At 47.2% G+C, this 507,964-nt stretch overlaps 2 protein-coding genes and 2 pseudogenes across 6 annotated transcripts; all 4 read left to right on the forward strand.

The window, feature by feature from the left end:
- Window positions 1-36,330: 36,330 nt before the first annotated feature.
- On the forward strand, window positions 36,331-154,934 carry GRK3 (G protein-coupled receptor kinase 3; the record flags this gene model as incomplete). The annotated part of the gene is made up of 21 exons (XM_082668407.1): window positions 36,331-36,443; window positions 59,904-59,980; window positions 90,951-91,024; window positions 101,550-101,651; window positions 103,331-103,405; window positions 108,597-108,658; window positions 113,520-113,571; window positions 115,694-115,785; window positions 118,180-118,279; window positions 124,683-124,761; window positions 126,712-126,842; window positions 129,026-129,120; window positions 133,282-133,389; window positions 140,888-140,954; window positions 141,402-141,502; window positions 142,191-142,257; window positions 143,010-143,105; window positions 146,153-146,315; window positions 149,667-149,803; window positions 152,195-152,308; window positions 153,328-154,934. 21 exons carry the CDS (start codon window positions 36,331-36,333, stop codon window positions 153,487-153,489), a joined length of 2,067 nt encoding a protein of 688 aa, XP_082524533.1. The 3' UTR covers window positions 153,490-154,934.
- LOC309831173 (phosphatidylinositol N-acetylglucosaminyltransferase subunit P-like) lies at window positions 147,032-147,464 on the forward strand (annotated as a pseudogene). The gene has a single exon. The product of its transcript is annotated as a phosphatidylinositol N-acetylglucosaminyltransferase subunit P-like (transcript).
- A 10,176-nt stretch (window positions 154,935-165,110) lies between the features above and the next one.
- MYO18B (myosin XVIIIB) lies at window positions 165,111-399,150 on the forward strand. 3 transcript variants are annotated; one of them, XM_082667625.1, is made up of 44 exons: window positions 165,111-165,255; window positions 178,589-178,776; window positions 180,545-180,693; window positions 185,696-186,958; window positions 187,465-187,531; window positions 188,396-188,508; window positions 189,798-189,974; window positions 194,488-194,686; window positions 196,669-196,811; window positions 197,632-197,732; window positions 198,763-198,826; window positions 206,332-206,476; window positions 226,936-227,109; window positions 230,426-230,516; window positions 232,284-232,476; window positions 235,967-236,047; window positions 238,080-238,221; window positions 244,551-244,710; window positions 247,166-247,349; window positions 248,145-248,367; window positions 252,948-253,057; window positions 263,468-263,533; window positions 268,157-268,285; window positions 270,093-270,236; window positions 271,717-271,806; window positions 284,704-284,823; window positions 285,114-285,222; window positions 287,171-287,295; window positions 291,730-291,884; window positions 295,510-295,633; window positions 296,509-296,709; window positions 300,631-300,741; window positions 305,025-305,129; window positions 313,897-314,049; window positions 330,199-330,312; window positions 331,756-331,872; window positions 332,657-332,740; window positions 333,714-333,851; window positions 336,182-336,367; window positions 365,393-365,523; window positions 374,783-374,827; window positions 376,086-376,223; window positions 395,279-396,476; window positions 398,713-399,149. In XM_082667625.1, exons 2-43 carry the CDS (start codon window positions 178,728-178,730, stop codon window positions 396,462-396,464), a joined length of 7,599 nt encoding a protein of 2,532 aa, XP_082523751.1. In that variant the 5' UTR covers window positions 165,111-165,255; window positions 178,589-178,727; the 3' UTR covers window positions 396,465-396,476; window positions 398,713-399,149. The 3 variants fall into 3 exon arrangements, with proteins under 3 accessions (XP_082523751.1, XP_082523749.1, XP_082523750.1); XM_082667623.1 differs by lacking the exons at window positions 165,111-165,255; window positions 178,589-178,776 and adding an exon at window positions 178,905-179,021 and having other exon boundaries at window positions 180,535-180,693; window positions 398,713-399,150; XM_082667624.1 differs by lacking the exons at window positions 165,111-165,255; window positions 178,589-178,776 and adding an exon at window positions 178,905-179,021 and having other exon boundaries at window positions 180,535-180,693; window positions 330,205-330,312; window positions 398,713-399,150.
- Window positions 343,352-343,575, forward strand: LOC309831208 (dolichyl-diphosphooligosaccharide--protein glycosyltransferase subunit TMEM258-like; annotated as a pseudogene). Its single transcript has one exon. The product of its transcript is annotated as a dolichyl-diphosphooligosaccharide--protein glycosyltransferase subunit TMEM258-like (transcript).
- Window positions 399,151-507,964: the final 108,814 nt, after the last annotated feature.

Genomic DNA, 507,964 nt, shown 5'->3' on the forward strand with positions numbered 1-507,964 from the left:
TGCCAATTTCCATGGTGTAAATACTTCCATCATGGCCCATTCCAGGCTATTGCCATGATGTCACAGAATTTGGAATTAGGAGGAGATGAGCACAAATGGTTCCCGGAAGTTGGTACAAGCCGATTCCAGTACACCACTGACTCCTTCTTTCTTCTCTACTGTGCCTCTTTTCTCCTCTTCCATGGAATCCTAGATTCAAATTCAGTGAGGAACTCATTTGTGTTAAACGCTCTTATTAAATAGATGGGGAAACGGAGTCCCTGGGTTCAGGGTCACACAGACGATGGGTGGCAAAGCTGGGACTAAGATGCAAGCCTGCCAACTCCCAGTTCTGGCACTTTCCACACCATACTGCTCTTGGGATTTACCGTGGGGCTGCCGTTCCAAGCAAAATGACCTCATGATGAGATTTTTGAGTGAATGCTAAAATCAGATTCTTTGAACCAGGATCTGATAGGGTCAGCCTTTCTTTTTTGTTTGTTTTGTTTTAATTGAAGTATAGTTGATTAACAATGTTGTGTTAATTTCTGCTGTACAACAAAGTGATTCAGTTATACATATATATACATTCTTTTTCATATTCTTTTCCATTATGGTTTGTCATAGGATATTGAATATAGTTCCCTGTGCTATACAGTAGGTCCTTGTTGCTTATGCATTCTCTATATAATAGTTTGCATCTGCTAACCCCAAAGTCCCAATTCTTCCCTGTCCCACCCCCCTGCCCCTTGGCAACCACAAGTCTGTTCTCTATGCCTGTGAGTCTGTTTCTGTTTTGTAGATAAGTCCTTTTGTGTTATATTTTAGATTTCACATATAAGTTATATCATATGGTCTACAAATATTTACTGAGCACCTACTGCATGCCAGTCTCTGGGCTGAGCCCCAGAACTGAACTGATACCTTAGGCTTGGGGGGATGCTAATGGCTTCATCTTCTGTCTCATTCAGCATGTGGCTGTGTGGTCCATAAAAAATGGCCCCAAGTCCTGGCTGGAGCCTTGGTCCTCGTTCCAGCCTTGGTGATGACTGTTAACTACCTGGCTGGGCCTCCATTTCTTCTTCGGTCATTTAGAGAGACGCATGCGTGCTCTGATTACATCAAAGATCAGTCTTGAGGCTCAAATGATTCCCGGAACATAAAATCAGGCTATGGCTGGAATGGACTTTAGTGTCTATCCAACCCAACCTTCATTTGTCAATCAAGGCTCAGAGAGGGTAAGTGATGAGCGCAAGATCACACAGCTAGGACTGGAAGTCAGGCCTGGTGATGCTTTCCAGCATAAGAGGTTGAAGGTTTCTAGAAAGTTAAAAAGATTGTGTAGGTAGATGCCAGGATAAATTCCTGTTCCTACAATGAGTAGAGTCCCCAAATTGCTAGGTGCAGAAAATTCGGGCTTGTATCTTTAGCAAATTCAGGTAGAATTTGGCTGAGTGAAATTTGGAGCTAAAAGGTGATAAAGCAGAGGTAGGTGTTCTCAGTCTGTCTCTCTCTGTATATCTGTTTGTTTATTTATTTATTCATTTATATTTAACTTGGTTTTATTTTTGATGCTACTCTATATGATTTGGCCAAATTAATACTCTTTATTTCCCCATATTTGAGCAGGTGCAGAGAGAGAAAAAAAGGGCTGCCAGTGGTCCATCCCCCTTCCCCTCTCCCCAACCCCCCAGTTCTGGGAACCCTGATAGTCTTCACTAGTGGGGCCGCAGGAAAGGAGGGGAGATGAGACAGATATGGCCAGAGGGCTGGCAACGCCTGGCTCAGGGATCTCCGAGGAGGACCTTGTGACCAGCCAGTGGGCAGCTTAGGGTGGTGGTGATGTCTAGAGGGATGAGATTCAGACCCAGAAGTTCAAATTCTAGTACTTCTGTAAAGTGGGGAGCATCCTGTGTTGGCCTCATGGGGGTGTTGAGAGAATTAAATGAGATCATACATGAAACATGCTTAGCACTGGTGGGGCCATATTGTGAGGATTTAAAATGACTGGTTCAGGTCCTTAAGCTAATCCAACCCACTTGGTTTACATGCCCAGAAGCTGCATGGAGAGCATCAAGACCTCTGGGTCGGTGAGCCTGTACCTATAGAGTCCCTGAATATTCACGGATAATGGAAGGGCTTGAAGAAGGCATTGTGGTCATTTCATCAGGGCAGGAGGTCCTGCTCTGTGGTCCTCGCGTCCAACCCCTCACCATCCATCCATCCTTACTAGTTCTGCAACCCCTTTCCCACTACACCAGGGGAATGAGGAAAGGCCCTTAACTGTGAGAGAGGCAGCTTGGAGGAGGCGGCGGCTGGGAATCAGAGGCATAGGGCTTTGGCCATCACACAGTGAGCGGTATAAAAAAGTTGGCAGGCTCCACTTCTGGGTATCTGCCCCAAAGAATTGAATGCAGGGTCTCCAAGAGATATTTGCACACCCATGTTCATAACAGCATTATTCACAACAGCCAAAGTGTGAAAGCATCCCAAGTGTCCATCAACAGGTCAGTGGATGAGCTAAGTGAGGTATATAACACCATGGAATATTAGTCAGCCTTAAAAAGGAAGGAAATTCTGCTGCATGTCACAACATGGATGAACCTCGAGGACATTACATTAAGTGTAATTAGCCAGTCACAGAAAGCCAAATACTGCATGATTCCGCTTACATGAGGTACCTGGAATATGTAGTCAAATTCATAGGGACAGAAAGTAGAACGGTGTTGCCAGGGGCTGGGGTGGGGGATGGGGAGCTATTGTTCAGTGGGGACAGAATTTCAGATTTGCAGGGTGAGAATTCTGGAGATTGGTTGCACACCAATGTGAATTCATTTAACACTACTGAAATGATTAAGATGGTAAATTTTATGTTGTATTTTACCACAACACAAAAAGATGCTCTAGAATGAGAAGGTGACAGATGACTAAGGACACCAGTGCAGAACTGGGGTTTTGAGTGTGGGTCAGACCACCTGGGTTCCTATCCCAGCTCCATCGCCTTCTTGCTGAGTGACCTTGGGCAAGTTGCTGGACCTCTCTGAGCCTGTTTCCTCCTCTGTAAATTACCTAGATAACAATAGCACCTACCTTACAGGATGGTTGTGAGAATGATATGACCTAATCCATGAAACATGTTTAGCACAGAACCTGAAATATTTATTCTTCATTCAACAGATATTCACTCAGCTCTTACTATGTGCCAGTGCTGTTTGTTCCAAGTGCTAGGGGTCCAACAGGGAACAAAACCACTCAAAAGTCCTTGCCTTTGTAGAGTTTATGCAACCATATGCATTGGCCTGTGTGACCCAGAAAGCTGAGTCCGAGGCGAAAGTGTATGTGCTGCTGCTTTATAAGAGGGTGCAATCCCAGAGAAAAGATGAACGAGGCAGGGAAGAAAAGAGAGATAGCACAGGGTGGGTACTTAACTGGTGCCTCTTCGTATCCAGCACTATTGGCCACTCCATCTCATGGAACCATCTTGGTTGTTTTAGAACCATCCAACTGAGCAGAGGAATGGGGAGAAATTGGTGCATCAACTCGCCGCCCAGACTGGTCAAAGTTTCCCAGCAAAGGGCAATAATTAAAATCCAAATTGATCATGAACGGCTGCTGAGTGAGTCCACTGCTCTCAAGTCTCAGGTCCAGCAAAGAGGAGAGCCAGGGCTTTGGGGCCATTGCTGTGTGAAGGTGGTCAGAGCCCAGGCACAGCTCGTCACTCCATGGGGGCTAGAATGGAACCAGCAGTCAAGGGTCCCCAAAACAGCAGAGGCCAAAGATCTGTGGTGGTGCCCGAGAGGTGTCAGGGGCAAATTATGGAATGCAGGTGCCTAGATCTGTACATGTCTAAGTATATATTATAATTAAAAATCAGGGAGTTCCTTGGTGGTCCAGTGATTAGGACTCCACCCTTTCACTGCTAAGGGCCTGGGTTCGTTCCCTGGTTGGGGAACTAAGAACCCGCAAGCTGCAGGGTATGGCCAAAAAAAAAAAAAGAATCAGATGTCTCCAACATCTTTCAGACAAACAGGCTTCTGTTGATACTTCTACCTAGAAGGATTTTCATATAGAAAATTAAGGCCTTTATTAGTGACATTGGAGCCTGAATATGTTGATTGAAGGGAGCTTTCCTCTATAAAATGCAAAGTATGCCAGCAATTCCAACACAGTAACCTATTCATGGGTTTGAAATTCATGAGTTTTAGAGAGGAGAACATATTTTACGTAACGCCAGCAAATGATGATCTCTGACAGTATCAGATATCCTCAGCCTTGATCTTTGCTGGACGATGATCTGAGTCTGTGGAAGCTTTTGTCTGGCTTTGGTTCTTTTTGGATCAGACACCCACGCTCACACACTGGCTTAGTCCACTTGTGGTGCCATAAAAAAAAATACCATAGACAGAGCTTAAGCAATAGGAACTTATTTCTCACAGTACTGGAGGTTGGGAAGTCCAAGATCAAGCTGCTGGCTGATTTAGTTCCCTGAGGAGGGCTCTCTTCCTGGCTTGAAGGTGACCACCTTCTCTCTGTGTCCTCACATGATGGAGACAGAGCTCTGGTCTCTCCTCCCCCTCCTATAAGGCCACTAACTCCATTACAGGGTTCCCACCCTCATGACCTCACCTAAACCCAATAATCACCACCTCCAAATACCACCACATTGGGGTTAGGGCTTCAACAAATGAATTTTGAGAGGATACAAACCTTCAGTCTGTAACACACACCCTGTAGTATATGCCCATGAAATAAATATATTGGGTGTCTGTTGTGTGTGTCTTCAAATATAGGGGTCCAGCCCTCTGAGCATCCAGACCAGTTCTTTGAATGATCCAAGCCATTCCTGCTTCAGAGTTTTTCAAGAAGGCAATGCAAAATGCAGACTCTCAGGCCACACTCCAGGGTTAGGGTCTCTGGGATTGGGCCTATGAATCTGCGTTTTAACCAGTTCTTCCCTCCTCTACCTGCCTGTCCAGAGGATTCCAGTAGCTTTCAAATCTTGAGAGTAGCTTCTCTAAGCTTCCGCATCCTCTGGAGATTTTTGGAAGCTGATTTAAAGCTGATGTTTCCATAATGATCATGAAAACTAGAGCTGCGTGATAGAACAAAAGCTGGGCGGGATGTGCTTCTTTTTTTTTAAACCTGTATTGAGTTATAATTGACAAACAAAATTGTAAGATATTTACAGTGTACATCATGATGATTTGATAGGTGTATATATGCGTTGTGAACAATTCCTCCCATCTAGTTAATTAACACATCCATCACCTCCCATATTTTTATATTATTTTATTTTTTATTTTAGTGAGAACACTTAAGTTCTACTCTCTTAGCAAATTTCAATTACACAGTGTAGTATTACCAACTGTAGTCACCATGTTTTACATTAGATCTTCAGACCTTATTCATTTTATAGCTGAAAATTTGTACCCTTTTACCAACCTCTCCCTATTCCACGTCCCCACACCCCAGGCCCTGGCAAACACTTTTCTACTGTCTGTTTCTATGAATTTGACATTTTTTTAGATAAGTGATACTGCGCAGTATTTGTCTTTCTCCGTCTGACTTATTTTATAATACTTAGCATAATGCTCTCAAAGTCCATCCATGTTGTCACAACTGGCAGGATTTCCTTCTTTCTCGGGGGTGAATAACATTCCATTGTGTATCTGTTCCACTGTGTATCTCATTTCTTTATCCATTCATCCATTGATGGACACTTAGGTTGGTTCCATAGCTTGGCTATTGTGGATAATGCAGTTATCATGGGAGAACAGATATCTCTTCAAGATGCTGTTTTCATTTCTGGAATGTGCCTTCTGACAGCAGCAGTAGTTGGAGCACGGATTTAATGAGCTACCATTTCAGGGAGTGGAGGAAGAGTGGGAAACGGGGAAGATAATCCAGGTGGACCAGGATTTTTAAAAAATTGGATTTCTTTTTGAAAAGGGGTGGGAGAGAGACATCGCTTCCCTGAAAACTCAAGTCCGTTTAATCAAATACACGACTCCCAGTGTCCTCATATCTGGCAACAGCTTATTGTCCCTTCTTGTAGATGCTGCTGCCCATTTGTGATATAGCGTTGATCCAACTCTTCTGGAAGGAACTGTTTAATAGTTTAATATCACTATTATTCATTATTGTTATTAATAATTTGGTATGAATATTTTAATACCTCAAGTGCCACGATCATTTGTTGAACTCTCTGGCTCCAGTTTCCCTTTTAAAAATTAATTTTTATAATAATGCTAGGCAGGTGCCAACTTCAGATTTTTTTTTTTTTTTTTTTTTTTTTTGTGGTACACGGGCCTCCCACTGCCGTGGCCCCTCCCGCCGCGGAGCACAGGCTCCGGACGCGCAGGCTCAGCGGCCACGGCCCACGGGCCCAGCCGCTCCGCCGCATGCGGGATCCTCCCGGACCGGGGCATGAACCCGCATCGCCCGCATCAGCAGGCGGACTCCCAACCACTGCGCCACCAGGGAAGCCACCAACTTAAGATTTGAGTGCCTCTTGGACTTAAATGTCTGTGGTTCTATAAATTCTTGTCAAAGAGTGGATGTGTAGGACACGTGACCCTTAGATTTTCTTATGTGAACTATGGGAAATGGCACATCTTGTGCTATCGGATTCCATTTAGCTGGGAAGGACAGAGCAGGAGTCAAGGCCAATTACTTATCATCATCATCGTCATCACTATTGCATTTATGGAGCTTTTCCTACGTGCCAGGCACTGAACCAAGCCTTGCCCATCACCGTAGCATTTGGTCCTCACAGCCATTCCATGGCATGTGTGTTCATATTACCCCCATCTTGCAGATGAGGAAACCAAGACCCAGGAAGGTCAAGTAAATCACCCAAGGTCTTCAGCTGGTGTGTGGCAGAGCCAGAGTACAGAATCAGGCGGTCCACCTGCAGAGCCCAAATCCCTAACCGCTGGGCTTCCTGTCTGAAAAAAGAAGCAGAAGTTACAAGGCGGCTAAATGTATGTTGTGAAGCGTGTGCCCAACACCAAGGCTATTTGTTTCTCAATCATCTTCAAATCCCCAAACAGCTTTTTGATAGTGTTTGGAGTCCCTGATTAAAAATATCGAGCAAAGAAAAGTTGTGAATACAGCCATGCTCACTGGAGAAGTAGCAAGGTGGTTTACTATTGCGTTGGAGGATGAAAGGCCAAAGCAAAAGGCAATTTTTCTTGTTATTTAAAAAATTATCGTTATTATTATTTTTGCGAAGGTGCATGGAGGGACAAGAGTGCTGCTAGGTGTATCCCCGCCGCCACCTAGAAAGGCACTTTTTAAATCCCAAAGAAAATCTCCGCTCAGAGAGACGTCTCTTAGCATCTGTGCCTCTCCTTCCTGAAGGCACGGGGTGATGTGATTTCAAGGATATTGACTCTACCCTCAGTGCATGGTAGTCATGTCATTCAGGGGATAGTGACTCCACTCCTAGTTCCAGAGGTAAGCCCCCCACCACACCACACCCCAACCAGCCTAAGACAATCAGATAATCCCACTGTCTAGAATGGTGGTTGCTGGGAAGGTGGGAGTGGGGGAGATGGCGAGATGTTGGTCCTAGGATACAGACACTCAGTTATAAGGTGAACAAGTTCCAGAGATCTAGGGTCCAGCATGGTGACTATAGCTAACAATAATGTACTTTATACTTGAAAGCTGCTCTGAGAGTCCAGCTTTAATGTTCTCACCATGACAAAAACAAAATGGTAATTATACAAGGTGAAGGGTGCGTTAACTAACCTTACTGTGGTAAACATTTCACAGTATCTATGTATTTCAAATCATCACATTGTACACCTTAAACTTACACGATGTTACATGTCAATTATATCTCCACAAACCAATAAAAAAATTTTTAATTTTTAAAAAGAAAATTGTCTTGCACACGCTTGTTTCAGAGCTGGTCACACGAACCCAGCCCAAGCCAGTGAGAACGTAGTAGTTCCGTTGGCCACGGCAATTGGTTCAGAGGTGGGCGTGCAACCCAAGTGGGTTCAATTAGAGTGAAGCCCAGAATTTTGTTTGGTGGTTGTGATGTAGAAACCCTCTCTACTTCAGGAAGATATGAGGTATGGAACTGTTCCGTTTTGTCACTGTGATAAAAGTGAGTCTGAAAACTAAACCATCAAGGGGAAGAAGGCAGAATCAAGACAATTGCAGAGAAATGGAGTCAGCACCCTGACCAAACTGTTCCTGAAACCAGTCTTGACCATTTTCGTTTAGTTGAATCCACAACTCTCTTTTGTTCACCGCATCATTTTAAGCTAGGATTCTGTTGCTTGCAACTAAAAGCATTCTAGCTGGTACATCGAGCATCATGCCTGTGGCTTAAATATGAGCAGGTCCTAATGGGGAGCCCTGCTTTCATTGTGAGCCCATCTTTAAGCCAACTCAGCACTTAGGTTCAATATTAAAACACCAACCAGCCAAGGTCTAACTGCAGACTATGTTAATGAGAAATGAATATTTCATTCAAATTGTTACGGGAGTTCTGGGGAAGGAGTTTATGTGACGCGTGAAAAAGCAAAACCTTGAGGTTCTTCATCCTTCATCCCCATAGGACCTCAGTGCTGAAGACCCTTATTTCATCTCTCCTCTTCCTCCTCGCCCTACAGCTCCTCCCATCTCCTTAGTAATTCCACTCTCATCCTACATGGATGTTCTGTACTCTGCAAAGAAAACAAATAAAACAACAATAATAAAAACAGCCATCATCTGCCCCTCCGTTCTGTTCCCAACCCCAGCGCAAGGAACTCATTGAAGTATCTGCCTGACAAAACCAAGGCTCTTCCTAGAGAGTAATTCAGCTGTTGAGAAACTGTACTTCTGTATTTTTAGCTACTGTGTTCTAGAAACACACAAAGAATGCTCTTCTGCTGTCCTGTCATCTTTGCAGCCATTCCCACAAGAAAGAGGACAAATTATTACCTCCTTAAGTAAAACCTGAGCTTTGCCAAGCTCCAATTCCCTCCCTTGGGGAGTTTGGAGGAGTGAAATCACAGTGGTGTCTGAACATGATGGACTTACCTTCTGGGGTGGGGAGGAGGATGTAAGAATAAGGATCCAGCAGTGATGCTTTTCTATACAAACTCAGCCAGTGGAAAGTGAGTCTTTTGCATTCCAGCACCTGATATCAGTGTTTCAAAAATGTCATTTGGGCATAAATCTGTGGACAAGACTATTGCTGTATTTCTGAAGAAATCCTGATATATTTATGGAATCCTGTCAAGGAAGCTCCACTGCACTTCTTTTCTCTAGTTGCTGGATAGAAGATGAAAACATTCTTGACAAAACTGGAAATCACAGTATGTACTGGGGATAAATAACACGGCAGGGTGAGATGCAGGACCCGTGTTGTTTTACACCCAAGGGTCATTCTAACTTTCTGTGAAAGAAAAACAAAGGACCAACTTTCTTGCTTGGGAAATAATGGCATGCGTTTCATGGTTAAATTGTAATGATGAGGATCATTGGGAATTCTGGGTAATTAATATAGGAGTTTTATAGCCACAGTGATGAGCTAAGAAACCATCTTTTTCCTCCCTCCAAGCTTCTCCTCTCTATCCCCCAAAAGATCTTCCCTGATGGATTTTTATAACCATTTAAAACTATCTCAGGGTTCAGACTCTTTCAAATTGGACAACAATCTCCGGTACAAACACATTCATGTTTACCCTTTAAGTGATTCACGAATAAAGAAGCTTCTATTGCTTCTCACTGGGTACCAGGCATAGTGCTAGATGCTGTGGGCGTCAAGGTGAGTGAGATGTAGGCGCTCACATCCTATTATAAGAAGTGGGTATATAGGTTTCTTTTCTTGTGACGTCTTTGTCTAGCTTTGGTATCTGGGTAACACTGGCCTCATAGAATGAATTAGGAAGCATTCCCTCCTCTTCTGTTTGTTAGAAGAGTTTGAGAAGGTATTAATTCTTCTTTAAATGTTTGCTAGAATTCACCAGTGAAATCATCTGGTCCCTGGATTTTCTTTGTTGAGAAGTTTTTTGTTTTTTAACTTTTATTGGAGTATAGTTGATTTACACTGTTGTGTGAGTTTCTGCCGTACAGCAAAGTGAATCAGTTATACGTATACATATATCCACTCTTTTTTAGATTCTTTTGCCAAATAGGTCATTACAGAGTATTGAGTAGAGTTCCCTGTGCTATACAGTAGGTCCTCATTAGTTATCTATTTTATATAAAGTAGTGTGTATATGTCAATCCCAATCTCCAAATTTATCCCTCCCACCCCTTTCCCCCTGGTAACCATGTTTGTTTTCTACGTCTGTGTGTTTAGAGGGTTTTGATGACTGATTTACTCTCTTACCTTGTTATGGGTCTATTCAAATATTCTATTTCTTCTTGAGTTAGTTTTGGTAGTTTGTGTGTTTCTAGGAATTTGTCCATTTCATACAGTTTACCTCATTTTTTGGCTTACAGTTGTTCACAGTAATAGATAAGTATATGAGCCCTTCATCAATATGGAGGATAAATACTAAAATAAAGCTTGATAACAGTGTAACAGAAGCATGGAGGAGGGATGGATTAGTTTGGATTTGGAGATGGAGAGATGAGAAATATTCACGAGAGAGGTGACTCAGACTAACTGGGTGCTGTAGGATGAATAGGAGTTGGTTAGGTGGAGATGTGGGGAAGGACATTCCAGGTAGGGAAACAATATGAGCAAACGTAGAGAGGAGTAAAAATCCATGGGGTAGGAAGAGCATAGAGTGGCTTCCATGGACCAGCAAAAAATGAGTTTGGGACAATTTCATGAAAGGTGTTTATACCATGCTAAGGATTTTTGGATTTTGTCCCTTGATTGGTGGGAAGCCATTAACAAATTTTAAGCAGAAGTTTAAGACTATGGGCTTTGTGATTTTTCTGTAAAGATTGTTTTGGTGGCTGTATTGAGGGTGGTTGGAGAGGAGGGGCTGGGGGCCGGGGGACTGGGTTGCTGCTACCATCTATCCATCATGAAAGATGCTGGCGGAGGAATGAGGCGAGTTAGGAAGGAGAGGGAGGCTAGATCCCTGACACCTTGAGCTGTGGAATCAGTAAGAGAGGCAACTAGCGATGGGAGAAGAGAGAGGGATGTGGCCAATGTCAGTGATGCGGTGAAGTCTTCCAGCCGGCTTGTGCCCGTCCTACAGGACGACCATCACGCTTGCGTGCTTCGTACATTCTGTTTATGTGTCTGTGAAAGGAAGTTACAAACACGGCTGGGTTTGTGTTGTCACATTAATTATAAAAGCTTTAAGGGAAAAAAATCCCAAAGGGAATAAAGATTTTCTGGAAAGCATTCTTGTCTAAAGGAAGCTGCATGCAAATGGAAAAACCTTGACATTTAATTGATTTCAGTAATCGTGATGACATTGTGTTTTCATTCAGGCTGTGCAATCGGGCTTTAAAAACGTGGAAAATTGACACACAGGGTCTTGTTAGGGGAAACAAAAATGCTTCCAAGTTGCAGGGTTGAATATTTTTCTTTTCATAGGAAAAAAAAATACCCTATCATTTCCAACAGTCTGAATGACACTTAGCATTATTTCTTTGTTTTAGTAGATATAATTTAAGATTTTCCAGATAATAGAAAGCAGTTGGAGAAGAGTGGATGACACATTTAAAATTACTAGTATCTTGGGCTTCCCTGGGCACAGTGGTTAAGAATCCACCTTCCAATGCAGGGGACACGGGTTCAAGCCCTTGTCCAGGAAGATTCTACATGCCACAGAGCAACTAAGCCCGTGTGCCACAACTAGTGCGCTAGAGCCCGCGAGCCACAACTACTGAAGCCCACACACCTAGAGCTCGTGCTCCGCAACAAGAGAAGCCAGTGCAATGAGAAGTCCGTGCACCACAACGAAGAGTAGCCCCTGCTCGCCACAACTAGAAAAAGTCTGTGAGCAGCAACGAAGACCCAACACAGCCAAAAATAAATTAAAAAAAAAAAGTAGGATTTTCCTGATTTACTTTTCTTACTTGAAGAGGAATAACGATGACCTTAGACATAGTGGATTGTTTTCTGCGTCCCCACAGCTTAGGCATGTGACCTTCTTTACATCTTTCCCCCCTCCTGTGGTGATCACATTTGATGAGGAAGTTGAAATGCTAGGAAGTTAAATGACTTCCCCAGGGTCACCCAACTATAGTAAATGTGAGGCAAAGTGACTAAGATCTATGCTTATGCTTCCTCCTTGATCCTCCAGGGATGCCCATGGTTTATTATTTTTTAAATATATTTTTAATTTGAGGATAGAATTAGATTTACAAACTGTGAAGACAGTGCACAGAATTCTAATATACCCCTCAGTTTCCCCTATTATTAATATATTATTATATATTATTAATTATTACAATATATTATATAACTATTAAATTATATATTATTAATAATATATTAATGTATTATTAATATTATTAATGATATCTTCCATTAGAATGGTAAATTTGCCCTAAGTAATGAGCCAATACTGATACATTATTATTAACTGAAGTTCATACATTATTCAGAATCCCTTAATTTTTACCAATGTCCTTTTCTTCTTCTAGGATCCCATCCAGGATGAATCCTGCGTTCTGTTTACTTGTGTCTCCTCAGGCTCTTCTTGGCTGTGCCAGTTGTTCAGACTTTCTTTGTTTCTGATTACCTCAATGTCGAAGAGTCCTGGTCAGGTGTTTTGTAGAATGCTCCTCAGTTGGAATGTGTCTGTAGTTTTTCTCGTGATGAGCTGGGGTAATGGGTTTTTAGGAGAGGGACCATGGTGATAAGATGTCATTCTCATCACGTCCTACCAAGGATACCTATAACATGCCTTAACTTTGCTCACCTGGCTGAGTTGGTGTTGGTTAGGTTTCTCCACGAGCAAGTTACTCTCTCCCCAGCACCTGCCCCTTCCTTGAAGGGAAGGCACTCTGCCCAGCCCTCACTTAGGGAGGGTGGGTTATGCTCGCTCTCCTTGAGGGTAGGGTAGCTACTTTGGGGAATTCTTCTGTGGACACATGGATATTTTATACTTTGGGTTATAATCCAATATTCCTTTATTTATTTTGTAGCTCAAATTGTTCCAGCGATGGCCTCTGGGAGCTCTTTCAGTCGGCTCCTGTGTTCCTTGGATACGCCCCCATTGTCTAGTGTGTGTTGTTTACGCTTGAGCACTTTCTTACTTTCTGGCACTGCCCGAGCCTCCAGACTCGTCTTATAGATTTCCTACCCCAGTTCGCGAGAACAGCCATTTCTCCAGAGATCCCTGGTTCCTCTTTATTGGAGAATGGCATTAGAAATCAAGAGCTGAGGGCCAGATGCTGGTTCTGATATTTTGGTGATGGGTGTCCCCTTTTTACCTGAAAGTCCGATCTTTTCTCCAATTATTTTCTCTTGTTCAGAACGGGAGACTTTCATCGGTAGCTCCTCTCAGCTCTTGGTGTTTGAACGCCTTCCAGCCCCAGTTTTACCTTTCTTGGCTTCTCTGTAAGCAAAACGGCTCGGTGACTTCTAGGCGTGAATGCTGCATGGTTCTGGGAGGGGGGGAAGGCTGCTTTCCATCTCAAATGCCAGCACCTTCTGGCCAATGCATGGCTCTGGATTCAGGCCACGAGAGATGAAGCTAACCATGGCTCCGCAGTTCCATCCCCTGGTCATGTGTGATCACTCAGAACACGTTATCTTCAACAGAGTCTGGAGCATTTCTCCCGACATGTGCCTGACCCCTCTATGCCTGCTCCCAGCACTCTCTTACCATCTTCCTACCTCACATTGTCTTCAAGGGACATAACCTAGGAAGCTGTGGTGTCCTCTGCAAGCTAGAGAAACCCTGCCATATTGGCTTATTGCTGCATGACAAACAAGCACAACAGTTCGGTGGCATGCAAAAAGAAGCACTTTATTTTTTTTTTTCTCGGTACGCAGGCCCCTCACTGTTGTGGCCTCTCCCGTTGCGGAGCACAGGCTCTGGACGCTCAGGCTCAGCAGCCATGGCTCATGGGCCCAGCCGCTCCGCGGCATGTGGGATCCTCCCGGACCGGGGCATGAACCCACGTCCCCAGCATCGGCAGGCGGACTCTCAACCAGAGTGCCACCAGGGAAGCCCCAGCACTTTACTTTTATTGAAGTATAGTTAATTTACAATGTTGTGTTCGTTTCAAGTGTACAGCAAAGTGATTCATATATATATATATATATATATATACACATATATATTCTTTTTCAGATTCTTTCTCATTATAGGTTATTATAAGATATTGAGTATAGTTCCCTGGGCTATATAGTAGTTGTTTATTTATTTTATATATAGTAGTGTGTATATGTTAATCCCAAACTCCTAATTTATCTCCCCTAACCCTCTTCCCACTATCCCCTTTGGCAGCCATAAGTTTGTTTTCTATGTCTGTGAGTCTATTTCCATTTTGTAAATAAGTCATTTGTATCACTTGTTTTTAGACAAGGAGCTGTTTTTATTGAATACAGAATCTCCTTGAAAACTCTTTGGACTCCAGGGCTCCCCTGCAAGTCCTTTCATTCCCAACGTGCTGGAGGCAAGCACACGTCCCCCGTAACTCCCTCCCATTTCTTCTCGGGGGTTTGGGTAGGAGAGGAGGGAGGAGAGGAGGGAGGAGAGGAGTGGGCATGTGTATCATTTTTTCAGATTCCACATATAAGTGATATCATATAATATTTGCTTTTCTGTGACTTACTTCTCTTAATATGATAATCTCTAAGTCCATCCATGTTGCTGCAAATGGCATTATTTCATTGTTTTTTATGGCTGAATAGTATTCCAGTGTGTGTGTGTGTGTGTGTGTGTGTGTGTGTGTGTGTATCTCACATCGTCTTTATCCATTCATCTGTCAATGGACATTTATGTTGCTTGTATGTCTTGGCTATTATAAATAGTGCTGCTATGAACATTGGGGTGTATGTATCTTTCCAAATTAGAGTTTTGTCCAGGTATATGCCCAGGAGTGGGACTGCTGGATCATGTGGTAACTCTATTTTTAGTTTTTTAGGGAACCTCTCTACTGTTCTCCATAGTGGCTGCACCAATTTACATTCCCACCAACAGCGTAAGAGGCCATTTTATTTTATTTTATTTTATTTTTTTACATCTTTATTGGAGTATAATTGCTTTACAATGGTGTGTTAGTTTCTGCTTTATAACAAAGTGAATCAGTTATAGATATACATATGTTCCCATATCTCTTGCGTCTCCCTCCCTCCCACCCTCCCTATCCCACACCTCCAGGCGGTCACAAAGCACCGAGCTGATCTCCCTGTGCTATGCGGCTGCTTCCCACTAGCTATCTACCTTACGTTTGGTAGTGTATATATGTCCATGCCTCTCTCTCGCTTTGTCACAGCTTACCCTCCCCCCTCCCCATATCCTCAAGTCCATTCTCTAGTAGGTCTGTGTCTTTATTCCTGTCTTACCCCTAGGTTCTTCATGACATTTTTTTTTCTTAAATTCCATATATATGTGTTAACATACGGTATTTGTCTTTCTCTGACTTACTTCACTCCGTATGACAGACTCTAGGTCTATCCACCTCATTACAAATAGCTCAATTTTGTTTCTTTTTATGGCTGAGTAATATTCCATTGTATATACGTGCCACATCTTCTTTATCCATTCATCCGATGATGGACACTTAGGTTGTTTCCATCTCCAGGCTATTGTAAATAGAGTTGCAATGAACATTTTGGTACATGACTCTTTTTGAATTATGGTTTTCTCAGGGTGTATGCCCAGTAGTGGGATTGCTGGGTCGTATGGTAGGAGGCCATTTTAATGATGGCCATTATGACCCGTGTGAGGTGGTACCTAGTGGTAGTTGTGATTTGCATTTCTCTAATAACTAGTGATATTGAGCATCTTTTCATGTGCCTGTTGGCCATCTGTATGTCTTCTTTGGAGAAATGTCTGTTTAGGTGTTCTCCCATTTTTTGATTGGGTTGTTTGTAAAAAGAAGCACTTCTGTAGCTCATGGGTTTCCAGGTTGGTTGGGGTTGGTTGATGGAGGTGGGCTTGGCTGGTTGACTCTGCTGATCTTGGCTGGACTTACACTTGGTGGCTGGGCTGCCCATCAAGACTGGGCAATCTAAGGGAGGACCAGCTGGGGTGCTTCTGTTCCATGTATCTCTCATTCTTTCTCTGGTACCAGTGCCCTAGTCCACCATGTTCTTCCAGTGGCAATAGCAGAAACACAAAAGGACAGTAGAAACTGAGCGGTCCTTTGAGGTCTAGACTCAGAACCAGCACTCAGTCACCTCTGCCTCATTCTATTGTCCAAAGCAAGTCTCTTGGCCTCATTTGATGTCAAAAAGTGGGGGAAAAGTCTCCATCCTTTTAGTGGACAGGGGATAGGGAGTGAATATTTCTGAATAGTAATCTACCACATTTCACTATGCACTTTCTCTCATGGATTAGTTATAAAAATCTCAAATGAAGGTTATTTCTGAGGTCTCTAAATTTTTTTTACAAGGAGCATGTGGAAGAAATGGCGAAGATTCCAGAAGCTGTGATCAATGACATACTGTTGGAAAGATGCTGTGGTCACCGATATCCATGTTCCCCTCCTCTACCTGAGCACCCACTAGACTACATTTCCCAGAAATCCTGCATCCAGATAGGACCATGTGACCAGTTCCAGCCAGTGGCATGAGACCAAAACTGTCATGTGTTACCTCTGGGCAAAGGCAGTTAAGGCTAGGTGTGCCTAGCCTTCTCTAGGCTAGAAGGCTAAAGGCCTTCTCTGTGTGCTCTTTCTTTCCTCATCTGCTCACTGGATGTAGGAAATCCAGTGAAGGTCTCCAACGCCCTCAGGCATGGGGGATCTATCAGATGCAGGAAGCCTGGGTCCCTGAACGACTGTGTGGAGCAGAGTGGCCTCCAGCCCACACTATTTTGGACCATTTTGACACAGTGTCATTATGTTAAGTCACTGAGATTTGTATATGTTTGTTATAGCTGTTAGCATATCATGACTAATAAAATCCCCCTTCCTGATGGCCACTAGTAGTACTTGCTGAAGATGACTCCTTTGAGTTAACTCAGTAAACTATAACTTCTGTAATATCAATATTTATGTATGTGAGTGTTCATCTTTGATAAGTGATCTGAAGGTCTATCTCAGCCATCCACCACCCAACTTTGGCAACGTGACCCTCATTTTTGCCTTAGGGGAATATTCCTTCTTTAATCTTAGCTGGTGTGCTTCTGGAAAAGGTGACTTCAGCCCTTGGGTTCTTCCTGGGTGGAGCACATGACCTGGGCCAAGCCAGTGAGGTCTTTGCATTCTCTTAGCTACAGTGATTGGTGCAGGAGTGGGTGCATGACCTAAGCTGGTCTAAATTTAATCTCAGGATCTTAGCAGGGCAAGTAGAAATAAAGACTGCCTCTCTTTCAGCAGGCATTAAGAAAAAAGATTATAGCCATAGGAGATTCAAGTGGTCATCCTGTAATTAAAAGAGAGCCAACCTTCGCTGAAAGCATACACTATGGATAGTAGAATAGAACAATGAAAAGAGCAGGTCCTTGGCACCATTGTCAAGCAGCTGGATCCAGCCTCGCTTGTAGCTGACATACTGTTGAACTTTTCAGTCAAACAAAGGTCAATAAGTAGCTTTTATGGGCTTCCCTGGTGGCGCAGTGGTTAAGAATCCTCCTGCCAATGCAGGGGACACGGGTTCGAGCCCTGGTCCGGGAAGATCCCACATGCCGCGGAGCAACTAAGCCTGTGTGCCACAACTACTGAGCCTGCGCTCTAGAGCCTGTGAGCCACAACTACTGAAGCCCATGTGCCACAACTACTGAAGCCCGCACGCCTAGAGCCTGTGCTTTGCAACAAGAGAAGCCACTGCAATGAGAAGCCCGTGCACCGCAACAAAGAGTAGCTCCTGCTCGCCGCAACCAGAGAAAGCCTGCGCACAGCAACAAAGACCCAACACAGCCAAAAATAAATAAATAAATAGCTTTTATGGTTTAAGCCAGTTAGTTGATTTTCATTCGTCATACCCAGCTATTCTCAATGGATTCAGCATTTATCACGTTTATAATCAAATAAAAAATTTAATCAGAAAATGTAAAATATTAAATGACATTAAAATAGATGATCTCTAGAGACTACTTCTAGTTCTAAAATTTAGAACTTATGAATCCAAGTACGAATTCCTAGCACTTAAAGTATTTATAGTAATCTATACATAGAAATATCTTGATAACCAAAGACAGTCTAATTATTTGAAGACTTCAGGCAAAAGGATGATGAACAGTCCAAAAAAGAAATAGGGACCTTCTTGCACATGGGCAGAATCCCTCCATGGCTCTCCATCAATTGAACAGATTCTATAAAACTCTGTATAACCTGGCCCCTGCCTACCTCTCTGATCTTAGCAGCTGCCGCGCATTCCCCTTAGCTCACTGAACTTTAAATTCTCAGAGCTCACTGCTGCCCTAGGACCTTTGCACTTGCTATTCCCTTTGCCTAGAGCGCCCTTCTGGTTCTCCTTTTTCTGGCATCTACGCAGGTCTCAATTCCTCTTCAGAAAAACCTTTCCTGACCACCCAGCTAAAGGGAGTCTCCCTCTCTGGTGCTCTTTTTCTTTTTTAAAATAATTAATTAATTAATTAACTTTTATTTTTGGCTGTGTTGGGTCTTCATTGCTGTGCACGGGTTTTCTCTAGTTGCAGCAAGGGGGGCGGCTACTCTTCGTTGTGGTGCGGGGGCTACTCGTTGCGGTGGCTCCCCTTACTGTGGAGCACGGGCTCTAGGTGCGTGGGCTTCAGTAGTTATGGCTCACAGGCTCTAGAGTGAAGGCTCAGTAGCTGTGGCGCACGGGCTTCGTTGCTCCGCAGTGTGTGGGATCTTCCCGGACCAGGGCTGGAACCTGTGTCCCCTGCATTGGCAGGCGGATTCTTAACCACCGTGCCACCAGGGAAGTCCCTCCCTCTCTGGCACTCTTTACAAATCACCATCTAGTTCTTTCACAGCACTTTTTACCATCTAACGGTACCTGGTTCATCTACTCACCTGTTATCTCTGTCTCCTGATAGGATAAGAATTCTCCAAGGGCAGGGCCCTTGCCTCTTCTGGTGCACCAGTGACTCCAGCACCTGGCACCATACCTGGCACTGAGTAACAAGTAGTCAGAACCTTAGGAGCCAAACGGAGGCAACAGTGTCCTTTGGAGCAGGATAGGGAATGGAAGGGACCTGTGATATTGTCATGGATTTGGGGATTGAGACTTCACAGGAGGGAGGACCATGTGAAAGGGAGCAGCGGGAAGGCTGCTGCTTGGTGATGGTTATTCAAGTTTATTCATAGAGTATTTCTAAAAGGAATGGTGTGAGTGTGAATGTGTGTGTGTGTGTGTGAGAGAGAGAGAGAGAGAGAGAGAGAGAGAGAAAGAGAAAGAGAGAGAGAGAAGACTAGAAGCATCCTTGCCGGAATATAATAGAACTGACATTAGAATCATCATTGCGTGTATCACTTAATATCTGCCTGGTATTTTGGGGTCTTCCTCTCTCCAAGCCTTTATCACCCACAAGGGCCTCTCCTCCAAGCTGCATTCTGAGAGGATCCACTTGGGGGAACAAAAGGACACCCCAGGCCATTGCAGTTCAACATTATCATTTCTTTCCACTTCCTTATTATGAGATGGGAATGAAGATAGTTCCCTTAATTTCAGAAGAAATGAAAATGATTTTCTCTGGGCTGTTGGGTAACTTCCCCCACCTCCTCTCTCTGCTGCTAGCTCAGACTCACACGCCTCTACAGGTTTTCGGGGGGCCCTTCTCCATCAAATGTTGTTATTGAATGTAAACCTCAAAGCAGAAATTCCAAAGAATGATGCTCAAGGCAGCTGTATCTTTTTTTTAAAAAAACTGGAAACAGAATATATGGTCAAAACCCACCTTTCTCTTCCTCGTGTCTCATTTTTTTCTCTTTTCCTAGTGGATAAGGAAAAATGCAGGTGCTTCTTTTAAGGCTTAATTCTCAGAAAGATAGTGCTGTATTGAGCTGTAGCCTCAGGAAACTGCTTGGAAGATTGGTGTGCGCACAGTCTGCTCTCGATGAACTGAAAAGAAACATGACTGTTGGAACAGAGCTGAAATGGCAGTGGTTGGATGACAAAGGAGATGAGAATTTTCTTGCTCTTTCATTTTTTTTCAATGTTCATTTTTGGAGCATTTCCTTATTGTTGTTGATGACCAGCCTCTGCAAACATGGTCCCTGATGCTGCCACAGGGCTAGTGTTTCAACTGTCCCCTTTTGTCTGTCATCTCAGTGTTACTCATCCATCTTTTCTGGTTCATTGGTTGATCTGATCCATGTTGTCACTATTTCAGGAAGTTCTTATGTTCTAGATCCCCGATGGAAAAAGAGGTGACCATCCACCTATCACTGAGGAGCCGTAGCCCAGAAATAGTAAATATTTGCTTGACAAGTGATTTATTACCTTTCATGCCATGATTAAAGTTTAACTTTCATTGAACAACTTCTCCATCTATATAGATAAAAATAAAAACTTGGGGACCTGTGTGATGGCCCTTTCACTGGTCTCCTGACAATCTCTCTGGCTCCCCACTAATCCATTCTCCTCCTAGCACTTTGTTTCGAAAACAAAAATATAGTCGTGCCACACACCTGTGTATCACATTCTATGGCTCCCTAGTGCCCTCAAGATTCAGTCCACACTCCTTATCCAAACATTAAGATCCTGCTGGGTTTGGCTTTTCATTGAGATTTCCAGCCCCATTTTATACCTGCTGTCTTTGAGGCTGGGGGGCCAGACCCTGATGTGTCTTTGAGGGGCCAGTCAGGAAGCAGAACGCACAGTGCTGTGGACTACAGTCTACATTATAGGAATCAGAACGTACAAGGATGTGGAAGAAGCTGGGGGAGAAAAGGTGCATAAATGGGAGCTGAGGATGAAGAGGATTCTGGAAGCTTGGTGTGGGCCAAGCTGATACAGGGGCCCTGTGAAAGGGACTGATGTCGAAGTCCATGGAGGTCTACAGAAGTCTGTGGCTGTCGCCTGTGTGAATTCACAGTTAAGTGTCTAAGATGGGCTTGACATCACTGTTAATCAGCACGGTGGGGACGCACTGGACGCTGCAGGCACCTCTGCCTCTGTCTGCCTTCCACCTCCCCTAACCAAGGACAACCTTCAGAGCTCGATGGCTGCTGCTTCACTTGGGTCTCCCTGGTCCTGCACAACTTCAGTTTTTGGCACCTCTAACCCAGAGCCATATACAGAAGAGGAGGCTGGGAATTGTGGTTCCCAGCGTAACCAAATTGCTAACAGAATAATCCAGAGGAGTGGGATGGCGGGGGGCGGAGAATAAAAGAGACACAGTCTCTTTTTTTTTTTTTTTTTTTTTTTGCTGTACGTGGGCCTCTCACTGTTGTGGCCTCTCCCGTTGTGGAGCACAGGCTCCGGACGCACAGGCCCAGCGGCCATGGCTCACGGGCCCAGCTGTTCCGCGGCATGTGGGATCTTCCCGGACCGGGGCACGAACCCGTGTCCCCTGCATCGGCAGATGGACTCTCAACCACTGCGCCACCAGGGAAGCCCCACAGTCTCTTTTGAGTCTCTGTACTCAAGGAACAGAGAGACAGAGCAGCGAGGTCCCAAGATGGTATCTGGGCAGTTTTGCTGTGTGATGTGCGATGTAATTCCCTCCTCCTCATCTACACCAAAACTTCAGTAAAATCCACACTCCTTGACCGTATGTTCAAGTTGACTTTGCTTTCTCTTCCTTTTCCTTCCTCCTTCCCCCACTTCCTCCTCTTCTTCCTTATAGGTGACCTGAGTCTGGTCTGAAATGGACATGGGAAAGGACAACGTCTGCAGAGTTGGCCCCAGCACATATACTTCCCATTTTATTAAAAGGAGATGTGAATTTCCAATGTTGAGAAATCACCGTCTAGCCCAGCTCTCTCCTTCTATGTTAACTTTAAATCTTGTATTTTAAAGTCACAAAAGTAACACCTCCTTATTGGAAATCAAGCAACACAGAAGCATAAAAAGAAAAAAGTAAGTTCTGTCTCCCTTGTCCCCTTTCAGCCCCACTTACTCCTTATTTCATCATCAAAAAAGCAGAAGCCCAAAGAGGTTAAGTGCCTTTGCTCTAAATTGCACAACGCTCATTTTGGTCTGTAATGGAGCCTCTTATGAGTGACCCGTCTCTCGAAAGGCCAGACTCTGAAAGCCTGTTCTTTAGAATGTTGATACTCCACCCAAAAGGTCTGAGAGTGTCTTCACCTAAAACAATTTGCATTGATCTCTGTGGTTGCAGTTTCCATTCTACGTTGAAGTGGGCAGAATGAGGGTCATTACAGAGCCTCCTGTGGGGTGGTTGTATCTTGGTGGGAGCGACCACAGATTGTGTCAGGGACTAGCCCCTGGTTTAGGGACTCAATTCTACAAGTCAGTTGAGTGAGGTCCACTTATTAATTTATCTTTGCAGTGACCAGGATGCTTGTGGATACATTATCTGGCTCAGGGACTTTCAAAGGCTTTGATCATGGCTCACAGTTAGAAGTACATTTTACAAAGCAGCCCAGGACACACACATCACACACACACACACACACACACACACACACACACACACACGCTCACACGCACCTCTAAAAGAAATCTTTCACAAAACAATGCTTAAAACCATGGCACTCACTTTCTGCTGATCTTTATTCCATTCCATTTGACTGAAATATTTGAAAATGCTGTTTGCATCTGTCTAAATGTATTTCATGACCTACCAATCGGGCTTGAGTCGCCTAGATTAAAAAACACTGATCTAGGGCTTCTCGAAATCAAGGAGTCTTGGAAGGAAGTGAAGTTCATCAGAAAGTTGCTTGCTGTCCCTCGAATCAGAGTCGAGAGTGTCAAAGCATCTTGAGGGTGAATTCAGCAAGGCTGCCATAGCTCTGCCTGGGTTATTTCTGCTCCAGTGGGGGGCTCACTTCTCTACTGACTGCAATGCTTGTATTTGCCAAGGAGTGATCGTCGCTCCCACTTACTGAGTGCTTACAGCGTGCTAAGTATTGAAGGGTAAAAGAAAATTTTGAAAGAGGTTTAATAATATGGTAGAAATGAGTAGATAGATGTTAAGTGGGGGAAAGCAGCCCTCTGCCGAAGGTCCTGCCCCAAGACGGGTATAATGAAACCAAGTTGTTTTAACACCTGCTGCCGTCAGTGAGACATGGAAGGGGAAACACCTGCCATTAACATCGTTGCGGTCACGCAGCATGATACAATTTGCACACTTTGGGAAGAAAACCGGCAATAGGGTTTTTACTAGGAAGGGCAGCTCAGATTCTAACTATGGAGGCTCAGGACCCCAAATCTCCCCAATGTTACTGTCACAAGATAATGAGAAAGAAGCAGCTGCGGAGACCTGAGAGGGTCCCAGGTGGGATGCCGTGGGCAAGATCCTCTGTGATGGGAAGTGGGAGAGCAGAGGAAGGAGAGATTTTTGTTTGTTTTGCATTTGAGAACGCTAAGCAGGATGCAGGCTGCACATCGCCATCTGCCTCTGATTGAATCCGTGTAGGTAGTAAATAACATAGTTGCACACCCAGTTTGCATCACTGGTCAATATCGACATCTGAAGAGCCCTTGGGCTGGGGAAAGATGGATGCCCTCTCTCCTGATGCCCGGGGTGGGGCAGTCAAGGCAGCCTGCTGCCAAGAAGAGTTAGGAGATCAACACCAGACACTTTATTTTAATTTACTTCGATCAAGTAAATAACAACTAGATTAAGATATAAAACATTTCCAGCCTCCAGAAGGCTCCTTCCTTCCTCTCCTAATCAATCCCCGCCAAAGGGAACCCTATTCTGACCCCTATCAACATCTATTAGTTTTGTCTATTTTTCAATTTTTTTCTTTTGTTTTTCAATTTTTGGCCGCACCCTGCGGCATGTGGGATCTTAGTTCCCTGACCAGGGATTGAACCCATACCCCCTGCATTGGAAGGCGAAGTCTTAACCACTGGACCGCCGGGGAAGTCCCTCAATTTCTTATAAATGGTCTTATACCATGTGTATTCTTGTGTGTCTGGCTTCTATAACTTGACAGTATGTTTATATGATTTATCCATATTGCACAGGCAGTCGTGGTTTGTGCTTTTCTTCCTGGCTGTGTAGTATTCCATCGTATGAACATGCTACAGTGTATCGTTTTGATAGTTGATGGATGTCTGAGTGGTTTCCGTTTTGGCTGTGAATAGAGCTGCTGTGAACATTCGTGTACAGGTTTTTTAGGTATACAGAAGCACTCCTTTTTCTGCAGGATATGTATATCTTGGAGTAAAATTCCTCAGACATGGTAAACATGTATTTAGTTTTAGCAGAAACCACCAAACAATTTTCCAAAATGGTCAATCCAGTTTACACTCATACCAACAGTACGTAAGACCGCCATATGGTCTACATCCTTGTCAACATTTGGTTTTGTTTGTATTTTTTATTTGAGTCATTCCAATTTAAAACTCTGTTACATACATCATTACATGTTATATTATATGGATTTTCCCAGATCTTTATGACAAGTGTATTATTGTTCTCACTTTCTTTTTTTTTTTTTTTGTGGTACGCGGGCCTCTCACTGTTGTGGCCTCTCCCGTTGCGGAGCACAGGCTCAGCGGCCATGGCTCACGGGCCCAGCCGCTCCATGGCATGTGGGATCTTCCCAGACCGGGGCACGAACCTGTGTCCCCTGCATCGGCAGGTGGACTCTCAACCACTGCACCACCAGGGAAGCCCTGTTCTCACTTTCTGAATAAAGAACCAGAGGCCTTGGGAGGTAGAACACTTGTCTTAGGGCACTTGGCTAGTGTATAATAAAGGTGAGATTCAAACTGTGTACCTCACACCCTGGTCTTGGTTCCTGCTGGTTATCCCATGGTCAACCAATCAAGTTAGTGTTTAGGTTGGGGTACTTTGGGGCACAGTCCCCATGGTGTGATTGTATTATTTCATTAAGTTTGTGCCTGCACCCTCATTCAATCTTATATTTCCCTGTAGACTATGGTGATATAACTAATTCTTTTTCATCATTCAAAGAATAAAGTTAATTATTTAGTTTAAAAACCACATAATTTTAAAAAAACAAATAGCAGGTTCTTAAACCAGTGACCAAGGATTTTGGTCTCTTCAATGGAGGAAAGATTCCCAAAGTTACAGTGGGCAGACTCTAGGGTGACCCCCTGTGATCCCACCTCCCACACCCTTGTATAGCCCCCTCTCCTGGAGCGTGGGTGAGACACGCAGCTGGTTTCTAGCCAGCATAATATGAAAAGGGGATGGGACGTGTAAGGTTATAACGTTCATTTTGAGATGATTTGATGAAGTACGTGGTCGTGTTGGGGAGACCCGTGTAGCAAGCCTCTGAGTGCAGCTTCCAGGAGCCAGGGGCAGCCTCTGGTCAACAGTCAGCAAGAATCCAAGGTCCTAAATCCAACAGGCCATTAGGAACGAAATATTGGCAGCACCCACGTAAACGTGAAGCAGATCCTTCCCCAGTCGAGCCTCAGATGAAATTGCAGCCCTGGCTGACAGTTGATCGCATCCCTGTGAGATCCTGAACAGAGGACCCCATTAAGTCATAACCAGAGTCCTTACCTGCAGGGTCTTTGAGATGCTAAACGTATAGTATTGCTACACAGTGATAACTAGGACAAAAGCCTTGTCTCTGCATGGAGATACAGAATGCAATAAAGAAATCTAAGCTGATCAGCCAACAGATCTTATCCAAGTTAAGTGCTGGTAATAGACAACCACATCATTCCTGGATGGGCAAGAAACCTCCTTATGTAGATGCTTAAGTCCTATAACTCATGGCCAGCTGATGAAGGCCTTTGGAGTCAAACATCCCACGATGTCTGGACTGTAATCTCACAGTCTTGGGAAATCACTTTGTCTCTTGCACATTTGTTGGGTTCTAAGTGTGATCAGGATAGTCGTAATGACTCCCAAGTGGGCTGTCAGTTGTGGCAACATTTCTTGAGCAAGGGCTCCACTGGAGAAGTTTCTTAATCATGTGCTGGGTGTCCACACGGATGGCAACTGAACTGATGGGGCCACAAAGGTGGGTGAGCATAGGGGGGAGGACAGCTTCTGTCAGATACAGCCCTAGCACCCAGATCCTGCAGCGACCCTGCAGAACTTTGGCCCTAGCTCATTAGCCCCGCAAGTTACCGCTGGCACGTGGCATCTATTTGCATAATACACACTAGGCCCTGGTACTTCAGAGGAGGCAAAACAGACATTTCTTTGCCCATCACTCTTATTTGTTTAGAAACATTAAGGCTTGGATGGATGGAGTTATCACTTGTTTGCTATCTCATTCCTATTTAAAGCAGTTTATAAGGAAAGTCCTCCAGAAAAACCCAGCCTCCCCCCGACCCCAACCCCTACACATGACTTTTTGGGGACTGTGGTAAAGGAAGGGGAAGGTCATTAACCAGAGAGCTGCCAGAGCTCTCGTTCACATGGTCAACTGGATCATGTCACATCCCTGTTTGACTCTGTCCATGGCTCCCCCTTGCTCCCGGGACGAAGTGTGTGCTCCATGGCCCTGCAGGGTCTGACTTCTGCCCTGTCTCAGGGCTCACCTCACAGCCCTTGTTCTCCATCCATGTTCTTTCTGCTCGTGTCCTTTCCCCAGCCTGCATCCTCCACCTGGTAGCCATGCCCTCCCCCTTTCTGCTCATCCTTCAGTTCTCAGGTTACATGTCACCTCCTCTGAGAAGCCCTCCTGGATCCATACCTGATTGGAAGGTCCCTGCTGGAGGCACTCTCATACCCCTGTATCCTTCTGGCACATAACATGATTTCAATGAAACAAACAATGAACTGCCAGTGAAGTGCCTCTGCTAGAAAGTTATTCTGTGAAGGTAGGAGGTACTACCTGCTCCCACTATCATCCCAGGGCCCACAATAAAAATTTGCTAACTAGGGCTTCCCTGGTGGCGCAGTGGTTTGGAGTCCGCCTGTCAATGCAGGGGACGCGGGTTTGTGCCCTGGTCTGGGAGGATCCCACATGCCGCGGAGCGGCTGGACCGGTGAGCCATGGCCGCTGGGCCTGCGCGTCTGGAGCCTGTGCTCCACAGTGCACAGGGGCCACAGCGGTGAGAGGCCTGCGTACTGCAAAAAAAAATAAATAAATAAAAAAAATAAAAAATTTGCTAAGTGATTGATGGAGTGAAGAAATCTATGAACAAATGAATGAATGGAGATCAATGTAATTTTTAAATGTAACTTTTTATTCTGAGATTTTGATTGGCTTCCCAGAGACTAGGAGAGGAGCTTTCCTCATCTTCTGATAATTATCACTTTTGCTCTGGTGTTTATGGTGGCTGGATTCTGATTCCCTCTAGGGGACCGATGTCTGCTCTCAGAGGGGTCAGGTTTGGTGATGCTGGCCAAGAAGGTCGTAAGGTTGGCATGGCAGGGGGTGACGTTGGCTGGTCACAGTAACAGGAAAGAGAGCTTTGGGGCTGGAGTGGTTCAGATTTTGATTAAGAAGGAGCATGGAGGAGTAGAGAGGGGTATTTGTGCCTGAAGGACTAAAGGGTCAGGGGGAGACGGGAGGAAGAGGAGAGGAAGAGAGAAAGGGGAAAGAAAGGAGAAAAGGCCTTGGGAAATGGAGGCAGCCCCAGGAAAGACTCCTTGACAGCTCTCCTTATGGCTCAGAAGAGATTAAGTGGAGTCTCTCTCAGAGAGATGCCAGGGTTGACATTTGAGCAGAGAATTGAGTAATGGGGGGCCCAGAAAAGACCTCGAAGGAGAGGGTTCCAGGCAAAGGGACAAGGAGTAAAAGCCTCCAAAGCTAGACTTGGTTTGGCCAGAGTGATCCAGGCTCAGTGAGTAGCAGGAAGTGAGTTGGAAAGCACATTCGAATGGGATTTTTATAGCTTACTGCACGCTTGAACATGTACTACGTTATTTTGTTTGACCCAGCAGCCCCATGACTTAGAGTATAAGTACATTTAGAAGACAGGAATCAGGGGACCAACCTCGGGGCTCAGACTAAAATGGTAGCTAGGCTTACCAGGTGACCCTTTCTTAAGGTATATAACATATCCAATCACGATGATGTACACCTGAAATTAATATGGCATTGTATCGCAATCATACTCCAATTAAAAAAATAAGACATCCTCTCCAGACTTAAATAAGCTATGAACACGTCAAAGCATGTAATTTTTCTTTCACCTTGACTCACAACAGTACATTCTTTAGTTAATGTAGCAAAACAAAAAACAAACCCAAAAAACAAACTCTAGGCTCAGACTGCCTGGGTTCAAATCCTATTAATTTAGTTATTGTACCTATTTTGCAAGTGACCTCAAATTTTTCTTATGTTTAAAATGAGACCAACCATCTCCATCATGAGCATTTGGGGAAGATTTAATGAGATAGTCACACAAAGTGTTCAATGTGATAGTTGGCACACAGTAAGCTCTTAATAAGTGTTACCCATTATAACTATTTCTAGTTTATATATAGCCAAAGTGGCTTATTTGGAAGAGCTTTTCCAAATGTGTGGCTATAAACCTCCTGGAGTGATTCTGTGTCTCAGCAGACGCGTGATTTCTTTTTACTGCCTGCCACGTTGACGGTACTCAGTAAGTATTTGTTGAATGAATGAAAGCAAGAACAAATGTGGCACGGATCAGGCAGAAAGAGAAGGCAGAGAGGAGTTTGAAGATAATTTGGTAGGCAGTGGGGAGCTATCGAAGCTTCTTGAGCAGAAGCAGGGAAGTGTCAGATGGATCGAAGGAGGGAGGGTTTGGAAGCAGGATGAATAGTTGGCAAGCTGTGGGCATTTTCTGGATGAGGATTAAAAGACTTGTTCTCGGGGCTTCCCTGGTGGCGCAGTGGTTGAGAGTCCGTCTGCCGATATAGGGGACACGGGTTCGTGCCCCGGTCCGGGAAGATCCCACATGCCGCGGAGCGGCTGGGCCCGTGAGCCATGGCCGCTGAGCCTGTGCGTCCGGAGCCTGTGCTCCGCGACAGGAGAGGCCACAAAAAAAAAAAGAAGATTTGTTCTAGAGTTTCCAGGGAGGAGGGAAGGAGGACTTTCCTTTTGTTCTTACTACTGCCTCGGGGGCCTGCAAATCACCCTGGATGACTCCCCTCCATGTTGTAACACACCTGGTGCACCTCTACATGTGATGTGCTGGTCTGCCTACCGCAGCCACCTTCATCCAGGTCTCCTGGATTGCTACCCTAGATCACTCCAGGGTCCCCTCTCATTTACCTGTCCTGTATCTCCAGCCAGCAGACTCTTATAAAAAGGCACCTCTGTTGTTGACACTCTTCTCTTTGAAACCTTCCACTGGCTTCCTACTGTCCCTAAGATAGCTTCAGTTCCCCACTGTGGCTCCCAGGCCATGTATAATCTTGTCCTGCTGACCTCTCCTCTCTAACTTGTTTCTCCTCCTTCTCCTCCTTTCTCTCAGGGCTGTCCATTCGGGCTCAGCTGATCTGACCTTCCTCTATCTAACAGAATGCTCCTGTGTGACGCCTGCTTGAACTATTTCAGGGCCTGAACTAAAGGTTCCAGTGTGATCTAGAGCATGGCTTTTCATCTTCAATGTGCCCTGGAATCGCCTGGGTATCTTGTTACGGGGCTGATCTTGCTTTAGTAGGTTTGGTGTGTGACCCAAGATTCCAACGTTTCAGTGACCTTGACCCCACCCGGGAGCTTGTGGGAAATGCAGAGTCCCAGGCCCTGCCCCGGACCTCTGAATCTGTACTTCGGCAATTTCAGTACGTAAGTGTCTGAGAGTGCTGGTCTAGAGCACCTCTTAAGAGCAGGAGACCCCCTTTCTGGTGGCTCCCTTGTGAGTCAGGGTTATGCCAGGCCTGGCCCAGGCACCTAGGATTTTGTTACTGAGTCTGGCCTGTTGGAATCTACACCCATGAGCTCTGACAGAATGAGACCAGTTCGGGAGCTATTACCTTCAACCAGGAGAGAAGAAACAGAACTGGCTGAGATGGGAGGTTGAGATGGTCACTGAGATGATGGGAGATAAATTCACTGAAGCCCTGCAGCGGCCTGGCCTCCATGCTCTCCCCCTGGCCCACCTGGCTAGTCCCCAAACGACTTGTAAGGCATGGCATGGGAGAGCTATATGTCTTTTCTTAGCAGAATGGGGTTTGTGGTGGCCTTTGTTTTTTTTTAAAAAAATTATTTTGGGACTTCCCTGGTGGCGCAGTGGTTAAGAATCTGCCTGCCGATGCAGGGGACACAGGTTCGAGCCCTGGTACGGGAGGATGCCACATGCCGCGGAGCAACTAAGCCCGTGTGCCACAATTACTGAGCCTGTGCTCTAGAGACCGCGTGGTTCAACTGCTGAAGCCCACGTGCCACAACTACTGAAGCCCACACACCTAGAGCCACGCTCCACAACAAGAGAAGCCACCACGGTAAGTCCACACACTGCAACGAAGAGTAGCCCCCGCTCGCTGCAACTAGAGAAAGCCCGTGCACAGCAACAAAGACCCAACGCAGTCAAAAATAAATAATTTATTTAAAAAATTTATTGTATTGAAGTATAGTTAATTTACAATGTTGTGTTAATTTCTGCTGTACAGCAAAGTGACTCAGTTATACATGTATATATTCTCTTCCATTATGTTTTATCACGGGATATTGAATGTAGTTCCCTGTGCTATACAGTAGGCCCTTGTTTATCCATTCTATAAATACTAGTTTGCATCCGCTAATCCCAAACTCCCAAGCCTTCCCTGCCCCACCCCGCCTTCCCCTCGAGTGGTGGCTGCTCTTGGATCGATATACGATTTCCCAGCTGAACAGAAAGAACCTTACAGGGAAGGCCACCAGGGTAAGGGCCAGAAGGGGCTTGGCAATGCAGTAAAGTCCTGGCCTCTTGTGACTTACGTATCCAGAGGTCGTCTTCCCCCATCCTGAGAGGGAGACAAGATGGCCTTTCCAGACCCATGGAAAAGCCAAGGCCTGCCCTGGGTGTCTGAGGAGTCTGGGCAGCCCGGTTTCCCAACGTCATTGCTGGACCTGATTTCCTGCCTCTGCTGAGTTCTTGTTCTGTTGCCCTTCCCACTGTTCCTTTATCACTGGCATTGATCCCGGTGTGGGCCCTGGCTCCCAACCTTGCCTGCAACCCGCCATCAAAGCACCCATAGATACAAGCCATGAAGTTGCAAGATCACTGGAAAGGCATGACATTGTTGTGCAGAACAGCAAACTTAAAACGGCCCAGAAAACAGAACAGACCTCCTATTCCCGAAGTTCTCTGCCCCGCCCCCTACCTCTGGGGGTTTTTCTCTGGCCCCTCACACCATGGAGTGCCTGGCCTTGGGTCATCTCATTGCTTTCTCTCTCTTAGTCCTCTTTCAAGTTCTCCTCCAAGTCCTTTGGAGGACTTTGCCATCAGAGTTAGGCAAAGGGATTTAGTTCTCCCCGTCCCAGGTCTGAAGTTCTCAGACCCACCTTTGCAAAGTCCAGGGGCACCAAGGCTCTCAGAGGCTAGAGAGGCTTTCTTGGCCATTGGCAGCACGAAGAACCAGCAGGGACCTGGTGGTTACCTTTACCAGGAAGCACCCTCTTTATTAGGTACTTGTGGTTTTCAACAGCATTTCCCCCCTTCCTTTAGATTATCTCTGATAGAAGTTTCTTTGGGGCAAACAACCTGTAACATTTTATGCCATTCATTCATTCATTCATTCACTTATTCCTTCAACACATATTTATTAAGCAAGGTCAGTGTGCTGAGTGCAGATACTGGAGGAAAATACAGATGTGCTTGTCTCTAGAAACCTGCTGATGGATTGATTGCTCACCTCACCTGTGCATTGTAGCACCGGTGATTACTAATGCTCTTGGTATATCCTGATACGGTCAAACAGAAACTCACAAGATGTTTTTGAGAGGTGTGAGTATTCTTCACCATGCAAAGGGATTCACTGTAGGATTAAATAAATCCAGAGAATTTTACAATTTGAAGGGACTTCGGGGAGCAGCTCATTCAATCCCTTCATTAGGCAGCAGTGGAAGGTGAGATTTAAAAAGCTGAAGAGACTCACAGTAATTCAGCAACGCTAAAGCCAGAGTGTCACATCCAGCACTGCTTTTATATTCCTGGGACTGGTCACTTTCCATCACGCTGTGCCCAATGTAGAGATACTCTGATGATGATGAGGATGAGAACGATAACACTTTTTGAGCAGCAGACGCTGTTTTAAGTGTTTTTCATGTTACAACGTTGTTCTCACAGCAATCTCATTTAATACCACTGAGAGTGCCGAGGGCCAGAGAGGTTAAGCATTTTGTCCAAGGTCACACAACTCAGAAGTACTGGCGTGAGGGTTCTAATCCAGGCCATCTGGCCCCTGAGCCCAGGCTCTGAACTGTATCACTCCAAGGCTTCTCTACAGAGAGGGACTAACCAGAAGCCTCTGCAGAGAAATGTGTTTCCACCCACTTATTTAAAGGAAGGTACTTCTGTATTGAATGTAATTTCAGTGCTATGTAAACCAAGGTCTGGTATTAGACCTTCTTGCAGATCTTTTAAGGTATGAAGTGCTAGGTACAGAACCTCCATTAAAATTTGTAAAGCTTTGCTGTTAAAATAGCATGAAAAGCAGTTCCTATGATGCATGTGACAATGAGCAGAATTGTGATCTAAGTAACAGGTGAATTGGGACAGTGGCCCTGGCGCGGCTGCAAACACCTGCAGACTTTACAGAATGAGGTGTTTGGAAATAAACCCATTCAAACCCCAAGTGTGTGCAGTTTGCTTGCAAAGTGATAATATTTAGGGGACTGTTTACCAAAAAACCAAGTCTCTTAGCAGGGATTGAATTAAATACTGTGATACTAATGAATTAAGTGCAGGCATGTTCTGCTGGTCCCCAAAATGCTTTTTTCATTTAATTTTTTATATTACAGTTGATTTACAATGTTGTGTTAGTTTCACGTGTACAGCAAAATGATTCAGTTATACAGATACATATATCCATTCTTTTTGGAACTCTTTTCCCATATAGGTTATTATAGATTATTGAGTAGAGTTCCCTGTGCTATACAGTATGTCCTTGTGGATTATCTATTTTATATACAGTAGTGTGTGTATGTTAATCCCAAACTCCTGATTTATCCCTCCCCCTCAAAAATCTTCTAATTGGAGTCTTAGAGTTGACTTTTTTCCCCATGTGCTTTATTAAGTAGGAAGCCCCAGTAACGCCCAGAATCTAAAACAAATATGACTTAGTTCTCTAGTTAGCTTTCTTCCCTTGAAGCTGTTATCAAAATTAACCCCAGGGAGTATAAACTTGAATGCATCCATCTCAGCAATACCTCCCCTGATCTTGGGAAGCCGTAGAAAAGAGAAAATTATGAACCTTGCAGGGACTCTGAAGTTTTATCAATTATCACAAGCAGCGTGAGCCCAGAGTCATTGAAATCATCTTGGGGAGGGGAGGGTGAGAAACGTACTTATTTGCAACGGAGCGTTATTGGCTGTGAACAAATGGGTTGCTATTTGTTTTCTCTGTTCATCCGTAATGATTACAGGCTGGCGTTGGTGTTTAGCGACAGGACCCAGCAGGTCAGTTATGACAACTTCATCACTGTCGTTAGCGCCTTTTGTTTGCAGCGAACATGAAAAGCTGTTCAGCATTAAGGAAAAGAAGGGGTGGTGGGGAATGCATGGAGAAAGTGAGAGGGTAAAGGAGAGAGCCAAGCACCCCAAATTCACACACTAGGAAGACCAAAGAAGGACACCCTGGGTGCTCTGGTCACACTGACTTCACTGGGGGAGGGGCCTCAGTTAGGGGACCCAATTTTGGACTCTGTGTTCTTTTTACTAGAAGAGTCATTTCTTGTGTCTGTAAAGGCTAGTCTTTTTTTTTTTTTTTTTTTTTTGCCAATTTGGGTTCCTAGAAATGCACTAAGGAGATAACCTTTCGGTAAGGGATCTTTCTGCTTCAAGGGTGGTGTCTGTGAATCAGTATCTTCTCCAGCAGGCGAGGGTAAAATGAAGCAAAATACATAGAGGAAATGCAGTGACCTTTGTTGGGGACCTACTAGGTATCAGGCAAGGTGCATTTTTATGAGTATTATCTCCTCTGTCTTCTCAACAACACTGGGGTCCAGTGGCTTCATTCCCACAGTACTGATGAGCACGGAGAGGTAATATGTTACCTCTAAGATCACCCAGCTAGTCAGAGCAGAGCAGGGATTTGAATTCAGGTGTGTCTCTTGTTGCAAACTTACTACCCCATGCTGCAACCCACCCCCTTCCTCCCGCAAAAAAGAAAGAAAAAAACCCCCACTACCAAACAAATTTCTTAACTGAGTTCAAAGAGGCAAGGTTAAAAATCTCAGTATTCGGAAGACCGTGAAAATGTAGGCAGAAGCATGTATTTATTTGACGATCTGATTATGTGAAAGCTCGGATGATAAAAAGACATATTGAAAGAAATTGTACTAATTAAATCATAGAAACGCATTATGCTTTTTTGGGAACTCACCCCTCCTCCTGGGGTGACCCTTGACAAGACATTCTGTGTTCCTGTTTTTGGCCAAAAAAAAGTGAGTGGAAGATGAAAGTTTGATATTTGGCTCATGCAAATCTTTGTCTCATTGGTGGATTCTGTGCCCCCTTGTCATTTTGGCTTTCTGCTTCCTGACCAAGCTCCTTTGACTCACGTGCCTACTTCTTACACCCCTCTTGTTCTTTTCTGGACAACTTCGCTGAATACTGTGCCTTAGGTCTTGAGAAGCATCTGGTAAAACTGGCCAATTGTGATGGGAGGCATACAGGGAAAAAGGTGGGGCGGGGGTGGCTCGGTGGGAGAGGGAGAGAACAAAACAGGGCAGGGTTCTTGCGATGACCAAATCAGGCTGCTTCTGCTGTGACATTACATTTAATGTCCAAAATTTGACCTTAACCACTTCTGATGAACTCTGTTGACCATGTAAGCTACTGACAGAACATTCACTCAAAGCCTAGTGAAGTTGAGGTTCCTGGTGCAATGTGACCTATGTGGATGAATTTAAAGTATTTTTTTTTAACCGATTCTCAGCTCAAGTCTTTTTAAGACTTCCTGGATGCCCTTAACATCACTCCGGCCAGAGTGATGCGTTCTGAACGTGCACTTGTGTGTACCGCTGTGAAAAAATAAGAAGCAAATGAAAACCCCAGGCCCACGTGGGGACTGGTGACACCAGACACCAAGACTGAGGATCAGGAAGCTGGAAATTCCCTCCTGCCTTGGTGTCTGGCCTCCGGCTTTTCCACTTCCCTATATCACCCTTGTGGTGGGTCTGTGCGCACAGCAGGGCTCTCCTAATTTGATGGTAAAAACCACAAGAGCCAGAATACTAGTTCTAATTCTCAGCGACCATTTAAACATCCAAACCCAAACCTTTGCGTGCAAGGGCGCGGTGACCACCTTGGGCAGACAGCTCCTCTACCAGTGGGCTCCAAAGGGCAGGTCCGCTCCCACGAGGGAGCTCTCACCCCACTTTGCCCTGATTAGCTTGAGACAAGCAACCTTCTCCAGCTGTTAGGTTTCTCTTTGCTGAGTTTACAGGGGGGTGGAGGGGGTGGAGGGGTCAGGACTGAGGCTTAGGGGCTGGGCCGCGGGGCGCTGTTCACGGGTGACCCGGACCACGGGCTTCAGCATTACCTGGGCAGACAGGTGGGGCACGCGCATTTCTGGGGCCGCCCCAGACCTCCTGGAGCATGCTGATGGCCACTGTCCAGTTTAAGACACTGGCACAGAGACCTCCCCGCTGTCCCTTGGGTGGTGGGCGTTGGGTCCAGGGCGTCCCCTGCTCACAGGGGTCCCGGAGGAGAGGGGGCCGTGAGAGCGCAGGGAGTAGCAGGAGGGAAGTCGGGAGGAGAAGAAGGAAGAGGAGGACGAGGAGAGGCGGAGGAGGAGAGGAAGTCCCCCATGGCCACCTCGAGGGGAGGGCGGGACGGTGCCCGCAGGGACTGGGTCGGCCGGCGAAGAGGGGGCCGGGCCTGGCCGCTCCGCTCGGGCGCAGAGGAGTACTGGCCGCAGGGCGCGCGCTCCCCGCCGACTCTCGCGGAAGAGGCGGGGGCGGCGGCGCGTGCGCGGGGCCGCGGGCGGCGCGCGGGGGGCGGGGCGGGCGCGAGGCTGAGGCGCGCGGGGCGGTGAGCGGGGCGCGCGGGGGGGCGCGCGGCGGGCGGGGGCGGGCGGGGGCGCGCGGGGGGGCTGCCCCGGGGCGGCCCCCCCACGTCGGGGCGCGGCGGGCGGCGGCGGCGGGAGCGCGTCCCGTCCGGGTCCTGAGGAGCCGCCGCCGCCGCTCGCCAACATGGCGGACCTGGAGGCCGTGCTGGCCGATGTCAGCTACCTGATGGCGATGGAGAAGAGCAAGGCGACTCCGGCCGCCCGCGCCAGCAAGAAGATCGTCCTGCCCGAGCCCAGGTACCGGCTCCCCGGCCCGCGCCGCCCCCCGCGTCGCCGCCCCCCGTGGCCGCCAGCGACACCCTGCGTCCGGGAGGGTCGTGCGCTCAGCCGCCGCTGCCCCCTCGGCCGGCGACCTCGGGGAGCGGGCGCTGCAGGGCCGGCCTCGCCGTTCCCGTCTCTGAAATGGGGCATCGGAGGGCTGTTGGGGGGACTCCGGGAGAGAGCGCCCCGAAGTGCCCAGCGCGGCGCGTGGCGCGTAGCGAGCGCCCCAGCGAGGTGTGGTGAGGATGTGGTTGTGACTTCGCTGGACCAGCTCCATCCCTGTCGCCCCTTCCTGCCCCATCTCTGCCTCTCGGTCCAGCTCCATCCCTGTAGTCCTCCCTATTTCATTGCTGTGGTTCCTTCCTGCCCCATCCCTGTCCTTCCAGCCCCATCCCTATCCCTGGCCCCATCTCTGTCATCCCTGCCCTCCCCTCCAGCCCCAACATATGGTCCCCTGCCTGCCCCATCCCCGTCCCTCCTTCTGCCCCATGCTTGTCTTTCCCTTGTGCTCCATCCCGGTCGTCCCTTCCCTAGTTTCTCTTCTTTCCCCCTTCCAGCAACGGCCTCCCCTCAGCTCCCTCTGGGCGCCTTAGCTAGGGAGTGCAGGCGAGTTGCCTTTTGCCCCAGGTACTTAAATTGGTGTTTGCAGTGCTTGCTCCCCTTTGAGGTCCACCAGTCCAGTCAGCTTCCTGCACTCCTTTTCTCTTTGGTGCCTCCAGGCAGTAAGGAGTGGATTCTGACCCACCCGATTTTCTTTTTGGTACTAAGTGTGTCACCTGGTGACAGATCCACTGGTGGCACTTTATTAAAAGGTTGAAATGGGACTCACTTAAAAACGCATGTTGAATGGGTGATTCCAGGCAGGAATTTGTTGTTTAAATTACCGGCAAAGGGGCCGATTGAATTGGCGAGGGTCTTGGTGAGGTCCATACCAAGTTGTAATTTTTGTCTTAAAAATGATTATTGATGAAGTAGTAAACGGCTTGATTAGTTCATATCATTGGCACCACCCCAGAAAATATCATGCATCAGATTAATAGTGAGTTTCAAATAGTGTATCAAAGGATTAGCGTTGGATTTTTTTTCCCCTTAGCTTTCCTAATTAACAGCATCATGAGGGGTACAGCAGATGTGTCTCCTTGACACTAAATAGCTCTTGGTCGATTGATGATAAAAAGAGGCATCTTCTTTATGGTGAATTTAAGACCATGCATTTTTGTAATGTATTGGAATCTAAAACCAAAGCTGTTCTCCATTTGAAAGCATCAGTTCTTCAAGTGTTATATACATCTAAGATTGCTTAAATGTTACCTTGACGTAAGAAAAAAAGCATCTTTCTTGTGACGCTGAGGGATCATCAGATTATTTTTACAAATCCCTGAGTCCAAGCCCCACGATATAGAAAATATCTTTCCCTTTGCGTTATTTGTTGTGAAAAGTCAAATTGTGTAAACGGAGACGTGCTTCCTGGATGTTTTTTGTCTCGCTTGCCCTTCATAGCCCCTGCTTCTTTTACATTTTGCAGGGAAAAACCTACTTTGACGAGTGAAGACAAGCAGGGAAAGTAAGGGAAGAGTGGAGGCCCTTTGGAGTGTTGTGAAGGCAACACTCCTGTTCCAGACTTTAACATATCCGAAGCTCGCTGATGATCAGTGCTGTTTAAAATTTCTGGCAAGTGGGAAACTGTAAAACAGTAACCCCCAAATGAAACCTGAATTTCATTAAAAAAAAAAACCCCTCTACATTTCTATAAATGTCATATATAGTGCTTAATTTCTTTTCCTCTTTTTCTTCCTTAAGGGCAGGGAGTCCCAAATATATAAAGTGTCTATATGTAAAATCAACAAATCTTAACTCATGGACAGTTCTTTTTGAGGGGGGAGGGTGATATATAATATTACTAAAATTAGGAACTGCTGTTCATTTTTTTTTCTTGGTGTTTTGAACTTAATATGACTTCTGCTTTTTTCAATGTCCCTCTTAAGAACATACTTACGTGCTTAGGGTATTCACTTACTTGTGTGAAGGCCTTTGTTTTCGGTGGCATTCTTTGGTAATGCTTTCTTTTAGGGCAGAATCAGTGACCTGCCAGCAGATTTCTCATGACATTTTAGAACTGAGACATATCAACAGGAGAGTAATTTTAGGAAGCGGCTCTTCAGTAATTGTTATTCTGTTGCTGTTTTGTTTTTAAATAGACTCGAATTAGGCCATTGGAACCTCCTCCAGAGATTCCAATTTGTTTTGAGTTTATCTCAACTGGCTTTAGTTTTGTGCTGTGACCATTTACATAGTAACTGCCACTCCTTGTGCTGTGTTAGGATTCTGGTACATAGAGATTATGAGGTAAAACATCTTGCACATTTTTTCTCCACGACTGTATAGCAGTTAGTGGCCTACCTGCTCGATTTTGGGATGGGGCTGAGAGGTTGGGGGGATTTCTAGCTCTGGTTAAGCAAGTTAATTTCATCTTGAACTGCCTCAGCATCATGACTCAAAAGCCTGGTGTGATTTCGCTCTTTGGTAAAGGATACAGGTAACATGTTTTCTGATAAGAGTTTCTGTCTCAGCTTCATTTTGGGGTAAGCCCTGTGATCACCAGTCTTGGGCATTCTTGAAAAAGAGGTTTAGCTTTGTATTTTCAGTATCTAAATGGGAAACATAAAACTTGCCATTGGTCTATCCTGAGTGACTTTTCTTTCCAGCTAATTATTTGAAGCCACTGAGTATTCTGTGTGCTTCCTTATTTCACTTACTTCGCCTTTTCCCCGGTTTTGCACAGAAAGGCAACAGAATGAAGCAATAGCTAGCTAATTTCAATGAAGTGCGGGGTGTGCAGTCCCCTGCCTATTACGGGAGAATCTCAGAAAATGGAACGTTCCACCCTGGGGAGATTTTGCTTCTCTGAGATGGCAAGAGGCAACCATTTTGTTGGGCTGACACATTATTCAGTTAACGAACCAATGAGTGCAAATTCTGGAAAAGTTTCCTATTTGTTCAAATTATATAGCTGCTTTAGTTTACTGAAACATTTGTCGAGCTAATGTCGCTGATGCGCAGGCCCAGCTCATTCATGTGTGCATGCCAGTTGTTTTATGCCATGTCAGAGAAGAAACGCTTTTATTTAATAGGGTCTAATTCAGAAGCCAAGGCCTACAAAGGGTCAGCATCTTAAGCCCTGGAGGGTTCAAGGCAGCTTTTCCCCTGGGCTCACTACTCTTGTAACTTTTTCCGCACAGAGTGAAATTCAGTTGACTTGAGGTCACACACACTTGCAAGAGGTTGAGTCACGTAAAATCCATCTTTCCTCTGGTGTTTCATTTCTGTTCAGTGGACGTTGAAAATTTAGGATCATCCATCACAAAGCTTGTCCTTTCCAAGTGTTCACACGCTGTGCTAGGAAGGTCTGAAAACATTTTAAAGAGCCTTTCTAAGTTTCTGGGAGCGTTTTAGACCGTCCTGAAAAAGGTGTGTGATACTGTTTATTCCATTAATTCAGTACCTGGTTGTAGAGGTGTTTTCCTGAGCCAAGCAGAGGGCTACTGTGACCACCCTGGCCGCAGCCTCTTCCTTCAAGGGGCTTACAGTCTAGTGGCAAATACACTGGGAGTTGAGAAAGATGTTTCCTTTCATGTGCAGTTGCTTGAAGGTTCTGTTTAACTGTGGACAAGTAGCACGGAGTGGCTTTTGCTATTCTGTATTCACGGAACACATTATATCTGCCCAGTGTCTTATAGTAATTTGTTAACGATCTCCTTTGAAGAGCTGTTTAGCTGTAACATATATAGTAATATGGTAGTGTGCATCTTCCTATTTTTAAAACTATCATGGGTAATTGATCTTGAAAAATAGCTCTGTTTTCTTCTGATGTGGAAATGGGGTTTATTCTGTAATTTCCCCAACTCCAGTCAGCGAGTGAGTGGTGGGTGACTTGAAAGATTCCCCTCCGTTTGGGTTGGAGGGTATTCTATGCCTGCAAGCCCAACTCTGAACTGAAAAGTTAAGGTTGAAAGAAGGAACAGCCTTCAGGAAGAAAGCACTCTATCGTCGATAGGAGCATTTCTATGCATAGAACAGTGGTGGTGGTCTTGCTTCTTTTTCTCTATGCGACACTTTCCAAATGTAATTTGTTTTGACCTTTCAGTTACTACTTCATTCTCGGTCAAAGTTAATTTGTGCCAGCGACTTGAAGATGTAAGTGTGGTGTGTGATCGGCAATTCTTAGAAATAGACGTTCCAGTGCAGTCAGTTTGGGACCCAGAATATGCCCAAGTCAAGCGTTGTGAAAGGTTTTGCATCGAGAGCCCAGTCGATGTCTTTGAGGTACAGGCAGTCCCAGCTTTTAGAAGCGATGTGTTCTCAGAGACAGCCTCTTAAAAACACCTCCTCGGTACACTGAATCGGGTTTTGCCAAACATCTGTGTGGACGGGGACGGACACTGTTGGATCAGATGTCACAGCTCAAAGAAGGGACGCTTCTGTCTTTATCGTGGCAAGCAGAGTAAGAGATGCCACGGAGTAGAGAGGGCACCCGGGGTCCCTGCGACCCCGACAAGCGAGAGAGAAGTTTAAATTCCATGAAGTAGTGATATGACAACTACCATTTGCCGAGAGCTCGCCCTCTGCCAGGCAGTTTGCATCGTGAGTGTATCTGTTCCCCACAACGGTCCTATCAGGTCGTTAGCATCAGCTCCGTTTTCCCAAAGGAGCAGGTGCTCAGGGAGGTTTAGGAACTCAGTCCAGGTGACAGCTGAATGTGGCCGAGGGAGGTGCAGGATTCAAGCCCAAGTGTCCCAGAATCTGGGTCCTTTCCACCTTGCTATGCTGTCTCACCAGAAAGAATAGCGAACACCCCCCACGTCTCATTTTGCAGGGAATGGATGAAATCGCGAAACTTTTTTTTTTTTGGTTGGGGAAAAATCATTCTGCGTGCCGATTCGATCAGCTGCCAGGGTGGCATTGGGAAAGTCAAGACCGACCTCGCAGACTGATCGAGACCCGCTATTCCTCTGGGACCTGCGAAAACGGTAATTATGACTAAGTGAATAAGCAGTTTCTGCCTTTTTCCCAGGAGGAGCTCAGGGGTTAAATGCCTGTTCTGTTTAATAGGAGAAGGGCAATCTCGCTGCTGTTAATGAGAAATTGTATAATAATAGACCGCCTCACCCCCTGGCCACCCAACAGGATTTCTCTCTTTTATCATTTAGAAAAAAAGGGCAGCTCAGGCTGCTTACCTCCCACCTGCCCCCCACCCCCAATTTTCCATATCTGAGAAAAGGGTAAAAGGGACAAAACAATATTTTGGGCTTTATTTGCAGTAAAAATCACTTTCTCATTCAAATAATCTTCCTCTGTTAATAAAACTGTGTATTTGAAGATGGCTGTAGGTGAAAATGCATTCTGTGTGCCTGATGGTCTGTCCTTAGTCTCTGGACTTGAGTGGTGGGGAAATGGAAATGATGTACTTGGCAACTTTTGCTTTCTGGTTGTTGAATCATTTGTCAGCTAAGTCATTTGCATGCTAATGAGGTTGTTCTGGACCGCCTCTGCTTCTCCTCTTTTTCACATCTTTATCCTTCTCTGTTTTTATCACTGATTAGAAGTTAGAACCCCTGGGCCTTTTGTGACTGCTGTATGGGTCTGAAATGCATCAGGCTCCCCATATCCTGTAAATATTTCTCCTAATTTTGGAAGTCTTCTTTTGGGTCACCTGTGCTTTGGCTTCAGTGTGAAGCAAAAGCACATTGTAGTACTTTATAGGACCATAAAGAGAAAGCCCCTTAGAGAATACAGTGAAAATATTTTTGCAGCTCATATATTTTGTGACTGATTGTTTGTAAGAGTCAGCTTTGACCCAGCCTTGGACTTGTACTCTTTTGCTCTCATTTCCTTCTTCCAGGATTTCAGGAGCAGGAAAAAGTGATTCTATGGAAGTAGCCCATATGAAAGTAGCCCGGCCAGACCTTTATCCTTAGTGAACTTGAAGGCCAGTTGTCATCACTGGCCCCTCATTTTCCTGTGCCCTCCCTCCTACCTGCCGTACTGTACTAAAAGAGAAAGTTCTAGACTAGGAAGTATGACCCTGATTCCGCTGGCAATTTGCCGTGGGCCGTTGGTAAGTCACTTAAATGCAGTTCAGTATTAAATTCAGTGTATTCCGTTTCCCCATCTGTACAATATGATATCTATTCCTTTTTGATCACAGAAGGTCCAAATAAAAATCTGTCTCTTGAGAGCATTTTCTATCCATACATTTGTGAGCAGGAGAGAACATTCATTTCAAACACAGAAAACTCAAGAGAAAAAAGATCGGAAGCAGTGTGAAAAGATAATTTTACTTTAATTTAATTTATTGGTTGTGATTTATATGCAGTATGAGACATAACACCTTAAAAAAAGTACAAAACAGTAGGAGATAAAAGCAGTATTGCACGGAGACCCTTGTGCCACGTGCTCAGAGGGGGCGGGCTCGGGAGGCAGGACTTCTGAAAAGTTAGAATGTTGACCCCTAGACCCATAAGTAGGTGCATTTCCCAGATTTCTCCTCAGTGTTCTTCCTCTAGCTGTTTGTTGTAATACTGTTTGTCTAGAACCTTCTGCATGTGGTGCTTTGCGTGGTTCTTTTCCTTTCTTTCCTCCTTCCTCCCTTTTTTCTTCCCTCCTTCTTTCCCTCCCTTTTTCCCTCCCTTTACTTCCTTCCATCCATCCATCCATCATCCAGTAGGCTCTGGGCTATATTGGCTTCAGTACCTAAGAGTTCACAAGCGTGCCACTTTTAAATATAGATAACTAAGCAATTAAGAGAGTTGACATCCTCAAAAGGTCTTTGCTTCAGTAAAATGCACCAAAAATCATAATCTAAAAGCAGCTGGCTTCAGCGTATTAGGCATAAGGTGACGCACTCTAGTCTTCCTCAGACGTTCAAAGATCGCATCTTAATAACATAGCATTGTCATATCTCATGTTTGAAAAGATCTTGGAGGGCATCCAGTCTAGTCCTGCATTGGGTGGGCGACCTCCCTCTCTAGCATCCAGCCAGGGTCATCTTTGGGGAGCATCTCTGGAAGCTCCGTGGTGTTGGAAAGCTCTCTTTATAATTCATTCTGCGCACAGGTCTCTTGCTCTCCTTTTGTGGGCTTGCAAAACAAGTTTAATCCCGCCCCAAAGTAATGCATCTTCAGACATTTGAAGGCAGCTACCCCAGCCCAGAGTGGCTGCTATGGGAAGCTGTCCCCCGTTCCTTTAGTTGTTCCTCATATCATGCTGAAGTCTGCACATTGCTCTGTAATCCACGCTCATCAGTCTGAACATTACCTAGCTGAGTAAGAATATTAAAATTGATGAAGACTAAAAAGGTATCTGCAGAGTTACTGTCATGAATTTAGTGATGGCAAAACTGTTAAATCCAAAATCAAGTGTATGGTCAAGTCCCTTTAAAAGTTCCATTATAGGGAGAACCTTTTTGGTTCCTTGAATGATTTTAAAATTCATTATACCGGTTTGATTAGGGGATTGTTTCCATTAGACAAAGTTTGGAAGTTAGGCATGGGTTACATGTGTTTTGTGACAGTGACTGCCCTTTGCCAAGTGCAAAGTGAGTGCTAGGCACTGTGTATTTCTTAGATAATCATGGGCTAAACTATTTCAGGAAGAAAACGAGCTTCAATTAAGTTGAAAAGATCATCTTCTGAGGGTTAGAGAGCATATGTTTCATATATTCCAAAACTTACAACTCTGGTAGCTGTGGGAAGCAGCAAGTTTCTTCATTTGCAGCAAGAAAACTTTCTTGATTAACACCTCCTTGGTATTTGTATTTTGTGTCATTAAGTCAATCCGTTGCTCTTTATTATCTAGAAAGGTAACTGGTTATATTTTCAGGTCATTTGTTCTAAATTTTCTATATCTGTATTGCTTTCAATAAGGATTTAAGTTAAAAATGAACTGAGATGGGAAGGCATTTACACAGCTGTTAAATACTGCAGGCTTTCATTTTGCATCATGAAAATGTTTAAGTCTTTGATGACATTTTCGATGTATCTTCTTTGAAAAGTACAAGGCTTTTGCTGTTGGGTTTAAGGGTGGGGGGCGTCTATACCCCATGTAGAAATGGAACTAATCCTAATAGAAAAGGTCAAGGGACTTTCATATTCATCTTTTTTTTTTTAACATCTTTATTGGAGTGTAATTGCTTTACAGTGGTGTGTTAGTTTCTGCTGTATAACAAAGTGAATCAGCTATACATATCCCCATATCTCCTCCCTCTTGAGTCTCCCTCCCACCCTCCCTATCCCACCCCTCTAGGTGGTCACAAAGCACCGAGCTGATCTGCCTGTGCTATGCCGCTGCTTCCCGCTAGCTAGCTATTTTACATTTGGTAGTATATCATATTCATCTATAAAAGGCCTTGCTTTTCTCACCTACATGTACTGTTTCTTTTCTCATAATGATACCCTAACTGGGACAGGGATTACGCAATAATCACCACAACATTAAGCGTAGAGTAGAGTGTAAAGTTTTCCTGCTCTCTTTTTGTGTTCCATTTTGGAACCGCTCCTTCTGTTTTGTTTCCAGTGGCTGTGGAGGAAAATTTATTATTTTATGCAAAACATCCCAAGTAGAATTGGGCTAGGAGGGGAAGGTGTTCTCTGCACAATAGTAGTTTCTAAGCAAGGGATGAGAGGATGCTTATGTTAATAGCCCCCACCCCCACCCCCGCCCCCGCCCCTCCAAAGAAAAAACTGTAAGAGTTTTGTGTTCGGGGATTTCTTAGGGTTTAATCATTTGGTTTCTTTCTTTCTTTTTTTTTTTTTTTAATTCCACGTGGAAAATCAGCCAGCCTCTTTATGTTTGTGTCCTTTAAATAAAGTGCCCTGCTTGAGAGGGGATTGGTATTTCAAATTAATTATTTTTTTACAATTCAGGTTACTCTGTAAGAGAAGCTTATTTTCTCTGGCCATGTCATGCTGGAACAGTTTGATGAACTGGAGGCTGGATGCTCCTTCCTGTAAGATCAGAATTTGAAGTTAAACATTATGGCCTATGGGTGTCTCACAAGTCTCTGGTATAGGATAGATGGTGGCAGAACAGTAGAAAAAGCCAGACTCCAGTTTTGAAGGGCCTCAGTGGTTCTAACCTGATAACATTCTTTCCCTGCTCTTAAGAAACAGTCTCCAGACCTGGGGTGTGAACTGGATCAGTATTAAAATGATCATGATGGGAGATCTACTTGCTGGGCTTAAGTTAGGTCTGACTGTTAACTTGTTAAACCCAATGACATCTGATGGTCATCTGTTTCATATTTATGCAAGAGATTTGAATTCAGAGCACAAAAAATCCCACTAATACTTGTATATAGCGCCTTGTGGTTTTACACGTATTGACTCTTTCTTGTTAGTTTTTACCGTTATTCTCTGTAGTTGGTAGACATTTGAAAAAGAAAAAAGAAAATTACTCCAGACTTGTCCATGTGGAGACAATGAGAGGGGTATTTTGTCTGTTTGGGGGAAAGCTGGTACTCTCCTCGGACACCAGTGTCTTTCCTGTGGTCCTGGGGGCTTCCCCCTGCCCTTCAGACTCAGAAACTGGATTCTGTCATGGCACCGAGTCTCTCTCTGCCTCTTACTGTGAAGTTCACATCCATCAGCTGAGTCGGCCCGACTAACGCCTTCTCTTCTCTTCTCTTCTTCGAGCCCGGTGGTTCTTATTTAAAGACCCCTTTGAGAATCCGATGAGGCAGAGGCTCCCACCCCTCAAAGTGCACTGACTCACACGGTCGATTTACCTGAAAAGCCAGACTGTAGGTGGAGTGTCCGATTTGCTGCTTTACACTCAGCACTCATTCTCAGGAGCCTTGTGCCTGAAGTCCCCATGACCGGAGAGTTCTCCCCTGCAGGCGGCCCTCGTGGAAGTGACGCTGTCCTCAGAAGGTGACACAGGTGGCGCAGGCCTGTGGCTGGAGGGGTCAGAAGGCCTAGCCCCCTGGCTCGGCAGCTGCAGTAGCTGGGACCAGGTCATTTCTCCAGGGGGTGGCTTTACCCTGGATGTGGAATCCTGGAATTCCCTGACAGTGAGAGGCCCCTGTCCACATATTCATGTTTCCTGCTCTAACTGGTGCCAGACCTCCACTGGATTCGATCCTAATTTATATTTAGGATATAAATTCCTGTGACACATTGTATGGAGATACAGAACGTCCAGCATCTCAAATAACTGAAGCCACAGCTTGTTAGCCGAGGAGCCTTTGGCATTTCTCTGCCCTTTGTGTTGTGTGTTGATTTAAAATTTTCATTCTCCGAGAGCAAGCTTTTTCCCTTATTTTCAGATTCTTGGAAACGGCTCCACAATACTCATCATCCCCATTTTAGGAGGAAGTTCAGGTTCAGAGAGAAGCTGATTGCTCAGGATCACCTTGATAGCAAACGGCACAGTTGAGCCTCAGTTCAAATTCTGTGCATTTTAATAGACAACCTCAGACTGCCTTCCGCCACATGAATCTTCTAAACAAGGAAGTTTCTTGGATTTGGGTAGCGGAACATTGTCAATTTCAGATGCTAGTAACACAGTTTGAAATGCATTGTCTTCGTTCAGTTGGGTGATCTACTGCAGGGATCTGATGAGGTGATCCAGTAGCTTACATATATTGATACTTTCATTATTTTCCTACCTCAGACACACTTTTGTAATTTCAGATGCACCCTTATTTCAAAAGCAAAATTAAAATTCACGTCTCTCCCTGTCTGTAGGTAAATGGGGATCTTTGGCTTGAACATACTTGTCAGTTACTCTAGATGCATTAAGGATTTTTTTATGTTACATTTATTAATCTTGTTAGTGGTACCTTCTAAATTGTGGTAGAAAATAAATGAAGCAGGTTGCCTATTAAACCTTCATACAGAAAGGTCGTTGAGCTCACATTGGGGTGGGGTTCTGTTTGTCAGAGACACTTTAGTGACCCAATCCACAGCTCAACTTCTTCACCTGCTCTCCCCGAAAAAGAAATTCCCCAGGTAAAACGCCTTATTGATCACTACTGGCAGTGAAAATGGAGGACCAACTCTGTCTCTGGAAAGCGGCAATGAAAAAGGTAAAGAATTAAGCATTTATCTTACCTTTCAGTACGAACTACATTTTAAGGTAACCAGAACTCCCTCGTTGGTCATGGGAGATTCATCTTTACAGAAGAATAGCAGCAAATCAGAAGGAATGAAGGAATTAGAAAAAGAAATCATCGTTTTGCAACGTTTACTGCAAGTATTGATTTAGGCAAAGATCATCAGTGTATGAAACCACTAAATGAAAGGTAGATGGGGGAATTTTAAGTGGCGAGGTCAGACTCTCACCATCTGAATTTTCACATCACTAACGTTGGGGCTCAGGACAGGCCGACCCCAAAATAGGCCAAAGTGGCGTACTGATTATTTTGAATTAAGGTTACTTAAGAAACAACCAATGGAAGAAGAACACTTTGACCCTCCTTTGTCTCCAGAAAGCAGGAAATAAATCTCCCATGTGAAAGGTACCCTCCCCGCCCCAGGAGGTAGAGAGACATCCTTATCACCAGAGATGGCAAATTCGCCCGGCGAAAAGGCTGTGTAAACAAACCTTGTTATTACTTCTTCACTAATTTATGACCCGAAGCCCAAATGTCTTTGTCTTGTCGGTTCTTCACAGATTTATTGTTTCTTTGTCTAAGAAGTATAAAAGCCACCTGCTTTGGTCCTTTCTTTAGGTCCTATTTCTGTGAGACTTCTGTACCTATGAATTAAATTTGTCCTTTTCTCCTGTTACTCTGTCTTGTGTCCATTTAATTATTAGACCGGCCTGAGGAACTCAAGAAGGGGAGGGGGGAACTTCCCCCTCCGCAACGCTGAGGAGAAATAAATGCGTCTCCTCGTATGGGGCAACATGAAGACTATGTAGTGAGTATTCCCGCCGCCAAGGGTGGACTTGCACGGACTCAAGCTCAGAGCTGACTTGCAGCTCACAGGACACACGGAGGTGGAAGAACAGATCGAGTGACCTTATGAGGAAGCAAACAGGCAAATCCAGAATGGGGGGTTTTCCTCCAGGACTGCGGTCCCGGTTTCCTCAGTAAGTCACTGGCATGAAGATAAAAAGTGGGTGGTGGGGATGGACAGGTGCTCGCGAGTAAAACAGATTTCAGAGATGTAATCATCAAATGAATGTGTGGATCTTGATTTGATCTTGATTCAAACCCAACTGTATGAAAGACACCTCTGAGAGAATCCTGGAAATTTGGTTTAGGAAGTGGGTATTAGATCTTCAGGATTTATTGTTACTTCCAGGGTGGGGTTGGGAAGTGATAACGGATCATGCTTATTGGAAGGAAAATGTCCATAGTTTTTAGAAATGCAGATAGAAGTAGTAAAGGTAAAACAACATGTAGTCTGAGATTTGCTTTAAAACGCTTTAAAAAAACGGAGGAAAAGTGAAGGGGAGGATGAACGTAGCAGACTAAAATCTTGATAACTGTTCCTGAGGTGTTGATTGACGGGTTATGGGCATTCATTCTACCATTCTCTACTTTTCGCATGTGTTTTTTTGGCGGTACGCGGGCCTCTCACTGTTGTGGCCTCTCCCGTTGCGGAGCACAGGCTCCGGACGCGCAGGCTCAGCGGCCATGGCTCACGGGCCCAGCCGCTTCGCGGCATGTGGGATCTTCCTGGACCTGGGCACGAACCCGTGTCCCCTGCATCGGCAGGCGGACTCTCAACCACTGTGCCACCAGGGAAGCCCTACTTTTTGCATGTTTGAAAAATTTTACAAGAATTTTTAAAACCAGTAGAGAAGATCGCTTTGTGTGAGGATCAAGGCTGTCTTCGGGTAGGGCTGACGATAACCTCGTTGTTGTCCCAATGTCACGTGTAACCAGCACTGGTGACTTAGGATATAAATTCCTGTGACACATCGTATGGAGATACAGAACGTCCAGCATCTCAAATAACAGACTGAAGGAAGGCTGATGTGCTTTTTGGAAACTGCATTAGATGACTGAAAGAGAGCCTCTGTGACACTGATTGCAAAGATATGGATAGAGTTGTAATAAATGCATTTGCAACCAGAGTTCTGACTCATCCAAGTCGTGTGGACAGATTTACAACCTTTTGACTGGAAGACTCCTCATCGAAGGATGAGAAAAAAAAAAAAAGATGGAAAAAGATTATCCAAGAGAGAAAGCATATTAAGACGTGAAACTTACTGTATCCATTTACTCACTGAGTATGGAAGACTTCACTGAGCCTCATTCAGTCATGAATATCTATTAAATCATAGCTCTGATGTTTGCATTTAACATGCTATTTAAGATGATCTATCCTGTAAGCATACTTTCCGTGCCTAATGAGACTCTGCAATGTAATTCTGTCTCACTGAGGTTACTTTAACAACTTTCTATTTTTAAATTATGGGACTATTAACTTGTCAAAACATTTCAAAATTATTTATTTATTTATTTATTTTGCGGTACACGGGCCTCTCACTGCCGTGGCCCCTCCCGTTGCAGAGCACAGGCTGCGGATGCGCGGGCCCAGCAGCCATGGCCCACGGGCCCAGCCGCTCCAAGACATGTGGGATCTTCCCGGACCGGGGCACGAACCCGTGTCCCCTGCATCGGCAGGCGGACTCCCAACCACTGCGCCACCAGGGAAGCCCTCAAAATAATTTCTTTAAAAGAAGTGTTTTCTAATGTGTTGCTCTAAACCAGACCTCACCAACATTTTACCAATAAGACTGGTATGAAGAAAAACAAAACTTTAAGAGAAGTCAAAACAATTCTGGATAAATGGGAGAGTTACAAGATATTTCTAGACAGGAAGACTCAGTATTGAAAAGATGTCAGTTCTCTTCAAATTAACCTATCCCAATCAGAATCCACGTGAGAATTTTAAAGAATGTGATAAGCTGATCCTCATTCATCTAGAAGAGAAAAAAGGGCAAAAATAACCGATAAAATTTTGAAAAAGTTAAACAGCAGGGGTCTGTCCTACCGAATATAAAACATTGCTATAGGAATTAAAACAGTGTGGTCTTGTTACAGGCACAGACACATAAGTCTCGTTTCAGGCACATAAGACACGTAAGTGGCAGCGCATGCAAAAATCTCCTTGTATGCATATTTATATTCATCTATATGGTAAAATTGGAATTTGGCTTGTGAGCAAAGGTAGCATTTTGAGTCTGTCGGGGAAGGCATTGTGCATGATAGCTGGCCATCAGGTAAAGTCATAACCCCTCCACATTGTAAAAAAATAAATTCCTGAGTAAAAAAAAATAAATTCCTGAGCTCTGATGAGATGATCATCAAAATATTAAAAATAGAAAAACATGAGAGAATATATTTTTGTTACTCTGGGATATAAAGGGCTGTCCCAGGTGAACCCCAAACCTGGAAACCATAAAGGAGAAAATGAATGAATACATGACACAGATGAAGAGTTCTTGTGTGATAAGTGGTATCACGTACCAAATTAAAAGATGAGTAGTTGAAAAATTCCACTGGATGATCTTATACGGAGCAAGTTGTACTTTGTAAATCTGTTTGCCTAGAGAGTGCTTGTTCTCTGAGGTTCTGGCCTGGTTCACATTGTCTTAGGGAAGAACTGTGGGAGGGAGACAAGGAAGCTCAGCAATTGTATCCAAGTCAGCATTTTTGCCAGTTGTAGAAACAAAATGTCATCTGTCAGTCCTTGGAAAGGAAGTGTTTGCTTTATATATTTATTTATTTTTTGGCCACACTGCAAGGCACGTGGGATCTTAGTTCCCCGACCAGGGATCGAACCCGAGCCCCCTGCAGTAGAAGCGCAGAGTCTTTACCACTGGTCCGCCAGGGAGGTCCTGAAGTGTTTGCTTTAAAAAAAAAAAAAGCCATGAAAAGCTGGACATTAATCTCAAGGGTGGTAATTTAGGTATTCTCGCGTAGTTAGAAAAATAAGTGAGTCCAAAAGTGGACGCTGTATGTTGTCTGGCAGTTTTCTCTGTGTGTGTTTCTTTTTAACCTGCTGCCGTCCTTTGTCCGTTTCCTTCAATTATTCGGTGCAGGCTGGCATGGCTTATCAGATGCTGCACGAGTGGTCCCGTTGCTTTCTCTGTCACCTCATCTTTGCCAGGGGCCCCTTGGGATCCGGAGTTCAACTGTGTTGCACTAGACTCTGTAGGCCCCTGTGATTGCCCCTGTTGACACGTACCTGTGACACTGCGTTGGGACTCCCTGCTTACTCCACTGTCACCCCTCTAGACATGGCCCCCTTCAGGGCAGAGACCGGGTGGACCCACTGTGTATTCTGAGTGTCTTGCACAGTGCCTGGCTCGTGGAAAGGAGACACTTCCTCTCTTGGATGAACGAGTGATTAAGTGAACAGGCGATGGATACGGAGGTGTGTATGTTTACAATACACTGTGGGAAGTGATACAGTGGTGCCGTCTGACACGCAGTGGAAACCGAAGTAAGAGAGCTTGCCTCTGTAGGGGTTGGCGAAGGCCAGTGACCCTGACCTGGATCCTGGAGGCTGAGCAGGTTTTCACGTGAGGAGAGGCATTAGTGGGAATGGCATTTACAGAATTACAGAGCAGTGAAGAAATCCTGCGTGGCTACCGTGTGAGGACAGAGGGAAGATATGGTTGATGAGGTAGCCTGGGGCCTCTTTGGAAATGCTCCCCATAACGTGCCAGCGAGTTTGGACATTGGGCAAAATGTGAGGCCCTTGGGGTCTTTTTTTAAAAACTTATTTTATTGATTTAAATCAATAAAACTTATTTTATTGATTTACAGTGTTGTGTTAATTTCTGCTGTACAGAAAAGTGATTCAGTTATACATATATATGCATTCTTTTTCATATTCTTTTCCATTATGGTTTATCGCAGTATATTGAGTCTAGTTCCCTGTGCTATACAGTAGGACCTTGTTGTTTATCCATTCTCTATATAATAGCTTGCATCTGCTAATCCCAAACTCCCAATCCATCCCTCCCCCTCTCCCCTTCCCCCTTGGCAACCACAAGTCTGTTCTCTATGTCTGTGAGTCTGTTTCTGTTTTGTAGATAAGTTCATTTGTGTCATATTTTAGATTGCACATATAAGTGGTATCATACGGTATTTGCCTTTGTCTGACTTACTTCTCTTAGTATGATAATCTCTAGGTCCTTCCATGTTTCTGCAAATGGCATTGTTTCATTCTTTTTTATGGCTGAGTGATATTCCATTGTATATATATATATATATACCACATCTTCTTTACCCATTCATCTTTTGATGGAAACTTAGGTTGTTTCCATGCCTTGGCTATTGTAAATAGTGCTGCTATGCCTTGGGATCTTTTAAATGAGAGAATTCCATGAAAAATGGCTCTTAGGAACAAGGAGGATGCTCCTGGCCCTCCCACGGACTCTGCTTGGCTCCAGTTTTCCCATCCTCTGATGCTTATTCCACACAGACAGCAAGGTAGCCATCAAATGAAGCTGCTTCTCTGTTGTTGCTGATACAAACGTATTTTGAGAGAAAGATAAATGGATTCAAAAATGATTATTGTAACCAATTTGAAGGGACGGTTTAGATCACAAAGTTTTAGTAACTCTGATTAGGTAAACTTGATGAACCCATAACTTTGTTCATCCTTCATACTGTATCTGTTCGGGGTAACTTTTGTATTGATGGTGTGGTTGTTTTTTTGTTTTTTTTTTGCCAGAGAAGTTCAATTATGTTTAGTGTCACTTTAATATTAGGTAATATATTGCAAAAGAAAAGGCATTAAAAACAGGATGTGGATTGTCAAAATATTGGAGGAAAAAACACAAAGGAATTCACATTTAGCTTAATTGGGCTGTGGTCTCCTGAATATAGATCGTCTCACGCGCTGTTGTTTAATGCTATGCAAATTGCATACAAGACTTTTCTGCCAAAGATCTGGTGAACCGAGGAACCTTGGGAAGAGCTGACAGTATGAAAACTCCTTTTGGGGGAGTTGAATCTTGGTATGATTGCTTAGTTATCCTATCTTTAAAAAAGCCTGCCTTTTGGGTTTCTTGACGGTCGTAACGATAACAGCTCTTATTTAGGCAGGGCTTCTAACAAAGCCATCTTGCTTAATCTTCACAACTACCTTATGTGTGACTAGTTTTTTTAGGTGATGTGTCACATATTATTTGAAATATTTGTTTAGACGCATTTTACTTTGGACATCAGAATAGAACAGAATTAAACTTCACATAGAATATAGAGACTTTTAATAATGGGAGGTATCCACAGTCATCCTTTGGCCAGTAGAGAGCAGATATCTGCTCTTTAAACTACTTCAGTAGTAGAAAAAATTTTTAAATTATGATACAATATTTATTATACTTACCTTGCATTTATGTAGCAGAACCCCAGTAGGTCATGACAGGTAGGGTTGGTATATCACCAACCAGTTGGTATTAAATAAAAAAAAACCATTATGCCCCCAATCGGTATAGTATTATACATAGTAAGTATATATGCTTATTTTGATGAGGCATGTAAAGTAATGGTCCAGGAATCTGGAGGCCATATTTTGATTTTTTTAAACTTTCTGTAATGAAAATTTCAAACATGTACAGGAGAGAATCATACAATAAATTTGTGGCCACCACTCAGCTTTATCAATAATCAACACGTAACCAATCTTGTTTCATCCATACGTTGTTTCCTTTAGGTTATTTTGAAGCATACCTAGACATGGTATATATCATTTCATCTGTAAATATTTCTGTATTTCTAAAAGATAAGAGCTCCTAAAATACCCAACATAAGCATAACACATTGCTACTGCTAAAAAAGTGATACTTGCTTAATATCATAAAATATTCAATCTGTATTCACATTTCTTCAGTTTTTTTACAAGAAATTTTTTTTTACTTGAATTGAGTTTTAAATAAGGTTCGTATGTTACACCTGATTGTTATTTCTTTCAAGTCTTTTTTGAACTATAGGTTCCCTGTCATTTTCCCTCTTGAAATTTTTTGTTGAAGAAACTGGGTCATCTGTTGTGTAGAGTTGCCCACACCCAGGATTTTGCTGATTGCATCCTTGTGGTATGATGATGATAATAATATCTTCAGCTTTATTGATGTAATTCATGTGAAATAAACTACACATATTTCAAGACTGCCCGCAGATGCCAGCTGCAGTATGTGTCTAAGGTCTACCTGCATTTCTGCCTGACTGACCACACATTTTGGGCTTCCCATGACCTTCTTAGGTTTGAGATTTCACTAGAACAACTCACAGAACTCAAGAAAGTCCTACGCCTATGATTATTTTTACTGTAAAGGGTACATCTCAGGAACTGCAAAGTGGTTGTTACGTAGGGCAAGGCCTCATGGGAAGAAGCGGAGTACAGAGCTTCCACACCCTCTCCAGGAGTGCCACCCTCCCAGCACATTGACGGGTTCATCAACCTGGAAGCTCTCCTGACCTCATCGTTCTAGAGTTCTTATTCAAGTTTCATTACACAGGCCCCATTGATTAAATCATTGGCTGTTAGTAACTGAACTGAGTCTCTAGCCTCCTGGAAATCAAGTGGTAGGGCTGAAAGTTCCAATCGTCTAATCACATGATTGGTTCCTCTGGCGATCACTCCTGTCCTGAAGTTATCTAGGGTTTTTCCAAGTCACCTCATTAGCATAAACTCAGGTATGGGTGAAAAGGGCTCCTTATGAATAAGACATTCCTGTCACTCAGGAAATTCCACCGGTTTTAGGAGCTCTGTGCCAAGAAGCAGGACAGAGACCAAATATCAATACATATATTTTTAATTTTACTGTATATATCATTTCCCAAAGTTTGCTCTTGCCTCTTTGTTATCAAACAATATGTACTCTTTTTGTTTTATTTTTTAAATCTGGCTCCTTTTACCCAGAATAATTTTTTTGAGATCCACCCATGTTATATCAGTAATGTATTCCTTTTCATTGTTGAATGTTATTATATTATATGGATATCCACTCATTTTTATCCATTTGTTCACCTCTTGGGGGCACTTGGGTTGTTTCCAGTTTTTGATCATCACGAGTGAAGCTGCTGAGAACATTCATGTACAGGTCTTTGTATGGGTGTATGCTTTCATTTCCCTGGGGTAAATACCTAGAAGTGGAATTGATGGGATTTTATAGTGGTTTGTGTTTAACTTATTACGAAACTGCCCAATTGTTTTCCAAAGTGTTTGTTTCGTTTTACATTCCCACTTGCAGTGTATGAGGATTCTGGTTATTCCACGTCTTTGCCAATGTGTGATACGGTCAGTCTTTTCAAATTTTAGCTACTCTAATAGGAGTGTAGTAATATCTCATTGTGATTTTAATTTGCCTTTTCCTAATGACTAATGTTGTTGAGAATCTCTTCATATGCTTCTTTGCCATCCACATATCTTCTTTGGTGAAGTGTCTGTATGCATCATTTGCCCATTTTTTTAAGAGGGTTTTTTGTTTTGTTATTCTTGAGCTTTGAAAATCCTTTATATATGCTGGATACAGTTCCTCAATCAGATATATGATTTGCCAGCATTTCCTCTCAGTCTGTGGCTTGTCTTTTAATTCTCTCCAGTGCTTTTTTTTTTTTTTTTTTTAAAGAAGATGTTGGGGGTAGGAGTTTATTAATTAATTTATTTATTTTTGCTGTGTTGGGTCTTCGTTTCTGTGCGAGGGCTTTCTCTAGTTGTGGCAAGTGGGGGCCACTCTTCATCGCGGTGCGCGGGCCTCTCACTATCGTGGCCTCTCTTGTTGCGGAGCACAGGCTCCAGACGCGCAGGCTCAGTAGTTGTGGCTCATGGGCCTAGTTGCTCTGCGGCATGTGGGATCCTCCCAGACCAGGGCTCGAACCTGTGTCCCCTGCATTAGCAGGCAGATTCTCAACCACTGCGCCACCAGGGAAGCCCTCTCCAGTGCTTTTTGAAGAGCAGAATTAAACCAAAATTCAATAACAGAAGGATATCTGGACCTCTCCATATATCTGGAAATGAATCAACTCAGTTATAAATAACTTACAGTTCAAGGAAAAAAATATCAAGAGAAATTAGACAATAATTTGAATTGAATGAACATGAAAACAGACTATTAATATCTGTGAGGTACAGTTAAATCAATGCCCAGAGGAAATTTTATAACTTTAAATGATTATATTAGAAATGTTTAAATTCACTGATGTGACTTTTTAAGAAATTAGAAAAGTAGCAAATTAATCCCACATGTAAGTTGTAAGCATTTAAATAACGGAGTGGAAATCAATGAAATATAAAATATAAATAATAGAAGAAAATGAATGAAACAAAAACTAAAGATCAGTACAGTTGATAAACGTCTGCTTAGTTCGATCAAGGGAAAACAAAAGGAAAACACAGTTTAACAGCATAAAGAATGAATGAAGAACTGTCACTAAATCTTACGGACATTAAAAGGGCAATAAAGAAATATGATCAAATTTCAGTAATTTGACAGACTGGATGAATTGGACAAATTCCTTAAAAGATACAAGTTACCAGTACAAGAAGGAATAGAAAATATGAATAGCCCTATATCTATGAAAGAAATGGAATTTGTAATTTAAAACCTTCCCACAAAGAAAATTCCAGGCTCAGATGGCTTCACTGATGAGTTCTATCAAACATTTGAAGAATTAATACTGTCTTACACCAACTCTTTCAGAAAAATTAAATAAAGGAATAATTCTCCTCTCATTTTATGAATCATATTATCTTGATACCAAAACCAGAGAAAGCTATTATAAGAAAAGAACAAGACTTCTACACTGAAAGCTATGAAATAGTAATAAGAGAAATTATAGAAGCTTAGATAAATGGAGAAATATGTCATATTTATGCATAGTACACTTAGTATTATTGAGGTTAATTTCCCCCAAGTTGATCTGTAGATTCAACAAAATCCCCATCAGAGCCTCAGCAGGCTTTTTGTGGGAAGAAATTTCCATGTTGATTTACAAAACTTATATACAGTGAACCTAGGATAGCCAAAAAATAAACAAAAAACAAAACCAAAAGCAATAAAACAAAGTTGGAATGCTTAGGTTACTAAACCTCCTGATTTCAAGACTTACTAAGCCTAAAGCAATCAAGATAATACAGTATTTTTGTAAGGGTAGACATATAGATCAATGCAACAGGATAGTCCAAAGATAGACCTACACGTATTTAGTGTGGAATCAACAAAGATGCCAAGAAAATTCAATGGAGAAGGGATAGTTTTTTCAACAAATGATACCAGAACGATTAGGTATTATAAGGAGAAAAAGAACCTTGGTTCTTACCTTGCATCGTACACAAAAATAACAAATGGATCTTAGACCTAAACAAAATGTAAACTTTAAAATTTCTAAGGGAAAATATAGGTTAAAATCTTCATGACCTTGGGATGTGAGAGATTTCTGAGCACAGACCGTCTACCAAAGAAATAATCAGCACATTGGAACTCATTAACTAAACACTTGTTCTTTTAGAAGGACTTCATGAAGGAAATGAAGAGGCAGGGTGCAGAGTGGGAGAAAATATTCTTCATTAGGGAAATGCAAATTAAGATACAAATCAAAATGAAATACTACCACACACCCAACAGAGTGGCTAGAAGTAAAAATACTGACAACCGAAGTATTGGCAACTGGAGCTATCGTATATTGTTGGTGGGAATGTAAAATCCTACACCCAGTTTTGAATATGGTTCAGCAGTTTCTCATAATGTTCAATATAACTCACCATATGACCAACAGTTTCGCTTCTAGATATTTACCCATGAAAAATGAAAACACATGCCCATAAAAAGACGTATACACAGATGTTTAAAGCAGCTTTATTTGTAATAGCCCCAAACTGGAAACAACGCAAATGTCTGTCAACAGGTGAACAGATAAACAAATGGTAGAATACTCATACAATGACATACTATTTGGCAATAAGAAGGAACTGAATACTTATGCACACAACAATACGGATGAAGCTTGTTTATGCCGAGGGAAAGAAACCAGACACAGAAGACAACATATTGTATTATTTATATAAAATTCTAGAACTACAGCAAGTCATCTTTATTAACAGAAAGGACATCAGTAGTTGCTCAGATCCTAGAATTTGGGGAGAGTGATTGCAAAGGAGCATCTTTTGGGGTGATAGAAATATTTGATATCTTGATTAGAAGAGTATTATATGTGAAAAACTCATTTAACAGTACACTTAAATGTGCATTTCATTACATGTAAATTATACCTCAGTTAGTTTCAAAAAGTAAAAAAAGAAAAAAAAGGAAGGGATAATGCCAAATTGTTGCCCATCATTGGATGATAGAGATTTAAGTTCTACTTTTCCCATTTGGATAATCGCTTTGGGGGTTCACTTATTGAATAATCCCTCCTTTCCCCATTTTTCTGCTTTGCCACTTCTATTATGTATCAAGGTTCCATGTATGTGTGGGTCAGTTTATATGCTTTTGTTCCATTTCCTTGGCCAGTTTGTTTATCCTGTCTTAATTACTTTAGCTTCATAATAAGCCCTTTTATCATCATTCCTTTTCTTCAGAAATGTCTCAGCTATTCTTGAGCCTGTGTTGTTTTGCATACACTTCATAAAGAGCTTATCTGGTTCCGTGTTCTATGAAAAATCCTATTGGAATATTGATGGGAATTATATTGAGTTTATAGATGAATCTGGGTAGACTTTGAGTTTCTGCAGTATTAAATCTTTCCATTCCCAACTGTGGTCTATCTTTCCATGTATTAAGATCTTCTTTACTGTCTCTCAGTGCAGTTTGTAATTTTTCCCTGTAACATTCCTGCACATATTTTGAAAGATTTATTTCAAGGCATTTGATGTTTCTTATTCTGGTGTAAGTGAAATCTTCCTTCTAATTATGTTTTATCGTGGTTTATCACTGATGTATAGAAGTGTGATTTTTTTGAATATTAGTATATCCAGGGAACTTTTGCTTTAGAAAGAAACTCATTCATCGATTTAGCAGAATTTGTCGTGTGTGTGTACGCTTTTAATATTTTTGTAAAGTGGTGGTGTTGAGGGAAAGCTTCCCCAAAGTCCTTAAGTTATTTTTCATAGTCAAGTCTCTACATGTAAGCTTGGCCCTGAGTCATGGGAAGAGGGTACTAGCTGGAGCTGTGGTGTTCCCAGCTTTAAATTTAGTCAGCTGTTTATGCAATCGTGGGTGTCAGTAAGAGGCATCTCTCGTCAAGCCAGTATCCTTCTTTTGGGCATGTTTTTTATTGAGGTATAACTGACAAATGGAATTATTTATATTTAAAGTATACAATGTGATGATGTGATATACACATACATTGTGAAATGAATACCAAAATCAAGTTCATCAAGCCAGTATCCTTGAATGAAGACATCATGTATCTTCCATTCTAGGGATGGAGGCTGTCATTGTTAAAAACATGTCACTCTTCTCTTTTAGTATCCGGAGTGTGATGCAGAAGTATCTCGAGGAGAGACGTGAAATCACTTTCGACAAGATTTTTAATCAGAAAATTGGTAAGCCTGCTTGTTTGTTTGGCAAACTGTAATTCCAGTCGTGGTATCGGGTGGCACCACAATAATGTAGAAATGCAGCCCCTAATGCTGTTACATGCTTTGTAGCTCAAGCTGGGGCTGAAGGAAATTGCATGTAATTAATAAGATACTAAATGATTACTTATGTCCCTAATAATATCTCTTGTAAGTAAGTTATTGGAAAACAAACTAGTTTGGCTGTAAGTTTTAAGACAGTTTGGGAGGTTCCCCAAATCAAAGGATTGGGTACTTGGAAACCAGAAAGACGCTCTCTTTGGACCCGCGTCTGAGGTCCTCAGCTTCTCTCACTGATCTTGTACGTTCCGTGATCACAGGGGGTTGGCATGTGTCTTCATAAACCTCACCCCGCTCTTGTGTCTGCTTCCAAAGTGTGGGGCTGGCTTACTCGATCAGTTCTCATGGGTTTATGGGTTTTGTTGGCTGCTCACTCTTGTCAGTTCCACATCAGTTTCCCTTATTCCTGCGGCTCCATTTGGAATCTCTACTTAGCCCGGTCACCAGGACTCCCCCTGTTGCGTGCACAGAGCTCATGGACCCATGCCCACCTCTGGCCAGCGCTGGTCTCAGCCTATGCAGATGTGTGGTTGTGTAGGAGTGCTCTGAGGTGACCGCAGTTAGTGCCCTAGAGAAATTAGGACTGGACAGGAATTGCTTTGGTGGGAATTTCAAGACCCACAAGGAAATGAGACACTGTATTCTCACCTGCCTCTGAAAGACTGGCAGCTTGTTTAAAGGTGACTGTCGGCCGGGTTAGATGAGAGCTGTCGGCCACTGTTTTTTTATCCCCATTCCCCCAAATCAGTTCCCACTGTCCAGAAATTTCCTAAACAGTCTTTTGTTCTTGAGGCTAGGATTCATCATTTGGCCTGTCATCTGGCTCTGTTGTTAACTTGCCCACAGTGATGTAATAAGCAGGATCATGCTAGAGTTTTTCCGTGAAATACGTGTAGTTGAATACAAGAGACCAGGAAGTCTCTTTGCATCTTGTTTGCCTCCCACAACTGCTCAGAGAAGGTTTGCGGAGGAACTGTGTCTGAGTTTTTTAATTGACTTAATACTAGAGGATTACTCTGTTAAAATTTCAAGAAATTAAAGTTTTCCTAAAGTTTCCTGGAACTCTGCTTCTGCATGTAGTTTTGTTTCCATGATTCGTAGACACAGGCTGGGACTTTCCTGGCGGTCCAGTTGTTAAGACTCTGCGCTTCCACTGCAAGGGGCATGGGTTCGCTCCCTGGTCGGGGAACTAAGATTCCCGCATGCTACACAGCACAGCAAAAAAGAAAAAAAAAATTTCCATAGACACAGGCTGACTGATCCCTTTGAGACTGAATATTCTTAGAGATAATTCTGGGTCGCCCTTCCGTGTACAGGTAAGGAGGTGTAGACCCAGGTTGATGAAGTGACTTGTTCTGATCTGACGTTCTCCTCCTCTGATAATTCTTTAAAGGCTCTTGGAAAGGAAACCATGACTGTAAAATACTGTAGAAAGTCACCCGGTAAAAACTGGAGAGGTTTTTTGTTTTTTTAGAAAGAGTTACAGTGATCTCCTTTGTTCAAGGAAAGCAGAAACCGGTGCGGAAAGTCTTTGGAAGTTTGTGAACCACTTTTTGTCACAAAGTAGCCGTCTATGAAGGCAGTCTTCTGTAGATGTGGCTTCCGTGATAACCCACAAAATACAGTGGTCAAAGGGCGGCTGGCGTGCTCTGGAGAAGCAGATGAAGAGTAGCCCGTCCGTTCTGAGGACGACGTGGGGAGAGCCCTTAGCCACATGGAAACGTTTCATCCTGAGCATCAGGATTTGGTCGGGGAACAGATTTGGCTTTCACCTCATCCTTTATTGCTGCTTCTCGTTGCTTTCATGGTGTTTGGTTACCTGCCATCTATATAAATGCTCTCCTTTGCTTCTGATTTTGTACTGAAAAGCAGAAAATAAAACTAGCCTGATAACAAGATTGAGAAACTCCGTAACTTTGGGAGGGAAGGCAAAAAAGGAATTCTTTATTGGTTACTTAAATTTTTAAAAATGTTTTACAGCTTTGTTGAGATATATTTGAGATCGCATAAAATTCACCCATTTCGAGTATACAGTTCAGTGGGTTCTCGTGCATTCAGAGTTGCATGACCGTCAACAAGTCTCATCACAGAACATTTTCAACACCCCAGAAAGAAACTCTACACCCATCAGCAGTCCCTCTCCATTCTCCCCTTCCCCCCAACCCCTAAGGACCACTAATCTAATTTCTGCCTCTGTGGATTTGCCTGTGTTGGACACGCCACATAAACGGCATCATAAGAAGAGCTAACACCTGTCCTTCTCAAACGCTTCCAAAATATAGCAGAGGGAGGAACACTCCTAAACTCATTCTACGAGACCACCATCACCCTGATACCAAAACCAGACAAAGATGTCACAAAGAAAGAAAACTACAGGCCGATATCACTGATGAACATAGATACAAAAATCCTCAACAAAATACTAGCAGACAGAATCCAACAGCACATTAAAAGGATCATATACCATGATCAAGTGGGGTTTATCCCAGGGATGCAAGGATTCTTCAATATACACAAATCAGTCAATGTGATACACCATATTAACAAATTGAAGGAGAAAAACCATATGATCATCTCAATAGACGCAGAGAAAGCTTTCGACAAAATTCAACACCCGTTTATGATAAAAACCCTCCAGAAAGTAGGCATGGAGGGAACTTTCCTCAACATAAAAAAGGCCATATATGACAAACCCACAGTCAACATCGTCCTCAGTGGTGAAAAACTGAAACCCACTAAGATCAGGAGCAAGACAAGGTTGTTGCCCACTCTCGCCACTCTTATGCGACATAGTTTTGGAAGTTTTAGCCACAGCAATCAGAGAAGAAAAAGAAATAAAAGGAATCCAAATCGGAAAAGAAGAAGTAAAGCTGTCACTGTTTGCAGATGACATGATACTATACATAGAGAATCCTAAAGATGCTACCAGAAAACTACTAGAGCTAATCAATGAATTTGGTAAAGTAGCAGGATACAAAATTAATGCACAGAAATCTCTTGCATTCCTATACACTAATGATGAAAAATCTGAAAGTGAAATTAAGAAAACACTCCCATTTACCATTGCAACAAAAAGAATAAAATATCTAGGAATAAACCTACCTAAGGAGACAGAAGACCTGTATGCAGAAAATTATAAGACACTGATGAAAGAAATTAAAGATGATACAGATAGATGGAGAGATATACCATGTTCCTGGATTGGAAGAATCGACATTGTGAAAATGACTCTACTACCCAAAGCAATCTACAGATTCAATGCAATCCCTGTCAAGCTACCACTGGCATTTTTCACAGAACTAGAACAAAAAATTTCACGATTTGTATGGAAACACAAAAGACCCCAATTAGCCAAAGCAATCTTGAGAAAGAAAAACGGAGTGGGAGGAATCAGGCTCCCTGATTTTCAGCTTGATTACAAAGCTACGGTAATCAAGACAGTATAGTACTGGCACAAAAACAGAAATATAGATCAATGGAGCAGGATAGAAAGCTCAGAGAGAAACCCACGCACATATGGTCACCTTATCTTTGATAAAGGAGGCAAGAATATACAGTGGAGAAGAGATAGCCTCTTTGATAAGTGGAGCTGGGAAAACTGGACAGCTACATGTAAAAGAATGAAATTAGAACATTCCCTAACACCATACATAAAAATAAACTCAAAATGAATTAAAGACCTACATGTAAGGCCAGACACTATCGAACTCTTAGAGGAAAACATAGGCAGAACACTCTGACATAAATCATAGTAAGATCCTTTTTGACCCACCCCCTAGAGAAACAGAAATAAAAACAAAAGGAAACAAATGGGCCCTAATGAAGCTTAAAAGCTTTTGCATAACAAAGGAAACCATAAACAAGACCAAAAGACAACCCTCAGAATGGGAGAAAATATTTGCAAATGAATCAGCTGACAAAGGATTAATCTCCAAAATTTACAAGCAACTCATGCAGCTCAATATCAAAAAAACAAACAACCCAATCCAAAAATGGGCAGAAGACCTAAATAGACATTTCTCCAAAGAAGATATACAGATTGCCAACAAACACATGAAAGAATGCTCAACATCATTAATCATTAGAGAAATGCAAATCAGAACTACAGTGAGGTATCATCTGACGCTGGTCAGAATGGCCATCATCAAAAAATTTACAAACAATAAATGCTGGAGAGGGTGTGGAGAAAAGGGAACCCTCTTGTACTGTTGGTGGGAATGTAAATTGATACAGCCACTATGGAGAACAGTATGGAGGTTCCATAAAAAACTAAAAATAGAACTACCATACAACCCAGCAATCCCACTACTGGGCATATACCCTGAGAAAACCATAATTCACAAAGAGTCATGTACCAAAGTGTTCATTGCAGCTCTGTTTACAATAGCCAGGACATGGAAGCAACCTAAGTGTCCATCAACAGATGAATGGATAAAGAAGATACGGCACATATGTACAATGGAATATTACTCAGCCATAAAAAGGAATGAAATTGAGTTATTTGTAGTGAGGTGGATGGACCTAGAGACTGTCATACAGAGTGAAGTAAGTCAGAAAGAGAGAAACAAATACCGTATGCTAACACATATATATGGAATCTAAAAAAATGGTCATGAAGAACGTAGGGGCAAGACGGGAATAAAGACACAGACCTACTAGAGAATGGATTTGAGGACATGGGGAGGGGGAAGGGTAAGCTGGGACAAAGTGAGAGAGTGGCATGGACATATATACACTACCAAACGTAAACTAGATAGCTAGTGGGAAGCAGCCGCATAGCACAGGGAGATCAGCTGGGTGCTTTGTGACCACCTAGAGGGGTGGGATAGGGAGGGTGGGAGGGAGGGAGATGCAAGAGGGAAGAGATATGAGGACATATGTATATGTATAGCTGATTCACTTTGTTATACAGCAGAAACTAACACACCATTGTAAAGCAATTATACTCCAATAAAGATGTTAAAAAAAACCAACGGCATCATATAACACGTGGTCTTCTGCACCTGGCTTCTCTCAACATGATGTTCTCAGGGTCCATCTACATTGTAGCGTGTGTGTCAGTACTGCCTGCCTCTCTGTACCTGATAATATTCCCATGTATGGCTGTGCCACATTTCATTTATCCATTCATCCGCCGACTGTTTCCAGTTTTGGGCTCTCATGAATAACGCTGCTAGGAGAAGAAGGTGTTTTTTAACGTGTAATTTGAGCAAGTGGTTCCGTGTTATTAACACGCTCTGGGGTGGGGGGGTGTGACAGGCCTGCCCTCCCCTGCAGCTCTAGTTCCAGTCTCTGAAATGCATTGAGGATTCTGTCTGAGGATTCTGTCTTCCTTTGTGTTTTCTGCTCCCCACTCTCCCTCCTGTAACCCCTTTCCTGTCTGCCATCCCCACTCCCCCCACCCCACCCCCCAGTCACACGTGCAAGCCCCAGACCTGTTGTTTCTGTTGTGATTAAAGCATCACCTGAAGCCGCCTCCAGGAGCCTCTGATCTGAGCCCCCTAGTGGCATTAACGTGGCCCTCGTGCTATTAACTTCAGCCTCACAGATTTTCCCCCACTGAGAACAGCTTTGCTGGGCACTGAGGGTCTGTGACTTTTATCTCAATTAGGCCGTTAAAAAACTGAAACATGGTTTAGATAAATAAATAACTCCTCCTTCCCTTCCTCCCCACTCTGAGCTTGGAGCTGGTGAGCTGACTTGGGAGAAGGTCACAGGATGGGGGCTGGGGGATGAGGAGAGAGGACAAGGTAATGGTGCCTGACACAGATCTGTAATTACATGTGGACAGAGCTCTACACTGAACGTGTCTGGTCCCTCCTTTGCTCCGAGGCGTTCCCGTTTTCTGGCTGGTGTGACCGGTGGGGCAGAGCGGAAGGTGGACCAAGGTTGCAGTAGCTTTGTCTGACTCTAGGTCTGTGACGTCCTCCTTCAAGCACACCCCTCTTCCCCAGTGTCTCCCCGTCTCTTCCCTCCGCCCCTTTCCGTGACTGTCTCCCTGTGTTTCCACCTTGTTGCTTTTCTGTGGTCCCTCTGTTTATCTTTCACCCTCTACCTGTCTCCTCCTTTTGTCTCCTTCCGAACCTTCGGCATCCCCCTTGCTGCGGTTGGCACATGGTTTGGGGGATTGCCCTCCAATGCGGGCGGTAGCCGACTTGTCAAACTGCTTTGTGAAACGAAAAATGTAGAAATCTTTCATTTACTTGGCCTCTGAGGCTTCGCTGGGGTGGCGGGCAATTGGCAGGTCTGTCAGCTACACCCCACGCTGGTCGTTGTTTCATATTCTTAGCTATAAAAGTGGGGATACAAATGGTACCTACTTCATAAGGCCGTGGTGAGGATCCAGCAGGAAATGGATGCGAAGCCCTGAACACAGTGATTGATTCTCAGCAGATGCTCAATGAATGAAATCTCTTAAATGAAATCGTTTATTATAAAAATTTTTAGTCCTGGGTAAAAATGGACCAGAATAACGAGCCCCCACGCGTTTACATCACCCAGATTCGATATGTTTCAACATTTTGTGTACCTGCTTTGTCCATCCCCTCTTTTTGTGGTTGCCTGAATATTTTAAAGCAATTAACAAACCCCTCATAGCATTTCAGCCCTATGTGCATGTCTAAAAAAATCTGAATGTTTTCTCATACAACCTTAATACCTTTATCCCAGCCAATGAAAATGATGATTCTTACTTGAATACTGAGTCCATATTCAGGTTTTTCTGATTAACTTAAAAATGTCCTTTTACTCTTGTGTTCTTTGAATCAGGATCCAAATATTGTTCTTGTGTTGTAATTGGTAATAACATCCCATTAATCTAGAACAGTCCCCCACCCCACCCCACCCCCACCCCCAGGTAACTGACGTATTGAAGAAACTGGGCCGGCTGTATTGTAGAGTGTTCCACATTCTGGATTTCTCTGTTTGCTTTCTCGTGGTGTCATTTAAATTGCACTTCTGCTTCCTAAATTTCCCGTGAACTGAAAGCCAGCTCCAACAGCTGGATTAGCACGTTAGGTTCGGACATTGTAGCAAGACGCACGTGACACGTAGGTGCCGCTCTGCCGACACTTCTCTAAAGTGGGTTCAGGTGCGGTCAGCTCTCTGGCTCCTCATTCAGCTGTCATCTGCCATTCATTTCATTTTCACTGATATCTCTGCATAAATCGATTATTTTATTAGGAAGTTACGAAGCGGTGAGTTTGCTAATCATGCCATTCCTTCCACGTTGACTGCTTTTACTCATCCACTTGAGCTATATATTTGCCTGTAAAGACAGTCAGGTGCGGTTGGCAGATTTCTACGTCTCCCATGACTTTTATAAATTTATTTATTTATTTATGGCTGTGTTGGGTCTTTGTTTCTGTGCGAGGGCTTTCTCCAGTTGCGGCAAGCGGGGGCCCCTCTTCATCGCGGTGCGCGGCCTCTCTTGTTGCGGAGCACAGGCTCCAGACGCGCAGGCTCAGTAGTTGTGGCTCATGGGCCTAGTTGCTCCGCGGCATGTGGGATCTTCCCAGACCAGGACTCGAACCCGTGTTCCCTGCATTGGCAGGCAGATTCTCAACCACTGCGCCACCAGGGAAGCCCCTCCCATGACTTTTAAAAGCCTCCAGGTGTTACTCCCAGGGGTAACCCGCCGAAAGAGATTTTGCAGATATAATTAAGGTTGTGTTCCTGGTGGGCTGAATTTGCTCACACCAGCCCTTTAAAAGCAGAGAATGTCCTCAGGCCGGCAGCAGAAGTCATAGAGATTGAAGCAGGAGAAAGGTGGGACACACCCTTGCCGACTTTGCAGGTGGAGGGAGCCCCATGAGAAGGATTGTGAGTGTTGTCTAGGAGCTGAGGGTGACCCCTCCTCCTTGGCAGGCAGCAAGGGAACAGGGACCTCAGTGCTACAGCCATCGGAACTGCATTCTGCCAACAACATGAATGAGTTTGGAGCAGATTCCTCCCTGGAGCCTCTAGATGAGAAACCCAGGTTGCCAGCACCTTGATTCTGGCTTTGTGAGCCCCTAAGTAAGCAGAAAACCCAGCAGAGCCTAGTTCTGACCTCCAGAACTAGGAGGTATTTATTAGTGGTGTTTGTAAGTCACTGAGTTTGTGGATATTTGTTACACAGCAATAGAAGACTAATAGAGCAGGATCAATGCTTAACTTCTTTGTTTTTAATTGCCGGTTTCCAGAATTAAAAAAGGTTAAGTAAATGACAGCTGTCTTTATCTTCCTCATCCTTACATAGAAATCATACGTCTTAAGGGACATCAATTAAGTTGATTCCTAATTTGCTGTCAGTAAAACTCATTTAGATATTGACAAATGTCCTGGGTTTGACTCATTGAAAGAATGGTTTTAAAGGGATACTGGTTATCAAATAGACAGTAAAATCAATTTGTCGGTTAAAATCAATTTGTATAGTTAAGATATTTTACTGCCATTTTCTTCTGTGATATACTGAAATAATTTCATCATATGCAAGTGGGGCACATAACATTTGATAAATTCCATCTGTCTGTTGACAGTCTACTCAACTTCCCTTGACTGCATACCCTCTCCTGTTAGAGAAGGATGTTTCCGATTATAAGGAGACTCCAAAATAGATGCTTAATTCATAAAGTATGCAAATGTTACTCTCATATATAAAGAACATCATAGTTAAAGTAGTATGACGTCACATCATTATTGCCACGGAAGACATTTCATTTTCTCACACTGACTTCAGAGCTTAATCCAGAGTCTGAATATTAATCTTTTTGAATTCGTGTGAGAATTGGTGTCTTTGAAACGTGGTTTTGGTCAAAACAAAATTTTGCAACTTTTACTCTTTTAAAAACAGCTTTATCAAGGCATGATATTACATGTTATAAAATTCACTCATTATGAGTGTATAATTTGATGAGTTTTAGTAAACTGAGTTGTGCAGCCAGCACCACAGTCTAATTTTAAAACATTTCCATGTCTCAAAGAGACACCCTGTGCCCACTTGTAGTCACTTCCTCTCCCATCCCCAGGCAACCAATAATCTGCTTTCTGTCTCTATAGTAATTTGCCTTTTCTGAACATTTCTAATGAGTGGAATCTTACAGGCTGTAGACTGTTAGTCTTTTGCATATGGCTTCTTTCATTTAACATCAGGTTTTGGAGGTTGATCCACGTTGTGTGTTCTGGTCTCTCGTTCCCTTTTGTTGCTGAATAATATCCCATTATATGGATAGACCACATTTTGTTTATCCCTTCGCCAGTTGATGGACATTTGAATTATTCCCACTTTTGGTCTATTACAAACGATGCTGCTGTGTCCACATTCATGTACAAGTGTGGATGTATGTTTTCATTTCTCCTGGGTATGTAACAGGAGTGGAATTGCTGGGCTGTACGGTGAATTCATGTTTAACTTTTTAAGGAATCACTAATTGCTTTCTAAATTATACTATATTTACATTCTCACCATCATTTTATGAGAGTTCCAGTTTTTTGTTTGAAGAAAAAAACGTTTTCTTCCCCCATTGGATTGTCTTGGCATCTTTGTTGAAAATTAATTGACCATAAATTTAAGGACTTATTTCTGGACTCTCAGTTTTGTCCTGTTGATGTATATGTCTGTTCTTATGCTGGTTCCACACTGTCTTGATTACTGTAGCTTTATAGTAAGTTTTGAAATCGGGAAATAAAAATCTTCTCACTTCATTCTTCTTTTTTTTTTCAAAATTGTTTTTGGCTCTTCTGGATCCTTTGCATTTCCATATGAATTTTAGCATCAGTTTTTCAATTTCTGCCCAAAAAACCCCACAAAAAACCTACTCAGATTTTGGTAGGGATTTTGTCGAATCTCTAGATTTGGAGACAACTGTCATTTTAACAACATTAAGTCTTCCAATCCATGAATGACATGTCTCTACAGTTGTTTACGTCGTCCCTAATTTCTCTCAGCAGTGCTTTGTAGTTTTCAGTCTTAAATGTCTTCTTAAATTTATTCACAATTATTTTAATGTTTTTGACGCTATTATGGATGAAATTGTTTCTTTAATTTCATTTTTGGTTGTTCATTGCTAGTACACGGAAATAGAATTGGTTTTTGTATGGTGATCTTGTATCCTACAATCTTGCTGAACTAATTTATTAGTTCTAGTAGATTTGTGTATGTGTGTGAGTTCTTTAGGATTTTCTACATGTAAGATCCTGTCTCTGAATAAAAACAAATTTACTCCTTTCTTTCCAGTCTGGTGCCTTTTCTTTTCAATTTTTACTTTTCACTTTGATTTCTTAAATATTTATTAATGTTGGTCTTAAACATATTTAGCATGATTTCAAAGAACATTCGGGTTGAAAGAATGTATAAATTATATTTGGCATTTGGGGCTAAGGCATAAGAAATATACTTGCCATGGACTTTGCAAAAAATATGTTTCGTTATAAAAAGGATACATTGGAAAGACAGAAATTGCTGCCTTACAAAGTTCTTTTTAAAGGATTTTCTGAGCAGGCCTGTAGAAAGAAAGATGGACACAGACATGACGTAGAGACCTCTTTTTTTAATTTGGTAATTATATTCAAAATACAGGACCACAGAAGTACTGAAAAAATAATAAGCGACACAGAAGAAAACATTTTAGGATGACTTTTTTGTCAGTTTTCAAGGAACAAAGTTTCCAACCTATTTTATGATTATAAAATTATTGCTTGAAGTGCTTTGTGCTTCAAAACATGGTAGATGGCTAAAATCTGCAAATACTTACCACTGTGCAACTTCTGACTTGAAGACCAGAGTTAAATGATAGCACATCGAGCCCTTTTGCATGTGGTCATAGAGAGGGAACTCTTAACCCGGGAACCCCCCCTTCAGGCTTTGTTTTCTCTTTTGTTTCCACCTTTGTTTGGAAGAGTTTGTTTGTGTCCCCACGCAGGGCCTTCCCCAGACAAACAGCCTCCCTGATTGACAGTCACAGACGGCCCCACCCTGTCTGATGTGTAAAACTTCCTCCAGCTGAGAGCCACCAGCCCCAAAAGAGAAGAAAACCTGGGGCCCCATTCAACTCCGCATCAATTATCCATGCCTTTGTGGAGACTTCTAAGTGAGGGAAAGAGTTAAAGGTCCATTTAAACTTTCAAACAGCAGAGGTAAACACTTGACTAAGCACAGCTAATTGGATTTTCAATTGAAGAGGCCAGGCAGCCGCAGGCAACGGGTGGTGAGGAACCCACAGAAATGATGGACACAGATTTTGCACACTTTCAACTTGCGTCTCTAAACAGAAGTGCCGCCAGGAGAGGAAAGGCACTGAAGAAGAGGGAAAGGCTGTTAGTCCAAACCCCACTGGCAGGCAGTCCTTTGGGCTGACTCCTTATCTGTGTTGGCCCCCGCAAGCCTGGGTATTGGCGCCCCGGGTTGGAGACGCCACCTGCCCTGCCACGCAGCCTCTGCGGCTCTGAAAACTGGGGACATCTGAGAAAATTGTGGCAGCTTTCAAAGAGAGTAGAAAGGCTTAAACCAGTCCTATGAGAAATATAGTTGTCTTTTTCTGTTTGTTTGTTTGTTTTAAACCAATTTATTTGGGCTGGTTTTCCTTTTACAAGACATCATTCAGGTTCTAAGATCAGCCATGATTATCTCTTCCCAGAAAAATTCAGAAGAGCCACACTTTTACTGGAATGGCACAATCCTTTAACATCTGCTAATCACTAGAACTGTAGGAACCCTGGCATGTGACCACCAAACCCCTGATCTGCAGGCTGGCAACTCTGTCTCTGATCTTTTAGGTGGTTGCTATTGAATTTTCCCTGAGCTCTTCTGAGCCCGTGATTGATGGGAATTACTATTGGTTTAAGACAGTGATGGCCACCTGTGTACTAAACTAGTGTTTTCTGTGCTAGTTAAAATAACGTGACCAAGTTTGCCCATTCCCCAAAAAGCAGAGCTTGAGTAGGGGGTAGGCACTTCACAACTGCTGTTTTCTGTCTGTCACCAGGAAAAGTTAGTGGGGAAATGAGCATGCATCTGGGGTTTTTTTTTAATTGAAGTATAGTTGATAGGATGTTGTGTTAGTTTCAGGTGTACAGCGAAGTGATTCAGTTATACATATATATATATTCCTTTTCAGATTCTTTTCCATTATAGGTTATTACAAGATATTGAATGTAGTTCCCTGTGCTATATAGTAGATCCTTGTTGTTTATTTTATATATAATGGTGTGTATCTGTTAACCCCAAACTCCTAATTTATCCCTCCCCGCCTTTCCCCTTCGGTAACCATAAGTTTGTTTTCTATGTCTGTGAGTCTGTTTCTGTTTGTAAATCAGTTCATTTGTATCATTTTTTTAGATTCCACATATAAGTGATATCATATAATATTTGTCTCTCTCTGACTCACTTCACTTAGTATGATAATCTCTAGGTCCATCCATGTTGCTGTAAATAGCATTATCTCATTCTTTTTTATGGCTGCATAATATACCATTGTGTATATATTGATATATACCACATCATCTTTATCCATTCATCTGTGGACGGACATTTAGGCTGCTTCCATGTCTTGGCTATTGTAAATAGTGCTGGAGTTTTTTCTTTTTTTAAAACATATAAACTATACAATTCCTAGTTAGTATATCATGATACTAAAATCCAGAATTTGGGGGCAGTGCACAAAGATCTTTCTGTAGCCGGCCTCTGCTTTATTTATGTGCTTTGTTGAATGAGACATTGAGAATCTAATATATTTTAAGTGCTCCATTGGAAAGGCTCTTATTAAACAAAAAGGCACAGAGGGGAGACTAGCATCAGGCCACAGAGGACTTTCTACCTGCCACCAGCTCACTCTGCAAAAGGATGGATGTGAAACCCACAGACCTCTGGCATGCCAGTATCAGATAGCTGTAAGGAGTGTTTACTACTGCCCAGAAGTCTCCGAAATTCTTGGAAGGGGCTACTGGTGTTGTTTCAGACCCATGAGTTTAGATCCCACGGCAAGTGTGGGGAAACCACTCTTAGCCAAAAGGAAAGTCTAGCCAATCAGCCAACATCTGCAGCTGACTCAACTTTGTAACTGTCTCGTTGCCTGGATCCACATAATTAAGGGAAAATACTACATGCTGTAGCAATATTAGCAAAGCTGGGGTCTTAATATATATTCCTGGAGAGTTCTAAGGACCTAGGAAACATGACCTCTACTGGAAAAGTTGACCATCAGCTTTTTGAGCTGACAGTAGAGGGATGATTGGGCGGTTTTAGGATTTTAGGAGCCCCAAACGCCTGAAATTCCAGGTGCCAGTGCACTGTCATAATATCCCCTGGTTTTAGCTCTTTGGGAAATACCTTTTCTGAGGGTTTTATACATTATCACTGATTTATTTTAGTATTCCTACTTCTAGTCAAAGTCAAGATCAGGAAATGTAGAGATACGCTATGAGGTGGTTCATGGGCTTTGTTTGAAATCTACTAAAAATTCAGTCATTCATTCAGTAAATTTCACTGTGTACCACGCATCCGTGAATAGTACTGCTATGGGTGCCCCTATGGAGCTAACATTCTTTGTTTAATATATTTATTTAATTATTTATTTGGCTGCGCCGGGTCTTAGTTGTGGCGCACGGGATCTTTTAGTTGCAGCATGCGAACTCTTAGTTGCGGCATGTGGGATCTAGTTCCCTGACCAGGGGTCGAACCCGGGCCCCCCCTGCAGTCCCTGGAGCTAACATTCTATGGGGGGAGACAGACCAACGAATACACACTGTCCGCACAGTAGTAAACGTGGAGAATTGTAGAGGCCAGAGAGGTGTGTGCGGCAGTTTCAAATAGGGTGTTTGGAGAAGGCGCCACTTCTAAAGGGACGGTTGAACAGCGTCCTGGGGAGGTGTGAGGGCTGAGCCCCTGTGTACTGGGGGGAAGTGGGTCCAGGCAGAGGACTCAGCAGGACAGAGACCCTAAGACTGGAACCACGTGGTGGAGGAACAGCAAGGAGGCTGCAGCCAAGGGGCTGAGTGCGAGGGACCGCGAGACAGGTGGGGGGTGGTTGGCGAGGCTTTTTAGGCAGTCACGAGGCTCTCCGCTTTTACTGGTCATGGGATGGGACACAGGAAAGTTTGAGCACTGGGGCGGCACACCCTGACTCGAGTGCTCATGCAGCATTGTCTAGGTGCTGTGGAAGCAAGAAGCAGGAGATGCTGCAGCGCGTCAGCAAGAGATGATCCCGGCTTTGGGACCAGCGGCCAACAGTGGAGGTGGTGAGAAGTCATCTGAAGATGGGAGGATAGATTTGCAATGAATTGTGTTGTGGTACAAAAGCGGGTGGGAGGCACAGAGGCTTGCAGGGTACCATGTGGTTGGGTTCAGTTGGAGCCAGAAGGTGAAAGAAAGGCTCAGACAAGAGCCTGAGGGTGTAGGGCGATGACTGTGTTCACGCATCTCGGTATTAAGGTAACTTGCTTGCTTTGCACAGTGGGCCATCTGCTGAGGAGTATTGTCACACCTCCTCTGTGTTCTGCATGATGCTTTTAGGTCAGCCTTAAAGTTCGGAGCTTTGTCCCAACTCTGCTCGCTGATGAACAGGGAAGATTCTTGTGATTTGCTTTCCAAAAGAAATCCCAGAAAAGTGTGGAGGTGGGGGCAGAGAGAATCGCTTCAGTCCCTCAAAGAGACTGTTTATAACAGTAGAACACAGTGAGAGCAGCTAGGACAGCTTCTTCAAGAAGCAAATATTCTTTCTTCCCTTGTAAGATGCACTTACTCTCCAAAGAAATCTTTTTTTTTTCTTACTGGAAATATTTTACTGCTTTGATTTTTTTTTTAATTCATTGTCTTCAAAGTTTGCTCTTTCAGAATTGATTTGCTTACCATATAATCTATGACTATTTCAGAAGATTGAAATTAGGTTTGTTTTGTGGCTTCTACTTTTAAACCAAGAAGTGGATTCAGAATTGGTGATGGAAAAGAACTTCAAATGGGATAGCTTACTGGGAACATTGATTTGGGCCCTTTTCTTCTATTGTTACTTTTTAGCTTATCTCTTTCAGAATATGCCTGATTTCCTTCTCTTGAGATACCACATATTGTTACTTAATTTTTCTTTGTTTACTGATAAATATGCTGTATGCTCTTGTTCTTTTAAAAAGCAATTTTATTGAGGTATAAAACACAATAAAATACATCCAACATAAGTACAGAGTTTGAGTTTTGACAAAAGGGTACACCCGCGTACCTGTTACCACAGTCCATATATGGACCATTTCCATCACTTTAAAACGTATACTCTTGCCCATTTCTAAACAGCTCATCCCAGCCCCAGGCAACCACTGGTCTGCTTCTGCTTCCAGTCACAGTAGATTATATTTGCCTTTTCTAGAACATCCTATCAATAGAATCAAATCCTGTGCTTGTGTCTGGCCCCTTTGCCTCAGCACGATGTTCTTCCTTGAGGTTCATTTATCCTGTTGCTTGTGTCGGGATTTTTGTTTCTTTTATTGCTGAATAGTGTTCCAGTGTACGGGCTTATTAACACACTTCACTTTTCATGCACATCGGGTTGTTTCCAGTTCAGGGAAATTACGAGTAAAGCTGCTGTGGATATTTTTCATCAAGTCTTGTTGTGAACAGACGCTGTCATTTCTCTTTGGTAAGTGCCTAGGAGAGGCATTGTTGCATCTCCTGTGATAGGTACACACAGATCTTTTTGGTTTTTTGGGCGTACCATGCAGCTTGCGGGATCTTAGTTCCCCGACCAGAGATCGAACCTGTGCCCCCTGCAGTGGAAGCATGGACCCCTAACCACTTACCGCCAGGGAATTCCCAGTACACACGCATTACGATTGTTATGTCATCTTGATGAATCTACGACTTTTATCATGATGAGAAGTCTATCCTGGTAATAATATATTTGTTCTGACATCTACTTTGTCTAATATTGTTATAATCACTCGAGCTTTCTTGATATTAGTGTTTGCATGGTATGTCTATTCTCTGATCTCTGCCTTGTAATTAGACTATTTAGACCATTTACACTTAAATAATTACCAATTTAGTTGGATTTAAATCTCGCATGTATTATTTGTTTCCTTGTTGCTTTTTTCTTTTCCAGTCTTCTTTTGGATTGGGTATATCCTAGTAAGTTGTCATCACCACTGGCTTATAATAGCTATATAGCTCTTCATTTATTTTTCTGGTGTTTCCAGGCACCTTGTGTTCCGTGAACTCCTGGTGCCTTTGCCTCGGCAGGACCACCATGGTCTGCTTGGGTCCCCCTCCCAGCACCACATTTCAGAAAGTACCTCCAGGCCAAGAGCTGACCCAGCCTGGGGTCCTTCTAGTTTGCTTCCCTTCTTTCAGGGACTGTAGCCCCTTCTGTGTCTGAAAACAGTTACTTCATATATCTTGTCCAGTATTTGGTTGTTATTGTGGGAACTTAAGTCCAGCTCTGGTTACCATATTATGTTCTGAAGTGTAATTTTATTTTTGAAGTAAAGTATTTGGTTCTTGGCAGGAGAATGTGTTAAATATGTGAAATTGGGACTACCTGTAAAACCCTAGATGCATAACACCATTGTTATAACTTTACCAAGTGATGTAAAGATGGCGATGATCAGTTTCTGGCTTACGCATAGCAGCACGTGTAAACCTCAGAAGCAGAAGCTTTGAAAAGTTCTGTATCAGTACCGTTTGAATGGTAACAGCCCACAATCAAGCCTTAGGTACTCAGTGTTCTACATACAGTTCCTTTTTTAAAAGAAATCATCTTATGTGTGTGTTTTTTAAAAAAATTTTATTTATTTACCTACTTTTGGCTGCATTGAGTCTTCGTTGCTGTGCCCGGGCTTTCTCTAGTTGCAGCGAGTGGGGGCTGCTTTTCGTTGTGGTGCGCGGCCTTCTCATCGTGGTGGCTTCTCTTGTTGCAGAGCACAGGCTGTAGGCACGCGGGCTTCAGTAGTTGTAGCGCGTGGGCTTCAGTAGTTGTGGCTCGCGGGCTCTAGAGCACAGGCTCAGTAGTTGTGGTGCATGGGCTTAGTTGCTCTGCAGCATGTGGGGTCTTCCCGGACCAGGGTTCGAACCCGTGTCCCCTGCATTGGGAGGCAGATTCTTAAGCACTCCACCACCAGGGAAATCCCCTACAGATCTTTTTTTTTTTTTTTGCGGTACGCGGGCCTCTCACTGTTGTGGCCTCTCCCGTTGTGGAGCACAGGCTCCGGGCGCGCAGGCTCAGCAGCCATGGCTCATGGGCCCAGCCGCTCCGCAGCATGTGGGATCCTCCCGGGCCGGGGCACGAACCCGTGTCCCCTGCCTCGGCAGGCAGACTCTCAACCACTGCACCACCAGGGAAGCCCCCCGCTACAGATCTTATTTAGTCTTCAAAATGACCCCATGCCGAGGTTGGCATCAGCCCCATTTTACAGGTGAGAGGACCTGCACTCAGGTGAAGATGCTTCTCACCTGCCTGGCATCTTGTAAACAGTGATGGCTGAACTGAAATTGACCTTACAGAGTTGGGGTCTGCCCCTCTCCAGAGCTCAGGCCCTCGGTCACTATCTGAGCTGATGATGTAAATAGATGAAACCCCTTAGGAGACAGCAGTAGAGTTCAGGTTAACTAGTGCTGAAACTTCCATGTATGAAGTGGTTATTTTCTTCCTGAAATAGCTACTTCTTGCCAGGACAAAGCAGCACGATTAATTTCCCACAAGAAGTGGTTTCGAAAAAGCCCTCACCCTCTCTCCACCTTCTCTTTCTCCTTTGTTGCCTCCCACCTTCTGTCCTTTACTCTTTTTTTCTTTTCTTTATGTGTTTTCCCCCGTCTCTATCTGTCAAAATAGCAATAAGGGCAACAGAAAAAAGAATGAAATAAAACCAACCCCAGTTTAATTCATGAAACCACAGAGTGCTAGGCTTAAATGAATCATTAGATTTTTATCTATCCCAGTCCTTTTGTTTTGCCAATCAGGAAACCAGGGAACCTTAGCACAAAGAGTTGGTGAAAACCACCCAGCTTGTTGGCTCCCACAGAAGCCAGAGTCTAGGGCGTACTGACCAGGGGTGGGGTGTGGGCACCATCTGACTCTGGGGTGTCATGAATATGAGTCAGGTCTAAGCATCTTATCAGGGATAAGTGGGTAATGAAAGCAGGTGACAAGAAAGAGACTGACGGGGTTATTGCTTAAATTAGTTATTTAGCGAATGTTTCTTTGAGGAAGTGATTTGAAGAAGTGATTGGTTTTGAGAAAGAAGGAGCCCCCGTGAGGATCAGGTGGAAGAGCGTTCTCAGCCAAGAAGGAACAGCATTCTTGGCATAGGGAACAGCATGGTAATCAGCAGGGGCAGGAAAGAACACAGCAGGTTCCAGAATCAGCCAGAGGCCAAGGTAGGCAGAGAGAGAGGTGGGCAGGAATCAGGGTTTTACTTTACGTGTAATGGGAAGCTCTGGTAGGTTTTGACCATGTCCGATTTGTTTTAAGATCATTCCAGGGCTTCCCTGGTGGCGCAGTGGTTGAAAGTCCGCCTGCTGATGCAGGGAACGCGGGTTCGTGCCCCGGTCCGGGAAGATCCCACATGCCGCGGAGCAGCTGGGCCCGTGAGCCGTGGCCGCTGAGCCTGCGCGTCCGGAGCCTGTGCTCCGCAATGGGAGAGGCCACAACAGTGAGAGGCCCGCGTACCGCAAAAAAAAAAAAAAAGATCATTCCAGCCTCTTTATGGCGAATGAATTATCCAAGTCAAAAGTGGGAGAGTGGAAGCAGGGAGATGAATTTGGAGGCTGCCGCCATCCAGGAAGTTGGCGGTGCTGGCTTACATCAGACGAGGACAGTGGAGATGCAAGAAGGGGGTGGATTGGGATTTATTCTGAAGATAAAACCTAACCTAGGTCAGCTAGTGAATGTGGGGAGTGAGGGCAAAAGAAGACTCAAGGAGAACTCAAAGGCCATTTAGGGGATAGTATACTTAGTTTCTATAATTTAGGACAGCGGTCCCCAACCTTTTTGGTACCAGGGACCGGTTCCATGGAGGACAGTTTTTCCATGGACTGGGACGGGGTGGGAGGGAGATGGTCTTGGGATGATTCAAGCATATTACATTTATTGTGCACTCTATTTCTATTATTATTACATTGCAATATATAATGAAATAATCATACAACCCACTATAATGCAGAATCAGTGGGAGCCCTGAGCTTGTTTCGCTTGTCGCTCCTGATAGGGTTTTGATATGAGTCTGCAAGCAGTTGATTTATCATGGTCTCCATGCAGTCACACCTCTCTGCTGATGATAATCTGTATTTGCAGCCGCTCCCCAGCGCTAGCATCACCGCCTCAGCTCCACCTCAGGTCATCAGGAATTAGATTCTCGTAAGGAGCGCGCAACCTGGATCCCTCGCATGCGCAGTTCACAGTAGGGTTTGCGCTCCTATGAGAATCTGATGCCACCGCTGATCTGACCGGAGGCGGAGCTCAGGCTGTAATGCAGGTGATGGGGAGCGACTGTAAACACAGATGAAGCTTCGCTCACTCGACCGGTACTGGTCCGTGGCCTGGGGGTTGGGACCCCTGACTTAGGGGAATGAATACATTCTATAAAGTATATTTCCTTAAATTATTCAAAACTATGAAAGGAAAGGAACTAGTTAATGCACAGAAAGATGAAGTGAACGGGGTAATTGAAAACACCGTGTCATCACATCACCTTCATGCTCTATACCTGTCCTAAAGCCCCACTGCAGGACAAAGTCCCTCTTGTTACTGTCATTCAAGTCACCCAAACTGGCCTCAGTCTTTTTTTTCTTTGTCTTTTTCTTCTAGCATATACTCCACTGATGAGTCTTACGCTCTGTCTCCCTCTGTGGGACACCGCCTTCTGGCCTGTGCTTTTCTCAAAGATCCAGCCATTTGGGAATTCCCTGGTGGTCTAGTGGTTAAGACACTGTGCTTCCACTGCCGGGGAGAGGTGCGGGTTTGATAACCCGGTCGGGGAACTAAGATCCCACATGCCGTGCGTCACGGCCAAAAAACCCCAAAAAAACAACAACGAAAGATCCAGCCATTCACGGTTCAGGGATTAGCTGAACCGTGAACAGTCCATTTTCTGATGTTCCTTACATGCCGTTTATTTGGCACTTCCTGTGGCAAATGTAGGATTTCCAGGTGCCTCTTCCGTGCGGTTTCTCTAACTGGAATCCAAATTGCTTGAGACCAAAGATAACCTCTGATGCTGTTTTCCTCTTTGTGACTAGAAAGCATCTAGTTCAGTATTTTATACACCAGAGGAAGTGACTCTTCTTTTTTTTTTGTCTTTTTGCTTCAGCGTGAAATCCTTTCAACTGCCATTACTGTAAAACTCTTATTTGTAGCATCTTGTGTAAACAGTAGGAGTATAGCTACATATTCTGTGATTATTTTCTCAGCGTGAGGAGAGCATTCCAGGGGTGAAGTCATGGCCCACCAATGATGCACCCAGCGTCCTGTCCATCACCTCCGTCGTGGCCCTCGTGGGCATCTGTGCACTGCTGGCACGAGTGTTAGCATGAGCACCCACAGAAATAGAGGGCCCACTTGGGCAGCTGTGTTCGCGGGAGAGCAGCGGGGTGCTTGTCCCCGTCACGCACAAAGGGTGGAAGGGACTTCCCACCGCCACATCCCCACTCCTGGCAGAAGGTATAAGGCCCCGAGCGTACAAAATTACAACACGTAAACGCACCATCTAACTTTTAAACATACCTATGTCATTTAATTAACAAACTTAAACATACCTATGTCATTTAATTAACAAATTGCTAATTAACAAATGGCTACAAGTTAAAATGAATTTGGACTAAATAATCGGAAACCACCCCATTGCTCTAGTAAGAAATCATTTCATGGTCATGAGGTTTCACGCCAAGATATGACAAGCCCACTCCAGCCACCAGTCACTGGAGGCGCCGCAACAGCGGCCCGTGGGCCTTCTTGCCCCAGAGGGTTGGCTGTGGCGCTGTCATCACCTGGTGTTCCGCTATCAAGGTTCTACTTTTTTGAGCCTCGAAGGCTTTTGCTGACATCTTCACATTCTGGTAGAAATATTGAGAGCCAGGTGGTAGGCAGGCACTGTTAACACATAGGGGTCAACCCTTTGTACCTGTTATGGGTCGGCTCCAGGGAGGGGATGAGGATGAAAGGGTCATCTGGGGACAGACGCGGTGGCAGATGAGCATTCCAAGGAAGAGGAAGGAAGAAGGATTCAGCTTTGCCGTGTTGAGAAGAAAGAGGCCCCGCTCTAAAATCCTCCGCCCCGGATCTGAGAGCTGAGTTTAACTTTTCATGAAACAATTGCCCACTTATATTAAAAACTATTCCCCAGCAGGCTCTTTGGCATTCCGAAGCTCTGAGCACACGCGAAGCATTGTGTAACTGAGAAATACCTAGCACTGGGATTCTTCTAGACGGATCCCTCCGCCTGCCGGATGAAGCCCATCTCCCCCCGCCCATTCAAGCCTCGGTGGTGGGATAAAGCATTCCTTCCACCTTTTCCCCATAGGAACGTGCTGTGTCCAGATTCAGAGCCTCACTCCTTCCTTATCTCCATGGAAATTTCCTGTCTATGGCCACTTGTTCTTTCTCTCGGCTCTGTAGCCCATTAATCTCTCCACACCTGGCCTGTACTTCACTTCTTCCCAGAACCATCTGTGACTATAGCGCGAGCCGTACTGATCTTCCCTTAGTAAATTTATCAAACGTTTATTGAGCCGATTGAGAACTGGCCATTGTGCTGAGGATTAGAGAGAAAACCACACACGAGCAGGCCATTGCCCTCCCAGAGCCCCTGAGTAAACAACTCGATGACATCGTTAGAGGTGCAGCCTTTCTTAACATTATGCCGCTGTGTATTCCCAAGGCCGGCGTCACGTTTAATGGGGAGATACTAGAAGTATTGCCATTGAACGCCAGGAACAGACAAGGAACAAGAAATGGACACATTGATCACGCCGACAGGACCAGTACCCAAGAGGTGGAGGGCCCGAAGGATTCCTTGAGCAGCGGTGCCGAGTAGCAAACCTCAATACAGAAGGCCCTGGCCGTGCTCGTGAGCAAAGACCTGTAACCCAGGGTGAAAATGGAACCTTAAACATATGAAAAGATTTTCAACTTGATTAAAGATTGGCAAAGCGCAAATTACTCTGAACTATTATTATTTTTCTTAATCTTTCAAATTGTCACGAGATCCGGAAGTTTAATAACACACTTTTGGTATGGCCGTGGGTTTAAAAACAGGAGCTGATGCATTGCCGGTGGGTGTATGAACAGGTACTGCTCGGATGGGGCTAATTTGGCTGGGTCTATTAAAATACCAGAAAGTCTATATAACCTTTGGCTCAGGAGTTTCACTCGGAGGAACGTATCCTACAAATAGGCTTGAACACATGAGAAATGATGTACGGAGAGGGTTATTTATTGCAGCAATTTTGTAAAAGCAAAATATTTCCTGCAGCCCAAATGTTCACCATTAGGGAACAAGTTACGTAACTTCTGACATTCCATCCGCTGGAATAATGCAGCGGTAAGGAGCGGCCAGGTAGCTCTTCGTGACTAGTATAGAAAGATCTCCACGGTCTCAAGTTATGAAAAACAGGCTGACGGAAACAGTATGGTAGGAAATAAGAGTTCCTCTTTGTGCCTGCCTTTGTGCTGTGTTAGGAGGTAACGCAGCGCCTATAACAGAGACCCACACATGAGAGTGTCTCTCTCATCCGTAGCGGTGCAGGGTTAGCGGGAGGCCCCCCTCCATGTGCCACGCTCTTGCCATGTTGTGGCGCTGGTGTCCCTAGGACTGCAGAGTTTCCTGCATCGAGCTGGGTGAAGGAATCACACGGATTTCTTAGCACCTGGCCAAGAAGTAACACACATCACTTCCCCGAAAAGATACAAGGAACCAGTAATAGCCATTACCTTGGGGGTGATGGTGGTGGGTGCGCTACTGGGAAGATGAAGGACATGGACCAGAAGGAAACTTTTCATTTTATACCTTTTTAATTTATTTTTACAACTTTGAGCCATTTTGTCCATTCATAAGATGAAAAGAGATAGTTGCGAGTTAGTGGCCTTGAAAGCACTAAGGACCCAGGGCCGTGGGAGCACAGAAGAGGGATAGCTCCTCCACCTGGCTGGGCTGGGGAGCTCTTCGAATTTTACTGCGTTACGTGATGCTCAGTTGAGGTCCTGAAGGTAAAGTGGGTGTTAACCAGGTCAAGTCTGGAGGGGATGAGAAGGGTGGGGGTGGGGAAGTGGGTAGAGAGGTGGTTGGCAAGAAGGGAGCTGGTGCTGAGAAGGGGAGTCTGTTTCAGGTGGAGTGAGGAGCGTGTGTGAAGGCACAGAGGCGTGTTGAGTGACCTGCGCTTGCGTCCGGCCGTGCTGGGCAGGTGGGCGCTGTAGCTCTGGGGAGGTGTGGGGCAGAGCGGGGCGTGCATTGCAGTGCAGATGTTAGAGGCTGGGTCTCATCCAGTGTTCTGTGCAATGATGAGTTCAAAAGTAAGGGAGCAGCATGGTCAGATCTAGGCAGCAGCACGCAGGATGAATGGGAAAGGAGACTGGACGAATGTTGAGGTGGCCGTGCCGTGATCTAGGAAGCAATGCATCTCTCCCTGCAAAGCGAGTCTGGCACTTAACTAACGCCACGCAGTTAGGTATTATCTTTTATGTATGTCTATCAGTACCTCCAATCAGATTGCAGTTGCTCTGAGAACCCCTTTATTTACCCTTGTAGCACCATGACATAAATGCTTATTGGTTGGGCTTCCCTGATGGCGCAGTGGTTAAGAATCCGTCTGCCGATGCAGGGGACACGGGTTCGATCCCTGGTCCGGGAGGAAGACCCCACATGCCAAGAAGCAACTAAGCCCGTGCACAAGTACTGAGCCTGCACTCTAGAGCCCGTGAGCCATAACTACGGAAGCCCGTGTGCCTACAGCCCGTGCTCTGCAACAAGAGAAGCCACTGCAACGAGAAGCCTGTGCACCGCAATGAGGAGTAGCCCCCGCTCGCCGCAACTAGAGAAAGCCCGCGCGCAGCAACGAAGACCCAATGCAGCCAAAAAAAACCAAAACCAAACAAACAAAAAACTTACTGATTCTCTTTTGTTTTAAGTAAACCTTTAATGGAATATATGTATGGAAAAGTGCTCAAGTTCAAGTGCATAGCGTCATGAATTACCACCAAGTGAACACACATGCATTAATTGGTTGATTGTTGTTCTGTTTCTTCCTTGTTAAAATTATGGTTAGACCCAGTGGGTTTTACACACCCTCCCCACTTTGTCCTGGCCATGTTTAATCTGTGATGTACACACATACCCTAATTTCCATACTGCCAGCTTTAATCATTGTTCTTTGAGACGTCTTTGGGAAATATAAATCAGGTGGATTGTTGGAATAATACTTCTATTTTAAGTTATTTTAAATCTCACTTTATTTTGTCATTTTGTTTGTTTACTATTAGATGTGCATTAAACTGTTATAAATGAAAACAATTGACCCCAGTCTGGAAAGAGTATTGGCATGGTGCATAGCCAGAAATTTTTTTCTTTTCCGTCATTTCGTAATGTTGGTAAAGGCTGAAAGTAATCCAACTATTGCAAGGGTTTAGATATACTTTTCTTGCCACTGAATTTTCACATTTTCCTCCCAGTCCCAATTTCCTTTGTTCCCTTTTGAAGTAAGAGCCAATTGCTTGGAACATTCTGTGAATTTTTCTTTGGCCACGTTCATTACCATTTGTGCTTTTGTCTACTAGACTTAATATTCAGGGCCCCAAATCTCTCCATTCTCTAAATGAGTGATCTCATTAATTATGAGATGTGCTGAATTTCAATTGGAGGTGGGGTAGATAATTTGGATATTTAGAAGACCTATTTACAATATTCCTCAACTACATTTTGTTACTAATTTTCTTCTGTAAGGTTTTAAGTCAGGAAGTGAAAGTTCTAGTTTGATAAGCAGAGTCAAATAAAAAAATATATTTAAGGTTTGCATGAAGTAGGTAAAAGTAATTAACTAATTATTCGTTTTGATTTATATTTATTTATTCCTCTTGGGACTTGGAAGAAATGAAAGGGAGAATCATTCAGTGGGAATTTAAGTTAGTATTATTCATCTAGGAGGGGCATGGTGCCCTGTGGAAGTTTTCCGTGTTTACATCTGTATGCTTGCTTTCTGTATTTTTGAGTTTGCTTTTCTAGTTATCATTTCAGATTTCCTTTGTTTTCACTTGTAAAGACCATTGTGTATCCTCAGTGTGTCAGAGTAGCTGTTTCCAGCCTCTGCATTACCCAGAACCTTTGTAATTACTTATTTTAGTCCCATGCCTCTGTGTGTGAATGATTTTATCTTCCATACAAACTCGTGCTTTATGAAGAACATCCTGTAGAGACTGACAACCATGTTAAGTGATCAGGCATTAGCTTCTGGAAATTTTAGATCCCAATTTGTGATCGACTTAAAGCCACTGTTCAGGAACATCTTTTGAGCCTTGTTCCTGGCTTAGTTGTATGTACCTAATCTTATTTTTCTTTCTTCTTTAGCACCAGTTTTTTTTTTTTTTTTTTTTGGTGGGGTGGCAGGAAGAGTCAGGTTTATTGAGGTATAATTTAAATAAAACTCACCATCTACAATGTACAATTCTGTGAGTTTTGACAAATTCATAAAGTTGTATAACGACTACCAAAGTCAAGATACAGAGTGATTCATCACCTCCACAAATGTTCTAGTACCCTTTATGGTTGACCGCCACACCCCACCCCAACCCCTGGCAACCACTGATCTAGTTGTTCCTGTGGTTCCTCCTTTTCCAGAATGACACATAAGTGGACTCATTTAGCATGTAGCCTTTGGGTCTGGTTTCTTTCACTTAGCACAGTGCATTGGAGATTCACGTATAGTGGATGTATCAGTAGTTCATGCCTTTGTCTTGTTGAGTAGTGTTCCATCGTATGGGTACGTCACAGTTTACCTAGCCATCAATTGAAGAACATTTGGGTTATACCCAGTTTTTTGATATTATATGTGAAGCTACTACAAATAGCCGTGTTCAGATTTTTGTGTGAACATAAATTTTCATTCCTATTGGGTAAATACCTAGGAGTGTGATTATTTGGGTTGAATGGGAAATGGATATTTTAACTTTAAAGAGATGTTTTCCAATGAGCCTGCATTCCTACTAGCAGTCTAGGAGAGTTCCAGTTACTCCACATCCTTTGCTCGTCAGCAATGGCATTCATTGTCTCTCTCTCTTTTTTTTGGCTATTCTAAGAAGTATATAGTGATATCTCACTGTGTTTTTAATTTGCATTTTCCTAATGACTAACAATGTTGGACATTTTTCATGTGCTTATTTTACATTTATATATCATCTTTGGTGAAAATATTCAAATCTTCTGCTCAATTTTTAAAAATACTGGGTTGTTTATATTCTCATTATCGAGTTTGAGAATTCTTTGTATACTTTGGATACAGGTTCTCTATCAGATATGTATATTGCAAATATTTTCTCCAAATCTGTGGCCTGTCTTTGCTTTCCCTTTGTAAGTAATGAGTAATTTATGGGAGATTACTTTTGAGACTGTGTAAATAATTTTGTTCCGTATCAAACTTTTGCCGCCGGGTTTTGGCACCTGTTGATTTTCTAACTCCATCATTCCTTCTGTAGTTTTTGGTTGGTATTTGATGCTAAGGAAGAGCTTCCCCTTCTTTCCTTTATTCTTCTCCTCCCTTCTTCCTTCTTTCCCCTTCCCTCCATTGTAGAGTCACAGCCCATCAATCATCCCAGCCAGCACAGTAACTCCCCTCTTTGCCTGTTGATTCAGAGGCACGAGGAGTCCAAGACATAATATATGCTTCTCAGCGAACGAAGCTTCTGGTTGCCAAAATTTGATATTGTCAGTCTTCTGAACTCTGCCCTTCTAGTGGTTATGAAGTGGTATCTCAAAGTGATTTAATTTATATTTGCATGATGACCAACGGTATTGAGCCCTTTTAATGTGCTTATTGGCTAGTCATATTTCTTCCTTTGTGAAGTGTTCACATTTTTTGCCCATTCTTTTATTGGGTTGTTTCGTTTTAAAAATTGATTTGTAAGAGGTTTTTTTTTTAATGTATACATAAACGGGATATAGGTCTTTTTCAGATTTGTTTCTTTCTTTTTTTCTTTTCCCATTTGGATATAAGTATTTTCTAGCACCATTTGTTGAAAAGACTTCCTTTTCCTAATAAATTGCTTTGCTATCTTTGTAGAAAATAGGTTGAGCACATATAAGTGTATTTCTGGATCCTCTATTCTGTTTCATGATTTAGTCTTATGCCAGTACCACACTGTGTTGATTACCATGGCTGTATAATGAGTCCTGAAATTAAGCAGTGTAAGTCCTTGAACCTTTTGCTTCTTTCTCAAGATGTTTTGGGTATTCCAGGTTTTTCGCCTTTCCATATACATTTTAGAATCAGCTTGTCAGTTTCTTTAAAAAGCCGATGGGGATTATCATTAGGATTGCATTGACTCCATAGATCAATTTGGGGAGAATTAACATCTGCAATACTGAGTCTTCCAATCCATGAACTGACTATATCTTTCCATTTATTTAGATCTTCTTTAACATCTTTCAGTCATATTATATAGTTTTCCACTTAGTGGCATTGTATATCTCTTATTTATTTATTCTTAAGTATTGGTTCTTTTTTGATGTTATTGCAAATGGACTTGTTTCAAAATTCCATCTTAAAACTGTGTGATGTGAGTGTATCTAATGTCATTGATTCTTTTAGCTAATGACCTTGTATTTTATGGTCATTTATGGATCTTCCTAAATTCACTTATATATTCTAGTAGTTATTTTGTAGATAGGATTTGTTATATAGTTAATCACGTTGTCTAGGGATAAAATTAGTTTTAATTCTTCCTTTTCAATTTTAGTAAGTTTTATTTCCTTTTCTTATTGCACTGGCTAAGACCTCACAATATTGAATAGAAGGTGTGGGATTAGGCATTCTGGCCTTTTCTAATCTGAAATGCTTTGTACTTTGTTTATCCCACAGCTCAGAGAGGTCTTATTGACATTCTGTTTTATCATTGATCTCAGCATCATATTTAATTACTTTATATAATTTCCCATAAATTACAGTTATTTCATTTGTTTACTACTTTGTTGTCTGCCCCTTACACAAACCCATAAGTCTCTTATGGGAAAAACTCTGTCTTCACCAGCATATAGCACGGTGACTCTTAGTAGATACTCAGTAAATGCTTTGTCAAATGAGTAAATTTTGGTAGGAACTTTTAGCAGTTATGCAGTCTATCCTCCTTCCCAGTGTTTGAATCTCCTTGGTAAAACCTAGGACAGGTATTATTTCTTAGAAGATTTTTTTCATATTCTTCTTTCCCTCTTTTTCATTTTTCAGGTGGTTATATTTCAATTTCCCATAGAAACCACGTATATTTAATGCTTTCAAAAGTTCTTAATTGATCTCTTATAAAAGATAATACAATTCTTTCTACCAATTTTTGCAAAATATTTTAGTGGCAAATTGGGATAGTTTGCCTTTCCTGGATGTTACATACACTCGGAAGTTAATCACTATTCAGGCAGTTTGCAGTGGTTCAAATATAGAAACAAGGGTAAACACATTCCACAGTTACCTAGTAAGCAGGTGTTGGCTCACTACTTTTTATTCTTTGAAATCTGGAGAAATCGCACTGATGAAGTGAACCAGTTAGGCAAATTATTTCCTTATTTTTGCCCTTTAGCTTTTGTTCTAATCTGAGTAATGCTTCATTTTTTTTTTAATGTAATTTAAGTCTAATGAAGGTAAATTGCATTCAGCCTGGAACACAACGATCTAGGATGTATCCAAAAGGCAAAATATCTTTCTTCTGGCTGCCCCATTTTAACAGCTGCTGTGATAGAAAGTAATGCTTCAGTTTATGTACAGACACGAGGAAAATACTGTTTTTTCCCCCATATGATGTTCCAAATAATTCTTTGGCTTATCTTACACATTGATGATGGAAATTGCATTAAAGAAGTAGGTAAACAACATATTAAGTTGGATGTTTATTCATTCAACTCCCTTTCTTCATCCTCCTCCTTCTTTCTTTCCTCTCCCTTCCAGTTTACAAGTGGAGATTTCAACAGTCCTCCACCGATAATGGAGAGAATAAATAGACGGTCAGTAAGATTTAGAGCACCCGGACAGGCCTATCAACCAACTTGGCCTAATTGCTTTGTTACTTTATTTAATGAAACACTCCACCCTATATACTGTTTCTCTTTTTTTTTTTCAAGTACCCTTGAAACATTCACCTAGAGGGACCAAGTTTGGGGCCAAAACCAAGTTTCAATAAATTTAGAAGCATTGGAAGTCCTACTGAATGTGTTCTCTGACCACAACAGAATTAAACAGAAATCAATATCCCAAAAATACCTGAAAAAAAAAAACCCCCAAATATCTGGAAATTAAACTACACATTCCTGAATGACTCATGAGCCAAAGAAGAAATGACAAGGGAAATTGGAAATTACTTTGAAATGAATGAGAACAAAAAGTCAACCTTTCTCTTATTTAAAATAAAAATATTAACATGCACATCGGTAGAGATTCACATCTTCAGTTCTTCCTACTCGTCTGCTTCTTGAATTCCCTACTCCCTCCGTATGTTGGCCCTGCTGCAGTCCCTTGACAGTATGAGCACGGCCTGCTGCTGGAGCTGTGCACCCAGCCCCTGTTAGTCTGGTCTTGCCAATCTAACCAAGTAGTCCAAATACCTTTCTTCCAGTTCCACTGAACAAACATTTACCGTTTTCAAAGGTCATGTTCCTGGAAGCACGGAGGGGAATTTATGGGGCAACAACAGACAGGCTCAAGTTATATAACTCTTACGTTAACTTGAATGAAAATCTTTTCAAAGCTGCTTCCTTCCTGTCCTACCTGGGGAGTTCTGATCTACCTTTGCCCAACATTTTAGACTTTTTGTGAGTCTTTCTTCACTTTTTTTTTTTTCCTGTGACTTCTGTCTCTCCTAACAATCCTTTAATTGTTTGGACCTTCTCATTGCTTTTGACTTTTCGTAATCTCCCAGTATCTCTGCCCTCAGTCTGGTGTCAGCTTGTCCTCTCCAGCTTCATTCATTCACTGAGGCTTGACTAGGTGCAAGGCATTGAGCTGGCCACTGGGTTTGGTCCTGGGGTGGGAGACTTGTAATCAGATAATTAACCTGGGTGAGCACTTTGACAGAGGCATGTTGGAAGGGCCATGTGAACAAACATTCTTTCAACACATATTTATTGGCCTCCCACTGTGTAGCAGGCACTGTGCAATGGGGGTGGTATCCCGGGCAGAAGGTACTGATTGCTTGAAGATGAGGCGTGGATCTGGGAATGGGTGATCTGCTCTGGCACGAGGTATTTGGTAGGGACTTGGAGGGACTTGAGCTAATAAGTGGTGAGAGAAAAGCCTAGAAAGGTTAGGAAAGTACTTCTTTTGTTTTTCTTAAGGGAGTTGTAGTTCTGTTTCTGTGGCGTAGCATTTATTAGCTCCATGGTGACTCTTACCAACTTCTGTATTACCTGTATCTCTGATTTCTTTGGTTAATCTTCCACTTGTTCTGGTGCCCAGTAGCACTAAGTGGTGCTAAACACTAACACTGTTAATTGTGCAGTTTTTAAAAGTGGGAGGGGGGCTGCCAAGAGAGAAGGAGCCTCAAAGCAGGGCACCAGGGGTGTGATTCTCTTAACTTTACCTGGATTATTTCCTTTTAGGCGTTAAGTAGCCTCTTGAAACCCCCTTTTTTATTTTAAGGGTAGGGGAGGAAGAGGTTGAAACAAATGAATTTGAAAACACCCTGTGGGATAAAATTTACATTCATCGCCCACCCTGAAATTTTTTATTCTTTTTCTTTAGGTTTCTTGCTATTTAAAGATTTTTGTTTGAATGAAATTAATGAAGCTGTACCTCAGGTGAAGTTTTATGAAGAGGTAAGAAGTGACTGTTTTATCAATGCTTTTATTTCAAAAGCATATTTAAACTGTACTTTGGGAAATATTAAGACTACTAGATATCTTAGAGATTCGTCAGAAGTAATTAGTACTACAAGATATAGTTTTAGAGATGCTGAGAACAACTATAAAAATCATATTTTTAAAGCTCTGTAGTGTTCTGGAATCAGTGAGGAATAGTTGGACTCAGATTCCAGAGGAGGAAGAATCATTCAGAGGTGCACTGAGCATTACCAGCCATTTTATTTTCTGCAGAAGCACGCTGATTCTGGACACAGAAGCCGAGGCAGGGGGCTGCTACTGGGTGAAAGAGAAACTAGCAAAGGTTTATGGTCACACATTACTAGAGTGACAAATTAGAGACTTGGTGGGAAAGGGTGGCCTCAAACACACAGCTGGTTTTCCCAGCAGGACATTGGGAGGGGATCTGAAGAGGCAGGCCAGGAGCTTCTGGAAGACACATTGAAACCTCCCACAGCCTTGCGGTATTAAACAGTATTGAAATGTACACCTGTTGTGGCAGGAATCCGAAAACGGAACAGGCAAGAGATGAAAACCCCACTGAAGACCCATAACCACTTACCACCTGGGGTGGCGGCTGGTCCAGGTGTGGTGGGCAGGTGAGAATCCAGCTTTGGCCCCTGGCAGGAGGCTGCTTCTGCGAGACAGAAAAACCAGAAGAGGTTTCTGGATCTGGAGTAAAAAACAGATGAAGCTGGGAATTCCGTGGCGGTCCAGTGGTTAGAACTCCGTGCTCTCGCTGCCAAGGGCCTGGGTTCAGTCCCTGGTCAGGGAACTAGGATCCCATAGCCGTGTGGTGCAGACAAACCCTCACCCTCCCGCCCCCCGCAAAACAATTAAAAACTTATAACATCAAACATATTAAAAAAAAAAAAAAATGAAGCTGGAGGAGCCCCCAAAACATGATGAGTCCCGTGCTCAAGACACATGCCAAGTTTTGAAGCTTGAGTGGGCCGGGGGGCCAAAGAGCTATCCTGAAGACTTCTTAAGGGCAGAACTGAATCCAGTGCTGAGGAGACAGAGGTCTCATTGAACTCCATGGAGACCCAGGCCTTAGAACAGGGACCAACCAGAGGCAGACTGAGTCCTACGCAAATGGCAGGGCAGACCAGCCCAGCTCAACCCCCTGTTGGGTGATGAACTCCCTCCCTACCTGTGCAACAGAGAATAAGGGGAGCTCTCTGTCTCTTTTGCAGGTAGAAAATAACAATATATAGAGACTCTCCAATCTTCACCATACAGTAAAAAATGATTTTCCACCTAAGAAGCAAGATCACATGACTTATAAACAAGGCAATAGAAGCAGACCCACAGATGAATCAGATATCGGAGTTAGTTGACAAGTACCTAAAAATAACTGTAAATATGTTCCAGACAATAGAGAAAAAGATGGACAAAATAATTAGATGGAGGAATAGAGAGTTTCAGCATAATTTGAATGTATTGTGGAAAACCAAACAGATATTCTAGAACATAAAGTATTTGAAATTAGAACCTAGTGGTTAGAACCAATAGCAGATTGTCACAGTGCGAGACAGGATTAACGAATAGGGAAGCAGGTCAGTAGGTCATCTCAAACTGAAATACAGAGAAAAAAGAATATAAAAAAGAAATAAGGGCATTAGAGACATGTGAGGCATACCTAAAAGGTCTAACACATGTAAAGTTGGACTCCCAGAAAGGAAGAGAGAGAATGGTACAGAAGCAGTATTTGAAGATATAATACTAGGAATATTACAAAATGATGAAAGTCAGCAGCTTACAGATTCAAAAAACTTAGAACACCCCAAGCAGGATGAGTACAGAGGAAACGTATCTTTGCACATCAATATAAGACTGTGGAAACCTGTGACAGAGAGAAAATTTTAAAAGCAACCAGAGGTTAGAAAAAGACACCTCATTTTTAAAGGGGCAGTAATATGAACAAAACGACTGTGACATATTAAAATAAATGATTAAGAAAAAAGAAAGACAGACAATGAAATGGCCATCTTTCAAGTAATCAGAGAAAAAAGCTGCCAACCTAGAATTCTTTCCTCAGACAAAACTTCCTTCAAAAATGAAGGTGAAATAAAGATATTTTCAGACAAAAACCAAGAGAATTTGTCAGTAGTGAAACTGCATTACCATAAATACTAAAGAGAGCTACTGTAAGCAGAAGGGAAATTACCCCAGATGGAAATGCAGGAAGGAATGAAAGATATCATAAAGAGTAAATATGTATGTGAAATATATGAATGTTGACCATACAAAACTATAATATGTTTTCAGAGTTTAAAGTGTGTGTAAAACTAAAATGTATGAGAGTAGCACAAAAGGCAGGAGAGGGGTTAATAAAGTTAAAGTATCTTAAGATTCTAGGATTATTGGGGATAGTAAAAATAATAATTTGCATTGACTTGTAAAGGATGCATATTGTAATCTCTAAGGTAACTTTTAAAAGAATAAAATGTGTATGTTAAAAGAGAGGAGATGTGGAATAAAACAACATTGTATTAATCCAAAAAAAAAAAAGAATAAAAGATGGACATAAAGTAGGAGGTCAAATTGAAAATAAAGAGTAAGGTGGTAACTATAAATTCATCTATATAAATATTGATGATTACATTTAATATAAATGGACTAAATACTCCCAGTAAAAGACTAAGTTTGTCAGACTGGATAAATAACCAAAACCATGTTATATACTGCTTATAAGTGAGATGCTTTATTTATGTATTTTAAGATATTTTATTTTTTGATTAACCTATAGTTGCTGTACAATATTATATAAGTTACAGGTGTACAGTATAGTGATTCAATTTTTAAAGAAGTGGTATACTTTAAACAGAAGGATGGAAGAGGATATGTAATATACACACTAACTGAAGCAAAGCTGGTATAGCTATACTAATATCAGACAAAGTACATGGCAATGCTGCTTTGAGATAAAGAGAGATTATTTCATAATGATTGAGGAGTCAGCATCTGTATCTTACAAATAACAGAAGTTTAAAATATTTAAAGCAAAAATTGGCAGGAAGATCCAAAACAAAATAATTCTACAACCCTAGTGGGACACCCACATACTTCAAGAACTTGTAGAAGAAACAGGCAAAAAATTAGTAAGGATGTGGAAGATCTTAATAAAGTGATGAATAAACTTGACCTAATTGACCCAGCAGAAACAGAGTTTTGCATTCTTTAAAGTACATATGAAACATTTACCAAAATAGATCATATGCTGGACCCTAAAGAAAACTTTCTACAAATTTCAAGATTGAAATTGTTCAGAGTATGTTCTCTGACCACAGTGGACTTAAGCTCAAATTTAATAACAGTGTTAAGTAAGAAATCCTTAGCTGCCTGGAAACAAATAACTTCTAAATAATTTAAGGGTCAAAGAGGAAATTAAAATTGAAATTAGAGAATATATTAATTGAAATATATTTAAGAAATATATAATATTATATAATTATATATAATTATATAATTATGTAATATTATTAGCATGATCTGTCTTTACCCTAAAACATTTGAAATGGTCCAAAGAAAGCATGGCATAATTAGGGCTGATATTAGTAATCTTTGTATCTTTGAAAATTGGAAGAATATTCCCTTTTTTCCTGGTTTATTGATATACATGAAAATGACATTTTTCTACATTTAAAAATTATATTAATGTATTTCCAGGAAGAATGATCAAATGATGATGCACATGTAGCATCATGTGAAAAAAAAAGTTATCTAAATCCCAAAGTCTTCCACTGAGTATGAAGTGACTTTATTATTTCAGTCTGAATCAGGCATTTGATCTGGACGAGACTCACAGCTTGATGTGTCAAAAAATTTTTTTTCTTTCCTGTGTTCTTAAAAGCTTCTCTCCAATTTCAGCATGTACTCAGCTGCTTTGTCAAAGAGAAAGCAATCTCGTTTAGTAGATGAAACAGATGGGCAACCTACGTAGTTATTTCTTAAGCACTTCTGGCCACTATGGTGGTGACTACTGCTGATGTGTTTCCATTTGAACTTCAGACATCGGAGTTTCTCTTCGTTGGCTTGTTCCTCAGCTCTTCTCTCCTCTCTCCTGGCCTGGTGTGATGGATCTGGCCTATCAGGTTATCCCCTTGGAGGAAAATGCTTCAGGGCTCCTCAGCAACTTGCTTTGTGTTCTTTAATTGACAATACCATCCACCTTGGAGTTTCAGATACAGTTGTGTAAGTCAGTACAGCCTCCAAGATGGAAGTTATCAGTAATTCTGACTCCTTGGTTTCACCAACCTGGTGGATTCTTTAATTTCTAGTTTTATAATCCTGATCCCTAGAAAACTCTGTTGTCAGATATCTTGCAATGTGTATGTTGTCCATTGTACTTCCGTTTTTCTGTGTCCCCAGGCGCTTAGTGGTTACCCATTTTCCTGTGGTCTGAAGTCCTAATTGCTTCTTCCAACACTCACATATCTCTGCATTAGTTATCACTTACCTTTCCCTCTTTATCTTTCACTACCTTCTCACGTAGACCTTCCAGTAACCAATATTACCTGAACCCACCGAGCCCAGTTCTTCTTTTTATTACTTTCCTTATGTCCTTCCCCCAGCCTAGGATGCTGTTTCCCTTTCTCGGCTTGTGGAAAGCCTTGCTTCGTTTAAGGCCAAGGTCAGTTTCTGTATTCTCCAGTAAAGCCTGTCTGTACAGTCGTCCCGGTCTTCCATGATTGCTTTGCTTCTCTGATTCTTACACTGTCTGTTGCCTGTAATGCCCGTGGGATACTTAATATATGCTCGCTGCTGGTGTGTGCACGTCATCAGTATTTTCACTTGACCGTTGTTTGACTCCTAGACAGCAGGCCCAGCTAGGATCTAGGTGCAGCTGTGCTCTGCCCTCTCACTTGCTGTGGGATATGGTGCTGGTCACTGAGCAAACCCTGAAGCATCTACCTTGTGTCAGACTCAGAGCTTACAAGTGTGAACCAGGACACTGTCCTGTACTTGAGCTCATAGAATGGGGACTTAATATTTGAGCATCTGTTACCTTATCTATGAAATGAGGTTAGTAATCATCTCCTGCTATTTCACAGGCTAGTTGAGAGTCTCAAATGGGATGCCAGATGGACAGTTGCTTTCTAAACTGTAATATCTATAATATGCTGCTTAGGTATATGCTGTAACATGGTGGTAAAGAGTTCCAGCTCTAAACTGAGACCATCTGGATTTGGATTTGGACACTGCTGGTGATTAGCTGCCTGAAGTTGGGCAAGGAGTCTTGCTTCACTCTCTCTGGGTTTCCTCATCCAAAAGTTAGGGTGATAGCAGTGTCTGTCTTTAGGGTTGTTATGTATGTATGCAACACACCAGAACAGCACCTGACACGTAGCTACTGCTCGGTGTGTTGGTTTATACACTTCCTTGTTCCAGTTAGATTTAGACGCAGCTTATAAAAATATTTATATTACACCTAGATTTAATAATAAATCACGGAAAACAGAAAATATAAGACCAGAGGTAAAGTTACTACACAGACTTTTCTTCACTCATGCAACCAGTATTTATCAAACACTAATGCTGGGAAGCATTGTTTGGATGGACAAAGTCTGTGCTCTCTTTGAGCTCCCATTTTTGTTGAAACAGACAATAAACCAGTAATAAATGAATAGGAAATATATCAGGAAATGATAACTGCTATGCAGTGATTCAAAACAGACCCGCAACTCAATGTGACGTATTGGGATTCGGTGGCCACCTTAAATTGCTGGGTCAAAGGCTGACTTCTGAGGAGGTGCATTTTAGTGGAGTAATTTCAGATATTGTGTTTATCCTTTGTGGCTTTCACTTAGTTTCTTGAATCTGTCAATTTATATGTTTCACCAAATCTGGTAAAATTTGGGCCATTATAAAACTTTATTTCTACTCTAGTCTCTTTTTTTCCTCTCTCTAGAATTCCAGTCATAACGAGGTTTGATCTTTCGATATTATCCTAGATACCACTGATTCTCCCTGTTCCATTTCCTGCCCCCCGAATTTTTTTTCTTTCTTTTCTTCAGATTAGATAATTTTTATGGAGCTGTCTTCAAATTCATTGATGCTTTTGCCAACTCTAGTCTGTTATTATGTCCATCCATTGAATTTTTTTTCAGAGAAGATTTCCATGTGGTCCTTTTCATAGTTATTATTTTTCTGCTATTTCCTATCTTCTTATTCATTACATGCATATTTTCTGTACATCTTTTAGTATAGTTATAACAGCTCCTTTAAAATCCTTGTCTGATAATTCCATCAGAATCATCTTGGATTGGTCTTCACTGATGGTCTGTTCTCTTGCATATGAGCCACATTTCTCTGTTTCTTCATAGATAGAGTAATTTTAGATTGTATCTTGTCCATTGATTTTGTAGATACTCTAAACTCTGTTTCTCCAAAGGGTATTGATTTTTTTTGTCTCAGCAGTTAATTTGGCTTACTCAGACTTGATTCTCTGTCTTCTCATACAGTGGGTAGCAACTGAATCTTGTTCAGTTCTTTTAACCTTAGCTGGACTGCTGTGGGTCTGTCATGCTCACCTGTCATTATGGGGTCCACCGGAGATTTTGAGAGGTTTGTACATAAAATTTTGGAGCTCTGCTCTGGCTCTTCATTTTCAGGAATATCCTCTCTTACCTTCCAGCTTCTGTTTGATGCCCCTTTTCCATTATCTCTGTACTTTTGGTCACTCTCCCGTGGTCCAGTGCAGTTGGGTGTTTTGTATGTCCAGAATTGTTGTTAGAGTTTAGTTCACTATTACCTGAAGGAGGACCCTGGTTTGTGATCATTTTGAATATGAAGCCAACGTGACTGGTTGATGAATTGGATGTAGGGGATGGTGGGGACAGGGGTGTGAGCAAGAGAGCAGAATCAATGATGATTATTCCATTTTTTTGGCTTACGCAGCTGGGAGGATGGTTTTATCATTTCTGTGATAAAGAAGACTAGGGGAAGAGCATGATTGGCCAGGGGAGAGAGGATGTGGAAATGTCCGATAGGTGATTAAATATTTAGACGCTGGAGCTCTGGGTGAGAAGTGAGTCCTGCAGATCCAGTCTTAGTCATTGGAATATAATTGGTGTTTGAAACTATGGGACTGAATAGCTTCACCTAAGGAGAATATGTAATGGAAGAAAAAGGGGTGCCCCAGTACTGTGCCTGAGGCACTCCAGTATTTAGGAGTATAGCCGAGGAGGAAGAATTACCAAAGGAAACTGAAGAAAAGGAGCCAGTGTGGCGAACCCCTGGACGGTGTAGATCCCAGAAGTCAGAGAAGAAAGCCTTCAAGGAGGCAGGAGGGGACCACGGAGCTGAATGCTGCTGGGATGTCAGGAAGCTAAGGGCAAAAAGAGAGATCCTTGATTGGTCAAGGCAGAGGCCCTTAGTGACTTTACTAGACCGTCTCATGGGAATGGTAGTGGGAAAAACGGGAGGCAGGAAAGTGGGGACCATGACAGCTGTGGACCCAAAGGGCTTGCTCTTAGGGTTCTGTGTATTTAGGCTACACGTTCAGCTGTGAGCTTTGTAACGACCAAAGCAGAAAGGGAGGACTACACGGTTAGTGAATGTTCATCATTGATGGCGAAGCTTCTGTTCTGCTGTAGTAGGGACTTTTCACCTTGAACTTGGGCCTCTGCCTGCTCAGGTTCCCTGGACAACCTGACTGCCAGGATTAGGGGTGGCATTTGCTCTGCACATCAGGACATCCTGTCTAGAGCCAATTGATACTTGACTGCATGTTCTTTAATTAGTGGTCTTAACTGATAATAGAAAGTGAATTACAGCCAGGGATGCTTGAGGCTGTTTCTTTGCCTACTAAGAATTAACCTTTTCTGTTGTTCAAGTTGGAGTTTATGAGATACGAGGCACTTACTAAAGCCAGAATTGTGGTTCAGAGCATCATTTGTGCAAGAAACCGGAATTTTCTGTATTGTCAGATTATTACAGTTCATAGAAAACTCCCATAGAATCAGCGTTTGCTTAACGAGGTGTCAGCTTGCTTTATAGGTCCCCAGAACATAGACTTAGGTTTCATTACACTTCTTTTCAAGGATAACGATTCCATGAAGGTTTAGTTTTCCTAGAGTTTGTGTGTTTAGGCAGAAACGTTTGCCTTTGGTTCACTAACAGTCCACCTGTTCTATCCTGGCATTGTGGCATTAATTTCTGGACCTTACTAAAACAAAACATCAAAAGAAATCTACCAAACTAGAGTCCTTGGTTTATTTTCTGACTCTGCCTCAGATTTGTGTGTCTGGCTTCTGTTTCCTTGCACCTACCATACTTGCATCTGGCATGGTATTTGAACCTTCAGACATGTTCTCCTGAATTAACCTTGGATGATTAAGCCCAGATCCTTTGGTTATGCCAACATTGCTGAATTGCTTCTTCATTAAAAAAGTGTTTTCCTTCTGGAGAAAAATATAATTTGAAAAGATACATGCACCCCAGTATTCATGGCAGCACTGTTTACAATAGCCAAGACATGGAAGTAACCTAAATGTCCATCGACAGGTGAATGGATTAAGAAGATGTGGTGTGTGTGTGTGTGTGTGTGTGTGTGTGTGTGTGTGTGTGTGTATACATACATACACACACACACACACACACACACAATGGAATATTGCTCAGTCATACAAAAGAATGAAATAATGCCATTTGCAGCAACATGGGTGGACCTAGAGATTATCATAGTAAGTGAAGTAAGCCAGACAAAGACAAATATATGATATCACTTATATGTGGAATCTAAAAAAATGATACAAATGAGCTTATTTACAAAACAGAAATAGACTCACAGACATAGAAAACAAACTTATGGTTACCAAAAGATGGGGTGGGGGAGGGATCAATTAGCAGTTTGGGGTTAAAATATACACACTACTCTATATAAAACAAATAACCAACAAGGACCTACTGTATTAGCACAGGGAACTATATTCAATATCTTATAATAACCTATAGTGGAAGAGAATGTAAAAAAAGAATATATGTGTGTGTTTGTGTGTGTGTGTGTGTGTGTGTATATATATATATATATATATATATATATATAACTGAATCACTTTGCTGTATACCTGAAACTAACATAACATTGTAAATCAACTATATTTCTATAAAAATTTTTAAAAAATAAAAAAATTTTTTAAAAGTGTTTTCCTCTTGGATGGGGTATCAACCTACCCCAGTCCTCTTGCCTTTTTGTTAAATTTTAGTGTCTGTTCCAAGAAGACTCCATTCTAAGCCCAGGCAGTTACAGACTTGTGAATTTCAGCCATCTCACTGATGATATTTAAGGGCAATTAAGATGATCCCAGAATTTTTCTCAGTGTGTGAACCAGTTAGCCTTCGTATAGGACGTCAGCATTGTACATATTCCTCTCCCTGCCGACCGTGCCCTTTCATTATCAGAAATTTTCATAGGATTTACTGGTTTTGATTTCAAAACTGTTAGACTGTACAGTAAAAAAGGTAACTTTTATTTCTATTCAGTTTATACTCTCTCCCATAGGAGTAATCAGCCCCACTTTTTGTCATAGCAGAATAGAGAGCACTCAGATACCATGAAAGTCAGTATTACAACTGTCTCCTTGGTGGGAGCATTTGTTTTTCCAAAAATAAGTTATATGTAGTTATTAGTCATTATATTGAAAATCTTTGCTACAGTCTTCCTACCAGCTCCATATTTCATTTGTGTTTTCATTCTCTTCTTGTCTTTTAGATTAAATGTATTTCTGTAAATAAATAAAAATACTTCTCTGATCTGAGAACTTCTGTTTTGAGGTTGGAGTAATAGGGGCCATGTCCTCATAAAGCAAATATTTCCAAAGCTCATTTTATTATTTGGTCTATCTTGACACCTGTCAGGTTACCTCCCTTAAGTTATTGGCAAAACATACAATTTGAAGGAACCTTTCTGTTAATACTTTTAGAGTGCAGAGAAGGTTCCAGTGTGAAAAACCAATGCTTTTATCTATGGTTAATGCATTTCCAAAATATTTAGTTGATTTCTAAACATCTCTTTGCAGGAATCCTAGCAATTTATTATTATTTTTTCCTCCTGAATTTTGTAACACTGTAGTTGAGTGAGAACGAGCCCCGTCATAACTCTTAGAACTGGATTACAGACAAATTTAAATTATTTGTGGTTGGGAAAGGAGACTTGGCAAGGATGAATGGTCCATGGCTGGTGCATCGTTAAGATAATTGTAACCATGGCAGTATTTGTTTCTTAATATTGTGTTTCTAAATTTAAGCGACAAGGTTCATCATAGGAAAAAATCCATTCGTATGTTCCAAGTTGAATTTAAATTATTCCAACTTCATTATTACAACATTAGAAGTAGTTGTTTCTGGTGGAATGGCCGATTCAAGTAATTTGCTTGATGTCATGTGGAAGTGGTTTCTGCCAAGACTAGTAATATCCTTCGATAAAGTAAGTTTCTAGGAAGACAATACCTAACAGTGGTAACTTTTAACCATCCAGATAAAAGAATATGAAAAGCTTGAGAATGAGGAAGATCGCCTTTGTAGAAGTCGACAAATTTATGATACTTACATCATGAAGGAGCTGCTGTCTTGTTCACATGTAAGTATCTTTTTGTTTTATTACTTTAATATGGGTAAATATGAGACAGCCTTCAAACATTTCCAGAATGAAAGTTAAAGTAGGAGGAAGAGGTTTAAAAATTACATGATATTCATCCAGGATGGAACCCATTTCTTCTGTTTTTGTCATTTGTTTCCTGGTAATACCGATCCAGTATCTGTTGTTCCATATGCTCTTGGTATGTTTCCAAAAGTGGATACTTTCACTGCAAACATTGATAAAATGGCTAATGCAGATCAACGGAAGAAAAAGCCAACCTCAATTCTAGACTTTCTAAAGGAAATTAAGCTTTATTGTTTTTCATTTAGCTCTCCTTTAACAGTTAGGCTAATCATATATTGATCAATAAAAATCTTAAATGCTTTCTTTGAATTAATAAGGAGGATTGTAATTATTGTGTTAATGTAGTTCATTAATAGTTGAATGATGGTTGAAACCATTTTTTTTCCTTGTATTGATAAATCAGAGAAACAGTCTAATTCAGTCATTAGGATAAACTGGGTTCCTAGGAAATTATTCCACCAGGAGTGAGTGGGATAATTAATAATGAAAATTTACCATGTAATCTCTCTACATGAAGACTGTTTTCCAAAGGAGTATCCTAAGAGCCCTGGGTTGCTGTGTCCAATGCAGTAGCCACTAGCCACATGTGGGTATTTAAATTGTTTAAATTAATTAAAACGAAATGGAATTGAAAGTTTAATTCCTCATGAGCCACATTTCAAGCGCTCAATACCCACATGTGGCTGGTGGCTCCTGCGTCAGCCCAAGTTCACCACACTTCCAGCATTGCAGAGAGCCTGACTGGACAGCAGTGGTCATGACAATGATATATGTCCGTGCTTCTGTGTTTATTGTGTTGTCTACAGTGCTTGCTGAACTTCTGAGCTAGAGTTAATCGTAATGCTCTGCCTTGCTACCTTGCTGGGGAATGGCTGAACCTTGGTAAATGCCAGGTGTTCACTGTGAATGCCTCTGTAAACGTAGTTTTCGTATAGGTCAACAATTTAGAGGGTTTTTAGCAGTGTGATATGCTTTTTAAGCTCTTCTTCTTGTGCATTGCTGCAGACGTAATTTGAAGTTTTGGGGGAGGACAGAGTGTGTAATTTTTGTCGGTGTGAGTTTCATTGTTTGAGAACCAATTCCTCTCCCCTGTGGTTACAGCAAGATTTTCCTTAACCTAGAGTCTTTTCAACACTGTGATTTAGCTTTGCAGTCCTGACGTTTAATTCTTAGGTATATTTTCATGCATTCACTTTCTCTCATATAATAGAAATTTTGCATTTTTAGGACCCCAGTATCAGCCAGTTGAGGGATGATGCATTTAATAAGGCGATAATACGATTCCTTACAGCTTTTTTTAGTCGAAGTCATCTTGATCTCCTGTGGAATTAGGTATGTCAGTTGGATGCCCCTGTTGCACAGCATCCTTCTCGACATGGTGTCTAAGAACTCTGGAAGCTCAGAGGAGCAGTCGTCTGTTTGGCTTGCCCGCAGACAACCAACAGATTTTTTAAAGAATGCGTGTTGATGGAATCCCTGTAGGTTACTGCTTAGTAATTTTTGTGTTAAATTTTATGTTTGATATTGTAAAACACACAGAGGTTTGCTCTGTTTTATATTTGTGGCAAAAACATTGTTTTCTTGATTTTTAAAAGCCATTCTCAAAGCAAGCTGTAGAACACGTGCAAAGTCATCTATCCAAGAAACAAGTGACATCAACTCTTTTTCAGGTAAGATTAAAGTGCTTTCCCAATAAATGTTTCTAATTTGCTTAACAATTGGATTGGGGCCATTCTTTGCATCTGTGAAAGTGCTGGGGGAGTTGACATATGAGGCTGTATCTCTTACGTGGAGGTGTATCTGGAAGAACTGAAGTTTAATGTTGTCTGTCTTCTCATTGAAATGTGTGCTGTTCTGCTGACATTCTTCGTGAAGGCTTTCCTGAAAAACGCCACTGGAGCGTTTCTATAAATCAATCAAGACAAGACATTGGAGGAAAAAGCCTTTTCCTGTTTGACATCCCAGGCACCTGTGAAGAGCGGGGACTTGACAAGATTTCCTTTCTAGTGGTACAGGTGTTGACCCCCACGGTGTTTATCCCCCACATGAAATAGATCCATTTTCAAGAATCAAGAGGGAATGTTTGAACGGCCTTGGTGTCGTGACTGAGGAACTGGACTTTGCCCTGGCTCCTCGTATCTTGAACACAACACAGTCATGCAGATTTAAATGACAAGCCTCAGAAAACTTGATCCACAACTGATGGGCCGATGTATTTGCTGATCTTCAGATGTAATGGTTTCTCCTCCCCAAAGCCTTTTCTCTCATCCTGTGGGTTTTCTATAGAGGTGGCAGCTTGCAAGGACACGGCCAAATTTTCAAGTGGATAATGTACTTCTCATGTTTCTGTGAGTCACAAGAAATATGAAAGAATGCCATTCATTAATGTCATGATTTTCATAAATGAAAATAATGTATCCATTTCCTGGATTATTCAGTAATTTACAGGAGTTAAGGTGATGTTTACCTAGGTGCCTTATGATAGGTTTTATTTACATGCAAAACGAATCTGATTATTTTATAGAGAAAATCTTGGTTTGGCTCCGAGAACATTTGGGTACAGTAACAGACCGCGTGCTGCCTTTCTGCCAAAATAATTAGGTGGACTTTTCTTAAAATGTAACACCCTTTATAGTCGAGTTGGTTATAAGCTTGGGCTCTGAAATTAAGTGCCCTGGATTTTGAGACCCTGGGCAAGCTACCATACCTCTCCTCCCTTCAGTTTTTCCCATCTGTGAAGCAGAAGTGAGAGCGGGCTCTCCCGCAAACGGGGGTCTTGAGGATTCAGTGCATGTGAGTTGCTTTGCACTAGGCCTGTCTGTTGCCATGCTCCACAAATGTCAGCTCTTACCAAACACTGTACATTCAAAAAGTGCAACGTGAACATCTGCCGTTTGTTGCCTTCATGATATTTTCATGTCAGAACTTCAGTTGTCTGACTTTGACGCTGTTCAGAGACAGTCTTGTAGTCAATTACATCTAACGTTGCTAAATTATACCTCACAGTACGTGGATTTTACAACTCTGATGCTAGCTTCTCCTGCAGCATAAATAACATTTAAAAAGATAGTTCCAGATGAGATACAAAGACCACCAAAATTCTCTCTGTGCCTTCAAGGAACAGTCATTGAGGAGCTTCTCCAGTATCTTTCAAAACCACTCACTTTACTGATTTGTTCATAAGAAAATAATTAAATAACTTTCTGGTAAAATAGATACAGAATGGCTGGTATTCTTATTTCAAAGGTGAAGGAAGTAGTCCCTATTAAGTTGATTTAAATAAGAAGGTGTATTAGTGCAATTCAGCGTGACATGTACCATCAGAACATAGTGATCAAAGTATAGATAGAAGTTACATGTTTGGATGTCCTGTTTATAGAGGGACGTTAACCATAAAGTTAGTTGATATTCTTTGAGTTGGAATTTCTTTTTTTCCCCTTTCTGAGTTACAATTGACAAATAAAAATTGTATATAATTGTAGGTGTACAATGTGATGTTTTGATATACGTATTCGTTGTGAAGTGATTGTCATAATCAAACTAATTAACATATCCATCACCTCACCTAGTTACATTTGTGTGTGTGTGTTTGTGTGTATGTGTGGGGGTGAGAACACTTACGATCAACTCTTAGCAAATTTCAAGTGTACAATACAGTATTATTAACTGTAGTCCCCATGCTGTACATTAGCTCTCCAGAACTTATTCATCCTGCATAACTGAAACTTTGTACCCTTTGACCACCATCTCCCCATTTCCCCCACTTCCCAGCCCTTGGAAACCACCATTCTACTCTGCTTTTATGAGTTAGACTTTTTTTAGATTCCACATGTGGACGAGATCATACCATATTTTGTCTTTCTGTGTCTGGCTTATTTCACTTACCATAATGTTCTCCAGATTCACCCATGGTGTCACAAATGGCAGGATTTCCTTCTTTTTAAAGACTGAATACTATACCATTGTGTGTTTTTATATATATGTATGTATCCATACCACATTTTCTTTATCCATTCATCCATTGATAGACACTTAGTTTGTTTCTGTATCTTTACTGTTGTGAATAATGCCGCGGTGAACATGAGCGTGCAGATACCTCTTCAAGATACTGATTTCATTTCCTTTGGATATATACCAGAAGGGGGATTGCTGGATAATGTGGTAGTTCTGTTTTTAATTTTTTGAGGAATCCTTATACTGTTTTCCATAATGGCTGCACCAGTTTACATTCCCACCAACAGTGCACAAGGGCTCCCTTTACATCCTTACCAACAACTTACCTCTTGACCTCCTGATAATAGCCATCCTAACAGATGTGAGGTGATATCTCATTGTGGCTTTGATTTGCATTTCCTTGATAATTAGTGTTGTTGAGCACCTTTTCATATGCCTGTTGGCCATTTGTCTGTCTTTCGAAAAATGTCTATTCAGGTCCTCAGCCCCCTTTTGAATGGGGTTATTTGGTTTTTGGCTATTGAGTCGAGTTCCTCGTATATTTTGAATATTAACCCCTTATCAGATATATGGTTTGCAAATACCTTCTTTCATTCTACAGGTTGCCTTTTCACTCTGGTAATTGTTTCCTTTGCTCTGCAGAAGCTTTTTAGTTTGATGCAATCCCACTTGTCTGTTTTTGCTTTTGTTGCCTGAATTTTTGATGTCACATCCAAAAAATCATCACCCAGGCAAATGTCAAGACGTTCTTTCCCTGTGTTTTCTTCTAGTGGTTGTACACTTTCAGGTCTTATATTTAAGTCCTTAATTCATCTTGAGTTGATTTTCGTATATGTATGAGATAAGGGTCCAGTCTCATTCTCCATTTATTGGAGAGACTATCCTTTCCGCATCGTGTGCTTGACACCCTTGTCAAAGGTTAGTTGACCATAAGTGTGTGGATTTATTTCTGGACTCTCTATTCTGTCCCATTGGTCCATAATGTCTGTTTTTATGTCAGTACGATACTATTTTGATGACTGTAGGTTTATCATACATTTAGACATCAGGAAGTGTGATGCCTGAGTTGAAATTTCTTATCGAGGAGAAGAAGGTAGTAAGAAAAAAATGCTCTGAAAGTAAATACAGAATACTTTTTATTCTTTTTGTTTGCAAAATTAACTTTAGAAATAAATAATTGCACAGGTACATTTGGTGGCAAGAGTCGGGAGGGGTCCTGGCTTACATTTAGGTTCCTAGAACATGCCAGGCCCTGTGCTTGGCTCTCAGCATTCTTAATCTTACTAAATTCTCACAGTGGCCTTGAAAATTAGATGTGACTCTCCCATTTTACAGATTAAGGGAACTGAGAATCAGGTGAGGTTGTTTGCTCATGACCCCACTGTTGAACTCTCGCTTTTGCACTGCTTACTCGACACATTTTGTAGTTCTTTGTGTTGAGAGTGGCAGTGTAGTATATCATATCCAGTCTTAAGAATCTCTGGTGAACTTTTATTTTATCAGCAAAAGTACAGGCTGTTTTATAAAATATGAAAAAATATTAACGTAACAGTTTTTGTAAATAGAAAATCTGTGATATACAAATTTAGGCTTTTCGTATGTCTTCCAACACTTGATCTCTTTTGTCTTTTGAACCTCTTGAGACTTGTGGCCCTTGGTCTTTAGCATCTAGAAGAGTTCGCGAAGATTGCAATTATGTGTCATCATAGAAACACAGGACTTCAGAGGTGGAAAGGGCTTCAGAGAGAGAATTCAGCTTCCCCTGTTACTAAGGAGGGAACAAAGTCCACCTGGTTTTAGTGACCAGTTCCGGTGTCCCGCCCAGGACAGCAGTAGCCCTGCCGGGGGGGTGGAGGTGGCTTAGCCCTGTGGCACGAAGTGAGGCTCCCAGGCGAGCTGCAGTGGTCTCACTGCCTGTGTTGGTGACTGTGGCTTCTGCAGACTTCCTAGTTTGATCACTTGCCTTGGACGGTTCCTGATCTGGTCCTTCTTTTTTGCACATTTTCAGGATGATCTACGAAGACACAGAAAACATTAAATTTGCATCATTCAGTGAGTGTAGGGTATGAAGATATTTTCCAAAACTATCTAAGTGGCTCCAGGCTGAGCTGTGAAATGTTGGCATTTGATATTTTTATAGCTCTTGATTTGAAGTCCATCCCATGGAAAATAAGTTTATGCAGTTTATTTGGTAATGTGTAAAGTGGCATGATATTGAAGTAGATTGTTCTCCACAGGGAAAGGGCACTGCACGTGTGAGCAAGGAGCCCTTGCCTTAATCCCTGCTTAGCCGTGAACTTGCTCAAAGACCTTGGGAATAGCTGATTAAAAAAAAATTTACTCCATGGGTCCCTTGGCTTTTCGTCTTTAAAAGTCAATATTAATGCTGATCATTTATGATAATCATAATTAATAGCAATTATATAATTAATAGTAATTTATAGGATGCACTACGTAACTTACAAGGCTCAGTACGCAATGAAAACCTGGGGGCCCTTGTTCAGAAATTATTAATTTCAGGATGACAACAGCAGGGCACCAAACCGAGCCCTGGGCTCTTCTGTGGGGCTGCATGGGTCACATGCCCATGAAGCTAATTCCAGCCATTTAAGATGTGTCTGTGACTTGCCAGGAGCCGTGCTAGGCAGGAGGGATGCAGTGGCACACAGGACAGACCTGTCCTTGCCTTCATGGAACATGCCATCGAGTGGTGTAGATTACTACAAGTAAATAATTGTGACCATGAGTACACTGGTGAAAATTGGACAAGGCTGCGAAGGGCGAGTACAGGGTGCTGTGGGAGCACGTAATTTGGAGGCTCGCCTCGTCTGAGTCTCATCCTTTTCTGTTTTCACTTTATTATGTTCTTACTGATGCAGTGTGGAATTTCTTTTCCGTCCTTTCCAGCCATACATAGAAGAAATTTGTGAAAGTCTTCGAGGCAGCATTTTTCAAAAATTCATGGAAAGGTATGAAACTTTATGTATAAAATCTTTTTTTTAATAGAGATATATTTGGCATGTAACATTATCTTAGTTATATATCATTGTATTTATACTGATAAGATCTTGTACTGTGTAGGTGTACCTCATTTTACCCAATAAGTGCTGTCCTTAAAATGTGTTAATTTATTCATTCAACGAGCATTTACTGACCATGTGCTATGTGCCAGGCTTTGCATTAGATTGTTTCCTCTGTACTTTATAATTTAGGATTTGTATATCTTAACATCCCGTTGACCTTTAGTTCTTTAGCTTCCAAATGGTCCAAAATTTAAATAGACTAAGGAACCTCACAATTAAAAGTATTTTAATGGGACACCTTTGCTAATGCAAGCACGAGTCTATGTCTAATTCATTTGTTTATATGTTGAAATCATATCCTTCAAAGTGAGACAGGCCTTCTCTTGATTCTTTACGTAGTAGAATTTAAGTATTGGCAAATGTCTGTAGTCATATATATCATTAATGTACCCGATAAATACGTCCCTCTGGGTTACTCAAGCTATAGGGTATGTCTGTCCTATAAAATTCTGAAAATTTTCGGTAACGCCTATAAAAGTGTTCACATGCTTCTCAGGCACCTAAGAGTCAATCCTTCAGTATTTTGAGTGTGCCTCTGTGACGATGCACCTTTGGAGTTGGACTTTCTAACACTGAATCTGCGTTCACACTGACTGTGCTCTTCTCCATAAACTCGGCTGATTTCTAGACAGCTGTCGTGTGACCGTGCCTCATCGACGGAGCAGCCTGCAGCTGTTCAGTAGTTGCCCTTTAAGAGCAAATACTTCAGTGCAGTTGTGTTTTTTTCTCCACATGTTCATAGAACTAAAATAATTAAAATAAAATTCTAAAAGTTGTGTCATGATTCTACCAGAGTTCAAGAGATGATTTTATCTTGGAGTAGAGTCAATACTTCAGGAAATGAATCTGCATACAAATGATTACATTTTTCTGAGTAGGAGCAGAGGCTTTGCCAGAAAGCCGTGGAATCAAACTGAGGGGATAGGATGCCGGCCCAGGGGTGAGACTCAACCAAGTCCTGGGCCATCTCCACTGCTTTTGGTTCTAAAATCTGACTTTTCCCAAACTCCTGGGTCAACCTCACTGTTATATGATCCTTGGTGGAGAGGGGAGAAATGGGGATGGTAATTAAAATCGGGGAAGAGGTCTTGTTAACTCCATTGTGTAACCACCAGGTAAACCTGCACGGTCATTTTCCCCCACTGAGTTAACCATTCACTGTGGTTTTTTTTTTTTAGTTTTATTGAAGTATAGTTGATTTACAATGTTAATTTCTGCTGTACAGCAAAGTGATTCAATTATATATGTATATATATACACACACACACATTCATTTTCATATTCTTTTCCATTATGGTTTATCCCAGGATATTGAATATAGTTCCCTGTGCTATATAGTAGGACCTTGTAATTTATCAATTCTCTATGTAAAAGTTTACATCTGTTAAACCCAGACTCCTAATCCATCCCTCTCCCAGCCTCCTCCCCCTAACCATTCACTCTTATCACCACAGGAAATACAAGTGAAGCTCTTTGCATTTTAGGCAAGCATGCACATTGGATTTTCTGAAACTGTTACCATTTTATATAAATGAATTATTTTTAAAGTCAGTTCATTTATTTATATATATATATATATATATATATTTGGTTCTTTTTATGTTAATACATTATCAAATTAACAGTAAAAGAATCCATTGTCAGGCCAAGAGTTCAGAGTTTGGTTTTTTTTGTTGTTAATTAATTAATTTATTATTTATTTTTGCCTGCGTTGGGTTTTCGTTGCTGTGCGCGGGCTTTCTCTAGTTGCGGTGAGCGGGGGCTACTCTTCATTGCGGTGCACGGGCTTCTCATTGCGGTGGCTTCTTGTTGCGGAGCACGGGCTCTAGGCACGTGGGCTTCAGTAGTTGTGGCACGTGGGCTCAGTAGTTGTGGCTCGCGGGCTCTAGAGCGCAGCCTCAGTAGTTGTGGCGCACGGGCTTAGTTGCTCCATGGCATGTGGGGTCGTCCCAGACCAGGGCTCGAACCCGTGTCCCCTGCATTGGCAGGCGGATTCTTAACCACTGCGCTACCAGGGAAGTCCAGAGTTTGGGTTTTGAAAAGCACAGGCACTCCATAAATAGACCCTTGTAGACTTCAGCATCGTCAGGACTGGCCGTGTTCTCTGATGGCCTCACGGTTCAGGCGATTTTTCTTGGTGGCCACACTGCAGTTTCATAGTAGAGAAGTAAAGAGGAAGTCTTCATGTAGAGAACAGGCTTATGGTTGCCAAGGGGGAGGCAGGGTGGGGCAGGGGTTGGACTGGGAGTTTGGGGTTAGCAGATGCAAACTAGTATATAGAGAATGGATAAACAACAAGGTCCTACTGTATAGCAGGAAACTAGATAAACCATAATGAATAATGAACTAGATAAACCATAATGAATATATAATGAATATATATCATGTATCCTGTGGTAAACCATAATGAAAAAGAATATATATGTGTATAACTGAATCACTTTGCTGTTTAGAAATTAACACGTTGTAAATCAATTATACTTCAATTAAATTAAAAAAAAAAAAGAGGATGTCTTTAGCAGTGCTGAGCCTGCCTCTGCACCTTCTCCTGAGGCCCAGCAGGGACACGGGGTTAAGTTCCCAGTGGGGCTGAATACCAGAGGGAGGCTTTCCCTCTTCTGGATGAGGCTGGTGAGCCTCGCTTCAGCAGTGAACATCAGATTGCTCAGTAATCTAAAGCCCACGTCAGGGGTTAGAGCTAAAAACGCTCGTTCTGCTCACCCTCGCCGCGCCCCAGTCGTCTTTGTATCTTTCACCCCTGCTCTTCCCTCCGAGGCGGTGGTTAAGTCACCTGCAAGGGCTCTGGCTCTGAAGCCCTGTGCTGCCCAGGCTCTGCCCTATTCTCAGCCCCGGTTCCTCCTCCCCACCCAGAAGTGCCCATTCTAGTGACTAGATATTGCCTAGGAATGGAGCTCAAGGAACCCCGTGGGCACACGACAGCCAGGACACCCAGCAGCCATCTGTACTTCCTAAAGAAGAACTTGCTATCGTATTTCATGGGCAAAATATCTGTGCTTATTTTTTGATGGAGTGTGTGTCCTTTTGGCGCAGGGTATGGGTTGGGAGTTGATTCTCCTCGACTCTTCTCTTGGCCAGCAGGGCCACTTCTCTCTCCCTGGTTGTTTACCCTCTCCAGCTAGTTTGCAAGTTCATAAAATGTGACAGATCACACCCCCCCACACCCCCACCTCCGTTGCCATCTCTGAACTCCAGAATCCGTAAGAAGGCAGGGTGTGAGCTAGCCTCACACACCAAGTGATTTCAAAGTCATGGATTTATTCACCCCAGTGTGGTTTCACCTTTTGCACTCACCATGCTTTAAAAAAAACCTCTTTGAAATAACTCTCAGAAACTCAAAATTTATTTTACTGACCTCATAGAGATGTTAGGAGGATCAGTGAAACACTCTTTAAAAGTCATTTCAGAGTCACTGAAAAAAGATGCTATGTAATTACAAGAGTTCTTCTGCTTTGAATTCTTAATTTGATTATTAGCCTCAGAAATATTTTTAAAAGATCCTTAGAAGGCATATTAGATGAAACCCCCAGGGACCTGGGATATTTGGATGCCTTAAGGCATCGTATTATAGTGCTGATAATACCTGTAACTTGCACTTCGTAAGAACTCCCTCCCTCTCTTCCTGCCTTTCTCTCTCCTTCCCTTTCTTCCTTTTTTAATTCATTCATTCCTTCATAGAACCCTGAATACCGTTCCTATGTAAGGAATCATGCCAGGGGCTAGATAAGTCCAACAATCACCAGAAATGTTCTTTGCTTTTAAGGAATATTCAATCCAGAATGCATTTCTTCTGAAAAAAAATTAAAAGCAAACATTTTATAGATATGTTGCTCATTAATAAAAAATAATCCCAATCATGCCTTTATTAATGGGATAGATATGTTTCTTACTTCATGGATGAAAAAAACACTCCTCCAGCAGTTGAGTAAACTGGGAGCTTATCAATGCAGTATGACTTCCATCTTGCGATTCTCGTCTGAGGGTTTCTCTGCTGCACTGTTGGCATCTTTGTGAGGCAGACATTGGTTTGGGTTCAGATCCGGCTCCACCCATTCTCTCTCTGTGTGACCTTGGGCAAGCTCAGGTGGTTTTGGCTGTAAGTTGGGGCATCATGACGGTACCTGATCACGGAGTTGTTGAAGGAGTAGATGAACAGGGTCTGGGACATGATAAGCACTATTTAGGTATTATATTTGCTACCCCTCTAATTATTTGTAAACAGCCATTATTTTGTCATTGAGAGCTGCACTGTCCAGTATGGTAGCCACTGACCACGTGTAGCTGTGGAACTCTTGAAATATGATTAGTCTGAATTAAGATGGGCAAACACCCACCAGATTTCAAAGACTTCATAGAAAAGCAAGAATGTAGACTATCTCATTAAAATTGTATATTGATTTGATTTTGTGTTGCAATGATAATTTTTTGATATATTGGTTTAAATAAAATATATTATTAAAATTAGATTACGTACGCAGCGTCTGTTACCCGTCTGTTGGACAGTGCTGACTCAGATAAAGATGTTACCACAGCATAACGACAATTAAAGGAGAAGCACAAAGTCTTCGATTTGAATCATAAAATAAGGCCTTAAATACCAGGTGAATCCTCTGTGAGAAAATGTTTAGGAAAACTTACTCCGTTTGAGAAGCAACACAAGCAGTACAATTCTAGTTTCTCAGTTAACTCGATATTTAACTTTTCAGTAATTCCTTACGTTCTTTTTCAGTGACAAGTTCACTCGATTTTGTCAGTGGAAAAACGTGGAATTAAATATCCATGTGAGTATCATCTCTGCCTTTCTTTTTTTAAATAAAAATTTCCCCTGGCTCAGCTTCGTGAGAAAATAGTTTATTCGGCAGTGTACTCCCCAGGGTAACACTCTGCCCAAACAGATGTCGTGCTTATGGCTTTAGGCATGAAAACTCCATCCTCCTATACCCAATTGTAAACACTTTGAATTTTAATTCTCTTTTCTCATATTCATGTAAGAATGTGTTTATTTATTTAAGAATGGTTATTTTAAGCGGTAATTGACCTTTTAACAGAACTAGTTGTAAAAATACAAGTCTTCTGCATAATGTAATTCCCATATGCCCGTGCCTTATGCCATCTTGGTAAAGTTCCTTTTTTTATTCTTAGGCGCAATGATGTAATAAACAAGATGACATCTTTTACTAGACCACGGTTTCATCTTTTTTGTTATTTTGAGAATGATAAAAGCAGTCCTCAAAGACAGGCTACTTTCTGACATTAACCCCTTAGCATTGTATCTTCTGTTAGCTTCTCACTGTCAGTAATTCTAGGGCACGTTCTTTACTTCGCTTTTAGAGTGTGCGTTTCTCTTCCCCTTTCCTTCGTGCTCTCCCTTCACATAGGTTTGCCACTGAGAAAAAGAAATAACTGGATTTTTTTTTTTTTAGTTTTTTACTTGAGCAGTACTATTGGAAGAAGTGGGGTCTTTTCTTCTTTTTTTTTAAAATTAATTAATTAATTTATTTATTTATTTTTGGCTGTGTTGGGTCTTTGTTTCTGTGCGAGGGCTTTCTCCAGTTGCGGCAAGCGGGGGCCACTCTTCATCGCGGTGCGCGGGCCTCTCACTATCGCGGCCTCTCCCGTGGCGGAGCACAGGCTCCAGACGCGCAGGCTCAGTAGTTGTGGCTCATGGGCTTAGTTGCTCCACGGCATGTGGGATCTTCCCAGACCAGGGCTCGAACCCATGTCCCCTGCATTGGCAGGCAGATTCCCAACACTGCGCCACCAGGAAAGCCCCTTCTTCTTTTAAACCTCCCCTCTCCACCCCATTTCCTGGCAGGATTGAGAAGCAAGAGGCAGTGACACATTTTTAAAAATAATCCCTTATTGGGACTTCCCTGGCGGTCCAGCGGTTAGGACTCCATGCTTCCACTGCAGGGAGCACGGGTTCGATCCCTGGTCTGTTGCTGTGGCATGCCGCAGCACGGCCAAAAAAAAAATCCCTTACATCTGCTGTGGATCTTCCTTGTGCTTGAGTTCCTTTAGCAGACGTGGTATCCTCATGTCTTCACGTCCTCATGTCCTCTGAGCACCAAACATGAAGCTAGTGGGCCAGATGCCCCTCCCTGGCTGCAGACATGATATTTGAAGGGTTGTCTGGGGAAACCCTTCAAGCATCTGACCCTTCATTTGCCAGGATACATAAACTAGTAGGCATTTGCTGTTATCTGATGGCCTCTTACCACGAACATAGGACTATCTATCTGCCTTTGTACTGTCTAATGCCATGAAAACTGCTTAGGAAGCAGGGCATTGCTGGGATGATACTGACAAAGTGCTTATGAATAAAGCCTCTTCATAGAGTTACTCACACTCGGTCTGGCTTCATGCTCACACGCCCAGCATGAGTCCTCTCTACTCGCTGACGTTATTGATAAAACACTCACACGGCCAGCATCTGTTGGGCTTTCTGATCATATGGCCCATGGTTAGGAAAACATAGATGGCCTTGACGTGGGCCTATTTTTCTACCATTACGTTCCTGGCCTTGCTGAACTGTTCCCAACTTTAGACTTCAGAGTAGCTGATGTTGCTTAGTGTTTTGAGTGGAAATTTCACATTCACTTGTCTTCAAAGCGTACATCGTCCAATATAAGATTTATGAGATCGGAAAACCAATCTAACTCAGCTACCACTGTGTCATCTTCCCATTTGCCTCTGTGGTGTGCATTCTGTGCAGTTTGCATAGAAGGTGGTTCTAGAATGTCCTGCCACCTTGTACTTCTCACCTCTCAGTTTGAGGGACCAGTCACGGAAAGGGCAGGTGTATCTGAATCGCTATTTTAATAACTGTATATGTTTTACATGAAAACAACAGCATAATTTTTATGCAGTTTTACGTTTCCATGTCGCATTTTGAATTCACAGTTGACCATGAATGATTTCAGCGTACATAGGATTATTGGACGAGGAGGATTCGGTGAAGTATATGGTTGCAGGAAAGCAGACACTGGAAAAATGTAAGCTTTCTAGGCTCGTATATTTTGCTGGGAATATTAAGAGAATTTTATGCTCGCATCAAAAGGAAACCCCTGTGTAGATTTATGGAAGCCCGTGATCTCACTCCTGCAGTAATTTGCCTCAGAAGGAAATAGGCTGTATTTTGTAAAGCATAGCAAACGAGATGATCTGGAACTGCTGCCTCTTAGGGCTAAATGGGAAGGTAACCAGAAGCCGTGTATCGGGAGCCTGCAGTGGTTCAGGCCGTGGGTGAAGAGCCAGGAATCCAGAGGTGGCCAAGAAGGGGTGTTATGTGTGGCCTCCCAGTCCAATCAGACTGCAAAGAATTCTCTGCTTTGCAGGGGAGAGACATTCTCTTCTGACCCACCTGTGATTTAGCATGTGCAGTTTGGGGTGATAGAAAAAATACCTTCCAGTTCTGTGCTGCACGGTGGGCTTTCTGATCCTAAATGATGCACTTCACTTGTCGTTCGTTACCTTTCACTAAATTTTAGTTTTACTTCATCGTAACTGCTTGTCGAGGTGTTGAGGATGCCCAGTCTGTCACGTGTTGTTGTCAGAAGTAAATAATATCCATTTGTCTCTTCATACACATTTACGGTTTCGCCCGGCTCTCGGAAACCGCCAGGGCGTGGTAAATAGTCTTCTATTTTATAGGTTAAGGGTAGACGCTTCTCAGGAGTCACACAGCTAGGAAGTGGCCAAGCTCAGCTCCCATGAATCCTCGAGCACGTCCTTTGCAGCCTCCCGGCTGCCAGTGACAGTGACCTGCCACCGGCCCTTGGGGGCGGGGGGCCCTCAGCTTGCTTACTCTGAGGGGCTCAAGACCTGTGGGTGCCACCTTCTCCGTGGTCTGCAATCCAAAGGTCTTATTAAACATCATCACAGCAGGGTGGTGATAGAAGTAGTATGAGGCATTTTGAAAATTCTTTATCATAAAAAATATTTCAAGAACGCGTCACTTCATGTGTGCTCTGTTGGGCTTTGATCCCATAATTAAGCCAATATTTGATCCCATAATTGAGCCAATCAATGTCTCGCAAATGGATTTGTCATACAGAACTCCTGGAAGAGTGGATAAAAATATCAAATTTGAACATCTATCTCTGTTTTGCTGTAGCTCATAACATTATAAGTTGTAAGTAAGTTAGGAATAAGTGGATTTTGTGTGTCCTACCACAGCCAGACAACTGGTATACCTGGGTGTCGTGAAATAGTGTATCAGTGGGAGTTTAGTCATGCATGCAGAATTCTCAAGTCCCCAAAACCCTTGTAAAAATTTCCTTTCAGCTTTCCCTTGTCCTGCTGAAAAAGCATCTACTTCCTTTTTTTTTTTTTTTGCGGTACGCGGGCCTCTCACTGTCGCGGCCTCTCCCGTTGCGGAGCACAGGCTCCAGACGCGCAGGCTCAGCGGCCATGGCTCACAGGCCCAGCTGCTCCCCGGCATGTGGGATCTTCCCGGACCGGGGCACGAACCCGTGTCCCCTGCATCAGCAGGTGGACTCTCAACCACTGCGCCACCAGGGAAGCCCAGCATCTGCTTTCTTTAACCTGTGATTACAGAGTGTGCTGAGTAACATGTCTGTATTTCCTTAATGTGAGTTTGTTCCAAATCTTCAAAAATCTTAAGCTGTCAGCGGTTTCTTCTCAACTAACTTGAATATAAATTGAATGTAAAAATCTTACTGATTCTTTTTATTATTTGAAATATGATAACTTAAGTATAGATTTAAAACAAATCAGTAAAGTGCCACTTTAGGACACGGAGTTTTGGACGCACGCTTTCCCTTCCCATTTGGTCAGTCATCAACAGTTTAGAGTCTTACACTCTACGAGCTTATTAAATCTTGACCAGTGCTGAATTCACAATTCCTAAATGCTAAATATGACACGTACAGCACCTCCACAAAACACACACACACACACACACACACACACACACACGGTGGTACTAGGCAGCGGCAATACATACAAAATTTATTTCCCTGAATTTTATATCCATCTACTTTATGCTCTTATTTAACTGAAACATCAATTCATATAATAATAGAAATACCTTGATTATTGCTTGATTTTTTAAAATAGCCTTTTTATTTTACAGTTATTTTAGGTTTACAGAAAAAGTGCAGAAATAGTACAGGATGTACTACCTGTGTACCCCATGCCCAGTATCCTCATCTTACTTAGTGTGGGACACTCGTCACAATGAACGAACAAATACGTTATTGACTGAAGTCTCCACTTGATTCAGATTTCCTTAGTTTCTTAGAAGCATTTTGCTTCTTTAAAACACTTAGCACCTCTTTAGAAACTTCCCCCGGTGTGATGCGTATCATTTAATCCGTTTAGATGTATTCTCAGTGCAGATTTTTCAATAATATTTATGTTTCTAGGTATGCGATGAAATGCTTGGATAAGAAGAGGATCAAGATGAAACAAGGAGAAACCTTAGCCTTAAATGAAAGGATCATGTTGTCCCTGGTGAGCACAGGAGTAAGTATTCAATTTTCAACACTCTTGGGTTGGTTGGTTTGTTTGTTTTTTGGTTTTTGTATCAGGACAATTTATTTAAAATACAGGCATTTTTTTTTTCTGGTGACTTAAGCGGCTAGCCAGTTCTTGGGGGGATTAGAATTTAGAGCAGGGAGCAGCAGCCTAAGTTAGTATAAAGAATAATTCAGGTATTACCTCTGTCTAATTTGGGAATTAGGAACGTACTAGCCACCATCGCTGTGCACACTGACAACTTGTCCCTTTAGTGAGTATTTATGACTTCCTTCTTTGTGGAATATGGTTGCAGAGATGGCAGAAAATAATCATATCAATGCCAAAAAAAATATCACTTGAATATAGTTAAGAATTGGCTGTGTGACTGAGAAAGACTAACCCAGAGAAGAAAAAGTAAGAGAAATGTAGCTCCCGTCCTTCACAAACTGATAGAGAGGAAGTGACTGGGCTTAGTCAAACCCCAGCTGTCCCTTCAGGGTGCTCCCCAGGCTGGGTTTCATTTGGAGGGAACCTTATCTTCTCAGCACTTGCCACTTTTACCTGCTGTGGACGCTGGCCTTTTCCATTTCCAGCACTACGTTTCTGCCTGTTCGATGTTTTATTTGCATGTCAGGCTGTCATTTTTAGCTCGGCATGTGTAAAAGCAAGCTTTTACGCTGTGTCATCTTGACTTGCAAAGCAGTGTCCCGTTCTGATTTCTTTTCCTGTTAGTAGTATCACCCAGGATCAAAACCTCGGCTTTTATTTACCTGTACAGATGTCTATAAAGACAACCATCCCAGGAACCTGGGCAGTGCCCACGTGTCCTGGCAAGTGAGACAAGGGGCCCCAGGGGAGGCGGGATGGTGCTTCCAACTATCATAGCTGGGTTCTAAATAAGGTCATCTTCACAAAAAGGTTTTGAAAGACCCAGATCTTAATGGTGACTCAAAGAATTCCTTTCAGCTAGTTTAGCAAGGAACCTGAGACCCAGAGACATCATTTCTTTGCCCAGAGTCCCCAGACTCCCTGGACAGCCCCAGTGTTCTTTTCTCATCCCTTTGTAGGCTCCATGTTTTGTTGTTTGTCACCTGTATTCATTGTGTTGGTGTTTATATTATCCTAGCATTAGTTTTAAGTGGTTCTGGAAAGTCTGTTTGCTATCGAAGCCAATGAATATCATAATTTAGCTCAACTATAACAGATGAAAATGCCATTGCTATAAATAGTAATGTCTAATTATGTGCCTCTACCTGCCAACGTATGGACATTAAGCATTTCAAATAAGAGTTACCCTGTGTGCATGGCCAAGATTTTAACTGATTGGAATGGAATCTGAGTGGCCTGCACACTGTATTGGAATCAACGTGAATAGCATTGGCTTCTAGTATCTATTGAAATGTCTGTGTCTTCATTTCAGACACGGATGTGTGTTTACTGCAGATTTTAAGTGCTTTATTAAAATATTAATTTTTAATGAGTTATCTCAAAGCCTTGGATATTTATTCACAGGAAAGCCTATGGAAAAAAATTTTTGGTGTTGGAAAAATATACGTACAATTTTAATTTTCATGTAGCATTTTTGTTTTACTCAGGTGAGGGAGAGTCGTTAAGTAGTTGTCGAGCTCCTCACTGGTCCACCCGTAAGGGAATAAATAAAAAATGGGGGTTATATTGAGCTACTGCTTTGAGCTAATTTAAAAGGCTTGTTTATATTTTTTATTCAAATATCAAAACTGCTTAGCATTTTAAACATGTATAAGTATATAATTTAAAGAATTGTAGTAAAGAATTGAAAGAATTGTAATAAAGTTGTTTGGAATTGTTTTTGCTAATGAAAGGCCACGGTTTATAGGATTTAAGTAATCTTTAGTTTAAAATTGCCTTCTTAGGGGATGCTTTAGATCGGCCTGTATCAGTATGATTTCCTAAGGTGTTGGCATGAAAATGAGCCAGAGTCACCCAGCAGAGTTTTCTATTTACTAGAAAGTTGTTTTTCTCTTTCACTCTCAAATTGAGGATTCCTACTTCTCATCCCCCAAAGAGATAGTAGGAAGCACTGTTCCCAGTTTTATTCTGTAACTTTCGGGTAGCAAAAAGGGAATCAAGGACATGTATGTCCATGACTGGGGGGAGCCGTCAGCACTTTCATTAATTACGTCAAGTGTTGTTCATGAGAAGCATTGCTCATTCATTCCTTGAGCCATACTTGAGACCTAGATTGTGCCGGGCCCTCCGCTACGAGACGGGGGTCCTGAAACCCTAGTTTGGTCCTTGTTCTTATAGAGCTGCGTAGAGTGATGCAGACAGTCTCACAAATGCGTTGATCATTGGAACACGTGGCAAGAGGTAGGAAAGACAGGTCCACGGTGCCCAGAAGGCATTTAGCAGGGCGGGAGTATTGTCCACAAATGCTCCTCTGAAGTCAGAGGAGGTGCCGGGGCACGTGTGGGTCCCGAGCACGGAAGTTCTGGGGAGTCACAGAAGGTCGGCAGAGGTGGGGTCAGAAGTGACAGGGTAAGGACCACAAGATGAAGCTGTAAGGGAGAGAGGCAAGCAGAGGCCAGACCAGACCAGAAAGAGTTTTCTGGGCCAGTACTGAGGAGTTTTAAAAATCTTAAGAGCCGTTGGAAACAAAGTGTTTGAAGTAGGAAGATAACATGAGAAGCCTTGCAAGTCTGAAAAGGTTCCTCTGACTGCAGTGTAGAGAAATGTTCTGTAGGATTACTTTGCGGTCTATTTTATCACACTTTTAAGTTCCTGCAAAATGCAGTCTATTTTGCTCACTAGGTAGGAAATCAAAGAAGACAGTTCCTTGCTGAAGAGCTTTTATTTAAGTATCCACCTGTAAAAAACCCCGTAGTTCTTATTTACCTTGAATTTGTAATCAAGGCAGAACATCTTAACCACAATTATCTTTGAAACCGTACCAACACCATCATTAAACCGCTGCCTGTTTGTCCACTTGGGTCAGTGTTCAGTTCTTTGTGTCTCGGACCCCACCTGAGACTCAAGATGGTATCTGCTCAGGGCCTGAGAGATGAGGGATCATGGTCAGCAAATTCTGTAGAGGTAACCAAGTCAAATCCCTTTAGCGGAGCTTTTATTTCATGTTGCTATGGAAACTTTTGCCTTCGTAAGTAGGGTAACGTAGGACAGCTCTGCCAAGAGTCCAGGGTCAGAGAGCTGGGGTTTGAATCTTGGCTGGCTACCAAATTCCTTTGTGACCTCAGGCAAGACATTTCCCTTTTAGTGGGTGGGGAGTTTAGTTTCCTTGTCTTTAAAATAAAGAAATCGGACCACGTGATTTTTTTTCTTTCTTTCTTAAGAGCCTTTTCTACTCCGGTGGCCTATGATTCTAAATCTCCAATTCATGTCCCATCTTAATAACGTAGCATCTTAACTATACTTTGACCTTTTGCAGTGTTCTCAGGGCTGTCGTTAGAATGATCATACACTGTCATGTTCAGAAATACCCCCCTTCCCGGGCTCTATTTGTCCTCTGGGTGAAGTGAGTGGAGTTGCTCTCTCAAGCTGGGAAAGACCCGGGCTTTACTAAGTTCCTGGTCCACCCGCTTCTCTGCTCTAGAGATGAATTGTTCATCAGATCGGGAACCAGAGTATGTGGGGAACCCCATTAAGGAAGAAGCATGATATTTGGAGCAGAATGAGCCATCGCCAGCAGACTATGGAAAGGTCTGGTGAAACACTGGTGGGATGGCAAGTAGGAGGGTCCCCACCCACCGAGAACCACATGGCTTTTAACAGATAAAGGGTAACACCCTTATTTTACCTATAACGCAAAATATATCTTAACATTAGTAAACACTAACACCTCTCAACAGACCTCTAAGGAAAACTAGGTAACCACAAAATGAATTTTGTCATTCATTCTGGAGTAACTTCCTCCAGAAGATTTGTGGAAATTGAGTTCAAGTTCATGAATCTTGAGCACATAGGAATGTGTTAAGACAGATTTATCTGTATGCCCTTGATCGACAGGTATGAACACTGTGAATTCTGTTTCAGATTATTCTGTTAAAATTTGAATACTTTCTGTGGAATTTAATAATTCTTTGCTTCTGTTAAGAAAGTGGTTATAGATATTTCATGCCATTTGTTATCTGAATCAGTTGAGTGGCAAGTGTACACTGTATATTTATCTCAATGGACCTAGTTCTAGATCTAGTGGGGCACTGATGGATTCTCTCCAGGGAACACGTGTGTGTATCCAGCACCCATGTCAAGAGATAAAAAGTTACCGGTGTTCCAGAAGTCTCCCTGTGTCCCTCCCAGCCACTCACCCCACGCCCAAGCTAACTACTACCCAGATGTCTAAAACTGTAATTTACCTTTGCCCGTGTTGAAACTTCATATAAATGTACTCTTTCTGTGTCTGGCTTCTCTCACTCAGTGTTGCTTGCGAGATGCATCTGAGTCGTTGCTCTTAGCAACAGCGCCTTCTGTAGCTAAATAGCAGGGGTCACCAGGCTATGTGTGTGGCCCAGGGACCAAATCTGGCTTGTGTTCACAGCCCATGAACTAAGAATGGTTTTTTCCTTTTTAAAGCATTGTAAAGAAAAACAAAGAAGAATATGTGATAGAGACTGGATGAAGCCTGCAAAGCTTAAAATATTTACTGTGCAGCCCTTTGCAGAAAATGTTTGGTGGCCCCTGTTCTATAGTATTCCATCATATAAATGTGCCACAATTCGTGTATCCATCCTCCTGTTGGTAGACATTGGGGTTATTTCCTGGTTTGGGGCTATTTTGAATAGTGCCATGAGGACCATTCTCATGTCCTTGGTGCACATGAGTCCAGATTGCTGTTGGGTAAATACCCCGGGGTAGAAATGCTGGCTCATAGGCTTTGCAGGTAGTGATCAACTTCAGCAGATCCCACTGAACATCTTGTGAAAGTGGTAGTACCATTCTGCCTTCCCAGCGCCATACTGGAAGTTCCATTAACTCCATACCTTTGCAACACTTGGCATTGTCAGTCTATTTAACGTTAGCCATTCTCATGGGTTTTAGTGATGACACGTTGTGATCTTCAATTTGCGTTTCTTTAGGGAAAACTGAGGCCTAGCATCTGTTTATAGGCTTGTGGGCCGTTTGATACTCTCTTGTGTGAAGTGCCTACATTATTATTTTTATTGTTGTTGTTGTTTCTCTTTTGCCATTTTTCTGCTGGGTTGTTTGCTTTTTCTTTATTGATTGTTGAGAGTTCTTTATATATTCAAGGTATATGTGGATTGCAAATATCTTCTACCATTCTGTGACTCACCTTTTTACTCTCTTACTGGTGTCTTCTGAAGAACAGAAGTTCTTACTTTTATTTTAGTTTAGCTTACCAATATTTTTATTGTTAGTGCTTTTTGTGGCCTGTTTAAGAATTCTTTACTTCACCCTAAGGTCCTGAAGTTGTTCTCTTTGGTTTTCTCCTAGAAGCTTTATTGTTTTACCTTGAGGTCTATATCCACCTGGGGTTGAAGTTAGTGTGTGGTGTGAGGTAGGGGTGAATGTCGACAGCTGACTGTACAGATAGCCTGTTGCTCCGGCACCACTGATTGAAAAGGCCATGCTTTCCCCCCACCCTGCTGGGTCACTTTATTACAAGTCGAATGAGCATTTACATGTGGGTCTACTTCAGGATTCTGTTCTGTTCTACTGGTCGATTTGTCTGTCCTTGGGCTAGTTCCATACCAAATTACTGTTGCTTTACCATAAGTCTTGATATCTAGCACTATGAGTTTTCCAGCTTTATTTTTCTTCAAGTGTATCTGAACTTTTCTTGGCCGTTTACATTTCCATATAAATTTTGGGATTAGTTTGTCAATTTTCATTTTAATTAAGAGTGCATGGAATCTAGAGATTAATCTGAGGGAAAATTGGCATCTTTACAATTGAGTTTTTCTGTCCTCGGCTCTGGTACATTTTTCCACTTTCAAAAGCTAATTTAATTTCATTTTTATTCTCAGTGCTTCAAAACAGTAATTATAGATAACATTTCCCCCCATGGTATGGTTCTTCCAACCTCAGAATCAGAGATTGAAATGGATACTTGACTAGCCAGAACTGAAATGTAGACCAGCAGAAAGACTAGTAAGGCAGTAATATTTTTCTGTAGAATCTGAGTCTTTTGAAGATGTAGGTAGAGGAGTCATGATTGAACCAGAGTGACGGAGCACCTTTGAGTTCATCTCTAATTAGCAGTGTTGCGTCTCTGTGCATTTTTCCACGGAACCAGACCCACTTTCCTGGGTCTGTTAAACGTACCAGGTAGGTGTCTGTGTTTCATGCACGGGGCAGTGGCGTGGATAAAAAAAAAAATGTAGATGGTGTTTGGCAGTAGATGCGCTTTCCAGGGCAGCTTTTGCTTTTCTTATATATGTATTTTTCACTCCAGGATTGTCCTTTCATTGTCTGTATGACCTATGCCTTCCATACGCCAGATAAACTCTGCTTCATCTTGGATCTGATGAACGGTGAGCAAGCCTTGGGAAGTCTGAATACACTGCAAGACTTTGCCATGGTGTTGTTTGTTTGTGTTTTCATGATGTTTTATCTTAGCCTGCGTTGCTCCCGACAGACTGGCCATTTGGGTCTTTCAGGTAACTAAATTCCTCCTGGAGTTTAAGGAAACCTTTTATTCTTCAATTTTCAGTTCAACTTCATTTAAAAATGTTGACTGCCATTGCCCTCTGGCCCTCCCAGTCTCTCCCCAGGAAGTTGCATTTTCTAGAAAAGATTTTCGTAAAATAGTTAAAATACAGTGAAACTTGATTTTCTGGAATGCAACTGGCCTGGATGTTTAGTTTGCGTGTTCCTGGCCCTCAACTTTTAGGAATGAAATGCCTCCTAAAGATACATAGGCTGAAGATAGAAATGTATTTAAAAACCAACTTTGAAGGACTGACTTTGAGCCAGGACAGATTTTAGCCCAGTCTTCTATGCGTTAGCCCAGTTCCACTGTACATTGATCTTTTAAACTGTGACTGATGACCCAGAGAATGATGAAAGAGTTTTAGCTAGAAAAGTAGTTTTTTAATACTAGAAAGTGACATGATATATGCTCAAAGCATTTTTAGTAACGAGAGCTGAAATTAAGATGTACAGTTCGACAAATGAAATACCTTTTTTGAGATTCACTTGAAGGTTCATTACATTTTTTTTTTTTTCCGGTACGCGGGCCTCTCACTGTTGTGGCCTCTCCTGTCGCGGAGCACAGGCTCCGGACACGCAGGCTCAGCGGCCATGGCTCACGGGCCCAGCCGCTCCGCGGCATGTGGGATCTTCCCGGACCGGGGCACGAACCCGCGTCCCCTGCATTGGCAGGCGGACTCCCAACCACTGCGCCACCAGGGAAGCCCCTCATTACATTTTGAGTGTTTGATTTAAAATCAGACCTACCCAACAGCGTGAAGGAATTTCCACACACATTATAATGAGCAGACACAGCCGGACACAGCAGCATGTCCCCTGTGTGAGTCTATTTATGTGACCATCAGAACTGGCAAAACTAATTTATGGGGGGAGAGGTTGCAATAGAGTCCGACTGGCTTTAATTAGGGGCTGTGAGCTGATATACTGCCTGGGATGGGCATGGGAAGCCTTCAGCAATGCTGGACATCTTCTACACCTTGATCTGGTAGTGGTTACACAGGAGTACGTGTGTGTGAACAGGAAGGTACTTACAAAATCAAGGGCAATGAAGTTGGACACACATGAACTTTTGTAGATCAATTGAGGCTCTTCTTTTATACTTCATAAGAACGTTCCCTTCCCCTGGTTGTGGCCTTCTGTGTCTCTGTAACTTGAGGCCAGATGATGATTTACCTTTTCCAACATTTTATTATGAAAACTAAGCATATGGCAAAATTGAAAGAATTTTACTGGGGACACCCAAATACACACCACCTGGGTTTTACCAGTTAAAATTTTGCTGTATTTGCTTTCTCATATATCTATCAATATGATCAATGTGTTTGTTTTGTTTCCTTACTATTTATTGTCCACAGAATGAGTTGCTAAGCCACCTACTGGATCACTACATGGGTTGATTCAGTTATTAGCCAGAACACAAGTAATCAAAGCAGATTAGCTAATCCTCCCTCCCCCTTGATGGTACTTCTGGGAGCTGTGATACCTGTCAGAGAACGGTGGCTTTGTTTCATATCGTCCTGGCCATTGTCACATCTAAGTCTTCTCAATGTTTTAGTTTTCTCTAGAATTTTTAAAGCATTTGGTCAAATTACAGAAATCGATGACATACATATATATATATATATAGAGAGAGAGAGAGAGAGAGAGAGAGAGAGACAAAGCAGAAGCATAGTTTACCTTTTTCGACTGTATCATAACTATGCAGGATGACAGTGGTTTTTGTTCCCTTGAAATTAATGCACTGAATTTAAATTCCACGTCTCTGATTCCAGGGGGCGACTTGCACTATCACCTTTCACAGCACGGGGTGTTTTCTGAGAAGGAGATGCGGTTTTACGCCACAGAAGTCATCCTGGGGCTGGAACACATGCACAATCGGTTTGTCGTTTACAGAGATTTGAAGGTAAGGCCATTGGACAGACTCCTTCCGTTTACCAGACCTGTGCAATAGGTGTTGTATTGCAGTTGTGGTCTAACAGGCGTTTCCACCTCTTTCATGGTATCCTGTCATTTTCCTCGTCTCAGCCCCGATAAAGGCATCACCTTTGTGATGTCGGTCTCCTCCGGACTCTGAACTCTGTTCTAAGGACTCCATCCTACTTGTCCCTTTTACCTCCGTGCCTGGTGCAGCACATATGCCAACTCAAAAACTTTAATTGGTTAATTAGTGAAAAGCAGGGTAGGGGTGTTTTGTTGTTGCCCATTTTACAATTGATTGTAATTCCATTAATGTTCACTAAGCAACTGGCTCTGGCCTAGTGTGAGACCAGGAGGTGTACAAAGGTGAACTAGCAGAGAACATATATGTCTTACGGGAAGTATCTACCTGTGAACTAACACGTCGAAGGGCTGAGTTATAACTCATTTGAGGCAAGCCTGATCCGGTCAGGGCAGAGTGGCTGACAGCGTGGAGAATTTCCCCCAAAGGGCACTCTCTGAGCCTCAGATTGTTTTGAATTTGCCTTAAAAAATCACTAACGGATTTTCAAATCCCTGAACTACATAGCCCCAGTCTTGCATGCTTGGGCTTCTTCACTGTGGTTCTCTTTAAAATCTTACTGGACTTGAAAAAAAGGAAATAAGTGCGTTCTGAGTTTTTCCATTCCAGACCATGATGCTTGGTCCCAGGTTCTGCGTTAAGGAGGGAGTTGGGAGTTTGCTTGGTACATCCGCGGTGCTATTCGTCTAGCCAGCCGCATGAAGATGGGGGAGGAGATAAATGGGACCTTGACAAACTATATAGAAATGATCGCGCAGATATATAAAGGTGTAAATAATGGTGAGAAGAAAAATGATAGCCATGGCAACTTCCCAAGGAGGTTGGGAGGAGAGTGGGTTTGCCTCCTCTCTGCTTCCTTCTTAACCTGAACCCAGGTTAACCAGCTAAAATGTACACATGATGTTCCTTTGCTCACGTGTTTTGATTAGCTTTTAAAGGTTACCTCCTAAGAATCTAAAATGGTGTATTTTAGTGTTGGGCATATTATGTTTTTCACAAGGGACTTTGTAACTTCTAAAGCCTCCTGCAAGGTTAAAGAATTACTCCCTTAGCCTTCTTCATATGAACATAAAGAAGAAAAGAAGTATTTTCATCACATTAGAAATAATTAGACACTGGTTGGCACATGACATTCTATTTCCTCATGGTGAGTTTTGCAGAAGAATGAAATACACGCCGAAGGCCCATGGAGCGCCATTGTAATACATTTTAATTGAAATCTATAACTGGTTTCTAGTCATCTTGATGCAGTATTTTTGTCTTCTAAGCTATTTAGTAGTCAATGGTATTATGTAATTTCTAGTCAGACTTAATTCTAGTCATTCGTGACTATTCACGCTTCAGGTTTATGATGGCATGCCATTATTTTTATTTCAATCAAATCAATAGCTGATCTCCAGCAGAAAAATATCAAGATGACTGTAATTCAGTGTGTATTAGGGAGAGGAGCTTTGTCTTCCACGATTATGCTGAGTAAATCTAATCTTAATGGATACATCTCATCAGAGTTGTGGTCAAAATCATATTTGGTCATTTGGTAGGGCCCTCTGTTGACTCTGTACTAATAAACAGAAATGACGTTTATCGGGATTAATGTGGCACCGTGGAATATTTTGATTTCTTTGGTCACTATTTGTGTATTTTTACAAGATTCCTTTCTGTGCTGTGCTTCGTGGCTTCATTCTCTGAAGTCCTAGTAGTTCCAGAGGCCAAGGAGCCTGTGGACTCACTCGCTTTGTGGAGAGACTCACCATTCTGGCTGGATTGCACTTCTTGCTGTGAAAAAGAAATACTTTAACTCCCATAGACTGTGGTTGTAACCCTCCAGTCTTACCTGCCCTGTGTTCCATCATCAAATGAGTAGAATCCTTCCCATCTGTCATTACCACTTTCCTGCTGAAATTAACACGAAACATGTCATTGTCAGTATTGTGCCCCATTTGGATGTGATGATATAATTAATGCTAGGATTCATGTGTAGGAATGAACTGTGATAAAATAATGAGATATCAAGTGCCAATAGTTTTAGAAATTAGCCCCTGGGACATCTTGGGGACTCTTGAAGATCACCTTCTCTTTCATTTTAGCCCGCAAATATCCTCTTGGATGAACACGGACACGTTAGGATATCAGACCTTGGTCTTGCCTGCGATTTTTCCAAAAAGAAGCCGCACGCGAGTGTGTGAGTAGTATAGCACCTCTGTCACTGTCGTTTCCTAACTCAACTTGCCTATTCACTCAGACCCCGACGTGGTCATTTGTTCCCCCATTTTTTTCTTGCCAATAGCGATTTTCAGCATGTGGCAGTGCCGGGTCAGGGGAAGGTCCCGTATCCCAGGCTGTGGAAGAGGAGATAAGGGTGGTGGTGTGCTCGCTGTCACCATTTGGGGGAACGTGCAGGGACCCACAGTGTAGCTGCCCGGGGGCAGGGTGGTCTAAGGGAAAGATAGGGGCCTCAGCAGCAGACCCAAATCCGTGCTGACTGTGTGACCCTGAGGCAGTCAGCTCACCTGCTTGACCCTCAGTCTCTTTATCTATAGGGTAGAGGTAGTAATAGACCCCTGAAAGCTTATATGCCAAAGAAGGTGCACAGGCAATTGCATAGAACTTTCCAAGGAAGGCCCAGAGGTCAGGTTTCTCTCTCCATCTACTTTTTCCTTCTTTTTCAAAAGTTTGGGGTTTTTTTGCTAAAAAGAAATTAGAGTTCTTTTTTTAATTTAAAAAATCATCTCCTTGCAGTTCAAGCTTTTAATGCAGGTCATATTGTTAGATCTGAATATTACATTCGTCCTCTACACAACCATGCAGAGGAAGCTCCCTGACGCCCTGGCCGTCAGCCAGCACCTGTCCCCTCTCAGGGGACCCTAAGCTGCTTCCAGCAGTGGCCATGCTTGTTCTGCAAGTGTTGACACTGGCCCAAGGACTTCCCTGAACCTGAGATTGTTAAAATGACAACAGGAGTATGAAGTAGATGCCCCGGGGCTCAGGAGAAGCAGAACGGAATACGTACTGGTTTTTATTCCTATTTCTTTAGTATCAGTTTATCTGGGTGGAAGATGTGGACAGTATGTGCAGTTTGTGGAAAAACAGGTGACTTTTGCTTGATTTTTCTTTTTCAATATATCAGTCTTAGCAGTGAAGCTCTTAAAATTCCATTTCATTGTGCATCATTACTGTGTTGAGTGGTCTTGAAGTAACTCTCAGGAGTCTCATTTCATGCATCCGTGCAGAAAATAAACTATAAATCCTGTTTGTGTGTGTGTGTGGGACTAAAAATAAAGTGGTTCTAAAACTGCAGTACTTTATGAGGGGCTACGTTAAATCAGAATTGCCATTTAAAGCCCTGATCAGATGTTAATAGCAATTAGCACCGTGTCTGTAACCATGTTTCTCTCTTCCTACAGAATCTGGGATATGGTGATAAAAGCCTTAGCATTTTGCCAGCACTTGACAATTATGAGGCCAGAACCTGGGGTTGTATAAGCCTCTCCCAGGGAGTTCATCAGACATTTTTAAGAGAATCATTTGAATTTTTAATGCCACGGCTATTTGGTATGCTAATTTCTTCAATTTAGTATAGTCACAACTGAATATGAATCCGAGAGCTCAGAAGAGTTCATCTCCCAAAGGAATTAACTTTCAGATGCAGAGCTACTTATTCCCTTATAGGACCTCCCCCTCTTCTTAGTGTAATTCACATGTCAGCTCTGAAAGACGGGCTTTTGTCCATAGCTGAACAGCATCTGTAAAGGGATGGGATCGGGAAGGTTGATTTTCATGTTTAAACGATGATAGTGAGGCCACAACTTAAAAAGGATAAACGCACAACAAAATTTTGTATTTTTGAGTAGAGGAGGCATATCATGGCTGAGAGCAAAGGCTTCTGAGTCAGCAGATGTGGGTTTGAATCCTCCTTCCACGTGGCACCAGCCTCATTCTTCTCCTCTATAAAGAGGTAGTAACAATGCTGCTTACTTCACGTGACACTTGTGAGGGTGAAGTCAACTCCTTCGTGTAATAAGTATTTACTTCACATTGGCTGTGTGCCAGGTGCTGGCGATGCAGCGGGGACTGAGGCAGAAGAGCTCCCTGACCTCCTGGAACCAGCAGCCCGGGGGCTGTCCAGGAAGTGACTGGTCTGAGGGACAGCACTCTTGCCATGAGTTGAACGTCGGCTGTCCCAGGCACGTGTGGCCGGCTGCTCTGAATATGTTGTTATCTTCACAGAGGACCCACAGGGCATGGGTTATAATCATCTACTTCTATGGGCTGGAAACTGAGGTTCAGAGAAACTAAGGAACTTGAACAGAGTCACATGCCTGGCGCATCGTGGGGCTAGACTTAAGATGCAGTTCTGTCCGACTCGAAAGCTTGTGTTCCTTACACTCTGTCTGAACCCCGTGAGGCTTTGAGAGGATCGACTTGGTACGAGACTAAAGATTTGTGGCCAGAATTTCACCCTAGACTGGGCTTCTCTGGTCTTCTCAAAGCCGTAGGTATGATGCCAGGACTTCGTCAGACGCTGGCCCGTCTGCACAGCAGGGTTGTGGTTCTCCAACTAGGTTTAGACTCAGTCCCTCTAATGATGGAATCAAATTCTGACAAACTGAAAGTGAACCACGGAGCAGCCACCAAATGACACAGAAACACTTTGTTTTTGGAACGAAACAGATCGTCAGTGACTCATCGAGTCCCAGCTTATTTCATCCAGGACCACAAAGCTCAGTCCCCTGTCACCGTGTCTTCAAACGCTCAAGTGTTCTTTCAGCATGAACAGCACAGATCGTCAGTGGGAAGCGGCAGGGAGCGCTAGGTGCTGCCGTGTAGGCAGGAGCTGAAAACCGTGGAGGTGGGCAGGGCCAGCGCTCTGCTGTGTCCAGCGTCCACTCAGAGACGTGATCTGCGTTAACCCCATGCATTTATCCTCGTTGAGATCTTCCCATCCCAGAACTGGGTTTTGATCCCGAGAATCGCAGGTTAAAAAGGTCACCACAAAAAAAAAAAAAAAAAAGGTCACCACAGAGGTTTTCCCAGCAACAGCAAAGTTAAACCTCCCCAGAAAATGGCTTGGAGGCCCCTTGAGGAAATCCCTGACTCTCACAGCGTGGCTTGCTGACCTCACGCTGTCAGACTTTGGTTTCTGGATGGCGGAGCTTTGCTGAGGGATGGACCAGTGCCCGTTTTCACTGTTGGAGAAAAGTCTTTCAAGATAGAACTCGGAGGCAGAGAGGGTATCGGGCCCAGTGCTGAGCCAGGATCACTTCTCGGAGCAGATTCTCACTGTTTCCGAGCATAAGTTAAAAAGGATTATAATAACATAAGGATAGAGAATAAAATCCCTAACGTAAGTTGAGTTCTTTTTAAGAGCCAGCACTACCCTAAGCCCATTACATACGTGTGATCCTCACGGCACCCCTGTGGGATGAAGGTGTCATTTTATCACCCATTCTATCAGTGAAGAAAATCAATGGAGGATGGGAACAGAGCTACAGTTAAAGGCTTTTTCGGGGCCCTTTCAGGCCACGTCTTTGAAAGTTCCCCACGAGCCCTCTCTTGCACGCTTGGAACAGTGCGTGCTCAGATCTTTAAGGAGGGGTGGGGAGTCGCAGAATGGGAAAGGACTTTGAGTCGCAGATGACACATATTATATATAAATGGTTGTCCTCCCAGGTGATTTTTCTCAGCTTCCTGCAAGTCGCCTGCACATTTGCTTGGCTGAGTCCTTTGGGCTGTCAGCAGCTCTTTAAACCGGATACTTGATTTCTCCGTCTCTGCACCTGTCGGCTTGTCCCCCCACGCCCGCCCTGCCTTGGAGACCATCGTGACCGTGGAAGGGTGGGAGATACGATGGGCATGTGTGCGAGCCCTGGTCCTCAGCACGGGAGGGTGGCGCCACACGGGGACGCCCGTGCCCATCCCTTCCAGGTCTCTAGCGCTACGGTGTGGTCACTGTTCACCACCCCCTCCCCCCGCTCCCTTCCCCGGCCCCACACATCTCCTCAGGAGAGCCCTCAAACGGGCCTGCCCTTGGCTTCTCCTGGCTGTAGTGAGGAAGGACTCCCGAGATTCACAGTTCACCGCCGAGACCGTGGAGTGCGCGCACTGTTCACATTCATTTCATATGGTAGTTTATTTGTATTCAGTTCTATCCTAATGAAGACAGGAAAGGTCGTTTTCCCACTGGGTGTTTGCTGAATCATATTTGGTGGAAGCACTGTCGTCCCCTCCCCCTTGTTCATAGTTGCCGACATTGATGAATGATGCTCAGACCTCTTGATGAGCTGGGAATATTTTATAAGGTCTGCAAGCACTGATAACCGCACATACCCTTTCTTCTCCCTAGGGGCACCCACGGGTACATGGCTCCCGAGGTCCTGCAGAAAGGGACTGCGTACGACAGCAGTGCTGACTGGTTCTCCCTGGGTTGTATGCTTTTCAAACTTCTGAGAGGGTGAGTGAAATGTGTCCTCTTAGTACCATCACCATGGCATGCACTTGGATCAAAATCCAAAATATTTACATGTTATTAGGTGCTGATATCGTTTTAGATCACACAGTGATCTTTAAGCCACACACTGATCCAGGCGATGCCCACAGCTCTTTCTGCCCGTAAAAGTGAGAGTTTCTTTCCCATAAGCTTTTGGTATTTTTGTTCCATACCAGGAAGGTATGCCAACACGTTTAGACCTGAAACAAGACTTTGTTGGAATATTTCCATTGATGTCTTATTTTGGGAATAAGTGTTATTTTTAAATGTAGGTAATCGAAGAGGGTAGGAGCATTTCTTTTCCCTGGAATTAATTACTCATGACTGTCTTGTGAGGTTAAAGCATTTTTTACACAAAAGGATGAACACCCAAGAGAATCTGTTTTAAAAGTGTGCATCTGTGAACATGCTGGAATTTGTAGGTTTCAAAAAACACAAAAATGAAATTGTGTAATTCTCTGTTTTTCATTTGTTATACTTGACCCTTAGTTCTAATCTACCAGGGACGATGAAATACAAGCGGAAAGGATGGAATGAAAGCGCTCTCCAAATATGTTCTCATATTGAATGTTTACAAATTATGTTAATATTTCCATTAATTTTAAGAGTCTTTAGCCAATTTTAACAGAGCGCTGAATTGTTTAAGATATGTTTTTGATTATTCTCCATTCACAGAGATACAAAAAGTAGTTTACATTAAAATTTCCTAGTCAGGGTTCTCCCTGTAACGTTGCTTCTATGAACACACAGGCCTGGTAGTTTGCTAAACTTGCCATGTTTCCCTCAGAAAGCCTTATTGAGCATCGCTGCATCTTCTTATTACCTTTAGCACAATCTGAAAAGAGGCTGGATTCCCTGTCTTCCCCCCAAACTAGGTTCCAAGCACCCCGGCTGCTTCCCCAGGACCTGGATAATCTAGTTGTTCTCTGCTCATCGCATTCACTTGGGAACTAAAATTGTATTATTGCTCAGAGTCAGGTCCTGTTGGTCCTTAATTGAATTATCATGTTTGTGGAGCCTGGATGGCCTTAATTCATGTCATCAGACTAGCTGACCTAATTAGAGAGTTTCTGCAAAGCAAATCAGAGAAAACCACTTCCCACCCGAGATGTTTCTCCAGCCAGCGGGAGTCCCTGCATGCATGGTAAGTGCATCCGGACACACCATCTTCATTCACTGAGGTCTCCGCTGAAGAAGGGGTCGGAGATTAGAATCCACACTTAGAGAGTCACGAGATGATTTAAGAAAAACTCTGCACAACAGCAAAAGCTGAATGCATTAACTCAAGATTCAAAAGTCAGTTGTAGAATGTGGCAGGGAAACTTGCAAAGTCTTGCATTTAGGGCTTTGTTTATTGATTTTTGTTTAATATTGTTATTCTGTCTGTTTATGATAATGTCCATCTGTGTAGTCTAGGGATCATCTGGCATATACCACTATTTTATCTGAAAATTGGCTTGATCGTTGTCTCTATGCCAGCAGTGTGATTTGTAGCTGATAAAGCCAGTTCCGTCTTACTTGGTCATGGTTCAGGTTTGGAGGACTGCATTGGAAGGTGGTACTTCTTTTATGACATCCTTGATCAGGCTTGATTGAAGCATTATGTTTGATGTGACCCCTATTGAGAGGAATCTTGGCCAACAGGAAGACATCCAGAGGATGGTCATGGGGATGGGATGGGATGGATGGATAAGAAGAGATGAGAATGGTGACAGCTAGAAATCGTGGCTCATATGGACAGGTTCAGAGAGCTGGGTACGGTGCTTCAGGCAGCCATCCTGTTGGCTCCAGCTGTCGGAAGGCCCATCTCATTGAAGGAGGCATACTCATCTGCACAGCTCTAGACAGTGAGCATTTTCAGGAGAGAAAAGACTTCAGTTTGACGCAAGAATGTCCGTTCAGCATTTGAGCTGCCCTGTGAAGGCCTGTCCCGCCTCACAGATAGCCAGCTCCCCGTCACTGCCTGGTGACCATCCGCTGAGCCTGAAAATGGCAAGAATCCTTCCAATGCCTGACAAAGAGAATAGACGAATCTTCCCTACAAAGATGCATGATCGTCTGCCATTCTTTCTAATACCTGTTCAAAAGGCAATCCCAGGAATGGAGAGAGCACTGAAACCAAAGAGCAGGGAAACAATTTTTCACTTAAGTGATTTAAATACCATTCGGTGAGCATTTATTGAGTACCTGCAGTATACAAGAGCCTGTGCTTGATGCTGTGGGGGAGGGAGGGAGGGAGGGAGGGAGCCACACACAGTCCTGGAGGAACTCGGAGGAGAGTAGATAGGTACACACACATACAAAATCGTGAGCTGTATGGGCTGTGCTGGGAGAGCAGAAATGGGATCACCAGGTCTAACCTGGAAGCATAGGGCTGACTTGACAACTTCACGTAAGAGTTGGTATGGGAAGTGTTCTCTCACAGACAGGATGACAGGATGAAGACCTGGAGCGGAAGCAGACGACGGGGAGGGGACGGTATGGAGCAGGTGCAGGTGGTCTTTCCCCATCAACAGCCTGTGAGTGAGGTGGGGGGGTCAGCTGTTGGTCGTGGGGAAGGTGTGCTGAGTGAGAAGATGGAGAAAATTGGGGCAGGGCCGGGGTCCACCTAGAATTCCATGCTGTGCAGGTGGGGCTTTGTTCTTAAGGCCCCAGAGACTGAGGGCTTTTAAGCAAAGGAGGGACAGAGAAAGGAAGCATCTTTTAAGCAAAGGTTGGGTTGCTCTTCAGTAAGAGGATGCTGGTGGGAGGCATGTCTGAGAACCCAGGCAAAGGCTTGAGTAGTGCTGTGGTACTGGGATCAGAAAGGCCACAAATGACTTAACAATATCGTTCTTACAGTCCGTAGTGGTTTTTGTTTTTTCAGTGGATGCTTGGCTATGGACAGAGAGGAGTTTAGATTCAAGGTGATTGGGAGGATGGTCATATCACTACCAGCGTCAATGGGTATAAAGTATCAGTGGTTCATATTAAGCTGATGTTTATTGAGGGCCCTTCAGGAGCAAAGCATCATGGTGAGATCTGGAGGCGATGGAGCCTTCGTCCCCTCAGCTTAAACGAGGGGTAAGAAGGTTCCATCCAGGCGTACAGAAGCATCCTATTCAGTTCTTACACACTGTACAGAGGGAGCCCGAGTAGCTGTCTTTTCTCAGACACGAGGGGCCTAAGGAACTGAAACAGGTAACTCAGGAGGGGGTGGGAGGAGAGCGCGGCCAACGCAGCCTCCCGGGTGCGGGCTTCACAGGCAGTCTGTCCCCCGGTATCCTGGTGCTCTCATGGGGCGGCCGCGGCATCAGTCCTCATGGGATGAACCAGACTCCATGCCAGCCACTCCCCAGCGCTCGTCCTCAACCCCAGGAGTGCTTGGCAATGCCCGGGGACATTTTTGGTTGTCACAACTTGGCATCTAGCGGGTCGAGGCCAGGGTTGCCGCTAAGCATCGTACAGTGCACAGGGCGGCCCCCGCTGCTCCAACAAAGGATCACACAGCTGAGGATGAGAAACTGCTCCAGAGCAAGTCTCTTCCCCTCCTCCCCACATCTGCGCAGTGAGGGTGACCAGTGGTCACCAAGGGTCTTTTTTTCGCTTCTGTTTTCTCTGATCAGATACTGCTCACACTGACCAGTGTGCCCCATTGCTTCCGCTGAAACACTTGTCTGAACCCCTAGTTCTGTTGTGACACCCTAGAAGGATCCCACAGGGTGCAAGGGACAGGAACCTGGATGTAAGGAAGCTGTCGAGGCCCGAGAACGTGTTTGCATCCCTGGACTCAGTGATGGACCCATCCGCTCAGGGCTGTATGTTGGGTGGGGGTCACTGCTTCCACTTCAGCTGACTGTCAGACCCTGAAGAGCATCTGTGTATAAAGAGGTGTCCATATTGCACATGTGCGGAGTCACCGTCATGATCCTCAATCTAGAGTTCAGCTCTCTGTGAAGGGAAAGAATTGACGTGACAGTAGCCTTGATCTTAAACTTGTAGCCATTGATTGTCAGACACAAGGACAGAGCCCAGGTGGTGGTCTGGCGAGAACTGAGCTCTGCCTGAGGTTGCTGAGTTGGTTCCCATAGGGAAAAACAGGAATGTTTATAAATACTTCGGTAGCTATTGACTTAGGTTCAAAACTCACATTTGATGTGACATGCAATCTTTTTGGTATTCTAAATTTTTTTTTTTTTTTTTTTTTTTTTTGCGATAACGCGGGCCTGTCACCGCTATGGCCTCTCCCGCTGTGGAGCACAGGCTCCAGACATGCAGGCTCAGCAGCCATGGCTCACGGGCCCAGCTGCTCCGCGGCATGTGGGATCTTCCCGGACCGGGACACGAACCCGTGTCCCCTGCATCGGCAGGTGGACTCTCAACCACTGCGCCACCAGGGAAGCCCTAAAATTAATTTTTGACGTAAAGATTTGTAGTCACTTGTATTTATAAATGGATTGTTTCTGAGCTCATCTTTTCACTGTGAATGATGTATCGTGCGTGTGTGTGTGTGTGTGTGTGTGTGTGTGTGTGTGTGTGTGTTTCCCCATCATTTAGCATGACTTGAACGATTTCCCAACTCGTTTGGGGGGAAATTTTCGGCTCTCCCACTCTCTCTGTTATTCAAAAGCCACATCTGACCACTGTACATGTGAATTCTATTCCCATAACGTTCCCCGATGCAGCCGGAGTGTTGCATGTGCTGTTGGAAGAGCTTGGCCCACGTCATAAGTTGTTGACAGGCCCGTTACTGTCTCCTATTTAAAGCGGCTGCGTCGGGGAGCAGCTGTGATCACACAGGATCTGCGAGCACCACGTGCCTCCCTCAGAATGGAGATCATTACTATAGGAGGTTTTCTTTAACATTTTCCAAAATAGAAACAGAATCTTGGGTTTTGTTCACAAAGAATAATCAAGAAGACATTGGAAACAGATGCGCCTCAGGGCTTGAAAGACCAGACTTTCTCAGCACAACAGTCCAGAACCGAAGATCCGACAAGCATTTCCGATTGTTTCTTATTGAGTCAGACGTGGCAGAGCTATATTTATCAAATGGGATTTGTAACGATCGGGCCCGTGTGCCGGTAATGTTTTTGGCACCGCTAACTTTAACTCCCGTCCCCTCGCAAAGCCCTCCCTCTGGTCACATGAAAGAGTTTTTAAATTTAGCACGGAGCATCTCTGTCAGAACACAGTCGTCCTTCTCTCCAAGTGTCTGGGCACAGCCCTCTGCTTCCAGCATCAGATGCAGGCAAGCACATGAGGGTTGAGAGCAGGAAGGGGTCCTCCGGCTTTGCACACAGGAGCCAAAGCAGATGGATTTGCCGAAACACAGGAGACCTTCACACAATCCCCTTTTATACGTTAAGGAACTCTGGGGGGTAGGAGCAGTTGTGTCATGAAGAGAGACTGAAGTTGTAGTAAGATTTAATAAACCTATATTCCTTTTCTCTTGAACCATGAACATGTTAATATCTCTGTGTATTTTGCATACAGAATGATCCAAGTCAAGTTTTTAAAAATTATAGTATCTCATAAACAACAGATATAGTTTGTTATTCTATCCCATTTGCTTTTTAAATGCAGTAATTTTACATTTTTCTCCTTGGAAACAATTAGGATGCAAAGACTATTTCCAATCAAAATCTGTTTTAAAGATTGGCGTATGTTTGCTTGGTACTAATTTACCTTGTTTAGATTTTTTTTTCCAAATTAATGCTTTCAAGAGATGGAAATTACTGTGTTTTTCACTGCATATGAAAGAAAGCAAGCGTTAGAGTGCCCTCTCTTGTGCAAAGTGAAAATTGAAATATTTAAATAAATACTCTGAAGTGGAATCATCATCATAGTTTAACTTATTCAGTAGCAAGAGTGGGTGGACGTTTTAGCTCTTTTTTCTAAATCACATTGATTTATGTGCTCAACATCCTTATCCATTTTATAGAGTTAACTATTTTATATAATATCTTGCCTCAGATTATGTTATATATGCCTTATAATTAAATCTACAGAGTTGATCATTTTACAGGCATGTCTTACCATCAGAAATCTCAATCATATCGCTTCTTTAATTTTCAAAATAAATAAGGCCAGGGTTTTCTAGTTTGCATGTTTACTAGTCTCTTTTAATGCTAAGAGTATCTTTGTTTTTTTAAATTTATTTTATTGAAATATAGTTGATTTACAATGTTGTGTTTTTAGTGTACAGCCAAGTGATTCAGTTATATATATATGTATGTATATATAGATATATATATATATACATCTTCTTCACATTCTATTCCATTATGGTTTATCATAGGATATTGACTATAATTCCCTGTGCTATACAGTAGGAACCTGTTGTTTATCCATCCTGTATATAATAGTTTGCATCTGCGAATCCCAAACTCCCAATCCATTCCTCACCCCCACCCCCGCCATTGACAACCACTAATCTGTTCTCTATGTCTGTAAGTCTGTTTTTGTTTCGTAGATAAGTTCATTTGTGTCATATTTTAGATTCCATATATAAGTGATATCTAAGGTTAACTTTAAAAGCCAGCTCATTCAGCATTTTAAAAATGTAATCAAGAGTAAGAATAATTTCTTTACATAGTTGATCAAGCAGACATTCATTTTGTGAAGTTAGACTCATCCTTATTAATTTCACAGATGTGTATCAGATACCCACCGTATACTGCCATTGTCTCGGCTACTAGCATGTACATTATTTTATTCGTTCCCGTCACCGTTTTGGTGACGGATATTGCATTATGCCGTTTGCAGATGAAGAGAGACTGAGACTGGTGGTTTCCATGACTGGTTCACAGCCGGCAAACAGCCAAGTCACAGCGTGAACCCAGGGTTTCTGACTCTTAAGTCTGGGGCTGTTTGTAAGTAGGACATGAGGGAGCAGTTCTCAGAACTCTGGTGGGTCTGGGAGCACAGGGTTAGTTTATATCTCTTATCCTCAAAGGAATGTAGTGCTTAAAATTACTGGATTCTAGGGGGGAAGTGTGTTCATCTTGGACGTGTTTTGATTTGACTGCAGTTCTTTGCATTGTACGAGGAACTAATACCCATTCTAAAAAAAAAAAAAAAAAGTATGAAAGTTACCATTATCTCAAACAGTAATGTGACAAATGCCATGTGTGTGACTTTCATTTTCATAAATACCTGTTTGCTAATTTTTTTCCCAAGTGATATTTTAAATTAGCACTTGGAATATATTTGCTAAAGTATATTTTGATACCATGACTGCATTGACGTGAAGCTCAGGAGTTGAAGTAAACATAAGCCTTTGCTCCTTCAGGACCTAATATATCTGATTGTCAATTGATCATCAGTTTTTCTCTGGAAATGCTTATATGTTTATGGCTTTTGTATTTCTGCAGTTTCAAATGAGCAGTGACAGAACGTAATACCTTGCCCAAATATTAGTCAACAATGTTTGCTGTTAACCTGAAACCATCTAGTGATGGAATTTTCTTTATTTCTACAGTCACAGCCCTTTCAGACAACATAAAACCAAAGATAAGCATGAGATAGACCGAATGACACTCACCATGGTAAGGAGGTCAAAAACTATTTTTTTTTTGCATTATAATTTTCATGTTTCATTCCATCACAACCAGTATAAAAAAAAAAAAAGCTTTCTTAAAACACTGGAAATAGATGCTAAGGCAGATATCAGGCTTTGCTAACAATCAGTAAGAGCAAGATGTAGAAAAGCAAGAACAAAACCAAAGAAATCAAACGAAAGGAAAAATGACTGGGATGCAGAAGAGCGAGGAGACCTGATTCTTCTGGCTCCAGCCTGTCGATTGACTCTGAAGATGAGCAACTGTTCTGTGTTTCTTTAGGGTCAATGTTAGTTGGCAATGAATCTGCAATTTTTTTTTTTGGTAACACTATCCTTATGCAAGAAATGGCCTTCAAATCTGGTCGGGGGTGAGGGCACTGTTTCCCTGGATGCATTTTTGAGATCATATTCTCCCCCCGCCCCCCACCCCCAGAATGTGGAACTTCCAGACATCTTCTCCCCTGAGCTGAAGTCCCTTCTGGAAAGCTTGCTCCAGCGAGACGTTAGTAAGCGACTCGGCTGCCACGGACGCGGGTAGGCCGTTGCTTCTGCCTTTCAGCGTCTTCACCTGGAAAGCAGAACAGTTCCTTTCAATACATTGAGAATCTTCCATTTCCGTTAGAGGGGGTCGGAGGGAATCACATGGGAACTATATGTATATTGACCCACGTGTTTCCCTCAGAGTCTGCAACTTCTTCTGTTCCATGTGAACTGAACTGTAGCAGGGATCTTTGGGAAAGACTGTTTCTTCAGTTTAGGGAGGGGTTTGGCATGCACTGTTCTGCTAGATTTCTAGTTTGCCTCAAAATTAATATTTGGTGCTTCATATCCCTGCCATCTGATCTGTGAGGACGTGTAGACATTTGCTGTCAATCTCTTTAATGTGTGGATCTCTAATTTAGTTCTTAGTTAAATTTGTTCTCATGATTACAGAATCAGATATAGATATAATCTGTGAAAACCCCTAGGTTATCTCAGGCTGGGATAAGCGTCCCCAGTGAAGTATCCCATGGACCATAATCCTAGGCTCAGTGGGCAGTATTTCTAAACATCACAGTGTTTCTTGGATTGCTTCGAAGAAAGCATATTTTACTTGCTTCTTAAAGAGCTGGAAACAGTTGTCCCTGTGTGCTCTGCAATAGGAGATAATGTTTGCAAAGCGCTTCTTAGATTTCCGACTGCATATTTACTTACCACTGCTGTGACTCCCTGTCTCCCGCAGTGCACAGGAGCTAAAAACGCACAGCTTCTTCAGAGGCATCGACTGGCAGCAAGTCTACCTGCAGAAGGTACTCCTGCTGGGACCCCACCCCGGGTACCACCCCGACTGTGCTCTCCATCTGCATCTCTGTATGCATCTCTACGTCCTGGCTCTGTCTCCCGGGTCCGCCCCAGCTCTCCATCCACAGCCCTGCTTCTTGCTCTCCTATCCACGTGCTGCCTTGTGGCTCATTCCCTTTGGAACAACTTCTCCCTCTTTGTTTATATGTAAAAATGTACGAGAAACGTTTGTCATACACTTAGATACTTTTGAGCCCAGCACCACATAATTTAAGAATTAGCATGATTGTATAGTAGCATAATCCCCTTGGCTTATTTTAAGCTACTTTTTAATATTCTCATTGATTCAGGAAAACACCCCAAATTCAAGTTGTTGTTTTTTCTCAGTGTTGATGATCATCTTTGGACTCATCTTTGCATCAGCTCAGACCGTTGAGGGATGATGCTCTGTTAGTCCTGCCTAATTAGGAATAGAGTTCGGGCTCTGGTTCAGCCAGCATTGGCCTCGGGACGTTTGTGGGTGCGGGGCACCCCACCCTGCCCCATTGCAGGCGTTAAGCTTCTAGCAAACTGGGTCGTGGGGCTGCATCTCCTTTGGGGGCATTGTGAACTGTGCACTGTGGTTCGTGTGAGCTTGAATGAGCCCTGCACGGACTGTGACACCTTGATGTGTCGCACTGAGATCTCTTTATAGAATAGCAGGTTGGGACCGGGCCCTGAGTCACCTAGTAGCTGAACCTTTCTTCTCTGGCTCTTCCAGTACCCTCCACCCTTGATCCCTCCCCGGGGGGAAGTCAATGCAGCCGACGCCTTTGACATCGGCTCATTTGATGAAGAGGATACCAAAGGCATCAAGGTACACCGGCGATGCTTGCTTTCAGGTTTTGTTTTGTTTTTTTCTGGAGGGTGGGGGATTTTTTAATTGGAAATCAGGCTTCATGATTGACTTAGTACTGGCCTGTTTGTGGACTGTAACTTACAGATGAATAGCCATATATTTTACGAATGTAGAAGAGGTCAAGACCTGAATTAGAGACCACGACAGCTTTCTTTGGACTACCTATTTTACGTTTGATAAACTGCAAAATGGTCACATTCTTATTGATTTGGATAGATTGGTGGTTGATAGAAAACTCAGACGTGTTATGAAGCAGGGAAATACAGCCGGGTGATGGCAAACGTACTTGGCCTCATGCCAGACAGCCAGTCATCTTAGTTCTCCCAAATACCCTGGTTTCTCTGTGTCAGGATGAAAAGAGCAAACAGCGTGAATCATTTTGCATTTGTCAGTCAAAAGTGAAATAATCACGTTTGTTTGGTTTTTTTTTTTAATATATATAGCATCTTCTGCATTTTTCAGACTTTGGTGCCTATCATTATTTTCCAAGTAGACAGGGCATAATTAGAGGTGGTGAGTCATGGGAGAAAGTCACCCTCTTTTGGATGCCCAGTCAGAGCGTGTCACTACGTGTCAAGTTCTCACTGCCCCCACTTTCTCGGCTTCTCCCTCTGAGAGGCTCCCCTGCCCGCGTCTTCTCAGCTGCCTGCATTTATGGCCTTGTGTCAGCCCCCCTGGTCTTTCCTACCAGGCAGCTGTAAAGGTGATTGGGGTGCTCACGTGGCCAGTTTCCCAGGATGGCAGGATGGGGGGTGGCGGGGAAGGTCAGGTGAAGCACAGCGGAGAGGGCCTGGTCTGAGCCGTGGCTCCCCTGGGGACAGCAGCGTGACCACTGTGCAGACGCTCGGCATCTTCTGTGGCCTGGACAGACAGGACCACCTTATAGCTTCGGGAATAGTCCTTTTACAGAGTTACCTAAAAGGATCACTGCTGTCACAGTAGAATTTTGTCATCAGACATACCTCTCTCCAGCAAAGGGCACTAAAAGGAAAACGAATATCACGTGGGAGCCTGTGAAAATTTTGTTGTTCAAAAGAGAGTCTTCACGCTTTCAATTTTGTCAGCTGTATTCTGGGCTTTGGAGTCAGACACACTGGCCTCAGATCTGCACTTATTACCTAAGGGAATCAGGGCCATTTAGGGAACCTCAGGAGCATTGGTTTGCTTGCCTGTGAAGTGAGTGGTTTCGTTGCCAGGCCTTCTCTGTGGGTGGGTCACCTGTGTCAGCCTCCTGGCACGTACACTAGGAGTTTCTGTTGTGGTGGTTTTGCTTCTTCCGGAACCAGAGCTGAGAAGACTGTGTCTCTTAAAATGCAGCCCAAATAATACATTGTTCTTTAAGGAGAAAAAAAAAAAAGCTCACTTCATGTAGAGCTTTCTTTTATTCATTTTTCACATAGGCCGAGTCATAAAGACCAAGGCTCTCTGACCTTACAGGAGATGGAACCATTTGTGTATAAAGCAGAGTTGTCCATTTCAGAGCAACCACTTTGGAAAGGAGGGTGTTTTCACTTTTGCCCAACTCTGCAGAATCTGCCCCAGTGTCCCTCATCGCAGGGTGCTCTCCTGGCCTTGATGCTCTAGCACTGCACCGCACACACACACACACACACACACACACACACACACACGCATGAGCGTGTTCACACTCAGGACACACAAAGGTTTCAGCTCCAGGCTTGGTTTGGGCGTCTGAAGAAAGCTGAAAGGGGAAACACAGTACACATTTTGATCTCAGAATCAGCACGTTAGGATAACAAGTCAGTAAGGGTGGGTGGAGAGCATCCTGATTGGGACCAGGATGCAGGTTCCTCCAGTGGTTCAGTGACTCACTCAAGGCCTGTGGGCAGGAGCCTCACCCTTGGTCTTTCTCCCTTTTCCTTCTAAATAACTTGCCTCTCTCCCGTACTTATCTCTCAGGCAAGGGAGTGAACGAGTCAAGCTTCTAGAGAGGTCCCTGCTTTTGAAAGACAGGGCTATTTTTTCCTATCAGTAGGATCGCTTGTCTTTCTGCCACAGAACTGTAACTCAAATCTGTAAAACCATTTTCTTAGCTTGCTTTCAGAGTACAGGCTCACTTAGGGAGAAGAATGAAGAATTTTGAGTAATAGTTTGGAAGAGAAATGCTATCGTTAAGTGTAATTTTTCTTATAGCACCTCTGAAAGGCCACATTGCCTGAAGTCTCCGTGTATCTCGAGACTTACGATCATACTGTTCAACTGGGACTCATTGGAAGGCTCATGGGCTAAATGGTAAATTTGGCCTAGTGGACCTTTTAGTTTTTCTCACTTTACAGAATAATGGGGGGGTGGTTAGAAAGCCCTCCTGGCTTCTCCCTTGTAACTGTATCTAAAACCATAGGGATCTGTTTTCACAGATAAAATATCCTCACTATAATTGAAATTATTTTGTTGCCAGATTCTTGTCATCCTTTAAAGAAAACCCTATATATGTTAGTTTTCATTGGCAAAAATGCCATGAAGATGCTGTAGAAGATTGGGCTGCATCTGACTGACCCAGGGGTGGGAGTGAGGTGCCCGTAATACATCGCCGTGTGTGGGTCCCGGTTGTTAGAGTGTCTTTCTTTTTAAAAGATTTTATTGAAGTATAGCTGATGTACAATATTATATAACTTACAGGTGTACAATATAGTGATTAACAACTTTTAAAGGTTATACTCCATTTACAGTCATTGTAAGATACTGGCTATCTTCCCCGTGTTGTACAGTATATGCCTTGGTCACTCGGTTGTCATTGGTGGAGGTTTATGACAAGTAACAAATTGTCTCTTAATGGTTACAGGCTGTTGTCTAGTTATCTTCCTACACGCAGTTATGGTACTGTTGAATCTGTTGCCTTTGTAAGCATGTTAAATCATACATATCTCTTAATGGTTACAGGCTGTTGTCTAGGTATCTTCCTACACGCAGTTATGGTACTGTTGAATCTGTTGCCTTTGTAAGCATGTTAAATCATACATATCTTGATTCCTTAAAATGATAAGCTTCTTGATTGCGACCAAGACCTCTACAAGAACTTCCCTCTGGTGATCTCTGAGCGCTGGCAGCAGGAAGTGGCGGAAACTGTTTATGAAGCAGTAAATGCAGACACGGATAAAATCGAGGCCAGGAAGAGAGCTAAAAATAAGCAGCTTGGCCACGAAGAAGGTAAAATAGCTGGTGTGTCTGAAGATGTTTCTAAAGCAATGAATTTTCAAGATCTCTTGTAAAGCTGAAAATAGTATCTGGGTCATAAAGTACTTTCCAGTAGAGTGGGGGAAATGCCATAAATTGTTTTCGTTTTACCTGGCTTGGGAAAGATCTGTGTGAAATGATATTTCAAAGTCTTTAATTTTTTTTAAAGTTTTTATTGAAATTTAGTTGATTTACAACGTTGTGTTAGTTTCAAGTGTACAGCAAAGCGATTCTGTTTTACATATATATAAATATATACTTGATAATTCAAAGTCTTTAGTCCACATATAAATAATATGTATGGAGGTCGTCAGCAGTATTTTGTCAATACACCTTCTTATCTTGGAGTTTGGGGGCCAGTTTGGAAGTTTTCTTCCTTAAAGATTAAGTATCGCGGTGTCAGCAACAGGGCCAGCTTCCTGGGTGTCCGGCCTGTGTGGTGTCATCAGGCCGCCGACCCAGGTTAATGCTCTGCTGGTACCATCTTGACATTCTTAATAATTTTTTAACAAGCGGCCTGCATTTTCATTTTCCACGGGGCCCCGCAAAGTATGGTGAGGAACTTAGTATTACATGTTTACTTGTCAAGAGACATAAGTGTATATACATACATTTATATTATAAACAGCATGAAAGAGTCACCAGGGCCGAACTGTGGGGAGGGGCCGAGTGGGCGCGTCAAGGACCCGAGATTATCTAAAGCCACGGGGAAAATGGTGGAAAATTCACCATCGCCATTGCCAGAAAGAGCGACTTATGGCTTTCTTCTTTTCTTAAGTTCCCAATTTGGCTTCATACTGTATCTTGTGTGGGCTTTTATTCCTGAATTTTGGCTAAACTCCTTAGGCTTAACCTATTGGCCTCAAAAATACTGGGCAGTTAGTTGCACTGCCTGTGTACCTCCTCATTACTGTAGTGACTGGTTACGTGCTCTCATTTGGAATAAACATGACGAGTGCCTCTCCACTCAACTCCATTCATACGATCACAGATAACTGTGCCAAAAACCAACAGCAGAAGAAATACCAAGAAGGAGCCGTGCCAGCATTAAGAGATATTCCTATTAGTGAAGTAAACCAAATGTTCTTTCTTGCAGCCAAAGAACTTTACACCAAAAACTGAACTGTACGTAGACTAATACCAAACGCTTATTACAAATTTTTGATGTAAAAATTTCGACCATAGTAATTTTGACTATCTTTCTGATTAATATCCAGTATTGAAATGTAAAAAAAAAAAAAAGAAGTTGAACTTCTCTTAGATTAAGTTCTATTAATATTATAAATGTTATCAAGGGGCTTCCCTGGTGGCGCAGTGGTTGAGAGTCCGCCTGCCGATGCAGGGGACACGGGTTCGTGCCCCGGTCTGGGGAGATCCCACATGCCGCGGAGCGGCTGGGCCCGTGAGCCCTGACCACTGAGCCTGCGCGTCTGGAGCCTGTGCTCCGCGATGGGAGAGGCCACAACAGTGAGAGGCCCGCGTACCGCAAAAAAAAAAAGTTATCAAATAGTAGTTACTAATGGACAGAATAAGTAAAATCCTGCATTACCATATAGCAAATATCCCTCCCCCCCAAAAAAAGAAAAAGAGTCACCAAGCCATATTTTCATTTGCCATATTTGAGTGCCCTGTTAGGATTTCCAAAGGAGAATACATAACATCCAGTATTAAATAAATCAGTCATCTTTGATTCACCAGATATTGCCACTCTTGATTTTTCTAAGACTTTATGGCTTTTTGATATTTAAACTTATTGTGGTTAGTGATGAAGGTAGCTTTTTGTTTTACTTCTAAGCAAAGACCTTTCTGAGGTTAACGTATAATAAGAATGACCGGAAACAATTTCAGTCTGTGAACAATTTGCTTTGGTGGGGGTATCTTGGTGCAGGATTCCTGGGTCTTGTCGACCATCCCCCAGTAGCATTTATCATTTGCTTAGAAAAGTGTCCACCATCCTGGATGAATGACTCCTTACCTAAAAGTCGCCTGAGTGCACCAAGGGAACGTGACAGCCCTTTAACTGTGTTCACCTCCATTCTGCAGGGAAAGGGGCTTTATTTCTAAGCCGTTCTTGAGAGAACGGGTCCACTGAGATCACTCTGGACCACGTTTGCTGTTACAGATTTTACACAGGAATTATAGCCTCGGTAGTTTGCTCAAGGAAGAGCCACGATGTCACTAGAATCTTGACAAATTGGACCCAGAAAAAAATATGTATGTTAATGACCTTGTTGAAATGTAGGCTTTTAATTAGAGCTGTAATTAGAACATCTAGCAAATTAATGAATTATTCTCACATGTAATTAAGTAATTTAGGAATAACTAGATCTTGGTTGAAGATCTCAGAAGAAGTAAAAATATAAGACGTATACTTTAAATGTACCTGACAAATGCAGACACCTTTTCCATTAAAATGGCAACTCCATGAACCACACTCCATCACCACGGACCCTCCCGAGGCCCCTCCCTCCTTCATTCTTTTCCTTCCTGCTTGTGTCCGAGTGACACAACATGGGTTTTGCTTATTTATTACCTGAATCTCCCACTAGAATGTAATCTCCCTGAAGGCGAGGACTTTTGTCTCTTTTATCCACTGCTGTGTCCAGAATGCCTAGCACATGCCCAGCACCTAGGCATTCATTCTCTTCATAGTTGAATGAATGAGTGAGTGAGTGAATGAATGATTTTAGCAAATCACCAAATCCTCTAAGGAAGGCAAAGTAAGCCACTTAAAATTGACCTTTTTTGTTTTTTGAGACAATACTTTGCTGTAAAAATGTAATCAGAACTCAGCATGCATGTGAATTAGCTTGGCCTCCCTACATAACCATATATATGAAGGATAATTATAACCTTAAGTGGAGGAAAGACCAGTTTTTGACCCTTGTGTTACTTTGGCTTCTTTGGACAAGAAAATCCCCTCTCTTGTTATTTTTTTAAAATAACATTAAAGGGAGAAGCCCAATTCCATATAAAGGCAAAGGTACTTTGGGCATAGCTTGAGTTTAATCACTCTCTATTCCTCAGTTATCACCCTACATAATGAAAAAATATTTAGCAAACAAACTTTGACCCTCTCAAAGCAACAGAGGAACATCATGAGTTTATCAGAATATTGAGAAACAGCCATTTAATATGTTAGTAGAGAGATGAAGAGACCTGTTCTTTAATGTGTTTAAAACTAAAATAATGATTTCTATAGTGTGCTGTCTTTATAGAAACTTGCTCTTTTTCTAAAAAGTGTGTCATTCTTTTTTTCTGAGAAGCATATAGGCATTCTGTTTCAGACCGTGCTAAATTTCACCGTTGTGTTCCGTGCCTCAGATTACGCTCTGGGAAGAGACTGCATCATGCACGGGTACATGCTGAAGCTGGGAAACCCATTCCTGACTCAGTGGCAGCGTCGATATTTTTACCTCTTTCCAAACAGACTTGAATGGAGAGGAGAGGGCGAGTCACGAGTAAGTCTGTGGCATCTTCCCGAGCACTCGTTTCCGTGGTGATTTCACGTTGCCTGCATGTTTTCTCAAATCTCCCTCCAGCTCCCATATCTCTTTTAACATGTATACATGAGATTTTCCTGTTCAGACATTAACTTTTAAACTTCTGAGTCAAGGAAGGATTTGGTGCTACCTGAAAACAGAAGGTGCCTTCCAGGGAGGTCGAAGTAGGCAGGTCTGAGGAGGGCTGGAGAGCGGTAGGTGGATCAAAGAAGGGGAAAAAACTGGGACTTTGGAGTCAGAGGTGTTTAAATCCACTGCTCTGTGTCTCTGGGACTTGGAGCACATTATGTCGACTGAGCCTCAGTTTCCTCATCTATAAAATGGGAGAAGAAGAAATGATAACGACTACTACAATTGTTGCAGATTTATCTCGGGCCTGGTGCTGTAGACACACAGACACACACACAGACACACACACAGACACACACACACACACACACACACACACACACACACACACACACACACTTTTAATTTGTTTAGCCACCTTTGAGGTCCAAGCCTTATATTATAAAGAGAGAACCAGGGCTTAGAGAGGGAAGGTCTGGCACCAGTGACAGATGTGGGTGAGGAGTGATTCCGACTGGGGTCTGCCTGTGCCCCGTGTCTCCGTTACGAGGCCTCCCTGAGTCAGAGTTGAGTAAGACGAGATCTGCGGTGCAGGCTGCGAAGCTTGGCACCCAGGCCAGGGCACCTGACCCCCCTCCTGTTGTCTCCACCTTGCTGGAAAATCGGAAGTGGGCTTTATCGCATTAGATGGGAAGATACAGCCACCCTGTAAGGTCCTTTCGAGAGCTAATGTTAGTGAACAAGAAAAGAGAAATTTCCCATCTGCACCATCCCTCGTAGCAAGTGGGGCAGCATTTATTAAGCGTCTGCTGTGTGGAGCGCCCAGGGCTTGTCTCCGTGGAAGGAGTTCTCTTGGGGAGGGAATGGTTGGTCATCATAAGCAGGACAGTGGTCCCAACTGTGAAAAACATAGTTGGTGTATTGGAATATGGCCCCTGTATCAGAATATAGCTCTCTACTGGCCAGAGCATGGAAAATGGTGAGCCCAAATCTGGTGTGTTTGACTTTGGAATGTGTTTTGCAAATCCTTGTTGGTGAAGATGCCATTTAATTACAAGTGATTGCTACTGTGTGTGACCACATTCTTCCTAAATGACCATGATCTTCTCACTATTGCTAGTGCCGTAGAAGTCATTTTCTAAAAATTCATACATCTAGGATCTGAGTTATGATTAATAAGACTCTATGGGGGTCCTGAATTATAACTCAGGTACTGCTAAGTATTGTATAATATAAAATATACATATTACATAGAACATGTGTATATGATGATACATAAATACAAGATAATTATATTTTGTATAATATTACATATGTATTTTTTACATTATCGTATACTTACTAGCACCTGAGTTATAATTCATACATACATCATTATATAACGTTTATTTCCAGATGATGAGTGGCCCTGGGCGTAGTATGCGTTTACTGTGCTATCTACTGGTCAGTCACTGTTGCACACTTTGAAAGGAAATTGTCTCGCTTTTCAGGATATTTGAAAACTAGAATCTTCTTTTGCTTACCATTGGATATGATAAATTATCTTGGTTTTAAGAGAGTCAGCATTTAGCGGTGATTCACGAAGCTACGTAACGTGCCTGGGTAGATTCGTAAGTTTAAGTAAGGGAAAAAGAAAACGTGGGTTTATGATGGTGTTGTTTTTCATTTAGGATTCCTGGAGTATTTATCCCAAAAAACATAAAATGGTAAGGTGCTCAGAGACACGGTAGCATTCACCGGAAGCAGTGATGCTGTAGACCCAGCAGGACAGTCGTTTAAGGACGTCATCTGTGTTTACAACATCATTTCGACGTGATCAAAATATCAGTTGCTTACAAGCTAGCGTGACCGAACTTTTACTGGGCTGCTGGGTTCAAAGCCAGCGACACACCTCTCGCTCATGTAGATTGTAGGTAGCGGCGTCATTGTTCCCTCATAGCAGGATTGATCATGTCTAGGCAAGTGTGTGATGCAGGAGCGGTACGTGTGATTCACACTCATCCCCACGTTAGTACTGTGCCGAGGGAACAGCCTTGCTTTCTGCCTTATAGAGACGTTCCTTTCTTTGCAGCTTTCTTTGAGATGTTACATTTTGAATTTTTGTACATTTCTTTTGTAGTCATTTCCCCCCACTTCTAGAATATCATCAAAGAAAGAAAGATGCTGATATTTTTTCTTTACTTTTTCTAAGCTGGTAGTGTTCAGTATTATTTATTAACTTAATTTAAAAAGTCATGCAATAATGTGAAGTAACTTATCATCTTTTATTTTTACGGTCAGCAAAATTTACTGACAATGGAACAGATCGTGTCTGTGGAAGAAACTCAGATTAAAGACAAAAAGTGCATTTTGTTGAGGATAAAAGGAGGGAAGCAATTTGTCTTGCAGTGTGAGGTGAGTGTTTATTTGTATTTTTTCCAGAGGTGAAAGTTAGAACAATTATATAAACATTCAACAAAGGTGCCTGCCTGGTTATCAAACATTTTCTTACTCCATGCTTTATCACTCACGAACTTAGCAAGAAAGTTGGAAGATACAAGGATCTCAGCAAATTAACAGTTATTTTAAAAGAAGTGTCTCTTAGAAAATGGCAGGAGGAAGGACAGGAAATAACGTGATTACCCTATCTGGAAACCATCCAGTATTTAATAGGAGCCTTGAATTTTATTTGTTCCACAATTTTCCAGATCTGATCTGATCTTTCAGCATGTTTGAAGCTGAGGTTTGTGTGTTGAAATAAACATAAGATCCCCAAGTAACTCTTAACAGGGGAAATGCCATCTTTCTCTCCCCAAAGTTCTATTGTACCCCGAGCTTAATTCCTGAACACTTCTCCTGGGGTGTGGGGGGATGTTTGGTGGGGGGATGAGAAAAGAGCGTATTTAGAGAGATAAAGCAGTAGTAAATACAAAGACGTGTTTGCTTCACGACTTCAACACTTTTCTACTGTGTGTGTGTGTGTGTGTGTGTGTGTGTGTATACGTGCTTGTAAAGAGCATATTTAGAGAGATAAACTAGTAGTTGATGGAAAAACATTAATTACTTCATGACGTCATTGCACATGTGAAGACGCTTCTGAAATTTGTCAAAACTCCTCGTGTATTATTTTCTAGACTCGAGTTATTTTAGACATCAGAGATCAAAGGTGATCTTTCAACAAAGTCAAGGCAGCACTTCTCCTGTGGGGTTGTAGGAGGCTCTTCTGAAGGGCTTGGTCCCTCTTCTGGGCAAGGGGCCCCTGGAGGAAGTTCCTGCGTGACCCGCCCCCCATTACTCACTGGCCGCGGGGTGGGACATGGGGTGTGCTTTCTCTGGGGGGAAGGGGGTTCCAAGGACTGGCCAGAGGTATCCATGTGTGTCGGCGAATCCAGTGACACTATCCCAACTCCTCCGCCTCTTCTGTTTGCCTTCAGAGTGACCCAGAGTTTTTGCAGTGGAAGAAAGAGCTGACGGAGACATTCACCGAGGCCCAGCGGCTGTTACGTCGAGCCCCCAAGTTCCTCAACAAATCCCGCTCGGCCGTCGTGGAGCTCTCGAAGCCGCCCCTCTGCCACAGGAACAGCAATGGCCTCTGACCCCTGGCACAGGAGGGTCCCACGAGACGGCACCTCCTCCGGGAAGTCCACGTGGGCTGCTCGACCCGCAAAGTGGAGCCTTTGGGAGAAGTGTGAGGATGAGAGATGGAGTCGCTCACCTCCGGGGTGCTCCGTGGCTGGGGGGGCCCAGGACTCTGAGATGCTCCTACTAGGAGTGGCAACCACCCTCAGGCTTGGGGGCGCCTCCTCCCCTCCCGAGGGTCTCCCGCCACGATCGCATCCATCCGCCCTCGAAACTACTGAAGAAACGAAGTTCTCTTTCTTTGCCACACACTTCTTTTGGTTACAGATGAACCTAGAACTTGAAATGATTCCTACTGATTGTGTCACTTTTTGCATCCGATATCAAATGTATCTCAGGCTTGCCAAGATGAGATCGAACAGTCTGCCGTTCAGGTCGCCCCACCGTTGCCACGCTCTGTCCATAATCAGCCCGGGCTGGGTTTAGATGTCTTTGCTCCATAGTCCTGGCAGGATGGCAGACCAGCTGGGTGTCCTCTGTGCCCTTGAGAACCAGCCTCTCGTTGTCTCGGGGCTTGAAAGCTGCAGAGGTTTTCTGAAAGGGCTGCATCTGGGCCCTCCCTGTGGGTGCCGCACCCACGGGTACCAGCCTGCCTCTGACCGGGAGCTTAGGCAGCTGGGACCAAGGGCGTGGGAGCCACTCAACATCGAAGGCATCAGATGGTAGATGGTTGGAGGCTCACGGTGGCTCTGCAGGAGAGGCAGTGGCGTTTGCATCTCACGGTGACACAGCCATTTTCAAACCATCAAGTCGGTGCACTTCCCCTGGGTGCACAGGACCGCCTGCGGGCGCCCGTCTCGGGCTTGGACTGGAAGCGGTCGTGAGACACAGCAACTCTGGTTCCCTCTGGCTGACCTCAGGAAGCATCTGGGTAACGGATGTGTCAAGGAAGGAAACTCTGTTTTACCTTTTAGTATAATTTAAAAATGAATTTTATTGAAAAAAGAATGCTGAAGATGAATGTGTCAGAATGGGTTAACTGTGTATATTGACTTGCATTGTCGTTCACCTGTCATTAGCGAATAATTCTCTGCCCTGGCGGGTTCTGTGACAGCGACGGCCTGATCCCAGTGGCCTCCTCTCCCCGTGGTTCGTTTCATGTCCCAAATAAGTGCTGGTTTATAAGAACCAGTGTGTTTCCCAGCCAAGTCCTCCGTGTCATCAGACTAAAAATAATAACAGTAATTTTCAGAGTCCACATATTTGTCCTTTCTTAGTGCAATTTTATTGTTCTGAGTCGACTACTAACAATATAAATAGCTTGACATCGTAATCATCTGCATCCTGTCCTCAGTATTTTTAGTGGTTCCGAATCTTTGTGTTTATATTTGTGTGCCGCACTCACTGGGAAAGTGAGTCCTTTTTAATGAAACCATATCTTGAGAGTTTGGAGGATAATTACCGAAAGAGCCTTTTATTTCATAGGAGTTACCTTGGAAGAGAAACTTTGAGGTTCACTATTTATCTCAACTACTAGTTGGAATTTAGCATACATGTTCTACTATCTGCTGTTTCCAGTATAGAAGCTGGGGGCTACTATGTGCATGGATTCTCCTGATTTAAAAGGGAAGAACAGTATTCAAATTGTGTTTTAAAAAAAAAAAGTAAAAAAAAAGCCGCCAGAGATGGAAAAGCTGTTCATGGCAAGTGAGCATCTCCCCAGGTGTGGTTGACTGTCACTGTCACCACTGTAGTTAGTTACTGGCTCCATCGCAGCATCACATGTGCTCAGCACCTGTGGTTCAGAGATGGGTAATTACAGTTTAGAAATCGCTGAGCCTCCTGCCTCTGCTGGACAGGGTAGAGATGTAGCCTCACGTGGAGAAGGTGCATGAACTCCTTGAGGGTCCGGGCTTAGCGTCTCACGTTCCATACCCAGGGCACCAGCTACGCCGATTCGCATCTCTGAAAAATATCATTTAAGCTCTGAAGTAGAACATAAGGTTGTCTTTTCTTCGCAAAAGAAAAATGAATTGGAAATATTCCGAGAGCCCTTTCGCCTCGCCTCAAATTTATTCCAAGTGAACGTTTACACTCCCTCACGTTTGATGGGTCACGACAGGGCTGAGAAGAGCATTACGTGGATGTGATTTATTAAAAGTGCTCTGTGAACTTAGGAGGAGTGGCTTTTTAGGGGGAGGTCCCTGTGTGTGTTTGGGGTTTGGCAGCCCTGGAGAGGCCAGTCTTCCTCCTGAACTCGTGCCTGCAGCCCTTCTGAGGGGGTGTTTCTGCTGCCAGATGGAAGGCGCTTCCGGAACCCTTCTGTGCCGGCACCTGGTGCTCCCGTGGCCAAAGAAGTCGGTTGGTTTAGAAGTCTTGGTATACGTGGCTGTTTTAGGTCTTAATATTTGACCCTACCTACATTTGGAGTGTTAAAAGGGCAAAATTGAGCACAAGTATTATCATTATTTTAGATTTATTTGGTTGGGATATTTTCACATTGTCAGAAAAAATCACTGAAGTTGATATTTTTGTAAAATTATGTTAGTAGTGTCTTGATTTCATGATTCAAAGGAATCATTAAAGCAAAGCCTAAAAATAATAGATTAAGCTGCTCTACACCATATATGGAATGAATTTAAAACTTTTGGGAATCCAAGGTTATTTTTTTTAACCTAAAACATTCTCTTTGGTGCATTTATTCCCTTATGTCATGGGGGCTCATGGTTTTTCCTTCTCTATCATGTTTAAGTACAATTTTTCAGCAAAACTGCTAGAAATCAGCTGTTGTTTCACTGCTAATGTGAATGTTTCACTTCCTGTGCCTCTGATTGGTCAATTCACGGACATGACAATTTCAAATTCTATATGTAAAGAGAAGGGGCAAATGTCCAGGCTCGCTGAAGAAAGGAAGCGTTCTGCTCAAGAAAGCAACAAAGCTGGAAAAGCAAATAGACAGAGCGATGACCACAACCAACCATCTGTTCAAAGCAAGAGTTAGCTTTGATTTGCGCTTTGAAATATGCTGTACCTATACTAAAAACAATTGTTTGAAGGCTCACACTGGCCATTAAAAAATATCATTGACCAATTGACAATGTGGTTTAACTCTCAAGAAGATCAAAGTGTGTTTTTTTCTGATGATTTTTTATTTCATTCAGAATTTATAGTTGGGCCAATCGAATAATACATTTGACTTTTCAGTGGAATTGATTTTTCTGATGTTTCAAAATGTTAACCTATCAAGAAGAAAAGAAAATTCTCAAAGTTGGACTTTTTTTGCTTGATGTAAATATGTTAAAAAATTTGCAGTGTGCTGGTGTAAGATAAGGCTTATCTTGTGTGATTTAATTTATATGTAATTTTTCTCAGTTTCATTCAGGGACTCATATCTGTGTCGTTCAGAGATGCTTGGGGAAGGAACTCCTCCCCTCCCAGGGAATGGATGCGCTGTTTGTACCCGGAGAGGAGTTGGGCTTCACTGGGATCTGTGACAAATGCTGGGAGGTGGATGGAGTGGGTGTCACAGAAGGCAGGATCCTGGTAGAGATGGGGCAAAGGAAAAAAGGAGTTAATTCGCTGGGAAAAGCCAATCTCCTTACACCATAAAGCACCAGGGAAATTCCAGTTGAACTTGGTGCTTTGGGGTGGTTTTCCCCTTATAACAAGAAGAGTTGAATAGTAACTATTTTAAGACTTTAGTTTTAGTTTTGAATATGGAGCTGCTGGACTTGTAAGAGGCTGTTTGCTTTCCGCCAGGACTTTCTGTAGAAATGATGTTGCTGGTTGTCCCTGCTTGTCATCCGGCACCCTTGGGGAAGGCACAGGGGACCCAGAGCTGATGCTCCATCTTGGTGTGTGTGCCTTGCAGCCAATCAGGGGAGGGGGAGAAGGCCAGAGGTGGGGTGTGGGCTGCTGTCACCCTGTCAGTCAGGTGGGGACATTGCTGCACACCCACTGAAGGTACCGTAATTCCCCTACAGTAACAGGACTGGGCTTGCTGCTTGAGCCAAGCAGAGTGAGCTTTACTTTTCAAAACATTTTTTCTTCCTAAAGCTCTAACATGATTTTCCCTTCCACATCAGGTTAACTTGAGAAGCTTTAATTAATTAATCACTTAAATTCATGTTAATATGAATTTTTTGTATCCCGGCCACATTTTGAAAAATTTACTGTGGGAAGAATGAAAGTTGAAGTCTAAAATGATACTTCTTGGCTTCCTCGAGTCATAATGGCCTTTAGATTTTCTTCATCCTCAAAGACTAAGAGAGCTGTTCTCTGACAGCCGAGTAACAGGGATGCCCAGCTCTGGCAGCGTTCAAAGGCCTGGAGGCGTGAGTGACCGGCCACTTCGCTGGCCTGGCTGGGTTAGCACTTACTGATAAATGTAGCACCCCAAATTTTAAATTGCCTTTATTTAAAAAAGCACGCACACACTACAGAAAATGGATTAACGTATCATTCCATCAAAACCATATAGGAAAACCCTGCATTTTAGAGTTAAATGACTCACGTTCTTATAGTAAACTCTCTTATACCTAACAAATCTCAGAATCATCTCTGAAAAACTGGTAACTATGCTTCCGATTTTAATTTTGTCCTAATATAAAATGTCTCTCATGTAAGGGGTAGGGAATGGAGAAATATTTCTAATTGTGTATTCATATTCCAAAGGACTTGAAATTCAACTTCTTGTTTCTTAGTTGATTATATTCCATGATGTACATATTCTATGTGGTTTATAAGCTAAGCACTGGCCTTTTTTTTTTTTTTTAGTTCTATTGTTAAATTGTTATGTTTTAACAAATTATAATAGATTTGGCTTTTTTCTGGGTAGCATAAAGATTGCCAAACTACATATATATATATATATATATATATATATATATAACAAGAGTTCTATTTTAGCACAATAGCTTTTTATATTATTTATTGAATCCTTCAGTTCTCATTAGAAACGTTGCTTACCGCTTCTGCCCCTTTTTATTTGTATAGTTTGTTATTTAAGGAAATGCAGTCCTTTCTGTTTCTGGTTTTTTTTTTTTTTCCACAAAATAAAATTGAGACAAAGCATATAGCAATGTGGGGTGGACATCCTTTCTCACGGCCATGGACTGTTTTCAACAATAGCTTAACCCTCTGATCTGTGCTGAGAGGCCAGCGCACTTCTTGGGGTAACATCTGACAGTGAACTTGTGGTGAAATAACTGCTTTCATCTACCTCTTCCGAAGGCCCCCTGCTTGTTGACAGGTTCCTTGAATGCCTGATTCTACCCTGGCTCCATCGTAAAAGGATTTCAGGGAAGTGTATAGCCGTCCTTCCCTCGTGAAGTAGATTTCACCGTGTCGTGTAGGGGCCCCAGCGAGCGGGGCAGGTAGATACGATCGTTTCTGTGTGGTCAGCCTTCGGGAGCTGCAGTTCACCTGCAGAGCATCATTTCTGATTCTTCTCGTGCCAAGTCCCCCCAGTCGGTCTCGCCATTGCCTCTAGATTTGACTGTTGCGCCTGATTCATCAACTACTAAATGGAAGCTGCTTCCTCCACATTCTTTAGAAATGGCCCCGCTGGGTTTTAAAACAGCACTTGCGGGAGCAGCACATTCGAATGTGACTCTTCCCCCCTTGCCGTTTCAAAATGGTTTGGGAAATGGGCTTGTCTGTGGTTAAAAGGGTCCCCGTGAAACAGAGTGAAGACTGGTCCCTGTGAGAGGGGGTCCCTCCTCACATGTTGATGTTTTTCTCTCCCTGTTGCCCTAGCTGCGCAGCCATCCACGTAGTCACATATTTGCTCTGTTCATGGCAAGTGTAATGCCCTTGAAGAAATAAATCTGTTTTCTCTCATGCATTGCTATAGCAAGTGAAGCCAGTGAATTCGATATTGTAAGTCTAGATATTGTACCTATTAAATTACCATCTGTTTTTATCTCTTTTCCCATCGATTTTGCCAGTGGAGGTTTACGGTCGCCTCTTAGTATGCGTTTACTAGTGCACGTTTGAAATCGTATCCCACGTAAGATGCTGGTTCAAGTCCGCGGTCACCTGCCCTGTGTGTGGTGTGTCACCGTCGGTTAGTTTCGCCATCTTTCACGGTTATTTGGGGGGCAGTCGGGCTGGTTTTCTGTGTTGATAAATGGCTTATGTAAACCTCAATAAAAAGGATCTGTACAAAGAGACATACTTTGCTGTGTTATTCCCCGCCCCCCCCCAGCTAAAAACTACATTTCTTTATCAAGCTGTTAGGTCATCAGGAGGTGACTCATTTGTAAGAATCCTAACTTCGGAAGAAATTCATGCAGAGGCTGATTTTATTTATTTTTTTGAAAAAAGGAAGGGAACTGCCAACAAGCATTTCTGCTGATTTCATGGATTCTTGGAGCACAGCCAACTTCAGCCTCAGGGTTTGGGAGACTACCTGCTTGTGGAAGACACGGTGCCAGAAAAGAGTCTGGGAAAGCCGGGAGGTCCATCTCGTCTCCAGTTTTTCTAGGAGCTGTGCCAGGCTCCCCCATGTACTCCCTGGGTGACTTTGGCATCCCTCCCAGAAGTTAAGGCCTCTCACTCTCCATCCCTACTCCCACGAAGACTTCAGGAGAGACCCCATGGTACATGTCACTTTAAACCAGAAATCCAAGGAAGTGGTGGCCCCAGGGCCACAGCTACCTGGGCAGGACTGTCTGCTTGTAGGTCCACAGGTCGAGGGTAGGGTAGGTACCTCTGTCCTTGAGGTGGAAACACCTCCTGTCCCTTGCTGGTTCAGGAAAGAAGGACATCACGATTGGTCCACGGTCCACGGAGCCATCCAGTTTCCCTGGAATGTATTTGTGTTTGCCGACTTGAAAAGCTCTTAACAAAATAGTTGACAGGAGCCCCAGCTATGGAGCACGTAGTCAGCATCGTAGGCAGAGGTCAGCCGCGTGATAGGGCCCTTGGTCTGATGCCATACGTAACCAAGGATCACTCCTGAGAGCTGCAGAAATCCAGTCACCCCTTGGCACCCAGGAGGAGAGAGAGCAGCCTGGGGACCCTGCTTCGAGCAAGGTCACTGGGCAACTTCTTTGGTTTTCTGTTTTCTCATCCCTAAATTAAGGGAGTTGAATTAGATGATCTTAAAGGATCATTCTAGCCGAAAACACCCAAGTTTCCGATGAAGGGTAAATGTGAGGGACTTTGGCTGTACTTGTAGAGTGAAAAGGAAATGCTCTCCCGCACATCCCAGGGCTCCTCCCACGTTGCCTTAAGGATCACTGCTGTGTCACTCTCCCCCTTAAACCGTGCCTTCCTGAACCCTGGAGCCCCTGCTGGTTTACCTGGGTGGAAACCAGGTGTTGAACTGAAGAAGAGGCTTTCTTTTCCTGGCCACTTTCTGACCATGTTGGGTACCGGAGATTGAAAAAACGTTTTCAGTCCAAATTGTTCAGGCTGGTCATCTCCCGGGATCGGATTAACCAGATAAAACACTGAAGCTTCACTCTGTGCTCACGTGGGCAGCTTTGGACATGGCACGTAATCGATAAAGCCCATGAGGGGAAATTGACTTAGTGGCTCATACTAATGGATCCCTAACGGGCAAAATGGGAGACAGAGCAGATAATCATGGCAAGGAGACATTTTGTCTAACTTATGGATATCCCAAGTGAATGTTTTTTACATTTTTATTCTTATTCTTTAACTTTGGTATGTGGGTAAAATGCCCAGGTCTTCAGGTGATTTGATAGCCAGTAAAATATGTCTCTACCTGACTGTCAGTCATAGTTTTCTGCATTGGGAATTTTCAAAATTTTCTGCCTCTTATGTGTATATTAGTGAAAGATGGAAGAAGATGCATCAGGGGCTACTAGCTTGATCCTGTTTTAAACCTAACTTCTGCCTCATTGTTTCTATGTAACAGATTTGATGGTTTCACTTCTCTGTCTTGAAATGACCAAGGAGGAATGGAAAAAGAAAGGAACAGAATTATGAACATTCTATTTGTTTGTGTAAATTTTGGTCCCTCAATGTAAAATAAGGTCATACAGTCAGAGGCTTAGCTACAGAAGCTTAGCAAATACGTTTGCCCTTTGTAGTTGCCATCGAAAAAGCTTACCTTTTGCAGTATAACTTTAAATGGAGTATAATCTATAAAGACTTGGAATTACTATGTTGTACACTTGAAACTAAGATACTATTGTAAGTCAACAATACTTCAATAAAAAACAAGTGCTACTTTAGTTAGGCTCAGTGATTAAGTTTATATGCATGGGTTACATGTAATATATATTTGATACAGTCACATTAAAAATAAAAACAAAAAACACACACAAAATAAAAAACCCAAATAAACCACATTTACATGCACCAATGTCAAAAGGTAACACTGAGTGAAAGAAGAGTGCTCTATTCTTCCATAGGTGTTGATGCCAAGGGCACTCCTTAATTTAAAACATCTGTTCGCTAAACTCTGGATACCTACTGGGTATGATCCCTTTCCTCCCGTATCAGGCCCACTGAGAAGCTCAGGGGCGGCTCTCCTCTGCTGGCAGCTCCGATGGTAGGAAAAGCTTTTACAGATCTCCATTTGGTCATTTAGTCACTCAACAAACATCCACTGAGTATCTAGCATGGGCCACACACTCTGGAATGTTCAGTGGGATCAGGATCCCCATTTTACAGAGGGGAGTCTGGAGGCCCAATGAGGTGAGGCCACCTTCCCGGGGTCAGGATTGAGCCAGGCTCTGTGCTGACATGTTATCTCTGTACCTCAGTCAGAGGGCAAGTGTCGGGGGGTTTCCTCTACAGGAGTCTCTCCCACTTCTGCACCGCAGGCTAGTCTTTTATTCATTGGTTACTTTGTTCTCCAGAGATCCCATGAGCACCTACTCAGTGCCTGGCCCTGTGCTGGGTGAATGGGAGACCACAGACTGGTGGGAGATGGACAGACATCTAGAGAAAGCATGATGTGAGACCAGATCCTGGGACACCTGCTCCAGCTCAGTTTCCATGCATTTGATTATTCATTGTGTATGTATTTTTTGAGCACTTACTGTGTACCAGACACTTAAAGAGACAGACAGTTCCCCTTTATCCCTGAGGGGACCGTGACATACAACGCTGGTCCCCGCAGTGGTCACGTGAGAGGATTCTCATGATTGTCAAATGGACAGACACACACGAGACCATTCTCCAGTTTATCATCACACACACACACAGCTCTCTGATGGCAGTGAGGATGGTAGGAGCCTCAAAATGAAAGAGGCTGATGACAGCACTTAACCATCAGATGCTGGGTGGAAGCAGTCATCCTAGTGTGTGGTGAGGTCCAGGGAGCCGCGGGGGGCTCCTAGCTCAAAGGACAGATGGAGATGATGAATAGCACCCCAAGGGGCAAAAGACATTGAGCTGCCAACAAGGGTCCCACTCAGAAAAGAAAATTAAGGATAATCAAGTGACTGAAGTCAATTGTCCCAATAAATCGTCACAATCCCTTGGCCATTTTGTGGACCCAGAACTCACTACCTGAGGAAGGAGAGGTCAGGTGTCCAGGACGAAGGACTAGCAACCCCAGGGCAGATGTGATCAGTAACAATTCCCTTAGTCTTTGCCCAAGATGACCTACAGCCACTTAGACCACCTGGACACCCAGAAGAATAGCACCAATGATGCCATGCTCATTGCACCGGAAGCACCAGAAGGGCCAGTTCACTTTCTAGTCCTTTCCTGCCACACCTAGGGAACAGACCCTCAAGACAGAAAGATAAATGCTCAGCCAGGTGACAAAATGTTGCTTACGAGGCTTCCCTAAATCAGCACAGTCAGAGCAATACTTGACTGTCCTGGGTGGTGAAAATCTATCACCACGGGTACCAGGGGAATAAAGCAGACTTGCCAGGGGCCCTCAGGGCAGACAGATCCAAGTTAACTTAACCATCCCTGTAGGTCTCAGCTTATGAAGACCCCCAGCCCCTGGCCCAGAGATCCACCCCACCATTTAAAACCAACAGCCATGAAAACATACAAGAGGCAGAAAAACACCATGAAATGAGTTTCAGGACGTGGCACGAGGTGGGTTCATGGTTCAATGTTAGATAATCCAGCATGACATGGAGAAGATAGGTCAAGGGGACTTGTCATCTTCAAGCTCTTTGAGTGGTGCAGCCTAAGATGTCCCACACCACCCTTCATGGGACCCCTGGGGCCCCTCCTCCATCTCATGTTGATTGTATAGACAGCCATTTCCAAAGCTGGCTTTACTTTGTGTTTCTGTGAACTTCTGTCAAACGCTAATTGTCAACAGCCAGAAGAAAATAATAGTTTCCTTTGGAAAACTATTGCTCAGTCAGCCATGGGGACAGCAGAGTTACAACAGGTACTGATGGTTGAAATGATTCTTCAGAGAAGCAGCATGTCATGTTCTGATGACCGTGGGCTTCAGAGTCAGGAGGACCTGGATTTGAGTCCTGACTCTACCCCTTGCTAGCTGTGTGGACCTGCACGATATACTTAATCTATGGAAGCCCCTACTTCTCTCCTTCCGGGTGAGATTGGCCGAGACCTGGGGCCCTTTACCAGAGTGTTTGCACCCGGACAAACGTCTTCTGCAGCAACAGAATACAGAGGAACTATAAGGGACTAACCTTAACTGCAAGCATGCGCAGTTGGCGTAATTAGGAACAATAAGATACAGAAAGGCCGCAAACCAACTGCTATTTCTAAGGTGCCGGGAGCAGAAGCCGGCAGCGCGCATGATCCCTGCACACGGCACGGCACCACGAGCGGGTGGGCAGTGCAGCTAAGCTACGTCTCCTGCCCGACCCACTGATCTGTCCCTACCCTCACCTCATTTAAGGAATCAGCCCGCCCTCCTTGGGGAGCGAGCAAATGCACCTGTTTCTTATTCCCTCTCCCTTGTGCTGCAGCATAAGCCCCAATAAAGCCTTGCCTGAATCTCTCATCTGGCCTCTTACCAGGTCCTATTGATGAAAGAGTCCAAGGAGCCAAGTCGGTAACGCAGGCAGTGGACAGAGCACTCTTTTAGAGCAACCTGTTTGCTGTTTAAGACTGTGCCCTCTGGGGTCAGAACTACGTGGGTTCAATTCCTGGCTCTCCACTGCTTTGGGTAAGTCGGTTCATTCTTCTGTGCCGCCGTTTCCCCATCTGCGACATGGGAATGGGGAAAACCCTATCTCCTAGGGTTGTCGAGAATAGGACATGAGTTCATTAAAGACCTCAGGCTGGTGTCCGGGTGAGCGACAGCGGCTGCATCTTCCCTACCCCGAGAGACACCGGCATTCGGTCGAGCTATTTCCTTCCCGGGACCAGCCGGGACATGGAGCCGGGCACCCAGCTGCTGTGGCCTCCGGTTATCTGCGTGGAGCGTGGAGCAGGGCCGGGAGTATGGCTGTGCCGCCGGCCGGGGTCGGGGTGGGGGTGGGGTCGGGGTGGGGGGCGGGGGAGAAGGCGCCGGCGTCGGGAGCTGTCCCCGCCCCTGTCCCGCACCACCAAATACGTCCATGCGCTCCGACTGCCTGGTCAGCGGCCACCCCAGGCGGCTGCCTCCTGTCCAGACCTGGAGCTCAGCGGCTAATTTTAGAAATGACTTGCCCACTCAGCTGCTGCTATCACATTGGCGTGGGGGAGGGCGGGGAGGTGCAGGCGGGGAAGGGGATATGAGTGCCGGCGTCGGGCGGGGAGCTGCTGCCATTTCTCCTCTGTCCCTGCTCTCCTGGCCTGGTGGGTCCCTGCGCTGGGACCTGGGGAGACCCCTCGGACGGGAGTGGATCCTGTGACCTCAGCCCCGGCTGGAGGAGGTACCGTCGGGCTGGGTTTGACGGTGTGCGCCTTGTGAGCGGATAGGCATAATTTTCCAGAATGTACTTCGGGGGCTGGTCTTGCCATCTATTTCGGGCCTTTCGGCCTCTGAGCCCTCTTCCCTTTGGCTGGTTGCCTGCTTAGAAAACAAGAGTGTTTCATGGAAGGATTTTATGACCAAACGCTGGGGTGAGGGGATACTTTTAAAGATCACCCTGGTCAGGCCCCAGCTGTTTGCTAATTATTAAATATATTTAGAGTCATGAGATAACCTTCATTTTGGAATCTCAGCCGCCAGACGGCAGGGGTTCGTATTTTCCCTCAGCTACCAGTGGTTTCTGCTTAACTGGGTGTCAGTTGATGGTGAGGAAGCCAAACGCTTCCGCTTTCACGTTTCCAACGCTGTTGAGTCTAAGCCTTGATTGTAATGGTTTTTTATTCCATTTATTCCAAATAAGCATGGGGGGCAGGGAAGGGGCTGGTGGACGGAGGTTTGAGTTTCACGTGGCCCAGTGAATTCACAGGGATCCTCTGTCCGAGAGGAGGTGTTTTCTGTGGCTCGCCCGTTGTGGGCATTTCTTTGAATGGAGAAGTGGCACAGGCCTCGGTGAGTGGTGTGGGCAGTGGGCACAGTGGGGAGGGGCTGTGTCTTCACATGGAGCTCCCTCCCTGGAGTTAGGCCTCAGGGCCACGGCCTCGGTGAGGCTTCTCCGTAGAGGTGGCCGGGAGGGGAAAGTCCAGTCGGTTCCAGTCTGGCCTCGAGCCACCGGGCCGGGAGAACTGCACTGCCGCTTTCACTCTGCGGCCGGCCGAGCAGATGCCTGGCCCGCTCAGTGAACCAGCTCAGGGGGGCCGAGGGGCCCGCTGGGGCTTCCTGTGTCTGACAGGACCGTGGTTCCCTCAGGGTTGTCTTTGCTACTGACTCAGGCTCTCCTGTATCTGGGTGAGACGTCCAGGGTGGGCTGTGTAGTTTAGGCTGTGGATGAGTTCTAGAAAATAATGACACACAGAGAGAGACAGAGGAGGAGGAGGAGGAGGGTCTCCTGACTTTGGAGGGGCTGCGTGTCACCAGCGCAGATGTCTGGTGGCACCTGCACATAGGCCCGGTCACCTTGAATAGCCAAGTTTGGGCTCTGCTGACTCTGCGACCTCGGAGCAGTCCCTTCCGGGATCTAAGCTTTAGTTTCGCCTTCGAAACCCTGAGGGCCTTGGTGAGACCATCCTGGAGATGGCAACCAGGATTCAACATCCAGGGCAGCGTTTCTCCAAGGATGGGTCGTTGACTACCTCCAACGGCCTCACGGGGGTGGGGTGGGGAGGGGGGTGTTAAACATGAAGATTCCCGGGACCATCTCAGAACTCCTGAACGGTCCTGGGGGGAAGGGGCCCGGAAATTCACAGGTTTCAAACCTGATGGGCACGTCTGGTGGCCACCAAAGCTGGAGAAACGCCTTTCCTCTGTGGGAGCTGACAAACCCCCAGGGGGCCGCTGCTTAGCACCCACCTTGTCAAAACTCATGGTCTCACAGACGTGGAAAACACGCACTGTCCTCTGTTAGGGTCTGATTATTGCGAAATTTCATGAGGCCCGTGTTCAGCCAGGGGCAAGACCAAGCGCTTCTGGGGGCTTTGTGAGATGAGATGAGAAGCCCCCAGCTGTACAGAAACTTTACTGTGCAGTTTCTGGCAGTAAAGGAGAGAACCTCCCGGCACGGCCAAAAGGTTGGGAACTCTGGCTAGGTTCCTTCTAGGCCTTGTTGACACAGCCCTTCAGCGGCTCCTGGTTTACGTAGGAGATACAAACGACCGTCTGAATGGGCTGGTTTAAGCAGGTGGTTAGTCGCTGTATGGCGACTGTGGTATATGGCATATCCTTGAATGTTTTTAACTAATAACTTTTATTTTTTAGAGCAGTTTTAGATTCACAGCAAAATTGAGGGGAAGGTATAGAGATTCCCATACACCCCCGTCCCCACGTTCACAGCCTCCCCCGTGGTGACATTCCCCACCAGCGTGGGATGTTTATTACAACTGATGAACCTTTACTGACACGTAATTATCACCAAATGCATAGTGCCTGTGATGGTTCACTCTTGGTGGTGTATATTCTGTGGATTTGGAAAATGCATAACGATACGTATCCATCACTATGGTATCCTATAGAGTAGTTTCACTGCTCTAAAAACCCTCTGTGCTCTGCCTGTTCATCCCCTTCTCCCCCCAACCCCCCGGCAATCACTGATTGTTTTACTGTCTCCACAGTATTGCCTTTTCCAGAATGCTATATAGTTGGAGTCTACAGTACATACTCTTTACAGATGGGTCCTTTCATTTAGTAACATGCATTTAAGTTTCCTCCATGTCTTTTCACGGTATCCTTAATATTTAAGCTATGTGAAATTTAATTATTTGAAAAATGGAGAAAGTCGGCAAGTGGAGGCCCCCCCCCCCGGGTGCTGTCAAATCCAGCCTCACCCGTTCACAGATTGGGCAGCTGAGGCACAGAGAGGGTTAGCAACTTGCCCAAGGACACACAGATTTGCAGTGACGGCATTGGGCTTAGAACAGCCCCTGCCTTCCAGTTTGGCATTCAGGAGACAGCCTGGGGCTCCCCATTTTAGGAATGATAACCCAATTTTTCCTATTACCCCCACCCCCAAAACCTTCTCCACCATCATCCTCCAAGCCTCAAACGAAAGGATTAAATCTCAGCTCTAGTTTCAACAAAAATGAACTTTATTACACAAACAAGCTCATTGGGATGAGAGCTGCTGCGATATCTCATAACCATCAAGGCAGAAGTCAGTCTCTCCCCTTCCCTTCGCGCTCGCTCTCGCGCGCTCTCTCTCTCTCTCTCTCTCTCTCTCTCTCTCTCACACACACACACACACACACGCATGCACACACACATGCACGCACACACACACGCGCGCATGCGTACACCAGTCATTCTAAAGGACCCAGAGCCAACATCAGCTTCACCTGAATCACCTCCCCCGGCCCCGTCATGACTGACCCAGCTCCGTAATTTTCCTTTCCTGTTCTACACTGTGCTTCTCCCTGATACTTAAATACTTTGAAGAAGTACAGTTTCTGGCAGTAAAGGAAAGATCTTAGAGAATCGGTGAGGTGGATTTACCAGATACTCGGCCAGCACTCACGCTCAGGGAGTCAGGGATTTCAAGGTCCGGGGTCCCAGGGGAATTCATCTCTGCCCATAAAAGATTGTGTGCGTGCATTTTCAGCTGTTTCTTGGGTACCAGCTGGGGTTTGAGTTTCAGTTTCATGGAGGGCAACCAGATTAGCTGTCGAGTTGAGAGGGAGAGATGGTTGCTTACTGGGATTAAATGTCTGCTTCACACTGGATATTGCTGTAAGCTTGGGCATGAGTGATTAGTCCCATTTTACAGATCAGGAAGTGAGGTTCAGAGGCTTAAGTGACCCAAGGTCATGCAGCGTGAAATGAAAGTGGGACTAGGTGCCTTGCTGCCAGAGACTTGTTTATTTAGTCTGGTCTAATAAACAACGTGAGCTAAGATAACCAATTATGCAACACTGTTCCACGGGGACAGATAACAAAGCCTATTCAAACTAATTATCTCATTTAATCCATTGACAGTCCAGGAGGGGGCATCATACTGTTCCAGTTTTCTCCAGGAGAAAAGAGAATCAGAGAGGGTTAGTGACTTGCCTGGGGTCACAGAGCCACTAAGTGGCGATGGGTCCAGGAATGACTTCTCTTATTCTTCTGTCAACAGTGGGTTGACTCATTTTCTCAATTCTTTCTATATCACATCTATTTATTGTTTGAAGCAAGATTATTTTGCCCTTTTTTCCCCTTAACGCTCCTCTCTACTTGACATGATTCTTCTAGACCAGGGTTTCTTGACCTCACCACTATTGACATTTGGGACTGAGTAATTCTTTGTGGTGGGAGGACTGTCCAGAGCATTGTAGGATGTTTAGCAGCGTCCCTGGCCTCTACCTGCTAGATACCAGTAGCAGCCCGTCTCCAGCTGTGACAACCAAAAATGCCTTCAGGCATTGCGCAATGTCCATGGGTGAGCACAGTCACCGCCTACTGAAAACCCTGATCTAGTCTAGCTCTGTCCAACAGAAATTTCTTCGATAATGGAAATGTTCTGTATCTCTGCTGTCCAGTATGGTAGCCACTAGCCATGTGTGGAATATGTGAAAGTGCCCGGTGCAACTGAAAAGCTGAAGGTTTTTTTGTTTGGTTTGGTTTTTAATAAATTTATTTATTTTTTAATTTTTGGCCACATTGGGTCTCTGTTGCTGCGTGTGGGCTTTCTCTAGTTGCGGTGAGCGGGGGCTACTCTTCATTGTGGTGCACGGGCTTCTCATTGTGGTGGCTTCTCTTGTTGGGAGCACCGGCTCTAGGTGTGCGGGCTTCAGTAGTTGTGGCACGCGGGCTTCAGTAGTTGTGGCTCACCAGCTCTAGCGCACAGGCTCAGTAGTTGTAGTGCATGGGCTTAGTTGCTCCGAGGCACGTGGGATCTTCCCGGACCAGGGCTTAAACCTGTGTCCCCTGCCTTGGCAGGTGGATCCTTAACCACTGTGCCACCAGGGAAGCCCCTGAAGTTTTCATTTAATTTTAGCTAATTTAAATTTAAATAGCCCCATGTGGCTAGTGGCTGCTGTGTTAGACAGCAAAACTCCAGGTAGCAAGGGAGCAGGGGTAGAAAGACAGCCCTGTGATGGAGCAATCAGGGGAGCCTCCCAGCAAAAGCCTGACCAGCCTCTTGCCTCACTGTGGCAGGCGAAGCACCAGGCTGGAAACGGCAAATACTTGGCACAGGCACCACTCCTAACCATTCCTGCGCCAATGGCAGACATTGCTAGTCGATCACCACACACTTTCTTGCTAGTTCAGCCATAGCTCAGGATCCTTCTCAATACAACACTCCAGGCAGCCCCCAACTACAGATCAGTAGATGCTAGCTTTTGAGAGAAATATTATTGCTCATCCCTAGGCCAGAGGCCCATCTGGAAGGGCCAGGATCTCACCAGGCTGTAAGGTGGCTGGCAAGGGACATGTGGCCAACCTGGGTCAGTGAGGCAACCACAGATATGGACAGCGGAGAGGCGATGTGCTGGAGGAGCCAAGATTTTTCTGTTTCTTCAAGAAACACTCAGAGCGTGATTTAGGGAGAGAGGAAGCAAGTGGGGGGAGAGGTGAAGACCTGTCAAAGCCAGCTGATGTGCAAAGCATTTGGAGATTTTTATTGAGCTGGGTGCAATATTGCGACTTACGAAGAAAAATACGTATTTGGTCATTCAGACCAAAAATATATATTTGGTCATCTCCCACATGGCCCAAAGCTTAAACTATTTTCTCCCTTTTTGGGAAAAAAGTAAATAATTTGCTGACCCTTATTCTAGAGAGGGTTCTGAATTGCCCACAGAAGTGGACTTGCTGGATCAAAGGAAATATACATTGAAAATTTCAGTAGATGCTGCCCTTCATACTTGCACTAGCAGTGTATGAGATTGCCTGTTCCCCAGTATCGTCACCAACACAGAGTAATATCAGACTTTCCATGTGGCCAATTTGATAGGTGAAAATGGTATTGCACTACCATTTTTATAATTGTACTTGTACTTACCTTAAAATTGTACTTGTACTTACCTTATTAGCAGTAAGATTTAGTATTAGGGAATAGGTGTAATAAAATATATATTTGGTCTTTGTCTCTCATTCCTGGCACAAAACTTCTAAAACCTGTGGAATTTCCAGATAGGAGTGTCTTTTGATATTCATAACAAAACCCTTTCAACCACACCTGAATTTGTGTTAATGAGGTGACTTTTGGAAAGCCTCTAAGGAAGGGGCTGGTTGCCAGGGGAACCAACCAGAATTAGAGGATTGGGACTTTCAGTGTCTTCCACCCTCCCCCCACCCCCTTGAAGGGGAGAGGGCCTTGAGGTTGAATCAATTAATCCTGTCTACATAACGAAGCTTCAGTGAAATTAAAAGAATGGGGTTTGGAGAGCTTCTGGATTGGTGTACACAGGGAGGTGCCGGGTGGGACAGCATGGAAGCTTTGCACCCCTTTCCCCATACCTTGCCCTATGCATCTCTTCCATATGGTTGTTCCTGAGTTAGATCCTTTTATAATAAACTGGTAATCTAGTAAGGAAAAAAAAAAAAAAATATATATATATATATATTTTTGGTCATCTCATATATATTTGGCTTTCCAAAAGTCACCTCATTAACATAACAAAAGGCACGTTTAAAAAATTAATTTTTATTCGAGCATAGTTACTTTGCACTGTTGTGTTAGTTTCTGCTGTACAGCAAAGTGAATCGGCTATACATATACATATATCCCCTCTTTTTTGGATTTCCTTCCCATTTAGGTCACCACAGATCACTGAGTAGAGTTCCCTGTGCTATACAGTAGGTTCTCATTAGTTATCTATTTTATACATGGTAGTGTATATATGACAACTTTATCACTCTCCACACTTAGGAAATTCCAAGAGTTTTGAAAGCTGTGAGTCCCAAATATATAGATGGGGTTTGCAGTGCTTCTGGGTTGGTGAACACGTGGAGACTGGGGGTGAGAGGTGCGTGTAGAGAACGTTGAAGCTTCGAGCCCCTTCCCCCCTACCTCGCCCTGTGCATCTCTTCCATCTGGCTGTTCCTGAGTTATATCCTTTTATAATAAACCGGTGATCTAGTAAGTAAAATGTTTCTTTGAGTTCTGTTAGCCACTCTGCAAACTGATCTAACCCAAGGAGGGGCTCGTGGGAACCTCTGATTTATAGCCAGTTGGTCAGAAGCACAGGTAACAGTCAGAGCTTGGGATTGGTGGCTGAAGTGGGGGCGGGGGGAGGGCAGTCTCATGGGACTGAGCCCTTTACTCATGGAATCTAATCTTATGTCCAGGGAGATAGTGTGAGAACTGAGTTGACCTGCCCCCACGTACACCCTGGCACACACACGTTGGAATTGGGTCCAGGAACTTAAAAGACTGGGACTCAACCTCAGTCAATCAATAGGCGACAGGGCTGCTGCAGAAGGCCATCATAATAAAGTCAGTAACGGCTCACAGGTGTACAGAGGGCTAGTGTCACCCCCATCCCCAACCCCCCGGAAGTGGACAAGAAAGACTGGAGCTCCCGTTTGACAGATGGGAGAGTTGAGGCCCAGAGAGGTTTGGCAACAGGCGGCATGGGGCCCAAGCTCAGATGTGAGGGCTCCAGGACTGACGTCTGCTCCCTGAAGGGCATAAGCCTGCTGCGCTCACCGTGGTCAGCCTCTTGTGGAGGGAAGTGTCCCCTTGTGCTGCAGAGAGCAGTCTAGGAGGACACTCCCAGGGGACAGTGGCCCGTGTTCTGAAGAATCTGGGAGCTATGAGAAATTGCTCACCTGGCAAATGGTTGAAGGCTCCAGACAAGAAAATAGAGGGTGCACCCCATAGGTGTCACATGGGATGCCTTATCTGTCACTCAGACAGAAGCTCAGAGTCCTTCCTGTGTAACGCTCCAGACACAACCAGGCATCTATCAGAGTTGATATGTGAGTTGAAACCTACTTGCCCCCTATCCTGATAGGAAACAGCTTGACCTTCTCGCCGGGTGACCTCAGCCAACTGCTTCAACCTCTCTGAGACTCTTGTCTGCTCTATGGGAGTGACGCCAACCATGTGGTTGCTGTCTTGGGAATGAAATGTGATAATGGATTTCAAGATAATTGAATTTCAGGTCCCATAGGAATTTAAGGGGGCCAGGGGCAGTTTAGGTGTAAGGTTTCTATCTCAGTGCTCAGCACAGTGTAGGTTCTCCCTAAATGTTGGTGAATCATCCCGTTCTGAGTCCTGGGCTGGGGCCTCCAGGCCGGCTTTGGCCATGGAGTCGAAAGAAAATGAAAAGATTGAAAGCAGTTACCAGTGATTAAGCATGTGGCTATGTGGCCGTCCTCTTCCCATTTTACAGCTGAGAAAACAGTCTCAGAGAACTTCCTGGGCGCCCACCAGGGAATAGTGGTGGCAGGACACGAACGTGGGCCATGATAACAGATGTAGATGCAGACAGCTCGGGGGGACGTCAGCAATCCCCGCTGCAGACTTGCTGGCAACGGCCTGCGCTGCCCCTCCCCAGCCACGCTCCTAATCATTCATCCATTCAGTCACTCAACAAATACGTATTGAGAAAGACGTGTGTGCCAGGCACTGTCCTAGGCTCTGGGGCCACATAAGCTGACCAGACAGATGGAAATGCTGAACCTCTTAGGGGCCATGTTCTGCATGGGGAGTCAGAAACTAAACAAAGAACACACAGCATGGTGGAAAGTGATCAAGTGCTATGCGGGGGAAAGAGTAAGATCAGATGATGGGCAGTGCTGGGATAGGGTGGGGTGAGGTGGAATGGAGCTATGCAGCAATTTAAATGGGATGGTGAAGGCAGGATCACTGAGAAGGTGACTCTGAGCAAAGACTTAAAAGAGCTGAAGATGTGAGCCATGCAGAAGGAAAAGCGTGTGCACCAGAGGGAACAGCACGTGGAAGGGTGCATCCAGGTCACTCCTCACTGAAGTGGAGGAGCAAGGGGGAGAGGCGTTAGGACAGGGACCACGTGGGCCCTGTAGGCCACTATAAAGACTTGCGAGTTTGTTCTCTGAGACAGGTGAAGTCATCGGAGGATTAGTTGCTGGGTTAGGGCTGGACATTGAGATGTGAGAGGGAAAGCCTTGAGGACCCCGTGGGGCCACTCAGACCAGCATGTCTACATGGAAAACTGTTTCAAACCATCCCTGGCTTTGGGGGTTACTTTTCCTTTCGCCGGCCTCCCTCACCTCCGAGGGGAGACTTGAGACTTTGTCCCACGAATTCGGAGCATCTGGGGCCTCCTCACGGGCTCAAAACAGCAGCTGATGAGGCAGGTGTGAGTTTCAGGCCGGGATGAGAATGTGGTGATAAGAACACTTGCTTAAATTAAGGCTTGACAAAGCCACCCCAGTAGGATTGGCTCCTGGCCCTGGGTCAGTGGGGCTGGCCTAGTGCCCTTGAGGGGCAAGACAGGAGGAGGAAAGGCCCGAGACTGAGCTCTCTCGTTTCCCCCATGTGCTCTGGACCCCTGGGCCTGCCAGCAGCCCGGTTGAGGACAACCCAGACCGTCAGCCAGGATCCCCCCTAGAGCCTTGAAGCTGAGGGCGATTCTTGGGAAGCAGCCACTGACCTGGGCGGGCCTGAGCCAGATGGGAAGTGTTGCGGGGAGGGCAGTGGCCAGGGCAGCAACCTCAGGTCAGGCCTATTCATAACCGGGGCTTCTCTGCCCAGGCGTGTAGCAGAGCGAATTCTGGCTGTGAGTCACTCCGGTCCTCTCCAGTGTCTCCTAAGGGGATGAGCGGGGAGGGGGCTTCTGTCCGCTTCTCTCCCTCAGCCCCTCTCCCCAGAGATCTGGCCTCCTGCTTGTTCTCCAGCTTTACCTCTTGTGCCTCTGCAACCTGGAAAGCCCACACTATGGGGCCTTCTTCTTAAAGCAAAGACTTGGCTGTTTTCACTTGAACATGTTTTAAGGGTCTCCTGTGGGCACGTGACCTCATCAGAGCTAAAATATCCCTTCTTGGGTCTTCCGATCTTGTGATTTCATCGTTGCCAGGCCCTGCAGGAGCGCTGCAGTGTCAGCCAGTGCTGTGCTGGTTAGTGTTTAACGCCCGGCTCCGGGAGCAAAAGCCCTGCTTTGTGGTATTTGCCAGTTTCTGTGGTGTAAACACTCCCTTCGCTGATTTCAAACTATCATGTGACAGCACCCCATGTGGAGTTGGAAAGCGAGGGCCACAGTGGGCTCTCGCGACATGATGAGAGTGACTTGACATCACCTCACGTGGGGGTTGAAAAGCGAAGTCACGGTGGGATCTCGCGAGATGATGGGAGCGGGCGACATTGCCCCATGCGGAGCTGGGAAGTGAGGGCCACAGTGGGCTCTCGCGAGATGATGGGAGTGGCTTGACCTCGCTCCACGCGGAGTTGGAAAACGAGGGCCGTGGTGGTGTCTGGCGAGATGGGTTCGGCTCAGCGCCACCCCGTGAGGTTTGTCTTATCAGCTTCCGGGATGTGTAGTTGTGTCTGCGTAGGGCAGGGTTTCCGGGAACGCTGCCCAAGCCGTCTTCTATGGATAAGTCCCTGAAAGCAGCTCTTTACAGGCCAAGGGGACCTCCGAAAACTCGTGAACCATGGTAACTCTGAGTGTTGAGGATGGGGTTATCTTCCAGGAGGGGGCTGGGAGGGGTCAGTGAGGGATCCTGCTCAGAGATAGAAGAAAAGCCGAAGGGGGAAGAAAGAGGCTCCTTCCTCCCCTCTTGACCCCCTTCACTAAGATCTTGCTGTATAGTCGTCCCTCGGTATCTCTGGGGAATTGGTTCCAAGAACCCTCCACAGATACCAAAATCCATGAATGGATTTTGTCTCTTACATAAAATGGTGTAATATTTGCATATAACCCAGCACAGCCTCCTTCATATACTTTAAATCATCTCTAATGCACTTTAAATGCTATGTTAGCAGTTATAAATACAATGTAAATGCTATGTAAAAACAGTGTAAATGTAAATACAACGTAAATAGTTGGCAGGGCACAGCAAATTCAAGTTTTGCTTTTTGGAACTTTCTGGAATTTTTTTTCCCCAAGGTTTTTCGATTCACGCTTAGTTGAATTCGCAGATGCAGAACCTGGGCATACAGGAGGGCTCTTCATTTTCTGTGGGGTGCTTTGTTAATTGCCCATTTTGGATAGTTACTGTGTTTGTGTGCGCGCGCATGTGCCGTGTTGCCCTCTGCCTCCTTTACCTCACAAGCCAATTGGAGCACCTTCCAGTGTGATTGCAAATGCTTCCCAAATGGGCCTGAGACACTGCAGGCAGAATGGGAAATGACTGCAACCACTTTGGAAGCCAGTTGGGCCAGTTCTTAAAACAGTCAAACATAAAGTTAGCAGACAGCCCAGCAGTGCGACCTCCTGTGAATCTCCCTGAGAGAAGTGAAAACACATGGGCACACCAAGGCTTACAGGACTATTCATAGCAGTATTATTCATCAGGGCCCAAAGTGGAAACAACCCAAATGTCCGTCAGCTGGTAAATGGTTAAAGAGGATGTGGTTTATCCATACAGTGGAACGCTGATAGACGCAACGATGCAGAAAAACCTCAAAAATGTTATGCAAAATGAAAGAGGACACACGTAAACGAGTGCATTCTCTAGGATTCCATTTATATCAAAAGCCCAGAAAAGGCAGTTTATAGAAGTTAGAAAGTAAATTAGTGGTTGCCTGGGGCTGAGGGTGGGAACAGCTAGCGAGGCAAATAGGCATGAAGGGCCTTTTGGGAGTGATGGGATTCTGGTGAGGGTTGCAAAACTCTATAAATTTATTTTAAAAACTGTAAATTTATCAAAAAGCATCAAAGTGTATGCTCACGATGGGTGAACCTTACGGCTGGCATAGAAATTATACCTCAGAGAAAGCAGTTTTTTATTTTTACTTTAACAATTTCATCTTTTATTACTGACACCTGGATATGAGGCTGACAGGTTTTTTCCACTTCGGGCTTGCTAATTTACACTCCCCCCCAACATTTCTATTTATAGTACGCGAATAAAGGAGACCAGAAAACTCTCTTGAGCAGGTTTGTACAGACACTGGCCTTCTAGAAGATCTGACGTGGGATGAATAAAGCTGTTTTAAAATGTTTGCTAAGCGTCCTTTTCAGTGGGTTCATACTATTGCTTTAAGTCCGATGTGCTCTAATTTATTCAACTTCTCTAGTTATCGGAGACTTAGGTTTTTTAGTCGTACAAGCAACACAGTGGTGACGTTTTCTGGTTGAGGATCACTTCCTCAAATTTGTTTTCCAGAAGAGGGCTTTCTAGGTCAAAAGTTATGTATGTTTGTTAAGGCTTTCAAAATGATGCTAAAAATGCTTAATCTTTTCCCCAAAGCTCTGGGTCAATTAACAGTCAAGGTGTCCTACCCTTTCCTCATTTTCACGGTCAAACCGTGGAGCCAACTGCTACCTCACAAAAGAAACACACGCGCTTCTGTGGTTTTAGAAATCAGGAGAGTGGCTGTCCTCAGGGGAATAGTTACGAGAAGGGGGCATGAGGGATGGTCAAGGGGCTGGTAATGTTCTATTTTTTGAATTGAGATAGATTTAATACAGTAAAATTTTCAAGCTTAATTGTACAGCTGGATGAATTTTTACACGTGCTATACTAGCATAACCAGCACTCTGTCAACCTAAATAAACTTAGAAGGCAGTAATCCAACACAAATTTTATTTGGGATTAAAGAATTGTAATTCGGGCACACAGATTTTGGTAGCAACGCAAACAGTGTCCTGCTAGGGAGTCAAATTCAGAGGCTTTTAAAGGCAAATGGGGGGGAGGTTTGCATTACAAAGAATTTTAATTGGAGTTGGAGGTCGAAGTTGGCCTTCGATTAACGTGACTGAGCGCTAAGGCTATCACTAGAGGGAAGTATAAGTTCCTCACTGGGACAAATCTCAGGTGTTCTTGCAGAGTCCTTGGAATCTTTGTGGTTTGGACCAGTTCCGAAGTTCGGGGTTGCACCAGGGGAGGATGTGTGTAAGGTCCCCCTCCTTGATGGCCTGCCGGCCCCATTGTAAAACCCCTGACATAAGTGACTCCATTTTATTTCACATTTCACAACTCGCATCAAGATTCGGGACATTTCCATTGCCTTAGAAATTTCCACTCGTGGTGCTCCCACCTCCATCACTATAGATTAGATTAGATTAGCCTGTTTATTATTATAATATTTATGTATTTATATAATATGTTTACAATATTTATATACTATAATATTCATAAGTAAAATATTTCAAATTAAATTCAAATGTACTTTTAATAATTTTAATTAAAATTGTTATAATTTTAATTAAGATTAAAATTTTAATCAATAATTAAATTAAATTCAGTATACTTTTAAATAAAATCATGTTTTTATTTTAAAAGTTTAATAGTTTTAATTTGGTCAGGGTGCTAGTTATATAGTTGTGTTCTTTATGTGAGAGCCACTGAGCTATACACTTACTAGTATATACTTTTCTGACTGTGTACATCAAGAGAACGTTAAAGTACGGGGTCAGGGGGCAAGGATATCAGGGCACTGTCCACTCCATGGCCAGCAGCTTCCTGCTGACCGCATTCCTCCCAGATGTAACTGACAGTGAGTTGTGCCCGGCTTTGTGGTCTTGGTTCGTGGCGTTGGTGGGGGTTAGATCTGGGCAGTACCCAGGAGCTAACCTGTCCCTCTCTTCTCTCCCCTCTGTGTCTCCGTGGGTCAGTCTCGTGTCCATCACCTCATGCACTGCGTGTGTCCATAAAGCCGTATTCCGTGCTGCCCAGCAGAGAGCTTCATCCCATCCCATCTCATCTCATCTCATCTCACCTCGTCTCATCTCACGGTCCTGGCACTGCCTCAGCATGGCCATCTCATCACGCCTTGCCCTGTGGGAGCAGAAGGAAAGTAATGGTCAGGGCTCGGGCTGCAGCCACATGGGCCAACTGGACCCTCCAAGGACAAGTCATGGCCCCGGTGGCCCAGGCTGCCCCCTCCCACCTGGGGCAGGGATCCTGACATTCAGAGCCTCCCTGGGGCATGTCCAGTCCCCCTTCGGTCTTCTGCCTCGGTTAGCCATGGCCTCTCCAACCCAGCCAGGCATTAGTGACCATGCGCTTGACTCCTCCCATGGCTGCCTGGTCTCCGTCTGTTCCGCAGTAGGTGGTGGGGGAACAAGGGTGGACCAGCTGTCCAGTCTCCGTCCTCATGGCAGCTCTGATGAGCATGAGGGTTGTGTGGGAGAAGTATGGGTGGGGAAGCGGGGGGTGAGGGGGCAGAGGCAGGGCTGTTGGCTGCCAGGTTTATGCCATGGGGATGGGTTTCTGAGGTCCCTGCCTTCTGTCACCATGGAGAACTGGAAACGGGCCCTTCTTCCCAGTGATTCTGCTTTTCCCTTTTGTGTTTCTCATAAGATTCCATGAAAGGCCGCCTCTTTCTTTGATGCTTGTTATCTCCTGCTCACCTCATCCCACCCTGTGGACAGAGTGTAATGAATTAGGGTGGGGTGGTCGAGAAGCTTCTTTCTGGCTGCCAATGCCCCTCCCAGACTGATCTGGGTGTAGCATAGAACAGTGCTGGAGGGAGTGGAGGTTGACGCCTCCTGAGTGTGCCTTTCACTCTCAGGTTTCAGTCCACGTGAGCGTGGCATAAACGTGAGCCCACTCTCCGTGTGTCTCTGGCTTCTCTCTTCCTAGGCAGAAGTCTGCCTTATCTCCTGGCCTCTGCTTTGTCTCCTGGCCTTTCCTGTCTCCTTTAGATTCCCTTTTATCAGCAGGGCTGCAGAGATCAAGTCTCTGCCACCCTCTTGAAGAGGACCTTGATAAGGAGCTTATTTTAAACCAGTGTGTAGCTCTGCCACGAGAAGTGCTGGAGATTTTTGTCTTTTTTAAACTCACGAGCAGCCACGGTGATGCTGGTTAGAGACGCACCCCAGTCGGTCACAGCCAGGCCCCCGTCTCAGCCTCCAAGGTCTCTGTGACGAGTCTCAGCCGCAATCCAAGTCCGGCTAGCTGGCTTAGCCCACATTTCTGGGGTAAAATGCAGGCTTTAGAGCCCAGTATTGGGGAGCCCCTGGCTGTCCAGATTCTGGCTTAAGGACCATCAAGAAGTCATGGCACTGGGTCAGCGGAGCGGGCTATAGCCATAGGGCTGGATCCTTATATAAACCATGGCTTCCCGCCCTTCCCTCTCTTACCGTGCTCCTGGCACAGAAAGTGATTAAAGTGATGAATTAATTGCTTAATCTATTAACTACAAGCTGAGATGGGACAGGGGAGTGTGGATGGTTCCCTGTGATCCATCCCCTTCTGGAAACCTGGAAAAGCTCCTTCTGAAACAGGTCTTCCCAGAGATGGGTCTGTCCCACACCAGGGAAGGGAACCAGTGGCCTTGTTCATGCAAATTCGTATTATGAGGAAACTGGGTCCAGGCAGAGATCGCACCAACTGGAGTAACCTCTGAAGCTCGTGCATTCCGTTTTCATGCGCTGTCTCGAGGCTTCCCAGAGCCTCGCCGGGCCTCTCCTGCTTTGCAGTGGCCTCTTGTACATGAGCTTGGTCGTATATGTCCTCTTTGGGCGTCTCCCTGGCTCTGTCGCAGATTCTTTAAAGGGCGGCTTGCCTCCACTGGTTCATTCACTGAGCTTTCTCCTTCCTTGCTTCTGGAAAACAGATTCGGGAAGAGGACAGGAGCCCTCCACCATCCTCGCCTCCTCCCCTTTTCTCTGTCATCCCAGGGGGCTTCATTAGGCAACTGGTCCGGGAGACTGAGAAAGAGTCGAAGGAAGCAAGACGGAGGAAACAGGCAGTGCTTGCCTCCCCGGAACAAGAGGTAAGTGGCCCCACAGGAAGGGGACCAGGCGACTTTCAATACCTACCATTCTGGGAACTTCCCTGGTGGTCCGGTGGCTAAGACTCTGCACTCGCACTGCAGGGGGGCCCGGGTTCAATCCCTGGTCAGGGAGCTAGATCACATGTGCATGCTGCAACTAAAGATCCCACATGCTGCAATGAAGACCTGCCACAGCCTAAATAAATAATTTAAAAAATACCCACCATCCTGTCCTGTGAGCATCCTTTGAGTCACTTGCCAGCCTTTGTTCCTGCAGTCCCCACTTCAGCTTGATCTGTTAAACTCCTACACCTCTGTCAAAACCCAACTCAAATGGTACATCTCTGGAAAGCTCTCCCATTGCCTTCCTTGAACTCCCACTCCACCCTCTATGCCTGTCTTAATTGTGGTCAGCATAGTAATTGGTGGCTCACGTGCCTTATTTGACTAGGCATTCCTTAAGAGCAACACCTCTCCCTCTCATTCGACTCTGTATCTTGAGCAGCTCTCATGGAACTTGACCCGTAGTGAACGCTCAGAAATTTTTGTTCACTGAGTGAATGCATGGTAACAGTTGATGTACGAGGGGATCATTTTGCCACTATTTCCGTAGAAAGGGAAACCTAAATATTAACTGAGGATGTATAGATAGTTTGCTTTCATTTAAGCAGAAAAGATGTTCAGGTGGTATTCTCTGATTATTGCTGTATTGGTTGTTAAAATTCTGAAAGCCTTCCACAGCAGGTGGTAAATGGCCATGGCCCCAAGTACTCCAAGTGCCCCCCAGCTGCCATGCTCACCTGGGCCCCTTTCCTGAGTCCCTCAGAGTGGCCACAGCCAATGATTAAAGGCTCACTGCTTGGCCCAGAAGGGACCTCAGGGCCCTGCTCCAGCTGGCGTCCCTTCTGACTGGTCGGTGTCCACTTACATGCTCTGAACAGCACTGCTGGCTGGAAGCAGTAGGTGGACAAGGTGCAGTCCCTGTGCTTTAAGGACCTGCAGATTGATCCCTGATGGTGGCCAGTGCTGCCTCCCTCCTGTCCCCCAGCTCTTCAGCCCGGGAACCCTGGCAGGGTGATGAGGCTGGACACCAGGGAGGCAGGATGATGAGGCTGGACACCAGGGAGGCAGGCTTGGGGTGCTTGCACCTTGGGCATATCACAGTTTTAGCAGAAAGGGTATCTCCTTGCATCTCTGCTACGCCCTCTTGAGGGTGGGTGGATGTTGCAGTGATTGGACTGAGAAATCTGGTGGCCTCAGGGCCTGGAGTTGGCTGGAGCCCAGTGGCCACCCTGGCTTTGCCTCCCATGCCCCTTCAGCTGTTGTTTGCCTGGCTGGTCCCCCACGTGCCTGCACCTGTCCAGTCACAGTGACTCTGATGCATCAGCGAAGTCCTCTAGCAACTGAACGGCAGCAGCTGCTGAAACCCTGCTGCTGAGCCTTCGTGGGGGTGGTGACAGGGAGGGCAGGCTCTGTCCCCAGCCCTGGCTGACGCAGCTTAAGTGGGGGCCAAAGTCCACCCCCACAGACTGCTGTTAGGTCGTGATGCAGTGTTACCGTGTGCCGTTTATCACTCGACAAGATTCACTGTCTGCTCAGGGGCTCATTTGATACCCTGTACAGCAAGGGGGTGGATGGGATTATACCCACTTAGCAGAGGTGGAGGCTGAGATTCAGAGAGGTCAAGGCACTTGCTCAAGGTCATGAGGCCAGATAGAGGCAGACCAGGGCCGGAGGCTGTGTGTCCTCTGCTCTGGCAAGCTGCCTGGGAAAGGGCCAGTCTGGGGAGTGAGGTGCTGGTGTGGCAGCCACAGAGGCCTGGGGAGGAAAGGGTCCGAGGAGCCTGCAGGCTGCACTGGCTTGCTGCGCACAAGTTGAGAAGCAGAGCTAAGCGGAGGACAGGGATGAGCTGTCCCTGCAGGGCATGGATGGAGACTCTGAGTATGATGGACAGGCCTCAGACAACAACAGGTGTCTGGACCATGGGCCAAGATGTTCCCAGGGCTGGAGCAGGGCAGCCTCAGGACATGCTCCTGCGAGGCAGCAAGCCCTTGCTGGGTCCTGGCAGTTTAATTTTCTTGCCCCGATCACTAAATAACTTTGGCCTCTCTTTCCTCACCCCAACACAGCCATTTCATTGGAGCCTCATATAATCCTTGCAGGGAGCCATTAGAATCCATCACCATTTTGCAGGAGTGGAAAACGAGGCTCTGGGAGTGACTTGGTTTTCCTAAGGCCACCCAGCCAGTGAGGGATGGGGAGAGACTGGAATAACATAGGGACAGAAAGAGATCCATATCGGATGTCAGGAGAACTGGGTTCTAGCTCTGGCCCCACCACTGTGTGTGTTCCAGGCCAAATCCCATCCCCTCTCTTGGCCTTAGTTTGTGCATCTGTAAAATGGCTGGGCTGTGAGTTTCCTCTCAGCCCCAGTGATTCTAGATGCTCTTCTTCCCCCTTGTACTGAGAAGGCTGCAGGTGGGATCTGAGGGTTTTGGTGACTGAGAAAATCTGAAGGAAGAGAGTACACATAGTAGAGGGGAGGGAGGTTGGGATGGGTTGTCTTGCTTGGCCCACCCCTGTGTTACTGTCTCCTCTACGGGGGTTTGGTTAAAAATAAGGCACTGACTCACTGTTCAAAATGGTGTGGACAGTGGTGAGATTTGCCAGCTGCAGCCAATTCCCTTTCGAAGGCAGTGTCCTGCCTGGTCCCAGGAGGTCAGACTGAGCTGCCGGGCTCTGGCGTTCTCAGCCCCAGTTGCATGTTGCAGTCACCTGGGGGGCCACCACCCAGACCAGCTGCATCAGACTCTCTGGGAGTGGAGCCGAAGCGATAGAATTTTTTAAAGCTCCCAGGAGATTCCAGCGAGTCCCAGGAAGACAAGCAACGCTGTCAGTACTCAACAGTTAAGGGCACTGGCTTCAGACTCAAGAGAGGCCTGTGTGACTTTCCATTCTGGGTTTGTCTCTTGGGCCCCCTACATCTCTGTGTTTGCTCCCTTATCTGTAGAATGGGGAGAAGTTCAGAACCTACTTCATTGGGTTTTTTATTAGGTTAAGAAGGATATTGCATTATGGCGATGGAGGGCCCATTGCAAGATCTATAAATGATAGCCATTATTATTATTATTATTATTGTCATTTTTACAAAGATGAAGATCGAGACTGTGCTCTGGAGGCATCCATCACCTAAAACAGGAGAGCAACACAAATCAGAGCTAGAACGGGAGGCAGCACGTGGTCATGGTGCAGATGGTGCACGACAGACAGGGCTCTGGGACTCTGTGGGTCTATGAGGCAGTTTCTGATTGAGGTCTTCAGGCACAGGTTTGTGGAGGAGGGGGCGTTTGAGCTGGGTATAGAAATACGAGTAGAATGTGGACGAGTGGAGAGGGCAAGGGCGTTCCGGGCAGCAAGCTCAACGTGAACAAAAGCGTGGAAGCTGGGAAGCGTCAGGTGTGGCAGGAGATGCCAGGCGTGGCTGAAGCATGGAGACGAGCAGGGACAGTGAGACCAGATGGAGGTGGGGGCTCCTCTTCAAGAACTTTGAATGGCAGGTGGCTGTGTTGAATGGCTTTCCTGGAGGCTCTGGGCAGCTTCCAGAATCTTTTGATGAGGTTTTAAATGACTGGCAGCAAATTGACAGGACATTAGCTCAGCGGCTGTGGCCGTGGCCCAGGTGAGAGAGAGTGGACCTGGGTTTGGGAAAGGAGACTCAGGTGTGAAGCTTTGTAGGTGGAATCAACGCAGTCCTGGGACTGTTCTGGATGCAAAAGGATGAGAACCCCAGATGCTCAGGCACAGGTGTGTGGGAGGCTGGTGTTAGCAGGGTCCAAAGTGGCAGAACCCAGACTAGGACAGATGGTGCAGCCAGGCATCAGGGTAGAACTCCCCCCGTGGTCTCCTTCTGCAGAGGCAGAGGCAAAGCTGGCTCTGTGAGCAGTTCAGGCCACAGCCAGGCTGGTTTAAGGATGGAGGGCAGGGCGGGGCCGACATCACAAGGCAGTAGAAAGACATGGGAGAGGAACAGGCAGTGGAGACCCCTGAGTGTCGGGTACCCAGATGTCTCGGCCAAGCAAAAGTGGAAGACCTCAGGGCAGATCCAGAGCCCTCACCTGGTGTGCAGGTGTGTTCTGGGGACCAGGATAGCGAAAGTAGCAGCAGATCACTTTGTTCAGTTCTCTGCAATTTCCACATCTCAGCCTACAAAAACGTCTGGATGGTCAGCTGGTATCTGCCTGCACTGAGGGAAAACCAAAGCTCAGAGAGGATAGGTGATGTCGTCCAAGGTCACCGAGCTGGAAAGCATCAGAGCCAAGACTAGAACAGGTCCTCCGATGACAGGCTCCATGTCCTTTCCCCATCCCTTCCTGGCCCAGCGGGAAGAATCAGGCATAAATAATAGAACAGTGACAACAGCACCAGTGACAGCAGCAGCAATAGCTCCTGTTACTGAGGACGTACCAGGTGCTGGGCTCAGCTTCCATATGCTACTGGGAAGCCTCACGCCCACCTGGTGAGGTAGGACATTATGCTTCTCATTTTATTGGTAAGGAAACTGACTCAGAGAGGGGAAGTTTTTTTGTGTGGTTTGTTTTGTTTTGGCTGTGCTGCACGGCATGTGGGATCTTAGTTCCCCGACCAGGGATTGAACCTGTGTCCCCAGCAGTGGAAGTGCGGAGTCTTAACCACTGGACCACCAGGGAAGTCCCGAGGGGAAGTAATTTATCTAAGGCCACACAGCTAGTGAGTGGCAGAGTTCGGAAGTGAATTTGGGTCTGTTGGGCTCCAAAGTCCACTCTCCTTTCATAATGTCACTTGGCCTTGAGGTTCTGAGCCAAAGCCTAGGGTGTAGGGTGCTGGGGTTTGGCCCATTGCCCGTACATGCTTGAGGGTCTTTGGATGAATTAATGGCTGGCTGAACAAATGAGTGAATGAATGAGTGAATGACAAAGCTGTCTGGTCAGCAAGCAGCTAAGTATGGTTGTGGTGTCTCTTCTAGACCCCAGAGATTTCCACCAGCCAACCCAACAGTGGCACCAAATCTGGAAGCCAGCACATCTCCCAGGACAACCAGTCGAGCTCTCCTCAGAGCTCAGACATTCTGGGCAAGAAGAGTGAGGGGGCCGGCACCATGGACCCGGAGCTGATGACCAGTATCAATGGCGAGAAGCCCCAGGAGTCGGGCCCCAGTGTGACACCAGCCAGAAAAAGCCTGCCCTTCAAGAGAGGGATAAGGGGGGGCGATGTGCTGCTGATGGTGGCCAAGCTGGACCCGGACTCAGCCAAGCCAGAGCAGAGGACCCAGCCCCGGGACGGCCCCGCTTGCAAGACCCCAGCCACAGACCCCGGAGGGGAAAAAGAGCAGGAGACCCCAGGGACTCCTTGTGGTCCCCAGGCCGGCACCCAGGATGCAGCTCTGAAGGCTGAGTTGACCCAGACTGGGGATCTTGGGAACCCAGGAACTGTGCTACTGACCAAAGGCGAGAAGGATCAAGGCACAATGGGGAAAGGGGGCGGGGCCCCCCAGACCAAAGGGACGAAAGGGGGTGAGCCCCAGGGCAGGGAGGGGCTGGGTGAGGGGGGGCAGCTGGGGGCAGCGGAGAAAGGGAGAGGGGACCCCCCCAAAAAGGGGGCAAAGTGGAATTTCTCTAAGGTTGCAGCAGGTGAAGGGAAGTGGGCTGGGGCCCAAGCCCAGGTGAGAAAGTGGGGAGGTTCCCTGGGCAGAAGGAGCAAGTGGGACGGTCCCCAGAGTAAGAAGGACAAAGAAGGTGTGCTCCTAAGTAAGGCGGACAAGACAGACGGACCTCAGACAGAGGTGGAGAAGCCGGGCACGGTGCAGGGGGATGTGGGGGAAGCTCCTGGAGTGATGGAGAAAGCAGGCGAGCCTCGGAGCATGGCTGGAAAGGCAGGTGAGCCCCAGGGGAAGATGAAACCGGTGGGACAACCTCAGAGCGAGTCTGGGGAGGCAGGTAAAGCCGGGAGTAAGACAGAGAAGGACTCTGAAGCCCCCAAGGAGGTGGATGCACGTGGAGAGACCCCAGTTACAGCTGGGAAGGAGGACCAGCCTGAGCGCAGAGGGCGGAAAGCAGAGGACGCCTGCGCTAGAGCCAGTGATGGGGCTGGGGCCCTGGAGGTGGAGCCGCAAGGACCCGGACAGCCTGCCCTGGAGAACCGTGTGGAAAGGCCTCAGAGTCAGGAGAGCCAAGAGGGGCCAGCCCTGCAGGAGGGGAGCAGAGGAGGCCAGAGCGGAGTCTCAGGCCAGGTGAGGGGGCTGCGGCCCCGGGGGCGGGGAGGGGCAGGCCAGAGGAGGAGGGGTGGGAAAGGCAGGGACAGGAGATGGACCGGGAGTGGAGGGCATGGCCAGCCTAGAGAAGGGAACAGGCACTCCCCCGACCACAAGCGGGGGTCTTGAGGACCCCGCAGCACCTGTCCCGGAGTGAGATTCTCCGCAGGATGAGGGAACGTCCCAACCACACCTCTCGAGCCTGAGCTTGAAGTTGTCACACAACAGTTCTTCGTGCTGGGTAAACAGCAGGTGGCTCGAAGTGCAGATTCCCGGTCCCCGCCTTGGAGCTTACCATTCAGAAAGCTGGGGCGGGGCTGTGGCTTCTGCATTGAAATGAGCACCCGCACCGGCACCGGGAGATTCTGATTTCGCTGGTCCCAGAGGCACTGTGAGAAGTGCCCACGTAAGGGGTCTGCCCCTCGCACGGGGGTTGGGGGAGGGCAGCGTCATCTTGGTCTAATCTATGCGATCTTTGCCCTCAGGCTCCTGAGGACCGATGGTATGAGGCGGAGAAAGTCTGGCTGGTTCAGAAGGATGGATTTACTCTTGGTAATTAGGGGTGTTAGCACATCTGGGGGCTAATCCTCTCCCTCTTACAGCCCCCCCTGCTGCCAGGTCCTGAACACAGTCTGCGGAGTGAGGGAGGGGAAGGTGGAAGGGGCAGCTGGGACTGGAATGGGGATATGTGGCTTTGGGGTGGGAATAGGCGGATGTCATTTCACCCTTGGCAACTGGTCTGTTTTCAAAGGCATTTGTTCCTTGGTGATTAATTAGTTTAACTAATTCATTAAAGCAGCAAGCATTGTTTGGTTCCTACAGTGTTGCTCAAGGAACTTGGAGTCTAGTGCAAGTGGCCAAATGGATTTCATCTCAGTGGATTTCATTTCATTTCATCTTTTTTTTTTTTTTTTTTCATTTCATCTTTTGCTGGTGATTTGGGGCTAGTGACGAAACGCTACGGAGAAGTTACTCTGAGTCCCATTCAGAACACGGCTGGGAAGAGTGATTAGTGATGTCTGTCATGGGCCCTGGAAAGAAAAAAGGCAGCCTGTATGCCATTAGCTGCTGTCCCAGGTCTATATATGCATTGGGTCAGTGCACCCAGCCATCTGGGTGCCTGGCATTGTGCCAGCTGATAAAAGCCCCAAATGAGTCAGACCCAGCCTCTCTCCTCCAAGAGTTTGGGGTCACGATTCAGAACCCTCCCTGTAAATAGGCTGCAAGGGGCGGTGATGCTAGCCCATTTCTGACATGTCTCAGACTCTCCAGCCCCTTGGCCTGGCTCACAACTCAGAATCTTTTCATATCCTCCCCACCTGCCCCCGTCTTCTACCCTCCCCTCCTTCCCTGCTCCTCTTTTTCTCTCCCCCGCCCCCGCCCTCTCCTTCTCTCTCCCACTGGGGTGTCTACCAGCAACGGTGCTGAAGCCAGACGAGGGAACAGCCGACCTGCCGGCAGGAAGGGTACGACTGTGCATTGACGCGGACAAAAGCATCACTGAGGTGGACGAGGATCACGTCCATCGGGTGAGCCCCCTGCCCCCTCCCGGCCTGCTCTGTACCCTCCTTCCCCACCCCGGGAGAGATTTCCTTGTGCTGGACTGCACATAATACTTCAGCTTGATGCCCTGGGGGGAGTTATAGGGAAGATCACCATTGAAGCCATTACTCTGCTGGAGGTATATTGCTAAGGGCTCATTACTCTGTCCCATGGTGTCCCCTTTATGAGGACACGTTAAGGGATGTGTTTGTCAGGTATTGGGACTGGGAGTTCTGCTTGATCTGAGAAAGTGATTGTTTTCCTTTTTATGGACATTGCAAATCATGCTACAAAGCATGCTTCCTTTTTCACCCTGGCTGCCAGGGAATTCACAGCCGGATGAGCAGTTTGCCATTAACCATAGCATAGGTGCCAGTGGCCTACCTTTTGGGCATCAACCTTTTGTTTTTTTGGTTGTTTTGCATAATTTTTGCACTACACCATGAATCTATCTGCGGATAAGTCGGAGTCTAGTGATAGAAGTAAAAGGTCCTATCCTGATCCTTTTCCATCCCTCACAGCCTACTAATTGAGAAGGAGTTTCCTCCAGGAGTTCCATGTGGGCCTCGTTCATCTTCTTCCCTCTTTGCTCCTTCTCTGCCCACCCCAGGGCGTCTGCTCCCACCAGTGCTGGGAGTTTGCAGAAGGCCAGTGTCCTCAGAAGAAAAACTGACTCATGAAAGAGCTGAGGGTTGACCCAAACGCCAGAGCATTAGGCCCAAAAAACTCCCTGAAGCTGGAAAGAATGGTAGGAAGGTTTTTAGAGTGGATGCCCTAAGGAGAGCTGCAGTCATCCCTTGCTTCTAGAAGGGTTTGGGCATATTTCCAAGTGATCAGTGTATGATGGGCTATCAGAAATGGGGCGGTTAGGGCATTGGCCTCCAGCCTCAGTGTCACAGAGCACATGCAGAGCTCCCTGACAAGACCCGGAAGAGGAGGAAACAGCAGAGGACACTTCCTCTAGAGCACCACCCGTCTTTCGTGTTTGAGAGACAGAAGGTGCTGGAGTCTTGCTGTGTCGTCCTGAGAGCATCCCCCCTCCCAGTGCCACGAGCACAGGGAGGAAGGACCGTGCGGGGAGGGGGGGGCTGCACAAAGAGCAAAGGAGAAGAGGTGCCCTTGTTTCATTTGTAGGGTTTCCTCACTCTCTCCAGAGTCCTTGTGTTCTGTTCTGGTCTTTGGCACAGAGCTCTCCAGGGACAGGGTCACCAGGGCTGTGTGTGTGTGTTTGGGGGGGTGCCCAGGAGGCCAGAGGACACTGTGTGATGGTTCACAGGCCAATCCGCCCGAGCTGGACCAGGCCGAGGACCTGGCCTCCCTGGTCAGTGTCAACGAGTCCAGTGTGCTGAACACGCTTCTGCACCGCCACCGGGCTCGGCTGCTGCACACCTGCGCTGGGCCCGACCTGATCGTCCTTCAGCCCCAGGGACCCACGGCGCCCTCTGCAGCCAAGGTGAGGGGGCCCCATGGGGCCAGGGCTGGGGACTGCGCAGGAGGGGTGGGGTGGAGGGGTCCCTCTGCATCTTGGGAGAGCAGGGCAGCATCCTGCAGACGTGGATTCTGGGCCGCCGTGGGCATTGGGTAGCCTTGGGGACCACATGAACCCCCTCTTTAGAGGGGAAGGATGAGTAACCGATAGGAACAGCAACAGGAGTGTGAAAGACAGTAATAACAAGAGAGAACGTATCGACTGTCAGCAGGCACTGCTGCAAGCACCTTCGTGTGCATCTCCGTCAATTCTCAGGCCCACCTGACAGGACAGGGACCACGACCAGCCCCGTTCCATGGACGAGAGGCTGGGCCAGCTGCCAGACGAGCTGGGGTGAAACCCACGCTGTCGGCCCCTCTGTGCTCTGAGCCCCATGCTGGACCCGCGGGAGTCCCAGACACCCATGTGAACGGGGAAACAAGCCTCGGTTCCGCCTTTATTTACTTTTCCCTGTGGAGTGTAAAATGGCCTGTTTTTTGTTAAGACGACAGTCAAAGCAAAGAAAACCTGTCAGCGCCACCTCGTGGAGAGGTCTGCAGCTACAGCCGAGTCATTTGCACCCCATCCCCTCCATTCACTCAGTGGCTCCTGATTGAGGTATCGATTGAGGGTCCCGTATGCCAGGCTTGGAGGGAGGAACAGGGAAGAAGGTGGGCAGATAAATCTGCCTTCGTGGAGCTTTCATCCCCTTGGGGGAAGACGGGCCCCACGTGACAAAGAGAAACGTGTGGAGGAGACAGCAAGGTGGAGGTCAGGAAGAGCGGGGACGGGTTGCGCCAGGCCTCACGCGCGGTCATAGTGACTCCGCTTCTACTCTGAGCATGACGGAGATTTTCAGCAGAGCAGTGATGTGGTCTGACGCTGTAAAAGGACCCTCCTGGCTGTTCAGTGGAGGTTAGATAGAGGCGGACAAAAGTGGAGGCAGGGAGACCCCCTGGAGGTCAAAAGTCTTATCTGTGCTCCATTCTGAGGGTTTGTTGGTGGGAAGGTTCAACACGCCGCAGGTACCTTGGGGAGATCAAGACACCTCTCTGGCCTGGGTGCTCTCATCTGTCAATGGAGGATGAAAAGCTGCACCTTACCGTTTGGCGTCCTGTGGGACAAAGCCATTCCTAGCCCCCGAATGATGCTAAGTCCATTAAAGAGGGGACAGTGGCCCTGCACCCCCTCCCCGGGGCTTCTCTTCTCCTGGACGCCCCCCCCACCCACCCTTAGGTCGCCCTCCAGGCCCCTCCCCAGCCTGGCTGTTCTGGCCAGGGGCTTGGAAGGGCGACGCTGCACTCTCCCCTCCCTTGCCAGGCAGGCTGTGCTTCTGTTACTGCAGCCCAAGAGCCTGCTCTGGTTCCTTAGGGGCCCCTGGGAGGGGTGTCTGTCACAGGTCTGTCCACAAGCCCACTTCTCACGACCGTGACCGTCCTGATTGCGGCGTCTGCTACACGGCCTGGGTCAGAGAGCCTAAAAGTGCGGGGATTGGGACCCACCCTGGTAGGAGGAACTTGAGTCCCGTGATCCCCCTGAGCCCCTGTAACCCTGCGGTGGGCGTGGGTCCCCCCCCCCAAGTCACGCTGCCTCCCACAGCCACAGCTGCCTTCTGTCTTTGGCTGAGTCTCCTCTAGTTCCTCAGATGGCCACCAGGTGGGAGCAGAGACCTGCGGTGAGGCTGGGACTGAGGCCACCTTGAAGATGGGCTAGGAGCGGTCCAGGCAGGGCTGGGGGCCTCTCAGTGGGGGTCTGGGCCGGCCGGGTGGCTGGGAGCTGGGTGCGCGCCTGGGGCTGGCCTCTTTTGGGGTGAGTGTGCTGTGACTGCGTGGGGTGTAGATGGGCACACCTGTATGCAGAGGCCTCTGCAGCTGTTTGTTGGGTGTGTGTGCCCTTGAGTGTGCCCGTGTGCAAGCATGCAGGGGTAGCTGTGTGTGACTGCGGGGCCTGGGTCTGCAGAATCCTCCCTGTTCCCCTGTAGGCCTGAGAAGGCTGACGATTGGGATAGCCTGGCCCTTGAACTTTACGTTTCCAAAGCGGGAGGTGGCTCCGAGGCTCAGACCTCAGGCCCCTCTGCCTGCTGTGTTCCCTCAGGCTGTGTCCCGCCAGTGTGGAGGCTTTGGGGTCCTGCTGAGCCTTTTGATTTGTGTCAGGATGGGTGTTCATTGCTTTTCCTGGGGGTCTCAGGGTAGGAAAGGCCAACAGTGCACTGGGGGTGCTCCTTAGCCCAGGCTGGGGTTCGGGGAGGGGAGGGCTGCCACACCGGAGTTTGTGCCCCTGGTCCTGCCAAGCCACTGGGAGGGCGGACGTTAGCCCACTTGTCACCCACTTAGCATCCTGGGCTTCCAAGGTCCTCCTCCAGCCAGGCCCGTTTCCCTGCTCCCTTTGGTGCCTTTCCACTGCCCTCACTACCTCCACCGCCCTCTTCCGTTCTCCCTGAAAACCACGCTAAGCAGACAGTTGTCAAGGTCACAGTGACCTCCATGCTGCCAAGCCCAGTGGACAATTCTCTGGTCTCCTCTGACTTGACCCTCAGCAGCACTTCAGGGGCTGGTCTTGCCCTCCTCCTGCCATCACTCCCTTCCTTAGCTCCGGGATTCCGCTCTCCTGGTTTTCCTTCTGTCCTGCTGGCCCTCCCTCTCAGCCTCCTTTGCTGGTCCCTGATCGCTCCAAGTCAGGGTGCCCCGTCCCTACACCTCTTCTCCCTCCCTCTTTAAACGCCCACTTCCTTGGTGATCTCATCCAAGCTCATGGCTTTAAAATGACTCCCGTTCAGTATAATTTAATTAGTTGGTTTTTTATCATCTGTCTTCTCCCAAATGAAAGCAAGCTCTACAGGCAGGGCTTTTTTGTCTTAAGTCAGGTTTATTAAGGTATAATTTACATACAGTTAATGTCGCTTTTTTTTTTTTTTTTTTTTGCGGGCCTCTCACCGCTGTGGCCTCTCCCATTGCGGAGCACAGGCTCCGGACTCGCGGGCTCAGCGGCCATGGCTCATGGGCCCAGCCGCTCCGCGGCATGTGGGATCCCCCCGGACCGGGGCATGAACCCGTGTCCCTTGCGTCGGCAGGTAGACTCTCAACCACTGCGCCACCAGGGAAGCCCAATGTCACTTTTTTTAGTGTTCACTTCTGTAAGTTTTTGACAGACACGTATAGTTGTGAAACTGTCTCCGCCATCAATTACAGGACAGTTCCCATCACCCTCAAAAGTTCTCCATACCCTTGTGGCCAACCCCTCCCCCATGTCCCGCCCTTGGCAGCCACTAATCTGTTCCTTTGTCCCTTTTCCCTAGTTTTGCCTTTTCTGAAAAGTCATATAAATGGAATTGTACAGCGTGTAACCTTTGGGATCGGCTTCTTCCACGTATCACAATGCACAGCGCATTGAGATTCACCCGTATTGTTGCAGCTGTGAGCCGTTAGCTCTTTTATTCTATTGTATTTTATCGCACAGCTTTGTTTATCTGTTCAGAGGGGGACCAGTTGTCCTGGTTTCCGTGGGAGGGAATGGTTTTTCTGGGACAAGGGACTTTCGGTGCTAAAACCGGGGTGGTTGGTTATCTTAGTTCTTTAGTTGAGGGACATTTGGGTTGTTTCTAGTTTGTTGATGATTTTGAATACATACTCAATGTAACCAGTGACAGAGAGGGTTTTTGGTGAACACAAATGTTCATTTCTCTTGGGTAAATAGCTAGGAGTGGGATTGCTCAGTTGTGTGACGAGTGCACGTATCACTGTAAAAGAGGCTGCCAAGCTCTTCTCCAGAGTGGCTGTGTTGTGTAGCATTGTGGGAGAATTCCACTTGCTCTGCATCTTAACCAGAACTTGGTAGGGTGTCAAAAGAATTAAAAACAGGTTTTTTAGCCATCTTAATAGGTGTATAATAATATCTCCTCACGGTTGGCAGAGACTTCCTTTATTCGCCTTGAGTAGTGTTGTGTCCCCAGTGCCTGGGATAGTGCCTGCTACGTAGTAGACACTCAATGAATATATTTTTTCCTGAGTGAATGAATGTGCGGATGGATGAATGAATGAAGTCAAAGGGGCTTCCGGCATCTAAGTCTGCTACAGCAAATACATAGCACACGTACTGCCAGTTCCCCCATGCCCTGTTCTGTTTCCGTGGCAGACGCCGCTCATCAGTTGAGCCATTTTATCCACCTGCTTCATTTCAGACAGGTACGATCCAGTCCTTTGTGCAGCAAGTGAGATGAGCCCCATGAGCGAATGCAGCTCTAGTTCAAGCCTCTCATTGGCGAAAGAAGAGGCCAGGCTCAGAGCAGGGTCCGAGGCTGCCCAAGAGCTCCCAGCGAGCCTGTGGCAGGACTAGATCTCCAGGCTGGGCTCTCCCCAGAGAAATGCACGACGTCTCTGACAAGGCTGGAGTAGGATGGGAGGCGTGGACGTGGATCTGGGCTTGAGGCCGGGTTGGAGCTCTGGAGTGCTCCCTGGGCCCCAGCTGGGTGGGAAAGCTGATGCCGGCGATCTTCCTGCAGGTGCCCAGGAGCTGCCAGGATGGCCTACCCACCCACGTTGTCTCCCTGGCCCAGCGGGCGTACTGGGCTCTGCTGAGCCAGCAGAGGGACCAGAGCATCGTGGCCCTGGGCCGCAGCGGTGCTGGCAAGACCACCTGCTGCGAGCAGGTCCTGGAGCACCTGGTGGGGATGGCAGGCAGTGTGGATGGCAGGGTCTCAGGTACAGTGGTCTCCAGGTGACGTGCAGCTGGGACGTGGCGGGGGCAGTGGCGTGGGGGAAGGGAAGGGAGAGTCGGAGGGGGTGCTGGGCAGCTCTTTCTTATATCCGCTCAGCTAGCGTTCCCTGAGCGCCTGTGTGCAGACCCTGTGCTGGCTTCTGGGCAGGGCCACCCCTAGTCTGTTGGGTACTTTTGTGTGAATTAGAAACAGCTACTCCTTGCCTAAGACACTCACTGCCATATGTGGAAAAGTCATCACGCATTGACATTGTTAGAACCAAACGCTTGACCGCCACGTTCTGAGCCATCATCCTAATAAGCATACAGGCCTATGGCCATCTGATAGAAATGCTGTGCCCTTAGGTGTGGCGTCCTTGTGCAGCGCACAGCCCACTGGACTGTGTGGAGGACCCGATAAGTAAAAAACAAAGGCAAGGAGGCGCTGACGGCCGGAAGGGAGACTCGGCTGCACATCTGTGCCAGACTCCAACGCTCTGCACCACTTGCTGGCCGAGCTGGGGAGGGGAGAGGCGGAGGGAGCGCAGAGGAGGGGCTGGGGGCCTTCCTCGAGGAAATGATGTTTGAGCTGGGCATTAAAGAAAGAGTGTCAACATTGTAAATCAACTATACTTCAGTAAAAAAGAGTGTCGATGATGATAGTTACAGTATTGATGGTGATCGTGGTAAATGCTTGTGCCAGGCTCTATTCCAAGCAGGTCAACTTACTTATTATTTAAAACACCCCTATAAGTTAGACATTATTATTATTTGAATTTTATAGATGAGGCTATTAAAACGCAGGGAGGTTAACCAGCTTGCCCAAGGCCACACAGCTCATACATCCTAGCACCGAGATTCAAACACAGACAGTTTGGCTCCAGAGCTGTTACCCCTGGGCCAGTGTTCTCAATGTATTGTTGCCCCTCTGAGGAGCCTTTTTAATTGTTCTTTCTCCTAATCGTCTCCCACCATGAAAATTTAATGCCATAGGTTCACACTGTTTATGCAGTGTGTGTGTATGTGTGTATATATATACAGACACAGACGTACATATATCTGTGCCCTATTCTATACATAAGAAAGGAAAACTGCCCCCATCCTCAGGAATCAGTTTCTGCCCTCTTGGGGGCAGTATTCCCCCTGCTGGGAATATATGGCCCAGGCAGTATTGCTTTTCTAATAATAACAAACATAATAATAACACCACCACATTTGGAGCATGTTCTGAGCACTTTACATTATTAAATCTTTTAGTCTTTGTTGCAACCACGTGAGGTAGGTAAGTACTATTATTACCCCCATCTTATAGATGGGGTTTCCGAGGCACAGGGAGGTTAATTAATTCACTACAAATCAGGTGACTAACAACGGGGAGAGGCCATATTCAAGCTTGTTTAACCATTGTACTATCCTGCTTCTCCACTGGGGTTATTCCAATGCTTTACTGATCACCTGTTCTGCACCTGGCCCAGGTTAGAGCCCTGTTAGGAACTGGGGATACAGCAGGGAGAGGCACCAGTCTTGGCCCTCCCAGAATGTAGTTCTGCTGAAAGTGTGTGTTGGGGGAGTGGAAGTCAGGCTAGGCTGTATCCAGGTGCCTAGCACATAGTGGGTGCTCGTGTGTGGGGACTGCAGGGCTTTTTGAGCCTGCTGTGATGGAGTGTTCCCTGAGAGCAGGTCCAGGAATGTTAATACCCTGCCCTCCTCCTAGAGTCCACCAGGCCCAGGAGGCCCTAGGGCAGCCCTTATCACTCAGATCGTACCAATCCTAGGTGTGTGTATCTCCCCTTCTGGGCTCACTCTTGCTCCCCCCGTGCCCCTACTTGCACACAGGGCCAGCCCAGCAGTGGAAGAGGTGTGGCTTAGAGCTGAGTTGGGGGAGTGGAGGGGGCCCCGCTGGGGCCTGGGGCCGGCTTGGGGTCCTGTGAGAGGGGAGGATGGCAGCACCCGGGCCACGGCTGATGCCCTGTCCGTGCCCCACCAGTGGAGAAGATTCGAGCCACCTTCACTGTCCTCCGGGCCTTTGGCTCTGTGTCCACCGGCCATAGCCGCTGTGCCACCCGGTTCTCCATGGTGATGTCACTGGACTTCAACGCCACAGGCCGAGTCACAGCCGCCCAGCTCCAGGTGAGGCTTCTGGGTGGGAGGGAGAGGGGGTTCTAAGGGGCTGCAGTAGCCTCAGCCCCACTCAGCAGGGCCCACGCCTCCAGCTGGAACCCTGGAATGTCTAAATGGTCATCGCTCCCCAGGCCAAAGCCAGCTCCTCCCCACTTCGCTCAGTGCCCAGGCATCTCCTCCCCGAGCATGCCGGCTCGTCTGTGCCTCAGAGTATCACAGGGGTGAAATATTCATGAGTAGATACATAATTCAGTCACTTATTAGCTGGGTCTTAAAAGCGTAAGCCGAAATTAAACAGACGCTTGCTGGCCTGCTGCGGCAGCCCGTGTGTGACAGGCACATGGCCTGTTCGTTCCTCTTTCTGAAATCACCCGGCCCCTCCCCTTCCCCCCCGCAAACATTCTGTTTGAACAGAAAATAGGATTAGGTTATTAGAAGGGTTGTTTGTATGTGGAGCTGGGAGAATATCCAGACTCGCTGGTGCCCGATAAATCCCTTTCTGTCCCGGCCCTGGAAGTCTACCGTGCATCACCGTGTGCGTCAAGTTATTAAGGACTTCGGTTGCACACGAGTGTGTTGGAGGGCGGCTGTGGGCTAATTGTTAGTACCCTTGGATTTCTTCATCGGAATGAGCCTGTTGCATGCGTTGATTCCCTGCCTGGACTCTGAATCAGTGAGACAAAGGCCTGGCATGTTTTGATTTGGAGGTGTCCAGCCAAGTTGGGGCCTTAGGTGCTGCCTTGAAGAGTGGGCCTGGGGGTTGGTGGGGGTGTGCAGGCAGCCTAGCGCGGCCTCGTGCTGACCGGGTGCCTGTCCTCTCCCCTGGCAGACGATGCTGTTGGAGAAGAGCCACGTGGCCCGGCAGCTGGAAGGGGAAGGCAATTTCGAGGTTTTCTCCCAGATGCTAGCCGGATTGGACCTGGATCTCAGGTGAGCGACTGGGCTGAGCAGGGACGGCCGAGGGCAGTGAGACAGAGGGCCCCCGCTCTCCAAGGCCCCAGCCCTACCTCTGCCTAGAGCTGAGAGGTAGTAGAGCCCAGTGGTTAGGAATCTGGCTTCTGATTCCAGCTGCCTGGTACTGCTCCTGGGCTGGGTGAACCTGGCCAGGTGTCACCTGCTCTGAACCTCCGTGGGAATAGTCCCTTGACTGACCTTACGGGATTAAGTGAGATAATTCACATATGGTTCTTTATACACGCTGGGGGGTGGTGGAGGCTGTCTGCTGTGACGGTGACATTTCGGTACAGGTTCTGACAGCAGCGTGGGAGGTGGGCAAGGAACAGCAGACCCCAAATCTTCCAGAAGCTCCTAAACTCTGTGAGAGCCTTGGGTGCACCTGAGGTAGCTCAGGGCGAGGAGGCAGCAGGTGGAACAGCAGAGAAGCCAGAAGACTCATCTGGGAGGGCCTTCTGGGGGAGGTGGCCCAGGGAGTCATCTCTGCCCCTCGCTGACTCCTGGGAATTCTTGGACATGTGGCTCCCTGTCTCTGAGCCTTGGTTTCGTCATCTGTCGAATGAATGAGTAAGGTTCTATTTAGTGAAGCTCCAGGGAGTGCTCACCCCAGGCGAGGGGGGATAATTTTCAATTTCCCTCTGCGTCCCCCATCATTTGTCTCCTGCCTTCCACCCCCATCTGAAGGGCAGGCCCAACCTGTCCTGAGCCTCCTGGCTAAGGCCAGAGGGGCACCTTACCCTTTGGAGAGAGGGCAGATTAGAGAGGAAACTCCCAGTTTTCAGAGCAGGGTAACAGGAGTAAGGAAGCTTTTGGAAGGCCTTCACTTAAGAAGGGCCCAGTGAGGGCAGCAAGTGAGGAATATTCGGGAGGTAGGGCCAGGGCCTGAGGCAGACGCTGGGGCCGCCTGGGGCGCTGTGTGGAGCCCCATGCCATGGTGACCACCTGCCCTCCAGGCCACTGGGGTGGGTGGGTCCTCCCTTACTTCTGGTCCGTTCTCTGTTTCCAGGACAGAACTGTACCTGCACCAGCTGGCAGACAGCAGCTCCTTCGGCATGGGCGTGTGGCCTAAGGTAAAGAGGAGGTCCTTCTGGGTGTGAGTGAGTGTCTGTGTCCCCGTGGCCAAGATGGGAGGGTCCCCTGTGTGACTCGTCCCTCTGCCACTGGGGTGAGTAGTTGGCAAGGACTGGTCATGTGGGGGAGGCAGGGTTGCCTTTATGGGGCCTGGGCTTGTCAGGGAAATGAGTCTTGTGCGAATAAAGGGAACCAGGAGGTGGTTTGTGTAGAGGTAAGGGCGCGGTCTCCGGGACAGGCTGTCTGGGTTCTAACCCCGGCTCTGACACTTGCTAGATATGAGACCTCAGGCATGGACCCTAGCCTTTCTGAATGTCTGTGTTATCTTTGGTAAAATAACAGTAGTAGCGGCATCTGCCTCATGGACCTGTTGTCAGGATTAAATGAGACGATGTGCAGAAAGCAGCTAGCACTGGGCTTGGATTACATCAGTCAGTGGCACTTTTCTTAGGAAATATTGTTGATGATTAATGTGGCTTCCTGGAAGATGGGCCCTGTGAGTAGGGCCTTGAGAGGTGGTATTCAGTTGTTTAAAAAAGCACATTGTTCACTTGTTTATTCTTTTATTTATTTTTTTATATTTTAAAAATTGTTTTGAGTCACCCACCCCCACCTCCACTCCTACCATCACCCTCTGTGCCAGGCCTGTGCTGAGTGTTGGGATTATGATCCTCATCCCTGAATTTTCACCCTATCAAGAGAGAAAGACTTGGGAATTAATGCAATCATGTGGGATAAGAGAAATGCCAGAGTTTGTACAACATTCTGTACACCAGAGAATAGATGAAAGCTACTTGGCCTCAGTCAGGGAAGGCTTCTTAGCCAAGGGGACATCTGACCTGGGTTTTGAAGGATGAGTAGGAGTTTACCAGGCAGAAGGGAGTGAATCATTTCTACTCTGAAGCACTTTTCCAAACATACATGTCGGGGAAACAAATGGTGCTGGAATAATTTGGTATCGTCATGCAAAAAAAAAGAATTTCAGTCCACAAATTCTCACCATGTACAAAAATTGACCAAATAAAAGGGATCATAGACCTTAATGTAAAACTTAAAATCATAAAATTTCTAGAAGAAGATAGGAGGAAAATGTCTGTAACTTTGGATCGGGCAAAGGCTTCATAGATATGACCCCAAAAGCACAGTCCATGAGAGAACAAATTGATGAATTGCACTTTGTTGAAATTAAGAACTTCTGCTCTTTGAGTGTCACAATTAATATGAAAATACAAGCCACAGACCGGGAGAAAATACTTGCAAATCACATATCTGATAATGTCTTTGAATCCAGAATTTATAAATGACTTTCAGAACTCATAAATAACCCAACAAAAAAGATGGACAAAAGATTTCAACATAGACTTCCCCAAAGAAGGTACTTAGATGGCATGTGAAAGTATATTAAACCTCCTTAGTCATTAAAGAAATTGAAACTCGAACCACGATGAAATACTACTACACAATTACTGGAGTGTCTACACTTGAAAAGATGGATCATACCAATGCTGGTGAGAATGTGGGGTAACTGGAACTCTCATACCCTGCTGATGGGAGTGGAAAATAGTGCACCATGTTGGAAAACGGTCTCTTACAAAGTTAAACATACACCTCCCATGTGGCACGCTAGTCTACTCCTAGGTATTTATGCAGGAGAATGGAAGTGTACATCCGTGCAAAATTTATTTTACATGAAAGTTCATTAGCAGTTTTATGTGTAAGAGCCCAAACCTAGAAACTACCCAGAATGTCTATTAACAGGTGAATGGATGAATTCATTGTAGAAAACCATAAAGGTAGTATACTACTCAGTAATAACGATGAACTGCTGATAAACCCAAGAACATGATGGCTTTCAAAATAATTGTGCTGAGTGAAAAATCTCAGATGAAAGAGTACAACCATATAACCCCGTGTACTTGAAACTCTAGAAAATGCAAATGAATCCGCTGTGACAGCAGACAGGTCAGTGGTTGCCCAGGGTTTTGGTTGCGGGAGGAGGGGAGAGAGGATCATGAAAGGGAACTTTTGCAGGTGATGGATGTGTCCATTGTCTTGAGTGCTGACGCTTTCACGGGTGTATATGTCAGAGCCTATCACAGTGTACTTGTTAAAGATGAGTGGTTTATTTTTGCCAATACACCTCAGTAAGGCTGTCTCACTCTCTCTCTCTCTCTCTCTCTCTCTCTGCTGGGTACTATCCACAGAGTTGCTGATTAAGTAGGTCTGGGCTAGGGCCTGAGAATCTGATTTCTCACAAGTCCCCAGGTGATGCTGAGGCTGTGGGTCCAGGGACCCCGCTTTGAGAACCACTGTTGGTGAGTGTTTCGACAGTGAGTGGAGTGGGATGAAGTGAGGTGATGCGGCTCCCCCGGCTTCACCTGCCTGACACCCCCCTCCACCTGGGGGACTTGCAGTATGTTCTTCTCTCATGCCTCTTCTCCCCCTGGTTTCCGGCCGCTAGGAGCCCAGACTGGCCCCAGGACAGCAGGGGATGCGAGGCTATCCCAGTGCTGGGTTTTCTTTAATGAGGTTGGGCCCCATGTATCCATTTGAATCAGCAAGAGCATTGTTGTTCGTTTTCTTGGTTTTGAGGAGGTGAAGGGCTCCAGCCAGGCCCTCGTGAGCATCTCAGCCTGACATGTTTGTTCACAGTTTGCATACAGGAATGGGGCACAGTGTGGACCCAGTCAAGGAGGTGTTTGAAGTGGCTTTCTTTTTTTGTGTGTTTCTGGGGGCTGTTTTTTAGACCAGTTGATCTGTGGGAACTGGTAGGTATTTCTTTGTTCTCACCCTGCTACCTGGCAGGTCTGGAGAGTGTCTTCTTTCTTCTCTAAGAGCAAAATTACAAGCTGGAAATTCGTCAGTCTTTGGTACAAGCCTGGGCTAGTTTTCTGGGATTGGGCCATCAGGTACTGGCTCAGTGAAGGAATTTGGTGGTCAGGAAATCACCCAAGAATGAGAGTTGCTAAGTACAAGCCCCCGAAGTCGCCAGAGTCAGCAAATGAAAATATGGGATACCTAGACCATATTCATCTTGTAACTGATCTAACAGCACGGTGACTGTAGTTAATAATACTGGACTTACTGTACATTTGAAATATCCTGGGAGAGTAGAACTTACGTGTTCTTACCACACACCAAGAAACGGTAACTATGTGAGGTGATGGGTGTATTAGTTAACTTCATTGCGGTAATAATTTTACAACGTTTATGTGTATCAAATCCTCACGTTGCACACCTAAAAATATACAATTTTTATTTGTCAATTATAATTCAGTAAAGCTGGAAAAAGTACATGATGCCCGGTTAAATTCGAGTTTCACATAAACATCAAATATTTTTTTTTTAACTTAAGTGTGTCCCAAATATTATACGGGCAGGCCTGGAGGGTTGAAGTTGTATCAGAGAGGGCTACCTGGAGGAGGTGAGTACAAGCTGGTCTTGGACTGTGAGAGAAGTTAGGCAGGTGCAGTGAGGCCAGCCTTCCTGTTGCACCGAGCTCCTGATGCAGGGGCAACGCCAGGGGAGAGCCAGCAGTGCAGTGGTTGCAGAGCACAGGGCGAGGGTGTGGGCCCGGGGGGGCTGTCAGCTGGAGCAGGGCCAGGGGCTGGAACCGTGGGAATCCTTCCAGCCCTGGGTTGGTTGGTTGTAGAGACACAGGGGAGCCCACCCTGGCTCTGGAGGAGGGGGTGTGGTCTACATCCCCGTGAAGCAGAGTGCGACCCCGGGCCCGAACTGTGCTTATAGCCAGGGGCAGAACTCCAGGGGCCGGTTCCCTCGGCCAGGGAGGCCCCTGGTGCCGCGCCCTCCACCAGAGAGCAGCGCCCAGCTGCAGACCGTGGCTCTCTGCGGCCCTGCACCCTGTGAGAGAGACCTGCACGTGCCCCCTCAGGGGGCTTGGCACCTAACGCACCATATGTCTTCCAGCCCCGCGCCCTTCTGCTAGGGGACCCTGCCTGCCTGCCTGCCCAGCGCCCGCTTCTCCTGCTCGTGCTGGTGGCTTCATACAGTGCTTCTTCCCAGAAGTCGCCTCCTTACCGCCCCCCCCAGGCGCAGCACTCACCTCGTGCTGTCAGTGTCTGTCTGCACATCTGTCCCCCTTATTGGACTGGGAGCCCCTCAAGGACGGGCCACGCCTGATTCACTTGCCAGGGACTGCTGTGCAGCAGCAGGGAAGGTGTCCCTGGAAGGCCTGACAGCCTGGGCAAAGGCATGGGGTCGAGCCCAGCATTAACTGAGTGCCACTGTGTGCTGGGCACTGTGCTGGTGCTTTACACACTTCAACTCATTTAATCCTCACGGTGGCCTGGGAGGAGGTTTGGCTGTTATTTTCATTCTACAGTCGTGGAAACTGAGCCTCCAGCGCAAGGGCAAGAGATTTGTGCCGTCACACCGCAGGGACGCAGAGCCGAGAGAACACGCAGTTCGTCTGCCTCCAAATCCAAACCTGGCCCCTCTCTGCATTGTCGGGATCTCCTGCGTGCTCTAAGTGCAGCCCAGCTGAATGTGGAGAGAACATTTTGGATTTTAGTTTTTGCACTAAATCACCTGCCCTCTTGGGGTAACCTTGAGTCTTTAATTGCACCAGACGAAGCCTGGGCATCTTCTGAGCCAGCTGTTACTTTTTCACTTCTTTTTTTCAATTCAGTTGAGACATACAGTCAGATGTTTATGAAAGCACTAATTTTAAGTGTACAACTCAGTGATGATTCTATTCTTACACGCACCTGCGACCCCACACCAGCTCAACATCTAGAACTTTCCTCGTTCCAGTAAAGGCTCCCTTGAGTCCCCACCCCATCAGAGGCATCCCTCCCGCCTGAGTTATCATCCGAACTTCTCTTCCCATAGGGTGGTTTTGCCACATCTGGACTTCATGTAACCAGAATCCACAGTGCGTGTTCTTTTGTACATGGCTCCTTTGTCTCACGTGGAATCTGTGGGGTTCATACACGTGCTTGCATGATCAGTGACGTGATCTTTTTCATTGCTGCGTGGTACCCCATCACTGTGCCCTGGCTGGACCACCCACTGTTTATCCATTTTCTTCTTGGTAGACATTTTGGCCGTGAGTTGATTTATCCCACTGATCTGATTTCTGTTTTCGTGATTTTGAGGCAGGGACTGGCTTTTGTCAGGACATTATGCAGAGGTGTCTGGCTCCCTAGAACTTTGGGGAACTGTAAACATCCTCGTGATTCTGATTGCTTTAGATCAGAAACATATATATTCATCCCTCCATGTCTTCTGTTGCAGCAGAGACTGGGGGAGGTGGGGAGGAGAGAAAAAGAAGCAAAGAAGCTTTAGTGGAAGTTTTCTAATTCTCCTGTTCGTATGAGCGAAGTGGCAGATGATGGAGTCTGCCTGTAATTTAAAGTCAAATGCTCATGGCTGACAGTGGGAGCCATAATAAACGTGTTGCCACTGTCCTTTTGGTGTCCTTTCTCTGCTACGTTGAAATCTCATAAATAACCAAGAGCATGTTGGTAAGATGCCTTCCTCTCCTCCGTTTGCTCCAGCGGAGCAGCTGCAGTTGCTAGGTTGAGCTCCTCGTTGCTAGGGTTTTTGTGGTCCGTGGTGCCCCAGAAATACGATGGATCAGTGGAACATGCTTTTGCTATTAATTGAAATGTTTCCACAGCGAATCTCTCAATGTCACTGCGTGCTTTGACAGTGTCCCAATAGGTCAATGATCCTTGCAGGTTTCTTTCGCAGTTAGAAGAAGTGGCTTGAGTGGAGGGGACAAGTGGCCTGCACGGGGTGAGTGCTGGGCCTGGGGGGGGCGGAAAGCCTGATTCTAATCCTGTATCTGATACTAACTTGCCCTGTGACCTTGGGCAAGCGTTGTCCCCACTCTAAGCATTGGACTTCATAAAATTCAAGGACCTTCCAGCTTTGACAGCTTACAGTTCATCACCCAAGCTCTGTCAACAGGCCAAGTGCAAATCAGGTCCTCATTATCTGTTGGAGGATTATTGACAAAAGAATTCTCATCCCCAGCTCACTTCCTCTCAACCCAGCAGGCTTCTGGGTCGCGTCTCCTTGGCCAGATGGCGTGTGTGGAGTTAGGAGTTTCAGACTAATTTTAATATTCAATCAGACATAATTGGGGGAACTTCCCTGGTGGCACAGTGGTTGAGAATCCGCCTGCCAGTGCAGGGGACACGGGTTCGAGCCCTGGTCCAGGAAGATCCCACATGTCGCAGAGCAACTAAGCCCGTGCGCCATAACTACTGAGCCGGTGCTCTAGAGCCCATGAGCCACAACTACAGAGCCTACGTGCCACAACTACTGAAGCCCACGCGCCTAGAGCCCGTGCTCTGCAACAAAAGAGGCCACCGCAATGAGAAGCCCGCGCACTACAACGAAGAATAGCCCCTGCTCGCCGCAACTAGAGGAGGCCTGTGCACAGCAATGAAGACCCAAGGCAGCCCAAAATAAATAGATAAATAAATATATAAATTTATTTTTTAAAAAAAGCAAACATAATGGGGATCATAAATCTGAAAAAGGAAAAGTGACACCCTACAACCCATAAACATCTGCTCGTGCTATTTTCTCTTTCCTGCTTAAAAATCTTCGGCAGTTTCCCTCTGCGTGCCCTGGGGGTGGCAGACAGGGTCTGTTTCAGTTGCTGAGGCAGACCATTGGGTGGGGCTGCAAGGGGGGACATCCCGAAAAGGATCTGGACTCGCTGGTTTGCTGTGGGGTCTTCCTCGATTGGTGGTGTCTGCCCCGGGTCCAGGAGTGTAAATAGGGATGCGTGTTTGTCCATTGTGGCTGGAGTTTTAAGCCTATGCCCTTTCATACTGTGTTTGAGGCCTTCTGCATGGCACCGGCCAGCTTCTCGTGCTTATTTCCTCCCCAACTCTGTCTGCCCCACCTCCAAAAATACCTGCTTCTCTGTCCACGTTCAGTTGAACACCTGTTGTCTCCAAAGATGTCCTTTGTTCCCGTTGTCCCCTCTGCCCGCCAGGTCTTCTATCCCATCCAGTTGGTCAGCTCTACCTATTTGTCTTTCAGACTTCAATCACAATCTTGTCTCATCTTCTGCGACGTTCTCTTTGACTCTCTCGAGTGGGATTAATTGGCCAGGCCCTCCTCTGAGATCCCACAGTCCCCCACTTAGCCTGTTTCGCACTTAGTTGTTTTTAAGTCTCTTTCCACTCCTAGCTTGAGAGGTCCTCAAAGTCAAGTTCTGGATTTCGCTCATCTCTGTCTCTCCAGAGCCCAGCATGGTGCAGAGCCTCAGTAAATCTGTTGAATGAACACACGAGTGAATAAAAATCATGTCGCCTTCCAAAGTCAGATGGAAATGATTTTTATAACTTTCCCAGCAGCCTGAGTTCTGTGTGTCAGTCCTCCCCAGCTTAATCATGGGTGATTTACCATGGTCGTAAAATGACCACACATTCCCCTCAGACCGAGCCCTGCTTCCACTTGCAAGTTTGCATTTCCTCCACCGTGACGGCCTGTTTGTCCTCCTCTCTCCCCTTGCTCTCAGCCTGAAGACAAGCAGAGGGCGGCGGCTGCCTTCGCCCAGCTCCAGGGCGCCATGGAGACGCTGGGCATTTTGGAGAGCGAGCAGAGGGCCATTTGGCGGGTGTTGGCAGCCATCTACCACCTGGGTGCGGCGGGGGCCTGCAAAGGTACGTGCTTGCCGCCGGGCTCACCTGGGCTGCCGGCTGTCTCCACCAGCAGGTGCCTGACAAGGCCCTTCTTTCCGTGAGGTGGGACAGAGTCAGCCTGTCACCTTCCACGTCTCTGGGACTGCTCTCGGGGAGGCTGCCGAACCAGGCATGCCGAGAAGGCAGTGGGCTGGGTGTTTCAAGCAACCGCGTAACCCAGCACTGTCCAGTGGAACTTTCTGTGATGATAGGGGGAGGTTCTCTGTCCAGTAGGGTGGCCGCTAGCTGTACGTGGCTGTCGAGCTTTTAACATGCAGCTGGTGCAACCGAGGCGTTGAATTTGTCATTGCGTTAAATTCTAATTAACATACATTTAAATAGCCACATGTAGCTAATGGTTACTGTGCTGAGAAGAGACACCCTGAAACGGGTGAGAGGAGGCTGGGTCCACGCGCTGAAGGTGATGTTTACCTGTCTAGACATCTTGGAGATGCTCACACCATGTGCGCTGAAGCTCACCCCGCTCTCCTTCTCCTCCCAAACCTGCTCCCCAGCCTTAACTGTCTGTTTGCTTACTGTCCCTACTTCAAGTTGGTCTCCCTCCCCCATCCCTATCCAGTCGTTGACCTTGCCCTGTAGATACTTTCTGTGACAGCATTTCTGTCCTGACTTTTCTATTCTTACTGTTATCACCTTAGACTAAGTATTTGCTAGTCCCTTTTTTGCTTGGACTATTGAGGTAGCGTCGTTGCATATGGCTTGGCTCCACCCTCATTGTGGCCACTGGGCTCCTTTCTAAAACGTAGACCTGTTGTGCCATTCCCTGCTTACACTTCTCCCGAGGCTGTCTCTTGTCCGCTACATCAAGTAAAATTCCTTGACTTGGCATTCAAGGCTCCTCACTTCCCTAACCAGACTCCCGTGCCGTTGTGTTTGGCACTACGAAAGGTCCCGGGGAGACGGTCACTGTCAAGAGCAGTGGGGCTTGTGGTACCTTATACTGTGATTGTGTCTTTGTCTCGCTGTTTCCTTTAGAGAGTGGCTTCCTTTGGGCCCAGAACATAGAGTTGGAATTTGCTGTTTGAATGGATACATGTGGGCATGGAGGTCTGTCCTCTGGAGCTGTGTGTTGACTCTGGCTGCCATTCTGGGCTACTCCTCTGTGGGGCAGCAGACTTCTTTGGAATATGCTGGCATGTTATTCCTGCCATTCCCATACCCGTGGGCCTTGTGGCCTGTTCTTTTGATTTTCATACACTTGAGCTGCATTGGTCCACTGATTTGATTTTGGACATTTCTAGAAGTTATGCTGAGTCAGAAATAGGTAGGGTAGGGGGTCCACAGTTGGTCCAAGCCAAGGGCAGACATACTTAACTGGGCAAACATGGAAAAATCAAATGCCACTTGCCTTTTCCAAAAATCAGCCGTGGGCCATGCTCAACGCCCTGACCATTTGGAAATCAGCCAGCTTTGTAAATGGACTGGGATTGGGGATGTCATTGCACAGTTCAGATCAGAAAAGCTGTTGGAAGGTTTAGAGTTGGGGCACAGGCATCTATAGATTGGGGATGTGTGGAAGGAAGCAAACCTATTTTACAGAATAGAAAACTGAGGCTCAGAAGGTCTAGGTGCAGTGAACTCCAGGCTGGGGACTCCCTGATGATGCAGTGGTTAAGAATCTGCCTGCCAATGCAGGGGACACAGGTTCGAGCCCTGGTCCGGGAAGATTCCACATGCCACGGAGCAGCTAAGCCCGTGCACCACAACTACTGAGCCTGCGCTCTAGAGCCTGTGTTCCGCAACAGGAGAAGCCACCACAGTGAGAAGCCTGTGCACCGCAACGAAGAGTAGCCCCTGCTCCCCGCAACTGGAGAAAAGCCCGCGCAGCAACGAAGACCCAACACAGCCCCCTCCAAAAAACTCCAGGCTGTGGGCACTTGAGGGAGGCAGATTTGAGTTCAAAACCAAACTTCTCTGAGTTTCAGAGAGGCCTTCTCTTTCATTGGGCCAAGACTGGGGTTGGTGTGAGGATTAAATGGAGTAAAGAAGAGAAAGCTGAATTAAGCTGCTTTCCCCGGAGGCACACCCTGAGACAAAAATTGCATGTAGGCTTTGGGGGAGGGGGTATCAGGAGGAACCAATAGGGAAGTGAGGGAAGAAAGGCAGGTGATGCTGGAGCCTTAAGGAGTGGATTAGCTCTGGGAAGTGGGGGGCCAGTATCTCTCGGGACCTCTGGGAGACTCTGAAGAACATGTCTCCTCATCGAGTATTACCCGAGGGGCGAGGGAGCCGGGATATTGGTCTATACCGCCTCCTGCTTCTCCCTGGTTGAAGGTTGCTCCTGGGGAGCATTCCCCCCTGCCCTTCCAGGCTGCCCCATGCATGAGCTGAGCATGTTCCGGCAGCCAGGAAAGCAGAGAGGCGCAGACAGGTACCTGTAGTGACAGGCCAGGGACACGTGTGGCGTGGTATGTACGGAATGGCCAGGGTGAGGGGTGGTGGACAGGTCATCCGTGCTTCTAGCTCAAGGCAGTCCCTCAGTAGACTGTGTTGTTGAGCCTGGGTTAGGTGACTCTCCCAGGGTGTCGCAGCCACATGCCTCTCTGCTTTGCTCAACTCAAATAGGCTTGCTCCCTCCCGGCACTTAGCAAAGCGTAGGGAGAGAGCAAGGCGGTTGGGACCTACCTTCCGATTTCCATTGTCACGCTTGAAACCTCTCTGCCTCTGATGTGACAAAACGGAGGCTAAGGGAGCCCCCAGTCTATTGACCTGTCACCAGAGAAGTTTGATGCCTGACTTTCTTCTCCTGAGGCTCATGGGGCACCCCCTCTATGTGGGCTCGGGACTCATACCTGTGGCTGCCTGTAACGATAAAAGAGAAAGGCACATTTATAAATATTTTATTAATACATGATTATGGCAGTAATTCCTCCCAGCCTCCCCCCACCCCACCTTATAAATTATTTTAAGAGGAGCTGCTGTCAGTCTGCCTGAGAGGCCTGCTTCATGATTTACTTACTATATATTCTGCTTTGGAAGATTTAATAATAGGTTGCTCTAAAATCAGCTATTAAGAATTTCAAAGTCATATATAAATGTCTTTGCTTTGTGTCATAACAGATCATTTCGAAATATATTAAGAATCATTTCCGTTAATCAGGTTTTGTTTTTCATTAATACGATGCTCTCCTCGCAGCGCACCCAGCTTCCTTAACTTATTTTGAAAGTCCTGATCCTGTTTTTAAAAGCCAATATCAGTTCCTGTGGGTAGATTTCAGGCCTTATAACTGGACTTAGGATGTTTGAACTGTTTCAGCAGTAACGACAACCACCACTAATATTGGTTTAGCGTTTGATGGTTTCAGAAGCACTTGTACCTCTCTTGTGCCTTTTGATCTGATTGGATTCATACAATAACCTGGTGAGGAAGGATAGTGCCATGGGCAAGAGTCAGCCTCCTGGCTTGGCTTCTCTGAACCTCAGTTTCCTCCTCTGTAAAATGGGGCTAATGATGGCACCCACTTTGTAGGCTTGTCATGAGGATTAAATGAGTCAGTGCCAAACGCGTGGAGCACAGGACTTGGCTCACGGTTTTATAAGAGGAGGAATGCGGTTTACCTGATGTTGCACAGCTAGTATGTTCCAGAGTGAGGTTTGGAACCACAGCCGGTCTCCCTGCAAAGACCACTCCCCTTCCCTAGACTTTGCAGAGGGCTGTTAGGGTCATTCCTTGCGGGAGAATTGACCTGTTTTCCTGGGCCCTGTGCTGAGTGCTTATAGACGTGATGTCACTGCACAGCCTTAGACTAGCCCAGGAGGAGCGAGAACTATTAGATGCCCATTTTACAGATGAGGAGACTGAGGCCTGCCAGAGAGGTTCATCCTCATCCCCAAGGGCACACCGCTAAATACAGAGGTGGGATGTGGACCCAGGTCTGCCCAGGCACTGAGCCTAACCTCTGAGACGACACCTCTGGTCTCCCTGGCCCTGTGTCCCACTGCTTCTGGCCTCACAGGCTCCAAGGGCTGGTGATGTCACTTTTTCACTGGGGTGCCCTGTTTTTACTCATGACACTTCTGACACCAAATGTGTGGGGCTTTCCTTACACCAACCAGTCCTCTGATTCTCTGGACACCAATTGGGTGTCCTACAATTTAGTCCACTCCTGTTACTACTTGGAGTTAGTGCAGGTTACGGGCTCAGGCCCACAAGACTGTACCACTTCAGACATTGTTCATAAGTTTGGGCCACCTGTACTTCTGATGGACCAGCTATACAGTTGGGCTCCCACAGACCCCTCCTTGGTTTGATAATTTGCTAGAATGGCTCACAGAACTTAGGAGGGCTTTTACTTACCAGTGCCTGTTTATCGTAAGGCATACAACTCAGGAACAGCCAAACAGAAGAGATGTGCAGGGCAAGTTATAGAGCAAGGGACTTCCCTGCCTTCACCGTGTGACCCCCCGGCACCTCAGTGTGTTCAGCGACCTGGAAGCTCTCTGAGCCCCATCGTTCGGGGTTTTTGGAGGTTTCATTACACAGGCATGATTGATTAAATCATTTTAATCGATCACAGCCCCAGCACACTCCTGGGGGCTCCTGAGTCTCCTCTCTTGGGAGAGTGGCATTAGGCCCCCACTGACCCCTGAGTTCCTGCAGGGCGCTGCCACCGTGACCTTCCCCCACCACCTTCTGGGTCCCTCCAGCCCGTATGACTTGGTGTTCTTGACCCCAGGAGTCTGGCTGCCTGTGGGGCTCTGGATCACCCTGTCATCAGCAGTGCCCCGGGCAGCGTCAGAGTCAGAGAGGGCACCCCCCCCCCCCCACCCAGAATGTGGCAGAGCAGCGACACGGGCGTCTCGAGGTCAGCTAGTCCTGGGTTCAGGGCTCAGCTTGGGCTCTTACTTAACTGTGTGTGACCTCGGCCAAGTTCTGGGGCTCGCCCGAGCCTCCTCTGGAAGAGGGAGAAAGGGCGGCAGAGAACCGTCTGGGGTCTCACACACGGCTGCGGTGCGAGTAATGCTCTCGCTCTGGGCAGGCCCGGTGGCTCCTGGCTTGGCCAGTCATCATAAAGAGGCCGTGTCCTTCCCTCTCTCTGCACTGTCTCCACCTCCTTTCTGTTTCTCAGGCTCACTGTCCCTGCTGGGTCCCTTGGGAAGGCCGTGGGAGGGGGCCCTGGGGGCTGCCTCGGTATGGCAGGCAGAAACCCCTGGGTGATTTGACGCGGGGTGGTTTGCTGTGAACCAAGACTCATGGCCTGGGCTGTCCCTCAGGAGCCATCAGGGAACCACTTATCCAGCCTCGTGTTTCTTTCCTTTGGCAAAATGTGGCCCATGGAACAATCAGCTGGCACCCATGTGTTTTGAATGGCAGCAAACAGATGTTCTCTGGAGCTCACTTTACAAGGAGGGGGGGGAGGAGGGACATGCTGGGCCCTGCCGTGGGCGGGGCCGGCCGTGAGTTCAGGCTTCTCCACCTCCTGGCTGTGTGATTTAACCTGTGCAAGAGATTTTACCTCTCTGGACCGCAGCTTCCGTGCCTGTAAAATGGTAAAACCCTGTCTACCTTCTGCATCGTTAGTCAGGTAATGGCTGCATCCCGCCCACCTGGCACATAGGCGGGGTTCAGCAAGCCCTGACTCCCTTCTCTTTGCAAAGTGCTTTTTGTCATCTGTTGGCATCAAAGCCCGCCCTGACGTGGGCCGGGTCGGGGTGGAGAACTCAAGCCCCCAGGGAATGCAGCTCCTTGCTTAAGGGCACATGGTGAAACCTCTGTGCTAGTGATCGGCAGCTTCAGAACCGGGGTCCAGTTCCAGACTCTCAGTCCAGTGCTCTTTCCACAGCTTCAAGGAAGGTTCTGAGGGCCAGGGAGAGTGTGGGGTAGTGGTCAGAGCAGTCAGGAGTGACACAGTCTTGTGCTCAAGTGGAAGTGAGGATTCCAGCACTTGCTAGCTTTGGGGCTGGTCACGTGACCTTGCTGCATAACAAATCAGCCCCATGTTGTTCCGTGGCTTGAACAATGATCATTTTATTATCTCCCCAAGCTCCTGGGGGTCTGCAGTTTGGAAGGGCTTGGCTGGGCTGCGGTCAGAGGGTGGCTGACCCAGAAACAGTGGGGCTGGAGTCGCCGGGACTAGCCAGGCACCTCCGTCTCTCCGAGCCTCAGATCTTGGGTCCCCAGCATGGGCCTGTTTGGGCTTCCTTGTGGCCTGGCGGCTTCGGGGCTCCAAGGAAGCTTCCAGAGAGCAGCATGGAAACTGCATCACCTCTTCTGAGCTGGCCTCAGCTATCATGCAGTGTCACTGCTGCCATGCTCTATGTCACAGCTTCAAGGGCCAGGCAGTCTAGACTCCAGCCCTGGATGGGGGAGTGACGAGGTGAGAGATACTGGTGTGGCGATATGTTGGTTGAGAAAGGAACTTAAGCTTTCTGAGACTCAGTTGTCCGACCTGTAAGATGGGATTGAAAACAGTAGTGACTTCACAGGTCTGCTGTGAAGTGAAATGTATGTCAAGGGCTGAGCTCAGTGCCAGGCACTTGTCAGAGCTGCTGTTGTGAATCAGGGCATCACAAAGCTTGGAGATACTTCCCGGCTCCCTCCTGGCAGGAGGATGCTCCTGGGATGTCTGCTCCCTACTTATTACCAGTGCCCCCCAGTATCCTCTGATGCCCCTAAAGACCCTTTTCCCACAGGAGAGTAAAGCAAGGAGGAACTCGGAGCCCTTTTTTTTTTTTTTTAATTTTAAAATTTATTTATTTATTTATGGCTGTGTTGAGTCTTCGTTTCTGTGCGAGGGCTTTCTCTAGTTGCGGCAAGCGGGGGCCACTCTTCATCACGGTGCGCGGGCCTCTCACTATCGTGGCCTCTCTTGTTGCAGAGCACAGGCTCCAGACGCGCAAGCTCAGTAGTTGTGGCGCACGGGCCTAGTTGCTCAGCGGCATGTGGGATCTTCCCAGACCAGGGCTCGAACCCGTGTCTCCTGCATTGGCAGGCAGATTCTCAACCACTGAGCCACCAGGGAAGCCCTAGGAGCCCTTTTTGCAGCAAGAAACAATTCTCTGTCTCAGGACCTCTTGGCTGTGTGAGATTAAAACCAGTCACGACCCTCTTCTCAGGAATGTTCCCTGAACAAAATGCTCCCGTGGTCTTGCTGTCCTGCACGTCAGCCCAAGGCTGGGAGTCACTTACCTGTGTTCTCTCCTTTAATTCCCACGGCAACCATGACAGGTAGGTAGGGAGGGAATTCCCACTTGGCAGTTCAGGCTGCTGAGGCTCAGAGAGGTTATGTAACATTGCCGAGGCCAAACAGCACCACGTGGTGGACAAGGTTAGAATCAGTGCCTGTCTGCCTCCAAAGCTAGTGTCCTTCTCCTCTATGAGGCCACTCATCTGGCCCAGTCCTTGGGTGCATTTTGGGTGCTCGGACCTCCACCTCCCCTCTAAGAGCAGCTTCTCAGCTCCGCCCCAGTCTCCAGTCTCCGTTCCCTCACCTGGAAGGGCATCCGCTAAGCAGAACCGAGGCAGGAGAGCTCGGAATCGAGGCTAACAGCATGGGCTCTGGGACCAGGCAGACCTGTGTTTCACCCTAGTTCTCCTGCGTGATCTGTGACTCTCTCCACCTCTGAGGCTCAGTGTCCTCATCTGTAGAATGGGGATAACAGTCCTTGGGAGGCTTAAGTTATTCAGTTTGAATGTGTAAAGCCCGGCCACCCTTGTTGTTATTGCTATTATTATTGTTAATGGAAAACCTGCCCACCATCCAGGCATTTGCCCGGCAAAGCTTGAGTCTACAAAGGTGACTCGGGCTGGTCTTTAATCCTCTCCAGTCCCTGTGGTCCCGTAGCTGTAAGGGATGTACACCCTCCCTAGAAAGTCTGAGCCCCTTTGTCACTCTGCCTGCTGTCCCTCATTACTCCGTAAAGATGACAGTGCTGTTCAGAACCCAAATCACAAGGATGTGTTATCTGCCTTGAGGGCCCAGTTGCTTCGCTCTCCTTTGGCTCTGAAGGCTGATGGGAGGTTTAATTATTTGTCTGTTACTAAATTTGCCAGTCTACTTGTTGCTGACCCCATTGCCTAATATATTATGCAGTCGGGCCCATGTATAACCCAGGGGGGCCCTGTAATGGAGTGATAGAGGGAGGCTGCCAGTCGGCCACCACTCCGCGCCTGTCCTTATAAAGACATCAGTCCCTGAATGGATGGGACCGTAACTCGGGGAGCGCCGAGGGGCCTGCAGGAAGAAGAGACGATGGTAATGATGACAGGGACCCAGCCCCCTATCTTCTGCTGGGACCCCGCCCGACATCTAGCAGCCAGGGGAGTCCGTCCAAGGATAGGAGGAGGTGGCCTGATGCTTCCCAAGCCCGGATAAGACGCTGAGCACGGAAGGCCACGGAGAGTGTAACAGTGATGCTGTCAAAGCAAAGCAGTCACCATATATTCAAGCACTTGGCGAAGTGTTTTACTCTTTTTATTGTTTTAGAACAACTGCACAAATAATACTGCAAAGTGTCTTCCTATGAAAAATGGAAACAATACAGACGAACACAGAATGTCGAAAGCAGGTCCCCCCCCACTCCCTTGATCCTCCTGACCTTAAAGGTGACCGTTGTTAAGGTGCAAAGGTGACATTTATTACAACTGATGAGCCAATACTGATACACAGTTATTAACCGAAGTCCTCAGTTTACCTTGGGGTTCACCCTTGGTGTTGTGCATTCTCTGGGATTTGACAGGTGTGTCATGTCATGTCGTGTGTTCACCATGACCGTGTGGTCCAGGCTAGTTCCACTGCCCTAACAGGCTGGCTTTTTTTTTTTTTCTCTTAAACTTTTTAATTTGGAATCATCATAGATTCATAAGTAGCTGGAACAGTAACACATCGAGTCCCTGGCCCCTTCCCCCAGTTGTGGCTGCAGACGTGGCTGCAGTCCCTCTCAAAAGCAGAGAGTGGCCGTGGCTGTGTCACTGTGTCCCCGGTGTAGGCCTCACCCTCAGGCCTTTTAGACTGAGCACGAGCTACACCTGTGCACATGACAACTACGGGGGTGGCTGGCTGTCGCTGTTATAATATAAACAGGTTCACACCGGCTCCATTTCCACGTGCTCTGCTTCTCCGCGTGCCAGGGCCTCTCTGCCCGTGGCTCACAGCAGCGCCCCTGTTCTCTCCCCTAACTGCAGGGCTTGCCTGGCGAGGGGGCCTCAGTCGATGTCGCACTTCTCCGGCTGATGAGCGTTTGGGCAGTCTCCTGCTGCTTTGGGGGGTTCTAAACAGCGCCACGTGGGCATATGTTCCTGTATGTAGAGGCGGTGCAGGGGTGAGCGTGCTGGAGCCGTGGTGGCCTGGGCCTGCTGGACCACGGGGCATGTTTGAGGTTGAACATTTCCATGGACGCGGCTCGATTCCCCTGCCTGTATTCACAAGGGTCGGCTCACTGCAGCCTCACAAGCCCGGGGACATGTGGGACTGGAGGCTGGGTCTCTGAACACCTGGGCCATGGCTGCATTCATGCTGCTCCATCCCCCCCGCCCCCCACCCCCGTGGCCTCCTTTTCTTCATCCTTTTCCTCCTCCCCCACTCGCCCTCTTCCCCCTCCGCTCCCCCCTTACTGCTCTCCTTCCTCTGTCTCCTCTCCCTCCTTTCTTCCTTTTCTTCTTCTCCTCTATGCCTATTGGGTGGTAGGCCCTCAGCAACGCCATTCTTACATTCCAAGATGAGATTTCCATCTGATCAAGGGAGGGAGACCCAGACAGGCCCGTTGGAGACGCCAGGAGAAAATTCTAGGCAGGAGACATCCAAAGTTCAGAGGGGTCAGCCCCACCCAAGGGGTCCTAGGGCCTGGGACCCTTGAACCGAATCTCTCAAACAGCGGAAATCAGGGAGGATGCTCCAGACAGAAGAGCCTCGGTGAGCAGAGGTGTGGTAGCCCGAGCAAGGCCTGGGGCCTCCGTGTCCCCGTCTGCGAGGCGCCAGTCCCTGGCACCGGTGCTGCGGGATTGAGAGAGGCTTACCATGTGTCCCTAGAGCAGACCCCGCCCCCCCGAAGCTGGTCCCCGCCTGGGCCCTGTCCTCCGCCTGCCTTTCCATGCCCACAGGCCCCCAGCTGGTGGCTTGGCTCCCTGCCTGACAGCTGCCACAGCCGGGCCTATTCTGGGCCACAGGCAAGGATTGATTCTGCATTTTCTAAGCATATTGAATTCATTTGTTAAGCTGGAATGGCGGCTGTGGGATGTAAACATTTATATTATAAAAGCCATAAACCGGGCTTCCCTGGTGGCGCGGTGGTTGGGAGTCCGCCTGCCGATGCAGGGGACACGGGTTCGTGCCCTGGTCCGGGAAGATCCCACATGCCGCGGAGGGGGTAGGCCCGTGAGCCATGGCCGCGGAGCCTGCGTGTCCGGAGCCTGTGCTCCGCAGCAGGAGAGGCCACAACAGTGAGAGGCCCACGTACCGCAAAAAAAACAAAAAACAAAAAAAAAGCCACAAACCCCTGAAGTGGCTGATGCTAGAAGGCTTCCCTGCCGGCAGCCCCGGGCTTCAGGAGGGCAGGGGGAGGAGGATGGAACCCCCGAGAGACCCGACTTCAGGTTGGCTTAGCCACTCTTGCTGGGTGGCCCTGCAAAAGCCCCTCCCCTCCTTCTGGCCTCTGTTTCCCATAAGTAATAACAGCAGCTGACATTTATCCAGTGCTTACAAGGTGCAGGTACTATTCTAAGAGCTTTGGCCATCTCGGTGATCCCCTGGAGTAGGCACCATTACCCCGTTTTACAGATGAGGAAACTGAGGCTCAGAGAGGGGAAAGGACTTGCCCAGTGGGGATGGATGGACACTCTCTGGCGTCTCTTTTAGCCTTGCTTATCATAGACTCCAGGAGGCTGTGGCTCAGTGAGGACCTCACCGTACGTGCATGTCTCACCCTTCAGTGACAGAGCATAACAATACTGCTGACGGCAGTGATGATGATCTTAACGATGGGGTTAGTAACTGTTACTGTTTACTGAGGATCTGCTCTCTGCCAGGCGTGATTTAAGTGCTGTGCATGGTTATTCCATTTAATCCTTGTAACCCTATATGGTGGGTTATACCCATCTTGTGGGTGAGTCAGTGGAGGCTCAGAGAGATAAAGGCAGTTATCTAAGGTCCTGGACTCAGGAAGGGGAGGAGCTCAATTTGGGACCGAGGAGTTCTGTCTTTGAAGCCTTTCTTCCTGTTCTTCATGCCACGTTCTGCCGGATGGTCCACAGTTGTCATAAATAAATGGGGAATTAGTAATCATACCTTTTCATATGGTTCTTGCACTGATGAGATTAAGTGCTTAGCACAGGGCCAGGCATGTGATGAGTACTCCGGAGACACCAGCTATTGTTCGTGGGCTTCCCTTGGGCCCCAGCTTCAAAGGAGACAGTGTGATAAGTTGAGGGGGACCCCTGCTCAGTCTGCCTTGGTGAGGGACCCTTGAATATGGAAAGAGCGTTGGACTGGGGGCCAGCCAGAGCCGGGTTTAATCCTGGCTTCTGCCTCACTAGCTGTGTGACCTCACACAGGTCACTCACCGGCTGTTGGTCCCACCCCTGAGCCTTGGCTCCTGCAGTACCCCCAGGTGATGAGTGACGCCTTCGACTGAGGTCTCCCTGGTGACTCTGCTTCTCAGGTCGGATTACCTGCTCTGGGGACACTCCCAGGCAGTTTCACACCCAGTGTCTTGTTTCATCCTAATAATGACCCATTGGGAGAGGAGCCATCCCATTGTACAGATGTGGAAACTGAGGCTCAGAGAGGTGAGATTTCCTGTTTGAGATCTTGCAGCCAGGTGGAAACTGCCTTTGGATGCCCAGCCTCTGGTTCTTTCCACAACTGCCCAACATCCCAAAGGTGCCACGCCTTTCCCCTTAAGCCTCTTGATCAGATTAGTCCAGGAGACCCCTACCCATGCTCCCCTTCTCCTGTCAACTCCCGATGCACATTGGCATACTCAAGATTAGAGCAGCCTGCAGGGAAGCAGCCCATTTTGGTTGGTTTAACTGGATGCTGCCCCAGCTGATTCGTCCAGCAAGCCCTCTTTATCCAGAATGCTAGAGCATCAGGGCTGGTCCACGTGTTGTCTTTCCAGTTGATTAGGGCGTGAGCAGTGATTTATGTTGGATTATGAGTGACTGAGCAGCGATTTATTGACGGCTTGTTGGCCAGGCCTTACGGGGTGTGCTGACTGCAGATGGACAGGTGACTTTCTCTAAGGTCTGTCCAGGTTTGCAGGGCTGCGTGGCACCCGGGAACAGCAGGAACAGCCAGGAGCCCTAAGATGCAGGAAGAGACTCAAAGTTTTGGCCTTTAAGACAGTCCCATTTTCCAGGATCCCAACAATTGAACTTGACCAGACGTCCCTGAGCAGAATTCTGAGAGTGTGATCATAATTCTAGACATTTATCCAGCAGATCCTGTGCTAAGCGATCTGCACCTGGAACCACGCTGACGCTTCACAAGGACTCCATGGGGTAGAGTCCCATTTTACAGGGGAGGAAACTGAGGCTCAAAGAGGTGACACGGTTTCCCCAACATCACGTGGCTTTTGGCAGCGGAGGTGGGATTTGAACCTGCGCAGTCTGTTTCTGGAGCGCTGCCTTTTCTCGTAGCACCCACAGCCTTTTAGGCTTATCTGTTCCCTGCAGGTGGCCTCCTCCTTCACAGGCCTCCGAACTGTAAACCTCTGTGTGAGGAAATGTGAACCGGGTGTGCCGGCGTTATAAATAAGTCACATAACATTCAGTAGTTCAGCAGCAGCATGGCTATTGTTGGAAGGAGAAGTAACTTGGTTATTAATAAATGCAGGAGGTCATAGTAATTGATAGCAGTTGAACTCACGGTGCATGAGGGGAGAACGGTCATGTTATTTTTTCCTCTTTCTCGTTTTTTTTTTGTATTGAGCATAAAGGGAAAAACCTGCCTTTGCAGGCGGATCTGAGCAGCTCAGAAACTACAGTTCCATAACTTTCCCTTACTCCTTCCTTTTCTTCTTTTTTCTTTTTCTCGTTTCTCCTTTATTCATTCTTCTTTTCAAATCCCCTCCTGCCTGTTACCACAGAGTGATCTTGGGCAAGTGACTCAGGTAAAGCAGTTTGCCCGCAGTCACCTGGTTAATCGAGGGCTCTCTCAGCTAAGCCAGTATTTCCTAAACCGGTGTCTCCTGGGACATTAGATCAAGATACTCTATAAAAGCATTCCAAGGCCAAGTAAGTCTGAACAGAACATCCCCTTCTTGGAGCTTCATATGATACACTTTAAAGGCTCTGAGATGGCCCAAAGTTAAGAAACTTGTTTCACCAAAGCAATGACCAAATTGGTATAATACAGAATTCATTTTTCCCCGGTGACACTGATGAACATTCCATGGCACAACCGCTATGAGGAGCCCCTTTGGGAAACTCTGAGCCCCAGCCGTGTGGCTTCTGTGCCCCGCTCCATATCCCTTTGGCCACCTGGGGAGTTTCTGACTCAGCCCTGCCCTTGGTAGCACATTGGCTGGGGCCAGGCCTCACCTCAGATGTGCAGATGGCTTCTGAATGATAGACAAAGGCGCACACACAACAGAGCAGCGTGCCAAGAACTTGGCTCCCTTTCAGAGAACCTTCTGAGGCCCTCTCTGAGCCTTGGCACTTTAAATGGGTGCAGCTGCTGAGACAAGGGTTCAAGGGGTGGACTTGAATGTGGGAGGAGATCCCAGGAAGCACTGGGAGGGGCGTGAGGAAGGGAAGGAGGGAAGGAAGGCAGCCAAAAAGAGTGTCACTGGGGCTTCCCTGGTGGCGCAGTGGTTGAGAGTCCGCCTGCCGATGCAGGGGACACGGGTTCGTGCCCCGGTCCGGGAAGATCCCACATGCCGCGGAGCGACTGGGCCCATGAGCCATGGCCGCTGAGCCTGCGCGTCTGGAGCCTGTGCTCCGCAACGGGAGAGGCCACAACAGTGAGAGGCCCGCGTACTGCAAAAAAAAAAAAAAAAAAATGAGTGTCACCAAAACCAGGCTGTGGGCAACTGGGGCTCCTCCCACTAGGGACCTCTGGGGGCCAGCGTAGAGCGCGCACCCGAGTTATCGCACTCAGAGGGCCTTATCTTTGTCACTGCTTGAAGGCTGGGAATGTTAATTCCGTGCCACATCCGCCCATGCCCTGTGCTTCAGCAAATGCCAGTGCGAGAGAAGGCCCTCAGCTGTAGGGAGTACAGGAAGCCCCAGGGGGACACTGTGGGGCAGCAACAGCTCTGCTCTGGTCCACCTACCATGTTGCCTTCTGAAGTCTGCCCCCGTTTCCTTTTGACCTGACCTACAGCCCACGTGTACGTGCAACCTAGGTCTAACATGGGTTGTTGGGAGTATCAGAGCCGCCCTTAACCCCATGCCGTGACCTGGGGGTCTGGGGACCTAGGCTCAGGTTCTCGCTCAGCCGTTTACCAGCTGTGTGACTCAGGGCAGGGCGGTATCCCTTGCTGGGTCTTGGTGGCCTCTACTATAAATCAGGCCTAACAGTCTTCAGCCTGCAGGCCTCGCAAGGCAGTTGGGAGATCAGCCAGGGTCATACAAGCGTCCTCCCGCCCCGTGTAGACGTGTCCAGGTGTGCATCCTCCAGGCCGTGGCGAGATGCGCGGGCCATTTGCCACTGAGCACAGTAATAGAGCTGGTACTTGCAAGTAGTTCTTTAATATAGAACTGTTTCAGGGTGGGCGGTCCTACCAGACATGCATTGTATTTATGTAAATCCAGCCATGCAAAGGCAAATGTGAGGCCAGTGGTTACAGATACATATTTTTTCATATGTCCCGGGCCCTAAAGGCAAGCGACCCATTTCCTTTGGTGTTCCACTGGAGGGGAAGCCGGCAGTGCTGGACTTAGGGAAACATGCTACAGTACTGTACGTTATGGGCAATTCAGGAGATCCTCAAGGGTAATTTTCAGGGTACTTGATATTTCACCTTAGACTCTGGTTTCAGAACAGTACCCCCTTAGGAGAGAAAGCGCCTCTGCACGGGCCCACGGTTAGCATATTGAGAGCTGGAGTGAGAAGGCTTGAGTTCAGATGCTGCCTCTGCCACTTACCAGGTGCATGACCTTGGAAGGTCACCCCCTCTGCGGCTCAGTGTTCTCATAAGTCAAGGGGCGATACTAGCGTTGACCTCGTAGGGCTGCAGGGAGGGTTAAATGAGGCAGCGGTGTCCAGTGCTCAAGCCCAGTGCCTGGCCCTGGGAAGGGGTACTGTAGGTGCTGCTGTGTGATGCTGTGATGTTAGGGCCGCCTTTGTAACACTGTTGGGCGTTTGCATTCCGATTCTTTTGCTTGGATGGGTGAGACAGAGGGTGGGTGACGGGTGGGGCACGAGGGAGCATTTCCTGCGCGTCACCGTCACATGTCCTGTGTGATGTTTGCAGAAGAAGAGGCAGAGGATTCCTAGATGGTGTGCATGAAAGCCCATCGCCATCGCAGAGCCGAACCCCGGGCCCGCCTGCCACGGGGTCCTGTTTCCCACCCGTGACCGGCAGAATGGCTGCAGCCAAACGCACATGCCTGAAGTGATCTCTGCATTTGGCGTTGGGATCATTCTGGGCACAGCCTCCTCGCCTCCTGCTGTACGGCAGGAAAGCATCCCGATAGAGTGTGTGAATCCCCTACGGGGTGGGCTACGAGGCGGGGAAAAATCCACAGACCCTCCCCTCCAAGATTTTTTTGGTCCTGTCTGTCTGTTTCCATCTCTGGCTCCTTGCCTCTCCCTCTCTGTGTCTCTCTGCCTCTCCCCCTTTTGTTTTCTCTTCTGTTTGATCTTTCCTGTTAGAGAAGGCAGCTCTGAGGTTCAGATGGGCTGGTTTGGGGGGGAGAGGGAAACACAGTCTTGGAGATCTGCCACTTTGGGCAGGGCTGGCCAGCAGTGAGAAATGTTCATTTCATCGTTGACTCCTTGTTTCATTTCATCACTCACCATATTAATGTTTATTGAACGCTTCCTCGTGCCAGCTCTCGTAGGCCAGAGCAGTGACCACACAGACTTCTGCTGGCACAGAACAGCAGGCGGCTGCACACGGTGTGACATCAGCACGGGAGGGTGGGAATCCCCCTCTGCCCCTCACTCCTGGAACCACCTTGGACAGGAAACGAGACCTGACCTACTCCGTTCCATATCTGAATGATCTCAGGGGCTTAGAAGAGGAAAGCGATGAGGCGGGGGAAGTGCTAGCACAGTGCCTGGCACACGGCACACGCTCCCTGCTTGGTGGCTGTCCTCGCTCGTTTGGTGATGGCTTCGCGGGGGCTGGAGCCCTCTGTATACTGGCATCTCCAACCTCGGTGGCATTCCGAGGATAGCTCTGTCCCCGGCTTTGGGTAGGTTGGTGGAAAGAAACCAGCGTGTGTCCGCCTTTCCTTGGAGGAGAAACGACCTCGGTGGACTCAGAGTCCCTGGGCGTGCCCGGCATCCGGAGTTCACCAGTTCACTATCCCTTCCACACATGCTCTCGGTGAAGCACCAGACAGATCTTGTGGAGGAGTCCCTGCAGCCCCAGGACGGGGCAATCCGGGTTGGGGTGAATGGTGCCCTCTTTGGTTTTGCAGGTGGAGGAGGGAATTCAAATTTGTCCAGCACCTTCTCAGGGCCAGGTGCTCTGCTCAGAGCCTCACGTGCCACCATCTCGCCCAGTCCTTGCAGCCCAGCGAAGAGGTGTTTGAGGTTTTATGACTCCATTTTGCAGATGAAGAAACTGAGGCTCAAAAAGGCTGTGAGACTGGTCCAAGGGCTGACAGCTGGGAATGACGGGAATGGGACCCAGACCCTGTCTGCTCTGGTGCCTGTGTTCCTGTCCAGTCCCCTTTCTCCTCACCGCAGGTGCTGCCCCAGGGTTCTCAGCCTCCACTGAGAAGGTGTGGCCTCCACCCAGGTCTGGACGAAGACAGAGGGGCCCATGGGGTTGGATTTGGTGCCTGGCCAGCCTTCGGGAGCTGGAAGCAGAAATACATTTTCCCGGCAGAGCTCCCATGTGCCTCCTGGGTTTCACCAGCGGGATGCTGCTCAGCACACTTGGAAATATGCCCCTTAAGTCAGGCGGGACCTAGAGAGGCCTGCCCAGTCCATTTCCTGCTCCTCTTTTCAGAAACAACCATTGCTGAGCCCCTTCATGAGCTCTCCCCAGCTCAGTGAGGCTATAGGTCACTGTGGGCAGAGTGTGGGAGACTGTTTCAGAGAGTGGCAGTGGAGGTGATGGGGCAGGAGAGGGGCAGGACGTTGCCCACCTAGACAGTCATCTCCTGTTTAATTCACTTTCAACCCCATCACAGGAAGAAGGAAATCTCATTCAGGGCTAGTAGCCTTTAACTCCTCTCTGTAATACTTGCTAATCTCCCTTTTTCAACAAAGAGAAAGCAGACCTCGGACTCCCAGGTAAACTGTATCTAATTAGAATCTAATGGTATTTCTGTACACGTATTGTATTTATTTCTGTTTTCTATCTGTGACAAGTGATCACAGTGTTGGTTCAGAAACTGGCCCCCACTGTGGTGGAGGGCAGGGAGAGACTGAAGAAAGAGGCAGCCACTCCAGATTGGTGGGTGGCAGGTGTAATATGCAAGGGAACTGACACACAAGGCTTGTCTTGGATGCTGCAAGAAGGGTAGGTCTCCACCCCCGCCCGCCAGAGTCTTAAAGTTTATAGAGGCCGGAACTGGGCTCAGTCACGGAGACCTTCTGGATGGTCTCAGTAACACCCCGCTTTCTCAAGGCTGTGTCCTTGTAACAGCTGCCACCGTGGGAGTGGGGGAGGGGCTGGAGGTATATTCCAAGGGCAGGGGAAGGGCTGAGGAGCTTCCAGTTGCCCGGGGCCGGCTCGCAGGTCACCTGGTGGTCATATCCTCTCAATGACCTCCTTCAACAAATGGATTCTTGTTTAAGTTAGAGCTATAACATTTCCTTTCACAAGGTATTTATGTCCGTGAAAAAGATCAGTGAGTCCATTTAAAAGAACGTCCTATTCAGGGACGCAAGGATTTGACGGATTTCCTAAAGGTGACATTGCAAGGATTGATTTTGGGGAGATAGTTCTTCCACTTAGCCTGATTTCTGGTGACTTTTCCGAATCAGTTTTCTCATCTGTAAAATGGGAATAATACTGCTTTTGAGGACTTTTGTGAAGATTCAATAATAGTAATAATAATAATAAGTAATTACAACTTGCACGTATTGAGTTTTTTTCTGTGTCACCCCTGGAACTCCAAGACAGACTTTCTGACTCCAAAAGCCATGAGCTGAACAAAGATGACATGTTGAATAAAATGGGGTCACTGAGTGGTAACTGCTATCATCACCATCACCACTGTCATCATCACCATCATCTTATCTCCACCATCACCTCCACCATCATCACCACGTCATCACCACCATCGTTGTTACCTTCTTCACCATTTTTTAAAGTGGCAGGGACTTTGCTGGTGGCTCAGTGGTTAAGAATCCGCCTGCCAATGCGGGGGACATGGGTTCGATCCCTGGTCCGGGAGGATCCCACATGCCGCAGAGCAACTAAGCCCATGTGCCACAACTACTGAGCCTGCGCTCTAGAGCCCGCGAGCCACAACTACTGAGCCTGTGAGCCACAACTACTGAAGCCCATGCACTCTAGGGCCCACGTGCTGCAACTGCTGAGCACACGCGCCACAACTACTGAAGCCTGCATGCTCTAGGGCCCGTGTGCCACAACTACCAAACCCACACGCTGCAACTCCTGAAGCCCATGCGCCTAGAGCCCGTGCTCCGCAACGAGAGAAGCCACTGCAATGAGAAGTCCGAGCACCGCAATGAAGAGTAGGCCCCGCTCACCGCAACTAGAGAAAGCCCGCGCGCAGCAACAAAGACCCAATGCAGCCAAAAAAGAAAAAAAAATTAAAAAAAAATTAAAGTGGCAGGACTTTTTTACTAGCCATGTAACCTCTCTGGTAAAGCTGAGATTCAGTCTCTAAAATGGACGTAATAAAATGCTGTTCTTGAGATAATCAGTGCAGAATAACTGGCATGTAGGAGGACCTCAATAAGCAGTGGCCAGAGCTCCTTCGTCCTGGGTATTGTCAAGGCCCCAGATAAAGCCTTTTTCCAAATTTCCACATTTTTCTTAAACCAGGTGTCTAGATTCTTTAAGATGTCTGTTTGAAGAATTGGGCCCTTAAGATCTCTTTCTGATGGATTGAGAAATCTCTGTTGGCAGCTGTGATTCTTATTTCAAAGAAGGAAGCACATTTATGGGAAGATTGGAGTTGGGAGGAAATTACTTAAGGATGGAACTAGTGTTTGCTTTAATAAGTCATTATTTTTTAAAATTTGGATTACAAAGTTAGTGCAGAACCACTGCAGAAAGTTTGAAAAATAAAAAGTTCCCCTACCCTCTGATTGTTCGTATTTGGATATATTTCCTTTTCGTTATTTGTCTTTATAGCAGTTTAGAGTGATTTACACAATTGATGTCATACTGTGGCGTGATTTTCTAGTCCATTTCATTTAACATTTTGAAAATAAGAATTGACCATGTTGTACGGTCTTTGTGGCTGATACTAAGTGGCGTTATAATAGTCCATAGAGAGGTTCCCCACTGCTTCTCCAGCCTCGTCTGGTTACTCCCCTCCCTGCTTACATCCCAGCCACGCTGACCTTCTTGGCACTTCCCTAACACATCATGCACATTCCTGCCTCAGGGCCTTTGCATCACCTCCTCCTTCTGCCTCTAAAGCGCTTCCCTGGTTCTTTGTGTGGCCAGCTCCTTCTCATCTTTCATACCCCCAGTCCACCTGTCACATCCTCATACAGAGCCGCCTCTGACCACCACGCATCCGTAGCCACTCCTCAGTTTCTCTTGACCCCATCACCCTGTTTTATTTTCTCCTTAGAGGGAAAAAATAACTTTATAATTTCATCACCTGAAATATTTATTTATTTGCTTACTTGTTTATTGTCTCTCTCTCTTAAAAGACTGTAAGCTCCGTGAGGGCAGACACTTTGTCTGTCTTGCTCATCACCGATTTCCCAGAGGCTGACACAGTGCCTGTCCCATAGTAACAGCTCCAGAAATATGTATTGAATAAAGGGGAGGGTGGTTAGATGGTTGGATATGTGGCTGGGTGGGTAGCTGAGTGGCTAGGTCAGCGGGTGGCAGCGGTGGTGGATGGATAGGTAAGTGGATATGTGGGTGGGTAAGTCTTACCATTCCCCAGTTCCATGTTTAGAGTGTTCCCCATGGTATTTTTAATTGCTTTGGGAAAGTGAGCAATGCAGATGACAGGGAAATGGGACAAACATGTCTCGGGAAAGCGTCTCCTGCCCAGGGCCATCAGCTGGGGGCCCAGGCCTGGGCAGTCGTTCAGGCTCTTGCTGAGGGTGGGAGGTGGCGAGATTCTCCGAGGTGTTCTTGGACGCCCGCCCACCACCCACCCAGGACCTCACCACCCTCCTCCTGCTCTGTCCCCTGCACAGTGGGCCGGAAGCAGTTCATGCACTTCGAGTCGGCCAGCCACGCGGCAGAGGCCCTGGGCTGCGAGTACGAGGAGCTGAACACGGCCACCTTCAAGCACCACCTGCGGCAGATCATCGAGCGCATGACGTCTGGGCCGAGCCGCCGGGGTCAGGAGGATGAGGGGGCCAGCTCAGGTACCGCGCTGCTGCCTCTCTGGGTGGGCTGCGTCCCTGCGGGGCCGGCCCCTGGGGACACACCAGCACCCTTTCACTGTCCATTGAGGATTTCCTGAGGGTCTACGGTGTGCAGACCTTCTAGGAGTAGGGGAAACCACTCCCCTGGAAATGGATTTGGCCCCTTCTGACGCCGTGCTTATGGTCAGCTAGTTAGCTCTGCCCAGGGGTCAAAGGCTGCTGAAACCCAGGAGGGGGCCCTGTGCTGCAAAGAGGGGATGCTGTGGATGGTGCCAAGGGACCAACGCACTTCCAGTGGATGTTGTATTTGCTGAGCCCCTACGCTGTAGGCAGAAGACTCACCTCTCAGTTTGAGGAACAGAAATAAGGCCAGGATGGTTGGCCCCGCTGGGAGGACAGTAGATAAGGTTGGAGAGCTCAGTGGAGTCAGCTGACACAATAGTCTGTAAACTAGGGGTTTTCTGCTCAGACCAAGGGAAGCCATGGAGGGACACAGGCAGGGAAATGGCATGATTTGTTGTATTCATGAAGCTCAGCCTGGAGGAAGATCAGGGAATGAGTGGGAATGGGTACAAGTCACCTTGGTGAGGTGATGGAGGTGGGAGCAGATGGGATGCGGTGGACCAGTTCAAGGTCTAGTTTACAGTTAGAGCTGATGGCATGGGCCCTAGGTGGAAGCAGGGGGCCAGGACACCTTCTAGGACTTTCGCCCGAGCAGCAGGAGGAATGGGGGTGCTTGAAAAGACCTGGGGGAAAAGCAGGAGCTTTGAACTGCACCTGCTAGAGTGAGGTGTGCTGAGTCCCAGGTCTGCAGCCTCTGCAGCCAGACGCTGTGGCTGCGGAAGGTGAGGGCAGAGGGATCCCTTGGAGCCCCAGGGCTCGCTGCAAACTCTCTCAAGAGAAGCTCTCCCGGAGACCGCAGTCTGGGCTTAGTGGGTAGCACTGTTTGGAACTGTGGTTTGGGGTCCTTCTCTTAGAGGCCCCTCGGATCCCCGTGGCTGCTCTACCTGCCAGGGACTTCAGCTCGATGGCTGATGTCACCGAGACTCCACTGCCTTCCAGGTCTGTGCTCTGGTGTCAGCTGGGGTCTGCTTAATGGTTACACCTCCTCTCGGACACAGGCACACACATACAGGCACACACACATACCATGCACAGGCATGCGCACACATGCACACAATGCACATATGTGCACACACACATAGAAGCACAGATGCGTGCACACGCTGCTTGGTGAAGCTGAGTCACCCTCTCAGGCTGAGGCCTCAAGGGTGGACGTTAAGCAGGCAGGGGACCGGCAAGCTTATGAGAGATGCTGGGAGGCTGTGGGTTGCCTAGCAACGACCCAGGTTGGGGGCAGAGTTAAAGCAGGGACGGGAAATGCTTTGGGGTTGCAGTGGGCTGCCTGGAATGTACAAGCAGAAATGTTTCTCTAGACACTAGTGTGTGCAGATTTGGAAATTGTGTTTCCAATTCTGTGGATGGAAGCAAAACCTAAGGGTCAATATTTGTGATCTGAGGCCTCCACTCCTTATCCCGCTATGCTCAGTGACCCCTAATCAAGGCTGGCTGTTCTAATGGGACCAGTGTGTGTATTTATACAAAATTGGGGCTGCCATTATAATAATTTTCTAAGCTTTCTTTATTCCTCCTAACGCTATGGGCAGGCACTTTTCCATCTCATTCAGTATTCTTCTAGACCTGAGTTTAAGTATTCCTTTGTATGGATGGACTACAAATTATCTAACCTGTTTCCTATTGTTGGATGTTCAGGTTGTCTCAAAAAAGCGATTTTATTTTGCCAATTTAAGCAACAATTGGGAGAACATACATACTTAGAAATCTTTGTTGCTCTGAATTATTTCATTAGAATAAAATCCTAAGAGTGAAGTTAAGTCCAAGTATATGAACATGTTATGGCTTCTCCTGTAAAATTGCCAAATTTCCCTCTAGAAAGAGGGAACAACAGATATTTACTGAGTAACTACTACGTGTCAGGAATTGGGGATTTGGAGCCAGCAAACCCAGAGGTAGCCCTCACCCTCAGGGCGCTCCCTGCCTGGGTGGCGGGGCGGGGGAGATGCAGGTTAACGAAATAACCACAAAGTGCAGGTGTGCTGTGGGCAGTGCTGTAAAATCAGGGTAGATCTGTCCTCCTGTGTCCGGTTTACTTCACTTAGCATGACATCCTCCAAGTTCATCCGTGTTGTAGCAAATGGCAGCATTTCCTTCCTTTTTTTTTCTTTCTTTTTCTTTTTTTTTTTTTTTACCGTTGAATAATATACTACTCACGTCAGAAATCTCAAAAAGTCAAACTCATAGAGGCAGAGAGTAGAATGGTGGTTACCAGGGCGGTGGAGGGAGGGGGAGATGGGACATTTTGATCAAAGGGCACATAGTTTTATTTATGCAAGATGAATAACCCTAGAGGGCAGATGAACGAAATGATCACTAGATGAATACCTCCACCGTACAGCAAAGTCCCTATAATTAACAATACCATATTCTATACTTAAAAATTTGTTAATCTTATGTTAAAAGTTCCTATCTCGCACGTGCGTGCGCGCACACACACACACACACAAAGAGGGAGGGAAGAAACTTTTAGAGGTGATGGTTATGTTTGTGGTGTGTTTATGGTGATGGTGTCATGGGTGTATACTTCAAACTCATCAGGATGTATACATTAAAAATGTACAGGTCTTGGGCTTCCCTGGTGGCGCAGTGGTTGAGAGTCCGACTGCCGATGCAGGGGACACGGGTTCGTGCCCCGGTCCGGGAAGATCCCACATGCCGCGGAGCGGCTGGGCCCGTGAGCCATGGCCGCTGAGCCTGCGCGTCCGGAGCCTGTGCTCCGCAACGGGAGAGGCCACAGCAGTGAGAGGCCCGCATACCGAAAAAAAAAAAAAAAAATGTACAGGTCTTTTGGTATGTCAATCATGACTTCAGTGTGAAAAATAAATAAAATTTTCAAAAAAGCAGGGTAGACCTGGGAATTGGCTTAATGGGGTGGTGGTGGTGGTCAAGGCAGGCTTCCCTGAGGAGATGACGTTGGGTTGAGCCCTGAGGGTTGAGCAGGAGATCACAGTGGAGGTTAGGGAGGTAGGGCCAGGTCACACAGGACCCTGGAAGACTTGGTAGGACACTTGAACTTGGTCCTAAGATCGTAAGTAATTTCAGCAGTAGGGGGACGTGTGTGTGTGTGCGGTGGGGGACGATGCACTGAGGCCAGTAGTGATGGCACTGGAGCGACAACCTCGGCCCCAGGCAAGGTCCTGACCACGGGATGTCAACCCGCCCCTCTTCCCCACTGTAGGGCTCAAGATGACAGGAGTGGAGTGTGTGGAGGGCATGGCCTCGGGCCTGTACCAAGAGGTCTTTGCCGCCGTGGTCTCGCTCGTCAACAGGTAATGGCAACCTTCTCCTGGTTACAGAGGCGGCCTGTTTGTAGTGTATGAACGAGCCCAAACCCGGGGAGTCTGGGGAGTTTAGCAGAGTGGGGTTTTGTTGAGCTGGAGAGGGGCTTGTTGAGCCGTGTCTTATGGTGCTGGGTTTAAATTCCACCTTGGCCACCTGTGGGCTGTGTGACTTCGGTGAATCACTTCACCTCTCTGACCTCTCCTTCTGCATCTGTAAAAATGGCTCTTTCCTTCAGGGTCACTGTAAGGATTAAAAGAAATCAATAAAAAATTAAACAATAAAGTAAAAAAGAAATAGTGTCTGTAAACAGCTCTTCCTAATCGTGATCATAAAATACTGCAGGTATCTGCAGGTAGTACTGCCGGGAGCCTCTGTCTTCTACCGTGGTGAGTGCTGCTGTGAGCCCCGGGAAATCTTTAAGCAGTTCCAGTGTGGCCAAACCAGAGCTGGGGCAAGGGCTTCCCTCCCTCCTCTGTGAAAGCAGGAGGCGTAACTAGGCTTCTGACATCCTGTTAAGGGGATGAGGCTGGTGTGTAGCAACAGTGCAGGTGGGGTTCTCCACAGACACAGAATTGGCCCCCTCTCGTGCTGCTGGAGTAATTACCCTCTGAGACCACAGACACATTATCTAGAAACCAGGGGGATCATGCGTGCTCAGGGGAAGAAGTATTTATTGGTGAACTGCCAGTGGAGGGCGGCTGCTTCAGCCTGCAGAGGGTGGCTGCTTCCTGGTTGGTTCTGGGAGCCTGCCTCCATAAAATGGGTGTATTGGTGATAACGATACCCACTACCCTTACGTTTATGAGCACCTAGAAGGTGTCTGGCTTTCTGAACATTAACTGATTTAATCTTCATGCATGTCTATGTGGTGGCTGATCTTATTGGCCCCATTTTACAAATGGAAAACCTCAGCAAATAACAGCAAAGAGCTCAGGTTTAAACTAAGGGCCCTCCGAAGTGTATAGCTGGGCACGCTAATGATAATAATAACAGAAAACACACTGACCACTTTACCACATTCAGAGCCGTGGATGTCTTATCACATCCAACCCTCCCAACAGCCTTCTAAGTTCATCTCCATCATTAGCCCTTTCACAGCTGAGTTTCAGAGAGGTCAGGCAACTCTCCCAAGACACACAGCCCCTCCGTGGCTGGGCGAGGGTTGGAGCCCACGTGTGACTTTCTCCAGAGTCTCTTAACTCCTGCTTTTTGATGTGAATAATCCCTTCTCTGTCCCCCTGATAGATTTTTCAAGAGGCTCCAAGGAGGTGATGGCTTGAGAGATCTTTGTAAACTGAGACAGGCACTGAACAAAATTGTTTTTCTATAGCAGCATGTCACTAAGCAAGAAAAGGAGACTTTAGTCCTAACTTTATAGCCAATTTGTGGTGCGACCTTAAGCAAGTCATTTCTCCACTCTGGGCCTGGTAGAGAGAGTACGTTTCCTGAAGGCCTGCGGTGTCCATGGGAGGCACTTTCCATACTTTAACTCCTTCTCTTCTTACTGCAGCCCCTGGGGTCATCCTACTCATCCCTACCAGCATTTAACAGTGGGGGAAACCCATGCTCAGAGAGGTTAAGTAAATTTCCCACGGTCACACAGCCTGCAAGTGGTGAGATCTGCTGGATCTGCAGACCCGCCCAGCATGCTGCTCTGGTTTCTCCATCTCTGTGATGCAGGGGTGTGGGAGGCTTGGACCAACGGGGTTTTAAGAGTCCTTGTCCTCTCGGGGCCCCTCTCCTTTCCCCCCCAGATCCTTCTCCTCCCACCACCTCTCCATGGCCTCCATCATGGTGGTGGACTCTCCAGGCTTTCAGAACCCCCGGCACCAGGGCAAAGACCGGGCCGCCACCTTTGAGGAGCTGTGCCACAATTATGCTCACGAGCGCTTGCAGCTGCTTTTCTACCAGCGGACCTTTGTCTCAACGCTGGAGCGATTCCGGGAGGTATGACTGGTCTGGGGCGGGGCCTTCGCAGTGGCTCAGTGAGGGCGTGAGGCTGGGCGGGACAGGGGAGGGCGTGGTCGTCTGGTCCTCCAGTAGGCTTTAGTTTCATCCTGTCTGGTCCCTCGATGATTAAAACCCAAACTCCAGGCCTGGCTCCTGGGCCTCTGCTGCTCCCCTGTCTCCCTCTACAGCCCAGTCTCCAGCCACGGTCCCCGCACCTTACAGTCCAGAACTTGGGGTTCCCCAGGCCTCACTCCCACCGCTGTCCCTTGTTTACACTGACCTCTTCCTCCTCGCCCACCTACCCAAGCTGAATCCTCCTCCAACAGTTAGTTTGCATCTTCCCTGTGGAAGGCCCTTCGTGCCCGGTTGTGGGTAAAAATAGTGGGTTTGCACACCTTTTGGATCATAATGTGGGAGCATCTAGGAAAGGTGAAAATGCACTTCCCTTTCTAGGAGGCCCCCCGGAGAGACTCTGTATATGTGAACCAGGAAACCTGTACAGGCATGTCCCTGCCTGCCCTCCTTTACTTATACTTAAAAAAATTTTTTTGAACTATAACATTTACACAAATAAGTGCCTGAATCAGAAGTGTACAGCTTAGTGAATTTGTCCAACCATGCACACTCATTGCAGCTACCACCCAGGATAAAAGGAGAGAACATCGCCAGCACCCCAGACGCCCCCTAGCATCTGCTCCCTCCTTCCTCCCTGAAGGGGACCCCTTTGGCTCCAGCAAGTGCTAATGGCAAAATATGAGAAATGATCATATTGTTTATTAGTAGGATAATGGGTATTAAAATTATGGTCATTTCTTTGGTTGGAGCCCAGACAGCAATAAACATGAAAACGTCAATATGAATAAATCTTAAACACATGGCATTGCTGAGACCTGGGGTCTCACCTTAACTCTGTCACTTATTGGCTGTGTGGCCTTTGGAAAGTCACTCACCCTCTCTGAACCTCAATTTTATCACATGTAAAATAGAAATAGCAATACTCCTGTATCAGTTACCATTTCCCGCAATAATTCTGCATAATAAACTGTCCCAACACATAGTAGCTTAAATAATAACCTTTTGTTATTGCTCGCAGGTCTGTGGATTGCCTAGGTAGCTATTCTGGTCTTGGCTGGGAGAGCATGTGCCTGTGGTCAGAGGCAGGTTGGGTAGATGGCTCTTGGCTGGCTCTCCCCTGTGTCTGGAGGTCAGCTGGCCATGAGCTGATCCAGGCAGCCGTTTGGCTAGGATGACTCACCTGTGCTCCAGGAGTGCCCTGTCCTCCAGCAGGTTAGCTCAGGCTGTTCTCATGGCGCTGGGCAGGGGTCCAAGAGAGTGAGCAGGAGTGCTCAGGGCCCCTTGGGACCAAGACTTGAAACTGGCAACGTCACCTCTGCTGTAATCAGTTGATCACAGCAAGTCCAAGGCTGAGCCCTGACTCACGGGGTGGGGAAATGGCATCCACTTCTTGATGGGAGAAACTTCCGTATCTGTACCGAGAGTGTGGATACGGGGAAGGGGAGAGGTGGCGGTTATTTTCACAGTCATTTTTACCGTACTGCCTAAAGGGGCTGTTTGGAGCATTTGATGAAGTGGGATAGAGAAATGCATAATGTGTATTAGGCATTCCACATATAGTAGCAGCCATCATATTTTTTTGTCCCATAATATTTCACTTATTTCTGATGATCAGAGTAAAACATGTTTTTTATTTAAAAACTGGAAAGTGCATATAAGTGTCAAGAAGCAGAAAACACAATCTCTTTTAGCCCCACCACCCAGAGGCAGCCACTGTTACCACTGCCCTGTCTGTATCTTACACCAGCCATTTTTCCATATATGGTCTTCCCTACAGATTTCCCATCCATCTGTACACACGAGTTTATAGTCTTTTTCCTCAGCATTATGTTATTCACATTTCCTCACTCCATTCACAGCTCTTAGTAAGGATGCATGTTTGTGGTTATGTCTGATTCTGTCTGAACTCTCTTTTGGCCATCTGAGTTATTTCCATGTTTATGGTGTTATAAACAGCGTTGTGATGAACATCTTTGAGCATAGCATTATCTGGATATTTCTGGTTACTTTTATATGCCAACTCTTATTATCCATAGTTTTTTTGCTCCATCCAGCACCCAGCACTCAGCCCAGCGCTTATTAGGTACTCAGTAAATATTAGAAAAGTTTGCCCTGAATTATCAGTTCCTGATAAAGCTCTCACCATGATTGCTGGCCACCCTGAGGATGAACAGTATTAGGATGTTATTGGGATGCTGGTCTATATCCTTTCTTCTCACACAAAGGCTAAGGGGTGATGATAGAAAACAAAAAGAACCCAATTAAAAATGGGCAAAGGAGTTGAATAGATATTTCTCCAAAGAAGATATACAGATGGTCCATAAACACACGAAAAGATGTTCCGCATCACTAGTTCAGGGAAATGCAAATCAAAACCACATTGAGATACCATTTCACACCCACTAGACTAAAAAGAGTAAGAAGTGTTGGGGAGGATGTAGAGAAGCTGGAACCCTTGTGCACAATAAAAATGGTGCAGCTGCTGTGGAATACAGTATGGTGTTTTCTCAGAAAATTAAAAATAGAACTATCATTTGATCCAGCAATTCCACTTCTGGGTATCTACCCAGAAGAATTTCAGGCAAGGTCTCGAAGAGATATTTGTATACCTATGTTCACAGCAGTATCGTTTGTAACAGCCCAAAGGTAGAAGCAACCCGAGTGTCCATCAGTGGATGAATGGATAAAGAAATGTGATCTCTTCACACAAGGGGCTATTATTCAACCATAAAAAGGAAGGAAATTCTGACACATGCTACGACTGGATGAACCTTGAGGACATTGTGCTAAGTGTGCAATAATCCAGTCACAAAAGGACAAATCCTGTACGATTTTCTTCATACGAGGTATTTGTAGGAGTCAGATTCATAGACACAGAAATAGGGAGAGGGAAATGGGGAGTTGGTGTTTAATGGGTGCAGAGTTTCGGTTTTGCAAGGTAAGAAACGTTTTGGAGATGGATGGTGGTGACAGTTACACAACAGTGTGAATGTACTTTACACCAATGAACCGTGCACTTAAAAATGATTTAAATGTTAAATTTTATGCCATGTCTACTCTTACCACGATTAAAAACAAATAATAAAAAATGGCCTTGGGGCTTCCCTGGTGGTGCAGTGGTTGAGAGTCTGCCTGCCGATGCAGGGGACACGGGTTTGTGCCCCGGTCCGGGAAGATCCCACATGCTGCGGAGCGGCTGGGCCCGTGAGCCATGGCCGCTGAGCCTGCACGTCCGGAGCCTGTGCTCTGCAGCGGGAGAGGCCACAGCAGTGAGAGACCCGCGTACCACACACACACAAAAAAAATGGCCAAGGTGTGACGATGGAAGTCCTCACTTTTCTTTGCTCCTTCAGAAGTTTCTTCCCCTTCAGCTCGTGGAAGGAGCTAATGCTGAACTTCTGTGACTCTCTAGGAGGATGTCCCTGTGCAGTTTGAGCTCCCGGAGCCATCCCTGGGGACCACGGTGGCCGCTGTCGATCAGAGTCCTTTGCAGGTAACACGGCCTCTCAGGTGTCGCACGGCCTTTAGAAATCCTGGCAGATTTGAGCCTTTGAGCTACTAGATCTCAAAACTGCCTGCACCTGGCATGACCCAGGAATCGTTAAAAACACAGACGGCTGGGACCCACTCCCTGATTCTGCGTTGATTGGTCTGGGGGGTGTGGCCTGGGCAAAGAATATTTAAATCCCAGCAGGTTGAGAATCTGAGTCTGCATCTTAGAACGCACCCACACCTGGACTGTGGTCTGAGCTGAGGGGAGTCCAGGGCCGGTGCCCAGTGGTCTCCAGCCCTGTCACCTGGAAAGTTTGGGTGTTCAGCGGAAGGTGCTGTGCCCAGCAGAGACTGGGACCGTAGGGGCCCCTGGGGGATGGAGAGCGGGGGCGATGGTGGATCCAGGCCCTTGAGCTTCTTGGAGGCAGACAGGCTTTAGTTTGGGGGAGACCTGAGTCGTTACCTCCCTTTCCCCAGCCCCAGAACCCACTGTGCTGACCCCAGATCTGCACCTATGCTCAACCGTCTCCCAGAGCTGCCCTCGGCCATTGCTCATCTTGGTGTGAAAGTGCTTGGGCCATGGAACTTGCTGGGCTCCGGTCCGATCTTGGTGATCTTGGGCACGTCACTTAACCTCTCCAAGCCTCAGCTTCCTCATCACCCAAGTGGGAACGATAGATGGTGTCCCCTGGGTTGTCGTGAACGCCCGTGGTATCTGGCACGTAAAGCCCCTGCAGGGTGTGTGGCACACAGTAGGTGTCCCACAGGTTGCGTCTCTCCTGCACTTGGACACCTTGTCCTGGTCCCTTGGCTTCTCTGGGCTCGCAGCAGGCTGTGCCTGCCCCTGCAAAGCGCTCTCAGTCTGTGCGCCCAGCCGGCCCCTCACGCCTGCTGCTACTTCCTGCTGGCACCTCTCGGCTGGTTCCCCGTCCCCGTCCTGCTTCCTCACCTGGGAGGGGCAGGCCTGAAGGGACCACCCGGGCAGTGCAAGGAGGGAAGGACCATGGCATCCCTGGGCCCCCTGGGCAGTGGCTGGAACAGCTGCCTTCTGGGGATGGGCTGACTGTAGGTTTCAACCCCAGCAAATAAGGCCAAGGTGAAGATTCAGGATACCTGGGATCCAGGTCCACTTCTGCCCCTGGGCCTCTCCATGTGACCCTGGACGTGTCCCTTCCCCTCTCTGGACCCCTCTCAGCGGGGTGTGGACTAATATTCCTGAATTAGGGTGACCAGCTGTGCTGATTTGCCAGGGACTTTGCTGGCCTCAGCACTGAAATCCTTACGTCCTGGGAAGCCCCTGGCCCCAGGCACACTGGGACCGTTGGCCATCATATGCATCACATTCCCACTTTAACCACTTGGCACCATTTTCAGATGTGTCTGCCCGCTGTGGGCCCTCAGATGAGTCCCGCAGACTCTCCAGGCCTCTTTCAGTTTCCCGTATGCAAAGCTTCAGGGTCGCCTGGATGGTCTCTGACGCTGGGAGCTAGATTTAGAATTCCGCGTCTGTGCCCCTGAACCAACTTCACCTTCTGTAAGACATGCTTTGGGAACTTTTTTTTGCCCCTCAAGATTTTAGTTTAAAAAAGTACAAAGACTTCTAAGAGGAAGTGATGCAGATGGGATTAATCCTTTCATGTTTGGCTGTGCACGAATAGACCAGCTGCCTGTGTGGAGCCAGAGATGTGTAGTTTATAGAGTGCTCGCCCTTATTAAACCCTCACGACAGCCCTCGGAGGAAAGTATTACCACTCTCCATCTTGCAAAAGAGGAAAAATGAGGCTCAGAGAGGTGCAGTTAAGTTGCCCAAGGTCACCCTGGCAATGAAGACAGGCAGGATCTGGACCCCTTGTAACCAAGAGGCTGTTAGTTTTGTGGCTTCGACACTGAGGGTCTTGCAGTGAGTGGGAGTGTGGATCTAGGCCTGTGATGCCTGGGAGGCAGGTGCCCCCGACTCCCACGGGTGGGAAGGGAAACCCGGGCCTGGCCTCCGTCAGGGGATCAGGACTCCTCAGTGTATCCTGATCTGCCAGGTCCGCTTGCCAGCCGGAGGAGGTGCTGAGGACGCCAGGGGCCTCTTCTGGCTCCTGGATGAGGAGGTCCGGGTGGAGGGCTCCGGGGACAGCGTGGTGCTCGAGCGCCTCTGTGCCGCCTTTGAGAAGAAAGGCGCTGAAGGTGAGGGAGCGAGTCGGGGCGGGGTGCCGAGTCCAGCCTGGGGTTAGGATCTGTCTTTGTCAACGCCCCGACGAGGCCTGCACGGCAGGGTGGGGAGTCTGAGTGCAGGAACGTCCGTGCACGTGCCTGGGTGTGCTTTCGTTCATCTGTGTGTTCATTCGTGCATGTATTCCTCAAGTGTCCTGAGCAGCTACCGTGTGCTGGGTACCATTCTATATGGCAACAAATGCACTGATGGGCTCCGTGTCCTTGCTGGGGGGAGTCGGGGACAGGGGGAGATGACAGCCTAACACATAAGCACGTGTGTGGCCGCTGAGCCTGAGATGGCAGGCTGGGGTTTGGTGGTGGGCAGCAGGCAGACCTCATTTCTCTGGGAGCCGGGGGCCCTCGGGGGGGAGGTGTGCAGGTAAATCTGACAGAGGGCAGGGAGCGCAGTACAGAACAAGGCAGGAGATGTCATCTGGGCTCAGACCTCAAGCCCTTGCAGGCCTCACAGAAAACGTTGGTCTTAACCCAAGAGCAATGAGAAGCCATGAAGGATTCTAGGCAGTGGCGGGTATGGTCAGATTCATGTTCTAGGAAGTTCACCCAGACTGCAGTGTGGAGACACGATAGGAAGGAGGCCAGGGAGGTGAGAGCGGAGCTGCCTGCCCCGGGGAGGTGGGCAGACTATGGAGGTACCGAGCAGGCAGTGTCCCCAGCACTGGGTGATGGGCTGGACTGGCAGGAGGAAAAGTGTGAGGCGAGATGGACACTTCGAGCTGGGACAGCGAAATCAGAGACCACAGGGTTTGGCACGTGTCAGCCTCAAGTTCAAGTCCGGCTATTCGTACTTTCACCAACGTGGCACCGAGCAGATCTCATGTAGTCTTGAGCAATGGGGTTGGAGCTCGCCCTGGCCTCCCTTTCACCAGAATTTCCAGTGCTGTGACTGGGTGAGAGGATGTACCTGAGGAGCTTCGTCATCAGCGGCCAGGTGTGACGTCATTGATGAGGCCGAGGCTATTGATGCGAAGAAGATCATCCCTGTGGATGCACGAGCTGGAGGAATGCTGTCCGCGCTCCACGGGGGGCCCGTGCTCTGAGCTCTGTGCAGCGTCTGGTAGAATTCTCTCACGTATTGGGAGGTCGATATTCTTACCCCCCAGGATGAGGAAAGTGAGCTCCAGAGAGAGGCTTGTAGAGACGCTTGTCTGACATCACGCAGAGGGTGAGTGTCAGAAGGCAGATTCGACACAAGCCTTGTCTGGATCTAAATCTCTGTGAGCCCCCCTCACCTGGGGAGCCCCAGGCATGTAAGAAGACAAATACACTCTGAGGTCTTTTAGGTCCTAAGTGACATGGTGGTCAGGATGTGGGGTCATTCATTCACTGGTTCATTCAACAGATATTTCAGGAGCACCTAAAATGTGGCCACTGCCCTAGGCCAGGAAGTACATCTGTGAACAAAACAAAAATCTCCACCCCAAGGAACTGACATTCTAGCAGAGGAGATGTATGATAAAGCAAAAAAAAAAAAAAAAAAAAAACCTGTAAGATGTTGAGGACCACAGTTCTGGTTTAGATCACTAAAGGAATGAGGGTTGGCAGTGAAAATGGCCAGGGATTCAGCCCTGAGACGTTCCAAAGTCAAGGGGCCAGGGACAAAGCTTGTGTCCAGCAAAGGTGGCCGGGGAGGAGTGGCCGGGGCTGGAGGAGGGGAGTGGGAGGATGTGGCACTCTGGAAGCCGCAGGAGGAGGGACGGACCAACCGAGTTGAATGCTCCTGAAAGATCGAGTGAGGCATGGCTGAGGAGTTGCACTGACTTAGCCTGCGTGGAGGTCACTGACCACCAAGACAAGTACGACTCCAATGGGAGCGTTGCGGGTGACCGTCTGACTGGAGTGGCTTATGAGAAATTGGGAGGAAGAGTTGGAGAAAGACGTGTGACAGCTCTCAGTGCCGCTGGGCTGGGGCCTCTGTCCGGGATACACCGCCAGCACTCCTGCGCTGGATTTGCTGACAGCAGCAGAAACAGCAGTACCACCTGCTGGCTCCAGCCGCTCTCCCTGGACCGTGCCCAGAGCGTTAATACCCCAATGGCTCCTGGAGAGCTTGGGTCTGCGGCGACTTGCCCAGGGCCGACTCCTCCCCCAGGCAAGAGGGGCAGTGCCTGGGGCCCGTGGTACTCTTAGCGGCCCGTGAAAGTCTTTTGATTTCTGTTAAAAGTAGAAGAAAAGGGGCTTCCCTGGTGGCGCAGTGGTTGAGAGTCCGCCTGCCGATACAGGGGACACTGGTTCGTGCCCCGGTCCGGGAACATCCCACATGCCGCAGAGCGGCTGGGCCCGTGAGCCATGGACGCTGAGCCTGCGCGTCCGGAGCCCGTGCTCTGCAACGGGAGAGGCCACGGCAGTGAGAGGCCTGCGTACCGCAAAAAAAAAAAAAAAAAAAGAAAAAATGAACGTTTAGGTTAAGTACATGTTATGGACTGAATTGTATTCTCCCTGCAAAAAAATTTACATATTGAATTCCTAACCCCTAGCACCCCGGAATGTGACTTTATATAGATACAGGGTCTTCAAAGAGGTAATAACGGTTAAATAAGGTCATTGAGGTGGGTCCTGATTTCATATGACTGGTCCTCAGGAGAAGAGATTAGGACACAGACATGCACAGAGGAAAGATGCAGGGAGAAGGCAGCCATCTCCAAGCCAAGGAGAGAGGCCTCAATGAAACCAGCCCTGCTGACGACCCCTTGATCTTGGGCTTCCAGCCTCCAGCCTCCAGCCTCCAGAAGTGTGGGAAAATTAACTTCTGTTGTTTAAGCCACCCAGTCTGTGGTACTTTGTTATGGCAGCTGTAGTAAGCTAATATAATACACTTATATATTACTAATATTAATCTATTTGCTTTTATACCAACAGTCGTGAAATGTAATTTTGTGTGTATGTATATGTATATGTATACACACATGTATACACACACACAATACATATCTCTCTATATCTATATCTATATCTATATATATGGAAATAGAGCGAGGAAGGGGCTCATGAAAGCAAAGTGCCCGGGGCCCGGGGCAGTCATAGCGCAGCCCTGGACTGCCTCCGCCGGGGCTGCGGAGGGGGCCCTAGTGCTCCATGTGATGCTGCCAGCGGTCATCTCTGTTCCTGAAGGTCACCTCTGTTTTCTGAGGTACGTCCGCCTCTGCCAGCCAGTGAACGGGGATGGAGGGGCAGATGAAACTGCCATTTGTGGAGCCCTTAGTCTGAGCTGGGCATTGTGTGCTCCACCACGCCCCACCTCCCGGGGGCATCTGGGGCCTTGGAGAAGCCATGTGGCTGACCGGGGCCCCATAGGCACAGAGAACGGAGCTGGCGCTGCGCCCGGGAGGCCTCACTCAGAGAGCCAGCCGGACCCCTGACCCTTCTCCAGGTTATGAAAGGAGCCTCTGTCTGCAGGAGATGTCTCCAGGGTTCTGGAATGGTTTTTATTTTTCTGGGGGGCAGTAGACCCACAGGAAGCCAGGAGGCAGGTCTGTTAAAAGCCCACCCAGGCTTTGGACCCCAGAGACCTGGATTGCATCCCTGCTCCACTAGTTAGTTGCAATGAGTGTGAGTTCTGGGAAATCGCCTCCCTCTCCCGTCTGTAAGATGGTGATAACCCTGGGGGCCGGTGTGAGCACGGAGGAGCTTGTGTGCGCCTAGAAGCGTTTGTACATGCTCCCTCAGCTCCCTGCGCGAGGGCTCTCCTCAGAGGCCTCCCTGACCCCTGTCTGTAGCTGTCCCCTCTTCAGCCACGTTGTCCCATCACAAGACGCCCTGCTTGTTTCCTTCAGGGCCCCTTTTGGGCTCTGCGACGTTTGGTGACCCGTTTGCTTGCTTCTCGTCAATCCCCCGACCACCCAGTACGCCCCGAGGGTGCGGGGTGCCCCTGTCTTGTTCTCTGCTGTCTCCCCAGTGCCTGGAGCATAGCAGGGCCCCCGTGGATACCTGCCATCTTCTCTTCCCCACCCCTCGCTTGCTCTGCTCCAGTCACACTGGTGATCCAGAATCGAATGAAATGGAGTTCTCGAATGGAATGTTTTCGTCCTGATGTTTCAGCTAAAGACACAGAGAGTAGGGTCAGAAGTGGAAAGTGTCGTGTAGGGTGTGGCTGGGGCAGGACCCTCGGCCCCTGTCCTTTCCCTGCAAGGCCTGACCATGCCGGTCCCGGACACCCCGAGCAGGACGCTGCAAGGCTCTCGGTTCCCGGGGGAGAGATCTTGTCTGGACCGACTGAGATAGACACATTAACTCAGACATTTCAGTATTAAAAATATATATATATATTTTGCCTCTAGGGCTTTCTGATTAGCTCTTATCATCGTCCCAACGTTTAATGGGAACGTTCACTCAAGCAGAACACATGGGGCTTTCTGGCTGACCCAGCTCGCTGTATGTTGTCTCTCACCTAAGGTGCATGCTGGGCGCCAGTGACGCTTACATCACAGACCAGAGCGAGGACTGAGTGATGGAGGGTGGCCAGGGCTTAGCACACATGAGCAGCCTTTCTTCACTCTGGGCCTCCTCCCCCTCCCCAGATGCCCTTGGGGTCATCATTCGAAGCAAACTCTGTGCTAGCTGCTGGACATCATGCTGAATGGACATGACCCCTGCCCTCACGTTGCTTCTGGTCCAGGGCAGGGAGGCAGCCTTGCAAACAGACACCTGCAGCGTTGCAGGGAGTCGGGGACGTATGTCCCAGGGCCGAGTGTCTGCTCTGTCCCTTGCTCTTCTCTCTCTCATTCTTTAATCTTTTGGCTGCACTGCGTGCCATGTGGGATCATAGTTCCCCAACCAGGGATTGAACCCGGGTCCCCTGCATTGGAAGCACGGAGTCTTAGCCACTGGACTGCCAGGGAAGTCCCTTGCTCTTCTCTCAATGGAAGGGCAGGGACTGCACGGCTCTGAAGGGCTCATGGGTCACTCTTGACGCAGTGATACTTCACTTAACCAGAAGTGTGCCTTTCTGGTAACTTTAATGATCCAGAACGTAGAGGAGGTCCAGGAAGTGAGCACAAAGGATTTCCAAGCAGCCAAACAGACGGCAGAATCCATGCCCCTTAGCAGAACCTGAAGACTCTCGGACTTTGTTTATTTTGTGCAGAGTTCTAAGAAACGCAGGTCCTTCGTTTCTTAGCTCAGTGAAGTGTAGAGGAAGCAAACTAAGACTTAAGGGAGGCAGTCGAGATCCTGGATACATGTTGGCCCATTGACAATCACGGGATGAGAAAATGTAGGAAGATCATTCAGAGTAGATACGAGAACCGAGATGGTACTACACCTTCTGATAATAATTGGTCTGGAGCCATTACTCAGCCTGAGAGCATCACTGCAATGAGAGTGATATGAAAAATGATCAGGAATTCATTCGTTCATCCATCCATTCAGTCATTCCTTCCACAAGCACTTCCAGACTCCAGTCATGTGCCAGCCATGACGCTGGGCTCTGGGGACGTGAAGGTCAACCTTTTGTGATTCCAGAACATCAGCAAAGGTTTCAATGCAGGAAATGGCAGCGACGCCCACTAAGTGCTGCTTCCTGAGAGACTGCTCTGGCGCCCCACCAAAGTACTCCACACCCCTTATCTCCTTCAGACCTTATGCCGCCCTGGGAGACATGTGTTATCTAATCCACATTTTGGAGAGGAGGAGACTGAGGCTCAGAAATGTAGGTGGCTTGGCCCCTGTCCCACTGTGATAAACGGTCAAGTCAGGATTGGAACACAGGTCTTCTCAACTCCAAGCCCATTTGTTTCTCCCGCTCTGTCCCTTGGAACCAGGTGTCTGCCAGCATCTCCCAAGTATATGCTGTGCATTCATTTGGTAGCTGGTATTCAAGACAATTTCAGGAGGTACACACACATATTTTCAAAATATTTAATAATTCGTATTTATTTCCACAAATATTAGAAAATAAATATGGCTGGCACACCAAATCTGCCGTATAATGCTTCTGTATAAATACATTTTACCGGTAAAAATGTGAGTCGATTGAAAGAAAACATTAAGTAAATGATAGCCCAGGTGATAACATGGATATGGTAAAAATCATGGAGATTGTGTGTGTGCTGATGGTAGTTGGGAAAAACAGGTATCCTGGGTTTAAGAAAGCAAGGAGGAACAGAATCGAGGTTGGATGTAATGCCCATAAATGCACAAAGCAGGGGAAATACGGGTGCCCGGAACTGGTAGCTTCAGCTAGGTTGGAACATATTAAAATGGGAAAAGCGTGTTCTCAGTGATGCCAAGTGATGACAGAGTGTCCCCACCAGGTCCCAAGACTCATGCCCTGTATCTGCTTTCAGGGACCTCTGCCCTCCGGACCTGTGAGCAGCCCCTGCAGTGCGAGATCGCCCACCAGCTGGGACACGACCCCGTGCGCTATGACCTCACGGGCTGGCTCCACAGGGCCAAGCCTAATCTTTCGGCCCTGGACGCCCCCCAGATCCTGCAGCAGTCGAAGAGGTGAGCCTGGCCAGGGCTTGGGACGGGCTGGGGCATTCGAGGTGCTGGGGCCGTGAAGTCACAGCAACGCAGTGATGGAGAGCAGTACAGGAACCCCTCCCTAATGTCGCAAAGACCCGGACTCAAATAGGAGCAGTTCAGTGTCTCCCAGGGCCAGCCTGAGTCCAGCTGAGGAGAAAAGCTGGCCTTCTGGGGAAGTGGAACAAAAGCTAGGAAGCTGTGACTTCTTATTTTGGCTTCTGACCTTTCATCAAGTATCTGGTAGATGATGTGACTGGAAGGACTTCTATGGACATCTTCAAACTAGGGGGTCGTAAAACCAAAGTGATAGTGTTTTGTAGCATTAAAAAAAGCTCACTGCATTTCTTGACTGCTCTGCTCAGAAGTGCTAGCAGAGGGCTGCTTTGACTTCAAAGAGCTATTGGGAAATGCTTGTTGTGTGTGTGTGTGTGTGTGTGCGTGTGTGTGTGCGTGTGCGCGTGTGCACGCGCGCGAGTGAAGCTCAGACCACAACATTTACTAACCGCCTGCTATGCACCTGGCATCAGGGTGAATGCTTTATAAGCATTTTTAAAATTCTTACAACAACTGTATCCCTGGGCCCATTTTATAGATGAGAAAATTGAGGCCCCAGGAGGCCAAGTGGTTCGCCTTTGATCACATAGCAAAAGAAAAAAGTGGCAGAGCCGGGATACGATTTGGGTCTAGGTGGTCAGAGTTGTTTGGAAAGCCTGTGTCTGGGGGGGCTCAGGGGCGCACAGCTCCTGGAGAGAGATCAAGTCAAGGGATGGGGCAGAAGGAAGGGTAAAGAGCACATGGAGGGCTGTGTGGGGAGCCAGCAGACCTGGGTCAAGTCCCATCCCTGCCCCGTGTCACCTGGGTGACTGTGGGCAGTCCCTTTCCCTCCTCTGGGTTTCTCGCTTTTTCCATCATGACATAAGGGTTTGTCGGGCAAGGCCACAGCTCTGGAGTCAGGCAAATGTACAAATGCTGCTTTTCCCTTTTTCAAACTGCGTGAGCTGGGTCACAGTTTCACAATCTGAGAAATGGGAATGATGCCGCCAAGCTTACACGTGTGCTGTCAGGCTTTGGTGATGTAACGTAACAGATGGCTTGTTAAGGAGCCTGGTTCATAGCTGGCCCTCAGCACACGTCTTGTGGCCTTGTAAATTTCCCTTCTGCTCTAAAATCCCATGGCTCACGCTGAGTGAGGGGTGTAGGGTTAGGGAAGGGCGGCACACCTTGGTTGATCAGATGGCCTGGTGAGTGGGGGACGTTCTGGGGAAAAGGAGCAGCGTGTGCTTGGAGGTGAGAGAGCACGGCAGGTTGGAGATAAATCCCAGCAGGGTGTCTTGCAGGCTTGAGAGCCAAGCGTTGGTGATTTTGAGAGCAAACGGTGCTTTTTCTTAGCATGCGGTTCTGCAACCAAGGTCGCTGATGCACCAGGACTGCTGGTGTCGCTTTCTCATTCCTGGGCCCATCTAGTCTCTCAGGTGGGGCTTCCCAGGAGGTTCTCATGCCCACTCAGCTTTCGCTTTATATATACGGAGTGGAGGTCCAAAGAGGACACGTGACTGCCCAAGGCACAAAGTGAATTGGAGACCAGAAGTCAGGTCTCCCAACCCCACAGTTGGGGCAGTCCTCGTGCAGGGGTCAGGGCTGTGGGCCCGACCTTCTCTCCCTGTACCAGGGCTTGGTGCCGACATCCTTCGCTCTCAGGGCTGCTGCTTCCAGGGGCTTCACGCCCCCCACTGCTCCCTCCCCAGATTTTTATTTCAGCGTGAGTGTATTCAAGCCATGTTAGGCTGTGCGCTCTGCCATGCAGCTAACCTCTCTCAGCACCCTTGGTGCAGCTGGCAAGACTCATTTCCTTAATATTGGACAGTCGAGTAGGCGTAGAGGCGGGTGGATAATGGGTCTTGAGGGCTGGGACCGGGGTGGGGCCCAGACTTGCAGGGAGCGATGGAAGGTGCCTGCAGGTGTCCACTGGAGGGGATGGGCTGGTGCAACCAGAGAGGCACGGGTCCTCCTCTGGGCCCCCGCTTCCTCCTAGGGCGCAGTAGGGTCTGCCTGGTGCTCAGGCTGTCTGTTCGACAACAAGCACAGTAAGCACCTGCTGTGTACTGGACCTGTTCTCGGGATAACCGAGATGATTTTGCCTCTAAGGAAGTGCAGGCGGGGTAGAATTCCTGCAGGTACATAGGTGACGGAAATGTCCAGTAGAAGGAAAGCTGCTCTGAGGTCAGGGGAGGGAGAGAGGCATGGAGGAAGGGGCTGACATTTGTCACCGAGCAAAGGCTTGTGTGGCAGAAGGGACCATGAACAGAGTAGGCAGTTAGGGTATGATTCGAGGGGAGGGTTCAGGAGGCAGATTAGCAGGAGGCAAGGGGGGTCCCCTTTGCTCCACCCTGTGAGTCCCCTGAAGCACCTCTCTCTTTCCCCTCCTACCTGCCAGGGAGGAGCTGAGGGGCCTGTTCCAGTCCCGGGCCAAGCTGTCCCCTGTGTGCCGGGCCGTGGCCGGCCTGGAGGGCACCTCCCAGCAGGCCCAGCAGAGGAGCAGCACGGTGAGGAGGGCGTTTGCCAGCAGCTTGGCCGCGGTGAAGAGGAAGGCCCCGTGCTCCCAGATCAAGCTTCAGATGGTGAGTGGGGGCCCTGTCCCCGTGGAGTCGTGGCCTCACTGCCCGCCTCCAGGGTGGCTTACCCACCCACATCATCTCTGAGCTCCCCAGCGAGCCTGAAGGGGCGGGCAACGCCCACGTTTCACCAAGGAAGAGACCGAGGCTCAGGGAAGCAAAGAAATTTGGTGGAAAGTGATCCGTCCCAGTCTGAGGCCAAAGCCTCAGCTCCTTGGTTTAACTTAAGCCGCTTCAGGAAGTTTGCAGGAACCGCAGTTGCCCTCCTGACCAAGGTGACAAATGTCACGGCCAGACCAGCCCCGCCTGCCTTCCTCACCTCGCAGGCCTGCATGTTTACCTCTAGGCTCTCCGTAGGGGAGGCGGCAGGATCCAGCACTGGCTGTAAAGATGTCACCTGGACACCTTGATCCAAAAACAAGTGGTCAGGCTGAGCTCAGGAGGGTGGGATGTGGGAAGGATTGGTTTGAAGAAATGACTCATAGCATATTATACTGGAAAAGCCCACAGACCAGGTCCTGGGTTCTAGTCTTCCTTTTCGGCGAGTGGTCCATGCAGCCTTAGGCCGCTCGCTTGTCCTCTCCATGTCCCAATTTCTCCATCTGTTATAATAAGGGTTGTTATAAAGGTCCTTTATTTCTCATTAGTACAAATCAGGCCATGGATAGGAGGTCCTTGGTGTAGGACATAGGGCCCCCACAGAGATGCCCAGGTCAGACTGCATATACATTTGGGGAATGTTCAGACCCCTGTCTGTCTCACCCTGGCCCTGACCACAGCCCCGTCTCCTCTCTGTCCTAGGATGCATTGATCAGCGTGATCAGACGGTCTCAGTTACACTTCATCCACTGCCTGGTGCCGAGCCCAGTGGTGGAGAGCAGAGGCGGGCAGGGGTCTCTGACTCCACCGCAGCCTGGTAGAGACAAGCCCGGGGCAGGCGGGTCCCTGCCCTTGGACATCCCGGCACTGAGGGTGCAGCTTGCAGGGTCCTACATCCTGGAGGCGCTGCGCCTGCACAGGGCAGGTAAGAGGCAGCCTGGGAGCGAGCACCTTGTCTCTGACTCCTGGGACACGCTCCTGGACCAGTGACTGCCGAGGGACAGGAGCATCAGCTGTGTGCCAGGAGCTTTCCATGCAGCATCCCGTCGAAACTGCCCAGCAGCCCTGTGAGGGGGGAGCTATGATTACCCCATTTTACAGATGAAGAAACTGAGGCTCAGAGAGGAGAAGGGACTTGCTTAGGGTCACACAGCGGGATGCGGCAGAGCCTAGGTTTATGCGGAGGTCTCTTTGAGTCCAAAGCCCATCTTATTTCCTGACTTAGTTGTGAACTCCTGGAAGGCCACGGGTGTGTCTTACTCATCTTCCTTTCAACAACAAACATCTCAGGGGCATTTGCCTTGGAGTAGAGGGTGAAATTTCCACAACGATTAATATTTGGTCTTCAAGACATTCAGCCTGGTTTGGGAGATCCGTGTGGAAACAAGCTTGGTCCATGATGGGACCAGGGCATGTGTCACATGGGGATGCCCAGAGGAGGAAGCAGGGAGACTGGAAAGACCTCCTGGAGGAGATAACGTCTTATTTGAGTCTTGGAAAGAAGCAGGTAGCTCACCTCTGGCTGGTGCAGGGAGAGGAAGAGCTTGGCTGAGGGATCACCGTATGCAAAGGCAGGGAGGCATGGAGGAGCCTTGGTTTTCAGGGAATCGGGTTCAGAATGAGTGGGGGTTTGTGGGAGATGAGGGGCGGATCCACCAGGAGACACAGCCTGTGAATGCTGTCTTTGGAAGTTTGGCTTTCCCAGGTCCAGCTGAGGAGGTGATGGAGTGATAGGGGAATAAGGGGTTTCAGCCAAAGGAACGAAGTGTCAGGCCTGTATTCGAGAAAGCAAGCATGCACCAGGGTTCCCCCATTAGCTCATCTTATGAGTTGAGTTTGATCTGAAATTTTCCCATTCTCTTCTGCCTCTGAGACCCCATAGGCCACCCCTTGGATTCCCCTCCCAGCCAGAAACAGCTCAGGCGAAGTCAGCAGATGGGGCGGCAGGGCTGGCGGGGAGTCTGGGTGGGCACCCATTTGTTTAATATTCCTGTGGTCACTGACGCCTCAGCTTGTGGTCGCTGCCCCCGTGTCCTCCCACCGCGTTAATACGGAACCCTGGGCGTGAGGTAGTTGACGGAGAAGCCGGGAGCAGCTGGAAGCCAAGATGAGCCCCTTGCTCCCTTCAGCATCACATTGATTTTCCCACCGGTCCACGCAACCACAGGCACAAGAAGACAGATACTGTTGCACGGGAAGAGCGAGGTGGTCACAGCCCGTGGCTGATCGACTGTGCCCCGCCGGCCGGAGGCATCCTGGCCCGTGGGTTAGAGTCCCTGCGTGCAGGCATGGGTCAGCGTTCCCTTCCTCCCTGCGGGTCCGCCCTCTGCGTTCTCAGCACCGCCCGACTTGGAGGGAGCTTCCAGCTCAGTGAAGGGTTGAAGTCTTGTGGTATAACTTCCCAAATTTCTGTCTCCCAGACCTGGTTCATTTCCTCATTGTTTTCTTGTTGTTTTTTTTTAAATTAATTTATTTCTGGCTGCATTGGGTCTTCATTGCTGTGCAGGCTTTCTCTAGTTGTGGCGAGCGGGGGCTACTCTTCGTTGCGGTGCACGGGCTTCTCATTGCGGTGGCTTCTCTTGTTGTGGAGCACAGGCTCTAGGCACATGGGCTCAGTAGTTGTGGCTCACGGACTCTAGAGCGCAGGCTCTGTAGTTGTGGCGCACGGGCTTAGTTGCTCCGCGGCATGTGGGATCTTCCCGGACCAGGGCTCACCCCATGTACCCTGCATTGGCAGGTGGATTCTTAACCACTGCGCCACCAGGGGAGTCCTCCTCATTGTTTTCTGCTCTGAGTCACTTCTGTCTCACACCATACAAGCAGTATTTACAAGCATACAAAGATCCATACACATGTGTCACATATTTATGATTTGGAATCTGTGCACATGTAATGTATGCACGAGCAGATGTTGTTTTATTGTGCTTTGCTTTATCGCGCTTCACAGAGAGTGCACTTTTTTACAAATCAAAGGTTTGTGGTAACCCTGTGTCAAGCCAGTCTGTTGTCACCGCTTTTTCCTACAGCATTTGCTCACTTTGTGTCACATTTTGGTAATTCTTGCAATGTTTCCAACCCACCACCAGCAAAAATTTACAACTCGCTGAGGGCTGAGATGACGGTTACGTTTTTTAGTAATAAAGTATTTTTTTAAATTATTAATTTATTTTTATAAAAACACAGAATTATAGTGTATCAATTTACTTATTTAATTAATACCCTTTAGTAAAAATAATTATAAAATTCAACAGGAAAATACTAGTAATAAAGTATTTTTTAATTAAAGTATGTACATTGTTTTTTAGATGTAGTGGTATTGCATGCTTAATAGAATAGTCTAGGGACTTCCCTGGTGGTGCAGTGGGTAAAACTCCACGCTCCCAGTGCAGGGGGCCCGGGTTTGATCCTGGGTCAGGGAACTAGATCCTGCGCGTATGCCGCAACTAAGAGTTCGCATGCCGCAACAAAGATCCCGTGTGCTGCAACTAAGACCCGGCGCAGCCAAAATAAATAGATAAATAAATATTAAAAAAAGATGAGTTTAACATTGAAAAAAAGGAATATGGTATAGTCTAAAGATAACTTTTATACGTACTGGGAAACCAGAAAGTTTTGGGGATGCTTTATTGCGATGTTTGATTTGCTGCAGTGGTCTGGAACTGAACCCGCAACATGTCAGGTGTGCCTGAATTCATACACACATGCACGCATGATGCATACATACATATGCTGTTTCTCAGGTACCTACGATGTGCTGGGCACTGCGGTTACGCACACTAATTGATGTTGTTCTCACAGAGCCCTTAGCACAATGCCTGGAGGAGAGTAAATGCCCAGCAAACGTTACATGTGGGGCAGACTGGTGGGCACAGGTCGGACTCTGGAGCCCGTTGGCCTGGGCTTGACTGTGGCTGACACTGGCAGGTCCCTAGATCGTGCCTGCCTTTTATCTCCTGTGATAGCTCAGGTCTCAGAGAGCTGTCGAGTGGGTTGATGAATTAATAAGGGAATAACAGAAAAGTGCCTGGACCTGGGAAAGTGCTCAAAACACATTAGCCTCCTTTATTGGGTTAACCAGAAAGTTCGTTCGGGGTGGCACAGCAAAACCCGAGCGAACTTTTTGGCCAGCCCAATATTACAGTCATTATTGGATTTAATCCTCATCGTGACTGTGTGACAGGAGATCTTATTACTCTCATCTGACAAGTGAAGAACTTGAATCTCAAAGAAATAGGGGCATTTGTCGCTGGTCAGAGGGCTAATCAGGGCAGATGGGAGATACGAACCCAAGTAAGTCTGACTCAAAAGGACAGGCCTGTAACCTCCCAGCCTCCAGGTCTCTGTGCGGTTAGCATCCTTCCAACCTGGCCTGAAACCCTCCTCTTCCCCCAGGAAGGCTTCATGGATTTGCCACATGTACCCACCATGACTCTTCCTCATGGTTCATTCATTTGGCTTGTTGTAAAGTGAAGTCTCAAAATGGAGTGAGATTTCACCAGACCTTCTCCCATCCAGCCACTTGAGGGGTCTTTTTAAGGCAACTGAGGATCTACCACGCCCCTTGTATCCAGGGTGAAGTCCAAGCTTCGAGGTCTGGAATTTGATATCAAGTTCCTTGGGGACCCAGTCCCTGCTTGTCTTTCACCTCATTGTTGGTTACTCTCACTGGATTCGTTATCATCTCTGTCTGGGTTTGGATCCCATCTGGGAGAGTTAGGGTTGACTTCACTTTGGGCTACGTGACTTGAACTCTCTGGGCCTCAATTTCCAATCTATATAATGGGTGTAATAATACAGTCCCCAGAGTGTCTGTAACACAAGGAAGTTGTTATCCTAGTGTCTTGCACACATAAAAGCTCAGTAACTGCTTTTGCGATGACTGTGAAACAAGCCTTGTATCTTCCTGCTGTGGCTCCTCTGCCTGGACTTCCTTCCACACCAAATCCCCTGGCACACTCTCACGGCCCTTCAAAGGCCGGCTCAGACGTCACCTTCTCTCAGTAGCTTTTCAGATGCCACTTCCCACACAGAAGGGTGCAGCTGTGTCCATCCTACATGTTAGATTTAACATGTAGATACCGTCTGATGCAGCATTTCCCACATGCGGTCTGTGGGGCGGTAAAAAGTATTAAACCAAAAAAAATTTTTTTTCCATGGTCCAGCAGGTTTAGAGAACCCTGGGTTAAGCGAAGCTAATCAGGGCAAATTCCCTGCAGAGGGTCTGGAGCCTTTGACGTCAGTGCTCACACAGATTGTGACCTTCGGAGAAGCAGATGAGGGGGCAGCTTTTTCAAACTTTCATTGGAGCCTTTTATAGGGTCCTTGTTCTGGGGAATGCAGTTGGGAAATGCTGATTGAACCCAATTTCTTAAATTAGCAAATGGGGAGACTGAGGCCCTAAGACGTGAGGGCACACAGTGAGTAGCAAGGCTGGGAGCAGACCCCTGGACCCCTGGGCTGGGCTTCTCACTTGGATTCTTTGTTCTTCTGCTCCCCCCACCGCAGGCTACGCTGACCACATGGGGCTCACTCAGTTCCGCCGAAGATTTCAGGTGCTGGACCCTCTGCTCATGAAGAAGCTCAAGTCGGCCCCCGAGAGAGTGGATGAGAAGAAGGTATGTGGAGCCAGGTGATGGGGGTGGAGGCCCCAGTGCTTCTGTTCTGTAGGGATGGCCCCGGGGGCAGCTGGGGCAGCCGGGATCCGAGAGCTGGGCCTTGGGGGCTAAGGTGACGGTGGCATGAGCTTTGACTCAGACCCCTGCTCCAGACTTCGCCCGCTGCCATGTCACTTAGGACACTGCCTACCGCAGAATGGTCCTTCTGAAACCCTGCATGAGGAAGTGCAGGGAAAGAATTAGAGCCACGAAAAGAGCAAGTCCCAGCCAGGGGGGCTCCTAGCAAGATGAAAAGTCGTCATTCCCACCCATAGGAGTGTTCCCCTCGGCACCAGCACCCTGAGATATAGTCTATGAAAAGAGGACTCTGTGGTCCCAAACACCCCCCTCAGGGTCTTTGCACTAACTGTCCCCTCTGCCTGGAGCGCTTTTCTCCCCAGTCCTTGCCTGGCCAGTGTCATTGTCATCTTGCTATTCAGATCTTGGCTCAGATGCTCTTCTCCATCACATCATCTTGTTTTAATAGTTGCATAGCACTTATCCTTATCTGAAATTATACACCGATTGCCTGTGTGTTCTCTAGCTCACAGCAAGTGTTCGATAAATTTCCCGTTGGATGAATGAATGACTACGTGTACCTAACCTTGTTATTTCTGCCCCTGGGTATCTCCTTTCTCCATCTCTACTGTAAACTTCTGGAGCCGGAAGTCTTCACCCCTAGTGCCAAAGCCTCGGTAAATGTTTCTATTGAGAATGGCCACCGGCTAATCAATGATAGAGCTCTTCAGAATTTGCAAAGCGCTAGTGCATCCTCACAACAGCCCTGCAAAACAAGAGCTGTTACATCTCTTTTATAAATGAGGAGACGTGGGCTCATGGAGATGGCTGATTCCCGTGAGGCCACACAGCCGAGCATTCATGGGTTTTGTCCTTGAACCCAAATTTCTTGATTCCAGGGAGTGCCTTTGGGAAAGCCTGGGCTCCAGAGTCAAACAGACCTGCAGTTGACTCCCAGCTGGGGCTGTGTGAACTTAAACGAGTGAATCCATCTTTCTGCCTCAGTTTCCTCATCTGTAAAATAGGAACAACAATAATACCAACTCCAGCGGGGCGTCTGGAGGATTGTATGTAATAGTGTAATTGATGTGCTTGACGTAGGGCCCGGCATGTAGTAAGGGCTCATTATATATGAACTGCTGTCAGCAGCATCAGCACCACCATCATCATCTTTCAAGGCCAGAGTGATGGCAGCCAAGCCACACAGGCTGGATATTCACAACCGTGTTGAGACTCCCCCTCCAAGTGAGTGTGCCCGTGCATGCCTGAGCTCACTGAGTCGTGAGGCAAGAAGAGTGAAAAGAGTCACAATTCTTAAGTCCTCTCTGGGCTCGTTTCTGCAGCAAGGGCCAGGGCACAGGCCACCTCCTGCAGACAAGGCGGCATTTCTCTGTGGCCCTCCCGAGTCACCGTGGAGAGGGGACCTCAGACCCACGCTGGTGTGGAACAAGGCTATCCCTGCCGACCCATCTTGGAAACCATGAAACTCTGCCTGGCTGGGTGCCACCAGCCACTCTGTACCAAGCTTCATTGGGGTTCTTTATCCTAGGTCCCCCCCCCAGTCTTAATCTCCGTTCAGAGCATCTGGAATGGAACCATTGAAAGGGGCTTGGGCTCCTCTGCAGTTGAAAACAGCACAGAAGTGGGGCGTGGGGGAGCTGTCTGCGGGGGCAGTGGGGGTAGCATATGGAGGCATTTCTATTCTGGACGACTCAGCAGTTCTCTCTTGTAGCCAAACCGAAGCCACCTCCATACACTCGCTGGAGGCCTCGGAAAGTGGAAAATTACAAGTGGAATGGACTTGGGAGTTTTTGCTGCTTCTTATTCTCTTTTTATTTGCTCACAAATTTCATTTGCTGCAGCATAGGATTTTGGTAGCAACAAAAGGAAACGCCATCCTGCCTCTTATGAAAAAGCTGATAAATATTCATTTGCCAGGCAACATGATATGCCATGAATTATACATGAACACGTGCTCGGGTGGGCAAACTGTCAGCCTCTGTGTGCAAAGCATTTAAGACCTCAGGATTTAATAAGACAAGTTTGACAGCTAGAAAAGGTCAATATTATCATTAGACACTAGACAGCAGCAGAGGGAATTCATTGTCAGGGTGTGAAATGGGCCTCGGTGCATCCCTTGTGTGCCCAACACGCACGTGGTGCTCAAACAAGGCTCTTTCCCAGTGAAGTACTCTCATTTGGAGGGGCCCTGATGGATATGTTGTGCTCCCGAAACAAAAATAGTGTGTGCCTCTTACCACAGATGCACAGACCCTCATCACGAAATATCAGGCGTAATGTGAAAAGGTTACGGCCCTCAGTAGATAAAGCCTCCCTGCTCTGGGAATTATCCCCACTTTACAGCAGAGGCAGATGAGGCTGTCACCACCCCCCCCCCCCAGCTGGGCAGTGGGGCAGTGGTAGAGCTGGGATTTGAACTCAGGCTCTCAAATTCCTCACATAGGGCTTTTTACTGTTTATTGTGGTAAAATAGATATAACATAAAATTTACCATCTTAACCATTTTCAAGCATACTTAACCATTTTTAAGCATGGTGGCCTTAAGTACATTTGTATTGTTGTGAAGCCACCACTGCCATCCATCCATCCGTGGACCCATCCACCCATCTCCAGAACTCTTCATTTTCCAAAACTGAGGCTGTCCTCATTAAACACTAACTCCCCATCCCCCGCCCCCCAACCAGCCCTTGGCAACCACCATTCTGCTTTCTGTCTCTATGAATTTGACTGCTCTAGGGACCTCATATAAGGGGAATTATCTAGTATTTGTCCTTTTTTTTTTTGCGGTACACGGGACTCTCACTGTTGTGGCCTCTCCCGTTGCGGAGCACAGGCTCCGGGTGCGCAGGCTCAGCGACCATGGCTCACGGGCCCAGCCGCCCTGGGGCATGTGGGATCTTCCCGGACCAGGGCACGAACCCATGTCCCCTGCATCGGCAGGCGGACTCTCAGCCACTGCGCCACCAGGGAAGCCCTAGTATTTGTCCTTTTGTAACTGGCTTATTGCACGCAGTGTGATGTCCTCAAGGTTCACCCATGTTGTAGCACATGTTGCAGCACATTCTTAAAAGAAGAATTTCTTTCTTTTAAGGCTGAATACTGTTCCATTGTGTTTATGTAGTACAGCATTTTGTTTATCCATCCTCTCTCAGTGGACACTTGGACTGCTTCCACCTTTTGGCTATTCTGAATGACCCTGCTATGAACACAGTGTACAAATATCTCTTTGAGACCCTGTTTTTGATTCTTTTGGGTATATACCCAAAGTGGAATTGCTGGATCATATGGTAATCCTATGTTTAATTTTTTGAGGAACCTCCAAACTGTTTTCCGTAATGGCTGCATCATTTTATATTCCCCCCAACGAGGGTTCCAGTTTCTCCACATCTTTGCCAACGTTTGTTATTTACTGGGTTTTCTGTTTGTTTTGCATTAGTTATCGTAATGGGTGGGAGGTGGTATCTCACTGTGGTTTTGACTTGCAGTCCTCTGATGGTCAGGGCTGGTGAGCATCTCTTCATGTTCATACAGGACTTCTGAACGGGAGCCTTTTGAAGACAGAGTATTTGGTGAAGTTTTGTATAGAATGTGCTATCTGTGATGTTAATTTAAAGTAATTATTATTGATCCCATCCAGCTGTAACCAGGTGCCTCCTTTGCACCAGGCCCTGTGCTAGCTGCCAGAGAGACAGGAATGAACAGAACACAGCTTCGTGGGGAAGAAAGATGAAAATGAGTAATTTCCAGACAGAGGGATAGTTTTGGGATGCCCCAGGAAACACATCTAAAACTTCGGATTTTTGCAGCAGGGGTGAGGGTGGGACATTCAGGGAAGACACCTCAGAGCAGATGATGATTGAGTTGAGCTTTCTGGGACAATTTCGAGGAATCAAGTAAGAGAAAGTACAGGGCAAGCCACATCGGGAACAGCATGTACAGAGATCCAGAGTCACGAGGTTACGTGGCTAATCTAGTGTGGCTGGAGCATAAATGCTGCCAAGTGTCAAGAAAAGGGTCTGAGGTTGTTGGCAGGGGCCAGACCACAGTCACTGTTAGCAGAGATAGAGTCTGGGCTTTATCAGGTGGTCGGTGATGGTTGACCAAAGGGTTACCAGCAGGAGCACAGCTTTGAAGACCAGATCGTTATTATTTGAACTGGCTTAAGCAAAACTATGAAGGGAGTCAAGTCCACTCTGGCCATTCCTTGGCCCTCTATAGGGAGCAGTGTTCTCACGCTGACTTCCAGCCGTTGAGGATGCCCATCTCTTCTAGACACCCAGGCACCTGCTCCGGTCTCCAAAATGACCCTGTCTCCTCTCTCTAACCATCGTGGGTCCCGTTCCTCTCTCCCAGGTTATCCCATCTGGTTAAGATTATGCCTTAACCCACACTGAAGCCCTCCCAGAGTGACCTCAGGCAGGTTCCTGGAAGAGCTCATTCGGTTCACCTTGGCAGTGTCCCAGATTCTGGTCCCTTCAGTCTCTCTGCTGCTGAGGCAGGAATCGCTAAGTCTCCCTGATCCCATGATAGGAAAGCCCTGGGCCCACCGTCTTCCCCTGAGTCTACAGTGATGATTGATTTTAGCCAACCAAATCTGTGTCCCTGGGGACTTGATCTGAACACACCTAAGGCATGCCAGTCTGTCTTCTCAAAGGCAGCCACTCTTCTTCTGTCTTAGACCCTGGTAGACACTCCCGATTTCCTCTGAATTTGTCTCAGAGTCCTTTTCTGCTGGGAAGAGGCCCCTGTGAGCGCGTGACTGGGGCAGAGGGCTGGGGGGAGGGAGAGAGGGAGCTGTCCGTTCTCATGATGCTAAACGATTTTTACAGGGCTTTCCATAGCCTTAGCCCTCTGGAATTTATTCATCATCCTTCTCTTTCTCACCTTGCTGTCCTCCTCCAGTTTGGGTCTACTGTTTTAATAACTTTACATGTTTTCCATTCTGTGTTAACCAACCCAGTTATATAAATATGTGTGTGTGTTATTTATACGTTCGTCCATATAGTTTATGCTTTGTGCCAGACATTCTATTTACAGTCTTGAGCCTATAGAGTTAAAGAACAGAGATAGAGTCCCCACCCTTATGGAATGATTTGATCAGTGTGTAAGTGAGAGTTTTCAGTGGTTAAAAGCATGTGGTCTAGAGTCAGACAGACTTGGGTTCACATCCTGGTATCTGCCATCTCTCTTTCCATTCATCCGTGCCTCATGATGCTTGATAGCTGTGTGACCAGGGACATCATGTGATAGGGCATAACAAAGTGCCTGGCACATAGTAGGTGCCCAAACACATGGTAGCCGTTGGGTCATGGTGTGGGTTTCCTGGAGAAGGTGCTGTACTGACAGCAGCCAAATGGTGTACTAGGAGAGCATCTGTCTCCACAGACGTGGGTTCCCTGCAGCACACTACCTGCTGAGGATTGAGCTGGGGAAGCTCTTCCCAGCCATGGCTCTTTGTGGTTCCTGGAGTCTTCCGCTGCTTGTCTGGCATGTTCAGCTTAACGTGAGATGTCAGACTGTGTGCTTTTTATTGAACATTGGAGAGAAAACTCTGTGCAAAATTCCAGGACACAAAAGGATTCTGCAGGTGGAGGCATGAATTGGGTTTCTCCCAGGTACATTGAAGGGCTCGTAATTTGAGCCTAGAATGGTAAAGGTGAAGGGTGTGTCATCACTCCACAGTGCCAGAGGGGCTTATAACCTCAGAACCTCTACCAGTTATTAGTACTTATTGAAACTTAGCATGTGCCAGGCGTGATATTAAGTACATTATGTGCATCGTAAGAGCTGCTTGGAAGTCTTTAAGTCCAGCATCCGAGCCCACAGAGGGTTTCTGTTGACTGCTTTTTGCTTTTCTTGGGTATAGGTCACACTTTCCAATTTCTTTGTGTGCCTCGTAATTTTTTGTTGAAAGCTGGCCATTTTCAGTAATATAAAACTGCCTCTAAATTCTGCTCTTCTCCCAGTTACTTGGTAACTTATCTGAACTAGGGTTATGGAGTCTGGCTCCCCCACGTTGTGAGACTGCTGCCATCTCCTTTCAGTTTGTTTCACTCTTGTTTTTATTATACATTGTGGTTTCTCAAGAGCTGCCCCTGCGTCAGCACAGCTTAGTGGTCAGGAGAGGTTGTGGTCAAACATTCTGAATCTGTGAAGCTTTTATCTAATCCTTGCGGTCCTCTGTGTGGGTTGGAAAATGGATCCGACATTCAGGCACTTACAGTGCGCCACAGACTTTGCTTTCTGTGTGGCTCTTTCCCATGTTTTCTGCCTGTGCACGTGGCCTTATATTTAGGTAGGGTTATATACATGCCTAAGGCTCTCTCAGTCCCTCCCGTGCATGCGTGTAGCCTTCCAGATTGCCAGGAGTCTATGGGAGGTGCTCAAGGCCCACTATGACTGTCCTATTCCCTATAGCTCCTTGTTATAGGGACCTGGCTAGTCACTGGCCCATTGCTTGCCCCTCTCAGGGTAACAGTCTTAGGCTGGCTGTGCCATTGACTTTCTCCATTTGTTTGCTGCCAGGAGCACTACTGCTTCTGACAGTGTTCCTGGGTGTGGGATTTCCCCTTACTTTGATCCTTGTAAGTGAACCCCTTCTGGCAGCAAAGTGGATGGTTTTCACAGCTTGCCTCGCCCTGGTAGGACCTCTGCAGTGACAGAGCTTAGTGGGGAGTGGAAGGGTCTTGGCCATGATTGCCATAAACTCCCACTCTTCTTAAAGGCCCAGTAGTTTCTCTTGAATAAATGTTTCTCAATTTGCTGCATCCCCTTGCTCAATTTCCAGAGTATCAAAGTTGTTGTTTTTGAAAACTGTATCCATTTCTGTCATTGTTTTGCGGGGAGAGGATTTGTCAAGCTCCTTGTACTGACATTCTGGAAGTCTCACTCCTACACACTGCTTTCGTGGTCTCATTAAACCGCCCCCACATCCTTGTAGCATAGGCGTGACTACTCCTATTCTCGAATAGGGCACCAAGAGGACCCGAGAGGAGGAGCGGTGTGCTCAGGGTCCCACAGCTAGCGAAAGCTGGAGCTGTCCTGGATCGCAGCGTCCGAGGGCAGAGAACAGGCTGAGTTCTCTGATTCCCTGGGGTTGTGTCATGTGATGTTTGACAAGTCCTTTCATTGCACTTGACCTCACTTTCTTTCTCTATAAAATGGGCATAAAACTTCCTGAGATAGTCACAGAGGTTTGAAAATTAGATGAGTTATGGGTAAAGCACTCAGAGCAGTGCTCAGACCCCAAAACACAAGGGAAAACTCTTTTTTTGGAAGCAAAATGGCCAACATTTTACTCAGCCTTCCATGCCGAGAGGTTTTACCTCAACTGTTGGGACAATTCAGATGGGTTAGCTGATTCCATAAAGATGCGGAACAAGGAAGAAATTTCTTACAGTCACCTGGATTTTTGCCCTGTCATCCACCAACTGGCTGTTGGGCAGTGATTATATTAGGTAGAAACAAATGAAATCACTGGTATTTCACCTAAGCAAGTGACAATTTCATATGGCTCGATCTAAGAGTAATATTAATGTTGATAATGAGAGCAGCTGAGTACAGAGTCACTGACAAAGTCCTTTTCATGTACATATCCTCAGTTAATTGTCCCAGCCCCTGTACCGTCTAGGCAGGGAATGTTAGCATCATCTTGCAGGTGAGGAAAATGAGGGTCAGAAGCACAGTTCAGTGCCCGCAGCCACCTGTTCACTCTGTCCCTTGGACCTAAGCGTCCTTATCTGTACAGTGAGGTCAACAGGACAGAATATCTCCGTGAGGCCTAATGTGCTTGGCTACACAGACATCTAAAGGGCTCTAAGAAAGCAGGGAGACGGAGAAGAATCCCTGGATCTTGTGGGGACGGTTGTGTATTTTGGCCGTGTTTGGGGTACACCTGAGACATGGAAGCTTAGTCCACATTCTGCAGCACCACCGCCATCTTATCCAAGAGAGAGGCCGATAGGACCAGCTCCGGGACATCAGGACAGGCTCAGGATGTTTACTCAGTGCCTACTGTATGCAGCTATTTTGTGAAGCCCTCCACAAGCACAGCCACAGAGTCTTCCATCATAGCTGCCATTATTTCCCCCCATTTTTCTGAAGAGGAGCCTGCAGCTCAGAGTAAAATGCTTGTCCAGGGTCACACAGTTCGTGAGTGGTTAAACGAGAATCTCAGTCCAGGTGGCTCTAACTCCACATCCTGATTTTTTCCTCCCACACGTGCGCTCTGGGCGTTAACTCGAAAGTAGGTTAGAAAATTGTCACCAGCTGTAGGCTTCATTTCTTTTCCACCCGTCCATCTTGTTTTCAGCCAACGTTTATTTTGTTTTCTTCTTGTGCAGAGAGAAAACAAATGTTGTAGTCTGGATATGTTGGTTTTATGCATTCTGCTGCCTATAGCTCCCTTGGAACATTTTTGGCTAAAATGTACTAAGTGAAACCACTGAATTTTTGGAGGGGGCGCTATGGAATGTTCCTCTCAGAGGTCAGAGGAGGAAACTTCCCCCCAGATTACAGCCTCCGAGTAGGCTTTTAATAAGCATTTTTTTTTTGTATCTTAGGAAGTTTTCTGTGATGCCGATGACCCATGGAATTGAAACTCATCTACCAGATTACTCTGTCTCATAACACCTTTTGCTTCTTTGAGTGTCGCAGTTACTTTTCTGACAGCCTATTCTGAAGATAGACTTTGTGATTTCCGGTGAATGGAAGGTCCGTGAGGGGGTGGTGTGAGGGTGCAGCGGGAGGAGAATTGGCAGTCACCAGGGAGCCAGGCACGACCTGCATTCATCTGAGGGTACGGATCTCTGGCAGGCTTGTTTCAGAGCCTGCAGGCCTAGACGACAAGAGGAAAATTCCATTCAATGGCTGGTGGTTTGGCTAAGGCTGCATCCAGGGATCTCTGAGTGAATTTGTTTCTCCTGGAGGGGGTGGCCTTTCTCCACACTCCCCCCAACCCTGCCCCGCTTCTACCCTCACTGGGTCTCTCTTGCTGGGCGTTCCCTCATTCAGTCGTCATAATTATTGAGCTCCTACTGTATGCATAGAACAGTACCAGGTACAGTGGAGGAAACAGGTGAATTAAACACAGGTTCTCCCTCCCTAACCTAGGTCAGGAACACAGGGTTAAAGGCCACGCCATTTATTCACACGTTTGGGAGAGTGAGGCCGTCTCTGGCACATGTGATGAGAAGGACAGGGTGCTGGGGAGGCTGTCACGGGGGACACAGCAGGTAAACTCCCCAGTAGCCTAGGGCCCTCTGCAGCTGTCTTGGGCCTGGGAAGCAGTCGAGACATAGGTGTTGCAGTGTGGCCCAACACACCTTGGTTCGGGTCTGGTTCGGCCCATGTGTAACTTATAACCTTGGGGAAATGCTTTCATTCTGTGTTTTTAAAATGGTGGTAAAACATAGGTAACATAAAATTTGCCATTTTAGCCATTTTTAAGCGTGCAGTTCAGTGGTGTTAAGTGTATTCACACTGCTGTGCAGCCGACACCACCATCCACCTCCTGAATTCCTTCGTCTTGTAAAACTGAAACTCTGTACCGAGTAAACACTAACTCCCCTCCCCCTCCCCAAAGCCCCTGGCAGCCGCCATTCTACTTTCTGTCTCTATGAATTTGGCTGCTCTACGGACCTTATGTAAGTGGAATCACAGTATTTGTCCTTTTGTGTTCGGCTTATTGTACTTAGCATAATGTCCTCAGGGTTCATCCATATTGTAGCATGTGTCAGAATTTCCTTCCCTTTCAAAGCTGATTAATATTCCGTTGGGCGTATACACCACATTCTCTTTATCCATCCATCTGTTGATGGACACTTGGGTTACTTCTACCTTTTGGCTACTGTGAATGATACTGGCATGAATATGAGTGCGTGCGAGTATCTGTTCAGGTCCCTGCTTTCACTTTTTTGGGTATATATCCAGAAGTGGAATTTCTAGATCATATAGTAACTGCATGTTTAATTTTTCGAGGAACTGCCATAGTGTTTTCCGTAGCAGACACATCCTCCATTTAGTTTTGCATCTGTGGTTTTCTCCTCTGTGAAATGGGCATGGTAGTATGACGACCTACCTAGGGTTGCTGTGAGGCTGAAATGAGGTGGTGTCTGTGAAGGTCCCAGCAGAGTGGACGGCACACAGTAGGTGCCCAGTACGTGCTCATCCTCTGCACTTACCTGGGGAGGTGGAGCTCTGTTAGCTCACAGACACGTGGGGTCACCCTCTCTCTCCCTGTGTATCCCTCAGCCATGCAGCCAGCTGGCCTTCCACTTTGGGAGTCTCCTGCCCTCAGCCTGTCTTCCTCTCTAACTCTCCTCTTTTTCCCAGGCTGTGGCAGAGCTCCTGCAGACCCTGGATCTGGAGAAGAAGACAGTGGCCGTGGGGCACAGCCAGGTGAGTAGAGATTCTTCCTTTTGCCGTTCTACCCATGACATCAGGGACGCACGTGAGACCTGAGTCTTGTCCTTCCTCAGCATCCACTACTTCTGTGTGTCTCCTTTCCACCAGACAGGGCTGAACACAGGGCTAAGTGATCTCTGCCCTTGTTATGTAACAAGGCTCTTAAGACAAAATATTATAATGTGGGAGGAAATAACATTGGGGAATATCATTTATTAGAGGTAACACTCCCAGGGACCTCAGTGGCCTGGAGAATTAACATCTGGACTTCAGGTAGGACTTTTGGAACCTCAGAAACACCCATCTTCACTCCGAGCCTTGTAACTTTTGCTTTGCAACCAACTGTAAGACAACAGCCGTCCTAGCGGATTAGCAGCAGTAAGTGAAAGGAGAGGGCATGAGAAGAAGCTACGTGATTTTAGGGCTGAGCGGCGTAGATTTCTCCAAGCTGGTGTTGAGCCAGAAACCCTTCCAGAAAAGTTGAAACGTTTAGAGAAGAATTCCATGGAGCCCTAATATGCTCATTGCAGCTTGTAAGTTTTCAAGAGGGAAAAGACAGTGTTTAGGGCTCCCCAGATGATCTGCCCCTGGAACCCTCACCCTTTTGTTTTTGTGGAAGATGCATGACCACCTCCCAGAACTAGCGTTCCCTGGGTCATGGTGTGGGGAGTGGGGAACAGAGGTTGGAAACTCAAGGACCAGGAGGAGGGCAGGGCAGTAGGGACAACGTTTAGAAATACAAACTGGAGAGAGAAGAGACCAAGGGACCACCTCCCCACTTGGTTATCTACTGATTGATTAATGGCACCCAGGAAACCTTTGTCAGTTAATTGCCTTCCACGTTCAGGTACCCTGTAAAGTGTTGGTGGCATTATTGGCCATTAGTACCTCTTGCAAAGTGAAGTGTGCTGCCCCATCACACCTCTTTCCTCGGAGAGCTCACAGTCATTCACGCTGGTCATTGCCCCCTGGACACGCGAGCCTCTCCCCGCAGGCTTCCTGGTCCTTCTACAGCCTGTGGTTGAAGCTGTTAGTCTGCGTGGTTCCAACCTGATTGATCCTGCTGGGAGCTGGCAGCAACTCTGTGGACATTTCCAGTAGAGGAGATAAACCCCTGGGTTACTGGGCTCCCACCACAAGCCTGGTGCTATGCTAGGCAAATTCATATATTATTCCTCTTTTCCCTCACAGTCTCTCTTGAGATAATTACAGTATCCCTTCTTCACAGATGAGGAAAATGTACCTCTGGGAAGTCAGCCCCTTTTCCAGGTCCTCTAGGGAGCCAGGAGCACAGCTCCCATGGAAATCTGTACTGGTCCAACCCCCAAGTTCTCTTCAATACGCTGTGGGTTCTATTGTTTCTTAATGGAAATATACAGCAAATTCTTGACACACAGATGTTTATGGTCTTGAATCAGAGGAATTCTTCTTCAGCTCCAAGAACTTCATCCTTCTAGACCAGTGGTTCTCAAAGTGTGGTCCCTAGACCGGCTGCGGCAGCATCACCCGAGAGCTCCCCGGAAACAGAACTCTCAGGTGCCACCCCAGACCTACTGATTCGGAAACTCTGGGGATGGAACCCTGCAGTCTCGGTTGTAACATGCCCTGTAGGGGATTCCAGTACATGCTCAAGTTTGAGAACTACTGTTTAGATAAATTACTTAGTTATTTCATGAATTTCAAAATCAGTCCCTGTGATCCCATCAACTATTGCAGAGCAGGGAAGAAAACAGCAAGATGAAAAGTCACTATACAAAGTCTCACAGTGGCGAGGCAAGATGTCTACCAGCCAAAAACATCCCCGTAATAAAACATTATTATTATTAATACTTGGCATTCACTAAGAAACTGTCCAGAGCAAATCAAGGTCACTGTGCCCTTTGGGAAGCCAGGCAAGGCAATAGACTGAGATCTTTAAGGGCAGATGCAACTCTCATGCTTTGCAGGGTTCGGCACTTAATAGGTGGGAAGGCTGTGAATAGGGGAAGAGAACAGGCTGACCTGGTCCACACCCAGGCCCCACCACTGCCTAACTGTGTGAATCTTGAGTAAGCGATTTAGCCTCTCTGAGCCTCAGTTCCCGCATCTGTAAAATGGACCCACTGCTCTCTACCTCCCAAGCTGGCTGTGAGACTCAGTAAATTGTCCCTTAACAGGGGCTGGCTGTCATCATTTGTGGCAGGCATTTGCCAACGGGGTCAGGATGCTTGTCAAACAGGAGAGCGTTTTAATGTTTAAAGAATTAAACTCCTCTAATCTGGAAAATTACTAAGAGACGGGTAGCTAATTCCTCAGCAATACCAAAAAGGAGAGTGGTTGCCATATTAGATTTTTAAACCTTGGCTTGCCTAACTGGCTTCCAGAGATCCCTTAAAGATAGGGATGTTGGGATGTTACACTCTGCGTGGGCCCGATAAGCAGCTGGACCCCTGAAAAGTGAATAATTTAGATTTTTCTTTGTGATTCTCAGCCCCCGGTACCTTATCGAAGCCTGAGCCGAGGGCCATGACATTTATGAAAAAGGTGGGATTCCACATGCCGTCGGCCTTCTGGTCGGAGTATGCTCTTAAAAGAAAAAAAATCAAGCTAAGATTCTGCAGCGGCGATGACTTACTCCCACTCTGCGTATGGTCGTTTCCAATTATCTTTTTAATGAAAGCCTCATACTTAATCAATAACAGTTTTGGCAGCACTCGCTGCCTTTTGTAATGTATGGACTAGCGCTGTCATCACTTTGATCATTGATTTTTTTTTATAGCAGCTTTTGGGACTCACTAGCTTGTGAAATTAATGCAGTCATTATTGAAGCAATCTGATAGGTAATGAGTCAATCGTGTGTTTATATCAATGAGGCTAATTGTCTTGGTGGTCCTGGCTGATAGTGTTCTGTAAAGCGATGGAGGGTTGCGAAACAGAGTTAGCACCGATTGGCTGCTGTGGGATTAGCAGAGTGGTCTTCATTACAGAAAATAGGTTTAAGGGAATGGAGAATCGATTGAGACCCTTTGTTCCACCTGGAATCAAATTGCATTTCAGCCTCAAACTCCCGGTGTTTGGATCATGTGAGCGAGGAAGTGAAGCTTCTTGCCGATGTTGAGAACGGGTACAGGGTGTGGACTTGAGGTTCTGGGTTCGAGTCTCAGCTTTGCTGCCCACCAGCTATGTGAACTTGAGTCAGTGACACAGCTTCCTTGAGCTGACAGATTCCTCGTGGGACTGTTCTGCATATTAAAATGGGACATAGGAGAAAGAGCTTTGAAAAATTTAGATGCCATGCAAATGTTAATTACATTCAGTGACAATTGTAGTCTCGTCTGGAGTCAGAGAGAGGGAAATAAATCCCGGTGTTACCACCTGCTGGCGGAGGGTTGTTGGCACATGCCTTTTTTAGCCTTAGTTTCTCCCTCCGTGAAATGGGGGGATTGTTGTAACTACCATGTAAGATTCTGCGTGTAAAGTGCTTTGCCTGCATACCAAATGGTTAGTTCAGATCCAGAACACAGGAGGGCTCCATCAGTGTTAACCGTTGATTGATAATGTCATGGATTACTTGACAATGTCACTGATCAAGGTGGAGCTCACCAGTGGCTCCAGAGAAACTGAACACCTTTGGGGCTACAAGCCACATCTGGCAAAGAAACGCACAGGACTGTGCTTAGAAGTAAGCGGCACCAAGGCGTCTGAAACGTAACCCTCCCGTCACCGACTCATACATATCCCAGCAGCAGAGCGTCTTTCCTTTGCCTCTGGGGAGGCGACACCAGCTTTAATGACCCCACCGCGTTGGCCGGAGCAGGCCTGGCCCCAGAGCTGCTGGTTCCCTCTGAAAACCCTCCCGTGTTCCCTGCAGTCTCTTGGGGGCAGCCACGAGGGTGCCGGGGAGGCAGTGATCACTTTGCTGCAGGGGCCCTCATCCACTGTTGGTGCACCAGGGCCTGGAAACTGTGTTTTCCGCTGTGTTCTGCTCAGTGTCTGCACCTCCCGCTGGTGGCACCGCCAGGCCCCATCCCCTCCTGACCAAGGAGGGCTGCCCTCACTTCCCCCGCATTCTCTGCCCCTCCTTATAAGGCAGGACCAAGTATTTCTGGGGTGGCGCTTGTCTCAGGGCCAACAGCACTTATCAGAAAAGAACGCACACCCAGGACTGACACCAAGCCCATGATTCTGCATGTCCTGGGGTGGGGCCTGGGAATGCGCATTGACCGCCTTCCCTGGGTGATTCCGGTGCACAGAGACGCTTAGGCAGGTCTGTCCTACCAGTGGTTCTCAAATGAGCGTGTGCATGAATCCCCTGGGGATTAAATGAAAATGCCAGTTCTGACTCCGCAGCTCTGGGGTGGGGCCTGAGATGCTGCATTTCTAACAAACTCCCAGGAGGTGACAATGACCATGCTAAGGTGCATGGACCACACTCTGAGCATCCAGGGGCCAGAAGAAGGGAAAGAGGAGGCATCAGGAGACAAGATGCTCTGACCATTTAGACCCCCAGTCAAGGGCCGCTACTGACAGATACTTCGGGTAGGTCTAGGAGAGCTGGGGTCTGAGCGGCAGCCCCTCCCACTTGAGGCGGTCTGATTCGGTGGCAGCGAAGTCACCTGCAGCCTTCTCTCCTTCCAGGTCTTCCTCAAGGCGGGCGTGGTCTCCAGGCTGGAGAAGCAGCGGGAGAAGCTGGTGTCTCACAGCATCATCTTGTTGCAGGCGGCTTGCAAGGGCTTTCTGTCTCGCCAGGAGTTCAAGAAGCTGAAGGTGCGGGGGCCCAAGTGCCTTGTGAACCTGGCAGGGGCGCGGGATCGGGGAAAAGCACCATCTGTGCTGGTCTGGGGGCTGTAATCCCTGCTTCTCTCGCTTCCTCTTGTGCACGAATCTCCAGTGGGATGTTAACGTGTGGATTCTGGTCCAGTGGGTCTGGGGCGAGCACGGGGTCTGCCCGTCTCCCATGATGGTGCCAGTGCGGCTGGTCCACAGACCCACCCCGAGTGGTCAGACTTTAATAGACACTTTGTAAGATGATATGATTGTTCTAGGACACTGACATCAAATCACCACCGATGTTAGCCTTGGTCAGGATATCCACGAGGTTGTCCAAGCCCTCCTGGGTTGGAAATGGTTTCAACCGGTCCCATCTCTGGAGAACTTGGCTTTCATGGGTCAGCAGAGAGCACGTGGGCAGGACCTGGCCACAGAGGCCTTTGGGACCAAAGGGCAAGGTCAGAGTCCTCAGTCCTGAACCACCCTGGGCCACCATCCTCAGACATATCCGGAGACTGAGTCTCCTTTCTGTAGCCTGCATGATGGAGAAAGGCAGCACGGCTCTGGAGACAAACAGGAAGCGTGTTCGAATCCCATCTGTACCACGTGGTACCTGAGTGGCGGTGACATGAGATAATGTGCACGTGGTACAGTACGTGGCTCATCGTTACTGCTCGGTAAATACCAGCTGTCATTGCCTTAGTGTTGTCGTCGTTAATTACTGCCACCAGAATGAGTCTCAGCGCACATGCCTCCAGCTCATGTCAGTTGGTAAATTCCCTTGTACGTACTTGGTAAGAACAGAAAAAGGCAAGAACATTAATAGTGAAAATACTGTAGGCAGTTTTACCAGTGCACTGCACTCAGGTAGTTTATGCCTTGGGATGATTTGAAATAGAGGTTAATTAAGCGCCGGGGCTGTGTCTGCAGCCAGACTGCAGGGGTTCATATCCTAACACTGCCACTGAGAAGCTGTGTGGCACTGGGCACGTGACTGTACCTCTCTGTGCCTCAGTTTTCCCATCTAAAATGGAGATAATAACACCACCTACTTTCACAGGGCTGTAGTGAGGGCTAAGCTGGTGCGTGTAAGATGCTCTGGGCAGTGTATGGCCCGTAGCAGGCGCTGTGCCAGCTGTACGAGCCTTGGCTGTTGTGATGGTGGCAAAGGGAAAGGACCTCTGGCTTCTTAGCTTGATTCCCACCTATGGTAAGAATGCACTAGGTCAGCGGTTCTCAAAGTGTGGTGCCCAGACCTGCATTGTGAGTAATGCAGGTTCTCGGGCCCCACCCCAGACTCACTGAATCCGACCCTCTGGGGTAGAGCCCAGCCGTCTGTGTTTTAACAAGCATTCCAGGAGATTACGATGCACACTGAAGAGTGGGAAGCATGGAATTTGTGTTTAAATGCGCTTAAAATAATATCCCTTCCTTAAATATCAACTAGTGACATAATGGTGGCCACTGTTTCTCGCGGGCAGTGTCAGGGATTTTTGAGGATAGTTTTTGCCTTGCACAGTGACTTTTGAGCCTGATCCCCATGTAAGAGGTGACCCTGTTGTTTTATATAATATTTACTACTCCTTGTCCTATTATTATTATTATTAGGTTATGCAAGATTAAACTGTGGCCTAATATTGATGCCAGGAGCCTGACTCCATGAAAGGAAGGTTGTTTTTTTTTTTAAGTTTACCCAATCCCTTCCACTAGGATAAACCCATTTCCTGTACCCCCTTTGCCACCCTCTGCCTCCTTCAACTGGGCTGGAAAAGGCCCTTCAGTTTCCATTCTCCCTCCCCTGCAGATTCACCGGCTGGCTGCCCAGTGCATCCAGAAGAATGTGGCTGTGTTCCTGGCGGTCAAGGACTGGCCGTGGTGGCAGCTCCTGGGTTCCCTTCGGCCCCTGCTGAGTGCCACCATCGGGGAGGAGCAGCTCCGTGCCAAGGAGGTGGGTGCACGGGGCAGGCAGGGCGCCTCCCTCCGCCCCGCCCCTTAGTGTTTGCATCCAGACCTGGTGCCCCACCCCTTGAAATTCTTCATCTGGGAATGCTCCGCCAACAGCCCTCGCTGCCCCCTTGCAGGTATCCCTCTGCTCCCTTCGACACAGACCTCCCTCCACCATGTGGCCAGCTCCTCTGTGGGCTAGTGGGTGCTGGTCAGAGGCGCCATCACTGCCCCGGGGGCGTGCAAACGCTCGCTTACTGCTCATCCGGGAGACTCAAGGGGAGAGTTTTTGAGTCCTTTATCTTCTTATCTCTCAGGGGGCACTCCCCTTACTCTCCCTTCTACCCTATTAGCACCCACCTGTTATAGATAACTGCTCTGATTGGTTTCTGGTTTATCCTGCCTGTTGGTCCTTTTTGCAAAAATTAGCAAATACAGGCATTTCTCAGAGATAGTGCAGGTTCAGTTCCAGACCACCGAGATAAAGTGGGTATCACAGTAAAGTGAGTCACGTGAATTTGGTGGCTTCCCAGAGCCTACAAAAGTTGACACTATACTTTAGTCTATTAAGTGTGCAGTAGCATTCTGTCTAAAAAACAGTGTACGTACCTTAATTGAAAAATAATGCTATTGGAAAAAATGCACCAATAGACTTGCTCAACACAGGGTTGCCACCAACCTTCAATTTGTAAAAAAATGCAATGTCTGCAAAGTGCAATAAAGCCCAGCTCAATGAAACAAAGTATGCCTGTACACACACACACACACGCACACACATACACACTCTAAACTAATGGTTCCTTTCTTTTTTACACAAAAGGTAGCATACTATGTTTTCTTCTGCAACTTGCATTTTTCACTTCAAAATATATTTTAAGAATCATGGCATGTCTATTGTTTTGGATTTTCTTTTAAAAAATGTTTTAACTGAAGTATATTGGACCTGCAACATTGTGAATTGAAGCTGTGCAACATGTTAATGTGATACATTTATATATCGTCCCATGGTTCCCATTTTTAAAGAAGTCTTCCTTGTTCTCGTTTCATGGCCACATAGGCCTCCTTGGTGTGTGTGTTTCATGGTTCACTCCACCAGCCTTCAGTGCGTGGGCATTTCAGTTGCTCCTGATGGTGGTATTGTAAACCTCGTGCTGACCCACTGGCCAAAAAGTGATAATTAGGGAAGACGAAGAGCTGAGCACCCGTCTCACTCGGGCGTGCCCAGTCTCAGGATAAGCGGCGGTCCTGTTCTGAGTATTTGCATTCAGCCCCTAGACTGGGCTGGTATAGACCAGACTTGCGTGAGCAGAGCCATTGATATTCAGAAATGGTTAAAGAAAACATCCCTCGCAGGAACTTGGCATCTGGGTGTCATCACAGATAGGCTGCTGAATTGCCTACTTCGTTCCCTGGCCACTCTTTATGTATGTGGAACCTATACCTCCAGTGCAGAATGGCTTCTGTTAAGGTGTTTGCTTTTGTAGGCGGAGCTTACAGCACTGAAACAGAAGCTAGAAAAGTCAGAGAGGTCTCGGAATGATCTGCGGCAGAACACAGACCTTCTGGAGAGCAAGGTAGCCCCATCCCTCCTGTGTGGGGTCCCCGTGCGGGGGGAGGTCTGCTGATGGAGAAGGTGATGAGGATGAGCCTGGCGTTGTGCTAAGTGCCTTCGGGCCTCCTCAGAGTAACCCCGTGAAGTGCATGCTGTTACTGTCCTCGTTTTACAGAGGACGAAACTGAGGCTCTGGGATATTAGGTACCTTCCCCAGGCCACACACCAGCAAGTATAGAGCTGAGATTCAAACCCATGTCATTTGGCTCCAAAGGGAAGAATTTCTTCAATAAGTCACAAAAGCACAAATCACAGGGGGAAAATGATCACTGTGACCCCAGTAAAGTAATCAACTTCTGATCGTCAGAGCATAAAATGGAGACACACCACATACTGGGAGATGAAATTTGCAACACATATAATTGATAAAGAGTAACCAGGATATGTAAAGAATTTCCTCAAATCAACTGGAAAAAAGGCAAACACTCCAGTTTAAAAAATGGGCAAAAATTAGGAATTGGCAGTTCCCAGGAGCAAGAGTTCTGATGATCAGGAATTCAGATGGCCAATAAACTCATGAAAAGATGAGCAACTAGCTAGCAATCAGGAAATGGGAATTAACACAATAGGTGTCATTTCACGCTTCAGATGGGCAAAATCCAGAGGTCTGATGTAGCCAAGTGCTGGCAGGGGCGTAGCGGCAGGAGCTCATGCTGCTGGTGGGAGAGTAAATTGATCTCATGGCTCTTGAACAATCTAGCATTATCTCTGAAAGATGAAGCTGCCTGTACCCTGTGGCCCAGCAATTCCACTTCTAGGTGCACATGCAGGAGAAGCTCTCTCACCTAAATGAAAAGACAAGAAGCTTATAGCAGCAACATTTGTCGTGTTGAAGAAATGTGAACACCCAAAAGGGAGTCTGTTGACAGAATGGATGAACACATTTTGTTACACTAAAAACTCAGTTACCAAAGTGAAAATGGATAAAGAGGCAGCAAACTATGGCCCGCAGGGCAAATCCATGTCACCACCTGTTCTTTGTAGTTTTATGGGCACACGGCCACGCCCATTCATCTGTGCCTAGTCTGGCTGCTTTCGTGCTACAAAGGCAGAGTTGAGCAGTTGTGACAGACTGTATGACCTGCAGAGATTAAAAATATTTACTATCTGGCTCTTTATAGAAGACGTTTCGTGACCCTTCAACAGAGATACATAAACCAACATGGATTGCCCTCGAAAACAAAATGCTGAAGGAAAAGGATTAATTTACAAAAGAATGCCTAAAATGTGTTACAGTACATATCAGTTTTTAAAATGTGCACAACAATACCATACAGTGATTGGGGAATATAGCTAAGTAGTTATGGTGTAAAGGTATTCATGGGAATAATAATGCCAGATTCTGCATAGTGGCCGACTCTGGGGGATGGAAGGGACACGTGACTGGGGAAGGTTGGGCTGGGGTGTGTGTGACTGCAGGCCGGGGTTTTCTCTCTTTGGCTGGGGATCGAGTTCGTGGGCTGGGGATGAAGACGTGAACCGGATGGCCCTGCCCCCAAGGAGACGATCTCAGATTACAGACCCCTACACGTCTTCGTCTTCATTCTGTATAATGTGGGGGCGCGGTCAGTGAGCTGTGGGGAGACCAGGAAAGAGCTCTCCAAGGAAAACTTGCCATCCCATTCAGCTCTCGGGGCCGGATGAGGGTGAGGAGAGGAAGGCATGTGTCTGAGGCACAGAATTAAAAGGGGCACCAAAAAACTCAGCGAGATAAGTAGTATTTAATGCAGCATCTTTTAAGAGGTAAATTGAATGCAAAAAATCCAGGATTGGGCTCCCCTGGTGGCGCAGTGGTTGAGAGTCCGCCTGCCGATGCAGGGGACGTGGGTTTGTGCCCCGGTCTGGGAAGATCCCGCATGCCGCGGAGCGGCTGGGCCCGTGAGCCATGGCCGCTGAGCCTGCGCGTCCGGAGCCTGTGCTCCGCAACGGGAGAGACCACAACAGTGAGAGGCCTGCGTACTGAAAAAAAAAAAAAAAAGAAAGAAAGAAAAATCCAGGATGAGCAGAATATCAGAATTTTAAATAAATGCAGGGTTTACGGGCCAAGATTAGGGTGAGGCAAGTGACGAACTCTGCACAGTGGGATCCTGTCTTGATTCTTTATTTAAAAGTTTGATATTTTAGTCATCACAGGTTTTTGGCATTAATTTTGATTTTCTTAAAGATTGCATTAACATTTTTAATTTATGTTGCTTTCTGAGGTTTTCGGTGCTCCCTTCAGTTTTGCACCCTAGTTGCACGCTCCGCTGCCTTTCTTCAGGAAGCCCTGGGTACCTCACAGGCTTCTGGTGGAGTTCAGGTGGAGCTGATTTATTCCCATGTTCATCACATGCTGTGAGCATCTCCCGTGTGGCAGACATTCAACTGGACCGACCCCTTGGATACAGCCAGGGACAAAGCAAAGTCCCTGTCCTCACAAAGTCTCCAGGCCAATAGAGGGAGACAGATCACAAGTAAATAAACACGCAAACTAATTTCAGATCGTGGAGTGCTGCAGGTATTAAGCAGAGCGAGGTGACAGTGGAGGGAGGTCGAGTGGGGGCCAGTATTTCCTGAGTGGTCAGGGAAGACTTCTGTGGACTGAGATATTTGAATGTAGATCTGAACGATTTGCTGTACCCGTTTCTGTGCAGATCTGGAGGAAGGGTAGAAACAGCAAGTGCAAAGGTCCTGAAGCAACATGAGATAAAGCTCAGTCCAGAGCAAAGCTAGAGCGTTCTCTGCCGGCGAGGCTGTGATGTTGTCATTACTGGTAATATTGCTTGGTTTGGTTGATGGCTAATGGGGACTGAAATTAGATTCACCATCAAGCCAACATAACTCAACCTTCGCTCTACGTTCGCAGCCTGAGTTGAGCCTCGCTGGCTCACGTGGGGCATGGAATGAAGTTGGGGTGGGGGGGCTGTCTCTTTTCCACCCTTCTCATCCTCCCCGTGATTGTGTCCACTCTCCCCACCAAGGGTCCTCTGTCTGCTCAATCCACACCCACTCCCATTGTCAGGCAAGAGGCAGGGGCCCCTGGAAGGGAGAGTCACGTCTGCACGCAGAGTTAGGAGAAGCTGGGCGGGCGGGGCTGCTGCGCCATGAGCCGGTGCCCCTCTCGTGGACGAGACTGTGAGGCGGAGACGAAATGACAACTGAGAGCGCCTTACGTTCTCCATCGAGGCTCCAGAGGGCCAGTGGCCTGACCTCTCTTGCCGGAAGTAGCCATGAGTAGAGCAGCAGAAGCAAAAAATCGGAGCTCTGTGGGCTGGTGGGGAATATCGGTGACTTCCCGGTAGAAATTCCTTCCCGCCGATCTGACACTTGATGCAGTAATTCATCTCGAGCTGTCAGGTTGGACTTGGGAGTTTGCGATGTGTCAGCTGCTGGGGGAGACTTGGAGAGAGGGATGTGGTGAGCATCTTTAGCATCTAGAGCTCCAGCTTACAGGACACTGGGAGGAGAGAGGGAGGGAGCCAGGCTTCTGAGACCGGAACCAAGCATAGACATGTCAGCACCTACAGAATATTCTGTCCAGGCTCTTTTTGTCTTTGTATCACACACGGTTGAATGCATGGGGCCTTGAAAAAATAAGATAAAAATTTAAAGCTAAGAAAATCAGAGCAAAGGGAACTAAGAGCTGAGGAGTATACAAAACCAGGGAAAGAGTTCGAATATAGACGTTTACCATTGGCCCCAGACTCACTCTCACCTCACAGCCTTTGCCTGTGCTGTTCCCTCTGCCTGGAGCATTCCTCTCCACCCTCTTCACCTGGTAAATGTCTGGTCATCCCTTCTTACTGAGTTCAGGTGGTGCTTCCTCCAAGAAGCCTTCCTTGACCCTCTAAGGGTGGGTTAGGCCCCCACTATATTCTACCCCTGGCCCTGTGCTTCCTTCCCCTCACAGCGTTGATCGGTGCAACCTAATCACCTCCTGTGTCCCAGCTAGACTGGGAGAACCCAAGGGCAGGGATGTGTCTTGCTCATCACGTCAGCCCGGCCCCAGGTACAGAATAGACACAGGATGGGTGAGTGGAACCATTCAAAGTGGGCCGAAATTTTGACACTGAGCTTCCTAGCAACCAAAGCAAAGAGGAAAACAGGATATTCCATAGACATGTTGTGCCTAGGTTAAACACACACACACACACACACACACACACACACACCTGTTGCTTGAGAAAAAAGTAACTTTTCAGGGTATTGAGATAATCTAGATGTTAGAGAAGTTTCTCTCATGAATCCTCATTAAAAGGGCACCAAGGGCACTATTCACACCGTAAATACAAGAGGGGTCTGTAGGAATGCTTTTGGTAGCATCTCCTTGCAATGCAAGCCAAGGGTGTGATGCCAGTGCCATAAAGAGAATTCAGCCAGGAGTCAAAGCAGCGCTTTATCCAGGAAGCACATTTAGATGACTGAGTGTTAGGATTTCTTCCTCTTCCTTCTCAAACCCCCCTTTCTGCCGCCTCTTCTTCCTCCTGTTTCTCCTTTCCTCCTGCCTTTTAGACTTAGGTTAAGGTCCACCATACAAAAAAGTGCCCACATCTTAAGTGTACAGCTTAATGAATTTTCACAAAGTGGACACACCAATGCAGCCAGCACCCAGAGTGTGACACAGGTCACTCCCAGCTTCCCTCAGCTTCCCCCCCGGTGCCCCCTTTCAGCCACTACCCTCCACCCGTAACCACCAAACTGACTTCTGACGCTAGAGATTAGTTTTCTCCCTGTTTCTGCACTTTACCTAAATTCATCAAAGATGCCTACTCATTTGTGTCTGGTTTCTTTCATTTGACATCATTTGTGACATTCATCCACCTTGTCATGGGTGATGGTGGATCACTCCCTCCCTTTGCTGTAGAGTAGTCCATTATGCACAGAGACCGCTCTCTATCCCTTCTACTCTAAAGGAACATTCAGTTGTTTCTCTTTTTCAACTATAAAGAGCAAGCCTGCTGTGAACATCCTCACACGTGTCTTTTGGTGCACAGGTCATACACTTCTGTTAGGAATACACCTAGGGATGGAATGGCTGGGTTTTAAGTTGTTTCTGTGTTCAGTTTTCGTAGATGCTGCCCAACAGCTTGCTACCATGTTTGTGTCGGTTTGCACTTGCACGTGGCCACAGGTGAGCATTCTGCCTGCTCCACGTCCTTACCTGCACTGGGCCTTATCTGCCTTTTTCATTTAGCGATTGTGGTGGGTGTGCACTTGTACAACATTGTGATTTTAATTTGCACCTCTTCACATGTTTTTGGCTATTTGGTTATCCTCTTTGGCAAAGTGGTCTTTCACGTCTTTTCTGTTGCTTTTCTTGTTAATTTGTAGCAGTTCTTTATATGCCGTGGATATAAGGTCAGTTGCTCAATGTAAGTAGTACACATGCCTTCCACCCTGTGGCTTGCCTTCTCTGATGCAGTAATTTGAAGTGTTTTCTGAAGGCCTGCGTCTCTTCAGACCCACCAGAGGGCGAGGAGGAGGTCAGAGGGCTCCAGGACTCCCAAACCTGCATCCATTACAGTATATGCACTTTTTTGGTTTCATTCTGTTTTTATCGATTCTCAGATGCACATTATTTTCTCCCTTTGTACACCTCTGGACTCAGGATGCATCTTACAATCAATGGCAGCTCAGATTTGGTGAAATGTAGCATGTTGGGGCCCAAGTAAGATTCCTTTCGAGGAAGGGGCTCTATTTCCCTTCCCTTCCCACCACCTCCCACCCACGACCTGGGCAAAGCTACTGTTGATTTGTGTTCTTGCTTTTGCACTTTAAAGAGCGTCGGAATGATCCAGAAGAGCTGTTAACCCTGTAGCTTCCCTGGTCCCATCTCTCAAGGCTTTGACCCAGGAGGGAATCTTGGAGGTGGAGGTCCTTCAGTGCTTCTTCACCAAGCCTTGAGGTGACTCTGATGCGGGAGGGTTGTGCTGTGTTAGAGCAGTGGTGAATGTGTGTCAGAATCCCCGAGAGGACGTGTCAGGATGTAGATCGCTGGATCCCGGCCTTCGAGGTTCTGAGTCGGTGGCTTGGGGTGGCCCTGGAGCTTCTGTGTTTCTAGTAAGTTCTCAGGTGATGTTGAACCTGCTGGTCCAGGGATCACACTTTGAGAAACATTAATACGAAGTGTCTCTTCCCACATCTCCTTCCACGCGGTTCTCCTTTCTTGGAAGCGAGTTCCTGTTGACAGTTGGGGAGCAGACACTCCTTCAGGGCTGTGCCTCCTGAAGACCCCCAGCCCCCTTCACAGCGTCTGCACCCCACCCTCGTCTCAGCAGGGGGAAACAGCCGCAGGACCGTGGCTGAAACATGGTGTTGCCTCATCAGTGGGAACTCCCATTTGACGGGGCTTAGTCAAAAGACAACATTATGGCAAAATCATTTGAGTGCTTCATTTGCGAAAGAGCAGAAGAGAGACGAGGAACCTCTGAGTCGCTGGCTGTAAATCTTCTTCAAGCGTGCAAAATCGGCCTGCATGCCAAGTGGGGTTTTTTATTTTCACAAGGAAGCAGCCAGTCTGGTAGGGAGCCCTTGGCAGGCTGCGGGAGCACGTGGCGGTGCGTGAGAGAGGGGCGGTCTCTTCTCTCTCTGGAATATATCCAGGACCTTATTTACGGCAGAAGACGGAGGCCCATGCGCTCCGATGTCTGGCCTCATTAGCCCAGGAAGTTTCACTTCTGGGTGAGGAATTGCCGAGAGAATCACCAGGATGCAGCGGGGACTGGACACTTAGGGCAGAAGTGCGTTAGCATAGCCCCGAGGGAGGTGGCTGTGATGGCCGTGATGTCCAGCAGCAGCTGACCTCCAGGAGGGGACAGGAAATGACTTGCTGGGGGTCACGGGCCTTGACCTCAACCCAGCTCTCCTGACGCCTGGTTCCGTGCTCTGGCACAGCGCTCTGCCTCGGTGGGGACGGGACGTGGTAGCCCCTCGTCCCCAGGAGAATAAAACAGCCTGATTTCCTACCTGGCTCAAGATGTTAGGGTCTCTCGGGCCTTCACTGTGGGCACATGCCGGGGAGGGCATCCTCCCGGCGGACAGCCAGCTGCAGAGGCTCTGCCGACACCGGGTGAGCATGTTTAAAGATGGCCTCAGTGGGGTGAGCCAAAGCCCCACAGAGGAGGGCTCGGCTGGAAAGTCCATTCTGCGTGCCTCTGCTTCCCCAGGTGAAAATGGGGCCCATCATCTCCTCCCTAGCTGCCTTGCAACGTAAATGCAGAAGCGGGGGCTGTACGAGGCGGGGATGATGACAATGACCTGCTCTGGTGCTCTGGGACAGGAGCAGAGGGTCCATCAGGACAGCTGACCTTGTGCCCTCATTGCTGCGGGATTATAGGCAAATTCCTCAAGACTCTGAGCCCTTGCGTCACCATGAGTAAGACGGTGACAGTGATATTACGCATTCCTCCGTGTAGGGCTGTGTGAGGAGGTGTCTGTAAAGCAGCCGTCACACTCCCTCTGACGCAGCCCCACTCTGACTAATACACAGTTGATATTTTTTACCTTCCCCCCAGCAAACTGAGTTCCTCAAAGACAATGATACACCTTAGCTATAATACTGCACCCTCCAAGCATTCCGTGGGCATTGAATGAATGAACGGAATAGTGCCGAAGTTAGGAATTAAAGTAACAGTTAACGAGCAGTGTGTCCGTGCCAGGTGCTGGGATAAATACTTTACCTGCATCATCTCATTTTACCTTCAAATCACACTGTGAGGGAGGTGTTAGTACCCCGCGTTCTAGATGAGGAAAGTGAAGGTCGTAGAGGGGAAGTGATTTGTCGGACATCACACAGCCCGTGACTAGCAGAGCTGGAATTGGAACCCAGGTCTGTCTGGGATCCAGGAGGAGCATCTACCCAGACTGGGAGTGGGCTCAGGGAGGGCTTCTCGGAGGAGGGGTCTTGAAGGCTGAGCAGGCCCGGCCAGGCCATGGGGTGGGGAGGCATTCCAGGTGGAGGGCAGAGCAAGGGCAGAGGCAGAGAGCAGGGACCTGATCTGGCACCTGCAGTCCTGGCGGTTGGAGTGTCTCCTGGAGCGAGGGTGATTATGGCGTGGGGGTCAGGCCATGAAGCTGGGCCGGGTCACAGGGGCTGTGAGAAGCATGTTAGAGGGTTGAACTCCATCCTGAAGGTCGGGGCCGGACCAAAGAACATTCTCAGGATGGGATGTGTGGGTGACAGCACCTGAGGGGTTATTATCCTTTTGGGGGGTGCTAGGGTTCCTTGAAGACCCTTTCTAAAGCTCGTGAAAGCCCGTAACTGTCCCTTCTGCCCCCACGGCCAGTCGGCGATGTGTCCATCCCCACGTCCCGCTCAGGAGATGCCCCTCCTCTCGGCACTCTTAAAGCAGCGGCCCGTCTCCACCGAAATCCGCTCCTTGGTTTACGCACATTTATTCGTTCACTCAGCACATGTTCTTTGAGCCCCCAAGAGGCAGTTTGACGGTGTGGTTAGAAGTGAAGGCTCAGGAGCCAGGCTGCCGTAATTCATAGCCCAGCTCTGCCCCTGGCTGGCTGGGTGTCCTTGGCCGTCTGCACCCTGGTGCCTCATCTGCAGTCTGGAGCCATCAGTGCCTGCCTGTCTGCGTTGCCGTGAGGGTTCTGTGGGTTAGCCTGTGCTGGGCGCGCCGTCAGCGCTGTCTGTGGTGGCGATTGTGACTGAGGTATTACTGTTACTGTCACAATTACTGTTACTTACGAGCAGGTGGCGGCCCCAGCTGGGAAAAGAAATACAGTGGTGCCTGCACTGGTGTCTGCCTGTGTCTCTGGGGCCCCCGGAGACTTGTCCTGAGTCGTCCGTGATGCCTGGGGCAGCTTTAGGGGCAGGTACCGTGAGACCTGCTTAATCTCCTTGACCAGCAGACAGCGGCCCCCCGCCCCCCGCCGCTGGCCTTGCCGTCAGGCTGCCCTTCACCTGTCGATTCATTTTCTCGCCTCTCTCTCTTTTCTCTCTTCTGATTTTTTTTCCATTTTCTGTTTTAGCCACTCAGGTTGATGGGGATGGGGGCTTCCCTTCCACGGGGGGTCCACAAGGCTCCCTTTGGCCGTGGCCCCGTGGAGTGGTTGGGGTCCAGGTCTTATCAGGCCGTTGACCTGCACTCGCCGGCTGTTCCACGTCTGCTCCAGGAGGACGACGATTCCTGCTCTGCTGCCCCCAGGGGCCCAGGGGCAGGGGACTGAGTTGGACAGTGGATGCGGGACAGAGGACCGTCTGGACAGAGGTCCAGCCAGGACCCGGGAGTGAGACCGCCCCGGCGGACTCCCTCTGACACTCATCATCTCTGATTTGAGCACATCGTTTCACCTCTCAGTGCCTGTTTCTTGTCCTGTGCAAAGACCCTCCTCATAAGGCGTCTGTGCCCAGTGCTCAGTAAGCTTATGTCTGTCCTCAGTGGTGGATGAGTGAGCTGCTTCTCATTCAAGGGCTTATTATGAACAAATCCTTTCGGTTAAACTGAAAAGTACAGGAGGAGAGGGAAAGGGTGCTGTTTGCTCTCGACGGGAAAGGTGACTTGGGGTCAGAGGGCCCTTGAGTATAAGAGCCCAGGGCAGGGTTGAGGCAAGACACGTGGGCGCCTCACATGTGGTTTTCTTCTCTCCCCAACTCGACAGTGGAGTCTTTGAGGGCAGGGTGCTTGTATCATGAAGGGCAGGTGACAGTGACAGCCCACGGGACCCCACGTGTGCTCGGCACTTAACATCCTTCAAATCCCCGTTACCCACTGTTGCCCCAAACTGCGCATGGTGTCAGCGTGCAGGATATATTATTTGTTTGTGCAAAATGTCCAGCAGATTAATTCATTTCTGTCCCTCCCTCTCTGGCAGGCCCTTGGGGTCGTTGTCCCTAAGTAGAAAGAGGGTTTCTGATGACTTGGCCAAGTGATGGACCCAGGGAGGCTTCCAGAATAATTGCTGGTTAACTGGTCCTGGAGCAATCCGCAGAGGACCCTTCTGGCTTTGCAGACCAGCCTCTCCCCTCATTAACTTGGCCTTCATTTTGCACTCACCTAATAGCTCTGGGTGTGGTGCCTACCCCTCACCTCACGGACGGAGCCCCCAGACCCCAAAATGTGTGAAGGGAGAGGGCTTTGTGGGGACAGGGGGAGGTCAGGGGCTACTGTCTCTATTAAGAGCGGCTGTCGTTTCCCCAGGTTGAAAGGACTAATTGTTCTTTTGTTTCCAGACTTGGGGTCTGTGGAACTCAGAATTAATGCATTAAATTAATTTTGTGCTCCCTTTGCTCAGGCCCATTAGCACAAATTAAATTTCATACTGATTGGCTAAGGCAGAGGGAACACAGTTGTGTATGGGATCAGTGCTGATCTCGGGGATGCGGGGCATGTTTAGGGGTGTGATCTGGGGCGCTCCTGGATTGCACTGGCCTGTAGTCGGCACCCACTGCAAGTAAGCATTTTTCCAGCTTGAACGCCTTTGCACATCCATAGGCAGATCTAACCCATCTGAAGCCAGGTGAGGCCAAGGTTAGGAGGCGATCCTAGCTATTTCTACGGCAGTAACTCTTCAACTTCGTGGTGCTGAAGAATCACCCTGGAGTGTGTGGAAATTCACATTCCTGGGTCCCACCTCAGAGACTTGGGTTTGGGGGATCTGAGGATCCTGAGATTTGTATTTAAACAACCGTCCAAGGTCATTGCAATGAATACTGTAGAGACGACAGTGCGAGGAATGGCAAAGGAAGCCCCACCCCAAAGGCAGCCAGGAACACGGCCAGAGAGCCCTTTCCCCTTTAACTGGCGTTCAGTACTTGGATGTGAGGGACCTGGGTCCGCTTCCACGCTGTGCTGCTCACTTGTTGTGTGACTTCCGAACACTCCCCTTAAGCCTTGTTTTTTTTTGTCTGTTTATTGAAATTGGCATTTTGGCCTGAGCTGTCACTGGTATGGTCAGCAAGATGGGAGGGAAGCCGATGGGCTGGAGGAGAAAGAAAGGTGGGGGGCATAGAATGGACAGGGCAGCCCCAGCTCAATTTATGGTTTAGGCTATTTAAAAAAGATATTTTTGGTTTGTGTTTTTCTGATTACAAAAGCGGTTTAAAAAATCACCAGTACAGAAATGCATCACAAGGAAATTGGAGTCCTCTGTGAGTCCATCGTTCGGGGGTCTGTGGCGGGGAATCCCCATTCACAGCTTGGTAGTGCCTTTTTCTGTGCAAGTACAGACAAAAATGGAAACATGCCAAACGTTCTATTTTTTTTTTTCCCCTTGACAGTATGACTTGGGTTTTTTTTTTTTTTTTAATGGCAGAACATACAGATCTGCATCCTCCTTCTTCATGGGGCAGCTGAGTGGTTTTTGAGGCCACGTGTGAACTGATAGTTTTGACGGGGCCTGGATTCCACACCAGAAGGGCCACCTCGACTCTGTGTGAGAGCACCACACGGCCGCTCCTCGGTACCACACGCAGGGTCTGATGGGAAACTGTGGTGTTTTGACATCTTTATATGCAAGATCTATGGCATAGAATGGGATTGCCAGAGGACAGGAGACATCACCTAATTTAGTGCATTTTGTAGCTCGGGTGACCACAGCCCCAGAGAGGAAGAAACTTGTCCAGGGTCACGCAATATGTTGGTGGTTGTGTCTGAACTTGAACCCTGTACAGGGTTCTTACCTCTATTTTTTTTTCTTTTCGTTCTCTCCCTCTGGACTTGAGCCACTGCCTCACACAAGGGGTAGCCTCAGTTTCATGAGGACTCCTCTTCTGTTCAAGGTCAATTCTGTGCCTCTTGGTCTAAACTGTCCACTCATATGTTTCTCTCCTCACTTTTTTCGGCATATCCTTTAACCCAGAAGGCTGTATTTTGGAACAATAAGACCACAGAAGCGCTGACCCGTTTGGTGTTTGTTGTTGGTCGGTTATTTTGGGGGGGAAAAAAAAAGTCAGTGCAAGTGGGAATTCATTTAAAAATAAACATTTTTATTTTTAACTTTAAACGTGTCTACCTCAACTCACTGAGGTAGGATCAGAGCCCTTTGAGGATAAGCGTCTGACCCCAGATCTGCTTCTTTTATGGACCACACCCCTAGCACACAGCTACATGATTTCCAGTTTTGATTTCTTTAAAGCAGAGCAAATGGCAAAGAAATCTGAATGCAAAAGCCTAAATTTTTTACTTCTGGTTTTTTCTTTATAGTTTTTGCACCTACACCTGTTTGACAGAATTTTAAGAAGCAACTCACTTGTATTTGTTACCTCCAAAGCATTCAACCTAGTTTTCATGGAAACTCTGCCCGGTCCCATTTTACAGGTTTATGTAATAGCTAATAGGATAGGTAATGGCGGTAAAAGTGTATGAGACATAAGCAGGTTGGGAGCACACACAGTCGATACCGGGTGAGCGTGGCTGTCACCTGGTAGGGGCAGGTGGACCCTGGGGAACCGTGCAGGTGTTTCCTGGCTGAGGGCATCCCTGGGGGGTGGGCACCCGTGAGCGTGTCTTACTGAGGGAGCCTGTTGGTTGGCCCAGTGAGATGGCTCCCTGAAGGACGGCTAAGGAGAGTTTCTACCAGAACAAGTGGTTTTTAATTGAATGCTTACTGTGTGCTGGGCCCCATGCTAAGCTTTACGTGGGTCATCTCAATCCTCACGACAATTCTCTCAGTTATCCACCCCCCGCTAAAGCCGAGAGAACTGAGTGTCCGAGAGGCGTCCTGCCTGGTTCAGAGTGTTGAGCCAGGGATTCTAACACACCTGGACCAGTAAAATTCCAGCACCCGTGCTCTTAGCCACCTTATGCTGAAGGGTTGCCTTGCGAGAAGACCCAGTGATTAGTCCAAGGGTGGTCCTGTGGAGTGTGTGTGGAGGCGGAAGGGTGCGCAGCGCCCGCAAGTAACCCTGCCTTCCCCCTCCCCCTCCCAGATTGCGGAGTTGACCGCAGAGCTGGCCGAGGAGCGCTTCAAAGGGGACGTGGCCTGCCACGTGCTGGAGAGTGAGCGGGCAGAGCGGCTGCGGGCCTCCCGGGAAGTTCAGGAGCTAAAGGCGAGTGGTCGGGAGTGCCGGGGGTGGGAGTGGCTGAGCAGAGTGGCTGGGAGAGGCGGGCCTCCCCCCCCGAACCCCCACCGCCCCGTGCTCACATCTGGGATGCACAGGCTTACCGACTCCCACACTCGGAGTCCTGGAGGACATTTGAGTCTTCCTAAGTCTTGGCCTTGCAGGTGTCCTGGGTGAAGACTGTGCAGGGGGTAGGTGGCCAGTACTGGTTTGGGGGCACCTTAGGTGAGATGGCCTCTGTCTAGCTCCAGTTTGAAACCTTGAGGCCTCTCTTCCAGAGCAAGTATGAGCAAGTCCAGAAGAATTTGGGAGAAGTGGAGAAGCAGTTGGAAGAAGCCCAGCAGAAAATTCGCTTGAATGATTTGGAAAGGAGTCGCACTGGAGGAGGTGAGCCACTGGGACCCACGGGATTAGACGCTGGTGGAAAAGCTGTTCTTTTATTCCATTCATTCACATGTACTGCGATCATGATGCTCTAGGCGCTGCATTAGGGGCTGAGACGTTGGCGGAGAGAAAGGAACAGTCCTTGCCTTCTCAGCCCAGTGGAAGACACAGGCATTAAACAGATAGTCCAGCAATATCCCAAGTAATAAATTATCAGTGTGGCAGGTGCTGTTTAGTAATAATGCAAAGAATGATTTAAAAATATACTGGTTCTGGGCTTCCCTGGTGGCGCAGTGGTTGAGAGTCCGCCTGCCGACGCGGGGGCCACGGGTTCGTGCCCCGGTCTGGGAGAGGCCACAGCAGTGAGAGGCCTGCGTACCGCAAAAAAAAAAAAAAAGTGATGTCAGGCACTTAGCAGTTACTGAATGAATGGAGAGAGGGTGAGAGGACCCCTGAATTGCCCAACGAGAGGTATGTTCGGAGGAGCCAGGGGTTCCTGGTGGTGCCCGCCTTAGACGGTAACCTGGGGACTCGCCTCTCACGGCTGGATGGGCAGGATGACATCTTTGTCACCTCCTCTCCCCAGTCTAAATGAGTCAGCTGAGGAGGATTCCCAGCGTGCCTGTCAGCCTTTATGAAACATTGATACCATTCCTTCAGTGCCCCCAGAGAATCAATGCCCTAGAAACATCAGGGACACTCAGAGGAGCCAAGGTCGGAGGTGGTGGAGGAGAGGCAGGGCACACTTGCTTCCTGCTCTCCTCTCGTTATCCTCTCCTCCTGGCTGCCCCCAGGGCAGGCGTTTTCCAGGGAGGTTAATCCACAGGAGTCTGAGGTTCTCACATACCTGAGACCCAACAAGGCAGGGTCCACGCAGGGAGTGGGGAACGTGTTGGCCCAGAACCGGCACAATTTCCCCAGGAGAACATCAGCCCCAGGTCCACCCCGACTGTGATTTATGTCTGAATGATACTCCCCGGCCATTTGCTTTCCTGTGCAAAGATATGGGAGTCGGACGATGGGGGAAATGCGCTTAGCTCATGAGCGCATTAGCTGTGCAGGCTTTCAGCTCGGGATGCTTATTCCAGGAAGCTAATCCACAAATCTTTTGTTTTTCATTATGAAAGTAATACATACTCATTACAGAAAATTTCAAAAATACAGGGAAGTTGAAAGAAGCAATAAAACACTTTAATCACACCACTGCAGTGGCACCACAGCCTCTTCTGTGAATCAAGGTGGAGTTGAAATTACTAAAGATATATGTTTTCCCACTATACATGGTTAAGTATTTAAAGAGAACCTTTTACGGTATGCGTCCAGCACTGAGCCAGACCCTGTTGTGTGTCGGTGGGTAGTTTATAGAAGAATTTTAGTTGGGCCCTGCTCTCAAGAAACTTGCAAATGCTCTTCATTTAATAGACACTTTAATTATTGCTCATTGATTTATTTGTTAAGTAATTCAACCAACAGTCGCTGATTTTATACTCTTGTCACCCAGTGTGGTAGGCCAGTAGGATGACTCCAGTTGGTGAACTTGTGTTACCATGTGGGGGGGAACGGCTGTGTGGGGGGAACTCTTCTAGAGGGTGTGGAGAAACCCGCAAATGACTAAAACAGCTCCCCTACCCTCAAAAATTATGGACTTCCCTTGAGGAAAAAAAACGTCTTTGCACACTTGTAGAGAAATTGAACAGTGTAAAACGACCAAGCTTAAAATAGTGAGTGGTCAATAACGTTAGACACCTGGAGGTAGTCAGGGCAGGCTGCCTGGAGGAAGTGGTTTTTAAAGCTTGGACTTAAAGTGGGATTTCCTAATCTGAAGCCTGAGGTCGAGCCTCAGGAATTCTATTAACACTGTGAAATTGTGCACAAAGAGCTAAGACCGTGGGAGAGAACCACCCTCGTTCACTGAGCCTCCCGTCCTGGCCTCTCTGACTCTGTTAAACAGCGGATGAGTGGCAGATGCGCTTTGACTGTGCTCAGATGGAGAACGAGTTCCTCAGGAAGCGTCTCCAGCAGTCCGAGGAGAGGCTGGACTCGGAGCTGGCGTCTAGGAACGAGCTGGAGCAGAAGGTAAGGCAGTAGGGAGATAGTCTGGGTTGCAAAAATGGCAGCGATTGGGCAGGGTCTCACCTCCCTCTTCAGAGTGTTGGCTGAACCCAGGAAGGGAGAGAGGACATCCCCTGTTCTGTGCTTCTCCACCTCCACTGATGTTACACATGCAGGTCTCTATGGGATATGGGTGATAGTTTCTCTACATGCGAGTGTTCGACACTGTGGACTAAAGAACATGAAAGTGAGCTTGGGATCCCTGAGTTCCAGTTCCCTTTCTGCTCTGACCTTGTGGAAGGCACTTTTACCTTTTGGGTCTCAGGTTTCTCATCTGTAAAATGATTGTAATGTGCTCTTAAAATAGTCAAATGATATCAGCCCCCATTGCCTCTAGCCTAACCTGCCACCTCTATCTCTCGTCTAGATCAGAGCAACAGCCTCCTAACTGGTCTCATTGCTTCCAGCCTCTCCCCTCAACCACACAGCAGCCAAGGGATCTTTCAGCATCTCTTTCAGGTCGTTCTGTTATCGCAAGTTAGACTGACTATCGCTGGGAATTGTTTGCCTGTGTGTTCTGTAAATTTTGATTGTGAGTACATCTTCCACAGGCGCCTCTCACACACCAGCCCCACGTGGTCTGCATTGTAGATGTTCCTTTTTTCCCTTCTGACTCTCGTGGTGAGATTTTATGTGTCTTTAGCTTTTTTTTTTTTATTGAGTCTATCTTATTTTAAAAATTTTAAAAACCTTTTTATTGATTTTAACTGGAGTCTTATGTTTTTGGATGTGTTCCTCTTAGAAGAAGCACTTTTGCACTTTTTCTTCTGCAGCAGCCCCCGAGGTTATGCTAAATAAATTCTGCATTTCAGATTTTTGCAGCATGTCCAAAGTGTCAGGCTGAGCTTTGAACCCACACGAGGCACAGACCTGGGGTTTTGATTTCTCACGGGAATCCTTTCTCCCTGACCGGGAGCCAGAGTGGCGGCAAGCATTCTTACCACCTTCCAGGCCATGGGTGGAGCTTTCCTTGCCCCCTGTCACATAGGTGCAGCTCTTCAGGGTCCTGGCTTAGTGCAAGGGTTTTCCTTCCAAGCTCCCACCTTCCGTGGCCCCGAGGCCTTGTCTCCCGTCTCCCTCTGGGCGTTTGAACACAGCCTCTATCGTTAGGGATATTTCTGGATCTTTCTGCTGCTCTTCTTGTCCCCCACCTTGGCTGCCATAGTGTCAGCATCTACCATGAGTGTTCTTGTTTTGTGTCCGCTGCATTTCTGACATCCTACAATTTCCCTTTTTTCCTTGAAAGTGCAGCTGGGCATTACAAATATAATGTAACCTTGTCTGGCGTATCTAGATGAAAGTGGTGTGGCCTCTGTTTCGCATTGTCTCCAGCCACCGCTAGTCTGCGTTCTCCCCAGTCTACACTTCAGCCTGTGGTGTGCTGATAACCTGTCGCTCTAAAAACAGACCCTGATATGTAATGTTTGCCAGTTGCCGATTTCCGTGGTGTAAATGTTCCCACCATGGCCAGTGTCAGGCTACCATTGCGATGTCACTGGATGTGGAACTGGGAAGAGATGTGCAGAATCAGTTTTAAGTTGGTACGAGACAGCTCCGGCACACCACTGCGTCCAACCAACTCAGTTGTTTAAGGCTCACAGGAAAATTGAGAGGAAGGTACAGAGGTTTCCCATCTACCCCCTATCCCTACACTTGCATAGCCTCCCCCATTATCAACATCCTCCACCAGAGTGGGACCTTTGTTACAGTCAATGAACATTCATTGACCCATCACTAAAGGCTGTAGTTTGCTGTAGTTTACATTAGGGTTTACCCTACTGTCATGTATTCTGTGGGTTTGGACAAATGTGTCATGACATGTATCCATGTTATAGTTTCATACATATAGATTCAGTGCCCTAAAAATCCTCTGTGCTCCATCGGTTTACCCTCGCCCCCAACCTCTGGCAAGCACTGATGTTTTTTACTGTCCCCATAGCTTCACCTTTTCCAGAATGTCATATAGTTGGAATCATACCATATGGAGCCCTTTGAGATTGGCTTCTTTCACTGAGGAGTATGCATTTGAGGTTCCTCCACATCTTTTCATTTATAGCTTGATAACTCATTTCTCTTTAGCTCTGAATAATATTCCATCATCTGGACGTATCACAGTTCATTTATCAATTCACCTACTGAAGGACATCTCAGTTGCTTCCATGTTTTGTCAGTAAATATCCATGTGCAGGTGTTTATGTGGATGTAAGCTTTCAGTGCCTTTGGGTGAATACCAAAGTACATGGTTTCTGGATCATATGGTAAGAGTATGTTGAGTTTTGTAAGAAACCATCATGCTGTCTTCCAAAGTGGCTGCACCATTTTGCATTCCCATCAGCAATGTGTAAGGATTCCTGTTGCTCCACATCCTCGTCAGCATTTGGTGTTGTCAGTGTTCTGTATTCTAGTCATTCTAATAGGTGTGTGGTAGTATCTTGTTTTAATTTCCCTGATGACATAAGGTGTGGAACATATTTTCATATTCTTATTTGCCATCAGTAACCTTCTTTGGTGAAGTGTCTGTTAAGGTCTTTGGCCTGTTTTTTATTTGAGTTGTTTGTTTTGTAATCATTGGATTTTAAGAGTTCCTTGTATATTTTGGGTAAGTTCTTTATCAGATATGTCTTTTGCAAATATTTTCTTCCTGTCAGTGGTTTTCCATTCTCTTGATAATGTCTTTTGCCGAGCAGAAATTTTTAGTTTTAATAAAGTCCAGCTTATAAATTCTTTCTTTCATGGGTTGTGCCTTTGGTGTCATATCTAAAAAGTCATTTGCCAAATCCAAGGTCATCAAGGTTTTCTCCTATGTTATCTTCCAGGAGCTTTATAGTTTTGCATTTTACATTTACGTCTGTGATCCATTTTAAGTTCATTTTTGTGTAAAATCTGTGTCTAGATTCATTTTTTTTGGCACGTGGATGACCACTTGTTTCAGCACCATTTGTCGAAAAGATTGTCTTTGCTTCACTGTATAGCATTTGCCTCTTTGTAAAAGATTGACTGACTGTATTTCTTTGGGTCTTTTTCTGGACTCTCTATTCTGTTCCATTCCCTTTTTCTCCCCCCCTCCTTCCAAAAAGCCTTATTCTTTCTCACCTCTGGGCCTTTGCATATGCTGTTTCCTTTTCCTAGAACACTTTCTTTCCCTACCTAGATATCTCCAACTAACCTTAAGATCTCAGCTTAAATGTCCTTCCCTCCAGAAAGCCTTCCCTGACACATTGGGTTGGGTGCCCCTGAATTATTTTTCCGATGTAAGCCTCATCATGCCGTGTTGTGATTATCTGCGTACTTCCTGGTGTCCCCATTAGAGATTAGCACAATAAGAGTTGTCATATTTCCTGTCCTGCTATTTTATGTATATATAGATATATATTTCCTCATTGTGAGAGCAAAGTATCATGGAATCAACTTGCAGAGGTGGGCCAGGATGAGATCACACGGGATTTTATACACAGTGGAAGTGAGGCTCTCTGGAGATGGTTTTAGGGGTCACTTCCAAGCTGGACATTGTATCATGATGCTCAGAAGACATAGATAACCAGTGAGGGGCAGCCACAGGGGAACAGCCCAGTTCTTTCTATAACAAATTATGAAGTCGGGTCAGCCTCCCCAAGGAAGGAGGGGTACTCATGCTACATTAAAAAGTAATAGAAGTGCAACCTTTTTCTGAGCAGCAGAATATATGAAAACATCCCATTTGCCTTCAAATACTGAATTTAGAATTACAGGCTTCATTAACTCAGCGTTTTGCTTATTTAAAGCAATTCTTTAATGAGGCCATTTCTTCAAAGCGAGTGTGCTGAGTTGCCCTCTCTCCCAGATCTAAACTAGGACATTTGGGAGGGTGTTTCCTGGAGGAGATGCAAGTGCCGTGGCTTTCCTGTTTGTTTCCAGCAGCGCGTGTCCCCGTGGAAGTCAGCCCATCTCAAGCGCCAGTTACCGCCCTGACCTTTGGAGCCTGTCTCAGGGGTTTCCTGGTCACATTTTCTCCATGTGCCGTTTGGGCTGCTTCATGGCTGATGCGCATGCGTCTCGCCGGATTATGCCCACTGATGTGGTTATCAATTATGCATAGTCCTTAAGGGGCTGTCAAGTTGAGGCAGGGCACGTAAAGGATCTGTGGGCACACTGGCAGGAGGATTATTGAGGAAAATTAAAAACCCTAAGAGAATGATAGACACTCCCGCCCCCCATTTTATCCCTGAGCAAACTGAAGCTCAGAGAAGTAGCTTCCTCACGGTGGCACAGGTGGAAAGTGGTCAGGACAGGGTCGTTCCAGCCCCCGTGCCTATTCTCTTCCCATTACGCTCACACTGGAAACAGCAGCTACTTGACCGAGGAAGTAGGGGGCAGTTCGGTGCTGACAGAGGTGGCTGATTCGTTCTGCTCCTCCCACAGCTTGGGGAGCTGCAGAGTGCTTACGAGGGGGCCAGGAGGATGGCCCAGCAGCTGAAGAGGAAGTGCTACCATCTGACCTCCGACCTGCAGGACACCCACTTCCTGCTGGAGAACCAGCAGAGCCGAAACCACGAGCTAGAGAAGAAGCAGAAGAAGTGAGTCGCGTTCCACGTCATCACCTGGGTGCTGGGGTCTTCTGGGGTCTCCGGATTCTTCCAGACCCCTCCACTTCAGTCAGGGCTCTTCATCCATGGAGCCTACCATCCTTGTTCTGCTCTAATTTTCCTCTCTCTCCCCTCACACATTCCTATATGGTTCTCCCAAGAATCTAGCAAGAAATAATTCCTTTCTGTTACCCAGTCTCAGCTCTATTACCAACTGACCATGTGAGCTTGGGGAACTTTCTTGGCCCCTCTGGGCCTCCGCATCCCCACTTATCAAGTGTAGAGTTCATTGTGGAGGGCAAAGACAGCCTGGCCTGGTGGTTAGGGGTGCAAGTGCTGGTTCAAGTCCCAGCTGGGCCTCTTGCTAGTTGTGTGACCTTGGACAAGTCATTCAACCCTTCTCAGCCTGATTCTTCTCCTTAGGTGGAGCGCCTCCCTTGTGGTGAAGACTAGATGATAACAGTTGGTAGATCCCGCAGGACTAGGGTCTGGTTCCTGTTCTCACTGTTGAAAATGGTGAGGAGGCCAAAAACTTCAGTCAGTGCCCTTTTCATTTGAAGTTTAGACTCTCAGCTCACGCGAGCAGTTCTGGCAGGGACTGGGCTTTGTGCACAAACAAGATGCCAGTCTTGAATCTGCACACTGGTTCCCGTGCTTGCTTTCCTGGTCTAGGTGGGTGGAGCCTAGACCAGGAGCCCGGGTTTACACTCACAGGCCTCCTTACGTGCAACCTCAGCTTCATCCCTGGACTCCTTGGCTGTGTCCAAAGTTCTTCAGCTCACCTGGTGAGGGTAAAGGTGTGCAGGGGTCTTGTTCTGAGCCAGATAAGCCCTAATGGAAACTTCCTAGGAGGCAAATAGATGAAATACAGCCTCTTTGAGAAGGTCCAGGATAAAAATACAGAAAAACCTTGCTATGTGTGCCAGGATGTGGTTTTGCCGAGGTTGCCTATTTCCACCAGGTAGCAAGCTGAGTTATATTTCCATGCGACTGGCACAGGTCTTGAACTCGATCTGCATTAAATATTGTTTCTCTCATTCACCTTTGAGCTTTCCTGAGCTGGCTCCTTCATTTGGGGGGGGAAAAAAAGAAGCTCTTTGGGGTGTTATTAGTGCCCCCCCCAGAATGAGAGAAGTTTCTTCTCCTCTTGCTGGTAGCTGACTCTGTTTCCTTCTCCACCTTCCCATGGATGCTCTGGCTAAACCCTGTCCTTGCAGTGGGGAGAATGGCTTAGTCCCACCTTGGTCATTTCCTGGGTGACCTTGTCAAGTGACACTACCTGTGTGGGCCAGACAGTGACTGATGTTTCAGAGCCGTCCTTGGACTTCAGCAGGCCACCTGGTGCTGAAGAGTGGCTCTGAGAGACCCCCATCTGTAAATTGAGAAGTGAGACTCCATCACCCCTCAGGTTTCTGCCAGCTGTGACAGTTCTGGCCCTTATCTGTGGGTTCCACTTCCGAGAGGCCTTATGAGGGGGTTTCAGATTTCTGATGGGTGGCAGGGGCCAGGGTTCTGCCCTTGGAGTTTATGCAGCCAGAAAATTCCATCTCTCTGGTCTTCCCTGTGATCGACCCCCTTGGACAGAATCCTTCATTCCAGGTCCTCAAGAACCTCCCCGTGATGGCCACCGGGAAAGTCGCCATTTCATCATACTTACGTTTCTTCTTCTTAAGACTTACCTGCCCTGTCATGCTCTGTACTCCGTTACCATATCTCAGCAGAAGTTAATTTATGTTTTGATGCTCATTGCAAATAGCAGCCATTACCTTTCTAGGTGGGCTGGCACTTTAGCAGGGAGCCCATAAGGGAGTAGAGGTCTCTGTCTAACGGTGGAGATTCAGGCAGAATGCCTATAGTGAGGGAGAGATCTAGAAGCTAGTGTTACTCTCTCCCACCTCTTTAAGCTTGATCGAAGTGTAGATGCAGCTGCCTCCTTAGTTTGCTGGGCTCTGGAGGCAGTGATGTCTCCGTGCTGATAGAGTTCCCTGCCCCACCTTGGCTTCTAAGTTCAGAGTGGCCCAGAACGGCTCCATTTGAGTTCGGCTTCTTGTTGCCATGGTTACTCATGGGTCACAGAGCTCAGTTCCGAGGGCTGATGGAGCTCCCGGCTGCTTCCACAGGGAAAAGGCCTGTGCTGGAGCCACGGGAGGTTGGACCCCCAGCCCGCTCCTAGTGGGGTGAAGGGTGTGAGTCCCTCTGGCCTCAGGCAGTTCGTCGGTCAGTGCGTTCCAAAAGTTAGGGTCTGTTGGAGGCCTTCTTAGGCATCAGGTGGCCCAGTAAGGACTCCTTTAAGACATCCATCACTGTCTGGCCCCCAGTGTCTTTCCTTCCTGTTCCAGGGCGTGAACAGGTAGATGGGGGACGAGCTACATCAGCAGAGAAGCTGGCTCAAACCCACTTGGGATTGTGGCTGAATCACTCACCTCTCTGAACTTCAGCTTTCTCTTGTATGAAATGGTTATAATGTGTTTCTTACTGAATTGTTATAAGGACCCCATGGATCCCAGCTCAGAGCCTGGCCCTTTGGAACTGCTGGACCATTATCATCATCACAGTGTGGCCATTTCAGAGGCAGCCGATAGTGCCTCTTGAATGATGTCACCAACAGCCAGTCAGAAAGCCTCTGGGCCCTTCCAACAGTAGGCCCCCCTCATATGACCTGTAGTTGGCTCTTTCAGGAGTCTTGAGGCTTTGAATGACCATCCAAGGGGCATTGGATAATCTTGTAACAAGGGAGATCTTCTTCTCACCAAGGACAAAATCCCATGCCCAGTTCAGCCATTCTGGCCACACCCAGTTCCCTGGAGCTCGTGGCCTTTCTGTGTGGGCTGAGGGCAAGTGACCAAAGTCACATCTTATTGAGGCTTATCAGAGCCTCTGCCAGTTTCCTCGCCTGTGATAGGGACAGAGGCTGATGAGTGGAATGATGTCCAGTCCAGGAAGCGCTTCCCACCTAGCGGTCACCATCGTGGAGGGGCAGGTGCGCTCCAAAGTAGGTACTTCCTGATTCCCCAACGGCCCCCATAGGACTGTCCAGTCTCTGTGTGTTCTGCTTAGGAACCAAATGAAGACAAGATGGTATGTATAACTTCCAGCGTTCTATCAGTAATAACCGTGCTCTAATATGGCTAATGAGTGCACGAGCCCCACAGTATCATGCACAATATGAAATGCTGAATATCCCTTGTTTGTGCTGATAAGTACATTCATGTACCAATCAATGGATATTAGATGCCAAACCTGGGCCTTGTAGAATTAAAGGTCCTTGGCGTATGTCAGCAAACCTGATAGGTTAGTTTTTTCTGTATATCTATATGTTTTTTGTTCTTATTCTCTATTTGTATAGTTTTATTCTATTTTTATTTTTGTGTATATGTTTTTATCACATTTTAAATAAGTGTCCGGTATTTTTGTGGAAACTATAAACCCTCAGCGTTGCCCTCTGGTGTTCAGGATTCCTACCCCACATCCACAAACCCTCTATCATTTAATTCTCTTTCTGTCCCTAGCGGTTCTCAGCAAGCTAACTGCCTCCCTCCAGCACCCGCCTTCCCTCCCCCACCCCCGGCCCAGGCACACCCGCCTCGGGGCCGTGACACACGTTCTGCTCTGACAGGTTTGACACGCAGCTGGCCCAGGCCCTGGGAGAGTCCGTGTTTGAGAAGGGCCTCCGAGAGAAAGTCGCCCAGGAGAACACCAGCGTCCGGTGCGAGCTGGGCAAGCTTCAGCAGCAGCTGAAGGTGAGGGGCGGGGGCACAGCGCCCCCTGGCTCTTGGTTGCTGGGTCTCAGGAAACCCCTCCCTCGCACGCCTGCAGCAGATGGTGCGGGGCGAGAGCTCTGCGTGTGGCCGTCCTGGTCGGCCAGTGCCGGCGGCGTCACTGGAGCCCAGCGCGCCTGAATCAGCAAAGCGTGGGTGGCAGGTGATGGATAAGCAGGCCTCCCTAGCTCCACGTCCCTCGGGATCTTGCTCCAGTCACCTGCCTGCCTTCCGAGCTGCCCACCTGGGAGCGGGGAGAGGCGTGCTCAGGATGAGTTAGCTCTAGACCCAGCTAGGGGCAGTGCCCTGTCCCCTGCAGGTGCCAGTGCAGAGGGATTTGATTAAAATATGACACAGGCACCTCCCTCAGCTGCTCCTCAAGGCCTGCTGTGGCTCCCTGTTACTCTGGGAGAACCTCTGCACCTCTTAGCCTGGCGGGCAGCTCCTTCATGTTGTAGCCCAAACTTCTTTCACCCTGGAGCTGACTTTCTAACCTGGAAGAGTCATGCCTGGCCACTTGGCTTCCCTGCTCCAACATCTCAGGCCCACCCTTGGCAGGTACACAGCTTTCAAATGGGGCAAACAGCTCCTGTTTGTGCTTTGAGGTCTAGCTCTAGGGGCAAGGGCGCTGCTTCCCACAAACTCCCCACCCCAGCCTGTCTGAGCTGTCCCAGGGAGGGGCCCTTGGTGTCCTACAGGGGGCGCGGCGGGGGGCCGCGAGATCCAGGTGGAGATGGCAGTGGAGATGACATGCACTGAACAGTGGAAAGCGCCCTCCCGCAGGTTGTAGAGGTGTCCCAGGGGGAGCAGGAGTATGGTCACGTGACTTCGGATCTCTGCCCACCTTGTCTCTGTAGGGAAAGGAGCAAGAAACCTTGCAGCTGAAGCAGGAGGTGGAGATGCTGCAGGCCCAGAAGCAGGAGCTGCTGGGGTCACCCTCTCTGGCGGAGAATTGCATTGCGGGCTTGAAGGAGAGGCTCTGGAAGCTGGAATCCAGCGCCCTCGAGCAAGAGAAAATCCACACCCAGCAGGAAAACACCATCAAGCAGCTGGAGCAGGTAGGAAGGTCCTGTCCAGGGCGATGCCCTGCCCCATGCTGACTCCAGTGCAGAAGGCTGTTGTCAAAATACGACATAAGCGCCTCACTCAACTGCTCATCATCCTTCTGTGGCTCCCTAGTACCCCAGAGCACCTCAGCCCCCTAGGTCTGACGTTCAGACCTTTCATGATGTAGCCCCCCTCCTGCCATCCTGCAAGCGTCAGTGTCAGCTCCTCCGAGAAGCTTGCCCTGGCCTCCTTCTTGCAAACAACCCCACCTCCACGCCGCTCCTTAGCCATTTGGTTCTCCTTCATAGCACCTGCCATCATATGCCATAGTGCTTTAAAAAGTGTGCTCAGTGCTTCTCTCCCCCATTAGGATATAAGCTTCAGGGAAACAGGAGGACGTTTTGGTTGATCTTGCTTATCAGGGCATCCCCAGAGCCTGGAATGAGGCCGGTGCATAGTTGGTACTCATTAAATAACTGTTGACCCAATATCTGGTGTTTATTGAGCGCTGTCTGTGTACCAGACTCAGCCCTAAGCTCTCCTCACATCTCACCTCATCAATCTCCACAAGAAATTTATATGCTGAGATATTAGTATTACCCTACTTTATGGATGTGGAAACTGAGGCTCAGGGACGGGATTTGGAGCCTGCGCCATCTGACTCCACAGCGCCTCGGCTACCTGTGCTGTGCACAGCCTCCAGGGAGGTGGGAGCCCCGATCTTTGGAAAATGCAAAATAACTGAGGGGAATAAGGCAGGAATCCAATTCTCTTGTACCAGCCCCCTCAACGAAGCACCTGAGGAATATTTTGTCGGCTTGTTTGTTTATATGCCAACTCATTCCCCAAAGAATTCGAGGCAGCTTATAAGATGTATGCATAATAAAACAGAAAAATAAATAAAACAAGCCAAACCAGAAAAACACAAATTAAAACCGGTGCTAAGGAACGGTGGGGTGGTGAATTAATAAGCAGACACGCAGAACATACGATCTTACACACTTAATAGGTTTAGCTCTAAAATTCCTGGTGGCCAGAGAGAAAAAGGAAATGTGAGTTCCATGCTTTTTTTATCATCCCCAAGATAAAAACAAGCTAGGCTTTCAAGGGGAAGCAAGGCTTTTCTTGATGCTTAGTTCTAAAAAAATTTCTCATGTGAGATTTCATAAGGGGTAATTATGTTGAAATGGTTTTAAGGTTGGAACTCCTTTTTCAAGAACATCTGACCAGGCAGCATGAATACGTAAAAGCAAATAAACTGAGCTGCTCTGGTGAAGTGGGGTGAGGGAGTGGGGGCGGTCGGGGGGAGGCTGGGGTGCTGGCCCTTGCTTCTCACTTATCCCCCCTCCATTGGGATGGAGTCTGCTGAGTATTGAGACGTGCATGTGGCAGGCGTGGAGGGACAGTCTGGAGTGGTTCAGAAAACAGCATCTTTACTCAGTCAAACCCATATTTATTAAGCACCTACTGTGTGCCAGGCACAGGGTGGATGCTAGGGACGCAGCTGTAAGCAAGACGAATGTGGTCTCCACTCTGCTGAAGGTTATAGTTATGCTGAGTGTTATGGGAAGGTTTAACTTGCAGAATCTGGTTTGGGGAGCAGGTTTGGAACAGTCAGGGAAGACTTCCTGGAGGAAGTGATATTTACTGAAGCTGAAAGCTGAAGGATGAGTCTGAGTTGGCTGACGAGGAGAGTTCCAGGCAGGGGGAACAGCCACTGCAAAGGCCTCGAGGCAGGGGAGTCACGTGGCATTTAAGGAACTGCGAGATGATCACATGCAGATGGGGTCTGTGTGGTGTTAGGCGAGCCCCCTGTTTTCTCTAGATTTTAGTCTCCTCATCTGTACAATGAAGTCGGAGCCTTGTCAGCCCCCTAGCCTCCCCCCAACCCCAGCTGTGAATCTGTGAAGGTTCGTGAAGGAGGTGGGATATCTGTGCAGGTTGTTCTGGGACGTAGAGGGTGGAACAGTGTCACAAAGCAACCCAGAGTCAAGAGTAGAGTGAGCACTTTGGAAAGTTGTGTTACCTCTTGAAAATGCCACCAGGGGACCACTCGGTGCTCGGAAGCAGAAATGTGCTACGGTGACCTCAGGGACCCGAGGCTGAATGCAGCTTCCCAGTACCCCCCGTCAGCTTACACAGGAGGCGAAGCTGACTCAACCCTTTCATCCGTCTTCAGCTTCACCCATCACCTCACGCTGCACTGGGCTATTGTAGACATCCAGGAGATATTTATTGATTACAACATAGCACTTTTTCCAGGAAATTTTATGTTAACTCATATAAGCTTGACATAAATGGTATTGCAGATGTCAGGAGTGTCCAAGAGGCTAGGAAAAAAATGAAAAAGAAATATTACGTTTACCTGCTTTAAATGCTCCTCATTTTGGATGACCTTCCCATGACCTCTGTCATTTTAAAGGAGGCAGGGAAGGACGTTGGCATTTAAAGCGAGCCTGCTTTCTGCCGGGAACTACAATAGGGGCTCTGATGCACACCATTCTTCTTCCTCTTCCCCACAGTCCTATGTAGTAGAGAATATCAATGTTGGGAAAGACCACAGTTGTCTTTTTTCGACTGCATGTCCATGTTAGAGAGGCAACAATTGTAGCCTCATGAAAGCTTGCTGTGAGGTGCCAGGGCAGAGTAGCAAATGGTCAGGACGTTGTAGTTTCTACAGTCTGCCCCTCTGCACTGGTGGGTTCCATGCTGCTCCATGACCAACAGCATTGAAGAGGATAGATCAATGAAAGCTTGACAGTATAGGTTCCTGAGGCCCGTATCCTGGAGATTCTGACCCAATAGGTCTAGAGTGAAGCCCTGGAATTGACATTTTTTTTAAAAAAGGCACCAGGTAATTCTAATATGCCACAAAACTTGACACGCAAGAGCTTGGATCAGTCTCTGAATTATGCAAATCAAGAAAGTAAACTCTTGAACTAGAATTGGGTCCCATGCCTTCTGCGTCCAGTTCTAGAGCCTTTATGTAAGGTGGCACGGCGTAAACATCACACGCAGCTCTTCTCCTGCCCTGAGCAGGTGGTGGAGGCTCTCACTGAAAAGCCTCATCTCCTTAATGGGAACACAGTTCTTGGTTATGTCAGGCTTCTGGGAAGGGAGGGGCCAATCCTTACTCTGTTTTCAAAATAATGGGGAAAGAAAACGTAATCTTTTTGTGCCAGGCGTTGCGCTACGTGTTTTATATGTCATCTCATCTAACTATCACAAATGTATCTTAAGAAGGCTGTTTTCCACAGAGCAAGGTAACTAATCAGAGGCAAAGTGAATTGTCAAGGTAGCATCTTGGGCAAGTCATCTCCCTCTCCAGGGTTTCCTGTCTTCATAAGTAAACTTTTTTTTAATTTTTTTTTTGCGGTACGCGGGCCTCTCACTGTTGTGGCCTCTCCCGTTGCGGAGCACAGGCTCCGGACGCGCAGGCTCAGTGGCCATGGCTCATGGGCCCAGCCGCTCCGTGCCATGTGGGATCTTCCCGGACCGGGGCACGAACCCGTGTCCCCTGCATCGGCAGGCGGACTCTCAACCACTGCGCCACCAGGGAAGCCCCATAAGTAAACTTTTATTCTACCATCCATTCACCCACCTATCCGCCCATCTAGAAGAACTTCCCTGATGCCTGCTCCAGGGATGACAAATTTGTTTCATCCTGAGAGTGTTGAGAAGGATTCCAAAATGATATCTAAACGCAGTGGCAAAGAGTATGATTGATTAGTGACGTTATGACCACAGAAGGGATAGAGGCAGTGTTTGGGCTATTTACCTACCATTTCTGACCTCCCTGGGTGCCTGGGGCGAGGTGGGGGGGATGACTTGACTCTCATCCATGCGGTCCCCAAATGAAAAATGCAGCTGAAATGCTAAGGACGACGTGGATGGTGTGGGCCACCCTCACGCGCTGTCCTTGCCGCCCCCAGCTCCGCCAGCGGTTTGAGCTGGAGATTGAGCGGATGAAGCAGATGCACCAGAAGGACCGAGAGGACACGGAGGAGGAGATGGAGGACATCCGCCAGTCCTGCCAGAAGCGGGTATGTGAGCCACGAGCACAGCTGTGTCCTGGGGTCCCGGCAGGGTCAGCCTGGGTGCGTCATCCTTAGAGTGAGGGGAATCCCAGGGCCTGGGGACAGTCCCTTCAACCACCTGAGACCTTAGCTTCCCCAGTGCTTTCAAGGGTGCTGGAGCAGACGTACCTGTCCTAACTACGATCCTCGGAAACTGTCTAGCATCATCACCCCAAGATTTCTCCCAAGAGCCCACAGTGCCATGTGACTGATGCTTTGGGTAAGGATTTATATGTTTCAAGAAAGGGACCAGTCCCTTCTGGCTATTTGCCTGGCAAATCATTTCTTACATTTTATCCAAGCTCTTTGCAGACATTTCAGACAGTGTGTAAGAAGGCAGTAAACCCTTGAAATCTTACCACCAAGGCACCATCATTATTACTATTTTTAAATGTTCTTTCTCTCTTTCATTGTACCCACACATGCATATTTGTAGAGAGATCGTTTTACCTAAATGGGGTCATGCTGCTGTTTTCACTCGAAGTTTGTCCTGGGCCTCCTCTCATGTCAGTAAATGCAGATCTAATGTACATGTTTAATGGCTTATAAAAGTATTCCACCTTAGGCGTGTGCTCTCATTAATTCTCTTGTCATTGGACATTTAGGGTTTTCTGTTTTTATGGCCAGTGCTGAGACAGACCTCCTTACAGACGCATGCACTGATGTGAGTGTGAGATGAATCTTTAAAATGCAATTGCTGAGAAGCTTTGGGTTACGCCTCATTTGACAGGTTTTGTCTGGGTAGGGTTTCTGTGGGCCTTTCATAGCCTCGGGTACATTGTGAATCTCCAAGAAGGGGCCGAGTAGCATTTCCCAAGGTTGACTCTGATTATTAGTTCCCTAAGCAGAGTCTCTACAGAGACCTCCAAACTGCAGGGCCTGAGAGCATGGGTGCTGGAACTCATAGACTCTTGGTTTGAATCTTTGCCCTTCCTGCTCCCAACTCCATCAGCTATCAGCTGTGGGGCGTTGGAGAAATCACGTAACCTTGCTAATAAGCCTCACTTCTCTCATCCGTAAAATAGGATAATGATGGCCCCCTGCAGGGTAACAGGGAAGATTCAAGGAGGTCACAGATGTGGAACTATTGAACAGAGTTTTGTAATGTAACCCTTGATGGTTGGAAACTTACGAGCAATACCGTGTGTGTGTGGATTTTCAGGTAGCTGATCCTTCCAGAGGAACCAGGGAACAAACCTGGTGGTTGCCTTGCTCTTGGGTGTGACTAATCCATCCAAGAGAAGGAGGGTTCAGACACTTGGTGCTCTGCAGATCCCCCCAAGAGCATCCTCCTGGGCGGGGCTGGAGGAGGCCTCAGTGGGGTCAGGACCTCGGCGGAGACGGGACTCTAGTGAGGAAGTCCTGGGCAGATGGGGTCTCCTCGGCACCCTGTCATCGCCCCGGGCGGGGAGGGGAGTAAGTAAGAACTGAGCCCCTCTCCACTCCCAGTGGTTGGTGCTGCTGCATCTGCTGCCCTTCCTGCTCCTCAAATACTCCTTTTGGGGCCCCTCTGGGGGTTTACATGGATCATCCCGAGGGGCCAAGTGCATTCCCCCCAGAACTCCCCAGAGTTGGAAAAGAAGAGTCATAGATTTTAGGTTCAACCAGACCTGTGTGCCCTTGAGTAAGTCTTGTAACTTCCCTAAGACTCAGTTTTCTCATCTACAAAATGGGAGCAATAAGAGAAAATGTTCTACCTTACCTACGCTGTTGTGAGAATAAGATGAAAGAATGGCAGATGCCTTATAAACTGTAAAGTGCTGGGAGTTATCATGGAGGGGCGAATTTCTGCTTATTTTCCATTGGGAGAAATGAATGAGATTCTTTGAATACCCAGTGGGAGAAATGAATGAGATTCTTTGAATACCCAGTGGGCACCATGTTTCAGGCTGGGTTCTTTACGTCTGTCAACTTATTTAATTCTCATAAGCACTCTGTAAGGTTTATAGTCCTGGTTCTACAGATGAGGAAACTAGAGTCCCAAAGGTGAAGGGTCTTCCCCAGGGTTACCTCACTGGGAAGTAAACGAGCTCGGACTTGAGCTTAGGTCTGTCTGACTCCAAAGCCCAATCTCTTAACCAAAATAACTAGATTTTAAAAGTTTTTTTTTAGGGGCTTCCCTGGTGGCGCAGTGGTTGAGAGCCCGCCTGCTGATGCAGGGGACACGGGTTCGTGCCCCGGTCCGGGAGGATCCCACATGCTGCGGAGCGGCTGGGCCCGTGAGCCACGGCCGCTGAGCCTGCGCGTCCGGAGCCTGTGCTCCACAACGGGAGAGGCCACAGCAGTGAGAGGCCGGCGTACAGCAAAAAAAAAAAAAAAAAAGTTTTTTAATTTTGCAAATGTTTGGACTATGGAAGGCCATTTAGAAAGCACTTGATAGAAGTCAGCCTTGGGCAGTGCTGCATCCTTTAGCACTTCCCGCACATGAACTCACCAAAGGCTCTGATAAGTACTGCATGGAAGGCCCTATTAACTCAGTGGCTCCCACACTTATTCTAGCATGGACTTCCCTCCCTTCCCACCACACACACACAGTATACGTGTGAACGCTATGTGGAAATGTTCTACAGAACACACTCCAGAAAACTTTGCCTTGCTTAATGCATAATTTTTACTGTATACTTTCCAAAACGAGTTTCACTTTTGCAGTCTTCATTTTAAGCAGGTGTGAGCAGAGTGCTTTGTGTCTCTCACTCTTAAAAGAAAATTTTGAAACGAACTTTCTTCTGAAATGACCATCCATCAGTACTTTTTTTCTCTACGTGGGTCAGGAGATGGAAGCCCCCAGTCCCTGCCCGTGTGCCCTCAGGTGAAAGGAGCACAATTTCTAGTGCATTCCAAGAGTGCCTCAGAGCATCATGAGTGCCCTGAGCCAGGACCCTGATGAGTTGGAGATGTGACCCAGACAGACCCTCCTGAGGCTTTTCCATGGACAGATTTATAAAGGGGGAGGGGGAGGTCAGAGAAAGGTGTTTTTCTCCTATGACAGATACTAACATTAACTGCACATCTAGTGACTGCTCTGCTCAGTCTGTCTCTCACCATGGCAGGAAATCAATCGTTAGAGACCTGGGTGGGAATGCTGATGGCTGTCTGGTGTGGCACAAGAGCTGGGGCCAGGAGACAGAATGCTGACTGTTCTCAGCAGCAGTTGATGTAGGAGTCTATGCTTCAGGACCGCTCTCTGACTCAGTTTTCCCGTCTGTGAAAGAAGTCATTGAGAGCACAGGATGGAGAAAGGAGGAAGGGGTGAGACAACACACATGAGAGAGTCTGGTGCAGAAGAGGACGTGCAAAGCACCGTTATAGTGGGGTGTCCACTTTAGCAGGGAGTGCCTGCCATTGCTGGGTGATTACCGAGAAATCAGAGCCAATTGTAAACTAAATGAGCTGCTTGTAGCCAAAGGTCTTAGTCAGTTTGGGCTGCTATAACAGAATATCATAGACTGGGGTCTTGGGGTGGGGGGAGCTTAAACAACAAACATATATTTCTCACAGTTCTGGAGGCTGGAAAGTCCAAGATCGAGGTGCTGGCAGATTTGGTGTGGGGTGAGGGCCCTGCTCCTGGCTTGAGATAGACGGCTGCCTTCTCACTGTGTCCTCACACAGTGGAGAGAGAGAGGAAGCAAGGTCCCTGGTGTCTCTTCTTATAAGGGCACTAATCCCAGCATGGGGACTCCACCCTCATGACCTCATCTAAACCTCACTATCTCCCAAAGGCCCCATCGGCAAATAATACTGCATTGGGATTAGGAATTTTGGGAGACACAAACGTGCAGTCCAAACACCACATAATCTCAAATGCAACATTTTTTTTTTTTTTGCTGCATCACAGTGTATTTAATAAGCGAGGTGAATGCACCTTATTGTGCTGGATACAATGTTGTGCAGAGTCTTAAAAAGTTAGAGTGCCAAGACTTGTAACTATTCAAGCTGGGTCGTGGCAGAGGAAGGAGACATGTGTTAGGAAATGGGAAGGGAACTGGGGACGGGGACTTCACAGTGAATGGCAGGGGGCTCCCCGTAATTGGCCAGCTCTCCCCATAGTTGTCCAGCTCCTGAGCTTTTAGGTTCCCAAGTTCTCTGACAGAGACACCCCCTCCTAACTGCTAGGTGAGCCGTTGTGGAACTGGGCGAGGGGCCATGAACTCCACCTCCCCCACCTCATCCTCCAGAGGGTCCCTGCCTCATGGGGTTTGTCGGGTAGAGCTCTTGTATCCTATGCCTGCATCTGCCCTTTGTGCCCACAGCTCCACCAACTGGAAATGCAGCTGGAGCAAGAATATGAGGAGAAGCAGATGGTCCTCCATGAGAAGCAGGACTTAGAAGGCTTGATCGGAACCCTCTGCGATCAGGTAAGAGGGAGACACCAGCAGGCATTTGGGAAGCGCATTCCCTGCCTCTGGGGGCCCTGTTAGAGAGCTGATTCGTGGGGAGACCCGCTGGAGGGGTCTTAGGACCAGCCCAGGTAGACCTTTCAGCTGGCCTCCACCTGCTCCTCCCAGGCGCCGTCTTCTCCACCAGTTCTGTCTCTGCCCTCACTCACTGCCTCTTCAGAGGGGACCTTCCGTGGGGGGAGTCTTCATACAGCAGGGTTCTTGGAAGGACCCTTGAGAGTAAAGAGAGTGGGCCCAGCCACACGTGACAGACGAGGTCGCCTTGCCTTCAGCCGCTGTCGGGGTGAGAGTATAGGCAGCCTTTGCTTTGACGGGGTGACTGAATGGCTGCTGTGCTCAGAGCTGGCCTCGTGAGAACAGACTTTGCTGAAGGCAGAGCCAGGCCAGTGACGCTTTAGACCCTTAGCTGGGCCACTTCTGTCTCCTTGGCTTTGCGTGATCTAACGAACTGCTCTGAGCTGCTGGAGAGCAGAGCCTTGTGGGGTTTTGCCGTCGTCGCCGTAGACCAGGGTTGTCAGCTGCAGCACTGCAGACGTTTTGAGCTGCATCATTCTTTGTTGTTGGCGGCCGGGGTTGGGGGGGGCGGGGTGCTGTGGGGAGGTGGCGCTGTCTCATTGTAGGCTGTTGAGCGGCATCCCTGGCCTCCACCTCCTAAATGCCAGAAGCATCTCCCTCAGTTGTAACAACCAGCAGTGTCTACGGACGTTACCACATGTTCCTCCAGGACACAGTCAACCTCCCTCTTTACAGGGAACCACTGCTGTGAAGGAAGCAACCAGCAGCGCCCAGAGCCAGCTCCTCCTCCATGAAACCCCGACATTGGAGAGGAGTGCTGGTGGCTTCCATGGTTTCTTTTTAAATATCGTAAGAGTGTTTTTTAATGTATCTGCTTAACTTGTGTTCATTATCTTTTAATTAGTAACGATCTTGCTGTCAATAACCTTCCCGCAGTCATTCCTCTTGTTCACAGAGGAATGTGGGCCCCCTCCCAATGGTCATCCAGGGCAGCCAGGCTTCGAACAAATAGGTGCTCACTATGTTTTGTTTTGTTTTTTTAAATTGAGTAAATGAGTGAATTCTAGAGCGGAACCCCTACAGCCGTGCGAGTGAGAGTCGGAAGCTGAGGACATTGGTGGGAGAACTACATGATCTTCCTTTGCGTTTTCTGGATTTTCAGCCAAGCAAACTGGGGCCACTGAGTGCAGAGCCACTGAGGCTCCTCTCCCTTTGGCATCAGCACGAGAGAGAACACCCCAGGATTTGATTCTAGAATGATACTTGGAAATCGTTGGGAGAAGGTTGCCTTCTATCCAGCATGGTCTGTTTAAGAAAACAAAGGAATTAATCCAGTAAAGAAAGGTTTTTATAAATATTGCTAAAATTTTAAGTTTCACATGCAAGGAGAAGGTAACTTTAAGTGAATGAGAAGCTAATTTTGTGTTAGTCACCAAGCTGGAGCCTTTGAATAACGTCACACTGGATACTTTTAGATGTTTTAGTAAGACATTTGCCAAACACATGGGAAAGTAGAACAGACAGTGTAATTGATGCTTGTGCATCAAGAGAACAGGGTTCACATAAATTAACATTTTGCCGCATCAGATTCAGAAGTTTTTAAGGAAGCAAAGCATTTCAAAAACAGTTGGTGGCCCCTTGGTTTCTGTTCCTCATCTCCCATCCCTTTATCCTTCCATCTTTTCGTCCTTCGCTCCCAGAGGGGACCGTTCTCCTGAGGTTGGAGGCTTTAATTCCCCTGCGTGTGTATTTGAACTTCAACTGTATACAGTACGTGCGATTCTGCCTTTACTTCTACTGCTCCCCTTCTGTACTCTGTTTTTGCTGTTTTTGAGATTCCTCCATGATAATACGTGTAGCTCTAATCCGTTCTTTTTTAACTGCTACACAGTATTCATTTTCTTTAATCCTACTCTTCTGTTGGATATTTAGCTGTTTCCATTCTAGGACGCAGAGCTACAGTGCATATTCTTATACATGTCTCCCTGTGCACGTGGGAAAGAGATTCTCCAGGGTATGAATCTAGAAGAGGAATTGCTGGCTGTTAGGAATGTACCATTTTGGAATTATTAGATGTTGCCCAGATTGTTCCTCAAAGTGATTGTGGTGGTTTATATTGTCACCAGCAGTTTTTTCTTTGCTACCACACATCCCCCCCCCCCCCCCCGACACGTGGCACTGTCAGACATTTAAAGATCTTTACCGGTTACTGAGTGTTAAGTTGTACTGCTTGTCCCTCATGACTAGTGAAGTTGTGCATTTTTCACGTTTATTACAGTTTTCTCTTATGTGCGTTGCCTGTTTATAGTGTTTTGTCTTCACCTTTTTTTTCTATTCATTATTCCCGATCCTTATCCAAGATGCTAATCCACTTTTGGTTGTATATTTTGCAAATATCTCCTACTCTATGGATAATCGTTTCACTTTGTTTATAATGTTTTTTACTTAATAAAAAGTGTTTTTTATATAGTCATATTCATCAGTTATGGTTGATTCTTTTAAGATTTCTTTCCTTAACAGAGTTCATAAAGATATTTCACCATATTTCTGAAAATTTCTAAAGTTTTGAGCATTTTTAGGCCTTTAACCCACCTGGATTTTATTTTGTTTTATTTTTTAATTAATTAATTTATTTATTTTTGGCTGCGTTGGGTCTTCGTTGCTGCGCGCAGGCTTTCACTAGTTGCGGCGAGCGGGGGCTACTTTTCGTTGCGGTGCGCGGGCTTCTCATTGTGGTGGCTTCTCTTGTTGCGGAGCATGGACTCCAGGCACACGGGCTCTAGAGTGCAGTCTCAGTAGTTGTGGCTCACGGGCTTAGTTGCTCCGTGTCATGTGGGATCTTCCTGGACCAGGGCTCGAACCCGTGTCCCCTGCACTGGCAGGCGGACCCCCAACCACTGTGCCACCAAGGAAGTCCCACCTAGATTTTATTTTGGTGTGTGTGAGGTAGGAATCTATATTTTCCCGATATAGACCACCTTTGTTTTATCTCATGAGTAATTTTTTCTACAATTTCCATATATGTATGGCTGTGTTTTGGGGCTACCCATTCTGTTTAATTGGTTTATTCTTCAGTTCCTGCACCATGTGGTCTTAATGGCTGGGCTTGATAACTTATAAACAGCTTATCTTTCTCATCTCTAAAATTGTCTTATCTATTTTCGATCCTTTAATCTTCTTATTGAGATTCCATAACAAAGCCTGGTGGGGATTTTCAAATGCATTGGTTTGTAAGTTAGTTGGGAACAAGTGACATATTTTTTTAGTATTGAAGTATTGCAATCATGAGCATGCTGTGTTTCTTCATATATCTATGGCTTTCATAAATATATTTTATTTTTATTATAAATTAATACCTTATAATAATACAAAATATTTATTTTATTGTATATTTTATTATTTTTTTCCATATAAGTCTTGAGCTTTTCTGTTAGATTTATTTCTAGGAATCTTGTAGTTTCTATGGCTCTTATAAATAGAATATTTTTGTATACTTCTATTAATTATAGTGGTACATGGGGATATACTTTGCTTATAATTGTGTTATAGTTTTCTCTTATATATTTAGAGGTTATTTTTTTAGGTGCATTTAAGTTTATTATTGTTTTGTTTCCTTGGCACATTGTACATTGTTCTTTTCTAATTGTTGTATGGTGTCCCTTTTTTCTCTGTGAATTATTTTTGCCTTATTTTATTTTGTGCGATTTCTTTTAGTTTGCCCACAAGACCTTTTTTATCTCTTTGTTTTTAACCTTTCTCTGTGTGTATGTCCCTTAAACAGATGGATAATTTTTAATGCCAAATTTTAGTCTCTTACTTTTCATTGGAGAATTTAGTTCATTTACATTTATATAATGACTGATATATTTGAAATTATTTCTATTCTTTTGTGTTTAATTTTGTTGGTTTATTGCCCCCTTTCTTTGCTTCTTCCTTTATTCCTTTCCTGCTTTGGGGTAGATTGATAATGTCTCCTATGATCTCTTTTGTTCTATTAGATACTATCAGTTCCTTCATATAAATGAAACAAGTGAGGCTCAAAAGGTAAAGCACATCGCCCAAGATCATATAGGTTTTTAGTGGCCTACGTGAATTCGAAGTGAGGTCTATCCATATATTATTTGAAAACCTGTATTTTTTAAAATTAAATCTAACACCATGCTGCTTAAAAAGTGATTAAGGTTTAGTTAACTAGAATTATCCTTTTCTGGACCATCTTTTTTCCTAACGTTATCAGGCAATCCAGATCTGCCATTAATTTGCTGTGCAACCTTCAGCTACATAATGTTCTCTCTCTAAGCCTCAATTTCCCCATCTGTAAAGTGGCTTGATTACCCCAATAACATTTTTAGATCATTTGTTAAAAGTGCTTAGAGAGTTCTTTGATGACAGACATTGAACTACTGCCCCAAACAATTTACCCTTAATGATAAATGGTGAAACAATCCAGGTTGGAACAGAGTTTCCCACAACAACACTAAACATCATTTAGTTTTATTGATTAATTATTCACCAGCTTGATCTAAATTTGAATCTTTGTGCTGCAAAATGTCAACTTGCAGAATGACATTTATTTCCCATTAACCTAATGAGTTTTGGGGTGTTTTTTCCCCCTCCTCTTGCGTAGCAATTTATTATGAAGGGGAGGGTGACTTGGTCTGAGGTTTTGTTGTGAATTTGTTTGCGGTGATCCCTCTGGAAAGGCGATGGTGCCAGCACTTTCAGGGTCTTTCTGGCAGCAAGGATGGGGTCATCCTGAATGTCCCTGATGCTGACCTGCCCCACAGGAGAATTAAAGGCTCCTTAGGATGTGTGCAGAGCATGAGCAGATACAAAAATGAGGAAGGTGCAAAAGCATGTTGCTTGAGTGTAGTCACGGCAAAGAATCCGGGCTCTCGAGTTAAGATGTCCCGGCTCACGTTTCACCAGGCACTCTGGTGCAGTGGTTAGAGACTTGAATTCTAATACTGAGCTGCCTGGGTTCCAGTCCCTGGGTAGCCACTTAGGAGCAGTGTGGCCTTGAACTGATCACTCACCCTCTCTGTTTTATCGGTTGTGCCTCCATTTCCCTATGACAGTACATACTGAAGAGCTCCACACAGCTCACAAGATGTGAGCTGGCCCCAGGGAACTTCTCTCATTCTGTGACTTGCCCCATCCCTGTGTTTTATACCCTCATGCTAATCACCCAGAACCGCATATTCAAGATGGTTTCTCAGCTGTGTCCCTTCCTGCACCTCACCTAACTAGCTCCTGCTTACTTGAGACTGTGTCTGGTCCCATCCCAGCCTTGGATGGGATGCTCCTCTGTGCCTTCATAACACCCTTTTTTTTTTTTTTAATTGAAGAGCAAAACTTAACCTCTTTTATTGTATATTTTGCTAAAATTACCTCTTTGCAGTCAGAAAAGTTGGGTTCATATCCTAACTCTGCCACTTAGGATTAGCTGTGTGATCTTGGGCAAACTGCTTCACTGTTGTAAGCCTCAGTTTCATCATCCATAAAATGGGAATCATAATACTTCACACCCCATAGATTCACCGTGCGGACTCCATGTGTTCATACCCGTAAAGCGTTTAGAACAGTGTCTGACACTTAGCAAACCCAAAGTGTAAGCTATTACTATTTTAATAAAGGCAATAATAATAATGGCATTTTAAAAGAGACTACCACGGGAGTAAAATGCAGTAATATGTGACAAAGGGACTGGCACCATGCCCAGTCCTCAGCTCCTCAGCTCAGGAGGAGATATATACACACACACAACACCTCAGCATTTTAAACTTAACAAAGCAATAAATCTGAGAACTAAGAGGCTATATTCTAAGAACCAACTCATTTTTCAAAGAATTCAGAACTGGCAGTAGAATAATAACACAAAATCTACAGGAATACATTCCAGGTCATCAGACAGTACTCATAATCTTTTATATTTGGAAAGCATTTGACAGCATACAAAGTACTTTTCGATCCATTATCACATCTGATCCTTGTCTTATCTCAACATGGAAGTTAGGGATTTTTTTTTTTTTTTTTTTTAACCTCTTCCTTTATAGACGAGGAAACTCAGGTTATGAGAGGTGGCATGACTCAGCCTCAGTCCCACCACCAGCAAGTGGTGAGCCAGGGTTTCAAGCCTGGGCCACCTCATTCTAAATTCCAAGTTCTTTCTAGAATATTCCAGGGTATTCTGAGCATCCAGGAATTGGTTGCACTTGGTGTGGAGGCACAGATGTCCAGGGGTGTAGAAACTGGGTTCCATGGAAGACACACCTGCACCCCATTTTCTTGAAAACTCCCCATCTGACGAGTGGTGCCAGAGGAAGGGGCTGTTAGTTTCTTTCAGAGACATTAACCCCAGTGCTTTTGAAGTAGGTGTTCTGTTTCCAGGGGAGACCATGGGCTGTCAGGGTTTCATCGGGCCCCTACCTGATTCTGCACCTCCCTTGGTTTGTCCCAGCCTGTGCTGTTGGCCACTGGGGGTTGTTAACGAATCTAACTCGCCCTCCCCGCGCCAAGTCCAGGCTGCGGCTTCTTCAGGAGCCACGTGACTACTGTCTTGGAGGACAGGATCCTGGGGGAGGGACCTCTGGGCAAGGTCCCTCTGCAGAAAATGGCCTGTCTTTATACTAGCGAAAGAGACCTGCTCAAGGGACAGAAACGCTTGATTTAGACCTTCCAAAGCAGCACAGGTATTTCTAATACCATTTACTGATGTGTAACATACATGCAGGGAAGCACACCTTATCCCACCTGTACTGCTCATTGAATTTGCATCAGCTCTTAAAGCCGGCACCCAGATTAACACCACAAACAAGCCCCCCCTCCTGTATTACCCAGTCACTGCCCCTCCAGGGTAACTGCTGTCCTGACTTCTGTCAGCAGAGGGCCTCGCCTGACGTGTAAGCTCTTGCAAGGTGATGGCTGTGGTACAGACTATGAGACAGAATGACTGCGTCCTTACAGGCTGTGATGACAGTCACGACAGCGGCGCAGATTTGTTGTGCCTTTACTACGAGTCATGCTGTGGGCTAAGCACCTGTTCAATTCCCACAGCAGCCCGGTGTGGTTGCTGCCTTCTTTTTTTTTTTAACGTCTTTATTGGAGTATAATTGCTTTACAATGGTGTGTTAGTTTCTGCTGTATAACAAAGTGAATCAGCTATACATATGTTCCCATATCTCTTCCCTCTTGCGTCTCCCTCCCTCCCACCCTCCCTATCCCACCCCTCTAGGTGGTCACAAAGCACCACGGAGCTGATCTCCCTGTGCTATGCGGCTGCTTCCCACTAGCTAGCTATTTTACGTTTGGTAGTGTATATATGTCCATGCCACTCTCTCACTTTGTCTCAGCTTACCCTTCCCCCTCCCTGTATCCTCAAGTCCATTCTCTAGTAGGTCTGTGTCTTTATTCCCGTCTTGCCCCTACGTTCTTCATGACCATTTTTTTAGATTCCATATATATGTGTTAGCATACGGTATTTGTTTTTCTCCCTCTGACTTACTTCACTCTGTATGACAGACTCCAGGTCCATCCACCTCACTACAAATAACTCAGTTTCGTTTCTTTTTATGGCTGAGTAATATTCCATTGTATATATGTGCCACATCTTCTTTATCCATTCATCTGTTGATGGACACTTAGGTTGCTTCCATGTCCTGGCTATTGTAAATAGAGCTGCAATGAACACTTTGGTACATGAATCTTTTTGAATTATGGTTTTCTCAGGGTATATGCCCAGTAGTGGGATTGCTGGGTCGTATGGTAGTTCTATTTTTGTTTTTTTGAGGAACCTCCATACTGTTCTCCGTAGTGGCTGTATCAATTTACATTCCCACCAACAGTGCAAGAGGGTTCCCTTTTCTCCACACCCTCTCCAGCATTTATTGTTTCTAGATTTTTTGATGATGGCCATTCTGACTGGTGTGAGATGATACCTCACTGTAGTTTTGATTTGCATTTCTCTAATGATTAATGATGTTGAGCATCCTTTCATGTGTTTGTTGGCAATCTGTATATCTTCTTTGGAGAAATGTCTATTTAGGTCTTCTGCCCATTTTTGGATTGGGTTGTTTGTTTTTTTGATATTGAGCTGCATGAGTTGCTTGTAAATTTTGGAGATTAATCCTTTGTCAGCTGCTTCATTTGCAAATATTTTCTCCCATTCTGAGGGTTGTCTTTTGGTCTTGTTTATGGTTTCCTTCGCTGTGCAAAAGCTTTTAAGTTTCATTAGGGCCCATTTGTTTATTTTTGTTTTTATTTCCGTTTCCCTAGGAGGTGGGTCAAAAAGGATCTTGCTGTGATTTATGTCATAGAGTGTTCTGCCTATGTTTTCCTCTAAGAGTTTGATACTGTCTGGCCTTACATTTAGGTCTCTAATCCATTGTGAGTTTATTTTTGTGTATGGTGTTAGGGAGTGCTCTAGTTTCATTCTTTTACATGTAGCTGTCCAGTTTTCCCAGCACCACTTATTGAAGAGGCTGTCTCTTCTCCACTGTATATTCTTGCCTCCTTTATCAAAGATAATGCTGCCATTCTTGTTTTGCCAACGAGGAGGCTGAGCCTTGGGGAGGAGAAAGGTCTTGTCCAAGGTCACACAGTGTGAGTGGTGGAGGCACGATTTGAACTCAGGGAGCCAGGTTCCAGAGAACTTGGACCCTGGCCACTACTTTGTCATCTTAGTTCACGAGAGCCTTCCCTTGGCTTCCAGATCGGCCATCGGGACTTTGATGTGGAGAAGCGTCTTCGGAGGGACCTCAGAAGGACTCATGCACTATTGTCAGACGTGCAGCTCCTGCTGGGGACCATGGAGGACAGCAAGACATCAGTCAGCAAGGAGGAGCTGGAGAAAGTGCAAAGCCAGGTGCGTGTCACGGGGTCCTCTCAGAACCCCATGGGGAGGATGCTGCGGCCAGCAGGGGGAGAATGCTGCGGCCAGCAGGGGGAGAATGGTTCTCCCACCCAGATGGGCGTGGCCACAGCCCGGATGTCTGACTTTCACAGACCTGAGGGGAGGTGGAGGGCATTGCGGGGCTGGATGGGTCACATGGATATGGTAGATGAGGAAGGGGGTTTATAAATGACTTAGGAGTACTGTTCCCTTCTTTAGGGCTGAGGCAGAGTGAGTTTGAGTCCTTGGGCAGATCAGGGCCCTGGTGCAGAATGGCTGAGTGCAGCACACCTGCGTGCCTGTGTGCGTGTGTGCGTGCGTGGTGACCAGCGGGGCTGGATATGAAACAGATAGTGCTGATAGTGCAGATCCTACATGAGGATCAGCATCTCCATTGACGAGAGAGGTGACTCACCCAGGGTCCCACAGCTAGAGGGTGGCAGAGTCGGGATTCAAACCCAGGTCTTCAGGCCCCACCATCCCTGGCTGCCTCAGAGAAGAACGGGAGGCGGATGAGAGGTGAGGCCAGGAGGGAGCTGAGCACCTCAGGAGACATGATGGGCTCAGATCGTCCTGGTTTAGTGCTAAAAGTCCCATGTCCCGGGCAAGCCCTCAGCCCCAGGGACACCAGGACAGTTGGTCACTCATTTCATGGCCATGTCAGAACATTAGAATCACTTGTGCTTGAATGTGTCCCATCCCTCAGTTCTCGTGGTACCCCTGGGGGAGAGCAAATGATATTGTGCCCATTTAACAGATGGGAAAGTTCTGTCCACAGGTGGGAAGCAATGCAACCAAGGTAACACGGCAGGTAGGTGGCAGGGTTGGGATTCAAATCCAGGGCTCGTGATTCTAACTGCAGAATCTGGGAGCTCTTTTGCCTTACCCTGCGTCTTCCTGTCTGTCTGACCGACCAGGTGGATGGAGAACCCTGAGCCTCCTCTGTCAGGCAGTCAGGATGTCTGAGCACTCAGCCACCACTCAGGCATCTTGGGTTCATGCGGCCCCCTTGGCAGGAGGCCCTGTATTCTGCCTGTCTTTCATCAAAATATTCCTGATGCCATCCAAGTCCCCCTCTCTCCGTAGGTGAATGTTCTTGAAAAGGAACCACAGTGGTTTTGTTTGTTCCTCTTTTCATTTTTCTTTTTTTATTATTCATGAGAAATCTCCCTCTGCAGGGTTAAAGTGTGTGTTCTTGGAAAATAGTGGTATTTAGTGAAGGCGCCTTGAGCTGAATCAAAGAGCTTCATTCTTTTGAAAGTCCTTCTTCCCCATCTCTGCATCCGGTTCCTATCAAAGAGAATTCACAGCCTTGGCTTTCTGTTGCTGTTGTCATGGAAATTGTTATAAGGATGGGATCGTGTGGACCAGAGGTCAGGGTACAGTTGCTTTGGCTCCCAGCACACGTGTCCCGCCTGCCAGAGTCAGAGCTAATCAAATAAAGTAGCGATGACATTGGGCATTGCTGTCTCTCCTCTCCCATGTACGGTATTTGTCCTTTACCTGAAGCCTCCAGGGACAGAGGCAGGGAGAGCAGCCAGGAGGGGGGAAGGGAGAGGGAGCTAACTTTGCTGCTGGCTGTGTCTTCATTGCTGGGTATGGTGCTGGACTATTCCATTCATTCCTTCATTCAGTATTTATGCAGCACCTACTGAGTGTCAGGCGATGTGCTAGGTCTAAGTATATTACGGTTAGTAAGACAGACATGGTCCTCTCCCTTTGAAACTGACGTCTGCTGGAAAAGAGGACAAGCAAACAATGATACAAATAAACAGAAATATCCCACACCTTAATTCAGGTAGTAAAGGAAATAAGTGGGGTTATTATAAATAATAAAGGGAATAGGGAATTGCAAGGGGTCTCGTTTAGCTTGGGTGATCAGCTAAACTCCCCTGGGAGAAGGAGAAGCAGGCAGAGACCAGAACGTGCGGGGCCTGGGAGGTTTGGATTTTATTCCCGGGGTGATGAGAAGCCGTCGGGACGTTTTGAGCAGAGCGTGACATAATCGGATTCAGAGGATCACTCCTCTGTGTGGGGAAGGGATTGAGGAGGGATGAGTGCATGCCGTTAGGAGGCTAGATACCCCTCTAGGCTGGAGGAGAGGGTCTCCTGGGTTAAATGGTTGTGGGGATGGTGAGAGGAGGCAAAGTGGGGGCTGGCTTGGAGCTGACAGGACTGCTAGCTGGTCGGTGTGGCGGCTGGAAGTGCGTGACTTAGATCATCCTCACCAGAACCCTAGGAGGCGGCCATTGCTATTTTTGACCCATTTTACTAATAAGGAAACAGGCTCTGAGAGGTTGAGTAATTTACCCAACAGCACACAGCAGCGTATGTCTTAATGCCGCCAGCGCTGCCAGTTCTGTACCCATGATGTTAACATTTTTCAACCACCTACTATGTATTGGGCTTTTCCTTGGAATTCTTGGGGTCCCCAAACTTGGCTGCACATCCGATAACTTAAGTACTGTTTAAAAATCACAGATTTACAGGCCCCCCTCCTCGTTTTTTCTTCCCATTGAGGCCCAGGATCTACATTTTTTTTTTAATTAATTAATTAAATTTTGGCTGTGTTGGGTCTTCATGGCTGCGTGTGGGCTTTCTCTAGTTGCGGCGAGCAGGGGCTACTCTTCGTTGCGGTGCATGGGCTTCTCATTGCGGTGGCTTCTCTTGTTGCGGAGCGCGGGTTTTAATAGTTATGGCACGTGGGCTCCGTAGTTGCGGCTTGCAGGCTCTAGAGCACAGGCTCATTAGCTGTAGCGCACGGGCTTAGTTGCTCCGCAGCATGTGGGATCTTCCCAGACCAAGGCTTGAACCCGTGTTCCCTGCATCAGCAGGCAAATTCTTAACCACTGCGCCACCAGGGAAAACCCAGGACCTACATTTTCAACAGTCGCATGAGGGGATTCCAGTGCTGGTCTTAGGACCACCATCTGGGAATCATGGGCCTCGTTTACCCCTCAAAACACACTTTCAAGTTCCATGGCATAGGCCCATTTTGCAGATGAGAAAACTGATGGTGAGGTTATATTAGTATGACAGAGCCTAGTTCAACCAGTTTTACAATTCATTAAATATTGAGTCAGGAGAACTGGATCCTGCACTTGCTAATGTCGTGACCTTCGCCGTGTGACAGGACTTCCGTGAGCCCTTGTCCCGAAGCGGAGCGTCGTCATCGCCTCGTGTCCCAGGCGCCTGTGGGGGTCGGGGGCGATGAGGTCTAGCCCCCAAAGGCTTGAGAAGCTTGAACACCCTCTGCAGCCTCTACAGCTCGCTAATCGTGGTGCCGGGTAACCTAGAGAAAGGTTTTCTCTCTGAGGGCAAAGATGAGGGAATGCGTTTGAAAGCACCTGTTAGTGAACTGTGTGCGTTCAGCAGATCCTGATAAGGTGTCCACTCGGGACAAATTCGAGGCCAGGCTGCGGGGATAAGGAAGAACCCTTCCCGAGAGGGGCTCCCAGTCTAGGCAAGAGGCCGACCTAGGAGCAGACAGTGGCCAGCAGGGTGATGAGATCTTTCCTGGGGGAATGTTGGGGTTTAGGTGAAGGGGATGCCCTTGATTTAGCTGTGGGAGAGGAGCTGGTGGCTTCAGCTGTCTGCTTACAGGTGGGAACGAATGGCTGGCTGGGTGAGATGGACATGGGCATTGTGGGAGGGAGCACCAGGGCGGGGGCGGGAGGAGACAGGGAGCATCTAACGCTTGGCCTAGTGTGGCTGGTGTGCAGCGTTCCCCGAGGAAGGGCAGGGAGGGTAATGTCGGTCAGCGAGGCTAGAGTCAGCTCATGAACGGTTTAGTGAGCCCAACTAAGGAGTTTGGGTTTTATCCCAAAGGTGATAGGGAGCCATAGAGAGCTACAGAGCAGGGAAGGGCACGGTCAGAAGTGCTTGTAAAAAAAAAACATCAGGGGCTCCCCTGGTGTCGCAGTGGTTGAGAGTCTGCCTGCCGGTGCAGGGGACACGGGTTCATGCCCCGGTCCGGGAAGATCCCACATGCCGCGGAGCGGCTGGGCCCGTGAGCCATGGCCGCTGAGCCTGCGCGTCCGGAGCCTGTGCTCCGCAACGGGAGAGGCCACGACAGTGAGAGGCCCGCATACCACAAAACAAACAAAAAAACCCAGCAGGATTCTAGGCCCAACTGAAGCAGTGATGTGTGGCATGCCGGGCTCAAGCAGAGGCATGGGAGGGTCCCCCCAGGCAGAGCATCTCCCAGAGCCCCTGCCTTCCTCCCGGGTGGACAGGCATTCCCCTCTGCCCATTGCCCTACCGTCTAGAATCCCAACAAGATTATTTGGCCCTTTCTGCCCAGTTTCCCTCCATTGGGAGACTTGACTCCGTCTCAGCTAACACCTGAGGCTAAAGACTATGGGATAAAACGTGGAAGACTCCTGGAGGAAAGACACACACCTTGTGAGTTCAGATCCTGCCTCTGCTACTTAATTAGTTGTACGATTCTGAGCAAGTCACCCTGCCTTTCAGAGGCTCCTTTTTCTTACCTAAAAAAAAAGAGCCTGATATTCTCAGCTATCGGGCTGGTATAAAGAACCCTAGACCCTGGATTCAAAGGAATTCTCTAAATTGAAAACTACAAGACAATGATTTTTAAATGTAGAGCTGGCCCCTGCGTCCCACCCCCCGGAGTCAGCTGGTGGAAGACTTTGGATCCTGGGCCCAGGATTTCACAAGACCTCGTGGACAGGTAGACGAGGCCATGTGTGGGGTGGGTCTAATGACACCTGTTCTTCAGGAGCAAGTACTAATTAATTCCCGTGGAATGCTTCCACTGGAAACAGACTAATCTGGAGACAGAAGCAAGATATATCATTGAGATAATCGCTGTGCATAAATAACATCTGTGAGCAGCAGATGCCTGCACCTGGCTCCCAGGAGAAAGTGGAAGGTTGTGTCTGCTCCCGGGCAGTGACGGCTTTTTGTTTAAATTTGATTCACGCCTTGACCTTTGCCTCCTCCCAAAAGGAACTATGTTATTTGCTTTTTTTGTTTTGTTTTGTTAAATGGAGAAGAGTTTGCACTGAGCTCTTCAGTTGTTTACTTAATTCATGCCAGGGGGCCGTGTTCCCCCTTCCTCCTGAGGACAGAGCCGTTGCTGAGTCTCGGCCATTGTCCCCCTGAAGAGCTCTGGGATCTAGCCCCTCCTCGCTCCTCCCCTCTCATCACACACCACCTGCACCTCTCATTTGGAACTCTCTCAGGTCTGCTGGCCTTGGCCTTGTCCGAGCAATCTTTCTGCCCCCTGATCTTTGGAGAGAGATTTTTAAAATATAAATACAGTCATGGTTCTTTGCATTCGGGATCCACTAGCGGCTCCCCATTGCCCTCAGAGTACAGTCCACGAGCCTCAACGTGACCTTTAAAGATGCACAGTCCAGCTCCTACCTTCCCGTCACCTCTGACCAGCAGCTTAGACCGTCTTGGGGTCCCCACACCAAGCCATGCCTTCTGCCGGACACTCGCTTCTCCCGCTGAAACCTCTTTGCCTGACGGGCATCTAGTCATCCTCCGAACTTGGGTTTGGGCCTCGTCTCTAGGAGCCATCTCTGACCTCCAGGGTCTGGGGGAGGGGCCCAGCTCCTTTCTCTCACGAGCTCCTGGGCTTCCCCCAGGACAGTCCAGATCATTCTGTCACAGTTACCTCTTTGCTTGAGTCACAGAAAGGTGAGAAGAGATTGAGGTGGGACTGGAACCTGCAGAGTCTGACTTCAACCCCTGGCAGTATGATAACCAGCACCCCGAACTACCAGTTTACCTCCTGTTGGCCTGCTGCCCACTCTGGGCTCTCCCAGCCCGTCTGGAAGCCCCAGTGTTCCTGTAGGCCCCTCCACTGGGGGATTCCAGCTCGGCTTCCGTGTCCCTCAGGTGGGCCGTTAGGCCTGGTGCATATTCACACAGTGAACCCCCAGTGGTCCCTGCTAGCGCGCAGACGACTGAGGATCCCCAGTGCCCTTAATCAGGATGGTGGTCACCAGGTGTCACCCGCGCTTCCATGAGACGTTGAAGGTAACCAGCAAGCTCTGGGAGGACGATCCTGACAGGAGTCTTTCGTGTGAGCGAGCGCTTAGGGAACACTTCTCTCCAGCCCGGAACCACAGAACAGGTGGCCTGGATGTTTTATTTGAAGAGACTTTTCTAACAAAAGATTGTGTTGGAGTGAATTGATTCAATATTAACGTAACCTCCTGTCAGAGGAGATAAAGTCCAAATTGTAATTGGTTAAAAACATGATTATCAGGAGCCTGTTCACCCCACAAACGCTGACATTTCCAAGGCTGTGATGAATGATGTGGGGAAAGGCTGCTTTCGTTGCAGACGGGGAGCACCGTCTATGCGTCTCTCCCAGAGGGCCTGGTACTATTTAGCTGTGGAGTGCCAGGCCCCCAGAGCAGCCTGGCCACCCACCAGGGTAGTCATAACCACGGGAACATGGATGGCAAGCATCCGTGGCCTACACCGTGCCCGGCACAGGGCCAAGCACTTAGAGGTCATGACCGAATGTGATGCCCCCAGCCCACTTGAATGCAGTGAGCTCCATGAGTAGAGGGGCCTTTCCTCTCTGGGGCCAGAGTGCAGAAGCGTGTCTGCACACAGCAGTGCTCTGTGCGCGAATAGGGCCCCATGGGCTGGGGTGAGTCTCCCTAGGAGGCAGCTGGTATTAGGCCCATTTTATGTGGGAGGAAGCTCAGCGTGTGAGAATCCTGCCCAAAGTCACAGAGTTTGGGGGGCAACTGGGATGTATTTTAAATAATGTGCTTTGAAAGAATTTCAAATTTACCAAAAAATGACAAAAATAATTCAAAGGACTTCTCTGGATCCTTCACCCAGAGCCCTCACTTTTTAACATTTTGCCACATTTGCTTTATCATTTTCTCACTAAATCACGTTCTCTGAATTATTTGAAAACAAGTTACAGACATGAGGTCCCTTTACCTAATCAAAATCGGAAATTTTAACATTGATAAAATACTGTTTTCTAATGCAGGGGTTAGTGAACTATGGCTCACAGGCCAAATCCAGCCCAGGCTGCCCGTTTTTTCTTTGTTGTCTTGTTTTTGTTTTTCTTATTACAGCCTGAGAACTAAGAATGGTTTTCGTTTTCAAACGGCTACATTTACAGTTAGATAAGTACCTGCACGTATACTTCAGTTTCGCCTCTCGGCCTGCACGGCCTAAAATATTGTCTGGCTTGTCCTTGAAGGAGAAGTTTGCTGACCCCTGACCTTATCTGCTGACTATTCCAATTCTGCCTGTTGTTTTACTGATGTTCTTTGTAACAGTTTTTCTCCCTGTTCAGGATCCAACCTAGAACGTGTTAACAGCCTGTGCTCAGTTTCGTGATACCGTCCATAGAGCCTCAGTCTGGCTTTGTATTTTATGACGCTGGCATTTTGGGAGAGTTCAGGCCAGCTGTGTGCTGGAAGGTTCCTCCATCTGGGTGCCCTGGAATCTGAAGCTACGTGTTTTTCACTTCAGAGCCATTTGGATTTGTGTGGGTCTGAGCGTGTTCCCGGGACACGGGACTTCTGATTTTAAAACCAAAAAAGTCCCAGGCAAACGGGTGAGCTGGTCACCGTAGAGCCAGCGCCTCAAGCCCTAAGTAGTTTGGGCCTCTCCGTAAGACCTGTTGTCGAAAGGTACCCATAGGCTTAGGGGAGAAGCCAGTGAACCAGATGCGCATTTAAAAGCTGTTCCTCGGTCACTCATCCGCTCATGTTACCCCTTGGCTGAGTTCCCATCCTCCGCCTGTTCTCGCGTTGTGTCTAGTTTTCTTTGTTCCATTGATATAGACGAGACCTGCTGATGTTACCATATGTCGTAGCTGCTTCATTCTCCTTGCTGGTGTATGAGACTGTATCACAGTTTAGCCACTTTGCTATTGACGGACAAATAAGTCATCTAGATTTTGGTTGTTAGGAATAGAGCTGCTATGAACGTTTCCCCACGCTCTCTTACATGGGGGAGGCACATGTGTGTGCATTTCCGTAGCGTGTACCCCTGGAGGCCATCCAGCCCCTCCCCAGTGTGCACTGCCTCAAGCAGGTGGGGAGGGTGGGTGGCTTCAGAGCTTTCTTTTGTAAAGTGAGGAAGGAAGACTTAATCTCTCCTGGTGCTTTTCAAGTATGTGTGTATTTTTGTGTGTGCAAAAGAACCCTTTTATTAAAGGGAAGTCTCATGAGAACACCCTCTGCCCTGCCCACCCGGAAGCTGGGCCTTGACTGGGTTGCCCCCGTGTAACCTGGACAGACTTCCTTCCAGCTTTACAGAAAGGGCCCTGCTCGGGGCCCCGGGGTTTGCTGAACGTGTCTGTGGTTGCTCTCCCCATCCAGCTCATCTGCTCCTACAGGCAGGGTCCTGCCCCCGCCCCTTGTCCTTCCCATGGAGCCTCTCTCTGGACACCTGCTGGCATCGGGGTCAGAGATCTGTGCTTGGGAGGAGCCGGGGGCAGCCAGGCAGTGGGTGGCCTCCCGAGGGGCATTCGGGGCTCCTGTGAGCTGCCGTGGGTGGTGGGCAGCCCCGCTGACAGGGGCCAGCTCAGTGATGCGCTGAGCTGCCCTCGCGGCCTTGCCTCAGCACGTGGGTGTGGCGTCCCTACTGTGTGGGCCCGCAGAGGTGAGCAAGACCCAGTGGCCCTCCAGAGCCCGCTGTCCAGCGGGAAGACAGACGTGGAGACCCTCAGACGTTGTACTAATTATTTAGAGGAGAGCTGGAATATAATTTTAAAAGGAGGGGGCCGTGAATAGGATGGGGGCAGGGAGAACCTTTTTTGAGTATTTTATCCTGCTTTTCCAGGTGTTTTGTTTTTTTTTTTTCTTTCTCTCTTTGGAGAGCACCTGTGTGTTACAAATCCATTGTCACCAGAGGGAAGTCAGGAAGGAAATTCTTGAAGTCTGTTCTATCATGTAGGACCTGTGCCGTCCTTAGATCCTATGATACAAAATTAGAAAGGACTCCTAAACCCTCAAAGAAACAGACTTAAAACAAGTAAAAGGAGACCTGCTTTACTCAGCAGGTGGTAAGCACATGCCACAGGGCTTACAAGGAAAAGCCATGCATTTAAAAGAGACCTCAGTTCGTGTCCTGGCTCCGGTCACCGTTTAATAGCTGTGTGACCTTGACAAATTAACTGACCTCTCTGAGCCTCCGTTTCCTCATCGATAAAATGAAGATGAAACTGTGTACTTCATAGACGCGGTACATGTTGCAAGTGAACAGACACGTGGTCAGCATCCACAGAAAGCAGTTATTCTTCCACTGCTCATCATGATGATTGTTGCTCTGAAGATGAAGATGATAGAAACGGTAAATCCTCAGAAGGCATTTCAGGGCATCCATAAGCGACGGTTGTCTAGCACAACGTAAGGAAAATCATGGAATGTTTAGTATATGCCCAAATAGTTGGAGATCAAGGACACAGAGAGTAATCACCATATGGTCTGAGGCATTTTCCCTTGAGGCCACTGTCATCAAACTTCTGAGTTGGAGAGACCATTGGTGGGCCTGACCTGACATTTTTAATATGTTGCATTTACTAAATCTGTTCCCTATCAGGGCTGTCTGTAGTTTGAGATATTGGTGATTCCCTTCAGGGAAAGCCTTCTACTGAAGGTTGACTCTTCCAAGTGCACTGATGGGATGTCGAGGCCTGGGATGTGTTGAGATCAGCCTGCCAAAGCCACCATTTCTTAGAGCACTTCCCTGTGGCGTTTGCAATGTGGTATTTTTAAATCTTCGGAGTTGTTCAATCAGACCCAGAAATCCAGGTTCTAACCGCTCTGCTGAAATATCAGAATTTTCCCTCTTTCCCCACCTCATTCCGTGTGTCGAGCCTACTCATCTCGTAGCTTAATAAGTCCAGAGCAAACATTTTACCCAGGTATTTAAAGCGGGCAGATGGCATTGCATAGGAGAGTAATGCTATTCATTGGTTTGTAGTTGCTGTCTGTGTGCTGGGAATCTCAATCGCCCTCCCACTGAATGAGAGGGGGTGGGTGCTGGGGAGAGAACGCCTGAGATGAATTCAGCAATAGAAAAAGACTGTGTGCAGAGGGGGCTGGTGGTGGCCCAGAAACAGCCTGGGTTTAGTGTCTCATGGACTTGACTCTGACCTTGGGCAGGTCACTCCCCTGCCCAGGCTGATTCCTCCCTTGCAGGGCTGTTGTGGGCTATGGTCATAATAAGCATCAAGACCTATACCGTGCCTGATACGGTTGGTGCTGAAGAAGTCCATTCCTCCTTCTGCTCCCCATTGAACAGTCCAGAAGGGGGACTGTTTATCCCCCTCTGAGGAGGGATCCATACACAGAATAGCTAAACAGATGTTTGTTATTCTGTCACAGGGTTTTGGAGGGAGATTTGATCCAGCCTGTGACGGAAGAGCATCAGCAAGCACCCTCACCGCAGTTCTGACTGTTTACTCTGTGGCTGACCCTGTGTGTGTATCAGCTCGTCTCACTTGTTCACTCAGCCTGTATCTGGGTTCTGGGTAACAGCAACCCAGCTCAAATTTGCTCAAGCAGAAAAAGGGACGTTATTGGCCAAAAGTTCTGAGGCTGTGATTGCCTTCAGGCTTGGCTGGATCTAGGTGCTCCAACCATGTCATCAAGAATGTGTCTCTTGCCTCAAGGACCTTGATGTCACCTTGTATTCTTAGGCAATCTCTTCCTTCTTGGTGGCAGGAGGGCCCCCAGACACTCCAAGCTTATATCCTGCATCAGAAAGAGCCAATCTTGTGTCCGTAGTCGCAGACAAAATCCTGGTGTCAGTCGTGCTGTTGTCCCACGACCAACTACTATGGCCAGCAGGAGGTGGTGCTCTGCCTGGCTAGGCTGAGTTGCATGCATCTTCTCTGGGCTTCAGGGAGGAGGGTTGGCCCCATCGTGGACATTTGGGGGGTGGACATTCTTTGCAGAGAAGATAGGATGCTGCTGTCAAAAGAAATGAGAGCAGGCGTGTGCAGTCACATCACCAGACTTTCCCTCTGGAACACGTGTGGTGGGTACTGCTGTCATGGAAGTGCAGCATAACAGCCTGGCGGCCAGGCTGCCTGGTTCCATTTGCCAGCTCTGCCTCGTAGTACCGGGGTGACCTGAGGTAAGTCACTTCACCCCTCTACCCCTCAGTTTCCTCAACAGTAGCAACAAGAATGGCCATTGACCCTAGTTCCACATGTTGTCGTCAGGGTTAAATGAGTGACGGCAGAGCCACGCCTGGCACCGTGTCAGAGCGCAGGCTCCTAACCCATGTGCACGGCAGCCCCCCGGGCCGCTGCAGCGCTTCGAGCCTGGATGCCGCTCGTCTCGTCTTGCCCCCCAGAGCTCAGGCTTTGAGGACCCTCAGTGTCCTCCCACACTGGTCCCAGAGTCAGGACCTCACCACATGTCCCCAGGCCACATGTCCCCAGAGCTTCAACACCCCTCGCGCATGCGCAAAGGTGTCCATTTGGTAGAGGGCTCCTGGCTCAGGGGCTGGGGAGGAAATGACACCCTGCCTTTCAGCAGCCCCTGGGGAAGGGTGGCTGATCTAGTGAGTGAATGATAGCGTGACCGGACGTGTGCGAGGGGGAGATGAGTTTCTGGCTGTTAAAGGCATTTTGGTGCTTTGTACCCACATACTTTGCAAGTTATTGTATTGATTTTGCAAGAAACAAGATACGGAAGGAAAGAAAAACGTGAACTTGTACGAAAATCAAATCAGTTGTGTCACTGAGAGCCCGTGTGGGTCCCGCCCCACGCTGGGTCTGGAGAGGGATGGAGATCCCGGGGGACCTTTGTCTCCCCCAGCACTCCCCACCCCATGCTGTGGAGGTCTGCTTGGAACCTGGGAGGGCTTGTCCATGGGGACTGGGTGGTGACTTGGAGCTGAAAGGGGTGTGGGATCCTCATAGCCAGGCTGGCTGCCGGGGCTGGAGGTGGGACCCCAAGAACCCTTCCTGGGGAGTCACTTGTCAGCTGGCTGCTCTCTGACTGCTCCAGCGGACCTCCTCCCGGGAAGACACTGTTAGAGCAGCGGCGGCAGCATCGCACCACTGAGGGATCTGATCTCAGCCCTGACACCATTTGCCACCTGACTTCATAAAAACGTCAAACAGCCCCAATATGGAAATAATGTGCAGTGAGTTATTCTTACGCCACGTCAACCATAATGGAAGATCAGCCCGAGATGGCCTGTATTTCTTCCTGCTCCCTGAAGTGTAATAAATGGAAATTTTTAAAGCTCAGCATTAGGACGGCTCGCCAGCAGCAATCCCGGGCCTGCCCGGCGGAGGCCACGGGCTGGGGGATTCCTAGTGTTGCTGCAATAGCCCCAGGTCCAGCAAAAACCTGGGCCTGCTTGACTTGTGTGCCTCTGGGGTTGGCACCCTCCCTGCATACATCCCAGTCTGCCAGGAAGCCTAAAAGCCCTCCCTGGGATTGTGGTCCAGGCCCTGCCTCCCCCTGGCCCTGTGACCTTGACAGCTCACTTGGCCTCTGGTACTTTCACCTCTAACACGGGGTTAAAAGTCCCCACTTCTCAGGCTGTTAAGGGCTGAAGGAGACAAACAACAGCGAAATCCACCGTTGCTTTTTTTGGCGTTTTCTCAGTGCCAGGTGCTGTGCGAAGCACGCTCACGTTTTCACTGGTTTATCCCGCACGGGTGGTAGGATGTGACCGTCCCCACTCTACAGATGAGGAAACGGAGGCGTGGTGAGTTCAGTGACTGGCTCGAGAGGCAGCCCCCCCAGGTCCGGCCCCAGTGCCCACGCTCTGGCCCCGCTCGTGGTGCACCTGGTGCTTAGCAGCTGCCACACGGGTTGCTTTCCTGCCTCTTCCCTTTGGGATGAACTCACGCATCCCTGGAAGGCTCCGGTCACGATGTGTTTCCTCTGCGCCGCCATGTGGGTTCAGACTCCAAGTTCTGTCCGTTCTTCCTGATGTGTCTACCTCTCATTCTACAGTCCCCGCCTGGCTCAGGTCACTGTGACACGGCTTGAGTGGCTTCCATGGTAGCACCAAGCCACTGGGCTGTTTTCTCCGCAGTTGGAATTCTCTCTTTATTTTAATCCATGTTACTCTTTCCAGAGAGTGGCTTTCCATGGGGGGCAGCGGAGCCCAGTGGTTAAGGTTTGGGCTCTGGAGTTGGAACATCCAGGCTCCTCTGCTGCCGGCCGTGTGCCTGTGAGCAAGTTGCTTCCCCTGAGTGAGCCTCAGTTTCCTCCGAGCTCAGTTGGTCCCCACGGTGGCACCTTTCTCCTAGAGGTGTTGTGGCACTATTGTGAAGCAAGGCAGCTAGAGCCGAGTGCCCTGGAAATGGTTCCCAAGCAACAGTAGCCAGTGTGGCCACTCACGCCCAAACCATCAGGGCCGAGATAGTCCTCTCCCCAGCCCGGTGGGAGCTAGGACTAATGCCGGCAGGCCCTCCACTGCCTGCATGCTGTCTCTGCGCTCCTTTCTGCCTGGGGATAAATCGTCCCTCTCCCTGCTTGCTCCAGGGAGACTGGGGAAAGGAAGGAGCATGTCTAGGTGTACCATCGTAAAATGGGAATAAAAATAGAGCCTTCTTTCCCCAGAGGCTCAGATCCAGCGGCATCATGTTGATGAAACCCTCCTTCAGCTGAAGGGGGCGCTCGGCAGATGGGAACTGCTGTTGTCTGTCGGCTCTGCCCTGTCGAGCTACTCACAATGGCTCTCGCCTGCCTCCTGGCCCTGGGCCGAGCAACTTGGCCTGGCAGCGGGGCCCCGCCAGACACCTCCCTTCCACTACGAGTTATCTGACATCCTCTCCCACGCTGGCCCATCTGCTCCTGCCTGCCCATTTCTTTTGTTCCTTGCACACCGCCCTGTGCAGACCCTTCCATTTCTCTCCGCTTCCTCTCCTTCCTCTCCGACTGGAGCACCTCCGCCACCCTCTTCCTGGAAGACCACAGCAGCATCCTCTCTGGCTGCCCTGTTGCTACTCTTGTCCGCCAAAGCCCCTCGTCCCCGCAGCAGCCAGAGGGAGATCATGCCACCCTCCTCCTCGGTCCCCAGAGAGCAGCTGTGGTTCTCCTACAGACTAAAGACAAAGCTAAGCTTTGCGTCCTGGCTCATGTGATCCCCATCCGCTTCCTCAGCATCGCCTCCTCCTGGCCGCCTCTGTGTAGCTGGCCAGCTCCACTGGCTGTCTTTCTGTTCTGCAGCACCGAGTTCCTTCCTGTTCCTGTCTCAGGACCTTTGCACTTGCTGTTGCCTCCACTCAGGGCACCTTTCCACTTAAAGCTCTACCTGGCTGTCTCCTTTGCATCATTTAGGTCTTAGTTTAAATGCCTCTCCTTAGCAAGGCCTCTGACTTATGCGTGAATCCAGGGCTGGCTTTGGGCAGCCCTCCATCCCCAGCCCACCCCACCCCCCACCGCCCCCGGCCTTCCCAGAGGCCCTGGAGTCGCCTGCGGGGAAGATGAGACTGCGCCTGACTTCTCATTTCCTCTGTCGATTATGCTCTAACAACGCCAGTCACCTCCCTTGCTCCACATCATTTTTCTCAGTGTGTCTTGATCCCTTCCAGTCGCTGAGGGAAACGGGCCACCGAGCCCTCCTCCCAGGCCCAGCACGGAGCCCAGCTGCAGAAATACGCTTTCCTTGGCGCCTTGAAGATGGGGCTTTTGTGGGCTGAGGCTGCTGGCAGTGGGGTGGGGCTGGGATTAGGGTGCCGTGTGGGGAAGCTGCGGGAGGAGGCTGGGGCCTCGGTTTCCCAGCCCGCGTAATGGGGGTATTAGCAGTGCACACCTCCCAGATCTGCCAGGAGGACTGACAGGTGATATTGGAACGAACGGCAGCCTGCCTGCTCCCCACCTCCCGTGTCGTTACTCTTCTTCTGGCATCTGGGGTGAGCTCCTGGACAATTCCGAGGAAGATGTTCTCTGCCCAGTTTGGAAGATGAAAATGGTCCCAGGCGGACTCTCCCCACAGAGCCCCGCCTTGGCCAGCTGTCCTTGGGGCATCCTTTGCCCTGGCCCCCTCATTTTCCTTTCATAAATCAGTGCGCCCCCCTTCACTGGGTGGCCTCGGGGATCAGATTGCGTGCATGTCCTTTCAGTAGGGGTCTAGTTGGCTTTTCTCTTTCCCCTGTTAGCACCAGCCTTAATGTCATTTACTGTTTGGGAGGGACAGTGGCCTGGCAGTTGAGAAAGCGAGCTGGTCTGGACGATACAAGTGGTGTCTTTGCTCCTGTAGCTCTGTGACTTCAGACAAGATGCCACCCGTCTCTGAACCTCAAGTGTTTGCCTTCAGTGATTTATGAGGTGGTTTTCTGCTTGGAGATTCTAGAGTTCAGAAATCAGGGGGAAACTCAATCACAGAACGAACTTAGGGATCGTGCGTGAATGTGTTCTCTCCGGGGGAGAATGTCTGTCTCTGGGGCCACACAGGTCATTGTACCTATCTCCATGGCCCCACTTTGCTAGGATAGGAGGCCTGCTGTGTACATGTGGACGGAAGGAAGAGAAAGAGAGTGAGGAGGAGAAGCTTTGAGTCAGTGGCTCTTAACCATCGAGAATCTAGTGAAAGTCATGTACCAGGAAATGCTCACACACACAATATTTTGCCTACCATTTAAAAGGGGTTCACAACTCTGGTTAAAAATGTCTACTTGGCAAGTCCCCACTGAACGAACTGTGCGCACCTTCTCCAGGAAGGCTTCCCAACCCCCATCCTGTGTTCCGGGGTCCCCATACCCTCCCCTTCCTGGTGCCCTCAGAGGCGCTGTCACTCCCGGTCCCTGCCTGTCTCCCCCACGGGAGGGCAGGGGCCACCTTGACTGTTCTGTGCAAGCCCCATGTCTGGCACTGAGGGGCGGCGCGAATATCTGCTGAATGGAACTGGGGACTCGCTCCTGGCCCTGAATTGGGGGTGGCCTGGCTTTACTTCGTGGGGCAGTGCTAGTTCAGTTTTGAGTGGGCTCAGAACCCAGCTACCCCTACTGCAAACACCTCTGCTTCCCCCTCTGTGGGTTGATGAACACCCGTGAAGAGGGGGGCGTCGCCTGTAAAGTACTCTTCTGCCTGGGAGGGGCCGGGCTGGGCTGGAGGGGAGGGACGTTCCAGGAGACAGTGTCACAAGGCCTCTCTCCCTTTCCCCTCCCCCTCCTGCCTGGTCCAGCTGCAGCAGAGTGAAGCCAAGTGTGAGGATGCCTTGAAGACCCAGAAGGCGCTGACGGCCGACCTGGAGAACATGCACAGCGAGCTGGAGAGCATGACCCGCAGCAAGAGCCTGGTACCGGTCCCTCCTGGGGTGGGGGGCCGACTGTGTGCGCAGCATTAGAGGAGGGGCCGGGGCACTCACTGTACTGTACTTGGAGGTACAGACATCCATTGTAGACCTACTGGGTGCTGGACGCTCCGAGAGCACAGGCAGCCTACTCAGAGCTGAGCGTTACAGAGGTGTAAGGGCACACGTGGGGTCAGCTGGTGCTCACCTGTGCGAAGGGAGGCCAGGAGCCCTGCTGTGGACCCAGTGTGTGCTCAGCCCCACGGGGATGCTTCCAGTACGCGCCTGTTGTTCGCTCAGCACCTGACGTGGGAGCACAGCTATCTATTGTGAGCCCACACTGTGCCCACCACTGGAAGCAGCTCCCAGCCATCTATTGTAGACCTACTGTACGTACACACACACACACACACACACACACACACACACACACACACACACACACACACACACACACACACACACACACACACACCCCACCCCCGAGAGCACTTGGTCACCATTGTTGGGCTACTTCTTCACATCCTTTCTTCTAAGAGCCAAGGGTAGTCCTGTGGGCCCACTTGGGCTCACTCCTAAGAGAGACCCAGCCATCTGTAATGGGCCTGCTGTGTGCTCAGCACTGAACAGGAACAAATGAACATATACTATGGATCTGTTATGTTGGTGAAGATTGGGTGTGGGTTTCTAAGTGCCCCGTCTGGATGTACAGGGTTGGCTCAAATTTATACGCAACATGTGAGATCCGAAGTTTAGACAGAGCTAGAGATTTATTGGCAAAAGCTTTTCTCAAGATCCCCATTGGCCCTTTTGTCCCAGATTTTATTTGTGCTAGATCAAGGGGAACTTGCCCACAAACATCACACACATGCGCACGCAGGGATGAATGTACACACGCACATACAGAATCACCAGACACACACATAAAATAAACGCCCTCATAGGTAAGATATACATTTAACTTTAGCCATATTTATTGAGATCACTGACACACATGCACCATGCACACTTAAACTCTATGTATGTAGGTTCCCAGGTAGGCTTACACGGTCATATATCCATTCACGTACACACATGCTGTATTCACGCAGTCGCAGGCAGGCCCAGCACACACACACACACACACACGCACACACACGCACACACACACAGCATTCATTGACACAGCCATGGTCTGCCTGTGTCACTCACCTGACACACCCACAGGCAAGTCCCCCTTTGTTCTTTTTTTTATTTTTTTTTTAAATTTTTAAAAAAATTGTTTGGCTGCATGGCACGTGGGATCTTAGTTCCCCGACCAGGGATTGAACCCACGCCACCTGTGTTGGAGGCGGAGAGTCTTAACCGCTGGACCGCTAGGGAAGTCCAGCCCCGCCTTTGCTCTTCATCAGCCCCCTGTATCCCCCTTTACCCCCCTTTCTCTCACCCACCATCGTCCTGCCGCTGCAGGTGGACCAGCAGCTGTACCAGCTGCAGTTTGAGAGGGCGGACCTCCTGAAGCACATCGAGGAGGATCAGGATGACCTGAATGACCTCATGCAGAAGCACAAGGACCTCATTGCTCAGGTAGTGGCTGCCGCTGCAAGAAGGCTTGGTGGCCTTGGGGGGGTAGGTGGGGACAGTGAGAAGGTGCTGTTGTCGGGCCACTCCCTGGTGCTAGGACCTTGGAGGGATAAGTGCTACACAGGTAAATAGCAACTGTGAATCACACTTACTTTCATTCAGAATGGAAGTTTATTTGTTCATTTACAGAAGCAGTAGATTCATATGCCCATTATAAATAATTTAAATAATAAATACCTGTGGAAAATAGAAAGCTAGGGGCCCTCCTATCCTCTGGAATTCTTTTCTTTGGGGATAGTCGCGTTCAACAGTTTGGTTCAACTCATTTTTAAAGGACTTTTACTCTCCATTGCCTCATTTTAATCTGTGGACAAACCCTATGTAGAGGGTCTCAGCAGAGACTATCAGCCCAGTTTACAGATGGGGATACTGAGGTGCAGAGTGGTTCTGTGGCTTGCCAAGGCTGGTATCCAGGTCTAGAATCCCAGTTACCTGACCTAGTATAGTTCTCTTCCCTCAGAATTCTGGTCCTGGTGCCGCAGCCAGCTCATTCTGTCTGGGCTCTCGAGGGTGTACAGTAAAGCGCTGGACAGTTGACCGAAGCTATGGGCCTGTGTGGTGGGAGTGACTGGGTGCACACCGAGATGAGGGATACTGGGGAGAATGTGAGGTGCCCTTTAGAACCAGCTGTTGTCATGCTCTGTGACACGTAGACATCTGTGGGCAGGGGGAGAAGGGACTTCCAGCAAAGCCTGTGGTCTCAATGTGACATTTTTTGTCTTACCAGTCTGCTGCCGACATTGGGCAGATCCAGGAACTGCAGCTGCAGCTAGAGGAAGCCAAGAAGGAGAAGCAGAAGCTTCAAGAACAAGTACATGCTCAGAGTCGCCGTGTTGTGGGGGAGGATCCTGGGAACTGTCATTCATTCATTCACTCAGCGTCAGTTGCATGACAGATGGATTGAGGACAATCCCAAGCCGGGGGGAGACAGGAGAGGGAGGGGAGGGGGAGAGAGGGGACACACACACACACACACACACACACACACACACACACACACACACTCCTACCCATGCTTGTTCAGGGTCCATAGATGCCCCACGCAGTGAGGCTCATCAGGGATTCCATGCAGGATGTCTACCCCTGAGAAATGGCTCCAAGGAGAAGGGTCTGGTCATCCTTTGTGACATCTTCCTTTGAAGTCATGGTTCCTCCAAACACCCCTAAATTTCCCTCATTACCTAGTGGGTTGCTATCATCCATGAAATTCTCAAAGCTCTTCTAGAACCATTGCGTGTGCCCACTTAGCGTGGCTGTCAGAGTGACCTAGTCTCCAGCAGTATCTTTGGGCACAGAGTGACAGCAAGCGGAACAAAAGTGACAGCAGGAGTGGCCACTTGCTGGGTGCTTGCTGTGTACCAGGCACTGATCTCCTTCACACACAAAAACGAAGAAACAAGCCTCAAGGGAAGACACTGACTTGCCCGACACACCCAGCTAGAAAGTGGGGAGCCAGGTTTGGAACCCCGAAATATGTGCTTGGCTCCCACACCTGCTCTTGGTTGTGTTCTCGATGCTAAAGCTCGCTGTCCACTGACTGGCTTGGTGTTTCATCAGGCAGGAGGAAGAGGTAAGAGAGGCACTGAGTGGAAGGCCTGTTGGAAGCTGAAGGCACAGGAAGGGGCAGCGCCCCGTGTGGGGTCCTCAGCTGGGATCCAGCAGTTCGCGCTTGTGCACCTGAGCGGGGAAGGAGCAGCGTGGATGGGCCCGGGTCTTGCTGGGACCCCCGATTCTGGGACTCGGGGCTGCCACGTGGTCAGTGGCCTTCTTGGGTGTGTCCCCAGCTGCAGGTGGCCCAGATGCGCATTGAGTACCTGGAGCAGTCCACCGTGGACCGAGCCATCGTCAGCAGGCAGGAGGCGGTCATCTGTGACCTGGAGAACAAGACGGGGTTCCAGAAAGTGCAGATCAAGAGATTTGAGGTACTTGTTGGCGTGTAAATATTGCTCAGGCCTAGAGCTATGAGGGCTTTCACGTAAACTCCATCCACCTGCCCACTCATATGCCTTTGTCTGGATCTGTATCACTCATCCATCTCCTGAGTTCCCTTCCTCCATCCCTCCTTCCTGTCCCACAGGCTCCCCATTCACTCAGCCTAGTCACCTCCTCTGTCTCCATCTCCATCAACCATCATTGGTCCATCCATCATCCCCCTTTTCCATTTGTTCTTCTTCCTTTCTCTATTTATTCTTCTCTTCCTCTATTCTTTTTCTTCCTTCAGACCTTGACCCTTCTGTCAGTCCATGTTTTTATCCATTGATCCAGTTCTGCCCATCTCCATCCACTCACTCATCCGCGTATGCACCCGACACTTGTTTTGAACAGAAATTTATTTTGCCCCTAGTGTGTGTTAGGCTTTGTGTTGGGTGTGTGGAAGATGGACGTATTAAATAGATTCTGCTTTCCAGAAGCATAGAGCTTTGTAGGAGATGTGGGTAAGATATGTATATAAACACCCATACTAAGTAGGAGAGGGCTGTGAGGTTTGGAGGATGGAGGTCCTTTCAGGCTGGGGAATCAGGGAGGCTTACAGGAGGAGGTGGCTTTGATGCTGGACCTTGAAGGACAGGTAAGACTTGGATGGGCTGGGGTGGAGTTCAGTGACTGTATTTGCATTTAGCTCTGTACACCAATGGCATGGGACATTTACCGAGGAGATCACCATTGCCAAAACCTTCCACATCAGCTATTCCACATGATGTTCATCACAGCCCCATGGGGCATGCAGGATAGAATGAGAAGATGGCCCCAGAGAGGTCAGGCGAGCTATTCAAGATAAAGCCAGGTAGTGTCAGTGACGGGAGGAGATTGACTCTTGACCTTCGCTCCATCCTGGTCTCAGGTTCTAATCTCCCTGCAGCCAGGGGGCGACGGTATGTCTGAGCGATGGGAGGCTGCTCTTCTCATTCTGAAACATTTACTCCCATTTCCCTGTTGGGCTTTTGGTCTCTAAGAAGGCTGCTCTGGATGAAGACCAGAGAAAAATTCTTTGCATTGGTCCTCAGTGCTTCTCGGAATTGCTCAAGGGGTCCCTCAAGGCATAATCGTCTCTGCAGATCACCATGAAACTTTGATCTCCTATATTTTAAATGACTAAATACATAATTTGAGCTATATCACATATCATTTTTTGCTTGATTCTAGCATGGTCAAGTGATAGCAGAGAAGAAAACAACTGTAGAGTAACTTTAAATGGCAGATTCTGTCTCCAAATTCGCTTTTCCCTCTGCCATCATTATTGGATTTTAGTAGAATCCCAGGTCCTTGAGATGGGGTACCTTGGGGACACACTTGGAGGACCACTCTTCTTATGACCCTCCTGTTGCCCTTTGAAACCGTTGCTAAACTCCAGTTGAAAGGGGAAAGAGGAAACAAATCATAAAGCTTTTCTTTTAGGCCATTATTCAGTCTCTGATCCAGAAAGGGTCTCAGAGTCCTTAGCAGGGACCTAAAATATTCATGTGGGCTGCGTTTTATGTCATCACTCGAATATTTACCCATCAGAATCGATTGGTTCCAGACTTGTTGGCCAACTAATGAATTCTGCAAAACAGCCCTTGGGTTGGTTTTCTGTAGCACTGGTGATGCTCACGGGTCTTTTCTCTCTATTCATAGTTTCATTGTGTCCTTGTGCATTTCTACCCCCCCCCCCCGACACACACACACAGAAAAATGTCATGAAATATTAGAGCTCAGGCTTATGGGAGATTATTTGCTCAAACTTCCTCATTTTACAAATCGGGAAACCAGAATCCATGTTGGGGAAGGGATTTGGAACCGCCGGCATAGTGTCCTTTCCACCGTGCCACTCCACCACACAAACCTTGGGCTGAATGAAGGTCGCTATCAATCTTAATTCCCAGCCCTTACCCAGCCCATCCTGTGTGCCAGGCACCAAGCTAAGCCTTCCGCGTAACTTAACATGTTCAACCCTGACAGCATCCCGGACATCATCCTGTCTCTCAGAGAGGTTAATAACCCGCCCAAGGTCACACAGCCAGGAAGAGGTAGAGGTAGGATTTGAACCCAGAACATGAATTCAGCATCTGTCACTAAGCTGCACTGCCTTTCAGAATAGCAGCTATCATTTTCTATGTTTCCTTCATTCTTGTACCAGAAATCAGGATTATTACCCTGATTACTTTATAAAAACGCACAGAGACTCAGTAAAAGATTTCTTTCTGGAGCATCCTGTGTCGGGCCCCAGGCTTCTAACTCCAGGGTGGGCGTGTGCTCTCTGCCCGGGCTGCAGGTCCTGGTGGTCCGGCTTCGGGACAGCCTGATGAAGATGGGTGAGGAGCTCTCACAGGCAGCCACGGCCGAGTCCCAGCAGAGGGAGAACAGCCAGTATTACCAGCGGCGCCTGGAGGAGCTGAAGGCGGACATGGAAGAGCTGGTGCAGCGGGAGGTCGAGGCCAGCCGGCGGTGCATGGAGCTGGTGAGTGTGGTCCTGTGATGGAGGGTTCAGGAGGGGAGCCCTCCTTCCTTCTGAATGGGAGCCTCAGGGCCTGGTCCCTGGGGCCTTTGGGGGTAGACCGGAAGCAGGGAAGAAACCGGAAGGGGATGGACTGTGAGCCGACACTGCCGTGGGCTGCTAACGGCCAGGGGCAGGTCCAAAGTGAGCCAGTGGCATTCACTCCTGCAGGATGACTTCCAGCTACGTTTGTGTCTCAGACTCCGGACTTTCTCTTCCTGCCTCACACATTCTCCTCCAGAGGCAGGGCGGCCTCGTGCAAAGAGGAGAGAACCAATGTTTATTAAATGTCTCCCTTGCATGGAGTCTTAGCACCCATAATGCCGTGTAAGCGTCATAATAACCCTGTGAAGTCAGTATTATTATCCCATTTTACAGATGAGGAAACTGAGGCTTGACAGAGCTGAGATAATTAGTCAAGGTCATACCTTGTAAATGTCAGAGGTCTTTCTGGGCTGTTAACAGCAACCACAAAGATAAAAGATAAAAAAGATCATGCTAAACCCACCATTTATTAAGCACTGGCTATGTGCCAGGTTCTGAGTTAAACCTTTCTTGTTTAAATCTTCCTGTCAGTACTGTGAAGTAGATGGGAAAACTGAGGCATGGGGACACACGTGCCAGATTGAGGCCCAGAGTGGTACATTCACCTGCCTGAGGCCACGTGCAAGTAAGACTTGGAACCCAGGTCTGCCCAACTCTGTAGTCTCTACTTTTATTCACTAAGCCATGCCTGTCCCCTGGTGTGGCCCAAGGTGCATTTTAAAATTTGTTTCCTTCCCAATGGGAAGGTTTCTCCAGTGTTCACTGTATTTTTCTGAGAACAGTTTCCTGTGGGGATCACAGAGCGTCTGAGAGTGCCCACTCCTCCTTTTCCCTGCGAGCCCAGATATCCCCGAGCCTCTAGGTTTCTGCTTCTGCAGCCTGGGGGGCATCTGGCACCCCCTTTGCCCTCCACCATAGAGCCTTCTCTGAGACAACCCAGAACGTGCTGCCGTTCAGCCCAGAGGGCTTTAAGTCACCGTCGTCATCTCCTCCCTGCCCTGTCCACTCTGGTTTTGTGACAGGTCTCACCACCTTGTCCTCCTGCAGCAAGTATGTTTCCCGGGCCACTGCCTCCCGCGGCCAGTGTCATCCCCATAGCTCTGCCCCTGACAAGCCAGCAGCCCGGCTGTCATGTCGGGATGAGGTGAGGCTCCGCACAGAGACCCAGGTTCCCAGACAGATCCAAGCTCCGTGACTGGCAGCGCCTCCACCCGCCTTGGCCCTGGGAGAGGGAAAGGCTCTTTCTTCCAACTGCCGGGCTAACTTCCTCATTAACCGGCCCTGCTGCTCTTGCAGCTGTGTCCCCTCCTGCCATCTCTGGCTGCAGCGAGAGAACATCCCCAGCACTCCTCCTCCGATGTCTTCTTCAACTGGCCGGACACCAGGCTTTCCCATCACATCAGATAGTGGTTTTCCTCCTCTCCCCTCTGCTCTTTTCCTCGCTCTCCCTCTCCCTCCTCTCCTCTCCCCTCCTCCCCTTTCTTCCCACTTTCCTGTCCCTACCCCCATTCCCAGGGACATGTTCGGATCTTTAAAGGCCCTAAAATCTGGAAAAGATTATAATGCAACCCCCATATATGGGTCAAAACTGCGAAGCAAGCTTATGTGTATGCTAAAATGGGACTTGCATCTTTCTCTGTTTTCTCATCGTAAGATTCTGGGTAAGCTTACCGAGGCTGAACTATTCTTTTTATTTTGGTGTGTTTGGGGTTGGGCAGTGTATCAGTTTCCAGGGCTGTCTTAGAAATTTACTCCAAAGTGGGTGGTTTAAAACAAAGTGGGTGGTTTAAAACAAGAGAATTTTATTCTCTCACGGTTGCGAAGGCCAAAAGTCAGAAATCAGAGTATTGGCAGGTCTATGCTCCCTTTGATGGGTCCAGGCCAGAATTCTGTGCTCTTCCAAATTCTGGTGGTTCCGGGTGTTCCTTGGCTTGTGGCCGGGTCACTCCAGTCTCTGCCACTGTCTTCACATGGTTCCTCATCCTGTGCGTGTATGTCTCAGATACCCATCTGCCTTCTAAGGCCACCTGTAATTGGATTTAGGGCCCACTCTAAATCCAAGTTGATTTCATCTCAGGGCGCTTACTTTAATTTCATTCATAAACACCCTTTTTCTGGATAAGGCCATGTTGACAGGTTCTGGGAGGACGTAACTTTTGGGGGCCACCCTTCGGCCCACTCCGGAGGGAGGGCGTGTTCTTCCACAGCCGGTTGTTTCTGCAGTGATTCCGTGCATGGGCAGGGCTCACGGGGACAGTGTTAGGCTGGCAGACCTGTCCTAATAGGGGATGTCCCGAGCTCACCAAGTAGGCCCTACTTGCCCTCAAGTAGGCCCCTTGCCTTTGAGCCCTGGGATATTTCCTCTGGGGGAGGAGAGGATATCATATTTTCTTACTTTCTCATTTATCCATTTATTCATTCAACACCAACTCTGGGCCTGGCACGGGGATGGGCATTGGAGGGGAGGGGCGGGGAATCATAAGGTCCCTGATTTTTACACACTCACAGTGTGGACAGAATGCTGCTCAGTGGGAGAGTTCAGTGAACACTGTCATTTTCAGAGGAACGCTGTTGGTGAGGCCCCTCCCGTTACGTGGCATCCTGGCACTTTTCCAGGCATCCCAGGAGGTGACATCTCACCTCTCAGGTTCATGTCTGTGCCACCAATCTCCCTTCCTCCACCCTACCCCTGTAAGGGAAGGGGGGAGCTTCTCTGTGCCTTGTGTTCTCGATAAACTTCACCTGCAAGGCAGTCAGTCAGGGTTCTGGTTCTTTCGTTCATGCGATTGGTTTTATCCCTAGGTTTTACTCTGGGCCAAACCCAGTGCTGGGTGTTGGGGACCAACAGGGAACAAGACACACCCTCACCCTTGAGGAGCGCGTGCTGAAGGGAGAGATATTGCCAAGGCCATCGCTTGTGTATTTTATATGTTTCTCTGCAGTGGTCGCTCAGAGATTTCACAGGCAAAACAAGGGTCTGTGTGCTGGGATTTGGAGGGTTCCTAGAAGACCAGTTGGCATCATGCTCCCGGTCATCACCACAAATCACTCCTTTGAGTAAACCATTGCCCATTTCATCTTCTATTTTTAAAGCTCACATCTCTCTGGGAGTGATAGTGAATTTCTGAGCTCCCTGGGCCAAGCATACCTTCCTTCCTTCCTTCATTCCTTGGACAAACATTGACTGAGTTGCTCTGGGCTTAGGCTGTTTGCAGATGTCATCTTCTTTCACACTCACGTCGCCCCAGCAGGTATGGACGCAAGGGGTGCCTGGCCCAGGGCTGCAGAGTCAGGAGTGGCGGAGCTGGGATCGGCTTCCCTGCGTGTGCAGTGCTAAAGCTTTCACTGGGACACCACGTTGCCCTCCCAACCCAACCCTGCCGAAAAATGGCTCTGCTGTGGAGACCCCAAAAAGGATTCCACACTCTGGGCCCTGGTGAGAAGCGGGAAGGATATTGATGGATCTCCCCTCAGTGTTCCTTTCCGCCTGTCCCACCCTGTCCCATCTGTCACTGTTGGTGTTGGTTTAAAGGGCCGCGGGTTGTTCCGTGTGAATGGTTTATACCGCGGGCTGGCAGACCGGCGTGTCCAGATCAGGATCAGTTACCCGCCGATGGAACTTCTCTTTCCAGAAAGCAGAAAAATGAGGTTTTGCCATTAATTTTCGTAAATGCACTGTTCCTGGCGACTCCAGGAACCATTATGGAGAAAAGAATATTCTGGCTCTAAGTCATTCAAGTCCTTTTTCCACTGGGGTGGCAAGACAGCTTATCCGTGGGTTTATATCCTGTTGTTTTTCAATAGTTAACAGAGCTCAGGGGAAACCACCTCAGCCCCAGGTCAGGGTGACCAAGGGCGGTCAAGGACAGTTGGGAGAGTTAGAGCTGAGGGTGGCAGGAAGGCCTGCCCTCTGCCGGCTTTCAGCCAGATGCACTGGCTTTGGCGGCTGCACCTGTCGGGTTACCCTTCAGCACCTTGGCCTGACTCTCTGTAGTCTTAACTTTCCCCTGAAAACCTTAGATGGTGCCTCTGCTCACTCTTAGCTCAGCACCCAGTGACCCAAGCTAGAAATCACGGTGGCCCATCTGTCTCTGAGGCATACAGATTAATGGCCACACCTGCTGATTTTATCCTACTGAGGTATTTTTCAAATCCATCCTTTCCAGTCCCAGCCCCGCGTCCTCTGTCTCTGTTTTAATCTGTAGCCCCTCTGGTCTGGGCCTGTACAGTTACCTTGTATCTTGGCTCCCCACTGTTCCTCCACTCTGGCTCCTTCCTGCCAAAGGTCATTCTAGAAGGGACACATCTTACTGTGTTGCTCTTCTGCTAAGAAATCTTCCATGGCTCTCCACTGCCTCCAGAGCAGAGCCTCAGCTTCTTCGCAGAAATCTAGCCTCTGTAGCCTCCTCTGCCTTTGCTTGTCTGCCTCTCGTCACCTCGCGTGATCTACTCAAGCACAAAGGTGTCAGGCCCCAGCGCCAGGTCATTTCTGGGCTCATCACCTTTGTTCTCCTGCATCCCTCTGCCCGCCTGCTCAGCCTGGAACAGGTCAGCGCTCACCTCCAGGAAGCCCTCCCTGTTACCCCCACCTGTCACTAAGTCACGTACCTCCTCTGTGTTCCCACATCGCCTTGTGCTCACCCCATTCATACGGGTTATTGTCATTGCTTGTGTTCTTGTCTTCCTAGACAGGGAGCACCTGAGAGAGGGGTGTGGGTTTTATTTGACTTTTGGTGTCCAGTTCAGGGTTAGGCACAGGTAGATTCTCAGAAATTGCTGAATGAATAGTTTCCACAGCATTTTGAAGTTTTACCTTTTGAGAGAACAGCTCAGAAATTATCTTAAAAATTGGAACTTTCAGATCAACACACTTTACTTTGCGTCCTACCATGTACCCATCCCTGTGCCTGATGTTATGGGAGATGCAGACGTGAATGGACCAGGGACTGTGTGTCTGGAGACCTCAAGTTCCAGAGGAGGAGATGCATGTGTCTCTAAATACTTCTGGTACAGGATGGGATGTGCGAGCAAAGGTGGTTTGGTAGAACCGGGAGACATGGAGAAGATTGCATGGAGGGTGCAGTGTTGGCCAGCAGCTTTGCGCAAGCAGCCGTCTGATCGTGGTCGTCTCAGCCTCGTCATCGTCTCTGACCTGCATTCAGCAAACGTCTAGGGCACACCTGCCGTGTGGTGGGCCATGTCCAGATCTCCAGAAAGGCAGAGATAAACCCACATATCGGGATGTAAACACAGACTCTTCACCTCCGCCTTTCTTACTTCTCTTCCTTCTTTCTCCTTGCAGCTCCCCCACTGGCCGCCAGCTACAAAACCCCTCCCTCCCCCCACCGCCACCTGCTCTCTCCCGCTGCTTCTCTTGCTGGACAGGTTCTCACTTGACTGGGTGTGGACATGTGGTTTCTCTCTCTCTTTCTCTCTCATTTCCTCACACAGTCGTTCTGGCTCCTCTTGGGGAGAAGGAGGGTGTGTATTAGCTTCTCAGGGCTGCTGTAACAGATTGCCGAAAGCTGGTTGTCTTAAAACAGTAGAGGGGTGTTGTCTCACAGTTCTGGGCGCCAGAAGTCTGAAGTCAGGGTGTCAGCGGGGCCACTCCCTCGGAAGGCTCTAAGGGAGACTCCTTCCTCCTTCTGCCAGCTTCTGGGGACTCCGGGCGTTCCTTGGCTACGGCCACATAACTTTAATCTCTGCCTCCGTCTTCACATGGGCTTCTTCTCTGCCCTGTCTCTGTGTCCTCTCTTCTCATAAGAACACCAGGCCTTGGATTTAAAGCTCCCCTAATCCAGTATTACCTCATCTTAACTAACTACATCTGCAAAGACCCTATTTCCAAAAAGGTCACATTCTGAGGCTCCAAGTGGATATGATTTTGGGGAGGACACCTCAGCTCACTGCAGGCTGGTGGAAAGAGCATTGGACTTGAAGTATGAGACCTCGGGCGGCTAAGTTAACACTGCAGAACCTCAGTTTCCCCATCGGTAAATTGGGAGCAAAATACAACCGATCTCATTGGGAGGCCGTTAGGAGTAAATGAAATGGTGTAGGTGAAAGTGCCCGATGATAGCACACAGTAGGCACTTAATAGATGCTCCCTTGTTTTCTTTCCCCTTTCTTTTCACTCCTCCCATGACTCTTTCTTGGTCCACTCAGACTTCGTCACAAGTCTGCCAGCTCTGCGGCCGCATCCCGTCCCGCACGCACGATGGCTGGGGCAGAGTTGATGAGAGCTAGTGCTTTACCGCTGACTGTGTGCTGGGCGTTGGGTTAAGGACTTTACATGAGATCTCTCCTTTAAGCCTCTCTGTCTGAGGTAACTATCCCTGTTTCACCAATAAAGAAACTGAGATCAGAGAACTGAAGCAACTTCTCCAAAGTCACAATCCCAGTTAAGGGGCTGAGTTAGAATCTGGACCAAGGTCTCACCAGCTCCAGCCCATTCTCTCCCTCAGAAGATTTAGACACGCGGTATTTCCTCATTCAAGTACCTTTTTTAAAAATGAGTCATAAAAATTAATGCTGCCTTTGATGCTGTAATCTAGGGCTTCTCAGTTTTGGCACTGTTGACCTTTGGACTGAATAACTGTCTGACGTGGGGCTGTCCTGTGCCGTGGGCTTCTTAGTCTCGGCATTGTTGACCTCTGGGCTGAATGACTGTCTGACGTGGGGCTGTCCTGTGCCGTGGGCTTCTCAGTCTCGGCATTGTTGACTTTGGGCTGAATGATTGTCTGACGTGGGGCTGTCCTGTGCCGTGTTGGATATTTAGCAACATCTCTGGCCTCTACGCACCAGATGCAGTAGCTCCCCACCCAAGTCTTCACAATCAAAACTATCTCCCCCGGTGGCGGAGTGGTGGGTTACCCTGGGCCCGGCAGAACGGAGCTTGGGGACATGAGCAGATACAGCAGCCCAGTGAACCCGGCTGTCTGTCCGCATCTGACCGTGGTGCTGTTGGCCATTAGCCTGTTCTTCACCGCCTGGTCCTTCCCTTAGGAGGTCACCTCCACCACGCCCACTCGGGGTATCCACAAAGAGCTCCTCATCGCCTTAGTGGCCTCACTCTTCATGGGCTTTGGAGTCTCTTCCTGCTGCTCTGGGTCTGCATCTGCGTATGAGCTCCCAAGGCTTCCAACCAAGCGGCTTCACTGAATCCCTGCTTTTGTAAATTGATTTTTTTTTTTACTATGCCGGAAGTGTCCCATCGGCTGCTCACAATAAAGGCAGATGTGTGACCAAAAAAAAAAAAAAAAAAAACCTTCAGACCTTGCCAGATATACCCTGGGGAGCAAAGCCACCCTATTAATAATCACTGCTCTGATCTCATCCTCACAGTAACCCTTAAGGTAAACGCCTTTGATACTCCCCATTTTACGGATGGTCAAACTGAGACTCAGGGCAGAGGGGTGATGTGATGTGCCCCAGGTCACAGAAAAACTGGAGTGGGGGTCACATCAAAAGAGAAAAATTCAAGGGTGGGCGGAAGAGGCAGCCTAACACCCTCCACATGAAGGAAAAAGACAGTAGCCGTTCCAGCGAAAGCCAGTCCTAACCTTTCCGAGACCCAGAGGTGACTTCGCAGCAGAGTCTAATTCTCAGTGGAACGGAAGGCCTCGCTGCAGGCTGTGTGCTTTTAATAATGTTTAAATAAAACATGGGAGCATGCGTGAGACCTGGGCTCCAAGCCTGGCTTGTCAGCAGCCCGAGCAGTCATAAATAGTTAATAGACAACCACTCACGGCTCTACTTCTTTTAAACCTAGCATCAATTATATATGGTTCATGAATTATTTATTTGGTGTTACTCTGGGGTATATTTTCCACTTTCGGGGGGAAAAATGAAAACAATGTGAGGCCTAAAAGAGATGAGGGGATGTCTCCCTTCTGTGTTGGTGAATTTTCCTGTGAGGAGAAAGCCTCCCATGGATGCAATGGAGAGGTTCACCTTGAACTGGGATCTGGGAAGACTCTGCTAGATCGCCAGGAGAAGAGCTTGGGGCGGCGGTGTTCTGGCAGAGGGTTAACGACCGGCTCTCCAGCCTAGGTGGAATCCCAGTTGGTCTGTAGTGTTTTCCAGTCTCTGTGGTGTAAATCTTCCCCCCGGGGCTGGTTTCCAGCTAACGATGTTGGGAAGCCACGCCCAGCAGTACTGTTACATGGCATCTCCACTGGACAGACATGATGGACAAAACCAACTTCAAAAGCATGGGCAGAATGTTAGTAAAATTAGGAAGCAGTGTGTTTTGAGTATGTGTTACCTTTGTCTTTAATGTGATTTATTTAATTGTAAGTTGACATTCAATTTTTAATAATACGTATCTGTGTAACAGCTGGCTCGCAAAATTCCTGAAAACGCAGCACTCAGCTGTTGCCAGTGTGTGGGAGTCTCCTTGGGGTGGGGTCGCCCTGCCCTGGTTCGGAGTAGAAGCAGCAGAAGCGTGGAGTCCGAAGGCTCTCACATCCAATCTCATCGCTCACTGATTGTCTCTTTTTAAGCCAGATTACTTCACTATGAGAACTCTGTCCTCTTGAGGAGGACGTTCTTTCACCTCATGTATGAAATGGGTGTGATCAGATCTACTTAGAGAGACTGAAGCGAGTAATCCACACCATGCGTCTCGCTCTGCCTGTCACATAACTGTCCCTGCAGGCGTGCGGGCTGCTGCGTCTTCCCCTCTGGTTCTCTTTCTCCTGTCTTCCGAGAATCTGGCCATAGCTGGTAAGGGCTTCAGGAAGCCCAAAGCCAGATTCTGTTTAGTTTTCGTGTTTGTTTTCGCTTTTGGTTTGTTTTGTTTTTTGGCCGCCCAAAGACCCATGTTTTCAAACTCTAGGTCAGAACACAGACCCCTCCCACCACCTGCCCCCCCCCCGGAGGTATGTCCACCAAACCCAGAATTAAGGGTTTCATTTTAAAAAGCTCTCAGTGTTTTTCTCCCGCCAGTGTCTTTTAACTTCAGAGCATAAAGATGAAGTAATTTGGCTGAGAACTGAAGTATTTAAAAAGGCATTCCATGTGGAGGGCATTTGGGGCCATGAGCAGGGTATAAATAACACCTTTTATAGCTCTCTTGACAGGGAGATAGCTCTCCTAATTACTGTCCCGTTATCTCAGTGTGATCCAAAATGGCCCAACGCGTTTATAAACTCCCGGTTCACACACTGCTTCCCTCCCCACTAGTCACGGCCTCCTGTGCTCTCAGCTGGCAGGGGAGAACGTGGGCCTTTGTATCATCCCCACTTCCAGGCACTGTGGGCTCCTCTGCTTGTCTCCCCACAAAGGTTTCCATACAAAAGAAACTTGGTCCTAAAAGGGACTTAGAACCGGGTGTTGCCAGCCCCACACATATTTCTGAAACGGAATTTTTCCAAGGTCTCCTGATCCCAGGTGGTGAATGTGCTTGTCTCAATTCAAGAGGTGTTATCATCTAACGAAATGAGTTTCTTTGCGTCTGCCTCTGAGATGAGATATCTAGATAATAAAATCTATTAACAGAAGCCTACCTAGGAATAATTGGGTCTATTACTCCCTGACTTGTGGCTTTGTTTCTGCCACAAGTGAAAGCGCCACAAATGGAAACAGACGCTCCAGTAATTAATCAGAATTGAAAGTTGCTAATACCAATTACAAATAGCGGGTGGAGTCTGGAGGTGGCAAACAGAAGAGCAAATACCAGTCTTGTCCCCAGAGACTTCATCAGTTGAACTTTCGTCACCTTAGACTTGTGGAAATCAGAGTAACTTAACCTCCCAAAGTTACTTAAAAAAAAAAAAAAAGTGGGAGGAGACATTGAGCGGTGCAGGTGTACATTAAATTATTAAAATAAATCCAATTGGAATTGTTTAGATGAGATTAAGCCACACTTAACTGCATATCAGAGAGGCTTGGGAAGGTTAATCTTCACAACTGAAAGCACAATCATTGTCCCAGTTGGACATCTTCAGGCGATAGTGGTCCCAGGGAGCCCCAGATCAGACTCTTAATGTTTTAAATTCATTTCCAGACTATAATTTGGTTTGAAAAACAATTCATCTCTTTCTGGTGCCCTTTTTCTTTTTTTTTTTTTTTTTTTTTTTGCAGTACGCGGGCCCCTCACTGCTGTGGCCTCTCCCGCTGCGGAGCACAGGCTCCGGACGTGCAGGCTCATCAGCCATGGCTCACAGGCCCAGCCGCTCCGCGGCATGTGGGACCTTCCCAGATCGGGGCACGAACCCGTGTCCCCTGCATCGGCAGATGGACTCCCAACCACTGCGCCACCAGGGAAGCCCCCTTTTTCTTTTTTTTTTTTTTTTTTTTGTCTTTTGTGGCTGAACTTAAACAATGAGAAAGTAGATGGAGACCTCAGAACTTGAGGACAGACCAAGCAATGGTAAAGAAAATGTTTTTTGGGGGAGAATTGGCTGATTTGGAATTGCAAGCATGTAGAAATAGAAATGGATGAGTGAAGTGGTCTAAATTACAGCTCCTTTGGTTGTAAGTGACAAACCTCGAACTGGCTTAAGCAAACGGAGTTTATCAGAAAAAAAAAATTTGCTTACTTTTGCCCTCAAACATTGTTTGGCACATAGGAGGCATAAAAAATGCACGCCAAACGAAGTAGGAGCTTGACAGAAGTGTCAGAGGACTAGGAGTCAGGAGACGAGGTGCAAATCTCAGTGCCGGCACTTCCCTACTGTGCGCCTTTGGTCAAGATGCTCACCTTCTGTGTCTCTGTTATCTTATAAAATAGGGATAGTCATTGCAACTCCATCACATCATTTCAAGGCGGGTTTAATGAAATAATGCATTTAAATGCTTATCACAGGACATAAAGCAAACTCACTGTCACATCCTCATCGTTACCACTGCCTTAATTCGTTCAGGCTGCCATAACAAAACACCATAGACCGGGTGGCTTACAAACAACAGAAATTTACCACTCACAGTTCTGGAGGTTGGGAAGTCCAAGGTCACGGCACCAGCATGGTCGCATTTTGGCGAGGGTTCTCTGCCTGGTTCATAGCTGGTGCCTTCTTGCTGTGTCCTCACATACTGGAAGGGTCTAGGACTGTCTCTGCCTTCTAATCCCATTCATGAGGGCACTATCCTCATGACCTGGTCACTTCCAGAGGCCCCACCTACTAATACCATCCCCTTGGAGGTTAGGATTTCAAAGTATGAATGGAGTGGAGGGCCAACGTTCAGACCAAGCAGTCATCATCACCGTCACCTCCATCATCACCACTACCACCATTGCCATCATCACTCACCATCACCATCATCACTCACCATCACCATCATCACCATCCTCATTCTCATCACTACCATCATCGTCACCACCAGCATCACCATGAGAGTGAGACCCAGAGCAGAGAGTACAGAAGAGCCCCCCTCGAGAACAGGCAAGCTCTGAGCTTTAGAGCAGAGATATAAGCCTAGGCAGTGGTTAAATCATTTCCAGTTGGACAGTTCTGGGAATTCTGTCCCCCACGTGCTGTCCCCCCACCCCTGTGACCCATAGGTTCATAGGTGCCTCCTTTTGTGCTCAGTGTCCTGGGCACCAGCTTCACTGGAATTCTGTTCTTCGTCCAGTCTTGCCTTGGCTGCATTCCAGGTAGATGACCTGGCGCCCATCCTGCTGCATGTCACCTCTGCCGCCTGCCGGCTCACATAATTAGAATCAACACATTCATTTCCCTAAGAGCAGTCTAATCTTCACCCCGAAAAGTTTTCACATGGAAGAAGAAAGGCAGAGACAAGCTACATCTGTCCTTGTTCAGGCAATTTGCAGCTGTCCGCAACTGACATCCACCCAGCTGGGCAGCCGAGCCAGGCTTCCTGTTCGCTTTTGGTGGGAGGTGATGCAGTCGATGCTGTTATTAAAGTTCGGCAGTGGTTTAGATATGCAGCGTCCTGCTGGAAGGAGGCTTATAAGCAAACACCCAGGAGGAATCCTTCAGGCTCTAGCCTTTATGAGCTAATTGCAGGTGGGGGAAAAAAGACGACTGATATGACTTCTCAGCAAACAAAAGGAAAAGAACTCGGGAAATAAGATGGTTTTCACTTCTTCTGAGAGGGTGGCCAAACCGCACGAGGTTGTACGCAGTAGCAATGAAATGTGCTGTGCCAGGAATCAGCAAATGTTTTATGTGAAGGACCGGTAGTAAATATAGTTTAGACTTTGCAGGCCGTACTGTGTCTGTCGCAACTACTCAACTTTGCTGTAGCACAAAAGCAGCCAGAGACCGTACCTCAATGAATGAGCATGTGTGTTCCAATAAACCTTTATTTACAAAGACAGACTGGCAGTGGGCCAGATTTGGCCCCTAGGCTGTGGTTTGCCAGCTGCTGCTCTAAGCTCCTTTGGAAGGAAAAGCGGAGTAGGGAATGCATAGCAGAACTAGATTTAAATCATGGCTCTAGCCCTTCCAGACTGTGTGTACAGGGCAAGTCACCTGCTTTCTTTGAGTCTCAGTTTCCTCATCTGTAAAATGGGCTGTAAGGTAACCTGGATATTAGAGGAGTGTCTTGCACATATTAAATGTCAATGAAGTGTAACTCTGCCTAGTACCCACCTCCTCACCCCTGCTAAAAATCACGAGGGAGTAAACCTGATGAAAGACGGCTGCCTGAAGCCTTCCTGTTGGCACCTTCTATGGGGACAGGATTGGTGATGCCACTATTTCTGTAGCTCATTTGAAGTTCTAGCGGCTCTGAGTTTCCCAAGGATGGTCCTTCTGTTGTCTGTTTCTACCAGGGCCCTCCCACGCCAGGATGCTGCCCCTGGCTCAGCCCACCCATCTCCATCACAAGGACACAAATCAAGTTTCTGTGTACACACGTCTCTTGTTAGAATGAGTAGCTAATGAGGGTAGTTTAACGTGAGGCCAACATTGAAGACTGTGTCTGCAGGTCAAGGACACTGTGTTTCAAAGCTAATATTATCTCTGTGTTTTAACTGCGATTTTTAGACAAGGTCTTCAGGATAGTTCTGACGTTTGCGTGATGATGCTAATAGTTAAGACCCACTTGACCGGGGTGGGGTGGGGGAGGTTGCTCTTTGTAGGAGAAGGGTAAACACAGCCCTGCTTTGCGACTCCGTGGATTTACATGTTTATTGTTTCTGTTATGGACGTCAGCTGGAGGTTGATTTTAAGTTGGGTTATGTATAGTTTGTATTTACTTATTACTGTTGTCATTGTTGTGGCTGTTATGATTATTATTTCTATAACAGCCTACCATTTGTGCCAGGCCTAAACGTGGTTTGTACATTCTGCCATTTACTTCTCCCAAAGTCCCCGTGACCTACCTCCAAATCAAAATGTCATTCTCAGACCAGCAGCCTTGGCTGTAGGACCTCAGGCCCCATCCCACACCTTTGAGTCATGATCTGCATTTTTTTTTTTTTTTTTTTTTTTGCGTTACGCGGGCCTCTCACTGTTGTGGCCTCTCCCGTTGCGGAGCACAGGCTCCGGACGCGCAGGCTCAGCGGCCATGGCTCACGGGCCCAGCCGCTCTGCGGCATGTGGGATCTTCCCGGACCGGGGCACGAACCTGTGTCCCCTGCATCGTCAGGCGGACTCTCAACCGCTGCGCCACCAGGGAAGCCCCATGATCTGCATTTTAACAAGACCCTCAGGTGACCCACACAGACAGGAAGAGCCCTGATGTAGGCGCTTCACCCTGACTCTGTTTCAGGTGAGGAGCAGGAGGCCGAGAAGGGAGACACAGGGCTCCTCCCATCCAGACCCTAATCACACCGTCCGCTGCCCAGTTTAGCTTAGGGTCCCTGCCTTTGTATCAGTGATTTGGTGGTTTTGCTTCTGTGTCTTTTTCCCCCAGTGACACCGTCTACTTCCTTTTTTCTTCTTCTTCCTTTCTTCTGATTCTTTAAGAAGAATCACTTTCTTCTTAACCCTTCCAGGGCGGGGCCCAAAAGTTAACCACACACCCAGGAAGGGTTCAGCTATCTACTGCGGTGAGACATTTGCATATGCAAAAAAACTGAGAACCTGCTATTTTTTGGTTTTGTTTTTTGGCTGCGTTGGGTCTTCCTTGTTGCCTGCGGGCTTTCTCTAGCAGTGGCGAGCGAGGTTACTCTTTGTTGCGGTGCGCGGGCTTCTCACTGCGGTGGCTTCTCTTGTTGCGGAGCACGAGCTCTAGCCACACAGGCTTCAGTAATTGTGGTGCGTGGGCTTCAGTAGTTGTGGCACACGGGCTCAGTAGTTGTGGCTCACAGGCTCTAGAGTGCAGGCTCAGTAGTTGTGGCACACGGGCGTAGTTGCTCCAAGGCACATGGGATCTTCCCGGACCAGTGCTCGAACCCGTGTCCTCTGCATTGGCAGGCGGATTCTTAACCACTGCGCCACCAGAGGAGTCTGAACCTCAGGATTTTAGAACAGGGCCCAGGTAGTAAAAACTTTCAGCTTTGTGGACCACAGAGTCCCTCTGTCTCAACCTCTGAACTCTGAAAGCAGCTGTAGACAAGACAAACGAGTGTAGTTGTGTTCCAATAAAACTTTATTTACAAAAACAGGCACAGGCCAGATATGATCCCAGGAGCCAGAGTTTGCGCCTTGTTTGGAACATAAAAGTTGACAGGATTTCCTCAGGTGCTGGGATTTGCGTTGTAAACTCACAGACCGACTTTAGAGGTTCCTGGGGCCCCACTCGGACATGGGGCTGTTTTGAGGATGGTTTTGCCTAGTTCAGACCATGTCTCTCCCAGGACAGCATCTGGCCTCCAGGGAGGGAATGAGGGGAGGAAAGAGCTTCGAGGGGCTGTGGCTGACTTGCTCCCTGGCGCTGGGAGAAAGCCAGAGAGCCTGTCTCTGAACGGAGGGAAACCAGTGAGAAGCCATTGGAACCAGGCCTGCCTTCCCCAGAGCCAAGCCTCTGGGTGAGAATCAGGAGGTGACCCTGAGCGGCTGCGAGGGCAGGACGGACAGACCCAGGAGAGCCCTGGGCCCAGCTGCGGGGCGGATGTGATGAGGCTGTCCCTCCCCGAGGCACGTGCCACCAGGCCGTAACCTTGAGATGTGCTGGGGAGAGAGCGCGCAGCACTTGGGGGTTGCTTTTCCTTCCTGCTGGATCCGTAAAGGACTAAATGGACCACGAGCAGCCACGTGGCTGTTGTAATTCTAGACTCCATCAAAGGGAAGATCAAAAAAGTGCACCGCGGGAGCTTCCTTCAGCATCTCTGAGTCTTCCTGCTGGGAGCCCGGGAGCTGACACGTACTGCCTGTCCGTGCTGTGGCCCACCTCGTGCCCCATCTCATTAAATGGGCACTTCCAATCCTTGGAGCGAGGTGGTATTTTTATCTCTGTTTTACACATTTTAAAGAGGCTTACATAGAGGTGAAGTGACTTGCCCAAGGCTGGATAGCTAAGAAAGATTGGCACCGGGATATGGAATCAGTCTCATGACACTAAAACCTATGCTCTTAATCGCAGTGCCAGTGTTTCTCAAGCATCAGTGCATACAGATCACCCGGGGATGTTCAAAGGCAGAAGCTGAGTCCGCAGGGCTGGGACAGGGCCGGAGAGCCCGCGTTTGTGACCAGCGTCCTGGCGATGCTGGCACACGGACCTCCCTGGGAGTGGCTGGCCCTACATGATACCCTCTCCTTATTCCAGAGCCTCTGAAGTCACGCGAAGGGGAGGTTTATGTTTTGTAAGATGAGGTCACACAGCAGGAAGTGGCTCATTCAGGATTCAGATTCATATCGGTGTGATCCAGAGTCTGTGTCTTCTAAATTAATGTCTCCCACCTACCATTATGCCTTTAGCTTGGCTCCTACCTGGGGTCGATTTTGCCACTCAAGTAATCATATCTTACAATATCTGGAGACATTTTTGGTTGGCACACCTTAGGGACGGGGTGGTGCTGATACCTAGTGGGTTAGAGGCCGGGGTTGCTGCTAAGCATCTGAAACACCCAGGACCACTCCCTTCCCCCCGCCAGCAAAGATTCATGCGGCCCCAATGGCAGTAATGCTGAAGTTGAGAAACCCTGCCTTTTAGCTCAGCCTTCTTCAGTCCAGAAAATCAAAATCCATCCAGAACCCCTCTCCAGAGGCCACATAGTGCCCATGAATTAGAGGAGTTAGCATTTGAAACCGTCCCACAAAAGTGGCATGAATAAGTGAGAATCATAACTAGCAAAAATGTCCATTTCCCAATGGATGGGTGGAGATTTCCCCAAGTCTGAAACGCGGCCAGGGTGTTCATGTCTCTGTAACATCCTCTTGCCTCTACAGATGGAAGCCAATCAAGTCTAGAGGTCACTGTCTTCATCTCTGGTCGTTATCATGCCTGGCCACCCGCTGCTTATCAGCGTCTTTTGCTGTTTGTGTCGCACGCACCGGTTTCTCTGACAGTAGCTCCTTCACCTGTTTCTCAGCGAGACGGCATTGTCTCTGGTCCAAGCACAAGGAAAGCCAGGATGGCCTTGATCGCCAATACCAATCTCTCTCTGGTCCTTGTTCTCCCTGATCAGTTCTTGCGGGGAACGTATCTAATAATACAAGACCGTTAATGGGGGTTGGTTTACCTGGGAGGGATTGCTTTCCCCGCTCACCCGAGTTCATCCGTGATGGTACTTTGGTTTGTTGAGAACGCCGGCCAGGGCTTTAGTTGTGATGAGGCCATCAGATGTGTCTGAAAAAAGAAGATGTGAAGAGGGAAGAAGCAGTGTGATAAATAATGTCTCACGTGCGCTCAGCTCGTCAGTTTACAAAGCACCTGAATGTGACTCGAGCCTCACAGTATTCTGTGTTGAAGATCGGGAGGGAACTGATATTGATGGAGTTGAGGGGACAGACTCGAGGGTGTGCGCGTTGGTGCCTGGGAAGCCAGTGCGGATGTGGGGCTCGTTGCCAGGTCTTGAGTCTGGTGTGGGTCTCCACCTCACCCCTGTGCTGACTCGCGCTGGCTGTGCCTACCTGGCATAGCTGCTGGGATGTGGTCACTTTGGTCCCTGCTGGCTTGGGTGACTTTATTCGGGGCCCGTTTTCCGACTCCTGTATCTGTGGGCAGTGTCTGCAGTCTCTTGCCACGTCTCTCCTGGGACGCTCTGGACACATACGGATGCTGGCAGGGATGAGACCTAACCTGCCCTGGGGGGTCGGCACATTGGCAGTCAGGATTTTATCTGATGTGGGGGCATGTTTGCGTGACTTGGGACCTGGCAGTGGTGGAGTGGTACAAAATATGAACGTGTTCTGGTGGAGAGGGGACTGGAAGGATGTGGGGGACCATGTTTGGGGCATTAAAATGGTGTGGCCAGTGGGGTGTGAGACTGAGGTCACCAGATGCCTAAATGAGGCGTGTGGGAGGGCCAGGAGAAATGGAATGGGGGAGAAGAGAACCCCCCAAGCTTGCTGTGTTTCACAAGGTGTCACCCAGTAGTTCTGAGAGCAGGAAAGAGCGCTGATGTTTATCGAGCATGAAACTTGCTGTGTTTTATCCGACATTTCAAGCGCCTTCCACCCATGAATCCTCAGCTAGTCCCACAGCACAATGATGCTGTCAGTACTCCCACTTTACAGGTGAGGAGACTGAGGGTCAGGGAGGTGGGTGACAGGCTTGCTCACAGTCATGCCGCAAGTGGTGGAGCTGGGTTGCAAGCCCATGTCTGTGTGAGTTGAAGACCTGTGGTGGTCAGACCCGCTGCCTACGGCCCCCACCGTGAATGTAGAGCTGGGAGAATTGAAAGCTGAGTATTTATGGGGTGACTTCTAAGTTCTAGCTACTGCATTAGGCATTGGGGATATTAGGCTGAGTATAACCCTACTCATAAGGAGCTCAGTATAGCAGGAAATTAGAAATTGGAAATTAATTACAGTCTGATGGACATGTATGCTTAACTCAGTGACTTGTCCCAAAACACAGAGATGAAAGTGGCTGATTCTACCCAGGGGAGCCAGAGAGGCCATCCCAGAAGAGTTGGCTGTGGAATGGGTCTTGAGGGATGAATAGGAGTTCACTTGTCAGAGTAGAGAAGAGCACTCCAGGTGGAGGAATGGTAGGTCCAAAGGCACAGAGGCATGAAAGGACATGGCATGTTTGAGCACTGTGGGAAGTACTGATGTGTGGGTGCACTGTTGGCCATGGAAGGAGAGGAACCTTGGAAGGTGAGTTGGAAGAAAGACTGTGAAAGCCTTGATAGGCTCAACTGCACAGTCTGGACTTGGTGAGGTGAAGAGGCACTGAAGTCTCTTAAGCAGGAGAGGACTCAGTTGGATTAAAAAGATTCTCCCTTGGATGCTGTATGGAAGGTGGATTGGAGAGGGGGCTGGATTGAAGAGGAGGACCAAGACGATGAGAACCCTCAGGAGCTGGTGATGAAGACTAAATTTACAGGGGATGGAGAGCTGGGGAAAGAGGCAAGAGATAAGCCCACTGTGTTGATATGAGATACTGTACTTGAGGATCAGAGAAGGGACCAGGGGTACATAGGAATAAGTTGTTCTCTCACTTTAACTTCTTTGGATGCAAAACCTGAGGCCCCTTGAGAAGTTTCAGAGTCCGGTTCAAAAGTTCAGTAATTCAAAGTTCAGAGTTTCAATAGTGTCTCTATTTCTGCAGTCATGTGGGATCGTGGGCTGGGAAGATCTATGAGCTTCATTTCCATTTAAATTGAAATAAGACATGTCAAAGGTGGCTTGATAATTACTGCCTGGAGCAACGGCCCTCTGATGAGGGAAGTGTGGTGTCGGTGTACATGGTACAGAGAATTTCCACATTTGAGGCTTAATTACGTTGATATAATTATTTGTCAGGAAAATCAGGTGGCACAGATATGTCATATTTGCACTGGAGCAGAAAAAAATGAAATGCCTTTTTTCCTTTTTGTAGGAAGCAGTTGGGTGGGCAGCTCTGGGAAGTGGGGAGTGGGGTGTTTGGATTCACGCCAGGTCAGGATGTCTTTCTGCAGCTGGAGGTTTTGTGAGGGCCCTGCGGGTGCCAACCTTGAGAGAGTTGCACTCCGGTGACAGTTCTTTGTCCCTTTCTGAAGATGCTGCAGCAGTAGTCACAGGTTGGGGCGGTTCTAGGGCTGGGAGGGCTACAAGCTCTGAGTAGTTAGAGCTGTAAGGAACCTTAGAGAGGTTTTTTTAAAGTTTTATTTGCAAACCCTCAGCCACATTCCCCTTCTGTGTTTGAGGGTCTCATGCCCTTCCAAGGAGGCTGTGCCTTCTGCCACTCGCCACTCATCAGGAGAAATTCTTGGGACCACAAGAATCAAGTTCAGAGCCCCCTTCTCATAACTGTAGCCCCAGCCCGTGGCACTGTTATGACTTGAGTAGCTGGAGCCAGGGTTTAGGCAAAAATGGCTCATCCGAAGTGTGAGAACAGAGAAAGGAGAGAGGCACACACTTGCTGACAGAGAGATGAGCTGGGTAGGAAAGACTCCAGTTCTGCTTCTGCCACCCAGTGGCCCCAGCAACCTTGGCCAGGTGGCTTCCTGCCCTGAGCCTCACTTTGGGCCCCTGGTATATGGTATGTGTGTCCACAGATGTTTACGTGATGCGTGGACGTGCATAGCAAATATATCTGAGACTTTCTGCAGGCCGGCTCTTTATCATCTAGAACAGCCCAAGTTACCTAAAATATTAACTTTCCAGAAAGCGATAAAGGCCCTCAGGTAGTAGCTGGGGGCATTTAAAAACAATCAGCTTGAAAAAATGAGAAGGGAAATGAAAGATAGCAAGCAGGCGCCTGGAGCCCCACGCGTTCTTCTGCCTGGAGATACCGGAGAGTCCTGGCAGGGCAGGGGCGCCACGGTCCCCTGCTTGTCCGCCTGGCTAACTCCATTCTGCCTTTCCTATAAAACTCTTTTGCCCCAGTGCATGTCCAATAGATGTGTCTATACACACATGAAGAAGTGAACACAGGATGGAGACACACCAACATAGTCATCAAGAGGGGCTGTCCCCGAGGTAACAGACTGAAGGGCAATTTTTAATGTTTTTTTTCCTTTGGCAACTCTATTTTCTAAATTCTGTGTAATGAACCCTATTAGAACCAGAAAAGAAAGGTAATGATGTATAAAAGAAAAATAAAAGATGACACGGTGTTATATTAGTTTGCTCGGGCTGCTGTAACCAAGCACCACAAACCGGGTAGCTCGGTAAAACAGCAACGCATTGTCTCACATCCTGGAGACTAGAAATCTGAAATCAAGATGTCGTCCGCAGGGCCTCGCTCCCCTGAAGGCGCTAGAGAAGAAACTGTCCCATGCCTCTCTCCTGGTGGTTTGCCGGCAATCTTTGACGTTCTTTAGATTATAGGTGCAACTCGTGCATCTTTCGTCTCCACGCGGCGCTCTCCCTCTATGGCTTCGCATCATCTTCCCTCTGTGCATGACTGTCGTCATTTCCAAATTTCCCTCTTCTCATAAGAGCACCGGTCATGTTGGATTAGGTCCCTCTCTCATGACCTTGTTTTAACTTGATTGCCTCTGTAAAGACCCTGACTCCAAATACAGTTGCATTCTGAACTGCTGGGGATTAGGATTTCAACATATCTTTGGGGGGGACATTGTACAACCTATAAACAGATGTGCTCCAAGAAACAAGAAGCAGCTCAGGGTTCCTACAGGGTTTTCCTTTGTGGGTGAGGGAGTCACTGGAGCTGGGGCCTGTGGGTGAAGAAGTGTCAGTGTTACTGTGGGGGCCAGCCTCCAAGATGGTTCTCAGCGGTCCCCATCTCTGCCTTCACACCCCTCTGTAGCCTCCTCCGTACTGTATCGGAGTTGGTCTGTGTGACCAATAGATGGTCAGGAGCAGTGGTATGTCATTTGGAGGCTAGGTTATAAAAGGTCTTTGGCATTTGCCTTGCTCTCCCTTGGATCACTTGCTCTGGTAAAGCCAGCCACCATGTCATGAGGACACTCAAGCAGCTCAGTGGCGGCCCTCATGGCAGGGAACTAAGGCCTCCAGCCGATAGCCATGTCGGTGAGCTTTCTAAAAAGGACTCTCCAGCTTCAGGGCGGCCTTTAGACAACCATGGCCCTGGCTGACATCTTCACTGTGACATCATGACAAATCCTGTGTAGGTTTCCCATTGCTGTTGCAGCAAATTACCACAAACATAGTAACTTTAAAATCACACAGTTTATTCTCTGATAGTTATGAAGGTCGGAAGTCCAAAATGAGTCTTAAGGGGTTAAAATCAAGGTGGAAGGATGGCTGGCTCCTTCTGGAGGCCCCAGGGGGTGATCCATTCCTTGCATCGTCCAGCTTCTAGAGGCAGCCGGCATTTCTTGGCTCCTGGCTGCATCACTCCTATCCATGATTCCATCATCACAGCACTGTTTTCTTCCCCACTGACCCTCTCACCTCCCTTTTATAAGGACCCTTACGATTACACTTAGGGGCCACCCAGCTTATCCACATACTCCAGGATAAACGCTCATCTTAAGATTTTTAATTTAGTCACATCTGCAAAATTCCTTTTGCCATCTAAGTGAACATGTTCCGGGGATTAGGACGTGGACATCTTTGGGGGCCTTATTCATCCTACCATAGACCATGAGCCAGAACCACACAGATAAGCCGCCTCTGAATTCCTGACCCACAGAAAACCATGAGCGAGAAGGACATTTGATATTTCAAAGTGACTGGCTGTTGAGGCAATTTGTTACGTAGCAATAAATAACTAATCCAGACTGGTGGTTGTAATCCAGCATTTGGTTGTGACACTTGACAGTCGTTAATTCTGGATTTATTGTAATGTTTTCCTTGAAATATACAACTAGAAGAGTGTGCAAATCTTAGAAGTGTCCAGTTGGATGAATTTTTACAGACTGAAAACACCCTCATCTGTTTTTAATAACGAAGCCTGGCTATAGCCCAGATGCCTCTGTGCTCTGTACCAGTAATTCTCCTGTTTGCTCTCAGATTGGCTCCCACCGTTTCTCTGCTGTGCTCTAAACAGTTTTAAGAGCTTACCTTCTGGTAGGTTCAGCGAAGTGAACGGCAGTGAGGGACAGTTGAAAGACAGGAGGAGTGCAAGAACCAGTGTATTTCTCCCTCTCTCGCACTGCCTTGGGGTCGGGGGTGGGGGGCATCCCTGACTGCAGCCCAGCCTCTGTAATTCCGGATCCCATTTGGGACCCTCCTCCCTGACTGCAGCTCCCATTGGGCAGCCCTGCTGTTGCCCATTGGATGGCCCAACTTTTTGGCTTTTCCTTCCAGCCCTAGGTTGGCAGTGCCTTCCTGTAGCTGTTAATCTCTTCTGGCTTCTCATCTTTTCCATCACCTGAAAAACCAATTCCCTATATTAAATTCCTTTGGCTGAATGATCTAGAGTGATTTCTATTTTCCTGACTGATACAGGCTCCTTGGAGGTATTGCATTAAATCCTTCTGGCTTCAACAGAAAAGTATCAGGTTCATAGAATTCATTTTCTGAGAAATGAGGCTATCCTCACTATACAGTCCCTGCAGGTTTCATGTTTTCGGAGTCTTTACTCTGAAAGAAGGAAATGGGAACCTTTGTTATGTATCAAGTACGTGCCACAGTATTAGGTATACCAGATATACGCAGTTTTACATTATTTCACTTGTTCCTTGCAATACTGTTTGTTGCAGAATAACACTGTCATTTTAACAGATGAGGAACTAAAAGTAAGGAAGGGTCAGTAATTCTTCAAAATTCACATAGTGCCTCAGGGTTCATCTCATCCTAAAGCCAGAGCTTTTCCTGCTGCTCCCATGTTGTTGGTAGTTTGCATCTCCCCCTCCCCACCAGCCAGGGTCCCTCCCTACCAGCCAGGGTCCCTCCCTAAGTGTGGTTGGGCTTCAGCTTCCCTCGGTTTCATAGAGCACTCATCAGTATTCAAGGAGAAATACCAGAAATACCAGCCCCCCCACACCTGCAACCAACTTATGTAAGTGTCTTCTCTGCGGATTCAGGAGGCATTTCCAGGAGGATTGAGATCATTTGAAGTGTGGCAGAGTTGGGAGTTCCAGTAGATGCTGGTGGATGGAGCACAGGGCAGTACTGGGGTGAAGCACTTAGCTTGGTGGTTCAGAGAAAGGACTCAGGCCCCACATTGCCTGGGTCTGTGCAGTGATCGATTAGGCATGCCTGCCACAGGCAAAGAAAAGGACAGGAGGAGTCATGAGGTGTTTCCTGACCCTTTGGAAACAGGCAGGCCTGAGCTTGAACCTACGTGTCACTGTCTAGCTGGGTGACTTTGGGATCTTTGATGAGTCTCTCTGTGTCTGTCACCACATCATTAAAATAAAACACTTTGCAGGATGATTATGAAGAAAGGACATTGTCTAGTGACAACTACCTTCTCCTTAGTCCCCTTACAGCTGGAGGTTGGGCTCTTTTTCAGTCTTAAATAAGAGAATCTGATGTGCCACTTGGGGTTTTCTAAGGGGTGCCCCAACTCTTTCCCAAAATGGGACTGAACGCTTCCTGCTCATGCTCACTCCATGCCAATATGGCCTCAGAGCTCTTGCCAGGACACAATGCACGGGGCCTTTACTTTCCCCCATAGCCTCCTTTCTCCCAGGCAAGTGACCCTTGGACAATTTGAATGAAACAATGGCAGTTCCTCATAACCTTGCTTTCTGGGAAGACTCCCCCCAGCTCTGGAGACACAGTCATCCTTGGATGAAGCAGGAGCAAATAGAAGCAAAGGGGAAAATAGCTGTGGGCTGGGGTCAGGAGACCTGGGTCCACTCTAGCCTGTCATGTCTTGGGTGCGTGTCCCTGGGCAAGTGACTTAACCTTCCTGAGGCTCAGCCTGCTCATCTGTAGAATGGGGATGATGAGGCTGCCATGCGAGGCATTGAGCAGGTGGACCAGGGGATTGGTGATTGCAGTGCAGAGAGAAATGAAGTCCTAGATTTTTAATTTTCTGATAATAAAAGTAAATCATATTCTTTGCAGAATATCGGGAGAAGTATAAGGGGGGGGAAGTCACCTGATATCTCACTGCACAGAGATAATAGCTCTGCAACGAGTTTGTTGCAGTGTTCTCACGTTACTTTTTATGTGTTTATATTGTATGTGATTCTGAGGGTTTTTATAAAGATTGCGTGAGATAAGGTTTTTTTTCAAACATTTAGTAGCACGCCTGCCCACGTGAGAAATAGAAATAAATACGTTCATTTATGAACTATTCACAAATACTTATTAAGTATGTGCTGTGTGTCAGACTGGGAATATTTGTGTGTGAATCTGTAAATACACATGAGAACACACATTCACACGTATACATATTTATGTATTTACATTTATACATTTACATTTCTATATACTACATGTATACTTTATATAAACGTACATTTATACACAGTTACACAGCATATGCAGGTGCGTATAATTTTTTCTTAACACCAGGCTCTGTAACATGAAGTTTCTATTTGTCATTAGCACATCAGAAAAGAATAACAAGGTGAATTTTCATCACGTTTTGAGGATGTTTTGAGATAGTCTGATCTATAATATAAATTAGGTGAAATTAACTTTGGGAGGCCTTGCGGGACACCTCCAAAGTTGAGAGAGGCAACCTCCAGAGCCGCAGAAAGTGACATAGGAGAGTCCCGTGCATCTGCAGGCAGGAGAGGGTCCTCTGAAGATTGAGGTGCCCGGGGCAGAGATCCCAGACAACAGTTTTAAATATTAGCCTCTAATGGAACTTACAAGAGGAGATGATTTTCATTGCAGCCACTGATTATCGTACAAACTGCTCCCAACACGGGCAACTCCACACAGCACGTTCCAGGGGGAGCAGCTTGGGAGTTTAACAAGGGTTGATGACTCTCTCATGCGATGCAGGGGAGGCTGGTGCGTACACATACGTCGTAGTCTTGTGTTGATCTCTGTGTGCGTGGTGTGTAGTATGTGCGCCTTAGTGTGTGTCCCTCCTTCATTCAGCTCTTACAGTCATGCGGTAACGCCATTCACTCAATCCCAAGACATATTGGGTGCCTGCTCTGTTCTAGATGGCAGCAATACAGAAAGATCAGGGCCCTGAAAGAATGATGCTCATGGAAGTTAGGATTTTATCTGCACAGCCTGTGCCTAGATCGGTGCTGCTGGTACATAGTTCATGCTCAGTAGATGCTTATTGAATGAATGGTATGACAGTGTGTGTGTATATATATATAATGAATATATAATAATCTACGTTAGCATGTTGTGTGTCTATTACAATGTATATCACTACATGGTAGCTGTGGAGTAATATGGACACATGGTATGTTTATTAGTAGGTTTCTGTTGTACACATCTTACTGTCTAAATACTTTTGTTCCCTAATTTCCCCCCCACAACTTCTTCCTGCTCCAAGCCCGCAAAGACAGAGTAAAACAGAGAAGACCGAGCTCGTACTTGGCCTCAAAGCACAGTCCCATTTGCATAGCAGTCCTGACACGATCCTGAGCGCTGCTGCTCATGGAGGTGGAAGAAGGCCCCAGAAGGGGCCTCCCCTGTGCCCCCTTCTCCTGGTGCACCACCCTCCCCTCCATGTCTCTCGAGCCGTCTCTGGCTTAGGCCTTGTTTTGTCTGCCCCCAGGAGACTAGTGTGGGCACCGCATCCATTTCGCCTAACGACTTGGTCTCGGCAATCAGCAAACTAGTTGGTTTTCAAGTTGAAACAGGAAAGGTTTGCTGATTACACAGACTGAATTTCCCAAATCCGTCTCCCTGGGAGGTTCCTGCTGAGCCTGAGGCGTGACCCCAGGCAGATGGGGGTGGGGCGCGGAGGGCAAGGGGCACAGTGGAGGGAGGCAGTAGCGGCAGGTCCCCGGCAGCACAGGCCTCACCTGTCTGTGGATGGTTTTCTTGCTCTCAGCTGTCCTCGCCCTGTCTAGCTAACTCATCCTCTAAGCTGCCCTTGCTTTCCACCCCCGTCTTTCCTCTGCAGATGGTGAGAAAGCTTTCAGAGCCCTGCATGCCAGCCTCCTTATTCTCTGCGTGACCTTGGCAAACCGCCCCCCCCAGCCGGTGACGTGGGGACACCCACACAGTTGCTCGTCGTTCTCTGAGCGTTAAGACGTAGCGATGCCACCACTGGCCAAGCCTTTCCTCTCTGCCAAGCTCATTCGATCCTCACAACAGCCCTGGGAAGGGGACTACGGCTGCCCCCATTTTACCCGTGGGGGTCAGAGAGGTTGAATAACTTGCTGAAAGTCACACAGCCAGTGAGTGGTAGAGCTGGGATTTGAACGCAGGCATCCTGGCTCCAGAGCCTACTTTCACTTTCATGATATTATGGATCTGATGCATCTCAGGTCCCTATTTCCTCTGCTCACCTGCTTGGTCCTGGCTCAGAGCCACCTGTCCCGGAGACCCAGCATCCTTCCTTTCCCTGTCCTCTGTCCGCCAGGAGGCTTCTCGCGGATCGAGACTGTAAGACCTCGTTGCTCCCTCCGTGTGACGTTGACATGGGCCAAGGTCACCCAGGCACAGCCAGGAGGGGACATCTGGGCTTCTCTCTCTCAGCTCGTGTGAGGGCCTAAGGGCCTCACCTGAGAACCCAAGGCTTGGCTGTCTAGTTTTGTGGTCTCCCAGCTACATGACCTTGGGTGGGTCTTTTTGCTGTTCTGGTGAGAGATGAGTTTCCTCATTTCTAAAAGAAACGTTCACCACGTGCCTGGAATGGCCCAGACATGGACGTGGGTAGCATCTCCATGTCTCACAGATACACAGGTGCCTCGGCCCCTCGCCTCCCAGGGACGCTGTCATCCCGGCCCACTAGCAAGAAGCAGCGCTCGGGTGACGCTTCTGTAATCTCCTGGGATCATGTGCCCAGCCATTTTCCTAGGTGTCTTTATGAGCTGACGAGCTCGCATCCTGGACGAACACCCCCCTCGCCGTCCCACGGTATGTTATTTCCTCTGACAGTCCACCGACCTCCTGTCTGGGGCCCTGCCTCAGACCGTTTCTCACCTTGTCAGCACCAAGATGGGGATTTCACAGCTGGCTGTTTCAACCCAGGGCACCACTCCCCCACCTCTCCACGCCGCCCCTTCCCTCGTCAGCTGGGCTTGCTTCTTTGGCTTTCTTGGTCTTTGCTCGCTCTCTCTCTCAAATTGGAGAAGACTCAAAATCAGTGTAAAGACACAGATTTACAATACCGTGAATGGACAAGCTGGTCTGCTACGTATGCAGAGCTGAGCGTGTCCCTGTGACAGGGAGCAGCCCTGGTCCCCGCTGGCTTTCACTGGGGCGGGCAAACAGAGCCCCAGAAAGATCACTGGCCTGGGAGTGGGGCAGACCGGGGTTCCCCTCCTTGCAGCCTTGAGTGACTTCAGTGGCCTCGATTTCCTCATCTACAAAATAAAGAAAAACAATCCCAGGCTCAGAGAGGGACTGTGAACCGTTCACGTCCCACAGCTAGTGGGTTGCGTGGGGAGCTGGGAATTGTACTTAGATTGACCCTCAATTCTTAGTTTTCACCCCTTCATGCTCTCATCGGTTGGTATATACATGTTTCTTAAAAGACAGCAGTCAAAAAAGAAACTTGACATCATTAGAGCAGCTCAAAAGAAAAATCCTATCCATAACCCCTCTTTGCTCCCATCCATAAATATTCTCAGCTCTCCAAGTGTTTTCCCAACTGCATGTGTGCTATTCGCACGTAGACTTGGGCACGATATTCTCTGTTCTCTTCTGCTTGCTTAATGGTATTTCACAGAAGGCGTTCCACACCGCCACCATCCTTATTTCTAACGTTGACGTCTGCCTAATAGAATCAAAGTGACGCGCTGTGATTTCCGTAACCAGTCCCCGTTGCTGGGTGACAAGGTGGCTCTCAGCCTCTTGTGTCATCAGTAGCACAGCCCCAGGCATCCTTGGTTACAGAACCTTGCTCTGTGTTTTAGTTTACACCCCATGGGATTAATCCCCAGAAGGTGGGTTTCTGGGTTTAACCCAGGGTTTCTGAGGCTGGACACTGTTGACATTTGTGTGAAGTAATCCTTCATGGTGGAGGTTGCCTTGTGCGTTGTAAGATGCTGGGCAGCGCCCTTGGCCTCTACTCTGCTAGATGCCGTCAGACTCCCAAGTGTGACAACCAGAAACGCCTCTGGACGTCGTCTGATGTCCCCTGGAGGGCAAATTCACCCTCAGTTGACAGTCATTGTGTTAAAGGGGAGGCGTGTGGGAATAACGTTACAAATGAAAGTCAGAGATTTTCCAGAGAGTCTGGACAAAAATCCAGTCAGGGCAGAAAGTAACGGGATGAGCATGGAGAGTCAGGTGCACCAAGCTTGGGTTCCAGCTCGAGTTCCAGTTCAAGCTTGCGGCCCCCCAGGCCTCATTTCCTCATCTGTGAAATGGGATCAGTAATAAGAGCCACGTGCCAGACTTGTGAGGAGTGAGTGAGGCCAGGAGCGTGAAACGCTGAGCACAATGCTGGGCGTGGAAAGGTCTCAATGAGCGCCAGCGGTACTGGCCGGCTCCGCGGGGAGCCTCAGTGAGCGCCAGCGGTGCCGGCCGGCTCCGCGGGGACCCCCACTGGGGTTTCCATCTTTGCCTTTTGCTGCCTTTGAGGATGGAACGTTGGGGGGGGTCTAGGTGACAGAGCTGTGAGGGACCCGTTCTTGTTCTGCCCTCCCCCCAATCTCCCACTCCACATCCATCCCTGGGACAGAGACTCCGCTTCTAGAACCAGCCTCCGCAACTCTCCTGGGAAACATACATTGACTTATCCATTGACCCATCTATCCAGGGTGTCCACTTGGGGCCGGCACCCCCCGTGTGGGTGAGTGAGCTCTGTGCGGGGCCGTGCCCTGGAGCCCCCAGGCATCCACTTCCTCCTCTATAAAATCCAGAGCATCTGAGGGTCCACGAGCCTGTCCATAGAGAGAGCCCCTCGTGGGCACGCGCCACATCGCAGGGTCCCAGTGAGCTCTAGGCTCCTCCCCAGAGCTCTCGTAGGCGGGTGGGGGTCTTGCCCAAGGCCAGCGTGTGCTGTGGTCTCTGTCTCCAGGAGAAGTACGTGGAGGAGCTCGCTGCAGTGAGACAGACCCTCCAGACAGACCTGGAGACGTCCATCCGGCGGATCGCCGACCTGCAGGCAGCCTTGGAAGAGGTGGTATCCAGCGACAGCGACACAGAGAGGTAAGCTACCAGGAGGCGGCTGGGGCTGGGCGTGGCAGGTGGGCTGCACCCTGGGGAGCTCTGCAGCTTCCGGTGGGCAGTGCTGCCCCTCTCAGGTCTGGGGGTCTGGGGACTCAGGCGCGCCAGGGCATGGGAGGAATAACTGGCCGCCTCAGGCGAGCAGAGGCAGGATGCTTCCCCGCTGGTGGTGACGTCTCCGTGTTACTGCCAAACGCCTAGAGCCCGGTTCGCCGAGCGTTTGAGGAGACAGTCTGGAGGAATGGCTGCAAAGTGTCCTCCAGTGTGTGATCTCGGGCAGGTCACACATCCAGTCTGGGCCTAATTCCCTCATCTGTAAAGTGGACATAGCACTACCGGGCAAACCACATGAAATGGCCAAGAGTTGACCCCTGTTGACCTACAGAGGGGACGTTCCGTATACTCCGCTCACTCCCCACCTCGTAGCTTGTGAGTGAGGGTGGAGTGAGTCACTAGGTGACCAGCGTCGGGGCATGTAAGTGCTGCAGGAGTGTGGGCTGTGTCTGCACAGGATAATGAGTGTTATTTCACAGAGGCAGCAGCTGGTCAAGGGTGCAAGATTAGAGCGTTGGCCCTCAGCTTCAATGTCAGGGCTTCTCTCCTCCCTAAGAAGACAGACAGGCCGCCTCCCGCCGACTCCAGCCAAGTCCCAGGCTGCACAGGCCACGAGTGGGCTGCCCCGCTGGGAGTGGTTGGAGGTGTCCCGGCGGGCACACAGCCCTGGCTGTCACCCTGCGGATGGCCCGTGGCGTCCTGTCGCCCTGAGCTCCCTCTGTAGCCTTGACACGTTATGTGTCTGGAAATCATAGCTGCCCATCTTGCTGTGGCGTGTCCACCTCCATGTCAGCCTCTGCAGCAAAGCCTGGGCGACAGGGAGAGACGTTTTCTTTGTGCAGACAATGAGACAGTCAGGGGCGGGATGCCCTGAGTTACCCGTCAGGTGTGGTTCCTCCCGGGACCAGCCAGCCACCTCTTACTGGGGTGTGGGCAGGGCCAGCTGCCGAGTGGCGGGAGGTGTGGGTGAGCCGGGCAGCAGGGAAGGAGAGAGAGTTGTGTGTGGGCTGTGGTCCAGCCCGTGGGAAGAACCAGGCATCTGTGTTAGAGCTGACCACGCCCAGTCCAGAAAAAAGACTGGAAGGAAACACACCAACGTTCTAATACATTGGGAAGGCATTACTGGTGACCTAAATTTTTATTTTTTTCAGGCTTATGTAGATTTTCTCAAATTTCTGCAACGAGCATGCACACACGTCCCTAGCTGTACTCGCGTCCTCTTTGGGAGATTTTGCTCGTATAAGTCATGTACTTTAAACCTCGATAGGAGGCCGTGAGCACATTCTCTCCTTGATGCAGTCCTGGGCTGGTGACAGCTGCTCAGCAGCGTGTAGCCTCCGACTTTCCCATGAAGATGTTCATTCTCAGCATCAGTGTGACAGAGACCCAGTGGACTTGCCATGTTCTAGCCTCTAAATCAAGGGCTTTATCTCAAACGTCCTCAGTTTGTGCAAAAATGGCTCCCACACAAACATTGTAAGGATTTCTGCCACGCCCTGCAAGTTTCCACAGCTGCCAAATTGCTGGTGAAACGGCTAATCCTGATGCTGCAGCTGCTTCCAGCTCAGGGTCACGTTCAAGAACCCCCTCCGCCTCCCCTCCTCCAGTTTTATTAGTGTCATAACAGAACTAACATCTGTAATTACAAACCCCTGGCGTCAGTATTACCCGCTCGATGCTTGGCTGGCCTCTCCGTTAATAGAAATGCTAGGACTTTTGCATTAATCATAATGGGAATTAATGGCTGTATATACTAGTATTCTGTGTTCTTTTGTGTGTGTGTGAATGAGCAAAACTTTTAAACCATTTTTACTTGCATAGCAATAGATTGCTTTTCTAATAAACAGTAAAAATTCTAAAAATAACAAGATTGGAAAGAGGCAGAGAGTCTGGGCTTGGAGGTGCAGGGACACGCTGGACAGAAGGTGTGACAAAGAACAAGGAGCAGGTTCTCACCTGTCGCATGAGGTCCTGGCAGTGAGGTCACAGGTGGTTACAGACATCGCTCTGGTCTCTGTTTATAGGGGATCCCCTCAGGCCTTAAAGGGACCCTGCCTGCACCCTCCTCCTAATAGGAGATATTTTTATCTGTCTTTGCTCAGGTGACAAGCCTCGTGCTCACCCCTGGTTCCCATCCAGCTTTTCTGAGCTCTAGTCCCTGGGCCCCCAGGAATCCAATCTGAACCCTAGCTTTCTGTCTGCATTTTCATGATCTTTTGTCTCTGGGGCTTTACATCTTCGTCTCGCCTGGACGTCTGGTGCCTTTTCCTTGTCCGAATCTCCAGTGTCCGCCCAGTACCTGACTCATGCTTCCCGACACTGGAGGGGCCCTCACCTGCGTCTCAGGGTTGTGCGAGGGGTGAAATGATCATAGAACCCCAGGTGTGAAGCAATGCATCTTGTACCTGGAAGAGCCCAGGCGATGCATGGGGTTCTTGCAACTGGAAGTGGAGGCAGCTTGGGGAGGGCGCAGGCGCTGCATTTCAGCCAGCCTCATTTCCAGTCAGGGATCCAGCGGTTCATGTCTGCATGACCTTCTGTGAGTTATTCAACCTCTCTGAGCCTCAGTCCCTTCATTTGTAAGACGGGTTGATAATAAGAAGTAAGTGAAAGAATCGGACCCAGGTTTAGTGCCTTTCACCTGGCAGGGGCTCAGCCGTCATCAGCTCCATTCATTCATTCATGTGATTGATTCTGCGTGGTCCACACCAGACACTGCGCCGAGTGTCTGTCTTATTCCACGCTTCTTGTCATCATGTTTCTCCATCTTAGCGATGCAGGGAGATTGAATAACTTGCCCGAGGTCAGGCGGAAGTTAAATTCCTGAGGGAGTAGTGAGGGAGGAGAGCACAGATATGGTCTCTGCCTTCGTGGAACCCACATTGTGATGAGCGAGCGCGCGTGTGTGTGTGTGTGTGTATGTGTCCCCGCCCACGAATACAGTGGACAGACTGATGAATAAAATGCTGGGATACAGTAGGAATTACAAAGACAGAGAACGCAGAGCTCTGATGAATAACACGGGAGGTAGACATGGCCTCTCTGAGAGGAAGAACTGAACTGAAACCTGGATTAAAAGAAGGAGCCAGGGCTTCCCTAGTGGCACAGTGGTTGAGAGTCCGCCTGCCGATGCAGGGCACACGGGTTTGTGCCCCGGTCAGGGAAGATCCCACATGCCGCGGAACAGCTGGGCCCGTGAGCCATGGTCACTGAGCCTGCGCGTCCGGAGCCTGTGCTCCGCAACGGGAGAGGCCACAACAGTGAGAGGCCTGCGTACCGCAAAAAAAAAAAAAAAAAAGAAGAAGGAGCCAGATGCAGGAGCTCTGGAGAAAAGTGAGTCAGGGCAAATGAGGAATGTTCTAGGAAGTGAGGGTTGACCAGTGTGCCCGAGTGAGATCAGTGGGAAAGAAAGGCTCTCTTCCTCTTGCTCCTTCCCTCTCTCGCACCTGTCTTCCCCTTTCGAAGTGGCCCATGGAAGCCCACCGTGTCCCCATGAAGCGCCCCCGAACCCCAGGCAGGACTGACGGGCACCATCTGTGGGTCCACCGTGGAAGGAGAACGTGGGGCTTCTTGTTCAGAATCGGTTCGGAATTCCAGGCAGTCACAGCAGAGTGTCACACCAAGCACAGGCCCCTCTGGGCACGGGCTGGAAGCCTGTGAAGCCGGCCCTGAGCCCAGGGTGGTTTTCGGGAAGCATCTCCTAATGCCCAGTAGGCCTCGGTCCTGACTCGCTGTCTTGTAACTTAGACTTGGAACTTCCACAGAGCGTGGGTTTCAATAATAGCATAGGAGTGGGGGAAGACTGGGGAAAAGTGGCCACAGAGAAGCCTCAGCACTTCTCAAGTCTCAATTTCAGAGGATTAGTGTCATGCAAACCATGCTGTCTGGCCGCAGCACAGCTACATTGGTTATCAACAATGCAAAGAAACACAGCACGCCACTGGGTTCTAGAGCCCGTGCAGAGCAGAGCCCCAGTTCCTGCCCCAGGGCCAGCCCGAGCTCCTGCCCGTCCTGACAGCTCAGCCCTGCACTCCCCTCTTCATTGCCTCATCACCTGGGGAAAGAGGGTTGGATTGGAGCCTGAGGGATTGGGCCAAGGTCTGTCTCCAAACTGAGCTCTCAATTAGGATTCAAACCCACCCTGGGAGAGAGAGCGATTGGTGCTTCAGCTGGAGGTGAATTTCTTTGGGAGACTTGTTCAAATTATGAAAAGTCGCATTTCCCCATGTTGGGTATTAGATCCAAGTGTAACGGGCCTTCCAGGCTGGAAACGTGGCTACGTGCTCAGAAAGCCAGGTGGCCAGCGCGGCAGCATTTAAACGTGTACCCGCCTACACCAGGGCCCTGGCGGAGTAACTTAGACTGTGGCGTCAACCTCCTTAGATTAATGGAGAAATGCTTTCCGCTGTTCCCCCGGGCCTGGAACCTGCTCATTACTCGTGGAGGGAGGGGTGCGGCAGCTGACAGCCCCATCTGTTCCTGGCCCAGGGTCTGCAGCTGCCCTGTCATCACCTAGGCTGGGAGTTTGGGTTGGGAGGGGGGAGTGTCGAGAGGTCAGTGGATGACCCCTGACTCCTGGGTCAGCCAAGAGTGTCTCCACGCCAGCTGGCCCCATCTGAGATGAAGGCCCTGGAAAGGAGTCCTCTGTTGCTGTGTTGAGTGTAAGTTGTACATTTTCCAACATACATCCTTTTAACTTGGCTAAAACAAGGCTGCGGTGCGACAAGTAGAAAGATCTGGGTCTAACCAAAGATTGCCGCTGCCACTGAGGGCATAATTCTGAGTTAACTTACTCATCAGTGGGCCCAGGCTCTGGTCAGACTGTAACGGTCCCTGCTACGAAGTAGGACGGGCTCTGGGACTGCCCGCGTCTCTTTTCCCACAACTCTCTTACCTCCTAATTTTGCTTAGAAGGAAGAGCTTAAAGCACTTCTCCATTATTCTAAGACATCCAAGCTACATCACAGGGCCCTCATGCAGAACAGCACATTTAAGTGATGCCACAGAGGACACCTGTCTTTCTAAGCATCTTTCTAGCTTGGAAGGCCTGGATACCCAGCTAGTGGGGTTCGTGGGGAACGAGGGCTCCAACCTGCTTTATCCACTCTGGCATTACAGGGCATCGTGATCATTGTGCTAATAGTCTTTCCTGAGGACTTACTTTGTGCCAGGCCATGCAGCCTACCTGTCTCACGTACATAGTTCTCACAGCAACTCTCTGAGGTTGGTAACCATTATCACCCCCGGTTTACAGAAGAGGAAACTGGAGCTTAGAGAGGTCAAGAAACTGGCCCCAGCTCACACAGTAAGTGATGGGGCCGGGATTTGATTTCCAGGTTGACCCCATCACCCACACCTCCAGTGACTAAGCTCTGCTGTCATGTCAGACGTACCCCATCTTTCCCCTTTCTGTTGTCAAGGTCTTTGTTCTCTGCCAAGGAACTGGCCTGTCATTCTGGTGAACTTGTGTCTGTCACTGTGATGTGGTACCAGTGCATTCATGTGTTACTTCCCAGGCAACGTTTGCATTCAGGCTGGAGTTGTCTAGCGAAGACTCCCCTGAAAGGAATACAACAGAAGACATTTAATTACTTCTCTTGCTCATCAGCAATCCCCCTGTCCACAAGTGCCTGGCCCAACTTCCTCTTGAAAAGTCACATGCACCAAGGCAAGAGAAAGAACCACTGACCACGTGTCAGGAAATGAGGGGAAAACCAGGCACCACATATCATGTTCCAGTGCTGGCTGCACTGCCAAGGAGATCAGGACCATGGACAGGTCACCTGCCCTTCCTGGGCCTCTGCTTGCCCACCCAACAGATAAACAACATCATCATCATCACCATCATCATCATCATCGATGAGAACCTCCCGTGCTAGGGCAGGAGGTATGGTCGCGAACAGGCAAACGCGGATCTGCCTCATGGAGCTTGAAGTCCAGAGACTCTTTCTTGTGGTGGAAGGGTCAGTGGGTTTTAAAGTCCTTTAAGAAGAATCCCCTCTTTTACACCAAAGCAAACTCCTGTAGAAAATTCTAGCTTAGGTTGAAGTACAGCCGTCCTCTGATCGGAGTGAGAGAGGACGTTTCCCCATGGGTGGACTCAGTGTTTGAATTTGCTCCCTTCTGAAAGGGCTCTTTCCCCCCAGACTAGAGACTCATTTACTTTGAGATGTCCAGTTGTGCCAGTTGAATTAACACCAGCCTGCACCTTGGTTAGTTGCATTGTGCTCTGCAGACATTCCTGTGCCGGGTTCAATTAAAGATTGAACCAATGAAGTGGGTGAGGAAGTATGGCCAGCTGCCCAGACCTTGTCTCCTACAGAGTTCAAGGCCAGTTGCCTTAGGATTATGGAGACATTAGCTTGCCCAGGCACCCACCAGGATCTCTGGGCACACCCTCTTGTAATCAGGGTCATGGACTCCTGGGGTGGGAAATGGGCCTGAAGCCCCTCCCTCTCTATCATCATGCCTCAAGTCCCACCCCCACTGCGGCCCATGTTTGTCCTTCCTCCCTGCTTGCGGGCACGAGAAACCTTGTTCCAGGTACAACTCACCCTCTCTGTTTTTAAGGCGCATGCCACACTGTTTTGAACGCTACAGCTTGGGCCGCAAGACCCTTCAGTTCTTTTGTCTTTCTATGAGCGTTTCAGAAGATGTAGCCCTGTTCACGCAAACCCCTCCCTCCGCTTCCCAGGACCCTTGCCTACCACATTTTAGCTTCGTTGGTCAGCTGGAACCAGTGTCCTTAACTGGGGTCTGTGAACTAGTAGGTCGAGGGAGGGGGTGTCCACACATGAGTTCTAGAGATTATACTCTGAACCCTCAGATACTGCACTAAAATTTGGGTCTGTGTTTGTGCGTTTGGGCAAATGGAAGTTCCATGGTCTTCATAAAAGATGCTCGTAGGGACTTCCCTGGTGGTCCAGTGAGTAGGACTCTGTGCACGCATGCTGCAGCTAACAGTCCACATGCCACAACTGAAAAAGAAGATCCCGCCTGCTGCAGCTAAGTCCTGGTGCAGCCTAAATAAGTAAATAAAAATAAATCTTTTTTAAAAATGCTCATAAAAGGCCAAGGACTCCTGCTCTGGGGGCCTAAGTGCATCCTCTCCATTGCACATAATTTTTAAGCATCCAAGCATCTTGGCTCAAACGCCTCATTTCACACACCGGACACCCCGAACAGGGAAGAGAGGAGGCCAAGGCCACACAGTGAGAACACGAGGATTCAGTTGCCTTTCCTCCCAGGCTGGTGTTCCTTCTGCAGCCCCAGTGCATAGAGCCTTAGAAGAGACTCAGGCCACCAGCAGGAATAAAGCTGCTTCTACTCACACTGTCCACTTCAGTTAAAGTTTTTAAGTATTTTTAAATAGTTTGTTTAAAAGCCGAATCAGAAAAAATTTATATAGATCCTCAAGAAGATTTAGGGTCACTCACAAAGATACTTTTATTCTATTGCAGGGGTTTTCTATTGCTGTCATAGCAAATTAGCTCAAATTTTATGGCTTATTAACTTACAGTTCTGTTCATTAGAAATCCAGTCTAATCTCCCTGGGCTAAAATCAAGGTGTCAGCAGAGCTGTGTTCCTCTGGAAACTCTAGAGGAGAATCCATTTCCTTGCCTTTTCCAGCTTCTAGAGTTTACCCACATTCCTTGGCTTGTGGCCCCTTCCATCCTGAAAGCCAGAAATGTTGCATCTCTGACTCTTCTTCCATAGCCACGTGTCCCTCTGACCACATCTGGGAAAAGGTCTCTGCTTTTAAGGATTGGAGTCATTAGACTGGGCCCACCCCAATAATCCAGGATAACCTCCCTGTCTCAAGATCCTTAACCTTAACCACATCTGCACAGCCCTTTTTAACATGTCAGGAAACACAGTCATAGGTTCTTGGGATTAGGGATTAGGATGTTGACATCTGTGGGGTCATTATTCTGCCTCTCAAGAGGTCGTTCACAAAAGATGCTTTTTGTTAATACTGGAGAGGTCGACAAATTTTTCTTTAAAAGGCCAGATAGTAAATATTTCAGGCTTTTCAGACAATGTGGTCTCTGTTGCAACTACTCTGCTCTGCCACCGTGGAGCAAAAGCAGTAGTGGACAGAATGCAAATGAGTGGGGGTGGCTGTGTTCCAATAAAACTTTATTTATAGGAGCAGATGTGTAGGTTAGATTTGGCCCATGGCCGTCATTTACAGACCCCTCTTCTATTGGATTCACCAGGCATTCTCTGAGAGAACTTCTGTTCTAGCCTTTGCCCTGGGGCTAAAGGGACAAATATGATGTGTTCTTGGCCTGTGAGGGACTCTTTCAGTCTGGTGGGGATGAATAGGTGTTAGTAGAGACCCCGAGAGTGACTGGCCCTTGAGGGTAGGGACCAAGGAGCTGCAGGTGCATCCTTCAGAGGAAGTGACCAGGGTTTCTGGGAAGGAATTGCCCAGATTTCACTGAAAAATAAAGCTGGGAGGTCCCGGCCTGAGGAACCAGGATTAAAATGATGGCTCAGGTGTCTGAGGTTTGTGGTTTGGGTGTCTACACCCGTACACTGGGTGGTTGCACTCTGGTTAAGAGCATGAGCTGAGTAGCTCTTACAGACCTGGGGGATTCAAAGCTGCGTGACCTTGGACAAGGGTGTCAGCTTCCTCAACTCCAGGAGGGAGACTGGCAAGGTGGTTAGTGGGATCGTGTGTAATGCGTATTTGTTGAATCAAGGGATGCTCCCAAGACAATAGCTACTATTGTAATTAGCTCAGAGTTTCCCAGAATGCACTGGGAAAGCCGACCACCGCATCCCCGTGTCTGATTCGCAAGCACTCGCAAAGAATATAGAGCAAACGCTCATTGACAATTATGATGCTATTAATAGCAGTACTAGTTGTACTAAAACAAGAGGAGTGGTAATGGTTGCTACCCTTTAATTAACATTGCTTGTTTGCCAAGAGCCATGCTGAGATCTTTATAAGGGTTATCTCAGTCTGCTCCACAGCTCTGGGGGAGAAGGCGATTATTAGCTACATTTTACAAAAGACCACAGGAGGCTCAGAGAAGACAAGTGACTTGCCTAAGATCACACAGTGGCAAAGGTTGGAGGTGGGACTCAAACCCAAGTTTATTTAACGTCAAAGACTGGGTTCTTCCCCAGCCCCTGGCAGCACAAGGATAACAGACTCTTTCTTGTGCCTTCTTCTAGTGTCCAGACAGCAGTGGATTGTAGCGGCAGTGGCAGAAAAGAGACGTAAGTTAACCCTGAGTAGAACTGAGCCAATTACACCAAAGCCCAAGACGAGCCCCTGGCCCTCTGTGTCCAGTTTGCAGAAGAAACATCCACACCCACCTGGAGAGTTATCCGCAGTGCCCACGAGAGCTCTTACTCCATGGTCATAACATATAGCCCCGGGGGTGTACTGAACCGTCCAACTTCTCGCAGACAAAGAGAAGCCCATGACTTACCATACCACCGTTCTCAGACACCGTCAGTCGCTCCCCGTTGCCTCAGAAGAGACTTTTTAGACTGACATTTGAGCCCTGCACATTCTGACCCTTACTTCCCCCTCCACCTGGGGCTCCTGCTTTCCATATCATCCGTGCCTTATGTACCTATGTGTGTGCTGTTCCTTCCAGGCCTGTGTAGCCAAGCCCTAACCTTCAAACAAGATGTAGCTCAACTGCCACTACTTGATTCCTTCCTTTATGCCTCCAAGAAGCAAATCAAGGCTCCCTCCTTGTCCTCCTTAGAACCTATCTTGTCTTTATCTACAGCATTGATAATTTTCTTTTATGGTTATTTATATAGATGTCTACTCTGCTATAATGGGGTCTTGAGGGCAGGGTCATTGTTGGGTTCATGTTTATAGTTCCTTCCCATGGTGCCTGGCATAGAGTGCTCTATAAACAAACAAACAAATTTGTGTATATATCAATATATAAATTTATTATATATTATATATAATATATATTTGAGTGAATATATCAACCAGAAAATAATCGTTGAATACCCAGAGCAATGAGAGGCCCACCCAGGCCTCTCCCTGTGCTGCTTTCAGTAATAGGGGGCCTACAATTAAGTCTCTGTCCCCAAAGACATTCCAGCTTAGGTAGGCAAGGAGTTAAGGCCTTCACACTTGCCATATTCCATGACCATATCATTTGGTATGCAATTCAGTGCCAAACTTTACTCCAAAATTAGAGATACCTCAGCATCTATATTAGAGTGTTTATCTTCCCAAGGAAGAGCAGTGGTTATCAGCATGGGCGTTGGAATTGGGTGACCTTAGTCAAGACCCAAGCTGACCTCCCCAAATCCCGTTACTGTCATCTGTGTAAGAGGTGCAGCACTGGCTCCCACCGCTCAGGGACGGTATTGTGAGCACTGATTAAAGTTACGCATGTCAGCACTTAGCACAATGCCTGGCTCATGCTAAGGGGTGACCATCTAGTTATTGCTGTTACTGTAGTTGTCATCATGTTGACAATATCTTGCATTCTGCTTCTAGAGATAACGTCTCCATCCTCAGCTCCCAGCCAGAGGGCAGTCTGCAGTCCTGGTTGAGTTGTACTCTGTCCCTGGCCACAGACACGGTGAGGACCCCCTCTCGACAGTCAGCCATCAGCAGCTGTATCCTCAGCCCTAGGTAAGAGTATCTCCCTGCTGCCTCTGGATGACCAATAGCTGAAAGAATCTCAGGCTTTGACGGTTGCTGTTCAAGTCTTCCATTTCCTCTGTCCTAGCCAAGGACAAGCATGGTCCAGTTTGAGGTATGACCCTGCCACTTCCTAGCCGTGTGACTTTAGGCAGACCAGTTACCCTCTCTGAGCCTTCACTTCCTCACCTGTAAAACAGGAAATAACATTGTGTTTGCTGCTCCAAACAGGTGAAGTGATGGGAATCTAATACAGCCGTCCCTAAAGCACAGTTTTCCAGATGCTTTTAAATAGCAGGGGGTGAACATTTTTAAAAATAGCTGTGGATTTATTATAGTTGTTTTCTAGCTAAGGCAAATCCCACTAGTTTTCCACTTATAGATCGTTTTGGATTTAAAGTTTTCTCTATAAACATATTTACTTAAAGTTTTTTGGTTTTTTATTTTTAATGGGGAGTCCATATAAAAACTGTTAGGCTGGATGATTTCCTCCTCAGAAATTTCAGCTTTGTTTGAATGTCAGAATTTTATATTTTTTTCCTACCATAGAAGGAGACACATTCAGCCACAGCCTGAGATGGGACCCTCACAAATCTATAGGACTGGCAACAATGTTGCTCCAACAGATGGGCCCCAGGGCTCAGCCTTCGCTGTAGGACTTCAATCCATCTTTCCTCTTGCTTTTCAACTCCATTCCGCTCAGCTCGTGTGGTTTTCCTTTTCAAGGGCAGCCCTCTTGTAATTAGGAGCTAATGGCCATAAATCAGAAATTATGGCTTAAGCAGATGCGTAGTTAAGATGAAATGCACACAAATGCTTGTGTGATAACAGAGGAACCAATGTGATAAGATAGAAAGAAAAATCACAAACTAATGGCGCAAACCCAGACAACCCCTTCCTGACTCGAAACGTGTTTGCTCTGAAGCAGGGCGTTGTCTCTACAAAAAGAAAGGGGTGGAAGTTCACTCCAAGCTTTCGGGCATGTTCAGGAAATGGCAAATATCTGACACATGTCTGCTGATAATCTTAGGCTGAAAGGTTTGATGTCGAAAATATCAAAGGGAGGCTCTGAGAATGGGGTGCATTGGGGGAGTTAATTAAAGCAAGCTTATCTGATTACTGCTCTTAATTAAAAACAAAGACCTGTGTGGAGAAAGAGTCATGTCCTCTATGAACGCAAATGATGAGGACTTTTTCTCTCCTGATAACTGAATACCTCTGTTTTTCCCCATCAGCCAATGTATAAGGCAGCAGAAGCAGAACTGGAGGAACGTGAGAGCTCATTAGCATAGTACCCAAGTTGCACAAGTATAATTATATTAGGCTGCACGGTAAGGAATTATGCCCTGAGTTGCTTGGCACCCGCGTGAGCGGGAGGTGGGAGGCCGCAGTGGTCTCAGTACACGGACTGAAGTCACAGCATCTGGCCTCCAATCCCACATTTGCTCCTCTGAAGCTGTGAGATTTGGGGCAAATTTTTGTGTTTTTTTAATAATTTTTATTGGAGTATAGTTGATTCACAATGTTGTGTTAGTTTCAGATGGACAGCAAAGTGAATCCGTTATACATATACATGTATCCACTCTTTTTTGGGTTCTTTTCCCACATAGGCCATCACAGAGTACTGAGTAGAGTTCCCTGTGTTATACAACAGGTCCTTATTAGTCATCTATTTTATATATAGTAGTGTGGATATGTCAGTCCCAATCTCCCAATTTATCCCTCCCCCCCAACACCATTCCCCCCTGGTAACCGTAAGTTTGGGGCGAGTTGCTTAACTTCTCTGTTCGTGTTTCCTTGTGAGTAGATCATTGTCAGGGTTAACGAGAGGATGCACTCATAGCCCTAGAAAGAGCTCAAGAAAATTAGCTGCCTTATTAGTGTTGGTGTCTAGCTGATGCCCAGAGTAACCCCAGGAGACTGATGTCATTACCCCCATGCCGCACAAGAGGGACCTGAGGCCGAGAGGTTAGGGAACAACTGATTGAGGCAAAGACGGCCACACCCCAGTTCCTGTAGCTGCACCTCGGGCAGCGCCTCCAGGCAGCCCTCTCTAGAGCCTAGTACCCCTTTTCCTGCCTGCTCCCCCTCCAAGTCCTCAGGCTTGTCCAGCTGCAGTTCAGAGCAGAGGGGCCTGCACCAAGGGCAGCAGTGGGGCAGGAGGCAAGAAGAGACCATAAGCTCCTTGTCAGTTTTCTTCATGTTGGTGTCCCTTGGGCTGGCACACAGATGGTGCTCTATAAATGTTTGTTGAATGAATAGCTGACCATAACATCAACACTTGAGCAGAAATACTAACTGTACTTGGTCACAGCTCATCATTGACTGTGACTCAGGGTCAGAAATTTGCTCCGTGTCATTCAGCAAGTAAGAGAAAGAGGCAGGATTTGAACCCAGGTTTGAACGCGTCCGAAGCCTGTATTTGTGTTTGCCACACTGCCATGACTCTGACTTTTATCCAGGAGGTGGATCGCTCACCTGGCAGAGTTTACTGGCAAAGAGCTGGCCTGTTACTAATATTAAAACTGTATAAGGATCCTTATTCAACATTCAACATCCATTCAAAAGATGTTTATTAAGTGCCTACTGAGTGCCAGATTCCATGGCATTAAGCCCTGAAAATTTTAAGCCCTGTCCTTGCAATACGTTTACAATTTAAAGGTTCTAGAACTTGTGAGTTCGAAGGGACCACCGGATTATTTAGTCCAATTCTCTCATTATATAAATGGGAAAAACTGAGGTCTGCAGAAGGAAATATCTTACCTAAGCTTATAGTAAGGACTAACCCAGAGTTCAGGTTCCTTGACCTCCAGCTTTATAATCTGTAAATCCTTCTCCCTTTTAAGAACTTAGAATATATCTGAGAAGGGTACAGTCCTCCTGGCTACCACCCTAACCTCAGTTCCCTTCCCGAAGGTATCCATCGTCTTCAGTTTGGTGTGCATCCTTCCACATCTTTCTCTGTGTATTTATAAACATACATGTACTTGTAGCAAATACATAGCATTTTTGTGGGCTTTTAAAACACATAAACGGTATGATGTTATTTTATGTATATCATGCTCTAAATTCTTACGAAGTGCTTCTTTCCCTCAACAATATACCATGGAGATCTTTCCCTGTCAGTCCACATAAGTCTATCTCATTCTTTTACATTCCTGCAGAAGAACTTTAAATGATGCCATGGGTTTGCTAAACTGCAGTCTTCTTGTTTCACTTTTAGTTGAGTTCAGGATATTTGCTATTAACCTGTAAGCCTTTTTTAAAAAAAAAAGCGCACGTCCTTATGCACACGGGCAAATGATTCTCTGGGTCAAAGGGAATTTGCGTTTTAAACTTGACTAGATGCTCCCAGATCATCCGGGCGTTGTTTGTGCGAGGAGGCGGGATAGCATACAAGGCTCCTGTGTGCTCCCGCACCCCCCATATTCCCTGGCCCATCACAGGGCTCAAGATATGAGTCCCTTGGGCATTCCCAAACTTGACTGAGAAAGAAGGTCACTCTAAAAAGAGAAGAGAGAGAGAAAGCAGTCTTCTGCCAAAAAAATAAAAGCGTTCCTTGTATTATTTATAAGGGGATGTCAGCTCAAGAGAGATACACCTAAAGCTTTATGATTTCCAGCCCAGGAATCATGCAGCTGCCGCTGACAAATGCAAGAGCTACTGGCGATGGAGACGCTAAGTTACCTCCGTGGCCCCGGGGGAGGGAGTTCACGGGCTTGGTGGTGGCAGCCACGCTCGGCTCAGGAGTCTCTCTCGACGGCTGACTGCGGGTGGTACCAGGGCGTCCAGGGCTGGTATGCTCTCCCCGGCCCTGCAGGGTGCCTGGCCTCTCCCTCCTGCCCTCCAGGCCATTGCCCTGCTGGAAGAGTGCTCCAGGAAAGGCTTCTCTCCTCTCCCCTCTGGGCCTCACAGCACCTCAGGCTTTCCAAGGCAGGTCCAAGCCCCATTTCTGTCTAGAGCCCCATCCCCACGTCCCACAGAACCCCAGCCTTGGTCACTCACACAGTTCTGCAGGGTCCACGCACTGATGGGCATTAATTGAACCAGCTGTTCAGATGCTGATGTCTTATCACTGGTCCGTTGTTTCTTTCATTTTACTGGACAGTTATTCCAAACCATCCTGACTTTCCTCCAGCCCTGATTCCTCACTCCAAGGAGACACCCTAAACTCCTGGTTCATTCAAAGAAAACAAAATCATGGCCTGAACTTCTGTGGTGTCTATAAATCCATCTCTCTCTGCCCTCGTCTACCCTCCGGTCTCAGAAGATAAGATCCAGTCCTGTTCAAGTCGAATCCGTATCCCGCTGCCCCTTCTCCCCTGCAGTGTGCCCAGCATCCCCTCTCTCTCCTGCATCCTCAGCTTCTGCCTTTCTGGTTGTCCTTCCTCCACAGGTTATAAGCACCTTCGGGTCCTCCCCGTTGTAACTGTGTCCTCACCTATCACCTTTCCCTTCCCTTTGGAGGCAAGCTTCTTCAAAGCAAGGCCCACATGCACCGTCTTCACTCACCTCACGTTTCTGCCTCACTTTCCTCCAGCCCTGAGCCTGCCCCCACCACTGCACTGAAACTTTTCTCACCGTGTCAGCGGCTCCCAAAGGGACACACCAGGGGACGTTCTCCAGTCTTGATCTTTTTCTGGACTTCCCTCCTGCGCTGGTCTCTGTCAGACACTTCTCAGAACTCCCTGCCTGCCCGGCCTTGTAGCTGTTGCTGCTCCTTGGAGCTGCCCAAACTGCTCCCCAGCCCCGCCAGTGCTGGGGATCACGGGATGCTGCTCTCACCCGCTGTTTTTCTCTCCACCTGGTCCCAGGCAATCCTGTTGTGATTTTAACTCCCTCACCGTAAGTGGATGACCCCCAGATCTAGCCCTCCAGCTCTTACATTCTCCCAGGTTTCAAACGCGTATATCACATCTAATCGCCTACCTTTAGAAGCTCGCCACCTGGATGTCGCCCTGGTGTCTGAACCCAGCGTATCCAAGGGGAGACTCCTCCCTTTCCCCCACCAATGTCATCAGTATCATTTGGTGGTTCTGTCATCCACAGAGCCACCCAAGCTGGCCCCCTTGACTCATCTGAGGCTCTCATCCCTCTCCCTCATCCCCAGTCAGCTGATCCCTAAATCTTGTTTACTCTGCCCCTCCCCCCTTTAAGCAAATGCTTTTTTGGGGGCTGGGCTGCACGGCATGTGGGATCTTACTTCCCCAACCTGGGATCGAACCCACGTCCCCTCTAGTGGAAGCATGGAGTCCTAACCTCTGGACCACCAGGTAAGTGGCCAAGCAAATACTCTTGACCCTGTTTACTTCTCTCCATCCTCACTGTCAGCACCTTGAAGTCAGGCTACCATCATTTCTGGTCTAGACTCTGACAAAGACCTTCCGACCCCACCCTCCTCTAGTCCATCCTCTGAGCTTCAGCCAGGATGATCTGTCTCAAATGAAAAGCTGCTTTCGGTGGCTTCCCGTCACCTACGGCAGGAGTCAGCCAGCCACCACTCACAGGCAAACTATGGCCCTTGACCTGCTTTTGTAAATGAAGTTTTATTGGACCAACAGCCATGCTCGTTTTTTTTTTTTTTTTAATTTTACATGTTCTTTATGACTGCCTTTGCATTATGATGGCAAAATTGAGTAGTTGCAACAGAGATCGTATGGCCCCAAAGCCAAAAATATATGCTGTCTGTCCTTCATAGAAAACCTTTTGTGACCTCTGCCTTACAGGATAGAACAGGATGGAATTCAGGCACCTTAGTGGGCTTCCCGTGCCCTCTGTGACCTGGGTCTTTTCTGCTTCTTTGGTCTCATTTCCCTGTATCTCTTCTTCATGCTTTGTGCCCCGAACGGTTTATGCTGCTCCCTCAGACGCTGTGCTGTTTCCCACCCTTGGTCCTGTGTCCATGGTTTTCGCTCTGACTGGACCCCCTTCCCATGTTTCTTAACCTCATGAACTCTTATTTGTTTTTTGTTTTGTTTTTTTAAATTAATTAATTTTTGGCTGTGTTGGGTCTTCGTTTCTGTGCGAGGGCTTTCTCCAGTTGCGGTGAGCGGGGGCCACTCTTCATCGCGGTGCACGGGCCTCTCACTATTGCGACCTCTCGTTGCGGAGCACAGGCTCCAGACGCACAGGCTCAGTAGTTGTGGCTCACGGGCCCAGTTGCTCCGCAGCATGTGGGATCCTCCCAGACCAGGGCTTGAACCCGTGTCCCCTGCATCGACAGGCAGACTCTCAACCACTGCGCCACCAGGGGAGCCCATGAACTCTTATTTGTGACTCAGCTCAAGTGTCACCTGCCTCAGGAGACTTCGTTGACTTCCTGGCTGGGTCACGTGCCCCTCTGCCGTGGTTCTGCAGACCTCACGATTCCCTCTCCCATAGCACTTTCCATAATATGTTAGGATCATATGTTCGGGTGTCTGTCTCCCTCATTAGGCTCTGAACCGTTTAAGGACATAAGCTTTCTCTTTTCCTTCTTACCTCAGCACCCACCACGGTGTCTAGCACATATTAGGTGCTCAATAAACATGCATTGAGCAAATAAATGACCAGTGGATGGAAGTTAGATGGCCTCTCTAATCACTCCGACAGGATGATTAGAAGGATGATGCTGATATGAAGAGCCAAGTGTGGCTTTGCCAGACAGGGTAACTGTCTTGTATCACAGAGCAAGTTGCTAGCAGCACAGAACAAGAATTTTTGGAATATAGTGGGGGAACCTGATGGTCTGGGGCTCCCTCTGTTGGGGGAGGGATGGGGAGTGTTCGAGTGTTTGGGATCCCCATTTGGTAGCCTTGGGAAGTCCAAATAAAATTGTGTGTATCCTGGTCAGAGACTTTATTTATCCCTCAGTTTCAATGACCGATCTGTCACCACATAATTAGAGATGCTGTGATTTGAATTTATTACCAAACATGGCTCTGCACTGTTGCTATTGGACTTGTACCATATTGCAGTGTGAGCGTGGAGATTATTGTATAAATTATTCTCACTCACATAATCATCGTGATTTTAATTACTGTGTAATCTTCGCTAATTACTGTTGTACGTATCATTTGCTTTGGTACTGATTTAACACAACTGCTTTTTCATTTGGCTAAAAGACGGCATTACAACTTTTCCTTTTTCAGGGAAAAATTTGCTTTCTGTAAACATTTGCAGCCCCATACTCTTGGCTTGTGGTTCTTAGTTTAAAAGCAAAAGAGGGACTTCCCTGGTGGCACAGGGGATAGGACTCCGTGCTCCCAATGCAGGGGGCCGGGGTTCGATCCCTGGTCAGGGAACTAGATCCCACGTGTATGCCGCAACTGAGAGTTCGAGTACCCCAACTAAGGCACCCAAGCCACAGCCAAGACCCCGCACCAGCTCAACCATATAAATAAATTTTTTAAAAAAGCAAAAGATTTAGACACCACCATCCTCCTTTGATCAACCCCCGTGGATTTTTATGTAGGATAAGGAGGGCTTGAATCAGTAAAAAGTCTAAACTATAGGGGGTTTTTCGTTTGTTTTTTTGTCTTTTTTTGGCTGCGTTGGGTCTTTGTTGCTGTGTGCGGACTTTCTCTAGTCGCTGTGAGCGGGGCTACTCTTTGTTGCGGTGCGCGGGCTTCTCATTGCGGTGGCTTCTCTTGTTGCAGAGCACGGGCTCTAGGTGCAAGGGCTTCAGTAGTTGTGGCACGTGGGCTCAGTAGTTGTGGCTCGCGGGGTCTAGAGTGCAGGCTCATTAGTTGTGGCACGCAGGCTTAGTTGCTCTGCAGCATGTGGGATCTTCCCAGACCAGGGCTCGAACCTGTGTCCCCTGCATTGGCAGGTGGATTCTTAACCACTGAGCCACCTGGGAAGCCCTAAGGTATTGTCTTTCAAATAAAGTTGTATTGCTTTCAAGGAAGTTCAGTTACTCTACTGCAGAAGTGGGGGCAAGGATGGGTCATGTGAGACCTGCTTAAATGATTAGATAAGACTCGTTTGTAATTAGTTCATTAATTATGTAAATGTGAATGGATGATATTTGGCATTAAAAACAGCTTGTTCTCAAAGTAGGTTAAGCATCAACTGCTAATCTTATTTCAATAGCACATTTATTTACTCATCTCTGCATTCTTAGAACCAGAGCTCAGGATCTTTTTTTTTTTTGCGGTGCGCAGTCCTCTCACCGCTGTGGTCTCTCCCGTTGCGGAGCACAGGCTCCGGACGCGCAGTCCCAGCGGCCATGGCTCACGGGTCCAGCCGCTCCGCAGCATGTGGGATCTTCCTGGACCGGGGCACGAGCCCGCGTCCCCTGCATCGGCAGGCGGACTCTCAACCGCTGCACCACCAGGGAAGTCCCAAGCTCAGGATCATTTTAATCCATCCTGAATGTACTTAATGAATGAGCCTCTCATGAAACTGGTTTTATGTCTTCCAGGACAAAAGGGTTCTTTTCAGTTTTATCAGTATTAAGAAGATTAGTGGGCAAGATGTGGAAACTGGAAGCATGGAAATTTTCAATGCAAACATACTAACCGTGGACCCAAGGCCTGAGCCAGTGAGGAGCCGGAGAAGCCTGGCTCTGTCCGGGGTTTATCTTTGGAGCCAGCATCACTCTTGGACAGGCTTCCATGGGAAGGGGGGCTGTTTTCTATCCAGAGCTCCAGGTCTTATACGATAGATCTGCAAATCTTTCAGGAATGTTGAGGCTCACCTAAGTTAGACGCAAGTTTGCGTAAAACCATTTGGATTAATCACTGATAGTTCAGAACGTTCTTGTAGTGTCTTGGTTCTCTAACTGAGCTAAACTTTCGTTAAGTATACTTATCAAAACATACATACTGGAAACTGCATCTTTTGAAGTTTTCAAAAATTGGTCATACCTTTGTAATAACTACGAAAATTGAAACCAGACCGTTGCTAGCCCCCTAACACCTTCTTGTATCTGGTCCAGTCGTGACCTCCTCCTTACTCAAAGGTAACCACCATCCTAATTTCTGCTCTGAATTTAGATAAGCCTATTTTTTGAACTCTCCAATGCCTTTAAGTTTAAATTTAGCTTTTCTGTTGTTCCTAAGTAGCAGTTTTCTCTGATACAAACTAGACTATCAAGCTGGATGCTGAGTGAGACTTTCCTACTCCTTTTGCTCAGTAAACATTTCTTCCTTAGTTTCCATGCCCAGGAGGACATGCAGGGTCACTCGTACTTCCCTCCAGTCATACGTTGGTGAACTGCCTTCCCCTCTAGACTATAAGCTTCCTGAATGCAAGGTTTATTCACCTCAGTGTCAGCAGCAACTGGCGTCATGGCACTCAACAAATGATCCTGAATGGCTAAAAGGAGGAGTGGATGGATGGGTAACTTCCACTCGCCTAAAGATGCATTTTTATGCTGAACTGGGTGCTGTTATGAAGAAGTCAGAGATTTTATGTGGTTATTGCCATTGTACAGTACTCAGCTGAGCTAATGTCTACACATAGAAAGTGAAAGAAAGCGTTGAAAATTTATTTAAAATCTGTTGAACCCAAGTTGAATCTCTAATCCGATTGGATTACTTTACATACCCAGTTTGTTCTTTCAGGACATTGTGGAGGTTGTATCAGAGGGCAGGCTCAAGTCTGAGAGCCAGTACTGTCCCGTCTCATCAGATTGTGAACCCCGGAGGCTCTCTCCTTCTCTGCTTTTCCAGGGAGACGATGAGGGAGGGGTTCAAACCAGATGTGGTTCCAGCTCCCTCTCAATTCTGAAGTTGATAAAATTCTCTAGAAATAAAACCAGGCTTTGGGTTGGGTTCCGACATAGGAGGAATCCCCTCTAGGTTGTGTACTGGAAGTTGGTTTTGAATCTCTTGGTTTTAATCTCAGAGAAGTGGGTTTGGCTGACCCATAAGTGGGGCTGCTGGGGTCTGAATGAAGCAGCCAGATGAGGCAGATGGAGCCTTTTTTCCCCTCTTTCTTCATTCCCACAATCCCTCATCTTTCTTTTCCTCCATTCCTTCACTGTTTCCACTCCACGAACTTCCCTTAAGGGACTCTTCTAGATCCTGGGAATTCACAGAAGAAAAATACAGTCTAGTTCAGAATTAACAGTCTTGTTGGGAGTTAAAAACAAGCAAGCAAACAATTATAGGATAGAGGCTGGGGGAGCACAGGGGCTGTAGGACCAGAGGAGACCCCTAGCCCAGCCTGGGAGGTGGGCGAAGGCTTCTGGAAGTGGCTGCGGTGGGGCTGAACATTGAAGGGCGAGTAAAAATGTTTTCTTTTCTTTTTTTTTTTATCAGTCAATAGAATCACCCGTAAAGTGTCCTTTCCTTCCCCTTTCCCTCTCTCTCTCCTCCTTTCTCCTTCTTCTTCTTCTTCTTTTTTTTTTAAACAATGAAGGTGTCTGGGCACCATCAACTCTGCTAGCCTCCACCTTAATTTGACAATGGTTTTTTTTTTCATATTGACTTTATTTCTATCTTTACCTTCGTCTCTACTTCTGTCTATATCTAAACACATTTTTTTTATGCCCAACAACGTGAAAGTAAGTTGAAAACATCATGGCAGCTCTCCTTAAGATAATTTCACATCTTTATCCTGCGAAGAAGGACTTTTCCTAACTATTTGCACCATCATTGCAGCTAAAAAAATGAAGAAATCCACTGTTTCATCCAAGATACCAACATTCATATTAACCCAACTGTTCTGAAGTTGTGTCACCGTACTTTTTGAAAGAAGAACCCTATTAAGGGCACTCATTGCATCTCGTTGTTTTGTTTCTTTGGGTCTGTCTCTTAAAAAAAAAAGTAAATAGACTTTTTTTAGAGAACGTTTAGACTTACAGGAAAATTGAGCTGAAAGAACAGAGCGCCCATATTCCCCCGTCTGTGTCTTCCTACCCTCAGTTTCCCCTCTTATTAACACCTTCCATTAGTCCTTAGTCTCTTTTAAACTAGAATGGTCCCCTTACCTCCCCGCCCCCATTGAAACTGATTTTTTTGGTAGAGTTTCAGGCATGATTCTGATGGCAACTCTGTTCAAAACCCACTGGTCCTAGTACCTGGTGACCAGTAAGAATGTGTGGGTGAGACAAGGCAAATTCTGGTGACCCACAGGAGATACGTGGGCAGGTGTCCACTGAGGGCAGCTAATGGGTCATTTTTTTTTAAGTGTCAAGGACTCAGCACCTGCTTAAGATCAGAGAAAACAGCAAGCAAGGCTTAAGAGTTATCTTGCCTCATAAAAACATTATACTATAAGGGATATAGGGGATTTACAGAGTCTGCTTCCTGACTCAAGTCTCTGCATCTTCAGGCCAGAAATAGCCAGGCGGAGGGCCTCTCTGCTGCTTATTCCACAACTTTCCTGCTTGCCATCAAGCAGGGCCTCCCTGGGCATCGCACCCCCGTGGCCCCCTCCTTGCTTCGAGTCTTTCCCTTCAGCCGAGTGGCCTTTCTAAGCCCTAGTGTCTCTGCCTGTGAAATGTAGGCCCTTGCCGGTCCAGGGTTTTGCAGAAACCACTGAATAAGCTAACAGCTGGTAGGAGGGCTCTTCTACTTGGGGTGTCTTCCTCCTACCCCTCTTCCGAAAGCCTGACTGCGCCCCGCCGCCTTCAGAAAGGCTGTGCCCCCAGGCCCCAGCCCCTCGCCTCTCCCTTGCCAGCCTCCTGCCGCGTTTTACAGTCCACGGTTCCCAGTGTACCTGGAGCTGCTCGCACTGCTGACCCTCCTGCGTGGGTTGATCCTGTGTCCACACCCACAGTGTGCCCTCCGAAAGGCTGAGGCAGCCCGTCTTCTCCTGTGAGGGACCTAGCTGAGCATCGTATTGATGCATACTCATTGAGGCCGAGGTGAGAGCCTCGGCTCTGCTCCTTCCTCTCCATCTGCCCTCTGAGCCTCCGTTTCTAACTCTGTAAAGTGGAACAGTCAAAGGCAATAGCTGGCAGCAGAGTAGAGTGGTCAGGACACGTGAATCCTGAAGCTGGATTCCTTAGTTTAAATTCATGTTTCTCCCCTTTATTCCATGACAAATTACTTATCCTTCCTGAGCCTCATTTGTGAAATAGGAAGATTATAGGAGTTGCTGACTTAGAGGACCGTCGTGAAGATAAAACTGAGTAACGTCTGCAGAGCCTAAAGGCGCAATATACGGTGGCTCTCATGATGCAGAATTCACCTGCACGCTCTAGGGATTTAATACATGTCTCGTGTTTCCTACCGCATCAGGCACAGTGTTGGGCACCATGTCAGCTTCTATCATAGACCATCAACTGCTGTGTTGGACTCGGTTACAGTACCTTCAGGCCATCTTCAAAGGACATCTGGTTTCCCATCCAGACCTCGATGTTAAAGAACATCGATACATTTTTAATTTCCTCTTTAATTTCAGGGTGTTGATGAAGAATGGGGGGGGTGATAGCGTGTCTTTGGGGATGATTCATGGCGTCATTGAATCTGCATCGAGGGCTTCCCTGGTGGCGCAGTGGTTGAGAGGCCGCCTGCCGATGCAGGGGACACGTGTTCGTGCCCCGGTCCGGGAAGATCCCACATGCCGCGGAGCGGCTGGGCCCGTGGGCCATGGCCGCTGAGCCTGCGTGACTGGAGCCTGTGCTCCGCAACGGGAGAGGCCACAACAGTGAGAGGCCCGCGTACCGCAAAAAAAAAAAAAAAAAAATCTGCATCGAGTTTCCTGTAGTTACCGTTGGCTCAGGCTCTGCGCAGACTCAGACCTGGGAATTCTGGTTTTTACTGTGTGATTGTGACTAATACCAGTGAAGCCAGTGTCTCCCTGACTTGAGCCTCTCTATGTTTTACTCATTGTGTCTCAGTCGATTTTGAACAATGTATGTGTGTAGACATGAGTTCCAGTGGTTGAGGTTTCCTCTTAGCTTTCTACCTGGGGGGCGTGTGATGTTGTGGAAGGGCAAAGCAACGGCTTCAGATCCAGGCCCTGCCACTGAGCAGTGTGAGCCTCGAGCAGATGGCTTCTCACTGGTGAGCCTCAGTTTCCTCATCTGCAAGATGGGGTGACCATCCACATCCTGATGAGATGATACATACAAAGTACCTGCATTTTTCCTTCACCCAGTGTTCGTGGAATGTCTCCTGCTGTGGTAGGCACTAGAGAGAAGACGATGGAGCTGCATTCACAGGATGGCCTGTCAGGGGAGGGGGTGTGGCCCGACTTGGAGACACGTGTGTCAGCATCTGGCTTGCTCTGGGGCTGAACAGACCACTTGGGTATCCTCACCCCTTTTCTGTGCTGCTCAGAGCAGGCTCGGACCTAGGAATTGTTTATTCTTGAACATCTGCCCTCGATCCTCAATCTAATCTAACCTGATGGGAGGGGCCGTTAATTGAAAAACAATCATTAAGATTTTAAACATATATTTATTAGTAGTAATGTTTTGAAATGAATAAGTAATATATATGCAAGTTCAACTGCACCAGAATCCACCTGGCATGAAGAGCTGGGGGCAGGTGGAGGTGTACGTGGGCCACTACGCTCATGTGTACTGACTGTCCCGATGACGTACGTCGTCTCTGTGAGGTTGGGAGTTACTGTTCCCACTGGCACAGCGAGGCTTCACAAGGTACCTGGCTAGTAAGGGACAGAGCTAGGATTTGAACCCAGGCCTGTCTGCTTCCTGAAGCCCAGATTCTTAGCCTTGCAGGTTAGAAAGAGTAAAAATTGCAGCATTTCTGCATGATCATATCCTGATTTATCTAATAAGCCTTCATACATGTGAGCCACCAATACTTAGAGAAAAAGAAATAAAAGGAATCCAAATTGGAAAAGAAGTGAAACCGTCACTGTTTGCAGATGACATGATACTATACATAGAAAATCCTAAAGACGCTACCAGAAAACTACTAGAGCTAATCAATGAATTCAGTAAAGTTGCAGGATACAAAATTAATACACAGAAATCTCTTGCATTCCTATACACTGACAATGAAAGATCAGAAAGAGAAATTAAGGAAACAATCCCATTTACCATCGCCTCAAGAAGAATAAAATACCTAGGAATAAACCTACCTAAGGAGACAAAAGACCTCTACCCTGAAAACTATAAGATGCTGATGAAAGAAATGGAAGACAACACAAACAGATGGACAGATATATCATGTTCTTGGATTGGAAGAGTCAATATTGTCAAAAAGACTGTAATACCAAGGCAATCTACAGATTCAGTGCAATCCCTATTAAACTATCAATGGCATTTGTCACAGAACTAGAGCAAAAAAATTTTTAATTTATATGGAAACACAAAAGACCCCAAATAGCCAAAGCAATCTAGAGAAAGAAAGACGGAGCTGGAGGAATCAGGCTCCCTGACTTCAGACTATACCACAAAGCTACAGTATTTGTATATATTCTTTTGTTCATCAATTCACTTAATGGACATTTATCAGATGCCTACTATGCGCCAGAGGACTCAAGGTCCACTCATTCGTCCAACACGTATTTAGTGAGTACCTACTATGTGCTAGGGCTCTGGCACTCCACTCATTCACTCAGCAGATGTTTACTGAATGCCTGCTGTGTGCTCAGATACTGTTCTAGGCACAGGAATAGAGCAGTGAATGCAACAGACAAAAACTCTTGCCCTCCTGGAGCTCTCTCTTATCTCCGCAACATTGCAGGGTTGACCTGGTTTCCCCCCATTGTACAGCTGAAGAAACTGAGGCCTAGAGAAGTTAGGTGCCTATCCCAAGGCAAGTGAGTGGCTAGTGAGTGGCAGAATCAGACTAGACTCCAAGGGACAGATGTTACCTGGTAAGGTGACATCGGAGACACTTGTTAACCCTGTGTCTCATCACAGAGTTTGGAGGAAGTTTCCAGAGAAGGGTGCTGCTGGCTGTGGGGTTGGAACCCCACCTCTGCTACTCCCAACTGTGTGTGCCACCCCTCCTCACTGTGCCCGGAGCTCACAACTCCTAACCCCCAGGGTGGCCGTCGAGGTTATAAATGGACGTGGCAGTCAGCTCCATGCAGGCAGGTGGCCCACCCGCTTGTTCTCCCCTGTATCCATGGCGCCCAGCACATAGTAGGTGCTCAGCCAGGGGTAACTCCTTCGGACCCAGACTGGAGCCTGTGTGGCTGGATGCCCAGGAATGCCACTGGCTCCTTGTCAGGCAGGTATGCTACAAGCCTCTTCCTGTTGGGGTAGACTGAGGGGCAGGTGCAGAAGGTCCCAAGATGTTTCTGGAGTCCCTCCTCAGAGGATCACAGTGCCCCCGCCTAGCTCGTGTCTGCACCCGTCTCCCAGAGGCTCGGAGTACGTCCTGTGCATCACATCTCTCCCTGGATGAGGCAGGCACAGCAACGTCTTGATTAGCCACCACCCATCCGTCACACGATGCCAATGGAAGGGAGTTCCACCTGAGCTGAGCTGTCCCATGAGGACAGCTGGGGAAAAAAATGAGTCTTCCCAGGCCCCTGGAGGAAGACGGGGGAATGTGCTTGAAGTGTCCAGAGCCAGGGCAGAAACGGAGAGGATCACCGTGACCCAGACAGCAGAGCTAGAACCCACACCCTGAAGCTTGCAAGAGGGCGTCTGCATTCAGATTCAGTTCTGCGGTCTCCACACAGAAAGGAGTGGATGCAGCAAACTTCTCCCTTGGAGTGGTGGAGCAGACAGGAAATAGAAGAAGATGCTGCAGAGGCGTGGGTGGAGTCTGGGTGGTAAACCCAGGAGGCAGCGCTCAGCCAAGCCGAGGCTTCTCTCTCTCTCCTTCTCCCCCACCGCGTCCCCATCTCCCCTCCCTCCCTCCTCACTCTGCCCTCCGCCACTGAGTCTACACTGCTGGGACTGGGTTCTGGTTTCCAGCCCCCCAGCTGAGGCTCTGAAGGCACCGACCAGACCGCTCCACCCCATGACATCCACACATGGGCCCCCAGCAGGGCTCCGTGGTCAGTACTTGGGGGCAGCCAGGGGGGCCCTGAGCGGGTGTCCCTTCTGGAAGATGCTGCTCCTTGTGGGCCTTGGGGAAGGCGGGCACATCTCCACTGCTCTGGCCCAGCCGAGGTCCCCCACGGCTCCAGCCCAGCGAGCCTGTGTCCTCGGCGCCTGGACAGCAGCACACATGGGCTGCGACCTCCAGACCCCACTGCTGGGCTGCTGACGATTTCGTGTGCCCCGGCCTGTCCCACCTTGTGGTCAGAGATGAGGAAGGCCGGCCCTCAGCTGCCAGCCCACACCCCACCTGCGGCCCTCCCCTCTGTCCCCCTGGCCTTGCCCTCAGCCTCCCTCTTCCTTCACCACTCCATCGCCACCGGTCTCTTCCTCTCCATTCCCTCATCCGTTCTCACTTCACCTTCCCTCTTGTTGGTCTTGCTTCTACTTCTCCCCACTTCTCTTTGCCCCTCCTCCACTTTCCTCATCCTACCTACTTTCTCTTCCTCGGAGACTTGATTTCCAAGGTAGACTTGACTCAGTTCGACAACGCTTCCTGAGCACCTACTGTGTGCTGGGCACAGTGCCGAGTCAGGGTGTAGAGATAGACTCGGCAGGGTCTCGACAGCACAGGCTGGAGAGCTGGGGTTCTCCCACCCTCCTCTCCTTCTGCCCTTTTCCGCTGCTTCCTCTCCTCCCCTGCCCCCTTCCTGTAGCTTCTCTTCCCTCCTTGTCTCCGCCTCTGCAGCCAGAGGGGAGCTGGGGCGAGTGGGATGGCAGAGTCCCAGGAGGCCCGGCAACAGGAGCCCTGGGTGCTGCCATCCCCACGTGACAGATGATGGAGGAGACTGAGCGCCCAAGACACATTCATCACGTCCGCCTCCTTTCAGGGCCAAGACAGGACGGAAATGACTTTTGTCAGCTCTGCGGCAGCCCAGTGCCCCTGGCAGCTCCAAGCTGTTTATTAAAAAAAAAAAAAGACGAAGAAGAGAAAGAAAGGCATGTGAATGCCATCTTGCCATGTGTTAGGGGAGCGATTCTAAAGTGATGATGTTGACAAACACCCCTTCAGGTAATCACACAGGAGCTCTGCAGCTCCCTTCCCAGCCTGCGTCCAGCTGTGACGGAGATGGAAGGTGACAGGCAAGAAATAGGAAGGGAGCAGCTGCTCTGGGCAAATTGCGAGGCTTTTGTTTGAGCACATGGGGGCCAGCCTTTGCCGGGAGTGATGGGACGCAGGGTCACCTGCCCGTTCATTCTCCTGCCCACTCCTCTTGGGACGTCACGTGAGGCTTTCGTGGAGCCCAGTGGTGGGTTAGGCTCCAGAGACCCAGAGGTTGTTAGTAGTAATCGTAACGAGCCCTAACGACTAATTAGTGATGGTTAATAGCCATTCATTATCGATTATTATTAATCATAACTGTTAACCATTATTTGAGGAGCTACGTGCCCGGCATGGGGCCCAGGGCTTTTCTTCCCTCCCCTTGATCTCCCTGTGAGATCAGGACAGTGACCTGGGCTAGGAGGAGGGGGAAGGAGTGCATCCAACGAAGGGAACAGCAAATGCAAACCCCGGAGGCAGGAAGAGCGTGGCGTGTCCCAGGAGACCCATGTGGCTGCAGCAGAGTGAGCCAGGGGCTAACTCACAAGACAGGAGGTCGGGGAGGGGGTCGGGAGCCTGAGCCCCTGGAAGACTAAGGATAGTGAGGACAGTGCGTGATGGAGGCAGCGCGTCGACACGCCTACCTTGGGGTCCATCTCGTGGTCTCCTCACCGCCCCCAGACTGTGACATTGGTCCTCTCCACCTAGCAGACCTAGGGCATGAGGAGGGACAGATGAGCGCAGCCAGTCCTGTGCCTGTCACTCAGGGAACCTTTTCACAGAGTATCATCGCCAGGGTCCTGGGTCAGGGGAGGCTCCTGCTAGCATCAGAAGAGAGAGGCTTCTGGGATGGTGGGAGCTCAGGAAGGCAGTGCCTAGGTCCCTACCCGGGTCCCTGAAAAAGATCCCAATCCCCTACCCTATCTGTACTCTCCTCTCCTGACATCACCTCCAGGGGCCGTGGGCTTGGCTCCTTCTGAGACTGAAAAGCCCTTTGGGTCACTGTGGTCAGCTCTTTTCCCTTTAAACTATCCTACATGGTCAGGGGATGGAAATGGTGATAATCAGAGTGTGGTGAGCAGGACACCTTCCTCGGTCTCGTGCCAGCATTCCAACCTTTATGTGTAGGAGGCTGGCTCCTGTAATCCTTCCTGTCGTGACAGAGCAGCAGGCAGGGGCCGACGACGGGAACCTGCATCACCATCGCTCCCACCTCCTTCAGGCTGAGCCCTGGCCCCAGCTGCCACGCCCAAACTCTGACATTTGGCGCTTTTTTGTAAATTACAGCTTTGCTGTTGTCTGGGAAGGAGGTCGCTTGTCTTAGAGGGAGGACAAATAGATTTTATTTTTTTAAAGAACAGTGGATGGATTCCAGTCTCTCTCCTCTAAGCCCTGCTTTTCGTCTTACAGCCTATAATTTTGCCCCACTGCGAGATTCCCACTCTTCAGAGGCAGTGGTTTTGGCTCAGCTGCTGCAAAATGCCTCTGCCTGGCGGTCCCAGAATAGAAAGCGTCTGTCCTCTTGTGTATAGTCTCGGTTTCAAGTTGATTTGATGGAGCTGTTTCCCTTTTGAAGGACCGTTTTTTTTGTTGTTGTTTGTTTGTTTTTAATCCCACCCGCATCCCATGAAACAATCGGGTGTCACGGAGCATCTCGTTCAGGCGCATGTTTGGGTCACTGGCTCCAGCAGGCTCTGCTTGGTGGGGCTGTCCTCCGGGCTTGGCCCTAAATAAATAAATAAATAACCTCCCGTAGGTGCCCCTGAGTCTTCAAGAAGGAAATTACCTATTTCACAGCAGGCTGTGTGGCGATAGGTCCTATCATGTCAGAGATGATGCCTCGTAAAACTGAGTCATCTCTCAGAGGTGCAGTTTTAACCTACTCAAACGCACTTAGTCAGGTTTAATTATAGACAGAAATTGCATTTCAGAAAGCGACAAGAAATCATTTGCGCGGCTTGAGTCTGCGCATTCAATCGTACGGTTCGTTGGAGGGTGCAGGTGGGGTCAGCATTTCCAAAGAAAAATAGTATTAGTGTCGCGCCAACTGTGGAGACGGCATGGTGTCCGCTGACGGCGGGTTTCTTCTTGGCACAGGATCCAGGAGGCGGCCAGTGATGGGGCCCGGGACACCCACAGCAGGACCTGGGGGGACAAGGCCGCGTCCCCGCTCTCCCTCCGCCGAGGAAATTACGGCCACTTGGGGGACGGCGAAGAGTGTGGCGTCCAGAGAAAGCCCCCGGAGAGGTCGGGCGTGCTGTCCTCCTCCCCATCTTCCTGGAGTGGAGACGTGTCCCCGCGGCCCAGGGACAAGCTGCCCAGCCCGTCGGCTGCCCTGTCAGAGTTCGTGGAAGGGCTCCGGAGGAAGAGAGTGCAGAGGGGCCGGGGGTCGCCGCTGGGCCTGGAGGACTGGCCCACCCTCCCCATCTACCAGACCACCGGGGCGTCCACGCTGCGGAGGGCCAGGACCGGCAGTGACGAGGGCGCTCTGGCTCTGAGGGCCGGGGCCGAGTCACCCCTGGACACGTCGGCCGGGCTCCTGCGGTCCACCAGCCTGAAGTGCATCTCCTCGAAGAGCGTGGGGGGCCCCAGCCCGCCACCCGAGAAGCTGAAGACCCGCTTCAGTTCCTGCGAGTCCCTCCTGGAATCGGGGCCCGGCTCGAGGAGGACCCCGAGCTCCCCGACGGCGCTTAGGCGCTCGTTCTTGTCGCCCACGCTGCGCCCGCGGAGGCGCTGTCTGGAGTCCTCGCTGGAAGATGCGGGCTGTCCGGACCTTGGGAAGGAGCCGCTCGTCTTCCAGAACCGCCAGTTTGCACACCTGATGGGGGACCCCCTGGGCAGCGACCCATTCAGCTGGAAGGTCCCGAGCATCACCTATGAACGCAAGACCCAAGTGGGTTTCGATGACTTCCTCCCAGCCATCCGGAAGCCGGAGACGCCTACGTCTTTGGCCCGAGCGGCCAAAGATGGGCAAGACAGTTCACAGCGTCCAAGCGTCCACTTTGAGATGGAAGAGGCCGACGGGGGCTTTGTCTCAGGGATCACCACCGTTTTGAAAAAGAGCCTGGAGTCCAAGGAGGACCCCGCTCACCTCTCCGACTCCTCCTCCTCCTCCAGCTCCATCGTGTCCTTCAAAAGCGCCGACAGCATCAAGAGTCGGCCAAGAATCCCACGGCTGGAGGGTGACAGTGGTGAGAGAACATCCCCCGAGATCAGAGAGCCGGGGACAGGGAGGAAAGAGGAGGATGTTGAGAGCATCATGAAGAAATACCTACAGAAGTAGGAACCAGCTCAGGTAACAGCGACAGGCTGGCCTGTCCTCCTGGGGGGATGAAACGAGGTGGTCCACCCAGGTCTGGCAGCCTGGAGGCAACCGGTTGCTGCTACTGCTTTTAGGTTTTCACTGAAATAATGTGTTGCTATTTATGCAAATAATGTGTTGCTGGTAAATAGAAAACTTATCAGAAGCCCTCACTAGGTGCCACCGGTTTCTCTGCTCTTGAAAATACAGACCATCAGAAAGTGTGAGGTCCTGTGGGGGGCGGGGGAGAGGGTGCTGAAGGAGGCGCTGGGCTTTTAAAGTTTTCCCACCCTTGTCCTGTTCTCTTTCCAGCGCTCCTTTCACCTGGTGCTGGGGGAGCCATGGAGGCATCTGTCCACACAGTGACGGGAGAGCCCGGGTGGATGGGGGGAGGGTCAGGCTAGCATAGACGAGGCCTTGACGTTAGTGAAGTCCAACTCTTGCATTAAATGTGTAAAGAGAAACTGGGGCCCAAGAAGGGGGAGGAGGGGACAAGTACAGAGGTCCCAGCGCGCCACCGTGGGAGCGGCAGTGCTTCCCTCTGCCTTCTCCTCCCGTCCCGGTCCTGGCACTTCTGTGCAGTCAAGGTGGGAAGAGACATTCATTGCTAATAACAGCTCCAGTTGATGGAATATGTTTATCAGGCAGTCATTTGGTGCCCACAGTTACCCCAGGAGGTGGTGAGTATGCTTTATTCCCATTCTACAGGTTGACAAACTGAGAATCATATAGGTTAAGGCACTTGTACAGAATCACCCAGGCAGAACGGGGATTCGAATCTCCACAGTCCCCACACTTTTGTTGGTGACACTTTTTCTTAGGTACGTATCCCAGGCCTCTTTGTGAGTAAGCTCAGAGCCACACTGATGGAGCTGGGTCTTTAAAGGGGTTGCCTCTATGGAGGGCAAACTGAGGCAGAGCTTAGAATCATACATCTAAAGGGGGGGTTGGAACTCACAGACTCCAACCTCACTCTTGGGCAAGTGAGGAGGACCTCAAGATCAAGGTCACCCAGTGAGTCTGCCACCAACCCAGCCACCCTGACTCCCAGTCCAGTGCTCTTTGCCCTGAGGCCAGGCTGGCCCCTGACTGCACCTCGTAGGGCATGTTTCAGACTCCAGGGCACTGAGTCTTCCACTTCACAGCTCCCGACTGAAATGCAGAGCCCCTCTGAGGCAGGCCAGGAAGCAGCGGAGGGGGAGTTAGAGCCTCCCTCCGGGTTCAGATGCGATGCAAACCCACATCCCAGTGGCAGGTCCCCCACCCCGCCGTCCGTAAATCTCCGCGTCACTGAAGCTCAGAACTCGCAGCGGCTCAAGGCTCAGGTGGTCAAGTGGTCGTGCTCAGCCCACACCTGGCTCAGCCGCCAGCCCTCCTTCCAGAGGCCTCCTGGACCCAAACAAGCCGCACGTCCTGTCACTTTGAGAGTCACCCTCAGCCCATCAAAAAGCCATTGCCCCTTCCACGGAGACGGGCTTGGACCGTATCAGAGCAAATTAAATTGACTTAACATGGCCTTCTCTCTGCTCTCAATTACCGAGGAGAGATCTGATATTCATTTACATTATTATGCTCTCGGGGACACAGAACGCAGTTTCAAAGGCCAAGTAAAGGGCACACGTCCCGAAGGGGAACAGTGCTTAGCAAACGTCGTCACAGAACGTCTTGTCTCTGCCATTTTTTTTTAAAGCTCAGCTCCCCTTCCCCCCTCCCAGCAACGCTCCCTGTGATAACGGAGCGCCTGCCTAAAAATCTCCTCCACCTTTGACTTGCACGCTGTAGTCTTGAGCTCGACAATACAGCTCCATTGCCCACGATACAAATGTGTTGCGGGATTCGGAGCCACTCAAGCCCCCAGAGCTCAGTTCTTCCCTGTAACTGCCGAGCGATGCAACCTTGCTGAGCATCTGTGTTCTCAGCTGGAAGATGGGGGTAGTAATGCCAACTACCCAAAGTAGCATTGTGAGCGGCCTGTGAATCAGAGACCCCAGCCCAGAGCACTGCCCCAGCGGCCACAGTGCATGTCAGGTACCTGCACTTGGAAATGGTGGCCCTTCAGGATGTCTCTCAGGCTCCCTCCACTCGTTTCCCTTCTGCCCACTCCTATCTCATTCCGCTCAGCACATCGCTGCAGTAACGCCACCTGGGAATATGGGCTCCAGGGGCTTCCACCCACCAAAACACACACCCCAGGCCCCATTTCTCAGCCCTGACCTGCATTTGTTTCCAGCCTCCTGCGACACATTGCCCTCCTTGAAGACTTCCCGACTCCACGACGTTCTGGAGAGAGAGACAAAGACCAGCCAGGCCTCCCCAGGGGCCCCGAGTCCACAGCCAGTGTGGCCGCCCTCAAGAGGCCAGGGGGGCCAGCAGAGGCACATCCCATGGGGCGTGGGGCTCCCAGCATGCTAGGTCTGTACCAAATAAAGTGTTGGCTTCTTGGCATCTGGGCTTTCTCTCTATTCTATGATCATGTTACCTAGGACTCTGGAGGATTGATGGTGTACACCTTGGGGTAGAAGGGTTCTGAGGAAGGGGACCAATGCAAACTGTTTGTAGTTTTGGGTGCACACTGCTATTTCTTTCCCTGTGTGTCTACATGCAATGGCCTTGTTCTCTTGGCCAAGTTCTGCTCAAATGTCACCTCCTCCAGGAAGTCTTCCCTGATACATCAAGCTGAAATAAATGCTCTTTCTCTATTCTCCCTTAATTCCCATGCTTCTATCATATTTCCCTTGTCTATTTACATATCTACATTGTGTGTAGATGTGCGGGCATTCAAGAAATTTTGATGAATGAGTGACTGAACAAGCAAATGAACCACGGAACAAGTCAGTGGCTCATACACCCTGAATACCTGGGACACACTGACATATATGCATCTCTACAAATGTCCGCCCACAGCAACATTCAAGAACTTGTGACCATCTGTTCCCACAGTCCCCCGTACACCTCACATACACAGACTACCATGCACACACAACTATGCACGTGTACCAAAAACTACACTCGCAATGGCACACTTATAGCCTGGACACCTGCTTTATCAAACATCCTTGAAGTGTCAATAATCCTAAAACTGTAGGCTGATGTATATTGATCACATACTGTGTACTGACCACCGTGCTAGGCATTTTACACAGTGCATCTCACTCCAGCTTTATAAAGTCCCAAGAGATAGAGCCACTTATTTTTTCCTATTTACAAAGGCAGAACTAGCTTATGCCCACATTCAGGTAGCCAATGCTGCTTCTCCTTAAGTTCCCACTGGCACAGACTACACGTCCTACCCCACATGTGCCTCTATTCCTAGGGCCCCTCTGGTACAGCCAGTCACAGCTGCCATCAGGAAGGAAAGTCCTGTTGGGATCACCGGTGAGTTAATTTGCTAGGGCTGCTATAATAGAGCACCACAAACTGCATGGTCTAAACAACAGAAACTGACTATCTTGAAGTTTTAGAGGCTAGAATTCAAACATCAAGATGTTGGCAGGGTTGGTTCCTTTGGAGTATCTTAAGGGATTCTCTCTTATATGTAGCCGTCTTCCTCCTGTGCATGTCTGTCTCTGTGTCCAAATTTCCTCCTTTTATGAGGACACAGTCATAGTCACAGTCAATCAACCCTAACCTCTACTTGATTGCCTGTGCATAGACCTTACCCCCAAATAAGGTCACACTCTGAGCTCCTGGGGGTCCAGGTATCTTGGGAGCATGTGGGGGACACAATTCAAGCCATAACAACTTACCAGTTGGCACTTACCCCAAGAAGGGGAGATCTCAGCTCTGACCATCCTCGCCAGAGGTTGTGGGTAGAACTGGGAAGAGGAGGAGAGATGGGGCAGGAAGGAAATTCACCGGATGCCCTCCCTGGAAGACCTCACCATCTGCCCGTCTCTGTGGTGGAGAGAGTCAGTGGAAGAGTGGACTGTGTTTTCTCAGATGCAGGAGCGTTGTCCCGCTTGGTGAGTCTGTAGACAAATACATCATATATTTATATGTATTTAAGGAACGTCCCCCACCAGCCTGCCATGCACAGGAGTGGCCTCAGCTCACCGGAGAGAGCTGGGGCGTGTGGAGGGGACATCCAAGATCTCTGCAGGGAATCAGAGGTCCTGGCAAGGAAGAGGGTGCTGTTCAAAAGCTTGCCGACGTTTGGCTGTGGGGTAAGGGTGGGAGCAGACACAGCCCTGTGTCTTCCTCCGGTGGAACCCACGGAGCCTTGGAAAAGCCACTTCCCTCACTGGGCCTCAGATTCCTCATCTCAACGGTGGGAATACTAGTTATTAGAATCTAATGGGATTTGGGCATGGGAGAGTATAGCAGGCTATACTAGTTTGCTAGAGCTGCTGTAACAAAATACCACAGGCTGGGGGTGGGCGTGGTGCCTAAACAACAGGAATTTATTGTCTCCCAGTTTTGGAGGCTGGCATCCAAGACAAGGTGTTGGCAGGTCTGGCTTCTGAGGCCTCACTCCTTGGCTTGCAGACGGCCGCCTCCTTGCTGTGTCCTCACGTTGTCATTCCTCTGTGCCCATGCATCCCTGGTGTCTCTCTTTGTGTTCAGGTCCCTCATCTTATAAAGGAGCCCAGTCAGAGTGGATTAGGGCCCAGCCCAGGGGCCTCACTTGAACTTAGTCACATCTCTAAAGGCCCATGTCCAAATGCAGTCACCTGAGGTTATGAGTGTTAGGACTTCAACATATGAATTTTATAGGGGTCATAATTCAGCCCATAGCACATGCTATGCCAGAGAAGGTGACCAGTTAGTTTATTAATAATGATCATTATTATTAATGTAATGATCAGATAAATATGTTCCAAACTCCCAGCTTGGTCCCCAAACAAAAGCAATAGTGGAAATCTGGAATAGAGATTCTCACTGCCTTCCTGGCACTGGAGTTTTGCAGACATTTTTAGGGCCTGGAACCTGTGTGTTTCCATGTGCTTCTCCTCCTGTGCCAGCAGGATTACTTACCCAGCCAATATTTGTTGAGCACCTGCTAGGCACCAGGCACTGTTCCCCACACGGGGGATCCATGGAGGGCAGGTGCAGCGCCCCCTGCTTTTCTGGAGGCAACATCCTCGCCGGGGAGACAGACAATGAGCAAGAAAATAAACATGTTGTCAGAGAGTGAGACGTGGTATAAAGGAAAATAAAGATGAAATTATCTCGTAAGTTTCCTGTTAAAATTTTTCTGGACATTTATTTTACAGAGTACCTTTTGGTAAAGGAAGAAAGCCATCATTTTTCTTCAGTCGTGTGAGTGATGCATTCAAAACAATTAAACCCAGATAACAACAGCAAAGCTTTGCTCATCGTGCATCAGGAAACAGAAATCCTGAAGATGCTGTTAGAAATCAATTCAGCATTCTAGAAGATAACCACTGTCCCCCTGCCTCTCGAATCCCCCAACCCAACACAGCCTGATGCAGGAGATTCTGACCCAGCTGAGTCCTCCTCCCTGCAAGCTCACTCCAGAAATTCTAGCGTGGATCCTGGTGTCCCATTGAGCTCAGCCCAGGACCCAGTGCAGTAAGCACCGTGCAAGCCTTCACTTCTCCGACTTCTGCTACCCAGGGTAACTAAATGGCTCATGACCTGGGTTCTGCCTTTCCATCCGCGCATGACCTCGGTCAGTTCACCTCTTTCTGGGCCCTCCTTTACTCATCTGTGCAATGAGTCTAGAACTGGTACCAGCCTCCCAACATCCCGTGAAAAATCAAATGCTCAGGACGCACTTAGCACAGTGCCTGGCACGTAGCCCGCGCTCCACAGTGGCACCATCGATCTTTGGGCTCAGAAACACTTTCCCCTGGCGCCCAACTCAGAGGCTCCATCTGCACAGCTGTGCCCTGTGTGGTTTCCCTGACATCATAACCAAAGTTATTTCAAAGGTGAGGGTGTTGCAGGTCTCACATCCAGGTGGGCTGAGTGGCTGCCCCAAACGTCTCCTCTTGTTTCCGGGCCCCGGGGCCATTTTTAGCAGCAGGACCTGGTCTTGAAACAAGCCTGGAGTCTCAGGACTGGAAGAAAGCCTCAAGGTAGTTTTACAAGTGAGGAAATGGAGGCTCAGAGAGGGAAAAGACCTGTCCCAAGACAAAGGTAGATCTGAGTTCAGAACTCAATTAACATTTTCTGGTTTAATCAATATTTATTAATCTTTCTACCACCCCATGTCCAGGGCACTGAAGAGAAAGCTGAGACTAGGATGGCCAGAGGGCCTGCCTTTGTGAGGCTTGTGGCTGACCGCAGGAGACAGTAAACTGGGATACATCCATCGGCTGGGCCCGCCCACCTGGTGGCCCTTCAGTAGCCTACCTGCACCAGGTCACCCTCCCATGTCCGTCCCATCCCAGCCCTGCCCAGTGCCCTCCCCAAGCCAGGGGAGACCCAGCCCTGTCCCAAGCCCCCTGGCTGTCTGCACCATTCAGGGCTGAGGAACTGAGGTTTTGCATCCTTTCCCAATCCCAAGGATTGTAACAGGCGAGGGAAGACTGTGGCGGCTGGGGGACGTGGGTGCTGGAGGGTGCTGGATGTAGCCTCGGCAGCTCCAGATGTGACGAGTGGCCTGGCGGAGCTCCCGCTGTTGTCTTCCAAGAGTGATGGGCAGCCTCGGCTGGGTTCCCACCAGAACCGATTGCTTATTTACCTGTCAGCAACCTTCAGAGCTCAAGGACAAATGCTAGGCAGCAGGCCTGGTGATGAGGTGAGGCGGTGACCTTGTCACCCTTTGTTAAGAACCATTGCCACTCCCACTCCTTGTATGTGTGTAAGGAGCCAGCCTCTGTGCTGAGTGGTACTCAAACATCACTGCTAAGAAGCGGTGTTGGGGGTCTCGGCCCTGTCAATCACGCCATGTGTTCTACACCGGCAAGAAAACATTTTAAATGACTCGAAACGCTGCTTTGTAAGTAGCTGCACGAAGGCTCGGTAGCCCCGGGCAAAATCCTGCTATGCACATGCCTTCAGCATGCAGAGCTCAGGGCAGTGGCTTATTGAAGCCTCTCCGTCCCCCACCCCCCATCATCTCAAGTTTGTGGTCTTCCCGCTCAGGCTGGCGCAGAGGGGAGGGGGAGACACAGCTGCATTTGCCCAAAGCCCTTGCCCTGGCCCTGCCCCCGCCCCCGCCCCCAGCTGATCCTGGGGAGTAGTCTCTGGCCTGAGGTGGAAGGAGGCTGGGGGACGCGATCCTTTAAGGTACAGTGGCCTCGCCCTCGGTCAGCTGAGTCCAGTGACGGCAGCTGACTCTGAACAATTCAATAAACAGCAGTTCTTCATTGCTCAGCATGTGGGGAGAGGGAAACAAACAAGGGGTCAGGCAGGAGGTGGAAATGAGAGGAGAAGGTAGGGGCTCCCCCACCCAAAATCAGGTGTTGAGGCTCAGAGCGGACGTGAGTGGTGACAAGGGGAGCTAGGCTTTGAACCCAGAGCTCTGACTCCAAACCCAGGCATCCTTGATGATAATACCACGGGCCAAGCTTGGCAGGGTAGCTAGTGCTTTTCTACAAGGTCAACTGGTAGGACAGGTCTATGGGTCACATGGCTTCACCTTCACCAGCTCCCTCTGGCAGAACTCAGCTGGCCCTGCCTGCTCCACCTGGGAGGTGATGGGGCCCAGACTCCTGCAACAGGCTTGGATTTATTCCCGTCTTCGCCATTTTTTAAACTGTGACCTCGAGCAGTTTACTAAACTCCTTTGGTTGGAAGAGGAGACACTCATTTTTAAAGCTTGTCTGGCTCACAGAAGCATGAGGACAAGGGCTAGTACACCCATTTTACAGATGGGGAAACGGAGGCTTTGCAAAACCAAGTGACTGACCAAGTTAGCAGTGAAGGAGCTGGGATTGGAGTTCAGAGTTCCTGACTCCTGGTTCAGGTTCAGTGGCCTCCTGCCAGTCTTGTGGCCTGGTCGTCTAGCTGGTTTGGGGAAAGGCTGAAAGGGGGTTCCAGCTCTGTCACAGGCAGGGACACACTGAGCAAGGGCCCCGCCCTAGCAGTCGATCACCTCTGCTGCCAGCGCTGATCTCAAGCAACCTCCCTCAAAGGTGGGGTGGGATGGGTAGCTGGCTCCATGGGTGCCCGGCCTCTCTCCTGTCTTTGAAGGAACCCAATTTCATGCCTGATGGGTTGAGTGACTGACTTATACCTAATTGCCATGGCCCAGGAAGCCATCAGATAGATTTAACTGTGTCTCCTGAAAAGAGAGAGGTAACTGAATTTACTCTTGCTGCTCAGGGCTCATTGGGCATCTCAGTCAGAGCTGGGTGGGTGCCATGGCTTATGGTCCCCGGACTGTTGCCCACTGTACCTGTGCGTGGGAATCTTTAAGGTGGGTTTGGAAGGCAGGGACAAGCAGGGAGGGGCATGCAGAGATGTTCTCTGTAGCCGAGGAGCAGACACTGCTGGAGGGGCCTCGCTGGTGCCAGTGCATTGGACTGGCACATTATTTTTTATGTGGAGAAACAGGACCAGAGAGCGAGCATCTATTGCCCAAAGTCACACAGCAAATTGGGAGCAGACCTGAACCTAGTGTTTTTCCCTTCATTTCTTGCTGCTGCTTGGAGCCGGAGAGAAATGATTCAAGGCTAATTCAGCCTTTGGGTTGACTGTGGATAACCCAGAGTATACTAGAGAATCCTGATGGCATCTTCACGTTCTTGCCTCAGAGATTTAGGTCCACGTGCTTGCTTTCTCTGCAGCCCCAAGGGGTCCACATTCTTCTCACTGTGTGTCGGGACTGCTGGAGGCATGGTGGGGTGAGCTCTTTAGCCTCTTGATGCCTCAGTTCCCAGCGACAAAGGCAGGATAGCAGCGATCGGATTGGATCCATCTCCCGAGCTTTCTCTGGTTCTCTTGGCCCCATCAACCTCTTGGACCCTCAGCTGCTGTCTGAATTGCAGTTACTATTACAGCAGCATACATGCAGGTCAGAGAGCCAAACGCCATGCTCTATGGCTCCTCCTACCACTCCAGAAGGGGATTACCCTGGAGAGTACTTTCACCTGTGAGAGGGGGTGTGACGGACTGGAGGACACGCTCCCTCTCCACCCCTCCCTCTATTGGACCACGCCGGGCAGTTTTCCTGTGCATTCTAACAGAGACAGACCATGGAGCCCAGCAACCACCGTGGCCAGAACGTGTGACTGACCTTGTAGCTTATCTTTCCTGCCTTCCCTTCCCTCTCCTTCAGCCTCACTGCCCTGAGATTGTACCTTCCAGTAACATAACAAATGTTTAAACCTTGCCCCAGGTTTATTTCGTCGGGAGCCTGGGCTAAGACTAAAACTAGGGCAAAGGTTGGTTGTGAGAATTCAACAGACGGATGCATGAAAAAGCACCTGGAACCTCTCCTGCACTTTACAATCACTCATGGACTTGAGCTGCCGTCATGATTGACATGCTGTTCATATCAGTCTTGAGTGATGTCCCCAAGTGCTTTGCCTGCCCCTGTCCTGGCCACTGCCCCAACCCCACCCAGTTCCTTCTCCCTTCTGGGCTTTCTCATATGCTTTCATCTGTGCCTGGCTTGCTCATTCATTCATTCATTCAAATGGATTTATTGGGCATCCACTCAACAACCTGAACAACCCAGATGCAGTCCCTGGTCTGAGACTTACATCTCATCTCACCTGTCTTCTCACCTTATGAATCGCCCTTCCTCCTACAGTTCTCAGTCATCCCTAACTTCCGGGTAGGGTTGGGGGCTCTGCCACAGTCTCCCCCCACCTGTGTCTCCCTCCATCATTATATATGTAGCACAGCATGAAGCCCTCTGTTCACCCACTGCTTTCCCTCATGCAACCCTGCAGGACCCAACCTGTGGTTGATGCTGAAGAAATGCATTCACTCAACCAGGATTTATAAAGCACTTTCTATGTGTCAGGCACTGGACCTATTTTAGCGCCGGAGACGGAGCAGTGACTGAAACAGACAAGCATTCGTGCCCTCATGGAATCCACATACTAGTTGGCGGTAGGGGCAAATGGTAGACAAGAGGAGAAAGTAAAAGAGTCAATGTTTTAGGTGGTGAAACATGTGGGGGAGAAGGTGAAGCAGGAGAGGGCTCCAGGAGGCATTGAGAGTCGTGTGGAGAATATTTTAGATGGAGTGGGTAGAGCAGGACTTCTTGAAAAAGAGACGTTAAGTAAAGATCTGAAGGGAGCGAGGGATGCAGCCATGTCTGCAGCTTAGGGAAGAGCATTCTAGGCAGAGGGAACAGCCAGTGCGAAGGCCTTGGGGTGGGAGGGTGAATGATGTGGTTGAGCATCTGCAAGGAATCCAGTACAGCTGGAGTGGGGTGAGTGAGGGGGCGAGGAGCGGTGGACGAGGTCAGAGAGGTGATGGGGGCCAGACGATGTGGCACTTTGTAAAGATGTTGGCTTGAACTCAGATTTGGGAGCCATTCAGGGTGATCAACCGTCCCAGTTTGCCGGGACTTAGAGAGCTCCCAGGACACAGAAGTTTCAATGCTAAAACGGGGAAGTCCCAGGCAAACAAGGGCAAGGCAGTCACCCTAGAGCCATTGCAGGGTTTGGAGCCGAGCTGTGACACGATCTGACCTGGAATTGATGAGGGTCATGCCGGTTGCTGGATGGAGAATAGATTCCAAGGGACAAGAGCCGAATCAGCGAGATCAGCTTGGGGCCGCTAATCCAAGGGAGGGATGAAGGTGGCTCAGACCAGAGTGGTCACCGTGGACGTGGAGAGAAGAGGACAAGTTAGAAGGCAGAGCCAACTGGGAACGCTTGATGGAGAAATGAGTACCTGTTCCCTGTATTGACAACCTGGTGGGTGACATACCCAGCTGCCCTCGGTGAGATCTCTGCCTTCCCTTGGCTGCCTCTCTGCCTCACCTCTTCCTTGTTGGAAGGGACAGAAAAACTAGTGACTATCTGAACCTTCTGAGCACCCTTCACGATGCGGTCATCATGGCCGTGAACTGGGGATGCAGACAAGGCAAGGCATGGACACCTTGTTTACAGATAAGGAAACTGACACTCAGAGAATAATATGCCCCTGGGCACCCAGCAAGTGACAACAGGCTGAGTTAACACCCCCTACTGGGTGTCAGGCAGGCCTGGGTTTCAGTGCCAACCCATTCAGAGAGAGTAATTCACCTGGGGCACTTCTGAGCCTCCATTTTCACATCTGTGAAACAGAGTCAGTGACCCGGCGGCTTCATCGTCGTCATGAATAAAGGAGACAGTGTGCGTGAAAGCGGTGGGCGCGGGGCCTGACTCATCGTAGACCCTCCATGATGTCAGTTTCTCTTTCTTTCCCTGGATCCTTCTCCCAGCCTCCCCATACAAAGCCTTCCTGAGTGAGTTAAAGAATGTTCTCAAGGACTGTTTTTCCAGGAGCCCAGTGGGGCCATTCTGCTCAGCCGAGTGGGGAATATTTACATCTTTTCTAAAGGCAAATGATTTCCTTGAGATGCCGAATTAGTTCCCAAGCAGCCTCCAGGCTCTCTTATAAATACGTAGATACGAGTGTTAACGGAGCCCCCATTTGTCTAGCAAACCAGAACAGAAATGTTTGAGGGCTGTAAATACCAGGACTTCGTTTCTCCCAGCCAGCAATTTCTTTCACTCCTGCTGTCTCCCTCTTCAAACACCCACTCTTTTGTTCATTCATAAATTCATGCAACAAACACTTACTGAGCACCTGTTATGTGCCAGGCACTGTGCTGGGCACTGGGAAACCAGGCAGGAGCAAGGGGAGCTGGGTCCTGCCTCCGTAGCACTTACAGTCCAGTGACTACAAGACAAGACTCGTAAGTGTCAACCATAGTGCTTGGTGCATTTTTTTAAAATGACAATAATAATAACAATAGCTCATATTTCTTTTTTTTTTTTTTTTTTTTTTTTTTGCGGTACGCGGGCCTCTCACTGTTGTGGCCTCTCCCGTTGCGGAGCACAGGCTCCGGACGCGCAGGCTCAGCGGCCATGGCTCACAGGCCCAGCCGCTCTGCGGCATGTGGGATCTTCCCGGACCGGAGCACGAACCCGTGTCCCCTGCATCGGCAGGCGGACTCTCAACCACTGCGCCACCAGGGAAGCCCGCTCATATTTCTTTTTTAACTGTCATCAACTTTACACGCAGTGAAATGCTCAGATCTAAAGTATGCTGTTCGGACTTCCCTGGTGACGCGCTGGTTAAGAATCCGCCTGCCAATGCGGGGGACACAGGTTCGATCCCTGGTCCGGGAAGATCACACTTGCTGCGGAGCAACTAAGCCCGTGCTCCACAACAAGAGAAGCCACCGCAATGAGAAGCCCGCGCACCGCAACGAAGAGTAGCCCCCGCTCTCCACAACTAGAGGAAGCCCACGCGCAGCAACAAAGACCCAATGCAGCCCAAATAAATAAATAAATAAAGTGTGCTGTTCAGTTTGCGGGGTGTCAAACAGTCACCCCAGAAAGTTCCCTCATGAAACCCCAGAAAGTTCCCTTTCTGGTCTGTTAAGCTTTTGATCTGTCCATCAAATCTGAAGGAGAGCCTTGCTGGGTAGAGTATATTCTTGGTTGTAGTTTTTTCCCTTTCATCACTTGTAAATATATCATGCCACTCCCTTCTGGCCTGCAGCATTTCTGCTGAAAAATCAGCTGATAGCCTTATGGGAGCTCCCTTGTATGTTATTTGTTGCTTTGCCCTTGCTGCTTTTAAAGTTGTCTCTTTTTAGTTTTTGCCATATTAGTTACAATGTGTCTTGGCATGTTCCTCTTTGGGACCGAACTGTATGGGGCTCTCTGAGCTTCCTGGACTCCGGTGACTTTTTTTTCCAATAAACATGTAGATTTATTTTAAATCAGTTTGGTACATGATACAGATTGGTTTTGCAGTTTTTAATGAACTGAAATAGAATTTTCTAAATACAGCAGTGTCTGTGCAACAAATATCTATAAGGTAAAATAAGGGATTTTAATAAACTACAATCTACATGAACAAATCAGATGAAAAATCTGAAAAGGTTTCTATATACCTTCTGGATTAAGAAAACCCAAAAATTATTAATGGATCAAAATACTAAACTGCTAAAGGAAGAGGGGGAAAGACTGTGAGTTCTGTTGTAAGAGCTCTTCTTGTAAAATCTCATTCCATATTATGATTCTGTTAGAGCATTATTCAAAATTACAGAAGATGAGAGCCTTCATCAGCTCCATTTTCACAAAAATAGCTATACTGTTAACATTAATGTATGGCAAAGTATTCCTATCTAGGTAAATGACAATTATACCATTGTAGCCAATTTTTACCACTTTGGGAGAATGGAACTTCTGTATATTTTCAACTGAATCGTGTATCTTAAAGCACTCACTAAAAACTAACAGCCATGGCACCATAATAAAATTTTTTGTGAGGTACCTAAAATATTACTACTGAGGGAAACAAAAATGTGAGGTAAGCCTACCTTTCCCCCCAAATCTTTGAAGCCAGAGATTTTAAACAGTTAAGGCACTTGAGAACATTAGGTATATGTACAAATGTACAAGGAAAACAAACTTCAGCTCTACCAGCAAGTAAAGAAGAAACAGTAAATCTTCATTTTAAGAACATTTAATTATGTAAATGTAAGGAATTTTGGCTTATGAAATGGACCAAAGCAACTTGTCATTTCTTAATTTAAAATTTTGAACACCAAGTGCTAAACTCAGCCACTATAGGCTAAAGAAACTAAACAAAAAACCTTAATGGGGCTTCCCTGGTGGCACAGTGGTTGAGAGTCCGCCTGCCGATGCAGGGGACACGGGTTCGTGCCTCAGTCCGGGAAGATGCCACATGCCGCGGAGCGGCTGGGCCCGTGAGCCATGGCCGCTGAGCCTGCGCGTCTGGAGCCTGTGCTCCACAACGGGAGAGGCCACAACAGTGAGAGGCCCGCGTACCGCAAAAAACCCCCAAACATTAATGACCTAGAAAAGCAAAAGCTCATTTTAAACTGATTTAAGCCTCTGAATTAATCCAATGTGTCAAAGGCAGGGAGGAAGTATCTCTCTAAACCTGAAAAAACTAGTGCTTCTTAAGGAAGCTAAAGAAATAAAAGTATGCATGCTTATCATACTACAGGAATTGAAACTAAGAAGAAGAAAGGATGGAAAAGGAGACAGAAAAAGTACAATTTTATCCAGGGCAATCATCATTAAAAATCTACAGTAATCTGATCGACTAAAATTTTTTCTGAAGTTACACTGCTCACAGTTGCTGTCTCAAAATGATTGTCATTTAAAGAGTTGGTACCTGATTCTAAAACAACTTTCTTGCCTTATAGAAGTAACTTTTCAAGAAAGCTTGGTGGAAATCCTTTTAAGGTACAACAGTGTTAGGATAATTTTTGAAGTACAAAGGAAAATATAATTAAATCAACTTTATCTCTATACTTTTTAACAGCCATAAGCAACATGTTGGGAGGTTCAATAGATGAAGGCTTTAGACTTTGTATAACATCCTTTAAGTTACTCAGGCTTAAAATAAAATAGGTAAGTTTTCAATTAAATACTAACAGTATGGTATCTAAAAGCAGGTTTACTACTGCTCACATCAACAGTTATATCCTCAGACCAACCTTTCCCTCCATTAATGTGAAAGAACAAGTCACCAACATTTTAAGTTACAGTCTGCCTTTCAGTCTGTCTTTTAAGGCACCTTTATTTTCTCAATGATATGAGGTGCTTTACAAGTATGACCAATACCCTGCTACACTTTCATGTTTTGGATCCTTTCCATTCATTCTTTAAATCTGGAATGTAATTCCCTGTGTGGTATCTTTTTTCTAATGTAGAAAAAATAACTTACGAAGCACAAAATTTTACTCTGAGGATACTAAATTTATAAATTCCATTTTTGCAGTGATAGCCCCAAGTCCACCTGATTGACGCTCATTTGGCACATTCTTCTCTATTCTGGTCACTAAACTACATCCTGAGTTAGGATGAAAATAATGCAGCTTTCAGGCTTTAAAATGACTACATTTAAATTGCCAAAAGTGTCATGAGGTCGTCTGCTCAGGACAGTGTTTTCCTTCTCCAGGTTAGGAAAGTTTTCAGCTCTTGTGTCTACAAATATGTTCTCATGCCCTTTCTCTCTCTTCCCTCCTTCTGGGACCCCTATGATGCAAATATTAGTGCCCTTGCTGTTGTCCCAGAGGTCTCTGTCCTCATTCCTTTTCATTCTTTTTTTAATCCATTCAGCATCAATGATTTCCACTTCTCTATCTTCCTGCTCACTGATCCATTCCTCTGTCATTCAGTCTTCTGTTGATTCCATCTAGTGCATTTTTCCTTTCAGTTATTGTAGTCTTCATCTGTCGCCTCATTTTGCCTAAGTCGCAGTTGGTAATTTTTTTTATATTGTATTTATTTAGCGGTACGCGGGCCTCTCACTGCCGTGGCCTCTCCCGTTGCGGAGCACAGGCTCCGGACGCGCAGGCTCAGCGGCCATGGTTCACGGGCCCAGCCGCTCCGCGGCATGTGGGATCTTCCCAGACCGGGGCGTGAACTCGTGTCCCCTGCATCGGCAGGCGGACTCTCAACCACTGCGCCACCAGGGAAGCCCCGCAGTTGGTATTTTTATGTATCTGATAGGTTAGTTATGTTTCCTGACCTTGGAGAAGTGACCTTCTATAGGAGACGTCCTGTAGGTCCCAGCAGCACCCCCCCTCTACACTCAAGCTATATACTCTAGGGGTTCCTCCTATGAGGGCTGTGTGGGTCCTTCTGTTGTGGCGGGCTGACTATGTGGACAGTCTGCTAGGCTTGGCTGGCCCCTGGGCCAATTGGTTGCCAGGTCCTGCCTTGTGTGGAGGCTGCCAGCCACTGGTTGGTGGGATCGGGTCACGAAGCAGCTAACTGCGGAACCCCAGAGGGCTCTGGGGCTAGTGCTGGCTCACTGGTGGGCGGACGCAGGGTCTAGCAGACTCTGGGGCTGTTGCCCCCCACTGGTGGGTGAAGCCAGGTCCTGGGGGGCTAGTGCCAGATACTGGCAGAAAGAGCGGGGTCCTGGAGTCTGGCTGCAGGGCCCAGGGGTCCCAGAGCTGGTATCAGCTCACAGGTGAGGGGGGCAGTTCCTGACACAGTTGGGTACAGGGTCTGGGGTGTCCTGAAGTTTGTGTTGACCTGCTAGTGGGCAGGGCTGGGGCCCAGCTGGTCCCAGGGCAGGGTCTAGCTTGCTGTCAGCTGGCTGTGTCCGCAGGCTGGGGGGTTGCGGTTTTCTTGCATCTTATGTCCGCCCCAGGTGGATGGGGCTGGTCCAGAGGCTCCCCGGGGCGGGGCCAGGCGCAGGGGATTCTGGGACTGTGGGCGGAGCTGGGTTTTGGGGCCTCTGGCGGGGCTGCTTCCAGGGCCGTCTGTCAGCTCAGGGGGTCTTAGGTCAGCCTGACTGCTGGTGGGTGGGGCTGTGTCCCCGCCCAATTAGTTACTTGGCCTGAGGCGTCCCAGCACTGGTGCCTACAGGCTGCTGAATGGGGCCAGGTGTTCGTGCTAACGAGCTGGAGGGAGGCTCCCACCATGGCGGCCGCCAGCAAGAGCTTCCACCTACATCAGCGTCCACGCGGTAGGAGCTCCCAAGAATTGCTGCCACCAGTGCCTGTGTCCCCAGCGTGAGCCGCAGTCACCCCCCGACCCCACCTCACCCGGGGACCTTCCAAGACCTGCAGGTAGGTCTGGCCCAGGCTCCTATCAAATGACCGCTTCTGCCCCGTGTCCTGGAGCGCGTGAGATTTTGTGTGGGCCCTTTAAGCCCTTTAGGAGTGAAGCCTCTCTTTCCCCCGGCGCCCTGGGACTCCTGAAATGAAGGCCCACCCGCCTTCAAAGCCAAATGCTCTGGGGGCTCGTCTTCCCTGTGTAGGACCCCGGGCTGGGGAGCCCGACGTGGGGCTCAGAGGTCTCACCCCTGTGGGAGAACCTCTGCGGAGTAATTATTCTCCGGTGTGTGGGTCGGCCACCTGGGGGTATGGGATTTGGCTATATCACGAGTCTACCCCTCCTGCCCGGCTCACTGTGGTTCCTTCTTTAGTGGCGGAAGATCTTTTCTGGTAGGTTCTGGTCTTTCTCATCCATGGTTGTTCTGCAGATAGTTGTGATTTTGGTGTGCTCCTGAGAGGAGGTGACGCAAGATATTCCTACCCAGCCACCTTGGTCCCAACCTACTTCCACTCCTTTGAATATCTAGAAATTTTAAAATTACACTTGTGGCTTGTGTTCCGTTTTATTGCACGGTGCTGCTTCAGCCCCTACCTGGCTCTGACATCTCCTACCACTTTCTCATTCACCAACCCCGCGACGCTGGCTTTCTGGCAGTTCCTTTCCTATCTTTGATCCTCTCCTCATGCTGTTCCTTGTGCCCGGAATGTGCTTCCCCTTGATGGTCACGTGTCTGGCTCTGGTCTCCTCGCTCAGATCAACGCTTAAATGTCCTCTCTTCTCAGAGTCTAAGTAGGTGTCTTCTGGTTACTTTATACCTTACTCCCTATATGTTTTCTTTATGGCCTGAATCACAAGTTGTACTTGAGTTACTGGTCTGCTGTGTGTTGTCTGTGTCACCCACTAGGCAGTAAAACCCACGAGGACAGGAACTCATTCCTGGCCTGAAACAGGAATACAAACTATAATTGTTAGAGGAATGCCCTGAAAGGACTTGGGGCACAGGCTGAAGAACCCCCAGACTCTAGACCAATGAGATAAGTGTGTGATGGACCCCCCAGATCATAAAATTAAGGCTTAGATTTACATGTAGTGATATTATTATTATTATCATCATTAGCTGGGGGTTAAAGACACAGGAATTCTCAGGGACAAAGGAGGACTCTTGTCATCTGCCTACAGCATTTTTCTCCATCATCAGAAAGGAAGGTAATGCAGAAACTGACAGACTCTCTCACAGCTGGGACATATCATTCAGTGGCTCCCTGTCACCCTGGGAGCAAAAGAAATCTCAATTCTTTATCATGATCTATAGGGCTATCAGCACACAGTTGATGTGCTGTTGTTTGTTAGAGTGTTTGCTTGTTATCTCCCCACATTGTGAAGAAGGAAACTTGAAAAAGAATGGATAGATGTGATAAGAGAAGAGCAGACTTCATAAGGGAGTTGACCGCTCAGGGGCTGTCCCCAACTGTTAGTCAAACCCCGTAGTCTCCAAGGTGACACCTTGCCCCCAGCCCAGAGAACTATGTGTTCATCCAAATGCAGTGGCAATGGAAAGCAAGTCACCCATCTGGAGACCAAAGAAGCATTTTAAGAGCAGCAGAAGGCAGAGAGTGAAGTGAGGGAAAGAGGGACAGTAATTTAATTTAAATGCAGTTGCTTCGAGGATAGTAAACACAGCCTCTGGATTTGGATAGATTGAGCAGAGAGGATGCACTTTCAAGATAGGCCACTCCAAAGTCACAGGTCTCCTTTACCATTTATTTAAGCATCGGGGAGTACAGTACATTTATTCACGATGAGATAATGAGTGCAGATACATTTTGTAAACTTTAAAGTGCTTGGCAAATAAAAGGCAGTGGTTATTTTGCAAGCGTAATGTGCTCTTCCTGACAAAACGTAATAAAGGTTTCATAAATGCAGAGTTGTGACCATTTCGGTCAAAGCTGAATCTCATGTGCCCAGCTCTGGGAGACACTAATACAAACTTGTAGGACAAACGACTGGCTGGAGAAACAATAATCACAGGGGTTCCAGAGGGCTGTGTCTCTGTTCTGACCACACCTCCATGCGGCCTTGGGCAAGTCACTTCACCTCTCTGATAACCATAAAGCGGCCTCATAAAAATGTCATGAAGAACCTAGGGGCAAGACGGGAATAAAGACACAGACCTACTAGAGAATGGACTTGAGGACATGGGGAGGGGGAAGGGTAAGCTGTGACAAAGCGAGAGAGTGGCATGGACATATATACACTACCAAACGTAAAATACATAGCTAGTGGGAAGCAGCCGCATAGCGCAGGGAGATCAGCTCGGTGCTTTGTGACCACCTAGAGGGGTGGGATAGGGAGGGTGGGAGGGAGGGAGACGCAAGAGGGAAGAGATATGGAAACATATGTATATGTGTAACTGATTCACTTTGTTATAAAGCAGAAACTAACACACCATTGTAAAGCAATTATACTCCAATAAAGATTAAAAAAAAAAAAGCTGCCCCAAGGATTCAGTAGGAAAATGCATGTTAAATACCAGGCACAGCGGCTGGTATGCAGCAAGTGCAAAAGAGTGGCAGACCCCCTTTTGCATTGCAAAGCCACAGTCCAGACTTCATACCTTGGAGCTTCTAAATTGAAAGAGCAGCTGTCCTTGCAAAGCCATTCTGAATCAGTGTCCTTGCAAAGCCATTCTGAATCAATTCTTACAAGAAATGGCCTCAGAAAAGCAACGCTGTTAATCTCTGGTGGGAAATTAAATTATAGAACAAATAAACAAGGGTGAACACACCCATCAGGCCACAGAGATGGGTGCGTGGAAAATGACGGGCCACCGTTACATGCACAGTCCCTCCTACAGAACCGCTGCAGAAATACAGTCGGCAGCATGGGGAGCATGAGCCATTATCCATGGCTGGAGATGGACTCACAGAGGTGCCTGTGGTGTCACCATTGTACACCACAGTTATGCAGTACAGGCTCCAGGGTCCCATCAGAGCTGTGGCGTAACTCCCCAGGTGGCCTCTTGGGGAGTTTTGATATGTGGCATGTTCTCAGAGCTCATACAGGCCACAGGCCATCTGGAGAAGCTATTTAAGGCTCCCTTCTGCAGCCCCTTACTCTGCAGGTGTTGGGTGAAAGGACAGTGGGAAAGAGAATAGCAAATCTATTTGAATGGATAAAGACTTTTAAATAGTGGCGATGGGAGACTTCCCTGTTGGCACAATGATTAAGAGTCCGCCTGCCAATGCAGGGGACACGGGTTTGAGCCCTGGTCCAGGAAGATCTCACATGCCGCAGAGCAGCTAAGCCCGTGCGCCACAACTACTGAGCCTGCGCTCTAGAGCACACGAGCCACGATTACTGAAGCCCGTGCGCCTAGAGCCCGTGTTCTGCAACAAGAAGCCACCACAATGAGAAGCCCGAGCACCGCAACAAAAAGTAGCCCCCGCTCGCCGCAACTAGAGAAAGCCTGTGCGCAGCAACGAAGACCCGATGCAGCCAAAAATAAATAAATAAATTTATTTAAAACAAAAAAAAGTGATGATGGGGTGGAGAGCTGCGCGTCTTATTGTATCTGAATTCTGTGGACGGGGTACAGTAGGAATGAATACGGCAGGCAGACGAACAGCGGGATTCTGGCACTCTCCAGTTCTTGGCAAGTTTCTCACTGTGCCTCATCTTGAGTTTCCTTGTCTTTACAATGAGAGTCATAATAAGCCTTAGTTCCTTGGGTATTCACATGAATGAAATGTTAGAACGGTGCTAGGCTCATAGAAAATGCCCAGCACACATTAGATATTTTTGTTCATGGGCAGTAAGAAGGGGGTGGTCTGAGAAGGTCCAACAGTTAGCGGACTCCATGGTAGGGTCTGAGGTTGGGTAGAAAAGTTGCCAGAAATAATTACAAACTGTGTTGTGGAGAGAGTGTTCAGGGCAGGCACAGTTCTGAGAAAGGGAGGTGAAGGTGAAAGCTCAGGGAACAAAGAGTGTTCTAGACTTGTGTGATTGACAAGGAAGGCTTGGTAGCAGACTGAAACAAAAAGACTACGGTTTCTTGAGCATCTCCTATCTTCCAGATGCATGCTGGGTATTTTGTGTACATAGTGTTACTTGATTCTCACAGCAGCCGAGATATAGATCCCTGTTCCCATCTTACGGTGAGAAAACAGGGCTGAACGTCACATAGCTCATGAGTGAAGAGATGGGATTTGAATCCAAGCCTATCTTTAATAAGTGAGTGCCATTTTCTTCCCAAAAAGTTTCATTATAAAGTAAGACCTGCCTATGGAAAAAATAATAAGTACCCAAAAATATGCAATAAAAAATGTTTCCTTCCTTCTTCGACCCTGAGCCCGTTCCCCAGAGGTTAAAACTCCTCATGATCTATGTTAACCTCTCCTGAGATATTTTTATGCCCAGACAAGTGTAAAGGCAAAGTACACAAGCTTTAAAATAATTAGAAAAACACAACTAGAGCATGTTTAATAAATGTTTCCGCACTTTACTTTTTGGCCCCTTAAAAATATGCCCAGGAGATTGTCCTGTATCAGCCTAAAGAGGGCCCCCAGAATATGCCACTGCATGAATCAACAATAATTTTTAACCAGTCCTGCTTGGTGGACATTTAGACTTTTTCCAGTCTTTTGCTTCTATAATTTTGTAATGAATATCCTTGACTATATCTCTGAATACATGTTTGCAGTCATTTGTAGAATAAATCATTAAAGGTTAAATCAAAAGATTAAGTACATTTTGGGTCTATTTTAGTAGGTATTGGTAAAATCTAAAACTGGTATGGTTTCCCACTCTTCTAGAGCTGTCTTCTCTGTGGCTGGCTAAGCTGGAGGTTGGCTTGTTAGGGGTCAAAGGCATAGGTTCGGGGGCTAGGAATCCTTCCAACTTGGCTGCAGGGTATTTTGAGACGGTTTTGATCATTTCACACATTATCTTCTTACAGAATAAGAAATGTCGCTTGTGTTGATACGGCTGGTTTCCAAGGATAGAGGTGGCAGTTCGCTAATTTATTGTCTATCATGTCCTATATTGCCCTGATGCTGTTTTAACAGGAAAGATGGGACTCGTGGATGTATATTATCAGCTTCATTCCCTCCCCTCACCGACCAAGGACAATTTTGCTGTTATTTGTCCAGCATTCTCACCCTTCCTCCCCTGGTCCTCAAACATGGATTATGCAGAAAGAAGGAGAACTCATTTGGGGGAGAACTGAGAGGTGGTGTTGGAGAGATTTATTTGGGAGGGAAAAAAAAAGTGGGCCAAAGAAGAAGGGAGAAGAAGAAAGATTGACAGATGGGGCGCTGAGTTTTTGGATAAGAGTTGAGACTTGTAGGAAGGGTAAGAAGGAAACCACTTTGGGGCGGCTACCAGATGGGAGGATAAGAGTAACTGGGGAAGGGAGTTTTAAACATGTTGCTGTAGTTTATGAATTGGGTGTCTCCTTGAGAGAGAAAAGTAAAGGAATTGCTTTTTAGTACTCTTTGGTTGCTGGACTCTGCTTCCCTGAATGTCAGACTACTCCAAAACCAGACCACATGGTCCTCCAGGATTTACTTGGGTCATGCTATTATTGCTGTCAACATTGTCAGTCATTCTCATCACCATTAATTACTACTATCTGTTAAACCCATCTGTGTACAAGATACAGCATCAGTGTTTTAGATAGTTTTCTTTTTTATATATATTACATCGTTTTCTTTTTAAACAATAAGGTAGGTAGTATTGCTGCCCCTGTTTTACAGAGGAAGAAACCCAGGCTAAATGTGGTTCAGCATTTTTCCCACAGCCTCATGTGTGTCAGGATCAAGAAGCCCAGACTCTAAGCCCCTGTCATCCTGGTCTTATTAGTGTAATCTGTGCAAATACAGGGACGAGGGAGGTGCTCAGTTGGTACAATATGCCTTTCAGTCTCTTGGGAGTGAACCCCAAATTCATGGTTACTGAAAATTTTCCTGGGGAGCTGGAGAGCTCCCTTGGGAGACAGTGAAACCTCAACTCTTAAGAATTGCGTAAAGGACACCAGGGCTGGAGTGCACTTGTGGTTAATAGAAATTGCAGTGCAGCCACCTAGAGGCGAGGAGGTTGACTGATGCTCAGAAACGATGAATCCAGGTGCAAAGAGATGAGACCACAGAATTAGACAGGGGCCAGCTCATGACGGGATTTGAATGCCAGGCTAATGGATTTGGCTTTGTGATAAAAACATGAGAAGTTGGGCTTCCCTGGTGGCGCAGTGGTTGAGAGTCCGCCTGCCGATGCAGGGGACGCAGGTTCGTGCCCCGGTCCGGGAAGATCCCACATGCCGCGGAGCGGCTGGGCCCATGAGCCGTGGCCACTGAGCCTGCGCATCCGGAGCCTGTGCTCCGCAACGGGAGAGGCCACAACAGTGAGAGGCCCGCGTACCGCAAAAAAAAAAAAAAAAAAAGAGAAGTCTTTGAAGGGTTTTGAGTAGATTTTCCTTCTAAGAAAATCACTCCAGCTGCAAAGGAGGTGATGCGTCAGAGGGGCAGAAGGAGAGGCTGGGAACAGCGGAGATGCTATTGCAAAGGTCCAGGTAAGAGATGATGTTGGGTGAACTCAGAGAGGAGGTGACACAAAAGGTGACACTAAAACCTAATCGAGTGCAGGCGTGGAGAAAAAGGGCGGGTCCCAGGATGCCTCTGAGGTTGTTAGTTTGCGTGAGCGCTGTTTCCCCAGGCCACTGATGCGCATCAGCCCAGAGCAGGGAGTCCCGGGACCATACACACGTTCTGCAGCCCCAGGAGACAGTTCTGCAGCATCGCCTGCTCTCTGGGTCTCCCGCTGATGAACCTGTATCGTAAATTACATTGCCTCACCCAGATGTTCACAACTACGTTTTTGCCTCCTTCTTATTCTACAATTCTAGCCTCTGGAAAGGGGATATCAGAACTTTACCTGGGCTCAATAAAATTAGCTACGTGCCCATCCAACTCCTGAGTTCTGGGTGCTTGGGTTCCCTGCCAGGAAAATCTGCCCATGCATCAGAGCCCCATGCCAGGGACACGCAATCCCCATTCCTGTGATGAATTTGGATCAACATATGTTGGAGAAGCAACAGAGAGTGAGCTCTCCTTGATGAATTAGAATGAGCCACGTTGAAACTGGATCACTCAAGCTTCAAATTTGGAGACAGCTTCCAGGGGGCATGGGGTGATGGAGGGGGCGGGCAGGCCGAGTTAGGAAATTTCAAGTCACCACGGATGCTTAAAGTTCCTTGAGGGTAATCTCCACATCACACTTCTTCCAAGTTGGCAGGTAGACAGGGCTGAGAGCACGGGAGAGAAGCTGAGCCTTCTTTCTTCACGGAGCCCAGAGAAAGAGTAACTTTGTTGAGACAGCGTAGTAAAGGCTAGAGCTTTGGCACCAGTGTCAGCTGGACATGGGGACAGAGCCTGGCTCTGTCACTTACCATGGGACCTGAGTCCAGAGACTTGACGTCAGGGTCTCATTTTTCTCATCTATAAAATGTAAGATAATGGTGTTACCCACCTCCTCTGGTATCTTAAGGATCTGATGATGTAATAACACATAGAAAGTGCATTTCAGTAACACAAATTTTGAGCATCAGTTATGTGCCAGGCACCACTAAGCATTGATCACTGAAGAGGGCAGATCGATACTCTGTCTTCATAAACGGACCGTCTAGTAGATCATAAGGTCTTCACCCCCATCAGGCTTTCTGTCCTGGTGCGTGTCAGGCTCCGCGCTAGGAGCTCTCATTTATAATATGTGAGCCCCAGTAAGAAGCTAAGAGGTGAGTATCATATTAGCCCAACCTCTTTTCTCTGTAGAACAGTAAGTTCATTTAGGAATGAGACTGACACAATGCTCCATCCACCTCATCGTGTGCCAGGTCCTTAGCTCCCGAGCAGCCCTGTGTAACAGAACAGCCCTGCCTGCTAAGCTACTCAGGGAGAAGCTATCTTGTATCACTGGCTTTTTTTGTAACCTCATTACATTCTGTTTACTGATGTTGGAGAGAGCTTGTGTTCTGGTCTAGGCTGGGGAAGCATTAAAGAAGGACTTGTCTCCTTCAATCCTGTGAGAGCAAGGTTGCTAAGGAGACCATTGTCATCTTAACTCAGTAAACACTGAGGTGTCCGTGACTCTAGTGAGGAGAGGTTTTCTCTTTTGAGGTTGAAGGGGGAGGGCCGTCGTGCAGATTGTTGCCATCCTGTTGGCAGAGGGGATCAAATCACTTTGCAATTCTCTATCTTTCTGTTTGTCCGGAGGCTAGAAAGGAGTCATGGGAGATGGAGAAACTCCATTGGCATCTTTTAGCCAATGGAGAACTCTGGGCTCCCTAAGGTTACTCTGGAAACCCTGTGCCTTATACTTAAAGCAAGCTATTTAAAAAAAAAAAAAAAAAAGGCAGGAGAAAATAAAGAAAAACAAAACCATGAGAGCCACTTTGGGAGAACGTGCCCGCCTCTTTGTAGCTGGGTTGGATAAACAGGTTCCTGATGAGGTGAGGGCTTGGATGTCAGGCTGGTTTGAAGACACAGAAAGGATTCCACCCTCCTGGAGGAACTAATCCTATGCCTGAGATGAGCTCATTTTGCTTGCTTAGGAAAAGTAAAGTGAAGGCGTGAATCTGTTCCCTGACTGATTGCAGACTTGGATTAATTTAAAAAGTGCCTAGGTATGCATTCCTTGCAATAAAGTATTTATCATAGGATGAAAATGATTGATCAGATGAGTAGTATTCCAGCTCACGGGAGATTTGAGTTCTGTACTCTAAAGGATATGGATTGATCCAGAGTGTATCCAAATCTGGGGAACCCTCCCCTGTGGTTGCTTGAGGGTCGGTTATAAGTACAGAGACGGGGTCTCTATGAAGCCGAAATAGGAATCTACCAAAGAGCTCAGTGCACCCACAGGCTTTGGCTCATGGAATCATATATCCATGGATCGTAGGGGCTGAATGGAAACATGATGATGATGTCACCAATTTCAACTTGCGGAAGGATGGTCTGGGAGCCAGAAAGGTTCGATTCCTTGTTCAAGGTCAAACAAGCCATTAACTAGAACCCAGGTCTCCTCACTCCTAGTCTTGTTTTTCACACCAGGAGAGTGTTGGGTTTTTTCATGGTTTCAAGTGTCTTCGTGGAATTTACTCACGGTTGTGGCATCATGTGATCTCATCTCCACTTGTGCCACAAGAATGCGGACCAGATAAATCAGCTCCTGCTTCCCTTTTCTTCATCCCCTGCGCTTGTACGGTACTTAAGCATCTCTGTCCCCAGCAACTTGCGGTTCCTGCTCAGCTGTTTGTTGCCTGCGGTTCCTGTCCTGGCCGATCCCTGCTGAGCGAGCCAGGGTGATAGACGGGCGTGGGGAGAGAAGAGGGACAGCTACCAGGGAAGAATCTGTGGTTCGGAGGCCTTTTGGTGACACGCACACACACAGAGACCAAAGAAGAGTGGCTGTTTCAAACAGCATAAATAGAAAACCACGGAGCCTCAGTGCTCGCTGCTACATAATGAATGTTCTTGCCTTTTCTTAACAACATTTTAAGTCAGTAATTGGCCCAACAGGGGACACGAACTGTACACCGACTCACAGAATAGTAGAGAAAGATCTCAGAATGGCATCGCCTCCCACCGAGAGAGCTGCCTGTGTGCCGAGCCCTGTAGAGACACGTGGCTGGCATTTAGAGGAGCACAGACATTCGGCATAAGAAAGGGCTGTGGAGGACAACCATCCCTGGGGTCCCTGGCCTTTTCCACATCAGAGGGTTCTTTGCTATGTCTCCCCCTTCCCGTGGGCCTCATGTTCTGAAGGATGCAGCCAGCAAACTAAACTGCTCTGATCATCTGGAAAAGGATGTGTTTCCCCACAGAATAACCACGGATCTGTGGAACTAAAGATCACTCGGTTTACAGGCTGCTTCTAAAAGAGAAGTGGCCCATCCCATCTGAAATAATAACGATACCAGTAATGATAGGCTGTATTAGATGCCTCCTGGGCCCCCACCCAGGGATTGACAAACCTTATCTTACTTAGTTTTTACTAAGTGGTCATGAGTGGTCATTTCACAGTTGAGGAAACTGAGGTACAAAGGAGTTCTGGAACTTGCCCACCAGGCTCCAAACTTGGGTTGTTCTGACTGCAAAGTCACTCTTAACCATCATATGCTGCCGCCTTTTCATTAGTCTTTTTGCAATATGGACAGTCATTTGGGGAATGTTCATTCGTTTCGTAAGCTTCTGCAAGGTTGGAGGTTCCAGGTGAAATATTTTTGTTTGGATCTCGTTAAGTTAAGGCATAGTTAAGGCAGTGGAGGCCCAGAGGAGTAAGGATTTTGCTCAGTATCAACCCAGCTAATTAGCAGCAATGCTCATTTTAAATCCTGTCTTTTCTAACTTGGTTCTGAGCTCTTCCTGTCTCACCAGCTTCAGCAGGTACTGGTTGACCACCTACCAAAGGGACAGCAGATAAGTAGCATGTATGTCATCACCCTCCCAACCTATATCTGCTGCAGACATTACTAATCAATTATGGAACTCTTCCTGCTGAGCCTGGATGTAGTTTGAGGCAGGCACTCCTGATCAACTGGATTTGGGAAATGAGATAAACCCTATTTACTGTTGTCACCACGCACAGCACTGTTCAAGGCCTTCCAGACAACACAAAATAAGTACGAAATGAGTATCTGCTTTCAAAACTGTTATTGCTTTCAGAAAATTTTATCAGTCCAAGGTCACTTCTCTCAGAGTACTAGGAAAGACCAAGTTCAATGCTGGTGAGTTTTAGAGACAGATAAGCAATGTTATGAGTTGATGCCCATACTCTGCTCACAAGGCCATGATAAGCCAATATGGGAGCGGGGACGGGGACCACCAGGAGCGGGCTGGGTGCCAGTGGGAGGAGCTGTTAGCTGAGGGGCCGGTCAGTGTGAGACAGTGGTAAGACTGGGGTCAACGTGTAGGTGCACAAAGCTGAGGGCAGGGGGTATAAAACCTGACAAGAGAAAGCTGAGACTGACAGCTGCAATACATGCATATTCAGGAGCTCCAGACAAGAGAGCTCTTCTCCTCCCCTCCTGCACCCCCTCCTCTTTTATGTGGTGGTCATATAAATGGAAGGGTAATAGAACTAAGAGAGGAGGGTCATAGAATGTTGGCCTTCACAGAATCTTTGGGGCCTCTCTGAAGTAGACTTGGACAAGGACATTTCCTGAGTGATGGATGCCGTGTGGTCAGCAAATTTGGTCAAGATTCTTCCAGCCAAAGTCTGTGTCGAATGGGTTGTTACTGCACCTGCCTGAGGGCCGTGGCTGCTGGGGTGATGGATCACGGGAGCATTAGTGAAGGGGGTGAAAAGAACAAAGGGAGGAGGACCAAAATGTGGGGTGAAGGAGATGGTGGGGGCACTAAGTCTAAAGGCTGGGAAGAGAGGGCGCATGCGGATGCCGAAATGAGTGGCTCCATTTCCATTTGGAATTCCAAGAAATAAGGGCTTTCTAAAGAAGTGTGTCTTCGAGGGAAGAATTCTATTTCATGGATGTGTCAAAGTTTCGTACCAAGCTCCTCTCCCCGGCAAGAGGAGCTCAGGCATTGTCTGCACCCAGAGCTTGGGGAAGGGGATAGCGTCTCACTGTGCTCAGCAGCTGCTCTCTGCACCATTTTGGACCAATTCCAGCTTGAATACATTGCCACTGCCTGCCTAAATCCACCCTTAAACCCCAAGAGGGCGTCTTCGAGAATTATTCTCACAATTCCAGAGACAGAATGAGCCTCTTTAAACCAATGAGAGAGCAGCCCTTGACTGGTGGTTCGTTATGTTCAATTCAAAATCAACCCCTTGCTGTTCAAGCTTCCGTCGTGCCTGGGGCTCTTGGAAGAAGAAATCACATGTTGTCCTAGAGAAGGTTGGATGTGGCATGTGGGGCCAGGTTACAACATGTTGTCACATCTGAAAGACACATGGGGTGACAATGTAGTAGACTGTTGTGACAGCCTAGGAAAGGTTTTGCACATCAGAATCCTGGGGGAAATGGTTTTAAGCATAAGAATATTTTTAATATATATATATTTTTTATGAGCTTTGCGATTTGTACAGCCCTGTGGAGAGAAGCAAAGAGGTCACCTCCTGGGTATGAGGTGCAAAGATGGTAACTGTCTTTCGTATGTCGCCAGGTTCCTACATGCTGGCGGGCCAAATCTGGCCCACTGTTGTTTGTGTAAATAAAGTTTTATTAGAACACAGCAAATTTGTTTGTATACTGTCAGGAAACAGCAGAAAAGTTGAGTCATTGCATTAGAGACTGAATTGCAATGGTTCTTCACAGGAAGAGTTTGCTGATTCCTGATTTGGGGAAAATCTGGGAAACCACGTAATCTTGTAATTTGAAGCTGAGGTTCTTTGCTAGTCCGGGACCTCTCTCACCTTTTTTTTTCTGCTCAGGGAATTGCCAAAGGAGCAGACTCCTGTCGGTGCATTTGAGGCTCCTGGGTCACTGGCTTCTGTCTGGGTCCAGCACTGGCTGGTACTGGCAGGAGACTGGAGAGGGAGAAAATGGTTAATTACACACACACACGATCTGGTCAGCATCTCCAGTGGCTACCGTGTCTCCTGCTGTGGCCCCAGATTCTGTTGGACTCGCCCACTGTGATGCCAGCTTCCACTGGGGGACCTCAGACTCTGGGTAACACTGTCTTCCCCCTTTTACCTACAGCCAAGATGGGGTAGGGGTTTCCTGCGGGATTCCTCTCTGGGCCCTCTCACTGGGGCGTGTTCATGTCTCAGCCCTTCCATCACGTGTATAACCAGTTCCCTGTCTCAGATTCCCTATTCTTCATCCATACAGTTGTCTCTTTTCCTTGTTCGATCCTGACAGATACAAGTCCTGACTCTGAATCCTAGGCCAGAGCCTGAGTCCTCCTCAGCATTTGGTTTTCTACCTTGATTGAGCTGTTAGAGCTTGGCTCTGAATTCTCAGGGGCCTCTGTTCTGCCACGTGTTGGGAGCAGACACTCCGTCCACCAAGGAGTCCTTGCTGGGACCCTGGGTTTCTCTCCCCTCGCCTCATGAGCACCCATCTCCATCCTCCAATACTGCTCTCCTGCCCACGGTGAGATGGGCCCCTGAACAGGTGGCACTATTAGAGTTCCCAGTTTCTGGCTTTTCTGGCCAGAAAAACTATGCCCCCACCATCCAAGAAAGGTCATCCATCTGCGGCTCTTAGCTTGTTCCTGAATTGTTCACACTCTTAATGCACCTCTGCCCAGCTCCAGCCTCTTGGTCCAGTTAACACCAACTTCAGGTTGTTTGGCCCTGGTGTTCTTGGCATTTGAATCTTGGCCCTCTGTAGCCCATCTGTTTTTTGTTTTGTTTTGTTTTTCAGATTTAAAAATTGGTTCTGAAAAACAAAAAGAATCCGTGGTCCAAACATTTCAGGAAATGCTGGTTTAGACAAATTTAAAGAGGTCTCTTCGCTGCAGGGTGTCTCAGAACCTTTAAAATACAAAGCCATTGAGCTTGTAGTGTTTTCAAAGCTAACTCGAACGTGGAACTCTTCTTCTCTGTGTGTGTGGACTATCTTGTGGGACTTGGGAAGCATGAAGCATTATTTGATATTATAAATTTTGGTCATTTTTTTTGGTCTAACTTCCATCCTTCTCCCACCCACTGCCTTCTGGTGACAGGATACTTCTCTCCAGTCAAAGACCTTTTCCATCCAGGGTAGGTGGGAAGGACACCCTTGCCACCATCTCCAGCACCAAGATTGGGAATGGGACCCAGTTCTGTTCTCAGGGTTTGGCTGAGGATAAGAATGCGTTCTAAGCTGGACCAATCAGAGTCCTTGCTAGGTCTTTTCTGTCAAGAGTTTCAGGGAAGACTTGTTTTTTCTTCCACTGGAGATGTTGAGTTGCTAGGATAGTAGTGGGCCAGCAGGTCAAATGCCTGTCAGGTAGGTTTCTACTCTCTCTATTGGAGTAGAAACCCAAGCCAAGAAAGACAGCAGAATTGAGAGATGGAGAGAGAGCAGAGTCCTGACAATACTGCCTGAGCCTCTGTGCTCAGCCTGGTCTGAAGCTAGTTCCATTTCTTTGACTTCTTAATCCCATGAGTTAATAAATCCCATCACCCCTTTAAAATGTTATTTTTGCTTAAGCTAGTTTGAGTTCACTTTTTCCCTCTCACAAATGAAATGCACCTGACTAATGGATGAAGCAAACCCAGCCTCCTCTGGTTCAATATATGTGCCTTGCCACCTTGGGTCAGAATCCCCCTGCTGTCCCTGAATCCTCGGGATGCAGCCCTCAAGGTCAAGCTCCATAGCCGGTGTTCTGGTCTACCCATCCGGGTTCCCCAAAGGGAGGTGGCTGGATAGAAGTGAGCGCTTGAATGTGGAGCAGCAGATGGAGCAAGTGTAGCTTCCACCCATAATTCATCTCTCCAGTGCCAGCTCACAGCCTTAGCATCCTGGGAGCTGGTCACAGGCAGACCTACTCGGTAGGCTCTTAGGGACATGGTCACGCAGCTCTGGGCCTCCCCTAGGATTATGCCGTGATTCTGTGTTTGCTCTAAATGTCTACATTCTGTGCTGTTACACTGTTCCAACACCAAAGATCATTGATTCCAGATCATTGATGCTGGAATAATTTACTTGGTGCAGCTAGAAAACAACATATGTTGACTTGAATGATACTCAGATTAATAAAAGAGACTTCAAGGCCTTCCCGCTGAGTGGCAGTTTTAATTTGGAAACTGCTCACATGGAATGGCAGAAGTGCCAAGAATACAGGTGTAAACAGGTGGTAGAAATGAGAAGAATCAGAGGTGTGAAGAGAACAATGGAAATATTAGCCTCCAAGCTCAGCCACTCAGAGTCAGAGCAGAGCTTCCACAGACAATCTTGTTGATACTCAGACCACCCTCTGAGCGGGCAAAGATGATGCGTTTCATTTTGCAGACATTACTGAAGTGGCCAAAACTATGAAGTGACTTACCCAAGGTCACATAGCCAGAGGGAGGCAGTCAGGGCTTGACGTGGGATATCTGGCCCTGTTCTAGCTCTCTTTACACACAAACCCGCAAGGCTGTGTTGGCTGCTTCCCGTCCGTGGTCAGTGCAGGGCTCTGTTTCCCTTTTTTCCAGCCAGTGCATACAGTGATTCTGCCCTTAATCCCCACCCCAAGGTCTAAATTTGCCCCCCAACAGTAAACATCATTTTGCTAGAACGTCTGTGTTTTCTTTCCACCACTAGCCTTTCCATTCGCCACCTGTGAAAACTGTGACTGTAGATTCCAACTCCAGCCATAAAGGGTCAGAGTCTGAGAGTAGTGTGGCTGCAAGAGTATTGTGGCGAATATTTTCTTTTTCCCAATCATTCCTTTCTTGATTTAGTGGCTTCTTGGGACATCTTAACAAATCAAAGAATATACATTTTTTTAAGGAGAGTAAAGTCTTTCAAAGATAATCCTTGATAACATGGTGGACATAAGTAAATTTTATCATTCTTAACAGACCCAACCAACTCCATGAAGATGAGCTAACAGACCTCAGTGAAGACAGCAGCCATCATTTAAAACATTAATTATCTTTTCTTCGGTGTTTTTCTCCCCAACTCAGTCATAAGCTCCAGGAGAAATTGTGCCTGTCTTGTTCATCACTGTATATCCTCAGTAGTAGTAGAGGGTTGAGCGCATAGTAAATGCTTATATTAAGAAATAATGTAATGATTGAATGAATAAACAAACCATTAAGATAAGATAATTAAATCAGCACAAATGCAACTTACTCATTGGCTGATCCTAGATAAACGTCAGCCTCTGAACTTTATGACCAATAACAAGTTCTCTGTTCATTCAGTGTAATTCACTACCATTCAGCAAAGTAGTTATTGATCGCCTACTGTGGGCCAGGAGTGTCTTAGATTTAGAGCCACTTCTTATACTTTTTAGAATAAATCAATATGCAAACCACACAGACATTCAAACATGTAAACAAACATACACACACAAACACACACTCACATATGTATCTGTATATAGATGTATAAAATGTATTTTTAAAAGTCTTAATTTTGTTAAGACGTCAATACTACCCAAAGCTATCTACAGTTTTTTTGTTTTTTGTTTTTTGGTTTTTTGCGGTACGCAGGCCTCTCACTGTTGTGGCCTCTCCCATTGCGGAGCACAGCCTCCGGACGCGCAGGCTCAGTGGCCATGGCTCATGAGCCCAGCCGCTCCGCGGCATGTGGGATCTTCCCGGGCCAAGGCACGAACCCGTGTCCCCTGCATCGGCAGGCAGCCTCTCAACCACTGCGCCACCAGGGAAGCCCGCTATCTACAGTTGTAATGCAATCCCTGTCAAAATCTCACTGATGTTTTTTTTTGCACGCATAGAAAAACTCATCTTAAAATTCATGTGGAATCTCAAACGACCCCAAGTAGCCAAAACAATCCTGTAAAAGAAGAACAAAGCTCAAGGATTCACACTTCCTGGTTTCAAATTTGACCACAAATCTGCATTATTCAAAATAGTGTGGTACTGACTTAGTGACAGACATATGGACCAATGGAATAGAATAGAGAGTCCAGAAGTAAATCCTCCCATTTATGGTTCAATGATTTTCAGTAAGGATGCCAAGACCATTCAGTAGGAAAGTACAGTATTTTCAAGAAATGGTGCTGATAAAATTGGGTATTCACATGCAAAAGAATGAAGCTATACCCTTACCTACTACAACATACAAAAATTCACTCAAGGGGCTTCCCTGGTGGCGCAGTGGTTGAGAGTCCGCCTGCTGATGCAGGGGACATGGGTTCGTGCCCCGGTCCGGGAGGATCCCGCATGCCGCGGAGCAGCTGGGCCCGCGAGCCATGGCCGCTGAGCCTGCGTGTCCGGAGCCTGTGCTCCACAACGGGAGAGGCCACAACAGTGAGAGGCCTGCGTACCGCAAAAAAAAAAAATAAATAAATAAATAAATAAATAAACTCAAAATGAATCAAAGACTTAAATGTAAGACCTAAAACCAGGTCCACTCAAGTGCTAAGCGTGGTCACATGACCCAGACATGGCTAATCAGAACATTTCATTCTCTTGGCCATAAGGATTGATTTAGGGATGAGCAGTGACTTCAGTTGGTCCAATGAGAGTTAGCCCTGGGGCTTTTGCTCCACTCTTGGGATAGGGAGCTCTTTTGCCTTCTAGGGTCTTTAGCTGGAAAGGCGCAAATTTCAAGCTGTCTGTGGCCAGTTTTACCATCTTGCATGTATCTAGGAATGGAGTCAGCACACTGCCTTCAGGAGAGCAGAAGTGAGAAAAAGAGAATGTTGGGAAAGCGAAATGAACTGACAATTGGTGTAAACGTCTAGGTACAGCCACACCTGCAGATCACGCATCTTTATATATGGCAACCAGTGCATCTTTGTTTGTTTAAACTATTTTGAGTTGGGTTTCTGTCATTTGCAACCAAAAGAGTCCTGATGAATATGTCTAAGACATGTAACATCTAGCATAGTGCTAAAACATAATACGTGATCAATGCTAGTTAAATGTTGTCGCTAATCATCTAGCTGACAACTATCTAAGTACCTTCTGTGTGCCAAGCATCTTAAGTTATTTCAAGCCCTGGAAATAGCCATGATATACTTGAAGGCTTGGATTCCATGATATACTTGAAGGCTCGGGTTCCAGTCCTGGCTTCATCCCTTATATGTGATCTTGGATAAGTTACTACTACTGTCTGAGCCTCAGTTTCCCTCATAGGCAAGAAGAGGGAGTTGAAACAGATGAGACATTGCAAATTGGTGGTCGTGGGCTATAGCCAGCCCTTCTTTTGGTGTTTCATTTGGCCTTCACAGCATTTTACAGTTTAATTTCAGATGCAAACTCATGTATCCAGCTTCTCTAGAAAAATTGGGAGTCAGCCCACACTGGGCCCCCATTGCCACATAGCAACAACAGGCAGGTTTTAAGAGGGGCAGGTCTGCTCTGAGTTACCCCAGACTCCACCCCTCCCCATCGTCGTATACTTGTCTGCTTCCCTCAGCTTGTGACCTGGTGACCACAAGAAGCATCTGAGTTTGTGTTTTCCAGACCAGACAGACTCTTCTGGCTCTAACGTTTTCTGAGAAGGCAGAATGTACCCTTCGTGGTCCAGGAAAAGAGATTGAAACCAAGAGGAAAACACCCACCGTACTTGGGAAGCAGTCTGTTATTCTCACCTCTTCTTGGTCACTGGAGGGTCCCCAGGCCCAGGGAAATGGCAGCAGTCAGCGGGCAGAGACGAGCAAGCCAAGATTGTCTTTCTTTGCTTCTCAGTCAGACAAAGAAAATCCCTCTCGGTGCAAAGCCTCCCCAGCAGCTTTGATGTCCCTCTTCCAAGTGCACCACTTCCGACAAGAGAGGCAGGCGGGGGCAGGGAGCTGAGAACAAAAACGCGCTTCCTGGGCTGCTAATTATTCTCCTTCTGTGTAAATAATTATCTGGAAGGGAAAAAAAAACAGTCCACAGCGAAAGAGCTGGAAAAGCAAAAGGAAGATGAAAGGGGGTTGGGGATTTGATGTGTCCCCGGGAGCAACCCTTGAAGGGAAAGCAAGGCACAGCAAAAGCCCCCTTACTTCCTGGGTTTTCAACACCTAGCCTGGGGCTTTCAAAGCCCTTGGCATCGGTGCTGTAATTAAATCGTGGTTCTGGAAGCTGGTATGTGGATAATCCAACGGTTTTTGGCCCTGGCTCCTGCCGGACTCTGCTGGAGCCCTAGAGAAGTGAGGCTCTGGGGTCGGCTGAGCGTGAGTTTGAGCTTGGCTCCACTGCTAATTATAAAAGGGATTATGGACAACTTGCTGCTTCTCACCTTAGGACCTATTCAGAAGCTCACCCAAGGCTGAGTCTGGGTTGAAGGCAGAAAAAAAACAGCGTCAGGGAGGCCCGTTAGGAACTGGTGAGTCACTCTGGTAGTGAAAGAGCAGCAGACTCGTGAGGCCAGAGAAGCAGGCTGGGGGCAGAGGAAGCAAACAGAGGCCCGATAGCAGAAGAAGTTTGGTGAGTCCTGACCATTTTTTCCTGAGTGCAAAGGGACATTTGAATTTCTCCCTGGAGGCATGGGAAGGACAGGTGAGCGGTATCTGAGCCTCCCAGACTGGCAAAGGAAGGGAATTGAGTTGGGGGAATCACTGCCCACTATCTGCTCATCTGGGCCTGACAGTGGGGCCATTCATTGGCAGGGCTTTCAGAGGCATCCACGGAGGACATTTAGAAGAAAGAATGAGAAACAGGACACCCCAGTCACCCAGCCGTCCACAAAAGACTCTCTGAACCAGGGCTGTGTATACCTGGTGTGCAGAGGAAGAAAACTGCATTCAGCTGTTTGTACGCTCCCAAACCATGAATCCAAGTAAGATGACACGTTATCATCTTATCTGCAGCCTGGGGAAGCGGGATCCCAAAGAGCCTGTTCCGGAATCTATTCAGTGCCAAAGAACTGGAGCCCCTGGCTTTGTGAGGGGTAAGGGGATTTCCTCTCCTCTCATTGGATCAAAAGACAGATGATACTCGTTGCATTGGCATGTGTCGTGGAGTCTGGGAGTGGCGATTGCATGGCAGGGCTGTTCTGGCTACACCTGATGAGACTCTGAGGTCCCCATTCATCAAGGGCAGTAAGAGAAGGTAACACCATGGGTCTTCAGGAGACATGTGGGCTGAGCACCAGGAATTATTGATGAAAATGCAGAATTAGCCCAGGCCCCAGATGAGCCAGGAGGTGGATGTGGAGCCAGTTTATCTCCTCTGTGTTGGGTCAGCTGGGGCATAAGATTGCTAAACTTAACCCTATCCTTAACCTTAACCCTAACCTTAATCCTAACCCTAATCCCAGTTAAATTTGAATTTCAGATTTAAAACCCCACAATTTTTAGCATAAGTATATCCCATCCAATATTTGGGACATACTTACACTAAAAAGTATTCATTGTTTATCTGAAATTAAAATTGACCTGGGCATCTTATATTTTATTTGCTAAATCTGGCAATCCTAGCTGGGAACTTTGTGGAAAGTTAATGTAGGAAGTGAAGACTTGTGACCTGTAGGATAAAATGTTTTGGTTTGGCCAGCACAGTGCTTCAGAAATAAGGGTGTTTCGGGAGTTCCCTGGTGGTCCAGCGGTTAGGACTCTGTGCTTCCGCTACAGGGGCGTGGCTTCGATCCCTGGTTCGGGAACTAAGATCCCACATGCCTCGCAGTGCAGCCAAAAAAAAAAAAAACTTCCACCTTCTCTTGAGAAGTCATAGATCAGGTCACACCTCCCTGTTGGCCACCAGTTTACCACCATCCTTACTCCTGCTTGCCCACCTGGTCCCAATTTGCTCTTTTATTGTTTGCTGGTTGTTATTTCATTGGAGTTTGAGACCCATCGGCTCACCTCAGGGAACACAGGGAGAGACCCTGGTTCACTCACTGCGATGATGAACTCTCCAGATCGAGAGCCTGGAGTCACTGATGAGAGGTTCAGCTTTGTCGTGGGCACTATGCTCTCCCTCTGCTTGGGTCTTCATCCTCCCATCTAGAAAGTGGAGATAAGTCCACTCTGGAATGGGATGAAGATGCCAAGAAAGTGTGAGTCTGAAAGTTCTCTGAGAAAGGAAGTGACCTTGATCATGGCTTTCACCAGACCTCCACTCATGAGCCCTCCACTCTACAGTCAGAATGATCTTCCCAGAATGTACATCCTGCCATGGTTTCCTGCAAGATGCCACCCAAACTTCCTCCCGTGGCCTGCAGGGCTCAGTGGTTTGGTTCACCCTAACCTGTCTCCAAACCCATCCACTCCTACTGCTTTACATGCAGTGCTGCAGACCCTGAACTTTCCAGTTCCTCAAGCTCACCGTGGACATTGGAGTGTGGTGCTTCTTGTGCCTGGAACATGCTCCCTGCCTCTTTCAGTGGTTGCAGCTGAGTTCCACCCCCCTTCATCCCACACTCTGTTAGGATGTAGCTGTCCTTGCTATGTGTCCTATATCACTCTCCTTCCCCAGTCAAGACACTTCTCCACGTCAAAAGCTGGCCCTGGCTTATTTGAACTAGGACAAGGAGTTACTAGAAGAAGCTTCTGGAAGCAGGGAAACCTTAGGGATCATAAAAGCAGAAGTTGGAGGATGGTCTCTAAGACATTGCCGTGGGTGACACAGTCCCAACTACTTTCTGTCTCTGACAGAAATTGAAATTTCTGATCAAAATTCAGGTGACTCTGATCAAAATTCAAATTCATGACCAACAGGCTGTGATTGGCCAAATTTGGTCAATGCACAAGCATGTGGCATCTGTGATTGGCACCCTTACCTGAGAAGAGTAAGTCTGGGGTATGGGCGTGGGGGGAGAAAGTTCTCCAAAAAGAAAGAGAAGGTGCTGTTATCTCAAGAAGCAAGGAAGGGACTCAGGTAGACCAAACCAACCAGTGTCTTGCATAGGCTTATATTGTCATTATTTTTTGGGTTTTTTCCCTTTGTGCCTCTCACTACCTAGACTGCCAATTCCTTGATATCAGCACCTTTTTCTCCCCCATAACACACAGAGCCTCATCTTCCCAGAAACTTATTGGAACCTCCATAAAGATTCATAGAATGAATGAATGTAAGTGCTCTGAAAGGGGGTCTTTGCAGAAAAGAGTTAACATAACAGGCCTGAGGCTGTGATCTTTAGAAAGGCCTGCTTTCAGGGTTGGTCCTTAGCTGGCATCTGGGAACTTGACTTTCAGAATGCTTCCTCTGTTCCCTAACTGATAAGGTTGATTCTCTGGGCCTGGATTATTTGTACTATGTGATCTATGGTTGCTTTCCTTCTAGGAACCTGGAATTTTGGTAGTTCTTAGATAGAGAAATCTATGTGATCAGCCCCCAATAAACAACCTAAATTGTGAGTCTCAAACAGGCCACTAGGGGCATTACAACAAATATCAAAAATGTGTGGTTGCATTTCTGCTACTGGAGGGAGAGTGCACCCTGTGTGACCGCCTCCCCCCACCCCCACAGGAGGGAGAGAGCACAGGGTCTTACACAGGGATTCCTCCAGACCCTCCCCGTGCCTCCTTCCTTGCTGAGCTGCCTGCACATCCTGCTGTGTCTGCGTAATGAACTTTAGCTGTGGAGACAATGATGTGCTGAGTCCCATGAGGGCTGCTAGTGGATCACTGCAGGTGTGGATGGTCTTGGGAACCCCCCAAACAGGACCAGACCTTTCAAGCAGGGTCCACAATTTACAAGGCACTTTACAACAGCATTGCGCTAATCTTCTTAACTGTTCTGTGAGAGAGGTAATGTTCTCACTTTAGAGATTAGGACCCTAAGGCCCAGAGAGGGGATGGGTTTTAGCCAAGGACCCAAAGCTAATAAACAGAAGAGTGGTTATGTGAACCTGTGTATTCACCTGGTTCTAAAGTTATGCTAGAGCATCCTCCCCTACAGGGAGGGAGGCTGCCCCATGATGATAGCCTTCAGTGTTCAGGACCGCTTCATTCTGAGCCTCGAAAGGGGGATTGTTCCTTTGGGACCAGCCACTGGATGACTCATCTCCTCTTGTCAGTAGCAGAGCTTATACTTGCATCTGTGTCCATTTGACTCTGGGGTCCCCAAGTTCAGAACCATTACCATTTCTTGGCTGTGTGGCCTCTGACATCTCACTCCATTGCTCCAAGCTTTCATCCCTTCATTCATAAAATGGAATTAACCGTCAACTAACTGATTGTAAGAGGAACACAAGCATCGCCTTTAAAGCACCTAGTATAAAGCCACCAAATGCTGTTTCCTTTCTCTTCCCCACATACTTCCTACGTGAGCCTGTGTGAGTCCTACCACTCTCTCTGCCTGTTTCCCCATCTATAAAATTAGGGGGCTGATTTTAATGCTACCAGAGTCCTTCTGGGACTGGCATCATATATCAAAGAATGGGCTTTCCTCTACAGCAGACTTTTAAAATCCCACCAGCTCTGATCATAAGAGACACATCAAACCCACCCTCTGCCACTTAAAAACGAGGCTGTGTATATGTTGCACAAAGACAGTGAGGCAAAAACATGCTCCAGCCTCTCCCAGACGCTGATCCTGGAGGAAGACAGGTCAGAGTGTTGAAAAGTTCTTTGCTTAACGAAGGCAAGGGCAGAGGGAAAAGGGAGGGGAGAGGATTTATAAATGCGTCTGTACTCTGTACAGCCAGGGTCATCAGTCTACTCTTACAGAGCTCGGTGGATAATTTTTATAGAGCTTGGTGGACAAGAAAAAAGATGTGTGGTCAGGAGGCAATAGGGAGTGGTGGGGACTGTGGCAAAGTTTAGGCCCTATGCCGAGCCTTGGAGAGGGAGCCTTCCAGCTCCAACTGTTGCTGCCAGATGGGAAGGCAGGAATGGTACTGCCAGCTTGTCTCATTTTTTAAGAAAGAGAAACCAGAATTTTGAAGTAAAATATTTCTATTCTTAAGTTTTAGCTTGAGTTTTCCTAAGGATCTTTGTGAGTACAATAGAACTCTTCAAGTGGCTGAACTGGCCTACAGACTGTTTGCAGTCTCTGAGCAGGCCTCATTTGCCACAACTTTGTCACTAAATTCTGAAACATTTGTGACCATAGCCTGCCTCTGCATCTTCCAAGATGGCCATTTTCGGAGGCATGGGAGGACGATTTTGAAGAAAAGCCAGCATCATTTAACTTTTAGTTGTTCCCCCCAAATACTATGTCTCTTCATACCCCTTTACTTTTGTTCGGGTGTCTCCCTCCTCAAAATAACATCTACCTAGGCAACTCCTATTGAGCCTTCAAAACCCAACTCAAATGTCCACTCCTTTGTGAAGCCTTTACTGATCATCACCCTCTTCTCCCAAGGATTAACTCCTTGTCCCAACTCTGCATCCCCACCACTCTGCTCTCCCTGTTCATCTCATGTATTAATGAGGCTCTCAGTTGAAAACACTCAAACTGGACAATATGAGGTGGCTTTAACAAAGGGATTATTTACAGTGGAATATACATTACAGTGGACATGGTTTCCAGAAACCAACTAGATATAGGGCATCACCTGGGCTAAAAACACCGGGGAACCGGTGATCTGAAGCTGCAAAGGGAGGAACAGTTACAAAACTCACAGAGGATAGAACAGTAGGACTCCCTGACAGCCTCACCTCCTAGTGATGCATCAGGGAGGGAGCCAGGAGGATAAACCCCCAACCTCACTTTCCTCCTGCTGTCCCGTATCTTGTTGGTGCCTTTCATTGGCAGAACACAGCTGGCAGCAAAAGACAAGGGGGTCTGCTGAGGCAGTCCATATGGGCTGGCCTCTGGAGGCCAGAGCAGGGTGAAGTGTAGAGGGCAGACAAAAGATGCCCAGCACCCGCCATCCTCTGTACGGATGTCCATTATGGCACTGTGTTTAGCTCTGGCCCCCCAGAGGCTGGAAACTGCTAGAGGACAATCATAGCTGCAGCCCCCAACACTGGCACATTGTAGGTGATCAAAAATTGGCTCTAGAAATTACCATGTGCATCACATAGCACCTGGTGAAATACAGATAACGATTAAGGATTACCTTTAGAATCTGCATAGGTGTCAGGCAATTATGAACTTCTTCCTCTCAGCTAGATTTTGTTTGCACCTGCTGTGTAAGGTATTATCTCTGACCTCCAGGAGCTCTTAATCTTAAACTTAGAGCATGGAAATTAGACAGCATCCATTCCAAAATTTCCCTATGTGGGTGCCACAGGACACTAGTTTGCTATGATGCTCAGAGATATTATATCAGAAAAGTCCATTATCAAGTATAAGGGCCTATGGTTTAAGCAAACGTCCTTCCGGCAGGACTTGTCCGAGCCTTTAACGTACCAATGTGTAATGTGAGTCTCCTGAAGAGGGTCATAACAGGCAGCTTTCCCCAGAATTATTTGGTCAGAGGATCTTTTTCCCAAGGAGCACCTCATATATCCATTTTGTTGGAATATACTTTGGAAAACATGGACCTTCTTTAACCAGTTCATTTTACAGATGGGAAAACTGAGGCTCCAAATCAGCTGGCACCCACCACTCTAGCAGGGAGCACAGCTTGCATAAGGAAGCAAATGTTGAACTTGCATCCATTGTTGCCTTCTGGTCTTTCTCCACAGTATCATCAGTTCTTTCTCGGTGGGAGTCTCCCCCAAACTGGGACTGGGAATTGGATGGCAAGTAGCAGGTGGTCCTTTGTGCTAAACACCAACGGGCCTCTGGCCGTGGCTGTCCTGGAACATTGGGCTCCTAACTGATGGGTCTGACCCGTTGGGAGATGTCACAGTGATGAAATAAAAGCTGTGGGGTCACGGCATGGAGAAAAATGACAGTACGTGAGGGATGCAGAGGCTGGTTGAGCACCACTCTCCTGGGGGGCGACAGCTCACTGTCTCTCGTGGCCAAGTCCCCTGGCCATCAGCACCAGCCAGGGAAGCCCCATTCTCAACAGGACAGCCAGAATGGGTTTTCAAAATAGCAGGCCTGACAGTAGCTCTCTGATGCCAGACACTCTTTAGCGGCTTCTTTGTGCCTCAAGGCAGTCTATTTCTTTCTTTCTTTTTTTTTTTAAAGGAATTTTGCCATTTTTTAAAAAAAGTTTTATTTATTTATTTATGGCTGTGTTGGGTCTTCGTTTCTGTGCGAGGGCTTTCTCTAGTTGCAGCAAGTGCTGGCCACTCCTCATTGCAGTGCGCGGGCCGCTCATTATTGCGGCCTCTCTTGTTGCGGAGCACAGGCTCCGGACGTGCAGGCTCAGTAGTTGTGGCGCACGGGCCTAGTTGCTCCACGGCATGTGGGATCCTCCCAGACCAGGGCTCGAACCCGTGTCCCCTGCATTGGCAGGCAGATTCTCAACCACTGCGCCACCAGGGAAGCCCCGAGGCAGTCTATTTCTTATCATAAACTTTACCTTTCTCTTTGGCCTCGTCAGGTGCCACCAGGTTCCTCCTTGACCCTCCCCACCACACACACTGCATTCCGGCCAGTGTCCACAGATTTCACTTCCCCAGACTCACTGCTCTAGCACCCATGTACTTTTGCTCGTACTGTTTTGTTTTGTTGCGGTACGTGGGCCTCTCACTGTTGTGGCCTCTCCCGTTGTGGAGCACAGGCTCCGGACGCAGAGGCTCAGCGGCCATGGCTCATGGGCCCAGCCGCTCTGCGGCATGTGGGATCATCCCGGACCGGGGCACGAACCCGTGTCCCCTGCATCGGCAGGCGGACTGCCAACCACTGCGCCACCAGGGAAGCGCCACCAGGGAAGCCCCACTCGTACTGTTTTACCTTGAGCTCTCTCTCACCATCTCATTGCTTGGCCAGCTTCAGCTTCGAGAGGTGGAGTAGTGGCTGGTGAATGCATGGGGACCAAACCCAGCTTTGTCACTTCTTAGCTGTGCAGCTGTGGGAGAGTGACTTAATCTCTCTGAGCCTCCGTTTCCTTGTCCCTAAGATGAGGATAATAATACTACCTGCCTCAAAAAATATTTTAAGAATTCAATGGAATAACTCTTTACCTGTCGTATAGTAAGTACTCAAAAAGTCGTGGTTATGATTGTTCTCCCTTCAGATTTTGATTTAGATGCCCATTTTCTGGGAAAGCTTCTCTGACTCCCTCCCCGCCCCCCCCACACACAGTCCTTATATCTCCCCAAGGTACCTGTACTTTCTCCAGCTCTGCATTTATCTCATGGTAAAGCAATTATCTACTTACTTTGCCATCCCTCTGCTTCCTTCAATCATCAGCTCCAGGCAGTCAGGAGCTAGACCTTGTTGCATTCCCCAGCACCTAGGACAGTGCTGGACTCAGAGTCAATACATCTGACCCATCCTAGACAATTTCTATTACTTACTTTTGTGTTAGGGAAAAATGAGCCAGAGCAGGCCCCGAGTACCAGACTCAGGGAAGAGGGAGTATTTGCCTGAAGTCACCTAGCTTGTCAATGGCAAAGGCATGACTGACTCAACGCCTGAGTCTTGTCCGGGACATTTTCAGTTACTGTTGAGGCCATCCAAAGGGATCCCAGCTCCCAGGACTGCTGAAAACTCAAGGTTGGCATGCTCTCTCTAATTTTTGAAGGGGGTAAGGAAAAGTTTACTCTGAGTTTTGTTTTGGTTTTGTTTGTTTTTGCTCAATTCCCTGAGCAGGCATTCCATTTCCATAAAGACAATGGGTCCACGTCCTTTTCAGTAGAGCAGCAGTGGTCTCTTTGCTGAATCACAGTCACTGATGACTTCTTTTAAAGAGAGTGATCAGCTCAGGGAAATGTGTTGCGGAGTAAAGTGACTCCTTGGGGAAATGGGGGTGGGATCCAGGAGAGCCCTCAGGCTCAGATTTCCCCCAAATGAAATGTGGAGCGCTGTCTCTGGTTTCCGCTGTGAATTGTGTCTTTCAGGCAGCCCAGCCCTGGGCTGGGTCATCAACACTGATGCCCAAGGGATCTCCTTGGCTGTGTCCAAAGCAAGAATCCCTTGTTCTATTATGTTCCACTCCTCCCTGGGAACAGCTGCAGGGGTTTCTGAAAGGATGACCTTTTTTTAGCACAGAGATTATTCATGGCACTTAGAACAGCAGGGTGGGCTTAGAAACCAATCCTGGCCACCTCTTTACCTGTAGGAAAACTAAGGCCAGGAGATAGAGAGCAATTGGCATGGAGTCACTCAGCAGGTGAATGGCAGATCTGAGATCTGTCCACCTTCCTATGGCACCTGCACACTCTTGCTATTTCTGGATATCCTCTGGCTGATGAAACAGTCAGATTGAAATGGATTTGGAATAGCCACACAAAAAATGGCAGAGTTCCCACTTGGCGATTGTAGGTTCCCTTGCGAAACCCTTTAATGGCCCACAATGCAAAAATTAGAACATGGAAGACAAATACGTTAGCTAAGGTTTATTGCCTAGATACCAGAAACTTTCCCAAATGCTTTATATTCGTGGCCTCATTTACCATTCCCAACGACCCAGAGAGGAGTCATCACCCTTTTACAGATGTTCAAACTGAGGATGAGAGAGGTTAAGAGACTTGCCCAAGGTCACACTGCTGAGATGCAGCAGAGCCAGCACGTGACCCTGACTTTCTGACAACACAGCTCAAGCATTTAACTATGAGGCTTTCCTGACTCTTGTTCTGCAGATGTTTAGTGAGGACCACTCTGTGCAGGGCCCTGTGCTGGGTGCTAAGGAGGCAAGGGTGAATGAGACAGAGTTCCTGTTCTCAAGGAGCTTCCCTTCGTGTAGGAAAGAAGGGCAGAAACAGATACTTACTAAGTTAGTTGTGATCAGTGCTAAACATGGGGGCTAACCTCCCTTGTGTTGAGTTACTTTTTCAAAGTGCTTACGTCATTCTATCTATGCTTGTACTTGGACCCATCAAAAAACACAACATAGATATCATCTGCCTTTGCCGGATGTGGATGCTGAAGCCAAGAGGAGAAGGGACTGGTTCGGGTAACAGACCAAGTTGGCGCCGTGCCCAAGTCTGCAGCATCCAGCTCAGGTTCTTTCTCCACCGGACAACAGTGAACATCCAAACAGGCTCCTGGTGGCCAGAATTAGTCCAAAGGCTGAGGATTAGTAAAAGCGGCAGTGGAGAGAAATGACTCCATTTATCCTGTTCATTCGTGAATCCTCCTTAGTTTCAGAGAAGGACATCTAAGATGAAATCTCTGGGTTCGGTAGAGGTGTGGTTAAGTCACCAGTAGACCTTATTATGGTCCTCTGACTTGTCACCTTTTAGGCTTGTTCTCAGTCCTCATTTCTTGGCCCAGACATAAAATTTTTGGAGTTGTAATCCTAATGGCCTAACCCGTGAGTTTACCAGCGTGCTCTGTAATTTTCACTTTTTCTCTCTCTCTCTTACCTTCTCCCCAGCCCCTCTCACACGCAGACCTGTTTCCTGAATAATGAAGGATATAGAACAGTCTGCAGCCTCAATCTCACTGCTGTTTCTTGTGGAAATGAGTTTTGACCTTAATTAACTGTTCAGGAACTGGGCACTGTGATCAGAGCAAAGAATTAGCCCTGAAGATAAACAATAAGAGTGTAGGGTGGGGGGAGTGACTTATGGAATTATAAAGTGAGTAAGGAAGCATCCAGACTCCCCCTGAAGATGCTGCTTAATTCATTGCAAGACTGATGGCGGTCATGCTAGAATGAAGTTGGTGCAATGTCACTCTGCCACTGAAGTGCTCAGTTCTTTTAAGAATTTCTGTCACTGTCCACAGTACCGACCGAGCTATTGTAGAGTCCAAATAGTTGACCATTGCCAAGGACTTCCATGTTCTAGGTAGGGCATGGGGCAACATCCTGATCTGAGAGTTAGTGTAAGAGGTCATGGCTAGAAACCCATAAGAAGACATGAATTGAGATTGCAAGCCCCCTTTTTTTTTTTTTTTTGCCGTACGCAGGCCTCTCACTGCTGTGGCCTCTCCCGCTGCGGAGCACAGGCTCTGGACGCGCAGGCTCAGTGGCCATGGCTCACAGGCCCAGCCGCTTCGCAGCATGTGGGATCTTCCCACACCAGGGCACGAACCCATGTCCCCTGCATCGGCAGGCGGACTCTGAGCCACTGCGCTACCAGGGAAGCCCTGCAAGCCCATTATTGATGCTGGTGACACTGGGCAATTCTCTCAGTCTCTCATCTATGGAGGAAAATGCTTGTGCTACCCACTCCACAGAGATATTCAAAAGATTTAGTATCATTCAGTGTATTTCAAAGTCTGGTTTTGTGCCCTGAAAATGTGATGATGATGATAGTGATAATTGTATTAAACTTGCAATAAAATTGAAAATTATGCACCTGACATTGTTCTAACTAATATACATGTATGGATTCCTTTAATTGTCATAAGATTACCTCATATTATTAGATTGTATTAGCTCATTTTATAGATGAGGAACCGACAGCACAGAAGGTTTAAGTCATTCTCCCCAGCTCGTACAGCTAAATGGAGTAGGAACTAAGCACATGGAGAATACATGTATTACTGTGCAGGAAAGGACGAGCTATGAATCTGGATTGTCAGTTCCCTTCGAGATCCGCAGCACTTCCCAGCATGGAGTCTGGACTTCCATACTCTCAGAAGGGAAGCTTCATGACTCTTCCCCAAGACCGGCTTCCACACTGGCCCCAAGGAGATTGTTCTGAAACAGTTGTCCCCTTGTGTCACTTTTGTGCCTTGAAACCTCACTGACACCATTTCTGTTGCCCATAGGGCCATGTCCAGGCACCTTAGCTTGGCATCCAAGACCATTTACCATCAAGCTTTCCTGCCCCAGGGTTCCCTTTTCTCCCACAGCTGACACTCAGACCACCCCAAACTTTGCCCTGTTTTCTGAAAAAGTCTTGACCTGTGCTGTTCCCCCGTCAGGGGGCAGTGCCCTCCCTCATCTAACAGGATAACTTCTATTCAGTCTTCAAGACCCTACTTGAACATTTCCTCTTCAAGAAGCCTTCCCTGATTTCACTTTCTCCTTTGTGCTTCTAGATCACTTGTAACTTCTTTCTGCTATAAGTAGATCTAAGGTACATTTTAACTCTTGTTAGGAATGTGTGTCTCCTCTCCCTGCAGTTGGAGCGATTCCAAGGCCAGGTGTGCCTCATTCGTCTCTCTATCCACAAAACTTAACTCAGGGCTTGCCATTTACATTGTGGGTATGAAAAGATGAATGTGGCTTCTCCCAGAAGGAAGAGAATGGAGACTTCAGAGCTAATTCCCTAGAGGGAAAAAAGGCTAAAAATAGCACCGCAGATTCAAAGTTAAAAGTCTGTGCTCAGCAGTTAAAGTCTAAGCATGGAACAGCAAGAAGAGATAAAGCTTGAAAGTCAGATGGTTTCAGGTTTGAGGGCTTTCTCTACATTTGCCTGCTCTGACCTGGGAAAGCCTCTTCTCTAGCCTCAGTTTCCTCATCCAGAAAACCAAAAGGATTATATTCTACATGGTGGGATCTCTATAGAGATTAAATAAGCTGGAAACAACCCAAGTTTCCATCAACAGAATGAATGTAATGGAATGTTATGCAGTTGTGAAAATGAATAAACTGTAGCTATACTAATTAATGTCGATGAAACTCAGAAAGTTAATATTGAGCTAAAGAAATAAATCCCACGTAAAAAACCACAGCATGAGACCACGTATATAAAGTTCAATAACCAGCAAAACTAAACGCTCTGTTGAGGACTTTGGAGCCAACAACAGGTTCATGAGCAGGTGTCCCTTCTCCCAGCTGTGTGACCCTAGTGAGTTAACTCGCCTCTCTGTTCCTGTTTCTTCTTCTGCAGAATGTTAAAGATGGCAATGGTCCCTACCTCAAAGAGTTCTTGTGAAGATGAAAAGAATTAATATGTATAAGGCACTTAGAAGAGTGCCTGGGACAGAGCAAACACTCTGTAAATGTAGCTCCTATTATTTTTTTTTAATTTCTGAATTTTATTTATTTTTTTATACAGCAGGTTCTTATTAGTCATCAATTTTATACACATCAGTGTATACATGTCAATCCCAATCACCCAATTCATCACAACACCATCCCCACCCCCCCACGGCTTTCCCCCCTTGGTGTCCATACGTTTGTTCTCTACATCTTGTGTCTCGACTTCTGCCCTGCAAACCGGTTCATCTGTAACATTTTTCTAGGTTCCACATACATGCGTTAATATACGATATTTGTTTTTCTCTTTCTGACTTACTTCACTCTCTATGACAGTCCCTAGATCCATCTACGTCTCAACAAATGACTCAATTTCGTTCCTTTTTATGGCTGAGTAATATTCCATTGTATATATCTACCACAACTTCTTTATCCATTCGTCTGTCGATGGGCATTTTGGTTGCTTCCATGACCTGGCTATTGTAAATAGTGCTGCAATGAACATTGGGGTGCATGCGTCCTTTTGAATTATGGTTTTCTCTGGGTATATGCCCAGTAGTGGGACTGCTGGATCATATGGTAATTCTATTTTTAGTTTTTTAAGGAACCTCCATACTGTTCTCCATAGTGGCTGTATCAATTTACATTCTCACTAACAGTGCAAGAGGGTTCCCTTTTCTCCACACCCTCTCCAGCATTTGTTGTTTGTAGATTTTCTGATGATGCCCATTGTAAGTGGTGTGAGGCGATACCTCATGTAGTTTTTTTTTGTTTTTTGTTTTTGCGGTACGCGGGCCTCTCACTGTTGTGGCCTCTCCCGTTGTGGAGGACAGGCTCCGGACTCGCAGGCTCAGCGGCCATGGCTCACGGGCCCAGCCGCTCCACAGCATGTGGGATCTTCCCGGACCGGGGCACGAACCCGTGTCCCCTGCATCGGCAGGCGGACTCTCAACCACTGCGCCACCAGGGAAGCCCCCTCGTAGTTTTGATTTGCATTTCTCTAATAATTAGTGATGTTGAGCAGCTTTTCATCTGCTTCTTGGCCATCTGTATGTCTTCTTTGGAGAAATGTCTATTTAGGTCTTCTGCCCATTTTTGGATTGGGTTGTTTGTTTCTTTAATATTGAGCTGCATGAGCTGTTTGTATATTTTGGAGATTAATCCTTTGTCCGTTGATACGTTTGCAAATATTTTCTCCCATTCTGAGGGAGACTCTCAACCACTGTGCCACCAGGGAAGCCCTGCCATTGGTAATTTGATAGGGATTGCATTGAATCTGTAGATTGCTTTGGGTAGTATAGTCATTGTCACAGTATTGATTCTTCCAGTCCAAGAACATGGTATATCTCTCCATCCGTTGGTATCATAATTTCTTTCATCAGTGTCTTATAGTTTTCTGCATGCAGGTCTTTTGTCTCCCTATGTAGGTTTATTCCTAGGTATTTTACTCTTTTTGTTGCAGTGGTAATAGGAGTGTTTGCTTAATTTCTCTTTCAGATTTTTCATCATTAGTGTATAGGAATGCAAGAGATTTCTGTGCATTAATTTTGTATCCTGCAACTTTACCAAATTCATTGATTAGCTCTAGTAGTTTTCTGGTGGCATTTTTAGGATTCTCTGTGTATAGTATCATGTCATCTGCAAACAGTGACAGTTTTACTTCTTCTTTTCTAAATTGTATTCCTTTTATTTCTTTTTCTTCTCTGATTGCTGTGGCTAGGACTTCCAAAACTATGTTGAATAATAGTGGTGAGAGTGGACATCCTTGTCTTGTTCCTGATCTTAGAGGAGATGCTTTCAGTTTTTCACCATTGAGAATGATGTTTGCTGTGGGTTTGTCATATATGGCCTTTATTATGTTGAGGTAGGTTCCCTCTCTGCCCACTTTCTGGAGAGTTTTTATATAAATCGGTGTTGAATTTTGTCAAAAGCTTTTTCTGCATCTATTGAGATGATCATGTGGTTATTATTCTTCAATTTGTTAATGTGGTGTATCACATTGATTTGCGTATATTGAAGAATCTTTGCATCCCTGGGATAAATCCCACTTGATCATGGTGTATGATCCTTTTAATGTGTTGTTGGATTCTGTTTGCTAGTATTTTGTGGAGGATTTTTGCCTCTATATTCATCAGCGATATTGGTCTGTAATTTTCTTTTTTTGTAGTATCTTTGTCTGGTTTTGGTATCAGGGTGATGGTGGCCTCATAGAATGAGTTTGGGAGTGTTCCTCCCTCTGCAATTTTTTGGAAGAGTTTGAGAAGGATGGGTGTTAGCTCTTCTCTAAATGTTTGATAGAATTCGCCTGTGAAGCCATCTGGTCCTGGACTTTTGTTTGTTGGAACATTTTTAATCCCAGTTTCAATTTCATTACTTGTGATTGGTCTGTTCATATTTTCTGTTTCTTCCTGGTTCAGTCTTGGAAGGTTATACCTTTCTAAGAATTTGTCCATTTCTTCCAGGTTGTCCATTTTGTTGGCATAGAGTTGTTTGTAGTAGTCTCTTAGGATGCTTTGCATTTCTGTGGTGTCTATTGTAACTTCTCCTTTTTCACTTCTAATTTTACTGATTTGAGTCCTCTCCCTCTTTTTCTTGATGAGTCTGGCTGATGGTTTATCAATTTTGTTTATCTTCTCAAAGAACCAGCTTTTAGTTTTATTGATCTTTGCTACTTTTTTCTTTGTTTCTATTTCATTTATTTCTGCTCTGATCTTTATGATTTCTTTCCTTCTGCTAACTTTGGGTTTTGTTTATTCTTCTTTCTCTAGCTCCTTTAAGCGTAAGGTTAGATTGTTTATTTGAGATTTTTCTTGTTTCTTGAGGTAGGCTTTTATTGCTATAAACTTCCCTCTTAGAACTGCTTTTGCTGCATCCCATAGGTTTTGGATCATCGTGTTTTCATTGTCATTTGTCTCTAGGTATTTTTTGATTTCCTCTTTGATTTCTTCAGTGATCTCTTGATTATTTAGTAACATATTATTTAGCCTCCATGTGTTTGTGTTTTTTACGTTTTTTTTCCCTGTAATTCATTTCTAATCTCATAGCGTTGTGGTCAGAAAAGACACTTGATATACTTTCAATTTTCTTAAATTTACTGAGGCTTGATTTGTGACCCAAGATGTGATCTATCCTGGAGAATGTTCCATGCGCACTTGAGAAGAAAGTGTAATCTGCTGTTTTTGGATGGAATGTCCTGTAAATGTCAATTAAATCTATGTGGTCTATTGTGTCATTTAAAGCTTCTGTTTCCTTATTTATTTTCATTTTGGATGATCTGTCCATTGGTGTAAGTGAGGTGTTAAAGTCCCCCACTATTATTGTGTTACTGTCGATTTCCTCTTTTATAGCTGTTAACAGTTGTCTTATGTATTGAGGTGCTCCTATGTTGGGTGCATATATATTTATAATTGTTATATCTTCTTCTTGGATTGATCCCTTGATCATTATGTAGTGTCCTTCCTTGTCTCTTGTAGCATTCTTTATTTTAAAGTCTATTTTATCTGATATGAGTATCGCTATTCCACCTTTCTTTTGATTTCCATTTGCGTGGAATATCTTTTTCCATCCCCTCACTTTCAGTCTGTATGTGTTCCTAGGTCTGAAGTGGGTCTCTTGTAGACAGCATATATATGGGTCTTGTTTTTGTATACATTCAGCAAGCCTGTGCCTTTTGGTTGGAGCATTTAATCCATTCACGTTTAAGGTAATTATCGATATGTATGTTCCTATGACCATTTTCTTAATTGTTTTGGGTTTGTTTTTGTAGGTCCTTTTATTCTCTTGTGTTTCCCACTTAGAGATGTTCCTGTAGCGTTTGTTGTAGAGCTGGTTTGGTGCTGCTGAATTCTCTTAGCTTTTCCTTGTCTGTAAAGCTTTTGATTTCTCCATTGAATCTGAATGGGATCCTTGCTGGGTAGAGTAATCTTGGTTGTAGGTTCTTCCCTTTCATCACTTTAAGTATATCATGCCACTCCCTTCTGGCTTGTAGAGTTTCTGCTGAGAAACAAGGGAGTTCCCTTGTATGTTATTTGTCATTTTCCCCTTGCTGCTTTCAACAATTATTCTTTGTCCTTAAGTTTTGCCAATTTGATTACTGTGTGTCTCAGCGTGTTTCTCCTTGGGTTTATCCTGTATGGGGCTTGCTGCGCTTCCTGGACTTGGGTGGCTATTTCCTTTCCCATGTTAGGGAAGTTTTCGACTATAATCTCTTCAAACATTTTCTCTGGTCCTTTCTCTCTCTCTTGTCCTTCTGGGACCCCTATAATGCGAATGTTTTTGAGTTTAATGTTGTCCCAGAGGTCTCTTAGGCTGTCTTCATTTCTTTTCATTCTTTTTTCTTTATTCTGTTCCGCAGCAGTGAATTCCACCATTCTGTCTTCCAGGTCACTTATCCGTTCTTCTGCCTCAGTTATTGTGCTATTGATTCCTTCTAGTGTAGTTTTCATTTCAGTTATTGTATTGTTCATCTCTGTTTGTTTGTTCTTTAATTCTTCTAGGTCTTTGTTAAACATTTCTTGCATCTTCTTGATCTTTGCCTCCATTGTTTTTCTGAGGTCCTGGATCATCTTCACTATCATTATTCTGAATTCTTTTTCTGGAAGGTTACTTATCTCTACTTCATTTAGTTGTTTTTCTGGGGTTTTATCTTGTTCCTGCATCTGGTACATAGCCCTCTGCCTTTTCATCTTGTCTATCTTTCTGTGAATGTGGTTTTTGTTCCACAGGCTGTAGGATTATAGTTCTTCTTGCTTCTCCTATTATTATTTTTATCTTTGTTATTACCACTGCATTATTATTATTATTTAGGAATATGCACCTGATGGCAAAACTATAAAGCAAGGAAATGATTAAAACAAAATTCAGAGTAGTGGTGTCTTTTAGAAGCTGCTCAATTATTAATCATGTTCTGTTTCAGGAGGCAAATGGTGAGGACACAGATATTCATGCGATTATTATTCTTTAACTGCATATATAGATTTTCAGTGTTTTGTAGGTACGATCTGTTTAACGGTATAAATTTTAAAGATTAAATGGAATTAATTATTGAAGAGGATCAGAACCTTTCTCTTCCCACTCCCAGCTGAAATCTGGCCTTCCCTGCAGGCCTCTTGGTGATGTATTTGCCTTCACAAAGGGAGCCCCAGCCTTCTGGAAAGGAACTGATCTGTTCAGCAGCTTTCCCCATTCATCATCCCCCAAGCAGTGTGTTTTACATTCACCTGCAGATGAAGATGAAAGAGTGGTGTGTTGCCCTCTTTAAGATTGCTGGTGGGATAAGCGTGAAAAGGAAGGCTTTCACATTTTACCCTAGGCTTTGCAGCACTTGCCTTCCTCGGAATTGAAGAATCTTAGCTTGCTTGGAAGTGCTATTTGAGAAGCAAAATGCCCAAGGAAGAACAGGAGATTCTAAGCCCCAGAAAAGCAACATCTCCAGGTTAAGATTTTCTCACCGATGCCATCACATCATGTGAGCAGTCTGATGTTCCAGGGATTTACCCAACAGGCTTGGTGGCTGTTAGTCCTCCATCACTTTTGAGCTCAAAAGCTTTATAAAAATAATAATGGTAATAATTGATTAAGCACTTGCTATGCACCAGGCTCTGGGCCCAGCATTCTGTATGCATGATATCCTGTAACCCTCACAACAGCTTTATGAGGAGCTCACATCTATCCCCATTTTGTAATTATACAGAGAGCCAGAGAGGTGAAGACACTTGCCCAGGGTCACACAGAGCCAGGATTTGAATAAAAATTCATCTCCTTTACACTCATAATCTCCTTTGATTGCTCCATAATTCTGAGAGAGGAGAGGCTTTCCCATCCCTCTTTGACAGATGAGTAAGCTGAGTCTCAGAAAGGTGAAATACCAAGCCTAAGGTGATGCAGCTAGGAAGTAGCAGGACTCAGTCCGAGCCCCATCTGACTCCTGAATGGAAAGGCTCGGCCACTCCCCACCCTGCCTTCCATTCCCATGAATAACAAAGGTGACTTTCCTGTGAGCACAAATGCCAGTCTACACCACACTCCAAGAGTTGATGGGGGAAAATAACTGCCTTCCATGTAGGGTTTGGGCAGAATTGCCTCGAAAACACTGGACCAGAAAAAGGATGGAATCAGAGCACAGGGGGCAGGAAAAACATTAGAGGGTGTGAAACTGAGTCTGAAAGGGCAGTGAGCAGGCAGTTTGCAGCTGCAGAAGTGAGGAAGGTCACAGGCATCTCTGAGGAAAATGTATGTGGTAAGGACATGACAAAGTGGTAGAGGTAACAGAATACATGAAGCGAGAACATGTCATGAGAGGCTGTATACAAGAAATCTTGTGACAGGTATGGTGCCTTAGCATCCAAATGTTGGGTGTTGTAAGGTTGTCATGGGTCCCAGTTGGTCCCCCATCTTTCCTCTCCATCCATCCACCCATCCATCCATCCATCCATCCATCCATCCATCCATGCATCCATCCATTCATCCACCCATCATTCCAGCTATCATTTCATCCATCCATCCATCCATCCACCCACCGTAACCCTAACTCCAGCCTCTAGAGTTAGAGTCTATCTATTCATCTATCTTTTTATTCATCCATCCATCCATCTACCTATCCATCCACTGAGAAAGTGAGGTCCTTATGAGTAGGAACTTCACCCGTATTGCTCACCACCATATCCCCAGCATCTGGAAGAGTGCCTGGCACAGGGTAGGCATTTAATAACTGCTTGTCAGATGAATGAATAAACCCTTCCACTGGGCAAACATCAGCCACCCTGAGGAGAGCATTCTTTACTTCTTGGAGCTTATGTTCTAGTGGGAAGAAATAGACACTAAAGAAAATAAATAGATAAATATATATCATGTCACATAAATGCATCTGGCCAAATAGTGCGTTTTAGTGTGGTTCCCCCTAAAAGAAGACTGAGCAGGGGATTCAAGTAGAGGTCATTTATTTAGGAGGTGGTCCTAGAAAGTACCATCAAGAAATGGGAAATTGAAACAAGGAAGGGAAGAAAGCCAATAAATAGCATGTTAATGAGTAGGTTTTGCTGTGGGTAACTGGGGTTCCATCCTGCAAAGAACACACTTCGTATTTGCCCACCAAGAGGCAGGGTAGCTGAGCTATTTTCCACCGACTCCTGCCTCTCGCGGCAGGGTATGGATGCGTGTGCGTGGATGGGGGTGGTATTTTATATAATATAGTCAGGAAAGGTCTCTCTGATAAGACAAGGTTTGAGAAGCGACCAGAGGAAGTGAAAGAGTGAGCCGTGCACGTGTCTGGGGGAAGAACACCCCAGGAAGTGGGAAGTCATGTGCAAAGGCCATGTGGTGGGTGGAGTGGGCAAGGAGGGGAGAGGCGGAGGAAGCCAGATCACAGAGGAGCTTTTTTAGTCACTGGTAAGAATTTCCACTTTGACTCCAAGTGAGATAGGAAATCATTGGAGAATTTTGAGTGCAGAAGTGTCATGATTAGATTTTGTTTTAAAAGGATGCTTCTGGCTGCTGTGTGAAGAGTGGACTGTAGTGGCCGGGACAGAAGCAAGGAGGACCACGGCGGGGGCTACTATGGTAATCCAGGGTGTATTCGAAAGTTGCCAAGATACTAAAGTTGTCATCACAAGGAAAGAATATTTAACTCTGTGAGGTGATGGATAGTAACTAATCTTATCATAGTAATCATTTCACTATATATATGAAATCATTATGCTGTACACCTTAAACTTATACAATGTTATGTCAATTATATCTCAATAAAAATGAGGACAAAATAATCCAGGTTATATATCATGATGACTTGGGCCAAAATAATAACAACAGTGGAGGTTTTTAAGAAGTCATCAGACTCTGGATTATTTGGAAGGTCAATATTTCCTGACAGATGATACATGGAGAGTGAGAAAAAGGAAGCGACGAAATTCAGTCTGAGCAGCTGGAAGGCCAGAGGTGCCACTGATGAGATGTGGGGGAAGGTGGACACCTTAGGTTGGATGCCTATTAGTCATCCAGGATGTCCTAAGCAGGACGGTCTGGGTTTGGAGAGACGGAGGCTGGGGATGTGTACTTGACGTGGGAGTTGTCAGAGCACAGCTTGTATGTGAAGCTCAGACGTTGGCTGAGACTCAGTGGAAGTGCGTGTAGAGGGGAAGGGTCCTGAGCCCCAGGGTGTCCCAGTGTGTAGAGGGCAGGCAATGAGGAGGAGCTCAGAAAGAGATGGGAAGCAGAAGCCAGGCAGGGAGGTAGAAAACCAGGAGCACGTGTGTCCTGGAAGCCAAGTCAGGAACGCGTTTCAAGATGAAGGGAACAACCAGTTGTAGCAAATGCTGCTGACCTCCAAGAAGATGAATGTTGAGGGTGGCCCATTGCATATGGCAAAATGGAGTTTATCAGTGACCTTGCTACAGCTAGTTTCAGGGCAGCCCGACTGGACTGGACTCAAGGGAGAATGAGAGAAGAAGTAAAGGAAGCCGGACAACTCTTTTGAGTCTTTTTTTTTTTTTTTTTCTAAAGGGAACAGATGGTGGCTGGAGTGGGATGTGGAGTCAAGGGAAGTTTCTTTTTTGTTATTTTTGTTTGTTTTGTCTTAAGAAGGGAGCTGTTGGACCAACTTTGCTCACTGATGGGAATGACCCCATAGAAAGAGAAAAACTGATGATGCCAGAGAGAAAGGGATCAGCTGCTGGGGTGAGGAGTTTACGTAGGTGCAAGTGGAGGAGCCCAGGGTCCCAGGGTGGGGTCTGCAGCTCAGATGGGCCTCGCTGGGCACGGGAAGGAGGCAGGAGCACAAGTTCACCCCGGGAAGCTTGACAGGTGTGGATGTGGCAGGAGCACAGCACGGGGGAATAGCTTCCTGTTTTCTCAGGGGAGAGCACTCGAGGTTATTAACTGAGACCAAGGAGGAAGAGTTGGAGCGTTGGAGAGAGAGTTAGGAAAGTCGTCCAGCAGCTGGGATCAAGGAAATGCCACAGGGTTGTCAGGTCAGCGAGCAGGAATTTAAAGTGAAAAGCAGCAGCAGTGATGTGGATCTGTGGAGCCACAGGTGGGGAAGGCCGGGACTCGGATTTAAGCTGGGTTGAGGCTTTGCCAGGTGAGTGGGAAGGAGGTAGAAGGTTGAGAATATGAAGGTTGAATGCAAAGGAGTGATTACACCAATGGGCCATCTCTCTCTGTCTCTGACACACACACACACATTTACACACCTAGATACCTTGAGGGGATGTGGGGTAGGTGTTAGTAACTTTCAGAAACACAGTAGAGCTGTCAGCTGTGTGTAACTGTGAAGTGAGCTACATACATTGTGATCATAAAGTGACTGCCGCATCTGCTCTGCAGCAGTGTATCATATTTTTTCCCCGTCAAACCAGAGAAGAACAACTGTGAGCATCAGGGAAGGAGGAAGTGGGAACAACCATGACAAAACTAGAAGCAAGTGTCTGAGATTGTTTTCCACTCCTCCAACCCAGTGTGTCTTTAAAACAAAGCACTCAGGACTCAAATGGGTCCTGAATGATCCTCTCTCTCCTCCCGCCCTGGAAGGGCATAAATCTCAAGGGGACCCATTTGGGACAAGCAGGCTCTCACTGTCATCTAACTCAAGTCCAAGAAAATGGCTTGGGACTGGCAGCGGGCAGGGAGCTAAATTCAGCGGGGAGGTGGGAGGAGTATGGACAGTGGTGATCAGTACAGGTGGGAGCTTCAGTCTTATTGGGAAGGACTCCTAATTATGTGATTCAACACCTAGATAAAGGATTTTTTTGAAGCACAAATAGCTCTTTCTGTGATAGCTGTTTCTTTTCTCAGGCGTCCCTGGGCAGAGAGCCAGAGGACAAAGGAAGATGTCCTAGTGACCCAACCAGTGCTGAGCCCTGTGTACTCAGTAAGGCATAGCAGCCCAGGTTCCTGGGCTCACGACTGCCCAGGGCAGGACACTGGGGCTGGTGGGGGAGGGTGGGATAAGAGCAAAGAGTTGCTGCTCCTGGACCCAACACCAATCTCTCATAAATGGCTGCCCATTTACAATAGCCCTAGACAAGGAAAGATGCTGAGGCTCAGTGGGGAAGACTGTGGGGATTGATTAGCAATGTCTGCCATGAGCTCAGAAGTGGAGAGTGGTGGTCTATATGCCATGTATCAGCCACTTGTGACCCAGGGTACTTCTGTGGAAAGCCCATCAGTCTAGCTAGATGGGAGTGTGGCAGTAGGGCAGAGTGTCAGGTCATTAGACCCTTTCCAGAAGATAAATCTATTGATAAAACCCCCTTCCACCATTCTGTTGGGTTGGCCAAAACGTTAGTTCAGGGTTTTCCAACATCTTACGGAAAAACCCGAACGAACCTTTTGGCCAACCCGATATTACTCATGTGATTGGGGGCAAATGACTACATCTCTTAGAGTTTCTTTTTTGTTTTTTTGGTCTGCACAATGGGGGGAATAATCACTACCTCATTGGTGGTTATGAGGATAAAACGACTATTAAAACCCTTTGTGAATTTCTGTACAGGCACAAGGTATTGTTAATATGGTTACATTGATTTCTGTTGTTTCTACTATTCGTTTTTTGTGCATTGTCAACTATGGGACAAGGACCCTGCTTGGTGCTTTTCTGTATATTATTCCTGTCTCGTAATGGCTTTGCAAGTTAGGTACTCATCATGGTCTCCATTGTACAGAGGGGGAGGCTGAGTTTCATAAAGGGGAGATGACCCACTCATTGTCACACGGGCAGTGGAGATAGATCCAGGATATGAACCAGGCTGGAGAGATCCCTCAGCCATTGATTTTCATCTCCATCCTGTGAACCTCTTACCACCAACCAGCCTAGGAACCCAGCTTCCTGGGTCCCAGTCCCAGTTCCTTTGAAGACTCCCTGTGTGTCTTAAGGATGCTACATCCCCACCTGGAATTCAGTCTTTACCTCCTGGAAAGAGACAGTTGGACTAGACCCATGGCTTTCAGACTGTGTTCCTTAGAGTCCCAGAGGTCTGCAGAGTTTCCCCCAAGGGAAAGTGAAGGGAATCTAAGCCTGGGAATGAGGGAGATTGGCTTTATTTCTCACGTCAGGGTTCCAGGTATGATTTAATTTGAAAAGGAATACTGCTGCTTAAAAGAAGTTTGGGAACCATCCCCTTAAATGATGGTGGCTGTCATTTATTCAGCACCCATTATATGCCAAGCCTTTCACATATACTATTCCCAACCGTCAGTAACAAAACTATAAGGTAGGCATTATTATCCCATTTTTAAGAAAAAGAAACCGAGGTTCAGAGAGGCTCAGTCTCTGGCTCAGTATCACCTAGGTAGTTGTGTCAAATCAGGGATTCCAACTGAGCTCTGTCATTTCGAAGCCGGTGGTTAAACCCTCAGGCTGCTGGACCATATCTCTCATTGGAGGCAGTTTGTAATTAGTCTTAGTGCGACGTTGTTGTCAGAAAAGACATTTCCAGGGAGTAACAGTCCAAACGATGGCCGTGAGGTCAGCTGAGGGAGTGTTGGGATTCCTCACCAGTAGAACTGGCTGACAAGGGCGGGAACCTGTTTTAACAAGCAATCTTCTCGTTCTTTGAGACCTTTCCAAACAGAGTGAGCGTTCGTAGCAATGCAGAACTGAGAACGAGATTTCACCAGCCGAGACTGCATCAGAAAACTTTTTTAGTCTTTTGGGAGCATCACTGGCAAACATAATTTGAAAATCTTTCTCCTTAACACGCTGCCTCCTGTCAAAGACTAGGATTCACAGGCTCCGGATGCGCAGGCTCAGCGGCCATGGCTCATGGGCCTAGCCGCTCCGCGGTATGTGGGATCTTCCCGGACCGGGGCACGAACCTGTGTCCCCTGCATCGACAGGCGGACTCTCAACCACTGTGCCACCAGGGAAGACCCATCCCATTTCTTTTTAATTAAAAGCTATTATATATTTATTTTTCAGCTGCTGTAGAGGGAGGGAATGTAAGCATTCATTCAATAACCATTTATTATGTCCTTTTCCGAGCCAGCCCCATGAAGTGCGCTGGGACATGCAAAGATGATTAAGCCACAATCCCTCCCCTCAAGGGGGTTACAACCCAGTTGTGGGGAAAGAGAATAGATGTGTAAGTAAATAAGCACATGAAGGGGTGCCAAGTGCTGTGGTGGAAGCGTATTCATTGGAGGGTGGTTCTAACTAGTGCTCTCTGAGTCAAATTCAGCCCATCAGCATATGTGGAGGCCCCCATAAAAATTGAACTTGTGGGGCTTCCCTGGTGGCACAGTGGTTGAGAGTCCGCCTGCCGATGCAGGGGACACGGGTTCGTGCCCCGGTTTGGGAAGATCCCACATGCCACGGAGCGGCTGGGCCCGTGAGCCATGGCCACTGAGCCTGCGCGTCCGGAGCCTGTGCTCCGCAACGGGAGAGGCCATAACAGTGAGAGGCCCGCGTACCGCAAAAAAAAAAAAAAAAAAAAAAATTGAACTTGTGGCCAAGAATCATCTAGAGTTTTCACATAAAAATCTAGATTTAAAGCTCCCCAGGAAGTCAAGAAATCTGCCAACACCAGGCCTGGATTTCCACGTAGTAACATCAGCTGGAGCTGAGTGGTGGCCACCCTCTCCTGGAAGGACTGCGTTCTCTACTTTGCCTCAGTCACCACCACTCCCTATTGCCCTACACTTGGCCTACTAGGCTCATTGATGCTGCCACTCCCCGGCCTCTGGAGGGTTTGAGTTTGTGACTATCGGGAGGTAAGATAGCAAGGCCTGTGGCCTTGACTGGCTGCTGCTTTGATTTTCCCCTGGGTTACACCTCCTGGTCTTTAACTCCAGCTCTTGATGACCTGGGGGAGATCACTTCTTCTCTGTAGACTTCAATTTCCTCATGCTTTGTAATTGTTGAATTCTTGTCCAGGGAGGCATTCCAAAAAATGTTGAGGGAAGGAAAGAAAGGAGGGAAGGAAGGGAGGGAGGCAGGGAGGGAGGGAGGAAGGAAAGAAAGAGGAAGAGAGGGAGGGAGAGGCCGTTGCATCACCTTCACAGACTTTTTGTGAGAATCAAGCAGGATGTTATGAACATGCTTGTAAAATTTAAAGTGATATGCACATGTAAGCTACTTCTAATAACATAGTTGTGTTTCTGCACTTTGCAAAAAGCCTCCTGTGGAATCCTACAATAGTGAGATTCTACTTTAAAAACAGGTATTTCAGAGAAGTTTTGGAAGTGGAGTTAAATTCAGTTATTATTGGTTTTTTTTACTGCAGAATTGTCAGAGCCTTCATTATACCTTAAAATGTAATATGTGTTCTCAGTAGAGGAAGATCCCGTGTGGGTATCTCATACCTAGTTGGCCAGGAAACGCTTCTTTCACAGAAGTTCATGAAGAACCAGTGTTCTGTGGTACATCCTCTGAGAAATGCTGACTTGGTTTCATGCAGGAGACCACCCAGGTCACTAGGGAAACCGACATGTTCATTATTATGGGAAAAAAAGTGGCAGAAAGTATAGATGTTGATCCTGAATTTCAGTCCAGTGTTTTTTGTGTGATAGTATCTTTCTCCAGGGATCCTTCCCTGACTACGATCATTTCTCCCCACGCTTTAGGCTGATTTGGGGTCTCCCCTTGGTTCCCCAGCTTCCCCCTCCTCCATGCTTGCTGCAACCCAGTATATAGCAGCTGGGTTATAATCCCCTAGATGATAAATTCCATGGGTTCCATGAGCTCTTATCATGTGTGTCTTGTACATCACTGAATCCCCAGAGCCTGGCACAGTGCCTGATACATAGATTCTCTCTCTCATTCTCTGATACATATTAGATTCCCTTATATTATATATACAGATGAGATTCTATACATAGATAATAGGTGGGCAGAAAGAAAAAAGATAGGATCACATGTTTAATATATGTTCAGATAGGTACAGATAGATAGCTAGAAAGAAAAAGAAAGAAAGGATCTAATGTATATCTAATATACATTCAGATAGATATCTATATAGCAAGATGGATAGATAGAGATAGAATAAACCTCTGTTTACAATTGTGTTTCTATATAAAATTTGAGGACGGAAGATTTTTCTTGAAGCACTCAAATAATTCAAGAGGTGAGGGAAAAGCAACATTTTTATGCTAATTATCTGACAGACAGATTGCTGCATGCTCATCCGACTTCCCTTCTGGGTCTGCCTTTTCAGCCTAGAGACATGAACAGACTCAGCCTCGCTCTGCTCCAAGTAAATTACCTTCCATAGAGTGGATCACGCTGTTGGAAGCACGATGGAATGTTCTTTCGCTTCACAAAGTGTGTCCTCAAAGTTTGCCTTTGATTTGCCTTCCCAAGGCTTCACAGCCTCCCGGCTTCTCCAGAGTTGCTCCTTTGATAAAAGCGTTCAGTCTCTCTGGTTTCCATTTTGCTGGGTACATTGGGAGCCTGTGGGGAGGCAGGTCCTGCTGGGAAATGAGCAGAGCATTTCAGCCCATGTGACCTGAATTTCACAGCATCTCCGGCCTCCTGGCTCTGTAGCTGGCAGCTAAGGGGCTGTGCAGAAACCCAGGACCCCAGATGGGAAGGGACAGTGGAAGACATCTCCCCAGATGTACTCCGGATCAGGAAACTGAGGACCAGCGAGGGGAGAAGCCTTCCCCAGTGTTCTGAGACTGCTCCCCTGAGACAACATGAACTTTGTATCTTTTCAACATCTCTCTTTAGATGTTTTTATGGGCCATGATGTTTGTTTATTCAGTTGTTCTTTGTTGTTTTGTTTGTAGCCAGAATTTCCTCAGCCAGACCCTAGAAAGAGACAGTAGATAGTATAATGATTAAAGGCATGGCCTCTGCAGTCAGACTACTGGAGTGCAAATCCTGGCTCCACCGATTTTCCTGCATTGTGACCTAGGGCAAGTTACTTGACCTCTCTGTGATTCCGTCTCTGCATCTGTAAAGTGAGGGTAATCATAGACTGTTGTGAGGATTAAGTAGGTCAATTTGTGTAAAGTGCCTAGAATCTAATAAGCACTGTAAATGTGCTTGCTACTTTCATTACCCACCAATGCCATTATTTTCCTAATACATCCTTTTTTTAAAAAAAGCCTTCCCTTCATGAATATCTTTTATTTATTTATTTAATTAAAAAAATTTTTTTAATTTTGTTTTTGGCTGCGTTGGGTCTTCATTGCTGCACGTGGGCTTTCTCTAGTCACGGAGAGCGAGGGCTACTCTTCGTTGCGGTGCACGGGCTTCTCATTGCGGTGGCTTCTCTTTTTGCGGAGCATGGGCTCTAGGCGCGCGGGCTTCGGTAGTTGCTGTGTGTGGGCTCAGTAGTTGTGGCTCGTGTGCTCTAGAGCGCAGGCTCAGTAGTTGTGGCGCACGGGCTTAGTTGCTCCGTGGCATGTGGGATCTTCCCAGACCAGGGCTCGAACCCGTGTTCCCTGAATTGGCAGGTGGATTCTTAACCCCTGTGCCACCAGGGAAGTCCCCAATACATCTTCTTTTAAGACTTATATTACATATACATATATAATTTTTTTGTTTGTTTGGCCGCACCACGCAGCTTGCAGGATCTCAGTTCCCCAACCAGGGATTGAATCCAGGTCACAGCGGTGAAAGCCTGGAATCCTAACCACTAGGCCACCAGGGAGCTCCCTGAGTCACACTATTGTCCTTCTTTATTGAGTTCTTACTATGTGGAAGACGCTGTGCTGGCCACCTGGGCTGTGTTTCCTGGTTTCATCTTTACATTCTCCCCATTTTTTTTTTTTTGGCCATGCCTCATGGCTTGTGGGGTCTTAGTTCCCTGACAAGGGATCGAACCTGGGCCCTTGGCAGTGAAAGAGCTGACCCCAAACCACTAGACTGGAATTCCCATATTCTCCCCATTTTTGAGAAGGGAAAACAGAGGCTCCTCAAAACCTGTGAATTGCACAAATCAACTCTCTGAAAACATCATGTGGCCTCTTTGTACCTACATCACCAAGCCAGAACCAAGGGAAACTTCGGAGGATCTATCATTTTCCTCCTGCATCACGTGGGTTTTCACATTTACCTCTGCAACAGAATGGAATAAGCAGGCATGCGTTTGCAAAGGTCGCAGAATTCAAATAACGGGCATCGTGCTTCCTTCTCCAAGAAAGCACAGGAAAATAGCAGGAGTTGGCATTGCTTTGCATTCATTACTGGGTCGGTTCCTGGGGAGCGGTGGGTGGCAGGAAACTGATGAGCTGGTCCCCTAAGGTGGAGCCATGCAGCCTGAGAAGCCTCTCTTGCCTGAAAACAAAAAGGAAGTGATGGGCATCGACACTTCCTGTGAGCAGTGAGGATGCTCCTTCCTCCTTGGAAATGCAGAGATGAACCCCTAGGACACCTGCCAAGGGGCGCCTCTACTCTCAAATGTTTCCTAACGCACTGTCACAATGCACAGATTTCTAGCATGACTGTTACCTTTCTAAGAATAACACAAAGGCTCAGTCAGTCAGTAACACGATAGTGTGAATTAGTTAGATCTCAGAGTGAAACAAGTACTGGACTGGGAGTAGAGAAACGTGGCTTTTTTTTTTTTTTTTACATCTTTATTGGAGTATAATTGCTTTGCAATGGTGTGTTAGTTTCTGCTTTATAACAAAGTGAATCAGTTATACATATACGTATGTTCCCATATCTCTTCCCTCTTGCGTCTCCCTCCCTCCCACCCTCCCTATCCCACCCCTTTAGGTGGTCACAAAGCACCGAGCTGATCTCCCTGTGCTATGCGGCTGCTTCCCACTAGCTAGCTATTTTACGTTTGGTAGTGTATATATGTCCATGCCACTCTCTGGCATTGTCACAGCTTACCCTTCCCCCTCCCCATATCCTCAAGTCCATTCTCTAGTAGGTCTGTGTCTTTATTCCTGTCTTACCCCTAGGTTCTTCATGACATTTTGTTTTTCTTAAATTCCATATATATGTGTTAGCATATGGTATTTGAGAAACGTGGCTTTGAAACCACTGTGGCTTCAGCCACCTTGTCAGCAGTGTGGCCTGGGCAAATTGCATTTCCTCTGCAGAGCATAGAAGCTGAATTAGAGAGAAAGTTACAAGTGGTCTGTGAGCCACGTGGGGCCCCCTGGCCTATTTTTATCTCTGTTAAATATTTTTAAATGTTTAAGTGGGATAATTACTTTTAAATGACCAATTCATTTAATAATTTATTTAAATATATTTAATGCTTAATATTTCAATGTAATGATTTATTTAAATCATAAATTTTCAAATGATTTTTGATTTAGGATAATTAATTTTTGGGGGTTTTTTGTTTGTTTGTTTTGTGGTACACGGGCCTCTCACTGTTGTGGTCTCTCCCGTTGCGGAGCACAGGCTCCAGACGCGCAGGCTCAGCGGCCATGGCCCATGGGCCCAGCTGCTCCGCGGCATGTGGGATCCTCCCGGACCAGGGCACGAACCTGCGTCCCCTGCATCGGCAGGCAGACTCTCAACCACTGCGCCACCAGGGGAGCCCAATTTTTTTTATTTTGAATTGAGATAATTAATGTACACAATTAGGATTTGCCCCAGACCCCAGTGTTCCCCGATGCCTCACATATGACTGCCTCTCACATTCACTACATCTGCTCTGGCCTCTGTACTTATTTGATTTTGATTCTGGATTGGAAACATCTCTCTGGACTTTGATGTATGACAGTAGGCTGAAGGCTGAGCTCTAAAAGGATGGGTCCCCAGTCAAGTAAGTTTTGATGAAGGGGAAGACAGAACGTCTGTCTTTACAAACGAAGTGTTTTCTGGAGAAGGTGAGGTATAGTGAGAAGCCAGGAGGTACCAAGGACACAGGCAGTGTCACTTCTCCAACAAAATGTTAGTGACCTTGCTGTGATGTAGGATACATACCTAGTTGAGGGACTTCCTTGGTAGCGCAGTGGTTAAGAATCTGTCTGCCAATGCAGGGGATACAGGTTCGAGCCCTGGTCCGGGAAGATCCTCACATGCCACGGAGCAACTAAGCCCGTGTGCCACAACTCCTGAACCCGTGTGCCTAGAGCCCGTGCTCTGCAACAAAGAGAAGCCACTGCAATGAGAAGACTGCACACCGCAACAAAGACCCAGCACAGCCAAAAATAAATAAATTTAAAAAACTAAACAAAACATACCTAGTTGAAAGAAGAACCCTGGAGTCCAGTCTAAACACCAGGCTTCAAACCCAATTCCAACCCTCTTTCCCTTGGGCCAGTTACTAAACCTCTCCGAGGCCCTTAACACACAAGTCAATGGTAGTTACCTTTTCCATGTTTTTATTTTTTTCAACTTCCTGTCTATACAAGGCAGGACATTTCTATGTATACTTCCTCTCTTCTCCACAAAATAAGGAAGAAATTTCTTTCCCCACTTTATAAATGAAGTGTCTTCATAGACCCAGGAGTGTAGGAGGTCACACAGCGGGCCCCAGGCAGGTGTCATCCAGCCCCATCTCACCTTACGTGCCACCATGATGCTTCTGGGCTCCACCTGTCAAGCTGGGGTGTTGATGAAACACGCCTGCCAGGTCAGATGTAAGGATGGAATGTGAGTGACCACCTGACTGCAACTCAACTATGTCATCCAGAAGATGCTCATTCATGAAGCAAATGATTTAGCGGGCAGTTATGGAGCTGCTGCCCACGGGCTGCCTGCAGGCCTGAGAGGGAGAAGGACGGGTTCCTCCCTGAAGAATGGCTGGTGGTGGTGTTCCTTCCAAGGGGCCAGTTCCTCACACTTGTTTCTGGACAGCCTGGAGAGGGATGCTTTACCCTGAAATCAAGATGAGGAGGGGCCTGATGAGCCGTTTCCTTTCAGAATGCATCTCAAGACGAAGAGGAAGGAGTAGCGCAGGGCATGATGGAAAGGGAAGACCATATCCATAAACTGCTCCCAAAAGGAATTACCTAGCAGCCCATGGCCCATCCAGAAGCTGGTGATGGAGATGAAGCCAGGAAGTCTGCGGGGGAGAAAAAAATCACCCAGCACTTCCCTCATATGTTATCATAGTTGATTCGAGTCGCTTTGTTTTTCCTTTTCTTAAATTATTACCATTTCCACCTTCTCCCTGTTGAGTTTCATGGCCCGTTACAAGGGTTTTCCTCTGGAACAGAGCACGATGTAAATTCCCTGAACACTTTCCTCCTGAAGCCTGAAAAGGAAGCCTGAAAAGTGATCCCTTTTCTGCCCAGACCGGCTCCTCACAGTTAAGAGGAAAATTGGAGAGTTATCTAGGGAATGCGGCAAAGTGGGCCTTGCCCCCACCAAAAAGAAATTAAGGATTTCATATATATTTTTTTCTTTTTAGACGCCTACTCAGAACCATGATCATATTTAACGTCTCACACCAGCCCTGCGAGTAGGAAGGAGAGGAATGATCCTCAGGTGGGAAAACAGGCCCAGAGTGGGTAGGTAAGTTTGCACAAGATCACACAGCAAGCCCCAGCAGAGCCAGGTCTTGGGATCAGACCTTCTGACCAGACCTGTTCACCATACCCTCTCTAGAGGGGTCGAGGGGAATCTGTTCACTTCCCAGGCAGAAGTCCAGCCCATAGTTTACAGACTGGACACCCAGGGTGTCCCAAGTCAGGAGATGGGGGTTGTGGGTCTCCACACCGATGGTGGTCACTGGGCTCTGAGTTTTTCCCCTCTTCCCCAAGTGATATATATCAAGGAGATAAAGGCAGCTCTTTCTCTCCAAATAGGTAGAAGCCCTTCATCTGGAAGGTGTTCAATTTTCCACTACCTTGTTCATTTTCCAGGTAAGTTTCATGTCTCTCTTTCCTACATTTGATACCATAATTGGGGCATTTTCCTGGTGCCTTAATTTAGCGGCTCCATTTTGAAAATGTTCATTCACTGTCTCTCCAGGTCTCCTTTTCCACACTCCTCCGTCCCTCCTTCCTTCCCCACCTGGTTTCTATAATAGCATCCCTTCATTCAGTGCAAATCAAAATAGTTTTTTTTTTTAAAAAATAAACAAAACCTTGTCCTTACAATTGATATCCTTCAGAAACAAAAATTTAATGACTTGAAATATTTCTGGATCATTTTAAAGCTCCAGCAGGACTGCTGCTCTAGTCAAAAAGATGTCTGCAAACCCCCTCCTCATCTTTCAGGGACAGAGAAATAGACGTGGAAACAAAATGATTACACAAATCCTGTGTTTCGTGTTGGGTTTCCTATCAAATATTAGCAACTCACCTCAAGGTGAAGGAAAGGGAAAATGAGATCTCAGTTGGAAACAGCAGAAATCACCAAGCAGACGATGCTCTTAGCTCCTGGCTTCAGCTCACCCCACCCCAGCCAGAGCCATGCACTGGACTCTCTGCTTAGGAACTGGGTTCCAATCCCAGCTCTGCCACTTAATGGCTGTGTGACCTTGGACACTAATTTCATCTCTCGGAGCCTTGGGTTCCTCTTCCTTTACTTGTGGAGTTGTCGGGAATGTTTATTAACATAGTAGTGATAGTCTTAAACAGTGATAGAGTCAGGCACTCGTTAGTGATGCTTACTCTTCACCCACAGGGGGGATTTTTACTCCATCCCTGCCGCAGTTTTACAAGGGTCAGTGTGATGATTATATCCATCGTACCGCTGCAGACACTGAGGACCAGAGAGGTGCTGCAACTTGCCCAAGGTCACACAGCTAATATGCAGCATGTCAGAACTGATTCTGACACCTGTGTTCTTAACCATGCTTGAAAACACCAGGACACCGTGCCCTGCACAAAGTACATACTTGGAAAAATTTTGTTCCTGCTCTTCTTCCAAAAATGACCCTGTTAGGACAAGGGCTCATCTTGTCTGTCTACAGCATAATAATTCTATGTGCGCCCTCTCCAGAGACCTCTAGAATAAAGGCCCCTTTAATTAGTAGAATGGTGCTCTTTGGGGCCAAAGTAAAGAGACAGTAAAGCAACTCCCGGAGTGGACAAGCACGTGCACCCAAGCCAAGCACTTTGTCCTGACACAGAGGAGATTAACGGCCCATAAAGAGGTGTAGCAGGGCTTCCCTAGCGGCGCAGTGGTTAAGAATCCGCCTGCCAATGCAGGAGACTCGGGTTTGAGCCCTGGTCTGGGAAGATCCCACATGCTGCGGAACAACTAAGCCCGTGCGCCACAACTACTGAGCCTGTGCTCTAGAGCCCATGAGCCACAACTACTGAGCCCACGTGCCACAACTGCTGAAGCCCACGCGCCTAGAGCCTGTGCTCCACAACAAGAGAAGCCACTGTAACGAGAAGCCTGCGCACTGCAATGAAAAGGAGCCCCCGCTCGCCACAACTAGAGAAAAGCCAGTGCACAGCAGGCTTTATTTATTAATTATTTAATAAATAATTTAATAAATTAAGTTTAGAAAAGGGGAACAACTGTGAAAATGATTTATATAAAAAAAAGAGGTGTAGCAACCGTGAAGTTCAAGCTGTGGCTTCTGGAGGGCAGTCAGCCCACAGTGGTTTTGGAGTCACTGATGGCCGGGGAGTGGTCAGACCTGCTTCCCCAACACCTGGCCCACTCAGCTGCTGTCATGGAAGCCTCATCTGGCCAGGGTTGGCAGCCCTCACTATGGAGTGGGTCCAGAAACCCCAGGGCAGTCTAATCCCAGGTACCCAAGAGGGATGCCAGATGCTTCCCTGCCTGTTAATTGTAACTGCCCAGTCTCTCTTGTTTCTCAAACTTATTGGTCTTAAGACTGTTGACACTCTTAAAAATGCTGGAAGATCCCCAAAGAGCTTTTGTATATATGTGTTTCATATTAGTAAAAATCATCATATTACAAATTAACACCGACACATTTTTAAAACATTTATTCATTTACAAATCACAATAATAAACCATTACAAGTTAACATACCTAACATGTTCTACTGAAAAATAACTATATTTTTGCACAGTAGAAATCCGGAGAAGAGTGACATTGATGATGGTGATGACAACGATTTATAATACATCCCAGACGCTGACTACCATCATGGGGATCTTTACAAGAGCCCCATACGTTAATTCCAAGATTCTTTTCATTTTATCATTGAGGACACACAGAGATTAACTTGCCCAAGGGCAGAGCCGGGATTCAAACCCAGGCAGACGGGCTCCGGGTCCTGTATTCTTGGCCATGACAATGTGTATACAGTCTCCATTACAGATAACAGTCTCAGGCAGAGAACTGTGTCAGCCAAGGTGGTAAATCTCCGGCGTTGCACTTGGCAACTAAAAACACCAAGAGCGTGCTAACCAGGCAAGGCTGGGTTTATCCAGTGTTACGTTTGTTAAATATTTGATCTGGGACAATTAAATGGCAGCGTCTCTCTAGAGAACCAAAGCTGATGGGCCCAGAAATAAAGTTGATGAAAACAGCCCTAATTGAAATCATACTGGAATGTGTACAGTTTACAAAACCGTCCCATATGTGTTAGTTTACTTAATCCTCTGTTTAAATGACGCTCACCCATCTTCCCGCAAATCTGCACTCTGTGCTTCGTTCCCACAGCTGCATCCTTGAACCAGGCATTAACCTTGCTGCTCTGGACTTCTGCCGCAGCCCCTTTAATCCCCATCCTCTGTCTCCCGACGGGCTCATGCCACTTGAATGCTACCTCCAGTGGTTTCCTTCAATAATAATAATGGCAGTGAATATTAACTGATCACTTGCCGTGTGCCAGACACCCCGCTGAAAGCTAGGCATGGATTATATCCTCTGCGTCTCTCGGTAACTCTGAGTTATGTATTTTTAATCACCACCTTCCCCATTTCGCAGCTGAGGACAGCAAAGCTTAGACCTGGCACATGATTTACCCAAGGATACCAGCTAGGAGCCCCAGCCCTGGGGTTTGTGGCAGCAGTCGGACTCCCCATCTGGTCCTGAGCCTCTGAGCAGCCGTACCTCCCATCAGCAACGCACCCTGATCCACCGCTGCCCTCCCTGGTCTCCTCTGGGTCCTCAGTGCCCGTGAATGCTTCATTGTGGCATCCAGGTCCTTTATTTGGGTTCCTGACTCCTCTCCCGGACTCTCCCTCCTGCCTCACCTTATTGCCCTGCACTCCACCCTCCAGCCACACCGAGCTCCCCCGTTCACCTTGTCACAGGGCCGCCACACCTTCGCACGTGCCGTTTTGTCCCCGAAAGCCATGCCCTCCTCACCAAACTCCTACGCAGCCTTGACGACCGAGCCCCGCGGTCCTGTCCGTTCTGAAGTCATGGGTGACTTTTCACTCCCTTCTGAAGGCACCGTCAGGGTCCTCCATCCCCACGCAGATTTAACCTTATCACCTTGTGTTGTTTAGGGCACTGGAGGAGGGCAGAGACGGTGGATTCAGAACCGTCGGGGATCCACTGGGTTGTTGCCAAACGGGTAAGCACTTACTTTGCTGTTTCTCAGAAGAATTTGCTACTTCCCTATCAGAGCTGCAGCACCCACACTATCAGAGCGGCCGTGCAGGGTCTCCTCCCTGCCCCAGGGTTTAGGAATGCAGCCTGAAGCTCCTGAGTAGCTTACCTTGAAACATCTTTGCTGGCTCTTGGTCTCAAAAAGGAGTGTAAATTTTATGTTCTATGCAATATTATCTGCATTTGTTTTAATATAAAAATGTTTTGCATTACCTACTTTTTCTGCCAAAAAAATCTTCAAGTAAAGATGATCTAGGAAAATGAAAAACAAACAAACAAAAACAAAAAAAACATCGGGTCCATGTCCAGCCTCCACTACTTACTAAATATGTGTAACCCTGCTCAAGTGATTTTGCACCTTTCTGAGCCTCAGTGGCCCCATCTGTGAAATGGGTCTGATAACAGGGTGACATGCCCTCACAGGGGTATTATAAGGATGCAAGGGGGGACTTCCCTGGTGGTCCAGTGGTTAAGGCTCCGAGCTTTCACTGCAGGGGGTACGGGTTCAATCCCTGGTCAGGGAAGTTCTGCATGCCGTGCAGTGCAGACAAAAAAAAAAAAAAAAAAAAAAAATGTAAGGGGACAAACTTTCTGGAACACTAAAGAGGAGGGTAGAGAGGTTGCCCAGGGTCACCTGGCCACTGCCTTCTCCTCCCAGGTGTGGCCATGGATCTAAGGATGGGGCTGCATTTGCCTGAGAACTAGAAGAGGCCCAGGTGTCTGAGATTTTCCTAAGACGGGCATAGACTGTGAAGGTTCAATTGAAAGGAGATAAAAACCTGAAGTAAACGGGCTTGTGGGGCCACGAGAAACAGGTGTTTCTGGGATCTGTCAGGACACACGTCTAACCTCACGGAGCGTGTGTTGGAGTTGGGATGAGTGGGCAACATCTTCTCCAGTCAATCCCTGGCCATCTACCCGGGAGCCCGCAGAAGGCCAAGTCACTTCCACAGCACCCAGGACAAAGTAAATGCATTATACATGTTACCTGTTTTTAATCACAAGAACAGTACAGACCTGTTCTCTGTTTGCTGCTTGAGGCATCTCGCCCTGATCTGGTTGTGTTGAGAGCTGGGGTCATCCCCCTTGGTATAAAAAGATCAGTTTGCTGAGCAAAGGGTCCTCTGGGCATTTGAAATGACTGATGAGAATGTGTGTGTGTGTGTGTCTCTGTGTGTCTCTGTGTGTGTCTCTGTGTGTATGTCTCTGTGTGTGTGTCTGTGTGTGTGTCTGTGTGTGTGTGTCTCTGTGTATGTCTCTGTGTGTGTGTCTGTGTGTGTGTGTGTCTGTGTGTGTGTCTCTGTGTGTGTGTCTCTGTGTGTGTGTCTGTGTGTGTGTCTCTGTGTATGTCTCTGTGTGTGTGTCTGTGTGTGTGTGTGTCTGTGTGTGTGTGTCTGTGTGTGTGTCTCTGTGTGTGTGTCTCTGTGTGTGTCTCTGTGTGTGTCTGTGTGTGTGTCTCTGTGTGTGTCTCTGTGTGTGTGTGTGTGTGTGTGTGTGTGTGTGTGTACACGCCATCTAGTAACCGCTCCCCGGCTGCTCAGTCACCATGCACGGTGCTCACCCCACTCTGCCCTGACCAGCCTCCACTCAGCCAGTTTCCTCTTCAGCCTCCTTACAGCTGCATGTACTCCAGCCTCTCTGTTTCCCCTCTCTGTTCCATCTCTTGCCAACCATCTCAAGAAAATCTCACGTCCTTTCCAAACCGACTGCCACATTGCTAGCTGACAGTTTCCTCCCCATCCTTTTCTGAGCCCCCTCCCACCACCAGCCCAGTGCTGGGGACTTTCCGAAGCTCTCAGCCCTCTATCATTGAAGGGAGATGCTGCAGCCCCCTGTAGGGAGGAGAGAGCTGCCACCTGTCAGCATCGCCACCTCCACCAGCCAGGATTCTCTCAGCAGGAGTGAGATCAAAACTTCACTCTGTCCCCTGCCGGGAGCTGAAGGCTGTGCCCTGGTGCACCGTCTCTCTCACCTGAGTTTCTGGACCTTGTACACGCAAGGTTCTCTACCTAGAATTCTCATTTCCCCACCTCGTCTTCATTTATCTAACTTCTCCACTAACTTCAAAACTCTTCCTAGACATCACCACCTCCTGGAAGCCTTCTTTGATCCCCAGACTGAGTCAGAGGCCTCCTCTGGATGCCCACAGCTACCTCAGTTCCCCCCATTAGAGCGTTCAGGATACTGAATCATCATTGCCTGACTGTGAGGTCGTGAAGCCAGGCTTGTTCACCACACTATTTCCATGACCTGGCATGTAGGACACCCTCAGCTGATTGCCGACGTTGTTTAAATGAATGATAAAAATGCAATCTGCCCCCAGGGAAACAAACACACGACTGTGTGTTTCTGGATGATTTTCCAGGAAGTTTCCCCAATATAGCCTCTGTTCCAGAGACAGCTAGAGTTTTCTGGCTCATGATGTATAAGTTCCCACAACGGTGGTGGAGGATGTGGCTGAGAATCCAGAGATGCTCTTCTCTGTCCAGCCTGGTGCCAAGGCTGCGCTCCTAACCTCAGCCCCTGCAGGGTTAGCCGGAACGCACATGGCTCAGAGCTGTCCACTGACTCCACGGGTGAAACCTCAGTGGGTTTAGGCAGGAACGGGTGAGGGGTCCAGTGGGGACCCAGAGTATTCTCTCTGCTAGGGCCACCGGGAGGCTGTCATATTATCGTTTGTCTCTTATAACTCCTTTGGGGAACCTGCCGTCATAGAGCATGGGGGTTTTGGTCCTAGGAGGGTATTAGTCTCTTGTACAACTGTACGATGGTTTCTGTCCATTGCTATCCGAACGTTGCCTTTTCTAGGGACCTTTAATGATATATTTTGACCTAAGAGCCATGAAAGAGCTTGGCAAGTTGTATTTTCCAAGGATGGAGATAGATACATTCCCATAAACTCTTCCTATAATGGGACTGACACTCCTTCTGCTTAGAAGGGGGTCTGTGTCTCCTCCCTGGAATCTCTTCAGGGACTAGTGACTGTTTCAATCAATAGGGTGTAATGGAAGTAAAGCTATGGGATATCTAAGACAAGATCGTAAGAAAGGATACAGTTCTTTCCTGGAGTTCCCACTCCCCCTCCCCCCCATCTTCACTTCAGACCGCAGCCATCTTGCTAGGAGGGAGCCCAAACCAGCCCATGCTGAGAGACCACCTAGTGGGGCCATGCTGGGAAGAACTGAGCCTACATCCAATAGTCAGCTTCAACCGCTTGTCACAGGAATAAATGAGACCCGAGATGGTTCCAGCCACAGGCTTCAAGTCTTCCAGCTGAGACCCCAGGCATCATAGAACAGAGATGAACCATCCCTGCTGTGCCCTGGTCTGAATTCCCAGCCCCCAGAACCCATGAGCATATAAATGGTGGTTTTGCTGGGTTCTGGGGTAATTTTTTATGCAGCCGTAGTAACTGGAATGAGACTGGAACACAAAAATATAGGGCAACTCCAAGAAATTGTAGATGCAGAGAACTGGGTCACGGAGGCCACCAACCTCCCATTTCTGTATGAGCAAGGGCTTTAAAATCAGAACCCACCAGCTAAAGGGGAATACCACAAGGGACCACCTCAAAGGAGTAAGATGATTAATAACCCCATCTTATAGATGAGGAAACTGAGGCTCGGAGAGAGTGGCCATGAAATGATCAAGCAGAGACCCACCCACATCCAGGCACATGATATATATAATGTAAGCATCTCTCCTGGTGAGAATTGTAGTAACAGTGAGGATTTACTGAGTGCCCATCACACTTCACCCAAGTTGCTATATGTAATCTTCACCATACTTCTTCAATGTAGTCATTATTGTTCCCTTTCCACAGATGGTAAAATTAAGGCTCAAGGATGGGGAAGTGACTTGTCCCTGGTCAGATAGCCGGAGGGTGACGGCCCTGAGTTCTGAACCCAAATCTGCTCCACCCAGCCCAGGTGGCTTCTCACAATTTGTGCTGCTTGTTCCCTTACTGACACTGCTGGCTTCCCCCCATTCCAAGAGCACAGATGCTGTCTTCAGTGTTAATGCCGTGGAGACACTAAGTTAGTGGAGGGTGTGGCTGCTGCCTTCCAAGTCAGAGGCTCATGGTTCAGATCTTTCATCTGCTACTTACAGCCTGTGTAACCTTGGGGTAAGATGTCACTTAACCTCTCTGAGCCTCACCTCTTTTGTGAGTAAAATGGAATTAAAATGCCTTCTTGCTGTAACTATCAAAGGAAACACGATATATAAGGGACCGAGAATGGCTCCCAGTAAGCATTAAGGATCTGATCCAAGTTGGTTTTCCTCTCTTAATCCCCATTCAAAGCACCCCCTTCCAAAAGGGTTTCGATAATCATACTGACAGCTTACAGCAATTGAGAGCTTTGTCGTGTAGTTTGGCATGGTTTAACATGCTTGGCATAAATTGCATTTAATCCTCACAGCAACACCATGAGGTCTAGATACTATCGTTATCTTTACAGATGAGAAAACAGAGGCACAGAGATGTAAAGCTGTTGTATTAATGTCCTAGAGCTGCCATAACCAAGTACCACAGACTGGGTGGTACTAGTTTAACAGCATAACAGAAATCTTGTCTCATGGTTCTGGAGGCTAGAAGTCCAAGAGAAGGTGTCAGCAGGCTTGGTTCCTTCCGGGGGCTGTGAGGGAGAATTTGGTCCCTGCCTGTCCCCTAGCTTTGGGTGGGCTGCTGGCAGTCTCTGGCCTTCCTTTGCTGCAGAAGCATCACTGCGATCTCCGCCTTCATCTTCACACAGCTTCTCCCTGTGGGTGTCTGTGTCCAAACTTGCCCTTTTGATAAGGACACCAGTCACGGTGAATTAGGAGCCCACCCTACCCCAGCGTGACCTCATCTTAATTATATCTGCAGTGACCCTGTTGCCAAATAAAGTCATGTTCTGAGGCACTGAGGGTTAGGAATTCAGCATATAAATCGGCAGGGGTGGGGAGCACAATTCAGCACATAACCGTTGACTTATCTAAGTTCACACGGTTAGTAAACAGTGGAGATCAACTTCAAGTCCAGTTGGGCTGCCTCCAGCACCTGGTGCTCGTGACCACACCACTGATAATGATCCGAATGCCCCATAGGTGGATGAGGCAGAGGGTTTCCTGGGAAGAAGACATCGCTTGCAATCCCAGTTGTGCTCCCTTAGAAGCTCTCTGGCTTCCCAAGACCAGCCCCCATTCTGGTGGTGACTCAGAGGCAGCCTGGGAACACTGGGGGTGGCTTCACCAACAATTTTACCAGAGCACAAGAACAGTTCGTTTGCTAAAGCAATTAAAAACATAATCTGTGCTATTAAATGCCTCCTCTATTTTTCTGCTGTATGCATCCCCCAGCATGCTGAGTTATATGCCTTCCCTAATCATAGCTGGCATGTCATCTCCCTCTTCAGCTGCCATCCTTAGAGATGATGGGGATTCAAGACAGTTTGTTTTAATGTCAGGATCTATGTCTCTGATAATTATATACACACACCCCATTTTCGGGGAGTTCACTGCTTGAATAAGAGGCTAGGTTGACAGCTCTGACACTCCAGCCCTCACGTCAGCTGCAGATAGGGTGCATGCCAAGGGCACAGGTACCAGTCTCATCACTGTGGGAGTTCACTCGGAGCTGGCTTTCAGTAGCGTCAGATGACAGTCGCTACAGAGTCTGAACCAGAGATGTCAGTCCTTGACAGCCCAGACCATGCAAGGAAAAATCACCCAACCCACCACACTGCCTTTTCCACAACACATACCATTTGGATATGTGAGAATGAAAAATGAGATGTACACATAGAGAGGATACTCTGGTCCTCTTTTAATTGGAAGCATTTATTGTTGAGGCTATCATGGGGGTGTGAATGGAAAATATCACTAATTAAGTGCCTACTATGTGTCAGGCACTGCTAGACCATTAACGTTGTCTAAATTTTCACAATGACCCTAAGAAGGCATATTTTATTGCCATTTCTGGATGATTAAACTAAGGCACACAGAAGAGAAGGATCTAAGCAAGTTAGCTCAGCTGAATTGGATTTCAAAGCTATGATTTGACCTCTGTATGCCACTTTACACTTTTGATAATACCTTTTCATATAACTCCTTTTCCATGATCCTCTGAAGCAATTCTTGGCTTCATTCATACCTCGCTGGACCTGTCTTCATATTTCTCTTTCTGTCAAGGTTCTTCTCTGTTGTTCTATCGTTGAATAACAATGCTCTCTAGGGATTTTCTGTGCTCATTATCCCCACTACCCAAAACCCTCCCTAGAAGATCCCACCGAAACCAAATGGCTTCAACCTTTAGCCACATGAAATAATGACGTTATTTCTTGAATGAATACATTTTAAAAATTAATCAACAAACAAATGAATAAATGAATGGAGGGGTGGATGGATGGATGGATGGAGAAATGGGAAGATAGATGGGTGAGTTGGAATTGCTAGGCAATATTCTTAAGAAACTAATGACCTGGTATAGGAGCAGAAATGTACAGAACTAATGATACCCAGCTTAGTATTATACTGAGTTCTGAGGTATAAGGATTTCATGCTGTAACAAACATGGAAAGTACACATCAGGTGAGCATAGGAGAAAGGGAATTAGAATAGGCTTCCTGAATAAAGTGGAACCCAGGATGGATCCGGAAGATGGAAAGAAATTGACAGATGCACATGGAAGGAAAGAGTATTCCGGGAAGAGAAACCATTGAGATCCCTATACATCTATTCTCTCTGTTTCACAGTGGAGGAAACTAGGACTCGGGCAAGATGAAGTGAGAGTCAGAATTCACTTTCCCAAAGCGACACAAAAAGTAACCAAAGTGACATGGGATTTAGACTCAAGTTTGGCAGTCCTGACAGCAGATGATTATGATTTGCAGATGACTGGAGAATGAGGCAATAGCTAAGTATAAATCCCTCCTCAAGTTTGGATAAGAGGGTACTCATCTCTTACTGAGGGTCATGGTTTTTGGTTGAGTGTCCAGCCTCAAATGAGAGGCAAGCTGAGACTGGAACATCCAGGGGGAGGTGGGAGCAGGGGCTGAGGCAGAAGCTCGTGAGAGGGGGCATCCCATTAGCCCTGACACACTGTCCGACAGGGACAGGCAAATCTGGTCCCTGCTGGGCAAGTCCATTAGGTAAGTCAGATTCGGGATCAGGGGCTCGTGTGGAATAGAGAGATGGCCCTAACTGCTCTTGATCACCTACTATGTTCCAGTTCTACATAAAACTCCCACTTATTGACCCTTCATTACGTACCTGGTGCTTTATTAAGCGCTTTATGAGGAAGCATCTATTATAAACATCTCTGTTGTACAGATGAGGAAACTGAGGGTCAAGGGAAATTACTGGCCCAAAGTCACATAGCTTATTAGTGGTGAGGTGTACAACTGGAAGAGGTATGTCTGATTCCAGGGCCTAAAGACTGTTTGCCTACATCAGAATAGTTAATCTCCTTAACCGCCCAATGGCATTCATCTCACCACCCCACCCCCACCTTTATAGAGGAGGAAACTGAGGTTCAGAGAGATACAGCAAGCTACAAACCATTACACAGCAGTGGGAAGACAAATTTGAACTCAGGTCTCAACTTCAAACTTTCCCCTTTACATTAATGCAGCTTCTGTTTATATGCAATAAACCCAGTGGGTTGGAAGGAAGTGGTGAAGGTATGGGACCAGGGTGACTCTTTCTATCCTGGATGGAAGCAGGTGATGTATCTAGATCAGTGGTTCTCAACCAGGGAGAGTTTTGCTCCCCTAGGGGACATTTGGCAATATCTGGAAACAATTTTCATTGTCACAACTGGGATGGGGGAGGAAAGGCTACTAGCATCTGTGGGTAGAGGCCAAGGATGCTGCTGAACAGCCCACAATGCACAGGACGGTCCATCACAGCAAAGAATCATCCAGCCCAAGTGTCAGTAGTGCCAAGGTTGAGAAAACCCAATCTAGACCCTTGGTGAGGGATTTGGGGTTTAGGATTTAGCCATGTTCTTGGGGTTCCAACCATAGTGAGAAGGAGGTATGCGTTGGAGATAAAGGCAAAGGCAAGGCTTTGGGCCAGAAAGAGGAGAGAGATGCTCGACGTCTCACCAGCTGTGTGACCTTGGGCACGTGACCTCACCTCTCTGCATCTCAGTTTCCTTGCCTATGAAATGGAGAAGATAACACCTACTTCTGGGATGGTTGTGAGGTGGAAATGAGTTCACAGTGGTTCTCAAACTTGAGCATGCTTCAACATCCCTGCAAGGCTGGTGACAACACAGATTGCTAGGCCCCGGAGTTTCTGATTCAGTAGATCCGGTGTTGGGACTCAAGAATTTGCATCTCTGATACATTCCCAGGTGATGGTGCTGTTGGACCAGGGACTGCTTTCTGAGCCCCAATAAGTTAATTCCTATGAAGAAGTTAACAGGGCTTCCCTGGTGGCGCAGTGGTTGGGAATCCGCCTGCCAATGCAGGGGACACGGATTCGAGCCCTGGTCTGGGAAGATCCCACATGCCACGGAGCAACTGAGCCCGTGCACCACAAGTACTGAGCCTGCGCTCTAGGGCCCGCAAGCCACAACTACCGAGCCCATGAGCCACAACTACCGAGCCTGCATGCCACAACTACTGAAGCCTGCACACCTAGAGCCCGTGCTCCACAACAAGAGAAGCGTAGCCCCCGCTCGCCACAACTAGAGAAAGCCTGCGCGCAGCAACAAAGACCCAGTGCAGCCAAAAAAAAAACGTTAACGCATCGCCCAGCATATAATAAGTGCTCAATAAATTACTGGCTGTCATTGCCAGCTTCATCATCACTATCATCATCATCATCACCATTGCATGATCCTGCAGGCTCAGAACTTTCTGGAAAGGGATCTGGATCTTGCTAGCAGCAAAGGTGACAGGAATCAGGACAGGCATGGTGGGAGTGTGTGACTTTATGTCCCCTGCTATGTTCCCTGTAGGGAAGGGAAGAGGAAAGAGGGTATTAAAAATCCTGTTCATGGGGCTTCCCTGGTGGCGCAGTGGTTGAGAGTCCGCCTGCCGATGCAGGGGACACGGGTTCGTGCCCCGGTCCGGGAAGATCCTACATGCCACGGAGCGGCTGGGCCTGTGAGCCATGGCCACTGAGCCTGTGCATCCGGAGCCTGTGCTCCGCAACGGGAGAGGCCACAACAGTGAGAGGCCCACATACCGCAAAAAAAAAAAAAAAAAATCCTGTTCAGAGTGACACCTCCTGAGCCAATGAGGGTGAGCATAGGGGGCTGGGAATGCAGAGGGTGTGAGTCAGAGGATCCAGCTGTAGTAAAGCAGGGTCATAGCAGTCTACAGCACTGGGCTCCCTACAGGGCTCTGACATCTGGCAGAGCTGAATTTGAATTCTGGTCTTGCTTCTCCCTGGCTTTGTGACCCTGGATAAGCCACTTATCCTCTCTGTTCCTCAGTTTCCTTGGCAAAATGGGAATGATACTAATGGTTTCTACCTTCCAGAGTTACTTTTGCAAATTAAATAAGATATTTATGGAACGTGTTTAGCATGTAGCACTCAAGATCTGAACTCTGTTGTTCGTCTCCCACCCTCCCGGTGCCCTGAGAATAGAAAACATTAAGATCCTTGACTTCCTGGCCTCAGAATCCGAGACTCATTCTGGAAGCCGGAGCTCTGTGTCTGCGGATCATTTTTAATTTCTTTGCATTTTCCTCAGGGCACCTGCCTCTTTGGATGAAGATTTGAATTGTTACCTCCTAGAGCCCATAATATACCTCACCTCTCTACAGACAAAGGTAAATAGAATTAAAAAGTGATTATAATCTGGGACTACTTTCATAAGCTTTGCTAGACCTAATTATACAGTGAGTGCAAGTCTCTGGGCGTCAGATCCTTCCTAGGAGGAGCTTACTGACACTGTCAGCTGTGTGCTGGTTGAGCAGGGGTGAGATTTGTGCTGTTGGCATCAGGGTCTGAGCTGCAGGAGGGGCACTGACCCAAGGCGAGCCATGTCTGGGCTTCAGTGATGCTCTTGGTCCTGTGTTTGTTCATCCAAGGAGCATTCATGAAGCATCATCCATGGGTCAGATCCTGCTCTCAAGTCTTATTAAGGGAGAGGGGCTTGTCAGTAAAAGCAGAGTGATAAATTCGTAAAAGGGCATTGATTTACTAAAGAGGATATAGAGATGGCAAATAAGCACATGAAAAGATGCTCCACACCATTAGCCATTAGAGAAAAGCAAATTAAAACCACAGTGAGATATCACTACACACCTATCAGAATGGCTGAAATTAAAAAAAAATAGTGACAACACCCAGTGCTGGCAAAGATGTGGAGAAATTGGATCACTCGTACATTGCTGGTGGCCGTGTAAAATGGGACAGACACTCTGGAAAGCAATCTTGCAGCTCCTTACAAAATATGCACATATCATAAGACCTGGCGATCACACTGGGCATTTGTCCCAGAGAAATGAAAATTTATGTCCACACAAAAACCTGCACATGAATGTTTATAGCAGTTTTATTCATAATAGCCAAAAACTAGAAACAACAAGATGTCCTTCAGTGAGTGAACGGTTAAACTAACTGTGGTACGTCCACACATGAAACACCACTCAGTAACAAAAAGGAAAGAACTGTTGATACCTGGAACAACCTGGATGAATCTATAGGGAACTATGCCTGGGGGTGGGGGGTAGCCAACTGCAAATGTTACTGTATAATTTCATTTATATAACGTTCTTGAACTCCAAAATTATAGAAATGGAGAACAGATGAGTGGTTACCAGGGGCTAAGGAGGAGGTGGGTGTGGGAGGGAAGTGGGTGTGACCGTAACTGGGTGACAGGAGGGACCCTTGTGGTGGTGCATCAATTCTGTATCTTGATTGCATCGATGTTAACATCCAGGCTGTGACACTGTACTCTACTTTTGCAAGACGTTACCACTGGGGGAAACTGGGTGAAGGGTGAGTGGGATCTCTGTATTATTTCTTACCACTGCACGTGAATCTACAGCTCTCTCAAAATTAAAATTTTAATTTTTTTCAAAGAGCATTGTCTCCCTAACTAAAACCATCCAAAGTGTCCTACTGACTTTGTGATAAAATCCAAACTCTCATCTTGACCTACAGACCCCACTGACCTCCCAAATCATCCCACAATGCCACATTCTCCAGCAGACTCTAGCCACCCCAGGAAGCTTTCATTTTTGTCTCTCATATGATTTCAAACCTCCCTCTATGGTGTTTCCTCTCTGTGGAATATTTTTTCCCCACTTCTTTGCTCTTCAGCTCCTTCACATCATTTGGATTTCAGCTTAAATGTCACCTCCTCATGAAAGCCTTCCTTGATTTCCTCCAAAGCAGACTCCTCCACAAGTTTTCTTTCCCTGTTCCTTTTGCTTTGCTTTTTTTCATAGCACTTCGAGTAATTTATAATTATTAGTGTGTTTCCTGGTTTACTTACTTTATTTAGTCTTTTCTGTTAGACTCTAACCTCCTTGAGGGCAGAGACCACATCAGCCATGCTTATTAGTGCCTCCCCAGAGTCAACTGAGTAGCCGGTACATAGAGGAGACTCCATAAGTATTTGCAAGCAGAGGAGAGAACAGCAGGGAAGGAAGGAGGGAGGAAGGATGGAAAGAAATGAGAGAGGAAGAGAGGGAGAAAAAAGGGGGATTGGAAGGAGGGCAGGGTGGGTTTGGGAGATGGCAGGGAGACGGCATCAGTGGGACTTTGGCAGTGGGTGAAGGCAGGGAGGAAAAGTCTGTGATGACACCTGGTTTTGGCTTAAGCATCCTGGCAGATGCAGGGACCATTCATCCTTCCAGAGGAAGGCAAGTGTTTATGACGGGAGAAAGGGGAGAAGTTTGAGTTCATTTCCAATGTGTTGATTTCCTTCATGCCCCCGTCTCCTCATATCCTTCTTTACTTATTTATTTATTTTTTTAGTATTTGTTTAGCTACGCTGGGTCTTAGTGGCGGCGTGCAGGATCTTTGTTGCTGCGTGCAGGTTATTCTTCGCAGCATGAGAACTCTTAGTTGTGGCATGTGGGATCTAGTTCCCTGACCAGGGATTGAACCTAGGCCACCTGCATTGGGAACGCAGAGCCTTAGCCACTGGACCACCAGGGAAGTCCCTCCGCATATCCTTCTGCAACTGGTTATCTTGTGTATACAGAGGAGCCGTCTTATCAAACCCATGTAGGGCCAGTAATTCAGTGAATCAAAAGGAACATGGTTAAAACTGAGAATGAAAACGATAAATTCCTTAACACTTGTTTTTTTTTTTTTAATTCAAAGACATGGGCATAGATTCACTAACCTTATGACAGAAGGGAAGGCTTTTTTCCTGAGTATGTTTTTGCTATTAGGGCTTCCTATAATTTCTCTTGCAAAGCCACCACTGGGTGCTATGCATTGACTCTGAACTTTCAGTCACCTCCCACACCTAACTTGATAGCGGGATTTTTTTTTTTTTTTTTTTTTTTTGCAGTACGCAGGCCTCTCACTGTTGCGGCCTCTCCCGTTGCGGAGCACAGGCTCCGTACACGCAGGCTCAGCGGCCATGGCCCACGGGCCCAGCCGCTCTGCGGCATGTGGGATCTTCCCGGACCGGGGCACGAGCCTGTGTCCCCTGCATCGGCAGGCGGACTCTCAACCACTGCGCCATCAGGGAAGCCCGATAGCAGGATTTTTTTTTTCCCCAGGAACTCTCCTTTTCACTGAGTTTTTGTAGAGCATTGAGTTTCCTATTCATAGCAACATTTTCTTTTCTTTTCACAGTACATTTAGTGTAATTGGTTTACTTAATTAAATTGTATAATTATAAAAACAGGTACAACTGGCATAAACAGGTTTGGGAATAGACACAACTGACTTGGAGGAAGCGTACAACTTGGCAAGGGGGTTGCCAAGTGTCCCATCGAATGAGAATCGTGTCTGTAGCCATCACAGGGTGGTGGGCATCCCTTGTCATGTTTAGTGGAGAGAATGAGTATCTGTAAACATGGCAAGTTGGTTAAGAGGAAGTTGGCTAAGATTCCATTAGGTATTTACTTAAACGCATAGTTAATATAAACCTGGCACCTGGTTTCTGCCCAAAGCTGGAGCTAGAGCAGATCTTTCCAGAACCTTCAGGCTGTGAGGTCCGCATATCGACAACTTTTTACAAAAGCAGCCAGGATCCCCTTTGCCACTATCCCTGATGTTTGTATATATAAAATAGAAGTCTGATTTCCGGTATCCCCAAAACTCAAAGGAGAGCCACGCTCCTCCCTCCTGAGAAGCCCGAGGCAGCCCATTAAAGGGCAATGACTCAGACACTGAGATCAGGCAGATGGGATTTGAATCCCGACTCAACTGTTTATTGTCTGTGTCTTCCTGATCAAGTGACTTAAACTTCCAGAGCCTCAGTTTCCTCATGTGTAAAACAGGAGTTAACATGAATGTATGTGGAATGCCACATTTAAGTGCAGCGCATAGTAGGTGCCTCATAAATAGTAGTTGCTATTATGATTATCATTGAAATCTGGGAGGGGGCTTCCCTGGTTGTGCAGTGGTTACGAATCCACCTGCCAATGCAGGGGACGCAGGTTCGAGCCCTGGTCCAGGAAGATCCCACATGCCGCGGAGCAAATGAGCCCGTGTGCCACAACTGCTGAGCCCATGTGCCACAACTACTGAAGCCCACGTGCCTAGAGCCCGTGCTCCACAACAACGGAAGCCACGGCAATGAGAAACCCGCACACTGCAACAAAGAGTAGCCCCTGCTCACCACAACTAGAGAAAGCCCACACGCAGCAGGAAGGACCCAATGCAGCCAAAACTAATAAATGAATGAATGAATAAATGAATGAATGAATGAAATCTGGAGGAGGTAGGCAGCCCACCCAACAGCCTCTGGTCATGCAACAAATAAATGTTGCTTTTATGTCCTAGAGAGGGAAAAAGCAATTTCCATTTCCTCTCCCACTTGAGTTGATTGCCGTTTCCTTCTGATTAATATTTATGAGACTGGCTTTGTGCCTTTGCAGGGAAAGGGCCCTGTTTGTTGAGCAGAGGTCCATAAATCTGTGTGGTAATTCTCCTCCCCCCTGCTCCACTGCCCCTGGAAGCAAAGATAGCTGAAACAAGGCACCCATGAGTTTAATGGGCAGGAGACACTGCCCATAGAGAAAGCTGGTATGAAAAACCTCTGCAGGAGATGTGCTGGGGGAAACCAGGGCCTCAGACTCGGGATATCAGGGTTAGAGGATCCTCAGAGGTTGTCAGGTCTGATTTGCCAGCCCAGCATTGATTCTACCTGCTCTGGTCACACCACTCTGATTTTCACTGGGAAGCCATCATTCCCCACCTGCAGGGGGAGTCCAAGATCTAGGTCTGGTCAATCAGCATAGTCCAGCCTCCTTCTCCACAGTGATTGGCTTATAATGGGCCCATGACTCAAGCTGGCCCAATCAGAATGAATCTTGGGCCTCTCTTACAAAAGAGGTGCTGCTAAGCTGGGAGAATGTCAGTTTGGGAGTGCCAGAGGTGATTTCCTGGAGGGTGCCTTCCCAAGAAGATAACCAAAACAGAACCTTGGGAAGACAGAAACAGCCACTTCTTGATGATGATGTTTGCATCCTGGATGCAGCTGTGCCTGAAGTCCTCCTCCCGAAACTTCACAGTTATGTGAACCAATAAATGATTATTATTGCATTAGTCAATTGGATTTGGCTTCTGTCACTTACAATCAAGAGAATCCTGTGACTTTTTACCCCTTTGTTTGATAGATAAGAATATTGAAGCCCAGAGAAATGATGTGACCTGCCCAAGGTCACAGAGCAAACTTGTGGGCAAGTCCAGTATGGGTTGATTTTTGTATTTTAAAAACACACTTTAGGCAAACTTTTTTTTAAAAAAATGCTAATAGCCAATGTTGGCATGGTATGAGAAAACTGCACACCCATGCAATAATTAGAAAGCATGAATATTGGTAAATCTGGGGGGCATTTCGGAAGCAGGATAGTTAGAAATCATGTTGATATTTAATCTGCAAATAGATCATATTATACAGGAATCATGGCTGCATGAATCCTGCCTAAAATATATCTGTCTTTTCACCCAGCAATTCCCCTTGAAGAATTTGTCCTACAAATATTTCTAAAGAACCTACAAAGATTTAGCCACAAAGATGTTCATCACTGTACTGTTTACAATAGTATAATTTGGAGTGAGGAGAAACCTTAATGGGAAAATGGTTAAAGAAGTAGGGTATATCCATAAAATAGAATACCATGAAAGATTAAAAATCACGTTTATGAAGAATATTTTATTACACAGGAAAATAATCTATTAAGTGAAAAAGGCAGGTTACAATCTGATTTATACCATGTGATACCATATGACCCAACTTAAGGGAGGAAGCACCAGTATTTACATACGTATGCATGTGTGAACGTGGCACAGAATACACAGAGCAGAAAAATAAGCCAAAGTGTTAGCAGTGTTTATCTCTGGGTGATATTTATTTGCTTCTTTGTGCTTTTCTGTGGTTTCCAAATATACTACAATGAACATTTGTTACTTATATAATCAGAGAAGATGGAAGTGTAATATAAAAAAAATTAAATGATGCAGGTTGGTAAGAAATAACTGGGCCAGCCAGCGATGGGGACGTGGTACAGCCTCTGTCAGCTACTTTGTGTGCTCCACAGAGGCTCCAAAATAATTGCCTCAACAATAGAACCAAATCCATAACCTGAATTATTATAGTAGCAAACCTGTATTAAACCTGCACTCAGTCAGGTTTAATACAATCTTAATTCTCACATCGACTTCTAAGAAAAGGCTTTATCAGTCCCATTTTACAGGTGAAATAGCTGAGGCTCAGAGAGGGTGAGCGTGTTGCTTGAGGTCACACAGCTGAGCGAGGGCCAAGGTTGGAATTCAGACCCCATTTATCTGAATCAAACTTTAGCTTGTGAGGACTACCATTCTCTTCTGTCCTGGAGGAGGCCTGGAGCGGTGGCCCATTTTACAGGGAAGGTAACTGAGGTTCCGTGGGGTGAAGCTGTTTGCCCAAGATCACGCAGCTGGGAGATGGCCCATAGGTCCTCAAAGTCTGTCTGGGTGCTATCTGCTGCGCTGACTGCCTCTGGACCAGCCCAACTCAGGCTGCGGTGGGAGGCACAGCCTCTCACTGGTCTGGGCTTGGGAGAACTGCCATGTTAATTGCCAGAATCAATTGGTGCTGGTCCCACACAACTCCGAGCCTGCTGAGACCTGTTTCTATGGCCTGCAAACCTCAAATTGACCACAAGTAATGGAAGTCATTTCTAAAGAGGTGTTTATTGTTACCAGACTCGGCTGTGTTCTGAGCTAGCATCTATTCCTCAAACAAGTGAAATTAAAAGAGCCTTTGAGAAGGAAAGTGGAGGAGGAAATTCACCAATTCCACCTGACCATTCTAGAAACGGTGCTCCTGGCCCACCTTTGGCAAGGAAGCTGCCCAGAGGCCTCTTTAAATTTAAGATCTGAGAGTGGAGCTGGGTTTATGCTGACTCATCCCCACTCTCTGGCCCAAAGCTGTCCTCCTTTGGGGCTCATGTATCCGTCATTCCTCCAACACGTACGGAGCAGGTGCTGTATACCTGGCATGGCGCTAGGCGCTGAGGTTACAGAGATGAAGGAAACACAGTTGCCCGCGTGGTGAGCTCACGGGCTGGAGGGGGAGGCGGAGAGGGAGACAGAGCAATCATTCACTCAGGGGATTCGCTCATCCATCTATTCTCTCAGGAAATATTTAGTGAGTAGCTACTCAGTGTCTCCAAACCATCCTGGGACTGAAGATGTGGTAGGACGGGTTCTTGGGGAAGGAGAGCCTGAGAAAGGGTTCACAGGCAGTAAAGAGAAGCCCTCGAGAGGATCACCTGTAGAAGGGTGGAGAAGAATGCAGGATGGGGCAGAGAGAGGAGAAGCCACATACAGACCAACACCAGCCTTGACCAACCCCATGAGGGCCCTGGAGCTGGGATAGCCTCCCAGCATTGGTCCAGATTGGACCATACCAATCACTCACTGGGTGTGACCACCCCGAGAAGCCTGTGACCTTGGACGAGGCAGCTTTCTGCAACTAAGTCTTCCCTGAATGGGACTGAGAGCAGAGCGCTGCCTGCCAGCAGCACTGGGAGAGGTACCTGGGTGGTGCATCCCCAAGTCCATGATAGGAGAAAGAGTAATGAACAAGACAAACACAATCTCAGCCCTGCCAGAGCTTTCCTTCTGTCTGAGAAAACCTATTCCATGGAATACCTAAAATTGAGCAACCGAGACTGATCTATTCATTATTTTTTTATTTTTATTTATTTATTTTGCGGTACGTGGGCCTCTCACTGTTGTGGCCTCTCCCGTTGCGGAGCACAGGCTCTGGGCACGCAGGCTCAGCAGCCATGGCTCACGGGCTCAGCCGCTCCGCGTCATGTGGGATATTCCCGGACCGGGGCACGAACCCGTGTCCCCTGCATCGGCAGGCGGACTCTCAACCACTGCGCCACCAGGGAAGCCCATGATCTATTCATTATTGATTAAACAACTACTGTGTTCCAGAGACTGCTAAGGATAACAGCCATGACAAGAGAGATGCAATCCCTGCCTTCACAGAGGCATTAGATAGACAGTTCCGTAATGAATTGTTTTAGTATAGTTATGACAAGAGCTACAACGGAGAAGCAAAGCATGGGTTATCGTAGAAGTACATTTATCTCGAACGGTGTACAAGGTACAAAGGCGTTATCTGTGATTCATTCTAGGTGATTCATTCTAGGGTAGTGCATTCAAGGAAGGCTTCCCAGAGGAGGTGACATTTGAGCCAAGTCTTGAAGGAAGAGTAGGAGTTCACAGTAGGTGGAAGCAGAGGGACGCACATTCAGAGAGAAGGAGACAGCTTGTGCAGAGCTACAGAAGTGCAAGATTGTGACCCCCAGATGGAGGAAAAGAGTTTTTCACAGTCAGGGAAATGCTAAGGTGACCTCAGTCAGGCGTTTCTCCACGACATGACAGTGACCATGAGTCCATCTGATGCAGACTCTTTCGTAGATGCCCTCGGCAGCTCCCAGGAAGGTGGGGGGCCCTTAGCCCGGTTGCTGCCTCAGCCATTACCTCCCTTCACAAAGTCCACGGAGTGTCGATGGCAACATTGCTTTCCTTTCAGAGCAAAAATGCCTACACAGCCTGCTTCTCTTGGACCAATGACATCTGGACTCTTTGGCTGTCAACTGTTTGTATAGACATCCCTTCAAGGCTGTCCCTTGGCAATAACAATATTAATAATAGCTAATGTTTTTGGAGGGCAGTCTATGTGCCAGGTGTATGGTTAAGTGGTTCCTCATATCATTTCAAATAATCCTCACAAGCCCTATGGAGGGGGTACTGTTATCTCCATGTGGCAGATGAGAAAGAAATCTTCACAGAGGTGGAGTCATTTACACAAGGTCACATAGTCAGCAAGGTGCCTCACCAGACTCGAGCCCTGTCTACCACCAAGCCCAAGGCCAAGTTCATCATCACCATGAAACATACCTCCCTGCACTGCTTTCACCTCCTCCATCACCTTGAACCCTGCGTCCATGCTTGAAGACCTGGCTTCTTAAAGAGCTCAGGTTGTTTCCCAGTAGGAAGCTAACTGGAAAAGGTTTTTCTTACAAAAAAATAACTTTCCCCATTACCACATACACACACACTGTAGAAATATTGTTGCATAAATGAAAGCAGAACAAAGAACAGTATCATCAATTCCAACCCTGCAACACAAGGGTGGTTAGTATTTTGATACATTTCCTTCAGGTTTTGTTTAGAACATTATTTTTGTTGTCGTGGATTTGTCTTTCTGTGGTTGAGATCAGTTACCCAGGCATTCCTGTGTATTATAAGCATTGCCCAGGTTAGCATACATACTTTGTAATCATCAATTTGAGTGGCTACATAATATTCCATTATGAGCAGAATGGGGCAGGATTTATTGGCCCTTATTTTGGACAGTTAGGCTGTTTTCAATTTTTTGCTTGCTACAAGTACCACTGCAGCGACCATGCTTGTGTCTGTAAAGCTTGTATTTCGTATTGAGGATCATTTCACGAAGAAAGAATCTCAGAAGTACAGTTACTGCAACCAAAGTCATAAACAATTTAAAGAATCTTGATATGTGCCTGCCCCTGTTGCTTTTTGCATCGATACAAGTGGCCTCTGGCAATGAAGGAAACCAACAGTGTATTTCTCTCTTTATTTCCTTTTTTCACACAAGTAAAACGCGTTCGTTATAGAACAGCACTGCAAGTTTTTAATAACCCTAGATTGAGATTTCTTCCCCAAGGTCGGGGGAACCATCTTTCTCTCAGATACTGCCAGTTTTGTCTCCTCCATTCTTAAAGTGTCTCATTTCCAGCACCTGGAAGGGTTACCATAGCAGCACAGAAAACTTCAGGTGGTCATTAGCTCTCAGGAGCTCAGCATTATAAGAATAGGACAATTACAGCAGCCACCTAAACAGAACCAGTCGTTAGAATTTTTCCACGATAGCCTCATTTGGGCTGATCCCACTAGGATGTTCTCCTGCCTTGCAGAATTGGCTGCTGCAGCTGCAGTAAACACATGGAGGTGTTCCAACCCTCCTGGATATCAGGACTGCCTCGGTACCATGAAGTCCATGCAAGCAGACCTCCGGCATGGGGGGCAGGGGGCCGTGGATGTGCTGACTGGCCCCCGGGCCCCACCCCCTGTTCCCTTCCTTGCTTCCAGTTCTGACCTTGTGACTTGTTTCTGGTTGACCTTCTTCCCCACCTCAGATCACAGGGGCTCCATCAGAGACCTGGCTTCCAATTCCTTGTTCATGAGAGATGCCTATCACCAGCTACTGACCTCTCTCCCCTCAAACCTACCTCTTGAATCTGCCCCCTCCTCTCCACCTCCATGGCCACCCCTGCATGCCCCCACCCCCCACCCCATCATCTCTGGTCTGGGCCAATTGGTCTCCCTCCCTCTGCTCTTGCCCCTACAGTCCGTTCTGCAGAAGTCTTTTTCTTCGTAAATTAAAGTGTAGTTGATTTACAATGTGTTAGTTTCCCGTGATTCAGTTACACATATATATACATCTTCTTTTTCATATTCTTTTCCATTATAATTTATTACAAGATATTGAATATAGTTCCCTGTGCTATATAGTAGGTCCTTGTTTATCTATTTTATACATAGTAGTGTGTATCTATTAATACCAAACTCCTAATTTATCCCTCCCCCTACTTTCCCCTTTGGTAAGCATAAGTTTCTTTTCTATGTGTGTGAGTCGGTTTCTGTTTTGTAAATAAGGTCATTTATTTTTAGATTCCACGTATAAGTGACACCATCCGATATTCGTCCTTCTCTGTCTGACTTACTTCACTTACTATGATAATCTCTAGGTCCATCCATGTTGCTGCAAATAGCACTATTTCAATTCTTTTTTATGGCTGAGTAATATTCCATTGTACATATAGACCACATCTTCTTTATCCATTCATCTGTTGATGGACACTTAGATTGCTTCCATGTCTTGGCTGTGATAAATAGTACTGCAATGAACATTGGTGTGCATATATCTTTTCAAGTTAGAATTTTCATCTTTTCCAGATATTTGCCCAGGAGTGGGATTCCTGGATCACTTGATAAGGAGAGTTCTCTCTCTTTTTTTTTTTTTCTTTTGTGGTACGCAGGCCTTTCACTGCTGTGGCCTCTCCCGTTTCGGAGCACAGGCTCCGGACGCGCAGGCTCAGCGGCCATGGCTCACGGGCCCAGCCGCTCCACGGCATGTGGGATCCTCCTGGACCGGGGCATGAACCCGTGTCCCCTGCATTGGCAGGCAGACTCTCAACCACTGCGCCACCAGGGAAGCCCGAGAGTTCTCTTTTTAATGAAGTTGGAGTCAGCACTTGAAAGTAAGAATCTAGTCATGATGAATCTGGTTATAACCTTGCAGTTATTTCCCATTAGACATTGAAGTCACCTCGCCTCCTGCTGTAATATCTCATCTTTTTTTAACCTGCCTTTGCCATGCTGTTCCCTCTGCCAGCAGTGCCCTTCCTCCCTCTTTGATTTCTGGACTCCTCCTCACCATCCAGGTCTCAGCTTAAACGTCACCTCTTCAGGGATGCCTTCCCTGACCAGTCACAAAACAGGATCTGAACCCCCTCCCTGGTGGACCTTGTCAAAGCTCCCTGGGCTTTTCCTACATAGCACTTGTTATAGTTTAAAACCATGCCTTTGGGTAATTTTTGTGTCTGTGTGTGGTACGCGGGCCTCTCACTGCTGTGGCCTCTCCCGTTGCGGAGCACAGGCTCCGGACGCGCAGGCTCAGCGGCCATGGCTCACGGGCCCAGCCGCTCCGCGGCATGTGGGATCTTCCTGGACCGGGGCATGAACCCGTGTCCCCTGCATCGGCAGGCGGACCCTCAACCACTGCGCCACCAGGGAAGCCCTATGCAGTATTTTTTATGACTGGCTTATTTCACTTACTTTACATTCCCACCAACAGTGCACAGGGCTCCAGTTTCTCACCAACCCAACACTTGTTTTCTGGTTTTTTGATAGTGGCCATACTGATGGATACGAGGTGGTATCTCATTGTGGTTTTGATTTGCATTTCCCCAATGATGAGTGATGTTGAGCATCTTTTCACTTTCTTATTGACCATCTGTGTATCATCTCTGGAGAAATATCTATGTAAGTCCTATTTTTGAGTCAGGTTGTTTGTTGTTGTTGAGTTGTAGGAGTTCTTTATGTATTCTGGATATTAACCCCTATCAGATAGACAATTTTCAAAGACTTCTTCCATTCTGTACATTGCTGGGTAATTTTTTATAGTGTGTCTCTACCCCACAACTGTAAGATTCAAAGGGCAGGGAGCAAGTCTGTTCTCTTTATCAGTGTATTGCAAGCACCTAACACGGTGCCTGAATGTAAAAGATGCTCAATAAGTATTGGATGAATGAAGGAATGAATGAATCAATCAAGTACTGTTTGGAGACCCCTTTACTGGGCCCGCCTGACAAGCCTCCTAATGGCTGGACCCCAAGTAGACTCCAGTAGGGAAGTGGGAGGCATGTTGCCACAAGAGTTCAAAGTTTTTTGTTTTTTCTTTTACTTCCATTCCTCACTACAGCTTTTTCCTGATGACTAAAAACCTATTTTATGTGAAGCTGCAGTCTTTGCTCGTTTTCTTTCCCCTTGCACTGAATCACATTTTGGTTCACGGCAAAGCCAGAGCATCTCCAGTAACCGAGCCAGGAACAAAACCTTGAGAGAATAAAAGAGGGAAAAAAAAATCAGCTTGCTCAGGCAAAAATAAATGCTGGAATCCCTGGGAAGTTGCCTGCCGCCAGAGTTCTTGCAGGAGAGCCAGAGCCGGAAGCTGCTGGCCTGCGGGGGGAGTTAGCGTGGGGTTTGATCTGCCTGCTCGGAATGGCGGCTCCGTGAGTCTCGACTGCAGTGTCAAGTGTTGTTATTAGATGTGTGGTCCCCGCGGCCAGGCTTGGAGGGCCGACTCCACGAGGCCAAGAGGAGAGGAATGAGCTGGATATTTGCTGTGACAGCGCTCTTGAAGCGGAAATATCCACGCGGTAGACTGAAGGCAGACCACTTGGAGGGAGCAAAGGGTTGCACCTGAGGCGGAGAGAGGGCGCAACAGGGAGTGGAAGGAGGGTGCAGCCCCGTCCCTGGTGCGCAGTGGTCTCCCTGGATACTCACATAGGAGGAATACAGTTGAGACAGGCTCTGGGTGGCTGGAAGATGCGGTCCCACCCTCGTCCCCACCATCATTCCTGAGGTGACCCCTGACCCCTGGAATGGTCTCCCTCCTTTGGACCCCTAATCCCCTAAAGCCCCGACCACAGGGATGACTCTGCAAGATGCTTTGAGGGCAGGGACCTCGTCTGTCTGTTCACCACTGAATCCCCGGCACTTGGTACTGGCCTGACAGGGAACAGACTTCCAATAAATATTTGCTGAGTGAACGAATGAGTCATTCTGTTCCACACATAGTAGATGCTCAGTGAGCATTTGTCGATGAATGGGCATATCCCTGCACGATTCATTGTGGCAGCCTGGGTGTCTAGCCCAGAGCCAAGGGTAGGTGTCATAAATTTGATGAGTGAATACGTGAATGTGTGAATGAATAAATGAGTTACTCTGGGGGCACACAGTTGAGTGGTCAGTGCGTATTTGTTGAATGAATGGATGTGAATTCCTGTGGTAGCTCAGTGTCTAGTACAGAAGTGTTGTCATACCCAGGTTCGTGTGCCTGACACACAGTGAGGCCAAATAAACCGAAACATCAGCGTTTGGAGCAGAGAAACGTTTACTGCAAGGGCCATGCAAGGAGAATGGGTGGCTTGTGCTCAAAAGACCTGAACTCCCTGATGGGTTTCAGGGAAGAAGTTTTTATGGGCAAAATTTGTGGGGAGGGCTGCAGGGCATGTAATCCTCCTCTGATTGGTTGGTGGTGAGGTAAGAGAGTGGTGCTCCAGGAATCTTGTGCTCAGCCTGAAGTTACCGTCCTCCAGCTGGGTGGGGGCCTGAGTTCCTGCAGAAGAACTCAGAGGTCTGTATCAAATTGTTATGCACATCCCCCGAGAAGGAACCAGGACCCTGTCCTAGGGCTGCACTATTGTTTCTTTCTGTATTCCTCACTCTCCTAGTTAGTAACTGCTTGAGTCTATCCTTTGGAACTCAGGGAAGGTCTGGGAGGCTGAAAGTCTTTTTTCTACAAACAAGAAATGGGGGACACGGAAAGGCTTTTTTGCCTAGGAGGGCCTCACAGGGTCCTGCTCAGTTTCAGAACCACAGAAAGGCAGTCGGAAACTTGATGAGTAAATGATTGAATGAATGACTCTTTCATATTCACTACGGTATCTCCAGTACTTACCCCAGGGCCTGGCAATGAATAGGTGCTCAGTAAATGTTTGTCAGTGAGTAAATTATCCTAAGAGTACAGCAGCGTGTGCAAGGTGCCTGCCGGAAGTGCAGTCCTCGCCACCACCAGTGTTTGTTTCTTACTTTAACTGCCTAACTTGGGTATGAAAAGGCCATAATTACCAATGCTAAATATTGGAGTTAAGAGATTAAAAACTTTTAACAATTTTTTCACTCTACACTGGCCCTTGTATCCTTGAGATCAATCACATGCACCTCAGGAAGGGGTAACTAGGAAGCCTGAATCTCTCCCCACCCCCTCTCTGTCTGTTTTTGTCATTTGTATATACACACACATCTCTCCACAGCTGTGTATATGGGGATGTGTACGGGCTCTCATGCTCCTGGACATGAACATTCAACAGTGCGTGTGCGCTAACCTTGTTCTTGGGTTTAACGGGCTTCTTGCTGAGGTTTGAGCTTGTGAAAAGACGGCATTTTGGCCAGGGAGAGCAGGAGACTGCGGGGTCTAGAGTTCCTTCCCTCCCCTTTCTCCCTGCACGTCTGACTCTCTCCATCCGTGGCCACGCCTGGAAGCCTTCTCTGAGGAAGTCACTGCTCCCTCTGCATGCACACATGCACGTGCACAGATACACTTCCACACAGCCACTCATTCCCACACGCTCACCCACACACTCACACTCACACCCACATCCTTACACACGCTCACCGCCTCTCACACACACTCATGAGCTGACACTTCCTTGCACACGTGTACAGCCGTCTGCTCACTCACAAGCCCTTGATACTCCCGTGCGCCATCTCACACTCACAGACTCACGCTGACTCAAATGCACACTCACACACGCTCTCACACTCACAGACTCTCATCTATTCACACTAGCTGCACCTTTGACCTTGAGCAAGTCCTTAACCTCACCGTATCCATTTTTCCTTCCATGAATTGGTGGATAATTCCCAGGCTAAAGACATATTGGTGGAGCATCTTCTAAAGGCATGTCCTCTGTTAGTTCCTGGGGATTCGCAAGTGTAAGGTACAGCCTGTCTCATGGACCTTGAGTCTTATCAACTGAAAAAAATGCACAACCTAAAAGTTGAGAATTATGTCTTATTTGGTAGACATACTGAGGACTTAAGCTCAGGAGACAGCCTCTCAGAAAGCTTTGATGGACTGTTCTGAAGAGGTAAGGAAGGAGCCAGGATATATAACAGTTTTTGCAGCAAAAAGCAGGTAGTTAGAACATCAAAAGATTACTGTTAATTAAAGAAAAAAACAGACATCTCAAGTTATTGAATTTAGCTCTTTTCTATGTATGGGAAGATGCAAGAGTCTGGGCTCATTGAAATCATTCCTTTGACATGCACCTTAGCTGTCCAGGGCCAGTATTCTGTTTTTTTCCATCCTGAATCCCCTCAGGCTGCACAGTCAGGGGCAGCTGCAGTGGCTGAGGGCTTGATGGCCACAGCATCCTTTGTTTACTGATGCGGCAGGTGACTTTCTTCATCCACATTCTGAGATGAGAACCGTGAGCCCACGTATAACTGTTATGGGTTGAATTGTGTCCCCCGAAATTTATATGCTGAAGTCTTAACCCCCAGCACCTCAGAATGTGACATTATTTGAAAATAGGATCGTTGCAGATGTTGTTACTTAAGATGGGATCATTGGGGGGGCTCTAATCCGATATGACTAGTGTCCTTATAAAAACGGAGAATTTGGACACAGACACATAGACAGGGAGAATGCCACGTGAAAATGGAGGCGGAGGTCGAGACTGTGCTTCTAGAAGCCAAGGAACAGCAAAGATCCCCAGAAAATCACCAGAAACGAGATCAGAGGCATGGAGCAGATTCTTCTTCACAGCCCTCAGAGAGACAACCCTTGTTGACACCTTGATCTTGGACTTGTAGCTTCCAGAACTTGGGACACCAAATTTCTATTGTTTAAGCCACTAGTCTGTGCTCTTTTGTCATGGCAGCTCTAGTAAAATAACACAGTAACCAAGGGATATCCAAGAAGAATCTGCTCATTCACTCACCAAGCATTTCCCAAGACTGCTTTGTACTTACCTGTGAGCTCTGTGAGGGCAGAGGCTGTCTCTGGTTTGTCACGAGGTCCCTAACTCAGAGCGCAGGCACAAGAAATCCTGCAGATGAAAAGATGAATCAATGAGAGACTGAGTGAACAGTTGGTACTGAGACTCTAGAAATATAGTCTGCGGGAGTCTTTTCACAGTGTGGTGATGATGGATGGATGGATGGTACCTCTGGAAAGCAGGATCCTAGCCACAGATATGTGAGCCTCCCTGGAAGGAAGTCAGATGAGATACACAGCTGATGTTTACATGATCGTTTTTTGTATGGGAGGTAAAATCCTCTCAGTTTGTGGACTTCATAACGTATTCTGAATGTATCCATAGCAGCGTAATATATTGATATTAAAAACTGTATTTATATTCAAGTCCTTGTGCCCCTTTTGCCTACCTTTCCAACAGCAGAGAGGAATCCTATCAGATTGCCCTCAGGGAACGGAGGCAAAAGAAATTGAGAATCAAAGTATTGGCTTAGAGTTCTTAGGCAGACTTCTGTGAATCTACAACAGAAACCGTGGTGTTGAAAACCATGGATTTCACCTGAAAATGTCAAATGTTTGAGCAAAAAAAAAAAAAAACCCGCCTTCAAAAAAAAAAGTCTGGTTACTGGCTTCAAATATCAAGAACCTGGGACATAAATCAGAGTGCAGAAGACAGTGTGAAGGCATAATATCCATTCTTCCATGTCAGGGGCTGGAAAGAAGAATCTGCAGGGTCCTGAGAAGGACCCCAGGGTCCTGATCTTTAGGCAGAAGAAGAGACAGAGGGGCCACTAAAACTTCCCTAAGTAGAGATGCATCCCAGGGCTCCTGGCTTCCCGGATAAGCCTGAAATCAACATGGCTCCTGACCATAGAGTAGCAATAACCCAGGGAGTTGTCTGGACTTGAGGCAACCTCTCAGAGCTCCCGGGGGAAAGTAAAACCAAAGCCCCCGCAGCTGGAACCAAGAAGAATGGCATGTGGGCCTTACAGCTGCAGGCCTTGGTGCCCTTTGGGCATCAGCCAGGTGAGGGCTGACCCCTGAGACCTGGCACCAGGTCAGCAGAGGCCAGCCAGGACAGAAGCCTTCTCTGGACTCAGATGGCACCCAGGGATAAGCAAAGGGGATGAGGGAGAAGAAGCCTGAAGTGTCCCAGTAACTGCCCAAAAAGAAACTGAGTTTAAATACTCGCCTCCGGAAGCATCTCTAACCCTAACCCTAACAACACCCACCCCAAAGTAACTCAGTTGCCTTGACTTAGCAAAGTTAATACAGTTGGCCCTCTGTATTTCTGGGTTCCATGTCCAAAGATTCAACCACATTCAGGGGACTTCCCTGGAGGTCCAGCGGTTAAGGCTCCGCACTTCTACAGCAGGGGGCACGGGTTCAATCCCTGGTCTCCTGTATGCCACGCATCCAAAAAAAAAAAGGAAACAAAGATTCAACCATATTCAGAAATATTTGAAAAATAAATGGCTTTCAGAAAGCTCCAAAAAGCAAAACTTGAATTTGCTGTGCAGTGGCATCTGTTTATATAGCATTTACTTTGTATTTAGAACTCTTTGTACAGCATTTACATTGTATTAGGTAGTATAAGTCATCTAGAGATGACTTACAGTGTATGGGAGGATGTGCATACGTTATATGCAAATACTATACCACTTTATATAAGGGACTTGAGCTTCCATGATTTTGGTGTCCACAGGAGTAGGGGAGTAGGGTCCTGAAACCAATCCCCTGCAGATACTTAGGGACGGCTCTACCTCTGTTCACAAAGAGGGTCATGAGCTAAGCTGAGTGAATAATGAAGAGTAAAGTACACAGAAGTCTGTGGCCAACTGTGACTGTGTATCAACTGTGGTTAACTTTGAGATTAAACTGAGCTGCTGGAGAGAGACTTTTGGAGTCTCTTGAATTTGTAGCTCTTGTAGGGTAGACAGATTGAGCAAATAAAAATTCAGGACTTCCAGATTTTATCTGGCAACCCTAAGGTCTTGGCCCCCCTTGCCTAGTGCTCAAGTGCAAAGAACCAGCTCTTTGACACAGGAGGTTGGGGTTCTTTTTAGGGACCTTAGAGAGCCCCTGGTTTGGGATCTGCAAAAGCACAGTGTAGGAGCAGCCCCGGAACACACCAGCCTCCACCTCTGTAGTGACAGATATTACAAATAGATTGCTGAACCTCAAGATTCTTTTCAATACAACACTCTAGACAGCAGCTAGCAGTGGATAGGAGTTGGCATACAAGTCGGAATTAACTGCCCTCCTTGATTGAACTCAGACTCAAAGAGGAAAAGAGTAACCACTGAGTAACGGTGCCAAGAACAGAGCCAGGTGTCCTTGCTCCCCAGCTGGACACTTTCCACTGGAGGTGCAAAGTTCTGTTGTGCTGTATTTATAGCTCCTTTGTGAGCAGCATCACGCCCCATGTGTGCAGGAGAGAGGATACCAAAGATTGGTCTGTGCAGCACACCCTCTGGGCCAGCCCCAGGAGGGACAGGTTGCTGCCACGTGTATTGACATTCAGGGAAATTTGTTCTGAAGCCACAGTCCTGAGCTCACATCTTCACCCTTGTACTTCCTGACCGTGCAATCCTGAGCTTTTCTTTTCTGAGCCTCAGTTTCTGCATCTGTGAATTGGGAACTGTTGGCCTTTTCCCTGCTAGGTTGTTGTGAGGATTAACATGAGACGATTTATGGAAAGCCCAACCCCTGGCTTTCCTAAGTGCTCACAAAATGGTAGTTGGTACCATTCAAGATCCTGCAAGACAATCCTGGTGCCTCTAAAATCCTCCCCTCCAGCTGCTGTGTTTCTTTCTTTGCACGAGGCTCTCCAAGGAGAGTGCTGTATTTTGAGCTTGGTTAATGAGTCATTTGCACCTAAGAGCAAACAAGAAAAAAAAAATGGCATAAAAGGAAGGACAGTCAGCATCTGAAGAAGTCTGGACTTAAGCCCCTCGAGGATGTTCTGCAGGCAACCTTGCCTATCCAAGCCTCAGTTTTCTCATTTGTGCAATGCGCATCGAGCTATGTGTCCCTGGGGGCTCTTTGATGGCAGGGGAGAGCGTGGGTGTGTGCGTGCCTGCTCGCCTGGACACTGCAGGTGGTGAATTCACGCAGCATAAGCTCATTGGCCAGGAGCACACTGGCCTGGCATCTGGCCTGTGGCGGGCTAGGCTCCCTGGGCAAGAGGAAATGAAGTTTGACTCAAGCTCTCCTTAACGCTCCATTGCGGCTGGCCAGGCCTCCCTCCGCTGGGGTTAGCGCTGAAGACGGGGCTGAGCTTGGCTGGGGGTGTGAGGCTGGAGGGAAGCTGCTCTGCCAGGCGGAGGGTGGGCAGGAGACTCTAAGTCACACATCACTGCAGTCAGCGGTGGATCCCATCCAGGAGGAGAAAAACAGAGAAGCGGAATTCAGACACTCCTTCCCAGTCGCTCATTTCTGGACTTCTCCCCCAACAGAGGATGAATATTATACAAAGTGAAAACTGTCCTCGGCTGCCCTCCAGCCTTCAGCCACTGAGGTGCCCGGGTGTGAGCAAACTGCCCAGGGGCTTCCTGGCCAAGAAAGCGGGGAGCCTGGACTCACGTCCAGGTCTGTTAGATCCCCAAACCCAAGTCGTTAACTAATTAACATGCCCTTTATGAGAAATTTAGAGGGTTTGTCTGGAGGAAAAGGAGGGGGGAAGGAATTAACATTAATTTTGTGTGTGTGTGTGTGTGTGTGTGTGTATAAAACTAATTGGTAATTGGTCAGGCAATATGTTGGCTCCAGACAGGTGTTTTTTTCCCCCTCCTGACACAAGCCGACTCTCTGATTCTCTGAAACCAACTGGGGGTTTTACAGTTCAGTTCAGTTCTGACATTGATGACCCAGGTTAAGGGCTCAGTCCCACAAGACTGCCTCACTTGGGGTACTGGTCACAAGTCGGGGGTCCCCAGGTTCTGAACACTTCGACCCAACTTGGCTACACATTCCGGGGGTCCAGCACCCCCCACCTCCAGGGTTGAATAATTCACTAGAATGGTTCAGAGAACTCAGGAAAGTGTTTTACTTATTACTACTGATTTATTGTGAAAGATACATCTCAGGAACAGCCAGATGAAGAGATGCACAGGATGAGGTGGGGGGAGGGGTGCAGGGCTTCTGTGCCTTCTCTGGAGTGGGCGTGCCACCCTTCCAGCACCTGGACTTGTTCAGCAACCTGGAAACCCATCGCTTCAGGGTTTTATGTCGGTTTCAGTAGTAGGTGTGATTGATTACATCATTAGCCACTGATGATTCTCCAGCCCCTCTCTGCTTCTGGGAGGGGTGGGGCTGAAAGTTACAAGTTTCTAATCAAGGTCTTTCTGTGGACCAGCCCCCATCCTGAAGCTATCTAGGTACTTGTTAAAACAGAAGATGCTTATCACTCAGGAAATTCCAAGGATTTTAGGAACTCTGTGCCAGGAACCTGACCCAAAGGCAAATAGCTGTCTTGTCATGTTAATTGACTCACTACTATCCTGGTAGCTTTAACTCTGTTTACCTTACTTGGGTATCATAAAGACCAAATGAGTTTATGAACATAAGGTAGTTAAAAAGGTGCTTGGCACATAAAAAGACATCCAAGAATGTCTGTTTCTGCCATTATTTTTGTTTCTGTTATTATTATTATTACCCAAGATGAAATTGCTACAGAGTGGTGAAGCCACATTGAAAGCCAGGTCTGTATAATTTTTCCCCCATCCCTGGGTCACCCGGCCAGTAGTTTCCAGACGTTTGGACATCACTGATCAGTCAAAAAAGTAAGCAAATAAAAATTAAAATAAATACATGCGGATTGACATAGTGTTTCCATTTTCTTATAAAAATGACTCCCATCTCTTACCACCATCGTCTCATAAAGCAAAGGCATTTTAGCACCTAAAAGGTAGGCAAAAAACATAATCGCAGGGTAGAGGAGAGCCCTTGAAATTACATGAATGTGGCTTTCTGAGTACTCTCAACATTCTTCGTCTCATTCCCCACAGACCAGTGGAAACCTCATCAGCGGCCAGCCCAGGTTTCCGCCCAGGTTTCCAAGGCTTTGGTGGGGAGGTGGTGCCGCTGCGCAGAGGTCTGGGTGTCAGAGCATGTTTCTAAATTAATGTGTTTTCAGAAAAGTGTCAGCTGATAAGCAGCTGGAGAAAATATACATATATATACTTTTTATACTTGTATATTATATATAATTTGTTCTTCCCCAGGTAATAGCACAAATTTAACAAACCTGAAAGAAGATTTCTTATAACAGTAATGTAGAAACAGACTGGGATGAGCTTATCTCACAGTATATAGGGGATGCATTAAGCAGAAGCTGAGAAGCTCCTGGTATGAATACCAATCTGGGAATAAGCCCACGGGACTCAGACACACCTAAGCAAGAGCTGATTTCTTTCTGCATCAGTCGTGCAGGGGCGGCAAGCGTGGAGCAGGTCTTTCTCTGTAGCCAAGTCGAGGCAGCAAACCTACAGGCCGAGTCAGCCTCCAGAGGGACCGAGAGAACAGATGAAAGGGGTTCTGAGATGGGAGCCTGGGCCCCTGGTGACTGGAAAGGAAAGCCAGGGCTGAGCTGCCGATGAGAAAGGGTGGCAGCCACAGGCAGCTCATAAAGCTTGGGTCTACATGATAGACGAATGTGAAGTGGAATCAGATTTCTGCCACTTCCTACCTCTGAATCTCAGCTTCCACATCTGTATAATGGGCTGGTAGTATGGATCTCGGGTGGCCTCGGCCTGCAGTGCCTTGAAGCAGGATATTTGTTCCCCAGCCAGAGATTGAAGTCAGGCCGTGGCAGTGAGAGTGCTGAATTCCAGCCACTAGACCACCAGGGCCAGTGGCCAGTGACAAGGCCTTGGCCCATTGGCTTTGTAGAAATGAACTTCCATAAAGAGACAGAAAGTAGTGAAACAAGTAAAGTGTTTATTAGGAAGAAAAAGAGTATGTGTGAATAGATACACACGGGCGAGCTCAGAGAGAGAGTCGCGCCCTGGTGGTAGTTTGAAACACTTTTATGGGGCATTTCTTCCAAGTTTCCTCTGGCCAGTTGTCTTGCTTTGGCTCCGAGTCCATATCTTTTATCTGGGCAGGGCTCAGCTCCTCCTTCCTCCTGCTATTATCTTTATCTTGGAGTATCTGTCCACGGGGGACAAACTCCAGCTGCTCAGCCTGGGGCCCATCCATCTCCTACCTCACTAGTAAGTTGAATCATGTGAAATGCCTTTTGTTTTGTTTTGTTTTGTTTTTGCGGTACGTGGGCCTCTCACTGTCGTGGCCCCTCCCGTTGCGGAGCACAGGCTCTGGACTCGCAGGCTCAGTGGCCATGGCTCACGGGCCCAGCCACTCCACGGCATGTGGGATCTTCCCGGACCGGGGCACGAACCCGTGTCCCCTGTATCAGCAGGTGGACTCTCAACCACTGCGCCACCAGGGAAGCCCCAAAATGCCATTTTTAATAGGCAAAAAAACAGTTCATGATAAAAAAAGACTTTAGCAAGCACTGGTGAGTGTGTCAAGAAACTGGAACTACGTTGCTGGTGGGGATGGAACATAGGACAGCTACTTTGGAAAACAGTTGGCAGTTACTCACAAATTTAAACGTAGCCTTACCATACGACCTAACAATTCAACTCCTAGGAATTTATCCAGGAGAAGTGAATACACGAAGACTTGTACACGAATCTTCAGAGCAACATTATTTGTAATTGCCAAAAAGTGAAAACAATCCAAATGTCCATCAATGGCAAGTAGATAAACAAAATGTCATCTGTCCATACAATGGAATAAAGAGCAATAAAAAAGAAAGTACTCATCCATGCTGCAACGTGGATGAACCTGAAAGACATTATGCTAAGTGGAAGAATGCAAGAGGTCACATATCATATGATTCCTTTTTATGTAAAATGTCTAGGAAAGGCCAATCTAGAGAGAGACAGAAAGCAGATTAGTGCTGCCTAGAGCTAAAGGTAGGAATGGAGGATTGACTGCAAAGAGGCAGGAGGGGTCTTTTGGGGGTGCTAGACATGTTCTAAAACTGGATTGTGGTGACGGTTGCGCAAGTTTATAAGTTTACTAAAAAGCATTGAATTGTACGCTTTAACTGGATGATTTTTATGGTCTGTATGTTATACCTCAACAAAGCTATTTCAAAAAGTCACATGTTAGCTGCAAAATATATGAACGAAAAACTGATAGAAGTAAAAGAAAAAAAATGATAAATCCACAGTTATAGTTGGCAGTTTCAACATCCCTATTTCAATAACTGATGAAACAGTAGACATAAAATCAAAAAGGGTGTAGATAACTGAAGAACGCGATCAACCAACTTGATCTAACTGGCGTTTATAGAACACTCTGCCTAACTACAGCAGGATACAAATTCTTTGTACATTAATATAGAGCACTTTTACCAATATAGACTGTATTGTAGACCATAAAACAAGTCAATACCTATAAAATGATTCAAATTATACAAAGCGTATTTTCTAAGCACAGTGGAATTAAATTAGAAATCCCTAACAGATATCTGGAACATTTCTAAATATTTGGAAACTAAAAACACACTTCTAGGGCTTCCCTGGTAGTGCAGTGGTTGAGAGTCCGCCTGCCAATGCAGGGGACACGGGTTCGTGCCCCAGTTCGGGAAGATCCCACATGCCGCGGAGCAGCTGGGTCGGTGAGCCCTGGCCGCTGAGCGTGCGCGTCCAGAGCCTGTGCTCCGCAACGGGAGAGGCCACAACAGTGAGAGGCCCGCGTACCGCAAAAAAACAAAAAAAACACACCACACTTCTAAATAACTAATGGAGCAAAGAATTTTTAAAAAAGGGAAATAAAAAGACATTTGAACTGAATTTTTTTTTTAACTGAATTTTTAAAGCAGGCGACATATCAAAAGTTGGATGCCACTGAAGCAGTACTGAGTGAGAAATTTAATGTTAAACACTTATGTTAGAAAAGGAGAAATCAGTGACCTCAGTTTATACCTTCAAAAACTAAAAAAAGAAAATCAAGTTAAAGCCAAAGTAAGCAGAAGAAAGGAAATAATAAAGATCAGAAATCAATAAAATAGAAAAAAAACCAATAGAATTAATGAAAGTAAAGCTTGTTCTTTGTGAAAGTTTAACAAAAGTAGTAAACCTCTAGATAGAATAATCAGGAAAAAGAAGACACAAACTACTAATATAAGAAATAAGAAAGGCAGCATTGCTACAGATACTATAGATATTAAAAAAGCAAATTAGGGAATATTATGAATAATTCTATGCCAATAAATTCAACAACTTAGGTAAAATGGACAAATACCTCAGAAAGTGCCAACTACCAAAGCTCACTCAAGAAAAAAGAGATTGCCTGAATACGCTGCGTTTATTAAAGGACTTGTGTTTGTAGCTAGAAATCTTCCTACAAAGAATGCTCCAGGCCCAGATGACTTCACTGGTGAATTCTACCAAACGTGTGAGGACAAAAATAATACAATTAAAAACAAATATTTTCAGAAAATAGGAGAAAAAAGAACTTCCCAATTCATTCAGTGAAGGCAGCATTACTCTGATACCAAAATCAGACAAGGGCATTACAATCAGATCGATATCAGTCATAAACATAGACACACAAATGGCTAACAAAGTGCTAGCACATCACATCCAACAATGTATAAAAAAGAATAATACATCATGACTAAGTGCAGTGTATGCCAGAAACTCAGGATTGTTTCATGATTTGAAAGTCAATAGATGGAATTCATCATATTAGGGAATATAAAAAAGGAAAATTAAATGAGCTTCTCAGTAGATGCAGAAAAGCATCTGACAAAATTCAGTATCCATTCCTGATAAAAATCCTCATCAAATCAGGAATAGAAAGAAATTTCTTTAACCTGATAAAGGGTATCTACAAAAAAAGAAAAGAAAAGAAGAAAAAAACCCTACAGCTAACAGCATCCTTAATGGTGACAGACTGAATGCTTTCCCTCTTAGATCGGGAATGAAGCAAGGGTGTCCACACTCATCATGTCCATTCAACATTTTGCTTGAAGTTCTACTCAGGGCAATGAAGTGGGAAAAACAAATATTAAATGCATATTGATTGGAAAAGAGGAAGTAAAGCTAACATTATTTGCAGAAGGCATGATCGTCTCTATAGAAAATCCTAGCGATTTTACAAAGGAATCCTTAGGAATCCACAAAGAAGCTACTAAAAGTAATAAGTGAGTTTAGCAAGGTCATTATACAAAAAATGAATTGTATCTCTATAAACTAGTTAACCCTTTGGAAGTTGAAAGTTAAATAATACCACTGCTATAGCATGAAAAATGTGAAATAATGATAAATTTGACAAAAGGTATTTAAGAGCTCTACTCTGAGAACTATAAAATATTGTTGAGAGGAATTAAAGAAGGCATGAATAAATGGGAGAATAAACCACATTTATGGGTCAGAACATTTAATAGTGTTAAAATGTCAGCACTGCCCACACTGATCTACAGATTCCGTGCAATCCCAATTAAAACCTCAGCAGGACTTTTTGCAGAAATTTACAAGAAGATTATATAATTCATATGGAAAAACAAAGAACCTAGAAGAGCAAAAATCATTCTGAAAAAGAACCAAGTTGAAGACCTACACTGCTTGATTTTAATATGTATTATAAGGTTACAGTAATCAAGACAGTATCGGTTTGGTATTGACATAAAGACAGACATATAGATCAATGGAATAGAATAGATAGTTGAGAAATAGACCCATACATGTATGATCAATTGATTTGCAGTGGTGTTGCCAAGGCAATTCAATGGGGAAGGGACAATCTTTTCATTAAATAGCGCTAAAACAGTTGGATGGCTATATGCAAAATAAATAAATGAAAGAACCTTGACTCTTACCTCAGATCGGATACAAAAATTGCTCAAAATAGATAATAGATTTAAATGTAAGAGCTGAAATTATAAAACGTCCAGGAGAGAACATAAGAGAAAATCTCTGTGGACTTGGATTTGGCAAAAGTTTGAAAAATATGACACAAAAAAATCACAAACTGTAAAAGATCATTTAGTTGGATAAGATCGAAATTTAAATATTCTGTTCTTTAAGATACACTTATGAAAATGAAAAAGCAAATCACAAACTGAGAGAAAACATTTAGAGAACATGTATCCAACAAAGGTTTTGTCTCTAGGATATATGAAGAACTCTTACAACACAATCATTAAAAAATACAAAAATCGTTTAAAAAAAAAAGTTTTCGGCCGTTCCGTGAGGACTGCAGGATCCTAGTTTCCTGACCAGGGATCAAACCCGTGCCCCCTGAAGTGGAAGCACAGAGTTCCAACCACTGGACAGCAGGGAACTCCCCTAAAACAAATTTTAAATGGGCAAAAGAATTGAACATAACACTTCACCAAAGAAGATATATGGATGGCAAATAAACACATGAAAAGATGTTCATCATCATTAGTTATTAAGGAAATGAAACTTAAAACCACTACACACCCACTGTATGGCTTAAATTAGAAAATTGAGTTATACCAAGGGTTGGCATGGGTGTTCAGTGACTGGGACTCTTACAAGCTCCTAGCGGAAATGTAAAATGATGCAACCACTTTGGAAGGCCATCTTGTTGTTCCTTAATTAGTTAAACATACACCTACTGTATGATGTAGTCATTTCACTCCTAGGGGTTTACCTAAGAGAAACGAAAACGCATGCCTCACCAAGACTTGTAAACAAATTCTTGTAGCATCTTTATTTGTAATAGCTAAAAAGTAAACAGCCTGAATGCCCATCATACAGGTGAGTTGATGAAGACAAATTGCGATCTATCCATGCAATGCAACACCACAGGTATCTTGATACTTCTGATTCATCTAGTATATTTCACCACTTTCCTTTACAGCATCAGATTACGGGGAAAGTCTGCCTGATATCAGAGAGCTTAAAATAAAACACTCCGAGGGTATATCCTAATTTCTTTACAGACCCACCCCAGGCCTTTGTACCCTCCATGCCCAGAGCGCATATCTTTATCCTGATTGAGAGATCCAGTCCCATTTCCATATAGTCACATAGTTTTATTCATCTCAATATATCCTATTCCTTAAGAAGATAAGTAAGCATGGTCACATCTTCAGACCTTTGTTAAATGGAAAGAAGTTTTCTTTGTCTAACCACACACAGGAATTTTGGCTTGGGAAGTATGGTTATCAGACTCGGTTTGGATTCCTACTTTACCTTTTCTTGCTGTGTCTTTTCCCTCATTTTGGATTCCCAGAGTCATAATGTCATCTCTTCCTTTTGTCTCTACTGGGGAGAGGTAACATATTAATATAGTATAAGATAATGTGGGTTCAAAACCTGGCTCTTCCACTTAACTAGCTGGGTGACCTTGCGTGGATTACTTAACCTCTCTGTGCTTCAGTTTTCTCTTTTGGAAAGTGGTGATAATCAGAGTAGTACCTCCTGGAACGTTGAAAGCTCTTAGCGTTGGGCACATAAGCAGTCGATAAATACTTGCTTTTCTTAGCACATGAACCCAGTATCAGGAAAAGTTCTAAAGGTCTGATTCACCTTATCACACTGTCTTATAAAGATCAATTTTAATAGCTGATCCCCCCAGAGGGAGATTACATTTCAACATAGACTTGTTATAGGAAATAGATTCTACCTGGGATTTCAGGCCTGATCAAATCGTGCTGGGTGGAAGAGGGGCTAAGGGCAGGCTTTACTGTCAGGGACCAAATTGTGTCCTAATCACAAGGTACATCAGAACTACATGAGAAACTCCTTAAAATCAACATCTCTGAGGGATGAGCCTGGGAATCTGCATTTTAACAAACCCTCCAGATAATTCTCATTTCCAGGAAAGTTGTAGAATCCCTGCCTATGGGATGCCTACCAGAAGAGAAACTCTCTTTTTCACTCTCTCTTGCTATTACATTCTTATGTTCTTTTCTCCCCAATTTCTTTTGTTGGGGGGAGGGGGGTGGAGAGTGATGCTTAAAAAAAACACCCCAAATTTAATTACCTGGAAATCTTTTTTCTTCTTATTTTGTTCTTTTCAGGACTTGTATAGTTTCATTTTTTTATTTTTATACCTATGCGGTAAGGTACGTATAGAATTTTGTATCCTGCATCCAATTAACATTATACCATCTGTATTATTTCATCCTGCTACATTTTTTTCTCACACCTTCTCTTCCTCACCCCTTGCTTCTCTGTCCAGGTGACCATCTAAGGTGGCTAGATGGGTATGTGCCTGTGTCCACATTCATCTTAATGCAAGTCTATAGTTACGTACATTGAATTTGGGGAACTTGATAGAGCTTTGGTTTCTCATACTGTGTGTATTTTATAAGCATTCTGAAATATTTTTTTTCCTGCAAGCTAAATGAATAAATAAAGGATGCGGTTAGTCTGCCTGTGCTTAAAATTCATATAAGATCTCTATAGTGAAGCTTGCTTTACATTAATGAGGATTATATTTACTCTTTTCGCCTCATTTGCAATTACTGGGTGAACTCAGGTCACCTTAGTTCGTGACCACCATTAGTGCCTGTCAATAACAGAGGGTGTGCCTCAAATGCACAAGTACCTGGGAGCTCATGACGTCTTCCCTCTTCTAGCGGAGGGCAGCTCTGGCCCGCGAGGTGGAGGGCTGGGTTCTGATCATACACGTTACTGCAAATTAAATCTCTCCTTGAGCCTCAGTTGTCCCATCTGTAAAGGATGGTTATTAGGCCCAAGTGGTGCTTCTCTCAGAGAGCCCTGTGGACCACCTGCTTCAGAATCACCATCATACCACTTAAAATGCAGATCCCAAGGCCCCACCCTTGGCCCATTGAACCACAACCTGGGGTGGGGCCCAGGAGCCTGCATGATCAACAAGTCTCACAGTTGGATCCCATGGACTCTTAAAGGTTGGGAACTACAGATCCCTGTGGTTGAATATCCTGGCAGTTAATCTCCAAACTCTTCTTTGTTCTTTCTCAGGCAGGAAGGAGTTAATCCTGGCTAGTCAGTGTGGTCCTCACCTGCTCCTGCAAGAGCTGCAGCATCTAATGGAGTCAAGAGCTAGAAGTCTACATCCTGGTACATAGTCAGTGGTACTTTTCATATGGATGGGAGGGAAAGAAAGTAGACAGGAAAGAAAAAAAAAATAGATAGCCTCCTTTCAACTCGAGGTCTCTACAAATGCTGCTTTCTTAGCCAGGAATGATGTCCTGTGGATGATCTCCTATCTACTTAACTCCTGAGACTCTTAATGTCTTAGCTAAGAACTTGCTTCCTCCGGGAAGCCTTTCAGACCTCTCCATCACGTTGCGTGTGTAGATAATGCTAACCACTCTCCTGTCCCCTGGTATTTCCCCCTAATGTAATTAATTGTTAAATGGCTAACTCACCCCAGTGGACAAGAAAATTTCACCCATGTTCCCAGAGTGCATCAAAAGACCTGGCACATAGTAAGTGCTCAATGAATAAATATTTGATAAATGACGTGGACATGGTACCTGGCTCAGCTTTAACGTTAGAGCCAAGGCTTTCCTGGGCAGAGCTAGCGCTCCAAGAACTATCTCTCTCTCTCTCTCACGCACACACATACACCCACACATACACACACACACACACAGACACACACACACACACACACACACACACACGCTGTTCCCACCCCCATAGCACCCCAAACCAGCCAAATGGCAAATTGCACCCAAAATCTGGGAAAAGCCTTCGACAAGTTATCTTAGAATAGTAACAGCTTCTGTCCCAGCCAGTACTGTCACAGGCAGCTTAATTATGGTAATTAGCCACATTAAAAGACGATTATAACATAAAATTGGAATTAGTCATATAACACATTCAAATTTTTTGGTATGCTTATTGATTTTCTTTCCCTGTTAATCAGAGGGCTACAGTAAATTCAGATAGATCTGGTACAATTAAAACTGAGCCTGTAAATGCTAGTGAAAATTTTAGTTAGCCTCTGTCTTTTGTTAAGGACAGTGAGGTGAGGATGTATCTTTTTACAGGGAACATAATCAAGGCATTTGTCTTTGTTTTCTGGATCCTAGGTGGGGCAGACCATACCGTTCTCATTCCTTTTTAAGAAGTGTTTTGAAAGAAGATGCAA

The sequence above is a fragment of the Grampus griseus genome, assembly GCF_964374135.1.
Source record: "Grampus griseus genome assembly, chromosome: 12".
Lineage (NCBI taxonomy): Eukaryota > Metazoa > Chordata > Mammalia > Artiodactyla > Delphinidae > Grampus > Grampus griseus.

What these genes read in the sequence shown, in the direction of transcription:
- MYO18B (XM_082667623.1), top strand. Translation starts at nt 178,941, where the DNA reads ATGGCCTCTCCAACCCAGCCAGGCATTAGTGACCATGCGCTTGACTCC. An exon ending in AGGAGTTCAAGAAGCTGAAG is followed by an intron (nt 268,286 to 270,092) that starts GTGCGGGGGCCC and finishes CCTCCCCTGCAG; the next exon opens with ATTCACCGGCTGGCTGCCCA. An exon ending in AGCTTCAGCAGCAGCTGAAG is followed by an intron (nt 295,634 to 296,508) that starts GTGAGGGGCGGG and finishes TTGTCTCTGTAG; the next exon opens with GGAAAGGAGCAAGAAACCTT.